The sequence below is a fragment of the Sorex araneus genome, chromosome 1, assembly GCF_027595985.1.
Source record: "Sorex araneus isolate mSorAra2 chromosome 1, mSorAra2.pri, whole genome shotgun sequence".
In the NCBI taxonomy this organism is placed as follows: Eukaryota; Metazoa; Chordata; class Mammalia; order Eulipotyphla; family Soricidae; genus Sorex; species Sorex araneus.
Window position 1 is genome coordinate 354,209,354 of NC_073302.1, and position 576,716 is coordinate 354,786,069.

Genomic DNA, 576,716 nt, shown 5'->3' on the forward strand with positions numbered 1-576,716 from the left:
CTCTCAGGTTGAAATGCTAAGTATATTGTTTGAAATACTCTATGCATCTGGCCTTGAAGAAATAAGTCCTGGGAAATAAAACAATAAAATAAATTATTGTATTAAATATTTTTACAGAAGTTTGTATTTTTCTTACTGCAATTAAAGTATTGTAATAAAACATTTCTATTATAAGTAAGATGTACAAGGCACTTATATATTATATTAAGATATAATTTTTGTAATATTATTAATAAAATTGTGAGATTTATCCACACTTATCCTAATAATCATTAATATTTTATGTAGAAGACCAATAAAGCACACGAAATTTAAGCAACTTTATCAGATCTCAAATTAATACCTGATAGTATTGAATAGAGAATGGAAATCACAAGAGTTGAATTTTTGCTGGATTTCTAATATCATCCAAATAGCTACAATTTAGTTAATCTGCTGGGACTAAAAAGTATGGTGAAGGTTGAGGGAAAAGGAGCAAAGACCGGATGCTTGTCGTAGAGCACAGGGGAAGTGTATAATCACAAAGCAGCTAGGGAACCCTCCGCAGCTCTCTCTTGCCACCTGCATTCGGTGGTCTCGGTCCACTTCCCCACTCAGGATGGTCAATGCCGTGGGTGGATAAAGGAGGAAACGAGGGGCAAGCTGGTTGGTGATCAGTTGCCATTTATTTCATTCTCCCCACATGCCTGTTCCAGTCTCTCTGAGCCCCCCATTCTAGTCTCACACTGCCCCTCATTCCCGTCTCCTCCTGTCTCTCCTGCTCATCTCTTCATGCTCCCTCTCGCAGCCACGTTCTCTTGTCTCCTCATGTGCCTGCTCCTGCATTCTCCCCCTACATTCTTCTCCTTCTGTCCTCCTTGCTAGTCTCTCCATGCTCTATCTTACGGCTCTGCTTTCTCTCTCATCTCTCTCCAACTCCGCCACCACACCCCAGCCTGGTAGCACAATCAACATACCAAAGGCCCATCCTGATCATCTATCAGGCTCAAGGGTGGGAAATACAACCTAGGGGTGTTTCTCCTCTCCTTAGTCCAATAACTTAATTAACATCTTAATTCTACTTCTTAATATTAGTTATTTTGTATGGACACAGTAAGAGGTACATTGAGCTTTAGGTTGACTGTCCTGGGAACATCTCACTATAGATCTCAAACTACAGTGCTCAGGCCAGATTAATCTTTCCTAACCCTAGCAGGGTCCTATTTTAGTTATTGCTTTTTGAATCACGACAGAATTTGTCCATTATCATGCTCACTTTGGCCAGGGCCATTTCGATGCCAGTTAGCTCACAGCTTGCCCTGGGTCCATCCAGTCCCTTGTTGGAACCTTGCTTTTGGGGTGCTAGGAAGTAAGGGCAATTGAGGCTTAGGTCAAGAAAACAGATATCCAGGAGGTAATATCATTCAGAGTCAATTAACTCCCAAGCTACAAAAGCATAGCATTAAGTGTCTTCCTGTGTCTATACAAAAAGGACTTTGCTCTGAATTAACTATGCAAAAGACTTAAGAAAAAAAAAGCAATATTTACAAGTCAACAAAGCACAAAGAAAGAAGTTACAAATAAACACAGACGAATGGGAGCACTGTGGTGTGAGTAACCCAATAAACCTAAGCTCCCTGTGGCAAGGTAGAAAGGACAAACAAATGTTATTCTACAGGGAAATAGCAGTGCTTTTGGGAGAACTGAAAATACAATCATGTCCCACATGTGAAACGTTGGAGAGGTTGTGAGGACAGGTGCGTAAGGATAATTATTCTGTCTCTTCCTGAGAGCCACTAAAGAGATATGTTTTATTTCCTGTGTTAGGGATCAAACTCAGATACATTTAAAGAAGTACCATTGACTTACTTCTCAAGTTTGGTCGTGTTCAAGGGTCCCCAGCACAGTCCGGAGGGGACTTGGGGCCACTACTGGCAATACTCTGCCTAAGGTATGCCAAGGTACAACAAGATCGTTGCAACAGTGCTTCTCACTGTGCGTTGCTGAGAGTCAGATGTGGGCCCTCTGTGTGTGCTTCAGCCCTGTTTGCTCTTTCCTTGATCCTTCTGTTGAAGAACCTTAAAGAGGATTAGAGTATGTGGGCAGTATATTATGACATAATTATATTTCATATTAAAATGATCATTTTGGGGAGTATGATGCTGTCAGCAGGTCAACCTGTACCTATGGGGCGAGTGTACCAGCAGCCTGATGGTGCCTTGAGGCTTCCTGATACCCCAAAATTACTGCTGTGCCTTTGGCCAAACCCCAACAACTTGGGACCAAGTTTACCAAGAAATTAAATGACCAAAAGTTAGGTATGTGGGGGCCATGCCAATAAACCACCTCCAGCTCAGCTATACAAGCTTATTTATTGGCCTTATTTTAGGGATCCATAGATAAATCTCGAAAGAGATCAAGAGCCACAGTTAATCTTGGACCCGTGCATGGCTGAACAGACTGACATAAATTGGAGGGGGGCTGGTTGGCCTGGTGGTCTGCCCAAGCAGAGCCCCCAACAGTCACTTGCTTCCACAATCCAAAATCGCTGCCATACTCTCAACCTGACTCCACCATCTTAGGACAGACCTCACCAAGATATAATCTGTTGAAAATTCAGTTATGCGGGTTTTGTGACTGAAATCTCCAGGTTTTCTCAGAGTTGGGGTGGGCTAACTCTCACCACTTCCCAATACTCCTGGAAGCACTGGCAGTCACCCCCACCAACCAACAACAGCACCACCCTGTAAGCTTTACTACCGGCCTTGCTTCAGAGACCCATAAATAAATCTCGAAAGAGATCAAAAGTCACAGTTAATCTCAGACCCTCGAAAGGCTGAATAGACCAGGGAAAATCAGAGGGGGAGGGGATTGTGCACGCCCAAGAAGAGCCCTTGGCAGCCACTTGCTTCCACAATCCAAAATCGCCACCATACCCCCGGCCTGACTCGACTGTCTCACCAAAATATAATCTGCTGAAAATTCTAGTATGGTGGTTTTGTGACTGAAATTTCCAATATTTCTAAGAGTTGGGATGGTCTACCTCCTCCCACCTCCCTATACTCCAGAAACCTCAGCAGTCACAACCATACCCCAAAGCTTCAACCCAATTGAAAAGCTACTCCAGCCTTATTGTACCAATAAAAATACCGAATAGACACCCTCAATAGACACCATGATCTATTAGCACCTGTATTGCAAACCACAATGCATAAAAGGAAGAGGAGAGAGAGAGAGAGAGAGAGAGAGAGAGAGAGAGAGAGAGAGCAAGAAGGAAAGTGCTTCCCATGGAGGGAGGCTGGGGATAGGGAGTGGGTGCTTGGGGGATGGTGATAGGGAAAGGGGAGACATTGGTGGTGGGAAATGTACACTGGTGGAGGAATGGGTGCTGGTCATTGTATGACTGAAACCCAATTATGGACAGCTTTGTAATGGTCTATCCATGGATATTCAATTAAAAATCTTTTTAAAAAGTAATGTGGAGTTCATGCCTAATTCAATCAGCTGAATCAATGGCTGAATAAATAGTACTACTCCTATATTTAAAAAAAAGATCACTTTGGATATAAAGATGAGAGATCATTGAATGGTCATTTGAAAGTGACTGTACCTGGGCACTATAGGGCCAAATGAAAGGCAAATTCAAAAGGTAGCTTGGGGCATTAGTTGAATGACTCAGAGATTAAGTGTGGCAGGTAAGAAAAAATGATTTTCCAACAGGTGTCTCTTAGAATGCTTGTGGCTTGTTGTTTTGTTGTATGATATTGACAAAGTTCTGAGAGACCTTTGTGGTACTATAATTTATGTCATTTTCAGCTTTTTTGGCTGTAAGAAAGATACACTAGCAGGCTTTCTTCCTCTAAGGCAAGAGATGATTCATTGTTCTGTTCTAGGAAGCCACCAGGCTCAGAAAACTACCCAATATAAATCTTATTTTCAGTGGCAAATCCTGCTGTTCTGAACATTAGGATATTCATACTTAAAAAGTTCTGTCATAATGAGTGAGGATATAAATAAATCATGCCATTGCTCTACCAGTTAAAGGTGCTTATCCTTATGTTCTTCAATTAGGAGCAAGTGGAACTTGGGGAGAGTGATTCTAAGCAGTTCTCAGCAAGGCTAGGGACCACTTCTGATGATATTTTCTTGGGTGACAAGGCAGTTCAGTGCTGGACCAAGGATGTGGCACTGCAGGGACCTGCAGTGCTGTGTTACCAGGATTCCACCTAGCTATGTTTGGGCCATGGAGTGCCTGGGATTGAACCTGGGGCTCTGTTCCTGATCCCTCAAATATCTGCCTGCCCCTTACATGGAAATTTTTCTCATTTTTCATAAGCTAACATTTTTTTTAATTTTTCCTCTCTGCTAAGTCCTGTATTATGTAGTTCTTTATTAAAACATATTTTACATTAATTTTATGTATTATTTTTTTAATCTATGCACCATGATTTGCAAAGTTGTTAAAAATAGAGTTTCAGGTATACAATGTTTCAATTCCAATCCCATGGACACACTTTTTCAAAGCTACTTCATGACATAAATTTTTTTTTTAAAGAATTTCCTTATCTAATGCTGGTTTTGTTTTCTTTACCTCTCATATGGATAAAACATTTATTCCTTACAAAATATACCATGCTAGGAATGCAGGACTGGAGCAATAGCACAGCGGGTAGGGCGTTTGCCTTGTATGCAGCCAACCCAGGTTTAATTCCTCCGCCCCTCTCGGAGAGCCCAGCAAGCTACTGAGTGTATCCCGCCCGCACGGCAGAGCCTAGCAAGCCACCTGTGGCGTATTGGATATGCCAAAAACAGTAACAAGTCTCACAATGGAGACGTTACTGGTGCCCGCTCGAGCAAATTGATGAGCAACGGGACAACAGTGCTACAGTGCTACAGGAATGCAGGACTCCCTGAGCTCAGAACTAGAACTCAGTAGGAGTTACATGGGTGGAGACTGAAGTTGCGAAGTTGAGGCTACCAATACTGTGTTCTATGTCAGCAAGATTTTTAAAAATTTGTTGTTATTGTGGTTTAGATAATTCTGTTACAATTGCTTAGTGTTTGTGGATTTGTGTGCAAAGTTGCCTCCCATCCACCACCGTTAAGATGCCCAATGTTCTCTAGGTGGTGGCAGGATTGAATATAACCATGTTCTTGGTACCTTGGTCTTCTTGCTAATAGAGATGAACGCTGCAGGTTAGCTCCCAGGCTGGCCTTGCAGAATAGTGCTTCTTTATTGGCTCACCAATAGGATGCATTCTGAAAATACTATTTTTGCCTGTGTGAGTCTTTCTCTCCTCAAAGGATTCTAACAAGATTCATTTCTTTGTCAGTTCCTGCTTCCCAGTTCCATTGTTGAGAAGTAATGGTTGCTGGTTCTGACCTCTGAGTGTGCCCTTTATCTTAAAGAATGGTGTGTGGGCAATGCTTCTGAGTGCCACCATTGTGGTTATACATATACGTTTTCTTAAGGTTTTTTTTCTCATCCTGTTATACGTTCAGTGCTTTTGTGGGTCCAGGTTTCAGATGCCTCCTTGCTTTATGGTGAAATTTGTGATTCGGTTTCTCTATTCTTTTTACTTTCGTGTGCTTTTAAAGAGATGATTGGGGAAATATCACATAAACACAAATGGTTCTAACACAAAATAATGGTTTTTCTTTATTAGTATTTTTATTTATCTACATTTTATTTATTGACATTTTATTTACCTACATTTATCTACATTTAGTGGTTAGTAGTTTTTGAGCCTAGTCTTCATTTACATATGACGGTACTTCATGTATAAATCTTTATCCCATTGGTGTCTCGAATTAGTACATAGACTTTTTTAAAAAAATAGGATTAATTTCTTCAATATAATAAAATGTTTTATTTGAAAAAAGCAGAAAAGTGTTTTTATTTAATTTTTATGTCTTTTAACATTCTTTCTCTTTTTCCATTTTTTCAAGGTTTTTTGTTTTGTTTTGGTTTGGTTTTTTTTGCTTTTTGGGTCACACCTGGCGATGCACAGGGGTTACTCCTGGCACTCAGGAATTACCCCTGGCCGTGCTCAGGGGACCATATGGGATGCTGGGATTTGAACCCGGGTCGGCCGCGTGCAAGGCAAACGCCCTACCCGCCATGCTATCTCTCCAGCCCCTCCATTTTTTTCTTAATGTACCTTTTAAAACAAATGCATGTGTTTAAAATATGTTTAAAATGTATTTTTTGAATTGCTAAAGAATTTTAACCCATTGTACCTTTAGTTTATTACAGATATCAGTCTCTAGCTAATTATTTTATAGCACTTCTTATACCAGAGTACAATAATTTTTATATACTTACATTTCTCTTTGTGATGTTTTTCACTCTTCCATGCTAAGGAACTGTATCACTGTACCACTGTAATCTCATCGCTCATTGATTTGCTCAAGAGGGGACCAGTAATGTCTCTATTGTGAGACTTGTTGTTACTGTTTTTGGCATATCGAATACAACATGGGTAGCTTGCCAGGCTCTGCTGTGCCGGCAGGATACTCTCAGTAGCTTGCCGGGTTCTCCGAGAGGGGTGGAGGAATTGAACCTGGGTGGGCTGCGTGCAAGGCAAATGCCCTACCTGCTATGCTATTGCTCCAGCCCCTGATAAGGAAATAGTTCCTAATTTCATATACAGTTATTTCCATACTTTCCCTAGTTTTATAATTTTTACTTTATTTTAGCTCCTCATTCTATCTGACATTATTTCAGTATTTAATATGAAACAAAATGTTTAGTTGAGAAATCACCAAGTAATCATTTCCCCATTTTTCCCCCAAATTTTAGAAAAATTTCTCCCTTTACCATCATTTGTGATGATTTCTGTGGTGTTTCTATCATGACATATTTACCATGTAGTGAAACCCACACTGGGTGTTGTTTGTTCTTCCAGGTAGAGATCAATATAGCTTCTAGAATTATCCCTGTCACCCTGCACCTGACTAATAAGTGAGTCCAACTCTGATGTACCACCAACTCTCAGGCTGGTGAAGTCTCAGTTTAATTTTTCTCCTCTTCTAACACTTCATAAAGCCAGAAACAGTGTAGGGAGAGTGAAAGTGGTCTTTACTGGGTCTGGTGGGAGAGCAGGGAGTGAATGAAAGGCCTGTAGGGGTGAATCTGCCAAGGGACAGTTAGAGTCATGGGACCCCTCAGCCCAGCAGTGTACAGTTCCTGTGTTTGGGGAACATTGGCTGCTCACTTCTGAGGTGACCCTAATTCATCACCAAAAACAGACACCACAATTACTGTACATTGACGCCCTCCCTCAACCAAGTTTTAGAAATCATCTTTATTCAACTTTCTTGTTTCATTTTCAGGCTCATTATAAGTAGAATTTAGAGATTAATGAATCTATTTCTTCAGAAACCTGGAATTTAGATACAGGTTTAGATAATTATTTGTTGTTGTTGTCTTTTGGCACGGGAGCCTGGCTATCTTCACCAGTGCCCCTCATAGTGGGTGAGTTGAGTCTCCCTCCCCACCCCAAGCAGAGCCCCAGCAGCCAAAGACCTCCGGAGCCCAGCCACAACCATGCTCAAGGCCCTTCTCCACATGCTTGAACGAGCCTCACACATGAAGGAACCAGCAGAGGAACCCAGGTATGCGGAATCCCGGGCTGAGATCTCCAAGCCTGCTTAGACCGGGACTGGGCCTCTTCCGCCCAGATCCCCCATTTTCCAGTAGCTAGGCGGTCACGCCCACAAACTGCCCCCGGCACCCTGTAATCCCATCAATGGCCAATATCCAGAGACAATAAAACCAAGCTCCTGGGAGACATCTTATAGCCTAGTTCTCCCTCTCAGAGAACCTGGCAAGCTAAAAAGAGTTTTCCTGCCTGCACAGGAGAGCCTGGCAAGCTCTCCATGGTGTATTCATATGCCAAACAGTAACAATGATGGGTCTCATTCCCCTGACCCTGAAAAAGCCTCTAATGTGGCACCATTGGGAAGGACAAGTAAAGAGAGGCTGCTAAAATCTCAGGGCTAGGACAAATGGGGACGGTACTGGATCTACTCGAGCAAATCAATGATCAACGGGATGATAGTGATAGTGACAGTGTTGTTTTTTGAGCCACTCTTAGTGGTGCTCAGGACTCACTCCTGGCTCTTCACTCAGCACCAGACAGTGCTCAGTGGACAATCTGGGGGGTGGGGATGGAACTGAGATCAGCAGACAAGGGCACTACCCACTGTCCTACCACACCAGCCTTTAGACCTCTTTTATACTTACAAAGCCTATTGGGAATGCACTTATCTTCGCATGACTGGATATGTATAAAGGCAGTTTTTTGTTGCAAATAGTCGTTAAGTTTTCTTATGGTTTAAACTGGAGCGATAGCACAGTGGGTAGGGTGTTTGCTTTGCACATGGCCATCCTGGGTTCAATTCTTCCGCCCCTCTCGGAGAGTCTGGCAAGCTACCTAGAGTCTCCCGCCCGCCCGCACGGTAAAGTCTGGCAAGCTCCCCGTGGCATATCCGATATGCCAAAAACAGTAACAACAAATCTCACAATGGAGATGTTACTGGTACCTGCTTGAGCAAGTCAATGAATAACGGGACGACAGTGCTACAGTGCTATGGTTAAAACAATAATGGGAAAGTGGGAGAGGAAGGAGGTGATGCTAAAAGTGGTAAAGTGTTAAATACTAAATCCTGTATCAGCAAAAATGCTGTAAACCACAGTGCGAAAAGTTATAACTTAAAGAAGCCAAATGGTGGGTGGGAGCTAAGTGGGGGTGGCGGTTTGTGGAGAGACGTGGACTCTGGAGACGAGAGTGGGAGCTGACACTGAAGAAGAAAGCAGTGTTGAAACATTGAATGCCTGAAACCCAATCATGAATCACTTTGTTATTTTATGGCAGTTAACTTTTTCAAGATAGCACAGCGGTTGGGCGTTCATCTTTCACACGGCTGACCCAAGTTCGATTCCTCCACCCCTCTCAGAGGCAAGCTACTGAGAGTATCGAGCCCACGCAGCAGAGCCTGGCAAGCTACTCATGCGTATTGGATATGCCAAAAACAGTAACTATAAGTCTCTCAATGAGCGACGTTACTGGTGCCCGCTCGAACAAATCAATGAGTCACTTTTTCAAAAATCAGAAAAGAAAAGGAAAAACAATGGAAAATTTCTACAAAACTTGAAATTGTGATATCTGGTCAGAGATTTACTAACTTGAACATTAGCACTTTTGAACCTAGGCAAACATGCAGAATTTTAATTTTAATTTTGTTACTTAAAAAATGTTATGACTACAACATTTATATTGTTATTTTTTTAACATTTATATTTTTAAAAGAAAATGTTTATTTTTCTAAGATGGTAAAAAATAGTCTCAAATACAATATTCTTGGAATATTTTTGTTTAATACCTTTCTGGTAAACAAATTAGCATGGAAATAATAAAACAAGCTAATCATTTTCATAAGTTCTCAGAGAATGCTTCACATGATTCCTAAGAATTTACATAAGAAATCAGTAATAATCTTGAAAAAGAATTCTAGAAAAATATAGGGATAAGATGAAGATTTTAATTGGGAAAGAAAGTAATATTAAGATTTATAGATTACATACTAGATTAATGCATATACTCTTGTTGGAAATGAAGAGAAAAAAGGAGGAGAAAATTTTTGAAAATTTCAAAACTTGCATGCAATAGTTAAAATATCTGGATACCATTTATTAGTGAAATATTTAAAACACATTCAAAATCTTTAAAATATGTTCATTTTTCAAAATCACAATAAAATTCCATTTTATATCCATTACAATAGCTACATATTTTTTAAAAGAGTAAAATAGCAAATGTTAGAAAAGATATGGAGAATCATACATTGCTGGTGGAAAAGCAAAATGGTTCAATTGCTGTGGAAAACTGTGGTAACTTATTAAAAAGTTAAACATGATCAACTAATAATAGTCCTAGGTAACTTACAAGAAAAATGAAAAACATATAAATAAAAACATACACATAATGGCTATAGGAGCATCATTAATAATAGCCTAAGATCTAGAAATAATCCAGATATGCATTCATTGATATGTTCCTACAAGAAATATTCAAACATCAGAAGGAATAAAGTTGATACTTGCAACAATATGTATCTTGCAAAGCATCTGCCCATCCTGAGTTTGGTTCTTCCTGGCACCACATGACCTGAGTATTTCAGGATGTGGCCCTGGGGCACTCAGCATCATTGACTGTGACCCTAGAAAGCCCTAAGACTGCATTCTCAGGCTCTAGCATCAAATGATCAGCTTAGCTGAGTAGCAAAAGCAGTGGTTTAAAGACCTTTGAGCATTGCTTGGACCCCTATCCCACCCCATTCCAAAAATCACAACCTAGCAATTGAAGGAAGTTGTTTGCACATCATAATCTGACTAGGGCATAATATCTAAAATATACAAAAATCACAGCCCATGAGCCCCAAAACAACCAAATAAAAAAAAAGTGGGCAAAGGACCTAAATAGATATGTATCCAAAGAGGACATAACAAAGTAATATTTTTATGAAGGCAAAAAATCACTATCAAGATAACCTATTACCTTACATCCTATGAGATGATAAGAAAAAGATTAGAACAGAAAGTTTTGGTCAGATTGTGGAGAAAAGGGAATTCTTGTGCACTGTTAGGTGGAATGTAAAATGATGCAAACTCTATGGAAAAGAGTATGGAGGGACTTTTAAAAATAAAAAAATTTCCACATGATCCAGCAGTATCACCCTGAGGTATTTACTCAGGGGATATAAAAGCACTAATTAAAAAGGATTATTCACAATAAGCAAAACATGAAATCAGCCCAATGTTCTTCAAAAGACAATTGAATGAAACTATGACATATACTTGATGTATTCTACTCAGTTAATAAAAAGATGAAATCAAAGCTGTTGAGACAAAAACAGATGGGAACTTGAGGTGACAATGCCACATGAAATTAGTAAGAAAGCCTGAAGTAGCAAATGGTATAAAAAATATACAGTCAAGATATCTTTAATGTGTGACATTGATAGATGTTACCAGATAGAAATGAACTTAGACATGTCATAAAATGTTCTTTTAAAATTTACTGAAAGGTAAATGAAAGATAAAATGAAGAACCAAAAGAGATATCATAACTGTTAAATTTGGAAATCAATGAAATCCAAATCAGTTAACTAATTGTTCTGAGTTTCATTAAAAAGGTGAGCAGAAATGCATAAAATAGGAACACATAATATTTCAAGAGGTATTTCAATAATGTAGAATATTTGATGTAAAATTCCAAGGCTAACAATTATGTGTGTGTATGATGGTGATCAGACAAAACTTAAGAAACATATATGCGTTTGATCCCTGGACCTCATGTGGCCCCTGAGCACCACCAGCAGTGATCTTGACCATAGAACTTGGAGTAAGCTCTGAACACCACTGGGTGTGGCTTCAACACACACAGACATACTCTCTCTCTCTCTCTCTCTCTCTTTCTCTCTCTCTCTTTCTCTCTCTCTCTCTCTCACACACACACGCGCGCGCTCGCGCGCGCACACACACACACACACACACACACACAGGGACACAGAGTTCTGGGAATGATAGCAAAGTGCCTGCTAGCATGAGGTTGTGCATTTAATACCCCACTCTGCCTAGCATGTGATCCTGGAAGCACAGGATTCCCTGACCCACCCCTAAATATGTGATCTCGAGTTCACTCAACTAAATGTGAATGAGCATATCAATCAAATATTTCACCTTCAGTGAAGCTCTTTGTGTACTGTTACATGGGACAGCCAATAATCACAACTGCCAACAAGAAGGATGCGGCTGGAGAGATAGCACAGTGGGTAGCGCTTGCCTTGCACATCTTTGACCAGGGTTGGGTCCCCAGCACCACATATGGTACTCCTAGCTCCTGAGCACTGCCAGGTGTAGTCCCAAAACCAAAAAAAAAAAAAAGAAGAAAGAAAAGGAAGAAAGAAATAGAAAAACAGAGAAAGAAAATGGGAAAATTTAATTCCCTTTAAAAATCTGTTTTAGATTGGCTATTATAATGACATAAAGTATTGACACTCCAGTGCTTGGTGGCTCCTCAGCAGTGCTCAGGACCTGGGCCTGATGCTCCCCAGCTGAGAGGTGCAGGCCGCCTGGGCCAATGTGGGCCAATGTAGGCTTTGTTAGCGTTTATCATCACGGCGGCTGCACTTGAGGTGCTTGGGGCCATGCAGAGCCTGGGATTAAACTAGGGCCTTGAGTGCAGAGGGCACCCTCTGAGCACTCTGTGCAGTCTTACAGCCACCACAGGAGTGTTTGTATTGTGTAACAGATTCTCTTACAAATGCAAAGCATACTTTGTATATGTGCATCCATAGGACATTTTCCAAAAGCTGACCTATAGCATACACACAACAGCTCCCTCGAAAGGAGATAAAGAATTACATCCTCTACCAAAATTTATTAAAATTAAAAGCAAATAATAAATACCTAATTCAAAAAGACTCAACAATATTTAAAAGATGTCCAAAACAATTGCTGAGACAAAGAATAAAACAAAAATCACAGTGTGAGCATGTTTTTTAAAATTTTATTTTATTTTTATAAAGTAGTTCATAATGTTTGATTACATTTAATATTCAAACACCAATCCCTCCACCATTACACCTTTCCACCACCATATTTGCAATGTTTCCATCCTGAACCACAAACCCTGTCCCAAAGCAGAACCGAAATAATTTATTTTGTATTGTTCGTTATAGAAAACCGCTGGAAATGCTCCAAAAAAAGTTTCCTTAGAGGAAAGTGTGTGAAGATTGTTATATTTAACCTAGGGACGGACCATTAAGCCCTTCTATAAGAGACAACTAACATGTTGTTAAAGGTTGAGCCTTGTACATATATCTGTAAAAGTTTCTTTCCCTCTAAGATTGGTTGCCTTCTCCTTTAAACCCTATCAATGTGGTGTGCTACTCTTTGACTATGAATGGTGTGAGGTATGAGATGTCCAGCTATAGGTTTCTTCGTGGGTGAAGCTTGGCCGGAGCATGTGGAGAGCAGCCATGAGCATGGTGGTGGTTGAGCTTTGAAGGTTTTCGGCTGCTGGGGTTGTGTCCCTTGGGGCAGCGAAGGGCCTCACCTGCCCTCCTCAGGGGTGCCCTGAATGAAACAGCCTGGCAGGGGGCCAGGTGGTATGGCTATGGCATGTGTCTTTTTATGCTCTCTCCCAAGAGAAGGACAATGAGTCTTATATGAGCTTTTTTTTTTTTTTAAACTTTTTTTTGTTTGTTTATTTTTATTTATTTATTTATTTATTTTTTTGCTTTTTGGGTCACACCCAGCGATGCTCAGGGGTTACTCCTGGCTTTGCACTCAGGAATTACTCCTGGCAGTGCTTGGGGGACCATATGAGATGCCAGGGATCGAACCCGGGTCGGCCGCGTGCAAGGCAGACGCCCTACCCGCTGTGCTATCGCTCCGGCCCGAGCTTTTTAAAACAAAAATGTTAATGGTAAGTATGAGAATTCACCCAATAAATAAAACGCATTTACTTTGTTTGATTTTCTCATATTTAATAGATATTTGAATTATATCAGTGTGAAAATCAATAAGGACATCGGGCAGAGAGATATACTAAAGAGAAAAGAAAAAGTCAAATAATTTTTGAAAATTGAATAACTATAATTTTAGTTCTTCAGAAAAAATGCTAATGAGACAAAGATTTGATAACCCTAAGCAACCTAAAATAAGAAAATCACACAAACACAAATGGTAAAGGGAATTTGACAGTGACTGTATAAAATATCACAACCTGCTGAGGATCAGGCCTTGGGGAAAGCCAGCACCATCCCTACTGCCACAAGGTCTTTAGTTAATGCCATTTACCACAAAAACTACAGATGATGATTCTATGATTACTTTAAGGAGTATATAGAACATAACATAATACTTTTAATATTATCACTTCTCATAGATAATTTCTGGCAAAACCAATAAAATAAAACATGAAAACATAAATAAGAGGTATATGAGTTAATGTTTAAAATTTTTTACTTAGCCATAAAATTAAAGGGAATAAATTCAAGAAAAAGTATTTGGAGTTCTTATACTTTAGAATCAGGATGACAGCCAAAATGCATATATGTCAGTTTCTATCTAATAATTTTTTAAATAATTTAATATGAAAGAGACTTTCTTATATCCTGGCAGTATAAATTTTCCACCACTGATCTTGTAGGCAGTTTGGCAATGGTTGATACCATCACTGTCACTGTAGCACTGTCATCCCGTTGCTCATCGATTTGCTCGAGCGGGCACCAGTAACATCTCCTTTGTGAGACTTGTTGTTACTGTTCTTGGCATATTGAATACACCATGGGTAGCTTGCCAGGCTCTGCCATGCGGGCAAGATACTCTCGGTAGCTGGCCGGGGTCTCCGAGAGGGACGGAAAAATAGAACCCGGGTCGGCCGCGTGTAAGGCAAATGCCTTACCCGCTGAGCTATGTAATTTTACTCCTGGGGATATATTTAAAGCTGTCAAAATGTTACTTTTCTGTGAATAATTGGACACATTTAAATCAAGAGGCTAGGCTTTTGGAAGACAGCCTTATTAATAAAAATAATGATCATTACTAATAATATATTTAAATTTATTCATTTACCTGTTTCCCATAAAAACACATATATTTTGTTCATTCAAGCGGGCACTAGTAAGGTCTCTCATTGTGAGACTTATTGTTACTGTTTTTGGCATATCCAATACTCCACGGGTAGCTTGCCAGGCTCTGCCTTGTGGGCGGGATGCTCTTGGTAGCTTACTGGGCTCTCTGAGAGGGACCAAGAATCGAACCCAGATTGGCCGCATGCAAGGCAAACACCTTACCCACTGTGCTATCACTCCAGTCCCATATTGCCAATATAATAAAAAATATTATAATTTTTTTACCCAGAAAACATACCTAGTGGTGCTCGGGCCCATTCTAGAAGTGTTGCAAGGGTCATAAATGCCAGGGCTAGAACCTGGGGCTAACATCTAGGGCTAGAATATCACAAACTATAAGTGGACTCCATTCATTTGAGCTGTCACCTTACACTGTCACTGTAAAAAATGCACAAAACATAAATTTAATATATATATATATATACATTTGTAGGTCTGAATACTTTATTCCTGTATCTTAATGAATTATCTTGCAATATCTAGTGTGCACACAGTTGAGTTCAAATATAGATAGACATAGTAATCTGGTTATAGTAATTGGTTCCTCAAATGGGAATAAAGACACCAAGTCCTAGGATCTATGCGAAACAGGAAAAGTAGTACTAAGCAGAAAGTTTATAGCTATTTACATGCACAGTAGGAGGAAAGAAAGGGCTCAGATCAACTCAGATCAACTCTCAGCTAGCAAACTAGGGAAAGAACTGCAAATGAATCCCAAAGCAATTCGAAGGCAGGGAATGACAGAGACACTATGACACTATATATATATATATATATATATATATATATATATATATATATATATACCAATATCCTTCATGAGCAACGATGCAAAGATCCTCAATAAAATTCTAGTGAACCAAATCCAGCAATTTTGGGAATGGATTACATACACCATGACCAATTGGGCTTTATCCTAGGGATGCAAGGATGGTTTAATAGATGGAAATCAATTAATGAAAGGTACTAGATCAACAAAAGAAAGACAAATATCATGTTGATCATATTAATTGACATAGAGAAGAATTTTGATAAGATCCATCATCCATTTATAATAAAAGCCTTCCAAAATTAGGAAAAGAAGGAACATGGCTTAAGATAATAATATCCATCTATAGCAAAATTATAGTCAATGTTATATTCAAACACCATTCCCCTGAATTCAAGCACTAGAAAAGGATGTCCTGTAAAACCAAATCCCGCGCTTGTGTGGGGCTGTGAAAGCCCTTCACACCTGTGGGGATGACACGTGAAAGGATGTTTGAAGCTCTCCGGGCAGCTCTCGAGTCGCTTCTCCACCCTGGAAGGCCTTGGACGGATAAAGAAAGAATGAGGGCCAAGCTGGTTGCTGATTAGTTGCCACTTATTCAATCTCTCATCTCTCCCAGCTCCCAGCTCTTTCCAACCCTCTCTCTCTCTCTCTCTCTCTCTCTCTCTCTCTCTCTCTCTCTCTCTCTCTCTCTCTCTCTCTCTCTGTCTAACCGCAAAATTCTTTCTTCCCCCTGTATCCGTCTCCTCTATCTCTCTCTGCTGTCTCTGTTTCATTACAACAATCAATCCCTTTCTCCAACCATCATTCTCCTCTCAACAATCCATTTATTCTAACAACACACTCTTGCTCCCGGCAGCGCTCTTTTTATCCTTTCCTAAGCCTCCCCAACCATGCCTCCCCACAGAAGCATGATCAAGAATGTTTTTCCAGACTTCCCAACCACCTACCTGCAGTCCACAAGGGCAAAACAGCCTTTAGGTGAGTTTCTCCTCTCCTTAGACCTGCAACTTCATTAGTATCTTTAATTCTCCTTCCTAATACTTACCATTCTGTATGAACACAGTAATAGACACTTTTAGGCTTGTAGGGTGACTGTTCTGGGGACATCTTACCACAGACTCAGACTACAGTGCTCAGGCAATCATTCCTAACCCCAGCAAGGTCCAAGTTATTACTTTTGGATCATGACAGAATTTGTCCATGGCCAAGCTCTTAACTTATGGTTAAGCATTAGGTTAACCATATGCTTAAATTATGGTTAAACATTATGGTTAAGCACTTTGGCTAGACCCATTTTGATGCCAGGGTAGCTCATAGTTCACTGCTTACCCTGGGTCCATCCAGTCCCTCGTCAGGACACTGCTTTTGGGGATCTAGGAAGTAAGGGAAACTGAGGCTTAAGTCGAGAGAGCAGATGTCCAGGAGGTATATTATATGGAGTTAATCAATTCCCAAGCCACAGACTTATCTTTTTTACTGTCTACCTGTATCCATACAAAAAACAATTGCTCTGAAATAATAACCATGCAAGGGACAATAAGGAGAAGAGAAAGACAATATTTACAAGTCAGAGTCTAATCAGAAGGCAAAGGTAATTGACAGATTGGGGAGCAATCAACAAACACAAGCTTCCAGCGGCCAGAGAGGAAGGGCAGAACAACCGTTATCTTACAATGCTCATTGTTACCACCCTTAATCAGCATAGGTTTGAAAGTTCTCACTACAACAAACAAGAAAAATATACTAAAGGGATGCAAATTGAAGATGAAAAGTCAAACTAACACTATTTTTAGATGACAGACTATAAATACTCCACCTGAAAACATTTAAAAAAATTATAAACCAATAGAATAAGGTAGCAGATTTCAAACTTAATGCACAAAACTCAATGGCATTCTTTTATGAAAATAATGAACTAAAAGAAAAAAATTAAAAGACTCTCCCTTTTAAAATAATGTCCCCAAGCATCAAATACCTAGGTATCAACAAAGGAGGTAAAAGACTTAAACACTTCTAAGAGATATAGAAGAAGACACTAGGAAATGGAAAGACATTTCCTGTTCCAGGATTAGAAGAATCAACTTTGTCAAAATGATTTTCCTACCCAAAGTGTTATACAGAATCAATGAAATATCCATTAAAATTCTAATGACATTTTTCAAAGACTTGGAAAGAACATCTCAAATTTTATGGAATCATATAATTCTCTGAATAAGCAAAGTAATCCTGAGAAGTAGAAGATGGGAGGCACTGCATTTCCCAACTTGGAACTATATAACAAAGCTATAAAAATAAAATAGTATGGTACTGAAATAATGATAGACCTGGTAGGTCAATGGTACAGGACTAAGGTGATGAGTTAAACCCAGACTTATGTACATTTAGTATATGACAAATACTAAGTATGTAAGTGGAATGAAGAACATATCTTCAACAAATGTTGGGAAAACTGGGGATGGAAAAAATGAAATTAGATATGTACCTCATATCATTCACCAAAGTAAATTCAAAATGGATTAGAAGATGGAGATTAGACCAGAATCCATAAAATATATTTTAAAAAACCAGCAGAATTCTCTAGGAAATTGAGGTGTCTTCAACAAGATGACCATGAAGGCAAAAACAACAAAACAAAAACAAACAAATGGAACTACATCAAATTCAAAAGTTTCTGCAGAGCAAAAGAAACTAAACTCTAATAATCCCTTACTAAATGGGAGAAAATATGTGCATATTATTTATCAGCTAAAGGGCTAGTATCCACACTTACAAAACTCAACCCCAATAACAAAAAAAAACCTAAAAAAATCCACAAGTGGGGTGAGGAGATCAACAGGCACTTTCCCAAAGAAGACATACAAGTTGCCAATAGATATATGTAAATTTATCATCATCATTCATGAATAGGAAAGTGCAAATCAAAATAACTTGGAGATATCATCTTAGCTAGTGAGAATGTTGCATCATAAAAAGTCTGAAAGAAGTTAGTGTTGGTGAGGTTGTAAAGGAACCCTTATCCTCCATTGATGGGAATGTCATCTGGTTCCATTTCTATGGGAAGCAATATGGAAATTTCTTTTCAAAAAGTAGAGTAAATTCCCCATATAATCCAGTATAAATTTCTTGGCTTTGATACCTAAAAAATACAAACAGTAATTTGAAAAGATATATGCACACCTATTTCATTGCAGTGTTTAATACAATAGCCAAGATATAGAAACAAAACAATTCCCTACTATAAATCAAGAAGTTATGATTTGCACACACACAAAATGGAATACTATTAATACTATGCAGATCCAACAGAAGACAAAATTATGTGATTTTCTCATCAAGGATGGAACTAGAAGGTGTCATCATCCGGAGTGAAGTCAGTCAGAAGGAAAGATATTGATACATATAATCTCTCTAATTTGTGGGATTTGAAAATACACAGAAAGGGAGCAACAAATGGCCAAAGGTACCAGAATTGGAGAGTTGGTCCACAGAATTGAACTCCTTCAAAATGATGCCTTGGCTGTGAGAGGTGCATGAGCACCTGGAGAGGTGTTAATTCAGCAGGTAACAATCCTTTACAAGCCTGTTTACATTTTTTAAGCCCAGTGGAAAGTGATATATATTAGGGCTGAAGAAGATTTTCAAAGAGGTTCAACTCTGCTATGAAATTCAGTCCAGGGTCATTCAATACGAATGTATTTCAGTGATTTTTCCTCCCCACCTGGTTAAAAGTGTTCATGGGACTTTGCAGTGACCAAAATGAGCCTGTAGTGCAAGAATGAAGCAACCAGTGCCTGTTCTGCAGATGTTGATAAAGCTATTTAATTTGATTAATTTTTAAAATAAATTAAGTTGATGTATAAGCTGTTAGGGTATGAGAGCAAAAAGCATAGTTTAAATTTGGGTTTTTGTTAGATTTGAGTTAGCAAACTTTTTCTTAATTCCATAGAAATAACACATTTTGATGGTACAGTAGAGCTTTTACAATCTTTTCTACTTTCCTTAACTTATTTCTTTTTCCTTTTTTAAAAATTTTAAAGAAATTTTTAATTAATGAGTCACCATGAGGGTACAGTAACAGATTTCACATTTTCATACTTGTGTTTCCCTCATACAGTTTTCAAGCACCCCTCCCTCTACCAGTGTCCATTCTCCACCACCAGTGAACCCAGTATCCTCCCACCTCCCAATCCCATCCCCCCTCCCACCGCCCCCCACCCCTGCCTCTGTGGCAGGGCATTCCCTTTTGTTCTCTCTCTCTCCTTTTGGGTATTGTGGTCCACAATAGGTGTATTGAGTGGCCATCCTGTTCAATCTATAGTCTACTTTCAGCACACATCTCCCCTCCCGAGCGGGTCCTCCAACGAGAGCTTACTTGATGTTCCCTTCTCTATCTGAACTGGTTTTTCCCCCAGCATGTGAGGCCAGCTTTTTTGTTTTTGTTGCTGCACTCAGCTGTGCTCGGGGGCTACTCCTAACACAGTGCTCTGGGGTCAAATGTGGGTCTCTAGCATGGAGAGCATTAACTCTAGCCATTTGAGTTCTGTCCCCAGAACCATAAACCTTTATCTTTAATTAAAATTTTATGAGACTGAATACAGTACATATGGCTTTTTGCCTTGTTCGTGGCCCACCTTGGTTTGATCCCTGGCACCACAAGTGGTCCTATGAGACCCCTATGACTGATCCCTGAGCAGAGCCAGAGCACTTTTGGGAGTGTCCTAAAAACCACAATTACACACACACATTCTTAATAATCCATAGAAAGCTTTTGAAGATGATATACAAGCATATAAACTTAGCATCTATATGATGTTGATGGTCTCACTGGTAAATGCATATGGCTAATCTCACTAAATGGCACATCTTTGATATGCACTGCTCTTAATTATGTGTTATATAGCAGCTACCTTTTATTTTGTCTGGCACTCAAGCTGTAGGCATTTATTTCGCCCATGACTTACTCTTGTGGCCCCATCACAGTCTTTTGAAAAGCCAGTCACTTGTCACTTCTTGCTCAAGGCCTCAAGTAGCTTCTCTTATCACATCTGAAAGGAAATCCTATGTTTCCTTTGAGGCCTTTAGTCCCCTCTTGATCGTTCTTATGGCCATTTCTCCCATGGCCAGAGTTAACCAGCCTCACCTCCAGCCCCAGCATTCACTGGCCCCTTAGCAGCTTGGTCCTCCCAGTATCTGGGGCATAGGATAGTTTCCCAGGTTGGATCCTCTTTCTCCAGCCACCCTTCTAAGGTACACATGCCATTTCATTTGTGTCATGGGGCCCCTTGGCCAAAGGCATCTGTGTAAGCTTCCTTTGCAATCAGCTTGTGTGACAGGCCACCTTACCCTCAGGCTCCCACCACTGAATTTCTGTTGAAAAAAAAAAAACCCACAAAGTTAAATGAGAAGAAAAAAATACTACAATAGTCCATGCCTAGTAACAAATCAGTTATCCACTGGATTTTCTAAAAAAACATTCAGTTTTAAAAATCTGTATGATGGGTGCTATTTATGTATATATTAAAAAAAACTTGGGGATTTACTTCCTAGTCTACTTTGGTGCTAATTTAAATCTACTCTTTCCTACTTGTGTGTAATCAGGAAGATGATACTGCTTGCTGATTTTTCAGAACAAGTGACTGCAGTTTTAATCGAGTTTTGCTTGCCTCTTGAAGAGAGGAAGGTCAAAGGATTGCAGACTGATGCAAGGCTTTGAGGGCTCACTTGTCAGGCCCATCTGTGGCAGGGCATGGGGAGAAGTGATGCACCTTGCAGCAGGCACAGTGAGAGCACAGGCAGCATGAGCACAGACCATTGCTTCATTTGTTTCTGTAGAAGATCAGTGGAGTAGGAGGAAACAATTGTCTGAAGAGGTACCAGTGGCCCAAGCATAAATAACTGTGCCTTCTTGGGCCACTGGTATTTTAGTGTCATTGAGATGGGTCTATTTACCTTGTGAGATTTGGCATAATTCTCCTGGCAGTGGATAATTCTCTGGAACCACAAAATAGAACAGAACAAAGTCAGTAATTCATAAGAAGGGTTGTACATTTGTGTGTGTACAAGTCACCTTTGCATGCTTGGTATATTTTAGTATATTTCTGGTATTTTACAAAAGGGAAAAGATAAGGGCAAGGAGCAAGACAATGCTACATCTGTGAAAGAAACTATCCTTGGCTCATTAAAGATGCTCTATAGAAAGCAGAGACAAAGCATAGGGCTAAGGTGCTCGCCTTGAATGTGGCTGACCCTGATTACATCTGCAGCACTAGAGATAGTCCCTCACCCCACTACCAGTATTGTTAGTATTCCTTTGAGCACAGAGCCAGGAATAAACCCTGAGCACTGCTGAGTATGGACCCAATGACCTTCCACCGCTCCAAGATTCTGAATAGCGTTCCTCTCTTTACTGCTATCTTCTATGTGGGAACAGTTATTTTCATGGCAACAAGTGGGTTTTCCCCCACTCTTGTTTTAATAAGGGAGATTTGGAGTCACATTTTCCAGTGCTCATTACTTACTCCTGGCTCTGTGCTCAAGGATTACTCCTGGCAGTGCTCAGAGGACCATATGCAGGTGATGCTGGGGATCAAACTCAAGTTGGTGTCTTGCAGTCCCAGCAAATGTTTGTTGATCCTTTCATTCCCCTGCTCCCTACCGCAGGCTCCCTGAACATGAACTGTCAATGAACATCAGCTGAACTGCATCACCTGACCGGGGCATTCCCACCCCCACACTCAAAAGAAGATATGAATAAATATCAATAAAACAGGGCCTCACTTTAAATCTGTCCTCAATTTCAAAGACCAGTTATTTAATGAACTATTTAGCGAAATCTCTTTTTATAGTTAGGGTTACAAACAAAATATTTTGAGTAGGGATTAACAGGCTAGCTGATGGGTTGGGCGAAGCCCATTATAAACAAGTCTCTCCATGCCTGTGTTAGGGAGAGTCCAAATCCCCAGGAATGAGAAGATTTAGCTAATCTTTCCAATCACATTCATGCGCTCTCTCTCCCTACCCCCATCTTCTTGGAATTATGTTATCGCTGCGAGTCTTAAAAGCTCAGGAGCCTTTTGAATTGCAGCGGCATTCAAAGGACAGTCAAGGGTCATCCTTGGAATATTAAAGGAGAGTGGATTATGGGAGAGGGAGGGAACTCGAGCGGCTGGGCCAGGCATTGCTGTGTCCAGACCCAAAGCAGAGAGTGAGAGGACACCTCACAGGAGCTGATGCGGCTGGAGAGAGCTTTCCAACTGCCACAGGAAGACAGGAAGTAACACCCTAGCAACCTTCGCTCTTAGTTTCCAGCTCTTAGGGCAGCAGTTTGAGAGCAGAGGAAGGAAAACATGAATTGGCAAAATCAATTAGGCAATGTCATTTTGAACAGAAGTAGAAGGAAGTCCCTTAGAAAATATGACTCCACAAACTGTGGAAAACGAACCAAAATCAAGATTCCAAATTTATGGATGCAATTCTATGCACCAACAGCCCTCTGATAGGTTCTTACATGAGTCTTAGGATTTAAAAGGCAAATTCTTTCTTAAAACCCTTTCAAATAGGGTGGGAGAGATAGCACAGGGGTGAGGATTCTTCTTGAGTGAGACTCAATTCTGAGCAATGCCAGGAGTGATTCCTGAGTACATAGCCAGCAGTAAGCTCTGGGCATAGTGCGGTGTGAACCCCCCTAACACAAAATAAACAAAACAACAAAAACCCTTTGAAATAATCTACTTTCAAAAACCTTAACTTTTTTGTTGGTTTGGTTTGGTTTTTGGGATGCCCACCTGATGATGCTCAGAGGTTACTTAGTAATTATTCCTGGTGGTGCTCAAAGGACCAGAACCGATGCTGAGGATCAAACCCAGGTTAGCTGCGTGCAAGGCAAGCACCGTACTCACTGTACTGTCACTCCAGCCCCTCAAAAATTATTTTTTAGCCTTTCATGATACAGAAGAAAGTGAATCATAAGTAAATTCACTAGAGATTTAATGAGGGCCTATTATGTACCAAGTGCAGTCCTCGTATTTGGAATAAGAGCAGCTGTGACAGGTGCTACTTCTAGCAAAGTGAGTCAAGAATGCCTTTGAAGTCTGATGGCTTTTCTATAAGATAGACACAAAGCAGATTATCCATCAATGCAGTCACCTGTTCCAAGCAATATTTGTTTTTTTAATTTTTTATTAGTGAATCACCATGAGGTACAGTTACACTTTCATGCTTGCGTTTCAGTCATACAATACTCGAGTAACCATCCCTCCACCAGTGCCCATTGTCCACCCCCTGATAACTCAGTATCCCTCCCACCACCCCATCCCATCCCCCCACCCCACCGACTCTGTTGCAGGGCATTCCCTTTTGTTCTCTCTCCCCTGTGGGTGTTGTGGTTTGCAATAGAGGTATTGAGTGGCCATCGTGTTTGATCTATAGTCTACTTTCAGCAAGCATCTCCCATCCCAAGCGGGTCCTCCAATCACACTTTACCTGGTATTCCCTTCTCTATCTGTGTCCCAGCAATATTTGTAAATTACTTTTTTAATTTGTCAGATGATCGCACAAAGCCTGTACAATCATTACTCCCATTTTATTCTCAGGTTAAGTAAGTCTCAGACATATTGTGAGGTTTGGGCCCAGGGATGAAGAGAAGGTGCCCAGAAGCTTACCTGAGGCTCTGCCGCCCCCGTTTCCCATGATTAGTGAGTCTGGTCAGAGTCAGCCTCTGCTAAGCCAAGGAAGAGCTGCACAATGCACCAGCAACCCTTGGAGCATTGCCACATGCCAGACAATAGGCCCAGTGTGTTCCCTGGTGCAGGTATGTAAAGGCACATGCTACCCCGTGTGGTGCCATCCCTGCCCCGTGGCTGGTAGAGAGTTAGGTTGTGCTGTGTGGGAAGCAGGGCTCCCAGCCAGTTCAGAGAGAGCTGTGGGAACCAGGAGGGTTAAAACTGAATTTTTAGTAACGCTGTCAGCAGGGGGCAGAATGGATTTCTCTATTTACTTATGGAAATTTGAAAGGAAAGGAAACAGGAAATGTTTTGAAACAAAGTTTTTTCTTTTTCACTTTAGGTCTTTTGTGCTTTAGAATGGGAGGGGTAGGGTAGAATCAGACCTAGTTTATCTGTAATGGATTGTCCAGTTAAATGACTATTTGTCTCCGAGAAAAATTAGAATTAAAACAGCTGTGATGGACTTTTTTTTCTTTTCCTTTTTAAAAACTGAATCACCGTGAAATACAGTTACAAAGCTTTCATGATTGAATTTCAGTCATACAGTGATCGAATACCCAATCCTCCACCAGTGTACATTTTCCACCACCAATGTCCCCAGTATCCCTCCCGCCATCCCACCCATTCTCTCCCCTTGCCTCTGTGGCAGACAATTTCCTTCTTACTCTCTCTCTCTCTTTACTTTTGGGCATTATGGTTTGCAATACAGATACTGAGAGGCCATCATGTTTGGTCCTTTATCAACTTTCAGTACACATCTTGCATCCTGAATGATTCCCCCAACAATCACTGACTTAGTGATCCCTTCTCTATCCCAACTGCCTTCTCCCCCAGCTCATGAGGCAGGCTTTCAACCATGGAACAATATTCCTGGCCCTTGTCTCTACTGTCATTGGGTGTTAGTCTCATATTACTTTATATTCCACAAATGAATGCAGTCATTCTATGTCTGTCCCTCTCTTTCTGACTCATTTCACTTAGCATGACACTCTCCATGGCCATCCACTTATAAGAAAATTTCATGATTTCATGTGATGGACTATTTAGAATGTGCCTTGTGTGGAGATTATTCAATTGCGGCATGAGAGTGCTGAGAATGAGATTTAGTTGTGTGCCTCCTTTTGGTGAGAGGGAGATTCCTTTAGGTTGAACAGGAGGGCACCAGAGGGCGAGAGAAATCAACGGAGTTCCACTGGGTGGTATGACACGTGTTTTGCATGCAGCTGGCCCTGGTTTGATCCCTGGCACCCCTGAATACAGAGCCAGGAGTAAGTCCTGAGCATCACTGGGGGTGGCATAAAAATAAAAATAAAGAAGACAGAGCCAGCAGAACTTTGAGGCTGAGACCCTGAACTCTCAGGCACCCCAACTGTGCTGAGCGGTCTCTCTGGCTCTGGAGTTGAGCTTCACCTGACCATCCCTCAACCTTCCCCAGTCAGTGGGAGCTTTTCTCCTATTCATTTTGTCTTATTATAAATCGAAGCAGCCCGGTGGCCTGGCCGTAGTGACAGCACAGCGGGTAGGGCTGCTTTCCTTGCACGCAGCTGACCTGGGTTCTGTCCTCTGTGTCCCATGTGATCCCTCAAGCACTGCCAGAGCAACTCCCAAGTGCAGAGTTGGGGCTGAGCCCTGAGCAACACCAGGTGTGGTCCAAAGCAAAAACAAAAACAATAACAAAAAAGAAAGACCAAAAATAAATACATAAGGTGTATTATTCCTTGAAGCTAATAAGGTGCTTATTCCTCGAAGCAAATTTGTGAGAATGATAAGAGGCAGCAGTGCCAGGCAGGTGAGAGAGTCAGGTGAGGGGTCATAGTTTTCTTTTGTGTATTTCAGGTATCTTAAATGAACTTTAAATATTCAAAATTACAACCAAGGCAGGTTTGCCCTTAATTTTTCATTCTCCCTTCTTCACTCCGGCCCCACACTCCTTCCCTCCATTTCTTTCATTCTAACAATCAATCAAAACACATTTATCAAGAGTCTATTTTGACACAATGCGCAGTTTGGGGAAATTATGAGACACTTGCTTGCAGAAGACTGCAGCATCTCAGTGCAGATTCCAATGCTTAGGTATTCTTAATTTTATTGCATTTGTGATGCATCGCAAATGAGTATTATATAGGAGGCAGGAAGTTTTGGCCACACCTGGCAGTGCTCGAGACCTACTCTTGGCACTTTCTCAAGTATCACTCCTACTGATGCTGGGGGGAACATATTCAGTGCCAGCAATAGAACCAGAGTCAGCTGTGTGGAAGGTAAGTGCCTTAACCCCAGTGCTAGCTGTTCAGCTCCACAAAGAAATATTATAGACTTATAAAAAATTTTTTTTAATACTTTGATGATTCTTTATCCAATAAGTCGGAGATGCTGATACAATGTTAGCAATCATGAGAGATGCTCTTGTCTGTCTCCCTTTGTTGATCCTCATGCATACAAGGCAGGGGCTCTAACACTGAGACACTTCCCTGGTCTGGTGCCCCACCTGCCTTTGAAGACCTAAGGTAGGTACCAAAAAAGCTAAGAGTTACTCAGTTCAGGGTTTGGTTTAAAAACCTTGACACTAGAGATTGGATGAGGCCTTCCAGTCTGAGAACTGACTTTGTTGTCCACTTTCAGAAAAATTTACAAATGCTAAGATTTTGTGTATGCGTGTGTGTACCCAAAGACACAAATTAATTATCTCTGCTGGAATTTTAAACTTTATTTTTTGCTAGAAAGTAAACTTTTGTAGTAATGCCTAAGTAACTGTACAGTCAAATCACTAAAGGCAAGTTCACTTTAACCTGAGTTACATTTGATTAAGCCTTGATGCCTATTTGAGACATCAGATTAGGAGGAATGTATGAATATAGGGTATGTGCCCACAGTATCAATATGTCTGTATAACCACATTACCAAATGACCAGTTCTAGATGAGTCTGGATTGAACTTGTATTGAGCTTTTTCACAAAGGCAGCAGAAATTGAATTGATTGTGTTATTAGGTTGTCAATACCACTGTCTCTCTTTATTCTTACATAAGTATACATGAAGTATCACCCATCCAGTCACTTGAACCTTTAAGGGGCAATGGACTATAGATGTTGAAGGTGATGAGCTCGAGGAGCCGTGCTTACATGCTCACTGGATGCTTCACGGAAGTCCAGGACTGATGGAATCCTATTAGATTGCCATGTTGTTATTTCAACCTACAGGTTGGCGTTGAAGAGCTGTTTTGCTTAGTGTTTGCTATTTGTGTCTGATGTTTTCATTCTTGTGTTGCAAGAGTTCATGGTCCTCAAGGTAGATGGGTCTTGGAGAGAGGCCAAGATCCTAGGCACTGACAGAGGTGAAGAAGATTGTACACTTATCCTAAGTTCAACAAAAATGTAAGAGATTCATAAATGGTGCCTGTATCTTCACACTTGATTTTTATGAAATACTATCCTTTGATACCAAAGCAAAAGAAACATTTTGTAGTTATAGTGCATCCTTTCTAGATAGTTCTTTACATTTACCTGAACAAAATATTCATCAGATAAAGTCTGAGCGTTGGTGGATGAGCAGTCAACTTTGGCCCAGACATCTTCTGAGCATGGGATCTTTGGCCCTATTTCACTCTGCAGTGCACCCTCATATAGAATTCATCTGACTTGTGGACATACTCCTAGTTTAGTGAGCTGTGTCTAAACCAAATTTTGCATGTGTAAGGCTGAGTTATTTTTAGTTGATAATAGTAATTATTAGAGATGGATGATGTGATGGTATAACCTCCAAATCTTGCCAACTTATAAATAAAAGTAGGCTCTGAGACCAAAAATATCTATGCCTTACATAGATTTTCACTAAACACACTTTGCTTGTTAGTTCTTTTTTTTGTTTTGGTTTTGGACTAAGCCTTGTGGCAATGCTCAGGGGTTACTCCTGGCTCTATGCTTAGGCTGCAGTTGAAGAAAACACATTTATAATAAAACAATCAGTGGTAAGTGAATTCATGGTGTTTTAATTTACATTGTTTTTCACTGACTTCTAAAATTAAAAAAAATACTCTATATACTTGTATCAATATGATAAAACTAATAGAAATAAACTTTGCTCTAATTTCCAACTCAAATAGAATGTCTTTTTTGGTTTGTTTTGGGGCCATATCTGACTCTGCTCTGTACTCCCAGTCCTTCCCTCAGCGGAAACCCCTGGTGGGGTTCGGGGAACCATGTGGAGCACCAGGATCAAACCATTTCAACCGCGTGCAAAGCAAAAGTCCTACCCACTGCAATAGCTCCAGCCCTAGATATTTTTAAATGTTATTGATAACAGGAGAAAATATTAACTATAAATACTTTGTAATTTTTAGGGAAAACATTCTTTCATGTAGTATATATGTTGGGAACTAATCTATTAAAATATTTGGTATTGGAAAAAATAAGACAAAAGTATTTTTTCTCATGAATAAGGTAATATAATTTTCATTTACAGTTTTCTCCCCTGCTTCCCTGCCCTCCCTCCCCCTCCCAACACACTGACTAAGGTTTAGTATTTTTTCCCTCTATTTGATCTTTGATACTGCTTTGTTTTTCTGGCCCCACCCCAATTTTTGGTTCTACCAGTTTACAGAGGTGAAAATTAAATACAAATTTAATACTATGTTTGCATCTTAAATTGGTTAAAGGCAATTTTTCCACCTTCTACCTTAAAGTGAAACATATCATTTTAAAGGGCATCTAACACATTTTTATAATGAATAAAACTTTTCTATTGAATTATGCAAATAGATCTCTTGAGTATAACTTTGTCATACACTGATGCTTTGCAACTAAATGAATTGTTTCTTTGGACTTTTGAAGCCAGCCTACTTTATTTGCATTTCCCTCGAAACTGTTCTGGTAACCTGTTTTATAGCTGGTGTGCATGTACGTAAAAATATGCTGGGCCCAGTTCAAGCTAATTTTAGCAGGAACAGTATTTCAGCATGAGGCTGCACCTGGACATGGGTGCTTTGCTGAGTTAATAATTATTTTTCTTTAGTCTCTGACTAAGTGATCATGTTTAAAAACTCTGTTAGTTAATTTATTGAAAGCTTTTAGCTGAATTTTATCGTTATATTTTAATATTATTTTTGATAGCTAAGTTACAGCTCAACTTGAATTCTTTTCTCCCTAGATCTGATTTTCAGATAAAGATCTTACAACAGATATATTCATGGGCCATCGTTATTTAAAACTACTTGAAAGGAAATCCAAAATTTGTATATTATGATAGAATAAAGGGCTGGAGCAATAGTGTAGTGGGTAGGGCATTCACCTTGCACACAGCCAACCTGGGTTTGATTCCTTCGCCCCTCTCAGAGAGCTCAGCAAGCTACCAAGAGTATCTCACCTGCACGGCAGAGCCTGGCAAGCTACCCATGGCATATTCGATATGCCAAAAACAGTAACAACAAGTCTCACAATGGAGATGTTACTGGTGCCCGCTTGAGCAAATCGATGAGCAATGGGATGACAGTGACAGTGATAGAATAAGAATGTACAATTTGTGCATGCTATTGTTTATAATGGTTATAAATTGAAGAATATTATTAAGCAAAGTTATTAAAAAGTTATAAAACACTGAACATATGTATACTCATTGAGACCTTCTAGTCAGTTAATGTGGAATCATTAAAATTAGTGCTGTAATTTCACCACATAATTTATATTATCTGTACATTCTAATATGAGTTTTGAAAACCACAAGATTCATTAGATAATACAGTTAATATGATAAGGAAGGGGTCTTCCAGTGTCAAGTAATTTGGGAAAGTCTTAGATAGAGTTGAATTGTTTTTGGTTCTGCTAGACTCTTCCGATGCATTATATGGGTATGACTTCAAAACTCTTTTATTGTAGAACATCATTTAGGATAAGCTTTCTTTTGTGGAATGGGCTTTGGGAAATGCTACATTATTATCATCTTTTTATGTTCCAGATGAGAAATGTGAGAATAAAAGGGTTTAAGTGACTTGCTATGTTTATTGGAGACTGAGCATATGAGTGAGGCCTGCGTATCAGACACTGCCACACTCTATTGCCCCATGGCTCACCAAGCAGTGTTGCATGGGGAAGCATGTTGCTCCAGAATCTGAAGGGAGCTATCGCAGCATGTTCTGGGAGTCACTGGTTTAGCCTTAGACAGCCTTCATAGTTTGTAATCCAAGTTCTGGGAAATGTCATAGGTTCCTTGTCCAGGAGGCCCTTTTTCGTCTCTAGACCCTATGAACTAAAAAGCCTAAACAGACTCTGAATTTTGGACAATAATCCATGAAGATTCAAATTATAACTTCATGCAGTGACTTTAAGCCTCCAACAATCTGGGCGGCTGTATGTATTGATAGTACCAGAGCAATGGTAGAGCAGGTAGTGCACTTGCTTCGCATACATCTGTCTCAGGCTCAATCTCCAGCACCACACGGGGTCTCCAAACCTCACCAGGATTGGTCCCTGAGCACAGAGACAGAGATAAGCCTGAGTACTGCTGAGTGTGGCCTAGAAACAAACACAATAAATAAAGCACATACATAGTAAAGATGATCAATAAATGAAATATTTTTCTTCTTTTAAATTAACAATGCCCGGAGAAGATTTAAACAATTATTGTGTAGTTCTTGTTTTTTTTTCTTTGTTTTTTGGCAACATCCAGCAGTGCTCAGTGGTTACCCCCAAATCTGCACTCAGGAATGACTTCTGAAGGGCTGGGGAGGACCATACTTGGTGCTGGGGATAAACTCCAAGTCAGCCGCATGGAGCACAAGTGCCCTTTCCACTGCACTGTCTCGAGGCCCCCAATCATTGTGTAGTTCTGAATTTGACTGCAATGTTTTTATTTCATGACACAGTGAAAGTTTGGTCAAGATTTTGCTAATGAAAACTACCTCTCCTGCTTCACCTGTTCTCGCCATGTGGCTCTGCATCTCTGCTGACCTTGCCATGCCCCACCCTTGCACACGCTAGTGACAATCTTCTATCAGGGTTGATGAACAAATTGCAAGAGAACTGCGACTTCTTTGACTATAATTGTAACTATTTCACATTTTATTTTTTCTTTTATTTTTATAAAGTTATTCACAATAATTCATTACATTTAATATTCAAACACCAATCCTACCTCCATTGCACCTTCCCACCACCATATTTCAAATATTTTCTCCCCAAATCCCAAACCATGTCCACCAAAACAGAACTGAAACAATTAATTATGTATTGCTTGCTATGAATAATCTGATAAAAATGGTCCAATAAAGTTTCCTTAGAGGAAAGTGTGTGAAGATTGTTGTATTTTACCCTAGAATCATTAAGTCCTTGTATAAGAGGATATTAACATGTTTGTTAAAGGTTGAGTCTGTGTGCTTTTATATATATATATATATATATGAAATATATACATATATATTCCCCCCCATGAGGTTGGTTGTGTTCTGCTTTTTAAAGTAGATGAGTTTACCTTATCAAATGTTGTGTGCTACTCTTGGTACATCAGTGGTATAGAATATGAGAGATTGCACGACCACAAATGTGGCCGCTTGCTCCAGGAATTCTAAAATTTAGAATACTATTATATAGCAGATTCACTCATAGGTGAGGCTTTTCTGAGCCTGTGGAGAGCAGCCATGAAGTATGGTGACCATTGAGTTCTGGAGGTTTTCTGCTGCCGGGGCTCTGGTGGGGCAGGGAGGGAAACTCACTTGCCCCGCTCTGAGTTAACCTCAATTAAGACAGCCTGACATGAAGTCTGGAGGCATCTCTGCCACATGTCATTCTATGTTGCTCTCTTACAGGAGCTCTATTTCTCCTATTTCACATTTTCAAGTAAGGATTCTTTACCAGTTCTATTTTTCACTCGCACCAGCTATTTCGTTCCTGTTGGCTGCTGCAGAGATCCTTATACATGTTGAAGTTGCTCTCTTACATTCTCACAAAATCCTTTCTTCACTCTGGTAGAAAGGATTTACAGACTGCCATTGCTTTTAGCAGGGAGAGATGTCTTCCAAGAGTGTTGCTTGAAAGAGAAACTCCCCCATCACTTATAATGCTGTACTCAGTGGTTACTGCTTGTGACACATTTTTCCAATGGACCCCTCCCAGAGGCTACAGCTGTGATAAAAAGCTCTCTTTTTTTCTCTCTGCCTTACTGTGGATTTTGCTGTTGAACCTTGTCATGCACACACATGCACACACATGCACACACATTTATATTATGGAAATGTAAAGTATTTTGTAAGATGAAAATCAAATGAGTACTTGAAGGGCAAACTTACAGACTTTCTATACTCAAGTCATTCAGAGGCACTAGTTGGAAACCTAGCCATGTATGAGCTACATAAAAGTAATTTAAAAAGTGGTAATGGTCAGTGAATATATACCATCTGTAAGCACATGCTTTACACACATCAACAAGACTAAACATCTTAAAGATTTAAGTGCACTTGAACTTGGCAGCTGCACTTCAGCACCTCTATGTGATTTGGGGTTCATTTTGACCACTGACAAATAAAACAAGCATAGAATATTTTTAAATCTATTCAGACCATCACTAATATTGTTATAACTGCTTTTGGGCTTGTGTTGAAGGTATTACCATTCTTAGCATTGGCTAATTGTGAATATGACTTTTAAAAAGACTCAATGGGCAAATCGGCTGCAGAGGCAGCATGCGAAGGCACAAGATGTGCCCATAACGTTAGGTTTGAGAGATAACTGAGAAGTCAACCTGTTTTATCAAATAAAGAGAATGTGCTAAAATTGAACCTTGGGCTCTTTCTTTCCTGTGAGGAATGTATGTATCGGAACCATGTTCTAAAGCAGCATTTTCTTCCCTATGCAACTGGGGTCCATTAATTGAATCAAAAGAACCCAAACGTGCATTCTTTCTTACATAGCTGGGGAAGAAACTTGGGGGGGGGCATTTTGAGTATTTTCTGTCTCCTTTTCCCTCAGCTTATTTCTCCCCACCACCCATGTTAAGGTTTCCAAATCAAGGCAACCAAGCATAGTAAATTAAATGCCAGTCCATCACCGGCAAATTCAGGCTGACAATACTGTGAATCGACCACATTGATTACATTGACTATATTTCAAATATTTACAATATGGTGAGACAAGCTTAATCTATTTTCTAAAGAGTTCAAGGTAGGTATCACTGTTTCAGAGAGGGAAAACAATGGAGCAATGTTTGTGGTTGCTATCTGCAATAATCTGATGCTGACAGAGAGCAGTATTTTATTTAGTAATTAACAGTGTAAAGGGGAGAGGAGCTGTCATGTTGGTTCTTAAGCTGGGGAATGTGATGAAAGATGATATCTGCGATCTCATCCTTTCCACTTGTTTAGGATTGTCAGGATGAGAAATGTCAGCATTATGAAGCTCGCCTCTGCTCTTGATATGATAAAACCCTTCAAAAGCAAGTCTTTCTCTCTCCCTCACCCCCTCCTTTCTCGCTCTCTTTCTGCACTTGCTTTTTTTTATTTATCCTGTTTTGTTAGATGGCAGAAATATAATTCTTTTCTTTCTTCCTATTATAAGCCACCATTTTTGTTTTATTATATGTTTCACAACCCCTAATGCCCCACTGAAAATTACCTTGTTAAATGACAGTGTTTCAGAGCCATGAATCCTTTCCACCATTCCCTCAGAGGTCTGAAACAGTCAACAGACTGTAAAGAATAAATAATAAAAAAGTATTGATTATTTTGATGACTGTGAGATTCAATTAAGTATTAATTTTGCCCTCCAGTGGACCTATCAAGGTATTCAAAAGGGAGGATTCGGCTCAGCTAAATGCGTGCTGAGTGCTTCAGCCTTAAATAGGGAGAAAATGTGTTTACCTACAGTATTTGAAGACGAAATGCATTGATGCACGGAGGCCAATATTTAAGTGCTGTGCAAATTAAGCCCTGGTGAAGTGACATTGTTTTCAGTGGTATGAGTATTGACTAAAGAAGTGCATTTGATGACAGCTTAAACTATTTGTATTGATTAACATTTTCATAGATTATCATGTGTCATATCAAATTCACTTTTCAGGCATGAATACATTAAAAAAATAACCACAGACATACGGCGACCAATGTAATGACGGGCCGGGAGACCGTGTCTGCCCACCTGCTCAGGCGCTGGTCACCTGTTTCCTGCTCAGGAACCATTTGGGCATGAAGTTGGCAATAAATACCTCCCACAGAACTCCAAAAGGGCATTTCTTGCTCTTCTTACCTTTCAGCCTCAATATCTGTGGCCAAACAAAATTATGCCCCTTAGTTTGACAATGGAATCAAAGACTACACTTGGGAAATATTTTTAATCCTGAAACGCCCTCCTCATGAGCTGAAGATAAAGAACATTTACATCATAAGGGGGAAAGTTTGTCTTTTTTTGGAGCCTCCCCCTTCTTTTTCATTAATGTTTGGGCATAAGAGGTATCTGATTTATTGAACACCGTTTGTAAGTATTTTTTCAATTCCTTGAACGATTTTTAAAGCGAGTTTCATTTATTTAGTTGTGTAGTGCTTGCCTGAAAATGTTCATTTGATTTGGGGGTCAGTTTCTGTCCCCAAACTGAGGCGAGAGAAATCAACTTGTGAGGGTGCTCTGGAGAATTTACATAGGAGCTCCCCAGCCCTTCTCCTCTGCCCCTTATCCCTTTCCTGTCTCGGGATTGGGTCTAATTGCTTCTCCCCCGGGGAGAGGGCAGCCTGGAATAACAGCCCGGCCCCCCTCTCGATGCTCAGTTGCCGGAGTGCAAGCCCAACCCTTTCTAATTTTTTTCCTGCTGCATTAAAGCAGAACAAGGTGTAAAAACGTCCACACAAAAGCACATCCCACAATTAAGCGGCGCGGCCGAGGCTGCTCTACAGAAGTTCTTCCCGCCCTGCCCCTCCCGGCGGATGCTCCTGCCTCCCGGCCGCGGCTCGGGCGGGGTGGGCATCCCGGCTGGCGGGCGGGGGGCGGCGGGACGCGCGCTCAGCGGCCACTCTCCTGCCCTCTGCCCAGCAGGACCCGATGATAGCCGGACACGTCCGTAAGCCCTGGCCGGCGGCGCCCACCGAGATGAACGCGGAGCCGAGCGGGGAGGACGCGGCCGCGCCCCCCGAGGAGCCAAGCGAGCCCCTGGCCGCACCCGCGGACCCCGAGGACGGCGAGGACGCCCCCCGCGCGCGCCCCGGTGAGTCCCGCGCGCGCCGGAGCCCCCCGGGCCGGCCCGCGGCTCCGCTAAACTTTTCCCGACCGGGAACTTCCTCCCCCGGAGGCGCCCGAGCAGCCCCCGCTGGACCCGGCTGGACCCGACTGCGGGCCGCGGGGGTGGCCACGGGGACCGGGGACGCAGAGCCGCGCCGAGCACTGGGCAGCGTTATTGAATGAGTATCGACTCGGTTTCGGGGGGCTCCGCAGCCTTTTGTTAAGGGGAAGGAGAGTCCAGAGTTATTATCTGTCCGGGAAGATGGGAAGGGGAGCTGGGGAATAGCTTGCAAGTCTTCAGGTAAACAAAGGTGGCCGCGGGCAGTGCTCGGAGGAATCGCGTCTGGAGAGCACAGTTAGAAGGAGTCTCTTTGAAAACAGACAGCAAGCAGAAAACAGGCTCTTGCCCCATTCCTCGCCCTTGTCCCTCTCCCCTTTGACACGTTTGAGCTCCTCCGGAGGCTGACGACTCCCGAGGACCTTTTAGGAATCTTTGTTTCCCAAACAAAACAGGAGTAAGCTGAGTGCCACTCCAGCAAAGACATCTGTCATTCAAACAGATGACACCCTGTAAGCCAACTCGGCAACTGTGAGCTCTGATCAGGGAGGGGGCACTGCTGGTGATAGATGGCTGTGCTGGAGAAGCACTTTGTGGGACAGAGTAGCATTAGGTTGTCCAAACAGTTGCCCCCAACATTTGCTTGTAATTACTTTCAAGTCATCACGCATGTATATGTGTGCCTAGAATTGAAATACACCCCAAGATTCTTATATATAATATACACTCACCTGTTAATTGTTTCTCTATCTATTATCTATCAAGACGCCTGCCTGATGGCAAAAAAATAATCAAGTGCTTCAACTTCAAACTGAAGCAACATTTCTAAGAATGCATAGAGTGTATTCTTAGAAAGTCATTCATTCAATGGAAAGACAGACTTAGTGATGGAAAGAAAGCTGCTTTGACAGTTTGGCAACTCTAGAGCAGCTTCAACAGAGGAACTTGTCTCTAATTTTCAGTGCTCACAATTAAATATTACAGGGGTATTGCTGAGCAACTTTCTTTTAGATCTTTCATTGATATAATATTGTTTTATATGTAAGAGTTTAACGGATTAGTTTCCAGGAGATTTGTCGCATTACCCTTTCTTTGAAAAGCAGCAATTTCGCCTTTTTTACATGAATTTTCAAAACTTAGACATTGAAATTTTTAAATCATTTTTATTCTAAAGAAATATTTGGTTGTAGTCTCCTATCCGTCATATGAAGTCATGCTTTAAAATACTCATTTCACTTCAGGGTTAGTGAAAAAAGTCAGATCAAATTATAATGAATAGGAATTAGAAAGTCTTTGATGTTCAGTATACAAATATTTAGTATGTTTACATTTCAAGAGTGAATTAACTTTAACTTTTCCCTTAACTTTGCATACGTTTAAGGAAATAAATTTATTTTATAGATGTTAGATTATAACTCCAACCTGTGGCTTTAAACAGAACAGCCCAAGGAATATTAATTCAGTTTTTCAACATTTATTTAGAATTTTCTAATGCCTAAAATGGTTCTAGATGTGCTATATTACCTCTTACTAATTGGCATAAATAGCGAAATAAGCTTAACAATCCTAGCAGATCAGAGAAATTTGAATTAAAATTTTATTAAAAAATGTATCTAAGTAGAATCTTTATTGGGTAAGCTAAAGAACCATAGTTTTATTTAGAAAGTACTCATCTTTATTGGAATTCTCAACTTCTGATTTTGTAAGAGTGAAATATTTAATATCTTAATATTTCTTACATTTAAGATACAAGGATCATATTTAATATTCCTGATGAATTACCTTAATTTTATTTGGTTTTGACAGTGTTCTTAAACACAATATGAATATTTTCATGTTTATATTAGGTAAAGAAGAGCTAAGTAGACAGTTTTGGAAACTTCAGAGAAAGTTAGAGGCAATATGAGAGAGAGAGAGAGAGAGAACAAATCACATGGGAAAAAAGCATCCTGCTGTACTCTTAAAGTTTCCTTAGCAATTCAGTTAGTTATATTTTCACTTTTGAATATTACTGTGACTTTGCCTTAGGAATTCTAGTTTATATGTCTAAATTTAATGGAGTAGTTCTCTCCCACAATTTTTTAGTAACTTAGACAATAGTTAGTGGCTGGTAATTTAATGGATCATTATTTTATTTTACATGAATATATTCACCTCTTTATATGTAGTTTTGATTATGTCCTCTATTGATAGTGAATAATTAAATTTTTCCTCAATAATTATGATCCTCCAGGTGAATCTCTAAGTAATAATTTTTTTCTTACATACTCTCTTAAACACTCATTCTTATAATCATATACCTTAAATTCTCAAATACTGCTTCTGTAAAAAAGGATCAGAGAAGGACAGGCCATGTGCATTTGGATTTGTTTGCTTTCATGGAGAGACATGAACCAACAGCAGGGACAAGAAGGGCTCCGTTTTTCATTGTTCCGGAAATTTCGGTAGAAATGGATTTCTTTGGGGCTTATTCTCTCCCCTCTACTCCCCACCTCCCTCCTACCCCCCTCGTTCTTGTTCAGATTAGCAGTCCAGAGGACAAGTCTGTATCTCTCGCAGTATGGCACCTGCAGCCCAAACTGCAGGAGAAAGGCTAATACTGATGCCCTCTATGGATAAACAAAGGAAATTCCAGGAAACAGTGGGCCTTTTATGCCTCTTCTTAAATTGCACCTCTGCACTTAACTGCATCCAAAGGGAGACATACTGTGCAGAAGGCTTCAGGGCTCTGAACAGCCCCAAAAGCCAGAAGGAGAAACTAGAAGCCATATGCCAGCCTAAGTAGAAAGTTCAGAAAAGGGCCCTTGTGTTTTATAAAGTAATTACATCCGAGGTAATGTTTTGCTTAACTTGAACAGTCATGGAAACTAAAGTACCCTTAGGAGAGATGAATCCACATTTCATTGAGAAACATGTGGTTAGCTAGTTTCCAGTGATAACATTCAGTGGTGCATTATTTATTCTTGTAAAGCCTGTAGAGTAACTCTCCTTTTCTAGTCGTGACTGTATTATGCTAAGCTCTGAGCTGTAGGGGACCAGATGGAGGAGAACAGACTTGCTTGTCAGGGGGTATTATCAGAGAATCTGGCTCTGTGTCTAATTGTTTCAGTTGCGTGATCAAATGAGTGATGCCACACAGGGCCAGCCATTTATTAAGTGACTGGTGATGCACGTATTCAAAAGCATTCTCTAAACTGGCCTTTGGCAAGCAATCTCAAAGGAAAGAGGTCGCTGTGAATAGTGACAGTTATAGCACTGGTGTCAATGCGGTGCTTCAGGTTTAGTTATGTCCATCAAGAATTCAGTGTTCCACATTCGGTCAAGTTGGATGCTAAAATTCAAATGGTGACATCAAAACTTGGTCAGGAAGATGGCTACAACAGAGATAAAAATGATATACGTCCCTAGGAAAATCTCTGTACTAAAGTTTATTCCTACAATCCCATCGAAGAAGTGAAATCTCATAAATATGCCCTACATATTTTCTCCCATATATGTTTGAAATTGGAAAGATGATTTGTTAACCATTTTTCTCCTGGAAGTATTTTTATTGTTTCAAGTTAAACCATGCTTGCTTTTCATAAAGTCTCAGTTTCCTTGGGTGGCTGAGTTAGTTCTCTGTGTGAGGCACACAGCTGTGAGGCCTTGGGTTCAGAAGCAAACAGATGCCATAAAAATGCTGAATCTGAAATAAAAATTGATGGCTGGGTTTCTTTAATGTACTGTGTTTTTCTAAGTTAAAAAGAAATTGTATGCAATATTTGTAAGAGTGAGTATTTCTTTAATGATACAGTGTTTTTCTAAGTTAAAAAGAAATTGTGTGCAATACTTGTATTTCCAGAGTCATCTATCTGTGAGCTTTTGGAAGAGGGTAGAGAGCACAGTGATTCCTCCTTTCTGGAAAATGTTACATCCCTGGAATTTCTCATTTCTTTTGCTACCTTTCTCATGGAAACGTGCTATAAAGATTTTTTCTTTTTAAATGCCATGCAGTTTGATTTGTTTAAAATTTACGGTAATGGAGTTGTTTTCAAAGACAACTCTAGGGATGGTACCTGGGGCTCGTCTTGCCTCCTGCTTAGTGGAGGCAATGCTTCATCTGAACATTGCTGTCTTCATCACTTTATGCGAATGCAGCAAGGTTTGAGTGTCTTGGAAATTTTAAAAATATGACAAAGTATTCCACGGCCAATAATCAGCACACAAGACAAGAGGGATTTGGCTGTGATGCAATGAGAAAAATTTCCTAGAGTAATATATCCATTTAAAATATGTCTGGTGCTTTTATATTTTCAAAAGTTTCTATGTCATAGCAACTGATAATTCATTGCATTTTCACAGAAGATGGTAGGAAAACACTAAAATAGTCTATTTTAATCAATGAAATAATTTGAGTTATCCATTATATGCCAAAACCGTCAATAAAGAGAAATCAAAAGAAACTTATAATTGTATAAGAAAGTGGGCCATATGCTAATGTATTTGTCAAAAATCATTTATTGCTTAATAGTTAAACACATCCATGCCATGAAGCTCTTTGAGGAGGATGCATATTTAAACACATTCCTTAATATTAAAAAGAAATGGCATGCACTGAATTGTTTCTTTAAAAAAAATGCAGTGAAAGGTTGTGTTTGGTCAAATATAGTTTAGCGCCTCCCCTCCAGAAAACCATTGCAGTACAGCATTGATAAATGTGTCTTCTTTAAGTAGCGTTCATGTGTTAGCTTTGAAATAAAATAAGCTCACATGAATTGGTACTGATGTTCAAACTTCTCACTGCATTTATTTGTTGAGTTTTGCTCATGTTTAAATAGCACTTTAATGGAAGATAGTCATAATATGTGATTCATGATATTTAGTGGGGGCTTTCTTGTCTATCTGCCATGGCTGGGGTGCTCAGGTTGGATCTCTGTTTAAGGCAGAAAGCTTTAAATCACTGCTACTTTGTGGTTCAGAATAGCAAATAAAATAGCTGATATCGTTTTACAAGTTTTATTTTATTTGATTGCAGTGATTCTTCTATTTTGCTGTCATAAATGGTCTTGTAAATAACTGGAAAGAAGGCAAAGTATTAGTAATTACACAAGTCTGCACTATCACTATTTAAATGATCCCACTTTAGTCTTTTTGATGTCTTGAATGTTTCTGACTTAAAGGTTATGGGGCATGATAGCGTTTTTGTGGTTACCTTAGCTGACTTTATGCCATAATAAATAGAGGTGCATTTCAGATTCAAGCTCCCACATCTCTGCTCTTTACTAGATCGCCTTCTTTATCAATCACCTGATTTCATTATAGCTAGCATTGTTCTTTTCCCAAACTGACCCAATAAAAATTTGTCTTCCTTAAAAAAATGAGAACAAAGTGACTATGTCAAGTGGACTTACTTGTTAGTAGACGGTAAACAGAGCGAGCCGGTGCTTTCTTTGATTGGTGACCTTGCTGGTTTATATTTGGGGATTAATAATACATCATACATTCACACATTAAACAGATAGTAGATGTGAAGAAGAAGGGAGAGCATGCAGTCCTGATTATTTTCTTCCCTGTGAACAAGGAGCCTCAGATGAGGCAGACTTATTTGCCCAAATAGCTCCCTGACTCCACTTAACATGTGTCTTGATTTTTTTTATGCTAAAGAAAAAGATAACAAAGTGTTTACACCAAACTGGCACCCTGTCAAGGGGCAATGTGTGTAAAGTTTCCTGCCGTCAGGTTAATAAATTTTTTAAAAATATCCAAAGGCAGAGGTAGCTAGAGAAAGCCCATGTGGTGACAGCCGCCATTCTCCAGCGGGTGGATTTCTCTTTAACATCCAACTTGGCTCTGGGATTTTTTTGTTTGTTGTCTTCTGAGGCGCTCTACTTGCCTGTTGTTTGTGTGTTCAGAGTGGCTTTCATGAATGCCACTTCATTCCACTTTTAAATGTTGACCCTTTTAAAAGTGTCTTCTTTCAATTGTCTTCTTTTAGAGGGAGATAGGTTAGCTTAATTTGTCTCAATATGATATTTTATAGTTGCACGTTGACCTTATCATGCTCTAAGCCTGAAATGAGGATCTAAATCTGTCAATGAGGAACTTTCCTTTGAAATACCTTTCAAGGATATTTATATTGAAATGCATTCATAATTGAGAAATTTTATTTTAATTGTCTAGTAGCTTCTGCTGATGTCTATTAAATGTGTTGATCTGAATCAGCCTTCAAATGTAAATTTCCATGTTCTGATTCTCAAAGTAACCTTCACAAACTGTCCTATTGGAATAAGGTGTACTAGTTTAGTGATATCATTACTTTATGTGTGACACCATTGACAACTAAACTGAAAACGACTAAGTTTTTCATGTAAATATGGTGTTAGAAAGAATAGTACAAAATCCTTTCAGGTGAAGAAAGTTTGTCATTTTCATAAGAATGAAATTAGATTTTATTTGTGAGCATTAAAATTATACTTATATAATTTTTAAAACACCACGTAATCACTTAGATCAGGACACCTCATTCTCAAGTTAAAGGATTCTTTTTAAAACCCTAGCATATTGACTAATGTCTATGTTTTACTTAAGAATTTGAAATAAAATCTGTGGTCAAACTTCTAATAATAGTTCTTCTTAACTAAGAGGAACACTTTCATTCTAAAGTGTTTTTGAGGTCTCTTATGTGACAAGATCTACTGTTTTGATTTAAATTCAGATATTAACACCTGAAATAACAGAACTAATGCTAAATAACTTATTTTATTAGAATACTTCATAGCTATCAAAACTATTTGAAAATGTAGGGAGAAGTGAGAAGATCACAGTTAGAAAAGCCAGCATCATTGTATAAAAAACCAAGTGCTTGATAGTTTGCTCTATTGAAGACCATTTAAAAATCGGATATTGCAATGAAATCTGCATTGATTGCAATGACTAAAATATTGTTAGTTAAACACCAAAACCTCCAAATTTAGCTAGCATGATTGTGAGGATGGATATGAAAGTGTTTTGCATATTTATAAAATGCCCATCATAGCCAACATGAAACAATTTAATGAATATCCTGTTTTATATTGCTTGCATAGAAGTTTTCCTGATATTCATCTATAAAACAATAAGTGTCTTACATATTGATATACTTAAAAAATCTTGTTATTCTAGTTTACCAATATAAGAAAACCTCCAATTAAGACAATAATAACCAATATTTAAACATTAATAGTGTTTTAAAAACAAAATTTTAATTTTCTTACTTCTTTACCTAATTTATGCTTCTTGTGTATTCTTCTTTAGGCACTATGTATGAAAGTACAATGATACAATGTTATATGGTTATAACATTGGTATGAACTATATTTTGTTTTCCATGTTTAGATGCTTCAGATCATCTTATTAAATTTGTAGTGCGTATTTTCTCTATAGTAAAATTAATAGAAGCTAGTTTGTAATAACCCATCATATTTTCATCCAATAATATGTATCCTTTTAATAAAAAGGTTCCAGAAAGACTTATCAAAGTTTTTACTTTACCAATTAAGGGAAACTAATTATATGATAGCATTAGTTTGAACATAGTTGGTTTATAATCCAACTTGTATATTCACTTTGATACTCTTCACACTGTAACATAAAAGACAGGAGGGTTCTCAGAATCTGAGCAGCAAACAGCAAAGATATTTTTTTAGTTTTTGCAGTTTGATTTATTAAGGATATGTATTTTTTAAGCATACAAAACTTGTCCAAACTAGGAAAAACTCAACTCTAAATATTGGAAGATAAATATTTGTTTATTTGTGAGTTATTAAATTATACATTAAATTATTACATTACATATTAAATTACAATAAAACCTTTGTTATTTTCTTTTAAACAATTTTTTATCTCACATTTCAGTAAAAATTTTGTGTGCTTGAATACACATTTCCATTACACAGATTAAGATAGAGTGGGTGGTTGATGCACAGTAAAAAATAATATTTGAAACATTTTCTATTAAAATATTGATTTAATTTACTTTAGAAGTTCTTGATGGCCAATATGTGGTGATTTGTCTTTTGATATAAATATTGCATGATTTATGTTTATAAAGTTATGGTTTCGGGTTATTTATTGCCCGCCCAAGCAAATGATCACTATTATAGAAATGTTAGGGGTTTCATTTGATTTTAAAATGAAAGCATTTAGAAATTGGTTAAAATATGAAAAATTATTGTGGAGTGACTTTTTTCCCACATAGCAATAAGATAGAAGAGAATAAAAAAATCAAGAATAAAAGACTATTTTCCTACATTTAAAAAATGTTCAGATATGGATGTTATATGTGGAATGAATTGCTCTTTTCCAAATCTCCATTTTTTTCAACAGACATATTTATTATAGCAAAATACTATGAAAGAGAAGCACATTAGTAAGGAAACAAACAATTTGAAAAAAGAAAAAGCATGAAAGAAATATTTTTTAAATGAACAGCCAATTGGAATCATTTAATTACATCCACATAATTCACTATAATCTATGGCAGGGTAATGATCAGAACAAGTATCTACTTATGATGTAGGTAAACTTCCACAAACTTTTTTGGAAGAGACCTACAGCATGGTTTTTAGACATCTGTTAACTTGCCTTCCTCTCAGTACTAATGTTAAGGCAGGTTTTAATTTTCAGAATTCCCTAAGAAAGCTTTCACGTTTCTGTGTATTCCTATGGCTTTGCTTAGTTTGGAGTCTTCTTCCATTCGATTTCATGTTTGTAGTAATTTCCTAAAATATTGACCAGAATATACTGGCAATCAGAAAATATTAAAAATGAAGCTTCGTGTTTTCAAAGGGATTAGTGCCAACAGCTCCCTGCTCCAAAGCCAGAAAGTGCTGGAAGTTGCTGATGGCATTGAATTGGTTGCACTAGCACGGACTGGAGGCTGCCCGTCTTGTCATCTACAGCGTATCTATATGTTTTTATAATGATCCAATAACCTGAACCCTGTAACAGTTTATAGTCCTTTGGAGAATTCTTATGGATTCTTAGAGTGACGGAGGTCTGAGAAAAGATCTTGAAAGCTTTCACAAAGTCTGGCTGGGTGACAGAACCAAGCATGACTGTGATTTAGCTGCTAAGGAATCCTATTGACTGGGAACATCATTAAACTTTTAAGGTAAAAGAAAACCTCAAAACAAATGGTAGCTAGGAAGAATGGGGGCTGCGAGAAGGACCGCAGACATTTCCAAGTGCTTGTGGGTCTGAGACCAGGGACCAAATGTTGCTCCTGATATCCTACTTTGAAATCAGATCTTTGTTTAGATTCTGTTTAGAATATCACACTGGGTATTAGAAATATGTATGTGTGTTTCCCTGATGGAGTCTGTCAGGCTTGGCTCTTGCTTTTTCACTTTCCCTGGCTATTTTGAGTTGATGATAAATAAAAACTTGCATTTTGAGTCTGGCAACCAAGAGATAGAACACCAGAAACCAAAGGAAATAACCATGACAAGTAACTTCGTATCATTATATAAGCGCACAGCTCAGCTTAGCATTTGTAATACTGCTAATTTCTGTGGGCTTTTTAAAATACACTTCCACATGAGTTCTCAAAACCCATAAGAGTGTGGCATGTAAAGTAAATTGTTTGTCACTTGCTGACGACCTGCCATATTTATTGTCAGGAGAAATGGACATTAGTTGGAAAAGCAGTTGTTAAAGGCCAAACAATTTTTAAAGATGGCAAAGATGAGCGAGGGTTTTCCTTTTTCTAACAATAAGCCACCCCTTCAGACATCAAAAGACAAGATAATAAGACACTTCAAGCACAATTCAAGATTATATTCAACATCTAAAGGCTCATCTCTTGTCAGTTTGCATTTACTCTCCAAGGGACGTGATGCTTCTATCATCTTTCTGTCAAGAGGAGTCTGGCGGAAGAGGCGAGGGCTCTTATTTCACACACTTAGGGTTTTTTATCAAATAGCCCACACTCGTCCTGATTCAGCCAAAATGGGGGGATAATTTGAAGAAGGTCATGCACAAGCACAAAAATCTCATATTGATTTGTGTGATTAGAAGGCATTAAAATTGCACGTTTATGTTAGTTGCTGAGATGTTTTGTCAGTTTATTTGGTAATACACTTTTACAGTCAAGAAAAAAGAATTAAAATTTAAAAATAGATGGCTGAAAGGTGAAATTGTTTTCTTTAATGTGACCATAGTTGAACATTTAACAAGTGAACATAAAAATAATTTAATGCTTTTAGCGGAACAATGTCTGAAATTAGCTGTTGTAATGAAATACTCCCTGCAAAAGAGAAAATTACCACAACTGGATCTATCAGAGGAGATAAATATATATGTGGAATTATTTTTTAAATACTTAAAACATTTATTTAATTAATTTATAAAGGAGAGGTTGTGACATTTCAATATAAATGTAATTGGAAAGGTATTTTACAATGGTTATCAAACTTTTAACATTTTTTACTTTTAGAAATTACAATGCCATTATATGTGTCATTTAATGCCCTTTTTGGTATATATGCCCTTTTTCCAGAGAGGCTACTAAAGAATAAAAGATGTTTTTAAATTATTATTATTATTATTTTCTGTCAAAACTCATCATATTTACTCCATTGCTCTCTGACAGTCACAAAGCCATACCAAATTGAAAAAAAAAAATGTCTTTTTTCTTTTTGGTAGGCAGAGGGCACATCTAACAGAAGTTAGAAGAACCAGTCCTTCCTCTCAAAATAAAACAATTGATGAAAATAAAACCACGATATCCTGGGATCATTTCTATATTGAATCTTTGAAATTACTTTTTCTGGGAATTTTCATCAACTCTCTGAGTCTCCATTTCCTATATTTCTTTTCTTTGCTGTGAACTATTTTGAAATAGACTTTCTTATTTTTGTTCTACTTCATGTACTAAAACCTAAATTGGTATACACATATATCTGTGTACATGTAGTTGCAGTGTGGTATAATAGAGGACACCTGTGATTTTTTTTCTATCTATGATCTAGGTCTTTTCTATAGTAAGTACTTTACAAATGTAGACAAAATTCAGTAGCAAATTCATCCACTCAACAAATATATGTGAGCACTTGCTCTGTGATGGAGCTAGATTCTACCTCAGGGACGCAATAGATAATATATGCATGATAAAATTGATCACCTAATCCAGCCACCTACTACCTGGAGTAAGGTGTAAAAGATATGATCACTCAACCCTCACATGGCCCACAAGCTACAATTACATACTAATATTCTGTTGCTTCATTTATTGTGACTTTTGAAGAAACCTTAATCTTCAAAATTATACATTTCAGGTAATGTTCATTGGCCTGAAGCCAAAGTATTTGAAAAAACTAATACCCTCTAAAATAAGGACAAATGAAGGATTATTGGATGTTTCAGGACACATTACAATAGAGCATTTTCTTATAGAGTACAGTACTTATACTATGCAGCACAAATGCCATTCTTTGTCATTGTTTCTTAGATATGTTCAAAGGGAGAGTAGGCAAGACCTTAGCTTCTTAAATTGTGCTTTTTAGCATTGTTACTTCTTTAAAAAGTAGTTTTAAAATAAATTTATGTTTTATTGCCACTTAAATGTTTGATTTTATATATCTATATGCCTGGGGTTCCACAAAAATTTCTCAGGCAATGGGGCCAGAGCAATAGTACAGTGGATAGGGCGCTTGCCTTGCAGTGGCTGACCTGGGTTCCATGTCCAGCATCCCATACCGTCCTCAGAGCACTGCCAGAGGCAATTCCTGAGTTCAGAGCCAGGAGTAACCCCTGAGCATCGCCAGGTGGACCCAAAATTAAAAAAAAATTCTCAGGCAAATAGGGGTCCAAATGGACAAAGTTTAAGAAGCCCTGGAGGAGGCTGCACATACCCAAGCTATTTGTTCCCAGCCTCTTTAATTCTCGGGTTTGTTCATCATATAACACAATGTAGCAGATCAAGGCTTTGGAGTAAAGCTGTTCAGATTTGGGCCTGCTCCTACTGTTTACTGTCTTGAAGTTGTGTGTAGCATGTTGGAAGCTCATGTAGGTTCCCATCTCTAAATTTAGGCCTTATCTCCAAATTTAGGTGTTATTGGTGCTTACTTCTTATGGTGTCTTGAATCTGGAAAAAGGTCACACATGTGGAACTTTTTTGAGTGCTAAAAATATAATCAACTCTGAATTACACTCCATTTATCAAGAATCAAATGGAACTTGCAAGTTTTAGAAGGGATTTGATTCCTTTTTGGAAACTTTTAAGAAAATCTACAGAAAACATTTCAGGGACTTAAAATTTGCCCATTTTTCTCTTAGCAAGAAATAGCCCCTAGGGACCTTTTGACCAACAAATGGTTCTGGGGGTGATCGCCCTTTGTTCTTTGTAGTCATGATTTGCTCCAAAGTTTGTTCTAGAACATTTAGACTTGTAGAGGGATGAGAAGCAGTGTAAAAAACTAAGGAACGCCGAGGGGCACGAGTACACTCGCGGGCTCTCCGGGCAGCTCTGTCTCACCGCCTGCGTTCGGTGCCCCGGAACCGCTGTGTGTGCTGTCGGTCGAGGGCAGGCGACAGAAGGAAGGCCAGACTGGTTGCTCGATCAGTTTATTTCATTCTCTCTCTCCGCTTCTCTCCCAGCTCCCAGTCTCTCTCTCGATCTGTGGATCTGGCCCCCCAACCCACTCTTACAGTCTAGTTAAATCTCCACAGCATGAGGGTGTTGGGGCGTACACATAGGTGTGGTCACCATCAATAGGGTAAGGTTCCTTTCCCTTAGGGGATGCTTCTCCTAGGACTTAATTCTCTTTCAGCAGGAGGATCCACCGAAGGGCGGAGTCCCATGAATGTGTTTCTCTTCTCCTCAGCCAGCAAACATATAAGAATTCATAGTATTAATTATTTTGTATGGACACAATAAGAGATGCATTAAAGCTTATAGAATTGCTCTACTGGGGCCATCTCAATCTCAGACTACAGTGCTCAGGCCAGATCAGTCTTTCCTATCCCTGGCAGGGTCCCAGTCTCATAATTACTATTGGATCATGACAGCATTTGTCTATGATCAAGCTCTTAACTTATAGTTAAGAATTAGGCACTTTGGCCAGGCCCATCTCGATGCCAGGGTAGCACATAACTCACCGCTTGCCCTGGATCCTTCCTGTCCCACGTCGGGGACCCTGCTTTGGGGTGCTAGGAACTGAGGGCAACTGAGGCTTAAGTGGAGAAAGCAGATGCCCGGGAGGGAATAATATTCGAGACCAATTAATTCCCAAGTTATAAAAACATAATATTGTCTTCTTGTGTCTATACAAAACAGACATAGCTTTAAAGTAAATTTAAATTTAAATAAAAGTAAAAGGCACAAGAAGAGGAGAAAGGCAATATTAACTTATATAATATAAATTCAGTATCCTAGGAAGTTCTGACCTTATAAATTAGCAGAGTCAGATTAAGGGAAAGCCGCAGATTAACTCTTGGGGAAGAGAGCATGGAGAAGTGATTATAGCTAAACAAAGGGATGGGAGAGATTCAGGAACACCTTGATGGGTGTGACTGGGGTAAGCCTAAACTCTGGGGAAAACCGGGACAAGCTACTTGTGGCAAGCAGGGAGAGGACAAAGTAATGTCATCCTACAAAGCAGGTCCTAGGGAGGACAATAATTTGCTACCTTCATCTGGGAAAACATATGGGTAAAGGGAGGGAAATGACTTATTTTAAGAGGAGTGTGTGATTCTTTTAAGTCACAGAGATTTAAAAAATAATTGTGTCAAGCAGTGCTATGAAACAGATGTCTGTGGGCAATAGTAAAATTTTCTCTAGCTGTGGCTTGGCCAGATAATCATGCATGCATTGGGGTGGTGCTTCTCCAAAATAATTTTATTGTCTTAGAGGGAATTTGCCAGCTCTCGGGCTAAGCTTTCTCTCTATCTTAACTACGTCTTTGCCAAAGTTAGGAACATAGACTTTGCCTCCAATTACAGTACCAAAGTTCTTTCAGGAGATGATTTTGTGACTATCTTTAAGTGAATTACACAAAATACCAGAGAGAAACATTCCATTGAAATTGTATGAATGTAGGGGAAGAATGATACAGTGCCATGGTGGGGCTCTGCTCGTGACCTCTGCTCTGAGAAATGATGCCTCATCGTTGCAGCCCCTTCTTTTAACACCAGAGTTCAGATACCAGCCTGAGAGTGTGAGCATGATTATGTTCGGGAAGGCAAGAGGGTGTGTAGGAAGTATGCGTTCCCTACCTGGTTGCTCTATCTCAGGTGTGAGGGTGTGAGTGACTTTTATTAACTGGGATGCTTATGGGAGTGTGGATTATCAGATGAGGTGGGATTTGAAATAATAAATATACGTTTCTTAATTTAGCTTTCTGTAAAAAAAAATAAACACCACTCATGTTAGACAGAAAGGAAAATCTCTGCTTCAGGAGAGGAATTCAAATAGGCTGTAGGGCTTGTTAGGTGTTAGATATTGCTGCATGACTGTAACCAGAGATTCAATTATGTGTCTTCATTTCTTTGAGAATTTTTATGCCAGTGTTTAATTAGGATTTCCTGCCCCTCTAGAGTAAACCCCTCAGGACTTTAATCCTCCTTCCCTTCCTCCCTCCCCCCTTTCTTCCTCCTCCCCACCTTCCTTCCTCTTTCGCTCCTTCCCTATTTCACTTATTTTAGTTTAAATTTTGAACACCCATGTTGAGATCAGGAGGCATCGGGGGCCCTCCTGGTGATTCTTTGCTGAACAGGCCATCAGTTCTATACAAGGGCCCGAGGCTGAGGTGCTACCTGGCACCTCAGCCCTTGCTGTAGGTTTGCCAGGCCAACCCGATGTTGTTTGAGGGTCTTCAGGGCCATACCTAGTGCCTCTCAGTGGCCTCTAGGGCTGTATGTGGTGAAACTGATACTGGGGTCTCTGTAGTTCTGGGGTTCAGACTGGCATTGGCCACATGCAAGGTGTGTGCCTTAGCCCCTATATTATCTCTTTGACTGGGCCTCTAATGATTTTTTTTTTCAAAGGCATCAACCAAAAATAAGATGACAACCTCAAATGACCTTTCAACCAATTCTAGAAACATGGATAGAAACATGAAAGTCTATGAATATTTAAATATATTAAATTGATATTCAGTGCCATATTTGAGGAAATATATCATTACTTTTATTAAGGACAGTTAAACATTTTGGTTGAGATGACTAGAGCCCTTATTCTTTCGTACACACTAAAGTTAGTGTAACTAAGAGGGTAAATTTTCTTGTTGTTCCTACCTTAGAAAGCTTTAATGGCATATTTTTGCATCACCCCCATATACATTTATCAGAAATTATGGACTGGAGAGATTATACAGAGGAACTGACGCTTGTCTTGCATAAAATTGACCCTGTTTTGATCCTGGCATCACATATGGATCCCCATGCAGCTCCAGGACTGATCCCTGAGGCAGAGTAAGCCTTGAACATCTCTAGGTGCCATCCTTAAGACAAACAGCAATGAAAGAATCTATGAGGCATTCTGAAACCACTTACTAATGTGTAATGGTTGATGCTGTTAAGCATGAGTTGATATTTAAAATGTTAAGTCATACTCTAAGATAAAACCAATGTACTTATTTGTGTTACTAATAAGCAGAAGAGACAAATTCTCCTTGATGCCAGGAGCAGTAATCATGTCACCCACTAGCATGACACAATCATGGAATGTGTCTTTTTGAGAGTTGGCTGTCTTCGTGTAGAAAGTGTCTTTTAGATGTCTCTGTCTTTATTGCTGGCTAGTGCCAGCGTGGAAACGATAATGCTGGGACAAATAATATAAGGTTAGGCCTTATAAGGGAGCTTATACTGTGTAGACAAAGAACCTACCTCTGCCACATGCTGCTGTCTGAGAAGAGTTACTGAACTCTTCTTGAGCCCTTTGCGACTTTACCAAGCTATTTCTCTCCAGGAACCACCTACAAAAAAACACTTTGAGTAAGCATTGCATTCTACAGCTAAATCTTCTCATTTTTCATATTTTTTCAAGTTAAGTTTCCATCTTTTAAAAATCTTAATTGTTAGTTATTGAAGTAATATTGATTTTGTAATATTATAATGCATAAAAACATCATTGCCTGTATCTTTGGGTGAACAAATTCACACCTCTTAAAATACTTGACTTGAATGCAGCATTGAGAATTGCTTCCTTCAGACAAGAGACAATTAACATTTTTTAAAAAGGATTTTTTCGCTTTTATGCTCCATAGTGACTCATTAAACTGCCTACCTCAAACTTTGAATATTTTACAACCTAGTTTTACTTCTACATTTAAATATTAAAAGACTTTCTCACAATTAAATTTATTTAATGTGATTTTTCCCATGAAAATGACAATATTTTCATATTACTTTTTTTTGAAAAATGCCTTTGTTCTTGGTCTCTTGATCCTTAAGAGACATATTTTTTCCAAACAGATATCAAATTTTAGAGAAAATTCTATGCCATCTAAATAACAGTGTATTGTGAGTTAATGGCACTTGATTTTAATTGAGTGAAATGGTCCAGATTCAAGTAAGTGCTTACAAATCTTGATATGTTCTTTAAGTTGCTTCTAATAAAGTTATTGAGAACTTGATTTACTTAAAATTACTCATTAAATATGTCCATTCTGTTATCTATCCTGCTTTTGTGGCCAGAATATTTTGGCTCAGCTTCTCGATTCCCACTTTACAGTGAATATTGCCTTCTCTTGCCCTCTAACTATTCTCTAATTTTTCAGACTCCTTTGCAGCCATTTCCAGTGTTTGCTTAGTATTATAATGGCTTGTGCATTTGTCTGCCTCCCTTGCTGGGTAGTAAGCCCCTAGAGGGCAGATAAATGATCTTGCATAAATTTAGTGCCAGATAAATGTTTTTTGAATTGAACTGTTTCTGAATTAGATGTTTCTGGATATCATCCACACTTGGTAACTACTTACTGAATATTAAGTGAAAATAGACTCTACCCACAGTTTCTATGATTCAACTAAAATAAAAATGTGTGTATGCCTGTGTGAATTTGTGTCAACAAAAATGAGTAACAAAACCAAGATAAGACATTCTTTTTCACATGTTCAACAAATATTTGTTGAGTACTTTTGCACCAGATATTGTACTAGGTGCTATAAATTCAATGCTGAATTAGACTTTACAGATGGTAGGAAACTCAGATATTAAGTAATAACTGTCCAGAAATTTCATAACTTTCCATTGTGAAAAATGTTCTGCAAGAGAAGTACAAGATGTTATAAGAATGAATAATATGGGAAAAAGAGAGACATGACTTAGTTTGAGGGATCAGGTATTGTAGTGGACACCGAGTGTGCAATATGTGGATATTACCTTGGCAAATTACTCTTCTCCAATTGGATAAAACCTTATCCAACAAGATTTTGGATCTATCAAACAAGATGTTCCATCTTTCCCTGAACAAAGGATTAGATACTTTAAAGTAGTCAGATGCTCTCTCCTGGGTAGACAATTCTTGAACTAAGTGGACCAGGTACTGAAAAGCAATTAAAACATGTGTAGATACTGGTGCCCTTGGAGATTGAAGCTGTTTTTTTTTTTCACCACCTTGATTACTGGCTGAGACTTGATTATTTACTTTAGCCTTGTACTTTGAAACCTGAACCACCTAAACCCTTATAACAGATTGTTTTCTCTCCCCACAATTAAGTAAACCACACTAGGTTTTACATGACTTGCAAATGAATAAACTTTCTACTGGTGTGTTCATAATATCCCAAACTGTGTTTTGATAAGAGTGTTCTATACTGATAGTTTAAGGTTAGAGAAGAGAAAGCATTCCGGGTTAAGGAAACTCTACCTAATGGAACAGAGAGCTATGTTCTGCTACAAATGTCGTGATGAGAAGTAAACTCTCTATGGTAGAAAAAGGGGCAGGGCTGGGCATAGTACTAACTGAATATATAGAAATATCCTTTTGAATTTGGGAAGCTGGGAAAGCTGCACAGAACCCACCTGGGCTACAAGCCCACAGCTGTGTCCCTTCCTGTCTGCCTCAGCCCCAGTCTGAATGTGGAGCAGCCCACGTGCCTTCCACGCAGGTCACTCGGCAGGTTTCTGAAACATTTTCTTCTCAGGAGCCCATACGCCCAAGAAATGCAATGCAGATGAACACTGAGAGAATCACTTGGATATGTAATGTATAAATGAGATCATTTTAAACTGATCTTTGGTTGTTGTGTGTTCAAAAGTTGCTGATTTTAGCTTTAAGGGTGCCCTTTGCACTCAGTTGTCATGACCTACAGTTTAAGACGCTAATTAAAAACACCACTGAGGTGTAAAGTAAAAATAGCCTTGCCACAATTATATGGTTTTTCAACTATTTATTGCTATATTACAACTCACCCCAAAACTCTGTGGCTTAACAAGTGACATTTATTTTGATCACAAATCTTCAATTTTGGCAGAGATCGGAGGATATAGTGCATTTCACTCTCACTTGGTGTCCACTAAGGCAAGTTCAAAGACTGGAGGCAGGACTTAACTTTATTTGTAAGTCTGATGATGGACATTGACTTCCCCCGGATCTTATCTGAGGTTAATAATTGAAATAAATTGAAACATATATATCTTTTTCACCATATGACCTGGGCCTTCCCGCAATTAAAAGGGTCTCAGGAATCCTAAGGCAAGCATGGGAACAGAGAAAGGAAGGGGGCTAGAGAGAGAATAGACAGCAAGGTAGATCCTGCCTTTCAAAAACTAGACTTCTCTAATTTATTCTTGGCACTCAACAGCAACATCACTGCTTTCTAGTGATTTGAATTGCGTGATCAAAACTGCCTAATATTCAGGGGAGGGCACTGCTTCACATCTATGTTATTGTGAGAAGAATCTCTCATGTGAGGACAATTTATGAAAACAGTACAAAGGCAATATGGCTTCTATGTATCTATTCTTTTTCTGATAAAGTATATAAATACATTTGGATGTAGTGCCCCTTAGTGAACAGATATTCTTAATGAGTAAGAAAATTTTGTTTGAAGTAATGTTAGGTAGAAAATAACTTTTACTTATTTAGGGATTGCTGTTCAATATCTCCTGGATATTTGTGTTTGGTGATAGTGATGAAGGTTACCTTTCTTTAATCCTTTTTATTTTTCTCATGAAGATTAAAATGTTTACTTTAGATTTTGGAAAACTGGTATTTATTCTATAAATGTACAAAAAAAATAAAGGAAGTTTCATCTTAGGGTGTCAGGAGCAGATGAAAGATAGAATCGGGAAATCTATGTCCAAGCTATGACAGACCATTGGTTATAGCAAATGAAAATAGATTTCCCAAACCTAACATATTAAGTTCAGTACATTTCTCTTTGGTAATAACAGACAGAAATTTCAGTTATAATAAACCATTTTGTGCCTTTATGTCTACAACTAGACATTCCAAAGAAAGATGAGCTGATGAAAGTATGTTGCTATGTTGGAAGTGATTTCATGTAATTATTGTTGTTTGTAATAAAATAATCTGTACCAAGATTTTATTTAAAAACAATTTTAGATAAAATAAATTCTATATTTGGAAAATCTTTTTGCCAAAGATTTTTTCCGAGTGATATAAAATATCTTTAATTGAAAAAGTTAATTCCTAAGTCTGATATATGATACTTTATATAAATAAGGTTTATCAGAGGCAAAGTGGTTTATTCTTGGTACTTTATATAATCACACAGATTAATGAAAGCATAAGATTCTTTTTGGTTCTCAAGGAAGAAATACGAATGGCCAAAAGGCACATGAAAAAGTGCTCTGCATCACTAATCATCAGAGAGATGCAGATCAAAACAACTTTGAGATACCACCTCACACCACAGAGACTAGCACACATCCAAAAGAACAAAAGCAACCGCTGTTGGAGAGGATGTGGGGAGAAAGGGACCCTTCTTCACTGCTGGTGGGAATGCCGACTGGTTCAGCCCTTCTGGAAAACAATTTGGACGACTCTCAAAAAATTAGATATTGAATTCCCATTTGACCCAGCAATACCACTGCTGGGAATATATCCCAGAGAGGCAAAAAAGTACAATCGAAACAACATCTGCACATGTATGTTCATCGCAGCACTGTTTACAATAGCCAGAATCTGGAAAAAACCCGAATGCCCCAGAACGGATGACTGGTTGAGGAAACTTTGGTACATCTATACAATGGAATACTATGCAGCTGTTAGAAAAAAGGAGGTCAAGAATTTTGTAGTCAAGTGGATGGGCATGAAAAGTTTCATGCTGAGTGAAATGAGTCAGAAAGAGAGAGACAGACATAGAAAGATTGCACTCATCTATGGTATATAGAATAACAGAGTGGGAGACTAACACCCAAGAACTGTAGAAATAAGTACCAGGAGGTTGACTCCATGGCTTCGAGGCTGGCCTCACGTTCCGGGGAAAGGTCAACTCAGAGAAGCGAACACCAACTACATTGTAGTCGAAGGCCATGTGGGGGAAGGGAGTTGCGGGCTGAATGAGGGTCTGAGACTGAGCATAGTGGCCACTCAACACCTTTATTGCAAACCACAACAGCTAATTAGAGAGAGAAAACAGAAGGGAATGCCTTGCCACAGTGGCAGGGTGGGGTGGGGGGGAGATGGGATTGGGGAGGGTGGGAGGGACACTGGGTTTACGGGTGGTGGAGAATGGGCACTGGTGAAGGGATGGGTTCCCGAACTTTGTATGAGGGAAGTATAAGCACAAAAGTGTATAAATCTGTAACTGTACCCTCACGGTGATTCTCTAATTAAAAATAAATAAATTAAAAAAAAAAAGATTCTTTTTGGTTCTGCTGAGGGAAGTGGGGGAACAAACACTTTCAAGCTGAGAATTAGTTGTAGTGATTTTAAGTGTGGGTTTAGAAAGTTTAACTGTACTCAGCTATTGCCTATTCCACTTATGATCAGACTTAGCAGATTTTATCAGCTGAAAAATGAATTGAAATTATGAATTATTTTCTCTATAAAAATTGTTCTGACCCAGGATTTTGGTTCCCGTGAACCAGTCTTTCTCAGTCCATCCTTCTTCTCTGGAATGCATGAGAAGTCAGGATGAAAATTTTACTATGTACTGCACCCACAGTGCACCTGGTGAATGGGCCGGCATCCTGTGGGAAGGGTGCTTTGGGGAACGGGTCTATGTGGGAAGAGGTACTGTGGGAGCGGGTACTGCATAAAAAGAGGTACTGTGGGAAGGGTGCTGCCAGAAAGGCTTCTATGGGAAAATGTTGACCTTGGTGACATAAAATTTCACTTTAGATCATGCCAAAAGTCACAACTATGCAAATTGTATGCTAGTCTATAGAAACCTTCTCAAAAGGACTTCCTTTAAGTCCAATTAGAAGAATTTATGATAAAGTGAATTTAAAGTGTGCCTAAACCTTTCACTTTGCTTAATAAATATCATGAGAAGAAAGATTACATGGATTAGTATTTTCAAAATACTTTTACTTAAAGAAACTATATCCATGATATAAGATATTTACCAAGAGTTGACAGGTAACATAGAGTTTATGATTATTATCATTAGTTTTCTTATGGCAACTTCCTTAATGACCTAAGATTAAATTTCAAACCCCCATAATGTGGCTTCCTTGTCCAGACATGCCTTTTGTTAAACTTCAGGAAATCTATAATTGTGCTGTAATAAAATGCTATTGTAGTTTGCATTTTCCCTACTTAGCTTGTTTGCATGGAAACTATATATGATAAGTATGCAAAAACATGAAAGCAAGCTTAAAAACAATGAAACATTTTATAATATGGGTATGCCACAATTGATTTAGCTAATTTTCTACCATGGGGAAGTAAAGGATGCTTAGATTATTTCCAACTTTTTAATTTGAACAATTTTGCACATAAAATTGGTTTCTATTCTTAATCATTCCCATAGGAAAATTAAATGTTATTTACTTGCTTATTCATTTACTTAATTATATTTATGGTTAGGCACATTTTACAGCTCTCCAGAAAATATATGAAAATAACACCAATATTTGAGACTGGTCATTTTCTAATTCTTTCACTAATCTTAATTTGGGGTAGGGTGGGACTGTCACACCAGTCTGTGCTCAAGCTTACCCCTGGCTCTGCACTCAGGGGTCACTTCTGGCAGGCTCAAGGGACCACTTGGAACAACATGGCTGGAACCTGGGTGGGCTGCCTACAGGCAACTTATCCACTGTATTATCTTTCTTATTCTAATCTTGATTATTTTCTAGCTCTGGGGCCACAGATATCACTCGTGGTGGGACTCAGGGAACCATGTGTGTTGTCAGGGATTGAACCCAGGTTGGCTATGTGCAAGGCGAGCTCAGGATCTTCTGTATAGTCTCTAGTTCCTGATTTCAATTTTTACATGATTTTTGGTCTCAGATAACTGATAGATGAGAAGTGGTATATCTTACTTTATATTTTGTTAGTTATTTACCATATCCCAGTAGTATTTTTGTAATTTTTTGCTATTATCATATTAATATTATTCTATGATTTGGCTGTTCTTGACTTCTACTGGGGAATTCATCTCTTTATCTCCCCCCCTCTCTCTTGCTAGCTTTCTCCCTCTCTATTTTGGGGGGAAACACCTGGCATTTCTCAGGGGAACATATGGGTGCCAGAGATTGTGATGTCATTGTGATGCCAGCAACACAACTGAGTTGGTTGTCATACCACTGTATTACTGTATCTCTCTAGTTTCTCATCTTTTCTCTTATTGCTAATGTGAGCTCTTCTGCACAACTGAATATAACTTTGATTCTCAAATGGGTTTCATGAAGACTCACTTGCCCATCTTTCTGCTTAACTATTTAACATCTATGATTCTCATTTCTACTATAAGGATAATAACCACAATAACAAACTCCTTATGCTACTGAGGCAATTTGAGGATTTAAAGCATTTGCTAAAGTATTGGTATATATCATATGTAGTGTCTATGTAGTTGAGAATCCAAGAAAACCGTTTCCTTTTTTTGAGGATTTATTTCTCTTGTCCTTTCCTCTTCTCCTTTAATACTTCCTACTTTTATTCCCATCCAACAGTTTTCAACCACTGGTTAGCATAATATATTTGAAAATCACTATTATGATCTGTATCTCATTGAGCTTTGCCTGGACTCAGAGTATAAATCACAGAGATCAGCCCTGTTCCTTTCCTCAGACCTCAGATGCAGAGTTCATGGTGATGCTTTCACGAAAGATCCAGAGAGACCCATACATCCTCCAGCCCACTGCTACTCTCTCTGACCACTGGCCGGGGTCACTGGTATCCCGAGTCCTCAGATAGTTTATCATATCTTTTCTGATTTGGAACTTTCTTGGCATTACAGATAGGCCCAGGAATACTTTCACAGATTTACTTCATTTGATCAGAAAAATAATGGAATAAAATAATTGCATCTCTCCAAAGAATGTTTCTTATTCTCACAGTAACCGTGTGAAATGCGTCTAGTACTTGTTTATAGATGACTGATTCTATAAGTCACTTTCCAGATAAAAGAATAAATTCATCAGCCCAACATAATACATGTATGCAGAAGTTTGTTCATTGAACATGCATCAACAAATTGCAATTTATGTATTTTTAAGATTTTCTAGGTAAAAATTTCAACCAAAATATATCTTTTTGGGGGGCGATAAAGGGGTTTCTAAATCAGAAATAGAAGAAAATTTTAAGTATGCAATTTTATGCAACAATTTATGAGGTCTTCAGCTATCTGTGATTTGGTTTTCCTAATTTTACTGTTGATTATTACTTTCTTAATTAAGTTAGGAGAAGCCTATATATAATTTTGGGTCTTTTGTTATTTTTAATTTGATTTTATTTTTATAAAGTTGTTCACAATAATTTATTACATTTGGTATTCCGACACCAATCTCACCACCATTACACCTTCCCACCACCAAATTTCAAATGTTTCCACCCTGACCCCAAAGCTTACCCCAAAGCAGGACCTAAATAATTTATTATGTATTGCTTGTTATGAATAATTTGCTAAAAATGATCCAAAAAGTTTCCTTAGAGGAAATTGTGTGAAGATTGTTGTATTTCACCTGGAGCTATTAAACCCTTGTCTTGGTACATTAGTGGTGTAGAGTATGACATGCACTCCAGGAATTCTAAAATTTTAAATACAGTGATACATCAGGTGTTAATTTAATTTTTTTTAACTGGATGTGACTTTGGGGTCTGGAGGCATCTCTGCAGCGTGTTGCTCTCTTCTGAGAGAGTTATTTCTGAGTCTGTTTGCTTGAGAGCTACACTCAGTGGTGCTCAGGAGTTTCTCCTGGCTTTGCACTCAAGGATCATTCCTGGCATGTTAAGAGGACAATATGGAAAGTCAGGGGTTGAACCCAGATCAACCATGTGCAAGGTAAATCCCTACCTGCTATACTATCATTTTTCCCCCAAACTATATACATATATATGTATATATATATATATTTCTCTTTTTAAATACTCAAAGGTTTGAAGTTTCCACCTTGGTCTTTATCTAAGGCATTGATATCTAGCCTGAGTTGTTATTTATAAAGTAATAAATTTTGTTTTATGGACATTAGCATAATGTGACCATGCATATGATGAAGATGTTCTTTCCATCTGCTTGATGGGGACTTAGATTATTCGAAGAAGCAACTTTAACTCCTATGTATGAGCTTATGTCTTATAGGAATGGCTAAAGAGTTGTTTATTTTGATAGAGTCATTTATATGGGATTTTAGTGACTTCAAATACATATTAGGAATACAGATTCTGTACATCTGTTACATAGTAGGAAGTATAAATCACAATGATGGCATTTCTGATGAGATTATTTTAGCTTTAGATTTTGAATGATGTTTCAGTTTGAAGCAATGATTCCAGAGCTCAGAAAGTAGATCCAGGCAGACTTGGAAACCTGAATACCTACTGAGGTCTGTAACCATTGGTGTGCTGGAGTCATTTTAATTGTACTGTGAGAGGCAATTGCTTATTTTCAGAAATGTTGTGAACCAGGTTTTAAACTTAGTCACATTTAATAAGTAAATTATGGGGCCAAAGAGATAGTTCAACATCTATCTGGAGTGATTGTTTCATATTTGAGGCCTGAGCTCTGTGTGATCTCCTGAGCAAAGACAAAGCTGAAGGCAGGCTCAGAGCATCGCTGTGTGTGGAGCCCAAAAGAGAAAATGAAAAATTCAATGATAATGTTCTATAGCTACTAGAATTACATTAAAAAGTAACAAATACTCAAAGCTATTGCATTCTAAATATTTTAATATATTTCATTCACTGTATCTCTGTCATCCTGTTGCTCATCGATTTGCTCGAGCGGGCACCAGTAACGTCTCTTATTGTGAGACTTGTTGTTACTGTTTTTTTTTTTTTATTGTGGAAAGTTACAAAGTTACAAAGTTTTCAGGTTTAAATCTCAGTTATACAATGCTCGAATACCCATCCCTTCACCAGTGCTCATATTCCACCACCAAGAATCCCAGTATAGCTCCACCCCGCCCCCTCACACCCCAAACACCCCCACGCCCCTAGCCCCCCCACCCTAAGCCCCCCCCCGCCTGTGTAACTAATAAATTTCACTTTACTTTCACTTTGATTGCATACAATATTTCAACAAAACTCACTATTATTGTTTGGAGAGTCTCTCCCCTAAAGTCAGACCTGCTGAAAAGGAAGCATTAGGTAATTTGTTTTCCATTGCTGAGGATGAAGAAGTGTGAGGTCGAGTGACCACACTTAGCGGCCTCTCAGTTTTGGGTTTCTGTAATTTAGTATTTTAGTAACTAAGTCCAGAGAGATATCTGCCAGAAGTTGCATCGTTGCCAACTTGTACTTCTCAGTTACATTATATTCCACATATGAGTGCAATCTTTCTATGTCTGTCTCTTTCTTTCTGACTCATTTCACTCAACATGATACTTTCCATGTTGATCCACTTGTATGCAAATTTCATGACTTCATGTTTCCTGACAGCTACATAGTATTCCATTGTGTAAATATACCAGAGTTTCTTTAGCCAATCATCTGTTTTCGGGCACTCCGGTTTTTTCCATATTGTGGCTATTGTGAACAGAGCGGCAATGAACATGGAAATGCAGATGTCATCTCTACTATACCTTTTTGCCTCTCCGGGATATATTCCCAGGAGTGGTATTGCTGGGTCAAATGGGAGCTCAATTTCTAACTTTTTGAGAATCGTCCATATTGTTTTCCAAAAGGGCTGAACCAGTCGGCATTCCCACCAGCAGTGAAGGAGAGTCCCTTTCTCCCCACATCCACGCCAACACCGGTTGCTTTTGTTTTTGGGGATGTGGGCCAGTCTCTGTGGTGTGAGATGATATCTCATTGTTGTTTTGATCTGCATTTCCCTGATGATTAGTGATGTTGAACATTTTCTCATGTGCCTCTTAGCCATTCGGATTTCTTCTTTGGAAAAGTTTCTGTTCATTTCATCAGCCCATTTTTTGATCGGGTTGGCAGTTTTCTTCTTGTGGAGTTCAACCAGTGCATTGTATATCCTTGTTATCAACCCTTTATCGGATGGGTACTGCATAAATATCCTTTCCCATTCTGTAGACTGTCTTTGTATTTTGGTCACTGTTTCTTTTGAGTTGCAGAAGCTCCTTAGTTTGAGATAGTCCCATTTATTTATCTTTGTTTTCACTAGCTTAGCCAGTGGCGTGTCAGCTTTGAAGATACCTTTGGCTTCAATGTCGTGGAGGGTTTTGCCGACCTTATCTTCAATGTACCTTAGGGATTCTGGTCTGATGTTGAGGTCTTTAATCCAGTTTGATCTGATTTTTGTACATGGTGATAGATGGAGGTCTAAGCCCATTTTTTTGCATGTAGCCGTCCAGTTTTGTTACTGTTTTTGGCATATCGAATATGCCACAGGTAGCTTGCCAGGCTCTGCCGTGCAGGCGGGATACTCTTGGTAGCTTGCTGGGCTCTCCAAGAGGGGCGGGGGAATTGAACCCGGGCTGACAGCTTGTAAGGCAAACACCCTACCTGCTGTGCTATTGCTCCAGCCCATATTTTATTATCTGTTATTAAAATTATTTATATGTAACCTCATATATAAATATGTTATTTATACTTACAGTGGAAATTCTGTGTTGTGGTATTGTGTATCTTTTCCAATTTGCATTTAATGATATGTTGAAATTAGCCTTGGAGAGAGTACTTATACCATAGAAATTGGCAACTAGCAAAAATTGGAACTTTATTCAATGTCTAAATTTGAGAAAGTGACAGAGAAAGAATAATACATTGATTAGACATAATTTCAAATATGTACCTATAGACATTATATTGTAAATAGCACAAATCAAAACGTCTTTATTATTTCACTTTTATTTGCTTGTCAACATAAATAAAAATATCAACCAACATTCAGAGTGTTTGTCAATGTCACGAGTGTCTTGCTGAACCAGAGTAGTAAGATAGATATTTGTAGCCTGGTTTTGTAATACTGTTGTTGGTGAAAGAAACATATGGCTATGTATTTGTGGGGTACACAGCGGAAGTTGCTCAGGACTTACTCCTGACTCTTCACTCAGGGATCACAGTTGGCAGGCTTGGAGGACCTTACTGGATTCTAGGGATCAAGCCAAGGCTGCCTGAGAGCAAGGCAAGTACCCAGCCCACCGTATTATTTCTCTGTCCTTCAGTGATAGAAGCTTAGATTTCATAAGAAATCACAAACCATGAAATCATAGCCATATGTATTTTAAAACAAATAGTTTTCACTGAAGGGGCTGGAGTGATACTACAGCGGATAGGGCATTTGCCTTGCACACTGCCAGCTCCGGTTTAATCTTCAGCACCCCATATGGTCCCAGAAGCCCATCGTGGGTGGTCCCAGAGTACAGAGCCAGGGGTAAGCCCTTATTACAACGGGTTTGGCACAAAACCCGGAAAACAACCCTGTTCTGACTAACCAAGTTCTGACTATAATTGTAAACCATAAAGCTCAAAAGAAAAGGGAGGTTATGGGGGTGGGCGGAGGGGAAACTGGGGACATTGGTGGTGGGAAGTGTACACTGATGACTGATGAAGGCATGCGTATGGGAATATCACATGACTGAACCCAATCATGAACAACCTTATAACTGTTTCTCACTGTAACTGATTACATTTTTAGAAACTGAAAATAAATAAATAAAATCACACACTTGATTATTCTTTCTACTGTAACTCAAATATAGGAGTCAGAGAGAGAGAGAGAGAATACAATAGGTAGGGTGCTTGCATTGTATGCAGCGGGTCCACGTTCAATCCCTAGCACCCCATGTGATTCTCAAGCCCTGCCTAAAGTGATCCCTGAACATTGTGAGATGTGACCCCTCCCCCATCAATATATCACTGTATCACTGTCATTCTGTTGCTCATCAATTTGCTTGAGCAGGCACCAGTAACGTCTCCATTGTGAGACTTGTTACTGTTTTTGGCATATTGAATATGCCATGGGTAGCTTGCCAGGCTCTGCCGTGTGGGCAGGATACTCTCGGTAGCTTGCCGGGTTCTCCAAGAGGGACCGAGGAATCAAACTCGGGTCAGCCATGTGCAAGGCAAATGCCCTGCCTGCTGTGCTATCGCTCCAGCCCCCCACCAATATATATGTATAGATATATGTGTATATCTCTATATATATATGTACACGCACACACAGGCAAGTGTATGAGAACTAGAAATAGTGGATAGTGGTTATTACATGTCCTTCTATTTTTAAAATCATATGAAAAGCTGCTAATGTATCATATGTGGAAGTAAAGGGGCATTTAACTAAAACCAAAACATATATCTTTACTAAAGTGTATTTATGTGTGTATATACATATATATGTATACATACATATATACACAAGTATATATATGTATATAATATATATATAAATAAGCAAGTCTGGAAAACTCTGCATTTTGGCCTAAATATATCAGCTTTAGCCCAAGGAGGCACACACAAAGTCTTATCAAAAATAATTTGACTTCTCTAAGACATTTAGGAACAGTTAGTATAGTACCAGTTGGTGCCAATACTTATTTCTTTTTTTTAAAAAAAGAGAAGATGCTGTCTGTGAGTTATGCATAATATACATAAATTATTTTTGATATTTAGGTTTCTGTGAGCAGTCAAATTGAAGTAAAATTTGAGAGAATTTAGACAAATATAGTTTTTTTTGCCAAGTCATTTAGGTTTTTAGTTGATGTTTCTTTCATAAAGAATTTTAAAAACATGAACATCATGACTATTGGCAATTATGTGCCATAATTGAATTATAGTCATAGATATTTAAATAATTTAGACATACGTATATGTGTATTTAAATATAGACATAGATAAGTGCAGATGAATGAAGATTACATTTTATGCTTTTTAAAATGAAAAATATTCAGTTTAGATGCTACTCTTTTTAGAAATTTAATTGTAGAATGTTCAAATGAGAGTGCCCTGGAAAATGAAAGGACTTATACCATGTCACATAGGACTGGACAATGAAGCAAAACAGTCGGTTTGTAGTAGATGAAAACTTCGAAGACCACGGGACAATTTTGTGTATACTGGAAGTTTAAAAAGTTTATATGATTCATATATATTAATTTCAGATGTGCTGCATAATGTTGAAAATCATCACAGCATTATTGTTAGCTGACATTAATAAGGTGACAACTATTATCAATAGTTATAACTATTATAACAATAATATATATTGCACTTATTTATGTCTATATTTAAATGCACGTATATGTATGTCTAAATTATTTAAATATCTATGACTGTAATTCAATTATGGCACATAATTGCCAATAGTCATGATGTTCATGTTTTTAAAATTCTTTATGAAAGAAACATCAACTAAAAACCTAAATGACTTGGCAAAAAAACTATATTTGTCTAAATTCTCTCAAATTTTACTTCAATTTGACTGCTCACAGAAACTTAAATATCAAAAATAATTTATGTATATTATGCATAACTCACAGACAGCATCTTCTCTTTTTTAAAAAAAAGAACTAGGTATTGGCACCAACTGGTACTATACTAACTGTTCCTAAATGTCTTAGAGATGTCAAATCATTTTTGATAAGACTTTTTGTGTGTCTCCATGGGCTAAAGCTGATATATTTAGGCCAAAATGCAGAGTTTTCCAGACTTGCTTATTTATATATATATATTATATACATATATGTATACTTGTGTATATATGTACGTATACATATATATGTATATACACATAAATACACTTTAGTAAAGATATATGTTTTGGTTTTAGTTATTAACTATTGATAGTTATTGATATTTTTAATATCCACTCATAAGGATGTTATGCAATGGAATATCACCTAGCTATAAGATGAAACTGCATTTTCTGCAATGTGGATGGCACTGTAGTGTATCTGATGATGATAATGATGATGATGGCTGGGTTCATATTTGACCATGCTTTGGGCTTACTCCTTGTTCTGTAATCTAGGGTCATCTAGTCCGTGCTCTGGGGCCCTGTGCAGTACTGGGAACCAAAAGTGGGATGGGCCACTACTAGCCAAGTGCCTTAGTCCCTGGAGGCTATCCTATTAAGTGAAATAAGTCAGAGATACAGGAACAAACTTAGGATAATCACACTCAGCTGTGTTATAGAAGAAGGAAAAACAAGAGAGTAGACCATGAGCTATTGTCTCTGAGCAATGTCTTTGAGCAATGGCAGACACTTGACCTTGGATAACAAAACTGATTCCCAAACAGAGAGAGGAGAGTTGTGGGTGGTTTATTTTGGGGGAAGGGGTGGTGGTAGGGGAATGATCAGTCCAGAGAGAAGAGTTTTGGAGGGTCTTGGACACTTTGGTGGTGCTGAGGGTACATATCAATGTCATCAACATTTTGTACATTGATACTTTAAGCTTTAATATTATCCTAACCATAGAACATGTAACAAAAAGTTTTAAAATTCATTGTTATGACATAGAAGGACTGCACTCATTTGTGGACTATAGTATAACATCACATGAGGCTGGCACCCCAGCACAGTAGATACAAGGGCCAGGAGGATTGTCCCATAGCTGGAAGCCTGTTTCATGAGCTGAGGGGAGAAGGCAGATGGAATAGAGAAGGGATCACTAAGAAAATGATGGCTGGACGAACCAGTTGGGATGGGAGATGCATGCCGAAAGTAGATAATGGACCAAACATGATGACCTCTCAGTGTCTGTGTTGCAAGCCATAATGCCCAAAAGTAGAGAGAGAGTTTAGGGAATATTGTCTGTCATGGAGGCAGGGGGAGGGTGGGAAAGGGGGGTATACCAAGGATATTCGTGGTGGGGAATGTGCACAGGTAGAGGGATGGGTGTTTGATCACTGTGAGATTGTAACCTAAACATGAAAGCTTGTAACTATCTCGCAGTGAATCAATAAAGTTTTACAAAAAATTTAAAAATTCACTGTTACACAGTTAAAAATATGTTCTGTGATGAAATCCTTTAAGATATGGATTTTTGGCACCTTCAAATCTATAAGATTGTCAATAATAACCACTAAGATGTACATTACAGACCCATCGCGTCCTTTATAATTGGAAGTTTTTACATTTTATCCCTTTCATATCTTTCAAGACCCCCTGCTCCACCTTCTGGCATAGGTGTTCTCCACATCTATTAATTCAATTGTATTTTTAAGATTTCATGCATATGTCAGACCATATATCATTGCCTTTGTACTTTACCTATTCTCCTTTCCCCTCTTTATTTTGTGATGTTTGTTTTCAAAAATTTTGATTAATTTTTTAAAATTATACTTGAGATTATTATAATATTGTTTAAGATCATAGTATCAAGAGGCAAAATCATTATGCTCTCCCCCGATCAAAATGCTCTTGGCTCTCCACCACTGTCCCTATGTACTTTCTAGCCTGGTCTTTCCCCACTTCTTTCCCCTACTCTTTGGCAGTTGGTTCTGTACTGTAATACCCAGGGCTTGTCATTGCCCAATAGTGTCTGTTCTCTTGCTTTGTCTCTATGTTCCAGAGATAAGTGAGGTCACCTGGTACTTGTCCTTCTCCTTCTGGCTTACTCTGCTCAGCTTGACACCCTCCAATTCTATCCGTGTTTCAGCAAACTGCAGGATATTGGTCCTATCCTTTTCATGAATAAATAAATATGCACCTTATTTCTTTATTCATTCATCTATTATCAATATATCTCTAAGTTATTTCTATGTCTTGCCGTTTGAAAATAATGCTGAATTGAATGAGATGTACCTATCTGTTTTAGTTTCCCTTGGATGTATTCCTACTAACAGGTCCTATGAAACTTCTATTTTTAAATTTTCAGGAACTTTTGCATTTTTTTCATATTGGCTGCACCAATCTACATTTCTCCCAATGTTACAAAAAGATCCCTTTCCTTCACTTCTTACCAACACTTATTCTTTTCCTTTTGATGATAGCTAGACTAGTTTGACCAATGTAATATATAGTGAGATATGCCATTATAATTTGATTTTCATTTCCTTTATGTTTAGGGATATACTTTGCATGTACCTGTTGGATATCATATTCATCATCTTTGAGGAAATGTTCAGATTCTCTGTCTATTTCAGTTAGAATTTTTGTTCTTTATACATTTTGAACTTCAGACCTCTTATCAGATATATAACTTGCAAACATTTTTCTCTCACTTGGTAGTTTGCATTTTTATTTTGTTGTTTTTTTTCTATGCAAAAGTATTGCATTTGACATAGTCCAAATTTCTTAGTTTTGTTTTTTGATATTAAATTCAAGGAATACTCTGAAGACATCGATGTCAAGAAGCCTACCACCTGAGTTTCTTCTAGTGGATTTGGATGGTTTGAGTTGTTGATTTGTTTTTAATGCTGAAGAAATGCTGGGATTATTCTAAGTGGGTCCAGAAGGCTAAAACTGTTGCAATGTGTGAAATTATAGAAAGGTAGATTTGGCAGAATGTGAAAAAATTATCCTATAGCTAGGACTATCCAAAATTAAAATGTTCCTGCTAAAGAGATCTTCATAATGAAATTTCTCAAGCCGAGCTCAATGAAGTGATATATGGAATTCAGATGAACATTATGATCACCCTTTAAAATCTGTAATCTCACTGTAAACATCTCACATTAAAAATAAAGGAAGGAGTATATTATATCAACGTATTTGCTTAAAAATTAGCTAAACATATCAGTTCAAAATGCTAAAAGTTAAAATTAGCCTTTCAAATGTTATAACTGATATACATTATTACATACAACTTTTAAGTGAACAAATTCAGGTTATTTTGCACTGGAACAAATAACTTTAAAACTACTATTCTCTATAATAAAAAATGTTCCTAGCACATACACCTGTGGTCTATTAACAACAGATAATATATTATTATATCGTTATACTTTTGGTCTGGTATTTGATCACAGTCACTTTCATTCACTCATTTTTGATACTGTTATTTTGTAGTTAAAAATAAAGGACAGGGCAAAGAGAAAGCATTTAAATATATCGTTTAATGTGCCTTACTACTGGCTAGCTGTTTCAGTAAATATATTCACGGAATTACTTAGGTCATAGGAACTGAGTCTTTTTTTAAACTCTTAAAGCACATTATGCCTTTTAGGGATCAATTATATCCCCCAGAATCAGTGATTTTCTTGGAAAGTTTATAGATCAAATTAACAAAAAGAATCTTGACTTTCACGCTGCAATATTTTATTAGACTTAGAATGTAGGTACAGAGTAGCTATGTGCTGAAAAGATCTGTGTTGATTAGCAATGCTAATCAAGTTTCTAAAGTTCCTGTTTCCCAAAGAAAGGATACTGCTACCTTAAGCTTGTATTTTTAACCTTCTAATTAACTGTCCTTTGTTTTTATGATAGTTTAAATTTTTGTTTTGTTTTTTAAACTGGAAAAAAGTTAGCTTTCAGTAATCTTAAAATCATATAAGTATCTTAGTTTTTTCTTTGAGGCAGTTTTGATTCCAACTTTCAAAAAAAAGAGCTATAAAAAGTAACATGGGAGGGGCTGGATCGATAGCACATAAGGCAGGGTGTTTGCCTTGCACGTGGCTGACCTGGTTTGATTCCTAGCATCCCATATGGCCCCCCGAGCACTGCTGGGAGTAATTCTTGAGTGCATGAGCCAGGAGTAACCCCTATGCTTCACTAGGTGTGATGCAAAAAGCAAAAAAAAAGTAACATGGAAAAGATTTTTGAAGTGCAGAATTGTCTTGAGCTTAAAATAAGGAAAAACATCTTTTCTAATAGCTGCATAGTATTCCATTGGTATAGATATACCAAAGTTTCTTTAACCAGTTATCTGTTTTTGGGCACTCCATTTTTTCCCAGATTTTGGCTATTGTAAACAGTGCTGCAATGAACATACAAATGCAGATGTCATTTCTACTATACCTTTTTGCCTATCTGGGATGTATTCCCAGCAGTGGTATTGCTAGCTCAAATGGAAGCTCAATTTCTCAATTTTTGAGAATCGTCCATATTGTTTTCCAAAAAGGCTGAACCAGTCGGCATTCCCATCAGCAGTGAAGGAGGGTCTCTTTCTCCCCACATTGCGCCAACACCGGTTGCTTTTGTTCCGGGTATGTGGGCCAGTCTCTGTGGTGTGAGATGCTATCTCATTGCTGTTTTGATCTGCATCTCCCTGATGATTAGTGCTGTAGAACATTTTCTCACATGCCTCTGAGCCATTCAAATTTCTTCTTTGAGAAAGTTTCTGTTCATTTCATCACCCCGTTTTTTGATGGGATTGGATGTTTTCTTCTTGTGGAGTTCAACCAGTGCCTTGTAAATCCTTGATATCAACCCCTTATTGCATGGGTAGTGGGTGAATATCCTTTCCCACTCTGTAGACTGTCTTTGTATTTTGGTCACTGTTTCTTTTGAGATGCAGAATCTTCCTTCTATTTTTTACCTTTTTACCTTTCTTTTTTAAAAAAAATAATTTTTAAAAAATTTTATTGAATCACCGTGAGATAGTTACAAGCTTTCATGTTTGGGTTACAATCTCACAATGATCAGAAGCTTCTTTATTTAAGATAGTCCCATTTGTTTATCTCTGTTTTCACTTGCTTGGCCGGTGGTGTGTCACCTTTGAAGATACTGTTAGCTTCAACGTCATGGAGAGTTTTGCCGACCTTGTCTTCAATGTACTTTAGGGATTCTGGTCTGATATTGAGATATTTAATCCATTTTGATCTGACTTTTGTACATGATGATAGGTAGAGATCTAGTGGATCAACATGTAAAGTATTATGTTGAGTGAAATGAGTCAAAAAGAGAGAGACAGATATAGAAAGATCGCACTCATCTGTGGAATATAAAGTAATAGAATGGGAGACTAACACCCAAGAGTACTAGAGGTAGGACCAGGAGGTCTGCCCCACAGCTTGGAAACTGGCCTCACATGCTGGAGGAAAAGGCAGCTGGGATAGAGAAGAGAACACCTAGTAGAGGATGTTAGGAGGACCCAATCGGGTTGAAAGATGCGTGCTGAAAGTAGACTATAGACCTAACATGATGGTCACTCAATACCTCTATTGCAAACTACAACACCCAAAAGGAGAGAGAACAAAAGGGAATGCCCTGCTGCAGAGGCAGGGTGGGGTGCTGGGGGTTGGGGTGGGGATGGTGGGAGGGATACTATGAACATTGGTGGAGGAGAATGGGCACTAGTGGAGGGATGTAAACGATCACTATATGATTGAATTGCAAACATGGAAGTTCATAAGTTTGTAACTGTACCTCATGGTGATTCACTAATAAAAAATCTTAAAAAATAGTCTTGATATTTTGATAAAAATTTGATGTATGTTGTACTTCCTTTCTACTAAATTCTGATGAACAAATTTGCAAATGTGGTCCACAAAATTCCTGAAGGGGAGAGCTAACTTAAATAAATTATGAATATTCTAGAATAAAAAAATTAAATAAAATAAGGAAAGAGCCATTTTCTACCCAATATATGAAAATAAATCATCATTATTTGCAAAACAGAGAAAATAGGGAAGTTTCTGTATTTTACATTCTAAAATGCCTGTAGTTTAGCTTTCATTTAATTTTTAACTTAATTTTTAAGCTTCAAGAATAGAAAAGAGAAACACCTTTAAGTAAAACATGTATAAAACTTGCTTAAATTTTATTGACTTTTTGGGGAGCGGAAGGTTCACACCCAGTGTGATCAGGGATTACCCCTGGCTCTGCACTCAGGAATTACTCCTGGTGGTGGCATATAGGATGCTGGCAATTGAGTTAGGCAGTGTCCAAGGCAAATGCCCTACCTACTGTTCTATCTCCCCAGCCCCATTGCTTGACTTTTTAGATAGCACCACCAAAATCTTTTCCCTGGAATTAAGAGTTGCTGTCTCAGAAATTCTTGGCTGCAACTGCCTGGACTATTGCTTGTAGCCATCCACCAAGGGAAAAATAAACAGTTTTCCTGTCAAATTCAAATAAAAAGAGAATAGGCAAGGAGAGAGAATTGTTGAGCACTAGAATTCCTTTCTTTTGAGTTCGGCCGCCTGAAAGGCGAACACCCAACTGCTGTGCTATCACTCCAGCCCTTCTTTAAAAATAAAAACGGTATATGTTTTATATGTGTGTATATGTGTATATATACATATATACAACTATATATATGTATACATATATACAAGAACTAAAAGGAGCCAAGTGTCTCCCTGAATTGTCACTATTAACCTGGTCATCAATAAAGATGTAGAATTTTTCTTGGTGATGGGGTTGGGGCGGTGTCACACCTGGCAGTGCTCAGGGCTTAGTCCTGGCACTGTGCTTGGGGATCACTCCTAGCAGGGCTCTACTGGACCATATCTGTTAACAGAAATTGAATCTGAGTCAGCCATGCACAAGGCAAGTGCTCTACCTGTTGACCTATCTCTCCTTACCATGTTCTAGAAACTTGAGGAATATGCTGTGATATTGCACAATCCCCAATACTTATTTGTTTCTTTTCACTGTAAGTTGGCTACCCAGGAACTAGACCTCAGAAAACTCATCACTACTAATGATAAGCTAGGAAGAGATACCATTTTAATAAAAATCACCCTAGATCAAACCTGTGAGCCACATAGAATTGCCTATACTGGACTTCATATGTTTCCAACGTTACTTTTGATCACAGATTGACTAAAGGTGAGCAAGTGTGGAGAATGAAAGAAAACTTCTCATTATTGGGGGAATGTTAGTGGCAAATACCCTTCTGATGAGGTGGATGCATAGATCTAATATGCATAGGTCATATTGTGTCTCTGGAGGAATGGTATAGTCGGCAGATTGAGTGGATAAAGGGATAGAGAAAGTGGTATATAGGCATAATGGAATACTGCTCAGTCATAGAGGAAATCCAGCAATTAACTGTACTGTGAGGTGAACTGGAGGGGCACATGCTGATGAAATGAGTTAGGGGAGAGGAACAAATACAGAATGCTCTTTCTTTGGGGTTGAGTATAAAGAAACACAGGTAGGGACTAAAAACAGTCAATGGTAGCAGATCCTGAAAGTGCCCTACAGAACTGAGTCTGTGCAGGTGCAGGGCGCAGGGGCACTGAGACATTATTATTAGCAGTATTGTGAATCATTGTGCTTATATAATTTTTTTAAAATTATAAAATAAAAATTTTAACTATTTTAAGTAAAAGTTAAATGAGAAGTTAAAAAAAATAAAACTCACTAATTTAGATCCACCATGATGTCAGTCTGTAAGATTTACCAAAAAAGTATATGAATGGACTATCATATAGATAAACATATATTGAATATAGAAATGAAGGTGTATTTAAAGAAGTGTTGAAATCACATGCTCACATGTGCACAAATAACCATTACAGAGAAAGCTATTGGGTGAGACCAAATTTCTTTGTCATCTTTGTTATTATTTACAGGCACTTGATGGTGATGGCGGAGGTAGTGATTATCACCTTTCAACTGCTAGTGAAAATCTATCCATCTTAATAATTTAAATAAGAGACAAGCTATTTGTCTAATTCTGAAGGGTTAAAATGAATATCTGACTACAGAATTTAGCATTTACCCTTCACGGGTCAATAGATAGGTGAGTCTTAAAACCTCTTTAGGTAAAGATTATTCTAATAGAAACTTCCTCAGCCTTGTGCTATTAAGAGACTCAAAGCAATATTCCATATTTCTTTGAAGAAATAAGGTCGAATATGGGGAAAGTACAGATAAACAATGTCATTCACATGGAAATCATCACCTTAAGTTAATGAAAAGGTGCATTTTCTGGGGTGGTGAAAAGATGGAACTGATTTTTGATGGCATTAAAGGCAAGTAATTTTATTTAAAAAGTTGTTGTTGGCAAGATGCTGAATTACAATTTTAATGCCATAAAAATGTTAAGCCTTATTACAAAGTAATATTATAGTCTTTAAATGTTGCTTTTCATTTGTTTTTGGTGCTGTGACTTCCATGTTATCAGAATAATTTCCAATGTATCTTATCTGAAAAGAGCTTTAAGATGTTTAGAAGGTGTATAAGAAATTAATCAGGTACATATGGGTACATACGAAGATAGCTATGCAGATAGGTGCATATTTGTGATTTATGCTCATATCCCTTTTACGTACGTGGTATACATAGAGCTATTTGGCTAGATTTTGGCAGTGCAATATATACAAGTATTTACGTTTCCAGTTATGGAGAGAGAAGAAATGCTTCCCAGTATCAGACAGGCTTGGGAGGCAAACTGAAAGGTGACTGGCCTCACTCCTCCTTCTGAACGCAAGGCTTCCAGTGGCACTCAGGACTGCGGAGCCCCTTAAGGAAAAGTCAGGACCAAGAAAAGCCCGATAGGCCTCAAGCTCTCTTCACCATTAATGTGATAGTTGTCAGGAGCTGAGCAGTCGCACTCACCCATACCTTTCTTGACAAATGAAAACTTCCTTTTGCCCTCCTATTAACCTCAGCTTTCTCCAAAACCTTCATAACTTTAAAAGTAGCCCCTCAGGCCTGGATTTGAGCCTTGGTCCTGGCCCCCTGGGTTCTGTGGTGCTGGTTATTTTCTACTTACAGATGGTCACAGGGAGAGTTGAAATATTTCTGCATTCGCTGTATAGAGAAAATAAGAAGTGCAATTTGGGACAGGCATGTTGTTTTCTGTGGAAAGGTGGATTGGTGGCTGTGGCTCAGGACACAGTTTTGTTTGCGGGATGACTTCATTTTTAAGCATATGGTATATTAGAGCATTTGGCAAAATTGAAATGAAGTAAGGACTCTTTCTTTCACCTCACAAATCAATTTATTTACTGACTCTATTTCCTATTCTGTTCTTTCCTGGGTGCCTCATTGCTACCCTTGGTGCCCTTCAAAGTATCTGTTCTTGCCTGACTTACTCAGGCGACTCCAGACCTTGGAGTTATTATTAAGGGGCAATTAGAGTTTTCCACATTGCATTATACCATTATATAAATTTCAGGTATGCATCACTAAAATAGACCATCTTAGTGTTAAGAAGCTAGGGCAGTTGCCTGGCATGCGGCTGACTGGGGCACCCCATATGGTCCATGGAGCTCACCAGGAGTGATCCAGGAGTGCAGAGCCAGGAGTAAGACCTAAGCACCATTGGGGATGTTCCCACGCCAATAATATAGACAATAAAATATATTACCTCTATGTTCACTACTAGGAAGTTTAATTCCATTCTCATATAGTTAACTCCTTTTTACCACACTTACCCACCTACTTTTTCTTCTCTTCTAATACCTATAATTAAGTGGTTTTTTTTTTAATTGAATCACCATGAAAAAAGTTACAAAGCTTTCAGGTTTAAGTCTCAGTCATACAATGATCAAACCCCCATCCCTTCACCAGTGCACATGTTCCACCACCAAGAACCCCAGAATACCTCCCGTCCCCCCCACCCCCTGACCTGTGTGGCTAATGATCTTCACTTTACTCTCTCTATACTTTGATTACACCCAATATTTCAACAGAAAACTCACTATTATTATTTGGAATTTTCCCCCAATAATCAAACTTGCTAAAAAGGCATCATTTGATAATTTGTTTTCCATTGCTGAAAATGAAGAGTATATGAGGTCACGAAGCTGCTATCGTGGCTGTGCGGTTTTGGATTTCTGGTATTTTAGTAATTAAATCCAGAGAAATTTCTGCCAGAAGTTGTGTTATTGCAAGCTCGTATCTCTGGTTAGTGGGCTCTATAAGATGGCAGTTGCCACGAGGCCACTGCCGCCGCTGCCACCATGGAAAGGAAAGGCTGAGAGAGAAAAACCTTTCCTCTCCTGGGGCTGTGTGGGGTCCTAACTCAGTTCACAGTCTAGAGGCATTTCTGCAAGAAGCCACTGGGTGCTGAAAGTAGTTAGTAGGCCTCCGGGATCATGGTCTTTTAGGAGCAGAGGAGCCATTCCTATAATTGGTTTCATAGTCAAAAACTTAATTTTGTTTGTTTGGGGGCCACACCCAGAGGTGCCCTGGGCTTATTACTCATCTCTGCATTCAAGGATCACTTCTGGTAGGCTCGGGGAACCATAAGGAATGCTGGAGTTTGAAGCGGGGTAAGCTATGTGCAAGGCAAGTGCCCTGCTCACTGTCACTTCAGCTCCTGAAACTTGATTTTTGTTGTTTAGCTCATCTGTTTGTTCTGTTTTTCTGTATGCCACGTATGAATGATATCATAAGGAATGTTTCTTTCTGCTTGCCTTATTTCAATAGCATAATAGCCTCTAGTTACATCCATGCTGTTATAAATGGTAGAATTTTGTTTCTATGCAGCTGATAGTATTCTGTGGTATAATTTATGTATGCCGCATCTGTATCTAGCTGTCGTTGGTCACAGAGGAGGTTTCCAGCCAATGCCTATTAAAGATACTGCTACAATAAATATGGAAGTACTCATATATCTTTAAATTACTGTTTTTCTACTTTTCCAGGTAAATACCTATAGGTGCAATAACTAGATCATACTTTAATTTGTTAAGAATCTCTATTCTCTTTTCCCTAGACTATACCAGTTTGAAGACTTACCAAGTATACTCCAGTGATTCCTCTCTCCACATACGAATACTTGTTTCTTGTCTTTTAAATAAAAAGAGCTATTTATCTTAAAAATATCTGTTCTTTGTAATATGTAGGTATGTAATTCTGGTAGTAGCTGTTCTTACCTGAATGATGAAAGTCTTTTTGTTTGATCTGAACCAAATCCTACTTTGAGTCTTTGTTTTCATTTACGAATAAGGACGAGGCACATGTTAGAGGTTGATTTATCTTTCTGTATAAATAGTAAATGTAGAAAGTCTACTTTGTAGGTCTAGACTTCCATCTGGTTGCAGCCAACTGGGGTTCAACCTCAGCATTCAAAATGGTCTCTGAGCACCACCAGAAATAATTCCTGAGTGCAGAGCAGGGGTGATCCCTGAGCATCATCTGGTATGACCCAAAAAGCACCCCCCCAAAGAAAATAAAAGAAAATATTCATAAAAAACTATTAAACAAAATTTAAAATACAAATAAAATTTAGACAAAAGCCAGATACAAATTGTAAACATCCACAGATGAATTAAGTCTATGTCTCAGAAATTACATTATTAGCAAGGCCTTCTTATTTGTATTTGAATCTCAGAAAGCTCCTTTTTGCAGTGAATTATAATCAGGAGGCTCACATATTCAGCTGCATAGCAATTTTGTATATTTTAAAGATAAATATGTTTCCAGATAACTCAGTAGTGTAAATCCAGAAAATTCCAAATGAATTCTTGCTTTTCTCACCATATAATAAGTTATTTTAATACAGTGTAGTTCTGAAATCTTGGGCTTGGGAGTGCAGAGAACAAACAAGTTACCAAATTTTTCTCCCTGGGAAACCAAGTCTTTTTTTGTTTTTGTTTCTGTTTCTTTTTTAAAAAAAATTTTATTAGAGAATCACTGTGATGCACAGTTAAAACTTATGAACTTTTGTGTTTACATTTCACTCATACAGTGATTGTTTACCCATCCCTCCACCAGTGCCCATTCTCCTCCACCAATGATCCCAGTATCTCTCTCACCACCCCCACCCCATTCCCCACCACCCCACCCTGCCTCTGTGGCAGGGCATTCCCTTTTGTTCTAAAAATATGGAACACTTCACGAACTTTCTTGTCATCCTTGAACAGGAGCCATGCTAATCTTCTCTGTATCGTTCCAATTTTAGTATATGTGCTGCCGAAGCAAGCACGGGAAACCAACTCTTAAAATCATAAAAGATTAGATGAAATTTGCATATAAATGGAACAACATGGAAAGTATCATGTTGAGTGAAATGAGTCAGAAAGAAAGAGACAGACATAGAAAGATTGCACTCATATGTGGAATATAATGTAACTGAGAAGTACAAGTTGGCAACGATGTAACTTCTGGCAGATATCTCTCTGGACTTAATTACTAAAATACTAAAATACAGAAACCCAAAACTGAGAGGCCGCTAAGTGTGGTCACTGGACCTCATACCTCTTCATCCTCAGCAATGGAAAACAAATTATCTAATGCTTCCTTTTCAGCAGGTCTGACTTTAGGGGAGAGACTCTCCAAACGATAATAGTGAGTTTTGTTGAAATATTGTATGCAATCAAAGTGAAAGTAAAGTGAAATTTATTAGTTACACAGGCGGGGGTTGCTAAGGGTGGGGGGGCTAGGGGTGTGGGGGGCTGGGTGGAGCTATACTGGGATTCTTGGTGGTGGAATATGAGCACTGGTGAAGGGATGGGTATTCGAGCATTGTATAACTGAGATTTAAACCTGAAAACTTTGTAACTTTCCATATGGTGACTCAATAAAAAATTTAAAAAAAAGATTAGATCAAACTAACAAATAAAGTCACTCTAGTAGAATTTTTGTTGCATAAAAATAAATACATTCATTTCTCTTTACTAGTAAGACACAAAAAGCTTAACCAGAAAGAAATTAATTTTGAAAAGCTATAAAAGGACAAGAACAAACAATAACAAAAAAGCAACATGGAGGACCTTGAACAGAAGCAGGAATTTAACTCTCTAGGGGGCTTCTCCTAAACCCAGGACAGTGGAACCTGCAGGGAAGACTTCAGGGCTGATGACAAAGATTTTGAGAAGTTGGCCCCAGAATTCAGCCATAGCTACCATTTCCCTGCACAGCTCTAAAATGTCAATCTACACACCACATATCCCCCTTAGCAGATTAGAAGATTCTTCTCTGGGAATATAGCATGGTTTGTAATAAAGTAAACTCCACCAAATGAAACCTGGCTCATGAGTGTTAGAAGTCATCAATCATTGGTTATAACCCTAAAATAAATACATATAGTATATGGGGTCTGGAGCGATAGCACAGCAGTTGGGCGTTCACCTTTCACGTGGCCGACTAGAGTTCAATTCCTCTGCCCCTCTTGGAGAGCCCGGCAAGCTACCGAGAGTATAGAGCCCGTGAGGCAGAGCCTGGCAAGCTACCAGTGCGTATTGGATATGCCAAAAACAGTAACAATAAGTCTCTCAATAAGAGACGTTACTGGCGCCTGCTCAAACAAATCGATGAACAACGGAATGACAGTGATGACAGTATATAGTATATATATATAAAATACATATGTATGTACATACATATTATATATATAATTTATGTAGAGAGTAGTTTACTTGCATTTTATGAACTTTGACCTATTAAGAATGGGAATATATTCTTAATAATGATTTTCTGAAGGATTAAATGTCAGAATTGCAGTTAAAATATCATTTCTGACTTATAGCAGAGAGAAAACCCTTATAAGATTCTGGTTTTCATTATGTTTCTATCATTATAGGCTACCTATTTTGTTTTCTCTCATTCAGATTTGTTTCAAATAAGAATCCTTTACTTAGTATCATAGTTAAGTGAACAATTTATAATTGGATTTTCCATATAATTAGAAAAGATGGATTAGTATTTTTCTGGAAAAATGTACTGTTCTTCCCCACTCATTACCCTATAATAGGCACATATTATGGCTGCTGCATTCTTATTTAATATATTCATTTAACCAATATATTTTTCTTCAAAACTTTTCATGTCTACTCAGAGTAGATTAACTTATACTAACTTAGTTTATTTGATGCAACATAGATAAATATTTAATAATCAGGTTTAATTGGTAATGAGTGATATAATACAGTGATTGTAAGAGACTTGATTCCATTTTCTTTTATTTTTAAGAAATAAAAGATATAAAAAGAAATTTTAAGATATAAATAAAGTTATACCATATCATTTACATATGTATAACACAATAATTTAATGGTTGTATTTGTTGTGAAATAATTCCAACAAATAAATCTATTTTACATAGTTAAAAATATTTTTCTTGTGGTGAGGACTTAGAAATAACAAGAACAGAAAGACCTAATCTCTTTGCAACTTGAACACTTGAACATATGCAAAACAGCACAACTGACCAATAGTCACCAGGTTTAACACTGCGTTATCAGACTTACTATTTTGGTAGCTGAAATTTGTATCTTTTCCTCATGTTCAGCCATTTCATACATATTATCTGTCTCTGTCTTTGTCTGACTTACTTAATTTAACATAATGCCATTAAGGTTCATCCATATTGTCATCATTATAAAATTTCCTTCTCTTTAGATGTGGAGGAACTTATTAATATATAGGCATACGTGTTACATGTTTTCATCCACTTATTCTCCTGTTAGTGGATGGACATTTAGGTTGCTTCCATGACTTATCTACTATAAATGATGTACAACTAATATGGAATGCAGGTATTTTGTTATTAGTGTTTCCTTTTATTGTATTCTCAAAGTGGAGTTACTGAATCATATGTTCCATTTTTTAATTTTATTGAGGAACTTTTACTCACATTTCCACTGATAGTGTACAAGAATTCCCACCTCTCTGCATACAATATATAGTATTTCTTATCTCTTTGATAAGTTATTGAAAATATCAGGTGATACTTCATGTGGTTTAGTTCATATTTCCCTAATTATTAGTGATATTAACTACATTTTTGGTTACTGTTAGCCATCTGTGTGTTTTTTGGGAAGAAAAAAATGTCCTTTCAGGTCTAATTTTTCAGTCAGGATGTTTGGGTGTTTTGACGTTCAGTTGTATGAGTCCTTTACATATATATATATATATATATATTTAATTTTTATTTTATTGAATCACCGTGAAAAAAATACAAAGCTTTCAGGTTTAACTCTCAGTCATATAATGATTAAACCCCCATACCTTCACAGTTCACATGTTCCACCACCAAGAACCCAAATATGCCCCCTCCCACCCCCCCACCTAAGTAGCTAGTGATCTTCACTTTATTCTATCTATACTTTGAATACATTCAATATTTTAATAGAGAACTCACTATATTGTTTGGAATTTTCCCCCAACACTCAGGCCTGCTGAAAAGGCATCATTTAATAATTTCTTTTCATTGCTGAGAAGGAAGACTCTATGAGCTTCATAGACTCTATGAAGACTCTATGAGGTTTTGGATTTCTGATATTTTAGCTCTTCACAGTCTAGATGCATTTCTGTAAGAAGCCGCTCTAGATGCCAAAATGGGTTAGAAGACTTCTCGGATCATAGTCTTTAGGAGCAGAGGGTCTGTTTCGTGCACAACAGCTCCGGATCTTATCTGGGTGGAGAGCCTTTACATATTTTGATATGTAAACTGATATGTAATTTTTCTTATCAGATTATTTGTTTTGCAAATATTTTATCCATTTTCTAGGCTACTTTTAATTTTATGGATTATTTATTTTGTGGCACAGAATTCCTTTTAATTTGATGTTTTCCAAATTTTAAAAAATTAATTTTGTTTTCTTTGCTTTTGGTGTTAAATAAAAAATTTCATGCCAAGACACCAATATAAGGAATTTCCTACCTATGTTTTTTTTTTCTAGATGTTTGATATAGTTTCAGGCTTTACAGCAAAGTGTAAATCTAAATCCATTTTGAGCTCATTTGTGCTTGTGGTATAATATTGGGAACACATTTAATTCTTTTGCCTGTGCCTATTCAGTTTTTCCATCAGCATTAGGTTGATTATCCTTTCCCTGCTTTATATTTTTAATTCTATTATTGAAAGTCAATTGGCTATATGGATGTACATTTATTTCTGGACTCTCTGTTCTCTTTTATTCATATGTGTGACTGTTTTTATGTTAGTTCCACATTGCATTGACTGCAGCAATAGCACAGCCGGTAGGGCATTTGCCTTGCAAACGGCTGACCAGGTTTGATTCTTCTACCTTGGTAGCCCAGCAAGCTACCAAGAGTACTCCACCTGCACGACAGAGCCTGGCAAGCTACCTATGGCGTATTCTATATGCCAAAAACAGTAACAACAAGTCTCACAATGGAGATGTTACTGGTGCCCGCTTGAGCAAATCAATGAACAACGGGAGGACAGTGCTACAGTGCAGTGCTACCACATTGCATTATTTGTGTGTATTAAATTAAATTTAATACACACAAAAATTCCTTTATTTGTGTGTATTAAAAGAAATAAGTACATTTCCTTTAATAAATTTTAACAATATCAATTATTATAATTTCTGTCATGGAATACATTTCCTTTATTTGTATACATTAAAGGAAATAGGTATATTTCCTTTATTTCCTCAGTTTCTTTTATCAATGACATAGTTTTAAATTGCATAAGTCTTTTATTATACATTGGTTTATTCCTGGACGTTTCCTTATGTTTTGTCAGTTTAAGTAAGGTTGTTTTCTTAATTTATTTCCCTGCTATTTCATTATTAATATAAAGAAATGCAAAGCATTTATATAGTTGATTTTGTATATTTTATCTTTTAACTTTCCTGAACTTCTTTATTGGTTCTAATAATTTACACATTCACATTCACTGTCACTGTCACTATCATCCCATTGCTCATTGATTTGCTCGAGCAGGCACCAGTAACGTCTCCATTGTGAGACTTGTCACTGTTTTGGGCATATCGAATACGCCACGGGTAGCTTGCCAGGCTCTGCCATGCAGGCGAGATACTCTCTCGGTAGCTTGCTGGGCTCTCCAAGAGGGGCGGAGGAATCGAACCAGGGTCAACTGCATGCAAAGTAAACGCCCTACCAGCTGCACTATCGCTCCCATAAAAATAAGAAAAAAATGAGAAAAAAATTACACATGTATATGAAATATAGTGAGCGATAGCAAGCTATCCATGGTATATTCGATATGCCAAAAATAGTAACAAGTCTCACAATGGAGACGTTACTGGTGCCCGCTTGAGCAAATCGATGAGCAATGGGATGACAGTGATACAGTGATATGAAATATAGTGTTTATAAACTATTTAAGATGGGCTTCATTCGCATGAGTAGCTTTTGCAAGAGATGTTGAAGAAGGGGGAGAGCAAAAATTTTAAAAGGCAGGAATGTTGTCTTTCCTTAATGATCCATTTTCTTTCTTCTTCGTTTTAAACTGTCTACTTCTGTCTCCACTAGCGTGCTGAGTGGGGTTCAGCCAGGACCCTAAACTGAAAAGTTGTAGATACAGATGCCTCTTATCATTCATGAAATTCTGAAAAACAGACCTAAATGAATAATCAAGGAATCATGTATTCAGAAAGTTGATGAGAATGGAGCATGTACTTGTGTACTTGTGGGGAAAATATGCCCTCGATATTTTTTGATTTCAGTCTGATTTAAAACATGCAGTCCTAAACTATGATTCCTTAAAGATAAGCATGAATTTTCTCAAATATTTGAGAACAATGGCTGGAGTGATAACACAGCGGGTAGGGCATTTGCCTTACACGAGGCCAACCTGGATTTGATTCCTCCACTCCTCTCTGAGAGCCCGCCAAGCTACCGAGAGTATCTCACCCGCACAGCAGAGCCTGGAAAGCTTCCCGGGGCGTATTCGATATGCCAAAAACAGTAACAACAAGTCTCACAATGGAGACGTTATTGATCCCCGCTCGAGCAAATCGATGACCAACGGGATGACAGTGACAGTGACAGTGATTAGAGAACAAATTGCTTGTTAATTTGGGGATTTTAATATTGTCATGGAATTTCCTCTATTTTTTTGTCTTGATCAAAGTCTAACATAAAACAATAAAATAAATCATTTTAACATTTTGTTTCTTTTTAGTACTTTAGTTTATTACTGCTGTTATATTTAGAGCCATGCTTGGCAGTGTCCAGGGGTTTTCTTCTGGCTCTATGCTCAGAGGTCACTCCTTTGGGGCTTGGAAGACCAGTGTGGTGCCAGGATCAAACCTGGGTCAGTCTGGGTTGGCCTCGTGGAAGGCAAGTGCCTTAATCCCTGTATTATTTCATTGTCCCCAGTGTCTTTATTTTAAAGGCATCTATTTTGATAGTACTGCTTCATACCAACATAGCTTCAGTTTTTTGGAGAGGGAATTTTAGTTTTCTTTGATGTGACCTTTATTCTAGTTTTTATTCACAATATATTCTGACATTTCAACAACTTCACATGTCAAGAAGAAAAATTAAGCAACTAGATGGGACCATAAACGAATAAAAATAAAAGTACTTATAAATTAAATTACTTTATTCTCTAGTTCTACCTAAATTTGCTCTATCTAAATTTTCTTACTTATGCTTGAGTGGATCTGTGGATTTACACATTAATGAGTTAATACCTTTAGAGTGCTGTATGTGAACATGTTGGGAAGCAGAGTTGAAATAAAGAACACTTCACCACCTTATTACATTTCTAAGAAATCCGTTTTGACTCAGAATTTCCACAGGTATAGAAAGTCTATTTATCTTTGTGAATTTTTTGAAAAAAATATTGCACCATGCAAATGTAGTGTTTGGTAATAAGTTTATAGTGTTGGGTGATACTTGTTATTTTGAAATGCTTAAGTACAACTTCCCAAACAGCATAAAGACTTGCTATTTTAACCATAGCTGCCCCTACTCTGGTAACCAAGATTTTGTTTTTTGTTCAGTCTTGGTTCACAGCTGACTGTGCTCAGGGATTACTCCCATCTGTGTGCTCAGGGATCACTCCTAGTGATGCTCCAGAGACCATATGTTGTGCTGGGGATCAAACCCAGTCTAAACCACTGTAATATCTCTTTGGCCTCTGCTAAAATAGTTGATAATCTTGGAGATTGGTATTGTTTTTATTATTTTTGTTTGGGGGACTACACACAGCTATGCTCAGAACTTTCTCAGAGCTCAGGATCACTACAGTTGGTGTTTGGGGGGGCTCTTCTGTACTGCCTGGGATCAAACTGGGTCAGCGGCATCCATGGCAAACACCCTACCCCTTGTCAAAATTGGGGGTTAATTTTATATCAGCAGATTTAAAAGTAAAATAACAATAACCACTGCAGCTACAACCACATTGGTGTAGACTCAGACTTGTAGTGACACCAACAGAAAATACTCAGGAGCTTCAAATCATGAAAATCACACAGCAATTGTAAAGTGCATAAGGTTCATCTCAAAGGCAGATAGATTTCCATAACCTTAGTTTATCTATATTTTGATTGGCATTACTAGCTGAAGTACAAATAAATCTTTAAATTTCTGACCAGGCTTTATTTTACTCTTTTCTTCTTTATATATTCTTCTTATGCTTGTTTATAGAAGAAAACAACATTGATATTGCCTAAAGAAAGAAACACTAATAAATTCACCAAAATAATCAATGCAAGGCTTGTAACAGTGTTAAAGGCCTGCTAAAATATTTAAGTATTATATAATTTATACAATAGTTGTTCCTGAGTACATGTATGGAAATACTTACCATAATTACCTTTTACTTTTCTTTTTCCAATTTTTAGTTGCACTTTAACTTCCATACAATATGATCTAATTTATTTTACAAATTAAACACACACACACACACACACACACACACACACACACACACACTACTGTCTTATAGTCGTACACCATCCCAAGATTTACCTTGAAAATTGGGAACTTTGTATTGACCCAGGAAGCATTCATGTATCTGTAGCAATGGCTAACAGAGAGATTTCTGTACAGCTGGAATTCAATGTTAGATGGTATTTTTAAAGCTGAAATTAGATTCTCTGCTTTGATTATTCCATTGTGGGGCCCCAGTTATATTTTAGTGTCCTTCACCCTTTCCTCCTTTATTATTTATAACCCAAACTCTTTGAGCAATGACCAGTACTAATCTGTAACCTTCTGTCCTTCTGCCTGATTCGCTGCCTTTTTTGAAACTCTAAGATTGAAGCATATATTCTGAGACTTTCTGTTAAAAAATATATTACATTTTTTCATATTTCCGAGTCTGAAATAAGAGTTATTCTGGTTTGCTTGTCTTATTCATTTTCAGCAGGCCTGCATCAAAAAAATGAGAAAAAGAGAAAAGGAGAGAGAGGGAGAAAAAGAGAAAGCATAAATAAGACACACTTTTATATACATTATGCTATAATATTTCATGTCATAATATATATCCCATGAACACACAGGTATGCTTTTGCATTAATATTTGGTAAACAAATTTGTTTTGCTATTTTGATTGCTATGTTAACTCTTTGGGTCTGCCATTCTTTCTTTGTCTTTTTTTCCTCATACACAGTAGTTGAACCTAAATAGAAATAAAAACAAAAGTGAGCAATTGATATGTACTTGGTGTATATTGAAAGAAGAGGGGCATAAAGCAACATTGGTGGCAAATTCCCTGAGGACCGGAAATTCTCGCTTGTTAGTCTTTGAATGGTCCCTGTTTCTCACACACACACCTAATGGCTGAAATGGGATCCATTGGAACCGAGTGCTTTTAATTTTTTTATATTGTTCAGGTCTCTCTGATACAATGCTAAGTGACAGCTTTCATTTCAGTCTGGTTCATTACCAACCCTTATAGCAGGTGGCCAGGGCACACATCTTTATCTACATGTTGGGCTAACTCTTGTCGCCACATATACTGATTTCCACTGTATATAGTGAATGCAGCCTTGTTAGGTGTAAGTGATGAAGTGCGGTGGGTATGAGGGAAAACCATGTCATATCCAAAAATAGAAAAAGAACAGTGGAGGCAAGGGGTGGGTGTCTCACAACTTTCATAAATGAAGAAACTTCTTGGATTAAAATTTACAACGTAGAGGACATTTCTGAGAAAGGTCCTACAATGAGAAGCTGAAAGTAAGTTGAAGGTGTTGATCCAGTCAAGAATGCACATTTCCTGAGCTCTCTCTGGTGCCCCTGTTGACCATGTTTGGTCTTGAAGATTTGGCCTCTAAGTAGGATGTGTTGCCAGTTTGTGCCAGCTAAGAATGCATTGTGAGTTAATTTTTCATCTCTCTTTTTTAAAAAAAATGTAGGAGTACTGCTATTTATTCCGTCATTGATCCTGCTGACTAAATTGGGCATGAACTCCACATTACCTTTTTAAAATTAAAATAAAATTAATTGAATATTCTTGAGATAGACCAGTACAAAACTGTTCATCATTGGGCTTCAGTCATACAATGATCCGTCTCTCCACCAGTGTACGTTTCCCACCACCAATGTCCTCTGTTTCCCTACCACCATCCCCCAACACCCCACCCCTTGCCCCCAGTCTCCCTCTATGGGAGGTGCTTTCCTTCTTGCTCCCTCTCTCCTTTTCCTTTTGTGCATTATGGTTTGAAGTATAGGTGCTAAGAGGTCATGGTGTTTGTTCAGGGCATTCGGTATTTTTGGGGGGATAGTAAGACTGGAGTAGCTTTTTTACTGGGTGGCCACTTTGAGGTGTGGATGTGACTGCTGAGGCTTCTGGAAGTACAGGGACGGGGGAAAGGTGGCCCATCCCGACCCCAAGAAAGCCTGGATATTTCAGTCACGAAACCCGCATACCAGAATTTTCAGCAGATTTGGTGTGGTCCATCTTGAGACGGTGGAGTCAGGTTGGGGGTATGCTGGCGATTTTGGGTTGTGGAAGAAAGCAGCTGCTGGGGGCTCTGCCTGGGAAGGCACCAGGCCAACCTGCCTCTCCCAATTTTCCCCGGTCTGTTAAACCATGTGTGGGTCCGAGATTAACTGTGGCTTTTGATCTCTCTCGAGATTTATTTATGGGTCTCTGAAGCAAGGCCAATAAATGAGCTTGCATAGCTGAGCCAGAGGTGGTTTGTGGGTGTGGTTCCCATATATTTAACTTTGGGCCGTTTAATTTTTTGGTAAACTTGGCCCCAAGTTTTTGGGGTCCGGCCAAAGGCACAGCAGCAATTTGGGGGTACCAGGATGCCTGAAGGCACCATCAGGCTGCTGATGCACTTGCCCTGCTGATACAGGTTGACCTGCTGGCGGCACCATACCCTCATTTTTCATCTCTTAATGGCTGCAGAAAATACAGTATGGTTCATGGATGTTTGCCATTCTGAGTCTTTAGAAATTGAAGTTATCAAACCTGACATAAAGCTTTTCCTCAGCAGGCTTCAGCCCACAATTCAAAGATCATTCAAATTATTGGTATATTGGTAACCCACTTTCTTCACTTGAAAATTTAGATTCTAACAAGTGCTATATATAAGAAAGAAGAAGCCAATGCATGGATGATTTTCTAAATAAAAACATATATATATATATGTAGCATTGTAGCACCATGGCACTGTCATCACGTAGAATTCCATGCTTGGCATGCTGTCGCGTGTCATCTAGCGTGAGATGTGAGCTGGGATCGGGAAATTCGAGGGGTTCGACCAGCATCAGCGCCATCTTGCCTCCAGTATATATAATTGCAAAAATACAGTGATTGACTAGGTACTTGCTGGTACTGAGTATAGGAAGATCACTAGACTGAAAACAATAGGATAAAAGATGAAGGACTTTATTTTTGAAAATATTTTTTATTAGTGAATCACCATTACAGACTTAAAAACTTTCATGCTTGTGTTTCAGTCATACAATGATCGAGTACCCATCCCTTCACCAGTGCCCATTCTCCACCACCAGTGGTCCCTACATCCCTCTCACCACCTCCACCCCACCTCTGTGGCAGGACATTCCCTTTTGCTCTCTCTCTCCTTTTGGGTGTTGTGGTTTGCAGTAGAGGTATTAAGTGGCCATCATGTTCAGTCGATAGTCTACTTTCAGCCTGCCTCTCCCATCCTGAGCTGGCCCTCCTAGCACCCTTTACTTGGTGGTCCCTTCTCAATCTGAGATGCCTTTTCCCATGCAAGGCTGGCTTCTGAGCTGTGGAGTAATCCTCCTGGTACTTATCTTGGATATTAGTCTCCCATTCTGTTACTTTACATTCCACAAATAAGTGCAATCTTTCTACGTCTGTCTTTCTGACTCATTTCACTTAACATGATACTTTCCATGTTACTCCACCTATATGCAAATTTCATGACTTCATCTTTTCTAACAGCTGCATAGTATTCCATTGAGTAGATGTACCAAAGTTTCTTTAACTAGTCATCTGTTCTTGGGCACTTGGGTTTTTTCCAGATTCTGTCTATTATAAGCAGTGCTGCAACGAACATATAAGTGCAGATGTCATTTCTACTATACTTTTTTGCATCTCCGCAATATATTTCCAGAAGTGGTATTACTGGGTCAAATGAGAGCTCGATTTCTAATATTTTGAGAAGCGTCCATACTATTTTCCAAAAGGGCTGAGCCATGAGGAATTCCCACCAGCAGTCTGTGCATGGTTGACTTCTATCTTCAGTGCATCGTGGTCTGCAAAGGTAGTTGATGCAATTTCTATCTTCCTGATTCTATTGAGATATGTTTTGTGAACCAGCACATGGTTTATTTTGGAAATTGTTCCATGTGCACTGGGAAAAAAATGTGTATTCTTTCTTTTGGGATGAAAAGCCCTGCATAGATCTATCAGCCCTCTCTCTTCTATCTCTTCCTTCAAAGCCAGTGTTTCCTTGCTAAGTTTTAATCTTGTAGATCTATCTAGAGGTGATATGGCAGTGTTGAAGTCTCCAGCTACCATCGTGTTATTAGCAATGTCCTCGTTAAAATCTGTTAGCAGTGTTGTTTTAAGTATTTAGCTGGTTCCTCATTAGGTACACGTTTAGGAGTGTGATTTCTTCTGATGTATATATCCCTTGACTAGTAAAAATTGGCCTTTGCTGTCCCTTCTAATCTTTTTCAACCTGAAATCTATGTTATTGGATACAAGTATGGCCACCCTAGCTTTTTTGAGGGAGTTGTTTGCTTGCAGGATTGTTTTCCATCCTTTCACTTTGAGTCTGTGTTTGCTCTGACTGTTCAGATATGTTTCTTGTAGGCAGCAGAATGTTTGGTTTAGTTTCTGAATCCATTTTGCCAATCTGTGTCTTTTAATTAGTGCATTTAGACCATTGACATTGAGGGAGATTATTGTCATGGGGTTTGTGCCATCTTTCTGTAGGGGTTTGTTGTACTTGTATGTTTTTTCTTGTCTTATAGTAGCCCCTTTAGTCCTTCTTTTAAGTTTGGTTTTGATTCTATGAAGTTCTTGAGCTGTTGTTTATCAATGAAATAGTGTATTGTTCCTTTGAGTTTGAGTGAGAGTTTAGCCGGATAAAATATTCTCAGTGAGGTGTTCATTTCATTGAGTTTTTTTCACTGTATCCCATCATTGTCTTTGGGCTTGGAGGGTTTCCTCTGATAGGTCTGCTGTAAATCTAAGGGGTGCTCCTTTATATGTGATTTCCTTCTTTGACCTTGCTGCTTGCAGTATTGTGTCTCTATCTATGTCATCCATCATTCTGACTATGATATGTCTTGGAGTCTTTTTACTAGGTTCTCTTTTAGCTGGCACTCTTCAGGCTCCTTGGATCTGGATGCCTGCATTGTCCAGCTCTGGGAACTTTCTAGCAATGATATTTTTAACTGTAACTTTTTCATTGGGGTTGTCTCCCTGTCATTCTGGTACTCCAATGATTTTAATGTTGTTCCTCTTGAAATCATCCCTTCTGATTCGCCTAAGAGCTATTTTGAGGTCTTTCCCATTGCCTTTTCTTGTTGCCTGTAAGCTTCCAGCAGCTTATTTTCAAGCTCACTGATTCTATCTTCAGCTGTGGCCATTCTACTATTGAGGGCAACCCACTGATTTTTTAATTTTATCTACAGAATCCTTAATTCGTGACACTTCATTTTGTAGCTTTTTTATTTCTGTTCTTATTTCTTCCTGTATTTTCTCGGCTGATGGTTGCATTGTTTCTTTCATGTCTTCCTTTAATTTGTGGATGTCTGTTGAGCCATTTCTTTGAGTTCATTGAACATCTTCAATATTTCATCTCTGAATTCTTTATTGGAGACATCATATTTGTGGGTAATGCTTGTTGAGGCACCTGGACCTTTTTCATCATCTTCTCCTTGTAGTGGGGATTTTTGTTGTTTCTTTGTAGAAGTGTGGTGGTGTTTTTATAGTAGTGTGGTGGTGGAACCTTCCAGTTCACTATCAGTATTCCCCTCTTCCTCTCAGGTGCTCCTCAGGGGCTTAGGTGAGGTCTCTAGTGAAGCTTCAGAGGATGTGTTCTTTTATATTGGACTTGTAAAACTTCTAGTGATGGCAGAATTATGGTGCAGTTGGAATATGCTACTGGACTATTGTAATACGTTTGAGATGGCCAGAATAATCTCCATAGAATTAGGTGATTGAAATGAAGATGTGATTTCCGAATTCCAGGAAAGGGGGAAATAACTATGACTGCCCCCAAATAGGTCACGTCCACTTCTTCGGAGGCCACGCCCACTACCATGATGTGGGTGGGGTGCCAGGTGGGGGGGCAGAAACCTAGGAAAAGGAGAAAACCTGGAGTGGCGCTGGAGAGTAGCTCAGGGTTAGATGGGACAGTGCTCAGGGAGGTGGGGTGACTTGGTCCAAGGAGACGCCTGAGGTGCAGGCATGAGGGAAGGAAGTGGCGTCTCGGGTTCTGTTGCTGACCTGGAAAAGGGAGAAAACAGGGTTCGGCGCTGGAGGGTAGCTCAGGGGGGGATGGAAAAGATGAAAGACTTTAAAAGTAGGTAAACTATAGAACTCTGCTTTTACACCACAGTCCAGTGAAAATTGTGAGCTACATATACAATTAAAATTTCAAGTAATGACATCTAAAAATCAAATAGAAACAGGTGAAATAAATTATGTTTATTTTATCTAGGAAAATATTGTTTCAAAGAACAAATTTAAATTATGGCATAGAATTGCTGAGAATGTTTTATATTCTTAATTTTATATTTAGTGTATGTGTGTAGATATAACATACAATTTATCTTATATGCATAGAACAGTCCCATCAGTCTTGGCATGTTTTAAGTGCTCAACAGCCATTTGTGGCTCATGGCTGCTATAATAAATAGCAGAGCTTTAGACAGACAAGGTGATTCATAAGAGCTCTGGTTTTTATCAAGATGTGGCTAATTGAGGAATAAGAGAATTTTAAGTTCAGTCAGATTGGCTACTTCAACCAAGTACCATAGATGAGGTAGCTTAGAACAAAGAAACTTTTTTCTCTGTGTTATGGGGGCTGGAAGTTTCTCCCACACACCTAATGTTAAAATGGGATCCACATCATTCTCTTGCAGGTCTTTCTCCAGACTAAAGACTGACAACTTTTCACTATGTCCTCACATGATAGAAGGAATCTATTTGAGGTCTGTCTTGGCAACATTGATCTCATCAATGAAACCTTTACGTCATGCCTTAAAGCACTTGCCAAATGTCCTGCCTCCATCACATTGAGAATTAGGATTTCAATATTTATGTTTTAGGAGGACACAAAATTTTAGACCTTTGCAGGACTCTTGATACAGCCTTGGCTCAGGCAAGGAACTTCCAATCATTTATTCACCAAACAGCATGTCAGGCCTATCATATAATCGTCATGAAAGGATGTAAAGCAGATATTTAATAAGGAAGGAGGACAGTATAGAATGAAAGAGGCAAGTAATATCTATTCTTTCATGAGCTGATATCATGGTGGAGAATATAGAAAGAGAGAGACAAATGAGTGTGTCCTTCAACCCCTGAGAACAAAGACTCAAGAAATAAAAAACAACCTAAAGAACTAGAGAATAGTAGGGGGGGCATGCTAGATCAGCTAGCTACAAAAATGTACGATAATGGTATTTTGAGCTGCAATCTAAATTAAGGGAGACATAATCAAAGAAATATCTGGGGGTGTTTTCAGGAAATAATTGCAAAGGCCCTGGGACAAGAAGACAAATTTTATGCAGTCCTATATATGCACTCTAAGTACTGTGGCTTTAATTTACTCTAAATAAAATTTAAAGATATTGGGAAATTTAATATTAAATTATGACAAGATCTGGGCTCTCCATGGATAATAGTTTAGGCAAAATCACCATTTATGTGTACTTTTGTGTTTTTTATTTCAGGTGGATGGAGGCAGGGTTTGCAGCACACTCAAATGTGCTCAAGGGTTACTCCCAACTCTGAGTTCTGGGGCCATTCCTGTTCGGGACCAGGAGACCATATTGCCTTGGTTGGGTCAGAGTTGGCCACATGTAAGGCGAGTGCCTTACTCACTATGCTCTCTCCCCATCACCTGACTAATCCTTAATTGTTGATTCTTTTGTTTTATTTTGTTTTAGAGGCACACTCAGCAATATCCAGGACTTACTCATGACTCTGCATTCAGGAGTCACTTCTGGCAATGTTCAGGGGACCATATGGGGTGTTGGAAGTCACATTCCAGACACATTTAAAGCAAATACCCTCTACACTGTACTATTGGTTCAGATCCTCTCTTATTTCTTTTTTGCTGATTTCCCTCCTATTAGTCAAATTATCTCCTCAAGATTATATTTAACATGTGGCAAAATGATATTTCTGAACTCTACTCAAATAATTATTTGAATCTGATCTTAAATATAATCACTTGTTACTATATGCACAGAGATTGGGCAGCTAATATGAACATTAGTGAACATTGGAATATATAAATTATTGGATGTCAGTGGGTGAGAATTGACATGTCTCTTCATTTGCTGATTATAAAAGGAAATATTTCTGCATAAAGACTGTGTGCTTAGACTTTTTCAGCATGAAATGTAAAATTCCAGTCTACTGATAGTCTTTACATAAAATTCTGATTATCAGCGATTAGGGTGCACAGGCTGAAATTGGTATCATTTTATGCTTAGTCAACATTTGCATCCTTAGGAAATAAGATAAAAGAAAAGGAACAGAACACGAAAATGTTCAGTTGCTTGGATCTGTGCTCACTGTGTGTTCTCAGGCAGCCTGGCAGTAAGATATAAGCCATTTCTTATCTCCTAGTAGAATCACAAGTTATTCCTGCTCTCTGATTTAAGTTTCCAGCTGAATAAAAAAATATATTTACCTCTGAAAATTTCATGGAGTGTATGGACTCAAAAAAAAATCTCTTGTCAGAATCCTTATTTATTATGTACCTTCTAAATGACATTTGGGTGAAATTTAGGATCAGGATAGAAGTGGATATTGCTTTTGGAATATCATAGACAAAGTAAATGTGTATGAAAAGACATAAATGTTTACATAGATTTTGCGTGAGTAAAAGACTCATGGGAACAGTTCAAATGGGAAGTAATCTTGGTAATTTGCCACATCTTAGAATGGCCAGAAAAGTGGTTTTAATGTTGTGTCTGGCCATATATATTTATTTTTTTAAATTTTTATTTCTTAATTAGTGAGTCACCGTGGGGGTACAGTTACAGATTTACACATTTTCGTGCTTGTGTTTCCTTCATACAGTGTTCCTGAGCCCATCCCTCCACCAGTGTCCATTCTCCACCACCAGTGAACCCAGTATCTTTCCCACCCCCAATCCCATCCTCCCCACCCCACCCTGCCTCTGTGACAGGGCATTCCATTTTGTCCTCTCTCTCCTTTTGGGTGTTATGATTTGCAATAGGGGTATTGAGTGGCCATTGTGTTCAGTCTCTAGTCTACTTTCAGCACGTATCTCCCTTCCTGCGCCGGCTCTCCAATCACATTTTACTTTACCCTTCTCTATCTGGGCTGCCTTTCCCACAGCATGTGAGGTCAGCTTCCAAACCATGGAGACAACCTCCTGTTATTATATACTACTATTCTTGGGTGTCAGTCTCCTACTCTGTTATTTTATATTTCACAGATGAGTACAATCTTTCTATGTCTATCCCTCTCTTTCTGACTCATTTCACTTAGCATGGTACTTTCCATGTTGATCCACTTGTATGCAAAGTTCATGACTTCATCTTTTCTAACAGCTGCATAGTATTCCATTGTATAGATGTACCAAAGTTTCTTTAGCCAGTCATCTGTTCTCGGGGACTTGGGTTTTTTCCAGATTCAGGCTATTGTAAACAGTGCTATGATGAACATATAAGTTCAGATGCCATTTTGACTATACTTTTTTGGTTCTCTGGGATATATTCCCAGAAGTGGTATTGCTGGATCAAATGGAAGCTCAATTTCTAATTTTTTGAGGAGCATCCACATTGTTTTCCAAAGGGGCTGAACCAGACGGCATTCCCACCAGCAGTGTAGAAGGGTCCCTTTCTCCCCACATCCTCTCCAACAGCTGTTGTTTTTGTTGTTTTGGAGGTATGCCATTCTCTGTGGTGTGAGGTGGTATCTCATGGTTGTTTTGATCTGCATCTCCCTGATGATTAGTGATGCAGAACAGTTTTTCATGTGCCTTTTTGACCATATATAGTTCTTGGAAAAGCAACATTCTCATTGGGAATAAACAACACAAAAGAGTTAAGTTAGAATTCAGAACTTCATGAAAAAAGACATTATGTTGATCTTGTTCACCATTGAATTCTTGTCTAGAAGGACACTGAACTTACCTTAGGTGCTCATTAAATTCTAGTGTAACAATATTTGACCTGAACTGACATATGTTAAATATCTGTGGGAAAACCTGTAGAACTATAACTGATTCCCTTTCCTGAAACCAGCGTTGAGGATTGTCTGGCCCTTGAAACAAACCCCATGAAATATTTTGGTCTGTCCTTGCTATACTACAAGATGGACCAGAAACACTTTCTGCCCATAGCCACCTGCGTATATTGTATAGTGTGTGAATAATGCTATAAATATCCAGTGGCATTGGCAGAAAAAGTAAAATCATTGCTCTCTCCCTCACAATCAGTTTAGCTAACAGTGGCCTTATATAATTTGATGAATGTTGTTTGTTTTTTCAATTGCAGCATTAAGCTCAAACTAATAACAAAGTATTTTTCATGTTTCCATATGACAGATGATAGAGAAATCGATGAGAAACTTCTGATTTTGTACTCATTTTGTGTCTTGTATTTGGAGCCACACTGCTGTTCTCAGACTTATTCCTGACAGTGCTCAGGAGACCACAGGAGGGTCCGGGGATCGAACCTGGGTTGGCCATGTGCAAGGCAAGTGCTCTGCATTCTGTACTATCACTCCAACATTATACTCAGTTCTTAATGTGTTTGGGAGCATTTGTCATCAGGAAACAATTTAAACATTAAATTGTATCATTAGGGAACATTATTATGATTATTTATAAAACATATAGGGTTGGGGAGATGGCTCAGTGCATTGGAATGAAAGTTGCTTGTATTCAGGGTTTCTAGGTTCAATCGCCAGTACTGTGTGGTCCTGTGAGCACTGTACCAGGAGATGCATCACAAGGTATGGCCCCAGTCAAATGATGTAAATACATTTTACAGTATAGACCCAAATGAAATATCACTTGTAAAACTTAAGGGGCCACAGGATTTCTTATAAACAACTCCCCCTGCAAAAGAACTGAAAACCAACGAACAAATTCCAACAATGAAAAATAAAAATACTTAAGTAAGGTGTGTATATGTTAGTGTCTTCCTCTCTGTTGGCGCTTTATTAACTGGCAGAATCATCTTAAGAAGATAAAAGATGATTGATTTTGCTTTATCAAAACAAAACGAAGGTAATCAGCTATCTTAACTTCCCACCAACCTTGAAAGTAGCAAATCTCAAAAATTTTATTTAAAATGAAATGCACATTTTTGCTTCATGTTATTTAAAATTAGATGTGCTTGAGACACATTTGGGCACTCAGATTTGACTTTATTGAAAAGTATGAAACTGGATCATAGCTGTCAACAGTTCACTTGAAAGAAGTTATGTAGGTTCAATCAACATGCAGGGTGAAAGATACAACAACTTGGAATTTTCTGATGTCAAGTGTTTTCTTCTGTGCTACTACATACAAGTAAGATGAAGTCTCATACAACACATTAGGATAATCTCCATAGACTATTTATAGAAAAGTTTCACTAATGCATGTGGGAAAGAGCCTTAATTATCATGAAGTTCATTATTTGGGAAAAATACTTCATATATGTAAACCCTTGAATAGAAGGCGGTTTGTTTAAAAACCTCTCTTCTAGTCAGGTCCTAAAATGCTTCTGAATTCTCAGGTGCTAAGTAGGATTTGTGTGGGGTTGTCTGTCATCTCAAATGAACAAGTGGCCTCTGAGAAGCACAATTTAATTAGAGGATGCACTGGGGATCTGGTTCCTTTGCATGCAGGAGGGACTCGGACCTCCAGCGCTCCACCTGCTGCCGCTGCCGCCAGCCTTGTCTGTGCAGCTCACAGCTGCAGGTGAACCTAGTACTGAACCACTTTCACAGTCCAGAAAGCATGACATTCCTTGTTACCAGTGGGAGGAAAGGCTAATTGAGAAGTGTGTATAAAGGCTGTAATGAGTAGCATTTACATGTATTGATTAGAAGTAGGGCCACCGTTTCTCATTTATCACCACCAGCAGCTGTGAAATTTTCCCCACGTCGATTGGCACGGCTCATATTCCCGCTCCTCCAGTTCTTTATTGCTTTTTCCCCCTTCCCCTCCTGAACCAGAGTGCTGATCCTCCGGCTGGAATGGCCTGGTAATTACTCCAGCTCCTCCACCAGCTGCCACAATTGCCAAACCGCTGGAGTGAAAAATTCCATCCCGCATTTCCGATTTTTTACATTACCATTGCATAATCATATTTGACGAATAATTAACCTGGGTTAATACTTCAGGGAGCCATTTGCAAGTAAATTGATAAGCTGAGTGCTGTAACGGCTCACGAGAGCTAAGCACTTAGGGTATTGGTTCGTTGCTGTGGGTTTCAGATGCGTTCAGAGCTGTAGTATCTGACCAGCTAAACTGACCAAGGCTTTTACAAAGAGCCTCTGACCGTGTCTCAAATGGAGGTGCAGACACATCATTCTATGGTGCCTTGGATGGCTGGAATTTCACCTTACCTTCAGGGCTTAGATCCTGTGTATTGGAATGGATCTTAAGTGCCCTAATAAGCCCATTTTGAGGAATTGACAACTTTGGAGATTGTGGATTGAAATTTAGGAAACTATTAACCTTTCTTGCTGTATCCTCTGATCTTTTACTTAAGGAATGGAGTGTCTCCTTTGGCCACTAGCAGAATGATTTACTTTGCTGTCCTGTGAGTGGCAGTCATTTGGGAAGAAGAGAAAAGATGGCTAATATGTTTATAGACACATATGAGTGTCTGAAAGAGAGAACGGAATGGAGTAGTGAATGGCAGTCATTTTCAGATCAAAAATCATTGGGCAGGACATTTCGGAAAACTACATATAAGACTAAAGTGATAAAAGAATATGAAAGTCATTTAAATACAAAGTCTTTCATAACCGTCTATGAGGGACTAACTGGAATGCTGATCTATTTTTAGTTGCTTGATTTCAATCTCTCATTTCTATTCTCCCTACTTGTCCTTTTGGGCCGTTTTCTCCTTCAAGGCTAAGCAGGGTGAAGGGTGGGTGTCAAGAGATGACCCAGTGATTTCAGAAACAATATTGGTATCATCAGGCAGGATTTGATATGTGAACTGGTTGTCTGTAATGTGGAATCAGTGTGCGCAAGCCAGAGTCAGCATCAGCATTTGTCACTGTGTGAGGCACTGCAAGGAAGAGCAGTTTCTTTCAGCCTCCCCTGTAGCACTAAGTGAAATCAATGGCCAAACAATCTAACACAATTGGTCAAATATTGATAGAATTAAACACTGCTGTTAACGTGACTTGTCATTGATCTGACAAAAATGGAATTCAGGGTAAAGTGGCCTGGATCCTTTCTAGACTCTGTATTTAAAGGGAAGGGAAAATAGAAAGGAGAAGTATTTGACTTCAGCTACTTAAAATGTGGTTTTGCTTTTTTGTCTTCTATAATCACTGCACTTTACTCGGGAACACATTTTTTGTCCCTGTGCCTCAGTTCCATTGGTGAAATGAGAGACTCGAGGTACCTCATTTAGAGTTCATTTATGATGTTTGGCTCAAGGAACATCTCTGCATGGGCTGTGAGATTGCCTTTCAGACAGAAGCCTGAGAGACACCCATGGACGGTGAAACTAGTCAGCTGGATTCAGAAGCACCCCCTTCTGTGAGGACCCAGGACTCTGCTTACAAAGAAGTGTCTGTCAAATATAAGCGCAAACTATTGTGGTTAGGAGAACCAGGCTTATGATTTTTTGTGGTGTCCCTGGGTATTGTAACTGGCCTTTCAGGGTGCTCCTGCTAATGCAAATATATGTTTGTTGGAGGGTTTTTCCTCCAACAGGGAAATTCAGCTCCTGTGGTAGCTGTGTGCGTGGTTTGGGTTAGTGACTTCTGAACTGTTGTCTAAGGCGGAGAAGCCTGTCTCTATACCACACCAGTAAAAGTAAGGCGGTGAGATATGTTTCAAAGGACTGCGTATCTCTCCTAACTGTTAAGTCTCCAAATGTGACCTTAATCATGAATAAACACAATGATTTGAAGAGGGAAATGTAGTCTTCTTAGTTTCTTGAAAACAGTTATAGCTTGTGATTATCTTCTGCATTTTTTTACGAGTTTAATATGCGTCCCCAGTAGAATGAATGTATATTCCATGGTAGTTACATAGTTTGTATTGCTCTGTTTTGTCTATAATATCAACCCAATGCTATGTCAGGGGTAGACCAATAGTCTGTGTCTTGGTGTGTTGTGCTGTGTGTGCATGCCTAGTGGGGTGTTCTTTAGAGACCACCATGGGTAGACTGTGGCTTTGGCCAGAGGAGGTAAAACTCAGTAGTTCTATATATTATATTATTTGAATATTCAAATTTGAATAATATAATATTATATTCAAATATATTTGAAATGATTGAAGTGATATCTTTCATGTTGTGAACAGAGAAAATATCCCTTCTTTATTGCTGATTAATCAGTAACTATAAGACTGTGCTTCTTTAGAATGAAGGAGAATCATCTGAGGAATTTTATTTTTCCTTTTTTTTTTTATTAAAGCACCGTGATTGGGGCTGAAGTGATAGCACAGCAGGTAGGGAATTTGCCTTGCACGTGGCCAACCCGGGTTCAAATTCCAGCATCCCATATAATCCCCTGAGCACCGCCAGGGGTAATTCCTGAGTGCAGAGCCAGGAGTGACAACTGTGCATTGCCGGGTGTGACCTAAAGAAAAAAAAAAGCACCATGATTTACAAAGTTATACATAGTTGAGTTGTAGACATACTAGACATACAATATTGCAGCATCTATATCAACAACTGCAACTTAAAGTAGAACTTAAAAAAAAGAATTGTACAGTGCCAGCTTCATAGTCCATGATTTAATAGATCTACAAGGGAAGCCCAAGAATTTGCATTCTTACAATTATCCAGGAGATGACTTTGCAGCTGACCTAGGACCACAGTTTAAGAACCATTATCCTGAGGCCCACAGATAATTATGATAATGGTAATAAGGGATGACACATTGTTTTCACTCTAACTTGAGCACCATTGTCCCAAATAACTGATATATAATCCATTCCAACTCAGTCAGAATGCATTGATGACTTAGACATGGTTTCCATGACACTAAGTCAAAATCCTTTCCCCTGATGCAGAAACCCATCTGCCATCTTTGAGAGTCATCAATGTTTCTTCTTTACCTCACATCTAACTCTGTGTGTAAGCCTCAGGGTTAGATGGGGCTAACCTGGTTGTGGGTCAGAACCACACGGCCATCTTGAAAAATATACAGATGTCTGGCCTCTGTTTCAGAAGCTTCCAGAAGTTCTGAATGATCCCTTTTGAGGTGAATACTTAATGGAATCTTCATAGATGATCCTAATTATAAATTGCACTTAACTACCAACTTTCATGATGTGGGTAAGGTATTAGTCAGAGGTAAATTCACTACTTTCTAGTCTTTCATAACAAAAGAATGAATAACTATAAGTAAAATATGCAATAATCTTAAAAAGTTATGAATGAGCAATAAAATGTATAGACTATAATGAAAATAAAGATGATATCAGTTATATTTTAGAAACAAAAAACAAATTAAAAAAATTAAATCCATGCAATAGATGTTGAAGAAACTTAGAAGACCACAAGAGTCTGATAAATACCTGAATATTTACCTGGTGCATACCTGAAGTATACACCAAGAAATTTAAAAAATCAATAAGATGGCAATTTTACCTACAATATGAATATTGTTTCAAAAGTTTTAAACTATTATTAAAATTAGCTTATTAACTCAGCAAACATTTATGGACCAATTACTCTGGACCAGGGAAGCCCTGAACATGGCAATCTAGCAGGGAAGGAAACCAAAAAAACCCAAAGCATTGTGAGTTTTATGAATTTGAGTCCCAAACTATAATAATCCTCTTGTTTCAGGCAATAGGCTAACTGCATGGAAAATGTAAATTAAAAAAACCCAAGAAACTACATTCAACAGCCTAGTAAATGAATAATTATTCAGTCATTCCAGGATTATAATGATAGGCTCAGATCTGCAAATATATTAACACTGTGCATCAAGTAAATAAGTTCACTAATTTTAAGAATGCTAATCTGAGTAGAGGCTGAAAAAAAGTATTCGATAAAATTTAAGGTCGTTTCTTGGTAAAAATTGGCTGGAACACTAGAAATAGAAGGATATTTCCTTCGGCTGATAAAAGATAGCTGAAGCCAAGAGCCAACATCATACTTCATGGTGAGACAGTAGAGGCATTTCCATTTAAACCAGAGACAAGAGATGAATTCTTACTGTCACTGTTGTTATTTAGCATTGTCTGAAAGTTCAGGAAAATACAATAAGCCATGAAAATAAAAATAATAATGATAGAAAAGGGAGATAAAATTATATAGTTATATGATGACAGTATGATTAGACACACCTAGGAAATCCAGGGCAACAGCTAAATAATGTTTTGAATTAATAAGCAAGTTCATCAACTGTGTATGGCTGCAGGATAAATATACAAGAATTAATGGCATTGCTATATAGCAGCAATAAATATGTGAGAATATCTAATGGAAACTATAACTATGAATTACCAAGAAATATGTGACACCTATATGAAGAAAATCACAAAATTTTATTGAGCATTATAAAAATATTCAAAGAAATGGAAGTATATATTAACATTCTTGTATAATAAGACAATGATCTTACTGCTTTCCTCATTAACAATTTTCCAAAAATTCCAATCAAAATCTATACAGGACTGGGAATACAAATAGATGAAACAGAGAGTGGATGAGGTTTTATTTTCTTAAAAGAACAGGGCCAGGGGGGAAAGGGATCAATGAGAGAGACAAGAAGAAAGGGAAGTTTCTTGAAAAAGAAGTAACAAAGTTTGAGCTATGAATGGCAGAATAAAAGAAGCAAATCCAATGTGGGTACAGTCTGAAGAGAAGAAATACAGTGAAGACTGCCGGACTACATTTCCTAACTGGTAGCAGATTAGGCTGATGCTCCGGGAGGATGTTATACCCAGCAGGCACCCCTGCTATGGCGCTTTGGGGGGTAGCCTGGACTTTTAGGGATAAAAGTGTTGTTTATCCAGTCAATAACTTGTTGCTGCTTGCAGATGTGTGACAGACTCTGTTGGGCTCTGCAGGTGACCTTACCCTCTCCTTGCCTTGGGAAGCACTTCCCATTTCACAGGAACGCTGCTCCTCAATCTGCACTTCTGCATGGTTCCGGGATGTGCTCTCCATGTGGGATGGGCAGATGGAAATTGTTGCTGATTGCGAATTGAAGAAATAAGCTTAGGTTCAAATACAGTACAAAAAAATATTATGGTGTTTTCTGGTTGGCTTGATAAAACTGAAATATAAGATAAAAAGGATCTGTGGACACTTTTAAGGTATTTCAGGAATCCCTAGAGGTATTTAGACAACAACTTTAGAGATGTTGCTTAGGATAATTGTGGATATATTTTGAAATTGTATTAACTATACTATACTGTATTCATAAAACTATCATCCCAGCTTTAATCAATAGGCACACATGCAAAATAATAATAATAATAATATGTAAGAGAAATATGTCTAGTGTTATCTGTGATTACTACTGGGATGATAGGATGGTAAATACTTGGTAAATACTTTATTATAGAAGCATTACATTTAGGGGACTCCAAAGCAGTGCACACGAGATCTGGGCGCCACACCTAGAGCTATTTAGCGATCCAGGTTGGTCTGCTCAGTGTTACAGCCTAGCTTTGCACTACTGCTTTGGCCCAGTGGTGCTCCCCAGGCTGCGAAGAGTCTCCTCAACAGTGCTCAGAGTCTCCAAAAGTATAATTGTGCCACTCAGAGGGTCAGATAATGCTGGGCATCAAACTTGAGTCCTTGCACACGTAAAGCATTTGGCCCTGATCCCTAAACTATCTTTCTCGCTCCAAAATCTTTTAACTTTTAAAATTTTTCTAGTTAATCTTACAATAAGTATTCATAATACAACATGAACATAAAAATTCCTCAACATTTTATGGCCTAATCAACCATCACCTTGTCTCTGAATTTGTTGCAGATATCCCTTATAGAGAGACTCTCTGCCAGAGAGTCTCTTGCCTGCACGCCTGGCTGTCTTCCCCGGGGTCCCTCGGAGGGGATGGACTCCAGCTTCCCTCCCTGCCCCGAGCAGAGCTGTGGAACCAAGCCACAGCCATGCTCAAGGCCCCTCTCCACATGTTTGGACAGGCCTCACGCACGAAGGTACCAGCAGAGGAACTCATGTGTGTGTAATCCCATCAACGGCCAACATCTAGAGACTTAAAAGCAAGCTCCCAGAAGCGCACGGCCGCAAAGGGCCGAGGGATATCTTATAACCTACTTTTCCCTCTGGGAGAAACTCGCAAGCTACTGAGAGCTTCCTGCCCACATGGGACAGCCTCACAAGCTTCCCATGGTGTATCTATATGCCAAAGCCAGTAGCCAGCTGAATCTCATTCCCCTGACCCTGAAAGAGCCTCCAATGTGGCATCGTTGGGGAGGCTGAGAAGAGAGAGGCTTCTAAGATCTCAGGGATAGGACGAATGTAGAGGTTACTGAGACCGCTCGAGCCACTCAACGATCAACGGGATTTCATGATCCCTTATAGAATTAAACTTTCCCCTAGAGCTCCTGTAAACTCAAGTACCTCTTTGTAGCCCTAGATGGAACACCCTTGCAGTTAAGTGTATGCATGTGGCTCTCCTCTCGTTAGTTCAAACTTTAAGGATGTCGCTCCTAACTAATGTGAGAAGCATAATGCCCCAAAGAGAGATGACTGCCAGCAGATGGGCAAGCGGAGAGATACTCCAACAAAGAGGACTAAGGAAATGGAGTAGAAATCTTTAGCAAATGGTCACAGGAATTGGGGGTCTATACCATTTTGTTTCATTTAAGTAGTGGTACTTTACTCAGGCACTTATGAATGCAAATAACATTATAATGTAATTATGAATAAGACATTTAGATATCAAACCTTGGAAACATATGCTCTAAAAACTTTGATTCTCTCGTTTATAAAATAAAGTAAGATAGTGAAACTCACAGGAAAAATGGCACAATGAGTCTATTTTTGTAAGAAATATGTCACCAGGAGAATTCTGTTATTTATATGAATCCGAATCAAATACACCATCTTCATTTCTTTATTGCACGGAGTTATAGTTAGCAAGACCCCCTCACCCCAAATTCCTCCTGCTGCAACCCACTAAACTATTATTTATCACCTGTCACAGAGATAGCTCTCATTCACTTGCAGGGTCAGCTCACAGGCATGAGAACTGTGTGGGCACACAGTATTCTGCGCACAGAAGGGTCCACACATGATTTAATGCTCTACTGTTGCCAACCTGAATTTTTAAAAGTATATTTAAGCAAGGTGCCCTACGATTCACTTTGCACTGGACACTAAAAAATTAGTCAGGTGGTCCTGCTCTATATGTATCCACATTTTAACTGATTACATAGATGTTGCTAAAATCTGATTCTCATCAATGAGCTATCACAGTTAACAGGTTATTGAGGCTTTGGGAGTGTATGAATGCTCTGAGTTTCTTCATACATAATAAAGAAACAGCTTTTACTCTAGAAAGTCTGCATCTTGGGAGATAGGGTTTATGGAGCTTAGGAGATCACCCCAGTGCTGATATGCTGACATTTTACTGCTGATCTTGGGAATCCAGGTTCAGATCTCTTTTGTTCTATTTGTGCTGCCCTTTGAAGAGGACTGGCCACTACCTGTTTACTATAAATGCTAATGGATATTTGTCTTACCTGTTTTGTAATGCATCACCAAATGTCATTTTGTCCCTGCTTTTGGTAGCATTTACTGGGTCCTAATCCAATGCTCTGGATAATGTTCTATTGTCATTTGCACTCAGATTCTTCTTCTAAAGCAATGTGAATTGCAGAAACAAAGAACTAAGCAGAACTTTTGAGGAAATGCTCTAGTGTACAAAGAAAAGTTTTCTTTGAATCAGGACAAATTTCAGAAAGGATTTTCCATTGCTTCTGAATCCAGGGAATGTGGAAAAACAGATGCCACACACGTTCCTAGCTTGCTCTGAGTTGTCATTTCTTGATTTGCAGATTGATCCAAAATGGACTTGCTTCATGTTGTGCTGAATGGTTGTCTTGTGTCTAGAAGATCCACAAGAATAACCAGTAACTAGGTGACTTGAACTCTTGTTGAAATCAGATGCCAATGCTGTTCTTACGGAACTCTGAATATTTATAGTTGATTCAGACTAGGAAATACACTAGACACAGGAAACTAATACTATCATTAAACAGCTGCCCTGTGCTCCATTCCCTGGAACTCAGTTTCCTTACATGCAAAGAGTAATTCTTATTAGTCCTCCTCAGATAATAAGACATTTGCAGAGGAAACAGGAGGCAGAGCCCTCAAAATGTAGGAACTGAAGCTATTCACTTGGACGTTCACCCCATCTAAGGATAGAATTCAAATTTATTTCTGTTTTCTACCTCGATGTTCCTCAGCTTCCGATTTGAGGCTGACAAGAGTTTCCTGGCAGGGATAATAACATATATGGAGAGTTTAAGACTAAGTGGCACCTTTTGTTTGCTTGACTAAAGATTTTTCTAGAATTGCTTCAGTATAAAAGCAAAAGGGGGAAGATATTTGGAAGGGGCTAGGTGTAAGAGGAGTGAATGTACTAGTTACCTGTGGTTGGTGTAATGGTATAACAGACTACTGTAATATGGATTAACTAGACAACAGAAATTTATTCTCTCACAGTCCTATATGTCAAATGTCCCAAATTGTGAACCAAAATCAGCAGCATTGTCTCTTCACTAGGGAATCTGTACCTTGCTCCTTCCAGACTGTGACTTCTGGTATTCTTGCTTCATGGCTATATCCCTTACAAGCCTGCTTTCTTGGTTACATGTTCTCTGTCTTTGTATGTGGTCAACTCCTACTCTTTGATACTTTATTTTGGGGCCATACTCAACGGTGGTCAGGGCTTACTCTTGGCTCTGCATTCAGGGATCACTCCTGATGGGGCTCAAGAAACCATACGTGCTGCAGGAAATAGAACCCAGATTGGACACATGCAAAGCAAGCCCCCTGCCTACTCAGACCCTCAATTCTCAGTCTAAGAACACTTATGACTGCATATAGAATCTATCTGAATAATCCAGAATGTCCTTCCCCTTTCAAAATTTTTAGCTCTATCATATATGTAACAACCCCTTTTTGCCATATAAGGTAACAGTGATTAGGGAATGAATATATTTTAGATATCACTTGAATTGCCTTCCACGTGTAAGAAGGTAGAAGATAGGGTGAGAGAGAGAGTACCATGGGTAGTATGCTTGCCTTGCATGCAGCGACTGAGGTTCAGTCCCCAAATCTCCACCAGAAATGATCCCTGAGTGCAGAGCCAGAAGTTAGCCCTGAGCACACCAGGTGTAGCCCTCTATAAAAAATAAGTGTGTATTAATCCAATAGATTTTTATGAAATTATTATATGCATCTACTACTGTCCAAAATTCTTCATAGAAACTTCTATATTAGTATATGATTCAATGACTGTAAACTGCAACCTAATCAATTACATATAAGAAAATGGTTGCTTTGGGGGCTGTAAAGATAGTATAATGGGCAAGGCTCTTGCCCTGCATGCAGCCAATCCAGGTTCAATACCTGATATCCATTGTTGTCCCCGAAGCTGCACCATGAGTGATCCTTAGAGCACGGAGCTAAAAGTAAGCCCTGAGTACCACCTGCAAAAACAAAAAAAAATAGTTGCTTTGCCTTTTTATAAGTTAAATGCACAAACATGTTACTATTCAGTAAATAACTACTGACATAGCCAGTTATAACTGTAATAATGACACGTGCTGAGGCCTCCCTGCAGTGCTGAGAGTACCTGCCTTGCAAGCATATAATCAGGAACTCAGATTTCCAGTGCAACAAGCCCAGTACTGGCAGCTCTGCTGTTTGAGGCTGGTAGCTCTGCTGTCTGTGACCACTGGTAACTCAAGTGACCTCTTTCCACACCACAGACAGGTGTATATAATATCACAAAAGTGGGTGCAAACTGTAAAAGATATACACGCACCACAGCCAGAAAGTACAACTCCTGACAAGCACTTGTGTGAACACAACAGTGATATCCAGCAAGCACCACAATGATAACTTATGTCCCTAACCAAGATAACACTAGTGAGCACCAGAACTAAAATGTGTGAGCATCACAGTCAGGTGTGTGTGTGTGCGAAACCCAATTATAAAAACAACAGTATATTATTCAGTGAAGGGAAGGAGCCAGGGAATGGGAATTTTTTTAAATTAAAGAATAAAGGCAGATACTTTTAGATTGGAGCTATAGTACAGCAGGTAGGGTGTTTACCATGCATGAAGCCGACCCAGGTTCAATTCCTCCATCCCTCTTGGAGAACCCGGCAAGCTACTGAGAGTATCCTGCCTGCATGGCAGAGCCTGGCAAGCTACCCATGGCATATTCGATATGCCAAAAACAGTAACAACAGTCTCACAATGGAGACGTTACTGGCACCCGCTTGAGCAAATCGATGAATAGCGGGACGACAGTGTAGTGCTACTACTGTTCTAGATGCTGGGGACATATTGAACACAACACATTAAAACCAGGGGACTTTTTGAAAGGAGTCTCAAGAGCTGAAATAGCTTTGTTTTGTAGGAGTATGTGGTAGGAGAAACTCACACGATGTACCAAACCACTGTCCTGAGCTCTTGGCCCTCTGATGGACTGTCACAGTGTCACTGGCATGATATTAGAGTCAAAAGAAATTTACCAACATTGGCACAAGAACTAATGAAATGAGAGACCATAATGTTTCATACCAGCCTGTTTGTGAGAGGTGGAACGACAAGGGTTTGCTCTACTGGAGGGGATAAAATGCTTGTGTCCAACTCCCTGAGAAGTGCTGGAAATGTGCAGGGAATATTGGCTGAAGTCAGACAGGATCATCAGTGAGGCAGTGGCACCTTGGTGAGTTTCTCTATGACTTAAGCAGTCTTTTTTTTTTAATTTATTTTATTGAATCACCGAGTGGAAAGTTACAAAGTTCTCAGGCTTATATCTCAGTTACACAATGCTCAAACACCCATCCCTTCACCAGTGCCCATATTCCACCACCAATAAAAACAAAAACAAAAGCAAAAACAAAACAAAAAACAAACAAAAAGTATACCTCCCACCCCTCACCCCCCAACCCACCCCGTACGTGAGTGATAATTCCACTTCCTTTTCTCTTTACCATGATTACATTCCAGATTTCAACACATAACTCACTATTGTTGTTAGAGTTTCAAAACAGACTCACAATTTTTGTTGGAATTTATCCCCTAAGAATACAGCTCTATTAACAGGGAAATATTTGATAATAAGTTTTCCACTGATGAGAATGAAGAGATAAAATGTCGCGCGGCCGCAGTAGCGGCCACGCAGTTTACAATTTCTATATTATACTAATTAAATCTGCGAAGATTTAAGTTTGAAAATGAATCATTTCCCTTCCTGGAACAGCATGTAGCCAAAGTTAGTTCACAGTCTCCATACATGGGTGCAAGCACTTGCTGGAACCCCAATTCCTAAAGCTGTCTCTGGTTCCCGCTTGTTCCACATCCACCGGCTCTGCAGAGGCATGGGCACCCGAGCCGAAAACCCGGCTGGCCGGAGCCGAGCACTGGCCCCGGCTGGGCTGACTTAAGCAGTCTTGATTGCTCTCTAATATTAACAGATAGGTTCAATTATCTTTTTAATGTTTAAATTTTACATGGAATATTTCAGGAAAGACTCGCTTGATGGGCCATAGAGATAGTTCAAGTGCTAGAGAATATGCCCGGCACATGTGAGACCCTGAGTTCAATACCTGGCACCACTGGCTCCCCAAGAATCACCAGTTGTGATCCTGGTGCCCCTGAGCATGGCCAGCCCAAGACTTGAGCTACACCGTCAGGCTCATGTCACATGTCCAACACTCCTGGGAAGGGCCTCTTTAAAAAGAAAAAGAAAAGAGAGCTCATTGATTGTGATTGTCATAATAAATCCCTTTTGAATTGCTTGGAGCTGTATTTTAGGGTCTTTCACTCACTGACACACTGGGAGATTTGGAAGTTTTCCTGCCCGCTCCATTTAAGGGCATCTCTGAGCTATTCCTTCATGGAGGTGTGCTGTTACACTGTCACTCACAGGCACAGCATTGGTAGCTGCATGTAATGAAGGCTTTGGCTCTTTCAAATAGCAGCACAGGTGGTTCTAAGAGTGGATTTCCCCAGCAAACATTCTGATGAAGACGTGCTTCACCACTTCCTCCTGCTATTCTAGAGCAATAGTTCTCAAACCTGATTGCACACTGGAAATGCTAAAGCCAGAGTCCCACCTCAGAGATGATTCTGAGGTCATTATCATGGTTGTGTTCTTGCCCTCAACCATGTTATTAGAAATATTAGAACAACATTAGGAATTTTTCAAGCTATCCTACTTATTTTAATAAAAAGGAATGTTTGAGAACTTCTGTTTCAGTGAAAGGCTAATAGAAGGTAAGTTAATTATTGCTATGCTAAAATGTCTTTTAAAATATTTACTTAGTATATAAGCATTATTTATTTTATTCACAAATTTATGATCAATATGTTCATAAAACATTTTCAGTGAGACAAAACATTATAAAATAATTACAGAAAAATGGACTGAAAACTACACTGACATTTTAGATTAGAAAGGAAATTGGTTAATTGTATTACATATAAGACAGAGCCATATCATTCAGTTTTGACAAGCCCATGTTATTAGAATTAGCAATCAAATAAAACCTGAGCAAAGAGAAATACCTTTTTTGGCACACTGGGTGGACCTATTTGCAAATGCGCAGAGAGCGTTTCTGAATTTCAGTCTTCCTGCTTTTATCTGACGGTGGATAACAGGTCCCAGTGAAAGTGGAATAACTTCAGTAACATTTTAGTGGAGGAGCTCCCAAAGAAGTGCACAGGGACCCGGGGGCCCAGATCCCACATCAAGTGATATTTGCCCCATTTGTACAGATCTGGAAGATCAATGCTCAACGCCATGCCTCTGGAGGAGATGGGGAGTCAAACAGCACCAAGGACCAAACTCATCCTAACATATACCTTTCTACTGTTGCTCTGGTCTGATAGAATTTATGTTTGGTTTTGGCTTGGGGACCACACCCAGCAGTGCTCAGGACTGACTGCTGCCTCCGTGCTCAGGGATCGATCCTGAGGGCTTGGACAGCCATATGTGGTGCTGGGATGGAACCAGGCTCCATCATGTGAAAACCTGTTGTACTATTGCTCTGATTTTCTCGATAAGACATTTTAAATCTATTTATTGTATTTAGGAGATTCTCATCCTTTGATTGCAGCTTAAATATTTGGGTCTGCTGTATTTCGATCTTGTAGGGGAAGCAAAGGGAAGAGAGCTGCGGTGCAAGATTGATAATAACTTCCCATCCCTTTCTAGGAGCTTCTATGTGTATTTTTAAGGAGTGAGATTGTAGATGATACTTACTTTATTCTTTATATTTCTTTAGATGTGGAGAATAATGTAACTCATTCTGTGCATTTTTATTCATTTACTTTTCTCTGCTTGGATCTAGGAAGGACTTGAGAAAGCTTTGCTTAGCAGAAAATAACTCAAAGTAAAGTGCAATTTAAAGTACTTAGATGAGGTCATAAGCAAAAGTTAATTTATTTTTAAACAGAAGTTAATTGAGTGCCTACTAGGTGCCAAAATGGACTATACAGTATTGAGTCAAATAGTTCTATTTGTTTGTAGCTCAAAAATGAAACAGAAAAGACAGATATTTATAAACTGTCACTGTCACTGTCATCCCGTTGCTCATGGATTTGTTTGAGCGGGCACCAGTAACATCTCTCATTGTGAAACTTATTGTTACTGCTTTTGGCTTATCCAATACGTCACAGGTAGCTTGCCAGGCTCTGCTGTGTGGGAGCAATACACTCGGTAGCTTGCCGGTCTCTCCAAGAGGGGCGGAGGAATCGAACATGGGTCTGCCTTGTGAAAGGCAAAAGTCCTATCGCTGTGCTATCGCTCCAGCCCACTTCGATATCACTTTCCTTTTTTTCCTGAGAGAAACTTTATTTCTCCCTTATTAGTGCTGGTTAATGCAAACTTAATGCTATGTCTTTTCAATGTATGGGGTGAGGTGGGAAGAATGGGGGTTGAAATCAAGCTATTCTTATGGATAAGTGCGGTTACAGCTAATACTGAGAAGTCAGTAAAAATATATTGGTGGTGAAAAATAAAAACCAAATTGAATTAATATGGATGGTTTAGAAATAAGAATAAACTTGGAACACTTTCAGAAACTTAAAACATTAAACTAGTGACTTTGTTTATAATAACTTTCAGGGGTAAAAAATGGGAGACATTCTGCACATCATCAACTTGCAAATCTTACAAACATATTGGATTATTACACACAAAACAGTTATAGAAGGGGGACACAAAAATTATGCTTTAATTGACTCAAGCAAGGCAGGATGGGCATTGTTATGCTTCCCTGGAGGGAAGCTATATAAGATCGAACTATTAGATAGAAGATTGGAGATTGGGGGATGAAGAGAAAGGGAGAATGTGAGAACTGATAGGCAGCAGATACCAAGGCCCAGAGGCTTGACGATTTTAAGGACATTAAGAGGACATGAAGAGGGCAGGGGAAAGCAGGAGAGGAGCAAAGCCAGCAGTGCAGGTGCTTCTGGAAGACCACATCAGGTTTTGTAAGAGCAATCCTAGGACACTGAGGAGTATTGTCCAGAGTGATATGTTAGGTTTGATTGTAGAATGACAGCAGAAGCAAGCTAATGGAGTTTGATAGAGTGAATATGCAAATCCAAACTGTGCAGTGCATGTGTGGTGGCAGGATGCACAACTTAGTGGGAGAAAGAGTAAGTATGTCTGCAGCAGGCGGGAGAGACACGGTGCTGCCTGGGGAAGGAAGCTGAGAATCCAAGTCAGGAACTTCCTCTGCGGGTTGGGCCATGGTGGGTCGGTAGGAATAGTTTTATTCCCAATAATATAGAGACAGGAAACTGAGACCTAGAGAAATACAGTGATGCCCTCAAGTTCTGATGTCAAGTTCCAGTTGTAGAACAAACTATCCCAGATGAGGGGGCTTTCCACCAGACTCTTTCTAAGCCCCAAATTAATGGCTCAATAATTAAAGAATTATGAGTAATTTATAAATATGCATATATCTAAAACATTATGTAGAAAAATTTAAATTATAAAACACTAAACATAATGAATACATTTCTAAATATTTTGTTTAAAACTTAAGTTATAAAACACTAAGTATAGGGGCCAGAGCAATAATACTGTAGGTAGGGCATTTGCCTGCATGTGGCCATCCTGGGTTCAATCCCTGGCATTCCATATGGTTCCTTGAGCACTGCCAGGAGTAATTCCTGAGCACAAAGCCAGAAGTAACTTCTGAGCATTGCCAGGTGTGACCCTAAAAGCAAAGTAATAAAAAAAGACCAAAAAAAAGGGAAAGAAATCCGTTAAGAATAAAGCATACCTTTCTAAATATTTTGTTTTCACAGATTCATAGGAAAAACTGTAGGGGGGGATGTATATTTAAAAAATAGTTTTCTGAGTTGTGGGATTATGGATGGGATTTTTCATTGTTCTTCCTCTTTAAACTTTGGTTTTGTTTTGGGCTAACCAGGCAGAGCTCACGGCTGCTCCCAGCATGGTTCTGCGGGATTCACGCAGTGTCAGGCTCAAACCTGGCTCTCCCCCTGCAAAGAGTGCTCCAGCATCCTAAGCTATCTCACTGGCCCCCAGATGGTTCTTATTAATCTTTGATATGTGTTTGTGGTTTCTTAAGTTTATAGGATAAAAATTACTAAAAGAAAGTTAACATGTAATTATTTTCCTGTTTGAAAACTTAAGTAAAAATAAATATAGTATATCCAGGTAAATCCTACTGCAAGAGTAGCCCAAACCTACATGTGTTTAATTGTTGGAGACCTTCTATGTGTTATGTATACCTGAGTACAAACATTCTGGAAAAATTCAAATTTTACCATTGTGTAAGATATAGCTCTTATACCTAATAAAGAACAAACAAGAAAACATTTTCATTTATAAAGGTTGATTTTATGAAGCACACTTTGAAATGAATGTAAAAACGCCCCAAACTACAGTAGCTGCAAAGACACACACCATTTGACTCCTTTTCTTTTTTATTTTTTCATTGAATCACCGTGAGATACAGTTGCAAGCTTTCATGTCTGAGTTATAATCATACAACGATCAAACACCCATCCCTCCACCAGTGCACATTCCCCACCACCAGTCTCCCCAGTATACCCCTCTTTTCCAATCCTTCCCCTACCTCCATGGCAGGCAATTTCTCCTATATTCTCTCTCTACTTTTGGGCATTATAGTTTGCAATACAGATGCTGAGAGGTTATCATGTTTGGTCCTTTATCTACTTTCAGCACACATCCCAACCCATCCCAACCATCATTTTCTTAGTGGTCCCTTCTCTACTCCAGCTGACTTCTCCCCTTCTCTTATTTTTTCTGCCACTCATGAAGCAGGCTTCCAACTATGAGGCAATATTCCTGGCCTTTGTGTCTACTGTCCTTGGGTGTCAGTCTCATGTGATGTTATTTTACACTTCACAAATGAGTGCAGTCTTTCTATGTCTCTCCCTCTCTTTCTAACTCATTTCACATAGCATGATACTCTCCATGTCTTTCTAATTTTTTAAATTATTATTCATTGCTGTTGAAAAAAATTCTTCAATGATTTGTATTGCTGTTTCACTTTCCACTCTTCACATTGCCCTTAGAGGAGAAGTTTAGGGTGATGGAGGAAATTTGGATGTTTGATAAATTATAGAGGGAAGTAAACCTCTCTCAAACTAATTGAATATGCAACTCTGGGCTGTTTGTCAATGATTGCCTAATTTATTTACTTTTTGTGGGGAATTGTTAGGCCAACTTGACAATACTCAGAGCTTAATCCAGCTCTGCACTCATAGATTACTCCTGGCAGTGCGTGGGGGCTGATATGGGGTTCTCAGGATTGAATTTGTGTGGTCTGTGTGCAAGTCAAGTGCTCTACCTGCTGTAGCCCATACTATTGCGACAGCCCAATTGCCTGATTTCAAATTCTGAAATATAATTTCTGATCCTTATAACAAGAGTCCCACATCCCTAAGAAATATAGGAATCCGAATATCACTCTTATTAGGCAGTAAAATGTGCACGCACACACACATACACACACATCCCACAAGTATTCAAAGAGCAGTTTTAAAATACTCAAGATGGTTTTTCCTTCTTTTTTTAATGTGCACAGCAGAGCCTGGCAAGCTACCCGTGGCATATTTGATATGCCCAAGACAGTAACAGTGAGTCTCACAATTACTGGTGCCCACATGAGCAAATCAATGAGCAATGGGATGATACTGATATGATGATACAGTGATTTTTTAATGTAGGGGTACTGCTACTTAGTCAGCCACTGATTGACTGAAGCAGGCATGGACTCCACATTACTTCTTTCCTTAATTTTTAAATTTTATTTTCATGGGGGCCAGAGCAGTAGCACAGCGGGGAGGGCGTTTGCCTTGCACGCAGCCGACCCAGGTTCAATCCCCTGGCATCCCATATGGTCCTCCAAGCACTGCCAGGAGCAATTCCTGAGTGCATAGCCAGGAGTAACCCCTGAGCATCGCTGGGTGTGACCCAAAAAGCAAAAAAATAAATAAAAATAAATAAATTTTATTTTCATAAAGTTGTTCACAATAATTATCTAACTCCAACAATTGAACCATGTAAAATTTTATTTTATCTCCAAAAACATATTTGTGTACATTAAAGCTTATGGGAAAATATTTGAAAAATATATTTGAAATTATTCATAGACTTGAAAGGAAGATTTCTCATTGAGAAAAAATATATATATATTTTTTATAATGCAACTTATTCTTTGAGAATAATGTAAATGGATCTTCCCACTCCTTATTCTCATAGAGACGTTCCATTCCATGGGATGTAAGGAGCTCTTTCTCTTATAGCCTCTTCTAGAAGGTTCTTTTCCTGACAAGTTAGCATACTGCAAGGATTTCTAAGAGTGACCCCAGCCCTTACTGCATTTTACAAAACTGAAATCACAACAGCTTAAGCCTGAGCACAGTAAAAGTGGTTTTATATTTCCAGTGATTGTTTTAGAGTCATTTTAGAGGTCAGTTCTGATCAATAAATCATTCTAATCACATCTATCCTCCCTAGGGACTCATTAGCTGCTAAGGATGAGTTAGTCCTATCACCATCAACTTCCTTAAACCAGAAGTCCTTGGAAGTACAAGTTCAAATCCCCATTGAACTGATGTTACTCTTGGCTTTTCTAAGGTAGATAAATTGAACTTTATAGAGTTTGTTAAGAGATTTTTTTTTTCTGTGCAGCATCATCTGCTATCCAAAACCAGTATAATATTTATGACCCCTTTTTTAAAAAAGGAGACTGCCTAATTTTGTCATTGTGCCTTTTCTCTTAACCTGTCAAATAAGGCAGATATATGACTCCTAAAATAGCTAGATTTATTTGATTCTTTAAAACAGTATGTTCTTTAAAACAGGATGGCCTTTTGTTGATAATCCCATGGCTGCAACTGCATGGATACTGTGAGGGCTTGAAAGAGAGATGGTTCCCAAAATCCAACAGAGGATGGGACACAGGAGTCAACAAAGAATGGAACTATTGTGAACCCTTTTGCAATAAAGGAATAAGTGATCTACTGCAGTTTGCCCCGTGTACTCAGGAGATGCTGCAAATGACAGTGCCGGAATCTCACGGTTTCCTCTCATGCAGTAACTTAGATTTCTGCAAGTAATTCCTCTCCATGTGCCTTGTGAATGTTTAGATTATCAGAAAGAACCTAACCTTCAGATTGTCTTCTCTTTCTTCTGGAGTCAGGATAGCACATCCTAAAGGAATGATGTAGGCCAGGGGACATTTTTCACATCGTATGTATACTGTACACAATAGGGGGAAAAGCAGCTAACTCCGAGTTGTGATTGAGTAGAGTTATAAATAAAACTGAAGATCATAGAAATTATAGAAAGAAATTATAGAAGCTTAGTTCAAATGCTTTAGGACTGAAGTGTCAGGAGTCTTTCTCTAACTGAGATACTGGAAGTCCTTAAATGTCAGTCCAAACTACTAAGGACTTCAAAAAAGTCCTGGGCAGTCAACCAAGACCAGTATTAGTTCTTGGCTTACAGATGGCTAACGGGCCCCAGGGAGCAGTCATTAGGTACAGGTTGTGGGGACTGATTATTTCATCAGCTTGTATAGGACATAGGAACCCTCTGTCTCAGAAGGCCTGCCTCTCCTGGTCCTGAGAGTGGCATTATAGTGCTCTTGGGAGCTCACACCTCTCCTCCAGGCCTTCTATTGTGAGTGGTTTCCCTTTCCTGTTAGGAATGAAAAATAGCAGTGCTCCCCAAGATGTGGGCAGCAATGAGGAGCTATAAGCCCAATAGATGAGTTGCCCTGGCTTTACTGAGAGTCCAGGACTGAATTACTCTCAGAATAGAACTCAGTTCCTTTGTCACCTGATCTGCATCCTGCTCCCTTCCCTTAGGTCATGCTGCCTCTTGCCATTAGCAAGCAACACTTAGGATACCTCAGTTTCTAAGTTTGATTTTTTTGCCCATTCTTCAGCTATTTGCTACCAGTTTCTAGAGAAGCAAGGTTTGAATTTTCTACAATCCAAATCATTTTCTAGTTTATGTATGTTATTCTGAAACTATTGGCCCTGGAAAGCTGACATCTTGATAAAATATATAGTTCAAATCAACCTAGTGCTGCCTTTATATGTAGTTAAATCATCCAAATCCAAGGTGCCGAGTTAAGACAAAGAGATCTTCTGTTCTCCGGCTGCCTGTCACTTTGGGTGAGAAAACACAGAGTTATTGCTTACATGTGCTCAAGAATGGTCACTTGGGAAACAATAGGCACTTGCTTTTGGTGGGTTTATCTACTTTCACCCAATAAGAAATGGCTCTTGGAGTCATGTGCATTGGACAAAAGTGTTGGGGAGACTTAGTGTCAAAACTCTCAGACACTGATGTTGCTGGATAACAGAATACTTATGAAAGATATGTGCATTATTATTATTACCAAAATTAGAGGGATAACATGAAATCATAAGCATTCAACATCAATTGTTGCAATATCTATTGCCATAAAAATTGATCAATCTATAATGAACTGACATGTCCTCTATCCATAATTATGGGTGGATATATACACAGGGTATGTATATCTATGTACATATACATTTATATACCTAGCATTTTCCCCTATACCAATCAAGTCTCCCCAATACTGAGTCTCCTTTTATTTGATAAAGTTACATCTCATTAAGGTGCCCAGTCATGTGCAAAAGGTAAGAATCGTTTCCGGACATCTAAATTTATATATACCCATTCTTACCAAAAGGTTTGCATAATGTCTGTCTAAAGGCAAATCAATGAAAGAAAACTATTGAATCTTCAGACTGCTACTGTACTTGACCTAGAATACTAATTAAAGGGAACAGTACAGTGATTAAACTGATGGGTCTTTAGATTTTAACAGTCTGCATAAAATTGTGGTACTACTGGCTCATATTTCTTTCCCCCACCCCTTTATCAATACACGAAGTTCTTTTTTCTAAGGAATAAGAAGTGTCAAAAATCCTAGCCAGAGATTGAATAATGACACAAGCCTTTTCAACAAAGGGACTGCACTTTGGCAAATGCATCCAGACAGATTACTGTGCGGGCAGGAGCTGAGACAGTGGCCCTGCGAGTGGTGGTGAAGGTGAGTGAGGGTGAGTGCACTGGACTCTGCAGACACAGGCAGCATTGAGAAGGAAGCGGGAAGAGCAAACAAACGTGAGAGCATGAATTAGAAGTATGCTTTTTTTGGTGATGATTGACTCTAAGAAATAAATACAAGTATTCATATTTTGAGAAAGTGTTTGTTTTTGAACCCAACACTACATACTTCCTAGAATGCTCAGGAGGTTCAGGGGCCCCTCTCAGGGATTCTTGGAAATAGTACGTGGTATCTTGTACTTTAGTGTCAAGGACTGAAAGTGTGGTACAGCTCAGGCCAACTCTGCAGAGCTAGGGATTCCCAGGGCCATACCCAAAGGTGTGGCATGGGGTAGGTCTCCAGCCCTATGCCCGCCAAGCTTGGGGGACTATGTAATGCTGAAGATCCAAATGGGGGGAGCTACAGGAAGCTACATGCAGGGTATGTGCCTTAACCTCTCCACTATCCTATCAAAATATTTAAAAGGGCAGGTTGTTTCAAGGCATGTTACCATACCTGTGTTTGCTCTATTTTCCTACTCTACTCTTTCCTTGACTGGTAGTTGTGCAAATGGGTAAGACTATGGGCTTAGGAAGAAGGTATTCGTGGGTTTGTATCCTGCTTCTACAACCCTTTATAGATATAAATATCTACTTCATAGCACAGTATGATTCCAGAATAACAATGCCCACAAAGTCTATCTGTTGTTGTTTATGAGCCACAATACACTGCTTAGGGCTTACTCTTGGATGTGTGTGCTCAGGCATTACTCTTGGGTCTCTGCTAAGAGATCGATACTGGTGGTGCTTGAGGGATCATATGTGCTATATGGGATCAAACCCAGATCGGTTGTGTGAAAGGCATAATTTTGCCTTACCTACTGTACAATAATAACATAATGATCTTATAGAATTATTTAAATGAACTAAGCACAGTGTACTTATTTGGCTCCTCCTGTTATTATGTGACCTTTTTATGTTTGATCATTAAGTCTAAGTTCATTAATGTATAAGATCTTTCAGGGCAAAGCTTGAGGCATGGTATTTAAAGTACTTACCATTATGAAACAAAAGATTTTTTTTCAGAAAATTTTTCAGAAATTTTATTTAATTTCAGAAATAAAAGAAAATATTTCAATATTCTTTTTCTATCAGATATCATATATTGATTCATGCTTCTAGATTATAGGACAGCTAGAATTTCTGTTGGGTCAAATGAGTCCAGTATACAAATTTCATTTAAATTTTGTTTAAATTTCATTTAGAAATTAAAATATTTAAAAAATATTGGTTTGCATAAATCCAGATATAAGTCTTTCCTCTCTGTAAAAGGGTCAAACCCTCATGCAGACAGGAAAAACCAGTTATGGGATCCCAAATCCCTCTTCCAGGGAAACAGTCAAGGGATTGGTCTAAATGACAGGAGCAGGTATTGAACAGGTACTATTTCAAGTACCTGTAAACCTCAGAGGGACCCTAGAGGCAGGGCAGATCAAGGAAAGGCTGCAGCATGCTAGGCATGGAACTCTACGCGTGATCCCTGGCTGGAACTCTATATGTGATTCTTGATGGATATCACTGGCTGTTTTTGCAAGATTCGGACAAAATGCCATTGGCATGACACGGAAAAACTGTGGTAGCACTGTTGGACATAGAACCATGGTGGCAGTGCGCACAGTGGCTCATCCACTGTGGGGTTCTGTCAGCCAGAACCTACCAGGTGACCTGGGACTTGGCGCAGGGGTTTGACCTGGCACAGACCCTCCTCGACAGGGTCCTGCTCTGCCAGCTGCTCAACAACCTCCTCACGCACTCCATCAACCTCAAGGAGATCAACCTTAGGCTGTAGATGTTCCAGGTGCTGCCCAGAGACACAGGCAGGTGCGTGTTTGTCAGTGTGCAGATCATTATGACATGCCAGTCGACCAAAAGCTTACATTTGATAGACTGGGAATACCCATAAAGGGGATTAGAGGCTGCCCCAAAATACTTCATCCCTCTCTAAGAGCCTGGCAAGCTACTGAGGGTATCCCTCCCACATGGCAGAGTTTGGCAAGCTATCCATAGTGTACTTGATATGCCAAAAACAGTAACAACGACGGTCTTCATTCCCCTGACCCTGAAAGAGTCCCCAATATGCCATCAGGCCACACTTGCACGTGACAGGGACGAATGGTTATGTTACTGGTTCCTGCTCGAGCAAATTGATGAACAATGGGATGACAGTGATACAGTGATCACTTGTATCACTTGTCACTTGTCATCCCATTGTTCGTGGATTTGTTCGAGTGGGCACCAGTAACATCTTCATTTGTCCCTGTCACATGCTAGTGTAGCCCAGTGGCATCTGCTTGCTCCAGGAACACGAAGAGCCTCAAACCGTTCATTCAGGGTCTTGACGAAGAAGTCTGACCATCTCGTAGGTGGGTGGCCATGTGGTCTTTTGACGTCATGTCCCATGGAATCCAGTCTGTAACAGCTCTAGTCCAGAGGTCATCTCTAAATCACATTACATGTCTGGCCCATCTGATTTTTGATACAGTGATACAGTGATATATTTAAAATTAAATATGTAAATAACATATAGCAAACACTATACTATCAACCAAACTGATTAAACAGTATAATACTAACTATGGTTGAAGTTCCTGACCAAAAAACCTCTACTTGAGCAAATTCTCCTTTCTTCTTTAAAAATGCATCTGAATTTTGCTTGCTCACATTATTTTCATACTAAATCATCACTAAACTTGTTTTCCAAAAGTACATATTAAATACAGCTTTTGAGTGATAGGGATACATTAGCCTAAGGAAATGCTTGTATCTTCTTCTAAGTCACCAAGTAAAATTCTACTTGTGAACTTTTTACCCAATATGGCATGTAGCTCAAATGCTAAGGCTAAGATGACTGGGTTATGGCATCGTAGCTAAATATGTGTTTTGCAAAAATGTCTTAGCCATAGACTTCTATCAGATCATTTGGGTATCTGAATTGTCATGAAGGAATATGTGAGTGTTCATTGGATTTTTTGAAGTATTTCCATTATTTAGTAGTTCTGATGTTTTATGTGATGTCAACCTTTCAGCCCCACTTCTAATTTTTATCATTGCTTATACTTAGTACTGTGCTTTTGATTAAATAAGATAATATTTAAAAAGTGTTCAGAAAACCATATAAAATAAGATAAATATTATTATAATTGTTCTGTTACTAAGGAAAGGGTTTTAAAGAGTTTCAATTAAAGGATAATATAAAACAACAGAGAGGTGCTTATGAACTGGTCATTGTCTGTGAAGAACTTGGTTTTGACTTTTAGAGCCATTTTGGAACCACTAGGATATAATGTCAGTATTTTCACATCAGGTGAATATGCCTTCACTTGATGTCAAAAGAATGCTTTTGTGTGTCTGGGGCCAGACAACAACAAATAGAACATCTTTCTTCATTGAGAAACCTCTTACAGGATCTAACCATTTTCCAAGTAAATTTTCTTTTGTTTTTATTTCTAAGAAAGAGAGCTTATCCTAGTCACCATCAGGTATGTCCTTAGGACTTCTTTGTATTTATTGTAATTTGTGAATATTGCATTTTGCAGCTTGTAAATTAGATATAGAATTGAATACCTAGGCAGAGCACAGAGTGTTAAAAATGTTCAATTCCAGAGGGGCAACCAGTGAGCGGTTAAAGCCTGCTGCATGTAATGTTAATATTACATTAAGTACTATGTTATTGCAAGAGATGCTTATTGTTAATGTCTGTGGGGAGGATCCGTTCCAAAGATTTCAATTTCAATAAACAGATTACGCAGTTCCACCATATACAATTAGGGAGGAGGTAATGAAATGGTTATAAAGTCCCTTGTGGGACTGTCATCCTTTTTTTAATTTTGTAAATAACATCACAAGCATTCTAGAGGGAAGTGCTTATGCATTTATTTATTATTGATTTTTTAAAAATACATTTAACATTACTAGTTATTGCAAATCCAGTCTCAGTGAGTTGAGGAAGATAAGCTGTTTCTGCATTATTAAATGCTGAATGTATAGGGAATTGTGAAGTGGTATCCTTCATATAAATATATTAAATATTAATAAACAAGGATTGCAAGAAATTAATTTACTTGGCAAATAAAACCTTTCCAAGGTTTTACCTTTGCATTGCACGTAATACATATTTTGAGTAGTGAATGGTTTTGTGTACATGTGATTCTTACAACTGGATTACATATAGCTCCAGAGAATCAAGTTGGATTCTATTTGTAGTGTTTCAATAGACAACTAATAGTTGAGTGACTAACTCAATAAACTGCCTAAGTTTTGAAGTACACAAAATAGAAGTTTTGAAGTATACAAAAGAGTTAACGGTTAGTTCTTCCTCTAGGGACTATAATAACATAGGAAAATGAATGCTAGTTGACCACCAGGACATACATCTCTTTGGGGTGAGATATAGTAGGTCAAAATTAGGGATACTTTCTTCAACCAGAAAGTCATGCTTCCACAGAGAAGCAGGAGGCTTTAAAAACATGCTGTCTGGAGTCCAGGGTCTCTGGAATTCTAACATCAGCAAGTTGCATAATCTATCTGAGTTTTGGTATCTTCATCTATAACAGACTCTCTCAGCTTTTTACATGTAAGTGCTGCCTCATAAGACAATGCTTCTTTATTTGTACTCGATATTCATCTAAAACCAGACATCATATCTTCTTATTTCTGGGTTATTGATCAAAACTATCCTCTTCTCCACTGGTCAAAATTCACTCAATATCATAAATTCTTTAAAGATATGTTTCATGAAAATTTTGCTGATATATTCTTCAGATTATTTTTCCTCTAATTCATCTTGATATCCTTCAAACACTTAATATTTTAGTTTATGTCAAAGTTATTAACCTGTAAAATTCTCCTTTCAGGATTAAAGAATCATGACAGGAATACTTATAGTGCTCTGTTCCCAGAAATTCCTTACAAAATAAGAATATAATCCTTTTTTGTGCCTACTCTAGTGCCTGATGTGGTCTATATATAGGTATTAATATACTAATGTATGAACACAATTAAACAGATGTTGAATTAAACCCATGGCAATCACTGATGCTTTTTGTCGACCTTCCAGTCATTGTTACACTTTGAGTACAAACAAGGAATAATTTATGGTGAAATTTCTGGTGGGCTGGAGCAATAGCACAGCAGGTAGAGTGTTTGCCTTGCACTCGGCCAACCTGGGTTCAATTCTCCCACCCCTCTCGGAGAGCCCAGCAAGCTACTGAGAGTATCCCGCCCCCACTCACGGCAGAGCCTGGCAAGCTACCCATGGTGTATTCGATATGCCAAAAACAGTAACAACAAGTGTCACGATGGAGACGTTACTGGTGCCTGCTTGAGCAAATCGATGAGCAACGGGATGACAGTGACAGTGAAATTTCTGGGTCAGACTGTTAAAATTGTCAGAGCTTGGGGAAGTAAATACTAAGGGTAAGTATTACAGAGAAGTTCTTCCACATTTCACCTATTTCTAGCTGTGACAAATTCCTAACTGTATTATCTTAAGCTGTCCTCCCCTTCCCTCCTTTCCCCTTCCCTTCTTCTCTTCCCTCCCCGTTCCCCTTCCATTTTCCCTTCCCTTCTTCTTCCTTTGCCCATTTCTTTTTTTCTTCGCTTTCCTACTTCCCTTCCCTCCCCCCTTCACTCTTACTCATTCTCTCGTTTACTTTGCTGATATTTATCACCACAAATCTTTAATAGAAACATGGTTTAATGCATTACACTTTATGTAATACTTTACCTTTTCAAAAGAACATTCACCTGTGTCTCATTGAGATTGATTTGCTATTTAAGTCTTCTCAATCTGCCTTGAGTATATTTCTTTGTGCTAACTTGGTTTCATTTTTGCAAAGGTCAGTAAAATTGTAATACTAAAATTTAGTATCTCCCCCTTTTTCAATCTGACAAAGACAGGACTGTGATAGATATGTTGGTATGGGTATTAACCTTGCCAGGCTGATCCATATTGGTGTCTTTGCTTTATGGATGAGAAAATAGGAACCTATAGAGGTCAACCTATTTACTTTAGACAGCTGATTTCACAATGGCTGAAGTAGACTGCTAAGATATCTTTTAAGTCCTGAGAGCAAAATCATGGGAGCGTTGCTTGGGTCCTGGTTTCATTGGTCAGTAACATGTGTGTTATCTTCCCCCAAAGGAGAGAGAGAGTAAAAGGGAATGTGCCTGCCACAGAGGCAGGGTTGGGGTGGGGTGGGGTTGCGATACTGGGAATATTGGTGGTGGAGAATGGGCACTGGTGGAGGGATGGGTACTCGATCATTGTATGACTGAAATGTAATAACGAAAGTTTGTAAATTAAAAAAAAACACAAGTGTGTTATCTCCTCAAAATTTTAAGGTATGAAAGCATTACTGTGAAATCAGGAAATATCAATAAAAAAGTGACAAATATAGGGAAAGATCTTGCTTAAGTCTATCTTGTATGGTTTACAGGACCAAAAATTTGGTGACTTCTAATGTTCCACCATTGTACATGGTTAACTTTTTTATTTACTTATTTACTTACTTAATATTTAATTATTCTATGCAGTGTAGTAATACTGTTGTTCAATCAGAGAATCGTACACTTGATCCATCATTGATCGTGATACAGGTTTTGACTGATACAGAATATCTTTCTATTGATCCATTTTTGCCCTCTCAATTTTACTTTCCATGACAAACAGGATGCATTTTTATAAGACACATTGTTAGAGGTGGTGGGTACAAAAATATAAAGTACACTGTGGAAGGGCTGGAGCGATAGCACAGCAGTTGGGATTTCGCCTTTCACGCGGCCAACCCGAGTTCGATTCCTCTGCCCCTCTCAGAGAGCCCAGCAAGCTACTGAGAGTATGGAGCCCGCCTGGCAGAGCCTGGCAAGCTACTTGTGCGTACTTTGGATATGCCAAAAATAGTAACAATAAGTCTCTTAATGAGAGATGTTACTGGTGGCCGCTCGAACAATCGATGAGCAATGGGATGACAGTGACAGTGACAGTGACACTGTGGAAGTACAAAAAGAAGCTAAGTGCACATTGCAAGAGAAACTTACTAAGACAAAACACGTAATACAGAAAAACAAGCAAGAATCTGAACACAGGAAGTCTATAAATAAGACCTAGTCAGCGTTTAAAATACTTAGGATACTTTATTTTCAGAAGAGATTGGGCGCATTCAGGGTGTTATGTCCATAGACAGGCAAGCTACCTGTATTCAATATGCTAAAAACAGTAACAAATCTCACAATGGAGACGTTACTGGTACCTGCTCAAGCAAATCAATGAACAATGGGACGGCAGTGCCGCAGTGCTACTTTATTTCAGCTTGATTTCTTTAGTTCTTGTTCGTTTTGAGGGGACCTGAGTCATCAGTGTCAGGGACTATTTCCGACTCTGTGCTTGGGGGGAGGGTCTTCCTGTAGTGCTCAGGAGATTATGCAGGGCTAGGAATGAAAACTAGACCTTCTGTGTGCTAAGCATGTGCTCCAGCTCTTAGAGTCATCTCCCTGGCCCTTTCATTTTTATGTCTGACATGTCACCAAAATATGATACATGTCACTAAACAGCCTTGGCCACATGCAATTATGAGATATTATTCATGAATTTATTTTTTCTAAAATTAGACGATAACTTCCACTTAGCAGATCAGAAAAATGGAAATGTTCTGCTTAGGCAATGAATAATAGGGATGCAAGTCACTGTCACTGCCCCAACAGAGTGTTTCCCGTAGTTCATGGAGTATTGTTCCAACAGGATGCTAATGTGCAAAATCATTCTTCTATGGTCACAAAGAAGTTTTGTTCAAGCAAATTAAAAATTATGGCTTTTTTTTCAGGATCATTTTGCCATCCTTCTGGTAGAATTACAAGGGGAGAGATTTTGAGTGTTTCCTACATTGTTTAATAAATAAAACATGTATCCCTAGAACATACAATAAGATAGCTCAAAAAACTAAGGCCTTGGGTTGATGCTTTTTCCAGTTATCTATGACAATGTTCATGAAATTAATTAGGTACGAACAAGGACAAGTAGAACCTAGTATCTGTGTGTCTCTATTGTTTTCCTATTTTACCAGAGCTAAGTTTAAATTTCCAGGACGCTTAGTGGCAGTTGAAGCAGTATCACTGGGAATGAAGCTCTGTCTGTAATGGGAAGATCCTGTGGGAGATTCAGCCACTAGCCTGACCCTGAGCTTCACAGGTGACCTTAAACAAGTTTTCAATCTTTATTTTCTCATTCACATTAGTTAGGGTGTTTGCAACAGTTTACACTCATACTTTTATATCCAGCTTTATCAAATAAAATAATATATAGAATGGATAAAAATATCTGTCTTAATATAGATGCAGAGTCAAGGGAAACCTTTAATCTACCATATCCTCTGGAATCCCCAAGAAGGACTCTGGTCACACAGTCTGAACACAGATGTGTGAACATCACCGCTTCCTCATGACCTAACCACCACCATCCTCATGCAGGACACAATACAGTCTAGGAAGGGGAACTATGAAGACATATACAGTCCACAGCTGTTTATATTCCTTAGGGCTGCACATGCAGGCCTAGAGTTCCCCAAAAGGGCTACATTTATGGGAAATAAAGTGTAGGGAACAGGAAAAACAGAGCATCTTGGCCTCACACAGTAATATGAAGAAGGTGGATAAAAATAACAAGAAAAAAATGAGCTTACCCCCTGAAGATAAAATTTGGTAAGTATTTATACCTACTAGTTATTTCTTTTTTGTATTTCACTTTTGGATCACACCCAGCAATGCTCAGGGGTTACTCCTGGCTCTGCACTCAGGAATTACTCCTGGCAGTGCTCAGGCGACCATATGGGATGCCAGTGATTGAGCCTGGGTCTGCTGTATGCCAGGCAAATGCCCTACCTGCTGTGCTATCGTTCCAGCCCACTGCTAATTATTGCTTAATGGGCATCTTTACAAATAGAAATTGGTAGTACTATGATATAGTAATGTCTTCCACCCTTAGTTCAATTTCCAACTCTAAATTAGGCACAGTTATTTTTCTTCTCATTAGTATTATTAGTATTATCCACATAACACCTGCCATTTCTATTTCTTTACAATGATCTCTGTCCTATTAAATTATTCAAAGAGTATATATTTTCTAAAACTGCAATATCACTAAATCAATTATGTCACACTCCCCAAGGGATAACAACATGTTTTAAGGGGTAGGTCCACTCAGTGTATTCTGAAGATTTTTCTAGACTACCTATAATCTAATGTTGATGTAAAGACAGCCAAGACCCCCAAGATCATGAGATAGCAGTACCCCAGAAGTAACTAACTCCTTCTGTGAATATTGACTCTCTTAATCCAGGTTTTGCTGAATGTTGATTATGGCTGACTGGATAAATGTCTGAGTGACTGAGATATTAGAAGATCCTATAATCAACCCCATTTTATCATTGTTCATTTGAGAGAATAAGAGAAGTGACTTGCCAAAGTAGAGGTGTGAATAATGATATTTCAAGCATTTCTAAGACTTTGCAATATGCCCAGTATGGTCTCAGTCAGTGCTTTGTATATTATGGACCTTATTCTCAGCTTTTTGCCAGTGAGGAAGGTAGGGGCCATAGTACCTAGATGACTTGTGCCATTTAACACACTTGCATAGTCAGTAATGAGAATGTGGGTTTAGCTGAACTGCTAGTGATTGGCTCAGAGAATTCCTTCCTGTGTTCCCGCCCCCAGTCCACTGCCTCAAACTGTGCCTTTAAAAAATGTGCCTTTTTTCGGGGCTGGAGCAATAGCACAGCGGGTAGGGCATTTGCTTTGCATGCGACCAACCCAGGTTCGATTCCAAGCACTGCCAGGGGTAATTCCTGAGTGCAGAGCCATGAGTAACCCCTGTGCATTGCCAGGTGTGACCCAAAAAGCAAAAACAAAAAAATGTGCCTTTTAAAATTAGAACACTGGGGCCGGAGCAATAGCACAACAGGTAGGGCGTTTGCCTTGCACACTGCCGACCCAGGTTTGATCCCCGGCATCCCATATGGTCCCCAAGCACCGCCAGGAGTGAGTAATACTGAATGCAAAGTCAGGAGTAATCCCTGAGCATTGCTGGGTGTGACCCAAAAAGAAAAAATATTAAAATTAGAACACTAATTTTAGACTGATCACCATTATTTAAAAAATGGTAATTCCATTAAAACTAAAAAAGAATTAAAAGCCTTCAACAAAAGAACAGAGCTCCCCACAGTGATAACTCTATTTCTCTGGCAATTGTGTTTCTCCTCAGACTACAACAGCATGAAACCCACAGGTATTTTCTCTTCTAGATAGGCATCATACTTGCAACGTTTATTAGACAAGAGTTATGATTTTCCATTTCATCTGATTTCCCTTACAACCATTCCATGTTAATTTTAAGTTCCTGAACTTCTCTGCGTAGATTTGTCTACCAAACATCATTGTACATATCTTGTCCATTGTAGGGCAAGTAAAAGATACAGATTCATCACATTTTGGCAGTCCATCCTACAAAGATTTAGCCACGTGCCCTTATCCACAGTATACATATTGAGAACTAATACAGATTAAAGGCACCTTCCTAACCCTGACTGAGCAGTCTTTGTACTAGACCGGTACTGGAATCTATATACCTTAGTAGTTGTATTTCCCTTCTGTATCAGAATTAACACTATTTTCTTGCTCCTCTAGCATGAAGACTACACTCTCACATTACTAATTTTTAACTTTAAAAAAAAAGTAATATTATTTGTAAGCTTGCAACAAAATGAATCACTATTAAATTGGTTTTGGCTATTTTAATATTTTTATTTTATTTGGTAATTTTAATTAAGCCTCTGAAACATATCAAGAATTTCTCCAATTCTATAGAAGGACACATAATGTTAGAATACATATATGTGTCATATATATTTTTGCATATTTATAATATAACATATAACCTCAGGTAGCATATATTTTATGTGAAATGAAATCTGTTTCATGAAGTACTTCAAGAAAAAAAAACACACAAATAATGGTTATTCTGAGTAGTTAAGGGAAAATAAAATCTGCAGGCTCAGGGGGCTGATTTACATCTGAAACGGTGTTTCAAATGGTGACAAATGCAAAGAAGCCCTTGCAGGCATGCAGATGGCAGGGAAAGGGCACAGTCTGCTCAGGTGACTTGGCCAGAGGGATCAGGACCACTGTGGCCGGCAGGACTCTGCATCTTGAGCCATTCAGAGGGATTAGGGTTGCCTGAATGTAAACAGAGTCAGCAGCTACCTGAAGATCTACACTACGGAAAAAGCATTATGACAATGATCAGTCAGAGGTCAATGGGTTGGTGACATTGGAGCAAGAGAAGACTAAGCTATAGCAGAGAGAGCACGTGGAATCCGGTTTTAGTAACTCAGGGATGCGCTAGTGAAAATCCATGAATGTGGTGGCTGCAGGAATAGAACAAAAAGACTGTGAGGAGAGATGTTATAAGAAATCAAACAGAAACAGATGATTAAGGATCTTATATCTTCTTATGAAGAAAATGAGTTAAAACAGCTTCCAAAAGTTCAAACTTTGCTGTGGGAAGGTGTCCTATTTGGAGGGAGAGCATCAGGATTTATTGAAAATTAACTATAAGCCATATAAACCTTGGCATTGTAGCACTGTCATCCCGTTATTCATCGATTTGCTCAAGCGAGCACCAGTAACGTCTCCTTTGTGAGACTTGTTGTTACTGTTTGGCATATCGAATATGCCACAGGTAGCTTGCCAGGCTCTGCTGTGCGCATGGGATACTCTTGGGTAACTTGCCAGGCTCCCCAAGAGGGATATAAACCATAACCCAATATAAACACTATACTTAACTGTAATGTAACTTTTGTGTATGAGCTTTTTCACTACTCCTAAGTGCAGCTATAAATGCAGAACTGTTGCTATGAGAATTCTCAGGATCAGGGATGTTACATGTAATTAGTTCTAGTTCACGTTAGATGACAGGACCAAGATTCCAGTGAAGAACCGCAAATGCTAAAGTCTGCATAGTATTTCTCAATCTTTTATTCACTCCAGCCCCTTCTAACATTGTTTTCTTCTTGTAGCCCTCATGCTCTACTGGTTTGCTGCCCCCTCCCAGTATTGTGGTATGGTCCTTATTTACAAGATTTTCACTCATAGTCTCTTTGGATCAACCTGAATACCCAAAGCCCCTGATTAAAAAACGACATTCACATATCTTCCAAGCTTAACACTGGAATTAGGTATTAAATGACTCTTTTGTTGCCAAATCCAATAAGTCTTCATCTCCTGTTGAATTTCGAAAACAGTAGGCCCTCTTCACAAGTCCTATCTCTCTTCCATTGCCCTGTGCCATTGTTTGCTCCTAGATCACATCTTTGTGTTCTTGGTATTAAAAACGTAGAAAGGGCCTGGAGAAATAGTACAGCAAGTTGGGCATTTGCCTTGCATGTGGCCAACCCACATTCAATCCCCAGCATCCCATATGGTCCCTTGAGCACCACCAGAAGTGTTCTGAGTGCAGAGTGAGGAGTTTCCCCTGAGCATCACTGGGTGTGGCCCCTCTAGCAATCCCCCCAAAAAACCCTCTAGAAGTTTTATAATTGAGGTTTATTAAACTCACAGCTGCTTGTTACATCCTCTCATGACCTCAAGAATCTGATGAGATGGCATGCACTCCCCTGCCCAGCACAACCACAGGCAGAAGACTCTGTACTTTAGAGTCACCTAATTTACTTGATTTATCTTTCTCTTATTAAAAACAAAAGTAAGAAGTAGGCAGCCGATAAGGTGAGAGCTGTGGAGTAATTGACAGTCATATTTATATTTCCCACCTGAGACTAAAGGACCTTCTAGATGCTTGTTTGTCAGTGATTCTGAAACTTCCTCACATCTAAACTATCTGCTTCCTGGAATCTTGTTACTGATTCAGCATGTAGAAATACTATATGTTTTCTATTTAAAAAAATTTCCTACTTAATCAGTGTTGGTCCTGAGAAAAAAAATTGTAGGATATTACTTATCCTCACCATATAAAAATCTATTGCTATTTTAGTTGATTATAAAATAGAACATTTAAGTTCAAGATCATATAGAATGTCAATCCTCTCCCAGTACATTTTGGATATAGAGTAGGCTATTTAACATATAATTAAATGTTCTGTGAAACATTATGCTGTGGTGCTCACCTTCCTCTAGAAAGAAAAAAAAACTCTTTTCAAGTCAGTTCACTTCTTTCAGGATGAATGAGACATTTTGGTGACCCAAACTTGACTCTCAGTATTCCAGTGTTGAATGGGGTTTCTCATTTCTCAGTGTTGAATGGGATTGGTGTTAGTTCAGTAAGCTTTTGCATATACTTGACTCTCAGTATTCCAGTGTTGAATGGGGTTTCTCATTTTTCAGTGTTGAATGGGATTGGTGTTAGTTCAGTAAGCTTTTGCATATACAGATAGATAAGTTGAAGATCCCAGGGAATGTTTGATTTTCTTTTTTCCTGGTTAAATTATAATAGTAAGAGACATGCTTTCTGTAACATATTCAAATAATATAGATGTCTCCCTGTGGTTTCACATTTTGTTCTCTTGTACACATTTTATTTTTTTATTTATTTTTTATCATTTTTTTAAATTTATTTTTTAATTCGTGAGTCACAGTGAGGGTACAGTTACAGATTCACACATTTTTGTCCTTGTTATTCCCTCATGCAATGATTAAGAGCGCATCCCTCCACCAGTGTCCATTCTCCACCACCAATGAACACAGTATCCCTACCACCCCTCAGCCCCATCCCCCCACCCCACCCCGCCTCTGTACCGGGGCATTCCAATTTGATATCTCTCTTTCCTTTTGGGTGTTGTGGTTTGAAATAGCGTATTGAGTGGTCATCCTGTTCAGTCTCTAGTCTACTTTCAGCATGCATCTCCCTTCTCGCGCAGGATCTCCAATCACATATTACTTGGTGTTCCCCACTCTATCTGAGATGACTTTCCCCCAGCGTGTGAGGCCAGCTTCCAAGCTATGGAGCCAACCTCCTGGTATTATATACTACCGTTCTTAGGTATTAGTCTCGTACTCTGGTGTTCTATATTCCACAGATGAGTGCAATCTTTCTTTGTCTGTCCCTCTCTTTCTGGCTCATTTCACTTAGCATGATACTTTCCATGTTGATCCACTTTATGCAAAGTTCATGACTTCATTTTTTCTAACAGCTGCATAGTATTCCATTGTATAGATGTACCAAAGTTTCTTCAACCAGTCATCTGTTCTAGGGCACTCAGGTTTTCTCCAGATTCTGGCTATTGTAAACAGTGCTGCGACGAACATATAAGTGCAGATGTCATTTCGACTATACTTTTTTATTTCTCTGGGATATATTCCCAGCAGTGGTATTGCTGTGTCAAATGGGAGCTCAATTTGTAATTTCTTGAGAATCGTCCATATTGTTTTCCAAAAGGGCTGAACCAGTCAGCATTCCCACCAGCAGTGTAGAAGGGTCCCTTTCTCCCCACATCCTCTCCAATAGTGGTTGCTTTTGTTCTTTTGGATGTGTGCTAGTCTCTGTGGTGTGAGTAGTATCTCATGGTTGTTTTGATCTGCAACTCCCTGATGATTAGTGATGTACAGCACCTTTTCATGTGCCTTTTGGCCATTTGTATCTCTTCCTTGGCAAATTTCTGTTCATTTCTTCGGCCCATTTTCTGATGGGGTTGGATGTTTTCTTCTTGTAGAGTTCAACCAGTGCTTTATATACCATTGATATCAACCCTTTATCAGATGGGTATTGGGTGAATATCCTTTCCCATTCTGTAGATTGCCTTTGAATTCTGGTCACTGTGTCTTTTGCAGTACAGAAGCTTTTTAGTTTAATATAGTCCCATTTGTTTATCTCTGTTTCTACTTGATTGCTTAGTTCTGTGTCATCTTTGAAGATACCTTTAGCTTCAATATCGTGAAAGGTTTTGCCGGCCTTGTCTTTGAGGTACCTTATGGATTGTGGTCTGATGCTGAGGTCTTTAATCCGTTTTGATTTGATTTTAGTGCATGGTGTCAGGTCAAGTTCTAAGTCCATTCTTTAGCATGTGGTTGTCCAGTTATGCCAGCACATTTGTTGAAGAGACTTTCCTTGCTCCACTTCACATTTCTTGCCCCCTTATCAAAGATTAGATGATAATACATTTTAGGTTGTGTGTAGAGATATTCTGCTCTGTCCCATTGGTCTGCGGCTCGGCCTTTGTTCCAGTACCATGCTGTTTTAATTGTTACCGCTTTGTAGTAAAGTTTAAGGTTGGGGAGGGTGATGCCTCCCATCATCTTTTTCCCAAGAATTGTTTTAGCTATCCGTGGGCGTTTATTGTTCCATATAAATTTCAGGATTGCTTGATCCATTTCATTGAAGAATGTCATGGGTATCCTTATAGGGATTGTGTTAAATCTGTATAATGCTTTGGGGAGTATTGGCATTTTGACAATGTTGATTCTCCCTATCAATGAGCAAGGTATATGTTTCCATTTCCTCATGTCCTCTTTTATTTCATGGAGTAGCGTTTTATAGTTTTCTTTGTAAAGGTCCTTTACTTCTTTAGTTAAGCTGATTCCAAGTTATTTGATTTTATGGGGCACGATTGTGAACGGGATCGCATTTTTCATGTCCCTTTCCTCTGTCTCATTGTTTGCATATAGGAAGGCCATGGATTTTGGGGCATTGATTTTATAGCTTGCGACTTTACTGTACAGGTCAATTGTTTCTAAGAGTTTTTTACTAGAGCTTTTAGGCTTCTCTAGGTATAGTATCATATCATCTGCGAATAGTAAGAGCTTGATTTCTTCCTTTCCTATCTGAATCCCCTTAATATCTTTTTCTTGCCTGATGGCTATTGCTAATACTTCCAGTACTATATTAAAAAGAAGTGGTGAGTGTGGGCATCCTTGTCTTGTCCCCGATCTTAGTTTGGTTTAACTTGAACTTGAACCTATATGAATTTATATATATATATATATATATATATGTACATATATATAAAAGATTATGTCTGAGGTAGGGAAATATGGTTTTGTGTTGCTCAAACTGGGTTTATCATATGACTGTCATGTAGAAATTTTCTTTTTAATTTTCAAGAATTCATTAATGTCTTTCCATGGCACTTCTCACCTTTGCAGGATTTCAGTATCCCATGTCGCAAATGACTCATAATTTATTTAAACATTCTCCTACTGATTGATTTCTCTTGAGCTTATTGTAAAACATTTTCAATGAATGAAATATCTCTGTGAATAGCATCATATAAATATCTTTGTATTAGTGTATACTACTATTTAGAATTCCTGGGTCCCAAATGAATACTTTCCGCTTTAATATTTATTACAATTTCCCTTCAAGATCATATCATTGTTCACATTTTAAAAATTATTAATGATGATAAGCACCTTTACATTAGTTTATTAGCTATTTTTATTTTCTTTGTAAATTTCTTATTTTTCTCTCAGGTGGCTTATCTATTAAATAGTGATTTATATAAAATCTTGCATTTTATGAATATTAACATCTACAACATGTGAAAATATTTTATAGATGGTTTATGATAGGAATTTTTATATTGAGAACGATACCACATAGAACACATTCTGCAATGGTAACATTATTATCAAATCTTATAAAACATTCTTAGGTCTAAAAAACTGCGATCAGATATTTGGTCCAAGCCTCACTGATAAGCTGCATTTCATTTCTCTTAGAGTCATGTCATGACATGTGTCTTATTTGTGTAGCACCTTAAATTTTTCCCAACTTTCTTGTATCTTGGTTCCCTTTTATAAGCATCAAAACAACCTTCTGATTTAGATAAACCTGAGATCGTTTAAATTACTTGGCTAAGGTCTCTAAGATAATTAATGTCTCTATTGATGCTAGAAACAAGAAAACTCAACTTTCCTAATATTTTTCTATTATTCTTTCTTTTATTCTAATGTATCTGATATGCCAGGGATTATTTTGCATTAGAAAAATTCCCAAGGCAGAAAGTTGACTATAATAAACGACTTAAGTTGAGCAACATAGATTTGTTAAAACTACTGGTCATGAGCTCTCACTCCCCATCTGTGGCCACTGTAAGTGGCTGTGACTGAGTGACAAACCTGCTGAAAATGGTTCTTGGGTTGGTGCAGGCTTAACTAGCAAGGTGCAAATTGTGCCCTGTAATTCCTAATACAAGATAGTGGAAAATTGCTAGCACAATTGAGAGTTGTTAACACAATAGAAAGGACTTTGAAGGAAAACCTGATGTGTCTCTCCTGCATCCTTTTTTGTCCCACTGCCATTTTCCGAGGGGATAAAATGAGATGACATTGGGAAGAAAACTACCATGCCAGGTCCAGCAGTGATTGCTGCTTTGAATGCCACGTAACTGCGCCAGTGTGGCCAGATTGATCAATTTCAAAGCAATAGTCATTAGATTGCGTTTTACTCTGAAAACGCAGTGCTTTTCTGTTTCTGAAGCTGTCTGTTGTGATGGATGCCTGATGCTCTACCTCAGCACATTATTTTATGTTTAATAGTCCTGCATTGTAGAATTAACTGGTTTGTACTTTTCCACAGTATCTTGAAAGAAAAGTGTGAACTAGGACAGGAATAACAATTATGAGAATAAAAGAGTGTAAACCACACCACCAAGTTTTATTTTGTCCAGTAACTGTTCTATTAATCTGATTAGATTCAGTGTTTAATTTCTATGCCTTTATCTAGATACCCATTAGGTTTTTACTGTCAGAGAAAATTCCTGCTCCTAATTGATTTAAAACCACCTTGAGTTTTTCTCCTTTATTACTTTAAGTATTCCAAGTCATTACACCTGGAGAAGGAAAGTGTTCGGAGAGAACTGTTATGCTCACTAAGCAGATACATAGACTGAGATGTACGTACAGAGCATCAGGCCTCCGTATGCCCGCAAATGAACAAACAACAAAATAGGGTCTTGTCTGAAGAGCATGGAGAATTAACATATAGCACAGACAGTTCCACAATAGAAAATACAGTGTCATCCAATGAGACTTTTTTTTTCAGTTTTCATCATTAAAATGTAACTTCTCTGATCTTCTTGAGCATGGTTAGTCCATTGTGACTAAATGGACCTAGAATCTCCATCAAGCCCACTTGACTCTTGATTTGCAAAGGCATGAATAATAATGGTTGGTAGCTAAATAAATTAATGAGATAAAAATGAATTACAGGGACTAGAGAAATAGCATAGCGGGTAGGGCGTTTGCCTTGCACGCCACCGACCTGGGTTCAATTCCCAGCATCCCATATGGTCCCCTGAGTACTACCAGGGGGTGATTCTTGAGTGCAGAGCCAGGAATAGCCCCTGTGCATCTCCGGGTGTGACCAAGAAAAAAAAAAGCAAAAACAAAATTACAAAAATAAGTATAAGAATTACAAAAATAAGTATTTGGCTGGCAAAAAGTTATATTTATAAACTATTATGTCACATATTATTGATATAATATTGAATTAAAGGACAAAATATTCTATTGAGTGTTAGAATGCTTTTATTAGCCTGTGTATTTCTTTTATTATAATTCTACACACTGGAGTATCACATTATTAAATGGGTATATCCCTGTATTTTATTTATCTGCTTCTGAGAGAAAAGTGAGGTAACAATTAGAAAATACACAGAATTCCTCAAAATAATTTGTTTACATAATCTAACAACAGGCTGGAGCGATAGCACATCCGTAGGGCATTCGCCTTTCATGCGGCCGACCCGTGTTCGATTTCTCTGCCCCTCTTGGAGAGCCGGGCAAGCTACCGAGAGTATCGCGCCTGCACGGCAGAGCCTGGCAAGCTACCCATGTCGTATTGGATATGCCAAAAACCAGTAACAATAAATCTCACAACGAGAGATGTTACTGGTGCCCACTCGAACAAATCGATGAGCAACGGGATGACAGTGACAGTTGACAGTGAATCTAACAATAATTTTTATTAAAATAGTTAAGCAGATGCAGTATAGATTAGTTCATATGACCAGAAGAATGGGAATTTTAAATCTCATAGATTTTAACCATGTATTTGCAATGTCTCAACATATTTTTACATACATGTATACTTAATAATAAATGAGGAATACTACAGATAGAGGACATTTAGTTTCTACCTAAATTTGCTTAACTAATGTAATCACATGAATATTTACATTAAAAATGTGGCCCATATTGAATTTCATTTCAGCAAACATAAAAATAATTTGAATCAAAATAGTTAACATATATGCAGATATGTTTTATATAATTTTCCAACAATTTCTGCTGTGTAGCATTGTTATGAGTTGTGCTATAAAATTATTAACTAGAAGTTAGACAATTTCACTTGCTTAGAGTATTTTAGCTGTTACATATAATGCAGAATGATATACATATCAGAACATATTATACTTTGGGAAACAGCTGTAAATTATATGACTTCTGTTAATTCATTTTAGGTTTTTCTTACAAATTTTGAGCAAGCATTTCTCATTTGTCTATATCCTATCTCCCAAAAAGAATTATTGGATTTGTTTTTTAAAAGAATGTTCTATAAATTGAAAATAATCCTTCAATTGTTTGATGGATATCCTTACAAGTCTCCAGCAAGAAATCCAAATTTCAGGGCATTAGCCCTAGGATGCCCATCATTGTTTCTTTTCCTGTGATCTGAGAGATATGGGAGCCTGTCCTTGGCCCTGTCGCTGTCCCTTCAGTCTTTTCTCTGAGAACAACTTGTCTCTTAACACAGTCATGTGTTGGAAACTTCTAAAGTTAGAAAAATTCCCTTATATTTCGCTTTATTTTTTCATGCTCAACAGTTTTATGGTTGTTAATGAATAAGGTCATCAAGGCCTGGAATGACAGTACAGTTTGCCTTGCACATGTCTGACCCAGGTTCAATCCTTGGCAACCCACGTGGTCCTCTAAGCACTGCCAGGAGTGATTCCTGAGTACAGAGCCAGAAGAAAAGTCCTGAGCACCACCAGATGTGTGCTCCCTCCAAAGAAAAAAAGCAAACAAAAAGAATAAATTCATCAGGAAATATTTACAATTGCTTCTTTTCTTCACTTGTTTGTTTTCTGTTGTTTTTAACTGGGTCTGGAGGAGAGAAGCAGAGTAAAAAGAAAAGGTGATTAGTTGCACTATAACATCATTTTAAAGGTAAAAATATTGCTCCTTTACAGAAAACCAAAATTTGTAGATAGATTAGTCTTTTAAAAACTACCATAAATTTCATCATCTTTAATATTTTTTTAGCATTTTGGTGTAGGCTATCTTCTTTTCTTTGCAATATTTGAGCACGTATTTAAGACATTTCAATACATTTGACATTGATCAGAGTTTCCAGTGTCATTGCAAACATTTCTGTACCATCATTTTAATTATGTTATCTAGCATCCTGGAAGTCTTCAACATGAATTTAATTCCTTAATCCTATAGGTATGAGAAACATACTCTAAGGATTGCACAGCTAAATTTTATATATCCTAAACAACTTAATATACTGAATGTAATTCTTAACCAGTATTTTATTATTTTCAAGATATGTGCAAGCTAGGAAGCACTGGAAAATAATACTTGGGGATCACTTATTTCTTCCCTAGATTTCAGAAAATTGAAACTGAACTACCAGAGGTCTGTACCTTCCGATCTCAAAACTACACAGAAGGGATACCCAATAGAAATATTAGTAGCAACAAATACAAGCCAGATTATTATTCTAAATCTCACTGCAACCACATTTTAAAAGAAGATACAAAAGAAATTGATTTCAATAATGTACATACTCTAATATACCTCGAATATTATCATTTCAAACTGCATTCATTAGAAAAGTTGCAAACGGGATTTTAAATTTTAGTACTATTTTAGAAATCCAGTATATATTTATTGAGTTACAACATTCAGTCTAGCTACACTTTGAGTCCTGTGGTGATACATGGCTAGGGTTCACCAGATTGGGCTGTACAGCTGAAGAAAGATAGTCTGTGTTTTGAGTATTATCTATGAGTTAGTTCATCACTTAGCTAACCCTGGGCAAGTTTTAAAACATCTTCATATTTCATTTTACCTACATATAAAATGAGAAGAATAATAGTAAGTGCTGTACTGAGTTGATTTGGGGAGTGTTAAAAAAATCATGAAATGAGAATGAGCACTCTACAAATATCCTGTGTAAGAATCTTGTAAAAAATATAGCTAGTGATACTCCTCTAAAGCTAATCAATTAGCTTTCATATTCTGTGTACTTCCTCCTTAATTTCATTAGCATTTCTCTTAAGAATAAATTATTTAGAAGATCATTACTGCATCCATGCTCTTGAGAAAGGAACTAACAGTCCACACACAGATCTGATTACCAAAGTGAAATGAAATAAAGTGATCCTTTACCATTTTAAACCAAGATTGATTTTAATCCTTCTCCATGACTTATGTTGGTTTTCTTCGAGAAGGTGTTTGTTCTGCTTTTCATTATTTGTTGGATAATATGCTAACATAATATTTCTTCCACATGGTAGATTGGTACCACAGATTCTTAGCTTGGCTATTTACTGATGGCTACCATGGTTATTTTAATGAATTATTAGGAATAGATTACTATGGACAGATTTAGCCTTATCTTTGTGCTATTTCTCTACTTTCAATATTCCAACCCTTAGATGTAGTTGAAACAGAAAAGTGAAGAATTTGACAGCGATTCCTGAGCTTGTTTCTCATGCTGCTTCCTGTGTCTGTATCAGTGCATCCGTCAGATGAAGGAGGGACCTAGTGAGAGAGACATGTGGAAGATGCAAATGAGCCTTTTCATGTAGAGATGATGACAGAGACGGATGAATATGCTATGTTAAAGGAAAACATTCTTGCTGACTAACAGACCTCTTATGGTAGACTGTGCTTTAAATTAGCTTTATCTGGAAACCCCTTGTTAAATTCAGAGGTCACAGTTAAAGGCAAATTCCTAATAGCTGCCACTTCTCTGTTTCCACTCTGGAGTATTAAAAACATAGTTAAAACCGGGTGCTATACTACAACATTTTATATCATGGGCATGATTCTGTCCATTTTTAAGAGTGAATAATTAGAAAAACATAACCAATATATATGATTTTCAGTGTCTTCATAGGTCACTATAATCTTTTTTTGTTATTGTATTTAGAGTTGCCTACAAGTTTGCCTGCTGTCACACCTGTCCTTTGCTTCTGTTCCAGTAGAAGTGTTCTTAGTGGCCTTCCTTCTAGTTTATGCTTGAATACTCGACTAGATCCCCACATTTGTTCCTATATATGTTCAAGACCTTCCCATGATAAAAAGGAAGAAGAAAAAGACCTTCCTGCACTCCAAATCCTCTTTGGTTTTTACCTGATCTCCCTCTTCCCTGCCATATATCCAACACTTGAGAACTTATCTTGCTTGATGCATTTACATCCCCACCACTCACAAATGCTCAAGTTACTCTAATTGTATCCCATCCAACCATGCCAATCACACTTCTCTTGCTGGGTCACTGATGTGCTCCTCAGAGTTAAATCTGAAAAACAGTTCTCAAATGACTTCTCTTTATGCCCAATGCTTCTATATCTTTTATCATCAATCATAAAATTATTTCCTCCTTGTTTTGTAATACCACAATATCTTAGAAGTAAAGAAAGTAAGGGTTTTTCCTAATATTTCTTTGGTTTAATTGGCCCTCTTCTATCTGTCTTCAGAATGGGGTTTCCTATAGTGCTCATTTTTACCTTGTTTTTCTCATGCATTCACTCTCATTACTTTAAGGTAATTTAAGCACTGATTGCTGTATTTTTCTTTGACTTACAATCCAAATCTCAAATTTTCTAAGACACTTTAACTCATGTGTCTCAGTGAGCATTTTGAAGTAGGTTTATCCAAAAAAATAGTTTATTATTGTCTTGTGACAATATTTATTGTTTATATTAGGCCACTTTAATATTTGTATTAGCGTAGTATTAATTAGGGCCTTACAACAGGCAGATGCAGAGACTATGCTAGGAAATTCAGAACAGATGTCTAGGGCTTCTCGAGCAAGCAGAGAGCCTAATGTCCAGGAGTCATGGTGAATTCAGGTACCATAACAATATTTTATTTTAATTTTGTTTAAAATCAGAATGACAGGGCCAGAAAGATAACATGGCAGGTAAAGCCTTGCATGTGGCTGACCTGGGTTTAATCTACAGCACCCTTTATGGTTCCCCAAGCTCCACCAGTTTCCCTGAGTTTCGAGCTTGAAGTAAGCCTTGAGCACAGCAGAGTGTGGCCCCAACCTATCCGTCCCCAAAATCTGATTGACAGTGAATATAATCCTAATCAATGAAGATGAATCCACTCTAGATTATATTTGTCTTTAAATCAGTGCAGTCATAAAAACGTGATATTTTAAATTTTTAATGAAGAAAGGGGGGCCAAAGACAAAGGCAATGTATCTAAGGGCTGTGTAAATCATGTTATGGTGACCAAAACATGCAGATTTCATTTCTATTGGAAGGATGGACTTTATTCTGAATAAATGGTCACAAAAAACCACAAAATGAATCTATTGACTAATGATTCACTCTTTCAGCAGTTCTTTTTCTCATACAGTCTCAGTTTTCAATGCCTTTCCCATTCTTCATGCACAGTGCAGAGTGGACTTCATTTTCTTATAGACTAGTTTATGTTCATAATGAAAATGAATCCAGTATTTGGGGAGGGTGTGCCAGTTTTGGGGTGAGGGCACATGCACTACTCAGTGTTCACTGTTCAGGATTTATCTTTAGAGCATGAGCATTTTCTCTCCTTTACCCCAGCTTCACACCAAGTCTGCAGGATTCTGAAACTACAGCAATCTCTTCTGGACTCCCTGAGTCCTGTTCCTATGCAGGGACGGAACAGGAACTCTCTCAACTCACAGAAACCATGATCAAGGGATGTCTGTATTAGAGGAGGTCTGAGACAAGTCAGGGCTGGTCAACAATGTCTGCTGCAAGATGTTGTGGGGACAGTGGGAGTTCATGGCTTGTTTACCTGCACCAGAATACAAAACCTTTGAAAGAAAGGCAAGAATGCCTTCTGTGATGAATAGCTTAAAAACAGCAAGTCAAAATGAGACAGTGTCACTTTCAACAGATTTGCCTACAGAAGTAGGGTTGATCCATTGCAGATAGCACAGATATAGAAGGCCATTGGCGGGATCCTGAGCCGTTTATAAACTTCAGCTTTTTCAGTATGAAACCATGACATTGCCAATCATCCCTTCTTCTAAGAATTTTAACATACTCAAACTATAAGTTGTATAATAATTACACTTTTGAAGTAGGATTTTAATCTAAAAAGTGATAACATGATGTCATATTTTTTTTTATAATTTATTTATTTTTAATTAGAGAATCACCGTGAGGGTACAGTTACAGATTTATACACTTTTGTGCTTATACTTCCCTCATACAAAGTTCGGGAACCCATCCCTTCACCAGTGCCCATTCTCCACCACCCGTAAACCCGGCGTCCCTCCCACCCTCCCCACTCCCACCTCCCCCCCACCCCACCCTGCCACTGTGGCAGGGCATTCCCTTCTGTTCTCTCTCTCTAATTAGCTGTTGTGGTTTGCAATAAAGGTGTTGAGTGGCCGCTGTGCTCAGTCTCTAGCCCTCATTCAGCCCGCAACTCCCTTCCCCCACATGGCCTTCAACTACAATGTAGTTGGTGATCGCTTCTCTGAGTTGCCCTTTCCCCGGAACGTGAGGCCAGCCGCGAAGCCATGGGGTCAACCTCCTGGTACTTATTTCTACGGTTCTTGGGTATTAGTCTCCCACTCTGATATTCTATATACCATAGATGAGTGCAGTCTTTCTATGTCTGTCTCTCTCTTTCTGCATGATGTCATATTTTTAAATCATTCACTTATCCTTTATGAGAATATCATGTATCCTTTACAAAGAAATGAAATTGTTAGTATGAACCTAATATACATATTATGTCCTTATTATAATTCTGGTTACAAATATTGATTTATAATTAAAATTGCATTTCATGAAACTTTACTTAAAACTTAAAATATAAAATTTTACTATTTCTTATTTATATATGCCCTATATTCTCTCCCACCATTCTCATATACTGTCAGTCTCTCTTCTGTATATTTGATAGGAATACTTTAGGTTGATTATAAAAGCCATCTTTGTATTTTCTAAATAACACTTTATAAGTATAATGAAAATATATTAAAATTGCAATATGAGATGTAGTCTTAAAATCACCTACATAGAAACTCTCAGTGGGGAAGTTTACTGGGGGTAAATGTAGTGTTTTATGACTAAGTATAGTGTGTTGCCATTTTGGGGTTAATAAACCTTATGAGTTTGGTCAATGTGAGTCTGTCTGTTAAAAAAATGTCCCTGTTCATGAGCCAGCAGGACAGCAAGAATTCAACTCAGAGATAGCAATGTTAAGGATTCAATTCTGTTACTCTATGGTGACCAGCGTCAAAGGTAGGGCAGGTGAGAGGCTTGGTGCAAAGGTTTTGAGGACCTGGCATCCACAGACGCCCTGCAGGATACAAGTACCATGTGTTTGGGCTGTTTTCAGCCTATTTTCCTCCTCTTCGTTTTCTATCTTAGAGAAAGGACCCTTTCCCAGATGTTTTTGTCCCATCAGAGGATTTATTTTTGTACCAAGCCAGTTAAGCAAGCATGCACCAGAGAGGGGCAGCCTTTCATGAATTTTATTAAAGAAATAAAATCTGCCTTTCCATAAATAAAGAGTTACAGGTCTTCTCTGTTCTACAGATCTTCTGAAAATATTTTTATAAATTAATTAATATATTCATGTCTTATTCATGTCTTCTGCTGCATCAGTGACAGAGAGCAGGGAGAATGTGCATGTTAGTGCCACACTACTTGAGTTCAAATTCCAGTTTTGCCACTTTTACTTGAGTAGTCAAAGTTACTTAATCTTCTTGAGCTTTTAAACTTTGGATAAGATATAAACCATAGCAATTCTTTAATTTTACATGCATTATAATATTTAAAACATAATAAAAATATACTGAGTACTTTAAAAATTATTCCTATAATAATGTGTACTGGGTTGTGCTGGGTTGGGACAGAGTGGGGGTGAGTGCAGTACTCTTTCTAAATTAAGTTTAATATGTTGCCATTTTTCATCTACAAACCTTATGAACTTGGTAAAAGTGATTCTGTCTTCTCTGTAGTTGAGATTTTCGTGGGGATTGATTGAATAGGACATATGTTTAGAAGAGAAGATAGCCTGGCAACTAATAAACCCACTGGAAGACTTCGTTATATTAACAATAGTGCTCAGAGAACAACACATATATACATACATACACACAATCTGAAGAATCTATAGGCATGATTTTCTTTGATACATAGAGAAATTACCTGGGAATCTTACACAGAAGGTTCTGACCCAGTGGGTGATGTGGGTTCCTGCAGTTCCAGGCTTCACCCAGATATCTTTGGAGTAGTTGGAGCTAGAGCAGATGAAGACAATATTTTAATAGAAAAAATTAGTAAGCAGAGGACTAGGTAGATAGTTCAAGAAGTTGTAGTGCATGCTTTGCATGCAGGAAAGTCTAATTCAACCCCTGGCACTGCATAGTCCTCCAAGTAACTATAGCAGTAGTCTTGAACAAAAATAGGCAAAAAAGAAAATATTAACAAATGCAGAATTTAATATAATTCCAACTAGAATCTCTTCTGTCTATTGAAAAATTCCTGGAGCTGGTGGGACGGGGGAAGATTCCGTACTAGCCCTGAATCTGCCATTGACCACGTGGATGTCACATCACTTAGGGCTTGCCACTTAAGTGCATTGTATTTCATTTTCTCCATCTTCCAAATGGGGATAATAATACTTGCTCTACCTACTTCACAGGATTGTTGAAAGTGTCAAATGAGAAAATGTATGTGAAAGCTCTTTGAAAAATTAAAAGTGCTGCTCAATTGTAAAGGGATCAATAGTAGCAGGAGGGGCAGGCTGAATGATGTTTGTCTAGTAATGGAGAGCTCCCAGGAAGAGCAAATTCTGAACCTTGATTTGAAGAAAGTGAAAGAGGCCAATTCACAGTTATTCTAATTGAGAAGCAATTCATAAGAGAGCAGTTAAAACCAGAAATGAACAAGAACAAGCACAGGTGTCTGTGTTTGTGCATACACAAGAGTCTCTGCCAACTAACAGGCTTTTTTAGATTGTGGGAGGGGGCATCAGTCCTGAAGAATCCTGAGACAGTAGCTTTTCCTTTTTTTGTAGTCAGAGAAAACACAGGGGTGGGGATGGTGGTAGCTGGGGTGATAGAACACGCACCTGACATCTGGGGTACCCTGGGTATGGTCCTCATGACCATGTGATTCCCTGAGGCTCTCTAGGTACAGGAAGTCTCAGTGGCTCCTAGCACTGAATCTTCATATAGCAGCAGTCTGCCCCATAGTATCACCTGGAATTACCCCAGCACCACTGGGAGGGAACCTTTTCATTTTTCAAAAGTTAGGGCCGGGGAGATAGTTCAGGGGTCAGTAATAAATATTTTGCAAACATAAGGACCGAGTCTAATCTCCAGCTCTACATAGCCCCTGAGAAAAACCAGCTATGGCCCTACAGGGTCTCTAACATTGCTGGGCCAGAGGATTGAACCATCTGGCCAAGTTGGCGGAGTATCACCACAGTGGACCCGGAGCCTTTTGAGCACTGTTTGGGAATCCTGCTTCCTCAAGTAGATAACATTTTAAAAAAGAATCAAAGAGGAGGAATGTAAAACAGAAGATAGGAGTGAGGAGGAGGAAGGATAGACAAAACTTAACGTGGGCATGTCTGGCTAGATCTATTCAACCACATGTAAAATGTGGAAGAAATGCATGACTTTTAGGAAAGTATGAGTAACCAAATTTGAATTATAGAGAAAACATATGTACACTTTGGAAACCATTTACTATGCCCAGCCTCATTCTGCATCATCTCTCCCTCTATTGTTCTAGCAAGACAATTTTCCTACTGCAATGAGGTATCATTCATAGGTTCTGGGGAACACAGGTGAAAATACCAGCATTTTGAAATTCCAGGATTTGGTTTGCTATGGAAGCCTATACAACTGTGTATATTGAAGCCACAAAATTATCTCTAATCTCATGAACCAGTTCTGCTATCTGTTCACAAAGAGATCATTTTCTCTCTTCTTCAATAACTATCAAAAATGTCACCAATCATCTCTCAAATCAAACCTCTTTTTTCTCTCTCTCATAGCAGGTGAGTTGATGTTTTTCTTAGAAAACCAAAGTCATCAGTTTTCTTCTCTATTAGCTTCTTCCAAACATACAGTATCTCTTTGCTTCAATTTACAGAGTCAGATGCTTCTTTCCGTTCAAATCTGATCCTGAGTTCTCTCTTCTTGCCCCTTCTTTGAAGAACTTATTTTATCAAGCTTATGAGCTTTCTTACTAATATTAAAAATATTTTATTTTAAATTATCTACTTCAAATATGACTATAATTGACTATCTCCTTGTTAGAAACTTCATTTCAAGAAAAATGTCTTCAATACATGATGTTAGAAAACTAAATCACCATGTGCAAAAGAATGAGACTAGATCAGGGCTGGAGCGATAGTACAGCAGGTAGGGCATTTGCCTTGCATGCAGCCAACCTGGGTTTGATCCCCGGCATCCCATATGGTCCCCAAGCACTGCCAGGAGTAGTTCCTGAGTGAGAGCCAGGAGTAACCCGTGAGCATCGCTGGGTGTGACTCAAAAAGCCAAAAAAAAAAAAAAGACAGACTAGATAATTATCTAAATTGCACGTTAAATTTAGATTGTACAAAATTCCTGAATGTGAGACTAGACAACATAAAATGCATAGAAAAAAAACAGACAATACATTCCATGACATTGGTCTTAGAGATGTTTTTGAGGATTTAACTACAAGAAAATATATGGGATTATATCAAATGTATTACTCAAGTATTACTTAGTATTACATCAAATTTATTTCATCTGCACAATGAAATAAGCTATCATTAAATTTTTATTATTCCTACTTAATGGGACATATTTGCTTGTTATAAATACAAAAATGTGCGACTGTCTAAGATACCAAGATACATAAAATACTCATACAACTCATAAAATACTCATATAACTCAAAAAACAAAAAATCAAAACAAATTACCCACTCAAAGGACAGCAGAGGATCTAAATGGATGCCTCGATTAAAAAGACTTTAGATAGTCAAGAGGCACATGAAAGAATGCTCATTACCTGTTAAAGAAACACCAGTCAAAAGAGTATAACATCTGTGAGAGGGACCTGTATCAAAAAGACTAGAAACAATGAATGTTAGTAGAATGAGGAGCAAAGGAAACCCTCATATGCTGATTATAAAAATGTAATTTGGTTAAGCCTTAACAAAAAAAGTACTAAAATTTATTTAAAAAATAGATTTAGGATAGAACATAACAATTAAGCCTCTGTGTGTCTGCCCAAAGAGTATTAAAACAACTATCTGAAAAGATGTGCATCCCTATGTTATTATACCACTATTAACAATAGTTAGGATATTTACATATTTTAATTGAATAAAGATGCAATAAAAGTATTCCACTCTATAAAATACTACTGTATTCCATTGTATACTATGGAATGCTACTCAGCCCCCCCAAAAGACAAAAATTAAATCTTGCCTTTTGGGATAACATGAACAGAAAAAAGGGGATTATGTAAGTGAAATATGTCTTTAATAAAAAGACATAAAGAACACTAATGTGTGAAATATAAAGAAACAAAGCAAAAGGACAGGCAAAACAAGGCTAAACAAACCTTAGATTCAATGATAATAGATCTGTGTATTGTACTGTCCTCCTATAAAATATCTTTTTCCTGTGCCACTGGATGATTGTAAAACTAGGTCTTTGTTAACTCCAGAGATGCCCTTTTCTGCTACAATCATAACTTGTTACTGTTCCCCAGATTTGCATACTAAGGTAATGCTTTTCTAGCACACTTTTCCTTTGAGTTCATCTTCTCTAGGATGTTCAGCTGTGTGTCTCACTGATCTCTCTTCCTTGAGCAGCTCAAGGTATCAGTATCTCTACTGGAGTCCCACCGGGTTTATTCTAACAAAACTATAATGAGAAAAAGAGTGAATATGGATCTGGCAACAATACAATAACTTCTAGAGTAGGAATTTTTACATTTTCTTAGCCCTGATGAAGCCAAGAATTATTGTAGACAACCCCCATTAACTTCTATTTGCTTAAGAGTATATTTAAAATTTGGCATCACTCTTAATTATCCATGCTGATAAATATGATTTACTATTATGATTCAGATTATGATATACATATTTGAATCATTTCATGCTTTAATCAAAACATGAGGATTACCATATTCTCAATTTAAAACCATCTAGAGTCCACCATTTCAGCCATCTGATCAAGGTTTTTAAGTCCAGTCTGACACAGCTCCTCCTATAAATGCCACAAGGTTCTTCCACAAGACTCCCAGTACTGTTCTGTTAAACAATAAAAAAGAAGACGTTCATATATATAGTCTATAGGAGAGAACAAGTTGGCTTATGTGAATGGGCCTTTAAATCAAAGACATATTTGCAGAGCGATAGAATCATCATGAATATCAGAATGACCCAATGTATTAATTTTCTTTTTTTGTTTGTTTATCTTTCCCTTTTAGGAGCAGAAAATTTGAATCAATGCCAGTTTGTTTAATTGGATTTTTTAAATAAGTGAAAAGAAAGATCAAGCAGTTCTTTTAAGCTTTTTTCACAAGCTCTTCAGGAGCCAAATCAATTAAGCAAATTGCTTTAAAAAAATAACCTACCAACTCTATATAAACCCTTTCCCTACTTCAGCTATAGTATATGCAAAGGTTTATGCAGAGGAGATTTTTCCAGTTGAATTACCAGCTTCTCTAAATGGGGGATTTAAAAAGGAAATGCTGACCTGGCCTCAACCACAGTCGCCAAAGAAGGGCGCAGCACTGATAGGTGTATTTTAATAGGAATTCCCACACAATGCAGCTCTAGCCTAGAGACATTGATTTGCTTGTGCCTCTGGTGGGGCTCTTTGAGACATGACAGCAGGCAGGGAATCTGCCTTGCACACACTCAACACTGTCCATTCCTCAGACCCCATGTGGTCCCCCAAGCACTGCTGAAGTGACCCCAAGTGCAGAGCTAGAAGTAAGCCATGAGCACTGCCAAAACTAACCAAACACAAAACCCTCTGCTCTGACTTAAAAAGCAAGTCATTTCTCTCTCTTGTTTTGTTCCCTAACGTGAAATTTGAAACCACAGACTGAGATATCCTTGGCTTCCCTTTTCCCTTATTCAAAGCCTCCCCTCTCACTGATCCTTTAATAAACAATTGCACATGAACCTAATTTTCTTCTGAATGGCTAAATGTATCCAGAAGATTCAGAGGAAACAGGAAAGATGGAGAAAAGTTAGATATATAAGCAAGAAGAAAAAGCAAGTTATTGATTTTATTGACTGGTGTGTTAACTTCTGTCATTGCCATAAAGTCTTATTTATTTGTATACAGAAGACTCAATTACATAGATACATATCATTTTAACAACTGTGTTATTTACAGGAGAATTGCAGCTTCATAAATAATATAGGTCTGAAATTTCTTAGGCTGATATTTATCTACTTTTACCTGAGGAAGTTGTGATGTCTTTCATATATATATATGTATATATATATATGTATGTATATATATATACTTACATACACATTCTGCAGTCATTAGAAAAGCATTACCATCAACTACACAAGAAGAGAGAGGGATAAGGGAATTAGGCTGCATTAAAATAGATAGTTAATATGTTGGGGTAATCAGATCCCAGACAGTGCTGCAGCCTTCTGCCAGCACAGGAAGGCTTTCAATGGAAACAACTGGGTTAAGAGATGCAGTTCTTCAAGTCTTCAATTTAATTTTGTAAACATATTAAAGATTTATCTTAAATGTAAAGAATATGTCTTAAGGAAAGTTTTAGAAAAATACAATGAAGCATTCCTAAATATCTTCTGTTGATGGGGCATGTGGGAATCCAGGTGGAAATCAATCATGTTTGTTTAAACTATTATACTATATTAGTTTAATGCATAAATGTTCTGCTTAGTTGTGAGCCAAGTGACCCAGGAACTGTATCTCCTAATCATTGAGTAAATGTTTGTTGGGAATAAGTGAATTTATTGGCAATAAAGAGAAATAAGTATGACATTATTTTAATATTTTCCAAACAACTCCAATACCCCCCAACTAAAATCTTAGCAAGAAAAATGAGCGGTCAAAGAATATAATTAACAAACAACACAATTTTAAAATGAGGTGGCTAGAGATCACAGTTAGTAGTTGACTTGGAACTCACCCTTGGGACGCAGAATCCTCCAAGAAAAGCAGTTGTGAAGGTGAGGGAGAGATGCCAGCATGCAAAGGGATGCCTTCCCCAGTGAAGCACAGGCCTGTAGGGAACAATGTAGCATGAACAGAGTGCAGAATTTCTTTGAGATCCCAAGTTCAGTTCTTTGGGATGCTGTTTGATATATACAGGAGATTATTATGTTGTATTGTATTTCTATGTTTCCTTTAAAAGGATCCCCATACTCCTTTCTGTAGCAACTGCAACATTTTACATGCCCAGCAGTGGTGCACAAGGAACCAGTATCTCCATATTTTGCCAACTCATATCCTTTAAAATAACATAATGGTTAACCTCACAGCTATGAGACAATGCTTCAATTCTGACAATATCTCAGATCATAGAAACTAACTTGGAAACAACCTATATCTCCATTAACTGGGTATGGATACTGTGGTCTAGAACTTTGTATTTAGTAAAATGAGGGAGTTGGAAAGAAGACATCTAAATGAAATGTCTAACCTATAAAACTCACAGAAACAGAAAATTGGATGTCAGTTGCCAGGAACAGGGAGAGGCTGGGATGAGAGTGGAGAAGGTTAATTTTGTTCAACAGGTAGAACATTTCAGCTTTACAAGACAAATATGTATTATAGATACTTACATATTGCCCAATAAACTACAGTCGTGTGTTATGCATTTAAGAGTGTGTAGAGCTCATCTGCCCTGTGTCAGATTGTACCTGACTTGGTACAATTTCCCAACCCACAGAGCTTTTGCAAACCTCTTGGGGAATTCACTGTCAGTTCACTCCATCCTATCTCTATGCCCTTTCTTGTGTCACCTGTGGCCCCTAACCTGGCCTTGAGGCACTGACAACATTTCAGGCTAATACTCAGCATCTGGATAGAGCAAACAGATGTAGCCAGGTTTTTCAGTTTATGCAGAAATCCTAGCTGCTTAAGGTACAAGAGCCTGTCTCGGCAATCCACTCACTATCTGCCTTCCTTCAGAAATAACAGTAGCACTGTCTTCCGGTTGTTCATCGATTTGCTCAAGCAGGCACCAGTAACATCTCCATTGTGAGACTTGTTGTTACTGTTTTTGCCATATCGAATACACCACAGATAGCTTGCCAGGCTCTGCCGTGTGGGCAGGATACTCTCAGTAGCTTGCCAGGCTCTCCAAGAGGGACAGAGGAATCGAACCCGTGTTGGCCGTGTGCAAGCAAACGCCCCACATGGGTGTATATTGAGCACTTGCTACATGTTGAAAACTGTGGCCACACAGTTTACTTTTGTGGGTCAGCTGTGACTGTCAACAATTTGACATCTGTGAGGGGGCCTTAGTCTTAGAGCTGGCAACTTAATACCACTGAGCCTCATGCTATCAGGTAAGGAGCATTTTTATTTCAGTGATGAAAGTGAGCAAAAAAAAAAAAGCCTTAAGGTCAGGTTGCTCAAGCGGTGAGTAGTGGATACAGCCTCCCAGCCTCAGAGCCTGTGCTCTTGTTACATCACTCCTGGGCCCACACTGTCCGTGGCCTGGCTCCAGGCTGCCTTCCTGCCATCATCTCTTTAACCTTTGTCATGGGCCTTCTCTCCGAGAAGGAGGGGCCAGGGCAAGCATGTCTTCTGAACTTACCTTGTGCTGGTACATGCAGGTCTTACTGCCTTTGCTATATGTGGTAGGATAGATGTCAGACAGGACCAACCACATGGTCATGCCCATGACCTGAGTGACCACCAGTGACGGTCCCTGAGGAAGGGAAGGGGCAGTTCAATTTTTACTTGAGTGAAAGATTTTGAATTTAGTAATTAGTCACCTCTAGGGGTGATATAAAGACTCAGAAAAAGTATGGTAAGTAGAGATTTTTTTTTCTACTTTTGTTAGGTGTGATTAGATAAACACACATACATGGAAATCAGGAAGGGTTTGAATAGGGATATAATGATACTTTTGTTTTTTTGTCAAGGACTTACTCCTGGCTCTGTACTCAGGGATTCAGAGACCTTATGGGTGCCAGGGTTCAAACCAGGGTGAGCCACATGCAAGCAATATGCTTGATACTATTGCCTCTTCCCCCACCACACACCTTTATAAATCCTCTGGGATGTGTGCTGTTTGAAATACTGGGCAGAACTTTAGCATTTATTCATGTAGCAACTTAGATTTAGAATTCTTATTTTCCAGGCCTTTTAATTTTATTCTACTTTATTTTAGGTCCTATGATTTGCAGCACTGTTAATGGTAGGGATTTTGAGTCCAGCACCTCGCCCCTCTCCTCCACCAGCACCTGCTTCCCTCCCCCATGTCCCACGTCACTCTGTTCTACTTACCCCCAAGCCCCCTGTGGTAATGCTCAGAGTTTACACTTTTTCTCATATTGAATTTATTGCTTAGCAACGCACTTTTACCTAAGTAGGAGCCAGTTGGAAAAAGGAAAAGGGGAAGGGCACACATATGCTGCTCAAGCCCATGCTCTGCTTGTTCCCAAGAGCCTGAGCTCATGTGTTGGCCTCATCCCCCCTCTTGAGTTGTGTAATTTCATATCCAGTGCTGGGATGTGAGTAGGGCTCCATCCACCCTTGGAAAAACCCAGGTTGTCTCTTGAGCGCCTTTACTCTCCACTCTCTCCCACTTTTCTCTTCTTCCTTCCCTTCAAAAACCCCCAAGTAAAATCTGTTTTACATCACTGCTTGTCTACTTCTGAAATTCTTCTGAGAGGTGAGACAAGAACCCAGTAACCCTGGGTCCCAGGTGGCAGAGGGAGATGGAGAGAAAGTGATACTCTTTCTCCTCCCTGCTTCACATAAGCCACCTCTGCCACTTTGCAATTCCTTTCCTGGCATTTTGTTTCTGTAGGAGCCAGGAGGAGGTGGGTCCATCCTTCTCTGGGTCTGTTGCCAGCCAGGAGATGGTCTTATGGGGTCTTAGTTCCAGTTTTCTGAAAATCTGGGTTTTTGAAAATTCCAGGCTATTAATATTTTCCAGGAAATTGATTACCATTGCTTGAGGAAGGGGGCCTTCCTTATCTGCCTGCCTACATCAAAAGTAGACCATTCACCACCCCCAACCCTAACCCCCCACCACAGACTTTTGCAGTTAGAAGCCCCAAAGGGGCAGGTTGGAAAAACCCAGTAAAAGCCACCTTGAACAAAGGAAGGGCCACATATGCTGCCCAAACCCCTGTGCTGCTTGTGCTCACTTGGCCTAGCACATGTGGTGCCACATCTCCCGTGCTGAGATGTGGACTTTCATGCTTCCATCCATAATGCTGGGGTGTGTGCAAGGGCTTCTCCACTTTCAGGGAAGCCTGCGCTCGGGAGCGCCTCACTCTCCACTTCCACTTTCTCTCCTTCCTCCCCTTCAAAGTCCTCCAAATAAAATGTTTTTCCTTCACTGCTCTTCTACTCCTGAAATTCTCTTCGAAGAGAAACAAGAACCCTGGGACCTGGAGGGCTAGTGGGGGGGGGGGGGGGGGCTGGGCACATTCTTCCTGTGCTTGGGGCTAGAAAGCATTTGGCAGTGTCTTTTGATTTTATACTTGTTAAGCTCATCCTGGAGCTATAGCACATCAGGTAGAGCATTTGCCTTGCACATGGCTGACCCAGGTTCGATTCCTCTGCCCCTCTTGGAGAGCCCTTCTTGGAGAGCCTGGCAAGCTACCAAAAATATCTCACCTGCATGGTAGAACCTGGCAAGCTACCCATGGCATATTTTATATGCCAAAACAGTAACAACAAGTCTCACAATGGAGACGTCACTGGTGCCCGCTCAAGCAAATCGATAATAAACGGGATGACGGTGTCAGTGACAGAATTTATTGCTCACTTTTGGTGAAAAGCGTCTGATTTTATACACCTGCTACAGTGCCCTTATCAAAGGTCATCCTTTTTGGCTATGTGCTTTCTTCTTTCCTTCTTTATAAACATCATTGTGACTAAGAAATTGATCACTGTACTTGTAACAATATTCAGTAACAATTGATAGTTCACCCTTTTCCTTCAACAATTTGCTTGGATCTCACAATTCCAGTGTGAGTACTGTTACTACTTCCACTTTACATTTGAGGAGACTCATGATCAGACTTGAGTGATTTATCCAAGATCATACAGATAACACATGGAAAACAAAACAAGGATGTAAACACCCAGCATTCTGATTCTATATTGTATTGTCAACGCATTTTTTAAGTCTCCTATTCCTTTTTTTCCTTGAGTTCTATTTCTGGAATGATACAGGTTATTTTCCAAAATTTTTCAGAATATAATTTTCCAGTTACATCTGATCCTGCCCCAAGTTCCCTTTCTTGATAAATAAACCAGCTAGAAATATTTGGTTACATTATCCTAAGGATCTTGTTACTTCAATGTGACTCTATTGATTAGCATTAAGTCTAGACTAAGAATGCCACTTTTGCTTTTTAAACCTCCTGAGACATGAGGCCATCAGACAGGCCAGCCAGAAATTTTCCTGAATGTTTGTTTTTAGCAGACTTCCAAGTGAAGCATTTCATCATCACATCCTTCTCCTTTACAAACACTTTACAATTAGCATTAGGTAGCATCATTCACATTTTCCATCTGATTCCCACATGCCCTCAAAATAAAATATATACCTTAAAATAAAAAACAAGGATGAGTAAAGACAGGCCCTGACACTATAGCTAAGGCCTTGTTGTCCTCCTAAAGCAAACAATTTCACAAAGCATCAGCTTCAAACAAGACCCTTTGACTGTGTAGATTACAACTTATAAGCTAGGAACTTTGTAAACTAAAGACAAAAAATTAAGACTATTGCCAAAACCACAAAATGACCAAATAGTTCCCCATCCTGGTTAATATGTGTTATTTTACCAGCTACAGCTTTAGCATCACTTTTTTTTTTTTTTTTTTTTTGCTTTTTGGGTCACACCCAGCGATGCTCAGGGGTTACTCCTGGCTTTGCACTCAGGAATTACTCCTGGCAGTGCTTGGGGGACCATATGGGATGCCGGGGATCGAACCCGGGTCGGCCGCGTGCAAGGCAAACGCCCTACCCGCTGTGCTATCGCTCCGGCCCCTTTAGCATCACTTTTATTTTCTACTTTCTTTGTACAATTACAATACATGTTATATATAGTTCCTTCTACTTTCAAACAGCATCCAGTCAGAGTCAGATGGCACTTCCTGGCTCATCTCTGGAATCACCTATCAGAAGCTCCCCCATGTGATACCTCACACAGGAGTTCCCCAGAGTCCGTGCTCTCCCGCCTCTTGATGAGACCGCAAGTCAAAATTAGTTCATGTTTGTGTATACATCGTACCATGAACTAAATCACCACTTTTGTTACTCCTAGTTCTCCTGGACTGATAATAAAAATATTTCTATGCTGGGTTTACTGGTGGTGGAGAATGGGCACAGGTGAACGGATGGGTTCCCGAACTTTGTATGAGGGAAGCATGAGCACAAAAGTGTATAAATCTGTAACTGTACCCTCACGGTGATTCACTAATTAAAAATAAATAAATTTTAAAAAAATAATAATAATATTTCAACTACATGGTGTATTTCAGCTGAAGCACACTGACATACATCATTATACATATACTTAAAACTGTAATGATCTGTAGATTTTTATGCAGTGCAGCTTGCAGTTGATAAACCAAGAACTTGACAAAGTTTGGGTTTATATCTAGATCCCCCATCTCCTCCTCTTGATTCTCCAATTTTAAAAAATAAGCTGTATACAGCGAGTCCCAGAAGACACCACAGAACCAGAGATCTCTTTAGGCCCTATGCCGAGCTAATTTCACTGGGGCACCCCAGATGGAGCAGGTGTGCTCTCCCCACCTACTCCAGATGGAATCCTGGTGACCAAGATCTTCCACAAGCAAGGCCCAGAATGCGAGTTCCAGGACAAAATCTCTAGGCTGATGGTGATAGAGGCTCCTGGCTATTCCTCTGGCTCCCCGCTCACACAGCAGCTTGGCTGTCACACCCACAATCTGCCTCCCAGCACCATCTTAGCACACCAACAGCCCTGATTCAGAGACCCAATTGAATCCCAAAATGGATTAGTGCCCTAAAGAAATGTCTCTGGAACCCAACCATTTACAGTCTAGAATTCCCAACCATTTATGATCTAGAACCATTTACAATCTTGTGGCCATGCAAGCTCTCATGATATTCAAAATGAATAATGGAAAATAAATTATCTAGAGACTGCCCCTGGCAGGTAGGCTTGAATGGTGGTGGGGAAATTTGAGCAAACCATAATGCCCAAAAGTAGAGTGAGAATATTGAGGAAATTGTCAGCCATAGAGGCAAGGGGAGGTCTGGGATGAGGTGCGGGGGAGAATACTAGGAATATTGGTGGTGGAAAATGTGCACTGGTGGAGGAATGGGTGTTCAATCATTATATGGCTGAATCTCAAACATGAAAGCTTTGTAACTATCTCACAGTGATTCAATAAAATAAATAAACCAATAGAAATAAGCTGTGCATTTAGCCAATTACTTAAAATTTCTGAACTTGAATAATACTGTCATGAGGTTGGGTCAAGATTAAGTCACACAAGTAGAATATTCTAGCACATTACCCATAAAATTGGTGATGTTCTGAAATTATTCATTGCTTCCCCTGATCCCTTCCTTATTAACTCTATTTTTCTTACCAAGACATTTTGCTTAAATGTCATGTTCCAGTCACAGATTTTAAAAAACACCAAAATTTCTAAATACTTTGAATATTTAATGCAAATTTCCAGTTTATGCTATTACCTATTATCTCAGTGAAAAATTAAGACTCTATAAAGAAAAAGAGGTATTGTATTTTATATATTCTGAGATACACAACGTTTTCTCTTATCTTTAATGTGACATCTTAAAGGAAAGGTTTGGAGATCAGAATTGGCATGTATCTTATAATAAGTGGGATATCCTGGTTTAACTGGTACTTTTTTCTTTGTTAGTGAAATATAAAATATTAATGAGATTTATGTATATATAGCAGACTAAAATTAATGAACATGATATATATCCTAAAATTATCGAACAGTTCTTACGCCATTATTTTACTTGTTCACTATAGTTAGTGATTTAATTCATTTTTTTTCTAATCATGGCCCTGTCATTCTAAAATAAAAGGTGTGAACTCAAGTAGATCTTTAAAATATTTGGACTTAGAACTTCCTCTATGTTTCTGGTGATCTTCTGATGTTCTCCTACTGGTTCTACAATGTGGAACCTGGAGGAAATGTGTGTGCAGATGGCGCCAATGCAGCCTAAACCGCTCGTGCTCTCCTGAACCCGGCTCACCATCTCACCTTGGACAACGCATGACTCAGCACGCCAGACATGGAACGTTGCGCGTGATCCCTGCTGGAACTCTACGAGTGATTCCTGATGGACATCACCAGCTCTTTTGCAAGATTCGGACAGAACAGCATTGGCAGGGCACGGAGAAACTGTGGCAGCGGTGGCAGTGTCTCCGCCTGTCCTGGCCAGGCTGAGTCGCAGTGCCATAGGACATAGAGCCATAGAGGCAGTGCACGCAGTGGCTCATCCACTGTGGGGTGCTGTCAGCCAACCACCCAGTGACCTGGGACTTGGTGCAGGGGTTTGACCTGGCACAGACCCTCCGCAATAGGGTCCTGCTCTGCCAGCTGCTCAACAACCTCTGGGCGCACTCCATCAACCTCAAGATCAACCTGAGGCCGTAGGTGTCCCAGGTGCTGCTCAGAGACGCAGGCAGGTGCGTGTTTGTCAGTGTGCAGATCGTTACAACATGCCAGTCGACCAAAAGCTTACATTCGATAGACTGGGAACACCTGTAAAGGCGATTAGAGGCCACCCCAAAAGCCTCTGTCCCTCTCTGAGAGGCTGGCAAGCTACTGAGAATATCCCACCTGCCTGGCAGAGCCTGGCAAGCTGCCCGCAGTGTATTCAATATGCCAAAAACAGTAACAACGATGATTCTCATTCCCCTGACCCTGAAAGAGCCAGCAATATGCCATTGGACTACACTAGCATGCCACAGGTACGAATGGATGTTACTGGTGCCCGCTCAAACAAATCGATGAACAATGGGATGACAGTGATACAGTGATACAGAATTTCATCATCTTAATCCTGAGTTATAATCTATGCCACACTTAGCAGGTATTTTTCATAAGTGAGTTCTGACACAGCTTCAAAAATAAGCTAATATAGCAAGTGGAAATTACTATATACTTGATACTGTCAAAGAATGAGCTAAAATAATGATTAAAATGATCTGAACAAATTCTATGAAACTTTTGTTCTATTTGACTTTAAGTGAAACAGACTCTTCCCAACAAGAGGAACACAAAATAATGCTCCACTAAAAGGATAAAAGAACATGACCTAAGTTCTATTAGTGCTATAACACTGTATGAATGCACTCAAGTTAATAGCACCTTTTAGTAATAGATAGTTTTTCAATTACAGTAATGCTCAGAAATAAATAGAGAGTAAAACAAAGTGACCAGAGACTTAGGAATTGGGGTAGCTTCTTGGCTGTTTCATTATATGTGTGTGTGTGTGTGTGTGTGTGTGTGTGTATAAGTATGTGTGTGTTTATACAGCTCTTGGTGGGAAGGGGAAAGGGGAGGATATAACCAGCAATCTATGACAGACTATTAATTTGAGTTTTCATATGCTAGATATATTTAACCTTCTCAGAGGTAAAGTGTTCTGTTACCTTCCACTCCAAGGTTTTGTAGCATTTGGCAATTTTTCCATAGTGAGTTGTATGACATCCTTCTCTTCCTGCACAATTTTGTGTTGTCATACTGTCATAGTAGTTCCATTACTGTAAAAGGTTGCTAACTAGGTGTGATGCTACAATTTCATGCAATGTAATTCCTCTGGGGGTATTTCCCTCCTGTCCTTCGCTGAGTTCAAAATGACCCCACTTTCACCAATTTTTAGCTGCAAGCAAGAGTGATTGCAAATGCTACCCTTTTGGAGTATCTGTTTAGAAATGTAGTTTTATTTCAGCTTTAAGGGATTTAAAAATTTTATTCCCCTATTTTAAAGTGATGCTTTGGCTATTTTTTAAAAAAAGTGGTGTTCTGAGAGTAAATTACCAAAATGGATAGGCCAAACTCTTATTTTCATGGACCCTCACAAATGGGAAGGCAAAAATATGGATATGGAAGGAGAAAGTGTCAGGAAAATTGCCACAAATCACTGAGCAAAGATATTGAGCTACATTTGGTGTCACTTCTGTTGTGTTTTATAAAGGATAAATATGCTTTCCTTTGAAGATATATGACTACCTCTTCTTTCGCGAATGTCTTCACTGGGAATCTTCCCATGTTGCATGGGGTAAGAAGTGGTCAAGTATTATTACTGTTACAGAGAGTATTCCTCTTCAATGCTTTTCTTTCCCCACATTCTCATGTGCTCCTGTCTTGACTTTGGAGGTATAGGATATTACAGTCTGCTGATATTTTCTGATAAATGTTTGGTATTTTAAATGTTACCAAGGTGGGAAGGAAGAAGTGATAAGAAAGGTATAAGAGGAGGATGGGATGTAGGGATGGAGAAAGGGAAGAAAGGTTAAAACAAAATTGATGCTTCTCACACTTCAATGCATGTTTGAATCATCTGGGGACTCTCACAATACAGATTCTGATTCCATGAGACTGAGATTTGAGGATATGAGGTAGGTGACCTTTCTGAAGGTTCCAATACTACTGGTTGAGATATTATGCCTTGAGTATGGAGACCTGTACTAAGAATGCAGTTCAGTTGTCCAGTTCTTTATGAACACTGTTTAAAAGAATGTTGATGGGGTTTATTTTTAGAAGCTTCACAGGGTTTATTTTTAGAAGCTTGACAGAATGTCTTGGAAAAAGTGGGTCATAGGGAAAGATTCTCTTTTGGTGGTACCTACCCTTCACCTCCATATCCCCCTCCAACTCCTTTGGATGCTATTTCCCAGCCTCCATGACCCATTTCCTCATACCTGGAACCTGGAGATCTTGCTCTCTCTCCCTGAGATATTTGAATTTTGCTCATTAGATGATGTGTAGATTCGAAAGGAGCGACCATAAGTCATGATGCTATCACTCACTAGCCTGTTTCCACAGGTGAGGAGTTGAACTTGTCTGAACTCAGACCTTAGTTTCCACTTCTGTAGACTGGAATTAGTAATGGTGATAAATAACGGTCTTCTCTGGGGATTGAGTGAGAAAATATATGTAAAATGTGTGGAAAGTATTTGGCCTATCATCATATTCAGTAAACATTAGCGGTTAGTTGCAGACAGTCAACCTCTAGAAAGCTTAGTTTCTACTATAAATTGAGATTATAACCATTGTACCCCATAGAGGCATTATAAAGATTGATAAAGTAACATATCGGGAGTAATTAGTATATTAATTGACACATAGAACTTTAGATATATGTATAAGGAAAATTATACTGATATCTAAAACAGCAAGGATTGAGAGAACAGAGTAATTAATTACTCAAAAGAATGAGTGTGAGTGTTGGGCTGGAGCGGTAGTACAGTGGGTAGGGCATTTGCCTTGCACACGGCCGACTGGGGTTCAATTCCCAGCATCCCATATGGTCATCTGAGCACCGCCAGGAGTCATTCCTTAGTGCAGAGCCAGGATTAACCCCTGTGCATAGCCAAGTGTGACCCCCATCCACCCCAAATTAAAATATAAATTAAAAAAAAATGAGTGTTTTAGGAGTGTTTTTGTCAGTGCCTGGACTGGAGGAGTGAAGAGAGAGCATTTGCTCTAATTCTTCAAATTTCAGCAGGTGGAGAAACTCCCAATGCTTTTTGGATGATCAATGACCCTCTATCACAAAGAGTTACTGATCAATGGGGAACTGAAGAAGGAATTACAAGGCAGTAAGTTTTTCTTCAAGCTATGATTCTTTTCTTTATGCATAATTTTGTTTATTTTTTTACATTTTCATTTTATTAAAGCATCATGAGGCTTTCTCTATAAACCCTTGTTCTACCTTGAACAAGTATCTTGCTTGCTTGTTGCTGTTTTTATGCTTGCTCATTTCCACTCTGGAGAAGTCTGTGTGCTCTCTTGGGCATGCATTTCTCTCTTTCTCTCACCTCATGTCTTCCTAAATAATTTTAATAGAAACCACACACACACACACACACACACACACAAATTACTGTGGTTTACAAAGTCATGCCTGGTTTATTTTAGCATGATTTCCTCAGCTTGTAGAATGATCTTACAAATCAAGAGCATGTCTCTGTTGTAGAAGAGTGATTCCAAAATGTTTTCGCTTTATGGTACTGATAGCACACAACAGAATGTTTTTGTTTTTGTTTTCTGTTTATTTGGTTTGGGGCAGCAGCTGGCTTTGGTTAGGGCTTACTCCTGGCTCTGTACTCGGGAATGACTCCTAGAGAGGCTCAGGAGACTGTATGCAGTGCCGGGGATAGAACTCCTGTCATCCACGTATGAGGCAAGCACCCTACCTGCTGTTCTATCTCTCCAGCCTCACACAACAGTTTGGGGATTTTTTATTTATGTTTTTACTTGGCAAAATTTAATGTGATACATCTTTCTCACCATTATAAATGTTCTTGTGAAATCTCAACGTCTAGAAAAGTGAATGCTCTGAGATTATTTAATCTTTTGCATTTGTAGTCACAAATACAGTCACTGCAGATAGAGGCACCCACTAATTTTCTGCACTGGGCGGCCTCAGATCATGTACCTTGTATATTATTAGATGTGAGTGCATGCAGAAGCCATCAGTTTCTATTGGAATAATGATTCTTTCTATTATGGCTTATAGTTAAATCATTTTTTGAATGTCAGAATGATAGGTGATATGAGGTTCAGACTTCCTTGAGGGGAGGTATGGGAAGGAAAGAGGGAATGGTTCTGTCTGTGGTCTCAGGAGCTTCTATCTGAGTGGAGAGCTGAGGTCATGTCACCCTGACGTATCTCTCTCTGTTTGAGTCCCCACCTCCCATTTAAGGTTGAGTTTCCAGATATTCAGCTAAGTGTCAGTAAACTGAAGGTACTTCAAAAAATCTTTGGTGGGACATCTCTATAGATTTATAGAACTGCAAAGGGTCCTTACACAGAGAAGTTCAACTATTGGCCGAGGAGGCTGAGTGTGATATCATAAAGGGATCACAAACAAGGACTCTGAGCTGACCACAAGTGTTAGGTTGAAACTGGACTAGCTTCTCTTCCTCCAGCTCTTTCTTTCCACCAAAATAACACAGACCCCTGACAGCCCTTCCTCTCCCTTCCCCACACTACTGCTAAAATCTGGAGGCAGATCATTCAACAGCTTCCCCGTTTTCCCAGGCACATTTAAAGGTAATTATTAGTAATATTTTATATTTTACCTCGAGTAAGCAATCTGGGAGGACTTTCAGACTGAGCCAGTTTCTAGGTCTTACTATTTATGTCACATAGCCTTGCCAAGCTCGGGACATCTTGCAGCAGCAGGAGAGGAATCTGCAGGTGTGTTTTTTTTTTTAATTTTTAAAATTTTATTGAATCACCATGACATAGTTACAAGCTTTCATGTTTGGGTTACAATCCCACAATGATCAAACACCCATCCCTCCACCAGTGCACATTCCCCACCACCAATATCCCAGTATACCCCCCTTTTCCACCCTCCCCCTGCCTCCATGGCAGACAGTATTCCCCATACTCTCTCTCTACTTTTGGGCATTATAGCTTGCAACACGAACACTGAGAGGACATCATGTTTGGTCCATTATCTACTTTCGGCATGCATCTTCCATCCCAGCTGATTCCTCCAGCCATCATTTTCTTAGTGATCCCTTCTCTATTCCATCTGCCTTCTCTCCTTCGCTCATGAAGCAGTCTTCCAGCTATGAGGAAATCCCCCTGGCCCTCGTATCTACCATCTTTGGATGTCAGCCTCATGTGATGTTACCCTACACTCCACAAATGAGTGCAGTCCCTCTATGTCTGTCCCTCTCTTTCTGACTCATTTCACTTAGCATGATACTCTCCATGTTTATCCATTTATAAGCAAATTTCATGACTTCATCTCTCCTGACAGCTGCATACTATTCCATTGTGTAGAAGAAGCTAAAAGCATCTTTAAGGATGAAACAGCACTTACCATGCAAGTGGAAGCAAACATAAACAAATGAGACTACATCAAACTAAGAAGCTTCTGCACTTAAAAAGAAACAGTGACCAAAAGACAGAAAGAGGACACAGAATGGGAAAGAATACCCATCTGATAAGGGATTAATATCCAGGATATACAAGATACTTGTAGAATCGTATAAGGAATAAACCTCCAACCCTATCAAAAAATGGGGAAAAGAAATGAACAGAAGTTTCCTCAAAAAAGAAATACAAATGGCCAAAAGGCACATAAAAAAAATGCTCCACATCACTAGTCATCAGGAGATGCAAATCAAAAGAACAATGAGATATCATCTCACACCACAGAGACTGGCACTCATTCAAAAAATCAAAAGCAACCAGTGCTGGTGTGGATGTGGGGGGAAAGGGACACTCCTTCACTGTTGGTGGGAATGCCGACTGGTCCAGCCTTTCTGCAAAACAATATGGACAGTCCTTCAAACACTTGAAATTGAGCTTCCATATGACCCTGCAATACCAGTTCTGGGAACCGAGGATGCAAAAGAGCACAGTAGAAATGACATCTGTACCTATATATTGATTGCAGCACTGTTCACAATAGCAAAAATCTGGAAACAACCCGAGTGCCCTAAAACAGATGACTGGTTAAAGAAATTTTGGTACATCTACACAATGCAGGTGTTTTTAATGCCAGTAAAACTCCACTATTGAGGACAGTGGTATACTACATTTGAATAGGTCTGAAATGCATGAATCCACCTTCATTCACATTCCTTTCTTTCTATCCAGGACCTGCTTAGATTCAACCAATCAACATTTGAGGGAGATGGGGGGGTGGTGCTTTTAAGTTTCAACAGAGTTTAGTATTGGTGGGGTACTTAAAACAATAAACCACACATACCAAGAGATAGGGCTGGAGCGATAGTGCAGCGGGTAGAGCATTTGCCTTGCACACAGCCACCCCGGGTTCAATTCCTCTGCCCCTCTCAGAGAGCCCAGCAAGGTACTGAGAGTATCTTGCCTGCAAGGCAGAGCCTGGCAAGCTACTTGTGGCATATTTCATATGCCAAAAACAGTAACTGTAAAAAATACAAACGCACGCACGTGTGGGAGGGGGATGATGTGATGTATGTTGTTCACGGGCTTTCGGGGAAGTTCTCTCTCTCTCTTTCTCTCTCTCGCTTTCTCTCTCTCTCTGTCTTGCTGCTCACTTTTGGTGCTCTTGAGTTGCTGTATATGGACCAGATTGGGATGGCTCCTCCTTGTGCTCTGCTTCTGTGTGTGCCATTGTGCTCTCTTCTATCTGTCTCTCTTTCTCTATCTCTGTCTCTGTAGTCTCTCCTCTGGTCTTTTCTGACCTCTCTGTCTCTGTATCTTCTCCCCTGCTTCTGTGTCTTCTCCCTTGCTTCTGTGTCTTCTCCTTCTTCTGTGTCTTCTACCTCATTTCTCCTACATTCTTAGTTTATATAGCAATCACATAGGGTGGTGACACAAAGGTGGGTTGAACATTAACAAATCAACAAAGAAGGGTAAGACCACTCCTCCAGGAGATTAACAAAGTCTCCTAGTAATAGGAGATTAAAAAATCTAGTAATCTAAGGAGGTTACTACAGATTACTAGGAGATCCGCTCAAGGGTGAGATCCAAACAAGGTTGTGTTGCTTTCTTCTTTCCTCAGTTAGTAATCCATTTAAATAGTTGTAGTAAATCTACTTCAAATATTTCTAGCAATGTCATTCTGTAGGAGCACAGTAAGAGATATAAACTTAAAGTTTGGTTCTTCCTGAGAACATCTCAGTATATTTTCTAGACCACAGTCCTCAGGCCAGGTTAGTCTTCCTAACCCCAGCAGGGTCCTAGTCTCGTTGTTACTTTTGGATCATGACAGCATTTGTCTATGACCATGCTCTCAACTTACAGTTGAGTATTGTGGCACTTTGACCTGGCCCAACTCGATGCCAGGGTAGCTCATAGCTACCATTCCATCCCTTATCAGGACCCTGCTTTTGGGGTGCTAGGAACTAAAGGCAACTGAGCTGAGAAATCAGATGCCCAGGAGAAAATATTATTGGAGTCAATCAGCTCCCCTTACAAAATATAATATTAACTGTCTTCCTGTGTCCATACAGAAAGGACATTGCTTTAAGGTAAACTAAGTTCCCTGTGGCAAGGCTAAAAGGACAAACCCAATGTTATCCTGCAAGTAACAACAAGTCTCACAATGGACATTTACTGGTGCCTGCTTGAGCAACAGATGACAGTGATACAATGATACCAAGAGATAATCATAATGACCTCTTTACTGTTTATTTGTTTTTAGCTTTTGGGGCCATACATAGGCGTACGTACAGGACTGTCTTCTGGCTCCACATTCAGGGATGATCCTTGGTAGAGCTTGGAGGATCGTACAGAGGGGTAGAGATTGAACTTGGGTCAGCTGTGTGCAATGCAAGCAACCTACCCACTGTACTATCTCTCTAGCCCCCATAGTTACTATTTTAGAGAATCAAGGTTACATTCAGATTTTTCAATGTATGGGATATCTTAATCCTTATGTTTTTCAAATGTGAACTGTATAATGGAGAAAAGATAGAACATTCTTTAATGATTTATCCCTTAAGGAATTCAAACTTTGAGTCCTCATTTTAGGAATAAGTCATTGAGAATTGATATCCATAATCTATCTTTGATTTCTGCTTTGTGAGTTAAAGTGATGGGTGCACAGCACATTTGGCAAGACTCTAGCAAACAAGCACCACCCTCTCACCTACTGGGTAGGTAGGGTCATCATCTACCTGTGCTCCTGACCACTGAAGCCCACATGTGGTTGTTCCCTTCTCATCTCATTCTTCTTTAGGGGTCCAGCTCAGGTGGCGGCTGTGATATATTTTTTGTTCAATGCTAAGTGAAAACTTTCCTGCCATTTTTGATCTAGATGTACAGCAAAGACGAGTGGAGAGGCTACAGTCCACCATCTGCTGTCGATGGAGGCAACACTCAGTGGGGGAGGGGGTGGAAAGGAGGCGGAATTGACCTCACTTTCCATCCACAGGACAGGGACTGCATTTTCCTTTGGCACCGAGTCTCACAAGTCCTGTAGTCTGTCTAGAGTAGGGTTAGATGTGAATGAAACACAAAAGGAGACTGCATATATGGGCAGTAAAGCACAGGGTAGACTTCGACTTCACTTTCCTGGGGCCCTGCCAGGCATCAGTCCAGAATGATGAGTTCCTCTGTGGGTTGATTGTGAACCTAAGCAGTGACTATGTCAGAGAAGAGTACTGAAATGAGCCAGTTTCCTAGATTTAGAAAGCCATTTTTTAAATGACGCAAACCATTTATAGGTGATTTAAGATCTATGCCTAAACACTGGTTGAACTCTACAAGAAAAAAACATCCAACCCCATCAAAAAATGGGGCGAAGAAATGAACAGAAACTTTCCCAAGGAAGAGATACGAATGGCCAAAAGGCACATGAAAAAGTGCTCTACATCACTAATCATCAGGGAGATGCAGATCAAAACAACCATGAGATACCACCTCATACCACAGAGACTGGCACACATCCAAAAGAATAAAAGCAACCGCTGTTGGAGAGGATGTGGGGAGAAAGAGACCCTTCTACATTGCTGGTGGGAATGCCGACTGGTTCAGCCCTTCTGGAAAACAATATGGACGATTCTCAAAAAATTAGAAATTGAGCTCCCATTTGATCCAGCAATATCACTACTGGGAATATACCCCGAAGAAGCAAAAAAGTATAGTCGAAATGACATCTGCACTTATATGTTCATCGCAGCACTGTTTACAATAGCCAGAATCTGGAAAAAACCCGAGTGCCCGAGAACAGAAACTTTGGTACATCTATACAATGGAATACTATGCAGCTGTTAGAAAAAATGAAGTCATGAACTTTGCATAAAGTGGATCAACATGGAAAGTATCATGCTAAGTGAAATGAGTCAGAAAGAGAGGGACAGACATAGAAAAATTGCACTCATCTGTGGAATATAAAATAACAGAGTAGGAGACTAATATCCAAGAATAGTAGAAATATGTACCAGTAGGTTTGCCCCATGGCTTGGAAGCTGGTATTACATGCTGGGGAAAAAGGCAGCTCAGATAGAGAAGGAAACACCAAGTAAAATGTGGTTGGAAATCCCGCCTGGGAAGGGAGATTCGTGCTGAAAGTAGACTAGAGACTGAACACAATGGCCACTCAATACCCCTATTGAAAACCTCATCACCCAATTGGAGAGAGAGAACAAAAGGGAATTCCCTGCCACAGAGGCAGGGTGGGGTGGGAAGGAGATGGGATTGGGGGGTGGGAGGGATAGTAGGTTTATTGGTGGTGGAGAATGGGCACTGCTGGAGGGATGTGTTTGCGAACATTGTATGAGGGAAAAACAAGTTCGAAAATGTGTGAATCTGTATCTGTACCCTCATGGTGACTCACTAATTAAAGAATAAAATTTAAAAAAAAAAGATCTATGCCTAAAACAAAAAAAAATCTATGTCTAAATGTTTTCAAATCAATTTGACACATATCTCTATCCATATATCATACACATATCTGCATCTACCAAGAATATCAACTTGCTACAACCTACATAAATATCAACATGTCTACATACAATACGCCCACATAACAAACATACCTGTAACATACCATGGCCCATGTCAGAAGACAGAAAGATGACACAGAGCATGGTTCTGTAATGTGCTTGTTGCTGTTTGGTTGTTGTTGTTGGGTTTGGCGGTGCTAAGTGTAGGGCTGAGGTGGACATAACTGGTAGTGTTCCTCACTCCAGTCCTCACTCTGCAGTTCTTAGAAGTTACTCAAAGCCAGGGATCCAAGCAAAGCTTCAAACATGCAAGGAAGGTGCTGTATGGTTTAAGTCACTGTCCCAGGTCCAGGTGATGACAGACAGAAGTGGTCAGGAGAGAAACCAAACCCTAAATCTGCCTCTATGCCAACAGTCCATCATGTATTTTGTTTAATATGTCTCATGACTCTGTCTCACACACACACATCATCATTATCACCATCATCATCCTTGTCATTTCTCTTCTGAGAGAAAGTATTTACAAAAGGCGAAAGATTTATACGATCTGAAGAGAAACCAGAGTTGAGAAAGTATTTATAAAAATCGAGACCTTTATTGGTTTGGATATGACAGAAATTCAGCAATTCCTTAAGAGGTGGAAATAAATGACAAAAAAAATTGTCAGAGGAAGACTGAGTTTTGTTAGTAAATTTGGAGAACTAGAAAAGTTATTTTAATAAAACCTTTCTGTAGTTCACATAGGATAAGCCTAAATGTAGAACTAAATGATAATTAAACATATAAGCTAATCAAGACTTATTATGCCTTACCTAAATATGTCAGCTCTCCCTTTCACTACTCATTCATGCATGCAGCCTTTAGAGAAAAATCATACTTAACTTATGACCTAGAGCCCTCTCACTCCAAAAAACACTGGGTTTCCCTCCCTACCTTAGAGAAGCCAGGTAAGTGACCCAGCAGGAGAAAATGGAATCTGTTGTTCATATTCATGTCATCAGATTTTTTCATTTCCCCAGACCTCAGAGGGAAGTTATAAGTACTTGACAACAAATTTTCAAGAACATGTCAAACCATATATGAATTAATGAATGCTTGATTTTCAAGTGTGGCTTATAGCATTAGTCTCCAGTTCCACTGGGAACTACACAATGTTCTGTATATAGATTCATGTGTGGCCAATGTAATAAAGAAATCCTGTTCAACATTAAAATGTGGCAAACAGTGGCAGTGATGCTGAAAAGATTTTTAAAGACACTTCCACTTTCTCTTTGGCATTTCATAATCTGGAAGAAATTGAAAGAAATGGACATTTAATTTAGAAGGGCCTTTTGCCCTGCTTAGCTAAGTTCACGTGCCCAACATAAAATAATAATGCATCCAACTGTCCATCTCCTAATAAGCAACCTTTGTGTCACCTCACTCCCCGGTGAAAACAGCACACAGTAAAAAAGGCATGAATTCCAGTAAAAGCTGAAGGATACCCATGACCTTCATGTGATTATGTTTGTACTAATGCATAGAGAATGGAAACCCAAACTCTCCCTCTGAAAAACCCAATTCATTAAAAATGCATGGGTTATTAACAAAGGAACCATGTGAACTGAAGGTTGGAGGAATGGTTGACATACAGGAGAAAGTGGAACTGGTTTATTTGAGATGGAAAATTTCATACTTTCAATTCTTCTCAACTTGGGATATTTCTATATTTGGGCTTTTGTAAGTAATGCTGCAGTGAATTTAGAGTTACATATATCCTTCTGAACTGGCATTTTTCAGTTGGGTGGGATAAATACCTCAAATTGGAATTGCTGGATCCTATGGTAGTTTTATTTTAAGTTTTTGAAGGAACCTCCATACTGTTTCCCATAGTGGCTACTACAATAATGATAATGCAGTCATCATATCTTGTTTGCAAATGGACTAGAGGGAGATTCCAGAAAGTAATGTGTCATCTCAGAATTAAAAATCTTATATGTGTTCTTAAAAAGATAAGAAGAATCAACTCCAAAAATAGGGGAAGAGATTTAAAACTCAGTGTTGCAACACATACCAATTTTACTTTCAGAGCAACCAAGAGGTGCAAAGTTTTCTTTGCTTTAATAAAAATCTTTTACATAAACTAGAAGGTGGAAGAGGGGTCAGAGAAGGAAGAGGAAAATGTGCAAAAGAAGAAGTAACTTTCTACATAATGAGTAACTTTCTTTTTTAAAATGTAATTTAAAATTTAGATTTAAAATTTAAATTTAATATTTCACAATATTCGATTACATTTAACATTCAAACCACCATTACACCTTGCCACCACCATATTTTGAGTGTCTCTATCCTGAACCCCAAACCCTGCCCCCAAAGCAGAACTGAAATAATTTATTTTGTATTTCTTGTTATGAATAATCCACTAAAAATGAGACAAAATAGATTTCTTAGAGAAAAGTGTGTGAAGATTTTTGTATTTCACCCAGGAGTCATTAAGACCTTCTCTAAGAGATTAGTAACATGTTATTAAAGGTTGAGCCTTGTGTGCTTATATATCATCATCATCATCATCCTGTTGATCGTCAATTTGCTCGAGTGGTCTCAGTAACATCTCCATTCATCCTAGCCCTGAGATTTTAGCAGTCTCTCTTTACTTGTCCTTTCCAACGGTGCTGCATTGGAGGCTCTTTCAGGGTCAGGGGAGTGAGACCCATCATTGTTACTGGTTTGGGCATATGAGTATACCACAAGGAGCTTGCCAGGCTCTGCAATGTGGGCAGGAAACTCTCAGCTTGCCAGGTTCTCCGAGAGGGAGAACTAGGCTATAAGATGTCACACAGCCACAAAGCAGCTGTGCGCTTCCGGGAGCTTAGTTTTATAGTCTCTGGATGTTGGCTGTTGATGGGATTACACTGAGCCGGGCAGTTTGTGGGTGTGACCGCCTAGCTACTGGAAAATGGGGGATCTGGGCCAAAGAGCCCCAGACCCAATCTGAGCAGGCTTGGAGATCTCAGCCCTGGGTCTCACACACGTGGGATCCTCTGCCAGTTCCTTCATGCGTGAGGCTTGTCTGACTGTGTGGAGAGGGGCCTTGAGCATGGCTATGGCTGGGTTCGGAGGTCTTTGACTATGGGGGCTCTGCTTGGGGCAGGGAGGAAAACTCAAGCCACCCCCTCTGAGGGGCCCCGGTGAAGACAACCAGGCGCGGGGGCAAGAGACTCTGCATATATATATATATATATGTATGTATATGTATACATGTATGTATCTATATATCTATATAGATATATATCCACATATCTATATCTATGTATCTATATAAATATATATATGTATAAATATATTTTCCCCCTGAGATTGGCTGCCTTCTACTTTAAACCCAATCAAATGTGGTATATTGGTGATGTAAAGTATGAGATGTCCAGGAATAGGTCCATGGCCTCACTCATGGGTGAGGCCATGAGCGTGGCAGTATTCGAGTTCTGGAGGTTTTCAGCTGCCAGGGCTGATGGAGTGTGTGACTTTAAGAGACTCTCTTAAAGAGAGTCTTAACGGAGCAATTCCAATGCAAGGTATTCATCACACCCAAATGAAAATGCTGGTTCAGAAGGATATATGCAACTCTATGTTTATTGGAGCATTAGTTTTAAAAGTCAAGATACAGAAACGTTCAGTGGATGAATGCACAAAATAATTGTTTTCTATGTATATATATCATATATAAATATATATACACATGTATATACACACAATGGAACACTCATCATTCATAAAAAAGAATAAAATCATACTATTTGCTTCAATATAGATACATGTTGAGAACACTATGCTAAGTAAAATAAATCAGACAAAGGCATGAAAGTTGAATTTGTGATCCTACTTTTATGTAGTGTCGAAACAAGCACACACCAACATTACAGATATCAAGAACAGATTAGTGCAATCAGGGGGTGAGTAAAATGAATTAAGGAGGTTAAAGAAGTACAAGTTAGTTATACAATAGGAAAATCCTGGGAATGCAGGGTACATCATGGCTCTACACTTAATGATACTGTATTTCATTCTTGGAAGTTGCAAAGTGTATACATCTTAAGATTCCTCAAGAAAAAATAATTATCTTCTAACAATATATCTGAAGAGAAAGCAGAACTGGAGTGATAGCCCATCGGGTAGGGCATTTGCCTTACATGCGGCCGACCTGGGTTCGATTCCTCCATCCCTCTCGGAGAGCCCAGCAAGCTACCGAGAGTATTCCACCCACACAGCAGAGCCTGGCAAGCTACTCGTGGCATATTCGATATGCCAGAAACAGTAACAACAAGTCTCACAATGGAGACATTACTGGTGCCTGTTCGAGCAAATTGATAAACAATGGATATCAGACAGACAGTGCTAGCTATATATGGAATAAATTCAACTATACTTACCATGGTGATCATTTTGAAATATAACAAATACCAAGTCTTATGTATATACTTGCAACTAATATTATCATATATTACACCTCATAAAAAGTTTTATAGTAGTGTATCAAACTCTTAATCAATATTTAACTGTTTTCACCCTTAATGATTATTATTTTCATGACAGACTTTATCCATTTTCTCTATATTTGCAAAGAATATATGTAGCTGTATGAAATTTATATTTCAACCCATTTAAAATCAGCCTTCACATTTCTTCAATAACCATGTACCTGAGCTCATCCTCTCCTTTCCTAAACTAGAAGTCAATCAGGATTATGAGGGAAGAATGTTCCAGGTTCAGGAACTTGGATTGTGAAGGAGGAATGCTGGCTGATCACCCTCTGCCCTTCATAAAACTAATGACTGTGATGCCCTCAGCACAAAAGAGATTCAGACATTCCTGGGAAACATTTAAGTCACTGTTTCTTCTCTGTGGTCTACACTCACAGGACAGTTTTATAAAAGGTAGCTATCCGTCACCACTTCAATGTTCCATCAGTATTCTCAAGAAGAATGCAGACCTCTTTGGATTTAGGACAAACCCTTTATACTCACATACCCAAGTCAGAATCTCTGACATACAGCATGGCTTGTGTAAAAATTTGGAAGTGATGTGGCAGCATCTTTGTGTCCTATTTCCTGATCACCCGACCTTGCATGAAAAGAAACATTATGGAAAGAAGTTGTTTTAGCAGCAGTTAAAGGCCTGATTGTGGAATTCAGTTCCAAACCTTAATCAAATGGAACCAGTGCAGGGAGGGTGGCATAGGAGTTGTTGAGGACTCTGTATGCAAGAGCTCAGGCAGGTGAATATTAGAGAGTTACTTATTCTTAAACAATATCTTAGATTCAAAGTAGTGCTAGGTAATGATGTCAAGGGGACTATTACTTAAGTAGCAAGAATGCTTTGTTTCAGGAAATTTACAAATATATTTGCTCACTTTGTCCTCTCACAAATGCCATCAGGGAGCTAGCATCATTATCCTAGACATTTACAAGCAGAAGCTAATGCCTAAAGGAGTTTGAAAATAAGCCCAAATTCACATAAATTAAATGCTTGGGCAAAATTGAAACCCAAGCAGATTTTAGAATGTAAGAGCCCTTATTATGGGAGCCAGAGCACCAGCATGGTGGGAACTTGCCTTGCTCTTAGATGACATGAGTTCAATCCACAGCATCCCCTATGGTCCCGGAGCCCCACCAGGAGAGATCCTTGAACGCGGAGCCAGGAATGAGCCCTGAGCACAGCCAGGTGTGGCCTAAAAGTTAAAAGCAGAACAAAACAAAAGAGCCCTTACTATTAATCTGAATGCCAAACCACTCAACGGCTTTTAATGTCCAAGTTAAGGCAGAACTTGCCAAGATTAATACCCAAGGACAGTAGAAATGAGGGCCAGAAGGGCTGGTCCATGATTGGAAGCCTGCAACAAGTGTGGAGGGGAAGTGTGGGCAGTTAGGACAGAGAAGAGACCACTGTGACAATGATATTTGGAAATGATCACTCTGAACAAGAACTGAGTGCTGAAAGGAGGTATAGGGATATACATGATAATTTTTCAGTACCTGTATTGCAAACCATAATGCCCAAAAGGAAAGAGAAAGAGAGAGAGAGACAGACAGACAGACAGACAGAGACAGAGACAGAGAGACAGAGAGAAGGAAAGTGGCTGCTGTAAAGGTAGGCTGGGAGGAGGTGTGGGGGAGGGCAGTGTAGACAGAAGGGAAACTGGGAACATTGGTGGTGGGGAACATGCATGGATAAAGGGCAGATATTGAAACATGTTCCAACATTGTGTTGGAGCATGAAATCCAATCATGAACAACTTTACAACTGTATATCTCACAGTGATTCAGTAAAAATTAAATAAATGGGATAAGTTGTGTAAACACAAAACATCATTTAAAAACCCACAAAGTTTATTTTGGAACATATATGGTAAATAGACAGTTGCCTGTCTATCCCTACCTGAAATGAACTGTAGCACTTCCCAATTAAAAGTCAGACATCTAGTGGAGTATTTATTTAGTACAAATGAAATATCTATCAAGAGCTAGGCCAAAAATAAATAAATAAATAGCTGATGCACCAGGAAACAGTTGCTGCCTATTGGAGCTTGAGGTACCACCTGCAAACACAGATCACTCAGTTCAGCACAGGCCACAGGCAGCTTTCTGGCCATCTTGGCTGCCAGAGAGAAAACACGTTTGCTAAAATCCTGGTCAGGAAGGACATGCCCAAGTGTAAAAGTTCGTGTCTTCATGTCAGTACCCACGAAAAGAGCTCACCTCCAGCCTTCTCAGTTCTGCTTCAGATCTCACTGAGAGACCAAGCTGAAGCCGTGGGTTCATTCTGACTTCTGAGTGCCCTTAACCCAGGAGGGCCCCTGATGTGGGCGCCGCCTCTCATCCAGACAGATTGCTTTATGGTACTGCAAGGTTAAGTGTGATACATGTGTTTAAGGGAGATGGAAATGCGCATTAAGAAGAAACATTGCTTTTTGATCCGGGCAGGAGAGCAAACATAATCTCCTCTAGCTCCTGTGAAAAACTTCATTTTACACAGAAAATTGTGTGGAATTGCCCCGCATGGCTCCGAACATAGTTTCTGAGAATAACCAGCTTCCAAACAAGCTGCGCTGTGCTGGCAAGGGCCTCTGGCAATGGAGAATGGAATGTAAGCAAATGTGATCTGGGCCAAGCTGCGAGGAAGGGACACAAAATCTTGTTGACACAGAGCACAAGACTGCTCCTGAGCGTGACGCGGCACATTGTCCGGTAGCATCCCAGGCCCGAAGCGAGCCAGTGCTCCTGAGAGAAAGGGACTACTGCAGGGCTCGGCACAGCACAGACATTTTTTTAATATTGAGAAAATAGTTTTTCCTCTTTTATTCTGTGAACATAAATGTTTTTTGTCTCTTTGTGCATTGTAAAACTCTGACTGATACAAAAATAAACAACTAATGGTTATAAAATAATGAGAGGTAGATGCAGATTTTAAAACATCTTCAAAAACCAAACCAAAGTGGATTTTGAACCATTTTATAATGTACCTAATCTGAATATTTAACGAAAATTCCACTCTGGGTCCTTGTTAGCTCTATAAAAGTACATGAAACTCTGCTGAGAGCTATAAGACAAAATAAGGCTTGGGACAGGAGTTGTGAGATTTACACTTTGCAATATGCTTTGGGCCTAAGATGTCCTGCAATTCAAGCATAATAAGTAAATCACGTATTAAAAATTTACAAGGAAGGCCTCCTGCACATTATAGGGAAATTGTTGGCATCTTCTGATGGGTCATCTTACCCTTGTTATTAAATGACAGCGATCATTAAAATGCCAAACATATTTTGACAGAATTCACTTTATAAAATGTCAGCAAGTCTGTGTGTTTATTAGTTTTTTCCAAATCAATTTAGAAATTTCAATAGAATGCTTGTAAGTATTCCCCAAGCAATGTCCATTCCTGACTTTCTGCACAAAAATATTACAAATTAATCAGATTTTCAGATTTCTGCATAATGGCTTTGCACATTTATTGCTTAATCCTATTATAAAATGCTGTTATGATTGACACATCACTGTGGAGATAGAAGTCAATTGAATAATATGTAGCAGTCAATTTTATTTGTAGCTTAATGTGCTGAAGTATTTCCCCCCCCCATTTCCATTATTTATAAGTCTGTCCCATTGGAGAATATATAGAAGAATTTGTTTTAAATGAGCCAATAATACCTTCTTTAAAATTTATAACTGTGACAGAATCATATCTTTTTTTCCTAGGTCACCTACACCTTTCCAGTAAACAGGGTTTAGATTGTTTTCCACTTACTATTCATAGGACAAACTCTTAAAAAGAGAATCATGGTAAGATGATTGAGAATTGGATTTTAAACGCCACAAAAGCAAAAGTTACAAGTAACAATCCCTCCCCCAATTGCTGCTAGCTTTATTTGTCTAATTATTTGGGTTTAGTGTAACTGCCACTGTCTTACCAGCTAGAGTCCATCCTGAACTGCAGTATGAAATCACAACCAGTGAAACAAAAATGCTCAAGAATGTCTGGAAAACTTGGGCTTGGGTGGGATTTTATTTTCCATGCTTAGGCAGCAGACAGGATTCAGAAGTAGAAGTTGTGTTCTTTGTCTAGCACAGGGGGGCTCTCCCTGGAGTTAATGTATGGTTCCTAGTCTTTCAGAAACTTGCTGAAGTAGGTCCATATTCTTCTGGGGATTTGAAGCAGGTGAAATGGAAACAGGCTTTGTTTTGAGAAAAGCCCATTCATAAACTTCAGTCTAAGGCAAACAGATTTGAGGCCATCCTAATGGATCGTGTAGATGCATCCTGAATCTTGCTTTCTCTGTCCTCAGGAATTAAATTAGCTCTTTCTGCCTATGCATAAAAGATACGATTTTCCAAAAAATACAATGTATGATGCATTGGTGCCCCACACGCCCCTCACTCTCACCCATGTAATTTGATGTATAATGTGGGTGGATAAGGGTGACAGCTGATGGCATCACTTTCTTTGTTGTCACAACCTTCTATCTCCCAGAAAAACTCTGGCCATCCTAACATAACTTAACATAACATAACATCCTAACATAACTGGTAACATAACTTAGGCTGACAAGTGATTTGTGTGCTGAAGTTTCTCTGGCATTTCATCCACACCTTCATGTTATGTGGCATCACAGGAAAATGGGATCATGTGCAACTGTAGCTGGACCTTAGACTAAGGGAGCATCTCTCTGTAGTTGGGCCTTAGACTAAGGGAGCACCTCTCTGTAGTTGGGCCTTAGACTAAGGGAGCACCTCTCTGTAGTTGGGCCTTAGACTAAGGGAGCACCTCTCTGTAGTTGGGCCTTAGACTAAGGGAGCACCTCTCTGTAGTTGGGCCTTAGACTAAGGGAGCACCTCTCTGTAGTTGGGCCTTAGACTAAGGGAGCACCTCTCTGTAGTTGGGCCTTAGACTAAGGGAGCATCTCTCTGTAGTTGGGCCTTAGACTAAGGGAGCATCTCTCTGTAGTTGGGCCTTAGACTAAGGGAGCATCTCTCTTTTTAATTCCAGGGGCCAGAGGAAACCCGGCACTCTCAGACCCAGGGACTCCAGACCAACCCCAGGCCAACCAGACCCACCCCCCATTTCCGGTGGGTCCACAGGTCAGTATCTCTCACCTGCTTGTTGTAGGCTTCAGTTCGAATAGGTAGACCAGATAAAGAGCCAAATAAATAATGATGAGCTAAATCCAATTGACTCCAGCAGAGTCGTGAGGATGATACATTCTCGGATGGTAAGCCGTAGGACTACATTATTTATTAAATAACATCAAGGGGGGAAATGCATTTGTGCAACCCAACTCACGTTTTAAATAGGAAATGCTATTTTTAATCATCCAGGAACTTTATTTTCCTTCCTAAAACCCCTAGCAATTGTGCTGCTGGTTACATGCAGTTTTCTAGAAAGTAAAACTTTAATGACTGGAGTGTGAAGAAAATTAAGTTATTTCAACCTTACCATAGCCATTTTTTAAATACAAGATGTGATTTAATATAAAAAAGTTAATGCAATTTTAATGCAAGTTCAGCTTATTGGGTTTGACAATACTGTACATCACACACAGCTCCTGCATTAATAAAGAAATGCATTCATTATTTTTTAAAGTCCAATATTTGTTTTTTGCAGTCTGGTGTGCGTATATGGAGATGTAGAACACAATTACAAAAGGCTGGGCACTGTCCCTCCCCAGTCATTTGGTGTGACACTTTCAGAGTTCAGCACTCTCTTTTATGGGGAAGAAAGCTAGAAGATGTGTATTTATCTATCTCTCTTTTATTAGCATTCTTGTTCCTAGAAATTAATCACTTTTAGCACTCTGAGAATTCAAGAGTTCAGTCTTGAAAGTCCAAGTTTAGAGTTTGGGCTGGTCTTTCTAGTTTCAACTGTCCCCCTGTTCCTTGTGGTCTGAGATACTCTGGGCTCCAGGACAGAGATGTCTGTGCTTTCATGGATGTGTAGGGACAGTCTTACTGGATTCTCAGTTACCAGCTTTTCTGTAACTTCGTGTCTGTGATGCAGGTATATGTGCATGCATGTGTGACAACATACTGGGTAAGACTTCAGATTCAATAGGTCACAGGACAGACCCAGTAGGAAGGGGCAGGCACTGTGACAGGCTGGAGAGGTGTGCCATGCTTTAAGCTCACACACCTCAAAATTTTTTAAATGTCAGAGGCCCCAGACTTCAAATCTGTGGCCTATAAATCTAGATCTGAAGACTACCCATGTGTCTTCCCTCTTAGTATGGCCTCACCATTGACAGATATTACTCCTGGAAAGACATTTTGGGTTTTTTTGTTTGTTTGTTTTAAAATAAAACAGGTACACAGTTACTTTGCAGGAATTTAGTAAACTCGCACATTTGCATCAGGAGTGAGGCCCACAGTGTCTCCATCAGGCTGCACTAGTCACTGGGCTTCTTCAGGGGCTCCTAAGAAGGACCCCTTTTAGCTAACTGAAGGGAGAATCGCAGAGCAGCCTCCCCCCTTCTTTTAATAAAGCAGCCCCTGTTCTCTAAATCTGTTCATTCTTGAGAAATACAAGGAGGAAGGCTGGAGCTGCCCTCCTGACCTTCAGCCCATCACCACTCCTTGTGGGACTGTAGCCTATTCACTCGGCTCTGCAGTGCTAGGGTCCCAGAGCATCTCAGAAACCTGGACGATGTCCTGAGTGCTATACCTACACTTAGGACTTTTTTTTTTTTAGGAAAATTATGCCACATTAAAAAGACAATAAAGAAACTCCCTCAATTGGAGTTTTTGTATTGGTTTATCTAAAAGAAAAATGGGCTTGGGGCTGTCTCATGTGGTATACTTAGGAGTATGGAGAACAAACATCCTGGGTCAAGGAGCCATTGAACTTCCAGGTCGCCTGGTCTGGCCTAGGCAGTAATCCCTTCCTGGTCATCATCCTTGTAAGCCACACCTGTAGTACATATCTATAAACATACCTTTTCATACCAAGCCATGGCTATTACCTTTCCATACCAAGCCATGGCTATTGACTGAATAGTGGACAATACATGTTTATTACTCACGCCATTTTAGCTGGGCAAAAAATATTGAAGTGATAACAAAAATTCTTAAAGAGTTTAAGTTTCCAATGATATATTTTTAAAACTTATGATCTCTTACCAAGTATAATACTGTAACAAATAATTTTCAAGAGTATCTAGCCCACACAGCAGAGCTTGGCAAGCTACCTGTGGCATATTCGATATGCCAAAAACAGTAACAAGTCTCACAATTCAGACATTACTGGTGCCTGCTCAAGCAAATCGATGAGCAACAGGATGACAGTGACAGTGATACAGTGATTTATTAATGTATTACTTTAACACTTATCATTTTTCCCTATTGGATTTTATCTCTAGTCTCTATCCCTAAAGTTATCCCCTTCTGACTCAAAGGAGATAATTTTTTTTGTGGCTCTTGAAATGAATTTTTCAATTTACTTTCTAAAAGGCTTCTAGCAATGTACATGTTTCTAAGTCTGCATAATGGCATCTCGACAGACTTACCTATCTAAAAAAAGAAAAAGCATCATTTTGTTGTTATGGTTGAAGCCCCCAACCTCTCCATCCACCCCCCCAAATTTCCTGAACCTAATTAGTCCTTTCTGGAACAACACAGTTTCAGAGTTTCAAATATATAAAGGTAGGACCCAATGAAAATTTACTGCAAAAATATTATATACATATAAGGCATTATTTGGAAAAATGTTTGAATATTTCAAAGGAAGTTTAAACCAAATAAAAATTTCTAACAAAATAATGATAAAATTTCAGTTTAAAAAATTTTTTTTCTAAATTTTTCTGGGGAAGCTGTCTATCTTTCAGTGGAAGAAAAATGCTCTGAAAACTCATCTTGATTTCACTGGAAAAGTAAAATTATCTATTTCCTTGCAGCCACTTCTAACAGCACAGCAGTTAGCCTCTGCTGTAGCTGGTGTGATGCCAGGAAGCACCCCAGCTCTCAACCAGCCCCTCCTTATCCCCTTCAACATGGCTGGACAGCTCGGAGGGCAGCAAGGACTGGTCCTCACACTGCCAACAGCAAATCTCACCAACATCCAAGGGCTGGTAGCCGCAGCTGCAGCTGGAGGCATCATGACTCTTCCATTGCAAAATCTACAAGGTAACCAATTGTATATGTGCCCTGCAGGGAGAAACCCTCGGGTCAGTAGTCTGACCAGTGGTCAAATACCTGAAGTGCTAAGTATGTCTCGGAGTTGCTTTCACCATAAAGGACATTGAGACCTTATGTAAGAAGCAAAGTTTCACATTGTTTGTGAATCTGGAGCTTGTTTAATCCATGGGTTCCATCAATCCTTATTTCATGACATCAATTTGGAAACTTTCAGGTCTTCAGGAAGCATTTGTGAGCAATCATAGTACAAGACACATCAAAAATTTAGCTGTAAAATTATAGTGTATTATTTGAGGATTGAAATTATAATGTAATGAGTTCTTCCATTCAGCTGTCTACCAAGAAAGGCCAGGCATTACTGTTGTATGCAAAGTAGTTAGAGCACCCCAAATACAGATATCAATAACTGACACGATTTAAATTTTGCCTACAAAGTCTATTTTAGTTATGAATATTAACCCAAACTATATTATTTGAGATCATGTGTCTGAAGAGAAAACAAGGTTGCATTCAGACCTTTCTATTCCACAGCCTTATGACAAGAATTTGACTCTAATTTTACTCAGGAAGAATCATTCTTTTAAATAGAGGATTTGTCTGTAACACTGACTGACTTATGAAAAATTGTCAGAAAAAGACTCATTGTGGTAGGAAATGGCCGAAATATTAATAGAATAATTATAAAGAGAAAATAAATTTTATTTCAGAAAGGTCAAAAAATGTCTGTTTTCTCCACCAATATAAACGTTAACAATTACTTTTATTGAAGAATGAATTATGAAAGTTATTAGAATATAAATTTAAAATAACTTTTCAGTTGCTTGGATATCAGTTCAGGATTAGCAGATATCAAATTTACTTAAGAAGTAGAGTAAAGTTAACTGGTGACTCAACTTAAACATCTTTTCATGCTAGAAGCTCTAATATCTCATCCACCATCATCACTTTTCAACTTTCGCTTTAAGACAAAATCTCTTGTATAACATTAAATTGTGCCATGAATCTGCCATTCATAAATCATGTATGCCCTGGACACACTAATGCATAAACTTCACTTGTTTCAGATTTGAGAGTGCCTTAGGAGGTCAGGATCTCAAGATTAAGCAAATAAGGCAGGAATAAAGAGGTAAAAGCAAAAGCAACAAAGTATAAGGAGAGGCTTTGTAATGTAGGGGGATGATGAAATCTTAATGAAGAAATGGGCTTTATCGAAATGCAACCTTCTTTTATAAACAATTATGCTTATGGGAGTGTTGAATATTATAAATAAACATAAGGCTTTGGACTTCTAGGCCCTGCATTAATCCTGTTAAGACGCAGAAGTCAGAGCCCCAAGCTTGTTAGGTGTATTTATTTATTTATTTATTTATTTATTTATTTATTTATTTATTTTAACTTTATTGAATCACCGTGAGATAGTTACAAGCTTTCATGTTTGGATTACAATCACACAATGGTCAAACACCCATCCCTCCACCAGTGCACATTCCCTACTACCAATATGGTGTCTTTATTAAGGTTTGGTATTCTTAGAATCCTAGGACTTGGCTATTTCAAGAAAATCTAATGTGGACTTCAATCAATATTATCTATCTCTTTTATTTCAGCCTTTTTAGTGCTAGTTTATAGTCCAAGATTTGGTTTTTTGATAATACCTTTGGTTTCAAAAAATTAATTGTATAGTTCGATTTTCATAGCATCCTGCTTAAGTTGGTATAACAATAACACTAGCTCTGGAGCAATAGCACAGCAAGTAGGGCATTTGCCTTGCAGGTGGCCAACTCAGATTCGATCTCTCCATTCCTCTTCAAGAGCCCGACAAGCTACCAAGAGTATTCTTGCCCACATGGCAGAGCCTGGCAAGCTCCCCCTGGCATATTCAATATGCCAAAAACAGTAACAACAAGTCTCACAATAGAGACATTACTAGTGCCCGCTTGAGCAAATCGATGAAAAACAGGATGACAGTGCCACAGTGCCAGTGTGACTGTTTTTTTTAAGAAAAGCAAAATCATTTTATTGAAAGAAATTTGCTTTAAAATGTGAGAGGAGAGAGAGAGAGAGAGAGAGAGAGAGGAAGAGAAAGGAGAGGGAGAAAGATAGAGGGAGGGAGGGAGAGAAAGAGGGAGAGAGAGAAAGAAAGAGAGAAAGAAAGAGAGAGAAAGAGAGAGAGATGTGCTCATGAGAGAACAAGGGGTTTGAGAACTGGAGACATAGGATAGTGGTACGGTGTTTGCCTTGCACTCAGCCAACCCTGCTTTGATCCCAGCTCCCTATATGGACCCCAAACCCATCTAGGTGTAATCCCTGAGTGCAGAACCAGAAGTAAGCCCAGAGCAGCACTGGATATGGCTCCCAAAAATAAAAAAATTGAGAATGAAGTTTTGGGAGATGGTTACATACAATTGTTACAAATTATCTTGCCAAGTTCTCTTCTACTTACAGAAAACTTAACCTGGGAGCCCTGGATTCTTGATGGGTCTTTCATATTCTCATCATGACCTTCATTTTTATTTTTTTAAGGTTCTTTGGATAATTTCCTTTTTTGTTGTTTTGATTTAATATTTTTTAAATTTTATTTTAATGAATCATTATGAGTTACAGTTACAGACTTACAAATTTTTGTGATTATGCTTCAGTCATACAATGTTCAAGTACCCATCCCTCCACCAGTGCCCATTCTCCACTACCAATGTTCCCAGTATCCCTCCTGCCCTACCCATTGCCTCTGTGGTAGGCACATTCCCTCTTACTCTCTTTCCTTTGGGGTTAGTTTGGTTGCAATACAGGTACTAAGTTTGGTACTAGTTTGGTTTGTAATACAGGTACTAAGAAGACATCATAAATGGTCCATAGTCTACTTTCAGCATGCATCTACCATCCCAAACGAGTCCCCAACTATCATTTACTTAGTGATCCCTTCTGTATCCCAACTGCCTTTCCCCCAGCACATGAGACTGGCTTCCAAGCCATGGAGCAATCCTCCTGACCCTTATCTCTACTGTCTCTCTACTGCCTCTATTGTCTCTACTGTCCTTAGGTGTTAGTCTCCTATTATGTTACTTTATATTCCACAAATCAGTGTAGTCATTCTATCTCTGTACCTCTCTTTCTGACTCATTTCACTTAGAATGATGCTCTCCATGTACATCCACTAATATGCAAATTTCATGATTTCATCTTTTCTAACAGCTGCATAGTATTCCATTGTGTAGACATACTAAAGTTTCTTTAACCAGTCATCTGTTATCAGTCACTGGTTTTTTCTGGATTCTGGCTATTGTAAAATAGTGCTGCAATGAACATACAAGTCCAGATGTCATTTCTACGGTACAGTTTTTGCATCTCGGGATATATTCCCAGAAGTGGTATTGCTGAGCCAAATGGGAGCTCAATTTCTAGTTTTTGAGAAATGTCCATATTGTTTTCCAAAAAGGCTGGACCAGTAAGCATTCCCACCAGCAGTGAAAGGAGAGTTTCTTTTTCCCTGCATCCAAGCCAACTCAAGTTCTTTTGTTGATCTCTAGAGTCTCCTGTAGCTTCCCCTTTTCTGATGGCTCCACTCCTCCCCAGGTGGTGCCTGGATTCAGCCTCTGGGTAGTGTCTCAACTTCCCCAGCTCCAAGGAGCTCATGATTTGCATCTCAAAGGAATGAGTTCCAGACCTTGGGGCTATTTTCAAGGCTGGGCAGTTTCTTCTTAAATTTTATTATTTCCTAAAGCTCATTACTGGGGCCCCCTTATCTATCTGCCTGGACATTTCTCCCTGGAGATTTCTTCCTCTTAAATCATGGGTGAAGGTCTGTTCTCTGTAATTTCTTCATGCTGACCAAAAGACACAGACCCTGCCTACATATGAGAGTGAAATTTCAGGCCAACTTAGTCTTAATGGGACTCTGGGCAATGGTTTATTGGGTTTTAGAGTTGTTGGTCTGAAAGAGTGACAACAAATAGATAAGACAACTTTTTAAGTCATTAGTCCTGGAGGAGAGAAGTCTTCCCTATCCTAGAGAGGCCAGTGTTTAAGAAAACCAGAAAACGATGGGTTTTGTTTTTTCCTTTTGCATTATGATGAGTTTGCTGTAGAAGATTGTTAGTTTCTGCTCTTACTGGACACATCCTTAGGAAAACCAAACTCTAAATGCTAAGGTATAGGTGTGTGAACTTGGAACATGTCTTTATAGGTGGTCGGTAAAAACTCTTTTTAACCCTTAGTGCTTCTCATATGATTTTCTGTCAGTCTCATATTCAGAAACATATTGGAGTTAATGATCAAGTTCTTGTCTACTTGTCCAAATAATAGAGTAAAATTATTCTTTTCTCCTCTGCATCTTTGACATTTTAATTATGTTGGAGGATTGGTGGCAGGTCATTAAAATAAAACATCTCCTAGCTTCAAGTCAGTCAGTTATAGAAAAACTTCCAAATTAGTCTGAACAGTTAAACCCCTCCTTTAACATTATTTTCTTCAGGACCCTTATAAATGAACCCTAATTTCCAGATCACTTCTAGATCCAGGAACATTCCATCTTTAGTTTTCTTGAATATTCCTTATGTACCCAGACCTCACCAGTTTGAAAACTGAACAGCTATCCTGGTTTGATTAGGACATAGAATTTTCACTATTAGAACTAGAAAAAGTCCCAGACAAACCAGAAAGAGTAGATCTCCCTACCTGAAGTTCACACATTACTGATTACTATCATATTTTCAGAGTCCCCAATGTCCAACTACCTGAAAGGTAATGCCTGTAGATTACCTTGCCAAACAATAGACAGCTAAAGAATAATCTCATTGGTTTATGACCATACAATAGCCCGGGGCAGTACCTAAGCCTGTGCAGCTTCCTGGTGCATCATAAAAGGTGATAATATTTGAAGGGGTCATTGCCTGGTTGTCTAGCAGGCTGAAAAGTCAGCTTCAGGAAACCTAATCACCTTTGATCCTAAATTAGAGCTTGAACATCTCTAAGCCTTATCTTTTTTCAGGAGTATTGGTCTTATAAAAGGGCTCCAAACCCTTGGATGGAACCCAGGCACACATTTATAGTCAACTAGGTAGAATGCTCTAAGCCAGTGTTTCCCAAAGTGGGTGATACCACCCCATCTTGAAGAGACTGGAAGGTGGAGAGGGTAGTAATTGTGTCAGGTGCAATTGGAGGTTGGCAGGGTGGGGTGATGTCACTATTTATTCTTTTAAAGAAGGTAGATGTCCAGGTAAATGCTGAGTGGGTTGTTTGTTTTCTGAAATGGAGTAGTAGGCCAAATATGTGTGGAAACTTATCCCTTCCTCATGGCCTTATTCCAGACAACAAGTATATTAACCTGACCAAAAAGTGTAGATCAAGGTTTTAAAATATTTTTTGGAATAACTATTAAGTGTGCCTGTTTTCCAGAAATATCTTCTCAGGGGTGTTATCAGACAGATTAAGTAGGTCAGTGAGAGAGGAGGAATATAACTGTTAACCCCTAGACTGAAGTAGGGACTTTTTTTCCTGTGAAGTGCTTAGCTCTAGATAGTTCTCCTTCCCCCCTTGTAATCGATTAAGGTATTAAGAAACAAGGATACCAGCAGATATGACTCTAACATTATCCAATTTTCATGGCTTCCCATTATTCAAACACCAAACAAACATTTCTTAAACAAAAAATGTCTTGCTAACATCAATTTCTTTATAAGACTCAGAATTAAGTGTTTAGTTGTTTCCCACTTGACAAAAAGGGAATTAAGAATCATTTCACCTATGTTTCATATCAAGTAACATTTTCTCAGAGGCCTGGGTTCCTGTATGTGTTTTATTTATGTATTTATTTTGGCTTGGGACCATGGCTGGCAATGCTCATGAGTTACTCCTGAGTCTGTGCTCAAGAATTACCTGGCAATGCTCAGGGAACCCATGGGAGGCTGAGGGTGGAACTGGAGTCGGCTGTGTAGAAGGTACATTCCTTCCCACGCTATCCCAGTGCTACCACGCTGGCCCATCTGTAGGTGTTCGAATGAGCACTAACATGGCTATTCTCCATTCAGGCAGGGGATCTGATCACTTTCTCTTTCCCTCAGCTTTGCCCTTAGACAACAGGCAGCAGCAACACAGAGGAGCTTGTTAGCTGGCTCGGACTTCACCCCAGACCTGCTGAATAGAATCTGAATTGTAGAGTCCTAGGCAGTTCTCAGGTCCACTGAAGTTTAAGAAAGGATATGTAGGGAACTTCTTCAAATTTGTTCAGCAGCCCCCACACTGCCCCTGTAGCCACCTCCTTCCTCCTTGAGGTTCCGCGTATCTGTAGATATTGGGAAGCATGTGACTGTTCAGTCCCTCTTAGTTCTGCTGCTCTGCCTCACCAGCCCAGTTCCCTCAAGGAGGATACTGATGGAAAGGAATAGCTATTTGCAATACTTTTGCTTCTAGAAGGACAACCAGCTCTTTAAGATCAAAGAAATTTTCTTGCATAATTGGAGCACTATGCCAGCTCTTATTCTGAAATTTTCTACAGCAAAAGCACTGAATTTCAGATGGGAGAGATGGCTCCATTGCCAGGCAGATAACCCAACGCTATGACTTCCAGATAATTTTGTGTGACTTGGGGATAATTCTTTCTTCCTTAGATGATTCTTTTCATCCACACAAGAAAAAAAATGCACACCCATCTCATCAATGATGTGGTCTGCTTTTACAGAAACAGATGGGAGTAAGGAGTTAGAAATGTTATGTGTCTTGTTTTCCTGCTGCTCAGCTTCATTGAGTCCTAGAGTGAAGTTTGAGAGCCAGAGACTCCAACAACGCTCTAAGCTACACAGCGGATCTTTCTCCCCTCAGAGTGAGTCAACCCCTAGGTCCAAGGCATCTAAAAAGCTGTCTCCCGACTTCTTTTCTTTGTTACATTGGTTGATTTTTTGGGGGGGGCTAGGCCTTACTTTTGGCTACTCACAAGTCATGTCATATTTCCTCCCTGGAGTACATGACTCTTTCTAACACAGGTTCTCAGAAAAGTCCCATCACTATTTCTACCTCCATCATTTTAGTTTTCATCCCTATCTTCCATTTCTATCAAAATTTCAAAACTCTCCAAAATAAGTTCCCCGTTGACAGACCCCATATTTTCCTAGGCTACCTTTAGGTCAGTGGACAGAGCTGACATGACAAAAGTCAATTGACTCATGCTGAGATGTTCTCTCCTATTCTGTCAAAAGCAGTGTGGGTAGAGGGAGAAGCCTCCAGTGGCCTGGTATGGGATGTGGCCGAAATGCTTAAGAAACATATGAGAGCTCCCTCATCAGCAGAAGGTGTGGTGGTGGTGGAGCGCTGCAGATCACCCAGTTCTCTCAGATTGCTATCAAGTCTACTCAGGCCTCAGTATAAAGAACACAAACCAAAGGAAGACAATCTGCACTCTGAAGACTTCTTCTCTGTTAGTGGAAGTCTGACTGAATTAATGCTCAGAAACGCACCAATCTCAGATAAAACCTAGAAGTGAACTCTTCCTCAACTCCCAGTATCCCAGAATAAAGAAGGAGAGTTTTGTGCCCTCTCACTTTTACCTTTATGAACCCTTGTCACCTACTCTGGGTCTTCTGTTTCTATGTTGTTCGTCTGACCAGGCTCATAGGTATCTGGGTTTAAGAAGCTATCAGAAAACCAACCAACATCTGTGAAATAAAACAATAATTACATGAACCTTAAAGAAAGGAAAGAGCTGTTTGTTTTTTCATATTTTATAAACTTTGAAAGTCAGGACCTTTCATTTTTCTTATTATTTTAGAACCCAAAGAATTGTACTAAAATGTAATTAGCAGTTTTCCTAGGAAGGAGAGCAGAATATCATGCAACATGGTACGATAAAGTCTCCATTATAGAACCCATGTAAATGTGTTAGATTTTTGCTTAGACTTAGACAGAGAAATGTAAATGAATGCAACCCTAATATGAGTGCCTGTAAACAGCAAAGGAACAAATGGAACCTCAAGAGTAGTTTACATCTTGGACAGATGATTCAGGTTATTCTCATTGTATAGGCTGGAGTAATCCAACAATCACTTTGAGAAAAATAAAAGGAGACTATAAACATGCTACATAAGAGATTTAAGAAATTTAACTTGTAGTGGGAACGTTTCTGTTATGTCAAATATAGTATTTAAATTAATGGCCAAAATATGCTAGAAAGTATTGCTAAACCTAAACATGGACAAGCAATTAGGTTCAAAACAAGCTGAAAAATCAAAACCAAGATGGTTTTCCTGCCCTTTATTCTGACAGGAAACATATATTGGTTTTCTTCAACTTCCTCAATTAAAGGCTATACAGGGCAAAGGATGTGGGACGAGTTTGGGAGTTAGAAATTTAATGAGCAAGTTATGTTACTTTTCCCTTTAGTTTGTGATGTTGCTATTGTTTGGAGGTATCATAACCCTACAATAAGTGTCACTATCAATTTGGCTATTCAAGATAATCCAAACTGAGACAGAGCCTGATATTTTGTATAAAACCATATAAGAATATTTTTTCATGTCTGCTTTTCTTACTCATTGTAATGTCTTGAAATTTATCCACATTTGTGTGTTTATTAGTACCTGTGTATTTTTCACTTCCAAGTAATGTTCCATTATGAGACTGTACCCTATCTGGCTATCCATAGGCATCCTGACCGCCTAACTGAATAAAATAATAGAATAAACAGGAGCGAGAATCAGATCAGCATCGACAAGTGTGGAGAGAATCCTAGATCTGGAATTCCCTCAGGTGACAGCCTGAGCCACTAAGTCACTGCAGATTTTGCTTACATTTCTAGGAGACTCTTCTGTGTTTATTGTTATTCTTAGACACATCTTAAAAGAAGTTGAGGAATATATTTTCTTTGAGTGCTTCCTCAGCCCATAGATGAGAGATGGAGTTTGAGGTCTGAAAAGTTACTTGATGTTTTCAGTAGTTAAAGATTTGTAGCTTCTTTGGGAATTCATTTCCTTTCAGAAACCAAAAATGCTTCTGTTCTTTTGGTTTTTGGTCAGTTCAATGTGCCAAAGTTTTGTCCAAGAAGACAATCTTGAGCCTAATTTATTTTCTCATTTTACACCCTTCTTTTTCAATTCGCTCAACCTTGGTATGAGATCAGCCTTGGTATTTGGTCCTTATGATGCCTGTTCCCTCTACCTACATTTTTTTAATCCCCAGAAACCATTAGACCTACTCCTCCCCCTGGTCCCATAATTCCTGCTTCTTTCATTCCCTTTATTTTTTATTACCTTCTATATAGCCTGAAAATCTGAAAAATAATTGCACATATTTGTCAAACATGTACAATTATACACCAAAACAGCTGAAACTTAGTGTATGTAAAAGATACCTCAACTACTTTTAAAATTAAAAGCTAAGAGGTATCACACTTAGAAAATATCAATTTATTTTTAAGCATAAAAGTGTGGGTATAATACTCTTAGTGAGGCTAAACCCAGGAAAAACTTCATTGAAATGAGGACTCAAGTTTTCCCACTAAAGAAAGTAATAATAGCTGCTTCTCAAATGCATAAGTTACTAGAATCATTAAAATTGAGAATGCATACAATGTGCTCCTAATTTGTTAGAAGAAACCTCCACCCCACCCACACATACATACATATTCATATACAACAGAGCGGAAAAGAAAAAATACTATAAAAAAAGTAATACTGGTAGATTTTAGATAGCGAGAGACAATGGGTAACAGATTGCCTTTACTTTGAAAGTTTCTACATTACAAACTCAGATACTTTTATTCATTAAGATGAGTAGCCATTGCATATCAAGATCATCACTATAAGCACTGCAATGCCATATGTGGGTCTGCTGTCTTGAGCTCCTAACCACCTTTGTAAAAAGCATCTTTTAGTTTAGAGTGGATGAATCTCAAACTAAAAACAATACACCTACAAAGCAACCCTATATGTTTATTACGTATGAGAAAGACTAAATATTGATAAAATTAAACCTTAAATGTGCTTGATTTTTTTTTGATCAAAGGATAGAATCTTGGAAGGGAGTAAGAGGGTAGGGTAGTAAAATGTATTGAGAATTCTGGTATTCTTGAAGAATAAAACAAGAAGGTAGTCATGTGATTTACTTTTGTGCTATGTTAATGATCCCCACACTCAGAAAATGTATCCCCAGAGGTATTATGAACATGAGAGCTAAGATGTGATACCTCTCACAGAAAGGGTGTACCTGACAGAGATTAGAAAAATGAACTCTTGCTTTCAGTACACTATGATTTCTCAGTCTGGTGTGTGGCTTGTTGTCGTAAAGGTTGATATTAAAAATACCTGTATATAAATTCATATTTGCAATGTTATTCAGAAGAGCTGCACATGACACACCATACAATAATACCAAACCCACCATAAAGAAGTTATGAAAAGTTGTTGCAATGTGGCGTACTTTGGCAGTTTTTCAAACCTCCATATCTCTGAGACTTCAGCTTTTTTATTTAAAATACCTGGAGAGCTATTCTGCAGTACATTATCCTTGAAGCAGGCATCACTGAGGCACTGAGGCATGGATTAAACTGGAAGCACATGAATGAGAAGTATGACTAGTAGACTGTGTATTTAAGAGATACTGTCAATGGAATAAAGCATTGTCAAAGGATAATGGTTTCCAGCTGCCACATAAATGTCAAAGCAAAGCCAAAGCATTTACTTTCAAAGCAAAAGGCAGCAAAGTAATGTGATCCCCAGTTTGCACATAATAATGTTGTAAATCCATCAGGACTCTTGATGGCATGCAGAGATGTGTCTACACCGGTGTGTGAAAACTGGATTAGGAGCACCTTTCCAAGATGGCTGCCCCTGCAATTGCTCCAGTGCCTGAGAAAGGAAAACTGCTTAGACGCTTCTTAGTCTTAGTCCACTAGCAAGGCTAGACTGGTTGGTTCATCTTTTCTCTGCAGTTATGGCAAAGAAGCCTTTTTTCATCCGAAGAAGTGGAGGAAGAAGGAAAAACATGGCAATGAAGGATCTGACCCAACTCTCACCCCCCCCCAGCCCTATCCATTGTGTAACAAATGGAGAAGTTAATCTTCTCCAAGAAATTCCTATCTTCCTTTATGCGTCTAATTTTTGCATAGCAGAGTCCCAATGAGAGTTCTAAAATATTTTAGATACAACTAGAATGCCCCAGCCCCGTCTGGAGGAAAAAGACTCATTTCCTCCCAAGAAAAGTGCATTTCACAAATGCTTTCCAAGCTCCTATATATATGTCAGCACTGTACTGAGCACTCCAGGCCAACTAAAAAGGAGGCTACTGCAATAACCCAGGAGAGCAGGGATCCTAGTGCCAGTAAAACAGGATTGATTTAGGAGATATTAGCCAGAGAGGTTGTGTTGAGATCTTGAATGTAGAGGGATAGGAAGAAACAGAGAGTATCAGGTTAATTTTACATAATGGATTCATGTTTCTGTGAAAAGTTCAAGTGGAAATACAAGTAGTCAAATATACATGGACTAAAAACTCAGAATAGGGTTTATGATGGAGTTTCCATTGTTAAAATCATCAATATATTTGCCTATAGAGGGGGTTGGGAGAAGCCTCCAGGATAGAAGAGTCTAGAAAAGGGAGACTGTAACCCAGGACATTGGCAGAGGACATTGCAGGGATAACAGAGATTTCATGTCTAGTGGCTTTGCGCCAGATGAAACTAGGGCTTTTATAACCCTGTGCTTTTGGTTTTCTTTCATTGAACATAATCTACACACACACACATTAGAGCATTTGATTATTTCTTACCCTGTATATAGCCAGAATGCAACAAGGAGGAGTCAAAAAAAATTGTATCTGTCAACTTGATTTTTCTCTTCCAAAGACATGCCAAGTTTCCATGTATAAAGAAGCTATTTTAAGAGCTTGTACATAAAAGCTTCAACAATCCTTACTCTCTTGCTGAAAAGTAACTCAACTGATTTAAATCTATTATTTTAAAATGCAGTGGTAGCCTGAAAAAAATCTCAAAATGAAAATGATTGAGTTTTTTCTCTCTTTTATTCTTTGTTTTTAAGTACTGTGAGCCATAACTGCTGTGCCTAGCAGGGTGTGTGCTGGTCCCTAGTGCTAGATGTGAGCTTGGGCAAAAATTCTAGTTTAGATGAACATAATTTTAATAGTTTGAAATAATTTATCATGCCTTGTTGTAAGCAAAAATAATCTCTGAAAAATATCATTCCATATTAACTATTTTTTTATTTAGTATCATTTCCTAAATCAATGGTGCTCATCAAACTTACAGCCAAAACTAAACTGAAATATAAATATTAGTATGTTTGCTATTTGTCACTGGATTAGGGTTAGCACAATGCGGTCCCATTAACATATTCTCGTGCATGACAGTTCTCTTGTGTGTCATTATTTTAGAAATTCCTGGCAGAACATAAATATATATTCAACATTTGACATAAGATAATTTGAGTTTGCTATGTTTGGAAAATAACTCACATGGGAGAAAGTTGCATTAAATAAATAATAGAGATAAAATTTATACTTCCATATATTTCAAAGCTAATGTCGCTAACTTACAATAGAATGGTAACATGAAGACACAGTGCTATAATTTGATTGATTTGTTTTGACAGCAGCCAAATAATTGAGAGTGAAAGGTGTCAGCACAGATGAAATATTATATAAGCCACTTTCAGAAGCCAAGCCGGCAGCACTGCAACTCGAGTTTTATTCCCTTTGATTCTGTACTGGTATTCTGCCCTCCCCCCACCCCAGTTCATTATGAAAGCATGAAGGGTACGTGACTTTCTCAACAGGGAGGATTTTATGAAAAACATAGAAATAGAAGTTTGTCAAGTAGTTGAACAATGAATATAGACAAAAGGATCTAAGAGGACTACAGCACGTTGGGCAGATTTATATTAGTCTCTGCTTTCTTCTGCACTTGCTGCTTTTGTACATTTTCCTTCATTTTGAAGATTGTGAGTCAGGGCAAATATCAGAGCCCCTTGCCCATCTCTTTGAGAATAGATGGACAAAGAGTAGGCTTAGCACCATTTCTGGACCCCAAATAAAGTATTTACCCAACCGTAAACTCAGATTCCTGGAAAGAATAAGATTTGTGGTCCTCAGTTAATATAGAAATGAAATGATCAGGGAGAAATTAGCTAGAAGAAACTCCCTGCTCATGGGTAACCTTAAAGTATGATGCTTAGTAGGATTAGCACAGAATGGGATCAGCTCCTGCCCATAACTTTCTAGATGGACAAAGCATTCTGCTATTTAAGACTTGTTCTCACATATACCAGAGAGTTTTTAATTTAATTTCATTTTATGGGCCACACCACGTGTTGTCCAGTGTTTATTCCTAGCTTTGTGCTCAGAAATCATTCCTGGTAGGGCTTGGGGCGAGGAGGTGAGAGGGGGAGATCGTCTGGGGTGCTGGGGGTCAAACCTGGGCCTGCTGCTGTGTGCAAGGCAAATATCCTATCCACTATGATATCTCTATGGCCCATATATGTTGTTGTTGCTGTTGTTTATTTGTTGTTTGTTTTGGTGGAAGACTCATACCTGGCGGTGCTCAGGAGGTAACTTTGCACTGAGGAATCAGTGGGGACCTTATGCATATGGGATGCCAGAGACGGAACCCAGGTCACTGAATGGAGTCTGCTATGTGCAAGGCAAACACCCTCCTTGCTGTATTTAAATAATCCAGAGGGTTATTTAAAGACTAAATGTGATGATTTATGGAAAATACCTGGTATAGTGTGACAATAAATATACGGTGCATGAGAAGTTACTTTTCATTACTTCAAACTGCAAAGTACATTAAGGTAACTTGAGTACACATGTAGTTTGGGGCATCGAAATATGGCTCACTGAAGTTGAGATGTGCTGTAAAAGTAAAATCCAAGCAAGTGCAAACTATCTCAATAATACCTTTCCTTTGGTTTGCTCGAGCGGGCACCAGTAACGTCTCCATTGTGAGACTTGTTACTGTTTTGGCATATCAAATATGCCACGGGGAGCTTGCTAGGCTCTGCTGTATGGGCGAGATACTCTTAGTAACTTGCCAGGCTCTTCGGGAGGGGCGGAAGAATCGAACTCGGGTCGGCCATGTGCAACACAAATGCCCTACCCGGTGCACTATCGCTCCAGCCCCTTGATAACATGTTGAAATAATATTTTGATTATTAGACTTAACACAGTAACATAATATTATTTAACATATTTTAAATATTATTAAGATTTCCACCTGTTTTTTTATGTTTTAAAATATATGGAAAACTTTAAATCACATATGTGACTCACTTTTATACCTCAGGTTATATTTTGTTTAGGATTGACAATTGGCCTGGCCTGGACCATCTCCTTGAATCTCATATATTGGAGGCACCTGGTAAAAGCTGTGTTTATTAAAAATAAGAATAACTAGGACCAGGAATAAGACCCAACTCCATTTTAAGATTTTTTTCTTTGGAATTGCCAAGTTTAGTAGAGGTCTTATTGTATTGTGCATGAGTCATGATTTCTGTTATTTCATCTGTGATCTCTTCTTGCTATTCTCTTGCTTGGCCCCCGGGAAGCCTGCCACGTGGACTCCCAATCCTCTGCTTTCTCTTTTGTCTCTTAACTGCCCTCACAGAACTTCTTTTTCTTTATATTTTGTGCTCCATTTTACTAATTCTTTTTACACTTATGTTTTGTTTGTTTGCTGTTTTTGGCTTGGGGACACATATATTTTAAGTAATTGATGAATTAAAGAACTGTTTCTGTCTGTCCCTCCGGGTGAACTATTTTCTTGAATGGTTAATAGTGTTTCAAGTCTGTTTTTCTTTGAAGTTCTTTAATCTGTGAGTTGCGTAAGATTTGCTGATCATCATCATCATCATCATCATCCCATTGATTGTTGAATTTCTCGAGCAGTCTCAGTAACATCTCCATTCATCCTAGTCCTGAGATTTTAGAAGCCTCTCTTTACTCGTCCTTTCCAATGGTGCCGCATTGGAGGCTCTTTCAGGGTCAGGGGAATGAGACCCAAGATTTGCTGATAGGGACTGAATTTGCACTTGTTTGCACCAAATACCCAATAATTTCACTGAATACACTCTCTGCTTAGAGATATCTGAGCCTTGTATGTACAGAATTTAGTCTGTACATTGTGTAATATTTAATATTGGTTTCAGCTTCATACAGACATTTTTCCATATTTAGATTTTCAAGCAGAAAGATCTTTGTTAATTCACAGAGCTAGTATAATATTTTTAAAATTTATTCTGTTTTACTCTTAGAGCAGAACTTTCAATATTCCTGATTTTTGACAATGGAATTGGTTCAAACATCTCTCTTTGTACTATCCTTTACTGGACAGATGAACATCAGCCCTAAATCACCAGATCTGCATCTATGTCTGATCTCGAATGCTGGAGTGGTCTTGTTGTTCTTTATTTCTAATTAAGCCTCAGATTTCTACATTTAACTTATGCTTTGGTATATTTTTATCCATAGCATCTACATATCAGAAGCATTAAAGAGAACCTATATTAGGACTGTATGCTTCCTTTGATCAAATTCTGTAGATTAAATACAGATAACTAATATGGTCCACACAGATGACTCCTAAAATTTTCCATCTTTCCAGTAAACTTGGTAGTACCTTAAACTGAATAAATTCTGGAATTTTCACTTATTTGCAAATAGTCTCTCTGGAGCTCTTGGAAACCTCTAGTAAGAAAGAAATAGCCTATCACAAATGTACATTATGTTGTGCTCTGACGTTCCTTCTGGGTACTCTTGAAGGTTGGGTACAGCTATGGTTCTTACTAAGCAAGTCAAAATTCTGTATGATTACTTAGGTAACCTTTTGTCTTGAAGTAAGGAACCAATAGGGATGGCAAATGGGTTAACACTTTATTTCCAAAAGCCAAAGGCATAGTTTTGAAATTATTAAAGATTTGGACATTAATTCTGAAAGAGCATTGTTAAAACTAATAATGGAGCTAAGGACTCTGCTCAGTAGTAAGACATTTGCCTTACATATTTGAGGCCCTGGATTCCATCCCTGGCACTTCAAAAGAAAGCATTTTGTTTGTTTGTTTGTTTGTTTGTTTTTGCTTTTGTTTTTTGGGTCACACCCGGTTGATGCACAGGGGTTACTCCTGGCTCGGTACTCAGGAATTACTCCTGGCAGTGCTCAGGGGACCATATGGGATGCTGGGAATGGAACCCGAGTTGGCTGTGTGCAAGGCAAACGCCCTACCCACTGTGTTATTCCTCCAGCCCCAAGAAAGCATGTGTTTTAATGAAATAAAATGTATAGGGAGAGTAGAATTCGCCTTTGGTTAACTGAATGTAGTATACATATATTGCATTATAATGATGCACAGCTGAAATTCGTATGATGCAATAATGAATGTTACCTCTATAAACATATTTTAAAATAAATCTTAATATGTTATTTTGAATCTGTTAAAACCACATCAGGAGCACAGTGAATAGCATAAACAGCACCTGTGTACCAACCACACTATTCCATCCAACTCTAGTTTTGCTTGCTTTAAAAAATAGAGCAAACAAAATTGAGACTTTTTGTACATTTCAGATCCCATTCCCTTTTCCTCACTTTTTAACTCTCTCTCTTTTGAACTATGGTAATTTATGTTTAACATAAATCTTGCCACTGTAAGCATTTCCCAGTGTACAGTTGCACAAAGTATATTTACATTATTGCCCAATTAGCACCACTGCTCAACTCTACACCTTTTTAACCACATGCAACTAAAACTCTAGGCCCTTTAAGTGATAACGCTCCACTGCCTCCTACTGCCAGCATCTTACAACCATCATTCTACCTTCCATCTCTGAAATTCATTGTTTTGTAAACCTCACTTTAGTGGAATCTATGTCAGTTTTCCATGACTTTTTTCATTTATCCCAATGACTCATCCATATAGTAGCTGTATTTTAATTCTCTTTCTAGGACTGAATACTACTCCATTTAATGAGAACTCACATGTTGTGTATCCAGTCACCTGTTGATGAATACTTAGATTGTGTCCACCTTTTAGGTATTAAGAACAATGTTGCTGTAATTATGGGTGTATAGATAATAAGTTTTTCTCTACTTTCAGCTAATTTGGACATATAACCAAGAAGTGAATTTGCTGGATCACATGGCAATTCTGTGTTGACTGACTTGAGGAGTGCCCTTTTTCATAGCAACTATTTCCACCAATAAATAGAATCTGGTTTCTACTGCGTTAACAATGCTCACTGTTTATTGGTTTTGGTTTAGTTTTTGGAAAGCCATCAAAGGATGTAGAGGTAGGAAGTGGCATCTCATGTAGTTGAGGGAGCTTTTGTGGGGAGGGGCAGTGCATGATTTTTGACTCATACCCAGAGGTGCTCGGGGATCACTATTGGCTTTATGCTCAGGGATCACTCTTTGCCACTGGTCAGGGGACCATATGTGGTAAAGGGAATCAAACTGGGATTATCCATGTACAGGAAAAAATGCCTTAACTTCTGTACCATCCCCCCAATCCCAAAGAAGCATCTTTTGAGAGAACAATTATTAATGACTCCTAATATCACAATTTTTTAATAACACCAAAAAGAACACACACTATAAGCATTTTCTTATTTCTGTTTCAGACAAATGGTAGCTTTTTTAGTTATTTTTTCGTATAATTTCAGTTGGATTCATACTTGCAGATATGAACTAGATCAGATGTATATTAGTGGGTCATAGGTAAAAGACGCTGCCAGTATTTGGCATTAAAAAAATTCCGGCAATGAGAATGTCTTTTGCTATTAACTTCATGGCAAAAATTTTACTAAAAAAATTACCCATAGGTAAAATAAAAAATTTCCTTGAGCACTTCCAAATAATGGCTTGCTTGGTGGGTGCTATCTGTTGGGATTCAAAGAAACATTCTAGGAAGAGATTCTGAGTCTAAACAAATGTTAGGCCTAGAAATGCTACTTTTGGTGGAGGACCACACCCTGAAGTGCACTTGGTTTACTCACATTTGTGGCTCTGCACTCAGGAATCACTCCTGGCAGGGTTTGGGATACCATAAGAGATGTGGGGAATGGAACCTGTAAGGTAAGCACCCTCCCCACCATACTATCTCTCCAGCACCTCTCTTCTTTTATAGCATTCTCCCCCAGTCAGTATTAAAATCATGTCTTCCAAAGTTCCTTCCTGAAGGGTAATAATTTCTTCCATGTCTAAATATTGCTTTGTCACCTGCTTTGACTGCCACAAATATTTCTACAGTTATCATGCTTTAGACCTGGTGGAAACTACCTTCTAATCAATTTGGGGTCTGGCGATTTCTTTTCTAGTAAATACTACAGTCTGATTTCTGTTTCATTCTGGCCTAAATTTTTATCATTGAGGTCTTCAAGTGATATTTTTAAAGATGACTAGTACTCTAGTATTTCTATCCTACCCTATATACTTAGCATATTTATTAGACACATTTCTGATATTTTTCATATTTCCTAAAAAATGTAGACTACCCTCTGCAGAGCTTCTTGTTACCAGCAAGTTCTTTCCATTTTCATAATCTACATGGTCTCTTCCATGCTCTGTTAAAAAATAGAATATAAGATAAAGGAGGCAAGGAGCTTGAATGGAAAAGACAATTGCAAAATATCTCCTCAAAACTCATAAAGCTATTGATATTCAGGAAGCCATACTACACACGTTTTCAGGAGATTAAGTAACAGGTCATAAAAAAGCATTCATTCATTGACCACACTCCGGTCAAAACGTTGTGTTTCCTTCATAGTGCTCTTAGAATATTTCCTCTTCAAAACATCAGTGCTGTTATCTAGTTACTTGAAAATAAAACTCAAAAAGGGGTGACCAGAGAGATAGTACAACAATTAGGACATTTGTCTTGCATGTGTCTAACCCAGGTTTGATTCCCAAAACCACATATGGTCCTCTGAGTCAGCCAGGAGTGATTCCTTAGTGCAGAGCCACGGTCAGACCTGAGCACAGCCATTTGTGTCCCAAGCCCCACTAAATAAACATTAAAAAAAACAAAGGGGGAATATCATTAGTGAAATCACTAACTAGGTTCTCCAGCATTTCTGCTCAGATTAGATGATGTTTTCAGCTAAACCCCTCCTTTCATGAATATGAAGATGTGGTGTTTAGGGCGGAGTGCTAAGAAGAGTCCCCAGGGACCACACACACACACACACACACACACACACACACACACACACACACACACACCACATACACACACACACACTCACAGCAAGCTAGCTACTACCTTCCTCTATCCTGGCTAGCAACTTGAAAATGTCATGTATTGGTCACACACACACAAAAAAAAACTCACTGCTGTTGGGGAAAAAAGAACCCGCAATCAGATCTATGGAATGCAGAACTGACTTAGGGAATGCAGAAGGACACCCTACCTACCCCATCACAGACTTTCAGTCGTTCTGGAAATCCCTCGGCCAGAGCAGTTTGTTTGCACTCTCTCTTTCCATATTGGAACTTGCTTCCTGAATATATAAGAGTATTCTGTGCTCATGTGACAATGATATACAGCCAGTCATCTGTCATATGTATTTTGAAAGCACTATCCCCTCAAATATTTCAATACTAGGTTCACACTGAAATAAATTCCTTTATAATTTATTTAAATTCAGTCATGTTGAAGTTTCCAGGTTCTTGGAAAAAATTAGGATTATTAGTAAACATAAAAATATATTAAATTCATAATTTCATTAAAATAAAAACTTTTATGGAACTCGAGATGTAGTACAGGAGTTAGAAAGTTGCCTTGCATGCAGTGGACCCTGGTTTGATCCCTGCCACTGCAAATGGTCCCGCAAATTCTGCCAGGAGTTAAGTCCTGAACACAGTTAGAATAAGACCTGCACAATGCCAAGTTTATTAATTGAACAATTATTTTAACTAAGGGGATACAACTCAAAAATTGGCCTATCTGTAATGAAGTTTTGCTCTGTAACTTTTATTAAACATCAACTTTTCTTTTAACTATTGATTTAATCAGGATATTTTGTATTCTCATAACAGAAGCACTGATGGCTTTTTCTGTCTGAATATTGCTGAGGCAACCTCAGTCTACTAAGGCATTCATGAATTCCTCCTTCCACTACAGAGATACCAAAACCCAATCTGTGTTCTTCTCATTGAGATGAAATTTTCAGATACCCAATATTTACAGAATTATCTGGTCTAAAAGAAACTTTATCTATAGCTTTGTTTTTTAAAATTGTACTGGAGGGTCTCCAGCATGTATTTACATTAGATGTGTGTGTCTTCCTTAGCCCTCACACTTGTACTTTATGTTAGTACAAAACGTTGCCATATTTGTTCATTTTGGCATTGCAAATGTTTGACTACACATGATTTCATGCTTTAAAAAGACATCTGCATTTTAAGAGTAAAAAATTAGATGCCTCAGGTCTCATGCCAGATTTTAATGTAAAATTAATTTCTTTAAAAAAGGGATTTTTAAAAACACAACATTTTTCTAATGTACATTAAGGACGTTGGAGAAGTTCACTGAAGCATATGCTCTGGGCTTTCAGGAGCAATCTGTAGTCAGGCATTTTAAATGAAAATTGATTTGTGATTTACATGGTCAGTGGAAAGAAAATTAACTTATGGAAGGTTGTAATGAAATATTAGACAAGTAAAAAAGTAGATGGTGATCTAGTGGAACTAAAAGTCCCATCTGGAAGAATTCTGTGACATTTTTACATTTATCTGTGTTCTGCATGAGTTGTAATGTTAGTGGTAATTTTATGGGACTGAACTGAAATGAAAAGGGTGTTATCACAGATTGCCTACAATATAGGATTGTGTTCAGTGGAGAGTCCTGTATCCTTTTCTCCATTTTCCTATAATATGACTCATTGCACTTTTTTCAGCTAGTGTTGTTGAATGCATTCAGCCCTTTACTTGAGGTTATTAAAGAAAAACATCAAAGGCTCACAAATACAATCTAAACGCACATTTAAGAGCAACACGGCAGCTTCCCCTTAGTTCTGCATTGTTTAGGTAATGTCCAAAAAAGAACCTTCAAAATGTGCATAAGAGAAGCAAGTGCACTGAATGTAAAGCTTTTACCTTAAACCAATTTTTTTGTCTCAAATGTGTGATTAACACCTCACCACAGCCCTGCACATGTTAGCAGAATGGCAAATTTATATTTTCTTAGAAATAGATCATTCGGAAGTTGCTCATCTTTTGCCCCTTCTATTCCAGTTTTGTCAAAGCAATCACATTTGCGTCTGTTCAGAGTCCAATGTTCTAGTAGAAAAAAGTGAAGGCGCTTTCCTCTTTGTTGATAAGACTGTCTATCATGGGTCAGTCTTGGTGTGAATTTTAAAAGGAAGATTGCTATGTAGCAAGTTTAATTCCATATCTTATTCTTTTCCCTTTACATTTATTCTATATTTACATAGACAGTTGGCTATGACTTCTTCAAAGTGATTGTTTTCTGTATTATTATACCTCAAATATAATAATTTAAATAGTTTGAACCTATGCTAAAGTGTCAGACATAACACTACTTCCCTTATTTTTTCAAAATCAAGGCCCAAGAGATAAGACAGTGTGTGGGTTTTTTGCCTTGTATGTGCCTACCTGAGTTCAATCCTCAGCACCCCGTTTGCTCCCTTGAGACTCACAAGGAATAATGCCTGAGCACAAACCAGGACTAAACTCTGAGAACTGCTGGGTGTAGCCCCAAACAAAGAAAATGTCAAATTCGTTTTATATTTTTTTCTTCCCCTTTATCTCTTTCTCTATGAAGCACAGCTAAGCATAGGTAGAATTGAGTTCTAAACGTTAGTCTTTGGTTAATACTTAACTGTACTATATTTAAACAAGTTCACTAAATGTGAGACTGGAAATTTGGGGATTGGAGATCTGTATAGTGTGCTTTTTCATTCTAATTGTTTTCATCAAGGATATTTCATTTGAAATTTCAATAAAATATCACTGACAGTGATACAGTGATATTTCATTTGAAGTTTTTAATTTTTATACTCATTTTAAAATTAGATAGCCAGTTTTTTTAATAAGTTAGAATTGCATTATATTAATTAACCAGATTTGTAACTTTCTATCCCAGGGACTATGGCGGTCACACTTGATCAGTGGTGAGCTAGTAGAATCATTTGGGAATTCTATTAGAAATTCAAGTCCAGGATGATTTTACAGTGGGTAGGGCACTGGCCTTGCAGATAGCAGATCCAGTTTCTATCCCCAGCACTCCATATGGTACTCTGAACACTGCCAGGAGTGATACCTGAGCACAGAGCCAGGAGAATGCCCTGAGCACAATGAAGTGCCCCCCCAACACAGAATAAAACAAGTTAGTTCCTAGGATCTGCCACAGAATTTATTTTAAAATTTTTTATTAGTGAATCACCATGAGGTACAATTACAGACTTACAAACTTTCGTGCTTGCGTTTCAGTCATACAAAAGTCGAGTGCCCATCCCTCCATCAGTGCCCATTTTCCACCACCAATGGTCCCAGCATCCCTCCCATCACTCCCACCCCACCCTCCCCCCACTCCACCCCGCCTCTGTGGCAGGGCATTCCCTTTTGCTTGCTCTCTCCTTTTGGGTTTTGCCAACACAGAATTTTGAAATAATAGTCTGTAGTGTCTTCTGACATTAGTACCATTAAAGACTTCCTGGTTTAACATGCAGCTTGGCTCGAGACTACGGTTCTGTTCAAATAGGCCCTCAGAAATTTTTCATGTATTTTCTCTATTGTATGTTGGGGAGAAATAGGCAATACTATAAGGGAAGGTGAAGAGCTGCATTTACCCCCTTTTTATCAAGGGGAAGAGTTCCCCTGCTTTCCAATATGCTGCTTTTGTATATTAGGACACATTACTGACTCACAGTTTTCAGATTTGTACATTTTATCTAAATATACATGCAGTCAGATTTGTAGGAGAATTTTGCCCTGCTTATTTAATTGTGTTTTCAGTCAAGTGTTCAAAACCTACTTTGAAGCTATTGATTTTTATATTTGATGCTTTCTATTAAGATTTCTACCTTTTTTTTAAAAAAAAAATTTTTAACTTAAGGTAACTTTTTGGAGTTGACCAGAAGAGCATATTTTTGTGAAAAAGAAAAAAAAAGACTTAATTTTAGATTTAATTTTTATTGTTTCATTCAAGGGAAAGCAAATAGATTCCCACCAAAATATCCCCTAATATCAGAATGCAAGATCGGAATGTAGTGGTGGGTGCTGACATAGCGTTTAAGCAGCCACTTGACGTCCATCCTGCCTGTCAGTGCTGCAGTACATTCATTTCATAACATTTCTAGGGGAAAGGTCACAGATCTGTCACCAGCAGTGTTTGTGGCACTGGGAAAATAAAACTGGGTGGTTAATGATAGCTGGGGCAGCCTGCATAATCATAGGATGCCTCTGAGGTCAATATTCCGTATTGGTTTTCTATCCTGTCCATTTGAACCTATATTCTGAAGCAAATGTAATCAGTAAGTGCTTGCAAATGAATCTTTTAGAGACATCAGCATTATAGAAACAGGAGATCCAAGAAGAGATGCTAAGTGGATCTTTGGGTTTGTAATTGCAGCCCAGGGAATCATTACCCTAATTAATAGCCACTAAACAGAGGCCCCTTGCTCTGGGGCCCATGGATGAGCTCACAATTGCTCTCCTGGGGGTATCTTCAGAGCTCTTTGCAGAAAGTGTCAGTGGGGTAAACAGACCTTGGGAACCAGGCTCGGGCACTGAAAAGCCTCCTGCCCCCCATCTCTTCCTAACCACAAAACATCCCTGGTGATCAGATAGTTGCTCCACAGACCACAGAGTAGAGAGTGGTGGTTGGGGAGGGAAAGATCCATTTCAGCGCTCAGTTCCTGTTGAGTCAAAACAGAGCCCCCCAAAAGCCTTAAATATATGCTGCTTCCAGAGGATTGACAGGGCAGCTCTTTGATGGTATAAAAAGTTCAAGAGAGAAAAAAGAGTAATAGGACCATTCCTGTGTGTAGCCAGCTCTACTGGAACACAGTCTGTAAGAGATGCCCACACTTGTCTTAAGGATCGACCAAAGGTAAAACTACAAACAAGGCCATGTTGTTTCTGAGTCTTCAGTTTTCCACTGATCTCTCCACTAACTCTCGCCCCTCTCCCTCTCTTCCCCTCCCCACCCTCACTCAATATCTAGGCTTCTAGGAGTCTCTGCTACCTTTTTCCAGTCCAAACTTCCTCTTGGGAAAAGAAAAAAGCAACAGTGATTTTTCTTCTCTGACGTAATTTCCCAGTAATGCTTTCAGAAACATTTATAGGAAAGTAAAGGCATGGGCCAGGCAAAAGCTAAGTAGATTTTGGAGTTACTTTGGAAGCGAGAAACAACTTTTTAAAAATATTGTTATGTGCCTAATGGAATTTACAGTGAGATATATTATTGGCAATCTGATGGCATCTTTAGTTCGTTGACTTACCCTTTTACTCTACAAGGTAGCACTGTAGCACTGTCATCCCATTGTTCATCGATTTGCTCAAGCAGGGTAGTGAATGAAAAACTACTGTTTGATAGGCAAAGACCCAAATATAATCAACATAAATAATATCATTCACACATAAAGTGTTAGGTTAATAATGATATTTTGTAATAGCAATAAATGTCTATGTAATTTGTACCTTTTACTCAGGTGATAACAGACATTGTGAGGGAAGGACATACTGTTAGGACGTTGTGAGGGAAGGGCCAATTATAATGATATTAGGTCAAATACTTTCTGGTGCGGTGGGTTTAGGCCATTCCTAAACTCGGGCTCCATGCTCAGGGGTCACCTTTTGGTTTGACGACCATATGCGGTGTCAGAGATCAACCCGGAGTCAGCTGCATGCAAGTCAGTTCTTACCCTTCATACTATTTCTCAGGTCTAAGGCAAGACAAACTTTTTCTTTCTTTTGTTTTTCTAAAACACAACATTTTTCTTTAAGTGATTCTTATAACAATAGGTATGTATACATAGGAAACAGAACAGAAGTACTGATTTATATTAGAGATGAATTCCTGTAAGTTGTAAGGGTACAGAGACAATCCAAAGATGGCCAAGGGCTAGAGCAATAGCACAGTGAGTAAAGCATTTGCTTTGCATATGGCCTGCCAGTGTTTGACCCCAGCATTCCACATGGTCCGCCAAGCACCACCAGAAGCAACTCTGAATGCATGGTGGAGTGTGGCAAGTAAACTTTAAAAGCTAGACAAGTCTCATGACCCAGAGAAGGAAATCAAATCACAGTCATACTCAGGCCAGAAACAGTTGCAAAAACATCTTTTTAAATGTAGGTAAAGGTCTGAAGTGGCCTTAGAACTAAAGGTATCAACACCCGTTTGGGGCTCAGAAAGTCTAAAACCAGAGAAAGAGGTGAAGCAAAAATAGTGGTGATATTATTTCTTGGACACACATTCCCTGCACTTTTGATAGTGTCTTTGCTACTTTTTCTTTTCCTAATTAAACACGTAACATGAAAATGTTGATGATCTTACTGCTAATGTTCTGGTTCACATTGACTGAATATATGAGCATTCAACCTCATCTCGCTTCACTAACAAGCGCTCTCTGAAACAGGAAATCTTTTTCTAACTGTAGATAATCAATAGCTTCAGAGATTTTTGCCAGCTAATACAACTAGGAAACAGCAAACTCTGAGTTTAAGCTTGACCTGCTGACCACTAGAAGTTCCTTGATGCCTCCACTGCAATGGTACAGTGACTTGTGGAGTCATGTTTAACTGCTACTGGTTTGGTAAAATTTAAATAGCTTCCATGAGCCATATGAGAAGTTAAAAGAAGTCTAACTGATTACATAATGCTGGTATGCTGAGATAGCAGTAGGTGCTGCTTCAATGGTGGGTCAACCCTACATCAGTCAAACTTGATGAAGAAAGTTAATTAATTGGCTGAACTTGGAACCTCTTCACATGGGATTTCTTCTTCCCATAGCAATGGAGGAATTTGCAAGTAAAATGTAGAAAATCATTAGAAGCTTAACAGAAGTCTCAAAACTGACTCAGATACTATCTACCTTTCTCTGTGTGTGTGTGTGTGTTTGTGTGTGTGTGTGTGTGTGTGTGAGTTACCAGGAATAGAACGAGGGCAAAGTCTCATATTTTATGCAATTTTTGAAATAAATAAGTGAAAGAAGAGTGCTAATCAGTACTGATCAGTATGCTTAATGTCGTTATGTTTTGTACTTGATGATTTTTTTGTTAATTTTTTTAATTAGCATTCTATATCTCCCTCCAATCTCTTGAGTAAGAAGATGTGACTATGCTTTTACAAAATGGTTATAAAAGATATTCTCAGCTGGGAATAATTTTTTCTCACTGCCAGGGGACTGAGAATATCTGGAAATATTTTTGATGTCACATCTGTGGGTGGTAATGCCACTGGCGTGTGGAGAGCTGAAGCCAGGGATGCTGTAAAGTCCAAGACAGTGCCCCAAATAAAGAGCTTTTGCATCCAGAATATCAATTGTGCAGAAGTTGAAAAATCCAGGATTAGCGTATTAATGATAGGGAAAAATAATGAAGGGTAAATAACTCTGATTGAATTTACGATTTCAATGTAAAAGTGTGTTCTGGCTAAAAATTACCATAAGAAAATAATCTTAAAATAGTTTGATTGAAAAAACTTTCATATTTTATAGAGTAGTCTCCTAAGAAATTTCTATCAGAAATGAAGAAAAATATTGGAAAACAACAATGTAGGACTTGTTGACCAAATATTCTATGACATACATTTTATAAACATCTCATTTAGATATTTCAATTCTATGGAGTATAGATCATGCACTTTCACACATGATGAAACTCTGGATGAGACCGAGTGGTGAGGCAGGCACTTTGATTTCTGTGTTCACCAACCCCCAGTTCCCTTGCTGCCTGGGCAACAAACCCTATTTTGTTTTCCTTTTCTTTCTTTTTTAAGTTTATAATGCATTTGTTTTCTTTAAAAAAATTTTTTTATTTTATAAAGTAGTCCACAATATTTGATTACATTTAATATTTAAGCACCTCTCCCACAACCATTACACCTTCTCACCACCATATTTTGGGTGTTTTCATCCTGAGCCCCAATCCCTGCCCCAAAGCAGAACCAAAATAATATAATATTTCCCTCTAAAGTTGATTGCCTCCTACTTTTAATCCCATCAAAAGTGGTGCGGTACTCTTGGAGTAAGGGTAGGGTGTGTCTATGAAGTGTCCATTTTCGACCTCGAATGTGGGCCGTTTGGTCCAGGGAAAGTTTCACTCCTGGGTGAGACTTGGCACGAGCATGTGGAGAACAGCCATGAGCAGGGCGGCAGTTGAGTTCTGGAGATTTTTGGCTGTGGGGGCTGGGTCCCTTGGGGCAGGGAGGGGCCCCACTCACTCCCCTTCGGGGCACCCCAAGTGAAACATCCTAGCGCAGGGTCTGGAGGCATGGTTATGGCAGCGTCATGTTGCTCCCTTCTGGGAGAAGACATGTGATCTGGACAGTGGCCGATGACGAGATTATCTGGCGCCAGCCAAGTGCGATTTATGGGCGTGACTGCTGAGTCACCAGAGACAGGGTTGGGGGAGATAGGGCAGAGAGAGGATCTGCATTTCCGATCCCAGTGAACAAATCCTATTTTCCACCCTCTTTTACAATAAAGTGGGTGAAACTCTGTCACAGATCCTTGTAGGAGAAATCTGGATGAACTGAGATATGCCTTTCCAGGATTGGCTCCTAAAGTCTCTCCCTGTGATCTCTTCCCTCCTATGCAGAGGATCACTAGTAAACACCAGAGCCCCTGAAGAATCACTTGAATCCCTGAATACTCATGTGGACCAACGTCCCCACTCTTCCCTCTTGGAACCTAAACATGAAAGCACTGCAGCACTGTAGCACTGTCATCACTTTGTTCATCGATTTGCTCGACCGGGCACCAGTAATGTCTCCATTGTGAGACTTGTTGTTACTGTTTTTGGCATATTGAATATGCCACGAGTAGCTTGCCAGACTCTGTCACAAGTAGCTTGCCAGACTGTGCCGTGCGAGCGGGATACTCTCGGTAGAGGAATCAAACCCGGATGGGCATGTATAAGGCAAACGCTCTACTTGCTGTGCTATCGCTCCAGTCCAAAACTCAAAAGAGGCATAAAAACAAAACAAAAAAACACCTTCATTGCATTTAGTTACCAAGGAATTAGGGCTGTTCCATGGAGCAGCTGATGTGCCCTAATTAGTATAAGCAGCTTGTGTGTAAGCTGGATTTGATGTTTTCTGATCCCCAAACTCTTGTTCATCACTACTACATTATACCACAAATAAATTATTATTAACCTTTCCAAAACAGATACAAATGCTTTTCAAAAAAAGAGATATAGAGATATATCTATAATTTTCCTCTACTTCTTCTGGATGAAAGTTTGAAATATGTATATATGTATATAAATTTACAGTGTAGTTAGGTGCCAATAAATACCTAATTTATTATAGCTTTATTGAAAAATTAAAATGTATTTCATACCCCTAATTAAGAGAACATCATGGAATAGCCTCATCTACCATAAATATGCTTAGAGCAATCATACCATTAGCCTGCAGTTGGAATAAATCATTTAACATGCTTATTTTATAAATATTGGCCATATCATGTAATTGATTAATACTGTACTAAAAGTGAAAAAGTTTGTAAAAATACCAGTTGTTTACCCTTGTGGTCATGTAGCTGACCAGGAACAATACTTCCACCACAGCCCAGCATCCTGAGAGCATATTCCATGTGGGGAAAAGATAAACAAAAAAATCTGATGAACAGTTTCTATTGAATCCATATAGTTTTTGCAATATTGTAAAGGTACCAAAAAAGTAAAGCAAGAGAACTAGACAAAACCAAATGGGACCACACACACACACACACACACACACACACACACACACACACACACAAACATATACACATTCCGTCTACAGAACTGACATTACCAGAGTGAGAGGAGAAGGGAAATGAGGATAGGAATCTAGTGGACTCCAGTGACGGGATATTGGTGCTTCGCTGATGGTTTTGGTGTAGTAATCTGTATTTTGAAGAAGTATACAAGTTTATCCCTGAACTCTAGAGAGCTGTATAAGTCAACATTACCTCAAAAAATACAGATAAATACATGGTAACCTGGGATATAGCTTAGGTGGTAGAACACGTGCCTACCATATATGAAACCCTAAGTTTAACCTGCAGCGGTGCCAGCAAAGCACCACTGACTGTTGCCCTGCCTGCCCCTAGACACTCCCATAACTGGGAAAATTGTTAAATAAAGCCATCTTAAGTTGGGAGACATCTGTATAGATTTACATTTGAACTTTTCTCATTATTGTACTTAAAGACTGATGCAAATATGTAATTGGATTGTGTATATATTCCACAATTTTAGGAGTAAATTTAAAAAATCATGATTTTATGTCATCAACATACTGAGACTTTTCATCAATAGACACTTTTCTTGACATGTTCTTTCAATATTAATGAGATACATTATGCATTATATATATTTGGAGAACAAAACGCAGATAAACCAATTACAAAGAGTTCAAGGAATAAAACAGACTATACAAAAGATCTCTTGTTTCTATTATAAATCAAATCAAAAAGCTTACTCATGAAGAATGATCCAGGCAGCATTGAGGAGGACAAACATATTTCCAATCTGGAGAACAAGAGTGTCTCCAAGAAAACCATTATCCATGAGCACCAGGTCATAATAGAAAATATCTCATTGCATAATAATATATAGTATGAATACAGTAGGTATTGAAACATGTAGTAGGCATTTAAAACCCACTGAATGAACTTGAATAGTTACTACATTATTTTAATGATAGGATCTAAACATAATAAATACATATGAATATATACTAAATATATTAGTAGGTTTCCCAAGCTGGTCAGGTAACATTTTTTTACAAGTGATTTCATTAACTTCAACATATTGAGAAACTCTTATTACATGGCAGTCATCTTATGTGGCCTTGGCATGCTAATATCAAAAATAGAGCCAATGGTAATGGTCCTTTGATGTGGCATCAGTTTTCATGGCATTAAACTGGTACTCATGAAACACAATTTTGTGCCTTCTCAAAGACATCTACAAAATTTCATGTAAAATATTTTTATTCTTTGAGTGATTATATTTTGGCTTTTGAGCTTTATAAAAAACAGTGATTTACAAAGTTGTTGACAACAAGGTTTCAGGCATACAATGTCCCCAACTCCAGTCCTACCCACTAGTGGCCATATCCCTCCAGCAATGACTCCAGGTTCCTTCCAACACCCCAAACTGACTCCTTGGTCGACACACTTTTCAATTTTATTGTTGTAGTCTGGGTCCCGGACTTCTAGTAGTGTTGACTCTAGTGATTTATATGTATACAGGTACCTGCCTCTACCCCAGAGATGAGCCCAAGGCCCCTGATCCTTGCCACTACGTTCCCCCCAGATCTCCTCTCGTTCCCCCTCCATTTCTCTTCTTTCCTGGCATTTACATCTGTGTCATCTAGAGTCAATATTTTGCTGACCTATGGTACCTTCCATTCCCTAAAGAAGTTATTCTGTCTATCGTGGGTTTATGAGACCAGAGAGTCTTTGTCCTTGTCTTTCTGACTAATTTTTCTTCCAGGAGATCCTCCCATTCTAAGTTGCAGTGATTTTAGTGGTTTCACCATTTATTGTAGCTGGTAGTATATCATCGTGTATATTTACCACAATATGGAGGTTCCATATAAAGTTCTTATGTATATATATCACAATCTGGATAAAGTTACCATATGACCCATACTTCTTGGTATATGATCCTACTTCATGGTAGGATCTCCTAAGGATAGTAGGATCTATTCCCAAACATAAATTAACTCATTAGAAAAGATGTATGCACACACATGTTTATTATGGCACTTGGTATAGTAGCCAGAAATAACCCAGGTGTCCAAAAACAGGAGAGTGGGTAATGAAGTTGTGGCTTTTAAGTTTTTAAACATCATCAATGACATTTTAGTTTATTTCTGTTCACATCGTAACTGTATAGATGTTTTCTTACAAATTATTTAAATTTTATTTTCATTATTTTATTAATTTCCCATGCTATGATGTATTTAGGAGATGCCAATTAGCCTGTGTTTCAGTTTTCATTATTGTATTATTCACATGTAACAAGAACTCAAGGTTAAAACAGACATTTTAACAGGTAACTTATACAATAATGAGTATGGGGGGAATGGGAACTAGGAAATAGAAGTCTTATATCACCACAAAGTGTTTTAACTGGCATCCAATTTGAATTTCACATTTTTCCCTCAAAATAATTAATTACTTTTTTAAATTTCAAGATAGTTTGTAAGATAATTTTTGTAGACTTTTGCTCCTGCAAATCTTCCTATATTACTATAATTTTCTTGTTCTTATTCTCTGGAATTATAGGAAGCATCTCCCTAAGAGAAATCTTTGTCCCTCACTGTACAGAGGAAGAGGCATTCAGGATGCTGGCTGAGAAGCAGGGTTATGAAAATCGGTCTCTCCCTCCTTTCCTGGGGACCTTCCAGGTGGCTCACTAGTAATGCCAGTGCCCAGGATTCTGCAGATGTTCAACATCCTCCAGGAGTAAGAGAGCAAGTAATGTGACCCGATACAATATAGATACATTACTGGAATTTCAGATGACTCCTTTTTCTCCCGACAGCCAGACTAAAAAATAACTTAAGACCCAATAACTTTAATTGTACCCATCCATCTGCACAGTTGTTCCTTATGTGTGTTTTCCAGGCTCCAGGCAGCGAAATGGGTGAAATCAACGCATGTAAATGATTCCCCTAAGACTTCTCATTAAATGGTTTACAGCACAGAGAAAAGCTGTATTGAATCTTTAATGTTCTCCTCCCTATAGGTCTCACATTTTGCTTGTGTTAGGATAAATTTTATGGAAACGAAATTGTGGCATATACTAAGCATATGGGCCATAATAGTTCTACTCTCTACAAAATACCCAAGAGCATGGTACTTTTTCTATAAATCATTGTTTGCCTTTGAATGATACATTGGTCCAGCAAAATATTGAATAAGATGGCACTTTCAAGAACTTTCATGATTGAAATTAGATAATAAAAACCTGAACGGAAATAATAGGAGGCATATCTTCAGCAATTGGATGCTATCACCATTGCCTCTGTACTATTAGTGTATACCCCTCCCAGAAAACACAGTGTAAATATTGCCCTCTGGTGTTGTATGATACTGTGACATACATGCTCTTAAATCTTGTCTGAGTTTTGATATGCCACAGATTATTTGGATCAGTTAGTCAATTTAGTGATATTTTCAGATGAACAGAGTGTAGCTCCGTTCCTGTGTGTTCATCCCTGAGAAGGTCAACTATGAAGGAGCAAGAAAACTGTGTGATGCTTTCAGAAACTTACTTTTCTTTGTGTGTTTGTCTATTGGCTAATTTGTATGCAAACCCTCTCTGAAAGCAAAAGCATCTTACATTTCAGTAATACCAGTTATTATTCACACCTTTTACTTGTGAGCAAAATACTATTTAATTAAGACATATCAAGACATTTGTTCTCTGCTGATATCAAATTTCTTGCCACAATATTGAATTTCACACAAATTATTAATGTCATTATTCTCATTTATTTCTGTTAAACATTATATTTTTCTAGAAGTAAAACTATCTTGGTAAGAAATCAGCCAATAAAATATTTTTGGCCAGACTGCTAACTGAATATAAGCTGTTTCATGCATTACTTCCTGGATGTGACTTTCTTGCTCTATTCAGAAATCAATTACTTGATGTTAATTCACTAAAATATCTGTGCTCCTATTTTCAGTTTATTACTTTACAGTACCTTAAAGATTTGTACAACATTCTCCTCTGTCTTTTTTGAGGCTAAACTCTAAACCATCATGGTGATTCTGATTCAGCCTCTTATATTCCATTCTTGCTGCTTTTCACCTTTCTAATCAATATTAAATAATATTTTGTTTTTTCACTAGGGAAGTACCTACTGAAAAGTTCACATTTCCACCTTTATCTGACTCAGATCTATAATCATTCACATCATACCCTTTTTAATAAAAAAAAGACAACAACAAAAATATTATGCACCTGTATCAGGAATGATCATATAAAATTTACTTTCAAAAGTAACTTGCAGGGGCTGGAGTACTATCACAGAGGGAAGGACGTTTGCCTTGCATGCGGCCGACCCGAGTTTGATTCCCAGCATCCCATATGGTCCCCTGAGCATCACCAGGGGTAGTTCCTGAGTGCAGAGCCAGGAGAGACCCCTGTGAATCCATTGCCAGGTATGACCCAAAAAGAAAAAAAAAAGTAACTTGAAAAGGGAAATTGCATGCATGGTGCCTATCATTAAAGACTCATGCCTCCTGATACAGATATTTGTGGGGGACAAAGAACCTGTAACTCTTGGATACATAGCCATCATCTTATTTGAGCAAGAGAGTTACTTGGAAGTCAGAAGGGGAGATTAAGTCCTCGGATATGATCGTTTTATTTACATTTATTGGGTAAGTGCCAAAATGTGATCGAAATATTATGCTATTAATAGACTGTTAATAAAGCATGCTAAAAAACTAACTGCATTGACCATTTCTTTTTGAGTGCTTGAAAATAGGAACCAGGAAAACATGGTATTTTCTTTCAATGGAAAAGATTTTAGAAATTGTCACCTCCTTCTACTTAGAAAACAAAAGAAATTGAAGCTCTGTTTAGTAACAGCTATAAAAAGAAATATTAAGTGACTTGTTCAAGATTAACTGTGTTGAAGATTACTCAAAGAGAATAACTGAGGTGTCTGCCTTTTAAATTAATATTGTGACAACTATATGCATTTCTGTACTTCTTTGTTTGGTCGTGCCTGTGATGAAAGTAATTACCAATTCAATAATAATGGGAGAGTAAGTCTATTTCAGGGAGTGTTCTTATTTTCCCCCTGCCCTCGTGATTTGAAACAGTTAAAGCAACAACACCGACCAATATATAGTTGAATCTGAAATTTACTGTATGAGGCTTCTGCTTTTCATTTTTTACCATTTCACACCTTGTCCGCATCTTGAGCAAGCTTGTAAGTTTCCAGTGCATCCATTTCTTGTGATGATATATTGTCCTGGTGGAAAATTTCATTTACTGGCTGTGCCCTTTGCTGAACCTGTTGCTAGTCAGGGAACATGATAAGCGTATAAGTAGCATGCTACTTCATTTATCATACATCGTTTCAGACACTCAAATATCTCATATACAATTCTGCATTCTGCATTCCCAATTCAGTGGACAAAAATCTTTAAATAAATTGTTGGCTTATGATAGATAAATAATACTCTTAATAAAAATTAAGCAGTTTATATTAAATTTCTTAGCACCCTTTATTTGTTTATAATCCTGCTGTCAGCCTACTATCAAACTCTAATGAAAGTATCTGCCTTCTTTAATTTAGCAAAGAGACATTGGAAAATATGGAAACTATGCTTTCAATCATTGATATATATTGTAAAATATAAATATTCCCAGGGTTTTAGGATCTCAGTGCCTTTGCTGCAGTCTCTGAAGTCATGTTTCTCACCGGGAAGCACTTCAACATTTCCTCTTCCTTGTTACAGTAAGTGAGAACCGCTCTCAGTCAGAACAAATGTTTTGAGAAGTTTGAGTTAGGCTGGAGAGAGGTGTGTGTGCATCTGTGAGTAGGAAGCAAAGAAAACAAAGGTCCAGACACCTGTCTTGGAAAGTCTTTTCTTGAAAGATTGTTTTCTGAAGTGCCTACAGGAGGTCAAGCCTACCTAATTTCAGTAACTTTTCATGTATTGATTTCTACTCTTCCCCTGCCTGTCATTATAGTGGTTTACTAGCACCCATGTTTTATGTGTAGCATTAACAAAATCTACATTCTGTCAGAATAGGGCTCTTGAACTTTTGAAAGTGAAACTTGATTTACATTAAACACTGCTTAGACTAATTAGGACCTTTCTCAGAGGAATTGTGAACATGAAATACAGCTAACAATTACCTGGTTGCTGTCGCTTGCTCTTTATGGTCTAGGAAATACTTCAGTTGAAGAGAGTCCATGTGATCAGACCAGACTGTGGGCACTTATATAAAGATATAGAGACAAACTGAGGTAGGAGTTCTTATTTATACAACTGTCCTTCAAAAACAGCAAAGATGGGTGCGCTGGTGTGTTTCTGAAGGGAACCCACTTGTGTAAACATCACTAGGTCAGCTGTGCCTTGCAGAGAAAGGGAGCACAGCCCTCCAGTTAAAACTCATTCATTGTTTTTTTTAATTTTTGTTTTATTTTGCTTTTGGGGTCACACCTGGCCATGCACAGGGGTTACTCCTGGCTTATGCACTCAAGAATTACTCCTGGCAGTGCTTGGGGGACCATATGGGATGCTGGGGATCGAACCCGGGTCAGCCACATGCAAGGCAAATGCCCTACCTGCTGTACTATTTGCTCTAGCTCCTCATTCATTGTTTTATAAAGAAAAAATATGCTTTTCTGTATATAGGACTAGGACACGGACATTACATTCATTGTAATATCACTTTTAGTCACTAAGAGAACACCTTGACTAAATATACAGTTGCAAATCATTACATTTTCTGTTTCTCTGAGTGATAGCACATCGGGTAGGGTATTTGCCTTGCACGAGGCCCACCCAGGCTCGATTCCTCTGTCCCTCTCGGAGAGTCCAGCAAGCTATCGAGAGTATCCCGCCCGCACGGCAGAGCCTGGCAAGCTACCTATGGCGTATTCAGCATGCCAAAAATAGTAACAACAAGTCTCACAATGGAGACATTACTGGTTCCCACTCGAGCAAATCGATGAACAGCAGACGACAGTGCCACAGTGCTTGTTGATGAAAATGCATGGATCTTGGAGGGAAGGAAGGAGGGAGAGACGAAGGGAGGGAGGATGGTAGGAGAAAGAAAGAATTTGCATATAATTCATGCAAATGTTCTGAGGTCAGCCTATGGATCCCAAAGTGCAGAAAGAGTTTCAGATTTAAAAAAAAAAAAGAGAGAGAGAATTTCAGATTCAAATTACTGCTGCACACCGGAAGAGGTTATTGAACTCTTGTGAATCCAGTTTTAGAATCTCTGAAGAGAGGACGGTAATACTCTCCAGGTCCACTGTTGAAAAGACCAAACAATACAGTGGGTGTGCAAGGGCAAATTCTGCATGACATGGTAGTTACTTAGTCAATGCCTTTTTCTTTCTTAGACTAGTTTATCAAGATGGGAATTCATCCACTGAGATGCAGAACCGCTAACCCACTTGCTTACCTACCTATGTATGTACATTTTGTGCCACATAGCAGAAATGAATAGTTGTGGTCAAGATTTCATGCCAGTAACACTGAGAATATTTATTATCAGGCTCTTAACAGAAGAGACGTTTAAATCTCTCCCCCAAAGACAAGATCTTCGGGAGGAAAGCTTCATCCTCTTTCGAGAACTTTGTTTACTCCAGTTGTAATGTTTGCTCTCATTGTTTGTGGTTGAAACTGCAGTAGCTGTTAAGTTGGTGGGAGTAGGTCTTATTATTGAAACTCCAACTCCAAATTTCAATCAGATCAGAGGTTCATCAAGATAAATACAGATTAAACATATTGCCATAGCATTCATACAATTCATACAATAAAATAGCACAAAGCAATGAATTGAATAAAGTACTGCTATGCACAGAAACAGGGATCAAGCTAAGAAAACAAGCTGAAATGTCCTCTGGGTTGCTAAATGTCTACACCATCATCACTTAGTTCAAGAGGGTAGTTACAAATATAAAAATGTGTTGAGCAGTATGTTTTAAATCAGTTCACTCTCTATACGTGGTATATTATGTCTAAAATGAAATATATGTAAGAGAGAGAAAGGCTCTGGCCAGGAAGACAGTAAAGAAAAGGGAATGTTCTGAGTGGTAAAGGTTTGTGCCCTATGCCATCAAATGATTTTATAGGCTGTGGAGCAGCTACTTTATGGTGTCTTAATTTCCTCAAATGTAAAATGGCCAATTATAGTGATCTGAATTTCTTTACCCAAAATTCCAAAATATAGACAGCTCTAAAAATTTTTCATAGTTTTTCATAATTCATTTAGCAGATTTTATTTAGAGTTTTTATTGATTTTACTCAGTATTAAGAAGTTCTTGTTGAAAAAATTTAGATGTTTGATTATAAAGCACTTCCTTAGACCATACTTGGTCTACTTTCAAACAGATAAAATTCTGAATACTCTCTTATCTTCTTTGGGGTGTTGTGGTTTGCAGTAGAGAGAGTATTTGATCCTAAAAAAAAAATTGATCCTAAAAAAAAAATTCTGAATACTAAAACTTCTGCCTCATGGGTTTCTAGAAAAGTACTAGAAAGTTCAACCTGTCTCATTGAGTTTATTAGAAATAACACCTGAAAAGCATATAGAACAATGCTCATTTCATTAAAACACCCCATAATTATTGATATCCCTAATAATTGTGATATCTGCTCCATTATAAGCAATTCTGTGACTTGTTTTTTAGAGTTAATTGATACCAATTGTGAAAAATCATCTTAAGCCCCATCTCTGAGAGCTACAATCTGTAAACTTTCTCCTGAACAAACTTTATGGGGAAAGGAGGGAAACCTCAAAGAGAGAGCAAAACCCTGAATTATCATGAGGAAACTTTCAAAAATGGGACCCTCTTAAGAGAGACTATTTTCTACCACATTTCTCAGCAATACTTCTTTCCCTTAGACAGAAATTGTTAAGTGTCCTTGAACAGTGTATGAGAGGTTCTCTGAAGGAGAGGGGTTTTATCTAGTGCAGATTCTAAGTTTTAAAAGATTCACTATTTCTAGCATCCCTGATAGGCAGTACATTTTGGAACATTTCATTGAAACTACTACTCTGTCCTCGACATCTTTACTTATCTGCGATTAAGGTGGCAATGTGCTTGGAAGTTCCCCCAAATCAGAAAAAGGGACAGAAAAATTAGCCAGAAAATCAAATCAAAAATTATCCTTCAGAAGGATCTTTAGAACCTGGAACTAGTCAAAAGAATCCTGATGTTGGAAAGAATAGCAATTCTGCAAAAACCAGTACAGAATCTTGACTGCTGCCATTGCTAGTAGAGCAACCCAGAGTAAGTCAATCTTGAGTGGGTAGCAGTTTGTGTTTCAATTTTACATTTTCTAGTTTTGTAGAATGTATTTAATTTTTTTACATTCTTCCAAATTTTGTGAATTCTGATTGTATCAATTTTGAGAAACCAAAGCTAGTTCTTACCAATCACTACAAAATTCTCTAGAAGACATCACCTGATAATACACAAACATCAGAAATCATACAAAACAGTTGTTTTAAAACATGACTATGGTCCCCTGAGCACTGCCAGGGGTGATTCCTGAGTGCAGAGCCAGGAGTAACCCCTGTACATCTCTGGGTGTGACCCAAAATGCAAAAAAAAAAAAAAAAAAAAACCCGAAAAACATGACTATGTTTTGTTTACAGTGTCATTGCAAGTATATAAAATAATGTCAGACATAAAGTAGGCACTCAAAAATACTGGTGAAAGAATAAATGAATAAGGGGCTGGAGCGATAGCACAGTGGGTAGGGTGCTTGCAGCTGACCCGGGTTCAATCCCCAGCATCCCATATCGTCCTCTGAGCACCACCAGGAGTAATTCCTGAGTGCAGAGCCAGGAGTATCCACTATGCATCACTGGATGTGACCCAAAAGGCAAAAGCAAAAAAAAAAAAAAAAAAAAAAGAATGATTATTTCAGTAAGCAATCTGTTATTGGGGCTATACTCATTTTTTTTGTAAATAAATACTAATAAAATTTGTGTCTTGAGTAAGGATATTTTCAGCCATAGAAAGCTGCAACTCAAGATGATTTACAAGGTAATGTCACAAATTGAGCAATTAATGCTGTTGCCAATTCAATGTGTTGTAGAAAAAACTTTAATTATGAGTATTCTAAATAAATCCTTTATGTAATTTGTAAAAAAAAAAAAGATGATTTACAAGGTAAAGGTTTGTCTCATAAAACAGAAATCCAAGATCTGAACAATATCTTTACTGGCATATTCAGGGCTCAGGAGGGTCCTCAAAGACTCAGTTTTTTTTTTTATTTTTGTATTCAGCTCTCTTTGGAATCTTTGTTTTCTCATAGCTGGTTCACCTATAGTTGTGAAATAGTTGCTAAAGGTCCAGGTGGTACCTTTTCTTATTCAATATGCCCAAAATAGTAACAATAGGTCTCATTCCCCTGACCCTCAAAGAGCCTCCAAATATTGGGAAAGACGAGTAAGGAGAGGCTGCTAAAATCTCAGGGCTAAGTGTGATAGAGATGTTACTGGTACCTGCTCAAGTAAATCGAAGAACAACAGATGACAGTAATACAGTAATAGAGTGATACCTTTTCCAGATGATTCAACAAATTGAAGTGATTTTTTATTAACCATTAGTTAGAGAAAACACCCATGCATAACTAATAACAGGCAAGAGAACAGGTGTCCATGCAGCCTCTGGTAATTTACAGGAGAGGGTTCTCTGAACAAATTTAGGGTTCTCTTGGACAGAATGAAGTAGAAAGAAAAATTTACATCACCAAGCAATAGTAACATTTGTTCAGCAGTCATCTGATTAATAAACAAAAGTGCAAGTGAATAATGAATAAACAAATGACATCAATATTAAAAGTCAAAATACCAAATTAGTGATCCATAGGGTAAGTGCCAGGGGAATTTTCTGTCATACTCCTTGAGGACTAGTGTGAACAGGAAGTGACCAGACAGATAATAACATATGACAGAGTGTAATTGGTTTAGTAGGGACCAAACATTGGCAAAAAACATTTCCATTCTGGGAATGGTTCATCCAATAGAAGAAAGCAGAAAAACATATGACTTGTATGAGGGGGAAGGAGAATATTGATTGAAGAGGAGGGTTAAAAAGAGACAATTATTAAGGATCAGCCTAGGAAATTAGAATTTATTGCTAGTTAGCTATACCTTTTTCTATTAATAACAGAAAAGTTCTTTTTTTAAATCAGATTTTCACAGCTTACATTACAAAAAGAAGTATTTTCTTTTTTCAATACTGTTCCAATAATTTTGACATTTCACCCAATATAACTACACCATAATCATTACAAAATGGTTACTCAAACTTTCCATAATTTCCCTGTGCTATTAACCTCTCCTTGACCTCCCAACCTCTGGCAGTAGATTTCTCACCTGTTTTGTGTCCCGAGAATTTTGTCTTTTCCTAAATGCCATATGTGGTCTTTTGACTTTCATAGCTTTCAATTATATAGATAATCTGAGATTCACCCAAGTGTTGTATAAATGTGGTTAATTCCTTTTTTTGAGTGGATTTAATTGCATGGCTATACTATAGTTTATTCATTTTTCAGTTGAAATATGGGTTTTCTATGATTTTGAATAAAGAGCTATAAATATTTCTGTATAAATTTTGTGAATATGTCTTTATTCCATTTTGACTAGTATTTAGAATAAGATTTCTGGTTGTGTGGTTACATGTACATTTAACTCAATAAGAAAACTACCAAATTGTTTTTAAAATAACTATGCTATTTTCTAATCCTGATGGATAAGCATTCTAGTTGCCCCACACTCTTGTTGGCACTTAATATTATCAGTTTGGGAAGTTCTTCCTTCCTTCCTTCCTTCCTTCCTTCCTTCCTTCCTTCCTTCCTTCCTTCCTTCCTTCCTTCCTTCCTTCCTTCCTTCCTTCCTTTCTTTCTTTCTTTCTTTCTTTCTTTCTTCCTTCTTTCCTGCCTTTCTTTCTTTCTTTCACCTTTCCTTTCTTTCTCCTTTCCTTCCTTCCATCCTTCCTTCTTTCCATCCTTCCTTCCTTCCTTCCTTCTTTTTTTCTTTCCTTTCTTCTTTCTTTCTTTCTTTATCTCTTTCTTCCGTCCTTCCTTCCTTCCTTCCGTCCTTCCTTCTTTTCTTCTTTCCTTCTTTCCTTCCTTCCTTCCTTCCTTCCTTTCTTTCTTCTTTCTCTCTCTTTCTCTTTCTTTCTCTCTTTCTCTTTCTCTCTCTCTTTCTTTCTTTTTCTCTCTTCCTCTCTTCCTTCCTTCCTTCCTTCCTTTCTTTCTTTCTTTCTTTCTTTCTTTCTTTCTTTCTTTCTTTCTTTCTTTCTTTCTTTCTTTCTTTCTTTCTTTCTCCTTTCCTTTCTTTCTCCTTTCCTTCCTTCCATCCATCCTTCCTTCCTTCCATCCATCCTTCCTTCTTTTCTTCTTTCCATCCATCCATCCTTCCTTCCTTCCTTCCTTCCTTCCTTCCTTCCTTCTTTTCTTCCTTCCTTCCTTCCTTCCTTCCTTCCTTTCTTCTTTCTCTCTCTTTCTCTTTCTTTCTTTCTTTCTCTTTCTCTCTTTCTTTCTTTCTTTCTTTCTTTCTTTCTTTCTTCCTTTCTTTCTTCCCTTCCTCTTTGTCTCCCTCCTTCCTTTCCTCCCTTCCTTCTTTTTTCTTTTCATATTTCACTTTAGTCATTATAACATTTGTGTATGGCATCATATGTTGACCTTAGTTTTTATTTTTCCAATGTAATAATGTCAAATATCTTCTAATTGGCTTATTTGCCTTCCATATATCTTCTTTGGTAAAGTGTCTAATGAGAACTGTTTTAAATTTTTTAATCATGGCATTCTACAAACAAAAGTTAGGAAGGAATGAGGGCAATATAGAAATTAGATAGGGATCACAGTCTAAGCCAATAAAATTTAGTTAAAGGGGAAATATGTATATATGCATATATAATCATATATAAATGTATTCTATATTTGATATATATAGCTAACATTATCTATCTCTGTTCATAAGTAGTATATTTTTCCTAAAAATAAATATCAAACATTGAAAGCTTATGACACTCTCCCTGGCAGAATAATGAAATTAATTATTTCTGCCATTTGTGACCCAGTAGACACATGCAAGTATAAATGTAATTTTCACAAGCATGAACTCATTTAACCTTCCAGCTATCACTCATGAACCTGCTTGTCTCCCATTTCGTACATCTGAGGAAAACTGAATGTATCCAAAAAAATCCCTTAGCAAAGATCACATACGTCTTAGGGGTCTGCTGAAGAACTTGAACTCCAGTGGCCTGCTTTATGCCCAGACCATCCTCCCCAAAGCATTTCCATTGATTGTTGAGTTCATAAAATTACTAAACTTTAAGAAATCATGAGACCCTACAAAGGTATTTTGTAGTTTAGGGTCATAGAACCAAACATAGCTTGACAAATATTCAAATGTGACTCTTCAGTTACCAATGGCTTTGGTGCTATGTAGGTCAGACAATTGAGGACAGTGCTCTTCCTTACTTATCCACAGGATCCGGAATGATGGCCCCCTCACTTAGCAACTGCAGAGCTCCTCACCAGTTTCTGTAATGCCCTCTCAGATTTGTCCTCGATAGGAAGAAGTGATACTGTCCCATATGGCCTTTGTTTATTTGAGATTTTGTTCAGATACTCATACTGCATGCTCCATTAGCAAAGTAGTGTCACTACTGGGAAACACTCTATATCCCTCAAGAGCATGGCACCAGTCACTTTTCAGACAGAAAGTGAAAATGTAAAAGTACACCCCCAAATGATAAAAACCTCTTTTATTCTGTGCTCAGCAAAAGAAGAGTAATTTCTAGAGTCCCCTAGAAAGAGCTTAGAGGTGCTAATTTTGATGTCAGTGAGTTCGAGACCAGACAATTTGTGCTACCACATCAACAAAGGAACATTTTCAGAGATTTATATTGGAAGAGTATAAAAAGCCCAGATTTCTCGAGATGGTACATGAATCTTCAGAAATGAAGTCTCCAGAATCTGTCGCATCTGTCTCTCAATCGGTCTGAAAATTGAGAACTTGGCTTTTATTTGTTTTCTGGGAATCTTCTTTATAGCGGGTATTTGATACTGTGTTCTAAGATTCCTATGTAGGCAGTGAAGTTGGGAATTTATGCCAAGATGGTTTTAAGACTCACAACTTCAGTCTACAGCTTCTTAAACTAAGATTTTCATTGACAAACTTCATACTGGAGTGACCTGCATTTTTACCTTGGAGTGCAAAACTCTTTTTTGTTTGTTTTGGTTTGAGCTCACACCTCAATGTGCTTAGGGCTCACTCATGGGGGCCTGCACTGAGGAATCGCTCCTGGAAGGACTTGGAGTACCGAGGGGTCAAACTTGCATCAGCTGCATGCAAGGCAAGCACCCTACCCTCTGTACTATCACTTTGGCCTCAAATTTGTCTACTTTCTCTGTCTTTGCCTATTCTATGTCTTTGTCTCCTGTTTCTGCCTCTTCTATTTCCTAAATAAAACTCTTTATTTTAAAACAAGATACTTGTGAAAGATGAGACTTAAGGAAACTTTTCTATCAAAAAATGTGACATTCTTTATTAAATCACTTACTCTTTTCCCAGGGTAGTATACATTGTGAGATCAGAAATAGGTCCTCTCATAGGTAAATTGCTGGCTTACTCTATTCCCAGAAAAAGGACTAACAGGAAAAACAAATGGCCCCCCAAAAATCTCCCTTTAAAAATTTTATGATGAGATATTATAGTGTAGGTTCCATTTTATCATTGACTTTAGAATATGCTGCTTCCTTTTGAGGCATAGTCCTATTTTAAATTGTTCTGTAAAGAAAGAAATAAAACATCTTACTCCCACACAACCCCCAGTATATGCCCATACACATGTTCTTTTTTAATATATGAAAGTTTGCTTCTTGAGGTGGAGAAATGATCTGGAGGTAAGAAACTTCCCTCACTTGAGCCTGCAGCCACAATAGTCTGATGGACTCCAGAGCACTGTGTAATGTGGCCACAGAACATAAAGCAAATGTGATCCATGATTACTGCCTCTGTCCACTCCCCACAAAGGATATATTTTTACCACCCTGTCTACCTTCTGTGTAGTGATAAAAAAATTTTCTGTGAGTCCAAATTTCCTCATCTAAAAATATGAATATTTATAAAAGCACAAAGATAACTCAAGGGTTAGGGAAATATGGCTGCCCGCTAGATTCTTTTTTTTTGGGGGGTCACACCCAGCAATGCACAGGGCTCACTCCTGGCTCATGCACTCAGGAATCACTCCTGGCGGTGCTCAGGGGACCATATGGGATGCTGGGATTTGAACCCGGGTCGGCCACGTGCAAGGCAAACGCCCTACCCGCTGTGCTATCGCTCCAGCCCCTGCCCGCTAGATTCTTGACCCCTCAGAGCTGCCTTCACAGCACTGGGTACAGCTAGGTGGCTTCCAGAACCTTTGGCCCATGTGTTCATCACTGGACTCTACTGAACTGTCCAGCCAAGTTGGCTGAGTATCCCTAGGCATAACTCATGAGCCCCTGAGTATTGCTTGAGATGCTGCCACAAAAGAAAGAATATTTTTAGTTAAGGTTTCTCTAAAGAATGTACATAATGTTTGTGGAAAACTGGAACAAATTTTTCACTACCTTACGGATCCTTTTTTCTAAAATTATTTTAGGAAAATTAATTATTTTAATTTATCATAAAATCTTAAGTAACCTCATGTGAATTGGTGATCATTCCTACATACACACATACACACACACAAATACACCCACCAAAACAATATAATGTCATTATAGGAAAGGTCATATCCTTAGATGATTTGGGGTGGCCTGAAGATTCCAAATCCCATTTAGATGTCTAAAATCATGGTTCATATCTATACTTAAACTCCAACTCAGAGAATTTTGATCTGCTATCAGTTCTTCAGTATTATCTTATAATTATCTTTTGTCCATAAATATTTTAGCCATTCAAAATAATTTAATTTATACAAATTTGTTACTTAATTAAGTCGAAAGTCAGAGACAGTAACAAATAGGAAATAGTCTTTTTATTTTCATGGGAATATTGGAGCTCTGAACATCACAGAAGCCCTTGGAAAAAACCATTTTTTGTGAAGACGACCAAGTTTTATAGCCTTGTAGCTAACGCATTGATATAACAAAGGATCTATGATTTCTTTGAGTGAATTACTGTTGTACAGAATTAAAACCTACTTTGGTTCTATGAATCAGGGAAATAAAATATCTTTAAAGATTAAATTTTATTGGATAAAATAGTTTGCTTCAAAATTCAAGTTGAAGATAATATCCCAATTAATTGATTCAAAAACAAGCAGACAGGAGCCAGAAGATAGTGTAGTTATTGGATGCACTTACCCAACCCAGGTTCTATTTCCAGCACCCTGAGCATGCCTATGTACAACCCTGGAGGCCCCCAGTACCACTGGGTTAGCCTGAACACTCCTAGTACTGCAGGATATGGCCAGCATCTTGTCCTTGGGCTCTTGTGCTCAGTGTGTGGCCCACTTGTTCAAGAGTCTCTTTTGGGGCTCCAGACTTCCTGAACATGGTCTGTGGGCAGATAGTGTTATAAAGGCAGGCCCATATTCCTAACATTTTCCCAAGGACTTCCCCACCCAGTTCTCCTTAGTTCTATGTTCTGAAAAGGCAAGTGATGTGCAAGTATCCATTCCTCCATGTCAATGGGGTCTCTCTTTCCTGTTTACTGTTTATTATTTAAAACCCACTGGGAGAATATTAGCAAAGTCATTAGCCCAAGACATTGACTATATAGCAATGTCTACCACTTTGAAAGGAAATCTTTTCTTATGACTTGATTTTTGATCAGTTTTCCTTGAACCTATTAGCAAGATATCACTGTTCCTGATAATCTTTTTTGCTTAGTAATCCTAATTCTAGAGGATGGATTAGGATTTAACATGAACTGGTGTCATTTTTTTTTTTATCTCAGGGGAGTTCAATTTTTACAGAAAATCCTATCATTAGTCCCTCAGATGTCCTCATAATAGTTTCAGCTATGTTTTTCATATCAGAGAGCACGATAGTGAAAGAAACAATCCATGTAAAATGTGAAGGAAAATTTAACAGTTTAGCCAGGAATACCATGACTGAGGGCCGTGGCCACTCCATTACTGTTTCCAGTCTACAAGTATGGTGAACGATAGGGAAACGTTATTTGGAGATGATAGTTAGTAGAACCATAGAGGAGAATTTGCTATTATTCAACTTTGTTTTCCTCTACTAGCCATTATAAGAAGTCACAGATTCCTGAATTTTAGGGTAATTTCTAAGAGATGATGAAACAAAGACTTTAATTAATCCAAGGACATTTTTGCCACTTCTCGTATTTTTAAATTGTCTTATTGGTCAAACTTAGAGTACAATCAATGAAATCATGTTTTGTTCCACCAGATTTGTTTTGAGGTTGCCCTATGTTCTAAGCACTGTGGGTAGCAATGGGCAGTAATAAAGGAACCCAAAAAAGACCTGGTTTCCTAGAGAACATTGTACTGTGAGGGTATTCATAATCAAAGAAGTGTACAGGAAGCATGGTACTTATCATGGTAGGAGACGGAAAATACTCTGAGGATAGAGAAAACAAAGGGAATTTCATTTATATTAAAATGCCTCTGGTTGACCCTCTCTTGGAAGTGACATTTGAGGAAGATTAGTGGAAGGAGGTTTGATGGAGTGATGGAGACAGGCTGCCCAGAGCTGGCTCTCAAGTCAGCTTTGAGAATTCAACCTTGGGTAACTTACCTGACCTGTCTGATCATTGGTCCCTCCTTAGTGTAAAATTGGGATGAAAAACTAATCTATCGATTGTACTAAATTGTGGGGATGACTTTCTGAAAATTATCAAGCTCCTATATGGTCTAATGATAACCATTAGCTATCATTACTTCATCAGCAAGGATGGTGTTTCCAAAAGTAGAAGAAAGGAGGCTATGGCTGAAAGAATCTTACGAATTAGAACAATATTTTGCACTAATTCTTTTCTTAGTTTCTTTGCTCTGTGTCTTCTCTAACTAAAAAAGAGACTGAAAATCGTACTTCTTAGTTTTGAGACACATTCCAACTTACCTCAAATTCAAGGTAGCTTCATATTTTAGTCAGAAATCTCTCTGATTGAGAAATAAGTTCAATGCCAACATCTCCTTAATTCTTCCTACCAATCCAAATTCTGATGCTTTCTCATATACCACTACCATTTATTCAGAAATATAGTTTGTCAGTGATCATTTATTTCTCTATACAGATAAGGAAACAAAAGCCTTAAAAGTCTCAAGAAGAAATGGGAGAGAAAATACAGATATACCAGGTTTAAGGTTAGTATTTGCTTCAGCTGAAAAGACCAAGAGGTTTCCAACTTTCAAGTCAATAGTCAGTTCTGAAACAATATTCTAAAACATTGAGGAGGTGGCATTTCTGTCAGAGCCTGGAAGTTCTCTGTTTTCTGAGAATCGCCTGAGTATTTTCCACTGCCATTTCAGGGTGGAAGTTAGATTTTTTTCTTCTCAATCTGACATGAATACTTTTCCTGAGCTTATATTAAATGTAGAATACATTTAATTCCTTAGACTGGGAGCCTCAGAATGTATTCAGTGTTAAAGATAGGATTCAGAACATTGTCACTGGCATAGCTCAGTGAAGTTTTTTTTTTGTAAGAAAGAAAATATGAAGACTTAAGGAGACTAAGGAATAGTAAGTTATTGAGAGGTTTGGCTAATGTTTCAAATGGCAGAAAAAGTGGATTGGGGATTAAAACAGTATTTCAGGACAATGAGCTCTTGCACAGATGAAACACCAACAAAGGGAAAGTTGCTAAAAGAACATCTTCCCATTAGAAAATCTTGGAAAGAACCCTTGTTAGAAACTCATAGAAAATATTATACACCTTTGATGTGTTCTCAAGACAGATTAGGGATGAAAGGTCATCTGAACCCCGGGGTGAGGGGGCTCCTGGGGTGCTCACACATATATGCCTCTTTCCTTTCAGCATTGGCATGCATTCCAGAGTTACATCTTAAATACTTGTCATCAGAATGACCACTGCACATTGTGGTCCATTGCAATGTGCATGCTGAGCAGTCCTGTTTTTCATTTCTTAAACACATCAGGCAACCTTGATACCATGAATTTAGAGGATGAACTTACTTGACTTGGCTGTCATCGCCCCATTCTCTGCATCACACGGGCAAAGAGGTCAGATAGCTTTGCGACCACCCTCACAGCACTTCCCTGCCCCTCGCTGAGCTGATCGCCCCTCCAGCTCAAGGGTGTTTTGGAGTTGGAAATAATAACATTTCCCTGCCCTCCCTTGGGACAAGAGCACAAAAACAGTTTTTCATGGCTCTCCACCGAGGAGCCTGACAGCTTAACCTGCACATCCCCGTTACGATGGCACATCTGGGTGCACGGCTTTTCTTTTGTACCTGCTTCCCCATGCTAATCTCCATATTCCACCCAACTACCTGTCTGACATTGGGGTCCCAGGGTGGCTGTAAACTCTTCATCGCTACAGGGTTGGAAGAATAAGAAAACCATCTCCGTGTTGATGCTGACTACTAAATGTGCTGTCACAACATGTCTGAGTTCCTTTCTGATTGAATTAATTTTAAGGATTGTTTTTCTTCCTTCATTATTAAATTCCAGCTTGTGAGTCCCTCTGAACCTCTCGCAAACACACACTATTCGCATTTTAAACCGGGTTCAAGTGGGGTCCTGCCTGCATCTTTCTCAGTACCCCTGGACTCTGCCCTCTCCCGAGGGGACCACAGACTATACTGCATCTCATTCAAAATCGCTAGACCCACAACGCTCCTGTTCTTTCTAAAATCATGTCTGGGGAAACTGAGAAGCTCCTTTTGAAGGATTACATTGCAGCTTTGATTTTTATTTATAAAACATAAAGGACTAATATATATCAGTTAGGACATTTTGCCTCTAAAGTGCATTGTAGCAAAATAATTGGAAGGCAGTTGCAGTGTGAAATATATGACAGCTTCACAGGACATAAAAAGCAGCTTTTTCTTTGTAATAGTGTAATTGCCTTAAACCCCACAATCATAATTGTTATCAAAAAATAATCCCAAGGAAAGGCTAATATAAGGTGAGCAGCCTATTATGAGAGCTCTAATACACTCGATTCCTCTAGCAGCAAGCACAGCTCTCAATCTCCTTGTGCTTTTAGTGTCAGTCAGAGACCACTCAGTCATTTCTGTGCATCAAGCCTGCAGTATTGATTTTTCCACTGACTGAAACAGCCATATAAGCATAAATTTTGCATGAGCCTTTCACTTTGTAGACTCTCCTTTGGTCAGATGACACATGATGTGAACATGAAGACTGTATAATAACAATGCATGGTCAACCTGCAGGCATTAAAGCGTGGGCTTTTGCAGCTCTGAAGGACAAAAGCTAGGGTGGGGAGAGCCTTGCCCGCTGCAGCGGGAGAGAAAACAAATATCATCTCCATCTTGGCAACCCGTGTGCAATTTTATTTTACACTTCCTTCCTGTATTTTCACATCTCCTTTTCGAAAAGCCCTGCAAAACATGCGTGACTCATTCACACACATCTTATCATCTCTACCCATCCACATAAAAGTCAACGTTATGGAAGGGTCACAGGGCAATGGCCAGACCAGCTAACTGTCCCTCCTTCTGGTTTTCTTCACTTTGCCTCTTGGTGTGTGTGTGTGTGTGTGTGTGTGTGTGTGTGTGTGTGTGTTATGTCTTTGATGTGATTTCTTTTGTGTCAGCCCTGGAGACTAAATAGTGTGTAACAACATTTGATAAGATCTGGTAGCATGCTGAAAAAAAGCCTTATCTAGAGATGTGGTTCCTTGATACACAGGTACAAGAAAAACCAGCTCCTCTTGATAGCACTTTCCATTTAACCTGTCCTGGCCCAGCTGGAGATCTTCTTATTCATTAAAGTTCTTTATCTCGTGCCTTTATGATTTCAAATGTGCTGTGTAAAGTGCAATTATTCTGTTAGGAGATTTTATTCATGGAAACCAGAGGCCTTGGTAATCCTATTCTCCAACACCACATATCCCACATAACTCAATTGCTCAGTCATGGCTATTCTGCTTAGGCATGGGAACTTGATATAATTAATTTGTATTATGATATGAAGAATTTTCAAGATTAAGTTGAACTGGCATTGGTGGTAACTTATCTGCTTTTATTTTTTATCTTATAAGGATAGAGTCAGCCAGAAGGAAGCCCCTGTTTTCTTTAAAATAAAAATAAATAAATAAAAACATTGCAAAGCAGAGGCTGTTCTAAAGAATAATTGCATTGCACTCACTTTTCCCTTTGTGCAACCATTTGGAATAACAATAATAACATTCATAACCTTGAAGCTTGATAACCTGGAGGAGATAGTTGCTAAGCCAGGATAAAGCACTTAACGCTTGTGCAGCATCTTACTAAAGGTAAGAACACCACACATAGGCAGCATTAGTGTATAAGTGCAATCACAATCGGATACATTTTTAAAGGAAGTGTTTCTGCCTCCATCTGGACTCTCCCATTGCTTAGGAAGAAGACACAGGGTCAGAGAGATGGTACAAAGTGCAGAGTGCTTGTGGTGCACGTGGCTGGTCCAGGTTCAATTCCTGACAACAGAATGATTTCCCAGAGCTGGCTGGGAGTGATCCCGAGTGCAGAGCCAGGAGTAAGCCCTGAGCACTGCAAGGTGTGATCTATAAAATCAAAACAAAACCAAAAGAAGAAAAATGAAAGGAAATATGGACTCTACTATTTTTACTTCTTTTACTATTTCTCATTTCCAGAGACATCTGTCCACTTTCAGTGATGGGCTTCATAATGCTGCTAGTTACCTGAGAAGAGTTTTTTAAATTATTCTTTTTATTTCCAGTTGATGGTATCACAGGAGATACTTCTACTTAAAACCCAAGTTATCATAGCAAGCAGTGTTCTCTGAAATGAGTTTTGGCCAAGGAGAATGAGTGAAATGACACTTGTGAGCTGAGCATGGAGAAGAGTCTGCTCTCAGGTTGGATTGGGGAGCAGGGACAATCTGGCTTGTTTGTTCTTTATAGGAAACTGAAAATCCACAGGTAATATAGTTAACTTACTTGCTAATGCTTTATTTGACTACTTTATCTCCCCTTAAAAATTGGCTCAAACATCAATGGGCCAAAATAAAGATGCTTTTCTAATAATAAAAAATAGACAAAAATATCTATAGGGCCCCTCAGTCCAGCAAGTCTCACATTTCTGAGGTTCTTCCCTTTTTTTTAGAAATTTACAAGCTGCAGTCTTCTCTCTGAGGTCCTGGGAAAAGTTCTCTAGAGACACAAGGACTTGTGAAATGTGCTAACATTGACACCCACCAGCAACCAGAATCTACTCATCAAATCACCAACCCAGGAGAGATTCTTTCTCTGTTTCTCTCTCTCTCTCTCTTTGATTATTTCTCATTTTGCTTCTTCTGACCTGTGAAGTTTGATTAGAACCCAAATGGAAAAATTAGAAGTCTCAAGAATTCAATGCCTATTACTTCAAATCCATCCCTGTATCTAGGAAATGTTTCTCTCTTAGTAGAATTAAACAGTCTCTCACTGGAACATGGTATTCCACAGCCTCCCCAAAGTCTGCCATCCATGTTATTTCTCTCCATCTTTTCAAATCTTTGTGGACAATGTAAGAGTATTAAGGAAAAAGACCAAGTGGCTCAATGGCCAGTTTGTTCTGAAAGTTCAGAGGTTGGAAGATTTGGGGGATTTCTCATTTTGGGGAAATACCCAGTGATTACACCTACCTGGTTCTCAGCCAGATGTCGCCTAGAACCCACTGGGGTGGTTGTAGTTGTCCTAAGATCACTTGAAAAGTTTCTGTCCGTAGGCTCACGAGCCGCCTCACAGTCGCCAGAGATACACAAGTGCGTGCACACAAACACGCATACAACGCACACCAACATGTACATTCATGTACATATAGACACATGCAAACTCTTGCACACATACAATTCTCAGAAGTCCTGGAACTTTCTATCTAATACAGCAATCTCTATTTTACAGATAAGAAATTGGAGTTTGGATCAAGGAAGGAAATGACTTGACAAGGCCTCTAAGCCAATAAAGGATATAGTCAGGATTTGTACTTTAGTTTCTCTCACTTCAAAACTCATATTATTTTAGCATGACACAAACACTTTAGATATATGAGAAGAGAAATGAGGAGGAAAACATCTTGTGCATGCAGGCTGAGCTCACAAGTGAGTGGCAAAACTGAGTCTCATCTGAGTGTAAGTATAGCACATTCTGGAAAAAATTCAACTAATCAAAAATTCAAATTGCTATGCCATGGAATGAAATTTAGTAATGAATAATGTTATACATTATTTCATGTATTGCATGTATAAAATATATTATTTATTAAGTATTTCATACTGTAGCACTGTTGTCCCATTGTTCATCGATTTGCTCAAGCAGGCAACAATAATGTGTCCATTGTGAGGATTGTTAATGTTTTTGACATATCGAATGCACCATGGGTAGCTTACCAGGCTCTACTGTGCGGGCAGGATACTCTCGGTAGCTTGGCAGGCTCTCTGAGAGGGACGAGGGAATCGAACCCGGGTGGTCTGCGTGCAAGGCAAATGCCCTACCCGCTGTGCTATTGCTTCAGTCTGTCTTTCATTTCATACTATTATATGAAACTTATGATAGCTTGAAATACAGTCTTTATAACACGAAACGAGAAACACTAACCCAAAACGTATTGGGGTATGCACAGCATTTGCTACTAAGTTTCCTCATCAAGTTATGAGTGACCTTCCACTGTTCAGAGGTCAAACACTAGTGTTTGGAGAAACATACAACCTTTGCTTGTATTCACATGGGCTCAGGGTCTTTGCACTTGCTTGGGATGGTTTTCCTTCCATGCCCTCACAGTCTATCTGCTTACAGTCTCCAGAGGCATCTTATCAGTAAAACCTCAAAATATCTTTAGAAAATAACCTCTTCCAATTCCATCCCTAGCCTATTATGTGTACTCTCCCTGCTCTAAGTCTTAGTGCATCATTCTATGTGAAACCATGCACCTCCCTTAATATTTTTCCATTTTCTGCCTTCCCTGTGGAATTTAAATTCTAGAAATCCACACTGCTGGCCCGAGATCAGATCATGACTCTGTGAGCATCCTATCATCATATCCTACCCAGGCAGCTTTCCCATTAAACAGCTTTTTTTCCCCCTTATCCCACACAGAGGAAAGAATTATCTAGAAATAGAAAAATCTCTTCTGACTAAGGGTACTACTCCAGGGCTTTGGGGCTCACAAAAAGACCACAGAGAGCCAGTTGGAGGGATGGTTTAGAAGTTAGAGAATTTCCTTAAAGATATAAGAAGACAGTCATGCGCATTACTCTTCTATTGCAGTCAGAGCAGACCTGTGCACCAACAGAGCAAGAAGAAGAGTGGAAGCAAGGTTTGCAGATAAACAATCTTTATTCTCTAAAGGAATACAGTGGCTGGTGATAGACAAGTTTTGTAAAATGGCAGCAATTGTAACTTTTATTTAATTATTGTACTTCCTATTTTGTGTACTTTGCCTTTTGTAATTGTCTATCTCATGGATATTCAATTCAAAAAATTTTTTAAATAATGTGGGGGACTCCGCACCAGGCTATTTTCACTTGGGGGCCCCAGAGGGAGGCAGGTGAGAACCCTCCCCACCCCAAGGAACCCAGCCCTGGCAGCTGACCTCCACTACCCAACTGCCGCCATGCTCCAGGCCGCTTGAGAGTATCCCACCCACATGGTCAGAGCCTGGCAAGATACCCGTGGAGTATTCGATATGCCAAAAACAGTAACGATAGGTCTCATTCCCCTGACCTTGAAAGAGCCTCCAGTCATTGGAAAAGATGAGTAAGGAGAGGCTGCTAAAATCTCAGGGCTGGGAGGAATAGAGATGTTATGGGTGCCCGCTCGAGTAAATTGATGAAAGGGATGACAGTGATGACAGTGACAATGACAGTTGCCTTTGGGCAATGGGCAGCTTTAATAAACACACCTTCTAATGGGAGAGCAAAACTACAGAATTGCTACCAACTCCAGAACAATGGCTGGTCATAACTGCTCTCTGCTGCCTAAGTGAGAATCATGCAGTACCATCACAATATCGAGAAACTGGGGGCTCCAGTGTTTTGCAAAGCGGTGGAATTGTAGAAGAAATAAGTCATTGTCAGGAGAAGAGACAGCTAAAGCAACATGGGACATAGTGGAAAATATCTGTTTCTTTTTCTTTCTGTTTTACTTGAGCTACTTGAATGCTTAGTATTATTCTCCATTCAGATGATCCAACTATTTTATCATCAAAACTCCACTTCTTTGTGTTTTATTTATTTCCATTGATTTTTCCAATTTTTTATCTTCCTTGAAATGGGTATTGTCAATACTTAAAGGCAAACTTCAAGGAATTATCATGAGCCCATTTGAAATCCAAGACACACTTTAGAGTCATTGGAAGTCAGAAATGACTTTGCTTAGTCATTATACATGCTACTTGACATAATAATTTTCTTACTCTTTAAGCTTCCTTACCTCTTCCCAGAGGTGGAACTGCTGTAGAATAGAACTCTGCACCTTTATTTCTAGATTTGTGATCCCTAGCACACACTTTTGTGTAAACATTTACAGAAAATATGGAAGATGAATAATTTTAAAATCAATGACAATGAGAATTTTTTCTTTCTTATATTTTGCTAAGTCACAGTTTCTTTGCACCATTTATTCAAAAAGAGAGAATGACAGACAGAGAGAAAAAGTATCTTTTGTATTAAAACTTTTCAAGTGTTGAATTCGAGTGGTAGTTTTTAAATTTGGCATGCTACAATACTCTTTTTTAAATGTTATTAAAATACCATAATTTCCTAAGTTATTCATATTTGGGTTTCAGATGCACTATATTCTAGCACCAGTCCTACCACCAGTGTCTTCTTCCCTCCACCAAGACCCCCAGCTTCCTTTTCTACTACCCCTCACTCTAATCCCCAGCCTACCACCTTGACTGGAACCTTTTTATGTTTGATGCTTGGAGTTTGGATCTTTTGTTTTCAGTGTGGTTGACTCTGTGGTTTGTATATTTAGCTGTCTCACTCCTTTACATGACTGATGAACTCAGGTCTCCTTGACCCTCGCTTCCTGTTACTTCGAGTCTAACTCTTCTCCCCTCCTAGATTTCTTTCCTTCTCTATCCTTCTCCCAACAGTCTGTGGCAAAGGGTATTCCCATTTAAAACATTGCATTCAATCATCCAGTAATTTTGTATACCACATATAAGTAAGATAATCCTGTTTGTCCTTCTTCTTCTGGATTACTTCATTTAACATATCTTCCAGTTTTATTCATGTTACAGCAAATCACATGATTCCATCATTCCTCAGAGCTGTGTGGTTATCCCTTATGTGTATATATACTACATGTTCATGATCCACTTGTCTTCTGTTGGACAACTAGGTTAATTCCATACCTTAGCAAGTGCACTAAGTGCAGCAATAAATAATAGTGTGCATATGTCTTTTTGAATTAATGTCTTTATGTCCTAGAGACAGTGTTGACTTTTTTAAAGTAAATGAGTCTGAATTATTCTATTCCCTTCTATGCTATTCTAGTTCTTTCAGTATAAGACACAAAGACTCCTTCAAATTGTTGTGGATAGAAGGGAATACATTATAAATATTACTGAGAAATAAATTGTGAACCTGAGTAAGAAATTACAGAACAGTAACATCTCAGAACCATCTAGAAGTTATCAGAACCCAGGTCATGCTTCCAGTAGATTTTTCCTTACAAAGCTCTCTCCTCTCCATAGCCCCCCAGCTTGTAATTCTGATTGTTCATAATTCTACAGTTTGATTTTCACGGCTATTTGGGCCATCCGGGTTGGTTTTCTGACTCAGTTTTGTAACTTTATCTTCAGTGATCATTGGCTAAATTCTCTCAGTTCCTAATTTCAAATATCAGAAGGAAATCTGGTTAGCCCTGATTACTGATTTAAGTGATAGCATACATATCTTCTAATAGAGAATTGAATGTGTGCCACACCAGGATGACTTGCCGAGACCTGAGTAGGGTTTTATTTCGAAAGTCATGACTCTCAGCAAGGGCATAAATTCTAAAGCAGAATATATCAAAATGTTGCAATTTTATTTTACCATCCAAAATTACCATTCATGTACTTTTGCAGCCCCCAAAGAACTACAAGTTTAATATTTGGAAAACGTAAATTATATGATACATTTACAAAGTGCCTAGACAAATTTTGAGTGTGAATATAGTAACTGCATTTATAAATAGAAGAGATAGTTTGAAATACTCTTAAAATATATGAAACTTTGGTTTTAAAGAAATTATTTTAGCTGGAAAAAATTAATGCCATTTCGTACAGGTGGGCTTTTTAAAATAAAAAACATTTACCATTGTTTAAAATAGTTTCATTGGAAATATTAAAGACCTAAATAGAAAATCTAAATTATATGAAATATATATTTAATTCACAGAGCGAATGGGAACACACTGAACTTAAATTGTTATACATGCTTAATGGAAAGAAAACACCTTTTTTCTCTGTATTTTAATTTAGGGTTAGAGAGGAAGGAACATGCCTTTTTCATCTGTGACTGCTGTCAAGCTTACAGTCTAAAACATTTGATGGTCAATGAATGTTTGGGGAATTAATAATAAATAAGTCTAGTCTTAATATTTTGGGAAGGGGAATAATGCAAAATACTTTAAATAGTAGTAAAAAAGTTTTAACCCAAGTTATATAAAAATTAAACTAAAATTCCTAGCTTATTGGATTAGCCAATCAATAAGTAAATCATTCTTGGCCCATAACCTGTCTAATTTAGGAAGCAACAATCAGAGCCCCTAGCCAAAAAAAAAAAATACATTTCAGGCAAGCTCTGCACATAGGTGAGGTAGATTTTAGATAGCTTTCTTTAAGAATGCAGGTATGTTAACATCGGTCTGTCCCTTCCCCCTGAGAAGTCCTGCCTCCCAGCTCCCTCTCAGCCTGGACCCTGAGCTCCCCAGGCAAACAGCTCTTACATCTTGCATCCCCAGCTTCTATCACAGGAAACACTACGTGTTTTCTGGACGAGTGACACACAAGGGATGGAATCCAGGTGTCCATACACAAAGTTTTAAAACTAGTCAGGAATTAGAACAGGGTCCCAATGTTGATAAATCTGAGGGCAACATTGTAAGGATTTCTGCTTTTTCCAAATAGGCTATTGTGGGGCTGGATGGATAGCAGGTAGGGCATTTGCCTTGCACGTGGCCGAGACGGGTTCAATTCCCAGCATCCCGTATTGTCCCCTAAGCAATGCCAGGAGTAATTCCTAAGTGCAAAGCCAGGAGTAACCCCTGTGCATCACCAGGCATGACCCAAAAAGAAAAAAAAAACAAAACCCAGTAGGCTATTGACTGCTGTAGGACTCCACACTGAGATTACTGAGATCATATTGGGATCTCAGTAATGATGAATAACCTCTTCTCACCCAGAAATTCAATATGGGCTATCACTGCCAGAAAAAAGCTCAGATTCATTACTCAGTTAATTCTTAAATAATTTTTGATTGTCATTAATTCATAAAGCTTTCACTATGGCTAAGTCTTTCACAGCCACTCCCCCCATCCAGTTATACAATCCCCTGTAGGAGTCACAACCCACAGATAACAACTAAGAGCTAATGTACTTTTCATTTTGGGTTCTGTTATTGTCTTCTTTCTTACCTTCATATTTGCCTACATCCATTTCTGTTTCATGAAGCATGTGGGTTTGCATGTAATTTGTCCTAAATTATCTAGTATGGAATGGAGCAAGAAACAAGTGGCAAAAGGTGATGACAATATGGTGAAAGGTGACTGACAAGGATAGTCTGAATCTTAAAATCTCCAAGAAAGAATGTCATAGGGAAGTGGGAAAAAAAGAGAGATTGCTAATGCCTGAGGAAGGAAAAAAATGATGCGGAATAGAATGTATGCCTGATGGAACACTCCCCAAACTGGCTCTGAGCAATAGTAGAGTGGATAGGGCATTTGTCTTGTACAAGGCACACCACGTTGGATCCCTGGCATTCTGTGATCCCTGAGCACCGCCAGGGATAATTCCTGAGTGCAGAGCCAGGAGTAACCCTTGAGCATCACTGGATGTAACCACCCCCTCCAATAGAAATACTCTATGGACTAAGGAGAGTAATGCCCTCACCTTAAAGATGTCCATGTACTAGCCCCTAGAACATGGAAATATGTTGTTTTATTGAAAAGAGGAATTAAAGCTGTTTATGTAAGTGAGGTTGCCCATATGCAAATCATAACAGAGGAAAATTGTCCTGTATTGCTGGGTGGCATGATCACAATAGAGTTAAAAAACAGAAGAGGCTGGTGTTCAATAAGATAGAAGAAGTAGGTCAAAGTCTTGCAATGTAAGACTGTACTAAAACTTCCATCAGATATTCAGAGCCATTGCTGGCTTTGAAGATGATAAAAGGTGGTCAAGAGCAAAGAACCAGGGTGAGGGGTGGGCATGAAACTGGAATACTGTCCCCCTCAATCTGGAAGAGATTGTCCCCCTCAAATGTCCAGAAAATAACCAAGCTCTTCTAACACCAAGTTGTTAGTCCAATATATTCTATTTCAGACTTTTGATCACCATAAAATTCTAACAGAGGCCAAGGAGAGAACTCAGAAACCAGGGGTGCATGCCTTATATTCACAAGATCGAGTTCAGTCTCCAGCACCAGTGTCCACCTCTCCGGAGTACCACCAGATACAACCTGGAAACTCCCAGCACCACTGGGGTGATCAGTACCAAATCACTGGCCACGCGGTGATCCCTCGGGCCTGATTGAATATCACTGGAGATGGTGCTCTGGCCCTGTCAACACTGCTTGGGGAACCTTCCCAATAAAATTAATTGTTTAAATGTAATTGTAAGTAAAAATCCTCAACAACTGTTTGAAGATTGTTTATACTACTAAGTTTGGGTGATTTGTTATAGTAGTAGCAAGTAGAAAATGACTACAAACCATCAGAGTCTATAGTAGAAATGGCATATGTATAGCCACAAGCTCATCAGCTCTCCTAAGAAAAACTTCCATCAGATATTCTCAGATAAAATTGTTGCAACTGTTTCCACAAGCCATAACTAAGCTCAACATCTGCATTTAACTTGAGCAAGTTAAACTGTACGGTAATAAAGAGAAAGAATGTGTTCTGCTCCTTGTATCGTGACAGACATACTGCCTAGGAATACGGGGGGAAATTCCTGTATCTGGAGTCATGTGTTAAGTTCTGAAAAAATGGAATGTTATTCACCATTGTGGAACCTAGTTAAGTTTTAAAATAGTTTAATATTATTAGACTCTACTTTCAACTTCTGAAGAGGAAGGAGTATCTTACTAACAATAGTGAGATTTTAGAAACCATCTTGGGTTGCTTCTTCTTTTTCTGCTGCCCCTCTGAGAATCACTGTGTGTTATCCATTTTCAAAAATGATAAATACCATCTCTTGGGGTGTGTATTTATTTTTGCTGCAAAAATAAGTATTATTCAGAGTCAAATGACTTCCAAGTTACGAAAGCATAGCATTAACTGTCTTCCTGTGTCTATACAAAAAGGACATTGCTCTAAAGTAAACTATGCAAAGGACATAAGGGAAAGAAAAAACAATATTTCACTTACAAATACAAAATCCAGAGTCCTTAGAAGAATCTCACCTGACAAGTAACAGGGTCTGATTTGAGAATATAGGTGATTAACATATAGGGGAAGCCGAGCATAGAGGAGAAGGTAAAGATAAACACAAAGGAATGGGAGTGCCTCGGGAGCACTGTGATGGGTTTAATCCAATAAACCTAAGCTCCTACAGTAAGGGAGAAAGAACAAACCAATGTTATCTTACAAAGCATCACATGATCCACTCAGAAAATACACAATAATCAACCTTTATGTGCCTAAGCAGGAGAGTGAAGAAGGAATGCAAATGTACCCTGCTATCCTCTGCTTGTTCTGTTTTTGTTATTTTCTGTTTTTATGAATAGAAAAAACATCCATCAAACATCAAATTTTTTTTTTGCTTTTTGGGTCACACTCAACGATGCTCAGGGGTTACTCCTGGTTCTGTACTCGGAAATTAGTCCTGGTGGTGCTTGGGGAACCATATGGGATGCTGGGAATTGAACCCAGGTTGGCCACTTGCAAGGCAAATGCCCCACCCATTCTGCTATCCCTCCAGCCCTAAACATCTAATTCTTATGCAAAGGCAACAAGAAATAGCCATTCTTAATTCTTATTTTCATTTACAGTTTTGGAAGAAAATTATTTTTTTTTTTTGCTTTTTGGGTCACACCCAGCGATGCTCAGGGGTTACTCCTGGCTTTGCACTCAGGAGTTACTCCTGGCGGTGCTTGGGGGACCATATGGGATGCCGGGGATCGAACCCGGGTCGGCCGCGTGCAAGGCAAACGCCCTACCCGCTGTGCTATCGCTCCGGCCCGGAAGAAAATTATTAATTTCAACATCAAGCATTTCCTGTTTAATTCTCATGCCAGATTTGCTACAGAGAAGAAAACTGGATCTGAACTAAGACTAGCGATAAGTAAGGACATCACCACAGTTTTGGGTGTCATAAGTTGGGTGGGCCAATTAGCTATCAGATGATTCAATGCAAATGACCTCATTCTGACTGCAATCCACAGTAGAAGCAATAAGTTACATATTCTTATTTTCTCTTTTATTTATTTCTCAAAGTTGAAGGAAAATACCCAGAGGCAATAGCACTATCCTGAACTCTGGGACAATAATGGAAGCTAATCTGCCATTTCCTTTTTGAAAACATTTATTGGTGTTGATGAGAAAAATGGACTGGAGCGATAGCACAGCAGGTAGGGCATTTGTCTTGCACGTGGTCAACCCAGGTTCGAAAGAACCTGGCAAGCTACCGAGAGTAGCCCGCCCACATGGCAGAGCCTGGCAAGCTCCCTATGGCTTATTCGATATGCCAAAAACAGTAACAAGTCTCCCAATGGAGATGTTACTGGTGCCCACTTGGGCAAACTGATTAACAATAGGACGGCAGTACTACGACAGTGCTACAGTGATGAGAAAAATAGGGAGTAGTTCTGGAACTCTGAGTGTTATCAAGAAAATAATATAATAGTTTTATAATGATTCTTATTATTATGTTTTCCTAGAAGCTGATATGAACCCAAATTTTATAAGAATTTTATATCTAGGGGGCTGGAGTGATAGCACAGTGGGTAGGGCGCTTGCCTTGCACGTGGCCGACCCGGGTTCGAATCCCAGCACCCCATATGGTCCCCTGAGCACCGCCAGGGGTGGGGTGATTCCTGAGTGCATGAGCCAGGAGTGACCCCTGTGCATCGCCGGGTTTGACCCAAAAAGAAAAAAAAATTATATCTAAACATTACATATAGAGATATTCTGTAATGCACGTAGTGAATAATTATTTACTATTTTCTTACTGGTTCAGATATACTTCAACAATTTATTGACATCTCTGGAATAAAAAATCTCCAATAACCATAAATTATCTTATGCTTGCTTTTTTTTATTTTTACTCTAGATTATAAAAATGAGGAGAAGGAGCAGGATTTGTGATTTTCTGTAGTGGGTCAGATGGACAGAAAAATCACCTTGCTCATTTCACCAGACAAAGTATGCAAAACATAAATAGAAAGGAATCTAGAAGAGAGAAGGCTAATTACAGGTCATTTTTAACTTATAAAAATTGATAAATATATTACCCTTCCCTCAGTTTAACATACTATTCTGGATAAATTGTATCTGTTTTTTTTTTCCTATTATGCCTTTTGAAGGACAAACTCATTCTTCACAGAAATTGCTTGAGAGCCTAGGGGCTCATGTAACTTGCTTAATCATGATTGCTATTTGATAGCATTACCTAGTAATCACTCTTTCAAAAGTTGGATGATTATTTAGAAGCCCTGTTAAATGGAGATATTTAAACACCATAGATTGATTTGAAACAAACCAACACAAAATCAGCCTTCACAATCATACAGTCTATGGATTTTGGTGCAACTGATATTTGTTTTTTCCAGTTTCGGTGTTGTCCTGTAATGAGACCAAAACAAAAATTGTAGACTGCTTTCTTTCTTTTTTTAGCCAAGAATTATAAATCTATAGTTTTATTGAGAAAAAAACTGAGTGTAATATGAAGTGCACAATTAAACAGTTTTTACAGAAATTAACACATACCTAAAAAAATTTTACAGTGTAGTTTTGTGGATGCAGGAATAGACAACATCAAGAATTGATGGATCTCATGATTCAAGACACAATTTTGGGTATTATCTAATTTTTAGGATTTAAGAAAGTGGTATTTTTACTTAGTCACCATAAAATTATAAATGTATTCAAAATTGAGTTCTGGACATGCAATGTTTCAACACTGATTCCTTTACTCCCTCCCCCAATGTCCCCTCCACCTCAGTTTGCCCACCCACCAGTCTGCTCAGTCTGCTTCTATGAGAGGTTCTTGTTTTAAAATATAACTTTGGCACTTTGCTTTACAGTAGTGTTAATGGTGGGGTTTCTTACCTTTCGGCACCGCTTCCTCCTCCTGCACCATAGTCATGACCCCTCCCTGTCCTGACCGACCCCTAACCCTTCAAGCGTCATGTTGTCATGTTTCCTACTGAATAGGAGTTCTCATATCCTTTGTTTCCATTGTCTTCCTGGCACTCGTTATTCCACCATTATGTTTCTTTATAACCTGCATATGAGAGAGATCATTCTGTGTCAGTCTGTCTCCCTCTAACTTCAGCCAGCACTTTCTCTCCCTCCAAGGAGCAGCAAGTTGCACTACAACTTGGCATTGTTTCGTATCATAAAGTAAAACTCTGCCACCGTAAGAATGTTTAATCTTTTCTTGGGATTGGGGCTTTCATAATTGCTGAACTCTTGAAGTGGCTCATTGGAACTTGTGTTGTCACTGAGTGAACCCTGCCACTAGGAGTTTGAGTTCAAAAACTCATGGCTCCAAGAGCTATCCACTCTTAGAAAAAAGCTCTTAAAAATAGAAAAGAAAAGAAAAGAAAAGAAAAGAAAAGAAAAGAAAAGAAAAGAAAAGAAAAGAAAAGAAAAGAAAAGAAAAGAAAAGAAAAGAAAAGAAAAAAACTCTTGACTTTCCCTGCTTCCCCACCGCCTGTGCTAATCTCTTCACCTCTCCAGGTCCTTCAGCTAGCAGATTTGTATGAACATGCTGATATTTGTAACTTCGTACTTGAAAAAAAGAAAGGTCTTGTTCTGTTTACTCAATTGTGAGTTCAAGAGTGGGTGCATGACACAGGCATTTGGTGGCCATTTGGTGGCCAAGAACCACCTCCCTGGCCTCCCCAGCAGAGGAACAAAAAGATGGGGGACCACAGACTGATGGTCAAAATGGCCCATTTAATGCAGATCTGTTAGCATACTTATAGAACATCTGAGGTATATGAGGACATGTAGGTATGACTGATCATTCACAGAGGTAAAGCATTTCAAAGGAGGCAATTCTCTTGGAGGGATTAACTCGAGAAGACACTGTCTCCCAGGGATATCTATATGCTTTTCTCCTTCCCTTTAATTGCACATATTAAACAATGAAGTTTACTTCTCAGTTATTTGGATAAACACAGTAAGAGCTATAGGTTCCAAAACTTAGTTCTCTGGGCTCTGAGGGCAAGTAAGGCTTTTACCATAAATCCCAGGCTAAGTCCTTAGGAAAATTTAGATTGTCATTCCCCATGGGACTCCTGTCTCTTAAGTCATAATGGCTTGCATCAAGACTGTGCTTTTATGCTTTCTGGAGCATCCCATTTCAATGCCCCAGTAGCTTTGCCACTTGTCCCACGTCCATCCCAGGCCCGCAGTGGGACTGCTTTATGTGGGATGTTAGGAACGACGGCAACCAAAGCCTGAGTCAAGTAATTATGACAGATGCCCAGGAATAGACATATATCAGATTCCATCAACTCCCAAATATTAGGAGCACAGCATTAACAGCCTTTCTATGGTTAAGCAAAGAACACTGGTCGATAGCAAAATATGAAAAGGCTATAGGGGAAGTAGAAAAGCAAGTAATTCACTACAAAGTCCAGAGTTGCCAGTAGTTTTGACTTTTAAGTAACCAAGACTGACTTGAGTACTCTAGTAACCAACACAAAGAAAAGGCTGAAAATAAATTCAGGGGACTACAGGTGCTTGAAAGAGTACTGTAAGTTTCTCTGGGGGGAGTAATGGGGTAATCCACTGATGAAGCGTAATGCACTTAGAGTTAATATCCAATAGTTTTCTCAGTTTGAAGAATTAGCACCTCTAAACCAGAATAATCTGCCTGGGTGCACCTGCCCCACTGGTGTCTATCAATGAGTGGCAGTTTGGGGAAGTTAATAACTAACTAGTCCCTGCGAGGCACAGCATTAGGCTCTCGCAGGAGCTGCAGTGTTTTAAGCATTCACAGCTTATAAACAGTCTCTAATAGTCCTTATTTATATGGCCAATAACACTTTTTTAAAGGATAAAATATTCTAGACATAGAACCAAAACAATCATTAGTTGTTTGTTTTTTTCCAATGTTTCACCATTCCCCAAAAAGACCCCCAATTTTATTTTTTTTATCTTTTATTTTTTTAATTTATTTATTTTTAATTAGTGAATCACCATGAGGGTACAGTTACAGATTTATACATTTTTGTGCTCATGTTTCCCCCATACAAAGTTTGAGAACCCATCCCTTCACCAGTGCCCATTCTCCACCACCGGTACACCCAACATCCCTCCTACCCTCCCCAATCCCATCTCCCCCCACCCCACCCTGCCACTGTGGCAGGGCATTTCCTTTTGTTCTCTCTTTCTCATTAGGTGTTGTGATTCGCAATAGAGATGTTGAGTGGCCACTGTGTTCAGTCTCTAGTCCACATTCAGCCCGCATCACCCTTCCCCCGCATGGCCTCCGACCGCATTATACTTGGTGATCCCTTCTCTGAGTTGCCCTCTCCCCAGAATGTGAGGCCAGCTTCCAAGACATGGAGTCAACCTCCTGGTACTTATTTCTACTATTCTTCTATTCTTGGGTGTTAGTCTCCTACTCTGTTATTCTATATTCCACAGATGAGTGCAATCTTTCTATGTCTGTCTTTCTCTTTCTGACTCATTTCACTTAGCATGATACTTTCCATGCCTAGACCCCCAATTTTAACAATAATCTTACCCATGTCCTTTTCTCCCAACCTTGCCTTCCCACCCCATGTAATACACCAACACTAGGCAAAACTACACACATCCTGCGCTGTAAAAACAGTGAACATTCCTGGGAAAAAGGTTTGGGGTGTGACGGTGATCTCTGATGATCTATAGTTACTTCTGCTCCCACACACCTGTTCTACACATTTAGTCATTCACAGACTTGCTCTCAGCCGAGACCAGCCTCGGGCGGACCACTGCCCTCCGTGCTCTCCTCTGAGATGGGTGTGCAAACTCTCCAGCATGGACTGGCTTTAGAGCACTTGGTCTGCTGCAGTAACAAGGACTGTAGTGGCCCCACAAAGGATGCTTTCTCAAGGCACTTCTGTGATGTCAGGACAAGCAGAACTCTTGCCCCATGTGAAACCCATAGTCAGGTGTGACTCAGCTGGGATTCAAGAGATCACTCTTGTCACCATTCTATCATCCTCCTTCAAGTGTTATGAAGTCCACACCAGCCTTTTCTGTAGGGCATGACAACCTGCAGACACTTGACACAGCCTCCTAGGCAGGGCCCAGGCCAGCCTCTGCCTGCTTTTAACATTCCATTAGGAACGTGAGTTCTCCCTTCAGTCTGCAGCTCCAGTTTCCGGCGCTGGCTCAAACCTCAGGCAGAGCCTTTTGGTTTTTCTTTTTCTTCTCTGCTTTGCTCTCTCCTCTTAGCTTCAGTATCAAATTCCATTTCACCCTCGCGTGCCTCTGATTTATGTCTCTTGTGCTGCCTGCTGTGATTGTGGAAGTTTGGCACTGAGGTCCGCAATCCATGTTCCTTTCTGGCTCCCGATGTTGTCCTTACCTAGAATCATTTCCACTTGAAGAAGTACTCCACACTCCCTTTTACTACTTGATGATAAAAAGCATGTTTATCTTTCCCTTTTTGGGTGTGTATTGGAGGCTTATGCTTGGCTGTGCTCAGGGATCACTCCTGGTGGTACCCAGGGGAATGTCAGCAGTGCTGGGGATTGGACCCAGTATTGCATAGGTTGTAAGGTATTCAAGGCATTCCCCTTGCCCCTATATTTTTTTTATACCCCAGGTGAAGAATTTCCACATATTCCTCTTCCTTTTCTAGCACTTCTTTTGCTTCCTTACTGTATTGTTTCTTCCTTTACCAAGCCCACCAGATTTCTGATGGAAAGAGCAAAACTGCTCAGATCAGCCCAAGAACTCTGAACAAATACCACCAGCCACCAGGATCTGTAGGGTTAGGGGGTTGCCCTGAAAAAGAACAATCATTGTGTCCAGGGCTGAGCCCATCACTGACGTGGCATTCACTGATGTACCCCTCCACTCTGCTCAACAAAAACCTGAACATCTATTTAAGCCAATTAACTACACAGATGTCATCTGGATGGTTTCTTTGGGTTGGCTTAAAGTTAAGTTTCCTGGGTCTTAAAAGCCATTCTTCCCAAATTTATGCACACTACTTAATGCTTGGGAGGATAGAACAGCAAAACACTTGTTGGACACTCCTATAGAGGTGATAGGGCTGAGAACAAAGACAAGAGACCATATTATCTGCCATAGAGAGAAGGGGTAGGGTGGTAGGGGGGTGGACACTGGGGACATTGATGTTGGAGAATGTGCACTGTTAGAGGGATAGATGTCAATCATTGTATGACTGAAACTTAAACATGAACGCTTTGTAAGTGTAGCTCATGGCTAGTCAATTTTTAAAAATTTAAAAAGAAAAAGACAAGAGGCCAGAGAGCAGGGTTGGAGCTGGCCAAAATTATCCTACTAGTCCAGAGCTAGTTCATAGTAGTCAGGGCCAAATTCCTCTTTTAAAATTTCTCTCCTGAAGTCAGTGATGAAGGCTCAAATTCACACTCATAGCTCAGTATAACTTCTACATAGTTGTATGGTTTGCATTAGAGTCATAGTTTACTCTAGCTCTGTGTTTTAATTGGTCAATTATAGATTTCTATAAATTGTAATCTGTAACAGTTTTGAAACAAGCAATAGTATTTACTATTAGTATTTTATTAAAAATCATTTACAAATTATAATCATTATATTGGGATAAAGGAAGGAAAGTGAGTACCTACTCTTCCTCTAGTGACAATCCATGTGTTCTGTTTAAAATTAGACATCTCCTATGCTGTGAAAATAAAAAAGCATCTTGGGATGATTTTTCATTGATGTCCAGGGTACCATGTCATGTTTAGTTGTTATGTATCCCCAGTATTCTCTGATCTACAATAATTCCTTAGTCTTTCCATGTTTATCATGACAATAACATTTGGAGTTGTACGAGGTATTCCGCATAGCCAATTACCAGGCTCCTTCAAAGTATAAAATTGTAACAATTTCCTATACTATTTTTGCCTGTGTTGCCCTCTACATTTGAAACCCTATCTGTTTTTTTTATGCTTTCCTGGGCATTTCCTTGCCTGGGATTATACTCTAAAGGACTTAAACTGTTTTTCCCAGGGGATTAACTCAACTTTAGGGCTATTATTTAGGGGGCTGATTTCTCATATCCATCCCTTATGCCACTATCATCTATTTACCTGTAAAGGCTGTGTCCCTTAGCTTCACCTTCCATCTCACAGAAGGGGAAGAAGAGAAAGAAAAGAGTAGTAGCAATAATAAGTTACCACGTACTAAATACAATTCCTAAAGACAATATAGTATATGGGTCAAAAGAAAGATCACTGAAGTGAAATGCCCGCTTGAATCACAACTGTCATGTGCTTCCTAAGGACCCCAACAAATTCTCTATTATCTCTGCACTCTAGTGCCTCACCTGTAGGACTTCCATGATACGAAGGTGAGCTTGTGTTTCCATAGGACTTCAGGCATCATCCCACTGCAAGGCAGCATCCCACTGATGCTCTCTCCATCATTGCAATGACAGGTGTGTTCATAGCTACATGACAGGAGACCAAAGCTTAAGCCAGTGACTTATCTTGTCCACTCTCCCCCCACCAGAGAAAATAAGGCAAAACATGCAGGGACTGTTGTGGAAGACTCACGCTCTCTCCTGGCCTCTCTTCTCACCTCCCTAAATGTTACTATTTCGACTTATAGCACCTAAAAACAATGTTTTGTTTTTGATAAAACTTTGAGCATTTTTTGACTTTGTCCTGTCACTAAAATTCCAGCTTTGGTCATTCAGGGATGGGGTGGGGTGACTTCATTTCACTCCATCCTTTTACTTGGGTGATAACAAGAATGGAATCTGTCTAACCTGTGGCTGACGGGTCTCTGAGGCTCTGTCACTGCTCACCCTCTGTTGCATCATTTTCCATTGCAAGCACAAAAAGGCTTATCTCGTGCTCCTCTGCCTGTGTAAGTACCAAGCAGGCTGGCTCCAACGGGTTCCAGAACTCTCCTGGAGAAAAGATGCCCAGAAACCAAATTCTGACGGAAACTCTAAAAGGTGGAGATGTGCTGAAAACGCAGAACCCACAGCTTGCCTGAACAGAAGCTGATGAAGAAAGGGGGGTCATATACAGGGGAGAGGAGGGAAAGCAGAGAACACACCCATGCAGGGGTGGGGGGAGAGAGAACATCACATATAGGAACGAAAAGGAGGGAGAAGCACACAGACAGCATCCAGCCTGCCCCATCGGTGGTCCATGGCCAGACTTCTGCCTCGAGTCTCTAGAGGGAGCCAGGAAGGGATTTTGAGAGGGTGGGAGCCTGCCTCCTGACCCCCAAGACAAGCTCATCTCCTTGTTAGGAGGGATTTCCCAGGATCTGTCTACACATGGCAGGGGGAAAACCCACAGGCTACCCTGTGATCTGTACCAGTGCTGGTTCATAAAAAAAAATGCCACAAAAGTACAGATTAGAACTTTCTTCCCTAGATGTGAGCCAGAATCTAAAAACTTCTGACCCATGCCTACTTCTTTGTAAAATAATACTTTCTAACACCCAACCTAACATGAAACAAAACAGTATAACCTGCCTATGCACATTCAAAAATATACTTGAAGGACTATGTGAACTATAACCCTTTAGAAAAATAAAAGAATGATAGTTTACAAGAAAAATTGTCCACCAGAAAATTCCTGGACAAAATTATATTGTTAAAATATAGTGAGACAGTGTATGTCCTTCTACTTCTACTTCTACTTCTACTTTTTCTTCTTCATTTTTTACCTACAGGTAGACTCCATGGGGATTATGTTAGCCATTTAATGGTATAGGAGCATGAGATTAGTGACTTTAAAAGCACCAGCAACATTTTCATTGGAGATTTTTAATATGATGAAAATTGCTGGCTAATTAGGTGAATATCTGAATCTGAACAATGCAAAGTAGGTTATTCTGAATTCCTTTAATAGCAGTATCAAGTTGCTGCATTCCTGAGAAATTCAATCTGAATTAATCTTACACTTGAAACTGTTAGGCTTTATCTGTAAAATGAATTTAAGCTGATTAACTCTGATCAAAGATATTTTACAACCATGAAGACTCGTGGAACCCTGAGCATCATCTGAATGTGGTAGCATCTCAGAATGATAACATCAGTGGGTCCCTCTGCTATTATTCTACATAATAGGAAACAACATGGAGTTCTTTCTAAACACTGCCTTACAGTGCCCTGTGGACACTTCCGCTTGAGCAACTTAACAACAGCTCTACCTCTCTGCTTAAAAACATCAGCTGAAAGTCATCAGGCAGCTTTTGCCTCTGTGCTTTATGCACTTCCCTCCCCTGGCTGCGAGCATCACCCTGACATGTCTCTGTGATCGTACACATGCACGCTCATAAAAATAACATTGGGCAGATCGAAACTGGTGCCAATTAGTGTCCCAGCACTGAAATTCCAGCTCAGGTGGGTGTGGAATGGGAATGTGATTTTATTTTATCCACTTTCCATTATCTTTGATGGACTTTACAGCGGTAACAAAATCACAGTCCATCCGGCTCTGTGACTTTCACACTCAGTTGCCACATCTCCCTATGCAGACAACACATAAAAACACACCATATTATCTCAGAATGAAATTGAGAAAGTCACCAAGAACTAATGCTCTCTGGAATTAGTCTATTTAAAGTAAAGTTTGGCATTGCTACAGGATGCATCTAAAAAGATAACGTCAGTAACTCTTTCTATTCAAAATCTGCTCTCAAGTGGTCCACTTTGCTAAAGACCAGAGAGATGGATAAAGGGCTTGGGTAGGATAAACCTCATACTGGGAATAAATTATATGCTGTAAAAAATTGGACATAGAAATTAGGGTGCCAGCAGGCTGGCTACCTATGGTTAATAATATGTGCTCGATTGAGTTTTTAAAATGTATATGAACGCCAATAGCTAGTAAGTAGCAGTTAGGGAAATTAATTTATAGAAAATATCATTCACAAAACAAGAAAATTTTTGATAGATCACAGGAGTATCCTATTTCAGGCCAAATTTCACAAGCTTCAAGGTGATAGCAACAGAGGAGAGTTTCCTTTCATATTCCTACGGCATTAGACATGCCTTTCTCAAAATACATGGGGCCACATAGATGTCACTATTTGTTGTCGTACTTGCAGGGGGTCATACTTCAGGTTGTGTCCTCACACATTGGCTTGACAGTCCTTGCTGAGGTCATTGTTTGAGTGTTCACGTGCCTCTTTCTGGGCTCACACTCTCTTTGCTAGTGGTGCATCTATAATTCTGTTGGTGTGCTCACTGCAGCCCCTGCAGTGCTCACATGTGTGCTCACGGGAATTCTACCTCCACGAGATGGTATTTGCACGTCGCTTAGGGATGCTTATAAAGGGTCACAACCCAGGGGCCAAAGAGACAGACAGCAGGTACTTTTTCACTTGCCGTGAAAGTGGCTCACCTGGGTTCAATACCCAGCACCCCATGTTGTTCCCTGAGCACCACCAGGAGTGACTCCTAAGCACATAGACAAGAAACTCTGAGCACAGTGGGGTGTGGCCCCAAATCTAAGCAAGAGTCAAAGGGTTACACCCCATCATTGTGGTGCTCACACATACTTGGTTGTGATAGGACCAGAAATTATTTGTAGTGTTGGGACTTGGAGTAATAGCACAGCGGGTAGGGCATTTGCCTTACATGCAACCAAGCCGGTTTCAATTATTCCATCCCTCTTGAAGAGCCTGGCAAGCTACCGAGAGTATCCTGCCCGCACGGCAGAGCCTGGCAAGCTACCTGTGGCATATTCAGTATGCCAAAAACAGTAACAACAAGTCTCACAATGGAGACATTATTGGTGCCTGGTTGAGCAAATCATCTAACAGCAGGATGACAGTGCGACAGTGCAGTGCTACAGTGTTGGGATCACAGACAACAGAGCCACTAGCCTTGAGCTCTATACACGTGGGTGACCCCATGGTCAACCTCATGAACCTCTGCTTGTGAGGTAGGTGTTCTACAGCCCAGAGCTAACCCTGAGCTGGCCCTAAGTTTTACTCTTAGGTTGTATATTTTATGGGATGAAACAAATTTATAATAACATGTGTTCATCATTATAGAATATAATAAAATATAGAATATTCACCATTAGACAATACTTTCACTGCCCTAAATATTCCATTCTTTTTTTTGTTTTTGCTTTTTGGGCCACACCCAGCAATGCACAGGGGTCACTCCTGGTTCATGCACTCAGGAATCACCCCTGGCGGTGCTCAGGGGACCATATGGGATGCTGGGATTTGAACCCGAGTCAGCCGCGTGCAAGGCAAACGCCCTACCCGCTGTGCTATCGCTCCAGCCCCAAATATTCCATTCTTACCTTATTCTTCTCTCCCTTTTCTCAGATTACCATTGATTTTTTAAATTATTTTCATAGTTTTGCATTCTCAAAAATGCAATTAGTTGGAATTACTTTTATATCATTTATAAACTTTTATAAATGTTCAAACTTACTAAGTGATTTCATTCACTTAGTAAGAGCACAATATTTCCTCCTGGTATTTAATGAGTTGGTAGCTCCTTTCTTTCTAGTACTGAATAGCATGCCACTGTCTAGATATACCACAACTGATTTATTTTCCACCAGAGATATCTTGGTGCTCATATACTTTGCTCAACAGTCCCTTCTGAGGTTGTTCTCCTGTTTGGGTGTTCACACACCTCTTCCTTTGCAGTGGGGTAAGAAGCTTTGTTACATCTGGAAACCACAATTGGGAAGAGATGATGAACCAGCCACTTGCTTACCCTTATTATTTACCATTGCAACAATTAGGAGATGAACGGAGGCTTTGAACTTGAAGGGTTAACCAGACTTTAACTGATAAGGGAGAATTCTTTCTGTAAACTCCTTGGAGACACTTGTAATTAATTTAATCTTCTTCAGTCATTAACTCAGACCCATCGTGAGTCTACAGCACACTGCTCTATTAATTCACTGGAGATCACTTCCTGGGATTCATTTAGTTAAGAAGCACTGTTGGATTACATTTTAAAACCCTTAAACCTGGTTGTAATTGATGTGTGTTTATAGAAGCTTACTTTAATGGAGTCAGAGTGAGATGGAAATCTTGTTTGCTCGCCTGAGATGCTGCAGTACTTGCATCAAGCCTGGAAGTTCCAAGTCAGATAAAACATGCTGTCTGTTCAAACAAATTCTTATTTTCATCTTGATAACAGGTTCTAAAATGGGAGTATTTCAGTTGCAAGAATGTAGATAACTTAGTTAAAACTGCATGCTCCTCTTGAAATGCATGTGTAAATAAACAAGACCAAATGTGTGCATTTTACCTTCAAATGAACTAATCCTAAGTAATAATAATGGTTTGGATTTCATGTAGAAAATCCTTTGATATAAGATTTCACAGAACTCTGTTTTTTCTCCTTAAGAAGGTGAAAGTGGAAGGTCAGTAACATCCCCTCTGACCGCTTTCTGCTATGAAACAGAAAATCAAGGGCTACCTAAGATACATATTCTGACCTGATTCATTTATCTCACCAGGCCAACTTTTCTCTGCCTTGCCAAACTTTCCTTCCTAGTTCTCATTTAACACCCTGTCCAATAAATCTGTCCATGCTGGACAATAGGAGTAAATACTTTTTTTGTTATAGAGACATTTTCAGGTTTTTTATGTCAATTTTTATATCTTTTTGGATTTATTTGTTAGCACAATCCTTGGAGGCATGTAGGAACAATGCATGTGGATATATGTATAGCTATCTAATTATCTGTATCCACTCATACATATGTCTATTAATAAATGTAAATATACACATAGACACATTCACCTTCACCTCTGAAACCTAGATTATTACTTGAATGTTGGATTTTTGTGGTGCTGTGGAATCAAGCCTTGAGCATTACACATGTAAGACAAGTCCTCTATTGCAGACTTACATTCCCAGCCAAATGAATGTGTTGTTTATGTACTTATCCATTAAATATCTGCTAACTAGGAATCAAGTGGCAGACATATTAAGATAGCTCCAGGGATCAGAAGAGGGCAGGAAACTTAGAATGGGGTGGGGGCCCAGACAGATAACAACTGATGACTAGGCCCTTTCCCCTCAGACCTAGCAAGGCCTGGTGAATTGAACTCACAGAGGTGTTGGCAGTTTCGGTACAAGCTAAGACACTCACCACATCCCATACAGTGCATCAGGGAATAATGTTGTGGCCGGCAAGCTCACCTTTGGCACCAGAGAGGTCCTTGTAAGCTCTTCATTATAATGCAGACATTGAATTTTCTAACCAGGCAATTTACTCTCTTTGAAAATTGATCAATTTCCCATCCAACCTTCACCCCTTTGTTTATTCCCTGTCCCTTGGGGACACACTATAGTTTCCTTCCTAATACAGTGACATTTTTTTCCTGAGAAAACAGACTAAATAGAAAATGGCAAGGTCAGTCTGATGACTGGGTGTCCCAGTACATTAGAAAAGTAAACCCACCTTTCTATCTCCACTCTGCTTTTCTTCTGTAAAAACTGATACAAATAGAGCCACTCTGCCACAAATCCTATTCTAAAAGCTTGAAGGATATTAATTCAATGAAGAGGTTGCCAACAGCAGCATGGGTGGTGAAGGGCTCACAGAGTCACCTAACACCCTGGGATTTACTTCTGTTTTCACCGAAACCTCAGACTGCGGAAGTACCATTCTGAGCCACTCCTTCTAGCTGGGAAGGAGAAAACCAGCAAATGGTGCTAGTGGCATTATTTAAACACTGTACAGACTGAGATTAGGTCTGCTGGACAAAAAGTGACCCAGTGCATCATCAAGCAGTTGTAGAGGCCCTACTGTGTGTCAGACTCTGGAGATGGGAAGTTGAACTGAACAAAGTCCTTCATTCATGCAGGCCCCATTAGGGCATGGGTGTGACAGTGAAGGGAGGGTAAGGACAGTAAATAAGGGCATTCACTGTTCTGTCCAATTGTAATAGGGGCTGTCAGAAGATGCCAGGCCCATGGGCATATCTGTGTGTGTGTGTGTTTGTGTGTGTGTGGTGGTGGTGGTGAGAGTCGGAGTGTGAGTAAGGGATTGGGGGGGGGGGGTATTATTTCAAGAAGGGATCTAAGTACTTTGTAAGAAGAGGAAAGTCACCGGAAAAGTGAGCAATGTGAACAACTGCATATGGGACCAGCTTCCAGACAGAAGGAATGGCATAAGCATAATTATAAATGCACTAGCCCTTGTGTGTGTGTGTGTGTGTGTGTGTGTGCAGGAGCAGGGGAGGGGTTTCTGTGTGTCTGCGTGTCTTTGTGATTGTGTGTATTTCTAATAGGTTTTTTTTTATTTAAATTAATTTATTTTTAATTACTGAATCACCGTGAGGGTACAGTTACAGATGTATACACTTTTGTGCTTATTTTCCTTCATACAAAGTTCGGGAAACCATCCCTTCACCAGTGCCCATTCTCCACCACCAGTAAACACAGCATCCCGCCCACCCTCCCCAATCCCATCTCCCCCCACCCCACCCTGCCACTGTGGCAGGGCATTCCCTTCTGTTCTCTCTCTCTAATTAGCTGTTGTGTTTTGCAATAAAGGTGTTGAGTGGCCACTGTGCTCAGTCTCAAACCCTCATTCAGCCCACAATTCCCTTCCCCCACATGGCCTTCGACTGCATTAAAGTTGGTGATCCCTTCTCTGAGTTGCCCTTTCCCCAGAATGTGAGGACAGCCTCCAAGCCATGGAGTCAACCTCCTGGTACTTATTTCTACAATTCTTAGGGTGTTAGTCTCCCACTCTGTTATTCTATATACCATAGATGTGTGCAATCTTTCTATGTCTATCTCTCTCTTTCTGACTCATTTCACTCAGCATGAAACTTTTCATGCCGGTCCACTTAAATAAAAAATTCATGACCTCCTTTTTTCTAACAGCTGCATAGTATTCCATTGTATAGATGTACCAAAGTTTCCTCAACCAGTCATCCGTTCTGGGGCATTCGGGTTTTTTCCAGATTCTGGCTATTGTAAACAGTGCTGCGATGAACATACATGTGCAGATGTCGTTTTGATTGTACTTTTTTGCCTCTCTGGGATATATTCCCAGCAGTGGTATTGCTGGGTCAAATGGGAGCTCAATATCTAATTTTTTGAGAATCGTCCATATTGTTTTCCAGAAGGGCCAAACCAGTCGGCATTCCCACCAGCAGTGTAGAAGGGTCCCTTTCTCCCCACATCCTCTCCAACAGCGGTTGCTTTTGTTCTTTTGGATGTGTGCTAGTGTGAGATGGTATCTCATGGTTGTTTTGATCTGCATCTCTCTGATGATTAGTGATGTAGAGCACTTTTTCATGTGCCTTTTGGCCATTCGTATTTTTTCCTTGGTAAAGTTTCTGTTCATTTCTTTGCCCCATTTTTTTGATGGGGTTGGATGTTTTCTTCTTGTAGAGTTCAACCAGTGCTTTATATACCATTGATATTAACCCCTTATCTGACGGGTATTGTGTAAATATCCTTTCCCATTCTGTGGATAGTCTTTGTATTCTGGTCACTGTATCTTTTGCAGTGCAGAAGCTTTTTAGTTTAATGTAGTTCCATTTGTTGATCTCTGTTTTTACTAGATTGCTTAGTTCCGTGTCACCTTTGAAGATACCTTTATCTTCAATATCGTGGAGGGTTTTGCCGACCTTGTCTTCAATGTACCTTATGGTTTGTGGTCTGATGTTGATGTCTTTAATCCATTTTGATCTGACTTTTGTGCATGGTGTCAGGTCAAGGTCTAATCCCATTGTTTTGCATGTGGTTGTCCAGTTGTGCCAGCACCATTTGTTAAAGAGACTTTCCTTGCTCCACTTCACATCTCTTGCTCCCTTATTGAAGATTAGATGATCATACATTTGGGGTTGTGTGTAGGGATATTCCACCCTGTTCCATTGGTCTACGGCTCTGCCTTTGTTCCAGTACCATGCTGTTTTAATTGTTACTGCTTTGCAGTAAAGTTTGAGGTTGGGGAGGGTGATGCCTCCCATCATCTTTTTCCCAAGAATTGTTTTAGCTATCCTTGGACGTTTGTTGTTCCATATGAATTTTAAGATTGCTTGATCCATTTCTTTGAAAAATGTCATGGGTATCCTTATAGGGATCGCGTTGAATCTATATAATGCTTTGGGGAGTATTGCCATTTTGACAACATTGGTTCTCCCTATCCATGAGCAGGGTATATGTTTCCATTTCCTCATGTCTTCTTTGATTTCATGGAGTAGCGTTTTGTAGTTTTCTTTGTAGAGGTCTTTTACTTCCTTGTTTAAGCTGATTCCGAGGTACTTGATTTTCTGGGGCACGATTGTGAATGGGATTGCTTTTTTCATGACCCTTTCCTCTGTCTCATTGTTTGTGTATAGGAAGGCCATGGATTTTTGGGTATTGATTTTGTAGCCTGCAACTTTATTGTATAAATCTATTGTTTCTAAGAGTTTCTTAGTAGAGGCTTTAGGCTTCTCTAGATATAGTATCATATCGTCTGCAAATAGTGAGAGTTAATAGGTTTTACAACTTAAAGACCAATATAATCATGTGTCTGTTTTGTTTTGGGGTCACGCCGAGCAGTACTCAGGCTTGCTCTTGGCTCTTTATTCAGTAGACCATATGTGGTGCCAAAGATTGAATGTGGGTTGGCTATGTGTAAGGAAAGGGCCCTACCCACTTTACTATCTCTTCATCCCTAATCATATATATCTTAATTAAATAAATGTAAGGTATTCTAATCTCCAGAATTCTACAAAGGCCAAAGCTAAAAGTATAGTTTGAGGAATAGTTACAAAATGGAGAACAGAGAAATAGCCTGCAGGTAGGCAAAATAAGAAGCTAAAATAAAAAAAAACCACTCCCAACAACAATATGAGAGGTGATTAAAATAAAAACTATAAACACAGTATATATGATCAAACAAAACATTTGAAGGAAATGATCAAAACATTGGGTGAATTCTAAGACCAGAATGATTTCAAAGCAACATTTTTTTTCATTTTAATGATATAGAAAAGAGAAAGAATGAAATGAAAATGTCCTTAATCTCATGACAAACTAAGGGTAATTCTGTTTTCTTTTCAGTACTTTTCTGCAGTTTTTGAATTTTCAAGTTGTGCATGTATGTCTTTATAATAATAAAAAACCACACAAAAGAGGTTTCTAAAAATATGATTGAATTTCTGGAGAGAGCATGTGATTTCACAAGAGGAAACAAATTGCCACAATCATCTTTAACGTGATCTCAGATCAGATGAGCTGAACACCATACCTCAGGATTCTCATAGAAACTTGGCTGTTTTCAGTCCAATAAAAATGAGGGGAAATGGTGATTTTCTGAGCAATAGCACTCTTGTTGTCAGAAGAGAAGGGAATGAAAGTTGGGTCTATTCACAGAAAATGCATTGGGTAATTTTGTTAAGTATATGTTACAAGTTCCAATGCATTTTGTATTTTAAAAAATTCAACGCCATGAGTCATGTAGGATAGAAAAAAAACTACAACTATACTATAAATAAAGTGCGTACTAGAACCCTTGAAAGTAAAGAAGTTTGTGTTCTAGTATGAGAATTCTGGGTTGATAATTTTAAAGTTTTTCCAATATTTACTTGTCACTTGTATCACTTGTCATCCCCTTGATCTTTGATTTGCTCGAGCGGGCGCCAGTAACGTCTCCATTCATCCCTGTCACGTGCTAGTGTAGCCCAATAGTATCTGCTCGCTCCAGGAATAGGAAGAGCGTCAAACCATTCATTCAGGGTTTTGATGAAGAAATCTGACCATCTAGTAGGTGGGCTGCCATGCTGTCTTTGACGTCCAGTGGAATCCAGTGGGTAGCAACTCTAGTCCAGCAGTCGTCTCTAAATCCCATTATATGTCTGGCCCATCTGATTTTTTTTTACTTTTTTTTAATAGTTTATTTTTAATTAGTGAGTCAACGTGAGGGTACAGTTACAGATTTATACATTTTTGTGCTCATGTTTCCTCCATACAAAGTTCGATAACCCATCCCTTCACCAGTGCCCATTCTCCACCACCAGTAAACACCACATCCCTCCCACCCTCCCCAGTCCCATCTCCCCCCACCCCACACTGCCACTATGGCAGGGTATTCCCTTTTGTTCTCTCTCTCTCTGATTAGGTGTTGTGGTTTGCAATAAAGGTGTTGAGTGGCCATTGTGTTCAGTATCTAGTCTATATTCGGCCCGCATCACCCTTCCCCCACCTGACCTCCGACCACATTTTACTTGGTGTTCCCTTCCCTGAGTTGTCCAGAATGAGAGACCAGCCTCCAAGCCATGGAGACAACCTCCTGGTACTTATTTCTACTATTTTTGGGTGTTAGTCTTATAGTCTATTATTCTATATTCCACAGATGAGTGCAATCTTTCTATGTCTGTCTCTCTCTTTCTGACTCATTTCACTTAGCATGATACTTTCCATGCTGATCCACTTATATACAAACGTCATTACCTCATTTTTTTCTAACAGCTGCATAGTATTCCATTGTATAGTTGTACCAGAGTTTCTTCAACCAGTCATCTGTTCTAGGGCGCTCGGGTTTTTTCCAGATTCTGGCTATTATAAACAGTGCTGCGATGAACATATAAGTGCAGATGTTATTTCGACTATACTTTTTGGCTTTTCTGGGATATATTCCCAGCAGTGGTATTGCTGGGTCAAATGGGAGCTCAACCTCTAGTTTTTTGAGAATCATCCATATTGTTTTCCAAAAGGGCTGAACTAGCCGGCATTCCCACCAGCAGTGTAGAAGGGTCCCTTTCTCCCCACATCCTCTCCAACAGCGGTTGCTTTTGTTCTTTTGGATGTGTGCTAGTCTCTGTGGTGTGAGGTGGTATCTCGTGGTAGTTTTGATCTGCATCTCTCTGATGATTAGTGATGTAGAGCACTTTTTCATGTGCCTTTTGGCCATTTGTATCTCTTCCTTGGTAAAGTTTCTCTTCGCCCCATTTTTTGATGGGGTTGGATGTTTTCTTCTTGTAGAGTTCAACCAGTGCTTTATATACCCTTGATATCAACCCCTTATCTGACGGGTATTGTGTAAATATCCTTTCCCATTCTGTAGATAGTCTTTGTATTCTGGTCACTGTATCTTTTGCAGTGCAGAAGCTTTTTAGTTTAATGTAGTTCCATTTGTTGATCTCTGTTTATACTAGATTGCTTAGTTCCGTGTCACCTTTGAAGATACCTTTATCTTCAATATCGTGGAGGGTTTTGCCGACCTTGTCTTCAATGTACCTTATGGTTTGTGGTCTGATGTTGATGTCTTTAATCCATTTTGATCTGACTTTTGTGCATGGTGTCAGGTCAAGGTCTAAGCCCATTGTTTTGCATGTGGTTGTCCAGTTGTGCCAGCACCATTTGTTAAAGAGACTTTCCTTGCTCCACTTCACATCTCTTTCTCCTTTATCAAAGATTAGATGATCATACATTTGAGGTTGTGTGTGGGGATATTCCACCCTGTTCCATTGGTCTGCAGCTCTGCCTTTGTTCCAGTACCATGCTGTTTTAATTGTTACCGCTTTGTAGTAGAGTTTAAGGTTGGGGAGGGTGATGCCTCCCATCATCTTTTCCCCAAGAATTGTTTTAGCTATCCTTGGGCGTTTATTTTTCCATATAAATTTCAGGATTGCTTGCTCCGTTTCTTTGAAGAATGCCATGGGTATCCCTATAGGGATCGCGTTAAATCTGTATAATGCTTAAGGAGTATTGCCATTTTGACAATGTTTATTCTCCCTATCCATGAGCAGGGGATATGTTTCCATTTCCTCATGTCCTCTTTGATTTCATGGAGTAGCGTTTTATAGTTTTCTTTGTAGAGGTCCTTTACTTCTTTAGTTAAGCTGATTCCAAGGTATTTGATTTTCTGGGGCACAATTGTTGGCCCATCTGATTTTTGACTCCTTGGCAAATGAGACAGCATCCCTGATTCTTGACCATCAACAGAGGTTGGAACTCCAGATTCCTTCTCTCACTTGAGTGAAATGTGATACTCCAAGCATATGTAATATTGGAAATGTAATATTGGAAACATCTCACCAAAACAATGTTTCAATATTATATTGATTTATTATTATGATTATACTATATTATATTAGAAGCATTAAATCCTTGTCTCTGTTTTTTTTTGTTTGTTTAGTTTTCCAGGATTTTTGTTTGTAGTGGGTGAGGTCATGATGCTATCTAGACTCTTACACTGGCAGGCACAAGAGTCCTGGTACTTTCTTGGTGCACTATTTTGATCGTTTCTTAAGATGCTTTGAATGTTGATCAAACTGCTACGTCTTGGTACAGAAGAGAAAGAAATACTTACAAGCAGAATAGATATTTATATTTCAAGTAAGCTTAACCTCCTTTTATTAGGATGGTACTAACCTGAATTTGCCTTAATGTGAAACCTTTAGCCTTAATAATAAATGTAAAGCAGGTGAGAAGAATATATAACATTCTGTTTTAGAAATTTGAGAACAAATGTACTTTACCCAAAAATAAAGATTAGGGAAAGAAATTCCCACTTATTTTTTATTGTTTTTAAATAAAGATAAGCCCTAGATTTTTCTATTTTTTTTAAAGGAACACAGAATTGCCCTGTGCAGTCGTGTAACAGTCATGTGGGTCTGTTGGTGTGGTCCAGCGTAGCCTCCATCAGATACATCCCTGGGAAACATTCACGCCTCACTGTGCTGGCGCTTGGGTCTCGGGTCTTGGGACTGGGGCGACTGAGGGGCAACTCTCCCTGACGTCATTTCCATCACCTGCCAGCAGTGCTCAGGATTCTTCTTGATACTTGTAGAGGTCTGAAACAATCCTATTCCCCACCAGAAACCAGAACTTCATGAGACATTGTTTTCTATTTGTTTGTACTGTACGAGATGAATGTTTGTCACTAGAGGGCCTGGAGCTGTTTTGGGTGTCTTTCCTGGGTATCCAAAGCCTCTTTCCAGTCATCACCAACCTTCGCTGTTGCTTCCTGCGGCAGCAGCTAACAGGAAAGGCATTTCAAGCTTTTCCTCCCGCACTGATTCCCAAGAGTCCTAAAATCAAGATGGGAGAAAATATTGAATGTGTTTTAGATTTACTGGCTCATTTCTTTTATATCTACTCTGAGTTCTTAAAGGCATAAGTACTAGTGAATTTTCGGGTTAAGTCAATCTGCATAAATATGACAAAAAATAAAAACCTCATTTACCTGGAGAGCATAGTATGAAACAGATCAGAGAACTATAGAAATGAGAAGGACCTCAGGGATGACTGACTCCATTCTATCATGTTTTTAGATGACAGATAATAGCACAGTGCAATGTGTTTAGGTGCTAGTTCAAGTCCTGCCTCTACCGTATCCTAGCTGAATGCTCTCAAGCAAACTACTGAAGCAGCTCATGTCTCAATTTAATCAAATTAAGTATGACTCTACCTGATGACTGTGAGGAAGATTCAGTGAGACATTACACATAAGTATATGAGGAAAATATCCTTAAAAATTGAATTCAGAAAAGCTAATTGTAGCACTGTAGCATTGTTGTCCCGTTGTTCAAGGATTTGTTTGAGTGGGCACCAGTATTGTCTCTATTGTGAGACTTGTTGTTACTGTTTTTGGCATATAGAATACACCACAGGGAGCTTGCCAGGCTCTTCAGTGCGGACAAGATACTCTAGGTAGCTTGCCGGGCTCTCCAAGAGGGACAGAGGAATCGAACCCGGGTTGGCCACGTGCAAGGCAAACGCCCTACCTGCTGTGCTATTGTTCCAGTCCAGAAAAGCTAAATATTGTAAATAAATAGGTAGTTAGTTCCAAACAGAAAGAAAAATATATAAGATGGCTTGGACAAGTAGTATAGGTAATATTGAATTGTAGGTGTTTTGAATTTAGGTCCCCCAAATCATGTTTATGGGAAAAGTGGGGAAGTGATATTTAATAGATGGGGGCATTGGTTAGAGAGAGAGATTGCCTTCTTGTTCAAGTCACCTCTAGAATCAAATGCCTAGAGTTTGGGGGGGGTGTAGGTTTGTAAACCCCTAGGAGCATTTTCATGGCACAGATAGTAGCTCCCAATCAGACCCACAAGGTAGCTGTCAGACTGCACTTTGGTCCACTTGAGCTACCCAGCTCTGGAACTGCTTCTCATATTCCAGTCCATGGCCTCAGTCTAGAGCAGGGAACTTCTCTTTATGGGAAAAAATGACAGTCCTGACCGCTTCGATTTCCAGATCCCTCATCAACCATCATAGAAAAGAATTCCAAGAGGAGACAAATAGTGAAATAAAATATTTTTATTTAGAGAGTTTGAAAGGATAAAGAGAAAGAAATATACTCAAGAGACAACTGGAATTTCTTCAGAGGAGAAGAGCATGCTGATGGCTTTTAAGGAAGGTACTACAACGTGGATATTCTTCAAATTCACTTGGCCTGGAATTCTCTCCATAAATAAGAGCTAGTCAGGATGTTGTCATAAGGAAGAGTTAAAGCCTTTGTTTGTCTTCTTTCATAAAGTTTTTGTGTTTGATTTGGGGCTGTCCTTGGCAATGGTCAGGGCTTGCCCGTGGCACTGCACACAAGAGTCACCCCTGGCAGTGCTCAGGGCACCACATGAGGTGCTAGGAATTCAACCCAGGTCAGCCACACTCAAGGCAAATACCCTATACTCACTGTACCATTTCTCTGGCCCCATCATATTTATTTATAAGGCCTTCTGTTTCTGTTGAATTTTCTCTCCTCTGATGGCATGGGACCCTCTGGGCCAGTACTGACACCACTTGGAATTTTACTGGGCTTCATTTCTGCATCTCAAAGTATTTCTATGCTTTAGGCTTTCAGACTAGCACCAGAGCACCCTCAATCCACTTTTTGGTTTTGTATTTCCCGAAACTCATTGCCAGACTTTCCTCTATCTGTTGGGCTGCTTCAGTTGTTAATCATTACAAATCAAAATAAGGTGACAAGAATTAGAAAGGAATGGACCACACATGATGGGGGTGCCTGGATGAGAGGAGAAGAGCCAGCAGTACAGCTGAAAGACATTGTTACACTATAGGACAACCTGGCTGAGCCCCAGTTGGTTGTGGTATTAGCACCAGAACCTCTACCCAAGATGGTAGATTTAATTATTCCCTGAAAAGGCAGGAGACAGATTTGCAGGATGTGTGGATGTGGATGGCATGAAGCTGTGGCAAAGCTCTCAGGCTGCAGAAACCCTTGGCATTGGGACTCAGCACAGACGGCAGCAGTCAGGGTCAGGGTCAGGGTTAGGGTTAGAGTTTGGGAAGGCGCTAGCACTGAAATGGATATTCTCCAAATTTTCCTAAGGAACAGGAGATGCTGCTGGAAAATAACAGGAGACAAACAGAGGGATGGTCTGGAACAGCAGGTGAAAGGTTTCCAGGCAGAAATTTCTCTTGCACATATGATTACACTATGAGAGAAAAAATGTCAAAAGAGCTGTGGTTTAGATGAAAGGGTTGGAGGTAAGGATGAAATTAAGAAACAGAGCAACAAGTGCCAAGGTAGGAGCTAAGCGGGTGCTTAGATTTCTCCCAAGCCCATACTTTAATCTAAAAATAAAAATTCAAATGGGCCATATCTCTGGAACTTGTTCTCCTCTCAATTGCTTCTGAAAATTGCTGAAGAGGCAATTACACCTCATGTTGATAATGGTACTAATTACGACTACTTTATAAAATTATGCATTTGATATTTTTCTCAGAGGTAATTTAAAGGGACAGTGACATGGGCTAGGTGGATTCTTTCAGTGATAGCTCACACTCAGTAATTGAACCACATTATGAAGAAAACCACATTATGAAGAAAACAAAAGTGAGCCTAAGATAATGAAACCGAGACTAAATAAGTTATGTGCCAATTGCTTTGGGATTCCGCTAGGGTCTCAGAGTTGAAACACTGGGAGAAATCTGTAGCAAAAAAAGATATCTGCCTACACAGTGATCACCAACGACCACAAGTCACAGGCATCAGGAACTCTTCAGACATTTGCGTTCTTACTAGAATCCAGAGCATTACGTGAGAATTCTCTTGAGGCACAAAAGACACTTTGTGAGACATTTATTTTCCAAAATATTTAGGATCTACTAATGGAAAGATACCAAGAAAGCACAGCATGAAAGAAAGATGAAAGGTGATTAATTTAGAAGTTACAGATTTTTCAGGGTTTTTTATTATGATATACATCATGTATATTAACGCCTTTTTTCTTTTGTTGGTTTTCAGAGAGCACACCTAGCTATGGTGGTGATCCAAGGTAAAATTGGCAAAATTTAAAAGCCACATGGTACTGGGTGTCAAGCCCAATATCTCACACATGCAAGACATGGGCTCTAACACGCAAACCATATCCCCAGCCCCAGAACCATCTTTAAGTGAACAGTTTAATGACATTGAGTACATTCTCACTGAGCCAGCCATAACTGTGACCTATATCCAGAACTTTTTCATGTTTCCAAACTTGACTCCCATTAATCAGTGGCATTCTGATCTTCCTTCCCTCTGTTCCTAGCCCAGCAGCGTCCTTTCCATCTCTCTACGTCTCTCTCTTTGAATTTGAAAAGTCTGGGTTAACACAGTATTTGTTCTTTTGCCCCTATCCTTTTCACTTAGCACAATGCTTCTTCATGATGCTTCTTCATCTATTAGATTTCCTTTATTATTAATTATATCCTACTAGATGAGTAAATAATGTTTTATCTGTTTATGTGTCAAGAAACACTTGTGTTTTTTTCACTTTTTGACTACTGCACAGATCTTTGCTTTGTAAGCTTTAGCTGGACTCATTCCCAAGCCATAGATTTTGTCCATTGGCAAAAGGAAACATCATTTGTAAACAACATCTCTAAAATAGAGAAAAGGAGTAGAAACCCTGAGATAGGGTCACCAAACTATAATATGAGGATGTTAAAGGGGTGGAGAATCTTGGGATAATGGTGGAAGGATCCTGGCAATCTGGTAGCAGGCATGGTACATCACACAAGTATAGATCAGTAATATCGGTACTGTTTTGAAAGAGAGACACAGAAATTAACTGTGGCACTTAAATGAGACTGGACTGCATTCATTCACTAAAAGGAATGCATGGACTGTGGTGGAGAGATATTGGCGTATGGGTGAACACTGTGCTATAGTTACACTGTGACCTTAATACATATGTTGTAGTCTTGTAAGTCAATGTTGTCTCAAAAAAATAGACTTTAAAAGGAGAAGAAAAGAAACCCAAAGACTGACAAACTGATGTTACCAAGAGGAAGACTGGCAGGGAGGATCTTCTGTGTTGGTGGAGGAACATTGGTGATGGGTGTGGTGGGCTAACACTAAGTTGTCAAATCACATAGACATTGGACCTTTCATGAAATAATTTTACCTTAATAAGTTAACAATTTTAAAGACGTACTTATTTTCCGTTCTAATATATGCAAAATGTAGCACCTGCACCAAATTTAAGGCAATTTCTGCAATTATTATTACTGCAGTTATTATAGATGATATAAACGTATTTAAGTGCCTCTCCCAAACACACATCTGGTAGTAAGAATACCAGGGTACAAATCCTGTATGTGTCCAAGTTTGACTCTACTCAATTCCAGCCCATGTTATAAAGATTCTAGAGCTTCTAGAAAGCAGGAAATTCCTTGTAGAAAAGACTTAGTCATGAAATAAATTTTTGTGACAGCTTATGATTAAGATAGATGCTAGTATGTATGTTTAAAAACTGGTTTATTCCACAATCCAGGCAGGGCTAGGTCAGCCCTGGATATACAAATACATATCTACGCCTAGTCTTCAAAGTGGGGAGAAGAGGCAGGGACACAATATAGTCTGCTGAGCTCTGAGTGTTCTATGGAGTTGGCAGTTCTAGTAATAACCGTTCCTATGAACAAAGGGATTTGGTGGAGTTTGAAAAGGTTGCATGCTTACCCATATTTTCCCCGACAAACATGCTGTTTAAAATTTCTCTTGACAAGCTATTATGACAACTTTAATAATCATATGACCAGCTGACTTAAAAACAGTTCCATTCTGGATGGCTCATATACAAACTGAAATACTTAAGGATGCACATTGTAGCATTAAATACTTATTTTGATATTTGTTCCTTAAAATGATTATATTTCTTATAAATGTGGAGTCACTACTACTTCTCCAGAAAAATACACATCTCACTTTTGTGGTTGTTGTTGTTGGGGTCACACCCAGCAATGCACAGGGGTTACTCCTGGCTCTGTACAGAAATAATTACTTCTGGCAGTGCTCAGGGGACCAGATGGGATGCTGGAAATTGAATCCGGGTCAGCCACGTGCAAGGCAAATGCCCTACCCGCTGTGCTATTGCTCCAGCCCCAAAATACACATCTCTTTGTCTGTGCCCCAGTGCCGCTTCTGACAGTGGTCAGGGAACCAGGCAGTATCAGAAATCAAGCTCTAGCACTCAAAGCAAGAACTCCAGTCCTTTGACCTGTCCCAATTTTTTTAAATTTAATGTTCTATTATAATATTTTTCTTAATTTTATTTCTTAATTTTCATACTAGGGTATGCTTTACTCTCACAGTTAGATCCCAAGATGATGCCAAAATGCCCATAATAGTAATAATGCCACAAGCCACATTCTGTAAGCTGTCTGCCCAGGAGTGCTCAGCTTTCTCTTGAATTTGGTCTGTTAGTCTCTCTTTGAAAAGTTTTAGTGACAAGAACTTTGTTATTTTGGACAGCTTAAATGATAAGAAATTTCCTTTCTACATTACTTTGAAATTCACTTCTCTGAAAGTTTCACTTATTGGCCCAAACTCAACTACCAGGATCAGCATTTTCAAGTGTGTAGGGCACTAATTAGTTCCATGGGATGTTAAGAAATATTGTTTTTAAATGGAGAGTGGGTGTTCTTCATTGAGTTATGGTGGAAACCTTTACTTAAAAGATGTCAGAAGAGTCTGCTTTCCACGGACTCGCCAGCGTGATCTTAGACTCATAAACACTGTAAATGTCTCTGAGGAGGCCTTCCTGTGATGACTGCGTTGCTTTATGCTATCTTTTTTTTTTTCCATTTTGAAGTAATCTCTCAATATTAACAGGACAGCAAGCCATATTTGTAAATAATTACCTAAATTAAAAAAAAGATTTTTCCTTTCATCTATCTGAATAAAATATATCAGTAAGATAAGTCATAACTCCAGACCAATTGTCCTACGTCCCTCACGTATCATACCTCTGGCTTGAATTGTGCCTAACAGAAAGTTTATGTGTTTCTTAGTTGTTGTTTTTTAAAGGTTTTTCCTGACAGTTCTTGGGACGCTGGGACTACTTCCATAAATATTTAGCAGTGCTTGGGGATCACCAAGAAGTACCTGAGTATTACTCAGTGGCTTTTATAGTGCTCAGGCTCAAGTTCTGGGCCTCACACATACCAAACATCCACTTCATGCCTTGAGCTTTCTCCCCAGTTCCCTCACTGACTATGACCTCCTAAGCATCCTGGGTCATCTAGATCTTTCTTCTAATGTTTTTCTCCTAATGCATTATGCCTCTTCTAATACACAGCCTATTGAAGCTGAACTAAATTAGTAGTTGATTTGGGCTGTGTTAGTCACCCTCTCTACCTTGAAAGTCATTCTCAACCTCACTGAGCCATTGTAGAGGCTGAATTGCATGCACACATATATGTATTACATAACTCCTAACTGTGTAATTTATCTATCTTAAGTTTAGGACCTAGCTTCTCACATTCAGATCTCAGAGAACACAAACAAAGCATGGATTAATCACCCAGTGTTCTCAATCTGAGCTAATTGCAGCTACTGTTTGGTTCCCTACAGCCTTGCTACTCCAAAATCACTGGTTGGAACTGAAGAAACTCAGACCAATTCCCATATACTATATTCAAAACCAAAATTTCTGAGTATCTCTCTAGCTGTTTTGTACACATAATCTGAGTAGTTTGACGTAGGAAACAGACCCAACACTAAACCCCTCCATGCCCCATGAGACCCACACTTCTCAGGGCTACCCAGCCCAAGCATCAGAAATTCCACGGCCAAGTCCAGAATGGCCAGTGTATCCTTGATCTGGACTCTGCTCCATTCTACTCCATTCAAGTTATAACGCATCTGACCATGTGACAGCCATGTTAAGTGGTTGACTTACAATCAATTAAAATCTTATATTCCATCTGAACTGCTATTACATTGTTTTCCTTGTCTTTCACTGGTAGATTTCTTTTAACCTAAAAGCAACATTTCACCTCTTTTCCACTGCTCACACTGAAAACAACCAATATCTTTTAGCATTTTTATTCAATTGTTAAGATTAGCTATTGTCTTTTACTAGTGCATATATCAGATTGATCTTGTTCTTGGCTTTTTGCCATTCTTCTATGACTTGACCATTCAACAACATTAAAATGACCTTTCAAAGAAAAAGTATATGCAGTTATTTTTCTCAAATACTCCCAATATAGATTCAAATATAGGTTCAAAATAGTTGGCTTGGTATTTTACCGCCTATAAGATCAAATCCCCTAACTTAGGCCTGTTACAGATAGAGAAGCTGTGTGTTGGCATTATTATTTGTGGTGTGGCACAATCCTTAGTGCAAGAATCATGCTCACAGCATGAGCAGAGTGAACAGTGCTGCTGCTCATCCATTTTGTCTTTTTTTTTTGAGAATATCATCATTTTATTTAATTTTTTAAAAAATTGTGTGTGTGTGTTTTTTGTGTCACACCCGGCAATGCACAGGGGTTAGTCCTGGTTCTGCAATCAGGAATCACTCGTGGCCATGCTCAGAGGACCAGATGGGATGCTGGGAATCGAACCCTGGTTGGCCACATGCAAGGCAAACACCCTACCTGCTGTGCTATCGCACAAGCCCTTAATTTTATTTTTAAATTTTTTTTTAACTGAATCACCATGAGATACAGTTACAAAGCTTTCATGATTGAGTTTCAATTCTGCAATGTCTTAAACACACAGATTTCCACCCTCAGGCTCTCTATTGAGGCCCAGTAACACATAAAAATAAGTATTAGGATAGCACTGTAGTAGCACTGACGTCCTGTTGTTCATCAATTTGCTTGAGCAGGCATCAGTAAGGTCTCCATTGTGAGTCTTGTCACTGTTTCTGGCATATCGAATACACCACGGGTAGCTTGTCAGGCTCTGCTGTGCGGGCGAGATACTCTCGGTAGCTTGTCAGGCTCTCCAAGTGGGGGGCGGGGGAACAGAGGAATCGAACCTGGGTCGGCTGCATGCAAGGCATTTGCCTTACCCGCTGTGCTATCACTCCAGCCCAAGCATTAGGATACTAATAATAAAATATAAAGCTATTTTTATTAGAAATTATAGAAGATATCCTAAGTTGCCATCTTTTAATGTGTTTATTCATATATTCTCTCTCTTTCTCTCTCTCTCTCTCTTTTTTTTTTTTTTTGGTTCTTGGCTACACCCAGCTCTACTCAGGGCTTATACCTGGCTCTGTGCTCAGGGATCACTAATGGTGCGCTCCAAGGGACTGTCTGTGGTCCAGAGCTCAGACCCGGTCAGCAGCATGCCAGGCAAGTGCCCTAGCTGCTGTAATACCACTCCATTCCTTTCATACATTCTTGTGTACTTGAGTTCTGAGGGCTTTTTAAGTTTATTTCTGATTTCAGGTCACCAGTTTCCTCTCACATTCATCAGTGCCTGTAGTCATCTTCTCTGAAGCATTACTGGATCATGTGCCACTTCTTAAGAGCAAAGCATATAAGTGAAATAAAATTATTGAATATGTTTGAAGTTAATTATTATTTGTAGATAAATTAAAATTAAACTTACTATAAGTTTCCATCTATGTTGGTTTGGGTTTTTGTTTGTTTGTTTGTGGATCGTACTCAGCAGTGCTCAGGGCGTATTCCTTGGCTCTGTGCTCAGGGATAACCCTGGTGGGGCTCTGGGTATTGGGATCAAACACAGGTTGGCTGTGTACAAGGCAAGTGCCCTTCCCTCTGTACTATTAGTCCTGCTAAAGTTTTGATTTGTTTGTTTGTTTGTTTAGTTTTTTATTGAATCACTGTGAGCTACAGTCACAAAACTTTTATGTTTGCGTTTCAGTCATACAATGATCGAATACCCATCCCTCCACCAGTGTACATTTTATACCACCAGTGTCCCCAGTATCCGTCCCCCGACCCTGTCTCACTCCTCCCCCTGTCTCTATGGCAGATAATTTCCTTCTTTCTCTCTCTCCACTTATGGGTATTATGGTTTGCAATGCAAATTACAGATAATGAGAGGCCATCATGTTTGGCCATTTATCTACTTTCAGCACCCATGGGTGGGAATCCATGGATGGGAATCTCAAGCGATCGCTCCAGCCATCATTGACCTAGTGATTGCTTCTCTATCCCAGCTGCCTTCTCCCCCAGCTCATAACGCAGGTTTTCAACCATGGAGTAATCTTCATGGCCCTTGTGTCTACTGTCCTTGGGTTTCAGTCTCATATTACAATATTTTATACTCCACAAATGAGTGCAGTCATTCTATGTCTGTTCCTCTCTTTCTGACTCATTTCACTTAGCATGATACTCTTCAGGGCCATCTATTTATAAGCAAATTTTATGACTTCACCTTTCCTAACAGCTGTGTAATATTCCATGTTGTAGATGTACCAAGTTTTGGTTTGTTTATGTCACTTTTCTTAACCCTAAGAAGGAGATCAAGTGTTGATCTTATACAGGTGCGACCAAGCTCTTTATTTCCAACCTCTTGAAGATACTGGGCAGAATTTTCTATTGCAACTAATATTCCTCAGGGATTATTTATTTCATCTATTTCATGAAATAGATCATGAAATAGAAACAGAATGAAACCCACTGGCCTATATAAAACTTTTAATCACACCATAAAAATACCAGCCAATGGGAATCAGTTGAGCTAATGTAAATTACAAATACTTGTATGGAAGATTAGATGATTAGTCCAAATAATTCTACAACTATAAAGAAAGCTCTAATTAGAAGTTATTGGTGCCACTTTGACTCTAGTCTCTGTCCTAATAATATGTAGAGACAAAACAGAAATAAAACATAATAGCAAAGGGCTACAAAATAAGAAACTCAACATTATTGCTTAAAGTTTCCAAATTAAGCTATTTATTACCTGTCTGTACAAATTTGTGTTTCATGAGTTATCTCCTCTACTATCTGATATAACTTAAGGTCTCTGCTTAAAATTTCACAAATTAATTCCCTCTAACTAACCATCATTCTCTTTCACCTTAGGAAAATTAAATGTGAGATAATTAAATGAGTCTTTGTGGGTGAAATTATTTGATGGTGTTAACCTAGATTTGACCTGCTGTGTATGGTATGTTAGACTCCCAGAAAAAAAATCAATGCATATTGGAGATTTAGCATGATACTGTTGTGGCAAGATGTAAGTATAGAAGGTAAATTTTCACTATTTATATGTAGGATACATAATTTTAGATGGCTTCCAAATATTAAAATTTGCTTTCCCTCTTTATGAAATGCAAAGATATCATCACTACACAATTACACTGGATCACCTGCTATGATTTAATTACATCTTTGTTCATTCAAATGTTTAGACCTCGTGTTAGTTTTCAAATCATTCTTATGCTAGTGGCAATTTCCCAGTGTGGCTGTGGGTGAAAAGGGCCTTTGAAACGGTGCTTTCTCCAGAGCACTTCAGAAAGGAAAGCAGCACATGAAGAAGAACCTCAGAAGATGAGGGCCAGGCTTGAAGCACGGTTTCATTAATACTGGATGGCAGAAAAGGAACCGAGTCCCAGATAATGAGGAAGGAGTTGCGATTTTTTTAAAAGCTATCTGGTGACAGGGAAAACAAAAATGACATTCAGCTGACGAATGAGCGGAATTTGACCTAGCCTTTTGACCCTTGACAATCAATCTTACCTGCTACTTCATAAAGAATTATAGCTATGCCACTCACATTTGACTCTGGATTTTTACTATTCCCTTTACTTTTTTTTTTAATACGTGGTCCAGGAAGATAAATGTTGATGTTGTATATTGCAGAGAGGAGGAAATATAGGATACTCAGAAGAGGGTAAAACTGAAAAAGAGAAGAGAGCGACAGACCAACAGCCATAAAATGGTTTATACATGCAATTCAGAATTGTCAGGGATATTTTTTATGTGACTGACCAAAATAGCAACTGGAAATAACTGATGACCCCATACACCTAGTCGCGATGTGAAATCCGAAAGAGTAGGGATGAAATCTAAGAGTGCCTTCCAGCCCAGCCTGCCTCTGCTCCCCAACCCCACCCACCCCAAAGGCACCAAATGAATTTTGATGAATCCTTTCCCTGTCTACCTGGCTACAAGCTCTGATGACAGCGAGTGCTGTGAAGAGCTTCGGTGCCTCATTACAGGAAAGAAAGGGCATTGAGTCCAGCTACAGAGTTGTTTTCCTGAGATGTTAACAGCTCCAATGCAAGCACTAAATGGTTCCTGCTTTATCCCATTGGTATTCACCAGTGGGGCATAAATCTGTGAGGGTGAAAAGTGTTTCACTGGGGAGAGAGAAGAGAAGCACTCAGAATGAGAGATAAGACCCTCTTCAGCATTCAACATGCTTTGTTATTTGATCTATCATTTGATGCAATTTGTCTCCAGACACTAAACTGAGACTAGTGAGTGACAACAAGTTTGTGGAGTTGGCCCAGTGCTAAACCTGGCCATGGGGACTCCTTGCTGTCTAGCGTGAGATGCATTTTCATGACTGTGCGGGATGTGAGCAGAACTCAGTCTCACAGAGGAGCGCAAGGACATACTTGCTGATCTCATGCCTCCTGATCACTGAGAATGCAGGTAAATTTCTGTTTTCAGCCTGGAACAAGAGAACCTGGTTAAAATGGTGAGGAGAAGGATGAAGAGTGGTAGCTCTTTTCTTCAGAAAAAGTTCCAGCAGCTAGGGTAGTCGCCTTGCATGTGGCTCACCCAGGTTCGATCCCTGGAACCCCAATGGTTCCCCAAGGCTGCCGGAGTGATCCTTGAGGAAGGAGTGATCTCTGAGTGCAGAGCCAGGAGTGAGTGCTAGCACTGCCAGGTGTGCTCCCAAACAAACAGCAAACAAAAAGAAGTTAGTGGGGCTGGAGCCACAGCACAGCGGCTAGGGCGTTTGCTTTGCACACAGCCAATTGGGGTTCAATCCCCGGCATCTCATGTGACCCCTGGCACTGCCAAGAGTAATTCCTGAGTGCAGAGCCAGGAATAACCCCTGAGCATCACAAGGTATGATTCAAAAAGCCAAAAGGTCAAGAAAAGAAAAGTTAGAGCAGGCTTTGTACAATTTGCCCCTTTTGCCTTTTGGTACTTCTGGAACTGAATACTATTCTCCAGCTCTCCCTGTCTTCCTGGAGAGGGACGGCATCTAGGCAAACAAAAAGAACACTGGTTATGTGAAAAGTCAGCAGCCAACCACCAATCCCTTTTTGGATAAGAAGGATCCACTTTGCCTGTGTCCACACGCCACGCATGGCTCCATTGAGGTGCGACCTTACCTCTTTTGGCCTGGAGTGTATTACTTTCAGAATCCCAGGGTTGACAAGCTATTTCAGAGGTGATTCTGGGCTACATGTTTGTGAAGCATCTTTCTTCAAAATAGTGGGAGCTTGTTAATGGAAGAAGTGAGATCAGTACTTCTGACAGCCCTAACAAGATGACAGAATTTATGAAGCTCTGTGGTAGAAAGATGGAGTAATCTGCAGTCTATTCATATAATAAGACCCCAGGGGGCCTGTCATACTTCCCTTGAATTTGTTTTCCTTCCCTCATTCCCATTTGTTGGCAGGCTCTTCTGTAGCCTTCCTTCTCATCCACACAGAACCAGGATGACATTGGAGACGAGTGGGCATGTTTTCTTTTGTGTATTGGTGGGCCACAGAGAACGTGCTGACAAGGGAGAGCTGTAGGGCCATGAGCTCACATTTGAAAGTACCTGTAGCATCAGACCAGAGACATCTTAGACCAAGGGAAAATTCTCCACTTAAAACTAGAACTTGTGGGGGCTAGAGAGACAGTACAGAGGGGAAGGCTTTTGAATTGCACGCATTCAATCTGGGTTCAATCCCCAGCACCACATATAATCTCCCAACCTGCCAGGAGTGATGCCTGACCTCAGAGTCAGAAGTAGCCCTGAGCATTACAGGGTATGTCCCTAAAAAGAAAAAAACGAAATTATTGCACTTTTCATTTTAAAATAAATATAGTATTAATTTGCATGACCATACATGTACACATTATAATTAATGTCTGTATATGTCTCCTCAAAGCATATGTTATCATCCCACATTCACCACCAAAGTGTCCTGTTTGTTCCAGTAAATAATGGTATCTCTCTTTCCCATAACTCTGTGTAATGGGTGTGAATTGTGTTGTCCCGGATATAGAATCATCCTGGCACCAGTAACCTTAGGAGATTTGATGTAGTTTAACAACTTGGGCTGAAAAAAAAAAAATGGAGCGAAAGAGTTGAAATGTGAAAGGGAAAGGGAAAAAAAGAAACAAAACTATTTCTAGGATTTAAACGAAGGCATGGTTTTCTAGTTGTAAGTCATTCAGTTGCAGAAAATAAAACAGTTCCTCTTTAACTTATTTTCATCAAGGACACGCTGGTTTGCAACACTTTAGATTTTAGGGAGCTAGTTTATGCCTCTCAAAGTACATGAGCTAAGAGTAACTCCTGAGCATTGCTGGGTGTGGGATAAAAATAAAAATGATTTTCCCAGGGGCCAGGAGGTAACACAGTGGTTAGGGTTCATGCCTGGTGCGTATCCAAGGGGACTGACTGGTTTTCTCCCATCAGAGCCCCAGTGGTCAGTCCTCCATGGTCTTATTGGGTTATCTATTTTGCTCCTTCTCTCCTTGGAAACTTAAGTTCTGTGGTCAAAATTCAAGGTAAAAAAAATCTGGTTTTGTCTGTTCCCTTGTTTTATTTTCATTTCACTTTGAATAAGACCATCTATAATTTTACTTTCTCCTTCTGACAGATTTCAATTGTATGATCATCTCAGGCTCCATCCATATTGCGAAGGGATTGCCTGTTTTTCCATTATGAAAATTCGGTGTAATGAGATCATTTTACTGCAGGAAAAGCAAATACCTGGTCAGAAATTCACCACAATAATGGAGGCAACTATCTCCCTTTTTACTCTGACTCAATACTATTTGTCAATCTAAATTATTCAAAATAGATTTTCCATGGGCCAGAGAAACAGTACAGTGAATAAGATGTTTACTTTGCACACAGCAACCTAGGTTCTATCACTAGCATCTTATATGGTCCCCTGAGAACCCTCAGGAATGATTCCTGGGTACAGAGCTAAAAGTCACCCCAGAACATTGCTGGGTTGGGCCAAGAAAAAGATTTTTCCAGGGGCCAGGAGGTAATACAGTGGTTAGGGTTCATGCCTAGAGTGTACCCAATCTGGGTTTGCTTCCCAGAATCACAAGGTACTCTGAGCATCACCAGGTGCAGCTTGGAGGCTCCCAGCACCATCACCATTTTTCCCAGATATCCCCAGCATTGCAGGGCCTGCGCAGTATTTTAACCCTTGAGCACTTGTGCTGATGCTGTGACCCCATTGACCAAGAATTGCTGGTGGGGCTCTGGGAACCACCTGGGAGTTTCCTCTACAAAATAGATTTTCCTTGTAATCAAGATACACTCTATATAGCTTAATAGTGCTTCTTATTTGTATTAAATGTAAAGGTAGGGGCTGGAGCAATAGCACAGCGGGTAGGGCGTTTGCCTTGCACGTGGCCGACCCGGGTTCGATTCCCAGCATCCCATATGGTCCCCTGAGCACCACCAGGGGTGATTCCTGAGTGCAGAGCCAGGAGTAACCCCTGTGCATCGCCGGTTGTGACCCAAAAAGCAAAAAATAAATAAATAAAAAATAAAAATAAATGTAAAGGTAAAATAATATAGAGAAGAAAACTGAAACATTCCTCCAAGTTCTGCCTATCTAGACCCTAGAGTGATGGTTCAGAACAAAGTTTATGTCGATTTAGTTTCAAGAAGCAAAAGTCCATCTTATGTTGAATGTTATGGACTTAAAAATGTTGATTGCACATAGCTCTATCTGTTTCATTTGGCCATACTTGTTCAGTACCAGTCATCTCTGAACCAGTATGAGACATATGTGACAACTGTTTCAGTTTACCTTCCTGCTCATGTAGCTGACATATAGTTGACCCCAGGAAATATCTCTGACTCAACAGTGTCCATGACATGAAACCATTTGAGAATTAGGTCTGGAACTAGTTCTGCAGTGGGATCAGGGATAGATTCAGGGAGAACCTTCCATCTGCTGGAAGCTTTGGGACAAGTTGATGGATTCTATGGGAATCACTATATGAACACATTAGTGGCTCATGCTACTAATTACTCTGATGATAAAAGGCACCATTTGTGGTTTTGGATCTTTGTAGTAGTAAACAAGTTTATTAAAAGGGATTTCTCCCCCAAACCCCTTCAAAAAATATATCAAGTCTAATGGTCTTTTATATGGTTCCAGTTCAATGTATATTAAGCAGATTCTGGAGTTGAAAGCCTGGAATGTGTGTGTAAGAGACAGAGACAGAGAGAGACTGAGTTCTTTACGTAATGCAGGAAAATTAGCTTCATCTCCTTCTTGAGACTAACAGGTAAGCTGTGAGTTACAGAAGTTGGATAGGGTAGAGGAGGGAGTTGGTCTGAGCCTGGTTTTGAGACTGTGTAATTCTGTGGGGTGTTATGTCTTGTTAAGTAATGATAAGGCCATATTTCTTGAAATGATAGCCTCAATCTTTTAGTTAAATTCTCTTCTTATCTATAATAGAACGTATTCTTTCCAAATATAAACAGCTTGGAACAATTAATCCAGTATATTTAAAATGATTCTGTACACTGCACCTGAAGATTTGCCTCCAGAGAGCAGAATTTGTTGTCAGTTTTTGTTATGAGTCCTCAACCCTTCACATCTTAGTGGGAATTAACCTGGAGCTAGTGGTGCTATTATTAGACCTTTACACCTTCCTGTGAATTAACTTATCACACAGATGTCTTTTATAGTAGCTTAATGAGAACAAAGTCACTGTATTAATTTAAGAAATTGAAGCCTAGAGAGATTAAGATACAATTTTCTATTTAATAATGTCAGAATGAAACCTTGTTTTTGTACATAACCTCCTCCTAAGTATTCTTCACAACACACAAAATAGAAGATTACTTGACTCTTACTAAATATATGAACTCCAAAGTGAATCATTTTCCCCTTTATTTTTCCTAACAAATTCATTTTTTAAATTGAATCACTGTGAGATACAGTTACAAATCTTTCGTGTTTGAGTTTCAGTCATACAATGATTGGAGACCCATACCTCCACCGTGCACATTTTCCACCACCAATGTCCCCAGTACCCCCCCTCATCCCATCCCAACCCTCCCCCTGCCTCTATGGCAGATAAAAAGTGCATTTTAAATCTTGATATTGGCTGTTAAGCACCTTGGACAGCAGCATACCATGCCTGGTCATAAATGCCGCTAAACATTTATGACCTCTGTCCTCTCCCTTTCCCAAACACTACTATTGCTGAAACTGCGACCAGTGTGATCTTTTAAAAATGCTAGTCTTTGGAGCCAGAGTGTTAGTGCAGTAGATATGGCATTTATTCTGCACGCAGCCAACTTGGGTTCAATCCCCATCACCCCATATGGTTCCCTGAGCCCCACCTGGAGTCATCTTTGAGTAAAGGGCCAGGAATAAGTCCTGAGTACCGATATTTCCTCAAAGCCACAAAAAAGCACTAGTCTTTGCATGTTGCATCCCCATACTATCCCAACCCCCTAAAAAAAGCTCCTTTTACTTCCTACCCAATTGCATCATTCCTGATTGCTCAGTCTTTGCAAATATTTCTCTACTTAGAAGCTTCTGCATCCACCCATTCTTAAACTCATGGCCCTGTCTGAGCCACTCCCACGAATAAGATATCTCTTGCTTTTGTGATTATGGAGGTAGTCCATGTTTTTCCATCTTAAAAATCAGAGTTCCAGGGTTCATGTGCTCTTTGGGGTGGTCCAGCTTGCACACAGCAGAAACACTTTCTGCACTTCTATGTTCAATACAGCACTATTCACAATAGCCAAAAGCTGGAAACAACTTGAGTACTCGAGAAAAGACGAATGGATGAAGAAACTATGGCACATCTACACAATGGAGTACTACATTTAGAAAAAAATGAGGTCACGAAATTTCCCTATAAATGGATGGACATGGAGAGTATCATGCTGAGTAAAATAAGTCAGAAGGAGAGAAACAGATAGAGCATAACTGTGTTTATCTGTGGGATATAAAAAATACAGTATGACACTAATACCCAATGCCAGGGAAAATGGGCCAGGAGGACTGGTCAATGGTTGATCAATGGTGTGGGAGATGGATGGTAGTTAAGATAGAGGAGGATCTATTATGACAATACTAGTTGGGAAATTATCACTCTGAACAAGAACTAAGTCTTCAAACCAGGTAAAAGGTGATAACCTTTCAGCATCTATATCCCAAACCATAATGTCTAAAATGAGAGAGAGAAAAAGAAAGAAAGTGAGAGAAGAGAGGTGCCTGCCACAGAGACAGGCTTGGTTGGGGGGGGTGACTTAAAGGGGTGGGAGGGAAACTGGGGACACTGGTGCTAGGAAATTACACTGGTGGATGGATGGGTGTTGTAACATTGTATGACTGAAACAAAATCATAAACAATTTTGCAATGTTATACCTCCCAGTGATTCAATAATAATAATAATAATATAACCAACTCTATGCCAATTTTGGGTTACTATCATTTCTCCAGTGCTAAGCCAATGTGTGAAAATGAATGAGTAAATGAGTTTGTTCAATAAAGGCCCATTAGATTTATCCTACTCAATGATACAAGCATTTCTAATGTGCTCTGAAACCATAAGATATCACAACAATTCATAAAGCCTAGAGACTTTTTGATTCTAAAATAATTTTTGAAAACCTATGTCTGTTTATGCCTAGAAGATAAATGAATTAAAGAAAAATTAAGAAGAGTAAATAGAGTAAATATCTAATGAAATCCTATTCAAATTTTATTATTTAATGTAATATTCATGCTTAATTATTTTAATTGTATGTTTGTATACACACATTAAGACACTTATACCTACCTTCACTCTGTGTGCACATAGTTGCACTGAATTAGATCAGAATGCTTGTGGAAAGCCTGGAAATTTTGTACCATGGCTCACTGCAACCAAAAGTTTCCCATCAGTTTTTTACTTTAGATATTATACAAAGTCACTTAAAACTAACAATTAACCATGTGAGACATGATAACCATATAATAAATGAAAAGTTGGTTCAATATACAATTAATGTTGCTTAGCTAAATTAGTTTTACCTCAATAATATTTGATCATATTCTTAAAACTGGAAAGCAGAGGGACCAGAAAACCATTAATTTAATAAGATAAATTACATTTGTATGAGTATTTGTGGCTTATATTTTTCCCCTATTAATTCCAGCCTTGGATAAAAGTGCATGTCCTGATGAGTGATGCTGAAAAATAGCTGCCAGGACAACTGTCCACTTGTGCTTCTCTCCACCACAATCAAGTTAGACTCTCCTTAACTCCAGTCATCAGATGCAGGCAGTGTTATGTCTCGTTGCTTATCTCACATATTTCTTTTCATGGTTCTTGAATAAGTACACTGTCTAATCTTTCAATCCATTTGGCTACTGCTGTGTATTTCATTTATCTCTGAAAGATCTGTTTAGGTTCCCTTACAGCAGGAACTCAATAAACCCCATTCCCTGCATACTCCCACAGCACTGATGCCTAGGAAAGACACTGAAAATAAATAGAACAAGAGCCCTGAAGGTGTCTGTTTCACCATTAGCCTGAAAATCATCACCCTGGCTTATCTTGGGGCCACACCCAATCGTGCTTAGGGCTTTCTTTTGGCTCTGTATTCAGGAATCACTCCTAGAGGGACTCAGGGGACCATTTGTAGCACTACATTCAAACCCGGGTTGGATGCATGTAAGGCAAGTGCCCTACCCATTGTACTATCTTTCAAGCCCCAGGAAACCACTATTACACAGATAATGAGGGGCCAGAAACCTTTCCTCTTTAGGCCATTCAGAATTGAAGGTTAATCCATAGCCTTGAGTGCTTGCCCTAGGCAACTTCCTTCAAGTCAGACTTTGTACAACCAGGCAGCCACTGTCTTTTCTTCTTGGTAGCAGCAGGCTCAATTTCTTGCTTCACCCAGCTGGCCTTTTCCAACAAGCCAGGAAGGAGCGACTCCCGACTGCAGAGTGATGTTCTTGTATCCCTCCCAAGGCAGCCCAACAGTAAGGACCTAAATCAACAGTTTAGGACCTAAATTTGTGCAAACTGAGACCTTTAGTTTCTAATGATACTCTTAAACTCACACATAGAGAAGTGGATCATTAACCAAAAAAATGTTGTAAAGACCTGAAAAGAATGTGTTTTTAGTGTGTATAAAACTTTGATGTGCATAACTCAGCTAAGTGTTATTAATAAATGGTCAGAATAAAGCAGAAGTTGGTGTTGAATCAAGACATCCCACATCCTAGGAACTATGACAAGATCAGGGACAGAATGGAAATCAGGTAGAGGAAAAACAGTGCCTTAGAAATCTGTTTCCAATGTCCTCAGTCTGCATGGCAGGTGAAAAGCTGGCACCAGGGGACAGTCACTCTCTCCAGCCCAGCAGTGAGCATCTTCCATGCTGGCATCTAGGGCTGTGCGGCACAATCCCAGTGGCTGAGGGTCTGAAACAACATGTACTGCCTGAGTGTCTGGAGACTGAAGCTCTGAGATCCAGGTGTCAGCAGGGCCGAGGGCTGCTTTGAGTGGCGAGGAAAGGGTGTGCACAGCCTTCCCAGTTCACTTGTCCATGGTAGCTTATTCCTTGTCTCCCGGATCTTCTAGTTCCTGTGTCCAAGAGTCCTTGTTTATCAGGTCACCGATTATAGTGGGGCAAGCTCAATCTAAGTGGCCTCATTTGAATAAAAGGATGTTGTAGTTTACCTAGTATGGTGATAATACTGATATACTCTGAATGCTTATGTTAACATACATATTCATATTTATGTTAATGTAGTGTTATATAATAGATATAATGTTAATGTGTATGCTTTTTATGTATGAAGTCATTGACCCTTTACCACCACCAAAGTGACCAAGATCCTCCCAAACTGTTCTCTAGCTTGCCTCTTTCTTTCTCACCCTGCAATCTCCCTCCTTTGCTTGGTAATCTAAGTTTTGTAGATTAGCATCATCATTCAATACTGTATATCTTCTTGTTTTGTTTTTTATCTCCACAGATGACTGAGATCATTCAGCATTTGTTTTTCTTCCTCTAACTTATTTTGCTTAACATGATACCCTTAAGTTCCATCTACATTGCTGCTAACTGCATGATTTCAAGTTTTTATAGCTATATAATATAGTTAAGATGGTTACAGTAGTGTAAACATTTATGGTTCTCGTGTACATAGTTATTATACCTCACTGCCACCAATATGTGCAAGACGGTCCTCCACTGTCCTTGCATGGCTTCTAGTTCACCTCTTTATTCTTTACACATTATCTTCTTTTGTTTTGTTTTATTTTGTTTTGTTTGGGGACCACATCCAGTGATGCTCAGGAGGTATTCCTGGCTCTGCACTCAGAAGTCACTCCTGGAGGTGCTTGGGGAACCAAATAGGATGCTGGCGATTGAACTCTGGTCAGTGGCATGGAAGGAAGGCAAGCCCTGTACTATCGCTCTGGCCCCCTCCATTACTTTCTTTATCCACTCATCTGTCATTGCACATTTGGGTTCTTTCCATAGTCTGGCTATTGTACTAAGCTGCAATGAACACAAATAGGTATGCACATATCTTTTCAACTTAATATATTTGTCCCTGGGGCCTTTGTGACAAGAAGTAGAATTCCTGTGTCAGATGGAAATGCTATTCTTACTTTTATTTGAAGTCTCTCTGCTGTTTACCACTGAGTCTGAACCAGATGACATTTCTGCCAACAGTGAAAGAAGATTTCTTGTTCACCACATTCTGGTTGTTTGCACCTTTTCTGATACATGTCACTCTCACTTGTGTGAGTAACATCTCCTTGTTTTTATTTGCATTTCCTTGGTCATAAGTGATGATGTATACTGTTTTGAAGGCCTACTATTATCTGTATGTTCTCTTCAGGGGAGTTTTTGTTCATCTCCTCTCCCCATTTTTTGATGTTTGTCCTTATTGAACTTCTTTAGTATTTTATGTATCTTTGTATTAGCCCTTTATCTGATGTAATGTGTGAAAATATCTTCTCCCTTAATTATGGTGTCTTCTTGGTTTAGCCCATATAGCTCATACCATGCAAAAAGTTTTTAGTTTGATATAGACGTTTGTTTTTGTTTTACTTTTTCACCAAATCATTGAGGGCACTGCAAAAACCATTATATCTTGAAGAGTTCCAGCTATGTTGTTCTCAGTATATTTGATGGACTCTGGCCTAATCTAAACATCCTTAAACCACTTGAATTAACTCTTGTGTATGGGATAGGATAGGTACTCAGTTTTAATTTGTTGTATACGATCAACCAGTTTTCCCAGCATCTTTTGTTAAGGAAGCTCTCCATGCTCCATTTCATAGATTAACTGTCTATATATCTGAGATTTTATCTCTTGGTTCTCAGTTCTATTCCAGTGATCTCTGAGTCTATCTTTATTCTAGTACCAAACAGTTTATATCATTATAGCTTTTTAAGTATAATTTAGAATCAGGAAAATCAATATCAGCCATCTTTTTCTTTTCAGTGTTGCTTTGGCTGTCTCAGGAAGCCAGTGGTGTAATTTAACTTGATGTCCTATGAATTTGTTGGTATGAAGAAGGGACACAGTTTAATCCATAAAAGACCTTTTGCTATAAAAATTGCTATTCCACAAGTCATTTTCATTGGAATTCTTCTTTACTTTTTAAAAAATTTTATTGAATCACTGTGAAATAGTTACAAGCTTTCATGTTTGGGTTACAATCACACAATGATCAAACATCCATTCCTCCACCAGTACACATTCCCTACATTCACTACTATCAATATCCCCAGTATACCCACCCTCCCCCTGACTATATGGCAGACAATATTCCCCATGTTCTCTCTACTTTTGGGCATTATGGCTTGCAACACAGACACTGAGAGGTCATCATGTTTGGTCCATTATCTACTTTCAGCATACATCTCCCATCCCGACTGACTCCTCCAGCCATCATTTTCTTAGTGATCCCTTCTCTATTCCATCTGCCTTCTCCCTTCTGCTCATGAAGCAGGCTTCCAGCTATGGGGCAATCCTCCTGGCCCTTGTATCTACTGTCCTTGGGTGTCAGCCTCATGTGATGTTCTTCCATACTCCACAAATGAGTGCAGTCCTTCTATGTCTGTCCCTCTCTTTCTGACTCAATTCACTTAGCATGATATTCTCCATGTCTATCCATTTACAAGCAAATTTCATAACTTCATCTCTCCTAACAGCTGCATAGTATTCCATTGTGTAGATGTACCAAAGTTTCTTTAACCAGTCATCTGTTTTAGGACACTTGGGTTGTTTTCAGATTTTGGCTATCTCGAACAGTGCTGCAATGAACATATAGGTACAGATGTCATTTATACTGTGCTTTTTTGCATCCTCAGGATATATTCCCAGAAGTGGTATTGCAGGGTCATATGGAAGCTCAATTTCTAGTTTCTGAAGGACTGGCCATATTGTTTTCCAGAAAGGCTGGACCAGACAGCATTCCCAACAACAGTTAAGGAGCGTCCCTTTCCCCCCCCCCCCCCACTGGTTGCTTTTGTTCTTTTGAATGTGTGCTCATCTCTGGGGTGTGAGATGATATCTCATTGTTGTTTTGATTTGCATCTCCCTGATGGCTAGCAATGTGGAGCATTTTTTCATGTGCCCTTTGGCCATTGGTATTTCTTTTGTGAGGAAACTTCTATTCATTTCTTCTCTCCATTTTTTGATGGGATTGGAGGGTTTTTTCTTATACAGTTCTACTAGTGTCTTGTATATCCTGGATGTTAATCACTTATCATATGGGTATTGGGTAACTATTCTTTCCCATTCTGTGGGATCTTTCTGTATTTTGGTCACTGTTTCTTTTGAAGTGCAGAAGCTTCTTAGTTTGATGTAGTCCCATTTGTTTATGTTTCCTTCCACTTGCAAGGTCAATGCTGTTTCATCCTTAAAGATGCTTTTAGCTTTAATGGCATGGAGAGTTCTACCCACATTTTCCTCTATGTACTTTATAGATTCATGTCTGATATTGAGGTCTTTAATCCATTTTGATCTGACTTTTGTGCCTGGCATTAGACAGAGGTCAGAGTTCATTTTTTTTCAGGTAGCTATCCAGTTTTCCCAGCACCACTTGTTGAAGAGGCATTCCTTGTTCCACTTCACATTTCTTGCTCCTTTGTCAATGACTAAGTGGACATATATTTAGGGGTCTGTGACAGGATATTCAACTCTGTTCCATTGGTCTGCAGGTCTGTTCCTAGCCCAATACCATGCTGTTCTAATTACTACTCTTTGTAGTAGAGTTTGTAGTTGGGGAAGATGATGCCACCCACCTTCTTTTTCCCAAGGATTGCTTTACCTATTCATGGGGGTTTATTGTTCCATATGAATTTCAGAAGTGTTTTGTCTATTTCTTTGAAAAATGTCATGGGTATCCTGATAGGGACCACATTAAGTTTGTATAGTGCTTTGGACAATATTGCCATTTTGATGATGTTAATTCTCCCTATCCATGAGCAGGGGATGTGTCTCCATTTCCTAGTATCCTCTTTTATTTCTAGAAGTAGTGTTATTTAATTTTCCTTGTATAGGTCCTTCACCACTTTGGTTTAGCTGATTCCAAGGTACTTGATTTTCTGTGGTACTATTGTGAACAGCATTGTATTTTTAATTTCTCCTTCATTATTTGTATATAAGAAAGCCACAGACTTTGGGGTGTTGATTTTGTAGACTGCCACTTTACTATATCAACCTATTGTTTCTAGGAGCTTTTCTGTAGTCTTTAGGGTTTTCTAAGTATTGTATCATATCATTTGCAAATAGTGATAACTTAACCTCTTCCTTTCCTATCTGTATGCCCTTGATATCTTTTTCTTGTCTAACTGCTATGGCCAGGACTTCTAGTACTATATTGAATAGAAGTGGTGAAAGTGGGCAACCTTGTCTTGTGCCTGATCTTAGAGGGAAAGCTTTTTGTTTCTCCCCATTGAGAATGATACTTGCCGTGGGCTTTTGGTAAATGGCTTTGACTATATTGAGGAAAGTTCCTTCGATGCCCATTTTGTTGAGAGTTTTCATCATAAGCGGGTGCTGGATCTTGTCAAATGCTTTCTTTGCATCTATTGGTATGATCATATGGTTTTTGTTATTTCTTGTATTGATATGATGAATTATGTTGATTAACTTGCAAATGTTTAACCATCCTTGCATCCTTGGGATGAATCCTACTTAATCATGGTGTATAATCTTTTTGATGAGTCGTTGGATTGTATTTGCTAATATTTTGTTGAGGATTTTTGCGTCTGTGTTCATCAGGGATATCGGTCTGTAATTCTCTTTCTTTGTGGTATCTCTGTCTGCTTTTGGTATCAGGGTGATGTTTGCTTCATAGAAACTGTTTGGAGGTGTTTTTGATACTTCAATTTCCTGGAAAAGCTTAAAGAGGACTGGGAGTAAGTCCTCTATAAAGGTTTGGAAAAATTCACTAGTGAATCCATCTATGCCAGGACTTTTGTGCTTGGGAAGACTTTTTATTACCATTTCAATTTCCTTGATGGTGATAGGTCTGTTCAAGTATTTCAGGTCTTCTTAGTTCAGCCTCAGGAAGCTATAGGAATCTAGGAATTTCTCCATTTCCTCGAGGTTTTTGTGTTTCATTGCATAATGATTCTCAAAGTAATCTCTAAGGATCCTTTGAATTCTTCTTTACTTTTGCAGGGAAAATTTTACCATATTTGTAATTTGATAAATGCTATAGTATTGTCTTTTTTATTATCATAATTTTTACATTTCACTCTTCAGGGTACAGAAGATTCTAGAAGTTCACAGGGGGTTTCCTATGTTATTTATTAGTTTTCCAACTCCTATTCCTGGGCTTCCTTATGCAATTGAAATTAAGATCTTTCTAAAATTTTTATTTTGTTTATACCAGGCTCTACCATTGTCACTAAGAAAATATAGGATTCTTCTCAATGCTCTTATAAATCATACTGAACAAAATATTCTCCAGGAGGATTTCCAAGCCCTGTGTACTGAGAGATTTGACAGCTTTTATTTCAGACTATGACTTTGTCTATCATACCAGTTTTGGGCAACAGCATTTATCTGTTGAACTTTGTTGCTCATGATCATTCAGGCTCTATAAAGCTTTTTAATGTGCACACCAGTTATCCGAGAATTCTTCCTCTAGGACTTCTGCATGTGTATTTGTGACAGAGAATCCTATGTGACAATATTTATGTCTCAGTGTATGCATGTGGTGTCTGTATAAATACATATATTTTTTACAGCACACTAGATTGATCCCTTTCTTTTCATTGCACTTTATCTTGTCAGGTTTATCATCATTTCACGGTATTCAACTTTTGGGACCTTCACTCTGTCAGTCATTGTCTTGGCAATTATTCCTTTTCTGTCCTTAATTCAGTCACTATTGAAAACGTTAAATAGGAAGGGGCCAGGGCTGGAGCAATAACACAGCGGGTAGGGCGTTTGCCTTGCACTCGACCAACCCAGGTTCGATTCCCAGCATCCCATATGGTCCCCTGAGCACTGCCAGGGGTGATTCCTGAGTGCAGAGCCAGGAATAACCCCTGTGCATTGTCGGGTGTGACCCAAAAAACAAAAAATTAAAAAAATAAAAACTAAATAGGAAGGGGCCAATGACAGATCTTTGAGACTGCATGTCACATATTTCTATCTAGGTTGACACTGCCCCATTAAAGAGTCCTCGGGATTTGCTTGCTCAGTATGTATAAACTTTAGGAAACCACCAGTAATATACACTTTTCCAACTTATTATCACAGACATGCCAGTGACTTCATTGACTATTCTGCCTGAGCCTCAGGAATCAGAGTAATTCATTTGTAGCTACCCCCAAATATATGAAGACAATAAGATTTTGAGAAGTAAGAGCAAATATTTTCTCTTTTAATTTGTTTTTGGTTAATGTGTGCTGGCTTACAATTGTCAAAACAGATCCTTTTAAGCAATTATAAATTACATATATTTTACATTTGCCTCAGCTTTTTTATGAAATACAATTTCTTCAATCTGTTGTTTTCAGAAACCAGCTTTTCTCTTTAAAAAGTTACATGTTTTTTTTTCAATTTCACACCCCATTCTCCTATGCAAATTTAAGTCACAGGCAAGTTTTGTTCAAAGAAGCTTTGAACTAGTAATATAGCTAAAGAATTCACCAAAGAGGAAATAAGGAAGGAAAATTCTTCAGTTAGGAATCAAGATTCAAATCAGATTATTCCAATACCAAAAATACAGTCTCTTAAGGATGATGTTCATTTCTCACAGCCCAGGTTCTTGTGGGTTTTTTCCAAATCCAAATGTTTTAGTAAAACTGTCATTTGAAAATTAATAGAGCAGATAAAGAGAAACTCTAAATATTCTACATTTGCACCACTGAACTGAAAACTAAGTTCACACTTTACCTTAACACTGCTTCTTGCCCACATGTCTGAGTGGTTATAATGAAATGCTAAGTTCCTCAAGGTCAGGGTTATATCTGATCTTTATATCCTTAGAAGCCTCCATAATGACTAAAACCATACAAAACCTATAGAATTTGTTTATGCTATTTGTTGTGACTTGAAAAAAATTATTAATGAGACACAAACAACTGTAGTAAAATTAAAATTACAGTTTTTATTTTATTTTTATTTATTTATATCTTGCTTTTGGGGTGATGCCTGGCGATGCACAGGTGTTACTCCTGGCTCTGTACTCAGGAATTACTCCTGGTGGTGCTCAGGGGACCATATGGGATGCTGGGAATCAAACCCAGCTTGGCCACATGCAGGGCAAACACCCTACCCGTTGTGCTATCACTCCGGCCCCCCAAATTACAGTTTTTAAAGTGGTATACCCCCATCTCTTTTCTTTATTGAAGTTTGAGCATCCATCCTAAACCTCATCACAGGCAGAGTTCAAGTGCTTGCATAATTAAACACATTGTAGGTATTCCATGAGCATGGAGATATGACAGAGGGAATGTCAGGAGTCAGAGTAAGGATCCATCCATATCACTGTCTCAGAAACATGGCCTTGCATCAGAGAAACAGCAAGAGATGCTAAAGCACAGATATCAAGCCCCTACCAAAATATCCCCTCAGAACTTAATTAAGTCCTATATTAAGCTCCATCCCAACAGAGGAGTTTCTTTCTCCTCTACTTTCCAATAAATTTTTCTAATTTCTGAAAAATGTTTTCTCATTTAATCTTGAGTGGGAAGTGAGAATTTCCATTTCTAACAAGTTTATAGGTGATAGTATTTTGTTGACTAAGGACCCATCATGGAATGCCATTGCCCTTGTTAAGGTACTTCAAAGGGCAACAGCCTAGTACCACTACTGCCACCTATATTCTGCACTGCTTTATGATGTGTTTCTATGTTTGAATGTTTTATGTACATCTACAAAAACATCTCCCACTCTCGGTTACAATTTTTTTCTCCTCCATTTTCCATAGTATTCTCATTACTGTAATTGTGAAAAGATGCAGAGGGAGTTGGTCCTCATTGACTGAGCTGGGTTGGTGATACTTTGTTTTGTTTTGTTTTGTTTTGCTTTGTTTTGTTTTGTTTTGTTTTGTTTGCTTTTTGGGTCACACCCAGCGATGCTCAGGGGTCACTCCTGGCTCTGCACTCAGGAATTACCCCTGGCCATGCTCAGAGGACCATATGGGATGCTGTGAATCGGACCCGGGTCGGCCACGTGCAAGGCAAACACCCTACCCACTGTGCTATCACTCCAGCCCCTGGGTTGGTGATACTTTGGAAGTTGGACTATTTCCCTTTAGAACTATAGGAAAGACATGTTGTTGACAAAAGTGCCTTTTGTGCCCCTCATATACAGCATTCATACCCACAGCCAGATCCTATCAACGGCAGTTTTAGTGCGGCAGACATCAGCACATCTGCATATTTCTGAAAATATGCAAAGGGGTATAAAGAGAAATAGACATAAATTTCAAGAAGTAATGTCAGTAAGTCCTGTTGGAGAAATTAAGTATTTAAGAAACATTATTCATGAAAGACTGCTTTGTTTAGATCCTTATTTCTTACTAAGACAATTAACATTCATTCAACCCCTCCCAACTTCCTCTTTAATCTACTTGAAACTCTTCTAGACATGGTATCTGTCTAAGTCACTAAGCCAGCCTGATAATGTCTCCTCCCTTACAAAAATATTTTTAGTTATATTTATCTCCTCTCAAAAGAGATAATGCATTTCTAAAATTAAAATCAAAGAACAAAAGCTACTAAGAATACTCTTCAAATATTTAATACATAAAAATGTAAATGTCCTTTGTATCTTTGAAAAATGTCAAATGAAGTGAGTGAGAAACTTAAAGTCATAATTGTTACATATGACAGATGAAAGTATCTTTAGACATGGATATTTTACAAATCAATAACAAAATAATGACACATTATGAGGAAAAGAAAAGAAAAGGAAAGGAAGAATGTGCAATACTACAGGGAGAATTTTAGAGATTCAACTCAATATCTCTTAAGACAACTTTGGTGGATCTTTTAGACTTTTGAACAATCTACTAACCTCAGACACTTCACCAAGAGAATCCTACCAACCTTTTCACAAGATTCTATATTAGAATTACATTTTCCATTAGAAGAACATGGAATATAAAGAAACAAAGCAAGGGAACAGGCAAAATCAAGTGAAAACAAGCTCTTAAACTCTAACCTTAGAACTGAGAATGCCAAAGAGAGACAGGGCAAGTGCTGAAAGGGTGGAGCGGGTCCAAGGAATGTTAGCACTGCATATTGGTCCCTGGGTGACTGTGGAAGGTCTTCCCCAAACAAGAACCTAACCCCAAGTTGGAGTAGTCCTCTGGGAAAAAAGCAGGTCTTAGAACATTAATGGGAAGCAAAGATGCTCCCAGGGAAGAATAAAATAAAGGAGTTTAGGGACTTCTAGATGTAGAGAGCAATGTGGCAAGAAGGAGAATAAAAATACTGTCATTATGCTTCAAGCCTGCTAATTGGCTATGTAAAATATCCCAGTCCCTGCTCTTAAAGTACCCATTGAGTTTTGGTGTGTTTACTGCTTCTGTCAACTTAAACAGTTACTCACTGTTGGGAAAGAGGGTGAGGGAGTGATAATGTATTGAATAAATGGCCAGTCATATACTCAGGACTGCCCACGAGACCCCTAAGCTTGGACAGTCCTTGTATGTTAGTTTGTCTCATTCTCTGCAACAGATCCCCAATGGGTAGAGGTTGAAGATGCCAATCTAATTGGCTTTAGACAGGTGGTGGCAAGTTGAGTTAATATAGATTTGAGATGTAGAATTGTATTTCTAAAACATATGTAATATAGTAAATAAATGTTTCCTCAATTTTAAAAATTAAAGCTCATCATATATGACTTCCAGAATTCCAAATCAGAGTCAGGAGGTTTAATAGAACAAAGTCAACTAAATGCAGGAGCAAAGAAATACAGGTACAATTTCAATGCCTGTCCTGTGTAAACAGCTAAAAGTAAGGTACCCTGCTACTTGAAAATGAAAGCTATTACTTGGGGTTTAGAAAACCTTTATTCAAAAGTGTACAGAAAAATGATATTCCCTGCTAGTTGAAAATAGACACTGATTATGCCTTTGTATTTGAAAGAAAAATTATCAAGGTTCATTTGATATTCCTTAGAAAATTCTAAACTTTCAAAGTCCAAATTTTACTGGAATTTGGTCAGATACTTGGGTTATATTGACCCTCAATGTATCCACAATTGACCACATAAGTGCTAAAATCACTGAGACAATTATCTGAACTTGAGAGTGATAATAAACTCTAGAAAATTGATTTTTTATAGACAATCACTTGGATAAATTATTTAGGTCAGTTAATTATTTTTTAAAAAGCAAGTTGGAGAAATCCAGGGAACATTGGTGGAGAGAGGTTGACACTGATAGTGGGATCAGTAATGCAATATTGTATGTCTAAATCTTAACCATGAATAACTTTATAAATCACAGTGCTTCAATAAAAAATAATAATTTTAAAGGGGAAAAATAAAAATAAAAATATTGGGGCCAGAAAAATAGTACAGTGGGTAAGACACTTGCTTTGTACATGGTGAGCCTTGGTTCAATCCCCAACACCCTATATGTTCCCCTGAGCACCACCAGGAGTGATCCCTGAGCACAGGACAGGAGTACACTCTGAGTATAACCCGGTTTGGTCCCAAACTCACAACAACCAACATGCAAAATTTATCCTTTCAGCCAGTCCTTTCCTGTCAAGTTCATAGGCTATCTTTTAATTTTATTTTTCATTTTAAACAAATTTCATTGGTTTCCAATACTATAGAATCTGGGGAGTGCAAATTCACACCTCTTTAAGTGTATAAGCTTCACAGTATCTTCTTCCAAGGTTCCAGTGTCATCACATTATCAAAACAGCATTCTCTACCCTTTCCTTGCACTTCTCGTCCCTGTTTCTCTACATAATTCATATTTTTCACAGAACCTAAGAGTAGCGGTACTGTGTTTGCCTGTTATTTGCTTTGGTTATTTCTATTCCAGTGGATGATATGCTCAAAAATTGTTTTCATCACCTGATTTACTTAGTAAAGTCACCTCAATTTCTATTCTTGTTTTGACTAAAGCACAATCTCATCCTTTGTAATAGTTGAATAGTATTCCATCACCACAGTTTTGTATACAGTTTCTTTATCCAGTTATCCATGGATGGGCATTTAACTTGATATCATATTTTTACTATTGTAAATGATCTTCTATAAGCAAGGGGGTGTATATATCCTTTCAAATTAGTGTTTCTATGTCCTTTAGATATATACTTTAAAGTGGTATTGCTGGGTACCCAGTTTTGTTATGTTTAGTTCTTGAATGGATCATCACGCCATTTTCCATAGAGGCTACACCAATTTCATATTCCCAGAAACATTTGCAAGAGTTTTTTTTTTCCACATCCTTGTCAACACTTGTTGTTTTCAGTCTTCTAGATATGTGCCATTCTCACAGCAGTGAGGGATATTGCCTTGTAATTTATAACTGCATTTCTCCAGTTTATAAATATATTTTTCTCATGTATCTATGCATCTTCTGTATGTCCCGTTTGGAAATGTGCTTATATAGATCGTTTGCCAACTTTTAGAATTCTGGTTGGTGTTTGTTGTTGAGATGCATGAATTCTTTATATATTTTAAATATAAACCCATTGTAAGATATGATGTGTAATTTCCCAGTCTCTTTCTTCCAAATTGGTTCCCTTTTTGTTTATGTAGCAGTATTTTCTTTTGCTGAGTAAAAACTCTCTAGCCTGATGTGATTCCTCTGTGTATGGTTGCTCTTACTTCTTTTTCCACTGGAATAGATCTCTGATGTCCAAGTCACTGAGTTCACAGTGTACATTTTCTTGTATTTCTTTCATGGTGTCAAGTCCTCCATCCAAACCTTTAATACAGTTTGATTTCATTGTTGCATGTGGTGTATGTGCTGAGGTAAGATTTTTAGATACATTGCTTCATTTCATCTTCATGGTAATCTTACTAAGGGAGTATTCTTCACTGGTTTTACTCTTGAGGAAGCTAATAATCCTTAACAAAATAACTAACTTACCCAATGCATATGGTTAGTAACAATAATATCAGTGATTTTGTACTTGCTGCTCTATAATCAGTGGCAAGTGTCTGGTTGTTTTATAAAGTATGTTTAACTCATATGTATCTTCCCATAACTCAAAAGGATAAAAAAATATATCCCAATGGCCTCTGACTTTCTACTGGATTTATAGACTCCAGAGCAACACAAATCATGTTGGTCACAAGTATTCACATACAATCAGGATGTTTATACAAATGTGCAGGAAGTACATTCAGATTTTTATTAGTAGTTATATACTCTTCAATATATAAATTGTGAAAAGATTTTCAGGCATCGAAGTTACATGTGGGCTCCTATAGAAACTTTTTCCCTGCTGTGAATTCCAATAAAAATATACAAGTACAATCTGACAAAATGGAAAGCTTTGCTTACATTGGAAATATTAGACTTCTTTGAAATGTAAGATGGTGAACAGGTCTTTGCTGTATTCTTCAATGTGCTAAGTATAACCTAAGATATGATACCTTGAATTTTCATGTATGTGATTTCTATTGAATATTTATAAAAAGAAAAGTAAAATAAGTGACTTTTACTCCAATAAAGCTTCAATAGATGGAAGTTTTCGAATCTAATAGAAAGCACTCTGGAATATGATTCAATATCTTTTCTTTCAGGATAACCCTATCTATTGTTTTTCCCTTTTTATATACAGCTAACTATGAGAAGAGACATTGTGTTTGTAAATTAAGTCTATGATATCCTGTATACATGTGAATATCAAAAATTTTCTGTGCTTCTAAGAAATAGAAATCAGGTTCACAAATTAAGAAAACCCAAACTACTAAACCAGTCCAATTGTCACCCTATGAATATACAATGAATTAACATCACTGAAAAAAACACTCATGATTTCTTATAAAGCCCACTATTATTGATGTCTAAGGCTTTGCTGAACAGCAGTGGAAGCATCTTCCCATGAAGGTAGTAATAGTTGTCATTCCTTGAGTATCCACCAATATTAGGCAATTTACCCACAGCAATTCTATTCTTCCTAAAATCCAGATGGATATTGTTGATCTTGCTTTATAGATGAGGAAACTAAGTCCTGGTGATGAGATAAATAGCATAGCTTGGGTCACTAGGGGCTTAAACCAAGCCTCCAAAATCATTGCTTACCCCATTAACGCCACACTACACAGTATCACTACACAATGCCACAAAGGTTCTTCCATATAAGTGCACATTCCAGAATTATAACATTGTAATGGATCACTTATCTGTTATAAAATAGAAGAGATTATTTTACACTCTGTTATTTTTTTATTTCAGGAGTTTTACAATAGAGTTCTTTTTTTCTATCAATTCCTTAATGGATTTTTTCCCTTTGCTTTGATTTTTAGAAATGCTTAGTCCCGTTTGAGAGGATATATCATTGACAGGTGTCTGTGCCAGGGAGGTGACATTATCAAGACAACTGTAGCATTGTTGTCCCATTTTTCATCTATTTGCTCGAGCGGGTACCAGTAATGTCTCCATTGTGAGACTTGTTGTTACTGTTTTTGGCATATCGAATATGCCACAGGGAGTTTGCCAGGCTCTGCCATGCAGGTGGAATACTCTCAGTAGCTTGCTGGACTCTCCAAGAGGGATGAAGGAATAGAACCTGGGTCAGCTGCATGCAAGGCAAACGCCCTACCCACTGTGTTATCACTCCAATAGCTTAATAACCTAGTTTGCTAAAATTTCTTAGTTAAAATGTCTTTGATGAACCCAGTGCTAAGCTCTCCCAAAGAGTTTGTAAAGAACCCGTGAATACTAGGACCTGGGGCTTAAGCTCCAGTTGCTCAGGGTAAAAGGGAAGTTATCTTTCCTGCCACTGCAGCTTCTTAATTCAAAACTCTCTTGCAATTGGGTCTTGAGTATGGATGTAGATGAGAATTTAGCTGGAGTCTTCACATTAAAAAAATTTTTTTCTTAATTCCACCGGGAATTTCAGAACACTTTTCTCAAAAATAGTAAACTTTTTTGATTCCCTCATTTATTTCCTCCCCCCTTGCACTGATGAAGCAACAAAATATCTCCAAACTACTGGTAATGATGATAACCCCCTAGGCCATCCGTAAAGAAACACAAGCAACGGGTTGTCAATGGAAGTCGCAGAAAGCACTAAATCTATATGTGTGTTCACAAAAGTGTGGGTATACATGTTAGGTTCGGTGACCATGAGCCACCTCTCCACCTGGGCCAGCCACCACTGCCTAGAGACGCATGAAGGAGGGAACAGGAGGTGAGGGCAGGTGGGGCGCGCAGGCTGGTTGATGATCAGTCACTGTTTATTCCAATCTCAGTTCCACCGTTTATTCCATTCTCCCCACACATCTATTGCAGTCTCACTGTGTGCCCCATTTCTTTTCCCGTGCTCCTCATTCCCATCTCCTTCTGACTCTCATGCTAGTCTCCCATGCCTGGTCTCATGCCTAAGTTATAGAGAACAATCACCAAGAGTTGGGGGTAGCAGTTACACATAGGAGAAATAGCACAATCAACACGTGTAAAGCTCTTCCTTCCAAGGAAGCTTCTTCTAAGACAAAGATCTCTTCCTGCTAGGACATCCACTCAAGGGTAGAATTTCATCTAAGGCTATATTTCTCCTTTCCTTAGTCCATACCCATTTAAACAATCATCCTAAATTTACTTCTTAGTAATCTTTCTAGTTATTTTGTATGGACACAATAAGAGATATATTAAGCTTATAGAATGGCTCTCCTGAGGATATCTCACTATAGATTCCAGACTACAGTGCTCAGGCCAGATTAGTCTTTCTTAACCCCAGCAGGTTCTTGTTCAGTCACTTCTCTTTGGTTCATGAGAGAATTTGTCCATGACCATGGTCCTATTACAAGTTTTATGTTGCTTGACTATTTTGATGCCAGGGTACCTCACACCTTGTCCTGGGTCCATCCAAGTTCCTTTGTTGGGACCCTGTTCTACTATTTGTTCCTTAGCTAGGAACTAAAGGAAATTGAGGCTTAAGTCATGCCTTTATGACAGATACCCAGGAGTAAATATTATTCGGAGCCAATTAATTCCCAAATTACAAGAGCATAGCATTAACTGTCTTCTTGTGTCTATACAAAAAGGACATTGCTCTAAGGTAAGCTGCAAGCACTGTTTACAATAGCCAGAATCTGGAAAAAAACAGAGTGCCCAAAAACAGATGACTGGTTAAAGAAACTCTGGTACATATAGACAATGGAATACTATGTAGCTGTCAGAAAACATGAAGTCATGAAATTTGCATATTAATGGATCAACATGGAAAGTATCATGTTGAATGAAATGAGTCAGAAAGAAAGAGACAGACATTGAAAGATTGCACTCATATGTGGAATATAATATAACTGATAAGTATAAGTTGGCAGTGATGCAATTTCTGGCAGATATTTCTCTGGACTTAGTTACTAAAATACTAAAATACAGGAACCGAAAACCGTGAGGCCGCTAAGTGCGGTCACTCGACCTCATACCTCTTCATTCTCAGCAACGGAAAACAAATTATCAAATGCTTCCTTTTCAGCAGGTCCGACTTTGGGGGGAGACTCTCCAAACAATAATAGTGAGTTTTGTTGAAATATTGAATGCAATCAAAGTGAAAGTAAAGTGAAATTTATCAGTTACACAGGCGGGGGGGCTAGGGGTGTGGGGGGGCTAGGGGTGGGGGGACGGGGTGGAGCTATACTGTGATTCTTGATGGTGGAATATGTGCACTGGTAAAGGGATGGATGTTCGAGCATTGTATAACTGAGACTTAAACCTGAAAACTTTGAAACTTTCCACATGGTGACTCAATAAAAAAAAAATTTTTTAAATAAATAAATAAATAAAGTAAGTAAGTAAGTAAGTAAGCAAGCTGCAAAGGACATAAAGGAGAGGGAAAAGCGATATTTTACTTGCATACACGAAATCCAGAATTCTTGAAGAATCTGACCTTATAATTCACAAGGTCAAGTTAGGGAAAATGAGCGATTAACAGACAGGGGAAGCAGAGCACAAAGTAGAAGTTAAAGATGAATGGGAGTACTTCAAAAGCCTTGTGATGTATTTTACTCAGTAAACTTAAGCTCCTTGCTTTTACTTCATAAACCTAAACTCCTTTTTCCTCAAAGGAGAAGGGACTGACCAGCGTTATCCAATACAGCAGGAAGCAGGGATTGCTAGCAGAGAAACCGACTCATTCAAGAGTAAAAGCTGAACTTCTTACAGTGGTTTACAAGCTCCGCCCCTGCTGGTTTTCCTGACCTTCCTAAGCTCCTTCCCCAGCACTTTTCCTTTTAGCCATGTACTTACTCTTCAGCCGCACTCACTCCCTGGCTGATCCCTAAATATATCAGGGGCTTTGCAGCATAAGTCTGGATGATGGGTCCCATCATCCACTCGGTGAGCCCTCCGCGCTATCACACCCAAAGATTCAGTACTCTCTGACACCCTCTTTTTCTCCTCTTTGCTTGATTTTTTTACTTGTAATGATCAATACCTAACAGCTCTGTTTTCTTTAAGTATCTTGATCCTTATCTGTTTCTCCCCATTTGAATTTAGCTAAGACACAAATGGTTATTTGTTTTATCTATTTGCAAGGAACATAATATGAGTTCCACTACTTGTTGAATGAATACATAAAAACTTTGGGATAAAGTAAATCCCTAACTATTCACCCCTGAAAATTTTGAAACAAGAGTGAGCCTAGAAGATGATGAACAATCTGAAAACCAAATACTATTCGGATAATCTAATGAACCCTTGACTTTTGTGTTAACTGACCCAAGTTGTCTTAAAAGGAATGTCAAAGAAACCTCATGTTATTTCTTTGATATTTCTGCAGAAATAAAATTTATACATTTGCAGAGAAGTGAACTTCCAATTTTCCAAGAAAATCACCTGATAGTGGGTGTAAACATAAAATTAGCATTCCCAAACATTGAGATTTTCTGCCAATAAGTTTGTGAAATGGATGCTTTTTTCTGACATAAAGGAAAAATTTTCCAAGACTAGAAAGTTTAGTCCAGCTTCCCATATAAGCCTCAACTTTTTCTCTCACTCAGACATTCTGGGGATGCAATCACACTTAGAACACACCATTCCCACTTTCTCAGGGATGCTATGGTGGTTTGCAGTTTATATTTGTGCTCTGAAGCTATACTGCACACTTCAGGCTCTTGGTTCCTTTAGCTAGGTCTGTGCTCAAGAAACACTCCTGGCAGGACTTGGGGACCATATGTGGTGATTGCACCTAGGACACCATTGAGTAGAGCCAGCGCCTTACCCTCTGTACTCTCAGTGCAAGCTGCTACCGCTGTGCGTAGGAACCCAGCATTGCTGGTAGATTGTTCTGCCTTTATAAGGCCTATGAAAAAGCAGTCACTCCAATATGATTCACTGCAATTACTTAAGCAGGTCACCTTCTATTTCTTTCAAAAATCATAACTACAGGGGCCAGAGAAATAGTACAATGGGTAGGGCACTTACCTTGCATATAGTCGACCTAAATTTGGTCCCCAGCACCCATATGGTTCCATGCAGCTCTCTAGGAGGATCCCTTAGCACAGATGTAGGAGTAAGCCCTGAGCACTACTGGGCGTGACCTCAAAATAAAAAAATCATTACTACATTAATATGACTTCCAGATAATTTATGCAAGCTAGATATCAGCCCTGGTGGATGCCAGATTCTACAGTTCCCTGCAAAAGGAGCTATGAGATCTGAGGAAGACAGAAGATGTTGCCATTGCCCCTGACCTGAGACAGAGACAGACAGACAGACAGACGGACGGACAGAGCATAGCTGCCTGCAACTAAGAGAGTAGCAGACTGCTGAGGCCAGAGAGAGAGTTGCTGTTGGGGTTTCAGAACATAATATGCTGGACTGAGAGTCCTATTAACAGTGCGCAGAAGGACCTCTAAAAGATGAGATAGCTCAAATGCACCGGGTGCCAGTAAAGAACATTAGACCCCTCCAAATTAAAATAAAAATAATAAAGACACAAAATGTTGCAGAGTTGAGCTGGTTCCAGGTATCTCGGTGAGAACACATTCTGCTAAAGTGAGGGAAAGAAGGACAGCTAAAGGTTTTTTGTTTGTTTGTAGGTAGATTTTATTGCTATAGTATCCCTAAGGTTTATATTTTGTGTGACTGTGGTTATTCCTGAGCCCCGCTGAAAGGTGTAGAATGCATAGAAATGTTGGTTGCAATAGAAATAAATGTTTATTTGAATTAGAAAGAAAGACACAAGTTAATAATGATTTTGTTTTATAGGATCTGTGGACCAAAACATAGCCAAGATAATGGGTTAAAGATATTTAAAACACTGAGGGAAAATTATTTCAAATTGTTTTCAAAAGCAATGTCTTATACCCAAATTATCATAAGAGTCTCCTGACTTTAAAATAGAAAACTTTTCAAGAATCTCTTGAGCATGACATAGTGATAATCTTTATAGAGATGGTCTGGATGAAACTTTAGATACTTACCATTAAAGCACAGCAAAGCCTCAAACCTCTGTGACTTAAAAACAATACTTCATGTTTCATAGCATTTCCATGACTAAGATTTATGTTGCTGTCGGACTTTCTGCTTTATATCCAGAGAAACCAAGATCTGAGTTTCTCACTCGTTGCTGAGTGGGGGATAGTTATGTATAGACTGGAACTTTTAGGCTCCCTCTTAAAAACCATCCAGAGTTTTTCACTTGTAAATATAATTTACAATGTTAGTCTACATTGTTAATGTTTCTAGAGAAGCAGACAGACTCTGGAGTCACTGCAAGGGTATCCGTGGCCTGACTTGTGGGTAGATATATGCACTGCCCTTAAATCATTAGGGTTAAGAAGCCAGAAGGTTACCAGATGTTGAGTCTGACACAGTAAGTATTCAGTGTATAATTGGTAACTTGTTATTGTATTAGTTGGTACTTTCAGTCTGATCATCTATATTAGGGGATTAAGTCCCACTTGTTGACTAACAATTGCGGTTTCCTTTTATCTGCCTTGAGGGCAGCCTATCTGAACAGCTAACTGGAGCAATGCTGCCAGATTTTCTAGAATCTTCTGCTATAATTCCTATTGATTCCATTTCCCTCTCTGCCAAACTCCCCTGCCTCACTCTTAGTTCTCTCTCCTCAGTGCAAATGGGAGTCTCTAGTACCAGGAATTGTGGTGAAATAGAAGGAAAAGAAAGAAAAAATTTAAGACTTCTATTTTTCTTCATTGTGGGTAGCAATTACTAGGGACTCTACATGCACTGTTTTATCTTAACTTTATATCATCCATGTGAAGTTAGTCATTTGGTTTTTTAAAACTTTTATAACAATATAACAAAATTTTTATAACAAATTACCTATGGTTTAGTTAAACAATAGCCCCTGAATTAATTACTTAATCCTCTTATATACTTGTCTTATATGGAAATCTTGCCAGTTATGATGGGACCAGATTTGAGAAGGTCCTCCTTAAATTCAAATTCTGTTTAACAGTGTTCTAATAATAGTGGTTATGGTTCAAGTAATAGCAATAGTAATAGTAATAATTACTGTATCACTGTCATCCCATTGCTCATCGATTTGCTCGAGCAGGCACCAGTAACATCTCCATTGTGAGACTCGTTGTTACTGTTTTTGGCATATCGGATACATCACGGATAGCTTGCCAGGCTCTGCCATGCAGGCGAGATAATTTTGGTAGCTTGCCCGGCTCTCTGAGAGGGGCGGAGGAATCAAACCTGGGTCGACCACATGCAGCTCCTTTCAGAGAACTGGGAAAGCTACCAAGAGTATCTCGCCTGCATGGCAGAGCCTGGCAAGCTACCCGTGATGTATCTGATATGCCCAAAACAGTAACAACGAGTCTCACGTGGAGACATTACTGGTGCCCACTAAAGCAAATCGATGAACAATAGGATGACAGTGACAGTGAATAGTAATAGTGGTAGTAAAAGTACTGATGATACCAGTTGAAATCTTAGAAGTAGTATGCCTCTTGATCTATTGACAGAATTCAATATTTGATGTGTTGTCTTTTCAGTCTTCCTATTTCAGATATTCATGTGTACCATTAATATCTCTGAACTCACAGATTCAAGCTTTTCTTATTGTAAGACTTTCCTGTTTCCAGACTAACAGGGACTTCATCTTTTCATTTTTTACTCTGACTGTTAGGCCAGAGATATAGATCAGAAGTGAAACATAGGCTTGCATAAGTGGAGCCATAGAATCAGACCCCAGCACCAAGAATTAAATAAAATAAAAACAATTAGTACTAGCAAGACATTGTTGTATATAGCTGTATTTAATGCCCGTCCTCATCAGATCCAGGCACTCATATGTAAGTAATAGCACAAGTGGGGACTAGCAAGTGGGGGCATGTTGAGCAGCTTCCATGCCTTGATAGTTTTCCAGACTCTGTTCTGTTAAGAGATAAAACTTGGAGAACCAAAGCTGATGTTGCACAGTTTACTGTGTTTTGTAACATCTTAAAGACTCTCAATATAAAATAACTTAATATGAAACTAACGGTAGAGACATGGGCCATGAAGATTGCCCCATAGTCAGAAGCCTGCCTTATGAGCTGGGCAGGAAGGCAGCTGGGATAGAAAAGGGATCACTGAGTCAATGATGGTCTTGAAGAGATTACTTGGTATGGGAGATGTGTGCTGAAAGTAAATAAAGGACCAAACATGATGGTCTCTCAGTATTGGTATTGCAAACCATATTGTCCCAAAATAGAGAATAAGAGTAAAAGAATAAGAGGTCTGCCATAGAGGCAGGAAGTGGGGTCATGTGCGGTGGCTGGAGGGATACTGGGGACCTTGGTGGTGAGAAATGTACATTGGTGGAGGAATGGGTGTTCAGTCATTTTATGGCTGAAACTCAATCATGAAAGCTTTGTAACTGTATCTCACAGTGATTCAATTAAAAAAAAAGACTCCCACTTTCTTGATCACTTTCCTGAGTTGGGACCCACCTATTTTCAAAATATTCATTTATAAGATAAGCAGCAAGTCCTTGTATGCTTCATCACTATGGCTGAAGAAAGATATATGTCACTGCAATCATGAATTTCAAAATAGAAGTTAATACTGAGAAAGAAAAAGTGTATTAGTGTTGATTTAAGTCTTATCCATGCTCCATTCTCTGTTGAAATTCTTCACTAAAGAAGTAGGAGACAAAACCAGAGGACGTGTATGTAAGCACAGCCCAAGTTGACAATCCTGTAGTCTTGTCCTACTCTGAAAGGGATGGTGCCAGTACACTCCTAGGAAAGAATAATGAACTTCCTTCCCTCTCAGGATAAGCAAATGCTCCCTTCAAATGCAGCAATTCCTTTCAAAAGTCCCTCCTCCTCTGCAATAATCTTTCCTTTCAGCTAGAGGAAGTTGATGTTACACACGTGCTTTACTAGCCTTGAGTAGACTGGCAGAGACTTTTCCCAAAGCATTCTCTAAGGGCACTCATTGAAGGTTCATGAAAATCCAGGACAAACCCAGACCGATAGTTTTCAGTTCTTTCTAATGGAATGCCTCCTACTTTATTATTCAAAATTTTCTCTGAAGCAATCCCAGAGCCTGGAACACAGTCGGCACTCACTTGCCTAAGTCAATGAAGATATATACACAATTCAGTTTTTCTGCAAATGATATTTTTCAGGTTTAATAATTTATAGTCAAAAGCTGAGATAACAAATAACCAAGATTTTTCACTACTCGTAATATCTTAGATAAAATTGCTTTCTGGGAAAAAAATTTTAGAGGCCTTTGTTTCACTCGTCTCACCATATGCTAAGATTATTAATTATTTGATTAGGTCTGCTTCTAGAAGTCTAAGCCAATAAAAGTTACACCTTGATATAAGTGAATGTTGGTTTAATACCTATTCAAATTACATTGATAAACAATCCTATCTTTTCCTTTATATGCACTCGATCAAATTATTTAAGGTCTGACTTTCATTTTTCTCATTCACAAGGGTGGGCTTATGCTTGGTGGGTTCCGAAAGCTCTGTCTAGATCATTTGGGACAGAATTCCCAAAAAACAAATCCTCTAATTATGGCATTCTTTCCTGGTGGTTGGCATCTTTAATGGTTCATGCTTTGCTTTTTCTTTCTCATCTACCTTTTATGCCCCATACCTGTCCCATCAAACACCCTCTTCTCCTTCCCCAGAATCATCTCTTCTCTGCCCACCTCACATTATTGTACACTGCTGGAAAACCGTGGGCCTCAGAGGGATAAGCCTCCCCTGATGATTGTCCCTTTTTAAGACGTGGGACCTCCTTCCATCACTGTTTATTTCTCCTACTTCCTTTCACCTCCTGCCCAGCCTCCTCCCAGCAAATGTGCCCTTGGGTCCTGGGCATTGACTGGCTGGACCACAAGTCTTTGCCTGAAGGCCAGAGGACCCAGTCCCCATCACCACCTCTTCACTGGGGTCCGAGGTCCCAACACCACCACCCATGCTTCACCAGGTCATATGCCCTATCTCCATCTTCATTTCATTTCTTTATTTCAGTCTGTTATATACTGTTCCGGTGCATGCTAAGTGGTCCTTCCCTCATGGTATGCATTAGCAGGGTAGACTATGTGTCTTTTCCTGCAAGTTGTTTTCTTTATAGGAGCCACTTGACTATGTGACAGCTCTCTGCCTCACACCTCATAGAGCACATATACATGCATATACCTCCTACAGAGAACCCATGGACTTAGGGCTAACCCTGGGTGAGTGTCTCCAGGGACTTGATACTAATAGGAGCGTATTCCTGCCTCCATCAATCTATTCCATAGCAGAAAAAAAGTAGAAAAAAGAGAGAGTAAAGTGAAAATCATCTCCCACACAGGCGGGGGTGGGTGGGAGGGGGGTATACTGGGGTTCTTGGTGGCGGAACATGTGCACTGGTGAAAGGATGGGTGTTTGATCATTGTATGACTGAGACTGGATCCTGAAAGCCCTGTAACTGTTCTCACAGTGATTCAATAAAAAGAAAAACAAAAACTAACAAGACTGTGATCATAGTACGCAACCATAGAGCTCCAATTTACAACCACAGAAGAAGCAGAGCCACTGAATTTTAATTTACACCCAGAATTCACAACAACTCGCCAGAAACAGCAACCTTTTGCTGGGTTCAGCCCAACAGGGAAGAAAAGTAGAAATATTTATCCAATTCCCTTCAAGAGTTCCCTGGTGTTGAGGGGCAAGAGGATCAAGTATAAAGATTCATCCCTAGATCAGATCAGCATATTCAAGGAGGAGACCTCATAGAAGCCCACCAAGCTTAATGAATGAGTATGATAATCCAGAAGGCTCTACCAGTACCAGTCCGCTCTATAACCTCTAAGATAAAGACTTCAAAGAGACCATGATGAGGCTGTTTAATGAGTTCAATGAAACAAGTACAAGAAGTGTGAGAGAAGAAATGAGAAAACTAAAATCAGAAGTGCCAGAACTGGAGTTTAGTAGGTGAAATTTAAAAAAAAAAAATCATTTGAAGGGCTCAACAGCAGAGTACCAGCAGCTGAGTTAAAAACAGTGAGCTCCAAGTTATGATGCAGGGAACCTCTAGAATACAGTAAAAGATGGGGGGGTCTTAAATAAACAATACACTAGAGCATTGTGGGATAAGTCCTCGTAGAACAATATAAGAATCATCTGAGTCCTTGGGGTGGCTGGAGCAATAGCACAGCTGTTGGGCGTTCGCCTTTGACATGGCCAACCCGAGTCCGATTCCTCCGCCCCTCTCAGAGAGCCCAGCAGGCTACGGAGAGTATCGAGCCCACACGGCAGAGCCTGGCAAGCTACCCGTGCGTATTGGATATGCCAAAAACAGTAACAATAAGTCTCTCAATGAGAGACACTACTGGTTCCCGCTCGAACAAATCGGTGAGCAATGGGATGATAGTGACAGTGACAGTGATCTGAGTCCTTGAAAATCAGGAAGATGATTTCAACAAAAAATATCACTAAGAGGGTATGGTGCCACCAGCAGGTCAACCTGTACCTGTGGGGCAAATGCATCAGCAGCCTGATGGTGACTTTAGGCTTCCTGATACCCCAAAATTGCTGCTGTGCATATGGCCAGACCCCAACAGCTTGGGAGCAAGTTTTCCAAGAAATTAAACGGCCAAAAGTTAGGTATGTGGGAGCCACACACACAAACTATCCTCAGCTCAGCTATATAAGCTCGTTTATTGGCCTTAGTTTAGAGACCCATAAATAAATCTCCAAAGAGATCAAAAGCCGCCGTTAATCTTGGACCTGTGCATTGCTGAACAGACTGGGGCAAATCAGAGCAGGGCAGGATGACCTGGTGGCCTGCCCAAACAGAGCCCCCAGCAGTCAATTGCTCGTACCACAATCCAAAATTGCCGCTGCCATACCCCCAGCCTGACTTTACCATCTCAGGAGGGACCTGACCTAGATATAATCTGCTGAAAATTCTGGTATGCGTGTTTTGTGACTGAAATCTCCAGGCTTTCTCAGAGTTGGGGTGGGCTACCTCTCCTCACTTCCCAATACACATGGAAGCACTGGAAATCACCCCCACCAACCAACTCCAGCGCCACCCTGTAAGCTCTACTGGCTAGCCTTTGCTTCAGAGATCCCTAAATAAATCTCAAAAGAGATCAAAGGCTGCACTTTAAGCTTGGACCCGTGCATGGCTGAACAAACTGGAGTAAATTGGAGAGAGGAAGGATGGCCTATGCCCACCCAACAGAGCCCCTAGCAGCCACTTGTTTCCACAATCTAAAATGGCCGCCATACCCCCAGCCTGACTCCAGTCTCAGGATGGACCTCACCAAGATATAATCTGCTGAAAATTTTGTAATGTAGATCTTAGCTCACCAACAGCCCTGGCCTGGAGACACAGCAGCAAGTCCCAGAAGACACCACAGCGCTGGGCCCCATACCAGGCCAATTTCACGGAGGGCACCCCAAATGGAGTAGGTGCAGTCTCCCTACCTACTCCAGACAGAAGCATGGTGACCAGGAGCTTCCACAAGCAAGGGCCTTAGTATGCGGGTTCTAGGACTAAATCTCCAGGATGCATGGTAACAGAGAACCCAGGCTATCCCTCCCTGGATCCCCGCCTGCCCAGCAGACTAGATGTCATGCCCACAATTTGCCTCCGGGTGCCATCTTAGAGCACCAACAGCCCTGGCCCAGAGACTCCCAATTGAATCCCAAAATGGATTAGTGCCATACAGAGTTGTCTCTGGAATCCAACCATTTACAACCTAGAAATTTACATTTACAAATGTAAATGCAAGCTCACATGATACTCAAAATGAGCAATGGAAAATAAATTATCTAGCATCTGCCCCTGGCAGGTAGGCTTGAATGGTGGTGGGAAATTTTGAGCAAAACATAATGCCCAAAATTAGAGATAGAGTATTAGGGAAATTGTCTGCCATAGAGGCAGAAGGAGGACTGGGATGTGGGGGAGGGGAGATACATGGGGTGGGGGCCGGGGACTAGGGACATTGGTGGTGGAAAATGTGCACTGGTGAAGGGACGTGTGTTCCATCATTGTATGACTGAATCTCAAACAAGAAAGCTTTGTAACTCACGGTGATACAATTTAAAAAAAAAGTTATGTAGAGTTCATGCCCAATTCAGTCGGCTTAAAGGCTGAACAAATAGTTATACTCCTACATTATTTTTTTTAAAAATTCACTAAACAAAGAAATCATAAAGGATAGTTTCCCAGAGTTGAGTACTGCATGCACACAAATTCAAGAGGTCCCAGCCAAACAGACCCAAATAAAACTTCTCCAAGATTTCATAATTAGAATGACAAAAGCCAAAGACAGAGACAATATGCATGCTGGGTCACACAACATATCTTTATAAAATCAATAAGGTAGAAATTGTATCAACTATCCTCTTAGACCAGGATATGTTGAAAATGGAAATTAATGAGAAATAGAAACAGGGAAGAACTCAGACACTTAGAAACTAAACAACCCATTCTCATCAACCTCTCATGCCAGTAAAAATATCTTCCCTTCTTGGAATTGACTACAGGATTTCTCTCTTTTCCTCCTCTGTCCTATTGCTGTTCATTGTTTTTAATATTTCCAAAGATATACATGCTAACATGTGTTGGCGCTTCATATATCTACAAATATACACAAAATCTAATGATGTGTCACAAAATCATCAGATTTTTGAGGGTGAGAAATAGGTCTATTTTGGTACTCATTCCCAGACTAGTACCTAAAACTTAATAGAACTGAGTTTACCAAACAAGACCAAAGGTGGATGAGAAGCCTCCCTGAGAATGGTGAGGAGAAAATTGACTCCAGTACTAAAACATTGTGTGCATGAAACCTTGTCATTAATAGCATTGTAAACCTTGGTGTTTCATAGTTTTAAAAATTCAATAGGCAAAAGAGTTATTTAAGTATCATCTGAGTTAGATGCTTCTTTGAAATACTGTACATTAATATGTCAGATGCTGAACAAATATCTCCAGAGATGGAAAATTGTCCTTCCTCCCAACAAGTTCTTAGACTCATAAGGTCATAACTGATGGGACAGGGGATGGAATAAGACCTAATGCTCAGAGCAACGGCTTTCACACTAATCCACCGTCTTGCTTCTCCTGTAGAATTCTGAGCTTTGGAAGGTACCACTGAGGATGGACTGGACTTCAAAGCAGTTTGAAATGTCTTGGGAAGTTGTTAAATTTACAAAGATAAATGTGTTTCTCAGGAAAGGGTAAATTCTTTGATAAGGTTTGTAACCCAAGGACTGGGGAGATAGTATCATAGGTAAAGTGCTTGCCTTACACACAGCAGACTCTGTACCACACATTGTTCCCCAAACACCACCAGGTGTGACCCCTGAGCACAGAGCCAGGAGCAAGCCAGGAGCTCTACTGGATATGGACAAAAACCAAAACAAAACAAAAGATTTACAAACAAATTTATGTCGAGTGTCAGCATGGTCTCCTATATGGTGTTCCAATACCATGCAAGTACCTAAAGAGACACGTGGATCATAGCATGTACTTCATTTCCTCTGTTATGGCTGAATACTGAAAGACAGAGCTGCGTGGAAACCTGACTGTATTTTGCAAGAAATTTAGGATCATAACAGCAATAATGCTAAGACCACTTTAGAAGTAGGACAAATGAGAGGACCATTGATTTAGGAAAGCCTTGGAAGATATATAAAACAGAGCACCTGGGGCTGGAGCAATAGCACGGCGGGTTTGCCTTGCACGTGGCCGACCCGGTTTGGTTCCCAGCATCCCATATGGTCCCCTGAGCACCGCCAGGAGTAATTCCTGAGTGCAGAGCCAGGAGTAACCTCTGTGCATCACCAGGTGTGACCCCCAAAAAAGAAAAATTAAAATAAAATTAAAATTAATTAAAACAGAGCACCTGAAATTTATAGAATTAATATAGAAGCATAAATTCATATGGGGTTGTGGTCAATTTGTCAATATTGAACTTATGCTTAATTTGGGGGGAAAGGTAAATGTTATTTCTCTTAAATAAGACAAACATTAACATCATATTATAGTGTGCCAATTCTATATTTGCTTTCAGCTATGTTTCCCTGGAGGAAGTAATGAAATGTAGAAAAAAAGTAACTCCTCATCTACTCAGAGCATACAAAACTGGCATGCAGGGCGCTGGGGAGAAAGCACAGTGGGCAGGGCACTTGCTTCACAGATGCTTGATCCAACTTCAATCTCTGGCACCACATACGGTTCACTGAACACTACTAGGGGAGATCCCCTGCACACAGAGCCAGAAGTAATCCCTGAGCACTGGAGGTTGTGCTCTAAAAGAACATAAACCAAAAACCTTACATGCAGTCTTTCAGAAACAAGTTTCCAAAAGAAACAGTGTCTCCCTTTAACCCTAACAATTCTCAGACACTAGCTCTTCTTTTGCAAGCCAGAAGGAGCAAGCATAAAACACAGGGGGAATAAGAAGAATACAATAAAAGTCAAATCAAATCACAGGCCCCTGCACTTATTATTTCTCAGTTATTTAATGAATATCTATTGTAATAAGGTTGCTAAGAGGAAGTTGTAAAATTAAAACCAAAAATAATAAGCAAGCATGACAAAATCCCTTTTGTTATGGGGTTTTGGCCATGGGCCTCTTTTGGTCATGGACACCTTCTGGAGGAATCTTTGGTAACAGAGGCACCAGGTTGTTTCACTGTAGTGAGAAATGTCTCCTGAATGTCCCTAAGCGTGGTGTCCTGGGAACGCATCTGCCTGCCCTGCAGGTACCAGCCCCACCTGACAGGGCAGCTGCAATTTATCTCCAGAGCAATGTTTCCAGCCCTCCTAGATTTTTTTAAGGAAAAAAAGTGGATATTTGTACTTTACACAGGTTCTCCAATTTTTTTTATCTCGTCAACCAATTCAAACTTTTTTTAAAGCGCTGTGTGATGGTGTCTAGCCAGTACCATCATCTTCTAGCTCGGAAGTAAGGCAGGATAGGGGACCTCCCAGGTGGTGTTTAGAAGGCCCAGGGCTCAGTGCACCGGCCTAGAGAAGCAGTGCTGTTCAGGCTCTGTGGTGCTGCGGACCACCCAGGGCACATCTGGCCATGTTGAGAGATATTCTTCAGGGCTATATTCGAAAGTTCTTGGGAGCCTCCAGGTTGGAACCAGACAATGCTCAGAGGACCATGTGGTGTTAGAGATCAAATAGAAAGTCTGCTGCATGTAAAGCATTCATCTTAACTCCTATATTATCTCTCCAGTCCCTCCTTGCAACTATTTAATTATCCTCTTAAAATGCTACTGTACAGATAAGGGGTTGATATCAATGGTATATAAAGCACTGGTTGAACTCTACAAGAAGAAAACATACAGCCCCATCAAAAAATGGGGCGAAGAAATGAACAGAAACTTTACCAAGGAAGAGATACGAATGGCCAAAAGGCACATGAAAAAGTGCTCTACATCACTAATCATCAGAGAGATGCAGATCAAAACAACCATGAGATACCACCTCACACCACAGAGGCTAGCACACATCCAAAAGAACAAAAGCAACCGCTGTTGGAGAGGATGTGGGGAGAAAGGGACCCTTCTACACTGCTGGTGGGAATGTCGGCTAGTTCAGCCTTTTTGGAAAACAATATGGACGATTCTCAAAAAACTAGAGGTTGAGCTCCCATTTGACCCAGCAGTACCACTGCTGGGAATATATCCCAGAAAATCCAAAAAGTATAGTCGAAATGACATCTGCACTTATATGTTCATCGCAGCACTGTTTATAATAGCCAGAATCTGGAAAAAACCCGAGTGCCCTAGAACAGATAACTGGTTGAAGAAACTCTGGTACATCTATACAATGGAATACTATGCAGCTGTTAGAAAGAATGAGGTCATGACGTTTGCATATAAGTGGATCAGCATGGAAAGTATTATGCTAAGTGAAATGAGTCAGAAAGAGAGAGACAGACATAGAAAGATTGCACTCATCTGTGGAATATAGAATAATAGACTATAAGACTAACACCCAAGAATAGTAGAAATAAGTACCAGGAGGTTGTCACCATGGCTTGGAGGCTGGTCTCTCATTCTGGGCAACTCAGAGAAGGGAACACCAAGTAAGATGTGGTTGGAGGTCATGTGGGGGAAAGATGATGCGGGCCGAATATAGACTAGAGACTGAACACAATGGCCACTCAACACCTTTATTGCAAACCACAACACCTAATCAGAGAGAGAGAACAAAAGGGAATACCCTGCCATAGTGGCAGTGTGGGGTGGGGGGAGACGGGACTGGGGAGGGGGGGAGGGATGTTGGGTTTACTGGTGGTGGAGAATGGGCACTGGTGAAGGAATGGGTTATCAAACTTTGTAAGGGAGAAACATGAGCACAAAAATGTATAAATCTGTAACTGTACCCTCATGTTGACTCACTAATTAAAAATAAACTATTAATTTAAAAAAAGAGAGAAATTAAACTTGGGTGTGGTAGGGGTGATTGTTTGGCTCCATTCAGGTTTGGAGCCATACCTTACACTTTTCTGTGCTGATTCTTTTCAGAGTAGGGAACCATAAGTGGTTTGGATCAACGCTGGTGAGCTGGACATGTTGAATATTCTTTGCAATGTATGTGTCTCTGGCCAGACACAGTGTTTATTTTTTAAAAGTTAAATTGGATTTAAAACATAAAAATATATAAAATTGCCGAGATTACTTTATAAATTGTAAGATACATACAGTAAATGTCATCACATTTTTTAAAACATAAAATATATGTAATCACTTGTGAAAAATAGAAGAAATTAAAATGGGGAAAAAATGCTACTGTACAGAATTAAAAAGAAAATTGGGATAAAACAGTAATATTTATGATGTAATATGAGATACAGCAAACAGCTTGCTGTCAAAATCATTTTCTCTTTAATTCAACAGAAATGAAATCACAAATTTGGCTGGAATATATTCTTAAATCCCATGTTCAAAAAATAAAAATAGGTGTACTTTAAGAAAAAGTATTATCACTTGTTAAGACAGTCCATGAAAATACAGGATACAAGCATCCTAGATTTGTGTCTGAGTTTAAAATTCTTCACCTGTAAACTGAGAGGAAAGATATGATCCCCTTCTCTCCCAAAACAAGCAAGAACCAACCAGGTAAGAGCTATAGAGCTTTTGGAATTTCTGTAATTATTCTATAGGAACAAAATTGAATTGCCTGTTTAGGGAGTTTAAAGTTCTGCCTAGATAAGGTAGGTTTGTGGTGATATGAGAAAATTAAGGGGAGAAGAATATAGTCATCGTCTCACAAAGAAATCTCTTGATGTAGAGTCTAGCATTCATAGCCCTCTAAAGGAATCAGCAACCGCATCTTTGTCACTTAACTTTTTTTAATCTGAACTGACAGATCACTGGAGAATAACTGTAGGGAATAATCCCCACACTGGCAGAGGGGATGAATTAAATCAACCATGAAAATAAGCACTGGCCCATGCGCCCATAGCCTAAAAGATATTTGAGTGAGCACAGTGCTGTGTTTAAACAAGGTACAGTATCCATGGAAATGCCTGTAACATTTTCTCTGCAAATGCCCATTTGAAGGGAAAGGCAAATGCTGGGACTTTGAAAGGCAAGATATACCTTACTTTGCCTGCCAATTAATAAAATAATAAAGAATTTTGTTATTTTTCTGAAATAGGAATGTAAAATGAACACCATTCTCCCTTTTCCCCATATCTATAGATTTATTTTTGGTGAATGTGGCTTCATGTGTTCCCTAATAATTAAATACCCCTAGAAAGACCAAGTTCAGTAAATTTTAACTATACTTTTAGACCTTTCAATCTCTAGGTAAAGGTATGTTGGCCTTCTGAAAAGAGACCACCAAATTTACAAATATTGTTTCTTCACATTTATGAAGTGAAAATAATAGCATTGTATGTTATGCTCTTTGAGCTACTTCCTAATTCATCCAAATATGTTTTCTGTCATTAAGCTCATTTGATCATAAAAAGGTAAAGTGGCACATTCAACAATGTTCTGTCATTCCCAGACCTTTTAACAAAACAATAACTTGACCATCCATATATTGGAAAATGAGTGGAGCACAGTAAACTGACATCCAAGGAAAATTGCATTGCTTCCTTCATAGTCTTCATCAACTCTGACAAACCTGGTAGAGAAGAAAGCCAGTTATAATGGGAGGGAGTTATGATCCTCTAATGAATAAATCCAGTCTCATCTGTTGAACAAGTAGATTTCAAGTGAAGAATTAATATTTCCATATTTAGTCTATAACTACCTGCAGGCATAGAAAAAAAAATCAAGTAAAAGCAAGGAACATGTGGGATCAATCTACTGAAATTTAGTCAAAATTCACTTAAACAGCTCTTGATTGATATGATTCAAATACCTAAAGATGTCTTGAAAGTGTGATGAGAGGAGCTGGAGTGACAGCACAGTGGGTAGGGCATTTGCATGCAGTCAACCCAGGTTCTATTCCCAGCATGACATATGGTCCACTGAGCACCACCAGGACTAATTCCTGAGTGCAGAGCCAGGAGTAACCCTGTGCATCACCGGGTGTGACCCAGAAAGCAAAAGAGAAAAGAAAGAAAGAAAGAAAGAAAGAAAGAAAGAAAGAAAGAAAGAAAGAAAGAAAGAAAGAAAGAAAGAAGGAAGGAAGGAAGGAAGGAAGGAAGGAAGGAAGGAAGGAAGGAAGGAAGGAAGGAAGGAAGGAAGGAAGGAAGGAAGGAAGAGAAAAATGTGATAAGAAAGGGCAGGAGGGGTAATTGGTAATTTAAATCTTTTTGACAAATTAAGTTTTTATTTTTAAAAGTTTATTATTGATTTAAAAAATGATCTTCCTTTATTTATGACATAAGCTTATTTGAAGAATAAAAGGATATCCATGGGCGATTGCTCATAGCTGAAAATCCATAATAGTGCTATGTCCTAGTTCTTGAGGAGAGTTCAGTTAGTTCTCAGATTTCTTGCTAGTGAAAGTTCCATCTCTAGTTTTCCATTTTTGTAGCCTTCAGGAACCATTTTGTATATCTTTCTCCATTTTTACTATTTTTAAGCAATTAGCGTGCATGTATCATTTTGACTCTTTACACTTTTAATTGATCAAAAATGTTTATAAGACTCAAACTTTCTCTTGAATAAGAATTAATTTTACCTTCCTGGATAAACCTAATTGTCTATCAATTTATGCATTTTTGGTATGTTCATAGACATGTAAATAGATAAATGAAATATGAAATGTGGCAGATGTGTGCTCTCCTGTGCACACATAAGTCATATTTACATATAACTGGAATGTTATTTACTCCATGGAAATAGTATTCATCCATCAAAGGAAATAAGATTCTGCCATTTGTGACTACCTGGATAGTCCTTGAGGGTATTATACTAAGTCAGAAAGGCAAATATTATTATTTATATGTAGAATATTTAAAAATGTGAAGTTAGAGATTCAGAGAACAGATTTGGTGGTTGCCAGGACAGGAGCTTGCAGGTGGGTGAGACGGGAAAGATGAACAAGAGATACAGACTTCTAGTGATCAGATGTGAGTCCTGGGCTATCACACACAGCATGGCGACTAGAGTAACAGGATGGCTTTGTGGATTTCCAATCTGCTAAGAAAATAGATTTTAAAATTTTTATCACAAAAGAAAAATTCACAAGTATATATGAGGTGAATATTAACTAAACTCAGGGGACTATATGAGTTGCTGGAGATTGAATCTTGATTAGCTACATGCAAGACAAGATGCTACTATTTCTTGGGCCCTTTTGTCAATTTTCATGTGTGCCAATATCATTTGTGTAGAATGATATCTCATTGCTGTTTTGATTTACAGTTCCCTGATGATAAGGATTACAGAACATTTTTTTTATATACCTATTGGTCATCTGGACTGGAGCAATAGCACAGCGGGTAGGGCATTTGCCTTGCACGCAGCCAACCTGGGTTCGATTCCTCCGTCCCTCTTGGAGAGCCTGGCAAGCTACCAGGAGTATCCTGCCCGCACAGCAGAGCCTGGCAAGCTACCCATGGCATATTTGATATGCCAAAACAGTAACAATAAGTCTCAAAATGGAGACATTATGGTGCCCGCTCAAGCAAATCGATGAACAATGGGACGATAGTGCTACAGTGCTACCTATTGGCCATCATATGTCTTCTTTAAGGAAGTTCCTGATTATCTCTTATACCCACTTTTGAATGGGTTTGGTTATTTTTCTGTTGAAAGTATACAGGTGTTTTATATGTCTTAGATAGCAACCCTTTTTCAGATGACTGCTGAGTAAATATTTTCTTTATCTGGGGGGCATCTTTTTATTTTAATCATAATTTCTTTATAGTGCAGAAGCTTCTTAGTTTGATGTAGTCCCATTTGTTTATCTTTACTTGTGTTGGCTTGGCCAATGGCATTGAGTCACTAAAGATGGCTCTATAGTCAATGCAATAAAATGTCTTCTGACATACTAATCAATGTAATTAATGGATTCAGGTCTGATATTGAGGTATTTAATTCATTCGAATTGATTTTTGTACGTAGTGTGAAACAGGGGTCTGAGTTCTTTTATTATTATTATTTATGTATTATTTACCAGTTTTCCTGACACCATTTATTGATGAAGAATTCCTTGCTTCTCTTAGTTCTTTTGTTTAATATTAGCTGTCCATATATACCTACCATCTCTGAGTTATCAATTCTATCTCATTGGTCTGAGAGTGTGTCTTTATTCAAGATTTACAGTCTTGATTACTATAGTTGAATGGTATAATTTAAAGTTGGGACACAGAGAAACCTCCCACTCTTATGTTGTTTATTCAGTTATTTATTTATTTTTGGTTTGCGGTCACTTTCAACAGTGTTCAGAACTTACTTATGGTGGGGCTCAATACATGCTGCCAGGGATCAAACCCAGATCTCCCACTTGCAAGGCAAGTGCTCTACCCACTGTACTATAGGCTTCAGACCCTATTGTTTATTTTTAATTATTGAGAGAAGAAACAGACATCATCTTTGGAAAGTACTGCCTTTTATAGCATTTAATTTTATTTTAAAACCTTGGATATGTTTAGTTTTTCTTCTTGTTATTATTATTTTCTTCTTGGAGTTATATTTTATTTTCTTCTTGGAGTTTTGTCTTCTTGTTATAATTTGAAACAGCTGATTTATTTCTAGACTGTGGCTTTGCCAGAGAGCTTTGATTGTTTCTGAAACTATATAGACACTACATAATAATAGTAGATATTCAACCCAAATGCCCAAATATAGATAAACAGATCAAGAAATTGTGGTCTATTTGCATAATAGAATACTATGAAGCTCTAAGAAAGAATAAATCATATAATTTGCAGCAACATCAAAAGAATATCGTACTGAGTGAGGTTAGTCAGGAGGAAAGGTATAGATATGGAATGATGTGTCTCATATATGGGATTTAAAGACACGTAGCAAAGTAGCAACAAAGGTCCAAATGTAGCACAAGGGGAGATAAACAGACATTTTCTTTAAAAAGATGGCAAATAGGCACATGAAAATATGTTCCTCATCACTGGTTATAAGGGAAATACAAATCAGAATGGGAGATGTGACCTCGTACCAATGGGAATGATTTATATGTCACTGTCACTGTCATCCTGTTGCTCATCAATTTGTTCGAGCGGGCACCAGTAACGTCTCTCATTGAGAAACTTATTGTTACCGTTTTTGGCATATCCAGTACGCCACGGGTAGCTTGCCAGGCACTGCCACGCAGGCTCGATACTCTCGGTAGCTTGCCAGGCTCTCCGAGAGGGGCGGAGGAATTGAACTTGGGTTGGCTGCATGAAAGGCAACAGCCTAACTGATGGATTTATATGAACAATACCAAAAACAATTAAGTGACCGGGATGTGGTAGAAAAGGAATTTTCATTCACTGTTTTTTGCAGTCTTTCTGACATATGTCACTCACTGCCATTGAGTTTTTCATAGTTTAGCTTCTCTGGAAAGTGGCTTAGTGGTTTGAAGACTACACAAAACGTTATGAATGTTTTCCATATGACCTTACATTTCCACTTCTGGAAATCTATCTCAAGAAAAAGGAACACTAATCTGAGAAGAGAAACACACGTCTTTGTTCATCGCAGCACTACTTGAAATAGCCAAGATCGGGGAACAACCCAGGAGCACAACAATGGATGCTGGACATAGAAATAGTGGTACATGTATGCAGTGTAGTACTATTCAGCTGTAGGAAAAGATGAAAGTTTCAGTATTCTGCAACTGGAATGGAATTGGAGGGTATCATGTAAGTGAAGTGAATCACAAAGTAAAAGATAGATAAATGCTATTTCACTCAGTTGCAGAGCATAAAGAAAGGGATTGTCAAATGGAAACAACCCCTGTGATATAATTCTTGAAACTAGAAACTGAGAGTGGCAGAAGAGAGGAAAAGTAATGGAGTAATGGTGCAAGACCTTAAAACACTGGTGGATGGAGGCATTGGATTGGTGTAGTAGCTCTGCAGCTATACCACAATGACTTCAATACTATATTGTCAGCAATGATACCTCAAGTTTTAAGCAGTCACTGTCACTGTCATTATTTTTAAATAAAGAAAAGTATAAATCTGCAGTTAAAGAGCATAGCTTTCCTCTCCAGAAGCCGATGTACTCTATGTACACTGTAAGATGGGGCCTGGAGTCACTGTCCCCTCTCAAGGACGGATTCATCTGGAGAACTCACATGGCCATGGCCACCCGTTGTTACCAATGCCCTGTTCATTCACTGTCCTTAAAATAACACCAAGACTGAGCACAGGGCTGCTGCCAAATTAAGCATAAGTTTAGAGGAAATCTTCTCTGTCTCCATAAAGTGACATGAATAAAGTGTATCATGCCCTCCACCACCCACTCACTTTATGCCTCTCATTTCTCTTCCTGTCACCTCATAGTTCTGTTTTTTATGATAATCATGGCTCACACTCAAGTTACTTTCTTTATCCTCAAAATGCACATTTACTTCCCATATCCACGAGTTTCTAAAACAAGTTTTACCTGTGCTGGGGAGAACCTACCTGTAGTCCATAGTTCTCTTTGTCCCAACTCAGAAACAGGCAGTCAGACTAGCTGTGCAAGCTTGGGGAGGTTACTTGGTCCTGCTGAACCCAGGGTCTAGAGGTATAAAATTCTATAAAAATTATTCATATGACTGACTTCAAACATGAAACTTTCAGATGGAATGTGTTTCCTAAACTTTGAAAGCATTGGCTTATTTAACTTATTTATTTTTATTAGAATTGAGGTAACATGCTTGCAGTACTGTTAATGTTTATGCTTTGGTGTACAAAGTCGCTACACTTCTACCCAACCCACCAGCATTGCCCTGGTGTCATTCTAGTCCACCTCTTTCTTTACCCTCACCCCACCACTTGGTAACCTCAATTCTGGAGTCAGAGTCCAATGGTGTGCTGTTATTAAATATTATCCCCCCCTTCTTGCTCTGATTCCTTACATATCACACCTGAAAGATGTCTGGTTTTTATCCTTCTCCTTTTGCCTTATTTCACCGGTTGTCTTTAAAACCCAGTTATCATCTCTATTCTCTGTCTACTCTCCGGGTCCGGTTTCCAAATCTCTCCAGTTTTCATGAGAAACCACAGACAGGGGGCTGCATACCTTTAGGATGAGTTCAAGGCTCTCTCTGATAATAATTCCATAATAATTCCATTCTTTCCACTGCCATAACCATACCTTATCTCTCGTGGGCACAGAGTTTCCCACCCTAGATGGCCTGGCACCCTGACCACATCTCTCTTGCCACTTCCAGAGGCATGGTCTCTGCTGGTGGCTTTCCTGAACCTTCAGGACCATAAATCTTTGCAGAACAGGGAGACATGATTCTCTGCTTGTGGTTTACTTCGCAATGTGTGGATATAAGTACTGTAGAACTGTCATCCTATTGTTCATCAATTTGCTCGAGCGGGCACCAATAACATATCCATTGTGAGACTTGTTGTCACTGTTTTTGGCATATCAAATATACCACGGATAGCTTGTGAGGCTCTGCCATGTGGGCAGGATACTCTCGGTAGCTTGCCAGACTCTCTGGGAGGGATGGAGGCATCAAACTTGGGTTGGCCACATGCAAGGCAAACACTCTACCCGCTGTGCTATCACTCCAGTCCAGTGTGTGTAGATATAGAGAGAAAAATTGTGGTTGTAATTATTATTATCATTATTAATATTGCCATTATCATTATTGTAGTAAAATGCAAATAATATAACACTTACCATTTTAACCATTTAGATATTTACAATTAAATGACACCACGTATATTTGAAATGCTGTCTGACCTTCACCATTGTCTAGTTCAAGAACTTTTTCATCACCACAAATGGAAAAATCCATCTTTATTTGCTGTGTTCCTCCATCTCCTCAGATCTTAGCAGCCACTAATCTTTCTGTCTTTATGGATTTGTCTGTCCTGGGCATTTCACACAAATGTAATCATACAACATGTAGCCTTTGAAATCTGGCTTCCTGCACTTAACGCATACTTCTAAAGTTATCTACTTTATTCTCACCAGATGCTCTTTCTCTCATTTTGACTAAGACTGCACCAGCAAAGAGCTCATGGTAGGTTTGGAGAGTCAGTTCTTTCATACTCTTTTTCTGGCTACCTTTACTGACACACCCCTTCCTACTTCCTTGCTCCTCAGCATGGGACTTCTTTCCATCTCGAATCTCTGTGAAGTCCCAGATATGCCAAGGTGTGTAAACATCAGCAGTGAATAATTCAGTCCCTTCCAGCACACTCTCAGATCTAGCTTTTTGCCAGCCATGCCCACATCAGCCTGCACCTATAAAAAATGCCAAAAAATGTTAATGTTTAGATCCTGACCAGAGTGATTAATACAAAAGTATGATTTTATGCTTGTGTTAACAAGGTGAAGATGTCACTAAGAGTCACACTTTGCTTTATGTGAATTCTAAGGTGTTTCAAATACCTTCTAAGTTTAACACACATTTGTATTTTTCCGAAACTTTCATCATGAAAAGGTTTCTCATATGTGGGTATTTGTAATCCCTCTACTTTCAGTTTCCTTGCCTTGGAAGTAATAATAAGTAAATTCATCCAATATTGTTCAGATACTTTTTGTGGTGTGGTTCTATGTATTAGCTTCCTGAGTAAACCTTAAACAAATTTTCAAGTTAAAACATTTTCTAATCTTGGGGCCGGAGCGATAGCACAGCAGGTAGGGCGTTTGCCTTGCACGCGGCCGACCCGGGTTCGATCCCCGGCATCCCATATGGTCCCCCAAGCACCGCCAGGAGTAATTCCTGAGTGCAAAGCCAGGAGTAACCCCTGAGCATTGCTGGGTGTGACCCAAAAAGCAAAAAAAAAAAAAAACCATTTTCTAATCTATAGTTGACCCACAGAAACTGAACAAAAGGGTTCTTGATGATTCTTTTGCCATATTAAATTATTTCACAGGGAGGTTTTAAGCCATGTGTTTTGCCACAGTCTTCTCTTTTCTCTAGAAAATTCAAAGTTTGATTGAATTTTATATTGTGCTTTTTTTTTTACAAATTTATCAACTTTTAAATTCAAGTGACCTAATTAAAATGTTTGGTTTTAATTTTTTATATCTACTATTAATAATAGTTTGCAGTCAAATTTTTACATTTAAATTGGCCTAAATAGTGTACCCAAAAGAAAGGAACAATCCTAATAGGATATAAGGGATGAAAGTTAATATCTTCTCTTTTAAACATCATGTGAGACTTTTACCCCCCAAAATAATCATTTCTTTATGTTGTTGTTTTTATTTGAAGGCCATAGCTGACTGTGTTAAGGGCTTACTCCTGGATTTATGCTCAGGGGTAACTCCTGTCTGTGCTTAGGAAACCATATATGGTGCCAGGGATCAAACCCAGGTCTTCTACCAGCAAAGCAAATGTCTTACTCACTGTAGTCTCTCTCTTTCTCTTTCTCTTTCTCTTTCTCTATCTCTCTTTCTATCTCTCTCTCTGGCCCCTAACAATTATCATCTCATCTGCAAACAAATCTCTGTAGTTTAAATATGTTCTGGAACTTCCCTAACTTGTGCCCATAGCTCAATATGCTTTATATATTGAACCATTTACAAGCTCTATAGGTCACCATTTTTCAGATTTGTTTTTATATTACAATATAGGTGCCCTTGGCATTTTTTAGACCAGAGTTACATTCTTATAAAATCTCACATGCTTTGTACAATACATATCTAAACATATTGTATTTCCCACCATTTTTTGCTTGCAGGTGCCAAATTATCTGATAAGACTCAAGAAGATTTTGTTTAGGTTTATGGCTTCCCAGACAAGCTACAAGTTATGGGAAAGAAATAACCAAGCAATTTGAACTCACTGACATAAAGAAACAAAGACACATTTGGGATCATGTCTCATTAGTAGGTTAGGGTCTGCTGCATCTACCCGTCTGTCTATATATGTTTGCCAATATTCCACAGTATTTCTTTTCTCTAAACGCTAATTTAGATAAATTCTTTTCTAACCAAAATAAAACAGTACGGTATTAAGCCAACCATAAAAATAAGAACTGAAATATGTTCCCCCACCTGAAAGAAATCAGTTTGATGCAATCAGGCATGTGGCCAGATGCATTCAGTTTCCCAAAGTCTGTGGCTTCATGAAGAGGAGAGATCAAGCCCCATTCCCTGAGACTCCCAGAGGACAGGGATGCTGGGAAGCCCTAACTGAGCTGGGCTTCAGTAAATGTGAGTTTGTTTGACAGGAGGGCAGGGTGTGGAGATAGAAAAAATGGCAAAGCCAAACCATCCTCTTAAAGTTCCAATAAATAGAATGAAGACTGTGTTTTTGAAGACTGTTTTTAAAGCAGCTTTCGTTTTATGGCAATGTTGGACAGACAGCTCAGGGAGTCCCCACTGACCTGATATCTTCCAGTCTTTACTCATAAACGGACTCCAGAGTCTCCAAATCATTCTGGATTTGCACACAGGGCAAGACACAACAGGGATGTGAGTGTTTGGACAGATCTAGAACAATTTAATGTCCTAATGAGGATTTTTCATCCCAACTGGTCCAACATGAAAGTCCTCCACAGTACTGGACAGTACAGGATTCAGACCGGGGCCCTTTTTAAAAATTTAATTAATTTATTTTTTAATTAGTGGGTCACCGTGAGGGTACAGTTACAGATTTACACATTTTTGTGTTTGTGTTTCTCTCATACAATGTTCGAGAGCCCATTCCTCCACCAGTGTCTATTTTCTACCACCAGTGAACACAGTATCCCTCCCACCCCCCAATCCCATCCCCCTACCCCACCCTGCCTCTGTGGCAGGGCATTCCAATTTGTTCTCTCTCTCTCTCTCTCTCCTTTTGGGTGTTGTGGTTTGCAATAGGGGTATTGAGTGGCCATCATGTTCAGTCTCTAGTCTACTTTCAGCACGCATCTCCCTTCTGGCGCGGGATCTCCAATCACATTTTACTTGGTGTTCCCTTCTCTATCTGGGATGACTTTCCTCCAGCATGTGAGACCAGCTTCCAAGCTATGGAGCCAACCTCCTGGTATTATATACTACTATTCTTGGCTGTTAGTCTCCTACTCTGTTATCTTATATTCCACAGATAAGTGCAATCTTTCTATGTCTGTCCCTCTCTTTCTGGCTCATTTCACTTAGCATGATACTTTCCATGTTGATCCAGTTATATACAAAGTTCATGACTTCATCTTTTCTAACAGCTGCATAGTATTCCGTTGTATAGATGTACCAAAGTTTCTTCAACCAGTCATCTGTTCTCGGGCACTCGGGTTTTTTCCAGATTCTGGCTATTGTAAATAGTGCTGCGATGAACATGTAAGTGCAGATGTCATTTTTACTATACTTTTTTGCTTTTGTGGGATATATTCCCAGAAGTGGCATTGCTGGATCAAATGGAAGCTCAATTTCTAATTTTTTGAGAAGTGTCCATATTGTTTTCCAAAGGGGCTGGACCAGTCAGAATTCCCACCAGCAGTGTAGAAGGGTCCCTTTCTCCCCATGTCCTCTCCAACAGCAGTTGCTTTTTTTCTTTTGGATGTGTGCTAGTCTCTGTGGTGTGAGGTGGTATCTCATGGTTGTTTTGATCTGTATCTCCCTGATGATTAGTGATGTAGAGCATTTTTTCATGTACCTTTTGGCCATTCGTATCTCTTCCTTGGAAAAGTTTCTGTTCATTTCTTCAGCCCATTTTCTGATGGGGTTGGATGTTTTCTTCTTGTAGAGTTCACCAGTGCTTTATATACCTTTGATATCAACCTCTTATCAGATGGGTATTGGGTGAATATCCTTTCCCATTCTGTAGATTGCCTTTGTATTCTGGTCACTGTATCTTTTGCAGTGCAGAAGCCTCTAAGTTTAATAGAGTCCCATTTGTTTATCTCTGTTTCCACTTGGTTGGTCAGTTGCATGTCATCTTTGAAGAAACCGTTTAGCTTCAATATCGTGGAGGGTTTTGCCGACCTTGTCTTTGATGTACCTTATGGATTGTGTTCTGATGTTGAGCAGGCCGGGGCCCTTGAGAGCTATGAAACCACCATTTCAATCATGCAGTCTTGCCATGTTTTAAAGAAACTTGCAGCTATCACTTATGCCAGAAGTTAACTGCAAGTTATCCATCGTCCTATTAAATCCATGAAATAACACTTTCCACCTAGGTGATCTCATTCAAAACTTCCTTGAGCCTTGTTTCAGAGCCATGCATTCTCCACACCATCTTTCAGAAGTTTAAACTATACTAAAACCTGCTCTTTCTCCCACTTTCCTTTCTTCTTCTCTTTTGAGAGATGAGCCTGATCCTTGTGGATATTCTCTGTTCTGGTTCCAGATTCTTTCTGAATGTTGCCTTTTCCTCTCAAGCCCATATGAAGACACTGTTCGAGATTCCTTGCACTTTGGGCCTGTTTTTGACTGTTGACATTCAATCAGTTAGGTGACATTTGTCATTTCCAGGACTCTGTACAAGATACTCCCAAACCTGATGACTTTCATACATTAATCGTATTTCCATAGGGATAGAATAGGATCTTTGAAGGCAAGACTATGTTTCCTGGGCTGAAGCTATAATATAGCAGGTTGACTTGCACACAGTAGATCCAAGTTTGACTCTCAGCACTCCATATTGTCCCTGATCACTGCCAGAACTGATCCTTAAGCTCAGAGCAAGGAGTAAGCCCTGAGCACTGCTAGATATGGCCCTGAAGCAAAAACAAACAAAAAATACTATGTCTCCTTTCTCAATCCAACTTATTGGTTTTAAATAGCACTGGAGCACTGTCGTCCCATTGTTCGTTGATTTGCTCGAGCAGGCACCAGTAACATCTCCATTGTGAGACTTGTTACTGTTTTTGGCATATGGAATACCCACAGGAAGCTTCCCAGGCTCTGCCATGTGGGCGGGATACTCTGGTAGCTTGCTGGGCTCTCCGAGAGGGGCGGAGGAATCGAACCCAGGTTGGCCTCGTGCATGGCAAACGCCCTATCCACTGTGCTATCACTCCAGTTTATTGGTTTTAAATAAGTTTTACAACATTGTTCTTTCTTTTTTTTACAAAATTATTCTTAACTCTACAATACTAGTCACTTGTTAATTTCTTTATGGGCAAAGTTTTTTGTCCTCAACAAATGGTTCAGTAAAATATTTGTCAAGTACATGTTTGTTGTATGAAGGCAGATATATGATAAGTCATTTTACAAAACCTCAAGTTATTGGGAAGGGGGGCAGTTTCTTTAATAAAAAAAAAAGGAGAGACAAGTTTAATATTGCAAACAGAAGCTTTTACCTTTAGAAAACTTGACTACTTCAAATTTTAAAAAAGAAAAGAAAAACAGCAGAAAACATTCCAGCCAAGGCTATGGGTTCCACATTAATCCTCAAATTTATTTGTAGACTTGTTTGAAAGCTTTTCAACTGAGATTCAGGCAAAGAAGGAAGTAAATTTGTAGCAGAAATTTTCTCTGAATCATTCTTTGGCCAAACTCACTGTCATCCTGTTGCAGAAATTGTTGGGCTGGAAGGGCATATGAGAAAAAATTTAGCGTGCTCAGTGTTGAGAAAGCTTGTCCCACAAAACTGCACTTCTCATATAACAGGAAAATCTTGAGAGATGGCTCCCTCTCTCAGTTCCTGACCTGCTCTTAAGTGGGGAAGCGGGCCTGTGGCCACCAGGTGTAGGTAGCAGTCCTGAGTAACCCTCTCAAAATTCGCCGGATCAGGCCGCGCCGAGGGGGGGGGGGGCATCATAGAAACTTGAATTTCTGAGCATTCCGTTTGCCATTTCTTTAAGTTTTGTTCAATGAGCAATGTGAAGGAAACTTGCTCGGGGCAAGTTTGTGCCTGCCGGGGGGCCGGCTAGGGGTGGGAGGGCCACACTGGTGCTGGGGTTGGCTTTGGAGCACCGTAGGCCTGAAACAACTCCGAATTAACAACTTTGTGAATCACGGTTTCTTTAATTTTAAAAGATATATATTTTTAAGTTGAATAGAGGGAGGAAGTAGAAAGTGAAAATGACACAGTAGCGTGATGGATGGTGGAAACCATCGTAGCGTTCCCGGTCTTAGCTCCAGTCGGGCGTTATTTGGAGAACGAGGCTGGTGGCGCCGCGAAGGTCCGGCTGACCCCGGCCACCCGCAGTGGCCTGAGCACCAGGGGAGCTCCCGGACGGGGAGAGCGCGCGAGTGTCCCGCCGCATGGACACCAGGCAGGGGCAGGTCCGCCCCGCGGGGGGTCCCGCGGCCCTCGCAGGCCGCACTGCCCGGCCTGGTGGGCACTCCGCCCGCCTTCCCCACGCGGCTCCGAGGCAGGTGCTCCCCTCGACCCCGGGACCTCCGACTAGGACCCCAACGCTGTCCCTTTCTCTCCCGCAGCTACCTCACCCCTGAACTCGCCGCTGCACCAGTTCCAGCAGCTGCAGCCACCGCCCGCCGCGCCCCCGGGCCAGCAGCAGCCTCCCGCCTCCCAGCCCGCCGCGGCCCCCAGCCAGCCCCACCCGCCCACGCCGCACCCGCCGCCCCAGAACCAGAACCAGAACCAGAACCAAGCATCCCCGAGCCAGCAGCGCGCCAGCCCGCCTCAGAAGCCCACGCAGTCCCCGGGCTCGGGCCTGGCGCCCAGCCCCCTGCAGGTGAGCCCCGCGGGCGACTCCCAGCCGGCCCTTAGACGGCAGAGCGGGCCGGGCAGCCGGACAAGGGGACGGGGAGGCAGGACGCAGGCCAGGGCCGCCCACGCTGCTGCCCTCCCAGGGATGGATGTTCTCGCCTTCCGTCTGTGAGCGAAACGCACTCTAAGTGCAGTGCGGCCAGTAATAATTCCGTTTTATGATACTTTTTGAAGGCAGCAAAGATAGCATCCAATTAAAATTATTACTAGCACAGCTTTGTAGCCCCTTGGAGAGCCGCATCTCCTGTCCACGAGGCACGGTGGTCATTTCTCTATATTATGAATACAACAGTGTCTTACCTTAAGTACTTGGTGCTCTTTTGTTTCTGTGTTTCTAAAGACTCTCTGGGGTTAGGAGGATAAAGACATTTCGCCCCAGTCTTATGCCCCAGATTCCAGTCATTACTCCATGAACTAATAAGTACTCTAAATTCCTTCGGAGAGACTCCACAAATATGCATCTTTATAAAATAATAAAAACTCTGCATACTCCCCTTATTACTGTGAGGTTGAGAGCATCAGAAATGCATGTTTCCGACTAAGAGTGGAAGCTCATCTTTAATTCGCTCTCATTGATGGGGAATAGACAGCACTCAGAAATACATGACTTCAGAGTTCAGAACATTCCTAATTTAAATACCTTTAAAAATAAATTAACTTCAAACATAATGGCATATCGACACAGATTCAGAAGTCGGTGGCTCTGTTTTTAACTTGCATTTGGAGGTTTTCCCCCAAGTGAGACATCAGATAACTTAGTTTATGTGTAGTGCGCCCCATCTGAAAGAATAAACAGGAAATGGGGTATTTCAAAGGCCCCGCTCATCCTGCTTCTTGATTTAGGTGGGATAGGACGCAGCAGAATCAACCCGCCCCTCCTGTGGGCAGCTGGAGTGAGAGAATCCTGGAACAAACCAACACAGGACAGGAACAAAAGTGGATTTAAGATTTAGCATTTTGGAACTGACTTTTTTGACCCATAATTTTGTTTCCATGAATATGAACTCTCAATTCTGACCCAGATTCTTCCAGAAAATGAAAATATTTGACTGATACCAAGTAATTGTGTTTCTTGGACCACTTGGCCATGGCCACCTTCATTCTGAACATTTTCCCGAATCAGATTTGAAGATGTCCTACACATACAAGATGGTTTAAACCAATAACATGGGACTGTAAGGAACATGGCTATAAGGGTCTTTACTGCACACTTAGCATCTATGGAGAGTTGGTATGATCAAATTTACAAAATGCATGATTAGAGTCATTGTAATGATTTTAACATTATGCCAAACAATAGATTTAATGCTTCTGAAGAGCAGTTAAATTTAATGTACCTACATAGCATGTCATTACACTTACTCTGAATCATCAAAATAGGGAAAGTTACCAAATAAAAGTGTGTGCTGCTATGACGGATGAGAGATTATTTAACTCTGCCTCCAACTTTTGTGTTAAGTTCAGTCAGTACTCCTTCTGGTTGAGTTCATTTGGCCCTGTGAACATCAGGCCTCTCTGAATACTGTCAAAATCTTACAAATCTCTATTGGTCAATGTTGACAACCAGTTTGAATGAATGGTAACATGACTTTAGATAAGGTCATGACCTCATGAATACATTCTTTCAGGAGAATTTCCAAAAGTTTTCCTTGTGCTTTTTCATGGAAATCCAAGCACTGTTTTGTTCTATTTTGTTTCATAATAAATGAGAACTCAGATACTTTTCTTTGTAGAAATGAGATACTATTCCAATTTTTGTTGAGTAACTTATAAATTTAATAAACTTATTGGTAAGAAAATATCTTCTACCTATAAATCTGAAAGACATTCGCCCAAAAAACAATTTGGTGAAATTTTTTAAAATATCTTTGAGTAGATATAAAACTAATTTTGCAGAAATCTATTTCACTAGAATGTTTCTGGAATAAAAGGATGTTTTGTCTTTATTGCAGAGATATATAAAGGAAGGAAAAATCCATAGTTTTGAAATAATTGGTTGTTTTTAATTTGTAAGCCCTGAAATATTTGGATTTTCTAGAAAGAAAATTAAATAAATGGAATGGCAAGGACATTTAACTCTTGAATATATCATTATGAACTAAAAGATTTTGACTGAAGATTATTAAAATCAACTAAATTCATACATAAGAGGTTAAATTCCATTTTAAGATTCTTTATTTTCACATGGATTTTGTCTTTCCACATTACTCAAATCTGTCCTAGAAATATTAGTTTAGAACTATGCAGGTGAGATTTTTAGGGAAAGTCAGTCATTGAAAAGACTTTAGCTGTTAAGAAAAAGAAAAAGTAGAGAGGGGAGCCAGAGATATAATACAGCAGGCCAGGCAGTTGTCTTGAATGTAGCTGACCTGAGTTTAATCCCCAGAACCTCATAAGGTCTCCCAAATCCCACCAGAGGTGATCCTTGAGTAATCTCTGAGCCAGAAATAATCCCTGAGCACCTCCCAGTATGGCCCAGAAACCAAAAATAAAAATAAAAACATAGAAACTTTGGAAGGTTTCTATGATCTAGATCTAGATCTAGAGATCTAGAGATCTATACAGATACTATCATGTTTTTAAAAAATATAGAAAATGAAAGTAGTTTGTATAGGTATATGGTTAAGACACAAAAAAAAAACCTTTGATAGAAAAAAATATATCATTGTCTATATCATTGTCAGTCATTGACAGATGGTAACATTCTACACTAAAATTCTCAGACTTTCCTCTAACACTATGATATATTTTTTTCTCTCTGATTTAATGTACTACATTCACCAAGCCAGGTTTTGTTTCAAAACAGATGAGTCTGTTTATTATATGAGTATTGTCACTTCACAGAAGCCCACTAGGGAAATAGGTGCATTCACTAATATGATCACTTGGGGTTATAATAGGACTGGTAGTTCAGAGTAGATTCCAAGAAGCTGGCATGGAGAGTCTGCAAACTCCACTGAGATGCAAGATCTCACATGCACAACTTCGTTCTCAGGAGGGAAGAGGAGAGATGTTCCAAAGGGAATGGCAGTGCAAAGGTCTTCAGGTGCCATGATACGTATTAATAGGTAAAGTAAGCTTGAGAATAAAACTCAAAGCCAGATTTTGAAAGCAAAATGTATCTGTGACCTGAAGTTAGCCCTTGGATTCCAGGGTGACTGTCCATCTGTGGTTCTTATTTTGGCTCTAATCCATTTACTCATGCTGTGATGAAATCTAAAACCAAAATATATGGGGTTTAATAGGAGAGAGATCAGTAACTTTTTTGTATATTTTGAGCCACACTCATTGGTACTCAGGACAATGTCCTGGCTCTGTGCTCAGAAGTGACTCCTGGCAATACTCCGGGAACTATATGTGGTACCAAAGCTAGAACCATTGCCCATAGAAAAGAAACATAAATAAAAGCAATCCTGGTGGGGAGGTAGGGAGCTTGATAAATGATCTAATCATTTTGGTAGAAAAATTAACATACAACTCTAATTTTAATATGCAATTTGATCCAGATAAAGATTTCATTAAGCATAAGATTGTGAATGTTTCCCTTCTCTGACCTTTGAGCTGATTCTTCTTAAGAATGCCCCCTTGGCATTTGCCTTGCATGCAATGGAACTTCATTCGGTCTGTGGCATCCCATATGGTCCCCCAAGCACCCCCAGGAGTGATTCCTGAGTGGAGAGCCAGGAGAAACCCCTGAGCATCACTGGTTGTGACCCAAAAAACAAACAAAAAAATTAGTTGAGGAGGACAGGTGGCAGAGATAAAGTATAAGGCTTAAGGTGCTTGTCTTGCTCCTGTCTGACCGTGCTTTCATCCCCAGCACTGTATATAGTCCCTTGAGCACCAGCAGGGGTGATTCTCAAGTACAGAGCCTGGACCCAAAAATTCCATGTGACCCCAAAACTCCAAAAGTAAAAAACTCCAAAAGTAATGAGAGTTGGACAAAAACTAAATTTTCTATATTTGGTACTTGCACGCGGTTATTTGAGACAACCAGAATAAGAAATTTTGACAAACTTGGGAAAAGGTGGGTTGCTCTGTAATCAAAGGACCAAGTGGCAGCCAAAACCAGCATAAACATTCAGTTGACAAACAAGTCACCCCATGAGCCTGTTTTTGGCAATCAACCCATTAGTGTCATCCTCTCTACTGTGAAAGCCAATCAGAAATGAATTCACTTCTTAAACAGATGCCTTCGAAGACCCAATCTGTCAACAATGATCATTTGAGTAACCACGCTTTTGAGGACGAGACTAGTCCTTTGGTACCCCGGAAAGCCTATACAGCCTGAGCTCCTTACCTTCCCAAAGACCCCCGAGTTCTGATGTCTGCTTGGTCAGGTTGGCCTGAAGGGTGTGCCTGTCTATTACTACAATAAGCACTGTGTTCATCTGTGTAATTGAAAGTATGGTATTCGGGGTTAAAAAAATTATTGTTGGGTTAATGTTCGTGTGTTAGAGCAATATTCCCCAAGGTGGTGCCATAGGGGAAGTGTGGGAGTGCTGGAGCAGTCCAGGGGTCGCTGTCACTGTCACTGTCATCCCGTTGCTCATTGATTTGTTCGAGCAGGCACCAGTAACGTCTCTCATTGTGAGACTGAGTTGTTACTGTTTTTGGTATATCCAATACGCCATGGGTAGCTTGCCAGGCTCTGCCACTCAGGCTCGATACTCTTGGTAGCTTGCCAGGCTCTCCAAGAGGGGCGGAGGAATCGAACACTGGTCGGCCGCATGAAAGGCAAACGCCTTACCGCTGCTATCACTCCAGTCCAGTCCAGGGGTATATTGAAAAAAACAGTTTTTTTGAAAAGGCCAAATAAATTTAGGAACCTCTGCTAGGTAATTAACATGACTGTGGCACGCCCATTACGAAGGTGCCAGTATTTATCCACCACTATGCCCTGCCAGTATTTATCCATCACTCCCGCTGGTGCTCAGCACGTGGGATGCCAGAGATTAAACCAGGGCAGCCGCTTCCAGAGCGGGTGCCCTGACTGCTATACTATCACTCTGGACCCTCTCTCTCAACCTCTAAAAAAAACTATTTTACTTCACTAAAAAAAAAAAAAGTATACCCCTTGGGAGTTATTGTTGGCATGAGAAAAATCCAGAAATCCTGTAAAAGTCCTAATAGATGCATGTTACTTCATGAACCATCTGAAAATGAGCTAAAAATGAACCAACTGAAAATACCTCTTGTGATATTTTGGAAGAGGGTGTTGGAGGGTTTGAAGTCTCAGTTTAGTTCTGACCCTGACCCCAAATTGCTCACAACTTGGACTAGTCATAGTGGTTCTCTAGGCTTTATTCCCCTCTCTGTTAAATGCATGGTCTCTATGATTTCTTAAATTTTTATTCAGGCCTATAAGTCTATGAACTAAATGCTGCTAGACCTGTAGAGTTTTATTGGCTATTGAAAACCCAATGGTCCTGAAGATTCTGAGTATTCTTCAAGGTCAGGTTAATTTCTTCCCACTCAGCTGGGTGGCAGAGTGGAAAGAGAGTGAGGACAAACATAAGTGGGATAATGATAGCCAGAGAATCCAAATTAAAGTCAATGCTTTATCCTCACAGAGTTGCCACTATAAACTCTGCTCTTAGATTGTTTTTCCACACCTACACATCAGAGAAGCTTAAGAAACCAAATGCTGCATTTAACCTTGGCCTTCTGCATACTGCCTTGCACGGCAGGAAGCAAGATAATCTTTTCCTTTTCATGTTGCATGCACATTTTAATAAATAACAGAGGGAAAGAGAAAGATCAGTGGAAGCAGCTTGGGGAGAGAAAGCTATCTGTGTTTGTAAGAGATATGAGAGGTAAGGTCGCCTCCTCAGAGGTGAAGCTGCTTGAGAGATAGCATAAAATTGTTCTTGACCAGGTGCATTTGCGAAAGCAGATATCTTGTTACTGCTCAGGCATCCAAGAGTAAAACTATTTCTAAATTCCTGTTCTGCTCCATTGTATGCACTGCCTGCTCATCTTATTTGGGACATTTTCCTATTCACAAATTTTCAGTACTGAGTCTCTGAATAAAGAAGTGGGTAGCCCTTTCATCACTTTCAAGACAAAGACCGTTCCTTGAGCAATAGTTAGAACTGCCTGACTTTCATTCTTTTAAAGTAAATAGTCTCTAATCAGAACTCCTTATAAAAAAGATCCTTCTATCCTCAGCAGTTAGTCTTTAATTACCTCAACACAAAATTAGTCCAAGCTGTATGGTGCTAAATTTCTCAACTCTAAAAGGAAGGAGTAAATTTAAATATTTTCAAAGACTCTTTGTGTTCTACTTACAGTTTTATATCACAACTCCCAAAATTTGTATTATCCACACTGCCACAGGGGAGAAATCTTTTCTCTATCACCACAAGTGCCTCACCAGGACTTCGTAGATTATAATAACATAAAACAGATTAGCAAAACAACAGAAGACTAAACTTCATTCGTATTCAATTGCAATAGAATGCTAATGAAATTCCATAGAATTTTATTGCAAAGACCTAGTGGAGAGGAGTAAATCCAAAGGGGTGGTTTGAACTTGACTTGATATATAGGACCTTAACAAAAGAACCATGCAACCATAAAGAAGTGGCAAGAGCTGGGATAAAAGACAGGAGAGGTGGCAAAGTGGGGGAAGGGAAACTAATTGTAGATAAATTCTAGTTTTGCACAACAGGCTGTGTTATGTAGATTCCAGATTCTTCTGGTGCTTTCTCTGGCTTGAGAATATCTAGAGTTGTCTCCTTAATTCCTCTTCCCTGGTACACAGGGAAAGAGAGCACCTTCACAAATTGATGTATGCTTTGGAATTATAAGGAAATAGCAGAGAGCTGTTCTTATTTCTGCTCCATGTCAATTGCCTTTGATTCAAAAGAGTGCTCAGGAAGCTGGAGAGCTAGCACAGAGGTTAAGAAACTTGCCTTGCATACAACAGACCTCTGTTCAATTCCTGGCACAACATATGGTCACTGCCAGGAGTGATCCCTGAGCACAGAGCCAGGATTAAGCCCTGAGCACCACTTGGGTATGGTTCAAAAAATAATAATAGGATGGATGCATGCTTCAAATAAGGTTTGATCTCCAGCACTGTATATGGTCCCTGAGTATCACCAGGAATGATCCCTGAGCACCAGTAAGGGTGATCCCTTTACACAGGTCCAGGAGTAAGTCCTGAGTACTACAAGTTGTGGCCCTGTAAGATAATTAACTGGAGAAGAGGAAAAAGTAGATTAGAAATCTATTCTCCCTAACAGTTCTAATAAACCAAGCATTTTTTTAAATTTTTACTAGTGAATCACCATGAGGTACAGTTACAAACTTATGAACTTTCATGTTTGCATTTCGTTTACATCCCTCCACCAGTGCCCATTCTCCTCCACCAATGTTCCCAGGATCCCTCCCACCACCCCCACCCCAACACCCACCACACCACTCCACCCTGCCTCTGCGGCAGGGCATTCCCTTTTGTTCTCACTCCTGTTGGATGTTGTAGTTTGCAATAGAGGAATTAAGTGGCCATCATTAAACTAAGCATTCTTGACTGAATGGAAATGCTATGAAAATTAATCTTTTTTGGCTAACATTTTTTAAGGAACTAATTTGTGGAGTTTTTTTCAATGAATAAGTTTGGTGAAAATGAGATTCTTAAATATGTAGACGACATTCTTCCAGAGCAAGCCAGACCACAAGAACTGTATGAAAACTATAAGAGTCTAAGAGGAAGAAAAAAGTAAGAATTCAATATTATGGATAAGAAAATCCTTCCAAACTTGGAGTCATTATGAAGATCATGCAAGCTAATGAAAGATGCTTTGTCTTATATATCTGTTAAGCAAGTGTTGAATATGCTAGAAATATAAACAAGTTTATTTCTGTTAATATTTCTATCCAACAAATTGGTGATTTCATTCATGGTTCACTGATTCAGGGAGAGATTGGTAGAAGTGGGGGACCCTTTACCCAATTGTATTAAGCACTGAATAAAATAAACAAAACATATTTACCCGCTTTCTTTCCAGGGACAACTTTTCCTTTTATGAAAGAAAGAAAATCTCCTTAAAAAACGCTCAGTTCAACATTACTGACACTTCAAAGAATTTATTACACACATTTGAGATCCAGGAGGAACAACGAAGTTTATATTGCTTTGAGAGTGGCAGGGGGAAAAATTAGTTTACCAAGAATATACTTATATTCTGTGGCGCTTCTTTGTCAGTGTCTAGGTTTACCCTTCATCAGGACAGCTCTGCAGATGACTCACATCATGTAGAAAGAGATGTAGCAGAGCAGGAAGCATGTTCACGTCACTGACTATGGAACCTCATGTCAAGCAGTGATAGATGGAATGAATCCCAAACTTAAAGGAGAGTGAGAAGATTCTTGTAGATTTGGAACATGGCAAATTAAAGTTTCTAAAAAAAAAAAGGATCACTCTCTGATCATTACAAAGTGGCAGACACATAGCCCATCCTTCGAAACTCAGCAAAGAGCCTGGAGCCACATCGTCCCATCACCATCTATTAAACATGGCAAATAAGCTAATCTCAAATGCCTAGTACAGAATTTTCCTGAAACAATTTTGCCACCATGTGCATAGAGGCAGTTATCAGTGGTGATCTAGGACACTCAAATTTTGCTTTTGGTATTTCATTCTGGATAAACAAAATGAACTCTATATTTATCTTAATATAATATTTTAGTGCTTTCATGATCAGGCATTATTTCTTGTATTTTAGCCAATTCATTTCAACAGTCTCTTAAATTGACTTCCAAAATATAGACTCACAAGAGAATATTCTCCAGGTCACAAAGAAGACAAGTTTATCTTTATATGAAAACACTTATGGAGTATGTATCTGTGACTCTGGGAGAGGTTCAATAGCACAGATAATGTGGCAGCATATAGTTTGGTCTTTGAAAGAAGACGTAACTGGGCTCCAAGGCAGGCCTGCTGGACACTTGGGAATATCAGATCATTCTTCTGACACTGTTTCATCATTGGCAGGAGGACCAGTATGGAGATTTAATAAGTTGATTTACATGAGAATATTTGGCTCATTTTCTGATAGATATCTGGCAAAATTTTAGTGTCCCACCTGCCTTTTTTCTTTTCCTTGCAATAGAAGAAATATGAGATGAACAGACTCACCTTAAGTTGAAAAAATAATCATGGGAATGTGAAAATTCATGTGTATGTAATAAAATCATCCACTCGAACTACAGGAAAATCCACATAAGCTACAGTGGGTCTAGTGATCACACATTCATTTGGCAGTTGGAGTTGGTCAGGTTAGCAAAATGTTTGAGGACAGAAATGTAGCAGAGAGAAGGTGGACGAAATAATCAGAGCAAGCCTGCTCAATGATAAGGGGTGGAAAACAGGAAAAAACTGTAGACATGTGTTCACATAATCTTAAAAAACTTCTCACTTCAACACACAGTACCTAAGTTTTTTCATCAATATTAAAATTAAGTTTTATTTTTCCTTCTGAGTCTTCAAAGTTGTAGTTTTAGTGTATAGGTAAATAGAAATAATCCTAATGATCCAAATTCTACCGCTATCTAACTGTGACCTTGGGCAAATCAACTGATCTCAGAGACTCAGTTGTATCACTTGTTAGTTGAAAAGTTTAATATCAAATTATGCTGAGGACTGGGGCCTGAGAGGTAGTACAGCAGAAAGGGTGTTTATCTTGCACGCAGTAAACCTGTGTTAATCCCAGCATCCCATATGATCCCCTGAGTGCCATCAGGAACAATTCCTAAGTGCAGAGCCAGAAGTAACCCAAGTATTGTTGGCTGTGACCCAAAAAAACAAAACAAAAGAAAAATGATGCTGAGGACTTTTCCAATTACACATTCTATTTATGAAATAACATAAACAAAGTAATCCAAATTACATGAAAAGGAAGAGTTGCATATATCCAAGACACAAGCAATATTCAAAAAAACTCTTGATAAGATTTGCAAATACAGTGTTTGGAAATTTACAAATTGTACTTTTTATACGTGTTAATACTTGCATTGGGCATCTTGAGTTCAGCATTCTATCAAAATCATCATATCATTTATCTACTGTGTCTATGTTTATTATACTTTCCACGTGCTTTATTCTCTCATATATTCCCCACAACCAATAAAAAGCAAAAATTATTTTGATTGACATCCAAAGAAAATGAGTCTTAGAAATTTAAAGCAATTTCCTCAATATCAATATTCTCAATTTTCAGACCTCAAAGTGGCACTATTTGCATTTTACTACCTTGCAATGCCCCTTTGGGTTGATGTTAAAATATATATGTATATGTATATATGTACATATTTGACAGTGAGTGTTTTCTCAGTTAACATTTTCCAAAACGTTTTCCACAAAACATTAGTCCAAAGAAATTTTATTGAAAACTGTTTCCATGGTACGTATTTATGTCAATAGATAAGTAGATGGGTTGGTGGGTGGGTGGATGGATGGACAGATTGGAAAAATAAATTGCTGCATAGTGCATACTATTCTTAGGCATTTCTCAGTGAATATTAGAATACTGATAGCTAAAACATCACATCATTTAGTGATGTTTAGCTAATACCATTTAACCAAGAAATTCTCAAGCTTATAAACCACTGAGTTTTTTAAAAGAATATAATGCTAATTAGTAGCCACAGTAAATCATTCAGGAATCACTGTTTCAAAGCTTCCTTCTCTAATTGTGGTAGTTCCACCTCAACTGAAATAATCTTTCATAGCCTTGAGTAAAACATCCTACTAATACCACAGAACAAACTCAGTGGACTGGTCAGTGGAGAAAAGAAAGTAGAAAGTTGAGAAATAAGTGGAGGAGAAACTCAAAACCAGAGCAAGAGCAAAGAAACCTGAAAATGAAGGATGGCCCTTAATATCAACAATGAACAAAATCAATGTGGAAAATAATAAGGGAAAGAATAGCTCCTCATGGTAGCTGAGTTCTTGGAGATCATCCCCTTTGGGGACCCCCCTTTCCCCTCTTCTTCACTACCCACTTCATTTTTGTTCTCACTCACTGCACGTGGAACCATGCGGCCATGTCAGGACATGGAGAAGTCAAAGCAAGGTCCACCGGCCCACATAGCACTAACAAATCCATGGAATCTACAGAGTTGAAAGAGATCAGGCCCCCTCTCCTCTCTTAAACTTTCTTCATTCAGCTGAGGACTTTTCAGTGGCAGGTGATTCACCAGTTGCCTTATAATCTTATTTTCTACCTATGTTTTAAAAGAGGGGCTGGATTCCAAACAGAAGGTGAAATCAGTCTGAACCCTATATGACAAGTCAGAATTTCTTCTACCAAGATGTCAAAACTCCATGGACATTCTTTTAGCTATAATGCTTCCATTCTGACTGCAAGACCATTTTCTGAGGATCCCCAGAGAGTCTGTTGTTTTCCTTCTCTCCTATCTTCCACTGTTGAGAACTACATTGGGTATTTTGGCTTCAAATGCCAATGTGGGGGGGGGCTTTAAAATAGAGATAAGCAGAGAAAGAACTAAGTCATTGGGCCTGCCAGAACCAGAGTGTCTTCTTTCTTTTTCTTGTTTTTATTCCTCTTATTATTAGTTACTTACACACCTTGATAACAGAGTTTCAGGCATTCAATGTTCCAACTTCAGTTCCACCAAGAGTGTTAGCTCCACCCCCCGTGACTACTGTTCCCTCTCTTGCCCCACCCTGTCTCCTTCGCAAATTTCTTTCCTGTGGTTTTTATGTCATAGCTACCTTGCCTCTAAATCAGAGTCTCTTTTCTCATGCTTAAGAGGAACAAACACAGCAAAGGTTTAAATGTTTCTTAGAGTGGCCCTCTACTGAAAAGGGCAGTTTCATGTCCTTGACTGCTGGGAGTTGGGGACTGCATGAGAAGTCACAGAAAAAGCAACAGTGGATGGAATGTCCCGCCTTTGTGTGCTGGCAGCTCTGATCTTGGAACTAGTACTTCTGTATCTAAAGACTCAGTTGGGTTTCAATCAATGCCACCTTTCCTGCCAGACACATTTTTGTCTGAACTGTCACTTCACAGGGTTCAACTTGGAGTCACCACACCAGAAGGCATTTAACTGTCATCAAATAAAGAAGTCAAATTGGGATCTCCCTCTTTTCTCAGTTGGACTCCACATTCTCCCAGAGGCTGACAGTCTTTCAGAGTTGAGCTCTCTGTCATTGCATTGTGAACTTATAAATATGGCACTTAAAGAGACCAGGCAAGTTTAGAGACGTTTCAGAGAAACCTCCAACTTCTGTGAGAAGTCTCTTCTATATCTGACTGGTTTGGAAATTTCCTTTTGTAAATAAGAGGAAAGTAATCTTGCGCTCCTAGAATTCTGAAAGTTGTGGTTCCATAAAGTGTTTACCACCTTCAATACTCTGCACCCCATAGAAAGATTTTGACTGATCTAAGGCTCAAACAAGTTGCAGTTAACCTAGAGAGGGCATGATGTTATTAAAGGCAGAAAGCAAAGATGAGGTATCTTCTAAGCTCTCTACATGTAACAATCCCATAACATCATTCTAAGCATCTTGAAGATACAGCCTGTGTACCATTTTCCTTGTCAGTGTGCTTTTTTAAGTGATAGGATAGACATCCAGACCAGGAGACTTTCATGTAATTAAACATTTTCTGGATCCTGGGGCCCTCCTGGCAGTGAATTTCATTAAGTCCTTTGCTTTCTTTTACCAAAAAAAAATGTGCAAGGTGCACATTGGAATTACATGAGAAATTCTTTTCTTACTTTCTTTCTTTTTTCCTTTCTTTCTTCCTCTCTTTTTTTCCATCATTATTCCTTTCCTTCCTTCTTTTTTTCCCTTTCAGCTGTCTGTCTGTCTGCCTGCCCTCCTTCTTCTCTCTCTCTCTCTCTCTCTCTCTCTCTCTCTCTCTCTCTCTCTCTCTCTCTCTTTGCTTTTTGGGTCATACCCGACGATGCACAAGGGTTACTCCTGGCTCATGCACTCAGGAATTACTCCTGGCGGTGCTCAGGGGACCATATGGGAAGTTGGGAATCCAACCCGGATCACCATGTGCAAGGCAAATGCCTTACCTACTGTGCTATTGCTCCAGCCCCTCTCTTTCTCTTTCTTTCTTTCTCTTTCTTTTTTCTCTTTCTCTCTTTCTTCCTCTCTCTTTCTCTTTCTCTCTTCCTTTCTTTCCTTCTTTCTTTCTTTCTTTCTTTCTTCTTTCCTTATTTCTTTCTTTCCTTATTTCTTTCTTTCCTTCTTTCTTTCTTTCTTTCTTTCTTTCTTTCTTTCTTTCTTTCTTTCTTTCTTTCTTTCTTCTTTCCTTATTTCTTTCTTTCCTTCTTCCTTTCCCTGAGCCCTATTCGAAATTATGACTGAACACGAGTGGAATGAAGTGTGCCCATTATTATTTTGTAAATTCCACAAGTTATTCCAATGTGGAGTCAGGGTTAAGGACTTATTAGGCACCAATTAACATTTTTGAAAGAGCTATGTTCTACCTCCTATAATGTTTTTAACACAGTGTAAGTTGTTTGGATCAGGCTAACTTTACTTTTTAATGTAATAATTTTGGGTCTTCATTTCTACGAAAAGTGAATTAACATTACTTTTGATCTCCCGTCTCACCCACAGATTCACAGGAAGGAAACCAGCCATTCCTGTACTTTGTTATCCACTTCCAACCTCTCCCAGACTCTAAATATTAGCACCAATATCTTCAGAAGAATTTCAAATGTGGTGGTTCACATCTAATAAATATTCAAGATATGATAGGGGAAATAAACAGTCCCTTCAAATTCTTTAACAAAAACACCTACTAGTAATCAAGTTGCTACCAATTATCTGAATTAATATTCTCTTCTAATTTTCCCAGATCTTCATTCTTTCCTTTTATTTATTTTTTCTTCCTTACTCCTTCCTTCCTCACTCTCTCCTTGCTCCATTCCTTCCTTTTTAAAAAAAATTATTTTATTTTTTAAAGTTGTTCACAATGATGGCACTGGGGTGATAGCACAGTGAGTAGGGCATTTGCCTTGCACACGGTAGACCTGGGTTTGATTTCTAGCATCCCATATGGTCCCCCAAGCACCGCCAGAAGTAATTCCTGAGTGTATGAGCCAAGAGTAATCCCTGTGCATCACCAGGTGTGACCCAAAAAGCAAAAAAAAAAAAAAAGAAAAAAAGAAAAAAAGTTGTTCACAATGATTTATTAAATTCAGTATTCCAATACCAATCCCACCACCATTACACCTTCCCACCACCATTATTTTTAGTTTTCCCAACCACCACCCAAGACTGCTCCAATAACAAACCCTAAATAATTTATTTTATATTGTTTGTTATCAATAGTTAGCTAAAAATGATTTTTAAAAAGATTTCCTTAGAAGGAAAGTGTGTAAAGATTATTGTATCTCACCCTGGAGCCATTAATCTCTTGTATAAGAGATTACTAACATGATACAGGTTAAGGCTTATATGTTAATGTTTTTCTAATTGAGATTGGTTGCCTTCTGCTTTACATCCAATGTGATATACTACTGGTATATCAGTGGTGCAGAGTTTGATATGTCACTCTAGGAATTCTGAAATTTTGAATGGGGTGATACAGCTGAAATTGGTGACAAGATGGTGACTTGAGGGTCTGACGTATCTCTGAAGCGTGTTGATCTCTTCGAAGATTTATTTATGTGCCTCTGTATCATTGCTAGCTTATATGGTGACAGAGGCAGTTCATGGCATGACTGCTAGGCTCCCAGAAGAACAGGAAGATGAGGAGAGGTCGCCCATTCTGACTTTGTTAGAGCCTGGAGATTTAGTCACAAAACCTGCATACCTGAGTTTTTCAACAGATTCATTCCTAGATGAGGTTCTTCCCTGTGGAGTCTGGCCGTGAGCATGGCGACGATTGGAGAATGGAGTTTTTGGCTACCAGGACTCTGTTTGGGCAGGTGGTTCCCTCCTTCTTTCACCCCCCCTTCCTATTTTCCTTTCTCCCTTCCCTCCTTTTATCCTATTTTTTTATCCTATCTTCCTTCCTTCCTTCCTTTCACACATGGTTTGTCTTACTCCCCCATTTCTCAGGTAAACTTAGCTCTATTGTCTATGTCACTAACTTCTCCTTATATTTTGTTTTGACCATGTATCAATTTTTATCCTTATGTTACAATACTAAAATCACCCAATACTTGTCTCTTTCCTTCTGAGTATTTCTCTTTTCTTCAAATAATTCTCTGGAGTTCCTTCCATTTAGCTACACTAAAGCTTTCCATGGTTTTATTTACGTATGAATCCCCCTGGAATAAAGGTCCACTAATTCAGTTTGGATATTGCTAGTTTCTAACTAGCCAGGTGGGCTCCTGGTGCCCCAGTCACATCTTGGGTAGCAAAGCTTGTCCTACTTTGCTCCTTTTCACGGATGAAGAAGTTAAGGGTAAAGAAGAGGCAAGTTTAAACTAAATTCTGTCTGACATAAAACTGTCTACCAAGCTAATCTCTTTTGAGTTTTTTATATTCATTGTGAGGTTTCTAACTTTTAAAGAGCACTCATTAATATCACTTGGTGAGTTCTCTCCTTATAGATGTAGACAGCACTTTGGAAGGAAATGTCTTCCCTGGCCACTTCCTAATTTCAGTCCTGACTTTACACCTGATCTGGAACCAGCAACTCTGAGGTTGGGGATAGTTTGTTAAAACCATTTCTATACTGGCTAATAGATGGATAGTACAGCAGGTAGGAAGGGTGCTTGACTTGCATGAGGCCCATCAGGGTTCGATCTCTGGCATTCCAGATGATCTCCCGAGCCCTGCCAGTTGTAATTCCCGAGTGCAGAGCCAGGAGTAAACCCTGAGCATGGCTATGTGTGGGTCACAACCAATCAAACAAAACCAAAACAAAAGAAAATAATTTCTACCAAGTTGAACTCAAGTATAAAGAGAATAAAGAAGTCTCCAAAGACTTAGAACCAAGAGAGCTGACAGGAACTCTATAGGAGTTGAGAGGTCTCTGAATTGTTTGCTCATTTGTTTGTTTGGGAGCCGTACCTCATGGTGTTCAAGGCTTTCTCCTGACTCTGCAGTCAGGAATTACTCTTGGCAGTCTCAGGGGATCATATGGGTTGACTGGGATCAAATGGCAAGAACCCCACCCACTGAACTACTTTGGCCCTCTTTCTAATTTTTAACCTGTGAATCACTTGCTTCTTTGACTGTGAAGATTCCACCCACCTACATCCCCATCTTCTTTAATGCAGCATAGAAAGTGCACTTGAAAGCTGTCGAACTCTCAGGGAGTAAGAGAGTCTTCTCTTAATCTTTCATTTCAACACTTTCTCAGGAGCAAAAATCACAGTATGTGCAGAGTAATATAAAATCACCCTCCAACTGGAGGCCATAGTGTCTGATGGTAGTTGCTATTACCAGAATTAGAGTGTCTGTATGTGTATTACCTGAAAGACAGCAGTTATTATTAAATGGCAGCTATAATAAAGTACTTTATAGAATTCCTTTGCCCTCTTCATCAAGGATCGAGGGGGTCTGTAGAAAATTTGACATCTCAATTCTAATCACATTTGTCTTCCAAAACAACCATTTCTATTAGGAAGGGGGATTTATTCTATGATAACTGGGAGATGTGCCATATTGAAAAACAATATCTTCTTTATAAAATGCTAATACCCACCCTTCTAAAGTTCTGGACCTGTTGCATCTTTCCTGCGAGAGAATACATGAATCCAGGCAGAGCTTTGACCCTGGCTTGTTGTCTGACTAAACCAGGTTGAACAGGTGGGCCCTGACGATTACACAGTGTTAAGGGAGTGGGGGTGGGGAATCTCGTCAACACCTTCATCTTCAAGACAGAAACCTGGCAGACCTTGTATGAATATCAGCACTAGCCTGAGGGTGCATAACTAAATGTCTAGATTGTCCCTGAGAAAACAAAATGAGAGAGCAATGTCTCAGAACCAGCCTAGGCAAAGCCAGCATGGGATGCCATATTTGTATTGTGAAATATAATAATTTTCACTAACTTTCTTTTACTAAACTAGCTTTTGATATTTCCATTTACCATTTTGTTGTAACATAGCAATATGAAATAAAGAAAATGGTTAGATTGTCTCTGTATAAGAACACATTGAGTTTACATAGATTTATGCATGTGTGTGAATATATTGTTCTGGTTTGATAAATACATCTATATGTAATATGTATTAAAATATATAAATACATATATACATAATGCTCTTTTTCAGAAACACCAATCAGGAATTCTGTCAAGTGTCCACTTACAGGGTTATCCATGTGGTCTGAGCAAAGCAGTGAAGTATGAGCAGAGGGGAAGAAATGACATAAGGACTTTTCTTTCGTGGCTTTTCTGCAAAGGACGTTTTGAGAGAATGACTAAGCAGTGCTGAAGATTATGAATTTGCCTAAGTGTGAATGGCTGATGGCTGTGCACAGCCCAGCCCTGCCAGAAGGTGATTGACTGGGGCTCACAGGTCTTCACACTGGATGCCTGGATTTGACTCAGAAAGTCTGCCAAGTCTTTTACTCGGAAATTTATCTTAATTAGATCTGAAAGACCTGCCACAGCAGAATAGTCACACCGATTAAAATGAAAAACAGGAGAAATTACTGATCAAATTAATCATAATGTCGGGTTACAGCTGTAGGTCTGATGTAATTTGCCACTCCAGTGAGTTACATCGGCCAGGCCGGGAAAGGGAGCCGGCTCTAGCTGATCCGTAACAGCCGCGCGCTCCAGGCGCCCGACAGCAGGCTGATTCCATTCATTTCCTGGCTCGCTCTGACCTCCCCACTGCAACTAGAAACAAATCAGGCACCAAATAAATAGGGATGTGGTGCATCCACAGAGATAGACTCTTATCCAAGCAATCGGACTGTTTCGAGATGGCGAGCTCCTAAAACTTGGCCAGGCAGGCTGGAGGCTTTGTGCGTGCTGGGCTTTCTTTGCTTTGGGTTTTCTACTTAACCTCCTTTATTTTTACTTGTGGTGACCTGATATTGATTAGATGCAGAATGGGAATCAAAAGGTCAGAGGATAAAACCTTTGGCTCTACACAATGGAAAAAAAAAAACCTTTAGAAAAATCTCCTTGCCAATGTGGTTCTTTAGAGCATGGATTGAAATAATCTAGTGTTGGACAGAGGACTCAGGAACTGTCCTGGTGAGAGCTGACACAATCATAGGCTGTTCTCTGGTATTCTGATTTGTAAATAAATACTATGTAAAGTATGTTTGGGATTCAGTGGGTAGAGTATACTTGGGGGTGTGGGGGGTGCGGGGAGAAAGGAAAGGAAAAGATATCCACACCAGGAGTGTGTCTCAGTGGGAAAACACAAGCCTCGAACGTGTGAAGATCAAACCTTTCAAAGTTTAATCCTTTACACCACCAGATCCTATTCCTAACACTGCAAAATAAACAGACAAACAAAAAAATCCAAGTCCAGATTTTTTTCTTATGACCTGGCACTGGACTGTAGTTTTCAGGGTTTAGAAAGCAAATTTCCCCTTTATGCATAGAGAGTAGAGAATCTAAAGGCATCTCAGTCTACATATCCCATTGAGAACTGTGATAGTGTTGCATTTGGGAGTGATGTAGAACTTCTCTTAACTTCTGCTTTCCTGGGAACTAAACCTTTTACCTGGGGGATTATCTTAAAGTGAAGGTAGCTAGAAAGGAGGAGGGGAAAGGAGCTCCCTCTTGTCTCCTCTGGAACAGTCAGTCAGACCGACTCTGACCATCTTCTGGTTGGCCCAAATCCCACTTACTCTTTCATGGACCCTTATATCCCCTGTCTGCAAAGGCCTTTGACCTCCCCCCATCCCACCAGGAATGAATCTCAGACTTTTTTTTAAATAAGGGAGATAGAAAGTTAAAGAGGATAAGTTGACTTGACATTCAAGAGGTTATGCCTTCTGGAACTTTATGTAGAGACCAGGGAAGAAAAGATATAACAAGATTATATAAAAGACATATTGGCAGGAACCATGGACTCAGATGGGGAATAGATGTAATAGTTATACTATGATGACTTAATCTATTAATTGAGCATTTTTAAGGAATGTTTTAAAAAGAAAATAGTACAAACGAATAGAAAATACCAGATAATAGCAGATAAAAAGGTTATAAATTATTATCTATCATATGGTAATTCAGTTTTTTTTAACTTTCTGTTAAAGTTTTGTACATACAGACATAGTTACATATCAAGAGACAGCTATGTGCCACATGGGAGATAAGGAGAAATTTGCTTTCATATTCTTTTTTGTAGAGTTATGAAATGTATTTCATACTATGGGACAAGGTTATAAGAATTTGAAAAACCCTGCCCTGAAAGATTTAGCTTTAACCTTTCCTCTAGGAAGACAGAGGGGGGCATACTTAGATCTGTACCAACTCAGCAGACACACTTATCAGTGTCTCACAATATTGACTGGGATGATGAGATCAAATAATAAAGATCTTCCTAGTGAACTTAATTTTTTATCATTATTATAATTGAAAACATTCATAAAAAACTAGAGTTGACAAAATCATTAAGTTGATTTGCTTAATGCTTCTTTTTTTAAAGTAAGAATTGAACTTCCATATTATCCAGCAATACCACTTATTGGCATCTATGCTGCCCAAAACACACACAAATTAATTTAAAAGAATTCAAATTAAATTAAAAGAATTAATTTAAAAGAACACCTATGTTCATTGGAGCACTTGGTACAATCACCAAGTTATGGAAACAACCTGAATGGACAGGTGGATAAAGAAGTTGTGGTATATAAAAGTAGAGAGAGAGTATGGGGAATATTGTCTGCCTTAGAGGCTGGGGGAGGGTGGGAAAGGAGATGTATATCCAGGATATTGGTGGTGGGGAATGTGCACTGGTGGAGGGATGGGTGTTTGATTATTGTGAGATTGTAATCCAAACATGAAAGCTTGTAACTATCTCACGGTGATTCAATAAAATTTTAAAAATTAAAAAAAGAAACTATCATTAATAGTACTAAAAATAAAAAAATAAAATAAGAAGTTGTGGTATATACATACAATGGAATTCTTCTATCAGTAAAAATTCTATAGAAGAATTCCATTATGTTGTGGATAGAATTACAATTTTCATTAAGAAAGGGACAGATACAAAATGTCGGATTTTAAGATAAACAGTAAGGGAGCAACAAATGGCCAAAGGCAGTAGAACTGGAGAGTTGGTCCACAGAACTGAGATTACAGTGAGGAGGGGAAAGAAATGGTTACTCTGGTGGTTGGTGTAGTGTTGGAATGATCTATGCATGAAGTCATCACTAACAGAAATGTGAATAGTGCCACCCCAATAAAGATTTTAAATTCTGTATCACTGTATCACTGTCGTCCCGTTGTTCGTCAATTTACTCGAACGGGCACCAGTAACATCTCTATTCCTCCCAGACCTGAGATATTAGCAGCCTCTCCTTACTCATCTTTTCCAAAGATTGGAGGCTTTTTCAGGGTCAGGAGAATGAGACCTATCATTACTGTTTTAGGCATATTGAATATGCTATGGGTAGCTTGCCAGGTTCTGCCCATGCGGGCGGGATACTCTCGGTAGCTTGCCCAGCTCTATGAGAGGTATGCATATATATGCATATAATAATTTGATTTTAAATTAAATAAATAAATTGAAATTGAAATGACACGAAATCCTATCAAAATGAGTATAGAACTCTAAAAGGGAAGTGAAAAGTGGAAAAAGTAGGAAGGAAGCATAGCTACTCATTGTGATTCATTGACTAAATTGGGTTCCTGGAAGATGTATTAAGGAGGAAATGAGCGGTGATGTCCAGTGTGGCAGACAGAGAAACCTTGTTGCAGAGACACATGTCTAAGGTGCCCGAACTCTACATCATTCTCCCACTTGATCCTTCATCATGGGAGAGCCATACCCATCTTTCCTGACCTGGTAGTGCACATCCATCTGTTCCCTGAAGCAATTTTCTTACAAAACACGGACAAGTCATCCCTCTGAAAGAGTATCTTTTTGCATGCCTCTCACTCTACGTTCTCTGTTAAACTGTCAGCTCTACTCTAGCCCTACTCATCACCCTGTCTGCTTCTTCCCTTGCAATCAGCCTTTTCCCAGTGCCCTGTGACTCTGAGCAGCCCAGGTTTTGCTGGTGTCGTACCTGTTATCAGAGTACCTGACTTATCCCAATGACCCCTCTTGCTTCTTATTTTTATGAAGCACCTGCTGTTACCCAGTTCTTAATAAGCACTCCATTTTTGAACTCACACATGGGCCATTTAATATGTGGAATTGAATACTTTTATTTTTGTTATTTTTAATGGAAAAGTTAGTGATCTTACTTAAACTATAAATTCTTGAACAAACAGAAACTCTATTCCCCACTTTTGTATAATTTGACTGCCTATAATTGTTGCAATTGATAATCTTTATTTGTTTTTATAATTGTTACTCTTTTCACAAACATATTGTTTTCTGACCATCTTAAATTCATTTACAAACATGTGTTATGGAAATGTCAATTACTAATGAGTGAAATATTACCTATTTATTTTTATATTTAGAAAAATTCCAGGCACACATCTCTGTAAAATTGCTTAGCTATTGCTGTGATTATGATTCCTCTGAAGTTGTTTTGACCACAGCATTTTAGCACTGTTTTCTTAATGACCCTTGGGAAGTTCAGCCTTAATTTATATTGCTTTAAACCCATTTACTTTATTCTTCAGGAAATGTATGTTATTTTTTTGTTAAACTCCTGTTTCTTTTTCCCCACAATGTGGTGTTTCTTGATATTCAGAACATAATGGACAGGGGAGCAGACCTCCTTAATATTTTATAGATCTGATTGATCAGAGTTAAATTCTATTTTCAAAAGTTTAAAAGTATTACAAAGCAGATTATAAGACTCAAGGAAAATGAAAATGGATCTCCCACACAACTTCGTTCCTACTGCTGAAACCCAGGGACTCTGGCTGCTCCAAACCCCACACATACAATATTTCCCAGTAGGGGAGTGGGGGGACTTGAGAGAAGGATGTTTTTGACTGTAAGATGGTGCTAGAACTTTGGTGGTGAGTATGGTGAGCCTATACACATACAAATTTGTCAAGCTATACACTGGAAATTCTACATACTATAAACTAGTGGAAATAAGCAAAAAATTAAAACAAAATAAAAAAGAAGAGTGATAATCCAATATGAAATATAAAAACACTGCTGAGCACTTAACACACAGCATAGTACCAGCCTAGCATGCAGGTACTATGCTAGGTGCTCGGTGGTGGTTTTCTTTATTATACTCATAATTTATACTCGGCAGCAAGGTAAGAAAGACTCAGAGAAACTAGAAACTTACTGAAATAATCCTGGGATTTGAGTCTGAGTCCAAAGAGAATGACCTTAAATGCCCTTTGTATCAGGACAGTCTGGGTATGTCTGTTGTCCATGTAATTACTACAATGTCCACTTGCCTCAGAACTGAGGTTTAGATGCTCGATTATTTGGTAATGTTTATTGTAAGGCCATGTTCTCTATGTCATCCCTAACTACGTTCACCTGATCTCACTTGACTTGATGCTATAAAAGCCAAAATATTTGAATATCTCCTAAATTTAGTGAAAAGATAAATGTAGCAATTCTTATAAATATACTTTCTCTCTACTTGACAAATTAATAATTTTTCAAAATGTGATTCTGCTTGAGACAAGTGAATCCTTGTATGAAGGGCAAACGGAAACAAATACCATCTTCTTCCTAATGATTTGTACATCTTCTGTGGGGTATATCTCAGAACCAGGCTGAGATTTCCAGCACCACCATCAAAACAATAATTCAGAGAACACACAGACATCTTCCAAAAAAAGATGATACTCAATAAGGGTAGGGATAAATACTGTCAGAGAAAAAAAACACATAAGCATATAAAAATCAACTAATAAATTTTTATTAATTTTAGAGTGAATTTGAGCTAAAATGCAGTGTAAGTATAGATAAAGAAAAACTGGCTATAAATTGATAATTATAGAAGCTGCATAATACCTCATCGGTCATTTTATATTTTTTACTGAGTTTAAAAACATTTATGAATAAATTAAAGAAAAAAGTTGTAATCACCTTGAATTCTTTAATAATATAGATTCCCCTTACCCAAACAAATAACTATGAATAATCTCTTCAGTAGAACTAGTGATTTTGCTAATTGACAAGCTTTATGGCTTATAAGACAGTGGATTTCTTAGATCAAGATAGGTTATTTAAGACTAATCAACCCCAAATATGGTACACCAAACAATTAAAAAGACAAATAGGTTAAGACAAGACCTAGAGAAACAAATGTTTTTGTGGTCTTCAGGCTTTTGGGCTATATCAGGGCTAGGAAGTTTCTTCATTATTTCCCAAAAGTACACATTCCTCTGAAATGCAAATCCTGAGCTCTTTGGAGAGAAGAAATTGAGGCATCACTCAGATACCCCAGAGGAGGGTGGAGAGCTCAGAAAATAAGCTCCAACAGAGCCTATGAGATTATGAAGAGAACATCAGCAGTTTAAAGTGAGATTAGAAAACCATTAACAGTGTAGGACATTCCTGTGAGGAGCCTGTCTTAACTTTTTTTTTTTTAGTTTCAAAATTAACATTTTAGTATCTTGGATGCTTGAGCTTTAGCTCTTTAGTGACATTTTTTTTCTCCAAGCAAATATTTACAGCCAAGTGGGAAACTGACAGGAAGGAGAGTTTAAGTGAAAATGTTACCAAACTGAAGTTACATGGAGAGAAACACATGGTGGCACCATGGACAGAGTCCTAAGCACGCAAAATATTTGTCAATTTTTAGAATCTGAAGAAATCCAGTCATTTTCATTTACTATTAACTTTAGAAGTCACATTTCATGGCATGCATGATGGAGGCCACTTCTACTTCTTATCTGTTCGGTTTATTATCATCCTGGAATTCCAGCCATTTGCTTCTTTTTTAAAAAAATTTTATTAGTAAATCACTGTGGGGTATAGTTACGAACTTATGAACTTTCATGTTTGTATTTGGTTTACATCCCTCCACCAGTGCCCATTCTCCTCCACCAATGTTCCCAGTATCCCTCCCACTACACCCACCCCAACCCCCACCACCCCACCCTGCCTCTGCGGCAGGGCATTCCCTTTTGTTCTCACTCCTGTTGGATGTCGTAGTTTGCAATAGAAGTATTGAGTGGCCATCATGTTCAGTCTATAGTCCACTTTTGGTATGCAGCGTTCAACCCAAGTGGGTGCTTCCAATATTCTCTACTAGGTGTTCCCTTCTCTGTCTCTGTTGCCTTTTCCCCCAGCATGTGAGGGCCTGGCTTAACTTTTATCTATGCAAAACTCCATTTAAATTTAAAATCAATTGGGAAAACTATATAAAAGTTTCTCTCAAAAGTCTCTCAGGGCTTGCTATTCAAGCTTGTATTCTCCCTTGAACAGTATCTCACTTGTTTTCTCTCTCTTCGCTTTTTCAACTCTGGAGAAACCTGTTTTCTCTCTTGAACAACTACTTTTTCTCTTCCTCTTCATTCACATTTTTCTGAGTATCAAAAAAAAAACAAAATCTATCTTACATTGCCAACTAAAATTTAAAAACTATCATGCATCACCAAAAGAGAAAGAGAGAGAGAGAGAGAAACAAAAGTTTTTGAATTGTAAGAACAAATCACTAAAGATGATTGCTAAGATCTAAGGAACTTTCAAGAATAAAAATCATTCTAGAATAAACAATATTGAATGATGACAAACCTTTGGCCTTGGATTATAAAACTTACCAAATGGTGGGCGTAGTCAGTGAAGGGGAGGAAGATGAGACCAGAGGTACATTAGAACAGTTGGGGGAGAGTCATGGGGACTTTACTGGTGGTGAAATATAGTAATTTTGTACATTAATAGTATAAACTTAGATATAATTTATAATCATATTTCCTAAATTATAAAAAAGAAGAAATAATTGGCAAAACTTAAGCTTATTCCAATTACCAAATTTTTTATTGACTTATTTATTTAATCCCTTTCTTTTCTATTTTTTAGACTGATTTGCCTTTATTTCTTTATTAGTGGATCACCGTGAGACAAAGTTACAGACTTACAAGTTTTCATGCTTATGTTTCAGTCATACAATGATCAAATACCCATCCCTCCATCAGTGCCCATTTTCCACCACCAATGGTCCCAGCATCCCTCCCACCACCCCCATCCTGTCCCCTTCATCCCACCCCACCTCTGTGGTAGGTTATTCCCATTTGTTCTCTCTCTTTTTGGGTGTTGTGGTTTGCTACAGAGATATTAAGCACGCATCATGTTCAGTATATAGTCTATTTTCAGCCCGTATCTCCCATCCCTAGTGGGCCCGCCTAGCACCCTTTGCTTGGTTATCCTTTCTCTATCAGAGCTGCTTCTTCACCTAACATGTGAGGTCAGCTTCCAAGCTGTGGAGTAATCCTCCTGGTACTTATCTCTGCTATTCTTGGGTGTTAGTCTCCCATTTGTTACTTTATATTCCACAAATGAGTGCAATTTTTCTATGTCTGTCCCTCTCTTTCTGACTCATTTCACTTAGCATGATACTTTCCATGTTGATCCACCTATATGAAAATTTCATGACTTCATCTTTTCTAACAGCTGCATAGTATTCCATTGTGTAGATGTACCAAAGTTTCTTTAACCAGTCATCTGTTCTTGGACACTCGGCAATTACCAAAAATTTTTAAATGAGAATACTTCCTATTAAATGGATATTTAATGCATGTATTTACCTCTGTTTACTCCTAAAGACCCACTAACATGATAATTAGTGAGTAAAAGTATAATGGTATAAATTCCAAAAGGCAAAGAGTGTATAATGAAAAAAGTCAACAAAATTTTGGAAAAGCTGGTGGAAGAGTTACTTTGTTAAGCTAAATTTAGCTTTCTTAAGCTAAATATCTTTGTTTCAAGAGAGGGACACAAGGAGAAAACAAGGCAACTCTGGAGTTTCTAAAATCCTTGGTGGTTGGAGATATCAACTGTTGCAGAGAATATTGGAGGGACCTGTTGCATGACTGCATAATAATCAGATACTCTTCTAATTAGGTAGGTTTGTGTATGAGAAATTGAGAGACTTCAGACCTGTTTTCAAGGTAAACTATGCTGGGCAATCTCTATAGTGAAGACAGGGTAAATAAGAAACCTTTATGTGTAAGACCTGACCTTTTTGGACCACTCAAATTGTATGCAGGTGTGCTGGCATGCAGGCACCCTACCCTGCCTATTTACCTCTACCCCAGTTAGCTGTTAAGGTCTTCTCAGAAGAAAGTTCCCAGCTAATCAAATTGCTCACAGTATTTTGAGCCCTAGGTATAATCCCCTGTACCCAGCAGTCCCAGAGCACCATCGAGAGGACCCACCACCACCAAAACCAAATTTGGAACAAGCTTCAGACCCCACCAGGAGTGACCCCAAAACAAAACAATGGTTATGGTGGAAATATGCTTTTGATACCAGTCAAATTAAATGTTTGAATATGTAATGAAGAAAAATGTAAAATATCTTCCTGGCAGCTCTTTGAACACAGGATAAAAGCTTGTTATATAGTCTTGGTTCAATACATCTGACATTCTTCCTTGCCACAGTGTCCTCCAAGCCTAATATGGAAGGTAGAACATGACACATATCTGATGTGGTTGATGGAATGTGAGGGGTTCTCATATCAGTTTGCTCTTTGAGATGATTCCCAAAAGGAAATGAATGGAGTTTGTTCTACATCTGTACAACAGGAGAGAGAAGGAAACTAACATAGAAATAAAAAAGAGCATAGAACAAAGAAACATAACATATAGTCTTAGGTTAGACTACCTGAAGCTCTGCTGTTTGGCCTTGGGAAGGAAGAACATACGTTTCTAAGTATGATTGTTGATTGACCTTTTCTTTGGCATGTGTCAGGCATGGCATACAAAAAGAAACACCATCCAATTCAACATGACATTTCTAAAAAAAATCAAAAATTTTTGAATTTTTTCTAAGTTAATAACAGAAGCCATCAACTATAAAAGTTTATAGTTTGTGGAATTTCCTACACAAAATCACTACTATTATTTATAGTTTCATAAACTATATTTATAGCTTTTTAAATGAACTGTCATTTTAAAAACAGTTATGGAAATGGTAGAATAGATATATGCCAACTTTGTTTTATTTTCAATTTTATTGAATCACCGTGAGATAGTTACAAGCTTCCTTTGTTTTCCCTGATTTTAATTATTTACTTTTTTTAAATTATATTGAATCACTGTGAGATAGTTACAAACTTTCATGTTTGGGTTTGAGTTGCTTACCTTCGTCCCTCTCGGAGAGCCCAGCAAGCTACCAAGAGTATCACATTCACACAGCAGAGCCTGGCAAGCTCCCTGTGGCTTATTCGATATGCCAAAAAACAGTAACAAGTCTCACAATGGAGACCTTACTGGTGCCCGCTGGAGCAAATTGATGAACAATGGGACTAAGTGCTACAGTGCTACAGTGCTACAAAATTGCTTAAACCAATATTTCCTTGTTGCTGCTGCTGCTATTGTTTGGTGACCACATCCAGCAGGGCTCCAGGCTTCCTTTTGTCCCCATGCACAAGAGTCACTCCTGGATCATATATGGTGCCAGGAACTGAACCAGGATTAGCAACATGTAACACCAACACCTCACCCCTGTACTAGCTCTCTGTCCCCAAACCAACATTTCTCAACCAAGGGCCCTTGTCAGCCTTCAGGATATTCCAAGGAGACATGAGTGAAAATCACATAAATGTCGGGGGGTGGGGGGAGGAGAAGAAGAGAGAAGGGGTCACAGCATGAGATTAAGGAGCCATCTAATAAGATAGAGGAACCATAGGAGGGAAATAAGAGTGTAAGTGAGTCACAAAAATAAAGGTTGAGAAATACTAGTTTACACTATCACATTTCCAGAGCAAAGAGTTAGGAAGAAACAGGATAAAGTAAAGAAATGTAAATGTGTTTTTATCTTTTGAATATCCAGCACTCCCTATAACAACTGCTCAGGGTGCTGTCAAATACACTGATGAGAGGGTTCCCAAAGTTAATTTTTCTCGTGATACAATAACCAAATTTGCTTTAACACTTGAAGGGGCCCATCCAAGCTAAAAAGTATCAGTTGCTTAATCCTAAAATTAAAGGTTATTGCATGCAAGGAAAAATAATTACATGCTCAAAGTATGGAAAAAAGAAAACTTTTTTAATATGTAGGTATTTGTATAATTAAAGACTAATCAAGCATGAAGGGCTGCTGACTAAACCAGAAAATGAGATTGTTGGCAAGCAATATTGTAATGTAAATGCCATTTTTGTTTGACTACTAAGAAGCTGGAGAAATGATATCCTGAACAGATTAAAAGCAAACAGCATTGATAATAAATATTTATCAGATTTCAAATGCAACACAGAAAAGTTTTATATTTTACATGCAAGATTTGTTTGCAATGAAGTATTCAGGTGCTTTTCAAGGGAAGATAGTTAACATCCTTATTTAGATCTGCATTTTAGATAGTGTCTTCCTACTGTAAGAGCACATGTTAAATGGGAACCAAAGAAAATGTCCTCTTTGAACAGACTGTCTACAATGTGGCCAGCCATTAGAATTTTATCAATATGAGTTACTTACAGTAGGCAAAGTCCTTCTAACAAATATACATATATAATTTATACTACTCTAATAAACAAATATATCTAATAACAATATGTCTAACAAACATATCTAATGACAATATGTGTACTTTAAAAGAAAAATAAATGAGACATAAACCAAACACTACTAGCTAAAAGAAGGAAAATAAAAGCATTTGATATAAACAATTTTTGTAAACTTTTTAAAGTTTCTGTTAAATTGGGGTACATGATTTGAAATAGAAAGAGTAGAGACTCTAAAGTTACCCACAAAGAATCCGAAACTGTCTACATCTATAAAATATTACTCAATACTCTCATTGTCATGACTGAGACTAAAATAGTATAGACAGAGCGCATTTCACTATCTGGGACCGGACAGTTACTCAGTGAATCTAGTTATATTCCCTTTCTTCTCCCTTACTAGTGACTAAACTTAGGCAGACCATTCTCATATCCTTACTCACAAAATGATGCCTTTGGAGATTTTGCTCAGGCACCAATTCTACCTGGGGGTAAGCACGGCAAGGCTGGTCAGGTCTGACCCCTCAGCTTTCCTGAGATGAAACAGTCTGAAAAGTGGAGAGTCTTGATTTTTCTCCTGGCCTGAGGGCACACAGAAATTCAACAGAAAAGAAAGAACTGGATCACACTGAGATAAAGATTTTAATCTAACAAAACCTTTACTATAAAATTTACTTTCTTTCTACTTGTCTATTTCTCTGTGTTCAACTGTCTACAGCTCTGTGTTTTGTCTTGTAAGTCAAGATTTGCTGCATAAAAGTAGGTGTGATCACGCAATGGCCACTCAACACCTTTATTGCAAACCACAACACCTAACCAGAGAGAGAGAACAAAAGGGAATTCCCTGCCACAGTGGCAGGGTGGGGTGGGGGGAGACGGGACTGGGAAGGGGGGGTGGGATGTTGGGTTTACTGGTGGTGGAGAATGGGCACTGGTGAAGGGATGGGTTATCAAACTTTGTAAGGGAGAAACATGAGCACAAAAATGTATAAATCTGTAACTGTACCCTCACGTTGACTCACTAATTAAAAATAAACTATTAATAAAAAAAAAAAATCTTTCCTGAACACTGAAAAAAAAAAATAAATAAAATAAAATAAAAGTAGGTGTGATCTTTGCAAAGCAGTCTTCTTGACCTGCCAATAAAAATGTTAGTCAAAGGCAGCTTTGTAAACTTGTCTTATGACAACTATGCAGATTTCCATCTACATCTACTGTAAAGCATGATTATTAGTATATTTTCAGAAAAATAAGCAAGAATGTCATTCTTTTCCTACAAAAACAATAGAGGATTCATATTTTAGTTTCTAAATTAGAATCTGGCTGCTTAACTAGCTGTTTCTTTTGGGTACACTGCGTAGGTATGTGATCTAGAGAGCTGAGAGCTTGTAGACCTACTAAAATGCACTTGGGGATTCTAGATTATTGGGTGACAGTCTGAAAAGGCTTTTAGACTTGCTGCTGGACACTTTTATTTAACTTATTTTCTCCCTAATGTGGTGGTAACATGTACCTATTTTCTGAAGATTACAGAACACATCATCAAATGACAGTTTGAAAAACATTTTAAAGTTTATCTTCCCCTTTGTATGTAACTTTGAGAGTCACTAAACAAAACGCAAAGATGTGTTTCTCTAACCACTTCTTTCTACTCACACCCCATTTGAAGAGGTCACAGTGAAATTTCAAGAATTACGAATATCCACAGATGTTTGGATTCTTGTTTCAGAGAGAATTTGAGGTCATTTTCAGACAGGAGAGGGTAAGAAAATGGAGAGGAGCCCACAGAATGTCCTCTATTACACAGAGAGACTTGGTCTTTCCCAAGGACCAGTTGACAGAGCACCCACCTACACAGGGCAGTACCAACACTTTCTAATCAAGCACACCTTGAATTTCCAGTCCTGACCAAAAGTCAAAGAACCTTCATTTTCTCTATGAACTTTTGTTTTTTGTTTTCTTTTTGGTTTGGGGCATACCCAGCAGTGCTCAGACCTTACTCCTGGCTCTGCACTTAAAGATCACTCCTGGAAGTGCTCCGGGGACCATATGACATGCTGAGGATCAAACACAGCTTCACCCCATGCAAGGCAAACGCCCTACAGAATTATTGCCTTGGCCTTTATGTCCTGTGGGATTCCACTCCTTCCTGGGATGTCCGCTTAGAAGAGCAAAATCAAAACACTCACAGGGTACAGAGACTCACAGACGAAATTGTGGTAAACTGACTCGTATCTTGTCATCTGATGATCTATTTTTTTTAGTTTCCATATGAGACTTTGAGTATCATCTTAATCGTTTGGGTCATTCCTGAACAACTGTATGTTAAATGTCTACAGGTGTTGACCACTGTTCTTAGAGTTAGAGCCAGACTTAGGGGTGCATACAAATTTCAAAATTCAAGTAAAAACATCCATATAATGTAAAAACATTTATCATTGAGAGTAATATGGGGGGTTGGGGAAAAGAAAATGCTAGAGAAAGAATGACTCAGGGGCAATTTGATGTAGTTTGCCAAGAAAAGACATCACTATTGGGACACATGAGGGAGAAAACTGCCAACAAATAGAGAGAGCCCACTTTAGGGAAGACATTTTCAAAACTCTAAATTAGAAGGTACAGGACAGGTTCAGGGAAAAGCAGAAAGCTGTGTGTGTGTGTGTGTGTGTGTGTGTGTGTGTGTGTGTGTGCACGCATGCATGCATGCATGCATGTGTGTGGTGGGTGGCAGCAGCTGACAGTGTCATTGGCAAATCACCTTGTGTCTCATGGACACTATCAGGATTTTAGCTGTCATTCTAACAATATGAGAAACTCCTTAGATTTTCAGAAGAGAAGAGAATAAAGGAAATCAAGAGCAGAAGCAAAATTCCTTCATTATCAGTAATTTAGATAGAGTAGTGATGCCTTGCACCAAGGTTGGAGCCAGCAACTGAGAAATCAAGCAAACAGAGCCATACTCTACCTTTAACTTGAGGGAAGAGATTTTTAGGATTTTCTGATGGATTGACTTTGTGGTATAAGAAAAATAGAAGTTGTCAGAGAGACTGTGATGCCTTAGAGCAGGCAAAATTAAGAATCCTTGTGAGAGAAGAGAAATTGGCCAAGGAGATTAAGAAGAGAACCCAGTAAGATAGATCTGTGGTATGACCAGAAGCCAAAGTGAGAGTAAATAGGGTATTTGAGGAGGTAGTGATTTACTGCATCAAATAATTCTGCTATGTCAAGAAGAAGGTTCAGAGTTAACAGTGAAGTTAGCATCTGAAAGTAAGTACTGCCCCGACAAGAGATTCAGTGGAATGGTGGTGTTGAGTTGAGTTGATTAAAGGATTAAAGTGTATTCAAACAGAAGTTGAGACATCAAGAATAGACAACTCTTCCCTGAGTTACTCTGAAAGATTTTTCTAGAAAGGGAGCAAAGCTAAAGTAATTAGAAGGATGTGGGGTCAGTAGAGTTATTGTTCATATAATGGAATCAAATTTTATATTTATATGAAGAATATAGTTCTCCAAGGAATTTTAAACAAGTCAGGGTTGACAGTCACTGGATCTATTGCACATTTGGAACATTTGGTTTTTGTTTGTTTGTTTGTTTGTTTGTTTTCAGAAAAGAACTCACTGTGTTCATAGATTGAAATTTGTTATCACACTCATCAGAACAAAACATAGATAAAGCATGGGCATAGACGTTTCAGGCGAATGTTTGCAGCAATGAAAAGTTGATAGAAGTTTTTATAATTTATTTTGTTTTTTCAGTGAAATAAGGACCAGCATTAACAGCTGATGGTGAGAATGGGAAAGGGAAACTGGCAGGTCTGAAAAGAACAGATTTGATGTTGCTAGAAAAATATCATAGCATTACTAGATGCTACTGGGAGTATGTCTACTTGAAATTCATTTTGTGTGTGTGAGGCTGTATAAATGAGGCCCATCAGTGTAGTTTTGAGTTCTTCTCCATCTAAGTTCACCTTTTAGATTGTAGGCACAAAGTAGAAATAGAGTCTGATCATGGTATCTAAGAGCTGGATAAGGAAGGACTCGATGAGGGGGGGTGCAAAGGACAGTAAAAAAGTGATCGAATTAATGGATATAGGCTCCAGTGCTATTACAGGAATGGAGTTTTACTTGAGGAAATGAACTAGAAACATAGAAGGGAGTGTGACCAGACAGATACTTATAAGTTAGATGATGACTTGGGTGTTATTAGCATACTAGAGGATTACCTGTGGAGAGTGGCCAAAATACCTGCTTATTAAAAGAAAGGAGAGACCCAGAGAGATGACTCAAAGGACAGGGCAAATGTTTTCTATGTGGGATGTCTTGGTTTAATCCCCAGCACTACATTTGGTCCTCTGAGCATCAGATATCAGGAATAACCCAGATGCCCGCACTGGGAGTAGCTCCTAAACATTATCAGGTATAACCCAATAATAATAATCTGTCACTGTCACTGTCATCCCGTTGCTCATCGATTTGCTCAGGCGGGCACCATTTGATATGTCAAAAACAGTAACAACAAGTCTCACAATAATAATAATGAAGATAGAAGATAAAGTAGCCAAGAGAAAGGCCGCCGGAAAATAAAAGAATTCCCAAAGTACCAATGTTGAACAAGCTGTGTACTCATCCCAGCTACAGTTCTAGATATAGTAGGAATTATATACAGTCAGATTTCTTTCTCTCCCTTTTTCACTTTTTTCTCTTTTCCTTTATCTTGCTTCCTTTCCTTCTCCCTTGCTTTCTTCCTGCTGGGAAGTGCCCTTCGAAGTTACTCCTTGCCAACCAGATGGCAGGTCAGTGCTCGAGTCAGAGAATGTGGCACTTCTCAGGCTCTCCAGGGCTCAGAGATCTTCAGTGCTGCACCTCAAAATGCTCAGTAAACAATTTGGTGTCGAGTAGCAAACCAAGTTGCCCAGGGATTAAGAATCCTTGGACTATCTTATTGGTCCCAAAAGAGCTATATTTCTTTTAGAAAAAAAAAGTTCAAGAGTATTCTAAGAAGATGTTTGATGGGATGATCAATTTAGCTGATGAATGGTCATAAACATGTGAGCTCACACTGCATGGATATCAAGAATAGGTTACCTAGGGGAGATGGGTAGGAAGAGGCACATGGAATCATGCCCAGATAATGAGGACTGACCTGAGATTTTAGAGACAAATGAATAAACAGATTATGATGACTTCTTATTCTTATTCTTATTCTTATTCTTATTCTTATTATTGCATCACACCTGACAATGTTCAAGGGTTACTTCTGGCTCTACACTCAGGAATTGCTTCTGGCGGTATTCAGGAGACTATCTGGGATGCTGAGGATTGAATCCAGTCAGCTTCATGCAAGATAAATGCAATCCCTGCTGTATTACCGCTCCAGTCCCTGATGACTTATTTTTGATGACCTCAAAGACAGAATAAGTGCCCAGAAGAAATAGGAGTGGAAATTTTTTTACATAAGAAAAATGTTTGAGGGCTCAGCTTCACTTCCAAAGACAGAGATTGAGGGAGAGGAGCAGTACTGTGAAAAACACAAACAGGTTTTGGGATTCTATCATATCACTCATGGGAAAATGCTTATTTGATATGTTCCAAAAAGTTAATTAGAAAATTCATATACATTTAAATTTTGATCTTTAATTTCATGCTTTTTATTCAAATATACAATGAACTTGGGGATACATTTATCTTACAGACCTTCATGCCATGAAAATAAATGTATAAAATCTAGGATTTTAAACTCTGAGAAAGCACATACTTTAAAAGCACAAAATAAAGAATACAAAAATAGCATGGGAAAACTTGTGCTATCCATCATCTTCAAAGAAATAACTTCCTCTTGATAGCTGAGTTTTCCCAGAAGAGCTAAGGGTTAAACCTTTTAGTGCTAAAACTATAAAACTTGTAAAATGTAAATCATTTAAAAGCATATTACTCCCATCTCGTGCCATCTTAAACACGGTATCATAGTAATAAAAATCTTCTATTTGTATCATGCCTTGTGGTTTACAAAGTACTTTCAAAAACATTATCTCATATTATCCTCCAACATCCAAGTAAAGTAGATTCCACAGATTTGAAGAATTGGTGATATGGACAGTCATGAGTGTGAATTGCCCAATGTAGCTGAAAGGGAACATAATTGCAACTTCCTGATGACTTTTGGGCACTATTAATAAAATATTTTATAAAGATATTCCCGGAAGGCAAGGCTAATATGCAACATAACAAAATATAATAAAAATCAGACTGTGAACAGATGACCAATATGCTCAAAGACCCAAGAGGAGATAGCCTTGGACTTTAATATATGAGATGTTCTAAAAGTGATAAAATTTAGAAAGGCCTCTAAAATTCTATTAGAATCTAGAGAGAAAGTAAGAGCCAGAAGAATGAAATGGTCTTCTTCAATTGTGCTCTTGAATGTTTGTTTCAGTAGCTACTATTTATTTGAATGATTTCTAGTTTGCCACAAATGACTGACACTGTCTTGGTTAATCATGCCCATCTCATCAGTCTTCTTCCCAAGTTAGTTCTTGAGATGGGTAATTTTATGTATTACTTAAGTCATGACACCCAAACATATGATCAAACATCAAGTGAATTATCTTCCTTTAGGGTCTTTTTGGACAAAATTTACATTTAAGTCAATATACTTTGAGGAAAGCAGATTACTTTCCATAACGTGGGTGGAATTTATCAAAGTTGAAGCCTGGAATATAACAAAAGGCTGACTCTCCTAAGCAAGAAGGAATTCTACAGTAGAAAGCCTTAAAATTTAAACACCAGTTCTTCCAAGAGTCTGGCATGTTGGCTATCAAATTTAAACTATTTCCTATGTCTAGACCTGTTACTCCATCCCACAGATTTGGAACTCCATGAATCAATTTATTACAATAAATTTTGTTCTATTATCAATCTACCCAACAATTTCTCATTTTCTACTCTTCTTTTTAAAAGATACTCTTTGTAACTGATTGAATATGTCTCTTTATTGTAGATCAAATGAAATTCTAGAAAGACAGATGTGATACAGTTATTTAGTTCTCTAAATTTTGGGCACGTGGAGTGGGAAAAATGACAACAACTATCTACAAGGTTGATAACATCAAATTTGTCCCTGTGGGAAAAAGATGCAGATTCAGGACAGTAGTTCTCAGAGCTCAGTGTGAGAGTAACAGACATGGAGCTAGAGAGGTCATTCTTCCCTTTTTGGTTAATCTTCATTGATCAAATGCTCTACTCTAAGTCACTTTACCAGCTATCATGTCACCTCTTCGTGTGTCCCCTTCAGCCAATTTTGTCTTCTCCCTACACCACCTAAGGAGAGGAACACATTGAACACACTGTGGTCACCATTTGTTACATCACTTTATTTCTGCTGTGTGTTTTTGCAGCCCAGGGGTATATTCCCAGAAGTAGTATTGTTGGATCATAAGGAAGCTCAATTTCTAGTGTTTTGAGGAATGTCTATATTGTTTTCCAAAATGGCTATACCAGTTGGCATTTCCACCAACAATGAATGAGAATCCCTTTCTCCCTTCAGCGTTTAGCCTGGGAAATGCCTCCCCTGTCAGCACCCCCAATGCACCAATCTAACTTCTGAATTCCCTCTTAAGGAATGACCAGTCTTTTGTTCTATTTAAGCATTCTGTAGACTGACTGAAACTAACTTACACTACAGAAAACAATCTGTTCTAGGGCCAAAGAGATAGAGCAATTGATAGGCCAATTGCTTTGCACACAGTTGACCTGGGTTTGATCCCGAACATTTCATATTGTCACTTGAGAATCGCCAAAAGTGACTCCTGAGTGCAGAGCCAGGAGTAAGCCCTGAGCATCACTGGGTGTGGTCCAAGAACAAACAAACAAAAATCTATTTTAAGTGCAAATACTAAAAAACCCTCAGAGAAGTGTTCAGAAAGTCTTACTATATCCTGTGCCCTAGTTGAGATAACATAAAATTAGTGATCACAGAGAGATGTTCTTCCACTTAATTCTAGTTCAAAATTAATAATTCTTGTTGCCAAATCAATTGAAAATGTTCATCTGTAGAACACATTCTTAGTTTATTGTAAAATAACACGCAACCCGGAGATTCTTCTTGCAGCCATTTATTAAGAAACCTTCTCATGCAAACGGAAAAGAGGACAAATGAAGGATGGGGGAACCCACTAGCTAGGCAGCTTCCCTCCTTATATAACTCTCGCTGTTTGTTTACGCCCAAGTGTCTGCAGCTGATAGGCTAGTTACACCTTGTGGGCGTGACAGGACATCCTGTTTTCTTACACCTTGTGGGCTGATAGGACATCCTGTTTTTCAAAGCACGGTGAAATTAACAAGAACAGGTGTTGTTTATGAAGCACGGTCTTGTGGAGGCTGTCCACAGTTTATGGGCTGTTGAAAACAAAGGGAGTCCAGATTTTGCCTCTGAGTAGTAGTTTATCAACTTCTAGAATAGAATTATATTTGAATGATGAAAATGAGAGTAGCATCCCCTAAAAATAAAGATATAATTAGTAATAATGTGGTTAGGAGAGGAAGTTGAAGTTCAAATTTTGTCTCTCAGTAGCTGCATATTACCGTTCTTCTGTGCTTCAATTTTCTCCCCTTTAAAATTGAAAACAAAAGCAAAAAAAAATAGATTAAAATGAGTACATTTGAAATAAAAACAAAAGCTTCATCCTAATAAGCTTTCTATGCAATTTAATTAATTCTCTGTATCTATAAAGTTCTTAGAAAATGTCTGACACATACTGATGAAACACATTGAGTCCTAGATGTGGTAAGGATGGTAGTAATGCTAATGAAAGTTGAAAGAAGAGGGCAGAGCAAAAATAAGATGGGATATAAGTCTCAGGGTTTGCCAGGACATTGCGTAGTTTCCATAAACTGAGAACTCTGCTGTAATACTGATCCATTGACCCCTGTGACTGGCCAGTCCTACTAGCAACTCAAATGTGGAATATACTCTTGAATTCCAAGCCCTTCAAAGAACATGGCCCTGAGTGGTAACCCCAAACCAGGCTTATAACTACTTATTTTACTCCAGACACTCTAGCATGTATGTGCCCTGGGGGAGAATGTGAAGAGAGAATAAATCTGTTTTTACCTTCAGAAATAATTCAGAGCTCAGCACACAGAAGCTAAAGACCTTTCTTCCCATCTTAGCTAACTTGGTTCACTGGAGAAGGAGCGATTTACAAAGAGTCTGGGAACTAGTGTCCTTATTAAGTAAAGAATAAGCTCCCAGATTTACTTCCATTGATTTCCTATCCAATTTATACCAATGTTGAATTTCCTCTTAGTATATCTACCCCAAAAAAGTCATTGAGAAAGCAAATATAAGCAAATATTTATGTATACATAAATATATACATGTATATATGAATATTCATGTACATATATATGAATGTGATCCTATAAAGAGCTTACCCTTTGTATAGTTAACTTTTTAGGTCATAACTCCTTTTTTTACATTTTTTTAAATTGTATTAATGCACATATCTTAACTCTTAATTGTACTCATTCCAAAGAGAGGACTTTTAAAGAACAAAATTATAATTCTGGAAAATAAAAAGTTCTAGCCTTATTGCTATGACGAATATTTGCCACCTGTGACCCTTTAAATATTGAATTTGGACTATAAAAATATCACTTCTTATTGATCACATGGTTATTAAAGTCAGTCAAATGCTGAATTTATATGTCAAACATTTGTAATATTTCCTGTAAATATTAGAGCAAAGGGAAAAGATGATAATGCCACTGTAGAAAGTCACATAAAATTTGTTCAACTTTGTGTAACCAAGAAATAATAAAACTGTCGTCAGAAATCTCATTAGACGTGCTTGTCAAAAACTGCAGCATATCACTTATACATGCATACATGCCTGTGTATGAGTCCAGAAAACATGCACACACATGCATAGCATGAAACCGAATGAAGTGCAAGACAATACACACCCACCTGTGCCGGGAAGATGCAAGCCTGGCATCTGATAGCTATAGGGACACTGTGGGCAGCCCAGCAAGCATTTGGGGACTCACCTTTCCTTGTATTCCAGTCTACTATGGTATGTTGACCAGGTCTCTGAGTCTGGAGTGAAGTCTTAGAACCAGATATGTTTATTATAATTATATGAATACTAATCAAGGATTTTATGCAGATTCTTCAGGACCCCATGCCAGAATGCCTCTGGGAAGATGTTAGCACAAAGATCCTTAGTTCTCTGGATTCCTCTCAGGCCATGTTCATGTAAGCAAATGCTCTCAGATGAGTAACAGAAGGGAACCATTAGTCAGTAACAGGGTGGGGGGCTGTACCGGGGATGGGGTCAGGCAGGTGTCTTCTGTGGGAGACCTCACTGGGAGGCCCAGCACCTGCCTCTAAACAGTGGTGTGTGCAGGCATTTCTAATGGCATTTTGATGTACATGCACAAAATTGATGTCGGAAAGATCATTGTAAAGTCCCCAACAGTGGAATATCGAGGACATTTTCAGGTGGCAGTCAGATTCTGGCTGGGTAAGCCCAGTATATTTTCTCATGTCACAGTTGATTAGGTTCACAGGAAAGTGGAAAGAGTAAAAAATTCTCTTATTACTGCAGCAATGCCGTCTCAGCCTCTTTTCCCTTTGAATGCAACATTAGTTTTTGTCCAGAAGTCTAACTGCTTTCTACAGTTTGGGGAATTGTAAAGCAGAAACAATTTTCCCAGCCAGGCTGACCTTCACAGTAATGAGAAATGACTGGAATTTCTCTCTATTTCGCTAACATTTGGGGAGGTTTGGGAAGGGGGGAGGAAGAAAGAATATGCTTGTTTTACCTGATATTATGTTGCGGGTGTCCATTTGGCACTTTGAGTCTAATTTTTTTCCATTCAGGGGATTACATGGACTGTTGCACCACATGACCCAGGAGCCAGACCACAAGTGTATTGAGAAACGACAGTAATGCACTTTAAACCTTTTGTTATCACAACAGAGATGGTATTTTGTTTCAGCCATTAAATGAATAAATATTTTTCTGCTGGGAATGGCTATTTTCATTACTCTCCACTCCTTACTCAGGTGATAAGTGGGAGAGTGAGGAAACTCAACCTTTATTTAGGCCACACTCTCAAACTTTTGATCCCATCCCTACCCCCGCCCCCACCACTGTTTCTCTCCCTACTCCCCACTTTAGAACCTTCTAGCTAGATTTCCCAGGAGCCAGCCAAATGGAGCTCCTGTTTAGTTGCTTCCTCTTAGACTCTTGCTCAGTACTTGTTCATTGGGGGATAAATGCGTTCTCTGGCCAAGGTCAATACTTCCGCAGTTCTTTTAGATATTTAAGGTTCCTATTCAACTGCAGAAACGTAGAACCTCCCTGGAAGGGACTGTAGTCAAAAACACAGACAATCCCAGGAGACACTCTGAGTTTGTTTTTTTTTTAAGACTTTTTAAAAAAAATTTTTTATTGAATCACCATGACACTCTGAGTTCTGATTCATCTAAGTTTTCAGACAAACATTCTCTCCCTGGTGGGAGTGAACAGTGGCCACTTATAAAAGTAACTTATGAGGGAGAGGGAAGAATGCCTGTTCATCAGGGAGACAGAAGAGGACTGATTGGAAGGGAGAGAATATTGGTTGGAAGTAAGAGAAACATTTTGGCATCATTTTGTAGTTCCTCTTCTCCACTGCAAACTCGGCGGACGTGCCTCCTTTCAAGTAGATGTAAATAATGTATATTGAATACAAACCCCATGCTACTACCCACTAACTTTGTGGACCTGGGCAGGCTACATAAATGCTACAAACCTCAATTCCTTCATCTGTATGTAGAACCAGACTAGAACGCCTACCTCATTAGGCTCCCTGACTGAAGGGGAGAAGTACCCACTTAGCACAAAGTCTGCTGTATGCCCTATGTAAATTGTAGCTTGCATTATTAGCTCAGTTTAATCCTTTTTAAGAATATTAAACACTGATCATTAATTTACCCTCTAGTGCAACAACTTACTTTATAGTTAGACAACATTCCACTCGTCACCCACTGGGTAGCTCTAAAAGATGTTGTTGGATGCCCAGCTTTAGAGCCAATGAATGATCCATGGATGGATCTGAAACTTCATTTTTTCTTAACCACAATGATGGTAAAACTGAGTGTTAAAATAAACTAATGAACTATGAGGTGAGGAGGTGTAGAGGGGGACTCATGAAGAGAGCAAGGGAGAGCAGAGACCCCAGAGTGTCCACTGCGGGTGCTAAGAACACTGTCGCAGAGGCTCTGATCCCTTCAGGATTATTCCATTCCCCCATTCAACAATAAGCTTCCTGCCCAAGGAGACGCAATGCCAAGTGGCACCTCTCCCTGAAAAATTGTCTGACTCTGACTCACAGAGCAGGAAAGTCAAGGCCAGGACATTTAAGAACCTTTATTTTTTATTTAGCACTGTAGCACTGCTGTCCTGTTGTTCGTCAATTTGCTCAAGCATACACCAGTAACATCTCCATTGTGAGACTTGTTGTTACTGTTTTGGGCATATGAAATATGCCACAAGGAGCTTGTCAGGCTCTGCCTTGCGGGCGGAATACTCTCGATTTTTTATTTAAACATTGATTTTCTTTCAGTGGGATTTATTGTATTCTAAGTATCTTAGCTTCATATTTTTTGATATTGTATACCAAAATTAACTATTATGTTTAATATTTTAGTATGTATTTGTATATATGTTTAATTGTATTAAAATGTTTATATGTTTAAATTTAATGCACATAGAATTTATCATCTTATTAGTAAATTTAAGTGTCAGCCATATTTAAGAGCCAGATCCATAATTCTTTTCCTGGGCTTACATCCCCAAAATTCTCCAAGGCATTAGAGAATCATTACAAGAGAAACTTTAGAGCTTCATTGAATGACTCCAATTTGTGGTTCAAATGTCAGTGACCAGTTCCCTGCCCCTGTCTCACTGAATCAACCTGGTAGCAAAAAGATTCAATATTTTTGAATTATCATGTGATTCCAAAGATAGCTTTAAAGACCTGAAAAATAGAATATAATCCCAGATATTCCACCCCAAAGAATTGAGAGACGATCTGAGAAACAATCTTGATAGAAAGGTGTATATTCGTAAATAAATCAAAGACAAAACACTATTACCTTATAAAACTAGTTCTTGTAATTATCTTCCTTAATATAAAAACTAGTTTAGAAGAGGGACTTTGCCTTCACCTAAAACTTTTTCTTCTCCCCTTTAATTAAACCAGTTGAGCTAAATTTTTGGACAAATTTCTCCAGTAATACTTTGTTCCTAGAATCTACTTCCTCCCACATATATTTTGCTTCTAATTGTTCCAGTGACATAAGTCAATACACAAATCCCTCCCTGACACACTTTTGATAGCATCTCACAAGTGATGGCATGCCACTACACTACCTAGAACAGTCCACCTCTTATAATAAACATAATGTTTTACAAGAGACTGTTTCTGTCCCTAGAAGATCTTGAAGCTAAAACAAAAGTTTATGATTCAAAGTCTTCATCTTTTTTTCCAAATTAATTTTCTTTTTTCTGCACCCACTGCTACCATACTCAGTAAGTCTACGTTGTAAGAACTCTTGACTTTCCCAGTCTTCCTGACTCAATGTTCTTATGACTCACCCCATTCCATCCAACAATAATCAATAATCAGTTCATTCTTGTGGCATGATATACCAGGTGTGGAGTGGCTAATATGAAATGGATGGCATGATGTGTGGGAGGGAAGGACACAAATCGTTAGAAGACAAGAGTCAGAAGACAGAGTTCAAGAAATTTCCGACTCAAACTCTCCCCCTTTGTTTGAAAAATCCATTGCTATCACAGAGTCTTGATTTCCACTTTGAAAAATTAGTCTGCATATAAGTCCTCTGAAAAACTCCTTCTTTCACTAACATTGTGAAATTTATCCAAGAAAATTGGATATCATCCTTACAACTTGAGTCACACAAAATGTGGCAGAAACTCTTCCATTTCTAGGAAAGTCTTGATAGAAAGGTGTTTCTAGGAAGACCAATGTCTTTATTAAACTACTTCTGATCATTTGAAAAACTAAACCTTTCTTAACACAAAAATATAAGCACAGAAATGTCTAATGATCCTCTGTGCCTGAATTATGTAGTTACTCAATATTTTCCCCTGTAGGGAAGATTAATTAAACATGGTAAATGCTAGAGGCTATCAAGAAGGAGGCTCTTGCAATCATCCAAATGAATGGAGATGGGTTCCTAAACTAGGCCAACAGTAGTGGAAAAGGTGAGGAAAAGTAGAAAGATTTTCAAAGTCAAAATGATAAGATCTAAACTTTGAAACTTAGACATGAAAAGAGTGAGAGCTAGGGATGAATGAGCCAGAAATTAATGGGAAAGGTTGTAAGGGAGGAAATTGAGTTTCTCTTCAAACAAATTGAATTTTAGGTACTGAGCACCATTACATGGAAATATACAAAACTCTGTTAGTATTTGTTGGGAGGCAGGACAAAGTCAGAACTAGATTTTGATGTGAAATCATCACATCTGCATAATGCTGTGGGCAACAGAGCCATTTTAATAATGTTAATTTTTCACCACAATAAATGCAGGATAATTTTCTTTCTTTTTTTGTGTTCTGTCTCCTTAAATTTCATTCGAGTGTCTTATAAACCTGTAAATGTATAGACATTCACTTCCTTGGTTGAATTTATTCCTGGGAATTTTGTTATTTGGGGAACAATTTGAATAAATATTTTGTTTGGCTCTCTTGTTTGATTTTTATTTGGGGGCCATACCATAGACTACTCCTAGCTCAGGGCATAGGGACCAAAAGAGTAAGCAGTGCTGGTGATCAAGCCCCAGCCTCCTACGTGCCTGCATGCTCCAGCCACCTGAACTTTCTTTCCTGCCTAGATGTTTTCTTAATTTCTAGTGTTGATCTATTGTTATTGTTGTATAGAAATGCAACCAATTACCATAGAGATAGCACAGGATCAAGGCATTTGCTCTGCATGCAGCTGACCTGGGTTTGATCCCTGGCACCTTTTATGATCCCCTTACCCCTGCCAGCAGCCCAGAGCAATGAGCATTGCTAGGTATGGCCAAAACATGAAAAGGAAAAGAAATGCAACTGATTTTTGTATATTGCATCTGTAACCTGTAATTTTGCTGTATGCGCCTTTGGTACTAAAACATCTCCTGGTGTGAGTTTGGCCTTGTTATTTTGCACTTTCACCAACAATCACTCTCCTGCTTGTATTCTCTTGGATGGTTTCGTTTTATCTGGAGGCCATACTCAGCTGTGCGGGCTCACTAGTGGCTCTGCAGTCAGGGATGTGTCCATCCCTTGAGATAGGTACAGGACAAATACCTTACCCCCTGTTCCCACTTTAGCCCTAAGCTTGGCTTTATAGTCACTATTGTATTGGGGGATTTCTTTACTTTGGGGGTTGTTTGTTAGTTATTGGGGTTTTTTTAAAACATTTTTCAAATTGAGTTACCACTAATATACAGTACTTTTAATTAACCTTTTCATGTATATATCATTCCAATAACCCCCATCAGAAAACCATGTCCTTGCAGCCAGTTTAGCTTGCCATAGTCTTCTTCAGTCCACACACTGTCATCTTTCTTCACCACTTACCCATGCCTTTCCAACCTTCTCAATTTAAATGACAAGAACTTTTTTTTAATAAAATTTTGTTCCATTTAAACAAAAAGCACTGTGAGTTGCAAAGTTATTCATAGCTAGTTTTTTGATGTGTAATGTTCCATCGAACTGGAGTGATAGCACAGCGGGTTTGCCTTGCAAGCGGCCGACCCAAATTCGACGCCTCCATCCCCGTCGGAGAGCCCAGCAAGCTACTGAGAGTATCCCGCCCACACAGTAGAGCCTGGAAAGCTACCCAGGGTGAATTCAATATGCCAAAAATAGTAACAACAAGTCTCACAATGGAGATGTTACTGGCGCTTGCTCAAGCAAATCGATGAACAAGGGACAACAGTGCTAATGTTCCATCACTGTTCCCACCATCAGCAGCAACTTCCCTGTCAGTTTCCCAGGCTCCCTCGCCTACCTGTCACCTCCCCTCCCCCCAGCCCAGCCTGCCATCTTGACAGGCACCTTTTAAGTTTGGTTATTAGAGTTTGGGTCTCATGATTTCAGTGTTGTTGACTCTGTGGTTCACATACTGAGCTCTATCGTTCCTTAACTCCTCTGCCATACTTGAATCCCCTTGACCCCTACCCCCGTGACTTCCCATCTATCTCTTCTCTTCCCCTTCACTCTATTTCCTTCCTACGTCTCCCTAAACTCTGGGGGCATCTAGGCATTACCCCTCCCCAACACCTGTGTTCCATTAAACCATTGCATTTCTTCATCCACTTACTCTAAACACCATATATAAGTGATATCATCCTAACAAAGAACATTTAAAATATTTTTCTTTAGAGTGACCCATCACTGAAGGTTCTTCTGGTCAGGTTATAGTCAGCTTCCACAATCCTATTGCTGGTCAGATAACGTAAGAGATGTGCTGTCTCCCACAATGTCATTGCTGTTGTCCTCCTTTCTTTTTTTTTTAAGAAATATTTTATTGAATCACCATGAAAAAAAGCAAGAAAAAAAATTACAAAGCCTTCAGGTTTAAGTCACAGTCAAATACTGATTAAACCCCCATCCCTTCACCAGTGCACATGTTCCACCACCAAGAACCCCAATACACCTCCCTCCCACCCCACCCCCCATCTAAGTAGCTAATGATATTCCCTTTATTCTCTATATACTTTGAGTACATTCCATATTTCCATACAGAACTCACTATTATTGATTGGAAATTTTCCCCAACAATCAGGCCTGCTGAATAGACATCATCTAATAATTTCTCTTCATTGCTGAGAGTGAAGACTTTGAGTCCACGTGGCCGCCATAGTGGCTGCTATTGCGGTTTTGGGTTTCTAATATTTTAGCTCAGTTCACAGTCAAAATGGATGGCTGCAAGAATCCGCTCTGGTGCCAAAATGGGTTAGGAGACCTCAGGATCACAGTCTTTAGGCGCGGAGGGTCTGTTTCTCGTGATGCGGCTCCGGGTCATCTCTGGGCAGAAGGCGCGCCGGGAACGCCCCCCCTCCCAGGACCACCTACAGGCTACGTCACTAAAGAGAGTGCTATCTCCGGATTGAGGGGTCTTAGAGGGTGGTTCTCACCACATGGTTGCTGCCGCTGCCGCTATTTTCGCTCAGAAAAATGGGGTGGAGAGGGAAAAATCTCTCCCCGGGCTGCACGAGGTTGTAGCTCAGTTCACAGTCAAAATGCATGGCTGCAAGAATCCGCTCTGGTGCCAAAATGGGTTAGGAGACTTCAGGATCACAGTCTTTAGGCGCAGAGGGTCTGTTTCTCGTGCCGCGGCTCCAGATCATCTCTGGGCGGAAGGCGCGCCGGGAACGCCCCCTGTTGTCCTCCTTTCTCTTAAACTTGTTTTAAACAAAAGGAAATCCAAAAGCGTTTTTTGGGGTCTATCATGCTCCTTCCCTCTATATCCCTAACACTAACTCTGCTTTTCAAGGCAAACTGTTAGGTCAGTATATGAGAGGGTATTCCTTCTCAAAATGAAAGCCCTAGTCATTTTGAGGTAAAATGCCCTTCTAGACAGAGCTGTATGACTTTCTGAAAGAGGGCATTTACAGAACCTCAAATAGATGAATCGGTTTCTTTCAAGCAGGGAAATGTATTTTACTCTTCTTGCTTCAACTGAGATTGAGCCCATTCATTTCATTTTTTTATGTTCTCCTGTTTTATTTAGAAATGATCTATTCATCCCAGTCCAATTGAAGAAATATAGATAACTCAGGGGGAAATGTCATATTATTCACATGGGCAGTATAGATGATCCCAATGAATATTTTCATGGCATCATTTAATTTTGGCTATATAAATCTGGCCTGAAAAATTCTATTTAACTTGTTATATGCTAAGAATGCAGCCTAATCCCGATGAGACCCAGATTCTAATTGCAGCTGCTCTCAAGGCCCTTGGACAAATTAGTTAACTTCAAGGATAATAGAATCAATTTTTCAATGTGTTATGGGATTAAGTTAAGCATCTGGCGTGGAGTACATTATGTGTAAATATTATTACATATAAAAATGTCATGTTTTTGCATCTCTAGTATTGTTGATATCTGACACTGTGTATCTAAATAGGAGGATGCACTATTTTACACCTTTATTCTCAGTTCAGCACTGCTTGAATTGTAGAAGAGTTTTTTACACGGAAATTAAACAAGAACATTGTAGGTGTGATAGTGCTAGATGTGGACAAAAAAAAATGCACTTCACCACAAATTGAATCCTCTTTGACATAGGCTTTAAATATTGTGTTATTATCTTTCTGCTTCTGGGATAACTATCAGTACATAGGCAAAACAATTAAAAACTGCTGACATGTTCTCTCCTGAGACTTCTCTTCTTGGACTCTGTTCTCTGTGATCATTATCAATATCTTTGTGACACGGACTTTCAGGATATCCCCCCAATCTTGTGCCAGGGTGCCATATTTAACAGAAATTCTGCCTCATAGTCAGATCACTGACTTATGCAGTGATCCCCATAGGAGTGTAGCATATTAGACAGAGGGAGAACTCAGTGTCCCTTTGCTCCACTACCCTCCAGTAAGGGAGACTGTCCTCCATGAAGTGGACGAGGTACAACATATGTGTGATGAAGGGAAAGGCGATGAGCATCCATAGCCCTGCTCCTTCTCTCTATTATGAACTTGGTGAGCTTGCTCTTTTTCCTCTCCAGGGACATGGCACATCATCTTTGAGTCAGCTCACTGCAGTCCATGTGACGCTGCTTTCAAGAGGACCCCAGTAAAGTCATATGTGAAGGGCCACATAACAAGACAGACTTGTATATCTAGATGTTTCTTTCCCTTGAGTTGTTTGCATGAATCCAGGGACCATGGTCTTGCTAAAATTTAAACAGAAAAAATGAACCAATTATTAGGATTCTGATAATCAGTGATTAAACTTCTAATTTCTGTTTATCTAATTTCTGTTTAATTATGTCTCTAGTAAATTTATACTAATTCTTTTTTAGCTGTTTATGTCTTTAAGAAAGTTCTTGTACAATTACATAAATTTATAAGGGAAAAAAATATTCACTCACAAACAAGGTACCAGCTCTATTTGAAATTGCTCTAACTACTAACTTGACTTTTTGAAACAGTTGAGAACAAACAAATAATAATAATTATGTTATAAAAATTGTGAAAATCTTTGTCAAAATCACCATTCCCATTGCACAGGGGGAAAAAAGACACTCTCCTTCCTGTCTAGATCCAAGCATATTATCTGTCTGGCTACAAAGTTGTAGCAGATTATAAGAAGTGCTCTTAGAAGCACCTCAAAGGGTAGCTGAGGGAAAAAATGGCACTACCTATCAAAATAGGGAGATGGAGGAACACGAATCAGCCAGCTCTGTCCTCTGAGCTGTAGAGGGTGGAAGAAAAGGACCTAAATCATCAAGAGACCAACACTAGGTCTGGACCAGCAGGAGGCTGGGCACACCGGGTGGGACCAGCAGACTGATATAGATCCCAGATGCGATGGTGCACAAGGACACAGAGTACGGCACACAGGACACTCCAGGACAGGTGGCACACAGAGAAGCGAATTCAGCACACAGCCTTACTCGAGTGAAGAACTGAACAGAAGAGAATGTGTTTAAAGGCCATGGAACAGAGCACATGTCAGTACTGCACACGTGCAGTGCACTGGGGCCTGGGGCTCCCCATCCCCAGAAGGACGGGATGGAGACAGACAGGGAATCAATTAGAGTCTGCTAATTGATTCTCATAAAATGTCCTGAATTCATTGAGAAAGCTTTGAAAGGCACACAAAATGTATTGGCATAAAAGTTATGAATTATATGAAATGCAGAAGGGAAAGCGACCATAAAGGCCTACGTTTGTCCCCAAAGCACAGATATTGTACTCCTATTACTGTTAATAGATGTATCACCAGAGAGAAATTTGAGAGGACAGACTCGAAAATATTGGTGTTATTTTCTTTAAGATGGAAGTACTTTTAATTTATTTATTTCTATTTTGTAATTTTCTACAAACAAGCACATACCCTATGGGAAATAAAATGGAGAAAGTACAAAGACAGATAATTGTGGCATTGGCAATCAATGCATTTTATTTATATTTTTATTGAATCACCGTGAGATAGAGTATTACAAAATTGAGCTCCCATTTGACCCAGCAATACCACTTCTGTGAATATACCCTGGGGTCCAAAAACACACAGCAGAAACACTATCTTCACCTTTATGTTCATTGCAGCACTATTCACAATAGCCAGAATCTGGAAACAACCTGAATGCCCGAGAACAGACAAATGGATAAAGAAACTATGGTACATCTTCACAATGGAATACTACACAGCAGTGAGAAAAAATTGAGGTCATGAAATTTGTCTATAAATGGATAGACTTGGAGAGTAACATGCTGAGTGAAATGAATCAATGAGTTTTAAAAAATATCTCCATGTACAAGATTAATACAGCTTTTTCTTTGAGACATTACTGGTGCCTGCTCAAGCAAATCGATGGACAACAGGATGACAGTGCTACGTGACAGTTGTTATTCTAGAGCTCCACTAGTGGTGCTAGGGAGTCACTCCTGTGGTGCTCAAGGGATCACTTGGTGCCAGGGAACAATAGTACAGCAGGTAGGGCGTTTGTCTTGCACATGGCCAACCAGGGTTCGATTCCCAGCATCCATATGGTACCCCGAGCACCTCCAGGTGTAATTCCTAAATGTAGGGCCATCCCTGCCAACACATTTTCTAGTCTACTTGATACATGGCATTTTCACTGGGGTGAGATAATATCTCATTGTTACCTTGATTTAGATTTTCATAATAGCAAGTGAAGGCACATGTTTTAATATGCCTACTAAGCTTCTGTATTCTTCAGAGAATTGTCTGTTCATCCCCGTCTCTATTTTTTAATGGGTTATTGGATATTTTTATTGTTGATCTTTGTGAGTACTTTATATATCTCAACATTAACCCTTTATCTGATGTGCTGAATATAAATATTTTCTCTACATAGGTTCAGTAGGTTGCCTTTTAATTTTAGCCTGCATGTCTTTTGCCATGCAGAAACCTAACTTTGATAAACTCCTATTTGTTTATTTTTGTTCCTGCTGTCTTTGCTAATAGAATCATGTCATTGAAAACACCTTTGACTCTAAATCCTGGAGCATTCTGCCTATATTTTCCTCAATGCATTTTATGTATTCTGGCCTAATCATGAAGTCTTTGATCCACTTCAAATAGGCTTTTGTGTAAGGTGAGAAATATGGATCCAGATTTCTTTCTTTCTGTTCTTTCCTTCTTTCTTTTTCTTCCTTTCTGTCTTTCTTTCTTTCTTTCTTTCTTTTTATTTCCTACCTTTTTCTTTTTCATTTTTTTTGTTCTGTGGCTATCCAGTTTTCCAAACCTCATTTGATAAAGTTTTTTTAATCTATGAAAAGATATGAACTCTAGTGAACATGCTATAAAGTCACACATGTTTTAGTGTTCAAAAGAATTGGGACTCTTTGCACCTTTAAGAACAGAGAAACCTTCTTTGAACTTCAGTTTTGTCATTTGTCAACTGCCTTCCTTTCTGCATTTTTTGTTGCATAGGATCACAGAGAAATGAAAATTCAATTTTTGCTGTCCTCTCACCCATTTCTGGAAGAAAATAATGATTTAATTTTATTATCTTCTCCCAGAATGCTTAATTTGAATATGATGAATAGGCCTCCCAGATAAAGGTCTTAAAGTAAGTGGTAAGAAAATATATGATCTTTGACCAAAAGACTGATTCAATAATGTAAAGTTATGCCCATTTGGAGGCCAGGGAGGGGTAGATAATCCAAACTAAGCCCATTGGTCTTTGTTTGTTATACTTATGTCTGGAAAAAGTAGTGTTATTGGTTGTAGCTCATAAAATAATACTTATACTTTCCATAAAAATTCTTGCCACTGGTTCAGATTAAATGTTTCAGGGCATGGACCAGAAGTCCTGTCTGGAGTACTTCATTTTTGTAACCGCTGTGACAGATTGCCATGTTAATTTTGGCTTGATGTTTGGAGGGTTTGCTCAGAATGGGAGATGCATGCTGAAAGTAGACTATGGACCAAATACGATGGCCTCTTAGTACGTGTATTGCAAACCATAACACCCAAAAGAAGAGAGTGAGTAAGAGGGAATATGCCTGCCACAGAGACAGGGTAGGACAGAGACAGAGGGTAGGACAGAGACTGGGAACATTGGTGGTGGAGAATGGGTACTGGTGGAGGGATGGATGCTCGATCATTGTATGACTGAAATGTAATCATGAAAGTTTGTAAGCCTTTAATTGTATCTCGTGCTAATTCAATAAAAAAAATATTTTAACTGCAATCCAAAGTGTGCTCATATCAGTGGTGATCAGATCCCTAGTCTGTGGACTTGTAGACTGTTGACGAATATGGTAAAATCAGGAGCCCATTGTAATCTGTGCTTATTTTATCATTTTTCAAGTCTCTCATTTTTTTAAATAAAGACAAAAATATAATCATCAAATCATCTACATTATTATCAATATATTAAACCTTATGAATATTTAATATTTAAGTGTGGTAGCCATAAATTTTTAATACACAGACATTTCTAAAGGATCAATTTATTGAGCTAGAGCTATAGTACAGCAGGTAAGACACTTGCCTTGCAGGTGACCAATCCGGATTTCATCCCAGACTTCCCAAATGGTCCCCTGAGCCCACCAATAGTGATTCCTGAGTGCAGAGCCAAGAGTAAGCCCTGAGCACCACCAGGTGTGGACCAAAAAGAAATTTTTAGGACCAATTTAAATGTATTACTGTTTTATAATTTTTTATCAAAATTTAAAAAATTAAAAATCAAGTCAACTATATTTATGGAAACATGTTAAAATAACTAACATCAAATAATTAACAAATGTTTTCCATCCAGGGTTTGTTGAAATCTTGATTATTTCGGTCTCAGTGCCTTTGTACCTGCACTCCACCTTCTGTGTGGTTCTGTGACCACATACTAACTGGCTGACTTTCTCCTATTTCAAACTCCCACCACAAATTTCACCTTCTTAGAGAGACCATTTTTAATGACACAACCTAAATTTTTTCTTCCCACTGGTCTTTACCAGTCCCTGTATCACATTTTCCTTTTTGGTCTCTTCCTAGAAATTCCTGTTACCTAACATTGTCTTGTCTCTAATTTACCAATTTAGTGCCTGTCTCTCTCTACAAGACTACGTACTTTGTCCTCGATCTTACTCCCCACTGCACCCCCCCCCCCCCGTTCTAAGAATAGTGCATACTCTGAAACTGTTGATTTCCTATCTTAAACACTAAAGGTCTTAGAAAACACATTGCCTGAGGTGGTTTGGAGATGATTGTGTGAGCATTGTCTGTAGGCAAGGGCACCATCCCCCTGCTCCATCCCTTTAGTCATTACATCAGCTTCAAAAAATGTGGAAGAAACCACCTAAGTTTAATCACCTCAGTTAGAATTGTATACCAAACAGGAGTGTTAGCTGTTCAAGATGCCTTGTGACAGTTCAACACACTTGGGTCACTTCCTCCAGGGAGGATGGGGAAACCACTGGACCCAGCAACACCAGGAAGCTGGGGTGACACGGCTTGTCGGCTTGTCTGTCTATCTTAGTGGTTCTCTCCGTAAGGTGCTCATAATTCTTAATGTAATACCCATCTTTCCATCTTTGAGTATATGCCACCATGGTAGAAATCACAGAAAACTGCTCTTTGCTTTATAGTTCAAAGTTTATCCTTTATTACACATTCACTAAGTTTCTGACAAGTATGTTAGTTTCCCTTTTTAGCTCCTTTTCACAATAGGATAACATTGGGATGGAGTTCAGGAGTACAGAACCCACCTCACATATGATAAGGCCCTTGGTTCAATCTCTAGCACCACAAAAGAGAATAAAATTTAAAAGCAATGGGTGATTACATGAGAATGCTGGCAGTAGCAGAGTATGTTGGAGGCTGTAATCTACATGAACAGCAATGTCATCCCATTGTTCATTGATTTGCTCAAGCAGGCACCAGTAATGTCTCCATTGTGAGACTTGTTGTTACTGTTTTGGCGTATTGTAAGCCACAGTGGTAAGCTACACCACGAGTAGCTTACCAGGCTCTACTGTGTGGGCGGGCTCTTTGAGAGGGATAGAGGAATTGAACCCAGGTCGGCCGCATGCAAGGCAAACACCCTACCCGCATTGCTATCGCTCCAGTCCATCATTTACTCACAAAATTGAAAAATGCCAGAGCAGTTATTTACAGGAAATTTGTAATATTTCCTGTAAATATTACAAATTTGTAATATGTGATGTTATGACTCATCAAGAAAAGAGCAAAATTTATATGATATGAAAGAGGTTGTCAAACCATTTGGGTGAAAGGGAAAACTATCTACATTCATTGCATGTAGTTTCACTGTGCAATGCTCATATGGAAAACTTAATCACCCCAGTAATAAAGAGAGATCTTCTGAGAGTCAGTACAGTTCAATAAATGACATCTCTTTGCTTCTATTGTATAAATATTCAGTTGGTATCCTTACTAGAGTTTCAAAATATTTTTTAAACCAAAGAAGTTGGCTGTTGAATGACTCACTTAATGCTGAATTTAATTTTATGGACTCTTCTAAGAAAAGCAAATATCAAAAAGGGAAGAAAACTCCATATTTTGTTGCCAAGTGCATTTTCTACTTTTTTAATTTGTGACTATTACATTAACCTCGATTTATATTTTACATCATTTCTACTTATGATAACTAATTTTATAAAGTGTAAGTGATTATTATTTGAATGTAGATAACAAAGTTAACAAGTTACATTTAAAATTTTAGAAAAATTATGGGCTGGAGAGATAGTACAGTGGGTAGGGCATTTGCCTCACACTTAGCCAACTTGGGTTCAATCCCAGCATCCGATCAGGTACCCTGACCACAGAGTCAGAAGTAAGCCCTGAGCAATGCCCGGCATCACCCAAAAACAAACAAAACAATTTTGGGAAAATTATAGGATTATTTTTAATTTTTAAAAAAGAATGTAACATTTACTACATTGCCTGTATTTATTTACCACAGTTTTATTGTGTTACTTTTATCTATTTATGGAGATCTACATATATCAGTTTTTTTGTCAACTTCTGGAAAAGATGATGGTCACAGCAATTCTATCTCTGGTGGTGTTAGTAGTAGTAACAAGGGCTTATTAGAAGAAATATTACAACTCATTTTCAAAAATATATCACAAGTCACTGTATCACTGTCATCCCATTGCTCATCGATTTGCTCGAGTGGGCACCAGTAACGTCTCTATTGTGAGACTTTTTGTTACTGTTTTTGGCATATCAAATACTCCACAGGTAGCTTGTCAGTCTCTGCCATGCAGGCTAGATATTCTCAGTAGATTGCCAGGCTTTCCAAGAGGGGTTAGGGAATCAAACCCAGGTCAGTTGCATGTAAGGCAAACGCCCTACCCACTGCACTATCACTCCAGCCCTGTATCACAAGTCACTGTACAATATTACTATCCTTATGGACATTAATGAACATTATGGAGAAAGATAGTAGAACATGAGTATATCATGTTTTCAAATAATTTATATGCCAAAAAAATAACTTTTATTTTTATTTTGACATGCTTCAAAACAACCAAGTTACAAAGTCTGTAACTTATTTTGGAGCCAAGTTTAAATTATAAAATTTAATAATTTATAATGACCATATTTCATGTTAAGGAAACTTTCTTTATAACTTTGGATAAACCCATACCCAATGTCTTTGAGTACTTACCTTTATTATAATTGTGAGGAAAAATCATCTAATCTAGAGGTACAAAAGTACGAATATACTTATTAGCCTGTATTTCTTTCTTTTCATTTTGTTTTGGTTTGGGCTTTGCTTTGGGACACGCCTGGCAGTGCTCAAGGTTTGCCAGGCTCAGGAATTACTACTGACAGACTCCAGGACCATCAATTTCTAGGATGCCATCCATGATTGACCCTGAATTTGTCATTCAAGGCAAGCACCCCATGACTCTAGCCCAAGCACTGGCTGAACTATCGAGCCAGTTGTCTAGTGTCTAGTTGTCTACATTTCTAAGCTTAAAGCACATTGTAGTATCCCATGTTCAATGCAGCATTTCATAATAGCCAGGATCTGGAAGCATTCCAAGTGCTTAAGAACAGATGAGTAGATAGAGAAACTATGGTGCATGTAGACAATGGAATACTATACACATAGATGTACTATACTATACATATACTATTACCCGTGGCTTATTAGACATGCCAAAAACAGTAACAAGTCTCACAATGGAGACATTACTGGTGCCTGCTCGAGCAAATCGATGAACAACGAGATGACTGTGCTACAGTATAGTGCTACATATACATATACACAATGGAATGCAACTGTTAAGAAAAATGAAGTCATGAAATTTGCTTATACAAGAGTGAACATGAAGAGTATCATGCTGAGTGAAATAAGTGAGAAGGAAAGGAATAAACATAGGATGACTGCATTCATTTGCAAAACATTTTTTAAAAGTATAAGAATAATACTCAAAGACAGTAGAATCACGAGGGCCAGGAAGACTGGTCCATGGTAGGAAGCTTTTCACAAGGGGGAGGGCAGTTAGGACAGAGAGGGGACCAGTATGACAATGATAGTTGGAAATGATCACTCTGGACAAGAACTGAGTGCTGAAAGAAAGTAAAGAAATATGCGTGATAAGCCTGTCAAGTGAGGTCACTCTGCCTTGGCAGGTAATGTAATAAAACGAGTTTCAGGCTATTTGCAGAAACAAAAATAGATTAGAACAGAGACAGAGGCAGAGAAGAAAAGCCCCTGGCATATGGGCAAGCTGCGGGATGGGGGGGTCATGGAAGGAAACTTGGAGATACTGGTGCTGGGAAATGTACACTGGTGAAGGGATTGGTGTTGGAATACTGTATGACTTAAAGCTAATTATGAATAGCTTTTTAAGCATTTATCTCATATTGATTCAATAAAAAATTCTTTGAATAAAAATAAATTTTAAAAAAATATATGCATGATACCCTTTCAGTAACAGTGCTGCAAATTACAATGCCAAGAGAAAACTGAGAGAGAAAAAGATGGGGAGAGAAAGAGAGAGAGAGGGTGAGAGGAAGAGGAAGAGAGAAGTGTCTGTCATAGAAGTAATAGAGGCAAGCTGCAGAAGGGTGGGGAGGGGAAACTGAGAAAGGTGGTGGTAGGAAATGAAGGGACGGGTGTTGGAACATTGCATGATTGAAACCCAGTCGTAAACAACTTTGTAACTGTGCATTTCACAGTAATTCAATTAAATCATACAAACACACACACACACGCACGCACGCACACACACACACGCACGCACACACACACATACATACATACATACATACACACACACACTGTGGTTCCAGAAATGAAGGAAAACACTGGATCTACTGTACATTTGCAAATTGCTTCTTAGTACCAAAAAGCATCTAATAGAAATTGAGAGTGTTATTTTTTTTTTGCTTTTAGGGTCACACCTGGCAATGTTCAGGGGTTACTCCTGGCTCTGCACTCAGGGAATGGCCCTGGAAGTGCTCAGGGGACCATATGGGATGCTGGGGATCAAACCTGGGTCGGTCACATGCAAGACAAATCCCCTACCCATTTGGCTATCGCTCCAACCCCAAGAATGTAATTCTTGATTTTACAGTTAGGCAAGTCAGTAACATACTGAGTTCAACCTTTAACATAGGTTCACATATATACACAAGTCAGTCCCAATATCCATATACCAGTACAGAAAACCAACTTCTAGCTTTTCTCTTAAGAGTTTCTTATCTAGCTTCTGTGCTGGTTTCATTCCATTCCAGTCTGACCACTTCTCTTTCTGGGATGAGAAAGATGTACTTTACTTAAGTGGTAATGAGGAGGATACTGTCAGACAGCATGGACTCACCTAATAGTGATATTTTATGTACTAGTAATGCAGAAATATTACCACCATGCCCACTATGCTGTCTTAATGTTAATGCACATGTGTTTATGAATGCTTAAAGCCACCATGGTGTTCAGGATTCTTTTTAAATCAATAAATCTTATCTTAACAAATTTGCATGAACATTAAAGCAAGCACCACAGGGAATTTTGTTCAACCTGGATGGTTTATGGAGCATCTAGATGTAGAACATAAAGACCTTCTCCTCTATATAGTTGATGAGAATAGCTAAAGTGATTGCAAGTTTATTCCATTAGCCAATTTTTTGAATTTATAGCAATATAATACATCATCCACCTTTTCTCAGCATACATAACGCAGAACACAAGTTTGAGGGATGTTAGTGGTATGCAGATCCTGTGTACTCTGACCAGCACTGACTGAAAAATACTGAGTTCAACTGCATATGCTTCTTTATCCATGAACTGCTTCTGACATCTCAGATACTCTATATATCACCAAGAGCTAGTTGTTTCATGCAGTGCTTCCCAAGACAATTTAACTCACTCACGTTTTAGGTAAGAACAAACACCAAGACCAAGGTTTCACCAAGCACACTTTGGGAATTACTGTATTTCTCAAGTCGGCTACCAAGATACTACTCACTACTGATGAGAACAGCAAGATAAAATAGATGTTATATGACATAGTACATTTTAGAATCACCTAGAACAAGATCGGGGTGTTCAGGGTGGTATAGTATAGACTTGGTACCATCTCTGATGTTGTTGCTTAAAGACCTCTTGAGAAGACCTGTCCTGTTCAGTGTGCTTAGATCTTAGCAAGCACCAGCATGGCACTAGTTGAAGAGCTGTTGAAACCCATATTGCTGCTCCATCCCAGAGATTCTGGTTTAAACAGGTTTGTGTGTAGGTGGAGGGCTGGGGGTCAGAGTGAAGGAAAATTTTGCATTTTCATGATGTTGCTAATTCCACGACCCCACAATGAGAACCACAGTGGTAGGAAGTCCCTTTTTTCAGCCCATTCCAGAGAACCAAACATTCTCAGAACTGACCTTCAACCCAAATCCTGCATAACTATCAAAAAGGAAAATTGTGGTTTCTCCAGGCATAATGGACCGGTTGACTTCAGAGTTTATCAGGCGTATTCAGTCATGGTGGGCTGATCCTAATAACACATCTCCACAACTGCTAGAGCTTAACTACCAGGGCCATTTTGGAGAATCGCTAATCTACTGCAACCTTCTCTTAGAAATGAAAGCTCAGGAAGGCAGGCGAGAGGGCATGCCTGCTCAGCTGCTGACTCAGAAAGAGAAGCCTTGTGTTGAGCTTCCGACAAGTCATAGTCCCTCCTGCATCACCAGATGCCTAGACTTTGCCTCCAAATGTACAGTCACTCATACATCAACCAGTATTAGCAAGAAAATTTTAGACATATTTTTCTCTATACAAATTGGATGTATTGGTTTCTTCCATGAGTACCTGTTTTCTTCCCCTTCAGTGCAAAAAATTCCACTTAGCCTTGATTTTGCTCTTGGTGAGATTAAGCTTTATGTTTCTTAACCTATGTTCAGTTTTATTAATGGAAACCTTCCAAACAATCTATACAACAACTTTTTATATTTTCTTGGCTTACGGCTCCTACAGGTAGTGATTCTTACTGTTAGCTTAATGCTTTTAGAACAACCTATAACCAATATATTTTGTGAGCACAGAAGAATTTTATTTACCTCTGAGCAGTCTGGTCATGTTTTCGCTTTCGCTTTCATGTACATATCATTGGTTTCTACAGAGCTGTATTTTCTCTAATCATTTAGACCATTTGTTTTCCCTTAGGCAAAGTTTTCTTCTGGGCGCTGAGGCTGTGGTACCTCTGATGACTGGTCAGTCACGCCCATAATCTACAGAGGTGCTGCTCAAACTGTCTGGAAAAAAATCTCTCTACTTTTTATAATAAAGTAATTCTCATACACTTTAACCCAGTCTGCTTTTGTCACCCACTAAAAAGTAGATGTGACACAGCCAAAAATGAGATTTTCCTATTTCTGTGACCTAAATCTATAGATTCAACAAAACAGATATTTTTCTCTGGTCCAGTCACAGAACCACAGGTTGATTTCTTCTAGTCCTTTGGGGAGATGGAGAGGGAAAATAACACAGGAACCAGAGAGAGTACAGGGATAAAGCACTTGCCTTGCAAATTGCTGACTCCAATTCAATCCCTGGCACTGCATACAGTCCCCTGAGCACCACCAGGAGTAATGTTCAAGCTCAGTCAATAGTATGCCCTGAGCATCACCAGATGTGGCCCAGAAACCCCCACCAAAATAAAAATAAATAATGCATAACCCAAATATAGTTTTGCTTTTGGAAAGGACAGCACATCTACGACAGCTGTTCAGTGGATAAATTTTATGAGGCAAGCAAGATTTGATGCATAATAATAAAACTCAGTAACAGCTTAAACAAAGCTCTTCATTTACCCATGGTGGATAAAACTAAGATATTATGCATAATTTGTTACAAGCACATTTTAATAACCAATGTGATTATTGGGATGGAAGAAAGAAGGATAAGTTTTGTTCTCTACAAGAAATGTATTTAATTGCTTAGATTTATAAAAACTTTTAATTCCAATGGCAAAATAGATATTTGGATATAAATATTCAGGAGCAAAATAATTCCAGATCTATGAAAGACTACCAGCTTCCCTGGGTAGATCTTAGAGACCTCAAATCTTATCAGAATTAGTCTCACACATACTTAATTTAAAAAATTATGCTTTATAAAATCTCAGTTCTTCATGCATGCATTCGGCCATGAATACAATGGTGCCCATTTCATAATTCATTTTGTAATTTTTTGTGACTGATAGTATTGTGTATTTTAAAAGATGATGACTTTGTTTTATTGCCCAAAATTTAGTTGTTCATATTGGGTCTGTCAGCAGTTTAGATTTCCCTTTTAATAAAACACATGACGATATTTTATGACTTGATGACCATCAATTAGCTTTGTTTCCCGAACTACAAAGTTGTTAAGGCTATTGCCATAATAGTGCAAAAGGATATTGATATTTAGGTGCTTTCATAGCAACAACTTGCAGGGAAATTGCTCAGCAGACAGTCCATACCATATGATAACCTGCATGCCATTCACAACCTGCTTCAAGTTTATATTTTTTCATTTTCTTTCACTGCCTTCAAATCACAGGTCAAAATGTCCCTTGTCCCATCTCCTTCCCTAACTGTGCTTTGAACATTAGAATATACCAGGCATTTTTATGACCACATAGTTTTATACTTCCTCTTCCTTTGGTTCTAACTACCCTCTTTTCTGTTTGTATAATTGATTTGTCAGTTGCTCAGTACTGAATTTCTATCATTTATTTTGTGAAGATTTCATGATACCTTCTTCTTGCCTACTCAGTCACTCATGCCCCACTATCCCCACAGTTTACACCCTTACTACTCAGGTATCCACTTGCTCTTAACTTAGCTGTCTATAATTCTGTCCTCTCATGTCCTGAAAGATTTTGGGTGGGGGGATGGGAAATCATATATCTGATCTGTTCTATATGTCGCAAACTAGACTGTGCCCTCAGGTGCAGTTACCCCAAGCAATATCCCTCTCCCAATGAAGAAAAGTGCTCTACCTATGTTTGCTCCAGAAAACTCATAACTTTACCTCTATCAATTCACCCCTACCTTAGTCCATCTCAGTATACAAAATTACTATTCTAAGCTTAGATCTTATCACCTTCCTCCATACTTGTCTAAAGAATAAAGAACAATCCTTATGAAGAGACCTAAAAGTCTCCCCATCCCTGTAGAGCTCATGCCTCACCCCACCATCCCCACTTCCCTCCTTCTATTTTGTTTCTAAAATAGCAAAATACCAATCTAGTGGTGACACCCACACAATACTCCCTCTGTTTCTTCTCACTGGGTCTATGATCCTTCTATTTCAAAAAGCTATAAAGCCTTTTCTTTCTCCTTCCTGTCTCTATCCCCATCAACTTCTAACTGGTTATCTTTTCTGAGTGTTACTTTTGGGGAAAGTCTCCCACATTGGCCAAAGTCATGTGAGAGTCTCTTATCTGGGCTCCTGCATCCCTCTGACTATATTGGGTAGAAACCAGCTAGTGAATTGATTAGACTGATAGCACCCCAAATTAGAAAGTTATTTTCTTTGTTCACGTCCATGTCAGAAAAGGACAACTTTGGCTTTCTTTGAGACCCTCATCCTTTATTGTCCTTTTTTTCTGCCTTCAATAACCTCTATTTTCCCTTCAGGACTCAACAAATCTTGGGTGTAAATTAAACGTGTGTGTGGGATAAGGAGGTTTGCAGAGACAATGAAAAGAGGAAGAGGTTGCTGTTTCCATAGCTAGAAATTAGAACAGCAACAGTACTGTGGCAACAATTTATTTCTCTTTTTTATAAAAAGCTATAGGCCTTTTTCCATCACAGGAGTATTCCCAATCACTTGTTTAAACTGGATGATAGAATAAAAAATTCAGAAATATCAACAAATTCACCTAACTAATGTGCCATGACAATAGGCAATTGGTGAGAGTAGCACTATTGTATGTAAGAAAATAGCATGAAACTCAATAAAAAGATAGATTTTCAGGTTATTAAATGGAGAACTAGGCAGAAAAGGAAATGAGATGTGTAAGCTTGTGGTAACACAATATTTGTCTACATATAACTTGGATGAAATCTGATTTAGAGTTGGTAAGTTTCCATAATGCTGACCTCTCTACTCCAAAATCAGATGAATTAGGTTCAGATAAAAGCCAGTTTTCCCCTCATCTCAGAACTTGACTATGTTATCAGAAAATTTCAGTAGGAAACATGCCACTTGGGGGTCAGGGCATAAAACTGGGAAGGAATGACACCAATGGTGGAAGGAGGCATTCACCTGAGAGGAGGGATTTCTGAAAGGAATAAAGTGTTACACATGAAACCTTATCGTAATACACGGTAAACACAGTACCAGAAAACATTAGATTGATAGGTAAGTAGATAGATGAGAGAGAGAGAGAGAGAGAGAGAGAGAGAGAGAGAGAGATGCTTAAAAGAGCGCCTCCCATAGAGGCAGGCTGGTGGGTGGAAGACAAATGATTGGGGTGTGGGGGAGGGGCAGTTGATGAACAGAAGTGGGCATTGGTGAAGAGATTAGTGTTGAAACATTGTATGCCTGAAGCCCACTCATAAATCACTTTGTACTAAAACGGTAACTGAATGAAGTATAAATTAAACATATAAAAGTTTTTAAAACACAACCCTTTGGAGACTTTTCTAATATCTTTATTAGAAACCAGTTCCTTCCCTCTGTAATATATCCCCAGATACCTCATGAAAATCCATCCAACATCCTATATAAACTGAACCAAATCCCCTGCAAGACCTCTCTCTCCTCTCTTTTTCCTCTCTCTCTCCTCTCTCTGTCACTCTGTCTCTGCCTCTGTCTGTCTGTCTCTCTCTTTCTCTCTCCATTCTCTCTGTTCCACATGAGCTTGAAGAGTCCCCACTCAAACCTGCAGTTATCTCCAGGGTTTGTGACATCTTAGTGCAGATTATTTTGTCCTTGATTGTCACATCACCTATATGTCCAAGTACCCTGATGCCCCCTTTAGTCCCACCACAGTGAGGGCCAACAAAAGACAAAAGGAGAGCATACTCTCTCCTCAACTGTGTCACACTCTCTCCTAGACTTACACAGCAAGCTCTCATGGGGCACAGGAAATCCATCCCAATTTGGATAAAACGGGTGCGTGCCAGCCCATGCCACTGCCTACACAGGCTCTGCTTGAATCCATAAGACACAGACAAGGAATATAGGCCCCAGAGCCCAACTCGTCCCAACTGCTCCCACTGAAGGATGAGAAAAACGTCTCCACCGGCACCACTCAGCAACGGTAGCCCTGTAGCCCAGCTCTATCACCATCACCCCCTTACTCTTCAGGTTTCAAGTTGCAGCAAAAACTAGAGATTAAGGCAATTGCATGGTCCTGTGCCAGCACAAGTCCAGAAATGCACTTATGGGGATATGAAGGGACTTTTAGTACAAGAGGTACAGGCGATCCCTATGCCTTTGCCTTCGCCTTCAGCCACTGCTGTTGTTGAGTTTTATATCCTGGTATATTTCCGGCTGGTTAGGAATACAGCTATGTGCCTATTTTCACCTGTCAAGAGTGCGGCTAGACAGCAAAGCAGAAAGTCAGACATATGGATGCTGCTCCACATGGAAAGTGACACGTCATGGAACATTCTGGAAACTTTAGATTTGAATCACCCTTCATGAGGCTTTGATCACTGAGAGTCATGGAAAATGTCCTCCTATGAACTTGGTGCAACAAATATATATATATAACTGCTTTGGTGATACACTTTTCCACAAGTTTTTCACTTTTTTCTTTAAATATTTCAGGGTCAGACTCCTAGCAAGGTCCCAATCAGACCTAAGTCTCTTCAATTCACTTCTTTCTCAATTAACAGGCATGGAATAAGACACTCTTCCTAGTTAAAAGTGGCACCCTTGTGATTTAAACATGCCCTTGAGACTCTACTGCCTAACACCGTCGTCTTTCGGAGTTAGGACTTCAACCTTTGAGCAGAATAGGGGATTGGTACCAGCATTTGGACCAAAGCAGAAGAGTATGGCCAGTTCATGAGACCTAGACAATCTGACTCCAGAGTTCAAACTCTTAACCCTTTTGTTGAGCTGCTTCCCCTTTCGGGGGAATGGCTCATTCAGTGCAGATCACATTTGTATGAAACTGTAAGCAAGTCTCTCGTTTTTGGTGGGGAGAGAGCACACCCCGTTCTAGGGCCAGCCAGTATTCAGGGCACAGGGTCACAGTTCGAGGTGTTGGTCTGTGGTGCCAGAGCTTGGGCGTACTGGGTACCCTTTGGGCATGCTCTACCTGCTAAGTCACAGTGGCACTCTTCGCTCTCAATAGCCTCCACCACTTCTCTCACTGACTCCGTCCCAGACAGCAGGCCCAGAAGCTCCGAGTCTAGATTCTGGCCACCACTGGCTACTTCCTGCTTCCTCTTACCTCCCATGAAATCACTTTTCTTACTGACTGCTAACGCTTCAGAGTAGAAACATATCAATCTAGAATTGGTGCTGTCTCTGCACACTGTGCTCAAAAGAGAATGAGAAAAATATCTGAGATGAGTACTTCAATGTATGAAGGGAAGTGACATTTACTAGAGCAGGTAAGTATTAATATTGCGACAAGGCTAGTATTCCACCAATATCTCTGGAATCTCTGTTCTCTGAGAGTGGGTGGGCTTCATCCCTTTGAGGCAATTTCAAAGCTAACCCAGAAAAAAAGGCTTTTTTCAATGACTTCTTTCTGCACCAAGAACAAAGAGCCACAGTACCCAAGAATTTGATTTACTGGGGCTGGAGCGATAGCACAGCGGGTAGGGCATTTGCCTTGCATGTGGCCGATCCGGGTTCAATTCCCAGCATCCCATATGGTCCCCGGAGCACCACCAGGAGTACTTCCTGAGTGCAGAGCCAGGAGTAACCCCTGTTCATCACCAGGTGTGACCCAAAAAGAAAAAAAAAAAACTTGATTTCCTCCTGTCACCTCTATTCCTGGGTCTGTTAAACTGAGTATGTGTGTGAGCACCCAGCTTCTTGGCTTGGGGTGAGAAGGCCAAACTTGCATTTCTGAGCTCCTAAGGATTAGATTTTCTTCTTTCCCCAACCTGTTTTAGGGAAATCAAACTTCAGATACTAGGTAATTTTGCGATAGCACAGCGGTTGGGTTTTCGCCTTTCATGCGGCCAACCCATGTTCGATTCCTCCGCCCCTCTCAGAGAGCCTGGCAAGCTACCAAGAGTATGGAGCCCGCATGGCAGAGCCTGGCAAGCTACTCATGCATATTGGATATGCCAAAAACAGTAACAATAAGTCTCTCAATGAGAGACGTTACTGGTGCCCGCTCAAACAAATTGATGAGCAACGGGATGACAGTGACAGTGACTAAATAGGTGAGATATAAATGGATTGAGAGAAAGAGGGAGGGAGAGAGAGATGATAGGTAGATTGATGGATTTCTGTCTGTATAGCTATATGTTGAAAGACTAGTACAAGGTTACTACACTTACCAAAAAATTAAAAATAAAATAAAACTTGTTCTGAAACTATACTGAGATTATTATGACTATGCATTGATGAACCAAAGAAACTTTAAGAGGTTGTTATGTCCTGTCATTATTACCAATCTCATCTACTCCAATTGGAACTACCTAGCGAAGAGTTGGATACTCAGCATCCAGTACTTTGATATCTGCAAGGATCTAGGGCAGAGAGAAACAGCAAAGTTTATCTCATATTAAAACACACAAATAATTTCTAACTGCTCTAATAGCTTCGTAATAATCATGAAACCAAGGAAAAGCCTTGTGGGATAAAACTCCATATTAAGTAAGTTGTTGAGATGAATGTGGCCATTGTTTCAATATTTGTCTGCTACTTCCTTGATTTTTTAAGAGAGACTTGAGGGTAAAAAGTGAAATACTGATTTAGTTAAGAGCCCCAAGGAACTAAGAGACACTTTTCCCACATATTTGGTATATGAAAAATTGAGAATCTAATATATGTAAATAAATTTGAAAAGCCACAGTTGCCCGCCTCCTCCTAGGCTGCCACTGCAAGTCATTTTCATACTTTAAATGAGTTATGAATTGTGATAAATGTGTCTATGAGGATCCTCATTCTGAAACAACTGGCACCACAGTTCCAAGATTCTAAATTGAAAAATTAGTAGCAAAAGAACTGCTCAAAAATCTATACTCTATAAAATTCACATAGCTCATGAGGAGAATGATAAAAACTATAGATCATAGATAATTATACTACAAAGAAAGTTTCTTATCATGCTACATTTCTAAGGGCTTCTTAAGTGAAGGTATAGTCATTGAATATGTCACCAAGGCCACTACAGTGATGCTCAGGAGTTATTCTTGGCTATATGCTCAGGAGTGACCTCTGATGGTCTCAGGGAAACATAGGCAGTGCCTTGGATTAATGGGTCAGTGGGGTTTCAGATAAGCACCTCAACACCTGTATTATCTCTCTATTCTTGAGTGTGCCATTCTTGTTTCCTTTGTAAATTAGGTGTCACATCCGGTGGTGTGCAGGAGAAGAGAGGGGAGGAAACTAAATATTTCTTTTGTTTTATTTTAATAATATGTTTGATTTCTCTGTATACTATTGAGTACCTTCCAGGTCCATCCATAAAATTGATGCAAATTTTAAGATTTCATGTCTCTTTTATAATTTTAACTGAGAAGTGTTCTATCTTAGAGAAATACCACATCTTTATCCAGTTCTAAATGATGGATGCTTAAATGGTAGAAATCGGAGTTCTTTACCAGGGCTCAGAATGTATGCCTCCAAGAAAGAGAAGATAAGTTAGGACTTAGAGAAAGACACCTTTTCATTTCTTACTAAAGTCATCTAAAATGACTTTTATATGGTGTCATTTATATATCATCTAATATCATTTATATATCATCTAAGAGCATTCCCTGAAGAGACACTAGCAATCTTTTTCTTCTCATCACTGTTTAGTGTCCACAGATGACAAGGTAAGCACATAATTAGAATTTAAAAAAACTCATTTTTCTCATAAGATCATATCTCAATATCCATATTGATATGTGGATGTAGAAATAAATCAAATTCCTAAAGGAAAGTTTTTGTAAGTCTTTTCCTCTATGGCTTCACTATCAACTCAGAAACTGTGGGACAGACTTAGTCACAGTATTTTGAAAGGAGGCAAAAATTAAATTTCAACATGGATGTCTTGGTGGGAACCTAACAACTGCACTCTACAAAGTATGAGTATAATCGACTATAAGATGGTCTCCTGGTTGTATGTCACTTGACAGCTCTGGCCTCAGAGCCAGAATACAATTTTCTGTCTGAAATTCACTAAATTGGGTATGAAAATCAGTCATGAAATGTCTAGGATACCAGGTGAATTCATGTTTTAAGAACTTCTGGTTTTTCCTACCTAATATTTTTGGTCTTTTAAAGTCTTTTAAATCATGAACCTCACCTTGCCTAATAATCATTTATTATCTAATTGCTTCCTTCATTCTGTTATTTAAAACTAAGACAGAAGTTATGAGGAAAATTAAAAGTTCAGTCACTTCACTTTATCTCTAAAATCATAACATATTTGTGAAAATTAATTATAATTCTAATAAAAATCCTCAGCACAGTATGTGAACTGTGAGCATAACTGCTAGTTGTTTTTTGGGTTTTGTTTGGTTTGGTTTATTTTGGTTTGATTTGTTTGGGGCCACATCCAGCAGTATTCAGAACTTATTTCTAGCTTTGCACTCAAGAATCACTCATAATCACTCAAGAATCACTCTAGCTTTGCACTCAAGAATCACCACATGGGGTGCCGGGATTGAACCTGAATCAAGCACACGGAGGGTGCCACCTTACCTGTTGTACTCTCTCTAGCCCACAACTAGTATTCATTAAGAATAATGCTATATACTGAATTTTTATCAAGAATAATGATATATGCTGTATTGTTCCAAGTGTCTAATTTTAATCAGAATTATCTGATTGGTGCTATGTTTATGCCCATTTTGCTCATTAACAAAAATGAGACATAGTTTACTTAGTCACAAACAAAAGTTTCAGAAGCTAATACTCTCAGCTATAATAATGGGTCATCAGGACTCTGGAAGTTTGGAGCCCTTCTTTGTACAAATGCTGCAAAACAATTAATCATTCATACACTATTAATCCCATACACTACTAATCATTCAATAATTCTCTAAAATTATAGAGGATGGAGGGAAGCTCAGTTGTCTTAGAAATTCAAGTTTCTATGAGTAAAGTGATTATTTGAAGATTCTTAAGCTATACTCTGATGTACTCCAGGAGCAGAATCCATTCGGATGTGACATGAGAACATTAGCCCTCAGTAAGCCTTTGCTTTATGAACTTCCATATTTATAAAGAAGTATACAGGTCAGCATGTCTTTATTGAAAACTAATATGTATGCTGACACTAAAAACCCTTTGGCAGTCATTTCAAAATAGTTGGTCCCAGAATGTTCCCATGTTCATTATATACATCTACTATACTGAAGCCCTCCACTGTTGAAATCTACTGTGTCTCCCATCAGGAAGAAGCATTGATAGGCACACTGCTCATGTGACATGTCTGGGAACAATACAAAGTGACATGACCCAAGGTGATGAAGACACAACCTACGGCTTTCTTAGAATCCCCCTCCACTCCCTGCCACATATATTAATATGTATTATATCCTGCCTTGGCAGTTACAGGCAGAAAAACCCAAATATTTATGAAGCTATATCCATCAGCACCACCAATGGTCTACCTGAAATGCTGTCAGCTTACAGACTGACTTGTTCCCAGTAGGTGTTCAGTCAACACCATTTCACCTTCCGTTCTGGTTCCAGGGCATCATCCCATACACTAACTCACAAAGACCTCAGGGTACAGATAGAGATCTGTACCCAATTTTCTAGTTGAATTTTCTCCACTAAAAGGAGGAGGCAGTAAAAGTAGAAACAAATCTTATTTCTAATTAGGACCAATATAAACAGGAAATAAAAATTTTATATACAAATATTATGTGCACATTTTGACTGCTGAAGCAATTTTCCAAAGTAGTAGAATCATATGTGTTCCTCACCCTATAGGGCAAAGGCTCACCACAGGCTGATGAATAGATCATCCTACTTTCTACTTTATGTTAAATTTAGGACAAGAACTTATAAGTGTATAATGACCAAACTCATAGCAAATACATCAGACTATTGATATGATACATCATTGTTCTAAATGTAGAAAATTCTCAATTGACACTAATATAGGATATCTGGGGAGTCATTCCATAATTTTCAATATGAAGTTTTAATTTCCCTAGATATTAGGGAAATGTCTTGCAATTTCTAAAGATATTTTCTCCTCACTCATAGAAATAACTTTTTCCAAAAATAAATAAATATTTTCTTCAGAAACCATTCTGTATGTAGTCATGTAAATTCTTCAACCAGAGTTCATGAACAAAGCTATTTTCAAGACTAAAATTAAACTGCAAAGAGTTTAATCCCTCCCTGAAGATGAAGAAATCTAAGATATCCCTGGGATGCAGCAATTTTATTATCATCTCATCTTCTTTTAGTTTTTTTAATGTATTTATTGTTATTGAGGTTCTGTGATTTACAATAATGCTGCTAATGATTATTTCTTGTGCACATAATTCTAATACCACAATCATTACCAGTCTTATCTCTATTTGTAGCACATAAGAGAAATGTAAACACAGCAGCTAACCAGAGTGGTGTACTGATGAATTTTGTCAGTACTGGACTTTACAAAAAATACCCTTCAAAGGTTCCTCGCAATTTTGAAGTGGAAGAAAGAATTTAGTATGAACTCTTTGACACCGGCTAACCAAACCAAAAGAGAGAGAGAGAGAGAGAGAGAGAGAAAGAGAGAGAGAGAGAAAGACATTTCTCTCAACCTAAGCTGTTACTTGCCTCAGATGTACTGTAAAAGTGTACCTAGAAAACTAAAATAAATACCAATATAAATTTCAAATCCCATGGCAGAAATCTGAGGTAAGACAGGGTTTCTCTTTTGACTGATGAATGAGAATATTTGTTCTCCTTAAAAAAGAAAATCTCTAGTCTTTTCAAGAGAGATAAAGGCAAAAGACACATAAAATAATGACTTTAGAATAGATTTCCATTTCTTTTAAAAAATATGTTAGATCAATGGAATTACTGTAGAATTAGTTACATGAAATTTGGTTATAAATAAAGAAACTTATTAGACTTGAATATCACATTAATGGAAAAGAGATCTTTTAAAATCCCTGTTTTTACTAATGTTTCTTTTGTCAGTGTTGTCTTCCTTATCGGATGACATAAACGTCGGGCAAATTTCCAAAGGACTTGAGCAATAAAATATATTTTGAGGGAAAGAACACAAGAAAGAGGAAAGAAAGAAAAGAAAGAAGACAGGCTGAAACAAAGGATAGAGAAAGTAAAAAAGAAGCGTCTTTAAAAGACCTACCAGAACTTGAATTAAGAATGGAATTATGTTCTTCCCACCAAGTCTTAGTCTTGGCAGGTTTCTGCTAAAATGCAGGAATTTCATGGATGTGGAAACCAGTGATGAAAAATGCATTATTATACACAATTGTTGTACTTGAGAGAAACTATATGGAGAAAAAAATATAACACCCTAGAATAAATACAAATGAAATTCATGTATCAAAACCAATACTGTGAAAATAGTTTAAATGTTTCTTGAATTTATATCTAGTCATTAACCTAAATGCAGATTTTAGTTCATGCCACCATTCAGCCTCATGGTCAGAAGGCCTGAAAACCTGTGGCGTGGAAAATTGGCAGGATAAAGAATATTGAATTGGCCTCTATGGAAAAACAGGTTTTGGCAGTCATAGCTCCCCAAGGCAGGGGACCCCTCCCCTCTATAAAACTCTCTGTTTCTCCCCTGTCCAGGAAAGAGGCCTTAATTTCACTAGGCACCAGCTGCTGTCCACCTGCAGGTCCCCACGCCCCTTGCGCTGTCCTTGAGTCCCTTGGTGGTAGTAAGTGTCCCAGAGACTGACGCGAGATGCTTACTCGGGGACAGGGAGCGGAGGTTCCCATTTAACCAGAGGCCAGAGAGGGGGCAGGAGAGGTGAGCTCTACTCTGCGTCCAAAGAACCGCGATTCACGGAGAGGTTGAGGAGAGACCCCCAAGATCTCTTCCCCTCTCCCTGCTCCACTTCCGCGCCCTCCAGCCTCACCCCAGATTGTGTTTGTTTAATCGAGAGGGAAAAGTCCAGGCGCGTCTCCAAAACCGTTTCTCCACCTGGACAGATGACCACCTCGGGCCAGGCCCCGGCAGGCCGGCTCACGGCGCCCCAGGCTCGCCCTCTGCAGCCCGCGCCCTGGAGAACAGTAGTTCCTTCCCGGCCCCACTCCCACCTGCCCAAACCCCCACAGCTGCCGAGGGAGTTTTCCCGCGCGCCCCGGGCCCCTTGCATGAGTCCGCAGCCATCTGTCGTGCGCGTGCCTGTGCCTCTCCCTCTGGTTTCACCTGCTCTTTTCTCTCTTTGCAGCTGGTTAATAATCCGCTAGCAAGTCAGGCTGCAGCGGCTGTCGCGGCAGCCATGGGCTCCATAGCCAGCTCACAGGCCTTTGGCAATGCCCTCTCCAGCCTTCAGGGGGTCACGGGTCAACTAGTTACTAATGCACAAGGACAGGTGAGTGGGAGATGGGAAACAAGAGTGCATTTTATGGCAGACTGATCTCGGAAAGGAAATGAATTTCTTTTGCATGACAGTGATATGTAACTGCGTCTGTTTGAGGCAAATAAATAATGTTTACTAGCAATGTCAAGAATAGGGAAAGGGCTGGGCGGTGTTTCTATGTTTCAGAAGACATTTTTTTCCTTCCCCTGGATAATCTAAGTTTTATCTCCTGTCTGTATGATGGCTTATGTTATCACCTTAATTGAAGAATATACTTTTTATGAGTGGGACGTTCTTTTTTTAAAGTTCCATTTAGAATGTTTGTTTTGCTTTTAGTTCTGTTTTTTGCTTTTTTCACTTAGCTGATGGGTAAACTTTGAATCTTCCTCCCTGATTGCTCAAAGGTTTCTAAATCAGCCTTAAAGGCAGTTTCTGAATGTGATGGGAAAGTACTGAGGTTCTCAAGACACAAAGAAGGGAAAGGATGAGTCTGAGTGAAGTCAACTGAGGCAGCGACACCTGCCCAGCTCTGCTGATTCTCATCACATCTGGCCTCTCCTGAAGGCTGTGGGTTTAGTGCAGTCAGCCAGGGCAGAGGACCACCACTGCCATGCCCTCTCCTTACACACTAATCACCAGGCCTTTGAGAGCTTCAGGTACGAGTGGCTCCTTCAGACCCTCCTAAGTGCTGCAGGAAAAGCATCCACAGGCACTGGGGGGGCTGGCACAGAACTCATCCTCCTGGCTCGGGCACCTCATTCTCAAATGTTGCTGTTTCCGGTGAGTAAACACCAGGGGAAAGGAGCTCGCACCCCACACCCAGTCTTCCTCCTGGAGCGACTCAGCCAGTCACACTGGGGCATTGTGCTTGGCCTGCTCTGTGCAGAGCAGAATGGCAATGTCTTGAGGCTTGTTTTTATTTTACATAGAGTAAACAGAGATGCATTCTAAGCTAAACCATCTCCATCTACATCCCCAGGGGAAAAAAAGCTGACCTTGTTATATTTCCTGGGCTGGTTGTAGGATTGTCCCGTCAGAACCCCAAGGGCTGAACGATGGAGCTTGTCAAAGAACGGCCCCAGGTAATGAATCATCTTATCACAGAGCACACCACACATATTAAAGGAGGGTTGTGTGAATATCATGCCCTCCACAGTAACCTTTCAATGTCAGCTTTAACCCTTGCTCCAATCCCTTTTCATTCAAGGATCATTTTATGCAGCCTACTCTTAAAAGAGGCTCTCATAAGCCTATTAAGATTTCTGGAAGGATGGGATATTGGCATGGTGGAAGGGATGATTATAATACCTATAACTTATACCCAGATGTGATCAGCCCTAGAAGCTTTTTCCTAGAGTTGTGCCTCAAACAGAACACTGATTTATTCCTGCCAGGCTGCTGACCCTAGAGATGTAAATGTTAAGATTGGAGAAGGGGAAAAAGATGTGCTTGATGTGTGACATGCATTTTCTTCCTATTTTTCTGTTCTAATATCGGAGAAAATGGGCCTCACCACTTGAATATCTGCGATAGAGAAAATGCATTATTGTTGCAAGGACTTTTTAGGAGATTATTCTTATGATCAGATAGCTAATCATCTTGCCAATTACAAATCCATCTCCTCCCCAAGGGCTAAAATCACAACCTTTGCTTTGTTGATCTTTGTTCATTTCCAGCCCTAGAATGATAGCTCCCTTTGCTCAGAAATACCCGGAAGAAAATGATCTTTGAAAAAACACTTGATTAGTGTCAGGGGGTGTATCTCAGTGGTAAAGCACATGTTCCTCACATATGAGGATCTGGGTTTGATCCCTGACATGAAAAAAAAAAAAATCTTGCTTGGTACTATGCAACTAAGAGTTGTTTTACTTTCAATTTTATTTATTTTTGAACTATTTTGATAGCTTATTTGCTAAAGTGGAAAAATACTACATTTCCAAAGAAATCAATAGCACCCACTCAAACTTTTGTCTTAGAGTTGCAGAAATCTTCCTGATGGCACTATGTCCCCTACTCACATAGGAAGAGCCCAAAATACTCACCTTTTTAGCCCATGAATTGGCCACATACATGTAAAACTGTATGATCATCACACAACTATCAGCCCAAAAAATCAAGTTTTGTTTGCAGCTGAATTACACTGAAAGAAAATGCAAAAAAAAAAAATACTCATTTTTAGAGAAGCATTACATCCCAAAGTTCCAAATCTTACCCAGGAGTGTTAATGTATTTTAAATTTATATCTTATTCAACTTTTCTTGAGGTGGAAAGTAATCAGGTAATTCATGATGATTACTTATCATTTTTAATCAGTAATAGCTATAACAGAACTGAGAAACATATTATTTTATTTTATTTTATTTTTATAAAGTTATTCATGATGATTCAATGTTCTAACACCAATCTCACCACCATTACACCTTCCTCTCATCATTATTTTCAATTTTCCCAACCACCACCCAAGCCTGCTCCAATAACAGGCCCTAAATGATTTATTTTGTATTGATTGTTACAATTAATTTGCTAAAGATAATCCAGAAAGATTTCCTTAAGAAAAAGGGTGTGGTGGCTGGAGTGATAGCATAGCAGGTAGGGTGTTCACCTTGCATGTGGCTGACCCGTGTTCGATTCCTCTGCCCCTCTTGGAGAGCCTGGCAAGCTACTGAGAGTATCTTGCCCGCATGGCAGAGACTGACAAGCTCCCTGTGGCATATTCGATATGCCAAAAACAGTAGCAAGTCTCACAATGGAGGTGTTTCTGGTGCCCGCTCGAGCAAATCAATGAGCAATGGGATCACAGTGATCAAAAAAAGATTTCCTTAAGAAAAAGGGTGTCTAAAGAAAAAAAAAATGTGCGGCCGCTAGTGCGGCCACTCGACCTCATATCGCTTCATTCTTAGCAATGGAAAACAAATTATCAAATGCTTCCTTTTCAGCAGGTCTGACTTTAAGGGGGAGAAACTCCAAACAATAATAGTGAGTTTTGTGTTGAAATATTGAATGTAATCAACGTAAAGAGAAAGTAAAGTGAAATTTATCAGTTACACAGGTGGGGTGGGGGGCTGGGGATGTGGGGGGGGCGGGGTGGAGCTATACTGTGATTCTTAGTGGTGGAATATGTGCACTGGTGAAGGGATGGGTGTTCAGGCATTGTATAACTGAGACTTAAACATGAAACCTTTGTAACTTTCCACATGGTGATTCAATAAAAGAAAAAGAAAAAGGGTGTGGTGGCTGGAGTGATAGCACATCCTGTAAGGCATTTGCCTTGCACATGGCCAAATGGGTTTGATTCCCAGCATCCCATGTGGTCCCCAGAGCACAAGAATAATTCCTGAGTATATGAGCCAGGAGTAACCCTGTGCATCACCGTGTGTGACCCCCCACTCCCATAAAGGAAAAAGTGTAGATTGTAGTATCTCACCCTGGAGCTATTAAGCCCTTGTATAAGAGATTACTAACATGTTGTTACGTGTTAAGCCTTGTGCATTAATATTTTCTTAATCAAGACTGGTTGCCTTTTACTTTACATCCCATCCAATGTGGTGTGCTACTCCTGGCATATCAGTGGTGTAATGTATGAGATGTCGTGCTCCAGGAATTCTAAAATTTTGATGAGGTGAATACAGCTGGAGGTAAATTTTTAACTGGATGGTGACTTTGGGGTCCAGAAACATCTCTGTGGTTTACTGTTCTCTTTCAAGATTTATCAGTATTTGTATCAGTCAGTTAATAAGCTTATATGGCGCCAGATGCAGTTCATGGGTGTGACTGCCAGGCTCCCGGAAGTACAGGGAGATGTGGGGGAGGTCACCCATCCCTGACTCTGTGAAAGCCTGGAGATTTCAGTCACAAAACCCACAGAGCTGAGTTTTTCAACAAATTCATTCCTGGATGTGGGGATTGGCCATGAGCATGACAGTGAGGTTTTCAGCTATCTGGGCTCTTTTTGAGCACCCTTCTGAAGTGCTCAGCACATGAGACTCAGCCTGGCATGGGCTATGGAGGATCTCTGCAGCTTTCTGATTTCTTTGGAGATTTATTTATGAGTCACTGAGAATATTCCAATCCTCATTGTTTACTGGATCATGAATTCATACAGGTGTAAAAGCTAGGCAATTGAATGAGTTAAAAAATTATGTGAGTCCCAAGTTGGTCAAGAATCAGCTCTATGATCTTGAGAAAATTACTTGAGTTCTCTGAGATTTAACTGACTGTAAAATAAGAATAATAAAACTAAAACCATAGTTGATTAGTGTTAAAGATGTTTAAAATCAATTAAAATTTTAAAACAATTGCCAATGTACCTGAGTACACCTTTTAAAATGCAGTCTATTGTTACCATAACTATCATCATTATTATGATTTGTAATTTTGTATAGCATTTCCCAAAAACCTATATTTGGTTTGATGTATAGTAAAAAGCAGACAGTAAACAGGCAAAGAACTCCAGAGCCAAATTGCCATTCATCACCATAATTGAGACTTACCCTGGTGTCTCAATTCTTCTTCTGAAAAATGGAGATAATAACAGTGCCAAATTCCAGGACGAAAGTGTTTAGAAGGGAGCCAGGCACATAGTCATCATTCAATTATATGCCTCTCAATGACCATTGTCTATTATTATTAAGATGCTATGTATTTTAGCCATTTTTGGTTAAAATACATACATGAATTTCATACATGTACAGAAATCTGCTGTATGAGGAGTTTGAGAATGTGGGAGTCTTCAGAGTAGTAATAAAATCACTTAATCACAATTAAGTGGTTTTAAGGAAATCTTATCTTTGTTCTGAATAAGGGTGTGTATGTGTATATACTTCTAGCATTCAGTGGTCATGGTCAGGATTTGGCAAGTAGATTTACCATTGATTGGTCCCCTTATAGAATTAGCTTCTTTGTGCCCTAGGCAATATCTTATTACTGTTATTATTGCAGAAAAGTAAAAGCAAATAAAATTTTATTTTATCCTGGAGCTAAAGAAGGAATTTTACATTTTTACTGAAGCTCAAATATTTCAGGTAAAATTAGTTCTCAACCTCTGTAAATTTTTCTGAAATAGCAGCAAAACAAGTCAAAGACCCTTCAGTTTTTAAAGACTTAGTCAAATTTCTTTTTTGATCAACTACATTCCTTATTTAAGCATGTAAGAAAAAATTAAAGGGGACTTGTGGACTTGTGTATTTGAATTATCTAAGATGTGCTTAGATATGTGCTATTCTATGGTTAAACAATGGCTGAGCAGAACTTTAGAAAGTTTTTTTGCTAGAAGAGAGTAGAGCAGCTTCCTTAAATGACCACAAATTCACAATCCAAGAAAAACAGACTGCTGATACTAACATTAATCTTTGCATTTGATTTTTAAGATACACCCTTAATCATTCAAAGCCATTGATGATGAAGTCTCTCTTCAATAACTGTGAATTGGAGAAGGGTAAATAGAGAAGCAAGAATACCACCACTACCATACCTGTTCACACCAATAGGAAATCCATCCTAATATAACTCTCAAATGTAGTTTTCAATATGTCTTATAATTAAAGAATCATAATGTTTACACTGGGATTTCCCGACGAGTTATAATAATAATCTCATTAACATCTCTAGAAGGCAAAGGACCAATTGCAAGAGCTGTAAAGGAATTGAGTCTCATTAGAATACATCTCTACCTGACCTGGATAAGATTTTCTGAGTCTCTTTCACTTTATCAATAAAACTTGAGTGATAAGTTTCCTCACATACATTTGTGGTGCAATTAAAACATGATAATAGCTGTGAAAGTGCTTAGCAGAGTTTCTGGTCTGTATGTCTTAGATATTAAATACATAACATTAACTTATTAATAAATTCATAAGTTATAGCTATTTTTAGGGTTTTTCCAAATAGCAATTGACCTGGGAATATGAGTTGCTAACGTAGTTTACACAGAATTTAAATAGGTGAGAATCTTTTAGAATAAATAATAGCAGGATGAACAAGATAAAGTTAGTTCCATGTGTGCTTTTACTGCGTTAATCATAAAGCATATTGGATGCATATAAAATAAAACTTTATTGCAAAAGACAACTTGTTCAATCATCGGGATGTTAACCTTTTGCCAGGTAAGCTTCCTGTTTTCTTGCCTGGTTTTGTTTTGTTTTTCTTTAGGGACACAGCCTGCTGTGCTCAGGATCATTTCTGACAGGGCTCAGAGGACCATGTGCACTGCCAGGGATCAGCCCTGCTTCATGGTGCTCAAGGCAAGAACCTCCCCTGTACCATCCTTCTGCCACTTTCTTGCTAATTTTTCATAAAATAAGATGTAATGGATAAAGCTAAGGTCTTAAACACCCACTCCCCCCTTTCCTCCTTTTTTTGTCAAAATGAATTCTGTGATAAAGTGGGTGATTTTATTCCAAGTAAGTTTTTCACCTTCCCACGAAAATACTGGGGGGGAAAGTTACAAAATCGTGCCCAGGTTATCATTTTTAAATACACACACAAATAAAGAACAAAATGATGACTCATTTTGCATAAACAGAAATCAAACAGATGTGTTGAAAAATCAGAGCAGGTCTCTAAACCTTCAGCTCCTCTGTACCTCCCAGCCCTGGGAACAGAGTAGGGCATTTACACACTGGTCAGCACCCATTGGGAGTGAAGTGGCCATCCACCACGCCTTTCAAACCAAGAGCACAACAGTCTGACAAAAGGTTTCACTTTCTCAATTGTAAATAAATGTAAAATCTAAATCACATCTAGTGAAATACATACCAAATAGCCTTTTAACCAGAAAAATTGCACTAAAAAAAAAAAGTTCTTGTAGAAACGGGAGATAAATGTGCATGGGATTGGTAACATCATAAGAATTTTACCCTGACCTCATCCGAGTAGTAAAGATAAAATAGTGCCAGCAATAAGCAACCTCCCTCACTTTATTTCCGTGTGTCGCTCCCCTCCGAGTCCGACTGAGGGCCGGCCGGGTGGGGGTCCCGTGTCCCAGGTCTGCGGTCCGTCCCCGTTGGTATCAAATAAGAACCCCCGGGGTTGTTCCGGGCACCTCGTGCCTCTGGGTACACCATCTGGGCACGTGCCGGAGCGCTGGCTGCGAGGGGACTCACGCGACTGCAGGGCTGTGGGCCTCTGTCCTTGCACTGAGAGGCTCTCGGAGTTGGGAGCCCAGCATTAGGGTGAGGGGCGCTGCAGGCGTCCCCTGCGGTGGGCCTGGCCAGGCTTTCCTGCAAGCCACTGCCCACTTGGTGGGGTGGGGTCTTCCAGCCCCAACTCCTCTTTTTTTTTTTCTTTTTGGGTCACACCTGGCGATGCACAGGGGTTACTCCTGGCTTTGCACTCAGGAATTACTCCTGGCGGTGCTAGAAATTGAACCCGGGTTGGCCGCGTGCAAGGCAAACGTCTTATCCGCTGTGCTATCGCTCCAGCGCCCCCAACTCCTCTTTAGGATGCAATTGCCAGACCTGCTGCAGGCCTCCTGCCCGCCTGCCCTCTCCATAGAGGTCCCAGGTTAACCGAAAAAACTAGAACGAAAGCCCCCTCTGAAATCCCCTTTCTACGTTCCCACCCCCCAGAAACACCCAGCTTGCCTGTTATGAGCAATCAAGGGAATTGAAGAAATACAAAATAAAAGCTTACGGGGGATTCCCATTGGAGATTGCCAGAGCAACAAAACAATTGGCTTTTGTTTGTGTTTTTGTTTTGTCACTTCGTGTCTTCTTTTTCCACACTTCTTTGTGAGTATTTTATATTCTTAGGGACGGGGAAAGTTTTCTTGTACAAGGTCCTGGAGTCCTCTGAGTCCTGCCAGGAGTGATTCCTGAGCACAGCCAGGAAAAGCTCTGAGCACAGGCGGGTATAGCCCAAAGGCCAAACATAAATAAAAAATAAATTAAAATAAGAAAATAAATAGGAGCCCATTTAATCAACGAAGCAACCCATTTTCAAAAGGTAATAAATTGCACGGTACCATTTACAGAAGCAAAATATAAATTAAAGATTCCTAGAAATCGAAAAGTCACAATTTGGGACAGTGAAAGGTGCCAGATTCAAATTCAAATATCCAGATATGCCTTTGTACAATCCAAATGAAACTAATAACTAGTCATAGGCCATTGCTCCAGATTGTTAAGTATACATTTGACTAACAATGCTAAATTAATCCTGAGATGCCCTAAGGCTTGCTAGCAAACTACTGAGAGTTTCCTGCCCTCATGGGAGAGCCTCGCAAGCTTCCCATGGTGTATTCATATGCCAAAGCCAGTAACAAGCTGGATCTCATTCCCCTGACCCTGAAAGAACCTCCAATGCAGCATCGTTGGGAAGGCCGAGTGGAGAGAGGCTTCTAATATCTCAGGGATAGGACGAATGGAGAGGTTACTGAGACCGCTCGAGAAATTCGAGATCAACGGGATTTCGTGATTTCGTGATGCCCTAAGGCAGAGTTCAGAGCGTGGCAATAACATCAAGATATGATATAAGGTTTTGTCTTCTGGTTTTTGTTTTTCTTTTTGGTTGGGGGCGCCACACCCAGAGGTACCAAGCTTCTTCTTGACTCTCTACTCAGGGGTCACTCCTGGGATTGCTGTGGGAACTATACGGGATGCTGGGAATCAAAACTGGGTCAGCTACATGCAAGACAAGTGCCTTACCTGCTGTACTATCTCTCTGGTCCTGTTTTATCAGGGAGAATTTTGGGGTAGTGGAGATTATCCACAGTGCTCAGAAACTCTGTTCTTAGTGTAGCACTCAGAGGTCACTTCCAGTGGTGCTTGGAGAAACATGCTTTTCAGGGGATAAAATACATATCAAAGCATGCACTCATGTGAGCTCTCTCTCCCTGGAAAAGATGGGAAACAGTTTCATACCAATAAGGAAATGGCATCAATCCAATACACATTAGACAGTCCCTAGATCTACACTTGGCAGTAGACAGTCATAATGAGCTAGTCTTTCAGGGCTACAGAGCTCAACTGTGCAAATGTCTCCATGATCACGGAAAACCCAACCCATGGTCAAGTGCATAGGTAGGTACTCAAATTAGCCCCACCCCAAGCCTCGCTGCAGCCCCAGGAAGTTTTCCAGCCTTACACAGCTGCAATTTTTCTTCTCTTACAATGACAACAATATTTCTCTCTTGGCAATGTTAAGAGAATATGTGCAAATAATATTAAAATTAATAAACTACACTTATTGAGCACTTTATTCATACCAACATATATTTAGCATTCCACATATTATTTTATTTTTCTTTGCCATGGGGTGGTGATATGGTAGTGGTTGAGTACATGTCTTGCATATATGAGACCCTAGTTTCAATCCCCAGTACCATGACAACATTCGAAAAATAAGATAAGGAGCTCGAGTGATAGGACCACAGGCAGGGTACTTGCCTTGCATGCTGTATATCACACTTGTTTTGATTCCCAGTATCACATATGCTCCTCTAAGCATCACCAGGAGTGATCTGTGAGCACAGAGCCAGGAGTAAGTCTTAAGTCCATAGCACTGAGTATCGCACCAAAACAAAAACAAAACAGAAATAAGATCATATTGCATTTAGATATTTCACCCTTACCACAGCACAGAATATGATTCTTTGCATTGTACAGACTAAGAAAACTTCCAAGTCACCCAGTTGGAAATGGCAGGACTCACACAGTTTTTCTGATAACACATTGCTCTTAATTATTGACCTCTAACAGTTACTTAAAATGTTTTGCTTTGTACACTGGTGTATCCTGTGTGGCTAGAAGAGCATCTGGCATGAGTTAGTATATGCATAGTAATAAAATCTGTAAGCATGCCGCATAAATTCATCATCTCATTTTATTCTCACAATAATCTTGTACTATTATCTCTAATTTACAGTTGAGGAAACAGAGGCTTATAAAAGCTGATCAGCTTCCCTGGGGCAATATAGTAAGTGAAAAAGCCTGGTGTGAGTGCTTCAAAGAAGGCCAGCTGCTCTCTGATGAGGCTGCATTCCACACGCCTGGTACTATGCCTTCTCTCAGTACTGATGGCATCAATGTAGAGCTTTCTTCATCCACTGTAAATGACTGCCCTGAGGGGGGTATTTTTAAAATATATTGGTTTATATAGAAATGTTTTTAAGCAAAATGGCATCTACTATTAGCATAGCTGATAAAAAGTGGTGTTTGCCTATTTCTTTAAGTTCATCCAATTTTTGAAGACTACAAACATTTCAGGAGTTGTTGTAAGAGGTAAAGAATAATGAAGGTATAAAATGCTTGGCTGACACCCTGACACATTCTGAGTTTCAAACAGGCGTATCTCTCTCAGTTGTTCCCTAGACCACCTGGCCTCAGAATCCATCATCCTTCCAGCAAACACGAAGGCCAGCTTGATTCTCCTGAGTCGCTGCCCACATTTAATAATAAAGCAAGCTAGTTCTGTTGTCTTGGCCAGATCATTGGCAGCATAGGGCTAGCTGATGTCTAGTTAGCTTCAAGAATATGGTTCTATGATTGCTAGACACAGTAGGATCCATTTTACCTTTTAACAAAATGTATTTTACTTAGTCAAAAGGCTGAGTCACCGAGATCTCACCTATTAGATTCTTTTTCCTACTGTTGGTCTGATCTTCAGAATCAAAACATTTCTAAGCAAACTCTCCAAGACAAGCAAAGGAAGTTAGTATATATGTCCATCTAGAAAAAAAAAAAACTCAGTCATGATTCACACAGAACTTGAGTATTTGCAAATTTTTTAAAAGATGTTAATTAATGATCAAACACTCATTCCCCTCACCAGTGCACACCCTCCACCATCAAAAAAAATAAAAATAAATAAATTTTTTAAAAGATGTTAATTAATGATCTTAATTAAAGTTAGATTATAAAATAATTAGGTTGTTTAACATAAAGGGTGGCATCCTTAAGAAGAAAACTGGGCTGGAGGTATAGTATAGTAGTCAAGGCTTTAACTTTATCCAATTTTTGAAAACTGCAAATATTTCAGGAGTTGTAAAGGGTAAAAAATAATGAAGGTGTAAAATGTTTGGCCAACCCAGGTTTGATTCTCTGCACCACTTATGGTCCTTTGAACCCCACCAGCAGTGATCCTTGAATGCAGAGCTTGACCTAAACCCTGAAAACAGCAGGATATAATCCAAACCCTGCACTCCCCCATCCAACCCAATAAATCTTATACAGTTGAAATATACAAATTAGATTAACACAAAAGGCAATGAATGACATGGGATGCTGCTCAGGACTCTGGGAACTTATTTTTATTTTTTGAGCTTACAAAATCAAATCAATTTTTAAATATTCAAAAAGTGTTTTTAAATGAAATCATGAACTTTGCATATAAGTGGATCAACATGGAAAGTATGCTAAGTGAAATGAGCCAGAAAGAGAGGGACAGACATAGAAAGATTGCACTCATCTGTGGAATATAAAATGGCAGAGTAGGAGACTAATACCCAAGAATAGTAGTTTATAATACCAGGAGGTTGGCTCCATGGCTTGGAAGCTGGCTTCACACGCTGGGGGAAAGTCATCCCAGATAGAGAAGGGAGCACCAAGTAAAATGTGATTGGAAATCCCGCGCGGGGAGGAGATGCGTGCTGAAAGTAGACTAGAGACTGAACATGATGGCCACGCAGTAGCCCTATTGCAAACCACAACACCCAAAAGGAGAGAGAGAGAGAACAAATTGGAATGCTCTGCCACAGAGGCGGAGTGGGGTGGGGGGATGGGATAGGGGGGTGGGAGGGATACTGGGTTCATAAGTGGTGGAGAATGGACACTGGTGGAGGAATGGGCTCTCAAACATCGCATGAGGGTAAAACAAGCACGAAAATGTGTGAATCTGTAACTGTACCCTCACTGTGACTCACTAATTAAAAAATAAATAAATTATTTAAAAAAAATGCAGCCAAAATGTGAAAAAAAATAAAGATAAATTCTGGGGATAATTTGGTTGAACCATGCCTCTTAAGGGTCTAGTAGGCTTGAACTAATGCTTCATTTTCACTGCATTTGAACAACCTGAGGTGCTTGTGGTTTTCTTCATGATTTACTCAGGGCAAGGATCTGAATGTTTGAAAGTTTGACAAAGTACTTCCTTTGTGAGGGCTGGGGAGTGGCCATCTCTTGATCTGTGTTAAGTATTTACTTATAATTGTATATTTTTATAAGGTATACAACATATCATGTTCATATGTATCAAGTACACACACAAACACACACACAAACACACACAGAGACACAGAGAGGGAGAGAACGAGAGAGGAAACCTAAATCTTCTTTTCTCCCTGTCTATAAATAAAGTAAATTAAAGAAAAAAAAAGTGTTTTTACTATTGTTAATGCACAGGGAGATAAGGCAAAAGAAATGGAAAATATTGACTGTTTTGCTTATCTAGACTTGTTCTTACACATAAGACGAGTCAAAAAGCATTAGAAACTTATCCTTCTCATAAACCAATCTGTTGTCACAAACATTGCTAGAAAACGTCTCACATGTTTTAGAGAAATTAAGCTAATTATTTTATAACTCTGAATTATAGAGAGTTAATAGTATAGTAGCTAAATACCTCACTCTAGTGCATTCTTAAATGTGTTACTATACCACTGTACCAATGTCCACATTTCTTAACTATATGTGTAAACATATAGTAAACATACAGTAAACATATAGTGAAGAAATAACCTAATACAAATATTCATATATAATATGCCTATACATTTGAATTTGTGAATTATTTCATTTGACAAGGATATATAACACATGTTTCTGATAGGGGAACATCTTGAAGTCTCTGATCTTAGGGGACCAGATAGATTGTACAGTGGTCAGGGTGTCGCCTTTGCACTTAGTCAACCTGGGTTCAATCCCTAGGACCCAATATGGTACCCCAAACACTGCCAGGAGAAATTACTGAGTGCAGAACCAGGAGTAAACTCTGAGCACCTCCAGGTGTGGTGCAAAACTCAAATAAATAAATAAATAACTTGAAATTAAAAGTGCCAAGATTCACCCTAATGATATATATTTAGATATCAAGTTACTGAGATTAAACTGAGGAATCAGAAAAATCATTACAATGGTGCTCTATTAATATTGATAAACTACATTTTCCTAGCACCAAGTTTAACAGGTAGAGTAAGTAGTCCAGACAAAAGACTATAGGGCAGACTGGCAGTTCTGGCATATGGAAGCTCTGAGTTCAATTCCTGGCATCACATGGACAACTGAGCACCTCCAGTTCCAGCCTTGATGACCCCCAGCACCACTGAGCCTGAGAAGTGGACCATCCACTGTACACGGCTGAACAGAATATAACTGGAAGTGACCTTTAGATCCCCTAATCCTGCTTGGGAGTTTCTCTCTAACCCCCCAAAGTCTTTTTATTTATTTATTTATCTTAATGAATCACTGTGAGATACAGTTACAGACTTACAAACTTTTGTGCTTACATTTCAGTCGTACAATGATCGAGTACCATTCCCTCCACCAGTGCTCATTCTCCACCAATAATGTTCCCAGTATCCCTTTCACCACTCCCTCCATCTTCCCACCCCACCCTGCCTCTGTGTCAGGTGCATTCCCTTTTACTCTCTCTCTCTCTCTCTTTGGGTGTTGTGGTTTGCAATACAGGCATTATGTGGCCATCATGTTCAGTCTATAGTCTACCTTCAGCACACATTAATATATGCATATATATAATATATATTGAGTATATGTATGTTGAAATGCAAGTAATTTCTTGGGGAAATTTAAAATAAGAATCAGGAAATTGTGATAAAGCATTAGACAAGTATAGAAGTCCTTCTTCCTTAATCCCATTAAAAATGCCTCACAGGTAAGAATACAGATTGGCCACCTATGAAAATAAGGAAGTGATTTTATGAGAAAAACTCATCAGCATAATTCTAATGAGATATGGTCTTTGTTGTGAGAAATGAGAAATTCTGTGGCCTCACCCTAAAGGACATTAAAAAAGCATAACTAAGAGGAAATTGAAAATGTAATATATGTTAGAGTGATGAGGACAACTTTTTTCTGATTGAACGGGCAGATAAATATAGCTTGCAAGTATCAAAATACATTTAATTTTGTCACAACAATGGATATTCTCTTCACAGAAAGCATCTGAATCATTTTGGACCCATCAGACTGGGTGATGATAAACAGATCTTTTAGGATTCTTGGGTGACTTCACTCCCCACCCTATTTTTCTTAGAGGATTTTTTTATATAGTCATTTAAATTCAACTTTATAGCCTGATGCACTAACATGATACTAAATAAGTGAAGTACTTTCTTAAGCAGCTGCCAAACGTTTCCTTCATTAATTCTCACTGTTCTGAATAATTTAGAATGTTAGAATTTTCTGGTTCTTGATGTAAGATTTTTGTAGTTTTGTTTTGTTGTTTTGTTTGTTTGTTTTTTGTTTTATTAAAACACCGTGACATAGTTACAAGCTTTCATGTTTGGGTTACAATCACACAATGATCAAACACCCATCCCTCTACCAGTGCACATTCCCCACCACCAATATCCCCAGTATACCCCCCTTTCCCACCATCCCCTTGCCTCTGTGGCAGACAAGATTCCCTCTATTCTCTCTACTTTTGGACATTAAGGAGCCATTAAGACTTTCAATAAGAGATTAATAACATGTCATAAGTCAAATTTTAATATTGACTTTCCTTTTTTTTCTAAAACTATCACTTTTCAGAAGAAAGTAAGAGCCTGTTTCAATGAGGGCTTAATTCAGCTGCCCAATGGCACAGCTCAAGTGGCTGTCAGTCAACCAAAGGAGGGACTCTGAGTGACTGCCACAGTTCTCTGACACCTCAGCAGGCCCCTGGAGTGAAAGAGCCAGCAAGACTCTGGTCAGCTGCAGGCGTCTGTGCTAGGCCCTGCTGCCACCATGGCGGTCCTGACTACTAAAGTTTTCCTCCTTATCAGAGGTTGCTGATGCTGTAATGATGAGATTTTGAAAGTGTTCTTACTAATCTGTCACTGGCACTGTCATCCCGTTGCTCATCGATGTACTCGAGCGGGCACCAGTAATGTCTCCATTGTGAGACTTGTTACTGTTTTTGGCATATTGAATACGCCACGGGTAGCTTGCCAGGCTCTGCCATGCGGGCAGGATACTCTCGGTAGCTTGCCGGGTTCTCCGAGAGGGGCGGAGGAATCGAACCTGGGTCTGCTAAATAATTTTTATGTGTGTATGGATAATCTCTAGTTTTTACAGTGGGGATAAGAGCAGTTTGGTAAGACCCAGTGCTAAACACGCAGCAAATCTTTCAGAAAGGATTTTCTGGAGTGAAAGGTCAGTTTTTGCATAAGTAAAATGTGAACAAAACAACACTTCTCATTTTGAAGTCATTCAGAATAAAACAGAGATTCAGATCATTACCTTGCTTTTCCAAAATTAAAGGGGTAGGTGTTTTTTCCCTTTGCTAGAAATGTTGACACAGTTAGAAATTTCTTCATCCCTACTCCTGACAGCAACCATGCAGCCAATATTGTTGTATTACATGATTTTGCTATATAATGTATTGCTACTTCCACAAGCAGTCAGACTCATACACTCAGTCTTTCAGTATAGGCTAAACCATCATTAGTAGTGTCTAGGGACGGCACAATAGGACACTTTCCAAGTTCTACTTCCCTTTACTATATCACTGTCATCCCGTTGATCATTGATTTACTCAAGCTGGCGCCAGTAACGTCTCCATTCGTCCCAGCCCTGAGATTTTAGTAGCCTCTCTTTACTTGTCCTTCCCGATGCTGCCGTATTGGAGGCTCTTTCAGGGTCAGAGAAATGAGACTCGTTATTATTACTGTTTTTGGCATGTCGAATGCGTCATGGGTGGCTTGCCAGGCTCTGCCATGTGGGCGGGATACACTCTGTAGCTTACCAGGCTCTCCAAGAGGGAATACCACATTGCTCTCTTCCAGGAGCTGTGTTTTATAGTCTCTGAATCTTTTTTTTAATTTATTTGTTCTTAATTAGTGAATCACCGTGAGGGTACAGTTACAGATTTATACATTTTTGTGCTCATGTTTCCCCCATACAAAGTTCGATAACCCATCCCTTCACCAGTGCCCATTCTCCAACACCAGTAAACCCAGCATCCCTCCCACCTCCCCAGTCCCATCTCCCCCACCCCACACTGCCACTGTGGCAGGGTATTCCCTTTTGTTCTCTCTCTCTAATTAGGTGTTGTGGTTTGCAATAAATATGTTGAGTGGGCATTGTGTTCAGTCTCCAGTCTACATTCAGCACACATCACCCTTCCCCCACATGGCCTCTGACCACATTTTACTTGGTGTTCCCTTCTCTGAGCTGCCCTCTCCCCAGAATGTGAGGCCAGCCTCCAAGCCATGGAGCCAACCTCCTGGTACTTATTTCTACCATTCTTGGGTGTTAGTCTCCTACTCTGTTATTCTATATTCCACAGATGAGTGCAATCTTTCTATGTCTGTCTCTCTCTTTCTGACCCATTTCACTTAGCATGATACTTTCCGTGCTGATCCACTTATATGCAAACTTCATGACCTCATTTTTCCTAACAGCTGCATAGTATTCCATTGTATAGATGTACCAAAGTTTCTTCAACCAGTCATCTGTTCTAGGGTACTTGGGCTTTTTCCAGATTCTGGCTATTGTAAACAGTGCTGCAATGAACATATAAGTGCAGATGTCATTTCTACTATACTTTTTTGCTTCTCTGGGATATATTCCCAGAAGTGGTATTGCTGGGTCAAATGGGAGCTCAACTTCTAATTTCTTGAGAATCATCCATATTGTTTTCCAAAAGGGCCAAACCAGTCGGCATTCCCACCAGCAGTGTAGAAGGGTCCGTTTCTCCCCCACATCCTCTCAGCAGTGGTTGCTTTTATTCTTTTGGATGTGTGCTAGTCTCTGTGGTGTGAGGTGGTATCTCATGGTTGTTTTGATCTGCATCTCCCTGATGATTAGTGATGTAGAGCACTTTTTCTTGTGCCTTTTGGCCATTCGTATCTCTTCCTTGGGAAAGGTTCTGTTCATTTCTTCGCCCCATTTTCTGATGGGGGTGGATGTTTTCTTCTTGTAGAGTTCAACCAGTGCTTTATATACCATTGATATCAACCCCTTATCTGATGGGTATTGGGTAAATATCCTTTCCCATTCTGTAGATTGTCTTTGTATTCTGGTCACTGTATCTTTTGTGGTGCAGAAGCTTTTTAGTTTAATGTAGTCCCATTTATTGATCTCTGTTTCCACTTGGTTGGCCAGTTGCATGTTATCTTTGAAGATACCTTTATCTTCAATATTGTGGAAGGTTTTGCCGACCTTGTCTTTGATGTACCTTATGGTTTGTGGTCTGATGTTGAGGTCTTTAATCCATTTTGATCTGACTTTTGTGCATGGTGTCAGGTCGAGGTCTAAGACCATTCTTTTGCATGTGGTTGTCCAGTTGTGCCAGCACCATTTGTTAAAGAAGCTTTCCTTGCTCCACTTCACATCTCTTGCTCCCTTATCAAAGATTAGATGATCATACATTTGGGGTTGTGTGTAGGGATACTCCACCCTGTTCCATTGGTCTGCAGCTCTGCCTTTGTTCCAGCACCATGCGGTTTTAATTGTTACTGCTTTGTAGTAAAGTTTAAGGTTGGGGAGGGTGATGCCTCCCATCATCTTTTTCCCAAGAATTGTTTTAGCTATCCGTGGGCATTTGTTGTTCCATGTGAATTTTAGGATTGCTTGATCCGTTTCTTTGAAGAATGTCATGGGTATACAAAGAAAAATATAAAACGCTACTACATGAAATAAAAAGGACATGAGGAAATGGAAACATATACCCTGCTCGTGGATTGGGAGAATCAATATTGTCAAAATGGCAATACTCCCCAAAGCATTATACAGATAGTCTCTGAATCTTGACCAATGATGAGATTACATGTCACCGGGAACAGATTGTGGGTATGACTGCCAAGCTACTGGAAAACTGGGGTCCTGAGTAGAGGAGGCCCAGTCCCGATCTGAGCAGGCTTGGAGATCTCAGCCACGGGTCCCACATACCTGGGTTCCTCTGCTGGTTCTTTCATGCGTGAGGCTCCTCCGAGCCTTGAGCATGGCTCCTTCCTTATTCAATGAAAATTGTACTGAATGCAAAGAATTTTATTTGATCTTTGCTAGGAAAATCTATTTTGGGCACAGAATATTGTACTGAATGCAAAGAATCTTATTTATTTTATCTTTGCTAGGAAAATCTATTTTGTGCACAGAATATTTATCCCCATTCACACATTAAGCCACTTAACCCTTAATTCCAACTTCATGCCCAACCAAACCTTGAGCTAACATTTTGCAAAATTGACTCCCCTCTCTTGTCGTTCTCATCACACCTTTGACTACCTCTGTCACCTTTTTAATTGAATAAAATCACACAAAGCAGTAAAGGAGAAAAGCACTATAGAGAAATCAAGAACTTCTAACTAATCCAGAGTTTACCAAGCACTTTTCAGTACAGTAAACCTTTAATTCAAACATAAGACGTGAGTTTATACTGGACATCTTTACTGTGTTCAAGAAAAAGGATTCATTTCTGGGACACCAATTCTGCTCCCTGGAGTAGTCACTCCAGGAAACAAATTCCTGCAGACAGTTACAATTAGTCCTTACCTGGTGTAAAGAGATAGTACAGCAGGTGAAGTTCTTGCCTTGCATGCAGCCAATCTGAACTCAATTCCAGGCATCCCAAATTATTTTATCACCTGAGCGCCACCAGGATGAATCCCTAAGCACAGAGCCATAGTAAGCTTTTAGCACTGCTGAGTATAGCTCAAAGACCAAACAACATCAACAAAACCCTTCACTTATTACTCTTCACTTTTCTCAATGTTGTATCATATTGTATAAAATTAATTTAATATTTTTATTATATGCTGTATCAAGAATTTTATTCTACCAATGTATTCTATTAAAGTTGGAACTCAAATAAGAGAGAAAACAAAATTCACTATGTAGTAAAGTAAGACAAATGTTTAAACCTCCCTGTCTTCAGAACGGTGGAGTGCCAGATTCAGTTGTAGTATCATTGGAGTAAGAACTGTCAACAGCTCAGAAGAGGGCTGCAGCTGCTAAATTCATTTTGCCAAGAGACTGGAGAAATATTCCAGTCCAATAAGAATGATCATTGTATCAGCTGAATTGACTCCTACCTGGAAGGCTGTCAGTTCCCTGAGATGTGGGTTTTGTCATGTTAGCTCTTAATGGGCTGAGTAACCAGGGTTTAAGTTATGCTCTATGAGCAAATCATTCCTGTAAGATGCCTCTAGAATTGACATTATTCATCTTGTCTTACATTATTAAGGTGCATTCACCTTATTGCCTCATTTGTAATTGAAAAACTAGAGCACGCATTAGATTTTTTCTTTCTCAACAATTAAACTGGACTGTGTTCAGTATTTTTTTTGTTTTTTCCTTCAATGACAGTTTTATTTAATTTTTTATTGAATCACCATGAGATACACAGTTACAACGTTATTCATTATGAGTTTCAGTCATATAATGTGTTCAGTCTCGGTAGTGACCTGAGAAGAGGAGTTTGGGGTCATTTGCATTTATTTCAAATGGATATGGAGGACCAGAGACATAGTACAGTAGGTAAGATGCTGGCTTCTAGAGTGCCTCTTTATTGTTCCTTATAAACATTTCTGGTTATTAATAGGAATAATTAGGCCAACATAGTTATCAATGTCTGTGTCAGAATTCCTCCCGACTCACTGACCTCAGTTCTTAGCTATCGTCACAGCTTCCTCCTTTGGTGAGTGGGCACTAACTTTACAGCTATAATTTTCACATTTTCAAAAGCACAAAGAGACTTAGCAACTAAATCATTGGAATGGTACCCAATTTTTAGTTATCTGGAACTTCAGTCACCCATGTTATAAATAGCAGCGACTACCTCTCAGAAATAAACCAAATATGTAGTTTTTGGAAAATGTGTATGCTGATCACAGTGTTAAATTCTCTGCCGATGGCAACTTGTTCAGCTCTTTCATCTTGTTTTTTCCCATGTCTCCTTCTTGTCTTCTTTATTCTTTATTTTTTAAGTATTCTTAGTTAACAAAGTCCTGCATTGTGACCCAGAAAAATATCCATTTCTCAGCATTACTGACCTTAAAAACAAAAGTAAAGAGAATCTTCCTGTCTTGTTTTATTTTTAAATTATAAATATGGTGGTCTGGCTTAAATAGTGGAACACATACCAAACATGTTCAGGCTCTGGGTTCAAGCCCCAGCATCGCATGGTCCCCTCAAATCACTGGGTTTGTCTCTAGAGGCCCTTGAGTGCTGTTCAGATGGCCAACGCTGAGTCCCTCTTCCTATATTCACACCTACAAATTGGAGATAACAATATCCTGCAAACCACCAATCATGGAAACCCCAGTGCTCCATGATTAACCATGTTTAATTTATACCAACTTCTTATAGATCCCAAATGTTAAAATTAAATTAGAAGGTAAAAATATCCTACAATCCTCTCATACTTGACTCACACATCCAATGGTGAGAGTATCTAGAAGGAGTGAAAGACCTGGAAAGAATCACTTGCTGTACTTTCTTTTCTTTCTCACATAGGTGGGGAAAGAGGAGAGAAGGAGCGAATTGGCCCTGGGCGGGGTGTGGGGGTATTCGTCACAACCTCCCATGTACCGTTCATTCCTCTCAGTGACAATGAACTTTCCCATTCAATATTCCATTGGAATTTCTGGATTAAACCTCGGCACCTTGCCTCACAATTATTTTAGGTATCTCAGGAACATGATACTCTTTTAAATCCTCTATTCCCAATTCCCTGAAAATACTCACAACTGTGAACCTAACTTTAGTTTCTTATCACCCCTGAGCACCAGAAGCCTCAACTGTGACTGTGGGAAAGGCTAGTCTGACCCCTCCCACGACCATCGTTGGCAAGTTGTTTCTTGTCTCAGCTTGCCGACAGGTAAGTTAGAGCCAGAGCACACCCACTCTGCTGAACTGTCAGCTTCAGTTCTCCAGACAGGCAGATCACTCCAGCTGATTCACAAGGTCCTGCCATGTCTGCTGGGACTTTCCAACAGCAACTTCTATGGACAAAATGCTTTCTTTCCCCTGTCTACACCTTCTCAAGTCTTGGTTTTCTCCAGGCCACTCCTCTAAGCTCTCTCTATAATGCTGTCCCTGTTCCATTCCCCAGGGGATCTTGTGGACCAGGATTTAAAGTGGCTCAGCCCCATGGTAATAAACTAAGGAAATGCACATTCTGTCAGCTAGCAGTGGGAGGAAAGCAATGGCCAATAACACCATGCAATTCCCTATTATTCCATTATTATTCCTACTTTATTATTTTTCCTTTACAGTTGCATAGAGTGAGGCTTAAATGGAAAACTTTACCAACAATCTTTCACCAGTTAGTTACAAATCAAGGTCTTGAGTCCAGTCAACAGAGGAAATGTTCAATATCAGCAGGATCTCAAAGAATATGGTTTTGTTTGACATCATTTTACTATAGTCTTTATAGGGAAAAATTCCTGTACAGGGAACTAAATCTTTGTGGCATTTATACCTTTTCCCCACCATGTCTAAGTTTTCTCTAGTTACTCTAGTTTCCCCAAACACAAAGATATGCACATTAAGTTTCTTGGTGCTTCACAATGAATTGTTTATGTGGGTACTCTGTGATAGATGGGAATCTGCCTGTGGTTGGTGCCCACCTTGCCCTGATCAGTCAGATCAGTAGGCTCTGACCACCCTCAACTTGAACTGTAAAAACATCTGGTTGGAAAAGAAATAAATTAATCGATCTATGTATAAAAATTAATTTTAAATTTTTTAATTTTTTAAAAATTTAATCACTGGGAGACACATAGTTACAAAATTGTTCATGATTAGGTTTCAGTCATAGGATGTTCCAATACCCATTCCTTCACCAGTGTACATTTCCCACCACCAATGTCCACAGTTTCACCACCACCACCCGCATCCCCCACAATAACCCCAGGCTGTCTCTATGCTTCTTTGCTGATACTTTTCCTTCTCTCTCTCTCTCTCTCTCCCTTTCTCTCTCTCTCTCCCCCCTCTCTCTCCTCTCTGTCTTTCTGTCTCTCTGTCTGTCTTTCTCTTTCTTGCTCACTCTCTTTTCCTCTCTCTCTCTCCATCCCTCTCTTTCCCCCACCCTCTGTGTCTTTCTTTCCTTCTGGGCATTATAGTTTTCAATATAGGTTTTGATAGGCTTTCATTCATATCCCTTTATCTACTCTCAGCACTCAGTTCATGTCCAGAGTGATGATTTAATATTAGAAAATTTGGGGTGAATTTTGTGACTAGAAGCATATTTTAGGATCTTAACTCAAGTTTATATCAATTAGTCAATAGTAAAACCAATCACGTCATTTTTTTAAAGTTAAGGAGCTATATTTGATGTTAAATGAAAACTTCAATAATATACATCTCAAATTCTATGAAAACAATATCTCAATGGATTTTGAGAAACTTTTAAAGGATAGGAGTGTTTGTATGATTGCTATTGCTATTTGTACAACATCAGCCTCCATGTAAATTATCTTTTTTATAATGTGACTGAGTCTGGCTCGTTGAAGATCCTGACACCTCCAATTCTTTACTCTTGCATATAAGTGAATTTTTAAAGTAGAAATCAAATTGTAGAGCACCAGCAGGGACCCTAATTTTGAGTGACAGTGAGAGTCATTGAATAGGTATACATTCCCAGGAGGAAAGTATCTATCCATACTCATAATTGGGCATTAACATAAACACCTTAAATTCTTTTGCACAGTTGATCACTAGAAAATGTCATCCATATTTTTAGCAAGTTGATTTAAGATAATTTGCCTCATATTCTAGATTTCAAAGCCAGCAACTTTAGGATAGCTAGAGGAGAGATAGTACAAAGGTTAAGACACTCGCCTAGCATGCCACTTTGACTATCACAACCCTGTTTCAAATCCCAGTCTACATATAACCCAGCATGGTCAGGATGATCCCTGTGCACAGAGCCAGAAGTAAGACCCGAGTACCACCAGGTGTACCCCCAAAACATCACCTTGGGCAAATAACTATTCTCTTTGCACATACATGTTTTAGGCATTGTTCATCAACCATGCTGGATTTCTTCTTTTAACTTACAGAACTTTCTATGGAGAGTATTACTCTTATAAATGTTCTATATTCATAATTTTCCCAGTTTTAAGATTTTTCTGAAAATTATATATAAATTACAAACTAAGAAGCTGTGCCCAGCCAACTGATAAGCATTGCCTTACAAGATTAAATGCTTATCTGTAGTTGGGTGTATTCCTCTAATTGAACTCTTATTTATCTTCATGGCTTTTTATTACTCTCTCTCTCATATTTTCTGCTAGATTTCCTGTCAATATCCATACATCTCTTCATTCTGACCTTAGTCATAGCTTTAAAAAAGAGGTGCTAGTTTTATCTCACTACATTTTATTCTGGAAATAAATGTGTCCTCTTACTGGATCAAAATTTTAGTCACAGCTGGAAAATTAACTCTGAGTTTAATATTAAATCAGAGAATAGTGAGCCCAGGATAAATGTATTAAAGAAAGAATACAAAATCTTTCTTTGGAAGAAATAAGAGAAGCTGTGCAGGACAAGAAAGGAACGAGAGGTTGTTCCATTCTAGTGATCTTCACCATCAGCTCCTCAGCGCTCAGAAGCAATAAGTATTTTGTTCAAGAATGGACAGTGATGCTAGTGTGAACAAAAGCCTCTTGACCAGAAAGTGCTGAGGTTACACAAATATTTGGCAAAGAATTGTTTCTGCTGATGTATAGAAAGATCTGAAGAAGCCACTGATTTACAGCATTGGCGGTTTTTCTTTTCTTAAAGATATGTGCAACAAAATTACTTGTCAATTCGACATCTGCAATCACATTCTCTGTAGCAGAGTTTAACAGCATGTCATAGACTATTATGATATGTGGTCTATCAGATGACTTGTCTGGATGCCCTGGGCTTCTGTGATACCATCCTCAACAACTGTTCATGACACCTGCATATTGGCAGTGAATAAATTCAGTGAATATTACTCTCCTTTAGACAAAACCCATTCTTCCTGAATGTTTCACCTAGACTGGGGGCTGTAAGGACATTGTAATAACCTGGCTCTCCAAAAGAGTTACATGACTCTGAGTTGTTGGAGACTGATATGATAATATTTATGATGCCTAAAATTATAATTGTTGCTCAATTAGTAAGAATCATATTTATGTGTAAACCACCAATATTCTTATTGGAATAGAAGTCTATGTACCACTAAATGCTAGTAGTCATTTAAATGATTTTTAGTTGCTCTTGCAGTATATACTTTATTCCTCGGTTGAGGTTTTTATCCTTAACTCCTCTAAGACAAGAGACTACTGGCTATGAACAGCAACAATCCAATAAGTCCCCTGTCAGAGAGGCTGGAACTCTTTAAGATCACAAATTATCATTACTATACTTGTATGAGCCTTCTCCTGGTTAAAGCATTCATCAGAGATGAATCATTACTGTTAGAGTCAGGGCAAAGACATAGAGGATCATTGCAAACGATGCCTGAGCTATTTGCTGTGGAATTGATGGGGCAATAACTCCACTCAAAATTTTCTTATGTTGCAACCTAGGCATAGAGTAGGCTGTGCTTTTTGAATTGAAGCAAAAGTCAACAAATTAAGCCACCCCTATGTCAAGGATTCATTGAGGCATTTTGCTTCACACTCGGATGGCTACAATAGCATCCTAGGGACTGATCTCCTGGTCTGTAGTCCGTCACCACTTTAATCCATTCTATCCCCACTGTCACATTCACACCTGAAATAGCTCCATTTCCAGAGTCTTCCCTAAGCACCTCACCCTCCAACAAAGCCATTTATGGAAACCTTTTGTCTGGATGTAATTTGATCTTCTGAACTTACCTGTCACCCCACTGCCTCTACCCTCTTTAGAACCTAAAAATAGTCCACTCACCATCTATACAAATTTTTCACCTCTAGATACTCTCTTGTTCAAAATGGTTTCTCCGCCATGCCAACCCCACCCAACTTCCAATACTTTTTCTGAACTCCCTACTAGTTCCTTCTATGAACTCTCAACTATTCTCATATTCCTTCCTCTGCAATTCTTTGTTCACAATATTCTTCTGAGTACCCCTCATGTGGGTAAAGAGATTTTTATCAGATCATCTTTGTCACTCATTTGATACTATCATTTCCCCTATTGGATCATTAGAATATTTGCTTGAGATGTGACTATTTCATGACCACCTCCTCTGCTAAATTACAACTTCTTGACATCCTCTGCAGCACATAACACCATGCCTAACACCGTGCCTACAAGATCTGCAAACACTTGGAAATACTATAGATACTGGGTGGTTTTGCCAGGCTTCCATATTTAGAAAAGCTGGGTTTTGTCTTGTGCTGTTTGATGCCTTGATCATGAATTACAGTCTAGTAACCTTTTTTTTTTGTAATCCAAAATTTTATCTAATAAATAAATTTAACTAATAAATGCTTAGCACTGAGAGCCAGAAACTTAAACTCCAGACAGAACATTGTCTTTAGACTATGTACAAAAATCCTCTTTATACATTTGCTCTCAAGTCACAGACCCCTAATATTGTGTCAAACTTATTTTCTTTCCAAAAATTAGTTCAAAAAATTATAGATGGAGGTACTTTCATTGAATATAAAATACTTTTATTTATTTACTTAATTTATTTTTATAGCACACTTGGCAATGCTCAGAGCTCACTCCTGGCAATGTGCAAGACCCATGTAATGCCAAGAATCTAACCCAAGACTCCTTCAATTTAAAGCTTGCCCTCCAGCCCATCTTCAACCCTCAATAGACCTTTAATGTCTATTGCCTGGTATTGGGGCCACACCTGGTATTTGGGCCACACCTGGCAGTTCTCAGGGCTTACACTTGACAGTGCACTCAGAGGTCATTTCTTACTGTGTTCAGGGGACCATATGGATACCAGGGATAAAATCCAGGTCAGCCGGGTGCAAGACAAACATCCTACTCACTGTGCTCACTCACTCTGGCCTCACTTTTAGGGTTTTTTTTAAATGTTTTTAAATGTTTTTAAATTCACCTATGTTTGGCTTACAATAGTTTGAGATTTCAGTGGCATAGCCTCATACCTCTATATCTCTTACACCAAAGTTCAGTGCCACATCAGCACCTAATGATCCTGTCGGCTCATTCTTCCCCACCTCCATTCTTTTCCCCTCTGATTTGCAACAGGTCTAGGTGTTAGTTTATTAGGTTTTACAAGTCTTCTTGCTTTGCTAATTCATTGTCTATATATGATCATCCAATAATTTACTTTCATTTACTGACAAATTTTACCTAACATAGCACCTCAAGGCCCGTCCATTCTGTCTCAAAGGTCACAATTTCATCTTCATTGTGTCAGAGTATTAGCCCAATGAGTATATACACAGAGTGAAGATTATTTAATCATGTTTCATGGTAATTGAGGCTGATTCCATATTTGGATAAGTTCATAATTTTGCTATAAACATCTGAATACAAGCATACTTTCAAATTAGTGTTTTTATACCTTGTGTAGGACTGGTACTGCTGATTTTAAGGAAATTGCTTTTACTTTTATAATTAATCATCATACCATTTTTACTAGAGGTTGAAGCAATTTATTTTCTCATCAACAGCATACCAGAATTCGTTTTTCATCCTTACCCACACCAACATTTATTGTTTCTAATCTTTTTAATACAGACCATTCTCATAGGTGTGGAGTCGTGACTTTTATTTGCATCTTCCTAATAACAAGTGATGCTGAGCATTTTTCCTGTGCCTGTGAGCCACCTCCAGACCTTCTTTGGAGAAGTGTCTACTCAGGTCTTTCACCCATTTTTTAAATTGGTGTTGTTTGTGGGGGGTTATTTTTGGTTCTGTCTTACTGTTTTGATGTTGAGTTGTGTGTGTGTTCCTTATATATTTGGGACAGTAACCCCCTTGTCATATGTTCAAGTATCTTCTCCCAATTGCTCCATTGCCCTTTTGTTTTTATGGTAGTTTCTTCTGTGCGTAAAAGCTTTTTAATTTTATATAGTCACGCCCATTTTTTTCAACTTGTCATTGGTGTTGAGGGAAGACTTTTGATTTAAAATAGAATAGCTGCAGGCACATTTAACAACTTCACACAAGTGCCAAGAGTTTCTTTTCTGTGCTGCCTCTGCTCCTTTTATTATTGCCCCATTGTTTAAGTCAGGAAAGGAGGAGTTTTGGTGATATCTGTAATAGTGCTAAGAGGAATCAAGACTAGTCTAAGCAAAATCAGCTTATCAAAAAAAAAGTGTACACAATAAGATGTGGGTTAATGTTTACCCTTGATGAGTAGGAGCAAATTTTAGTAGTTTGGGGGGAATATCGAATAGTCCACATTATGCACCATGCAAAGTTTCTTACTTGTTAAGATGCTGATCTTAAGTCTCCAGAAATGGCAACAAAAACGAGAGCTGCATAACCTCAGAGAAGTTTCCTGCCAGTAGAATCACCAAGACCCTACACTTATGTATGAGCAAGTCTTTAGTAAAGAGCTAATTTATGCCATTCCAGATCACTCTGGCTCTGATTGGTGCTGTCTGGGCCTCAGTAAGTGATCCAGGGCCTATGAAAGAGGAATGGCTAGGGAGGGCCCAAAAGGCACCAGGTTTTAGTAACGCTGTACAATGTTTGGAAATAAGGTTATACTTGGAGAAGAAGCTGGTGAATTGTTTGCATTTGCTTTTCTTCTTTTATCCCAGAAAGCAGACAGAGCATCTCATTACCAGGGAGATAAGCAGACTCCTGTCAATCTTCTTGAAAGAATACCTCTCACACCATTACAGTGTGTTCTATAGTTGTCAAGTGCTATGTCTCGCTCAAAACCTTGCTCCCTGAGTTACTTTTACTCACACCAGTTCTTTTCACACACTGACATCCTGCCTAAAATAGAACTCACAGTTCCACCTTCTAAATGAATCCAGTTTCCCTGGGTCTCCAAGTCAAGCCAATCTAATGGAACAGAGCTTCTGGAGCCTAAGAGATAGACAGGCTAGGCTGCATGGATCAGCCGTCAAGTTTTTCTAACTCACCATGAGAAAGGGAAGTATACCTCTCAACAGTGTAAATCTGCAAAGAGGGGTTGCACATGGCACAATATAAGTGAACAAACATGCCTTGTACATTTCACAAGGCAAGTGTAGAACAGGGAAATATCCAGCAGAGGCACAAGACGAGCTTTATCCTCAAGGATTCCCATATTTCCTGCGAAGTCATAGAACAGTTGAATCTTTGAATCCTGAGTTGTTTAATGCAAAACCACTCATCAATAAAGTACTTATGTGCTCTGATCTATTGATGTGGACTCTTCCTGACCTTGTTGGCACAGCCGGCTGCAATAATTGCCGATGCTGAGGGACAGACACCATTGCTCTCTTGGCAAGAGAGCAGAGCTTCAAGCTCCCTGAGGGATGGCTGACCACTCCCACAGTAATTACTTGACCTTTATCAGCCTCCATTGACAACTGCCATTGATACTTGACATTCACACAACTCCTCCATTAGTGCCATCCCGCAGGGACTTTTGTGGTGGAAGCAATGACCCAGTGAGGAAGGGGAAATTTTTCTGTCATGATCTTTATCACTGAATGGTGTGGTCTGGTGGCTTTTCTGTGCCCCACTTGTGGCTGGAATCCTAGGGATACCTGAAATTGGAAGCCATTGATTCAAAGGACATTTATTGACAGAGTATATTTAGAGTAGTGAGGGGTAAAGTAGTGGGATCCATAAACTCCATCCACAAGAAGCTTATTTCTGCTGGGAAATTACAAGTAGGGTTTCTGTCTTTTCTGAGTGGGTTTCCTCTGTGTCCTCTATATGGAAGAAGTCAGGAGACATCATTAAAAAGCAAACATCTGGGGCTCAGCCAGACCTGGAATTCAGCTCCAGCTCTTCCACTTAAAACTCTTCCATCAAGGAACAACTGTGCTCCCACAGACTTAGCTCTGAACCAGGGGTAATTCTAATAGAGCTGTTAGAAAAATGCAGAATGAGAATAAATCCTGTGTGTGAAAGCATTGCCCGAAAGAATGATATTCAGAGACTCAGCGGCCTCCATGCCACATCACTGCAGTCCATTCTTGGAGGTGGCTGTGGAATAAAACAGCAGAACAGAGCAGCTTAATCTTCCCGTGGCATGAGGGGAGACACATGTGACTCATGACACATTGGTCATAATCACTCTGGAGACTCCCAGTCACTGGGAAACATGGGTGCCACTTTTATTTCTCACAGATCAACTCTGAACCTAACACCTCAAGAATGTGCTCTGTGTTTCCAGATGTCAGGGACACCTGATATCCCCTTACTTCTCAACACAACATTTGCTCCACACCAGGCTCCTTTAGCCACACTTAGCAGAGTCCCTTCGCTAAAATCAGAGGCCGCTATATTCAAAGATCCTTCCCATACCAGAACCTCTTACCTTTTAAGTGTCTCTTAAAACACAATGTTACAGAGCTAGAGAGATAGAATGGGGGTTATAAGGCACATGCTTTGCATTCAGCTGACCCCAGCAGCATCACCAGGTCCAGCCTGCAGGTCCCTGAACATCACCAGGTGGACCCTGAATTCCCATGAGATACACTAGGGTAGCCCAGGATAGCTCCAGCACCTCAGAGTCTGAGCAGCACCGTTTCCTCAGGCTCTCGCATTTAGCCATTGGTCCAATTGACATAATCAAAACATTTTTTAGTTAGAGACAGGTCAGATCAACCTTGGCCCCACAGTATAGGAAGGAGAAGGAAAGAAAGAGTGGAGGGAAGAAGATGGATTAGAGGCAATAGGGGCCAGGTCAGGGCAGATTGAGGTACAACAGTGGTGTTAAAGAATGATAGGCCCGAATATCCAACCCACAGAGCTAACAATATGGAATCAAAAGAATGAAAATTTAACAACAGAACTTAGAAAGGTGCCTGTCAAGTGGGCAGGTTTGCAGAAGCAGGAGGGTGGGAACCTGGGAAGATTGGTGGAGAGAGGTTGACACTGGTGGTGGAATCACTGCTACAATATTGTATACCTAAAACTCAATTATGAATAACTTTGAAAAATCATGGTGCTTTAATAATTTTTTTTATTTGGGACAGGAAATAGTACAGTAATTGATGGGAAGGTCTAGCATGCACCAGATCAAGTCAATTCCTGGCAGCAGTGGTCTCCTGACATGCCCGGTAACAGTCTTGGAGGTCCTGAGTAATTATCAGAGTGTCCCAGATACCCCCACACTACAGGGCCTGGGTGGCTTCATATTCTTAGGCCTTTGCACTGAACCACCTGCCTAGGTGGCCTAAAATTGCCTGTGGGGGCACAGGACATCCTGAGCACCATTTGGGAGTCCCCTACCAATAAAGACAGAAAGAAATCACATTATTTAAAATATTTTTTCTCCAATTTTTTGAGGTTATTTGACCTGCTTTGAGTTTCCAGAGTTTGCTTATGGTCTCTCAAGTCCTGGAAAGCAAATGTAAGCTCCTAGACTAAAGGTCCAAAGCCATAGGCAATGGCTGGGAAAGGAATCCCAGCCTCTGAGTCAGGGCTCAAGATCTCAAGCTCCTAGGCACCTTCGTGCAGAGACCAGGAACCCCGTGGGGGTGTCAGGGAGCTTACTGCTGGCCTTGAGTGGGGAATCTGATGTGAGAAGGGAGGTGAGATAAGGCAGAGGAGAATACATATGAGTGGAAATACACAAAGGAGCACATCATGCTTGAGGAGTCCTGTGAAGGAGGAATGAGGCTACTAGATTCAAAGATCCTTCCTTCATACCAGAACCTCTTACCTTTTAAGTGCCTCTTAAAACACAATGTAAAAGAACTAGAGAGATAGAATGGGGGTTATAAGGCACATGCTCATCACCTCCACTTCACCCAGGCACAAGAGGGACTGCACACCAGGGGAAGCCCATTCTTGATCAGCTTATGAGGTACAGCAGGGGTATGCTGCCCCAGCCAAAACCTCATGTTTCTGCCATCAAGATGTTTGATTTGACTTTTTAGTAGGATGTTTTCCCTCCTGCCCACAAGCTCATACCTCTGCCCTTTTCTTCTGGAATTGCCTCTCCCAGAGTGATCCCAGATTTCGAATTATCTCTCAGGGAACCTCCTAAGATCAGGCATGAGTGGTTTCAGACCCTGACCCAAATTAAGTGCCTGACTATGGGCTTGAATCTCTTACAGATCATTGGAACTATTCCTCTGATGCCCAGTCCAGGACCCTCAAGTCAAGCTGCAAGTGGCACGCAAGGCCTTCAAGTGCAGCCCATCACCCCCCAGCTCCTGACGAACGCCCAGGGTCAGATCATTGCCACAGTCATCGGGAACCAGATCCTGCCTGTGATCAACACCCAGGGCATCACGCTCTCTCCCATCAAGCCCGGTCAACAGGTAAAGGCTCTATGGCAATGCAATCTTAGTCACCGAGACACTCTCCATACACTCCACCTTCATTGGGTATCAATCAAGGAAAAGTAGTGTTTTGATTGTAAAATATTTAATCCCACTAATCTAACATATCTATACTTACAAAAAAGCAAGCAGTTCTTATCACTCATTCTTAGTATATATGGGTGACAACTAACTAGCTCCTCAGCCCCAATCTAAAAGTATGAAATATTAAATTGTGAGCAAAGATGGTGACCTAAAATTCAATCAAAATGTGTTTTATTTATCTTTGCCTTATGATACCAAATTTTCAGATTTCTTTTACATACATACAGCATGGCTTTCTTTATTTTCCCTATAACTGGGAAATAAGTCTCTGACCAAGCTACTGTATGATGAAATTAATCTTTATTTTGGCATTTTTATTACTTAAAAAATTAAACAATTTTAATAATGTTAATAAGAAACCAACATAAATTGTACATTAACTACCAATGAATGCATAAGTATATGTGTATATTTATGTACGTATAGTTATTAAATATCAAGATATCCCAACTTGCTGCTGCTGAAACTGCTACCCACATTAGGGAGTGGAAAATAAGAAGTGGCATTAGGTTAATATCAGTAAGACCATAACGATCCAGGTTTGGTTTTTTTTTTTTCATTTAAATTTCTACTAAGTGCTTCCTGCATGTTAAGTACACAGTGACCATTGAGTACTGACTATGGAACTTCTGGTTCTTTGGTTCCTCCACAAACATCTTTTGATATCGAACTGTATAGGAGAAAGAAAGAGCAGCATTTTCTGATTTCAAGGAACTCACAGTTTGGTAGAGGACGTAGATATATAAATAGAGCCCTTTGTGCAATAAAGCAGAGGACATGCTGAGAATCACTGAATGTGCACCAAGTGTTATATCATCACAGAGATGAGAGTGACCAACTTTGTCCAGAGTTTTGACCTCACAGAAAAAAATAGTTCAGGAACCAATGAATAAGAATTAACCTGGGAATGATAGACTAGCACTGGTCTAAGCAATGTGAATAAGCAGGCACAGAAGCAGGAAAATGTGAGGAAAGATGGAATGTGGAGGAAAAGGAAAAGTTCAAGTGATTAGAACAAAGAAGCAGCTGAGGGTCAGCATTCTCACCCAGCTTGAAAGAGTGGACTTGTCTCTGTGCAATCTTGAGCACATTTTATATCACCTTTGAGTCACAGTTTCCTCATCTTTAAAATAGAAACACCCCAGTTCCCACCACACAGAGCAATTTATATGATCAAATGAGTTGAAATAAAATCAGTGATTGGAATAGTGCTCAGCAAAAGGAAGGAAGTAATCATTGTAATGATGGGTATGATTTAACCTGGTGGCCTAGGGATCTATAAGAAGCATTTATTTTTAAAAGGGTGCGGGGAGTGGTACTCAGCTTTAGTTTTCAAGAGAAAAGAACTCTAGAAGCAAATAGAGGTTGAACTGAATGGTTGAAAAATCTAAGCTAAGCAAGCCCTTTTGCATACTATGGACAAAACACAAATAGGAAATAGTGATATCCTCTGCTAATGAATTAGGAAAAAAGATTTGGGAATTAGAATAGAGCTCAGGGTGGGTGAGCTGGATCTAAGTCACAAGGACATATGTTATTGCTTAAAAGCTAATCAATATCCAAAGAAACTAGGCATGAAAAGGACAAAAAGAGCCTAGAAAAACATCAACTTTTTTTTCCTTTTTTTTTTAATGAATCACCATGAAATAGTTACGGACTTACAAACTTTCATGATTATGAAAAACAACAGCTTTTAAAGAACCAAACAAAAAGGTATATTTTAAAAACAAACAATCTAAGTAGAAGAGAAACCCGGAATATGAATGATATAATTTCCATGAGTTTCAAAAAAATATGGGAAATGGAAACAGTATCAGATGCTGCAGAAATAAAATCAAGTAGCACATAGAGAAATACAATTCTTCTTGCTATCCTTGAAATGTTTTAAAATGTGCACCATCTCTGTTTGAAGCATTTGAAACAAGTAACCCATTAACTGGTAAATTAATAAACAAAAAATAATCAAGACCTGGATTTAAGACTGGAGGGTGTATTAACAAAGGAAAGATCCTAAGCAGAAAAGACCAAAACTAACAGTGAGTTTATGACTGAGTACATAGATTTATGTGTTGTTGGAAAATCATCTAATGTAAAGCACACCACAAGGAAATAAAATACAGAGGAAAGGGGAGATGAAATTTCCAATCCTTAATACATCTGCAGTGAAGTACGAGTATCTGCCCCAAGACCTCAGCATTTCATCTGTTCCATGTCAGACCTATCCATGAGGAGAGGCCATTCTCAGCGGCACTCAAATATTAGTCTTGGAAAATTAACTTGCTTGTTAAAGAAACACTTTAAAATCTGTTCAATAAAGATTGCTGATCCAAAAAGGCCTATGTTCATTGTAATACTTACAATTGGAAACATTCGAATTCTGGAAACAACCCAATGATCTAAGGACAGAGGGTTAAGGTGCTTTCTTGCATCCCACCAACTCCACTTGGAATCCCTAGCTCCACAGATGATCCCCCAAGCACTGCTGGGTACTCCCCACACACACACCCTCCAACACAAAGATGTGGCATACATTTATGGGATGGAACACTACTCAATAATTATATTACTACTGCAATAATTATTGAAAAAAATGAAATCTTGCCTTTTGCTCCAACATGGGTGAAACTGAAGAGCATCTGTTAAGCAAAATTAGTCTGAAGAAGAAAGACACAATGACCTCACCCATCTGCAGTATATAAACAAACAAGGAGGAAAGAAGTTAATATTCCACTAAAACAAACACTTAAACTTTGATCATAGGCTGAGATTGCTAAAGAGCAAGATGGATTGATAAAGCAGAGGAGATCCAGAAAATGGTGTTGGAGGGATATTGGTATTTTGGTGATGGTCTGGTGTAATAACATTATAGACTGATATAATCTTAATACAAATTTTTAATAAAAAATTTTAAATAACAGACCAGAGAGATAGAACAGCAGGTTAGCACTTATCTTGCATGCAGAGGAGCCAGGTATCATCTCTGGAACCTCATAAGGTTCCTCAGAACTGCCATTAGTGGTCCCATAGGGTTATTGACTAATCCCCGAGCACAGCCAGGTGAGACCCAAAAAAATTAAAGGAATAATATAAAAACCATGAGGCTTTTTTGATGGGGTTTACAGTCTAGTTGGGGGTGGGAGGGACAGAAACTCATAAAATATTGGTACAAACGTGTAGCTACGTACCAGGAGGGAGGAGTGAGGGCTCTACAAGACTGTCCCAAAAGCAGACACAGACCTCATCCAGGAAGAATCAACACCTAGAAAAGCAGAGATATGTCTAAGAACACTTCCTAGACACACTCTTCTTTCTTACTCCCTCTGGTTACTGGTCTAAATTAAAAGCAGAGAGCACTTGCTAGCCTGCAGAGCCAAGATCATAGTCAACAGTTTTTTACGCAACTTTGATCACAGTGAAGCACTCTGCCTCTCTTCTACTATATTACTTACACCCCCATCTCTCGCTGTCTTATTCTGGGGTGATTTACAGGTTTCATATGAATACTTTTGCAAAGTCACTGTCAATGTTACTGTCACTGTCATCCCATTGATCATCAATTTGCTCAAGCGGGCACCAGTAACATCTCCATTGGTCCTAGCCCTGAGATTTTTAGCAGCCTCTCATTCTTCCCAGTGGTGCCTCATTGGAGGCTCTTTCAGGGTAAGGGGAATGAGACCCATCATTTTTACTGTATTTGGCATATCTGATACACCATAGAGAGCTTGCCAGGCTCTGCCATGCAGGTAGGATGCTCTTGGTACCTTGCCAGGTTCTCTGAGAGGCAGAACTAGGCTTTTAGAGGTATTCCAGGAGCGTTGTTTCATAGTCTCTGGATCTTGGCCATTGATGGCATTACACGGGGCCGGGGGTAGTTTGTGGGTGTGGTTGCCAAGCTACTGGAAAATGGGTGGTCTGGGTGGAGGAGGCCCTGTCCAGATCTGAGCAGGCTTGGAGATCTCAGCTCTGGGTCCCACACACTTGGGTTCCTCTGCGGGTTCTCTTGCCCCCGTGCCTGGCTGTCTTCACTGGGGCCCCTTGGAGTGGGGCAGGTTGAGTTCCCTTCCTCGCCCTGAGCAGAGCTCCAGCAAACAAAGGCCTCCGGAACTGGAACCCAGCCACAGCCATGCTCAAGGCCCCTCTCCACACATTCGGACAAGTCTTTGCAAAAGTAATTCTCCAAATATAAAAAAAATTTTCTTTGACTTAAATCCTAATTCTATATGTTCAATCCAGAATTTCAAAATATCTCTAGGGAGAAAAATGAAATAGGCCTCTTCTCACATTTCTAAAAATGATTTCTGTCTGCAAATTAAGTTGTAAATTGCCCCTAAAGTAATGAATTAATTAAAGTATATCATCAATATTTCAAACAAAGTAACTCAATATCACTTCAAATTCAAATTGTGGCTTATAAACTACAGCTAGCTATTTTATAAATTTACTCTGCTGGAATTGGGGTGGTACAGTTTTAATTCAGAAAAGAAGGACCTAAGAAAGTAGCACATAATAGCAAACCATGTAGTCACTCCTGTTAATTCATTTCTGATGTTTCTCATGAGCATAGGTGCACCTCAAACTTCTCCACATACCTGTCAGCCCTTGGGATGAAACCTTATTACTGCACAAACATCAAGCTCTCTGCTGGTCTAATAACCACTACTTTCTTCTTTACTGTAAAATTGGACATCTTGGCAACTGGAAACAAACAGACTCTTGGGAATATATTTTGCAAATCCAACACTTGCTAAGCAATACCAATATCACAGAAGGGATTTGTTGACAGTATACATACATAACACTTCTATGTGCATGTGATGTGTAACACATGAGACAGTTGAAAATCACAATGGGTACAGATAGCATATACTAGTGACAGAAAAATCAAAGGAACTTATGGTGAACCTAGTCAGAAACACCAGGATAATGGTAGAAAGAGCTGAACTGGTATATCTTGATATCAAATAAGATCAAACACCAGAAGCCAAGTTGGGTGACCCCAGAGGAACTGCACATTTTGAGCATTTTTCACTTTATTTTTTTCATGTTAATTAAGACAAATATTTGATTCCACAAAATCATAGCTCTAACAGCAAATAAATAATGTCATAAATTACAAGATCAAAGTTCTTTAGATCACAATCCGAAAGAAGTTCATGATTAATGGATAAAGGATTAGACGTACAGATCAAATAACCTGGAGTGATTTGATTCAATTTAATTTTAAAATTATATCATTAATTTAATGTTTACATCAGCCTACCATTAATTTAAAAAGCCTGACTAATATCTAAAATTGAACCATCATCATCATAATTTATCCCAATGATAGACATTGATTATCTGCAAAATTATCTCCTGACATACAAACATTTTTAAAAAACTAGATCAAGCCAGAGAGATAGTACAGAGATTAAGGTACTTACCTTGCACATATCCAATACAGGTTCAATCCCATTTACCACATGGTATCTCAAACCCTACCTTACCAGGGGATTGCTCTTGAGCCCCTAGCCAGAAGTAAACCCTGAGTACAGGTGGGTGTGACTCAAAAAAATAGAAGATAATTTTAGAAATATGGAATCAGATATCCCTAGATATAGCTGCCATTTTATCAACTGAGAAATTGGGAAACAATGCAAGAAAATAAAAATAGTGAAAAGATTAAAAAATGAAGAGGAAGAAATAATAACTCTCTGTGCACTAAAAAAAATTTTTCTTTGAAATATTTGATGGAATCGAAGGTGACTTTGAGTTTCACCAATGGAATTCTATGGTTATTCTGTGAAGTCCCCTCCCCACAAGCCTAGTGTGGTCCTGGATCCCTTGATATCCCTTACTATCTTATGACAATAAATTAACAACTTCTTCATAAATAACAAATAGACATTTTTGTTTGTAGAGATTGATTCTTTTCTAAATTTTATTTCAGTAAAACTGGTAGAAATGTTCAGTGTCAAGGGAAAATAATTAAATTTATAAAATCATTGATATTTTTCAGAAATTAATTACTATAGCTACAATATGAGAACACTGTCATTCATAAAGGTACTCAATGTTTCCAAAATTTTCATTAGTGTTAAAAGGAAGTTGAAATAAGATGGCTTAACTTATCACTTACAAGGGCGGGGACTGGGGGGGTGGGAGGGGCGGGAGGTATAATGGGGTGGTTGGTGATGGAATATGGGCACGGGTGAAGGGAAGGGTGTTTGAGTACAGTATAACTGACATAATCATGAGAACTTTGTAACGCTCCACATGGTGATTCAATAAAATTTAAATTAAAAAAAAAAAGAAATAAGATGGCTTATTTAAATTAGCTCTCTGAAATTCTATGTGACTTTTCATAGACTTTTTTTCTTCAAGCAAAAACAAAAATAAAATTAGACTTACCTATTTTTAAATATCATTTTCCCTTTCCATACCTATTCATCTCAATGTCCTCCAAAGAGTTGGGGGGGGATAAAAGGAAAATTTTTCTAAACAAGGTAATGTGGGCAACATTTACCAAAAATACATAGCGATATCACCAAAAAAAAGAAAAAGGAAGAAAGAAAAGCTCCAAACTAATATGTCTAATGAAAACAGATACAAAGATCCTCAACAAAACTTGGTGGACCAAATACAATACATTAACATTATAACCAAGTGAGATTTATTCCAGAAATACAAGGGTAATTTGACACACGTAAATCAATTAACATAATACAACAGTACCGAAAGAAAAGTTCAGATCATGTTAACATGTCAGTAGAATCAAAGATAGTTTTGAACAGCATTCAGCACCCATTTATAACTTTTAAGAATGCCCTCAACAAAATGAGAATAGAAAGAATATACCTCAACATAGTAAATACCGTATGCAACAAACCCATAGCTAATATAAGTTAATGTAAACTAACTGCTTTCCCTCTAAGATCAGGCACAAACAAGGATGTCCACCAATCATTATTATTCAACAGTAATGGTAATCATAAGTGTAAGAAGCTCTAGCCTGTTTTGTTAAAGAGAAATAAAAAGGGATCCACATATGAAAAGAAGTTAAACTGTCACTATTTATAGATACCATGATAGTATATATTTTTAAAATCCCAAATACTTCACTAAAAAAAATTATTAGAACCAATAGATCAATGTAGTAAATTGTCAGGCTGCAAAATCAATTTCAAAAGTCTATGGCATTTCCATAAGCAAAGAATTACATGAAATAAATCAAGAAAAATAACACCTTTTACAATTTAATCAAAAAATTAAATACCTGGGAATCAAACTAAACAAGAGAGGTGAAAACTTATCTATCAAAAAAAATGTCATTCAGCCTACAGAATGGGAAAGGATATTTACCCAATACCCATCCGATAAGGGGTTAATATCAAGGATATACAATGCACTGGTTGAACTCCACAAGAAGAAAACTGCCGACCTGATCAAAAAATGGGGTGATGAAATGAACAGAAACTTCCCCAAAGAAGAAATCCGAATGGCTGAAAGGCACATGAGAAAATGTTAGACATCACTAATCATCAGGGAGATGCAGATCAAAACAGCAATAAGATATCATCTCATACCACAGAGACTGGCCCACATCCAAAAAAACAAAAGCAACTGGTGTTGGCGCGGATGTGGGGAGAAAGGGATTCTTATTCACTGCTGGTGGGAATGCCGACTTGTTCAGCCCTTTTGGAAAACAATATGGACGATTCTCAAAAAATTAGAAATTGAGCTTCTATTTGACCCAGCAATACCACTCCTGGGAATATATCCCAGAGAGGCAAAAAGGTATAGTAGAAATGCCATCTGCATTTGTATGTTCATTGCACCACTGTTTACAATAGCCACAATCTGGAAAAAACCAGAGTGCCCCAAAACAGATGACTGGTTAAAGAACTTTGGTACATCTACACAATGGAATACTGTGCAGCTGTTAGAAAAGATGAAGTCATCAAATTTGCATATTAGTGGATCAACATGGAAAGTATTATGTTGAGTGAAATGAGTCAGAAAGAGACAGACATAGAAAGATTACACTCATATGTGGAATATAAAGTAGCAGAGAGGTACGAGCTAGCAATGATGCAACTTCTGGCAGAAATTCCTCTGTATTTAGTTACTGAAATACTAAAATACAGAAATCCAAATCCTTGCGGCCACTATTGTGGCCACATGACCTCATATCTCTTCATTCTCAGCAATGGAAAGCAAATTATCAAATGCTTCCTTTTCAGCAGGTCCGACGTTGGGGGAGGGGGAAACTCCAAACAGTAATAGTGAGTTCTTTGTTGAAATATTGAATGTTTCAAAGTAAAGAGAAAGTAAAGTGAAATTTATCAGCTACACAGGCAGAGTGGGGGTCTGGGGGACTGGGAGGGTGGGGGTGAGGTTTACTGTGGTTCTTGGTGGTGGAATATGTGCACTGGTGAAGGGATGGGTGTTCAAGCATTGTGTAACTGAAACTTAAGCCTGAAAGCTTTGTAACTTTCCACATGGTGATTCAATAAAAAAAAATAATAAATTAAAAAATGTCATCGTTAAAAGAAATAGAGGAAACAAGAAAATAGAAAAATATTCCATATTCATGAAATTTAACTAACACTGTTAAAACGTCCTATCAACATCCCATCAAAATTCCAGTAATGTTTTTCAAGGAACTAGAACAAATATTATTAAAACTTATATGGCACCACAAAATACTCTGCAAAGCAATCCTAAGAAAAACAAAGATGGTAGAAATCACATTTCCTACCATAAAACTATAACAATTAAAACTGTACAATATTGTAATTAAAAACAGAAACTCAGGTTAATGAAATAGAATTTAGAGCCCAGAAGTAAATTCTCAGATACATGGACAGTTAATTTACCACAAAGGAGCCAAAACATAAACTGAAGAAAAGATAGCCTCTTCAACAAATGGTTGGAAAAATTAGATAACCATATGCAATAAGCATGAAAATGCACCATCTCACACTATGAACAAAAGTTGACTAAAGATGGGTTAAAGATCTAGGTATTAGACCCAAATCTATAGAATACATCAAAGAAAATGTACACAAAACTCCACCATATTGGCTTCAGTGATGCTTTGTCAATCGCATTTTATTGCCAAGGAAACAAAAGCAAAATAAACAAATTGTGTCATAGCAAATAAAAAGCTTCTTCACTGTGAAAGAAATAAACATAAAAATATGGTGACCTATCAATTGGGAGAAATGTTTGCGTGTCATACACTTGACATAGGGTTATTATCTGAGATATATAAAGAACTAACACAACTTGACAACAAAAAGTGTAACAATCCATTGAAAAATGGACAAAATACCAGAAAAGCACTTCTCCAAAGAAGTCATATATATGGCTGATTGACATGTGAAAAAAATGGTCATCATCACTTATTATGAGAGAGTATAAATCAAAACAACAAAAAGATATCACTTCACACAAGTGAGAATGACCTATACCTAAAAAGGTCAGAAATAAACGTAGTAGGAATGTGGGGGAATATTTATACTCTTACAAACAAATGGTAATGTCAATCAAAAACAAATTAAAATACAAAGAAAAACAAGCCTTTGACCTTCTAGCCACATAGCATCTCACTTCTCTGATCTCCCCTTGCCACTCCCTGCCATGCCCAGCCAGGCCATTTCAGCCTTTTCTACCTCTGGGAAAACTCCTGCTCACCCCTCCTTTGGGACCCAGAGGCACTCTCCTTCTGCTAAACTTGCTCCTGTCTCCATAGTTCTCTTGCATCACTCCCTCAGGTCTTTTGCAATGCTCCATTCATTTCCTCAAGCCACCCTCTCTTTAGGAGTGTGGGACTCCTAAGTGGCTGCATGGTCTTTTATTCGTTTAAATTGCTTCCCAATTGTACTGCCCCTTTCAGAGCTTCAGCATCGAAAAGCGGCGCTTCCAGAAGGCTCAGGCCCTTCTGTGCTTTTCCAATTCTGGTTTCTGCCCAGTGTGTCCCAAATAAGCACCTGCTGAAAGCAAAGGCCCTGCACAGGACTGCATTATCTATTTCTTCTCTGAACATCAGTTCCTACTCTGCCACTCTCCCATCGCATTATCGCAACTACATTGAAACTCCTGTTTCTGCGCAGCACTACAGTCTGACTCCTTACCTCCCGTTGTCTCAACTGAGCCTGTGCAGTCCTGTGCTTGCTGGGTGATGAACTTGACCTCATTTGCTTGTGTCTGGTGACCTCTTCTAAATCCTGCTCTCGTTCTAATTCTCACCTCATACTCCCCTGCAACAAGGGGCGTCTGCAATAGATTCTGTAATAGGCCCCTTTAATAGGGGCCTCTTCTTGCTTAAAGAGATGTTTCAGAATCACAGAAAAAAAAATCCAGAAGGAAAACACAATGAATCTCCTGAAACCTGCCAAAAAGATGATTCCTTTCTTAATTTTTTAAACTTTGCACAAAAGTAACGAAAATGTCCCCTAGCTAGTACCATTCTAGGTTCTCAAAATGGTTGGAATTAGATTTTTCTGGTGTCATCCCTAAATCTTTCAACAACTTTAAGATCTGAATACTTGTACTGTCTATGGTAAAATTTATTTCAAATAGATTATTAAAGGTTGTGAGCCTAATTATGAAAGCTTCTTGTTAAGTATGGGTTCTATTATCTATTGTCCAGAAATAATAAATCTAATTTCTTTACCTTTTTCCTAAAAATAAACTCTTCCAAAATCTTGATAACCCTCCAAACTTCTATATAAATATCACAGTTAATCATAAAAAGCCCAAGAGTATCTTGAATCTCACCCCCAAACCCTTGTGTCAAAAAGTTTAGGGTTACGACTCAATGACCAAATCTTAACAGTCTTTCGACTGATTCTGAAAAATGCCAAATCTTAAAGATGACCACTTTGATTTCTGAGGCACTCAGAAAACTGCTAGCCTGAATAGTGAGGGCTAGAGAGTCACCGGGACCTCTACACTCCCTCACCCCTGCCAGAGATCTTAGGGTCATTTTCACCTTACCCTTGCAATTCACTGTCTCCCTATGTTTAATTCCATTTTTCTGTTTATGAGCATTGACTTTCCCAACCTGTTTAGCACATTCTGCATTTTATTTCAAGACAAGCATTACCCACACTTACTTTTGTATCAATTGTCAATTTAATTAGAAGATACTTGATCCCAAAAACTGAAATGTTGCTAAGGATATGTTGCTTAAACATGGAAATTACTCAGGGAGCAGTGGCACAGAAAACCATACCAGGCTTTCAAGTCAGCTAATGTTTGGATCGATTTTTGTTGACTATATTAATACGGTGCAGCTAGCAAAAACAGGTAGTAAGGCCAGTCTGTGAGAGAATGCAGGAAGAAGCCTCCAAAACAAGAACTCTGATTACTTTCTCATTCCCTAGATGAAGCAAACATTTCCCCTCCTCCTCTTTAGGAAAATGCAAAGTCCCAGCTCATTTGAAGAACACATCATTCTCGTCTTTGTTGTCTCTCCAAGCTCTCACCTATGACAGTCTGCTGGGGACTGTGTGACAGTACCACAGACTGTCAGGCATAACAGCAGAAATGTGTTGTCTCACAGCTGCAGATACTGAAGTCTGAGACCAGGATGCCAGCAGGGTCGGTCTTTTCTCTGTGTGTTACCTTCTCCTCTTCTTCCTGAATGCTCTCGTGCTCTCACCTCTGTTCTTAATCTTTGTTCTAATCTACTGTTCTTGGAAGGACATCTGTCATATTGAACAAGATCCTACACGGATTACAATTTTTTAAATTTTTGATTTGTGGGGACACATTCATTGGTACTCAGGGCTTATTCCTGACTCTGTGCTCAGGTATTATTCCTGGGAGTGCTCTGGGACTGTATGTGGTGCTGGGAAATCAAACCTGGGTGAGCCATATGCTAAGCAAATGCCTTCACTATCTCTCCAGTCCCCAATATGATTTATAATTTCCCTATCTTCAAATGAAGTCTTATTCTCAGAGGCTGGGGGATAGAATTTCAAGTTAGACCCATATTAACGTAGCCTTAAGAAAAGAAAAAGGATAACGGAGTTTACTGAAACTTAAGAAAAGCTCTACCTCCTTTAGGCAGTCTAGCGGCGGTATAGTGACTAAACAGAAAATATGGCTAGATGAGCAAGATATTGTAAAACGCAAGTCTGAGCACTATAAATAACTAAGATTAAATCAATGAAGAGACATTAGCCATTGTCTATACATTTAATAGTGGTAGGTGCCCATATTATGCCAAAATCACATTTTGGATAATGTTCTAAAGATACTATGGTACCTAAAGATACTGTTGTACCTAAAGATACTGTGGTTTATTTAAAACACAAAATTCAGGAGCCAACAGGATAGTGCAGCTGGTAGGGCATTTGCCTTGCATGCAGCTACCCCACTTCAATGCCTGACATCTTATATGGTTTCCTGAGCCTGCCAGGGGTAATCCCTGAGTGTACAACCAGGAGTAAACCATGAGCACAGCCAGGTGTGGCAAAAAAAAAATAATACTGAAATAAAATGCAATTTTCAAGTGCTTTGAAACCTGTACAGAACAATAAGCTAGAATACAATAATTTTATTATATTTTTCCTAATTAATGAGCTAGCATTGGTTTACATGAAAGTGTATGTTGTAGAAATAAAATTTTATGCTATACCCACTATCAAAGTCAAAATATCCCTCTACCACATATATTTTTAAAAAACAGAGGGCATGTTTAAATTAATAGAGCATTTTAAATACAATTGATAATTGCATTGATGATAAATTTAATTCTAATAAACCTCACCAGGTTGATTTGAACATATCTCAGTTGCCCCCAGACTTCCCATACTGCTGTTGCCCCAACAAGTAACCACTCATGACCAGTGGTAGATAGAAACTTAGAGTCCGATGGAAACCTAGCAGAAGGGGCATTAATTATATTTTAATTAATTAATTAATCTTTTATTGAATCACCATGTGGAAAGTTACAAAGTTTTCAGGTTTAAGTCTCAGTTATACAATGCTTGAACACCCATCCCTTCACCAGTGCACATATTCCAGCTCCAAGAATCACAGTATACCTCCCCCAAACCCCACCTGTGTAGCTGAGAAATTTCACTTTATTTTCTCTTTACTTTGATTACATTCAATATTTCAACAAAAAACTCACTGCTATTGTTTAAAGTCCGCCCCCAATGCCAGACCTGCTGAAAAGGAAGCATTTGATAATTTGTTTTCCATTGCTGAAGGATGGAGAGATATGAGGTTTTTGGAATTCTGTATTTTAGTAACTAAATCCAGAGGAATTTCTGCCAGAAGTTGCATCATTGCAAGCTCGCACCTCTCTGCTACTTTATATTCCACATATGAGTGCAATCTTTCTATGTCTGTCTCTTTCTTTCTGACTCACTTCACTCAACATGATTCTGTTAATGTTGATCCACTTATATGCAAATTTCATGACATCATCTTTTCTAGGGCTGGAGCGATAGCACAGTGGTTGGGTGTTCGCCTTTCACACGGCCGACCTGTGTTCGATTCTTCCTCCCCTCTCAGAGAGCCTGGCAAGCTATCGAGAGTATGGAGCCCGCATGGCAGAGCCTGGCAAGCTACCTGTGCATATTGGATATGCCAAAAACAGTAACAATAAGTCTCTCAATGAGAGATGTTACTGGTGCCTGCTCGAACAAATCGATGAGCGATGGGATGACAGTGACAGTGACATCTTTTCTAACAGCTGCATAGTATTGCATTGTATAGATGTACCAAAGTTTCTTTAACCAGTCATCTGTTTTTTGGGCACTCCGGTTTTTTCCAGATTGTGGCTATTGTAAACAGTGGTGCAATGAACATACAAATGCAGATGGCATTTCTACTATACCTTTTTGCCTCTCTGGGATATATTCCCAGAAGTGGTATTGCTGGGCCAAATGGAAGCTCAATTTCTAATTTTTTAAGAATTGTCCATATTGTTTTCCAAAAGGGCTGAACAAGTCGGCATTCCCACCAGCAGTGAATAAGAATCCCTTTCTGCCCACATCCATGCCAGCACCAGTTGCTTTGTATTTTCTGGATGTGGGCCAGTCTCTGTGGTGTGAGATGATATCTTATTGTTGTTTTGATCTGCATCTCCCTGATGATTAGTGATATCGAGCATTTTCTCATGTGCCTCTCAGCCATTCAGATTTCTTCTTTGGAAAAGTTTCTGTTTATTTCATCACCCATTTTTTGATTAGGTCGGCAGTTTTCTTCTTGTAGAGTTCAGCCAGTGCCCTGTATATCCTTGATATCAACCCTTTATCGGATGGGTACTGGGTAAATATGCTTTCCCATTCTGTAGACTGTCTTTGTATTTTTGTCACTGTTTCTTTTGAGGTTCAGAAGCTTCTTAGTTTGAGATAGTCCCATTTATTTATCTCTGTTTTCACTTACTTGGCCAGTGGTGTGTCATCTTTGAAGATACCATTGGCTTCAATGTCATGGAGGGTTTTGCTAGCTTTGTCTTCAATGTGCCTTAGGGATTCTGGTCTGATATTGAGGTCTTTAATCCATTTTGATCTGACTTTTGTACATGGTGATAGGTGGAAATCTAAGCCCATTTTTTTTGCATGTAGCTGTCCAGTTTTGCCAGCACAATTTGTTAAACATGCTTTCCTTGTTCCACTTCACATTTCTTGCTCCCTTATCAAAGATTAGATGATCATATATTTGGGGCGGGGTGTCAGAGTATACAACCCTGTTCCATTGGTCTGCAGCTCTGCCTTTGTTCCAGTACCATGCTGTTTTAATTACTACCTCTTTGTAGTAGAGTTTGAAGTTGGGGAGATTGATTCCTCCCATTTTCTTTTCCCCAAGAATTGCTTTAGCTATTCGTGGGGGCTTATTGTTCCATATGAATTTCAGGAGTGCTTGTTCCATTTCTTTGAAGACTGTCAAGGGCATCCTCATAGGGATCGCAAGGAGCATAAACTCTTGAGTCAAACACACCTGGATTCAAAACTCATGTTCACTAGCTGTGCAATGCCAAGTAAGCCAAGTAAGATCATTTGAAGTCTATTTCCACTTCCATTAAAATATTACTACACCAAAAGCAGAGGGATGTTGCCATGATTATAAACCAAGTAAGCAAAAAGAAAGAAAGAGAGAAAGAAAGAAAGAAAGAAAGAAAGAAAGAAAGAAAGAAAGAAAGAAAGAAAGAAAGAAAGAAAGAAAGAAAGAAAGAAAGAAAGAAAGAAAGAAAGAAAGAAAGAAAGAAAGAAAGAAAGAAACCAAGTAAGCTTAAATGCACCGGAAGTACAGATACCAATAAATGGCATCCACAAAGTTGGCCTTTCAAGATCAAAGCAATGTAGTGAGGAATCTGCTTTTACAGAAGTTTCAAAGCTTTCCTTATCTCCAGAAAAAAAGCAATGAACTTTTCTTTGTTTTTAGCAATTCCATAATATTCCGTGATTTTCTTTTGATAAACTATTTCAATTTGTGACTATTTCATTGTAGGTATTTATAGGGGGGTGTAAAAAACTAAGGCTCACCGAGGGGCGAGTGCACTAGCGGGCTCTCCGAGCAGCTCTGTCTCACCGCCCGAGTTCGGTGCCCTGGAACCGCAGTGTGTGGACTGGATCGGAACGGCCGGTAGTCTAGGGCAGGCGAAGGAAGAACGAGGACCAAGCTGGTTGCTGATTAGTTACCGTTTATTCAGTCTTTCATCTTTCTCATCTCCGGCACTCCCAGCTCCGGCCTCTCTCTGGATCTACTGCCACTTCTTTCTGGCTTCTCTCATCTCTCCTCCCCCTTCTCTCTCCCACCTTGCCTTCTAGGCTACACCCAGCCAGGTAGCAAAATCAACATAAGAAAGCCCTTCCTGAGGGCAGGGCATTCCAAAACCCTTCCTCACTGCCAGTAGGCAAAATACCTCTAAAGGGTTTTTTCTCCTCTCCCCCAAACACTCATTAACATCTTAATACTAGTTATTTTTGCATGGACATAGCAAGAGATACATTGAGGTTTGCAAGGCAGCTCTCCTGGCAACATCTTGCCACAGGCTCAGACCACAGCACTCAGGCCAGATTAATCATTCCTCACCCTAGCAGGGTCGAATCTAGTTATCACTGTTTGGATCATGACAACATTTGTCCATGATCAAGCTCTTAACTTATAGTTAAGCATTAGGCACTTTGGCCAGGCCCATCTTGATGCCAGGGTAGCACACAACTCACCGCTTGCCCTGGGTCCTTCTCGTCCCACGTCGTCGGGACCCTGCTTTGGGGATGCTAGGAAGTAAGGGCAGCTGAGGCTTAGGTCAAGAGAACAGATGCCCTGGAGGAAAATATCATGTAGAGTCAAATGACTCCCAGGTTACAAAAGCATAACATTTGTTAAGTCTTCCTGTGTCCATACAAAAAGGACTTGCTCTGAATAAACTATGCAAAGGACTCAAGGAGAAGAGAAAAACATTATATACAAGTCAACAGAACACTAAGAAAGAAGCTACAAATAAACAAAGAGGAATAGGAGCACTGTAAGGGAGTAACCCAGTAAACCTAAACTACCTGAGGCTATGTTATCCTACAGGGGGGTCTATATGTTCATGGTTAGTTAACAATACTGTAGAAATTCAGAAGTATAGCTCCACACTAAGAGTCTACATCCACTATCAAGTTGCAGTGCCTCTGATATCAAACAGCTCTCTCTCAGGGCTGGAGCAATGGTACTGTGGGAAGATACTTGCCCTGTTTTCGGCTGACCTGGGTTCAATTCCCAGCACCTCATAAGATCTATGATTTTTCCCCCCAAGCCTACCAGAAGTGATCCCTGAGCACAGAGCCAGGAGTAAGCCCTGAGCCTCCCTAGGTGTGACCCAAAAGTCAAAACTGAAAAAAAAAGAAACACGAAAACAAAACACCTCTCTCCCCATTTTTCCCTTCTCCTTGTCCCACTCCCACCATCAAAATATCTCCTCTTTTGCAGAATTTTAGGAGTTAGTTTTGGTGCTTGCTCATTTTCACCAATTCGTTTGCTTTAGTAATTCCTAGTCCACATATGAGAGAGGCAATCCAACAATGGCCTTTCACTTTTTGACATTTCACTTAGCATAATTACTTCGAGTTTCATTCATTTTGTGCCCAAAGGCACAATCTCATCTTGCTTGATGGCAGAGTTATTTCCTTACATTGATATACCACAACACCACAGCTTTTTTACTAATCCTTGCACGGACTTTCAGGCTGGTCCCCATTTTAGCTATTACAAATAATGTTGCTATATGGTGTAGAATTTTACCTCTTTGAATTATATCTCTCAAAAATATCAAATTATATGTTTGTGACAGCACATATCTCACAAATATACCTCTTTTAATTAGTGTTTCTATACCCTTCAGTTAAAAACCTAGGCGAGGTGTTGCTATGGAGTATGGAATTCCCATTTGTAAGGCATCGCCATACCATTTCCTTAGAGGCTGCATCCATTCATTTCCCACCAGTAATGTACCAGCATACCCTTTTTCCACATCATCATGGACATTGTTGTTTAAAGTATTTTTATACAGATCATTCTCACAATTATGAGCTGATATTATACTGCCGTTTTTATTGTGTATTCCTAACAGTAAGTAATGTTGGGCATTTTTTTTGTGTCTGAACCATTTGACTCGTTGGCAGTGTTTAAAATCTTTTCCCTACTTTTCTAACAGAGCTACTTGCTTTTTAAGTTAGAGTTGTGTGATATGTTTATATCTCTAGGATATTAATCTGCTAAGTATAGGATATGCAAATATCGTCTCCCAAGTGTTGAGTGGTCTCTTTGTAATGGAGGCAGGGGAATTGGGTTTGTGGAGAGGTGGGGGGGTTTGGTCTGCTTCCTGGGTCGTATGCATCTTTGCTCATCTAACTCCTAGCTTTGCACTCAAGCCCCAGCTCCTGGCAATGCTTAGATGGCCATTTGTGATACTGGGGTTCAAAGCTGGGCCTGCTGCATGCAAGGTAAGCCCCTTACCCACTGTGCTATTATTCTGTCCCCAGGAGTCAGTTTATAAATCTCTTTGGAGACTTCTTTTTTTAAGTTTAGGGTGCTTTTTTATTACATTGTTTCTTTTCACCCCTTTTTGTCCCTTTCTGTTGCTGCCATTATTGTTGCCATCATTGTCATTGATGCACTTCTAATGTGCGAGAGGGTCACACTCTTGGCTGCAGTTTGCATATGCTTGTAGTGCCTTGCAGGTTACACGGTGGCACTGGAACTCAGTGACAGTGACAGTGATTGACCTTAATGACATGAGGCTGCATAAAACTCACTCCCTCATGCCTGAAGGGCAAGTACTATACTAGGAACCCCCCCTCTCCAGGTTCCTTGAAGTTGTATTTTTGTTTTTGTAATCGTTTATTTTGCTGCATTGACTTTTTTATTCAACATAATTCCATTCCCCCGCCTTAGTTTTGCTTTCTTTCCAATGGATTTGAGTCTCCAAATACATCTCTGATGTTGACATTCTAAAGTGTATCACCTGAAGCAGTGTTGGGGGTTTCCCTTAGACCCAGATTCCAAGGATCCCAAGCAGTGGATTGGTAAAATAACTTACCAAAAAGCCAGACATTTAGGCAAGAACGAAGTAAAATTCATTAGAAAACTCATTGACCAGAGACACAGAGTTGCAGATCTCACAGGGATCTTCAGCTCAGGCGTGGGGAACCTTTGATCTGTCTTAGATGCTTCCAAGCGTCCATTGGAGCTCAAAAGAATACCATAGTTTCTATGGGTCCAATAACCCTGGGACCATGGTGATCTCATTGCAGGAGGGGGTATAGGTGTGGCAAGGTCAGAGCAAACCAGATCCAAGAATGAGAGACCATAGGAGGGTAGGGGAGAGTGATGGTGCAGAAGCCATAGGCCACTTCTGGACATGTTAAACTGTTCCCATGATACCAACAGGGACAAATCAACTGGAGAATTGTCCCGATGGAACTAAGTCAATTTCTTCATCATCTGTGTTTTCTTCTATTTACTTTTTGGCTTGGGATCTAATATCCAAGTCTTTTATTTGTTCTGAATAAATTTTTGTGTATAGAATTAAAGAAAACCCTAGGGGCTGCAGCAATAGCACAGCAAGTAGAGTGTTTGCCTTGCACACGGCCGACCCGGGTTCGAGTCCCAGCATCCCATATGGTCCCCCGAGCATCACCAGGAGTAATTCCTGAGTGCATAAGCCAGGAGTAACCCCTGTGCATCGCCAGTGTAACCCAAAAAGAAGAAAAAAAAAGAAAACCCTAAAAACTAAACACACACACAAACCTGCTATAAATAATGAATGAATTGAGTAAAATGATAGGATATAAAATCTCCTTCATTTCTAGCTGTAAGAAATGAATCAAAGGAAAAAGAAAATATTTTTCAATCTCATTTACATCTGTATCAAAAAATAAAATAACTAGAAGTAAATCTTTAAAAAGAGATGAAAGTCCTAATCACTGAAAATTATGACGTTACTAAAAGAAATTAAAGGAGGCAAAAAATTGGAAAGACATATTGCATGCATAGATTGATTCAATGCAATCTCTACCAAAGTGCCAATGTAATTTTTCAAGGAAATACAACATGCAAGCCTAGAATTTATAATGAAACTGAAAAAGAACCCCAAATAGTCAAAGCCATTCTCAGAAGAGAGAGATGGAGGCATCACACTTCCTAGCTTCAAACAATATTACAAAACAATGGCTATTAAAATAGTATCACATTGGGACAAAAACAGACACGCAGTCCAACCAAATAAAATAGAGAACCCAGGGCCGGGGGTGTGTTAGCTGTAGAGCAATCCCATTACATGTGTGAAATCCTGGGTTCAAGCTCCTGTACTGCATAAAAGACAAGAAAAAAATCTAGAGGAAAGAGAACATATCAATATGGATAAAGGAGAGCTTCTTTGCAGAAAACAGTTCTGTCTCTGGCACCAGTATGATCCCCACGCACTCCCAGAAATGATTCCTGAGCAGATCAAAATAAGCCCTGCACTCAGCAGGTGACGGTCTCCCAAAACACAATGCAAAAACTAAACAAAAGTCTTTTCAACAAATAGTGTTGGAAAACTGAACAGTAGTCGGTCACCTGCAGAAAAATTAAGGTAGATCACTGCATACATACTTATTGGCCAATAATATTGTAATACAGATATGTACATATGTAAAAAACAACATAATTGAACCCTATAGTATTTTCCTAATGTCACTGTTTTTTACTTTAGGATATTTTCTCTTGAGAATTAATTGAATAGTATTCAGCCATCATGTCAGAATGCATTGTACAAATTATGAAAAAGATACAAAATAAGGAAATTATTTTAAGTATCACAGTACAGAGAACTAGGAAGTTAAAAAAATCTAACTAATGTTATATCCTATAAACATTTCTTTCTTAATCAAATAAAACTATTCACTCCTTTCAACTAAATTTTATAACTTTTGTGCCCAATATATATTAAACAAAGGATAACAGAACAAAATCCTTTTTTATTTTTTCTAAGATTAAACCCAAGGGGGGAAAAATTAAATCCATGAAATGCAAATTATATAAACATGCTAAGTCTACTGAGTGGGAAATCATAGCAAGTGATATTTATGCAGAAAATTATTAGAAGTTATTTTCATAACTGATTAGACCTTATCATATCACTTCTTTTTTTTTTCTTGCTTTTTGTGTCACACCCAGCGATGCTCAGGAATTACTCCTGGCGGTGCGTGGGGGACCATATGGGATGCCGGGGATCGAACCCGGGTCGGCCGCGTGCAAGGCAAATGCCCTACCCACTGTGCTATCACTCCGGCCCCTATCGTATCACTTCTAATCTTAAGTAACAGAAACCTCCACAAACTTACATGTGAAACTTAAATTCAGGAGCTGGAGAGAGAGAGTGCCATGGACATGGTACTTGCCTTACACACAGCCAACACAGGTTCAATATCTAGCACTCCTGAGCCCCACCGGGAGTGATCCCTGAGCACTGCCAGGTGTGGTCCCAAAAAATAAATATAAACTTAAATACATTATTTTACAATAATTAGCTATACTTAATATGACTTTTTAAAAATTTATTAAATTTTATGTTGGCATCCGAGTTTGTTTTATACTAGTTCAAATTTGTTTTCTTTTTCTTATTACATTATATTCAGACGTTTTATTTATGCATCTTTTTATGTTTATAGATATTCATATATGTGATTTCTTAGTTATTATGTATGTAATTTTCTTTTTTAATTTAATTTAATTTAATTTTTATAAAGTTGTTCACAATAATTCATTACATTTAGTATTCAAACACCAATCCCACCATTATACACCCTCTCATAACCATAAGAGCAAAGTGTGTGAAGATTGTTGTGTTTCATCCTTGAGCTATTTAAGCCCTTTTAAAAAAAGATTACAATCATGTATGTTAAACCCAAACAAATGTGTGTTACTTTTTGTACATCAGTGGGCTAGAGTATGAAAGACCCAGGAATTCTGAAATTTAGAATAGGATTATAGAGCAGATTCACTCATGGGTGAGGCCTATGTTACTCTCTTCTCGGAGGTTTATTTCTGAATCTCTGGGTTTTGCCCTTGATGTGATTACATGGCGCCAGGGGCAGCCTGTGGGTGTGACTGCCAAGCTACTGAAAAACTAGGGAGCTGGGGAGAGGAGGTTCAGTCCCGCTCTGAGTGAGCTTGGAGATCTCAGTCACGGGTCCCGCATACCTGGGTTTTTCTGCAGGTTCCCCTATAGCTGAGGCTCGCTGGAGCATGTAGAGAGTGGTCTTGAGCATGGCTGCAGTTGGGTTCTGGAGGTTTTCGGCTGCAGGGTTCTGCTGGGGTGGGGAGGGAAACTTAACCCACCCCATCCGAGTTACCTGGTGAAGACAGCCTGGTGCGGGTTGGAACGTTCTATGTCGCTCTCTTCCAGGAGCGTTATATATGTAACTTTCTTAGTTCAGTGATTTTTGCACATTTATATTTAGAAATTATATCTATATATTTGTAGCTCTATCTATAAAGATCAGTGCAGCAAAACTATCAAACTAAGAAAATAAAAACTGAAAAACTAAGACAGGCCTTATTTTATAGTTTGCCTGAAGGAATTGCAGTTTTAACAATAGGAAAAAATAAGACCAGTATCTCTTACACCCTTTTGAGGGACAAAGTTAAGAAAAATAAGTCAATTGCTGGCCTAATTCTGATAAATAAATATGTATATATGAGACCAATGTGTCTGGGTTTACAAGAAAATGAGGTTTCAATAGATATGTCTACATTGGAGAAGATATGTAAGTTTTGTTACGATGCAATTTTTATGTAGCCTTGATTTTTGACAAAAAAAGAAAATTTTGTAATTTATATTGTATTTTTTAACTATCTAGGTAAATCTGGAAAGTAAATATGTCCTCATATGCTATTCAAAAGAAAAACCTGTATGCTTTAGGAAAAATATACTTTTCCAAGATTTCTGTGTAGATAGAATCAGTTCTTATGGGGGACTGGAGGAAACATATGTGGTCCGAAGGATTAAACCCAGTTCAAATGCAGGCAAGGCAAGAGCCTTATCCACTGTACTATCTCTCAATCATATGAACAAATTTTTTAGAGAATGACTGTTTTCTTCTTGAATTTCTTCTCCTGCATAGCCTAATGTGTAAGCCCTAGCTTTATTAGTGCCTTAACACATTAGAGTCTAGTATCTTTTCTCTACTGTGTTTTTACCCTTAGACAGGGAGATAAATTAAAATTGATTATTATTCAGTTTTTTATAGTACTTTACCACACCCAAGTCCAATAAAATACTGATAGAATGGTGAATCCAAAGACTGTCCCACCATTCAGCAACTCAGAACTCCAAAAAGTCTTAGTTAAGTAGCAATAGTTAGAAGGACAGCTCAATAGGTGAGGGCATAGACTAACATGAAAATATACATCACGTTTTATTAAGCAAATTAAAAATAGATTTAATCTTCAGTATGTGTTCCCACAGGAAAAAAATTACTGGGTTTGATTGATTATATGCTCAGCAGATCAGTTAATTACTTTAGACAGTTGCTTGATGCATATTAATTTGGATTCCATGTCAATTATAACAATCTTTGTTCACAATCTAGCCTCTATTTAGCCCAGTTAAGTAACAATAGGTATGCTCACTTGAAAGGTAACTGCATCATGGGCCTGAAGCAATAGTACAGCTGGTAGGGTATTTGCTTTGCATGCGACTGACCTGGGTTTGATCCCTGGCATCCTATATGGTCTTCCAACACTGCCAAGAGTAATTCCTGAGAAGAGAACCAGGAATAGCCCCTGAGTATGCACCTTCCCTAACCCAATTAAATAAATAAGTAAAAAGTAACTGCATCGATTCTGTAGAGTAGAATGGTGTTATCAGATGAGTCTGAGTGGTGCCTGAATTCAGATGTTCAGCAGAAGACATCATGTGTGTCCCATATTTCTCCTAGATATATTATGCAAAACTTGGGAGAGAAAGCACTGTCACCAGAAACCAGAAGAGGAAATAATTCCTGAAACACATTTCAAAAATTCCTTACTTTTTTCCTTACTCTTTTCAGGAATTAAGAAGATTATAATTCCCAATCTATAATATGAAGTGAAAAAAATTCTCATGCATTTCTAGCAGGACTATAAAATGCTATAACCACTTTGTGAATAAATTTGGTGATTTCTTTAAAAGTTAGACATGCATTTACTGTATGATAGAATATTACTCCATTCCCGGGTAATTCTATCAGAGAACTGAAGACACATACAAATAAAAGTATGTACAAGAATATACAGAGATGTTTGTGTTAGCACTATTAATAATAGTCCAAAATTGAAATAACTCATCATCATATGAATGAATAAACAATCTGTGCATTAGTATAGATATATACACTATAGATATATACTATTCAGCAATAAAAATGAAGGAAAGAAAAGAAAAATAGAAGAAAAAATAGAGTACATACTATATAGGTTTCTATTTTTAGAATTGTGCCAAATGAATCATTTTGGGTCAAAAGCAGGACATAGTTGTCTGAAGTCTGAAATTAGGCAGAAATGGCAGAGGGTACTGGCGAACTTTATGGCATGATGAAAATATTCTATAATTTAATTGTAATCTTGGGCTGGAGAGATAGTACAGCATTAGGCCACTCTCCTTGCCCATGACCGACCTAAGACCAATTTCTAACATTCCATATGGTCCCTCAAGCTTGCTAGGAATGATTCCTGAGTACTGAGCCAGGGATAACCCCTAAGTATCACTAGATGTGACCCAAAAACAAACAAAAATGTTTTAATTGTAATCAAACTTTCAAAAGTTTGATAAAATTGCTTGAAATAGCAATTTTGCTACATGTAAACTATACCTCAGTAGAGTTGAATGAAACAGTGGGTGTGCACGCACGCACGCACGCACGCACACACACACACAGAGGAAATCAGTGACAAACATGAACTGAAACTAGCTGGCTCAAAAATACTGACAAGTAGATTTATGCCTGTTTGTAGTTGGCTCTTCCACCAAGTTTCAGGGCCTAACCTAACTCTAATAGGCACAGACTGATAGGACTTCCTACACAAAACACCTTGCTCACCACAGTTAGTATGCTGCTGGCTGTGAAAGACTTCGCAGACCAAAAAAGTGCTTTATTCCACGATGAAAAGCAGCCATTGCTAAAGCTAATGTGTAGCTGTTCAGGGGCCAGGGGTCCCTCTTGCTGGCTTCAGAGAGAGTCAATATGCAGATTGGGCTTCCAAATTGCACTTACATCTAGTTCCCTTTCTTCTCTTGTTCCTCTCCCAGGCTCAGTTCCTCTCATCACTCAGAACAGTCTTCTGGTAACCTGTGAGTCAGAAACAAATGAGCTGAAAGACAACTTTAACTAACACACAGTATTTCCAAAATTAATTCATTTCTCCCTGCTGTCATAAGAGTTTAAATCCCAGCATCAGACTTCATAGGCCCAGAGACCAGCTCCTTTACTCCTATTGAATGAACCTCAAAAACCTTCTGGCCTTTCTCTCTCTGTGCCTCAACATCCTTCTTTGTAAAATAGGGTCCACTTCTCAGGCTGACCTGAGAATTCAGTGAGAGGGCATGAACGTTATCAACACAGTGTTGGCAGCAAGTCAGAAAGCTGAGAAGTGAAATCTTTAAATAATATTTGAACATTCCTACCCCCAGACTTTTCTCTGAATTTTCTGTAAGCTATCAGGGGGCATTTTTCGAACTCCACAGTAATCTATTGAGACTCTTTATCCTGGGAAAGCAGGAAATCTCTGCGTGCACTCAGCCTAAAAATGCCAGTTACGTACCATGAAATGATGGGCACGGCCACACCTTGAAAACTGAGTGCTTGTTCTGTGCTGACTGTAAGTGCTCTGACCTTACCAATGTGCTCTGAGAAGCCTGGCGAGTGCTCTCGCTGGACCGAGAGGCAGAAAGACTCCTCCACATGCTATCACCGAAAATGTAGAAAATCAAGAGCTCCTACAAACCCTGTTGGGACAGTCAGGTCTTTAAAATTGCTAATAAAAGTCCCACCTGGTGAACAGCAACATGTTAGATACAAAGCGCCCTGTCTGCTGGGTCAGGTGTACACATTCTTCCTGAAAGTATGATTCCTAGAAAGAAAAGATTCAACCCCAAGTGAAACGTCTGCTCTCTGGCATTTCCCTCTAATTTTCATTCATTTGTATATTTTTTTGCATCCTCCCATGTAGCTCCACCAACCCCCCCAGACGTCAGTGGGTCAAGCAGCATCCCAAAGCAGCCTCCTGCACCTGGCTCACAGCCAAGCCTCCATCTCTCAAAGCCCCGTCCGACAGGCTTCCTCTTCTTCCTCCTCATCCTCCTCCTCTTCAGCTTTGAGTGTGGGCCAGTTAGTCAGCAGTAAGTATCCTTTCTGGCTCGGTTATATCGTTGTGGCCTTCTTGTTACCTTTTGCAATGTCTCTGTCTAAATTTTTCTGTCTGGGGGGTGTGTGTGAGTGTGTGTGTGTGTGTGTGTGTGTGTGTGTGTGTTTGCTGTATGTCTCTCTCTTTCTCTCACACACACATTCTCTCTGTCTCTCTTTCACACACACATACACACACACACCTCTATTTCTACTTCTATCGTGTCTCTCTCTCTTTTGCCCTCCCTCTTTTTCTTTTCCACTCAACTTCAGAGTAATTTTCTAGCATCAGGTGGCCAGTGTTGGAGCCCAGGACAGGACAAGTCCTTAATGACAGCATAACCCCCATGCATAGCTCCTTAATGACTGTGGGTAAGGGCCCGTTTCCATTTCACTTGCTTTCTGAGCTGCTGAGTCAGTCCTGCCACTTCAGTAGAGAAGAACTGGCTTGCACAGCCTGAGCCACAGAACTCCGAACTGAAATAACCAACAACAGGCATGCAGTCAGCAGGTCAAGATGCTTTTCTGTGTGTTTGAAGTCCCCTGCTGTTCTATTTGTAGGTGTCAAAGGAAATAAAAGAGAGCGTGCCTGTAGGCAGATGGGTGTATGCACACCCTGAGCTGCCTCCAGTGGCATGCAGAGGAAGCTTCATGGGTTGAAATTCAATGAGGAATCTCTGAACCATCATTCACAAAATAAAATGTGCCTGCAAGGCTGCTTCCTGAGTAGACCACAGGCATATCATTCTTAGGTATGGTATCTGGCCATAGGAGGATACATTATATTATCCAATGCAAAAAGAAACAGGTTAACATAAACAGGACAGTGGGCTCATTCAATGTTACTTACTCTTGGTGCAATTTTTACTAATACATAAGATTGTAGAATTTGTGCATATGTGATTCTCCAGCAGTTATGAGTTTAAAGGGCTAAGCACTTCATAGGCATCTATGCCATAAAACAAGGACACGTGTGATTATTATATGTCAAGCCATGTGTCATGAAAGACCTGTTAGAATTGGAGCAGTAGAAACATATCATAGCCTAGTCATATTAAGCAAAGAAAATTAACATGCCCTGCATCCACAAGTGATTTAGGCAAGAAATATGCTTATAAAATGAAGACAACAGGGGACTGTAGAAAGATATTAAAATGCCCAAGTAAAAAAATATGTACTAGGTAAAGATATTGGAAACAAAGAATTAAATTGATTATGTTTTCAAATTTTAATAAATAAATTAACAAAATGTCCTATTACTTCAGTGCAGCGTTTCTCAACCAGTGCTCCCTGTGGGTGCCCCCAGAATTCTAGAGGGACTCAGATAAAACTCACTTAGTTGTGGGGCCATGGCATAAGACTAGGGAGGACAAACAATAGAACAAGAGGAATACAGGAAAGAAATGGGTCAGAAAGGGCTATAGTTGGCAAACTTTGAGAAACACAGCTTTAGGAGAGGGACTAGCCCTGATGCTATGTACCTTAAAAATGAGACAATGCCCAACAGTTTCATGAGTATAGGTACTTTGTCATCAGGTAAGTTATCTGGGGTTGCTTAGATATATGTCCTCTCTCATTTAGACCAGAAACTCTAGCATTAGCAAATAAAATTATCCCAAAGTTAATTTAATTATTGGAAAATTTTTCACAAATAAACAAACTCCTCATAGTTGTGTTGTAGGAAAAGATTCAAAATTTGTTCCAATTTAATATCCTACAAATATTTCTGAAATGTGCTATACTTTTAAATAGCATTGTTTAGGATATAATTATTTAGGATTATTTAGGCTAACAGTATTTAGGATTCTTAATGTAGGATAGGCATTAAGCTTTGGTCTTGAAACACCATAAACTGTTATCAAACATCTTTAAAAAATATGTGAACTATTCAATAAAAGTATAAACCACCTTGCCACTAGTACTTTATAGAAGGTAAATAGCATTTTAAGGTAAAATACAGTATTTTCCATAAGGTAAACATGTAATATGTATTACAAGGATAATGGGTGGATGGTACAAAGTTCTCAGTAGATATTTGTATCAAGATGATCAGAAAAAGAATCTGTAACAGACCTACTTGATGGGCCAGAAGGAATTTCAGTTGCATAGTGCACAGATGAGATATTTAATTTCTAGGTATATTATGACCAAACCATATCACATATCTTGATATGAATATGAGATACTGTGGAGAGAGACTCCTTCACCATATTCGTGTGAAGCAGGAAACTCCAAACTCATACACAGAGCTTTCCCTAGTGGTAATAAGACCATCCAGTAGTACCACCAGGAAACAACTTTTCAAAAATAAGTTGCTGGATTTAAAGTTATTCTAGATTTTGATTATGTTCTTTAATAAATTCTCTTCTTTCTCAAAAGTGTACAATGAATATGTTCATCTAAAAATGCATGAATAATTTTCTGATGTTGATTGTCCCCAACAGAAGCCTGTTTGACCTTCATGTATGAAGTGGGATTTTTAAAGCACTCCCAATGTTTTTACATTTTTATAAAATATATTTTTATATTTTTATTTTATTTTATATTCACAAGGTAATATAATGCCTCATTTTTAGATATTGAAGATAAATAGATTCAAATAGATGCTTTAAAGAACAACATATGACATCTTTAGTCAAAGGAACCAGTTCGATCTAACCTGAGAGACTATGATACCCTGTATGAAAATTCCAAAAGGTGACAAAACCAGAATAATAATCTGAGTAAATTAAATGAGTCAGTCATGTTCATACCACAACTGCCTAAAAAGATATGATGCTTGCAGATTATTTTATCCAGTAAAATTTAAATGGCAAAATATATAAAAATCACCTAAACATTCTTTGGATATTCTTTAAATCTTCCCTTTTTTTTCAATGTTTTAAATTTTATTGAATCACTGTGAGATAGTACAAGCTTTCATGTTTGGGTTACAATTTCACAATGATCAAACACCCATTCCTCCACCAGTGCACATTCCCCACCACCAATATCCCGGGTATACCCCCCCTTTCCCACCCATCCCCTGCCTCTATGGCAAACAATATTCCCCATACTCTCTCTCCCTCTCTACTTTTGGGCATTATAGCTTGCAACACAGACACTGAGAGGTCATCATGCTTGGTACATCATCAACTTTCGGCACACATCTCCCATCCCGACTGATTCCTCCAGCCATCATTTTCTTAGTGATCCCTTCTCTATTCCATCTGCCTTCTCCCCTCTGCTCATGAAGCAGTCTTCCAGCTATGGGGCAGTCCCCCTGCCCTTGTATCTAGTGTCCTTGGGTGTCAGCCTCATGTGATGCTACGATACACTCCACAGATGAGTGCAGTCCCTCTATGTCTGTCCCTCTCTTTCTGACTCATTTCACTTAGCATGATACTCTTCATGTTTATCCATTTATAAGCAAATTTCATGACTTCATCTCTCCTAACATAGTATTAGTATGTTATTATTATAGCATAGTATTCCATTGTGTACATAATCATTGCAGCACTGTTCACAATAGCCAAAATATGGAAACAACCCGAGTGCCCTAAAACAGATGACTGGTTAAATCTTTCAATCATGTTTTTGTTTTCTTGTTTCTTTGGGGGCCCTACCCTCAGTTCTTAGAACTTACTCCTGACTCGGCCTAAGAATAACCTGGTGCCAAAGATCTGACTGAAGTCAGCTGTGTGCAAGGCTAGTGCCCTACCACTGTACTGCCTCTCCAGCCTCCAATAAATTTTTTTTTGTTTTTTGGGTCACACCCAGCTATGCTCAGGGGTTACTCCTGGTTCTGCACTCAGGAGTTACTCCTGACGGTGCTTGGGGGACCATATGCGATGCCGGGGATTAAACCTGGTCAGTCGTGTGTAAGACAAACACCCTACCAGCTCTACTATGGCTCTGCCCCCCCACAATAAAATATTAACTCATGTCATATAATAAGCTTTATCTGGACCAATTTATGAAAAGAAAAAGAAATTTTTCATAGTTTGAATTTTATATTCAAGCATGAAATATGCATTTAGAATTATTTGTTTGAAATTAAACCTCACCAAATCTACAGATAGTCTGGGGAGACCCAGCCCTGCACTCAGATGAGTCCCAGGCAGTTTATTACAAGGGGCACGCCTGCACAGACTCCCAGTTCTTATGATCATGACTCACACCATTTCTACATCCCAATGAAGTTACCAGACTGCAAGGAAACTGTTTTCCCAAGCTACATTGCACATGTCCATATGGTTGGGAAATATGCCCACTATTTTCTGTGAAAATAGCACCCAAAAAGCAGATGGATGTTCACATAAGGCAGTTCATTCATATGTGGAAGCTTCTTCGAAGATGCATATCTTCCCATAACAATCCCAGAATCGAAGGTTGTACAAGAATAATATTAATATATAGTGACAACTCAACAACTCCTTGCACTAACTTGTTTATTCATAGTTGGAAGCACTAAAATTAAAAGATAAAATGGGACCTCTGTCCTAGTCCACCCTGCACTCTACATCTTTGTGAGTTCGGGTACCACCCAACCAGATTCTATAGAACAGGTCCTTTTTCACACAATTTTCAATCTTTTTAGTTTTCATTTCATGCATTCCAGATTTAATTTGGGGAATTTCATAGTTTTACTTAGGACTCCAAGATTTACAACTCTAAGCTGTGTTGCCATAGAACTTGTTTATAACACTGCCAATTTCCCATCTCAATTTATACTATATTTCTAGATCCTAACAGATCATCACTCGGTTAAACAGTGTATAGTGATCCTATGGCAAAGATCAGCCTGGGCCTGAGCAATAGTACTACAGATAGATCGTCCTTCCTACCATCACCCCAGAAACAATTTTCTGCAGTTTGGATTGCATTCCCAAGAGCCAGAGTCCCCAGGCAGGGCATTTGCCTTGCACGTGACCGACCTGGGTTCGATCCCTGGCATCCCATATGGTCATGAGCACCAACAGGAATAATACCTGAGTGCAGAGCCAAGAGTGACCCTGAGCATCACCATTTGTGACCCAAAAAGCAAAAAAAAATATTTCTCTTAAAAAATAAATTTTTAAAAAATGATCAACCTTCAACGGACATGCAGTTACCACTATTGTTTTCTTACTCTGGATTTAATAGATTGCATTGAAAAACTTAATGAAGCAAACTGAGAAAAGTTTCACTTCCTCCTTGTTGCAGAGAAACTTCAAGTTGTGTTGCCATAGAACTGATTTATAGCATTGGGTCTAACTGTGGGAGCTCTGGTGCTACCCTCTGAGAAACCATTGAGATAGTGTCAGATTAAGCTTTGAAATTATTTCAATCACCCCAACATCTGGAGAATGAAGTACAGAAAACCAGCTTGTATGATCCCAGAGTGGAATGTCAACCTCTGAGCTAGACTAAAATGACCTCCCAGGAAAACTTCCATTTACCACTTATTTGCCTCTTTTTACACTTTTCACTCAGAATGGAAAGGGAATTTAAGGAAAGAGAATTTTTCCAATGGGGTGAGTTCAAGGGGACTTCATTCAGAATATGCATTTATATATATTAATATATTATTGTATTATTAATACAAAACACTGGGCATGCACCCACTCATGAATTATCCTGATGTGTAAAGACAAGTACCAGATGTTGCAATCAGGTTAAAGCTAACATTTGCCCAGAGGTGGGCTCCTTCCTTGGGTGGGAAGTTTTTGCGGTCTGGAAAGCCATGGAGCAAAACCATAATAATGTGTTTTGCCATCTGATTTTATGGGTAAGAACATAATATAAAGAAACTGAAACAAGTCATCTCAAGCAATCAACAAATTGCACAAACAAAGATATATTGCTCTCTCCTCCCTGGGCTTCTGCCCAGTAGACCATCAACCTATTTAGATTTTACAAAAATTCCTATCATAAGTTCTACAATTAAAACCAGAGAAATGAAAGACAAGAACTGAGAAATGTGTGAGAAAAGAAAAAAGAAATTCCATTTCCTGGTATGGCTGTTGCTTTTTTGTGGCCTACAGTCAGGCACTGGGCTCAGTTGGGGCAGAAATCCTCTTCCCTGAGCTTTAGAGAAGTTCTTCATAACCCCCAGAGCACAGCTGAACATATGGGGTTGAGTCTACAGCTCTCAGCCCTGCTTATTGTCGGTGCTCTAGCCAAAAGCAACCTGCACAACCACACATGCAGATTTGACTCCTAGTCCCAAGTAAGACAGACCAGATCAATGTGAAATTGCACAAATCATAAAGTTGCCCAGTACTGCACAGCTAATCATACCTGATACTGGAGGAGATAGGGGATTCTTTCTGAAGAAAACTAGAAGTGCCCACCCTCTTGCAAGATAACTCAATCGATTCCCAATGATCTAGAAACAGGACTAATACAAAGCCACAAATTTCACTTCACACATAAACTCCTGTGCTCGTCTGACAGTACTTTCCAACTCCAGATTTCACTGGCATGCCTGGTTCACTGCTGCCTAGACATTTGCCTTTTGCTATCTAGAGTGCTGCTGAGTGGAGGCAAAGTGTAATTTGCCCCTCCCACCATTAGCCCAGAAACAAGTTTCTGCAGTTGAGTTGCATTCCTAAGAGATGGGGTCCTCAGGCGTGTGACAGCAGGTGTTAGGAAAGCTCAGGTGAGGATGAGAGGTGCTGAGGAGTCTATTCCAGCTCACTACTTGTTCCCAAATGCAATCTAGGACCTGGTGCGGGTTAGATCTTCTACTGTTTCAGAGGAGATGAAAAGCCAAGAATTTTCTTTAGAAATCTTCCAATTGTTGGGCATTGGCAAGTAGATTTTTGGCATAAGAAAACTGAGTTTTACATGCAAGTTGTTGATTGGCAACATCTGCTCTGAAACTTTTAAATTAAGAAATTGAAGAAGGCACCTAATGCTGCTAATGCTGGGGGTGACCCCTCAGGTTCCATAGCAAAACCTCTCAGGCTGCTGAGCTGGTAGGATGTGAGATCCAGAGTACAGTCTTCCCTTGGAGCAGCCCAAACTAGCCAGTGATTTACCTGTGTTTGCCAGCCTAAGAACAGAGGCAGAATTTTAATTCCTCTTCCTAACCAAAAACTAGTTGATAGCATACCCTTCCCCGTCTCCCAATATTGAAGTGTTTCCCACTCACTTCTGGTACCTGCCTCTGTCCTGTTTGTATCCTACCCAAACCCATAGAGCCCCCACAGCACTCTGCAGCTCCTTAGATCTGTGCCAATCAAATCTGAAGGTGGACTCTCCGTTCTCTGCAAACTGCTCATGGCATAAGCCCAGATGAATCCTTCCTCTGTGCCCTCTCCTGTCTCAGAAATTCAATATGAGTGACTCCCCAGAAGTTCTTGATTATACTCTGTCAAATATTTTTAACTGCTTCTTCTGCATGGTCTTGGGTCCCAACCCCTGTAGACCATAAACTCCTTCAAGGCTAGAAGTGACTGTGTTTCTCTTGCTCCCCTCTCTGCTCATCGGGACTCCCAGGAGTCATTTAAGAAATGTTTATAGACTGATTGCCACAATTGATCACTTGCCAGTGTTTCCACAACAAAATATGAGTAAAGACATTTGAAAATTCTGCAGGGCTCTTTATTAATATAAAGTTTTAAGAAAAGAGGGTGTGTCTGTATGGCAGATTCTACTACCAGAGTTCACTTTCCCTGTAAAGGTACACAAAGCCCAAAGATGCACACAAACACTAACACTTTTGTTTTAAATTCCTGCAGGTTTGGGGCAGAGCTATAATACAGTATGTAGGGCATTTGCCTTGCACGTGGTTGACCCAGTTTTGATTACCCAGAACCCCATATGGTCCCCTGAGCCCCCTGAGAAGTGATCCCTGAATGCAGAGCCAGTAGTAAGCCCTGACACCACCAGGTGTGGCAAGAGGAGAAAAGGAAGGAAAGGAGGGAGGGAGGGAGGGAGGGAGGGAGGGAGAGAGAGAGAAAGAAGGTAGGGAATGTAGGAAGGAAGGAAGAAAGGAAGAAAGGAAGGAAGGAAGGAAGGAAGGAAGGAAGGAAGGAAGGAAGGAAGGAAGGAAGGAAGGAAGGAAGGAAGGAAGGAAGGAAGGAAGGAAGGGAGGGAGGGAGGGAGGGAGGGAGGGAGGGAGGGAAGGAAGGAAGGAAGGAAGGAAGGAAGGAAGGAAGGAAGGAAGGAAGGAAGGAAGGAAGGAAGGAAGGAAGGAAGCAAAGGCTAATACTGCAGGATCTTATCACAAGAAAAAAGTATCAGTGTGTGATGACAAATATTGACTAGGCTTTTTATAATAATAGTTTCAAAATATATAGAAGTGTGGTGAAATGAATACAATGCTGCCACATGTCAATTATACCTCAATATAAAAGTAAAGTAAGAGAAAAGTTAAAAAATTAAAATATGAGTTCTTATTATCTAGGCTCTGGGGCTGCAAATGTTCCTTTCTACAATACAGAAGTTTCTACTGCCCCAAGCCCTGGAGGTGAACTCAGCTTCCAATTTACTGGAATTGACCCGCTATTGTGCATTAAAAAGAAAGAGGGAAAAAATGTTTTCACCTAAGTGGAGAGGAATAAGGTGAAGAGCAGCGGCAGCCCCCGGGGGTGCAGCCTCAGGCAGGCAGGCAGAGCCCGGGTGGGGAGAGTTCCACTCTCCATCTGTCCTGTCATTTCCCTTGATAAGTCCTGAGTTGGCTGCGTCCTGAGGCACCAAAGGAGCCTTCCCACCGTGGGCATTTTCATCATGTGCCCCTCCCAGGGGCAGCTGTTCCGAGGACTTGCTGGGGAGCTGTGGCCGGGGAGGTTGGAGGGGAGCACTGTCTCCAGGGTCACACGCGTGCTTTTCTGAGGGTCCCGTGTGAACTCGGGCCATTGCCGTCTGTCAGCCTGGCTACCAGGGCGCGGGGCAAGGGAAAACACGCACAGCTCTGACTCAGACCTGCAAACCCGAGCTCGGACAGCGCAGGGGACACGACGGGGACGTGGGCTGCACCTCCCAGCCAGGGCTGTGATCGCGGGACCCCGAGCAACGCCCCCTCGTGTGAGGGGACCGTGGGGCTGCCTCTGTTTCCCTCCGGCGCGAGGGGCTGCGGTGAGTTCAGGAGGAGAGCCCCCGGGCAGAGAGACTCTGCAGTGCTGCTGAGCCCGCACTGGCCACCGCAGGCCCCTGCGACGTGACGGAGATGCTGGGCCGCGCGGTGACGTCTTGACCCTGTTTCTGCCAACATCCCCACAGATCCTCAGACGGCGGCGGGTGAGGTGGATGGGGTTAATCTGGAGGAGATCCGCGAATTTGCCAAAGCTTTTAAAATCCGGCGCCTGTCGCTCGGCCTGACCCAGACTCAGGTGGGACAGGCGCTCAGCGCCACGGAGGGCCCCGCGTACAGCCAGTCGGCCATCTGCAGGTAACCCGCCGCATGCTGTCACCCCCCGGCCGGCGCGGCCTCGTGCGTCCCCCAGCTCGGCCTCGCTTCACGGGGCCGGCGGGGACACACGTGGAGTGGGGACGCGGAGGAGGGACCTGCGGGTCTGGTGGCGCGGGCGCAGCGTGGCTAGTGGGCACCGGCGGGAATGAAAGTGCTGCCGCGTCGTCGGGGCGCTGGCCGGGTAACTCCTGTCAACTCTCCAAGAACCCCCAAGGCGGGAGCTCCCCAGAAGGTGGGACAGAGCTTTCCCTGGAACCCCGGACCCTCCGAGCAAGACCGGGACAGGCACTGCCGCCTGGCTGCAGAGGGGGGTCCTCTGTGCCCTGTTCCCTGCTCCAATGGGGTCCAGTCTCCCACCCTCTCTCCCAGGATGGTGCTCAGAATTCTCCAGAAAACACAGAGAAAAAAGAGTCAGGGGTCGGGAGACAGTGCAGGGTCAGGGCACGTGTCTCACGGTGCCGCCAGCCCCGGTCAGCGTTCAGGCACACCGTCAGGTACAGCCCGGAGGTAGCCGGGGTTTGTCGAGCAGAGCAACATGTACCTGGGCCTTGGGTCTCCTGAGCATTGCTTGGGAACTTCCCACCCCTCTACACACACACACACACACACACACAAGCAAGAAAAAAAAAATTATTCAATTTGTGAATAGGAATTTTTTAACTTGTCCTCGCAGACAAATGTTAATAAGCACATCTTTAAAAAGAACTGTCTACCTTAGGAGGATCCAAAAAGGACAGTGGGTATCTGGGCCAACCTTGCCTCCTGTCCCTGCCCCCCTGCCCCACACACACACCAAAATATATATATATATATTTAAGAAATGACAGAATCCAGCCTTGGTTATGTTCGAGTTGATCTGGGTTAAGCCGCCAGAAGCCGCCCGGTGCATGCATGTGTGTGTTGCACTAATGCCATGTTTATGCATGAGGTAACAAAGGCACTTCAGTAAGAGCTTTTTCCTCTTGGGCAATGCCTTATGAATCCTCCTCCATCAGGAAAAGCCGAGAAACCAACTCTAAACTCATTTAAGTGGATTTTGTTCTTGGTGATCCATGAAATGCTGTCTTTTTATCTCCTCTTTATACTTTTAATGTATTCCCCAAAGGACGGAAGTGTACTTTTCCTGCAGTTTAAGACTAAGGTTATAAATAACATCAGTATGGGGTAGTAGCTTGCAGCTCACATTTTGCTCAATGATTTTCCATAAAACCCATTGATTGTTGTTAAATACAAAAAGCGCCATAGGATCCTCTCACTTCTATGGCCTCCCCTACTGTTTTTTCTTATAAGATACCTCCCTGTAGAAAATAACCTTTATTCAGTCTATACAAGGGTACCACTGCTGAGAAATTTGTTTCAAGGCTTGTATATGTTATTCCAAACAACAAGTACAGAAGCATCACTACTAACAAGCAGCATCAATGATATGAATACAGTTGCTCCCTGTTGGGAAACATTAATTTTGTTTCATCTTGACAGCCTAGTGATAAAGGCAGCCACAGGTTTTTAAGTTGTTGCCAATTTGCTATTGTTTAAAAAAAAAATCCTTCTAGATTGTTTTTAGGCCTAAAATGTGACTTCCTTTTATGAATATAAATGCCATGTAATTTTTCCCTAAATACCTAATGCTGTGGAAGTATTCCCAATCAAATAAGTTTATTTCTCAATTCATCTTCAGCAGAGCGAAAAAAAAAAAAAACAAGATATAATTGAAAGTTCTGAAAAGTTGAATATTCACTGCATAACAGATGACATCAGATGCCTTGACTTTTCGGCATTTTTCTAGCTTTCAGTGTTTCTGTGAAATAGGAGCTAGCTTCCAAGAAAATACATGCCTTGGGGAAAGACCAAAGTTCTCAATTGACACAATGCAAATTGAAGTCCAGGCTGGGATTAGGGAAGACACTAATTTGAGGCAGGATACCCAGGTCATTTCTCCCACATTAGCTGCAGTGATTCTAAATGCTGCTTTGGTCACTCAAGAAAAACACCACACTACACATACCTATGACAAGCTTTGTCCCTTGCAGTAGAGCTGTGAATGCTTAAACTTTGGGGGTGGGGGGATTATAGTAAATTATGTGGCATGTGGCAACTTAATAGGACATTGTGAGCTTTGGGGGAGCCTGCCACAAGTTACAAGGTCACCAAATGATGGATTCCTTTGTATTGGAAGCAAACTGAACTTCTTCCCTTTTCTGAGTTTGAAAAATGGGGTTTTTAAAAAGTAAATAAACAGCTCCTAAACTACACCTGGAAGGGAATGAAAGTGAATCACATTTTTAAAATGTGACGGTATTTGCACTGCTTATCGCAATAGGTGATATCTAAAATGTAGTACCAAAAATAAGATTATGATACATAAAGGAAGCCTATCTTTCTGTGTACTTTTGCAAGCCACCTTGTAAAACATATTCTGACTGTGGCAAATTCATTGTAGTGAGAAGCAGACTGCAGTGGTTGAGGAAAGAATACCAGGATCAGACTTTGGTCGCTGGACCAGGTTCATGCCCCAGCCCGCATGGACACCAGAGCACGCCTGGGTGCTGCCCTGGTGCCTCCTGACCCAGGAGCAGGAGGCACAATCTGCACCACATCTCCAGGGCCCTCACATTGATCAGTGCCCCCAGTTGGCTGAGAATTGCCCTGAGTAGTCTCCCCAAAAAAGATGCAGCCAGGTGGTTATTTCTCAGTAGCATTGAACTTTCGAAGAGAGGGGAGAATTTTGTGTACCCCAAGTTGTCACACTTACTGGAAAGCTGTAAATTGGGATTTAAAATAAACAAACAGATCAAAGAAACTGGTCCTTTTTTTTTTTTCATTTTGTTGAGAGTTGGGTATAAATTTGGTGTCAGGATGACTTCCTCAAACACCCTCTATAATTTTGTCCTAGATGCTTCGTATTTTTTAAAGTCAGTTTAGCACAGAATGGCTGATAGCAATTGATAGAAAGAAGACCTCATTTACAGAAAATGGTATCATTCAGGTCCAGTTTGCAGATGCCGCACATTAAACACAGCTGGTGCCCGGTGCTGAAGTGCACCATTACGCTGATGGAGTTCGGAAGGCGCAAGGTGGCATGGGCTCCTCGGGGGCGGGGGTGTCCAAGGTAATTACAGTGCGGCCAAGTGTCTGAGCCCCGCAGCAGAGAGAAGCAGGGGGCTATGTTTGACTGGGAAAGGGCTTGCTGCAAACTTACACACGGTGAAAATTGTTCCCAGAGAGAGGGGCTGGGGGAAGGGAGATGAGAAGCTGAGACGAGCCACAAAACAGAGATGAAAACAGAGCCATCAAAGACCCGCGTCCCAGGTGCCACCAATGACGATTATCATAAAGACGGCATTTCATAGCTGAGTCAAGAGGGGGGAATCTTAAGAACAATCAAATGTGCAGAGTGAAAAGGAACCCTCTGAAATCAAAGAACACGACAGCCACCGGCTCTGGTGTCCTTTATTTCTGGTGTTATCTTTGCCTTAAGCACTGCAGGTCGGGAGCTGATCTGGGAGGATTCAAACGAGGCTCGGGCGTCCCGCGCGGGCGAGCCCCCTGCCCGGTGCTGTCCCTGCGGCCCGGGCGCGCGCGGGCATGCGGCATGCGGGCGGGACGCGCTCTCCAGGCAGGCGGGCGGGCCGGCCACCGCGGCCCAGGACGCGGCGTAAGACTGTTCTTTCTCGATTCTCCCCCCAGACACACCATCCTGAGAAGCCACTTTTTCCTACCACAGGAAGCCCAAGAGAACACTATAGCTAGCGGTCTGACAGCCAAACTGAACCCTGGCCTTTTGTATCCTGCCAGGTTTGAAAAGCTGGACATCACCCCTAAAAGTGCCCAGAAGATCAAGCCGGTGCTTGAGCGGTGGATGGCTGAGGCTGAGGCCCGCCACCGAGCAGGCATGCAGAACCTGAGCGAGTTTATTGGGAGTGAGCCCTCCAAAAAGCGCAAGCGGCGCACCTCCTTCACGCCCCAGGCCCTGGAGATGCTCAATGCGCACTTTGAGAAGAACACGCACCCCTCGGGCCAGGAGATGACCGAGATCGCCGAGAAGCTCAGCTACGACCGCGAGGTGGTCCGCGTGTGGTTCTGCAACAAGCGGCAGGCGCTGAAGAACACCATCAAGCGCCTGAAGCAGCAGGAGCCGGCCGCGCCCCCCGAGCCCCTGGCCGACACGCTGGAGGGCGCCCCGTAGGCGCCCGGGCCCGCCCGCTGGACGCCGCCCGGCCGCCCCCTGGGGGAGGGCCGCGGGCACGGGGCTCCGGGGAGCCGCCCCCCAGCAACGCCGCAGGCCCCCGCGCTGCAGGAGCGCCCGCCCGCTGCGCCCCAAAGCCAGTTTTCTAACGGACTTTACAGCAAACCAAATGACTACACACTCTTTTTCTGTACATTACGAAAATGTGAACGCACCTGACGGGAAAAAGGAAAAAACTAAACCAAACCAAACCAAAAAAAAAAAGTCCAGAAACAACGGCTAACGCTCTGTTCAAACGGTCCGCGAGCGCCCCCTGCGGGCGGGCCTGCGCCGCGCAGCGGCCGACCCGCTCGAACTTCGAACCAAAGTCGGAAACGCCCATTGTCTGCGCGGCTGGTGTCGCCGCGGTTTGACAGGTGCAGATCAGACGAATCCTGATTGCTCCCATCCTTCCCATCTCCAGCCACCGCCGGCAGGTGCCACTGCTGAATCCATCCTGCGAGGCTCACTTGGCTTTTCACTGGGGCGGGAAGAGTCCGTTTTCTTGCCTTCTTTTCTTTCTTCCTTTTTTCTTTCTCTGTCCTCTGTTTTTACTTGTTTTGCTTGCGTCTGAGGAAGAGCATCCTGGGTCCTGTGCCAACGCACTCATTGCTTTCTTCTCACTATGACTAAGTGGGTTTGAGAAAAGAAAATGGAGCTCGCATTTCTCTTTTTCTCCCTATTTCTCCTTCTCCCTCTGGAGTCTGCTGGATTGCCCGAGTGGGAATCGTGTATTTTCCATTCAGATCCCAGGGAAATGCAGGAGAGACTCTAAAATGACTAGGATTTGTTCAATGAACTGTCGACACTGGCGTAAACTGTAGTTGTGCTCACCATTCACACCGGAGCTCGGCATTTTCCTCAGTCTGTTGGCCACATACACGGAGAGCTAACCAAAACTAATTTTGTAATATAAACATAAGCTGCACATTTGGTTCAATACTTACATCTATGTTATGCTTCTGTGCAAAGCAATTTCAGAAGTCTGATAGCCAAAGAAATGTCTCAAGATTTCAGTCAAAATACACACATTGCATGCACACTCATATCCACACACACAAAACAGGCCTAAAAGAACAGGAGAGTGACTGGATCATTAAAAGCCATTGTGTAGCCTGGGGGGGAAATCCCATCTTTTCTGCTACTACTGTCATTCCATCAGCAATGGCAGACCTTTATTTTCAAGTTGGAGGGCACAACATTGATCTTGGGATTTGAGGATGGAACAGCAAGTTGGCAGACAAATTTAAGCAACTGGAATTGGGGTCTGGGTTCTTGAGGAAAAAGAAAGGTTTAATAACCAAGTGCCTAGATTAGAAGGAAAATGACGGAAGGGGCATATCCAACACATCAGAACAGCCTTCATTACTAGAACTAAGGGACTATTCCATTTTTCAAAGGAACTCACTCCAAGTAATAGAGGGCAAAATAAATGAAAAAGCCTGAAAGGAAGGAAAAAGCGAGCATTACGAAGGGATGCAGATGGCCACTTGGACTTAAGTGATGTTTCCACAGTGATAGGCAAAAAGTGTTAAAGGGGCAGGGAAAAGCCATAAATTTACCTGCTGTTAACATGTAAATACTGAAGACTTAATAAATCAGCACTCTCCAGTACTATCTACAAATGAATCATGAATGAAAAAAACAGAGAAGCCCCACCTCAAGTTACCCAACCTATTAGGAATGCTTTCTTCACCCCAAATTCCCTCCACTGTGGAGATTGTGTTTCTTCTGCTGCTGGCCCCCTGGCTGGTTGTATGAATGCAATGGTGTAACTGCTCCCCACCTATCCTCCCACCCTTCTGGGACTGCTCCTAGGGCAATCAGATGACTAGCCAAGAAACTCTGAAAGAATTCCTGGAAGAGGAACCAATGGCTTGTAGAAGCGTTTCTAGTTCACCAATCCGTTGCTAATTGGAACCTAGCTGACTTGATCTTCACCACCAGGAACTCACAGTAATCATTTCACCACCTCAAAAACTGCACAAGTACCACCAATCCAGAAAACTGAAGATGTATTGATAAATAGATTTTGTATCTCCCAGAACCTGCTTAAAATTTCATTGGCAAATCTTCCCTAGAAAAGAAGTGAACAGGTTAACATACGATGAATGCTAGATGGTTAAACAGATGCCAGGTACTGCGGCAAAAGTAGTGTGCGTTCAGAGATCTATAATTGGGAGGAAATCGCTAGTGTCACTAGTGAAAATACAATATGGAAATAATCTTCCAGAGTGGAATAAAAGAGATGGAATATTCATCCCACAGTCGTGAAACCATTCATGTGCAGTGATTTTTTTTATAGTTTTATAATTTTGTATTGTTTTATAAATTATTTATAAGGTGTTGTAATGCTTCTTTATTAATTTTTTACAGATAAATTTTTTGCTACAAGGCATAAATAAGGTGCCTGAACAGATTCTTAGGAACATAAATTATACTGTGTAACTTGTAAGTCTTCCGGACCACACATATTGCTTACTTTTATTATGACATTTCTTATTTCTACCTGTGAACAACTTCATATTTCAATAGCATTTAAGTGTCTCTTGTGTTTCTATGAAATTAAGGTTAAAGTTGCCACAAACAAAAAATAAAAGCCACTTCGGGCACATGTGATTGTATCTCAAGCTTCAATATTTTTCATACATTTTAAAAAATTATTGTCTTCTCATTTTTTCCATGGCACAAAGAAAAGCAACTGATGTTATATTTTACACTTGTTTGTGAGGAGGGTTTTCAACCAAAACAAAACAAAAAACAAACAAAAAAAAGACAGAAAGAGAAGGTTTTGAACATTTGCAAATATTAATTGCGTAACAAGATTTTGATTTCTTTATGTTGTAATCACACCATACATACGCACTCTCTCTCTCTCTCTCTCTCTCTCTCTCTCACACACACACACACACACACACACACACACACACATACATCTGCAAAAGAGAACAAAAACAAAAGGAGCTAGGAAAAAACCAAGTAGAGGTATATCAAAGAACTCAAGCTATGACCAAAAAGAAATTGTAAAATGCCTTTCCCATCTTCTCTATGCTGGACCAAAGCTCAATATTTGTAGGTATATGCACATTGTATAGATATGGCTAGTTGTTGCTGACAATCTCGCAATACTAAACTGTTACTATTTTAAGAAGAAAAAAAAGAAATACAAACTGTTTATCAGTGTTTTACCTCAGCACTCTACTTGTACCCAGCTAATGACCAAGCTTAAAAAAAAATGGAGTAAAAGGAAATCGATTATCATTTCAATGTGTGACTGTAAAATCTGTTTGGATAACATTTTGTAATGAGCTTTCTGTCCTGTGATTTGCTCATCTTCAACTTGGAATTATGTGAGGCACATCGTTTCTTTGTTGTTAAGGAAGTGATTTACTTTGTCTTATGTGCTGTGATCTAGACTGGTCATCAGGGTCCACTGAGGAGGCATCGAAGAGATAGCTGCTTCTCCAAGCCTGGAGCAGGCAGCGAAAGGAGGGCAGGGAAACAGACTGGGTTGTTTTGAATACAAAATCATCACGATGAGAAGTTGACATGATGGACTTGGGACCAAGAAGCCAAACCAGATATTTAAAAGCTCCTTACTTGCTCTGACACTGAAACCAAAGGTGATTTATCTGCACAGGTTGCTTACTGTTTAAAAGAAAAAAAAAACTGACAAAACTGTACTTAATCTAGAGCAATATCTGTATGGTCAGTAAAGCTGCACTTTGTGTATTTCTTAACAGCTTCAGATCTGTCACTTTTAATTTGTACCATAAAAATAAAGAATTGTTTGACATGAGCTTCGAGCACTCAGATATGTCATTTACATTGTAAGCATGTAAATAAAAATGTTATAACCCCAAATGTTAAGAAAAAGAAAGGGTACAGGACATATGACTCCCTTGATTGTAAGTTACAGAAATCCAATTCAAATTTGCTTAACAAATAGAGAACTGTACTCTGTAATTTCAGTGGGAAGTTTTATTGTGGACTGCAAGCTCATCTGGATACAGTGGTTTCAAGAAAATTACCAGTGTGTTCTATATGACTTTCCTCTCAGATGAAGACTTCAGACATTGAAAGACGAATCTTCCCCTGAACTATGATGGAAATGGTACAGTTGAATCATCTCTCAGACTCACACACCCATCCCTGTCTATGGTAGGGTAACTGAGGTTTCATAACAGCCTCAGCAGAAACTCAGAGATAGATGAATAAGTCTCCATAGAAAATCAGAAACTATAAGGGACAGACAAAACTTATCTACTACTTACACCCAATTGTGTGCCAGGATTATAAAGAATTCTGCTGGGAAATGGGCTTTTTTTTCTCTTAAGCAATGCCTGAAATTGCACTTTCTAGAAAATTTAGGCATTTATATTATGTTTCTGCTTAAAGTGTGGGTAAGTGGGGTAAGTTAATGTTGTTATATAATTTACCAACAAAGAGGGGAAATAAGAACATCTTGCTGATAATATCTATAAGGAAAAAAACTTTAAAATCACAACCTACATACTTTAGGTAACCTTAAGTATTTCTTACATATGTCTTACATATGTTACATGGAGATAAAGGTATTAACTTAGTGCTATGATTATAAGAAATGCTTTGAGGAAAGTGACAGAACAAATATATATATATATGTACATATATACGTCCATATTTTGCAAATGGGCAAGAACTGTGATCAGAAAGTTGCTAAGACTGCTTTTCATAGGAGCAAATAATAGTTGATGTTTCCATCTTCAGGGGTGAAGGAAGACAAAATAATATCATTTTCAAGTTTTTTTCTATATACAAGGCTCAAAAATACTCTGATCAAAGGTTATTCCTATAATTATACATATTATTATGAAATATGTTTGACTTAGGAAATTATAAAATATTATATTTAAAAGGATAGCCATCATTTAAATTTTGTCATATAGTCCACAAATATCTGCTAAGTATTTCATATGTGCCAAACACTTTTACATGCTAGTAAGTCAGAAATAAAATACTACTTGCCCTCAATAAAAACATACTTAGTGTGCAAAGAAGGAATATTTCTACATAAGTTTTAATTATCAATGATTTTGTAGTATAATATTTTATCATAAAATTAACCTTAGGATTAAAATAATGAAAATCATTTCTTAGGCTGACTTTGAAGCAGTAAATGAATCACCAGCATTTATTTTAAAGGATTCAAAAATCTGTTCCAGTAATAATTCTCAATTAACCCATCCATAAACACATAAAATCTTCAATGTCAAATGTAGCAGTAAAATGGTTGGTAAGTTTAATTTATTCTTAAGTTCATTTCTGGAAAGAGTTCAGAATCATTCAGAATAGGTGAAACCAGTTCTTCAATATCAACTTGGGTCTGGACTTCTCTCATTGTTCCTTTTTTAAGAGTCTAAGCAAAGGGCCCTTCAGACCCATATGACATACCACGAGGAAAGGTTCAGGCAGGGGAAGAGAAACACATGAGAAAAATTTTGGTGGGTTGGATGAAAACTCTGCTTACAACAGAAGGATTATTACTATGCCTCAACTCTTCTATGAACTTTACCTAAATAATATCCTGGTTATAGCTTCATTCAAAGCAGCTGTCCAGTAGTCATGCCCATCTCTGCACTCATGTCCTTCCCTGTGTGTCTCTCTGTCTCTGTTTCTGTCTCTCTGTCTCACACACACATATACACTCACATACACACACATGCACACACACACACTCAGTAGTCCCATACCTGTTACTCAGATCACCATGACATACCTGTATGCCTCTCCTGGTTTCCTACACTCAGTGCATATGGCAAGTGCTATGTAGATGATAGGCAGACAGATAGACCGATAGATAGATAGATAGATAGATAGATAGATAGATAGATAGATAGATAGATAGATAGAGATTTCTCTTCCTAAAGAGAAATATGTCTAAAAGGCTAATATAAATGTATGTCTATTTTATTTATAAAATCCTTCCCATGTTTGCCATTTCCTTTCAAAATGACAAAAAAATCAAACATAGCATATAGTGCCTTTCTTGATCTAGTTCTGGCTTGTTCTAAAGCCTCATAGCTCATCAATTCCCAATTCATATAGTTGTGTACTAGGGTCACCAAACCTCCTAAAATCAAATAACCAAAGCAATTTCCTCTGCTTAAAAGTGTCCATCCCATATAATACTGACCTATCCAATTTCAATTCATTCTTTAAAATTCATGTCTGTTCAATTCCAACAACAATTATTGGACCCCTACTATGTGTTTGGCATTTGGGCTACCATTTTCATGGCATTTGCCAGTTGGCATGCTTATCAATCAACCATTTTCTTGTTACAAAAGCACTTTCAGTAATCTCTGAATGATCTATGAGTGTGGATTATAGATTGTCATTTGGCAATATATTCTATTAACTATCACTTGAATGTGACATATCTTTCTGACTAATAAAAGTAACAAGTCTCATATTCACATAATTTTAAAGATTTTTCATGTATATTGCTTTACTTGCTCCTAACAGCTGTTGAAAATGTCATTATTTCTAGTTTATAGAGAAGAACTAAGAATGACAAAAGTTGACAGTTTAACAAGACAATAGCATTCATGAGTAGAGCTAACATTAAAATACATTGGGAATTTGAGTATTCCCCAAGGTGAATACACATTGAACCTTTGTGAAATGGTGTTGACACCATTACAGCCTTGAGTCAGCAGTGCATAGTTTATGCTGTGTGGTGCAATTCAAGAAAATTTTATCATTGTTGATGGTAAATGCCAATAATCTAATTACCAATCCACTTTGATTTAGCTGAACATAGCCTGAATGATTAGTGAGCATCAGAAATAGTAAAATATGCATCAAGAGAAATTAGAGATGACTATATATGTTATCATTTTATTATTATTGAGAGGGGCTCAAAAGAATAAATGAGATTTCCAGTCAAATTCCAAAGGCAAATAAGTTGAAACTTATTGGAAAATGTCAAGAAAAAAATCTGTGGATCCTACAGGTTGTTCCATAATCCCATTAGAAGTAAAGAGCATGCAATATGAGTAGGAATAGGAAACTGTACTAGATCCTAAACTCATGACTCCACTGCAGAACTTTCTTGTATATTTTGCTGTCTCTTGGAAGACAGCAAAACACTATTCTTCCCATTTCTTAATTTGTGAAACACTATTCTTCCCATTTATTTATTTGTGCCTTAGAAGTATGGCAGACCATGTACATACTAATAGGCTTTATTTCAGGGTCTCTTGGGGATAATCTCTGAAAATGGGAAGGTATTTCTAGAATATTTAACTATTTGTGCAAATTCAATTCTAAGAGAACTAATATAAACCCACAGATCCAAAACTGGATAGATCCAAAATCTGAGTTTCAATCAAAGAGCAAGGGACTCATTACTCTTAGATATGGAAATGCAATACTGAAATCCTCTGCAAATGCTCTTATGAAGACATTAGATACAAATACATAAGGCATTGGCAATCTTAGATACCTATATTTATGGTTATTACTGGTATCGTCTCCAAATCTTGCACCTTTGTCTGAGATTTGAGGCCTGTTTAAGTATTTGTATTTTCACTAGTAAATTTTCTCATAAACAAAAGCCCATGAAAACTTAATGCATCATTGACATAGATCACTGTGTCTCAAGACAAATCCACTTTAGATCCCATGATCTGGTCACCATTTACATCACATCTTTGACTATAGAGAAAATAGAAGATACTAACTAGCAAGTGATCATTACTTGTTTATTTTATAATTTTTTAATTAAATCACCATGAGATAAAATTACAAAGCCTTCATATTTGAGTTTCAGTCATACAGTGATCGAACACCCAACCCTCCACCTGTGCACATCTTCTACCACCAATGTCCCTATCCCACCCCTCCCCTGCCTTTATGGCAGACAATATCCCCATACTCTCTTTTGTATTGCTTGTTATAAATACCATAAGATGTTGTGCAGCTGCAAGAGCGGCCGCACACTCCTGGAATTGTAAAAATTTAGATAATTAGGGTATAAAGAAATCTCTGCAGCAAACTGCTCGGTTCAGAGATTCTTTTGTGTGTTTCTGGATCATGGTCGTTAAGGAGCTTAAATAGTTTAAATAGCATCTCCCATCTCAATGATTCCTCCAACCATCATTGTCTTAGTGATCCATTCTATATTCCAGGCAGTTTGTGGGCATGACCTCTAGAGTCCCATGGGGACAGGGGATGAAAAGAACCGACTCATCCCCTATCCCTTGAGGCCTGAGTTTGCTGTCACTGAACCCGCGTACCTACACTTCTCATTGAGTTCTAGAAGTTGGGGGCCACCAGTGTTCTTAGCAGGCAGGTGGAGAGATGACACCTGCTCCTGTCTAGGACACCCTGGTGAATTTGGCCTGGCGTAAAGTCCAAAGGCATCTCTGCAGCAAGCTGCTCTGTTCAGAGATTCTTTTGTGTCTTTCATTATTTGTTTTTACCTCAAGTTTTGTTGCTGTTGTTGGTATCCTTTCTGTTGTGAAAAATATTAGAAAACATCCCGTTGCTCATCGATTTGTTCAAGCGGGCACCAGTAACGTCTCTCATTGAGAGACTTATTGTTGCTGTTTTTGGCATATCCAGTAAGCACGGGTAGCTTGCCAGGTTCTGCCGCTCGGGCTCAATACTCTTGGTAGCTTGCCGGGCTCTCCGAGAGGGGCGAAGGAATCGAACTACTCGGGTCAGCCTCATGAAAGGCGAACGCCCAACCACTGTGCTATCACTCCAGCCCATTAGAAAACATAAAGAGACAAATGTATTTTCATTGTAAACATTATAATTAAGCAATTTTTATAATGCACCATTTTTATTGAATCACCATGATTCAATAAAAATTACAAAATTCAATAAAAGTTACAAAATTTCATGTTTGAGTTTCAGTCATAAAATGATCAAACACCCATCCCTCCACCAGTGCACATTCTCCACCACCAATGTCCAACCCTTCCCCTGCCTCTATGGCAGACAATTTTCCCCATACTCTCGCTCTACTTTGGGACATTATGGTTTCCAATACAGATACTGAGAGGTTATCATGTTTGGTCTTTTATCTACTTTTTTTCTACTCCCATCCTGAATGATTCCTCCTACCATCATTGTTTTAGTGATCCCTTCTCTATTCCAGCTGCCTTCTCCCCCAGCTCATGAGACGGGCTTCCAACTATGGAGAAATATTCCTAGCCCTTGTGTCTACTGTCATTGGGTTTCAGTCTCATATTATGTTATTTTATATTCCACAAATGAGTGCAGTCATTCTATGTCTGTCCCTCTCTTTCTGACTCTTTTCACTTAGCATGATACTCTCCCTGTCCATCCACTTATAAGAAAATTTGATGACTTCATCTCTCCTAACTGCTAAATAGTATTTCACTGTGTAGATGTACCAAAGTTTCTTTAACCAGTTGTCTCTCCTAAGACACTTGTGTTGTTTCCGGATTCTGGCTATTGTGAATAGTGCCACAATGAACATGCAGATGTCATCTCTACTGTACTTACTTTCACCCTTAGGATATATTTCCAGAAGTGGTATTGCAGGGTCATATGGAAGCTCAATTTTTAGTTTTTGAAGGAATGCCCATAATGTTTTCCAAAAAGGCTGGACCAGTCGGCATTCCCAACACAGTGAAAGAGCGTCTCTTTTCCCCCACATCCACACTAACACTAGTTGCTTTTGTTCTTTTGAATGTGTGTCACTCTCTGTGATGTGAGATGATATCTCATTGTTGTTTTGATTTGCATATCCCTGATGATTAGCAATGTAGAGCATTTTTTCATGTGAATTTTGGCCATTTATATTTCTTTATTGAGGAAGTTTCTGTTCATTTTTTCCTCCCCATTTTTTGATGGGGTTGGAGGTTTTTCTCTTGTACAATTCTACTAGTGTCTTGTATATCCTGGATATTAATCCCTTATCAGATGGGTATTGATTAGATATTCTTTCCCATTCCGTGGCTCTCTGTATTTTGGTCACTGTTTCTTTTGAGGTGCAGAAGTTTCTTCGTTTAATGTAGTCCCATTTGTTTGTTTGTTTCCACTTACTTGGTCAGTGGTGTTTCATCTTTAAAGATGCTTTTAGCTTCAGTGTCATAGAGAGTTCTGCCTACATTTTCCTCCATGTACCTTATGGATTAATGTTTGGTATTGAGGTCTTTAATCCACTTTAATCTGACTTTTGTGCCTGGCATTAGACAGAGATCAGAGTTCATCTTTTTGCAGGTAACTGTCCCGTTTTCCCAGCATCACTTGTTGAAGACGCTTTCCTTGTTTCACTTCACATTGCTTGCTCCTTTGTCAAAGATTAAGTGATCAGATATTTGAGAGACTGTGAGAGAATACTCTGTTCCATTGGTCTGTAGGTCTGTTTCTATTCCAATACCATGCTGTTTTAATTACTACTGCTTTGTAGTAGAGTTTGAAGTTGGGGAAGGTGATGCCACCCATCTTTTTCCCAAGGATTTCTTTAGCTATTCGTGGGGGGTTATTGTTCCATATGAATTTCAGGAGTGCTTTGTCTATTTTTTTGAAAAATGTCATGGGTATCCTGATAGGGACCGCATTAAATGTTTAGTCCTTTGGGGAGTATTGCCATTTTGATATGTTAATCCTCCCTGTGGACTGAAGCAATAGCACAGCAGGTAGGGCGTTTGCCTTGCAAGTGGCCAACCCAGGTTGGATTCCTCCATCCCTCTCGGAGAGCCCCGCAAGCTACCAAGAGTATCCCGCCCGCATGGCAGAGCCTGGCAAGCTACCCGTGGTGTATTCGATATGCCAAAAACAGTAACAAGTCTCACAATGGAGATGTTACTGGTGCCCGCTCGAGTAATCCTTCCTATCCTTGAGCAGGGGATGTGTCTCTATTTTGTAGTGTCGTCCTCTTTTGTTTCTTAAAGTAGTGTTTTGTAATTTTCCTTGTATAGGTCCGTCACCTCTTTGGTTAAGCTGATGCCAAGGTACTTGATTTTCTGAAGTACGATTGTAAACAGGATTATATTTTTAATGTCTCTTTCTTCTCTTTCATTATTTGTATATAGGAAAGCCATAAACTTTTGGATGTTGATTTTGTATCCTGCCACTTTACTATATCAGCCTATTGTTTCTAGTAGCTTTTCTGTAGAGTCTTTAGGATTTTCCAAGTATAGTATCATATCATCTGCAAATAGTGATAGCTTGACCTCTTCCTTTCCTATCTGTATGCCCTTGATATCTTTTTCTTGCCTAACTGCTATGGCCAGAAATTCCATATATTGATAGGAGTGTTGAGAGCAGGAAACCTTGTCTTGTGCCTGATCTTAGAGGAAAGGCTTTTAGTTTCTCCCCATTAAGAATGTTTGTCATGGGCTTGTGGTAGATGGTTTTGACTATATTGAGGAAAGTTCCTTCAATGCCCATTTTGCTGAGAGCTTACATCACAAGGGTGCTGGACCTTGTCAAATGCTTTTCCAGCATCTATTTATATGATCATATGATTTTTATCTTTTCTTTTAATATGATGGATTACGTTGATTGATTTGTGAACGTTAAACCATTCTTGCATGCCTGAAATGAATCTTACTTGATCATGGTGTATGATCTTTTTTGATGAGTCATTGGATTCTGTTTGCTAGGATTTTGTTGAGGATCTTTATGTTCGTGTTCATCAGGGATATTGGCTTGTAATTCTCTTTGTTTGTGGCATCTCTGACTACTTTTGGTACCAGGGTGATATTTGCTTCATAGAAACTGTTTGGAAGTGTTTCTGATTCTTCAGTTTCCTGGAAAAGCTTAAAAAGTATTGGGAGTAAGTCCTCTTTAAAGATTTGGAAGAATTCACTAGTGAATCCATCTGGGCCAGAACTTTTGTGTTTGGGGAGACTTTTTATTACCATTTCAATATCTTTGATGGTGAGAGGTCTGTTCAGGTATTCCAGGTCTTCTTGGTTCGGCCTTGGGAGGCTAAGGAATCCAGGAATTTATCCATTTCTTCGAGGTTTTCTTGTTTCGTGGCATAAATATTCTCAAAATAATCTCTGAGGATCCTTTTAATTTCTGTAGTTTCTGTTGTGATGTCCCCCTTTTTGTTTCTGATTTGGTTTATTAGGGTTTTCTCTCTCTCTCTTTCTTTGTGAGTCTTGCTAGAGGTTTATCGATCTTGTTTACTTTCTCAAAGAACCAGCCCTTGGTTTCATTGATCTTTCAGATTGTTTTTTGGGTTTTTATGTCATTATTTTCTGCTCTAAGTTTTATTATTTCCTTCCTCCTGCTGTGTTGGTCATTCTCCAAACTCTTAAGCTGTGAGGTTATGTTACTTATGTAGGCTTGCTCTTCCTTCCTGAGGAATGCTTGTAGAGCTATAAGCTTTCCTCTTAACACAGATTTTGCCGTGTCCCATAAGTTCTGGTAATTCGTGTCCTCATTTTTGTTCATTTCCAGGAATCTTTTAATTTCCTCTTTGATTTCCTTTCTAAGCCACTCATTGTCCAATAGTGAGCTGTTTAATTTTCAGGTATTTAATTTGGTTTTCTGTTTGTGTGTGTGATTCACTTCTATTTTCAGTGCATCATGGTGTGAGAAGATCGTTGATACAATCAAGCCTCTTAATTTTATGGAGGTATGTTTTGCGGCCCAGCATGTAGTCTATCTTGGAGAATGTCTCATGAACACTTGAGAAGAATGTACTCAGTTTTTTGAGAATGAAGTGTCCTGTATATATCTCCTAAGTTCCTTTCTTTCACTTCTTCACTCAGATAAAGTATGTCCTTGCTAAGCTTGAGTCTGGTTGATCTATTAAGAGGTGATAAAACGGTGTTGAAATCTTCCACTAGTATTGTGTTACTATTGATGTCTTTCTTCAAGTCCATGAGTCGCTGTTTTAAGTCTTTTTCTGGTCTCTTATAATGCTCCATTTTAATGATTATGGGTTATCTTAAATGATTGTCTTGAATTGCTGATAGAAGGTAATTGAAATGTTAATTCATTTATCTTAAAATCTCATTTCTATGAAAGGTTACAACTGCATAAGTTGTCAAGACTCAGCAATGATTTTTCCAGAATCCTACCTAGATCCATAATACAACTGATGCTGAAAGAAGAGCACTCAGTTCTGGTCAGGAAGGATATAAGATGCTTAAGACTGTTTCCACACATACTACACAGCTGTTAGGGAAAATGAGGTCATGAAATTTGCCTATAAATGGATGGACTTGGAAAGTTTCATGCTGAATGAACGAGTCAGATGGAGAGGGACCTATATACAATGACAGGGAATATTAAAAAATATATATACAACAGTATGAAGCTAATATCCAAGCTCAGGGAAAACAGTCCAGGAGGACCAATCAACGGCTGGTAATTACCATGAAGGAGTGGGGGGTAGAGGATGGTAAAGATAGTAAAGGGTCCATTATGACAACATTAGTTGAAAATGATCACTCTGTACAAGAACTGAGTGTTGAAAGTAGGTAAAAGAATATACATGATAACCTATCAGCATCTGTATTGCAAACCATAATGCCTAAACTGAAAGAGAGAGAGAGAGAGAGAGAGAGAGAGAGAGAGAGAGAGAGAGAGAGGCGGAGGGAGGGAGAGGGAGGTGCATGCTATAGAGGTAGGCTAGGGTGGGGCTGGTTTGGGAGGTGAGAGGGAAACTAGGGACACTGGTGCTGGGAAATTACACTAGTTTAGGGATGGGTGTTGGAACATTGTATGACTGAAACCCAATCATGAACAGTTTTATAATGGTCTTCTCACAATGATTCAACAAAATAAAAAAATAATAACTTTTTTTAAAAAAGATAGTTTCCACGAAGGTTTTGCTAACCAGCCAAGAAGTGTAAATGAAGAAACATAGGTTGCAATCATGGGGCCATGCTACACCAGGTACTGACAAGATTCTAGTTGTTAACATCATGTGAACTTACAGGGAGATTCTCCACATTACATTAAAACAAAGGCTTGCTTGCAGGATTGTTTTCCATCCTTTGAGTCTGTGTTTGCTCTGACTGTTCAGATGTGTTTCTTATAGGCAGCAGAATGTTGGATTTAGTTTACAAATTCATTTTGCCACTCTGTGTCTCTAATAAAAAAATTTTTTAAAAAGGCTTTTCCCTTATGAACATTTAAACCATAGCAATGTCTTTGAGACCATGCCATGTACACTCTTGAATATTTTATACATGCATCTAAAGGGGAACCCATAATGACATAATTTAAACCCAACAAAACCATTCTCTGCCATATATTTTGGCAAAATACACCAAATACATACATATATTACTTTTAATTTTTTTCTTTCATTAGCACACTTACCTTCTAACATACTCTGACGTTGTCATCAACATTCGTATTCCTATTCTTGCTTTGAATAGAAAGGCTTTTAGTCTTCAAAGGCTCCAGGTTCTTAATTTCCCACCCCCTCAAAAAAGGTGATGAATAATGTGGGCTCACACTCTTGCTCTATTTGTATTCTTTATTTCTGTCTATAGATCTATAAGACTTTTCATAGGGAACAAAAAAGAAATGAATCTATGTGAAGATTTCAAAGAGTAGTTTAAGGGCCAGAGTGATAGTACAGTGGGTAGGACATTTTCCTTGTGGTGGACCAGGTCCTGGTTCAATCCCAGGCATCCCCAGCAATGCCAAGAGTAATTCCTGAGTGCAGAGCCAGGAGGAACCCCTGAGCATTGCCAGGTGTGACCGAAAAGGACAAAATAAAAGAGCAATTTATTTCATTATTCCCCTTCACAGGAAGTTCTAACCTCTGAAGAAGGCTGTTTGGATTTACAGCAGATAGCAAAGCACTGGCAGAGACCCCACTGCCTTCCCTTGAGAGCAGTCATCCAATCCTCTTCCCGCTCCTCACCCCAGTCCTTTGTTCTCTCCTCTCCTTTAAACTTAACTTTGCCCTTACTTCTGCCCCTCAAAAAAAAAAAAAAAGGAAAGGAGCATCACTAATTTAGCCAGACAAGACAACCTGCCCTTGTACACGTGCCCTTAACTCTCCCAGGCAGGGGCCTCCTTACATTTCATATACTCTTAGCCTATTACTTCTTTCACATCCTGCTGCCTAAACTCTGTTCACCCCCACAGTCCAGATGAAAATTCTAACACTTGAGAACTTAGTCCCATACATAGTTCCTCCTGACATGGGGAGTTCCTTTTTCTTTCTCTTCTACTTTGCAATTAACTTTTCTACTTTCTAAAACAAATAAAAGGGGGAAAAAGACATTCCTCAAACTTTAAAATGATAATAACATTGTATCTTGCATGCAGCCAAAGCTAATTTGATCCTCTGCATCACACATGGGCCCCAAGCACAGAGGGATCCCTGAGCATATAGACAGGAGTAAGCCTTGATAATTCATACCTGGTAACCCCATAGCTAGAGAATCTGTCAGATACCATCTCAGAATATTCCAGAAACTTATAGCTTCCATGAAATGTTGACTCACACAAGTGTTTAAACATAGTCCTACATTTGCATGGGGCTATGGGAGGACATCAAATCATTCCCACCCTTGAGGTTCCAGCATGGTCAAGGACCTGAATCAGAGCATGCCTGGGGAGAAGAGTGAATGTGGACAGACTCAGCAGAGAGCATTTGTCAATGACAGAGCAGAGGAAACCAGGATAGGATGAGATGAAGAGCCTATACGAGAGAGAAGGAAATAGGCATTGGGATTAAATAACTCTTCACATCCAGGAACAAGGCAAGTACTAGGATGATCCACCTGAGGTTCCCAGGTGGATCCTGGGAAACATTTAAAGAGGCAAGTCACATCTCTAAGAACCTTGTCTATAGATTGGAGCTCATCATCTTGAGGACAAATGTTTACTTTGTCCATGCATCATTGAAACAATTTTAAGGCCAATATGCACAAATTGAAACCCCCTAAGTATTGGTAATCAGATAGGATACTTGTCTCTTATCTATATGCAGTCTTCATAAAAATGAAGTTGTAATAGAAGTCACAAACTCAAATATTTACAGGCTCAGAGATAATGAATATGAGTAAATGGCCCTAGAAGAACAGTATGCAGACAAGGATAAAAACCAAATGACTCTTTATCTCAATGTCAGAGGCAATACTGAGTTCTAGAGAGTGGCGAACTGGAAAATGCATGCTTGCTCTTACAGGACTGAACACGGCATCACATGCTCTACTGTCATAGCATGGGAAGGTAGGGCTAGTGTTATCACACCTTCTCATTGTCCCAGAGAAGTTGAAAATCCTAATAATTTTTATGTGAATTATCCTAACTTACAAGGATTGGTAGCAATTTTCTAAATAAAACCTTAGCTCAGCTGATTTCTTTTCTTTGAGTACAAAAATTACACAATGCATAAATCATGAAATCTAAGTAATTTGCAGTTCATTCTTTCAATGGTTTGTTTATATGGGCATCTGCTCAGTTCTGTGATTTAAGGAACAATATCTCATTTATGTTTGAATGTCCAGCACCTATACTGTGTATTACTAAGTGATAAACAAATATTGACTAGACTGAAGTATAATACCATCAGCAGTGTTGTTGCTTTAGTGGCTAGGGTTCTTGTGGGACAAACAAACTGGCCTGAATGCCAAATTATAGGAAAATCTATTTACCTTATGGTGCCAACCAGCACAAGAGTATGCTCCAGTGCCTTCTTAATCCTAGTTCAGTATCCTCTCTAATTCTCTCCCTAGGTAGTCATTTCACTATTAGTAAATTAAGCACATATCAAAAGATGCTTTTTGGTTTGATTGAAACCATTCCTATTTAAAGTGATTATGAGTCTAATCAAACATGCACAATATGGAGAAGCAAATCATAATAGGGAGGACATCCCATTAAATAACAGTAGCAGGAAAAAAAACTGAAATTAGCTACATATCTTTGTATTTTTTTCTTTCAAACTTTTATTTTATTAAAGCGCCATGATTTACAAAGTTACTCATACCTGGGTTTTTGACATACAGTGTCCATCACTAATCCTAGGAATTCTAAAATTCCCCAGTGTCAACTTCCATCAGAAGTGTTCCCAGACTCCCTCTCCTAACACCACCATCACCACCCCTTCCCGCCCAGCCTCAGTCTACTACCTCTACACCATTGGCCCAGGTAAAGGAAGGAGAAGAAACAAAATAGAGTGAAGGGGAAGGGGGAAGACATGGATCAGGTATACCTTTGTGTCTTGCAGTAGTTAATCACCATACCACTTCTTAGTCATCCAAGCACATTATCTTGTTTACTGGTAAATCACTCTAGGCACAGCGATTTACAATAGCATCCATATTAATGATTCAGGAATACACGAACACTGTGCCGCTCCCACCACCGGGGTGTCAGCATCCTTCCAAGTCTGCTCCTACCTATGAATTGAATGTGTAATGGGTTTGTGAGAATCAGAGGGCACCTGCATGTCTGAAGGTGGTGACTGATAGTCAGTGATACTGGCAAGCAGGGAGAGGGCTGGAGCTCCTGTCACTGTTCAGACAGAAAAAGGCAGAGAAGTCAGAGCACAACTAGACCCAATGGATGGATGGAAGAGGTAGGACGACAGGAACCCAAGTACTCCAAGATCCTGAAGAGGAAAAGACCCATTTGACCATGATGCTGGGTGCTGTGATTGGGCTCTGAAAGCTGGCAATTCCAAAAGCCAGAGTACTTCATAGGAAGTCCCTAAGCTCAGCCATTGTGTTAATTCTCCTAGGCAAAACCTCAGGCTATATTTCCAGGCCAGATAGCAGATCACTGTAGTCATTTTTGGTTTTAAATATTTTCTTTCTTTTTTGGTTTTGGGGCCATACCCCATGGTGCTCAGGGCTTACTCCTGGCTCTGCACTCAGGAAGTCCTGCTGGCAGACTCAGGGGACCATATAGCGGGCAGGGATTGAACCCAGGTAGGCCACATGCTATACTACCACTCCAGACCCCAGTAAGTGCCTGTATTTTGGAAACAGGCTAATCTTTGGAGCACCAGAAGCTCCCTCATGGAAAAGCGAAGAACCTGCGTGGCTGCTAAGGCAAGGATAAATGGCTAGCTAAAGTCCCAAGAATACTCAGTGATTTAAGTAGACATGGTATCGCAGAAATATTTGCCATACTGATCACTTATCAGAAAGCCATTGTTGATAAACTTCTGCAAACACCAGAATCTTAGGCCATAAAAGAAAATTTATCCTGTAACTCAGAGGTAAGATCCAGTGAGACTTGCAAGGCTGAGATTCTCTCCCTACTTCACTGGAAACGCAAGCGTGTCTCTTACCAGAATATGCTAATGGGTACACAGGGAAGCTTTTTATGTGAACATGTCTGACCATAAGAAGAGAAAGAATAGCAAGGAATTTCATATCTATGATCATCCTCACGCCCAGGGCTAAGACTGAATGTTACCCATGGCAGATTGACCACTTCCTGCCTCCACACCTGGGTACTTAAGAAACAAAACTGTTCTTCAAACCCAGCACTACAGCTCCTTCTAGAAAACCAACGAAACAAATGGCAGAAAATAGAAATTAAGGGACTGGAGTGATAGCACAGCAGGTAGGGCGTTTGCCTTGCACTCGGCAATTCCCAGCATCCCATATAGTCCCCTGAGCACCGCCAGGAGTAATTTCTGAGTGCAAAGCCAGGAGTAATCCCTGTGCATCACCATATGTGACCTAAAAAGCAAATAAATAAATAAATAAATAAATAAATAAATAAATAAAATATAAATTTAAAAAGCTAAATTCAGTGACTAGTATTTATTATTACTCAGTGATTATTTATTTATATTATTTGTTTAATAGGAGCAATAGAATGGGTAGGGTGTTCGCCTTGTATGCGGCCGACCTGGTTAGATTCTTCCATCTCTCTTGGGGAGTCCGGCAAGCTACCAAGAGTATTCCACCTGCACGGCAGAGCCTGGCAAGCTACCTGTGGCGTATTCTATATGCCAAAAACAGTAATAACAAGTCTCACAATGTAGACTTTACTGACTTTACTGGTGCCTACTCAAGCAAATTCAGCGACAGATGAATGAGAAGGAAATCATTTCAGAAATCCCCTTGAATGACAAGGAAAGGGAGAGTCTAGCAGACAATTAATTTAAATTACAATTATAAGGGAAAATCAATAAAATATATTCAATATACACTAACACAGAAAGAAACATTAATGAAACAAGAAAGAAAATGCAGACACAGAGAGAGAGGTCTTCATCAGAGATTAAAGCTGTAAAAAAATTCCAAACACAGATTTTTTTTTTAATCATTCACCATGAGGTACAGTAACAAAGCTTTCATGTTTGACCTTCAATCATACAGTCATCAAACACCCATCCCTTCATCAGTGCACATTTTCCACCACCAAAATCCCCAGTATCTACACCCCCCCCCGCCTGTGTGGCAGACAACTTGCACAATACTCTCTCTACTTGAGTTACCTTTGATATTTCAAGACCAGACCCACCACCACTCATATCTGCCAAAAAGGCAATGTTAGACAATGTGTTTTGTTTGCTTGTTATGGATATAATATAATGTTGCATAAGCATGAGAGTGGCCACACGCTCTAGGAATTCTAAAATTTTAATAATTAGGGAATTAGGGTCTGAAGAGATCGCTGCAGCAAGTTGCTCAAGTTGAGACTCATTTGTGTATCTCTGGATTGTGGCCGTGTGGTAGCTTAAGTAGACAGTGGCCGGATGTGGCATCATCTCGGAGTCCCATCAGGATTGGGGGAGCAGAAGGGCCCACTCCTCCCCTGTCCCATAAGGCCTGGCACCTGCTGCCACTGCAATTCCCAGACACAGATTCTGAATGTGAAAAAGAAAATTCATGAAGTGGAAAGCACAATAAATAGGCCCAATCTTGCAGGGGAAAGTATAAAAATTTAGAGATGAAATTTCAGAATAGTCAATAGAAGAGGAGAGAGAAATAAGATATAGGGAAAAATGTATCATTTAAGAATTAGGTGTACTTCTTTAGAAGTTATAGTAGTAGTACTATTAGGGTTGATAATAGTAATAAGTGATAATAGTAGTACGAGAAGTTAAAAAGAAAGAGAAGAGCCGCCCAGAGATGAACCGAGAGCCGCTGCACGAGAAGCAGAGCCTCCGCTCCTATTGACTGTGATCCTGAGGTCTCCTAACCCTTTTTGGCACCAGAGCGGATGCTTGAGCCATGCATTTTGACTGTGAACTGAGCTACAACCTTGTGCAGCCCGGGGAGGGATTTTTTTCCCTCTCCACCCCATTTTTCTGAGCGAAAATGGCGGCAGCGGCAGCAGCCACGCGGTGAGAGCCACCCTCTAAGACCCCTCCACCAGGAGGTAGGACTTTCTTTAGTGACGTAGCCTGTAGGTGGTCCTGGGAGGGGGGGTGTTCCCGGCGCGCCTTCCGCCCAGAGATGAACCGAGAGCCGCGGCACGAGAAGCAGAGCCTCTGGGCCTATTGACTGTGATCCTGAGGTCTCCTAACCCATTTTGGCACCAGAGCGGATTCTTGCAGCCATCCATTTTGACTGTGAATTGAGCTAAAATATTAGAAACCCTGCGGCCGCGTGGACTCAAAGTCTTCACTCTTACCAATGAAGAGAAATTATTAGATGATGCCTATTCGGCAGGCCTGATTGTTGGGGAAAATTTCCAATCAATAATAGTGAGTTCTGTATGGAAATATGAAATGTACTCAATATATAGAGAGAATAATGGGAATATCATTAGCTACTTAGATGGGGGGTGGGGTGGGAGAGGGGGTGTATTGGGGTTCTTGGTGGTGGAACGGGTGCACTGGTGAAGGTGGTTTAATCGGTATTTGACTGTGACTTAAACCTGAAAAAAAAAAAGAGAAGAGAAAAGAGTACTTACTCAAAGAAATATTGCTGAGAACTTTCCAACCCTCAAAGGAGAATTAACCATACAACTACAGGAATATGATTAAACACCCAAATTTCTAAATTCAAAAAGATGTCTACCAACACACTGCAGAAAAGCCAGCTTCTAGGTTCTAGGTTCACTGCAGCACTATTCACAATAGCCAAAACCTGGAAACAATCCAAGTTCCTGAGACCAGACAACTGGGTAAAGAAACAATGGTACATCTAGACAATGGGATACTATACAACCACCAGGAAAAATTAGGTCATGAAATTTGTTTATAAATGGATGGACATGGAGAGTATAGTGCTGAGTTAAATGAGTCAGGAGGAGAGGGATTCTTTTTGTGGGGAAAAGAAACATAATGTGAGACTAATATCCCAAGGACAGTAGAAATACGGACCAGAAGGACTGATCAATGGTTGGAACTTGTCACAAAAAGTGTGTGTATGTGGGGGCATGGTGGAGAGGGCAGTTAGGACATAGAAGGGACCACTATGATAGCTGGAAATGATCACCCTTGATAAGAAATGAGTCCTGAAAGTAGGTAAAAAGATAAACATGACAACCTTTCAGTACCTGTATTTAAAGCCATACGGGGGCAGAGAGACAGACAGACAGACAGAGACAGAGACAGAGAGACAGAGACAGAGAGCCTTCCATAGAGGCAGGCTAGAAATACTGAGGGTATGGCAGGAGAAAAACTGGGGAAATTGGTGGCAGGAAATGTACATTGGTGAAGGGGCGGGTGTGGGAACATTTTATGATTGAAACCCAATCACAAAAAACTGTGTAACTGTGTATCTCATGTGTATATCATATTCACTGTATCACTGTCATCCCGTTGTTCATTGATTTACTCGAGTGGGCACCAGTAATGTCTCTATTCCTCTCAGCCCTGAGATTTTAGCAGCCTCTCCTTACTCATCTTTCCCAATGATTGAACGTTCTTTCAGGGTCAGGAGAATGAGACCTATTATTACTGTTTTTGACTTATCGAATACGCCACAGGTAGCTTGCCAGGCTCTGCCTGTGTGGGCTGGATACTCTCGGTAGCTTGCCAGGCTCTCTGAGAGCTATGTATATATCCTTTCATCCTGTTGATCAATGATTTGCTCATGGTGATTCAATTCAAAAAATTAATCACTAAAAAAAGATAACTACCAAGATACATAACTTCTGAATTATCAAAGGTTCACAATAAAATTTAAAGTATTAAATGCTACCTGAGGCAAAAGTAATATGCAAAGACACCCCAGTCAATTCTATCAGATGCCCAATAGGCTAGGAGAGAGCAGAATGTCATAGTCACAGTTCTAAAAGATAAAAACTCCTAGCTAAGAGTACTCCACACTGCAAAATTATCACTCAACTAAAAAAGTAAAATAAAAGTTTACCCAGATAAGCAAAATCGAATGGAGTTTAATACCCTCAGGACTGCACTACAAGAAATGTTCAAATGTTCCTTATGTAGGAAAACTGCATAAAAACTTGAACATGGTGGTAAATAATAGCACAGAATCAAAAATGACAATTATAAAGATGAGTCAACAGGAAAACATCAAAAAGGATGTGAATTCTGAAGAGATAGCCCAAGGATTAGGGGCACATTCAAAGCAAAATGTACCCCGGTTTGATGCACAACACAAACATTCTGCAGGATAGAGAACATACTAGAGCAAAATTCTAACATAGAAAAGTTCACAAATATAGAAACCTTGCCAAAATCAAAACAACAATGAGACGTTATCTCATTAAACATCACAAGGAACAAAAACAAATAACCAGTGCTGGTATGGGTGTGGGGGGAAAGGGATTTTCATTCACTGCTAGTGGGAATGTCAATGGTTTTTTTGGAAAACAATAGGGACATTTCTCAAAAAATGAGAAATTGAGTTTTCATGGGACCCAGATATTCCATTTCTGGGTAAAAAAATCTTTATTTTTACCTCAAGGTAAAAAAATTCTATTTTCCTAAAATAAAGACATCTGTCCTCACATGCTGGGGGAAAAGACAGCTCAGATAGAGAAGGGAACACCAACTAAATTGTGGTTGGAAGACCTGCTCGGGATGGGAGAGGCGTACTGAAAGTAGACTATAGATTGAACACGATGGCCACCAAATACCTCTATTGCAAACCACAACACCCAAAAGGAAAGAGAGAACAAAAGGGAATGCCTTGCCACAGAGGTGGGATGGGGTAGGGGGTGATGGGATTGGAGGGTGGGAGGGATACTGGGATCATCGGTGGAGGAGAATGGGCACTGGTGGAGGGATGGGTACTTGAGCATTGTATGACTGAAACATAAGCACAAAAATATGTAATTCTGTAACTGTACCCTCACAGTGATTCATTAATAAAAAAATAATAATTTTTTAAAAAGATATCTGCATTCCTATGTTCATGGCAGCACTATGCACAATCTGAAAACAAGCCAAGTGCCCAAGAACAGGTGACTGGATAAAGAAACTATGTATATATGGACTGGAGCGATACCACAGCGGGTAGGGTGTTTGCCTTGCATGAGGCCAACCCGGGTTTGATTCTTCTGTCCCTCTCAGAGAGGCCGGCAAGCTACTGAGAATATCCTGCCCACACGGCAAAGCCTGGCAAGCTACCCATGACATATTCGATATGCCAAAAAGTCTCACAATGGAGACGTTACTGGTGCCCACTTGAGCAAATCAATGAACAACGGGATGACAGTGACAGTGACAGTTATATATAAATATATATTTATATATATTCTATATATATATAAAGAAACATATATACAATGAAATACCACTCAAGTGTGAGAAAAAAATTTAATTTACTGCTAAATGGATATAGCTGGAGAATGTCACCTGAGTGAAGCCAACATAAAGGAGAGGGACAGACATAATGATCTGTCTCATATGTAGAATATGAAGAATCAAAAACAGAGAATAGCAAATTCCTGAAGGCAATAAAACACATTTCCCCAAGGTAGAAAACATACCATGGGGAGGGTGGGTGAAGGACCCTGGACAATAGTAGTGGAAAGTGGACAGGAAGATGTGGTCTAGAATAGTTCATGTATGAAATTCCACAAATAGCAGTTTGTAAATTATGGTGCTCAAAAATTTTTTAAGTTTTTTAATAAGTGACTCAAAAAATAAATAAACCCTTGCCAAGCACCCTCTTAGATCACATTGTCAAAAAGGTAGAAATTAACCATAAAAAGGGGGGGGAACCAATACTTTTTAAGATTATTGATTTATTTTTTTCTGTTGGAAACTTTTTAAAAATTTAGTTATTTTTTAATTAGTGAGTCACAGTGAGGGTACAGTTACAGATTCACACATTTTCGTGCTTGTTTTTCCCTCATGCAATGTTTGAGAGCCCATCCCTCCACCAGTGTCCATTCTCCACCACCAATGAATGAGCCCAGTATCCCTACCACCCCCCAATCCCATCTCCCCACCCACCCCACCTCTGTGGCAGGGCATTCCAGTTTGTTCTCTCTCTCTCCTTTTGGGTGTTGTGGTTTGCAATAGGGGCATTGAGTGGCCATCATGTTCAGTCTCTAGTCTACTTTCAGCACGCATCTCCTCCCCGCGCGGGATTTCCAATCACATTTTACTTGGTGTTCCCTTCTCTATCTGAGATGACTTTCCCCCAGCGTGTTGAGGCCAGCTTCCAAGCTATGGAGCCAACATCCTGTATTATATACTACTATTCTTGGGTATTAGTCTCCTACTCTGTCATTTTATATTCCACAGATGAGTGCAATCTTTCTATGTCTGTCCCTCTCTTTCTGGCTCATTTCACTTGGCATGATACTTTCCATGTTGATCCACTTATATGCAAAGTTCATGACTTCATCTTTTCTAACAGCTGCACAGTATTCCATTGTGTAGATGTACCAAAGTTCCTTTAACCAGTCATCTGTTTTTGGGCACTCCGGTTTTTCCAGATTGTGGCTATTGTAAACAGTGCTAGGATGAACATATAAGAGCAGATGTCATTTCGACTATACTTTTTTGTTTCTCCAGAATATATTCCCAGTAGTGGTATTGCTGGATCAAATGGAAGCTCAATTTCTAATTTTTTGAGAAGTGTCCATATTGTTTTCCAAAGGGGCTGAACCAGACGGCATTCCCACCAGCAGTGTAGAAGGGTGCCTTTCTCTCCACATCCTCTCCAACAGCGATTGCTTTTGTTTTTTTGGATGTGTGCCATTCTCTGTGGTGTGAGGTGGTATCTCATGGTTGTTTTGATTTGCATCTCCCTGACGATTAGTGATGCAGAGCATTTTTTAAAATTTATTTTATTCTGTAATTAGTGAATCACCATGAGGGTACAGATACAGATTCACACATTTTCGAGCTTGTTTTTCCCTCATACAATGTTCGCAAACACATCCCTCCAACAGTGCCCATTCTCCACCACCAATAAACCCAGTATCCCTCCCACTCCCCAATCCCATCTCCCCCCACCCCACTCTGCATCTGTGGCAGGGCATTCCCTTTTGTTCTCTCTCGCCAATTGGGTGTTATGGTTTGCAATAGGGGTATTGAGTGGCCATTGTGTTCAATCTCTAGTCTACTTTCAGCACAAATCTCCCTTCCCAGGCGGGATCTCCAACCACATTTTACTTGGTGTTCCCTTCTCTATCTGAGTTGCCTTTTTCCCCAGCATGTGAGACCAGCTTCCAAGCCATGGAGCCAACCTACTGGTACTTACTTCTTCTATTCTTGGATATTAGTCTCCCATCCTGTTATTTTATATTCCACAGATGAGTGCAATCTTTCTATGTCTGTCTCTCTTTCTGACTCCTTTCACTTAGTTTGATACTTTCCATGTTGATACACTTATATGCAAAGTTCATGACTTCATTTTTTCTAACAGCTGCATAGTATTCCATTGTATAGATGTACCAAAGATTCTTTAACCAGTCATCTGTTCTCGGGCACTAGGATTTTTTTCAGGATTTTGGCTATTGTAAACAGTGCTGCAATGAACATATAAATGCAGATGTCATTTTCACTATACTTTTTTGCTTCTTCGGGGTATATTCCCAGTAGTGATATTGCTGGATCAAATAGAAGCTCAATTTCTAATTTTTTGAGAAGTGTCCATATTGTTTTCCAAAGAAGCTGGACCAGTCGGCATTCCCACCATCAGTGTAGAAGGGTCACTTTCTCCCCACATTCTTTCCAACAGCGATTGCTTTTGTTCTTTTGGATGTGTGCCATTCTCTGTGGTGTGAGGTGGTATCTCATGGTTGTTTTGATTTGCATCTCCCAGATGATTAGTGATGCAGAGCATTTGTTCATGTGCCTTTTGGCCATTCGTATCTCTTCCTTGGAAAAGTTTCTGTTCATTTCTTCGGCCCATTTTCTGATGGGGTTGGATGTTTTCTTCTTGTAGAGTTCAACCAGGGCTTTATATACCCTTGATATCAACCCTTTATCGGATGGGTATTGGGTGAATATCCTTTCCCATTCTGTAGATTGCCTTTGTATTCTGGTCGCTGTGTCTTTTGCAGTGCAGAAGCTTTTTAGTTTAATATAGTCCCATTTGTTTATCTCTGTTTCTATTTGATTGCTTAGTTCCGTGTCATCTTTGAAGATACCTTTAGCTTCAGTATCATAAAGGGTTTTGCCGACCTTGTCTTTGATGTAACTTATGGATTGTGGTCTGGTGTTGAGGTCTTTAATCCATTTTGATCTGATTTTTGTGCATGGTGTCAGGTCGAGGTCTAAGCCCATTCTTTTGCATGTGGTTGTCCAGTTGTGCCAGCACCATTTGTTGAAGAGGCTTTTCTTGCTCCACTTCACATTTCTTGCTCTTTTATCAAAGATTAGATGATCATGCATTTGCGATTGTGTGTAGGGATATTCCACTCTGTTCCATTGGTCTGCGGCTCTGCCTTTGTTCCAGTACCATGCTGTTTTAATTGTTATCGCTTTGTAGTAAAGTTTAAGGTTGGGGAGGGTGATGCCTCCCATCATCTTTTTCCAAAGAATTGTTTTAGCTATCTGTGGGCATCTATTGTTCCATATGAATTTCAGGATTGCTTGATCCATTTCTTTGAAGAAAGTCATGGGTATCCTTATAGGGATCACGTTAAATCTGTATAATGCTTTGGGGAGTATTGCCATTTTGACAATGTTGATTCTCCCTATCCATACACAGGGGATGTTTCCATTTCCTCATGTCCTCTTTTATTTCATGGAGTAGCGTTTTATAGTTTTCTTTGTAGAAGTCCTTTATTTCTTTAGTTAAGCTGATTACAAGGTATTTGATTTTCTGGGGCACGATAGTGAACGGGATTGCTTTTTTCATGACCCTTTCCTCTGTCTCATTGTTTGCATATAGGAAGGCCATGGATATTTGGGTATTCATTTTATAGCCTTCGACTTTACTGTACAGGTCAATTGTTTCTAAGAGTTTCTTAGTAGAGCTTTTAGGCTTCTCTAGATATAGTATCATATCGTCAGCGAATAGTGAGTGTTTTATTTCTTCCTTTCTTATCTGAATGCCCTTAATATCTTTTTCTTGCCTAATGGCTATTGCTAGTACTTCCAGTACTATATTAAAGAGAAGTGGTGAGAGTGGGCATCCTTGTCTTGTCCCCAATCTTAGAAGAAAGGCCCTTAGTTTTTCCCCATTGATGATAATGCTTGCCATAGGTTCGTGGTAGAAGGCTTTGACTATCTTGAAGAAAGTTCTTCCTAAACCCATTTTGGTGAGAGTTTTTATCATGAACGGATGTTGGATCTTGTCAAATGCTTTCTCTGCATCTATTGATATGATCATATGGCTTTTATCTTTGTTTTTGTTGATATGATGGATTATGTTGATTGATTTCTGAATGTTAAACCATTCTTGCATCCCCGGGATGAATCCCACTTGGTCATGGTGTATGATCTTTTTGATGAGTTGTTGGATTCTATTTGCAAGTATTTTTTGTTGAGGATCTTCGCACTGGTGTTCATCAGGGATATCGGTCTGTAGTTTTCGTTGTTGATGGTGTCTTTGTTTGCTTTTGATATTAGGGAGATATGTGCCTCATAGAAACTGTTCGGGAGAATTCCTGTTTTTTCAATTTCCTGGAAAAGCTTGAGGAGAACTGGCAACAAGTCTTCTTAAAATGTTTGGAAGAATTCGCCAGTGAATCCGTCTGGACCTGGGCTTTTGTTTGGGGGGAGACTTTTGATTACAGTTTCAATTTCCTTGATATTTATGGGCCTATTCATGTATTTCAAGTCTTCTTGGTTCAGTCTTGGGAGACTGTAGGAATCAAGAAATTCGTCCATTTCTTTTAGGTTCTCTTGTTTTGTGGCATACAGACTTTCAAAGTAGTCTCTGATGATCTTTTGAATCTCCTTGGTTTATGTTGTGATGTCTCCCTTTTCATTTCTGATTCGGTTTATTAGGGTTCTCTCTCTTTGTGAGTCTTGCTAGCAGTTTATCAATCTTATTTATTTTCTTGAAGAACCAGCTCTTTGTTTCATTGATCTTTCAGATTGTTTTTCGGGTTTCCATATCATTAATTTCTGCTCTAAGTTTTATTATTCTCTTTCCTTCGATCTGGTTTGGGTTCCTTTTGCTGGTCCTCTTCTAAGATCTTGAGCTGCGAAGTCAAGCTATCTATATAGGCCCTTTCTTTCTTCCTGAGGAAAGCTTGCAGAGCTATAAATTTTCCCCTTAACACAGCTTTAGCTGCGTCCCATAGGTTCTGGTAGCTTGTGTCTTCATTCTCATTTGTTTTGAGGTATTTTTTATTTCCTCCTTGATTTCCTTCATGACCTACTCATTGTTCAACAGTGAGTCATTTCATTTCCAGGTATTTTATTTGATTCTCCTCGTCTGTGAGTGATTAACTTCCATCTTCAGCGCATCATTGTCTAAAAAGATAGTTGATACAATTTCTATCTTCCCGATTCTATTAAGGTATAATTTGTGGCCCAGAACGTGGTCTATTTTGGAAAATGTTCCGTGTGCACTGGAAAATAATGTGTACTCTTTCTTTTCGGGGTGTATAGCCCTGTATAGGTCTATTAGCCCTGTCTCCTCCATTTCTTCCCTCAGACCCATTGTTTCCTTGCTGAGTGTTGTTCTTGTCGATCTATCCAGAGGTGATAGAGCAGTGTTGAAGTCTCCAACTACTATCGTGGTGCTAGTTATATCCTCCTTAAATTCTGTTAGGAGTTATTTTAAGTATTTAGCTTGTCGTTCATTAGGTGCGTATACGTTTAAGAGTGTGATTTCTTCCTGTTGTACATATCCCTTGATGAATAGAAAATGACCTTTGCTGTCCCTTCTGATCTTTTTCAGCCTGAAATCTATGTTGTCGCATACTAGTATGGCCACCCCAGCTTTTTTGAGGGAGTTGTTTGCTTGCAGGTTTGTTTTCCATCCTTTAATTTTGAGTCTGTTTGTTCTGACTATTCAGATGTGTTTCTTGTAGGCAGCAGAAAGTTAGGTTTAGTTTCCAAATCCATTTTGCCACTCTATGCCTCTTGATTGGTGCATTTAGACCATTAAGAGAAATTATTGTCATGGGATTTTGTGCCATCTTTCTGTAGGGTTTGTTGTTCTTCTGATTTTTTCCTTGTCTTATAGTAGCCCTTTTAGTCCTTCTTTTAAGTTTAGTCTTGAGTCTATGAAGTTCCTGAGCTGTTGCTTCTCCGTGAAATAGTGTATGGTTCCTTCAAGTTTAACTGAGAGTTTAGCCAGGTAAAGTATTCTTGGTAAGGCGTTCATTTCATTAAGTTTTTTTCACTATATCCCACCATTGTCTTCCGGGCTTGGAAGGTTTCTTCTGATAGGTCTGCTATGAATCTAAGGGGTGCTCCTTTGTATATGATTTCCTTCTTTGATCTTGCTGCTTGCAGTATTGTTTCTATCCACGGCATCCATCATTCTGACTATGATACGCTTTGGAAATTTTTCATTTGGGTCCCTTTTAGCCAGCACCCTTCGGACTCCTTGGATCTGGATGCCCGCATTCTCTAGCTCTGGGAATTTCTTAGCAATGATGTCTTTGTGTTTTTTTCATTGGGGTTGGTTCCCTGTGCTTCTGGTACTCCAATGATTCTTATGTTGTTTCTCTTGAGGTCATGCCCTAGGACTCTAATTCATTCTAGAGCCATTTTGAGGTCTTTTGCCATTATTTGTTGTTGCCTATATGCCTTCTGCAGCTCATCTTCAAGCTCACTGATTCTGTCTTCGGCAGTAGCCATTCTACTATTGAGAGCTCCTACCAAGTTTTTATTTCATCTACTGATTCTTTTAATTGTGTCACTTCTGTTCTTAGCTTTGAAATTTCTGCTCTTATTTCTTCCTGGATAATCCTGGTGGACCGTTCCAATGCTGCATCCACATCCTCCCTTAATTTATTGGATGTTCGTTCCATAGTTGCTTTGAGTTCATCAACCATCTTCATGATTTCCTCTCTGAATTCTTTATCTGAGAGGAGGTTGTATTTCTGGGAAGTCCCTGTTTAGGTTTCTGAAATCCTCTCTTCCATCTCTCCTGGTGGTGGGGATTTTTGCTGTTTCTTCATGTTATTATGGGCTTTACTGTCAGGCGCTCTCCCTTAGATTGAGAGGGGCCTCACTTGAAGCCATGGGACTATGATCTTTTTACAAAGGACATTATGTGCAGCTTGATGTGTTCACTGACAGTTTTTGTGAAATTAGGATAGGATAGGATAGGATAGGATAGGATAGGATAGGATAGGATAGGATAGGATAGGATAGGATAGGATAGGATAGGATAGGATAGGATAGGATAGGATAGTTGACTATTAACATATAGTGACTAAGATGACCAGGGTATTCTTTAGAGGAATAAATTATACCGATTGTGGCCAAGGCACAATGCATGGAATGGGAGAAATAACTGCGGCCGCTTATGCCACTACTCCAGAAGGAGGCCACGCCCCCTTTTGAGACCACGCCCCCTGGCGTGAGGACACGCCCCTACCAACCTGAGCAAGAGGAGGAGGGAGTCAGGACTGCGCTGCCATGTGACTGAGAGGGGCGAGGTGGGGCTGGGGGCTTCAGAGCCCCAGCCCGCAGGCGGGGGGGCTATCGGAGAGCTCGACCTGTGAATTTTAAACCATCATTACATCCCCAGAATGAATCCTACTTGGTCTTGCTGTATTATCTTTTTGATGAGTTGTTGGATTCTATTTGCTAGTATTTTATTGAAGATCTTTGCATCTGTGTTCATCATGGATATCGGCCTGTAATTCTCTTTTTTTGTGGTGTTTCTGTCTGCTTTTGGAATTAGGGTGATATTTGCCTCGTAGAAACTGTTTAGAAGTGGTTTTGTTTTTTCAATTTCCTGGAAGAGCTTAAACAGGATTGGAAATAGGTCCTCTTTAAAGGTTTGCAAGAATTCACTAGTGAATCCATCCTGGCCAGGGTTTTTGTTTTTCATAACACTTTTGATTATCATTTCAATTTTCTTGATAGTGATAGGTCTATTCAGATATTCCAAGTCTTCTTGGGTCAGCCTGGGGAGATTATATGAATCCAAGAATTTATCCAATCTTTTGAGGTTTTCTTATTTTGTGGCATAAAGATTCTCAAAGTAATCGCTGATTATCCTTTGAATATCTGTGGTTTCAGTTATGATGTCCTTCTTTTTGTTTCTGATTCTGTTTATTAAGGGTCTCTGTCTTTCTTTGTGAGTCTTTATAGTGGTTTAACGATCTTGTTTATTTTCTCAAAGAACCAGCTCTTGGTTCCATTGATCTTTCAGATTGTTTTTTGGGTTTTCATGTCATTATTTTCTGCTCTAAGTTTTATTACTTCCTTCCTCCTGCCTGGTTTGGGTTTCTTTTGTTGGTCATTCTCCAAGCTCTTAAACTGTGAGATTAAGTTACTTATATGGGCTCCCTCTCTGTGGAATACTTGTAGAGCCATCAACTTTCCTCTTAACACAGCTTTTGCCATGTCCCATAGTTCTGTTTGTTTTCATTCTTATTTGTTTCCAGGAATCTTTTGATTCCCTCTCTAAGTCACTGGTTGCTCAGTAGTGACCTGTTTAATTTCCAGGTCTTTGATTTGAATTTCTGTTTCTATGTTTGATTCACTTCTATTTTAAGTGTATAATGTTCTGAAAAGATAGTTGATACAATTTCTATCGTCTTAATTTCATGGAGGTATGTTTTGTGGCCCAGCATGTGATCTTGGAGAATCTTGGAGATTGCCTCATGTATATTTGAGAATGTGTATTCAGCTTTTGGAGTATAAAATGTCATATATATGACATATATATGCATATATATATATAAATCCTTTTCCTCCATTTCTTCCCTCAGATAAAGTATATCCTTGCTGAACTTTAGTTTGGTTATCTATTGAGAGATGATAAAGCAGTGCTGAAATCTCCAACTATTATTTTGTTGCTATAAATATCTTTCTTCAAGTCTATGAGCACCTGCTTTAAGTATTTTGCTGATTTAAGAGTGTGAATTCTTCCTAATGTACATATCCTTTGATCATTAAGAAATAACCTTCACTATCTCTTGTAACTTTCTTCTGTCTGAAATTTATGTGGTCTGATACCAGTATGGCCACCCCAGCTTTTTTGAGAGTGTTGGGAAAACCAACACTTAAAGCTGAACAAAACGTTACTGAATAATAACTGGATTAAAGAGGAAATTAAAGAAGAAATAACAATATTTCTTGAAACTAACTAGAATGAAGAAACAAGCTACCAGATTCTGTGGGACACAATCTTTACTAAGAGGGAATATCATAACAATACATGGTAACGCTAGGAAAGAAGAAAAAGCTAAAATTAATAAACAAATACACATCTACAGCACCTAAAAGAGGAACAACAAATGAATCCCAAAAACAGAAGGAAAAAATAATAAATAATAGTAATAGAGCAGTAATCTCTATAATAATTTATTATATTTATGTATAAATATTTATATAATAATAATAATAAAGAATAATCACTTGTATCACTTGTCATCCCGTTGATCTTTGATTTGCTCAAGTGGGTCTCCATTCATCTCTGTTGCGTGCCAGTGTAGCCCAATGATATCTGCTCGCTCCAGGAACAGGAAGAGCCTTAAATTGTTCATTTAGGGTTTTGACAAAGAAGTCTGACCATCTCGTTGGTGGGCAGCCACACAGTCTTTAGATGTCCCATGGAATCCAGTCGATAACAACTCTAGTCCAACAGTCATTTCTGAATCGCATTACGTGTCCGGCCCATCTGATTTTTGACGCCTTGGTAAATGAGACAGCGTCCCTGATTCTTGACCATCAACGGAGGTCGGAACTCCGGATTCCTTCTTTCACTTGAGTAAAACGTGATACTCCAAGCATAGCTCTTTCGATTCCTCTTTGGGATACCTAAATAGCGTTCTTATCCTGTTTTCCTAGGGTCCAGGGCTCTGAAACTTAAGTTAGTGCAGGAACAACGGTAGAGTCGAAAAGATGTGCCTGGAGCCAGAGGTTCTTCGTCCTCTAAACCACTTCTTCAATGCTCTTGAAGGCGATCCATGCTGCTCTCTTCCTCCTGCGCAATTCTGGTGCCAAGTCATTCCTCATGTTGAGTTCTCGACCCAGGTATACATAGCTGCTGCATTCGGAGATGTTTGTTCCATTGAGAGCAAATGGAACATCAGGGACTAGTTCATTTTTCATAAACATTGTTTTGCTGAGATTCAGATGCAGTCCGACCTTTCTACACTCGCGGTCGAAGTCGGCCAGCATTTGTGCCGCTTGGCTAATGTTTGGCATTATGAGAACTATGTCATCAGTGAAGCAGTGGTGGTGTAGTTGCTGACCATCTATCTTCACTCCCATTCCTTCCCATTCCAGTCGTCACATGACATTCTCAAGGGTGGCACTGAAGAGTTTCGGTGAAATGGTATCATCCTGCTGAACCACTCTCTTTATGACAGTGATCACTTCCTTGTAGAATGGTGAGATTCTGGTGGTGAATCCGTATACAGCTCATGGAGGATCTTGATGTACTGAGTTTGAACACCCTGTTCGATGACCGCTTCAGTCTCAACAGAATTGAAGGCCTTCTTTAAATTGATGAATGTTAGACAGAGCGGCATCTTGAACTCTCGTGAAAACTCAATGAGTTTGGTCACTGTGTGGATATGGTCGATGGTGCTGAATCCTTTTCAGAACCCGGCTTGCTCGCATGGTTGTCCTTCGTCTAGTGTTCTGCCTATTCTATTCAGGATGACTTGATGAACAACTTGTAGACGACGGACAACAGGTAGATTGGGCGATAGTTGCCGATGTCATGGATGTCTCCCTTCTTGTACAACAGGATGGTCCTGCTGGTTTTCCATTGGGACGGACCCTTGCATACAGACAGGTAGCATGTGAAGAGCCGAGCCAGTGTATTGATGAATACTGTCGGCAGATTCTTCAGGTGTTCAGGTCTGACCTTGTCTGGACTGGGTGCTGTACACGTATTTACTGACAAAATGACATGTCATATTTTGGAAGGGAGTACATTGGGAGTGACATATCCATCCTGTAGAATTTGGTATGTGGGCAGGTGGACAGAAATATCGAAAATGGCATGATGTGATTGATGCCTTCTCATTTCAGTCAGACCAATGATGTTGTACTTGATCTTCTGCACTTCCATCCTCAGGTCCTCAATGGATGCTTCCAATGACAGTTGTATATACGTGCGTTGAAAGTACAGACAGTTATTTTAGTCTTTCTTCGTTTTGGCAGTCTAGTTCGTCCCTGAGATTTTGTCAGCCTCTCTCCTTGCTCATTCTTCTAAACGCTGCCGTACTGGGGGCTCTTTCGGTGTCAGGCAAATGAGGTCCATTGTTATTACTGTTTTTGGCATACCTAATAAGCCACAGGTAGTTTGCCAGGCTCTGCCATATGGGAGGGGTACTCTCGGTAGTTTTGCCGGGCTCTCCGAGAGGGATGGAAGCTTTTAGGATGGCCTCCAATCACCCTTAGAGGAGTTCCCATGGTTCACACCATATTTGAAGCCCAAGAATAATAATAGGGCAGAAATCAATGATGTAAAAATCAAGAAAGTTATACAGAGAGTAATTGAAAACAGAAACTGGCTATATGAAAAAATAATCAAAACAGACAAATTTTGGCAGACATATGGGGAAGATAAGAGAAAATTCCCAAATAAGTCACATCAGAAATAAAAGGGGAGAAATGTTAACAGACCCCTCAAAATTCGAGTTATCATTAGAGGCTACTTTGAACAACTATACATTGTTAAGCTGGAGAACCTAAAATAAAGAGACAGATTCTTAGAATCATATAATTTTCCAAAACTGAGTGAGTAGGAAATTAAAAAATCCTGAACAGGCCAATAACAAGAAAGGAAATTGAAACAGTAATCAAGAATCTTCCCCAGATTCTTGGGGAACAAAAGCCGTGGAAAAATGGGTTTACTGTTGAGTTCTATCAAACCTTCAGAAAATAATTAATACATTTACTCCTAAAGCAGTCCAAAAATATTGGAAAAAAAAGAATCCTTGCTAACAGCATCTATAAAACCAGAATTACTCTAATACCAAAATAAAAGAGAGATACTAATAAGAAAGAAAATTTCAGACCAATTTCCCTGATTAGAATTGACATAAAAATCTTCAAGAGAATCTTAGTGAACCAAATCCAACTGCATATCAAAAACACCACATTTATGTAAATTAACTAACATAATGTACATCAATAAAAAGTAAAAAGTAAAATGATCATGTCAATCAATGTAGAGAAAGCTTTAAAAAGATCCAAAATCCATCTGTTCCTAACAAAAACCCTCAACAAAATAGTTGGAAGGAAGCTTCCACAGGAAAGTAATGGCCATTTATAACAAACCCACATCCAGTATTAATTTTTTTAATGATTAAAAGCTGAGAGAATTCCCTCTGATATCAGACACAAGGCAAGGATGTCCACTATCTCCACTTTCATTCAATACAATGTTAGAACTCCTATCAATAGCAATCAGAAAAGGAAAAGAAATCAGGGGCTGGAGCGATAGCACAGCAGGTAGGGCGTTTGCCTTGCACTCGGCCAACCCGGGTTCGATTCCCAGAATCCCATATGGTCGCTTGAGCACCGCCAGGAGTGATTCCTGAGTGCATGAGCCAGGAGTAACCCCTGAGCATCGCTGGGTGTGACCCAAAAAACAAAACAAAAAAATATATAAATAGACTCCAAAATGGAAGACGAACTGTCACTGTTTGAAGATGACACGATAAGATTCATAGAAGACCCTAAAGCATCCACAAAAAAACGTTCCTAGAAACAGTAAACCAATACAGCTCAGTGGCTGACTACATTGTCAGCACACAGACCTGTCACATTATTTTTTTGCTTTTTGGGTCACAGCCGGCAATGCTCAGGGGTTACTCCTGGCTTTACACTCAGTAATCACTCCTTCCAGTGCTCGGGCGACCATATGGGATGCTGGGAATCGAACCCGGGTTGCCACGTGCAAGGCAAACGCCCTATTCATTATGCTATCACTCCAGCCCGACCTGTCACATTTATATATGCAAATAATGATCTGCAAGAAAGGAGATGAAAATATCTACTCTATTCAAAATTGTGTCCCCACAAAAATAAACTTAACAAATTTTACAAAAGATGTGAGGCACCTACACCATGAAAACTATATGTCACTTCCAAAAGAGAAGATGACTTCAGGAAATGAAAACAGTTTCATATTCATGGACTCATGAATTTGAGGAATCAACATTGTCAAAATTGCCATTGTACCTTAAATTACTATATAGAATTTATACAATTATTATCCAAATTTCAACAACATTCTTCAATGACTTAGAACAGTCATTATATAATAATAAAAATAATAATAATAAAAAGTTTGCATGGAATCATAAAATACCATGAAAAACCAAGTCATAGAGTGCAAATAAGAAATTGAGGTATCTCATTACCTAATCTGAAATTATACTATGAAACTATAATGATTAAAACAGCATGGTGCTGGAATAAAGTTAGTCTCCTTGACCAATGGATTGGATTCAAATACAAACCTCCAAATCTCTGGCTAACTAACTTTTTTTTATTTTTTCAGTGAATCTCCGTGAGGTACAGGTACAAACTTTCGTGATTACATTTCAGTCATACAATGATCAAGTACTCATCCCTCCACCAGTGCCCATTCTCCACCACCAATGTTCCCAGTATCCCTCCCGCATCCCTATGCCATGTCCCGCCAGCCTCTGTGGCAGGTGCATTCCCTTTTACTCTCTCTCCTTTTGGGTGTTGTGGTTTGCAATACAGTATTAAGTGGCCATCATGTTTGGTCTATAGTGCATTTTCAGCACACATTTCCCATCCTGAGCGGGCACTCCAAGCATCCTTTACTTGGTGGTCCCTTCTCTATCTTAGCTGCCTTTTCCCCCCAGTATGTGTGGCCAGCTTCCAAACTGTAAAGCAATCCTCCTTGTCCTTATCTCTACTATCCTTGGGTGTTAGTCTCCTATTCTGTTATTTTATATTCCACAAATGAGTTCAGTCCTTCTATGTCTATCTATCTCTCTCTGACTCATTTCACCTACTCTCATTACTCTCCACATTTATCCACTTATATGCAAATTTCATGACTTCATCTTTTCTAACAGCTGCATAGTATTCCATTGTGTAGATGTACTAAAGTTTCTTTAACCAGTCATCTGTTCTCGAGCACTCGGGTTGTTTCCAGATTCTGGCTATTGTAAACAGTGATGCAATGAACATACAAGTGCAAATGTCATTTATTCTATACTTTTTGTATCTCCAGGATATATTCCCAGAAGTATTCTCCATACTGTTTTCCAAAAGGTCTAAACCAGTCAGAATTTCCCCCAAAGCCCCTTCTCCCCACATCCACGCCAACACTGGTTGTGCTTTTGTTTTTTTGGATGTGTGCCAGTCTCTGTGGTGTGAGATGATATCTATTGTTGTTTTGATCTGCGTTCTCTCTGATGATTAGTGATGAGGAGCATTTTTTGGCCATTTGTATTTCTTATTTGAGAGAGTTTCTGTTCATTTTATCACCCCATTTTCTAATGGGATTGGATGTTTTCTTATTGTAGAGTTCAACCAGTGCCTTGTATATCCTTGATATTAACCCCTTTTAAGATGGGTATTGCATGAATATCCTTTCCCATTCTGTAGATTGTCTATGTATTTTGGTCATTGTTTTTTTGTTTTAGTTTTTTTTTTTTTTGAGTTACAGAAGCTTCTTAGTTTAAGACAGTCCCATTTGTTTATCTTATCTCTGTTTCCACTTGCTTGTCAGTCGTGTTTCATCTTTGAAGATACTGTTGGCTTCAATGTTGTGGAGGGTTTTGCCGACATTTTCTTCAATGTACCTTATGGATTCTGGTCTGATGTTGAGGTCCTTAATCCATTTTGATATGACTTTTGTGCATGGTGTTAGGTAGAGGCCTGAACCCATTCTTTTTTTTGCATGTAGCTGTCCAGTTTTGCTAGCACCATTTGTTAAAGAGGCCTTCCTTGTTCCACTTCACATATCTTGCTCCCTTATCAAAGATTAGATGACCATATATTTGAGGGTGTGTGTAAGGATATTCAATCCTGATCCATTGGTTTGCAGCTCTACCTTTGTTCCAACACCATGCTGTTTTAATTATTACCATTTTGTAGTAGACCAACTAACTTTTGATAGAGAAGCTTGGTACATGAGATGAAGTAAACATAATCTCTGCTGCAACAAAAACTGGAACATCAAATATAAAAATGACATAGGTATAACATTATACAGATTGATCTGAATCTGTATCTCACACCTTACACAAAAATAATTTCAAAGTGGTTCATAGATCTTGAAATCATACCAGAATCCATGAAATACATTATAGAAGATATAAATAGAACACTTCAGGATTTGGAGCTCAAAGGTATTTTCAGTGATATGATTCCTTTGGCAGAGACAAGAGAATAAAAATCAACAAATGGAATTACAAAAAAAATTAAAATTCTTCACAGCAGAAGAAAAATGGCTAAAACTAAGAGATACTTGATTGTTTGGGTAAATAATCAGGATAAAATATTCACACTGAGGGGGCCGGAGTGATAGCACAGCGGGTAGGGCGTTTGCCTTGCACGCAGCCGACCCGGGTTCGATCCCCGGCATCCCATATGGTCCCCCAAGCACCGCCAGGAGTAATTCCTGAGTGCAGAGCCAGGAGTAACCCCTGAGCATCGCTGGGTGTGACCCAAAAAGCAAAAAAAAAAAAAAATATTCACACTGAACATATTAGATAAAGGATTAATATCTGAGGTATATCAAAGCACTCACAATTATTAACAACAAAAAAATCCAAAATCCCTAAAAAAAAGTGGGGGTGGGAAATGAAGACACTCCTCCACAGAAGATAGATGGATAGCCAATAAGCTCATGGAAAAGTGCCTATAACTTATTAAATCAAGACAATAGTGAGATATCCTCTCACACCAGTAAGAATGACAGATTTGGGAAAAAAAAGCAATCTTTTCTTTTTTGTGTGAGTGCGGGTGTGGTGAAAGAGGAATGAACTTTCATCAACTGTCTGTGGGAATGAGTCTGGTTCAACTCCTGTGAAAAACAGTATGGAGATGTCTCCCAAAAAGTAAGGAAATTGCTACCATCAACCCAACAATTCCATTTCTTGGTATCCTTTCCCAAGACATAAAGACATTCATCTAAAATGACATAGGTATAACATTATCCATTGCAGCACTTAGCATAATAGATAGGATGCAGAACCAACCCAGCTGCCCAAAAACAAATGTGTGGGTAATGAAGGTGTGATATATACACCAAAAGAAATGCTATGAAACTACAAGGAATAATAAAATCTTGCAATTTGCTGCAACTTGGATGGATCTGGAGGATATTATCTTAAGTCAAGTCAGATGAAGTTCAAACACCAAATGATCTCACGTATGTGAAGTTTATAGAATAACAGGACAATAGCATGCAGGATATCCATGTGGAGATACCTAGATTATCCTGACCCTAGATGAGAAGAATGAGAACAGGAAGGGAAGGAAAGAGTTCGAGGGAAGAAGAGGACTGGCAGAAAGAGAGGGACAGACATAGAAGGACTGCACTCATTTGTGGAGTATAGAATAACATAACATGAGGATGACATCCAAGGACAGTAGATACAAGGGCCAGGATGATTGCCACATAGCTAGAAGCCTGCCTCATGAGCAGAGGGGAGAAGGCAGATGGAATAGAGAAGGGATAACTAAGAAAATGATGGCTGGAGGAATCAGTCCAGATGGGAGATGCATGCCGAAAGTAGATAATGGACCAAACATGATGACCTCTCAGTGTCTGTGTTGCAAGCCATAATGCCCAAAAGTAGAGAGATTATGGGGAATATTGTCTGCCATGGAGGGAGGGGGAGGGAGGGTAGGGGGGTATACCAGGGATATTGGTGGTGGGGAATGTGAACTGGTGGAGGTATGGGTGTTTGATCATTGTGTGATGGTAACCCAAACATGAAAGCTTGTAACTATCTCACAGTGATTCAATAAAACTTAAAAAAATAAAATAAGAGGACTGGAGGTAACAGGGTAACGATCAGGGGCCTCTGGAACATAGGAGGTGTACAGGTGTGGTATAGGTTTAATCTAAACCACAGAGCCAGCAACATTTCAAACAGAGCAGAAGATCCAAAGTACAATTAACCAAACCTAAAAGGTGTTTGCTAAGAAGGCAGGTTAGGGGTGGGAGGAAACATGGGGTCCCCTCCCATTGGTGAAGTGATGTTAACACTGGCAGTGGGATTGGTATTGTGTGCCTGAAACTCTATTATAAATAAACCACTGTGCCCTAATATAAATAAATAAGGGGGGAATGTGCCGTTTGTAGTTACACCAAAAAAGACAAGATAGGGGCCAGAGTGACAGTACAGTGGGTAGGGCACTTGCTCTGCATGCAGCCAACTGGGTTCAATTACCAGACCCCCAATGGCATGGTACCCAAGCCTTCCAAGAGTGACCCCTGTGCCAAACCCAAGAGTATGTTCTGAGCACTGCCAGATGGTGCCAAAGAACCAAAAAAAAATAAGTAAGTGAAATACCTGGAAGTAAACCTAATAAGAGATGACAGACCTATATACTGAACAATATTACTAAATAGAAATAAAAGACAGCAGAGTAGAAAGGCATCTCATACTCAAGAACTATTCCTAGTCCTGACTTCCTTCCACTGTTATCTACCTTCTCTGCTTTTAATTGAACATTTTATATTATTTCATTTTCTTTCCTGGAACTGAGCAACACAAGTTAGCTCCCCAGCACTTAACTCGGGGGCCCACAGCAACCAGGTCAAGTATCATCAGAAATAGTCCCTGGACTTCCTGAACACGGTTAGAGGTCCCCCCAAAAAAGGATCATATAAGCTATTTTATTCTGGCATCGTATGTTGTTTCTCTAATGGTAGTTACATGGATCCCAGTTTCTGACCTCTCAATATATTCCTACAACATGTCTCACAATGCAGGTCTTCTAGCATCAAATTTCTTCCCTTTTTGTCTAAAATTTTTATTTTTTTCTTTTGGTTTGTTAGTTTTTGTTTATAATTTTATTTTATTAAAGCTCTTTTATTTGCAAAGTTATTTATAGTTGAGTTAAGCTTTCATTTCTTTCCTCTTTTGAGGCATAATTTGTTAGATAAAGAATTACCAAATAGCAATGTATACTAGATATTTGTTCACTCTCATTTTGGGGGAACCTTGAGGGGATATGTCTCAAGCAGTGCTCAGGGGACCCAGGACACCCCCATCCTACTGGGCCCCTGCAGTGATTATCCAGGTCAATTCACACTTGGGAGATGGGAGGACCCAAGATACATTTTGTGGTTCTCCAGGGGCCCCCAGAATTGCACCCAGATGTCCAGGAGATCACATAATGCAGGAGATCAAACTAGAGTCTACCACTGGCAAGGAACGCATCTTAACCCCTGGACGTCAGGCCCTCTACTCTTGTTACTTACATCACTTATGAATGAAACTCATATGAAGTTCTGGTTCCTGGATTTGGTTGTGAAGGGCATGTTGTTGTTGATATTCCCAGAAGCCACTTTAAGGTTGTCAAAATGACTTTGGACTTTATACAAAGCAAGAAGAAAAGTCTAAGAACATAAGTTTTGATGATGAAAGCACAGTAATCATACATTTATATATACCCAGAATAAAGGGCTACACATAATACACACACACTCATACACACACACACACACACACACACAAGTATTAGCATATTATTGATCTTTCAAAGGCTTGGATTGAGAGCAAGACCGGTTAAGGAGAGAATAGGTTGCGTAGAATGAGTTAAGGGAATCTAGCCCAGTAGTTAAGGTGGAATGTCTGACATCACCATGCACTGATTCTTAGCAGGGAATGGTTCCCTGAAAGGTGGCAGCCCTGGAGTCTCCCAGAACCACTGGTTTCCTCCAGGCATCCTTGGCAGTACAGGACCTGAACATCATCATATTCTTGGGCTCATTGTCTCTAAATCAACAGCCTGGCTGGCTCACTGCTGGCGCAGCCCCAGAACCTCCTGAGTACAGCTTGGGAGGCACCAGTATCCACCCCCTACCCCCTTTAAAAAAACAAAAAAGAAGATTGCTCAGAAACTTGAGAAACATTGAAACATTTTATTGTGCTTATAGAACATCTCACAAAGAAGGGAGGAAACTATAAAATAGGGGGTAATGAAGATGTAAAGTTTTCAAAACATTGTTTTCAAAAGAAAGGGGATGGGTCGACTACATCAAAAGATGTTTCCTTTCACCATAAGAATGTGTAAAATGAGAATTTTGTTTTTGTGTTCTATGAAATGGTTAATAATTGTGTAGTTAAAATGTATATTTTAAGTTGTAACAAAATTGCCTAGTGCCTGCACTAAATTCTTCATGATAGGTGTAATAAAAATATTAATATTGGTGGGTTGGATGAGAATGTTAGTAGTTATGATTTTTTGGGGGGAAAGTGCTTTTATTATTTAGTAATAGCTGTAGTTAAGTTTCTTCTACAAGTAGTTCTGTAATAACAGATTGGGTTCATAGTATATAGTAATTATTGCTAATTATATTAGTAATTTTTAAAATAAAACAGGAAATGTGCAGAAACCTTTGAAGACTGTTTAACATTTGTTAATTGCTGGGAAGCACGTACAGTTTGAAGAAGCCATTGTTTTTTGTTTTGAGGAGGAATGACTCATATACTTCTTTACTGATCAGCTAACCAAGAAAATCATATTACTTTTAATAAAACTATTTTGTTTGTAAAGTGATGGTAATCTATGCTGTACACTGGATTTGATATGATTCATGGTACTTTAAAGATTCAAATTATATAAGTGCTGAATATTCAGTTGTTATTTAGAACGTGGGCAGTTGTTTGAAACTGTCACTGATAAGCTGAGTATTGAAATTTATTAGAAATTTTTTACATTGTATAAAATCATCTGTACATTGATAATATACACTTATATTTTAGAGGTGTTTGTCATTAAGACTTGATTTGAAAACGTGAGATACATAAATTAATTTTAATGTTGTAGTAAGCCATCTGATAGCCTGGTTCTCCCTCCTGGAGAACCTGGCAAGCTACTAAGAATTTACGATGCCCACACAGGGGAGAACCTGGCAAGTTCCCCATGGCATATTCATATGCCAAATGCGTAACAATGATGGGTCTCATTCCCCTGACCCTGAAGAGCCTCTAATGTGGCAACATTGGGAAGGACGAAGAGAGGCTACTAAAATCTCATGGCTAGGATGAACGGAGACATTACTGGGCCCACTCAAGCAAATCGATGATCAATGGGATGACAGTGAGAAAAGTGATGAATGAAACTCCTGTATACAAAGAGTTTTCTTTTTAATTTTTTATTGTCTTGGATTACCAAGACAATAAAATTTTTGTTGTCTTTTTAATTTCACAAAGAAAGACTTAGCAGTATTAAAAAATTTAATATGACTTATCCCTAAAAATTATTTAATTTTATACAAATTATTAAAGCAAAAAAATGGTAATGAAGGAAAGATAGTTGAATAGGCTTTATAAAATTAATTTGGTTTTACACAACACGCAAAAGGAGAGAGAGAACAAAAGGGAATGCCCCGCCATAGAGCGGGGGTGGGGAGATAGGATAGGGTTGGTGGGAGGGCTTCTGGGATCACTGGTAGTGGAAAATGGGCACTGGTGGAGGGATTGGGTACTCGATCATTGTATGACTGAAAGACAAACATGAAAATTTGTAAGTATATAACAGTGATTCGCTAATAAAAAAATAATAATAACAATAAAGTAATTTGGTTTTAGAAGGGACAGAGCCAAATATATGAACTCAAATACCTAAGGACATCTTATTTTTCCTGGGTACAATAATCATGTCACCTTAAAGAGATTCCCACAGGAACCTTAAGTTATGACCAAACACAGAAAAATGTCACATGACTGGTACTCACTCAAATCTCAACCTGAGGAGTTTAATTTATGCACTTAGTCCTAATGTAGCAAACTAGAAATATGCACAGAAACCATTTTTTAAAGGCTATGAAACAGGCACAACAATAACCCTAGAATAAGACTGAATAAGACGAAAGCATCAAGATCCTTCTACAACCATCCAACCCAGTTTCCATCACCCACACTATTGATTCTACCTCCATTCTGAATAAGCACAGAATCTCTTTGCTCTGTTTTCAGTTCCCTTCGTCTGATGGGCCAGGTGCTCCAGGTGCCGAGAGCCCAAGTGCTGTGGAAGGAAAGCCTCAGGTGCTGCTAACTGTACCATGAGGACATAGCACCTAGCACTGTGGGTCACAGCTCCAGAAAAATACACAGCCAAATATTTCCAAGTAGACTGGTCAGGGTTAAGAACCCTTGTGCCTTCTCAGGGTAGGGAAGGGCAGACTCCCCTTCTGCCTGAAACCACACACCCACACTCGCAAAGCTTCTGACAAAGAGTCCAGCCCTACAACTGAACCTCTTCAAACAGCCAAGCCACAAAACTGTTACAAGTCTGTAGCACCTGGACCTCAAAATTTTGTAGTACTGTCAGCCAATGGGATCACAGCAAATCTGATGGGAAAGTTGCATAGAAGACCACCAGGCTCAATGAGCCTAAACAACAAGAAGGCTCACCTAGCACTAACAAGCACAGTAGATCCTCAGACAGTGGTTTTAATAACGTTATTGTGAGAGATAACAACCATCACAAATTGACAACTGTTAATCTAAGGTTTGATCATTCCATTTGCCTTTGTGTTCTAACAAACAATATGAAGTAAATCTACTTGTACCTGCATGGGGACAAGCCGGGTAGTGGGTGGGAAACTGGGGGTGTCGGAGAAGGGAAAGTCACACTGTGGTGGACTTTGTGATGGGACTGTTGTCAGAATATTTAAGGCATGAAACAACTATACTATGAACAAGTTGGTAAATCACTGTTATAATAAAAAAAATTTAATTTAAAGGAAAAAGACAGCACACTGTGGAGGACCACCCAAAAAACATTGCCAGGATTGAGCACTGGGAAGTCACACAATATCAATGTTTGCCAGCAATGAGCATTCTAATTTTTACAAAAGTTTTAAAATTGGGGCCAGAGCGATAGTACAATGAGTAGGGTGCTTATCTTGTACACAACTGAGTCATTCATTCCCTGACACCCCATAATGGAGTCCCCTGGGCCCTGCTGTGTGCAGCCCAAAAAACCAAAAAGTAAAATGTTTTAGAATAATGCAAAGCAAAAATTCTAAGAGAAAATCTAACATTGCTGTTCATAATCAACATCTGATCTAACTGGCATTGTTGTCAAATATTTTGAACATCCTGATATCCTATATATAAAACTGAGAAATATTTAATTAAGATTAAGTCTTGCTATGTAATATGGTTTTTAGTAAAATTAAAAGGTGTGAATAAACCATAGGACTCCTTTTCTCTATTTCTGCTGTGATTTACAGATAAGGTTTAAAAGCAATTCCCTGTACAAGAAAAGAACCTCCAACCCCATCAAAAAAATATGGAGAAGAAATGAACAGAATCTTCCTCAAAAAAGAAATACAAATTACCAAAAGGCACATGAAAAAATGCTCTACAACACTAATCATCAGGGAGATGCAAATCAAAACAACAATGAGATATCATCTCACACCACAGAGACTGGCACACATTCAAAAGAACGATAACAACCAGTGCTGGTACAGATATGGGGACAAAGGGACTCTTTCATTGTTAGTGGGAATGCTGACTGGTCCACCCTTTTTGGAAAACAATATGAGCATTCCTTAAAAAAACTTAAAATTGAGCTTCCATATGACCCCTCAATTCCACTTCTGGGAATATATCCTGAGGGTACAATAAAGCACAGTAGAAATAACATCTGCACCTGTACGTTCACTGCAGCACGGCTTACAATAGCCAGAATCTGTAAACAACCCGAGTGCCTGATGTCAGGCGACTGGTTAAAGAAACTTTGGTACATCTATACAATGGAGTACTATGCAGCTGTTAGGAAAGATGAAGTTATGAAATTTTCTTATAAATGGATTGACAGGGAGAGTATCATGCTAAGTGAAAAGAGTCAGAGAGAGATACAGACATAGAAAGACTGCACTCATTTGTGGAATATAAAATAACATAATATGAGACTGACATCCAAGGACAATAGACACAGAGCCAGGAATATTGCTCCATGGTTGGTAGCCTGCCTCATGAGTTGGGGGAGAAGGCAACTGCAATAAAGAAGGGATCACTAAGTCTATGATGGTTGTAGGAATAGTTCATGATGGGAGATGCATGCTGAAAGTAGATAACGTGATAGCCTCTCAGTATCTGTATTGTAAACCATAATGCCCAAAAGGAGAGGGTAAGAGGGAAACTGTCTGCAACAGAGGCAGGGGTAAGGGTGGGATGGGGCGGGGGGTGCGGGGAGGCGCGGGGGCGGAGGGTGGATACTGGGGACATTGGTGGTAGAGAATGTGCACTGGTGGAGGGATGGGCCTTGGATCATTGCATTACTGAAACTCAAACATGAAAGTTTTGCGACTGTATATCATGGTGATTACATTTAAAAAAAAAAAAGAAAAAGAAAAAGTTTTTCCCAGAAAGCAGTCTAGAAGATTTTTGTTTCTTTATCTGGTAATAGAATTGAATAAGGAGGCTATAGTGAGGGTTTGAAGATTTTTGCTGTTTTCCATTTGTAAGTAAATGTTAGTGTAAATGTCTAACAATTGGGTCTTTTTTATTATTTTTGAATCACCATGAATTGTAAAGTTACAAAGTTATTCATAACTGAGTTTCAGGAGTGTATTATTCCAGCACCAATCTCTTCCCCAAACTGTTTCCCTTCCACTCTCCAACCTGCCTCTATGGCTGGCACATTTTTCTTTTTCTCTTTTCTCCCCTCTGCCCCTTTTAGGCACTGATAGAGTTTTTTGCAGGTCACTTTACCTCCAAACTGGGTCTTTAATCTCACAATCCCAGGATAAAGATAGACACATATTTAAAAAAACAGCCCTTTGAGAATGAAGACCATACATCTGACCAACTGTTCTTAGTCCTATGTTTCTCAAAGAGCAGCAATAGGCAAATTGGGCTCAGAAAATGCATAAAAGATTTCTTTTAGGGGGCCGGAGCGATAGCACAGCGGGTAGGGCGTTTGCCTTGCACGCGGCCGACCTGGGTTTGATCCCCAGCATCCCATACGGTCCCCCAAGCACTGCCAGGAGTAATTCCTGAGTGCAAAGCCAGGAGTAACCCCTGAGTATCGCTGGGTGTGACCCAAAAAGCAAAAAAAAAAAAAAGATTTCTTTTAGTTCAGTAAAAATAAGAGTTTAAACTTGTGGGACTATAAAGAATATAGATGTATGTCTTAAGTCAGAAAAATAATGGATGCAGATATCATCAGTTGGGAAAAGGAAAGGAATCCTGTTAAAGTGAGGTTGATTTTGAAATGGGTTGAAGGAAAGTTACAGGACAGAATGAATATAAAGGAATGTGTAGAAGGTTTGAAGTTGTGTTTGAAGGAAAGAAACTGATCACTGTATTAAGAAACTCTTTAAATCACATGCAGAATTGTTCTAGTACGTTTTTTGGTAGGATCTATGGAAAAGATATTGGATGGATTGTCTGGACTCCTATTACAGTGCTCTTAGATAATTGAATTCTTTTGCAGAAAATCAAGGGTTTTTCAAATGGGATTAAATGAATTAGACATGTTTAACTGTACACTGGACTCCCAGTACAGTGCTCTTATTAATGGGAAGTCAAGGTTTTCAACATGGGATTGAATGGGTTAAATATGATGTTAAATTGTACACTTTTTCTCTACAGATTTTAGCTTCTTTGACTAGGACCCAAAACAAATGGGTGTGTTGCATCTCACTGAGTAAAGTGAAATGTTTGTTTTTCTCTTCTTTGTACCTTCAGTATGTTTTTGATGCTTCATGGCACTATGTTGGTTTGCATAAATCCAGATAAAAGTCTTTCCTCTCTGTAATAGGGTCTACCCCTCATGCAGACAGGAAAATCAGTTATGGGACTCCAAAGCCCTCTTTCAGGGAAACAGTCAAGGGATTGGTCTGGATGACAGGAGCAGGTATTTAACAGGTACTGTTTCAAGTACCCAACAAACCTCAGGGAGACCCTAGAGGCCAGCAGACTCAAAGAAAGAATGGAAATCACCACTGCTATGGAGAGTGAGGAATCCGGGAATCTGTGTGACTGACACAGCCTGGGCCTACTCTCAGCATCAAGAAAAACCCTGGAAACCAGGATCTCTCTCAGCCCTGAGGAAGGGAGGGGATGGACTCCTCTCTGCCAGGATGCATCTATGGAAAATGAGGCCCAAGGCCACCTCCAGTTCAACCTGAAGGCTTGAGACCATCCAGTTCATCGTGGGACATTTATGGCCAGGCCTGGGTAACTCTGATGTGCCACATAAGATTAATGCCGTTATTGGTGTTTTCTGTCTTTACCCAACCCCCAGGACTTCTCAGTAAATAACGGGGTACCCCAAATGGAGAGTTCTCCAGTCTTGCTGTGTTTATACAAAAGAACAAGTCAGATTTGTTAAGCAATCGGGCAAATTTTTAAATGAAGGTGGAGAGAAAACCATGTTTCTGTAACTTGCTTTTTAAAGAATCAAATTCAAATTCTACAGAGGTAATCTAGTAAATGTATTCTAATCTTGATCTAAAAGCTATCCCCTTTGGGTAATTTAGGTAAAACGTGTTTTACTGACTGTAAAGGACTCAATGTTGAACATGCTGTCACTAGTCTGACCAGGGTATTGGAAGCCAGAGCTGTAGTAGGGGGAACCTCAGCTCAAAGTGCAGAATTAATTGCTTTCCCCCAACCTGTCAATTGGCTACAGTGCCAAGAGTGGACATCTTAACTGGTTCTAAGTATTCACTTTTAGTTCTATGAACACAGTCATTTGGAGAGAACTAGAATTTTTTTAACAGCTCTTAATTCTTGTTCCATCATGGGATTAATACCCCATCCAGAGAATACTCTTCTAAGATACTCTGCAGAAGAGGAACAATAGGCATTGGAACAAGGTTTTCAAAAGGAAATTGATAAAGGGTTACACTAAGCTTCCAACACTAGTGAAAGCCATCTTTCATGGGAAGGAACTCAGAACTGTACTTTCTGTTTCATTAATGAACCTAGTGGAAATTCTGGGCTTCCTTTCCTAACACTTGTTCAGCATCAAGGAACTTACCAAGGAGAGGATTGGCAGCTTGACATGCAAATTATCAAACACTCATATTCAAGGTATAAATATCTACTGGTTCCAATTAATAGCGTGAGTGGATGGGTAGCTTTTCCAACCTGAGAACTGGCTTGGTGCTTCTAGGCCACTAGAAAAATCTGGACATAGGAAGTCATTTTATATCAACCATGGGTGAAGCAGTTATTCTTTTCCATTGTTTTTATGACAGAAATGGGTATGGCATTATGTTGCTTTGGTTTCTGTTGCTTTAACTCTTATGTTTTCTAAGACAGCAAACTATTTTGTCCTTACTAGGTCAGAAAGGACCTTCCACATCTCCAGAGTCTAATCATTTCAAAGTGCCATCCCTCAGTCTAATTGATCTGATCTTTTCTTTCAGATAACTTCAGGATTCCAACCAGTCCCATGCCTAAGGTAGCATGAGGTTTCACCCCTTGTGCAGGCAGGACCAGCGCCCCTTTGTCAGCATGAAACAGTTCCAGAAGATGGACCTTCAGCCATTTTCCCTTAAAGATTCAAGGTGGTGAAATCTCTAGGGGAGAATATGATGTAGGCAGGTAGATAGGGAAAGGCCCTTGACAATGAAACTTAGATTAACAAAATCTCTTGGAAGGAGAATCCTGAGACTGACCTACCCTGTGGATACAGAAAACAGACCCGATAAGACCTTCAGCAGACCCTGAGGAGGTTGGACCCCTCCCCATGAAGTTCCTCAATTCCCTTGACCTCTCCCTTAATCTGATTAAAATGTGTTCCAGCCTAAAGAAAACCATCACCACTCCCAACCTCCCTGGTAACCTCCTTAGCAACGGACTTTTACCTGGGAAGAAGCCCAGCCCCCAACGTGGGGGCAAGTTGAAGAAACCCTATAAAGGCCACCTTGAACAAAGGAAGCGTGCGCATATGCTGCCTGAGCCCATGTGCTGCTTGTGCCCACGTGGCTGAGCACATGCGGTGCCTGAGCACATGTGTCGCCCGCATGTCCCCTCTTGAGATGTGTATTCTCATACTTTCATGTCCAGTGCTAGGATGTGTGTAGAGCTGCCTCCACCCTTGGAGAAGCCCGCGTTCTTTTGAGCGCATTATTCTTACTATTCTCTCTCCCACTTATCCCTTCCTCCTTCCCTCAGAAACCTCTGAATAAAATCTATTTACTTCAAAAAAAAAGATTTCTTTTAAAGATACATATTGCGTCCAAATAGGCCAATATCTTCACCGGCAAGAAAGAGCTACAAGGAAACACATTAAAATGAGTAGCATGAGCATGTGTTCAGTGAGCCAAAAAGATGAGCTCAAAAAGGAAAACAATCTAGACTCACAAGATAAAAATTTTAAGAGACTACCACAGGCATGGGAGTGCAAGAGGCGGGGAAAACTGGAGGAATCAAAATGAGTGAACATAAACTCCACAAAGAAAAACAGAATTATAGATCTTAGGACTGAAAAACCAAACCACTGGGGTCTCCTGAAAACTCCTGGTGAAGGCAGCTCTGTTCCCTGCACTAAACCCTTTTGCTTTTCATCTACTTGCCTCTGAACACCCAGAGAGAGTTCTCTGTCTACAACCCTCCCCACTCCCCATTGTTAGAAAGTTGGATGCTTATGGCTGAAAAGTTTGCTTCATTCTGATGAAGCACATTATTCTTTACTATACTTTTTACTACAGTCAATAACATGTCCATTTTCTTTCCATTATAACCCCTCAGTATTTATGGATGCATCAGTTGTTTCTTTGCTTCAAAATGTGCATATTCAGTTCCCTTGATTGCACTTGACTTTGAATCAAAATGTGTGGCTTAGGAAATAGTGGGAAAGAGAGAGAGAGAGGGAGGGAGAGAGGGGAGGTAGAGGGGGGGAGAGAGAGAAGAGAGGAAAAAGAGAAGGGAGTCATGTTTATTTATGATCCTTTGCAAACCCCAGTTTATCAATGTCTCCTCAATAATGAGAAAGTCCAGCTCCTGTGTTGGACTAGGGATTTGTCCCTTAAGTGGGCATGTCTACAGCCCTCCCTACATATTGATCAGTTCATTGATTTTTCAAATTTATAGAATGCACTCACCGCCAAGGTCTCTGGGTATGTCTATGACAGTAACATTAAGCAACATAAAGAGGTGGATGTTCCTTGTCCCTACAGTTTCCTCTTGCCATTCAAGAGTTTTATTTAATGCACATTTAAAAGGGGGATGTTGTAACTTCCACTGAAGATAATTCAAACAGGATTTTCTCAAGTACAGAGAAGGGGAAAGTTTACCATGTCACCACATGCCAATGACAAGCCAATTCTTCCACAAGTTCTCACAACTCAGACTGCCTCTTCCCAAAGACCAGAGTTCTAAAAAAATTCTGCTCAATTTTCTATATAATGGATATTTGTTACTTCCAGCTATCCCTATTCAAATAAATTCTCCTTAAGGAGTTTGTTCCCACTGTGCAGGTCTTGTTCGGAGGCAGAGCCTCCCTAGGAACCCAAGTGGAGCAGTTGATTTTCTGTCCCCATACCCTGGCAGCCAGAGAGGGTGGGTGCATAGCCCAAGGGATAAGAGTCAGATGTTCTTACTCAAGATTTTGAACCTTGAAGGAGAAATTTCGAGGTGCAAAAAGCACTCTAGACTTTAATAAAGGCAGCTATGAGAGCCAGAAAGGACACAGAGAGAGAGAATGGCTCCTTAAGCATCTCTCGACCCAGACCCTTGCACAGCATGGCTTTTGATGGTGTATTAGACTGCCCAGCATCTTGATGCCGACTTTTTCTTACCATGTTTCAACATATTCCCATTCATTCTGTAAGTTATTTTAAATCCTTCCAATGATTTTTTTTGCTTAAACTATCCAGAGCAATAAACTAGAAGCCAATAATCCTAACTGCATCCTCTCCCCAAATTAGCACTAAGCCATAGAAAAGGGCAGGTTATTTTTTTTTAAAAAGTCGGGTTATTTTGTTTCACCAAATCCTCATGCCAGATTACCAAATTTAGAAAATAAGAGTAGAGAAAGAAGCACAGGTCCATTTAAATTTCAGATAAACAAATAATTTGCCTGCAAAAATATTACTAACACTGGCAAAATCAACAGCATAAATAAACATTACTTGGCTTTATCTGGTACTCTGATTTAATTGGATTTCCTATTTGTTACCTAAAAACTCTACCTTTGGGCAAGCAAATTTAATGTCATAATTAAAAAAAACTGCTTACCACAGATTAAGACTAATCACATAAATTTGACAACACCTGAAATGGTCTATATTCTAAACGAAATGAGCCAAAATTCTAAGCTCCACTTCAGATATTTCAATTTAATGATCCTGGGTGAGTAGAGGCATAAATGTAGCCCAGTGAGTTTGGGCAGTCCTGTGTATAACCTATGAAATAGAGGACTAGATTATAAAAGTCTGTTACTGGCATTCCAAACTTTGAAACATTCTACCCATTCTTATGTTTCACATAAGAAAAAAAGTTCTATCTTTTTAAAAAATTTTTTATTGAATCACCCTGTAAAAAGTTACAAAGCTTTCAGGTTTAAGTCTCAGTCATACAATGATCAAGCACCTATCCCTTCACCAGTGCACATATTCCACCACCAAAAACCCGAGTATACCTCCCATCCCACTCCCACCCCCGCCTGTGTGGCTGATGATTTTCACTTTACTTTCTCTTTACTTTGATTACATTCAATATTTCAACAGGAAACTCACTATTATTATTTGGAATTTTCCCCCAACAATCAGAACTGCTAAAGAGGCAGCATTTGATAATTTGTTTTTCATTGCTGAGAATGAAGAGCATATGAGGTCGCACGGGTCTTGGATTTCTGGTATTTTAGTAATTAAGTCCAGAGAAATTTCTGCCAGAGGTTGCATCATTGCAAGCGCATACCTCTGTTTAGTAGGCCTTATAAGGTGGTGGTCGCCATGCCATTGCCGGGGAAAGAAAAAGCCGAGAGAGCAAAACCTTTCCCCTCCCGGGGCGGCATGGGGCCGTAGCTTAGTTCACAGTTTAGAGGCATTTCTACAAGAAGCTGCTGGGTGTCGAAAGTAGTTAGTTGGCCTCCAGGATCATGGGCATTCAGGAACGGAGAGGACACTCGTGTGCAGCCGCTGGGGTCACTTCTGGGCGCAGATCAGCAAGTTCTATCTTTAGTCACTCCTCATTTCATGTTCTCTCTCAGGTAAGCTTAGTCAAAGTTCATTTCTTTGCAAGAAAAAATAGACAACTTGAACTAAATTGACTAGAAAATTGCAGAATTGAAAACAAAAGTACAAAGAATAGTCTAAGAGTTACTGAGAGTTTGAAATCAATTTTTTTAATTTTTTTAAAATTTAGTGCACATAATTTCAACACCTCAACCATCACCTGAGTACTCCGTCCTTCTTTCAAGGACCCCAAGGCCCCTCCCTCCCAAGCCCCCCAACTCAATTGTGTGGATCAGCTCTCCCATTATGACAAAGAAAGACTTGGTGGCAGTTTCCCCAGCACCTTGTCAACCAGCATAACATGTTATTATTGATATTCATTCAACAAATGATCTACCAAGTCCCCTTCCTTTTATTTTTTGCCCAGTTAAGCTTCTCATATATTCAACTTTGTAAATGTTCTCAAATCCCTACACTTTGTATTACCTCACTTCATCTCTGCTTCTCATACTCAGCCTTGAGTCAAGGCAAACCTTTATTCCTGGGATGCCAAGCAAACCTTTATTGCTGGGAAAATTATAGATGGATCCTGAAAGATATCAGTCAAATATCTCCAGTTTGTGGAACATTGAGCAGAACTCAGCGATTTTGAGATGTAGCTCTTGTTTGGTGCGTTTTCCATCCCCTTGGCAGCTGTTCTAAAACTTTCTCGGTGTGGAACTGAACTTATGTACAGTTATTGGGGGAGCTGTTAATAGATGCTTCTCTGGAATCTACTGATATGGTGACTATATCACGCCAGAGCTAGATTTTAAACTATGTAGTGGAGCAAGGCAAGAGCTGAAAGAATGGGACCAGAGAGACAGCACTCAAAGGTTAAGCACAGGCTTAGCCTCTGTCTCGGGTATTATATGGTCTCCTGAAAATCACCAGGAGTAGCCTCTAAGCACAATCAAGTGTGTTTCCCAAACCCCTTCCTCCCCCGCACTCCGGGGGGGAGGGGGGACAAAGAATATTCCTCTTAGTAGCAGTGCTGTTCTATTGATCACTTACCTGAATTTTAGTCACTAATGCACCTTATAGATTCTGAGAACAGCAAAGTCAGTGTTATTCAAATGCATGCCTATGCCAGCCCTTGGGTACAAAGGGAAAGGAGTGAAAAGTGAAAAAAGCTTACTGGACATTGTGGGGGGGTTCCTGCCAGTGACCAGAGAAAAAAGCTCTTACTCTCTGTTGAAGCCAAAAAGGCCTTAGTAATAGAGTTCGATGCACAGAACCGACAGGACTTGCAGAGGAGAGCAGTAGGGAGCTGCCAGGACTGAAGATGCCGAGCAGCACACAGGCCAGTAGTCAGTAAAAGCAGTGGCCTCTGCACGTGGCAGTGTGGTTGTGCTCCCCACGCACAGGGGCCACTGGCAGGAAGCACTCAAAGTCCAGTAGGAGTTATAAGTCTCCGACAGGGGAGCAAACATGTCTCTGAGCATCTTGACTCTCTGGTATCTTCTGAACAGTGTGCAACTTTTGGAGCACATGCTGGACCTACGGAACCAAGAAATGCTGAACTACAGGGACCGGGGTTACGCGTCTTAGTTTTTTCTCTTGCCTCTGTGCACAGAATTGTCTCCTTGAGATACACTCATGAGAGACAACCATAGCTCTCACCACTTCTTGCCTCATCACGAAGTACCTCAACCCCAAACTCTCAGCAGCATGACCTTAACGGAAATGAGATGGAAAAAGAGCACCTAGAAGGGGTCAACGAAGTGTCAGTGAGAAGGAGAAGGAGCGGAAATAGAGTGAACAAGTCTGAGTCCAGGGCCATGACCTCAGAGACTCATCACAAGGAAGTTGTAAAAAAATGTTCGTCCTTTAAGTATAATTTCTTCCTAATAACCTTTGTATTTCAAATCACAGGTGAAAGTGCCTGGAACCTAAAAAGTCAAGGTGAATAAATGAATGAACAAGTACAGAATGAATATGATGCATTAGAGAATATCTCCTAGAGAAAGAGAGATTTAAGAAAAAATTAATAGCATTGCAGCACTGTCATCCCATTGTTCATCAACTTGCTCGAGTGGGCACCAGTAACATCTCCATTGTGAGATTTCTTGTTACTGTAAAGAAAAAATTAATAGCTCAATTAATATTGACCCAGGGGCCTCATTTAAATCTATGAATTGTGAACCAGAAATACATCTCTAGTATATCTTCATACTAAAGCTTTATTATAAATGTACTAAATGTAAATTTTTAATATATACCTTTAGTACAAAGGTCAGACTCTGAAGAAAAAGAGAGACTCATTCAAATCCAGACCATATCTACATCAATGCCTCTACTACTTTTTAATCTCATAGACTACCTAGAACATACCTGTGTTGCCCAGTGATCTGGCCTGAGACTCAAAGCCTGCCAGGTGCTCTTTAATGGTTGCTAACCTGGGATAATAAAGGACATTTCCAAAATAAGTCAAATGAGATGCAGCCACAAAAAAAGCAGAAAAATGTCAGGCTCTTAAACATAAAACTAAGTCAGTCTGGTAGGTTCTGTGTGGGAAAGTTTGATGCTTTCATCTGAGCTGAGATCTAACTCAAAAACAAAAAGTCACTTCCACTACTGTGATCTTGCCTGAATTCTTTCATTAGTAAATTGGGACAACAAAATGTCCTTCAACAAGAAGCTTTTCTGAGCATACATGTAAGTAAACAAGAGTTCTCAAATCATGGCAAAAAATTTAAAATGAATTGGTATGAAAGTACCATAGACATGTAAGTAGCAGGTCCATTTTTTTCTATCAGGATTGACATGTATCAATAAATGTCAATTTACACATGGTCTAAGTGTGTGATACTTAATAATACATGTCACATTTGCAGTGAAATTTTTCACCGTCGAAATAAAATGTAATATAATGTAAAGCAAATAATTTAAACTAAATATGTTTTATTAGATTTCATTTTCCAGCTGTTTTAACTTAATAGAATATTTTCCCCTTAATTTCATACTACATCATGGCTTTTGCCTGAACGATGATTATCTTTCCAGTCCAATAGCCTTTTCTGTCAATGACAATTAAATCCACAAAGATTATTTGCTTTCTAACTGCTTGAGATTCTTGTTTTCTCATTGCATATCAAATTTTGCTTTGGTCAACCAAATTTTGTTAGGAAATTTTTATTTGATAAGACAGAATTCAAATGAGCATCAGTTTTGACCACATGCATTTTTTTAATACATTGTCCAAATCCCCAAATTAATATGTAAAGATCTGGTTGCCAACTACAATGTGTTTTATGTTGTAACTACTACAGGACTTTGTACACATTATACCTTAAAAACTAGATCTATTGGTCAATCCTGCTTTACTTTCTTAAACTGTGTTTGGCGGAGAGGGAAACTCAACACCTGTCCTTATTTGATTATAAGCTGCCACCAATAAATATTAGTTTTTACTATTAAGTGGCTACACATATTTTAACATGAGGTTTTATTTATTTATACTTGCTTTTGGGTCCACATCCAGTGGTGTTCAGGGTTTACGCTTTATTCTCTCTCAGGAGTCACTCCTGGCAGCGCTTAATGGACCACCCACGGTGATTGGGAGAGACCCCTGTGGCTAAATGCAAGACAAGCACCCTGTGCACTGTGCTATCACTCTAGTCCCTACATGAGAGTTTAAATCTCCTTCTTTAACATGTCTAGATCTACCATTTAGTGAATCTATATATATATATATATCCATATATATGTATAATATGAATCTTTAAGTAAAAAAATAGTAAACAAAATAGAACCTATATAACAAAAAGAGAATTAAATACAAAGCTTGATTCTTCTGTTTTCCTTTTTCTAAACTATGCAAATAAGTTGCATCAGTTTTCTTTAAATCTCAAAACCCAAACTTAAACTTTTTACCCCTTCCTTTGACCAACAGGATTACTTACACTCATTACAATACAAATTCAACTGATCCCAGACTTCCATACAGAATGTTATTTGCTGGGGGGCAGAGGCAGGGGGTGCTCACCTGGTGGTGCTCAGGGCTTACTTCTGGCTCTGTCCTCAGAGATTCACTACTGGCAGGGTTCAAGGGACTACATATGGTACCAGTGATCAAACCCAGGTGTGTTCCATGCAAAGTAAATGCTCTCCCTGCTGTACTATCTCTTCAGACCTGGTTGTCATTTTTTTAAATATGGTTTTATTTGTCCATCTAAACTCAGCTAGATTCTACCAATGACCAAAGAAAGGTACTTAACACAGATATTCAGAAAGAAAAAATAGGAGCTAGAGAAATGTTATAGTGGGTAGAGCACTTACCTTACATGTAGCCGACCTGGGTTTACCCCTGACACCTTATATGGTTCCCTGAGTGATTCTTGAGCACAGAGTCAAGAGTAAGCCTGGAGCACTATTGGATGTGGTCCAAAAACAAACAAAAACAGAAAAAAATTGTTTCAATTTTTTTTTCTAGACTCAGGTCATTTTAAGGGAAAAGATAATCTTTTTGGCTCTGTCCTAGAAGCATAGTTAGAAAAGACAAAACTACCCATTTTCCCTTATGCTTGAGATCAATTTTGCTAAGTCAAAATTTCTTTTATTTGATTCCACTTTGAATACCAGATCCTGCAGAGTCATGTTTGAATTTTTAGTTTTCTTTAACCATAACACTTCTTTCCATGGGCCACAACTGATACTATTTGTGTTGAGTCTCCTAAACTCAGAGGGCTCAGGGGTACAGAGCAAACAAACCTTGATGGTTCAGTCTGCAGCCTGGCAATGCAGCACTGTTTGGGCCCAGCAGTGGGTCCCAAAAGATCACGACAGACAATGCTTGAGGACCACACAGTGCTGGAAATCAAGCTTAGGGCCTTGTGCATGCAAGGCATGTGCCCTGACCCCAGCTGATCTCCTGGGCCCAAACTATTGTTTAGCATTAATAAGAATAACTGTAGCTTATTCAAAACCTCATGGGATTAAAAACCTAGGATCTGATCTAGGTTCTTTAATAAAATTGTTTGTGTTTCTCAATGGAGTACTGTACAGCTGTAAGGAACAATGAAATCATGAAATTCACTGCAACATGGGCGGGGAACTAGATGATATGTCAAATGAAGTAAGCCAGAACAAGGGCAAACACAGAGTGAACTCACTTATACATGCTATTGAGAGTAACTGGATATGGCAAGGCAATGGATTGAAGGAGAAAGAAGGAGGTGCTTAACTCACCGTTGGCCCCAGAGGATACGGAGAAAAAAGAAAGAAATCAAGGTGGGGAGAAAAGACAAATGGGAAGTAACAGGAGACAGGATTCAAGGATACTCAGGTACATCGAAGGTGTAGGGGAGTGGTATAACCAAATATCCAAACCAGAGTCAACAATACTAAAATCAGGAGACCGAAACTTTAAAAGGTGCCTGTCAGCCCACCTCCTACAGCTGCTGCCATGTTGACTCACCCACCAGCACTGCTATTCAGATTCATCAACTAAACCTCTGAGGAAGCAAGCTAAGCCACAAAATTCATGAATGCACCAGCCTTCCAGCTGAAACCTCTGGGGCACCCCTGGAAGAGGCTGTTGAACCCAGACAGCCACACCCACACCCCACTGCTGCCCCTATGAAAACAGACCAACTCCACGACTTCACTGAGAAGCTCTGCAAAGCCACCAAACCATAAAAATTCCAGGTACCACAGTGTCCACATTGAGAAATCAGGGGTATTCTCAGAGTGGGGCAGGCAGCCTCCCACTTCCCCATGCTTCTAGACGCCCTGGCAGCCACCCACATCCCACAGACACCATCATGTCAACTCAGATACTGAAGTCTGGGCTGCATGGCCACATATGCATCCACATGTTATCTCCAAATTCCACCATAACAAAATCCCAGTAGCAGCACACCAATTAGATGGGAAAGTAACATAGAAGCCAACTGACTGCAACAAACAAAAACAATAACACAGAAGGCTTAACTGGAAACAAACAGCTTAGTAAATCCTCAGACAAAGATTTAAAAGCCCCATGGTGAGATACAACAATTTTCATAAATTTTCTTTTACTGACAAATTTTTAAATAATTCCTTTAACCATTTAGTTGTAACAAGAAGATAAAATGAATTATTGTATACCCGCTAAACAGGCGGGCTTGGAGGGTAATTGGGAAAAGGGAATAATGGCGCTGGGATGCCGCTCACACAGCGGGATTGTGTCAGGGCATTAAAAGCGCATAACGACCATATAAGGGACAACTTTGTAAACCATAGGGTTTAAATAAAGTATTTATTATTTAAAAAGAAACATATATGAGATGTAGAAATGCATTAAAAATATAAAAATATTGAAATTAATATTAAAAAATTAAAATATCTCATTTTAAAAACATGGTGTCTTAACAATGCTTTCTGGGTATGGAGAGATGGAAAAGGGAAACTGGGAATACTGGTGGAAGGAAGTTGGCACTGATAATGGGATCAGTGTTGAAACAGTGGATGTTCAAATTTGACTATGAATAACTTTGTAATTCACAGTGCTTTAATAAAATTTAAAAATAAATTAATATAAATTTTTAATTTTTTAAAGAAATAAAAAATAGTGCTCATTTGCTTGTGTGTATGTAATTTTGCAACAACCCTATGAAATCTTATTATGTCCGTTATAAAGATGAGAAAGATTATGCTTAGAAAGTTTAACCAAGGAAATACCAGAAGTAGAAATTAAGCCCATGTCGCTGATTAATAACCCAGGCGTCAAATCTTTCCTCAAAAGACCCATGTCATATTTGATGCACACTCTCCACTTTTAAAATTCTTCTCTTTCAAAAATGTGGACCTCTGGCACAGAATCATCAGTGAAGGTCTCTTTCTACTCAAAACCCAGGGCAAAATTCCTCCAACTGCCAAGCTTTCAGGGTTTAGAATTTCTGAATTTAGATGTATGTATGACACATCATACATATTCACTGCTAAGCACTCAAACCTAGGGGTCTGAAGAAACAAAATACATTAGTAATAGTCAATATTTACCTCCCTGAAAATGTCTCCTTACAGGTGAGAATAATAATAAATTGATCTCCTTGCCTTAAACACTTGTTTCAAAATACTGATAAAATGACAAATTTACCAAATGCTGACATCCTTTGAGAACCAGAAAATGGTTTCACTCAAATCTAAATATCTTTATTAGAGTTGAATCACTGATTTTTTTTAGAAGTCTGAATTTTGCAGTTATGGAAAGTGCTGTTTCCCTCCCTGGGGCCTACACAGAGCACTCTGTGACCATGCACAGTGAAGTTCTTTAAAATGTGGCATTCACAAGCTGGAAAAAACCAGAGTGCTCAAAAACAGATGACTGGTTAAAGAAACTTTGGTACATCTACACAATGGAATACTATGCAGCTGTCAGAAAAGATGAATTCATGAAATTTGCATATAAGTGGATCAACATGGAAAGTATCATGTTGAGTGAAATCAGTCAGAAAGAAAGAGACAGACATAGAAAGATTGCACTCATATGTGGAATATAAAGTGGCAGAGAGGTACAAGCTTGCAATGATGCAATTTCTGGCAGAAATGTCTCTGGACTTAATTACTAAAATACAGAAATCCAAAACCATGCGGCTGCAATATCGACCTCATATCTCTTCATTTTCACCAATGGAAAACAAATTATCAAATGCTTCCTTTTCAGCAGGTCCGACTTTGGGGAGAGAAACTCCAAACAATAATAGTGAGTTTTTTGTTGAAATATTGCATGTAATCAAAGTGAAAGTAAAGTGAAATTTATCAGTTACACAAGCGGGGTGGGGGGCTGGGGAGGTGGGGGACTGGGAGGGAGGTATACTGTGATTCTTGGTGGTGAAATATGTGCACTGGTGAAGGGATGGGTGTTTGAGCATTGTATAATTGAGACTTAAACCTGAAAGCTTTGTAACTTTCCACATGGTGATTCAATAAAAAAAATTAAATAAATAAATAAATAAATAAATAAATGAAATGTGGCATTAATGTAAAGAGTCACTTTGATTTTGTTCATGTAAATAGAAAGAAAAGGTGTCACTCTATCAGTCAAGCAGTTCCCTTTAATTTGTAAACAACAAAAAAAATCATTCCTAAAATAACACCTGTATAAAGTTGTTGAAAAGTGCTATTTCAATCACTGTTTCTAATACAAGAGCCCTTATGTGACTGTTTGTTATAACCCATAGCTGAACCTCCTCAAATTTCATGCTATAATTTCACATATGGACAAGCGATAGCACAGCAGGTAGGACGTGTTTGCCTTGCACGTTGCTGATCCGGGTTCAATTCCTCCTTTCCTCTCGGAGAGCCCAGAAATCTACCAAGAATATCCCGTCCGCACAGCAGAGCCTGGCAAGCAACCCATGGCATATCTGATATGCTAAAAACAGTAACGATAAGTGTCACAATGGAGATGTTACTGGTGCCCGCTTGAGCAAATTGATGAACAACAGGGCGACCATGCTACAGAAAATTTTCACTTGTTAAAATGACATTGATCTATTTTTCTTAATTGTAAGTTTTGTTTCTAAACTGAAATTAATGATACAAGAGAATCTGGCGTAACAATTGACATTTAACCCATTATAGAAGCAAACAGATGAAATAGAGGCACAATCTCCCACCCCAATGGTACCAAGACAGGAAGATGAATCTCCAAGACATTTTTAAAAAGCAACTGATGCATCTTCCCATTTTCAAATTTCATCATTTTCCAAAAAGTAGGACTGTAGCACTGTTGTAGCACTGTTGTAGCACTGTTGTCCCGTTGTTCATCGATTTGCTCCAGCAGGCACCAGTAACGTCTCCTGTGAGACTTGTTACTGTATTAAATGTAAATTAGCATATACATCTCTCATTTGTGAAACATGGAAACAACTTGTTTATTTTGATGACAGAAGAAGGGAAAAAGCAAAGAAAATGAATCACTAAAAATCATAAATATTAACAATGGCTTTGCTCCAAACTGTTGACAATTTTAGGTTTCTGGTAGGGCAAATAGACGTCACTCGAAATAGTTTAGGCAATCAATTCTAATATGTCTAAAATAAATCAAAAGAGCTTTCTCTATGATCACAGATTGCTCTCTGATTTAATGAGGAAAACAATAAAGTAGTAGCATTATCAAAGATAAAGGATCTACAAAAGACTGATGCTATACTAAATGCTTATCGCAATTAAGTCAATTCTCGGCTCACATATGAAGAAACTACCACTTGTGAAGACCAGGAAGCAATATAATGAATTTGTAAAACCACCTTTTTTGGTTTGTTTAAGACATTTAGTTGGTCAGATAGAGTAATTTTATGACTGTCATGAGCAATAAGAATTTAATGCATAACCAATGAAAAAAATGAAAATGACTTAAATGTAGTAAACTAGGATGGTCACCCGTTAAAATGCAGTCAGATAGAAACCACTAAATTGGGAAAACAATGCTAGGGCATCTTCCAACTCTTAGTTACCCAGCTGCACAACTTCTTTGTCTAGGGCTAGGAATTGCTTTCATATACTCTCCATGAGCTCTATTCTTCAACAACTTCAAATTATTCAGTCCTTTCTCACTCTAGACTCTACCCAGACACGTCCCCAGACTGTAGCTAATCTCCTCCAGGACCCAGCTTTAGCTTCCCACAAGCTTCCTCTGATCTGCTACACTCCCTTATATTGAGTCCCCCTTCCCTCATACTCTATAGAGCATTTCGATTCCTCATTCGCCAACCAGTTGGTAAGTTCTTCAAGGATGGGAATTCCATTTCTACTTGTCTTGTCTTTACAGCTCCCTATTATGTTAATGCACTAATGATAATCCTAGTCGTGTTTAAGCTGTAGATGTTTAACACAGAGGCTATGACTTCAGATTCCTACCTATTATGATTCCAATGTCTCAGGGATTCTCTGAGCTAGTTATGACTCTATTTTCCATCTGTAATGAATGTATATACTTTCCTTCCTAAACATTGACTCAGTAGGTATAACTCACACTCACTTAAATCTGACATGTTTCATAAAACTGCTTAATCACCTGTTTTTTATGAGCTTAGTATTCCTGAATCCATTGAAATTTTTGCCTATAAGGTAGCTTTTAACTATATCACCCTAGATTTTGACTTTTTTTTTCATTTTTTTAACTTGGTCAACTGTACTGTTTAATCAAGTACACCAGGTTTCTTTGTGAATTTTGTAACATAAAACTTTCTATTTCATTCAAACAAGTCCTGCTTTGGAATGTGTAAGCTTCTCTATCCAGTAACTAAGGCAGGGGAAGAGATAAGACAAAGAGACAAATTATCTCTCCACCAAAAAACCAACTGACTCATGTCTCCTTAATCCTTTGAGAAGAACCAATCAGATGATCTCAATCCACTTGCTGAAAAGTATTTGAAAGTACAAAGACATTCAGTAAAGCATTTACTGTCTCGAACATGTCACCCTTTAGGGCCAATGCTCTTGTCTTTTCAGCCATAAAATTCTCCCACTCTTTCCCTAACAACTGTGATCTCATCTTCACTTCAATTGTTAATGCCTCCATTGGCCAATGTCATGGTTTCATAGTCTGTACTCAGAGATGTCAGAGATGAAATGTGCTAATTTTATGCATATTTTCTGAACACCAAACTCCTTGAAGTATATCACAAATGTGTGTGATTTATCTTTATATCACACACAGATCTTTAAGATCCCTTCTAAAACCTATAACAGCTCGGGAATCTTTGTTGGAGTCACAAAGATGAGAAAAGGGACAGACATTTTAAAATTTCAAAGTGACTTTGAGAAAACAGAAAGGAAAAGGAGCAGAAAATGATGCTGTGAACCAGAGATATAGTACAATGAATTAGGCATTTGCCTTGCATACCACTGACCTTGGTTTGATCCCCAGAACCCAGTATCCTTCCCCAAGTCCCACCAGGAGTGATCCCTGAGCACAGAGCCAGGAGTAAGCCCTAAGGGCAGCTGGATGTGACCAAAGGCCAAGAAAGAGAAAGAAAGAAAGAAAGAAAGAAAGAAAGAAAGAAAGAAAGAAAGAAAGAAAGAAAGAAAGAAAGAAAGAAAGAAAGAAAGAAAGAAAGAAAGGAAATTTTTTTGAAATTTGGAAGCCAATGTCTCTTTGAAAAACACTTCCTTTATTTTCTCACATTTGGTGGTCACAACAAAAAGGCATCATTTTAAAACATTGACTATGACTGAACAATATATTACATATTTGCTTCGATTGACAGCTTAAGTTTTTTTTTTTCCTTTTAACAGTCTCAGCAAAGCAAAGCTCTATCTCCCAACACTACTTTAGAAGTTAGAAGGCAGCTTTCTGCCCATTCCAAATCACTAGAAGTAAAGTATCGGGTTTTAAATGTCCTCCAGTGGCTGACTGTACTAGCTGGTGTGGATTTTTCCTTTCTACTTTGCAGAAAGAAAAGACAGTAAAAGTTCCTTGAGCAAGCTGCCAAGGTACTCCCAGGCCATTGTGCAGAATCATTGTCAGGTTAAATTAGGGAGTACAGGCTCCATAAGTGTAAAAAAATCAATACTTGATGGAAGATTGCTCCCCGGAAAATCTGTTTTGATTCCAGGATTAATTCGTGACCAAAGGCTTCTGCAAAATGACATGCCATTAGTCAGAAAATGAACACATTCTATCCTTGAAATTGGATGGAAATATGTCAGCTGATTGACCCATTCATTCTCCTCACTCTCTAGGCAGAAAGAGTGGGTGTGGTAGCTGTGTGAATTAGTGCCCAAACCTGGTCCATTTTCAAAGCAGGATAAAAAAAAATATTTTTTTAAAGTCCAATGTGAATTGGGAGTAGTCTCCAGGCCATTGTTGGAGAGTATTGCAAATGTGTTTCATCAAGGCAAATGCATTTGTCTGGAAGGCCTGACTCTCCTGAGTTTTCTAAGCCTCAGAATAAACCCTCCTAAAAATCTTAAAATAAAACAACAACCCCCCCTCAAAGCAGTACCTAAATATTAATGATGATGTAATGTTTCTGTCATACAGAAAGCAACACTTCTCCCACTCCTTTGGGATGTCTTCAGCGAAAAACTTTTTCAATGGGAAAGTTCAACTCTTCATATTGATGCCATCATCCTCTAAGGGCTTTCTCAGCCTTGAACAGGGATGAGTTTCACTCCACAAGCCCTCATCTATGCAAATGCCAGTCACTTTGTTCCCTTTAAATCCAACTGAATTCGATTCTCAGACCATCTATAATTGTTACAGTATTTCTTCCCTCTCCCTCACCCAAAGTGCTGAAGAGGGGCTAGCGGCCTTAACAGAGCCCAAGTCCAGGGAGGTAGTACTGTCCAAACCAGTCAGCATCAATGGCCTCCATGTCAAATTCTCCATGGCCACTTGTACAGGGGTTTCTGTTTTGTTTGGCTGCAGAAAACCTTGCCACGCTCCAGCCTCCAAGACCAAAGCTCTCTCCTGTATCATCCTCTATGCTGTCCACTCCCCTCCCTAAGACACACTCCACTGCTCTTCCGTTAGAGTCTTCAAAAACAGCACATTTAAAGGAATTGTTTTTGGATTCCTGGGCTTTATTCTGGCCACAACAGCACACATTCCTGGCTAGCTTTTCAGAATGGAGGGGAATATGTGCAATAAAAATTGCTACACAGCAAGCACAGACTCAACAGCTCTGAAGTCATGAGACTACAACCACCAAACTTTGAAATGTGTCTGTCACGGTGGCAGGGTGGGATGGCAGGGAGGAGAAGGGGTGAGGAGGCGGCCAGGTGGAGTACGGGGGCACTGGTGGAGGGGAGACAATGATGGAGGAACTGGTGTTGGAATGTTGTATGCCAAAGACTCATCTATCAATAACTTTGTAAATCATGGCTTATTGATAAATGTTAAAAATTAAAATTTTCTAAAAGTTAAAATATAAAAGAATGAGAAAGGAAATTAAAAGAAGACAAAAATCATCTACAAGGCATGGTTTGGAGGCTGGCCTCACATTCTGGGGAAAGGACAACTCAGAGAAGGGATCACCAACTATAATGTAGTCGAAGGCCATGCTGGGGAAGGGAGTTGCGGGCTGAATGAGGGCTAGAGACTGAGCACAGTGGCCACTCAACACCTTTATTGCAAACCACAACAGCTAATTAGAGAGAGAGAACAAAAGGGAGTGCCCTGCCACAGTGGCAGGGTGGGGTGGGGGGAGATGGGTTTGGGGAGGGTGGGAGGGATGATGGGTTTACTGGTGGTGGAGAATGGGCACAGGTGAAGGGATGGGTTCTTGAACCTTGTATGTGGGAAACATGAGCACAAAATTGTATAAATCTGTAACTGTACCCTCACGGTGATTCACTAATTTAAAAAAAAAAGAAAAGAAATAAAATAAATAAATAAATAAAAAGCCTCCAACTAGAAAAAAAAAATCATGTACAAGGTGATTTATGTGTCCACTCAAAAGACAGCGTGTCTCAAATAGAGAAGAGACCACCAAGTAAAGGGTATTTGGAGGACCCGCTCAGGTTGGGAGATGCATGCTGAACGTAGACTACAGATCGAACACGATGGCCACTTAATATCTCTATTGCAAACCACAACACCCAAAAGGAGAGAAAGAGCAAAAGGGAATGCCCTGCAACAGAGGCAGGGTTGTGGGAGATGGGATGGGGGTGGTGGGAGGGATCCTGGGACCATTGGTGGTGGAGAATGGACACTGGTGGAGAAATGGGCACTCGACCATTGTATGACTGAGACACAAACACAAAAGTTTGTAAGTCTGTAACTGTACCTCATGGTGATTCTCTATTATATCACTGTATCACTGTCATCCTGTTGCTCATCGATTTGCTCCAGTGGGCACCAGTAACGTCTCCATTGTGAGACTTGTTGTTACTGTTTTTGGCATATCGAATATGCCACAGGTAGCTTGCCAGTCTCTGCCGTGAGGGCAAGATACTCTCGGTAGCTTGCTGAGCTCTCCGAGAGGGATGAAGGAATCAAACCCGGGTCGGCCACGTGCAAGGCAAACACCCTACCCACTGTGCTATCACAGATTCACTATTAAAAAAGAAAAAAGACCCTTTGGATCCGGCTGCGGAGCGAGCATGATGGAAGAGCCCAAGGGAGCGCCCTTGGACTCCAGGCAGCCCACTGAACTAATTCCGGCATGGGACCAGAGACCCCACGGTGCGCTGAAACAGTGGGAACCGGGCATCCCCCAATTCTTTTAACCTCTCTCTCTCTCAACTCCTCCCTCCTGAGCACAGCGCAGGATCCGCGGTTTTCCTGAGCGCAAAATGGAGCCGGCGATCCAGCTGAAACAGGACGATTTCGCGCGCTTGCGGGAGACCCCAGGGGGCGGGGGCGGCGACCCCCGCCCACCGCAGATAGATATTTAAACCCACCTCCCCCACGTGTGCTTCCCTTTGGATCCGGCTGCGGAGCGAGCATGATGGAAGAGCCCAAGGGAGCGCCCTTGGACTCCAGGCAGCCCACTGAACTAATTCCGGCATGGGACCAGAGACCCCACGGTGCACTGAAACAGTGGGAACCGGGCATCCCCCAATTCTTTTAACCTGTCTCTCTCTCTCAACTCCTCCCTCCTGAACACAGCGCAGGACTTCTCCATCTTATGAGCACCATAAAAGGGTAAAAGTTTGTAGTGATGTTATTTCTGGTTGTACTTTCCCTGGACTTTATACAGAAACCCAAAACCGTGCGGCCGTCAACCTAATGTCATCTTAGCATCAGCAATATGTAATGGTTCGCTTTTAATGGGTCGGACTTTTGTGGGAGATCCTAACAAGAATAGTAAGTCTGTTGCTGAAATATTGAAGGCAATCAAAACGGTAGCCATCTCTCTAGACTAAACTAAGCTATATCCCCACGCCAGCTGAGAAGAAATTTTCTTCTTTCTCGGGAAGAAACGCGGCATGTCGTCAACTACAGTGTGATGTCCATTAAGCAAACAGACCTGGTGGCGTGGGAATGGGATATAAGGGGGAAAATTATGTACATGGAACAGTGGGACGCTGGTGGAATCTCGAGCCGGAGCCGATACCAGCGCAAGACCTTCTGTTCCAGAAACTGCTTGCAGACACTCTACTAGTCTATCAACTAAGCCAGAGGCCCACGCCTGCCGATGACGGGAAATAACCATCCTTTTCAGTTTTTTTTTCCCTTGTCAGGCAGCGTGGCGATTACTAAACAGGCGTGAACTCGGTGGCGCGGGGCAAGGGGGAAAAAGAAAAGTTATGTAACAAACAGCGGGACTTAATATCTCTATATTCTTAGTAGTGGAGAACTATCAAATGCCTCCTTGGCAATAGGACTGCTTTTCTTTTTGGGGGGAAACCCCAACAACGGTAGTGAGTTGTGTGTTGAAACATGGAACGTAATCGAGATAAGGCATAAACGAAGTGAAACTTATCAAGTACAAGGGTGGGGACTGGGGAGGTGGGAGGGGGCGGCAGGCATACTGGGGGGGTTGGTGATGGAAGATGGGCACTGGTGAAGGGAAGGGTGTTTGAGAATTGTATAACCGACATAATCCTGAGAACTATGTAACCCTCCACATGGTGATTCAATAAAATTTAAAAAAATAATAAAATAAAAATAAAAAAAAGAAAAAAGAAAAAAAAATGAAAGTATTAAAAAAAGAAAAGAAAAGAAAAGGAAAGAAAAGGAAAGGAAAGGAAAGAAAAGAAAAGAAAAGAAAAGAAAAGAAAAGAAAAGAAAAGAAAAGAAAAGAAAAGAAAAGAAAAGAAAAGAAAAGAAAAGAAAAGAAAAGAAAAGACAGCGTGTCAGTGTTTCTTCTGAACCTTTGCTATCCCACCCTTGCCCACCAAGACACAGTCTTCCATCTCCCGGTGAAAGTACGCGTTAATCTCCCTGCTGGTGAGCTCTGGGCCTGCGCTAAGGCTGCAGCCAGTGTCAAACATGCCGGATGTGTGGAACGGGAGCGGGGTCATGACACTGGATGTTTGTATTCATTTCCCTGGGAGAGCAATCACCAAGGTGAAGCTCACCTCCCTCTTCAAGAGCTTTTCCCTGCAGACACCAAAGACAAGGACAGCAGTTACACAGCTCCCAGCCAAGCCTCAAAACAGTCCCTGCAGGAAAAGGCAGGAGCCGGCCTCAGCACCCACGGAGACTTCATTAGAATCCTCTTACTCGGAAGTAAATTGAGATGGCGGGAGATTGTCTTGAAACCTGCATTTAAAAAAGAAAGCTTCAAAATTGCTGTGCAGGACTGATACTTCAGAGGCGCCCAAGAGCTCCTTGTTATCCCAGCTTAACAGCTAGCCTGCTGAACAATAGTTGGTGTTGGCAAAATTTGACATTTGGACTGAGGGGGAAAGCCTTAGAAAAGAAAATAGATGCCAGCACCCAAAGAATGCACTGCGGTGGCCAATGTCCAGCATCAGTAATTTCATTTTGGTGTTGCAGTTTGCTAGAGCAACCCCAGCCCCAGACGCTCCTAAATTAGCAACCCAAGAATGTAGTGACATTATCAGATTCCTCACTGTTTAAAACTGTATCAGATACAGGAGAAATAATTTAAGTTTAAACTTATATGTACTTAAACAAAGAGCAGAAGAACTGATACTTACTAAATTGCTTGCCAGGTGGAGGGGGATGGTGATAGGAAGGCCTGGGACAATGATAGAAGGAAGTTGTCTCTCTGGATCAGAACCAGGTGCTGAAAGGAGGTAAAGCGACATGCATGATGTCCTATCAATGACAGCCTTGTAAACCGAAGTGCCTAAAGGGGTAGGGGTGAAGCACAAAGTGACTGCCATAGAGGCAGAGTGGGAGGAGGGACCAGTGGCAGTGGACACTGGTGAAGAGGCTGATGTTGGAACATTTCACATCTAAAATTAAATCATTAATAACTTTGTAAGTGTGTAACTCATGGTGACTCAATTTAAAATATTAATATATTTTTCTGTTTTAATTTTAAAACTTATTTGTGTTTTGTTTGAAAATGGAGAGAAGAAAGTGACAGTAAACACCAAAGTCTTCTAGTAGCACATAGCAGAAATGCTCATTGTTTTGCTTGTCAGAAGGCTCTACTTTGTGGCAGGTGACAGAGAAGTGCAGAGGACTGAGGCAGGAGCTGCAAGAAGGGCATTGAGGATCCACACCACAGAAGTGCCTGGGAATCTAGAACAGCTAATTATCTGCCCCAAGCGCTTGCATGGTCCAGACCTCATGTCTCACCAGCCCCATGAGGCAATGGTCTGGTTCTGGATATGGGAAACGGTCCCGACCTGAGTTCTTAAGGGTTCAGCTGGAGCAAGAACAGCTCTTCGCAGGAAAGGAACGTCAGTCCCAAGTTCTACACAAATTCACCAGAAATTTCACCATCCCTCCCGGAACAGAATTTCAGGAGGTGAATAGTACAAAGGATGTTTTAATTTATTATAGATTCTGAAGAAACAAACAGAAAGAGGAGAAGATGCATTCAAGAAAGGATGCAGGTGTCTCCAAGAAAGCAGAACCCTGAAAGGCTTTTAGAAGTGAGTTATATATAGGAATTCTTCAATTTGCCTTGGTCTCATGTTTTCTGAAGACACAGGAATTAGCCAGGCCATTACCACCAAGGAAGAGCTTTGAAACTTCAATGCTCTTCTTTCACAGCCTTTAGTTTCTGATGACATTTCTTTCCTCCTGCAGGGTTCTCGACTTCCACAGGGCCAGCAATGGTGTCACTTGGCATCTTATTGGGCCTCTGCTCCAATGCCTACCAAATGGATCTACTATAATGCTTTCAGGTTATTTTAGGATTAGTGACAGAGTAACTTCTTTAAATCCCTTCTCTAGTTTTATTGCTTCCCAAGTACTCGTTGCAGACACTACCCTCTGCCCACACACCTACTTGCGAATTTTACTGGGACTAACACAAAAATTAAAAATAAGATTTCAGAACAAATCCAGCTCCTTCGAGACAGCAAATAACACCGCAATCTCCAAAACATTTTCCCCAACAAATGAAGATGAAAGAAGTTGGCAACTTTGTAGAGTGTTTGCCTCACACATCGCTGACCCAGATTTGATCTCAGGCACTGAATATGATCCCCTCCTGAGTACCACCAGGATCACAGAACCAACAGTAAATCCTGATCACCACCAAATGTGGTAACCACCACCACCACCACCCCCGCCCCCGCAAAATAAAAGTTGGCATCTTAACTGCATATCAAAATGTTTTTATTTTTATACAGAGAATGTATTGCCTTTTACCAATAATCTATTTCATAACTTGAAGAAAATTAAAATAATATGTTACCTACATTGTATTTATAAATAATTTTTAAATGGAAACAAAACCTTTTTTTCTTTTGTTGTTGTTATTCCTTGAATCACACCCGGGGATGCTCAGGGGTTAGTCCTGGCTCTGTACTCAGGAATTACTCCTGACAGTGCTCAGGGGACCATATGGGATGCCAAGAATCCAACTCAGGTCAGCCGTGTGCAAGTTGAATGCCTTAACTGCAATACTATCACTTCAGCCCTAAATAGCTAAGCTATTCAGAGTCTACATAAAAGCAAAACATAATAACCCAGAGCATAGCTATTAAGTCATACAGTATCTTCAATACTGGGCATCATTTACTGAGGATTCTTTTTTATTTTCATATTGAAACATTCCCTTTGCATACACTGGGAAGTTATATAAGGACTAGAACATTGAGAAAAAGGAATCTGAAAATGTAAATTTTTTCACTGGGTTATCAAACAGCTCCATAATTCTAAGACTTTGAGCATATCCTCAAAGCTCTTGATTTTTCTCTTTTGATAATAAAGAAGAATTGTTTTCTCATGCCTATACAGTAAAGCTGAAATATTTGTATGCAAGAAGAAGAGTTCTAAGTGCTGTTGGGTCTCCAATGTGGTCAGTCTTAAAGATGAATGGTTACCCCCAAACGGTGATTAGATGCCCTCTGAGCTTGTAATTTCCAAAAACAATTTAATGTCAAAATTGTCAATTGACTAATAATGTTAGCTGACAGTACTTAAATAATAACCCCTCGGCATTTTTGTCTATATTTATATAGCTTGAACCACACCAGCCTGAGACTATATTCATATACCTGCAATTAAATCAAAAATCTACTTAGACATTATTCTAAATAAAATTTTTTGGAAATTCTCCCAAACTATACAGTGAAAACATAGAAATTTTTTTATTAATACACTGAAAAAGATATCTAAATGCCCCTTTCTCGGAAGCTACCAATTTATATGAGTTAAGTTTTCTGATCTGAGTATTTCATCTTTAGCATTGCTCTATAAAGGAATCACAGACATGTAACCCCTAAATGGTGAGTACAGCAGCACAAAGATTATTTAAAAAACACTCCTGCATATCTTTACCCTCAGCTTCAAGTGGCTTTCTCAGTCAATGAGATTATATTTATACTCCTGGCATCAATGTTGAATTTTAGGCTGTCCACATCATCCATACTTTGATACTTTGAGTCCTGTAGTCCTTGACATGTACTTTCCCTTACTTTTACCTCAATAGTACTTACCAGGCACACTGATATATAGTGTTTCTTGACAACAGTTTTCTGAGATCTTTGCTCTAGAGTAAAGCATGAAACACTAGATAGCCATAATGTTTGGAATCAAACTAAAGTAAAATCAATATCTGATTGAGATAATATTAAGGCTTCTTAATTTCCTGACCTATTATTTATCTTAGAGGTCTTGATTCAAAAGAATGGACTTGAGCACTGATTAATGAGAAGTGTTCAATACATCTATGCTCCTTCATTATACTTTGCAGCTTCTCTATGGTATCCTTTGCCTTCCCAGCTATTCTATGAACTTCTTAACTTATCACTTCTCTTAATGGGGACTCCAAGGGCTGCATAGTACAATTTAAAGTTAAAAACAATGGGTACTTTAACAACAACTCTTTAACATCTCTTATAGAAGGGCGCCTGGATGAAACACATCAATCTTCACACACTTTCCTCTAATGAAACTTTATTGGATCATTTTCAGTAGTTTATTCATAATAAACAATAAAAAATGAATTATTTCAGTTCTGCTTTGGGGCAGGGGTTGGAGATCAGGTTGGAAACATCTAAAATATGGTGATGGGAGGTGTAATGGTGGTGACATTGGTGTTTGAATATTAAATATTATCAAATATTAGGAACATTTTATAAAACTAAAATAAAAAAAGTTTAAATGGGTTCTGGGGCCTTAGAGATAGTTCAGTGGGTAAGATGCTTGCCTTGCAAGCTCCTGACATCCCGTATAATCCTGAATATTCCCTTGAGCAGTGACACATGTGACTCCTGAGTGCAGAGCCAGGAGCACCCTGAGCACCACTGGTTGTCCACAATAACAAACAAGCAAAAGGCAGTGGGTTCAAATCTAAACGTCCCCACCAGCCATTCCCATTGTTAACCATGAAGGTTTCAATAAGTTATTAAATATCCCAACATTCAACTTCCTAATAAAGGGATGAAATAATTAACTTATGGGGTTAATGTGAGAGCCAATGACATAACTTCAAGCACCTGATACAATAATAATCATTTTTTCCTAATAAATGTTCTTCCATTCTGATAGTCTATATCTAGATGATGTTTCTGCCTGACCCTCAAAATCAAAAGAGATGGGATTGGTGGGAAATTTTCTGAACAGTTTTTGGTCTCAAAAAAATAAAGCTCTCAAACTGGAGTACTACTATTTATTCAGCCATTGATTAAGCTGATTGAATTAGGCATGAACTCCACATTATATTTTTAGTTTTAATTTTATTATTTTTATTATTTTTAATCTTCATGAGATACAGTTACAAAACTTTCCTGTTGAGTTTCAGTCATACAATGATCCATCATCCAACCCTCCATCGGTGCACATCTTCCACCACCAAGAACCCCAGTGTCCTCCCTGCCCCCCCCCCCCGCTGTCCCACCCCTTCCCCTGCCTCTCGGGCAGACAATCTCCCCCATACTCTCTTTTGTATTCTTTGTAATAAATAGCATAAGATGTTGCGTGGCCGTGGCCGCAAGAGCGACCACGTGCTCCTGGAACTCCAGAATTCCAGATAATTAGAGTCTAGGGAAATCTCTACGGTCAGCTGCTCAGTTCGGAGCTTTTGTGTGTCTCTGGATCATGGCTTAAATCATTAAGAGCTTAAATAGCAGCCAGAGGCAGTTTGTGGGCATGATCTCCAGGGCTTCCTAGGTATGCGTGGGGATAAGAGGGACTGGTCCATCCCCTATCCATTGAATCCTGGAATTTGCAGTCACTGAACCCAAATACCTGCACTTCTCATTGGGTTCTGGAAGTTGGCGGCCACCGGGGTTTTTAGGGGCAGGTGGAGAGACGATGCCTGCCCCCAATCTGAGGCACCCTGGTAAGATTGGCCTGGCCTGAAATCCAAAGGCATCTCTGCAGCTAGCTGCTTGGTTCAGATTCTTTGTATCTCTGGATCATGGCCCTTGTTTCCATCTTTTCCAGAGAAATAAACTATTGGCATATGCCCTGCAGGGCGTGCCCACCCACCCTCTGGCCCTAATTGCTTTTTTTGATCTCTTTCAAGATTTATGGGTCTCTGAAATAAGGCCAGTAAATGACCTTGTATAGCTGAGCTGGAGATGGTGGTGGGTGTGGCTCCGACAAATCTAACTTTTTGGCTGTTTAATTTCTTAGTAAATTTGGCCCCAAGTTGTTGGGGTCTGGCCAAAGGCACAGCAGCAATTTTGCGGTATCAGGAAGTTGTTCTTTCTTTAAAAACTGAGTTTCCCTAACCCAGAGAAAAGTAAGGAAGCAAGACATTGATACCCAAACAAAACTCCTGGAACAATTTATTGAATCAAAGGACAATTTCAGGATTTAGTGTTACTTCCAATTTCTATTTCTTCTCCTAAAAGATTTATTCTTCTTTGATAATACAGCAAGGAGAGCAACCTTAAGAAAAACTTTTCAGATAAACCACTCACTTATTCACTGTGCTCAGCGTTGAAACCAATATGGAGATGACATGACCACGAAGGCAAAAAAATGCTTTGATGGATTATAAAATCCCATAAAGAAAAATTTCAGATCTTTCTGCCAAACTGAATTACCCTGAAGAAGCCAAGAAAACAAAACTTGGTACTATAATCAGATTTCAGTTCTGAAATCCACTTAGGAGTTTCTTAAAAGAACTAAGGGCTCTTCTACATTTTCTGCCAAAGGACAATAAACTTTCTGTGTTAAGTCCATCTGATTTTGCAGATGTAGTTCACAGGAGATAATGACTTTTTTTCTCTTCAATTTCACCTAGTAAGATAAAACGGATCTGCCTTAGAGTTCTACTATAGCAGTAACTGTCAATACCTTGCAACTTGCTTTGTCAATGCCATCAGAATATTGTTTTATAATTTAGGAACAACCAAGTAATTTTCTTCTCTAGTAAGAGCAAATTAGGAACTTACAAATAATTGACCAAAATATTTAATTCTAGGGATGATTTACGATTCAAAAGAATTTTACATAAATCTTCCTTTAACTGTTCAGTACACTGCTTTTGTTTATAAGTTATTTTCTTGCTAGTGGAGGCGTAAGTGGATTAGACAAAGCCCCACCTTCTTCAGGACTGTCCCAGCTAAAAACACTATTAAGGATAGCAAGAAAATTTGATCCTTGGGTTTTTATCTCAGTCATTGAGAAACTCTCATCAAGGACACTGAGACATGGAACCCTTTGCCCCCTTGCTATCTGCCAAAACAGAAATTCCCTTATCATCAGGCTTTCAGATGGAGATTCACTGTTTCAGTCAGGTCCTCCCTTAAATTATCTTATTTGCAGATCTCTGATGCATTTTACTTGACAATTAACTATTGAAATGCCCCTGAGAGTGTTGATAATTCCATAGACAAGAGTATTAAGCTGAGACTCATTTGAGTTTGAAGGTTTGAAATGAAAGCACCAGGTCTTTTGTCCCCATTTCAACCAACAGGGAACATTTACTTACTCTATCAAAGTACAAATCCAAGAATACTTTAAGTTGTTCTCTCACTTCTCTCTCCAGCATTTTCACACTGACTTGCTCTATAAAGGAATGGGAAGCTTGTCTCTCCAGCACTACACTGTCCCTTCCTACTTAGGAACAGCAGCCTATCTTGAAACTGACATTTCTCCAGCAGTCATCATGTGCTAGATACTGTTCTGGCTCCACTGTCAGCATGTGTGAAGGAAAATTTTCAAACCCAGCACCACTATTAGCACTGCACTGCCATCCTGTTGTTCACTGATTTGCTCAAGCAGGCACCAGTAACATCTCTATTGTGAGACTTGTTGTTATTGGTTTTGGCATATCAAATCCACCACAGGTAGCTTGCCAGGATCTACCACACGGGCGGGATACTCTCCGTAGCTTGCCAGGCTCTCCGAGAGGGAACAGCACCACTATGGAGCCCAAAATATACTCGAGCTATCTTAATAGATGATGATATGCACAACCATAATTTGGCAGACCATATACTAACAATGGATTGTGAAGTTCAAACTACATTTTTATTTAGGGTATTACAATAAAATAAATATATACAGAGAACAGCAACAAAGATAAAGTGCAGTTTAGCCTTTCCTTGTTCTCATCTAAGATTAATACTCAATATCACTTGTATATACGGGGCCTGACAGACAATACAAAGTTTAAGCCGCTTGCCTTACATGTAACATCCCAGGTTTTATCCCTTCTCTCAACTTTGAGAGAAGCATTCACCCCCATTCATTTGGATTAGACTTTGATTTCATTCCCTTGGAGAACAGAAATGTTTTCTAAAAAGAGACAACGCATATCCCTAAATGTCATAAGTTGAATGTTGGTTAAACCTAATGTAGCAGAGAGAGGATGGAAGGAGGTCTGGAACCCATTTATCATTTCATTCCTTTTACTCACGAATAAATGTTTTGAAGCCTGAGTAGCTATGGAGCCCTGAGCAGAGGAACTGTTAGAGGCCATACTGCTCCTAACCGCTGTTTTCTAGTTACGCACCATAACTACTCATCCCATTAAAATCATCAGTGCCAATTGCAGGGAAAATATTTTTGGTTCGTTTATTTTGTTTTCCTTGAAGCCATTCCCTGCAGAACTTGGCCTGTAGAGCTGGTGATGACTAGAGCAATGGTGTGTGGAGGCCACGAGAACCACTAAGACAGAGTACTGTTTGTTACTCTCCCACTACGCAGTAATCTCCCACTAAAGTAATACTCTCCCACTAAGCAGTACTCTCCCATGATCAGGACTCGCCCGCTAAGCAGTACGGAGACAGTGGGGACACAATGGTCAATGGTCCAGACATCAAACTCAGGGCCTCACATGTGCAAGGGATATAAGATACAAGCCTTGGTGACCAGATTGAACTGTGTCCTGCGTCTCTCTCTTCCTTCTTCCAGGCCCACCATTGTGCCAAAAACTAAGTGTTTTATTAAACCATGTGCTGGAATGAAAACGGCAGTAATAGGAGCAAGGCTCTTATCCAAATCAACTCATTAAGTGAACAAGAAGAAAACCTTTTATGTTTAAATCACTGTGTTTGAAGGTACATTGTTATGTGGCATAACTTTGTTCAGCCTGAATTGATACAGGGTCTCAGAGTAATATCCTAAATTGACCCCAGTAGTTTCCAAATGGCCTTCCAGAATTTCCCACAAGACCCAGCATCATTTATCATCTCTACTAGTATGTATGTGTATACATACATGCACATATATACATATGCTCAGTAAAGTGTCTTTCTTTTTTAACCTTTCTGGGGAAACTGACGGTCATGCTTGGCCATGCTCAGGGCTTGACTGGGGGTTCTCAGAGGACCATATGCAGTGCCAGAGATTGAACTGAATTTAACCATGTGCAAGACAACAGCTTACCCCTGTGCTATCTCTGACTTTCATCAATAATTCTCTTTTGTGGAGAAGTGGGGTGCCACATTCAGCAGTGTTCAGGGGTTACTCCTGGCTCTCCAATCAGAACTCCCTCCTGGGAGTGCTCAGAGGACTCTGTGTGATGTCAGGAATTGAACCAGGGTTAGCCCCGTGCAAGGCAAATGCCCTACCAGTGCAGAACCATCTCTCTACCACTTTAGAAGTCTTTTATTTGTGCTCTCCCCCTTCCTTCATACTTCTGCTTCCTGACAGCGCCTTTCTATTTGAGGAATGCCTGGACACCACCAGTTTCTCTCATCCCCTACTCCTCACATCAGACTCTGCCTGTCAGCTGTTCTTTAAGTTTTGGGGACACGTATAGGAAAATGTCTCACTCTTTTATGTGTTTAACTTCAATCAAGAACATAAAAGCTGTGATAACTATGTCTTTCAGAAATTTTAGCTGAACTAGCTCTTTTGGTTATTTTTTTTTTCAGCTTTACTGAAAAATCAACCACATAGGTCATTATATAATTTTAAAGCATGATGATCTGATATGTGTTATTATAAAATGACTAGTACAATATGTTCAGCTAATACTCATTTTCTATGGAAAATGAGGAGGAAAAAATAAAAAAGAGGAAAAACTTATTGTGATAAGAACTCAGAATATACCCTGAAATATATATAACTATATACACATTTCATATATATTTCATATATATCATTTAATAGCATTAGACATAGTTGTGTTGCATTGTACATTGCATTATAAAATTGAATTATACCTTACATTTCTTACATTTATTTTTATTACAACATTTAATATTCTGTTGTAATTTTATTACAACAGTTAATATTCTATAACTTTTAGCCAACTTTCTCCAGTTCCCCAATCCTATCCATATCCCTACCTCTGTTAATTGCACATTTTATCTCTTTTACTTTATATTTTTGTTGATTCCACATACAAATAGGTCACATAGTGTCTGTATGACATCCTAGGGCACACACCTAGTGGCCTCTTACACTGTGCACAGGGATCATAACTAGTGGTACTTGGGATTAAATCAAAACAGCACCTTGCCTGCTGTTTCACCGCTGCACTTTTATTTATTTATTTATTTATTTTTTATTGAGTCACCATGTGGAAAGTTACAAAGTTTTCAGGTTTGTCTCAGTTATACAATCCTCGAACACCCATCCCTTCACCAGTGCACACATTCCACCACCAAGAATCACAGTATAGCTCCACCCCGCCCCCCACACACCCCTAGCCCCCCCACACACACCCCTAGCCCCCCACCCCGCCTGTGTAACTGATAAATTTCACTTTACTTTCACTTTGATTACATTCAATATTTCAACAAAACTCACTATTATTGTTTGGAGTTTCTCCCCCAAAGTTGGACCTGCTAAAAAGGAAGCATTTGATAATTTGTTTTCCATTGCTGAGAATGAAGCGATATGAGGTCGAGTGACCGCACTAGCGGCCTCACGGTTTTGGGTTTCTGTATTTTAGTATTTTAGTAACTAAGTCCAGAGAAATATCTGCCAGATATTGCATCACTGCAAACTTTTACTTCTCAGTTATATTATATTCCACATATGAGTGCAATCTTTCTGTCTGTCTCTTTCTTTCTGACTCATTTCACTCAACATGATACTTTCCATGTTGATCCATTTATATGCAAATTTCATGACTTCATGTTTTCTGACAGCTACATAGTATTCCATTGTGTAGATGTACCAAAGTTTCTTTAACCAGTCATCTGTTTTGGGGCACTCTGGTTTTTTCCAGATTCTGGCTATTGTAAACAGTGTGCAGCCTCTACTTTCTTCTCTTATGACAATGCTGCCAAGTTCTATCCAAATGAAAGAATTTCTTACATTTCTTTTAAATGGAGGAATTTCCTCTTTTCTGGCTAAATCACACTACATTGTGTACCTATTTTTATAACTTATTTTTGTTGTTTTTAAGAGAGGTTTGAAAGATAGAGGAGTACTAAGTTCATGTTTCTTGATTTTTCTTTTGTTCATTTTGTGGCATCAGAGATCAAATCTATGGATTCACCCATGCACATTACTATTAGCTCTCCTCGGCTTCTACCAACGAACACTTAGGCTACTTTCATGACCTGACTACTATAAATAATTCTGCTATGTTTATAGAGGTGCATATATCTTGGTTTTTTTTAGTGTTGTCATTTCCTTTGGATTTATTCTGAGAAACATGTTTACTGGGTTCTCCATACTGTTTTTTCATGGTGATTAAAACAAATTACAACAGTATCTGAGTGTTCCCTTTTCTCCACATTTATGCCAGAATATTTTTTCTTTATATTTTAATAATTTTATTTTATAAAGTAGTTCCAGGAAAGCTACCCATGACATATTCGATATACCAAAAATAGTAATAAGTCTCACAATGGAGATATTACCGGTGCCCACTCGAGCAAATCGATGGACAAAGCGATGACAGTGTTCCAGTGCTATAAAGTAGTTCACAATATTTGATTTTTTACTTTTTTTATTTTATAACGGAGTTCCCAATATTTGATTACACTTAATATTCAAACATCAATCCCACCACCATTACACCTCCCCACCACCATATTTTGGATGTTTCCATCCCAAACCCCAATCCCTGCCCCAAAGCAGAACCAAAGTAATATATTTTGTATTGTTTGTTATATAAAAAAAAAAACACTGAAAATGCTACAAAAGAGTATCCTTAGAGGAAAGAGTGTGAATACTGTTGCATTTCACCCAGGGGCCATTTAGCCCTTCTATAAGAGATCATTAACATGTTATTAAAGGTTGAGCCCTCTGTGCATATATATATATATATGCACATATATATATATCTGTAAAAAATATTCCCTCTATGATTGGTTGCCTCCTACTTTGAACCCCACCAAATGTGGTGTGGTACCCTTGGAGTATGGGTAGGGTGTGTCGTATGAAGTGTCTCGTGGTCCAAAAATAGGTTCTCTTATAGGTGAGGCTCAGCCTGAGCATGTGGAGAGCAGCCGTGAGATGGCAGCAGTTGAGTTCTGGAAGTTTTCACCTTCTGGTGCTGGGTCCATCGGGGCAAGAAGGGATCTCACCCACCCCACTCCAGGGTGTCCCAAGTGAAACAGCCTGGCACAGGATTCGGCAGCATGGTTACAACAAGTGTTATGCTCCCTTCCAGGAGAGAAGAATATGTGGTCTGATGGTGCAGAGTCTCTTTTTTCATTTGGACCCTTCCCTACTCCTTGGGTTAAACCAAGGAGCAAAGCCAAGACACAGGGAGTAGATACCACTCAAAATTGCTCCCTGAGATGGAAATCAAACAACAATGAGATATCATCTCACACCACAGAGACTGGCACACATTCAAAAGAACGAAAGCAACCAGTGCTGGCATGGATGTGGGGAAAAAGGGACGCTCTTTCATTGTTGGTGGGAATACCCATTGGTCTAGCCTTTCTGGAAAATAATATGGACAGTCCTTCAAAAACTAGAAATTAAGCTTCCATTTAACACCACAATACCACCTCTGGGAATATATCCGGAGGATGCAAAAAAGCACAGTAGAAATGACATCTGTACCTATACGCTCATTGCAGCACTGTTCACAATAGCCAAAATCTGGAAACAACCCGAGTGCCCTAGAATAGATGACTGGTTAAAGAAACTTTGGCACATCTACACAATGGAATGCTATGCAGCTACTAGGAGAAATGAAGTCATAAAATTTGCTTATAAAAATGGATAGACATGGAGAGTATCATGCTAAGTGAAGTGAATCAGAAAAAGAAGGACAGACATAGAAGGACTGCACTCATTTGTGGAGTATAGAATAACATCACATGAGGATGACACCCAAGGACAGTAGATACAAAAGCCAGGAGGATTGCCCCATAGCTGGAAGCCTGCCTCATGAGCATAGGGGAGAAGGCAGATGGAATAGAGAGGGGATCACTAAGAAAATGATGGCTGGAGGAATCAATCGGGATGGGAGATGTGTGCCAAAAGCAGATGATGGACCAAACATGATGATCTCTCAGTGTCTGTGTTGCAAGCCATAATGTCCAAAATTAGAGAGAGAGTATGGGGAATGTTGTCTGCCATGGAGGCAGGGGGAGGGTGGAAAGGGGGGGTGTATACCAGAGATATTGGTGGTGGGAATGTGAACTGGTGGAGGGGTGGGTGTGTGATAATTGTGAGATTGTAACCCAAACATGAAAGCTTGTAACTATCTCACAGTGATTCAATACATTTTTTTAAATTGCTCCCTGATCGTAGGGAGCCATTTTACAAGCCCGGCTCTTATCCTCTAGTCAAGCGGAGGCTTACTTGGGATTCCTGTAACAAGGTCACCACTGCTGACCTTACTGATCTTATCAATTCGCCATTCCTCTCTCACTAGCCAACGCCCATGCCTGATCTGCCCAACGCCCATGCCTGATCTGCATTTTACTATTGTTCCTATGGGGGTCCAAGCATGCATACCACCCCCTCCCACCAAGAGGTATAAGTATTGTAACTGCCGTGAATAAACTCTCTCTCTCTCCTCCTCCTTCTGGCTCTGCGTCTGTTCATTCAGTTACATCCCCTCCTTAGCTCCACGAAGGGTCCTCCCTGAGGGACAGGATGATGCCCGCAGGGGGGACCCCACACCTGATCAAAAGTTATATGTTCATCTCTTCCAGGATGAGTACTCCTAGAAATCTTTTCAGTCCTTTCTAGAGCAATATCCTAGCAGCCCTTCTATACTAGAAAAGAACTGACAGTGATGAAGAAAACTTGAATGCAAGATTCTTATAAATGCTCAAATACAATCGTGTTCTGAAACTGCTCTTCCCTGAAGTCAATCATAGTACTTGTTAAGGCAGTATTTACCATTTGTGCTCCCAACCAATAAAAGCACTGTAGCACTACTGAGGCCGGCTTATCTAAGGATATGCAGAACTCCTTTAAGGAACAAATTTAGACTAATAGCACCTAAACACCTATGCTGAATTTCCCTTAAGCTCCAGGAAACTTGTCAAGGATATTTCCATCAATCTTCCTGCAACAGCTTCATATTTTCTCTCACTCTGGCATTTTCCCCAACTGGTGTTTATAATTTCAATTATGTCTTGACATCTTCTTGCCATTGGATCTTAGATTAATACACTCTGTTATACTACAAGAAATCTAGTGACTAAAGTAGAATATCAGTCAAGAGATGCATTACAATGCTGGAAATTTTTAATTTCAACAAATGAAAAAAATGAATCATTATTTTTCTGAAGAAACAGAAGTTGTATATTAGGTTCACTGCAATTGAAAGAGAATCCTAGTAACATAATAAATTCATGTTAAAACAATAGGACTTTCTCCTTTCTGAAACTGGCAAAAAAATTGAAAATTGCAATTTAGAGTTTGCACTGTTTTGAGGAATTAGTACTCTCATACATTGTTGTCCGAAGTTTAACTTAAACAACTATCAGCACTTTTTTAAGATAGATAATTTAGGGAGGGGGCATGGCTGGGTAACACCCAAAGATGCTCAGGGATAAGTCCTGGAGGTCCTCAGGGGACCATATACTTGTCAGGGATTGAACCAGGGTCAGCCACATGCAAGCAAAATGACTTAACCCTCTGTACTATCTCTGTTTTCTAGAAAATTATCTTAAAAGAAAGATATAAATTAAAAAATTTCATCATAAAATTGGGTAGTTTATAATGTGTCCATATGTATGTCTTGCCTTTCATATATCTGACCATTTTTCATTGTTCCCTTCATAATTATAACAATCTATAAAATTCCCAAATTCCCTTATCAAATTCATTTTCAAATTTTCTTTAAGATAGTTGCTTTATTTGACCACAGAGCCCTGGATAATGCAGAAATCAGGCTAGAGACAATGACAAAACAGAAAGGTTCACCTGAAGACACAACTACAAGGCAGCTCAGTCAATAGGGACCAAGTGGTGTAATAGGAATCTGACAGGGAACGTTCAGGGAAATTCTCGAAACTTTTATATGCTTATAATGATTTTCCTGTTTGCTTTTGGTCTTTCCCTCTGCGGTACTTGTGTTTACTGACCCGTTAAGAGGCCATCCATGCAGTGACAGGTTTACCTGGGTCCTAAATGTCAGGTATGTACTCCAGTTTTTTGAGCTCTCTCCTAGCTCCATACTAATTTTTTTTTTTGTATTCATGTGTACACTTTTGTTGTAAATGCTTCCTGCAGCACTGAAGCAACCATCCACCACTATCCTGTGTCACATCTAATCACCACTTTCCTCCTCCCACAAGATCATTCACGCACTGTTAACTCGGGTCTAAATCAAAGTCTAAGGACTGATTATCATCAATAGTCTCCTCTTCCCAGCTTTGTCCCTTTATATAATATAAATGAGTGAAATCGTTCAGTAGTTATTCTTCTCCCTTTAACTTACTTAACATGACCCCTTCTAGTTCCATTCATGTTGTAGTAAAAGACAAGATTTCATCTTACGAAACTAAATAGTATTTCATTGTGTATGTATACAACTTCTCTATCCATTTATTGGATATTTTGGCTCTATCTATTCACTGGATATTTTGGCCATTGGACATTTGGGCTGTTCACATTCGTGGCTATTATACTCAGTACTGCAATAAACATAGCTGTGAATATTTTTTTCTTGAGTTAAGTTTTTATGTTCTAGGGAGAGAAGCCAGCAGTGAAATAACTAGTTTGATCAGACTGAAGCTCTGTTAGTTGAAGGTAGGGCTAAAGGTGCACCTCTTGAGTGAGTGGCAGCCACAAGATATTCTCCCTTCCCCCATAAAATTCTTCCAGAATCCTCACTAGCAGTGGGGGAGATGCTGACAGGGAAGTGGAAAAAAACATTCCTCCAGACTACAAGAGGCACCATTGACTGGCAGTGCAGAGCCTCAGTAGTAAATGGGCAAAGGCTGGAATCTTGAAGACCCTCTCAGTAACAACCCCTATATAATCTATCTGAAAAGGAGCTCAGAGTGGAAATGATTTGTGTATTCAAAAAAAAATGAATACAGGGGCTGGAGCAATAGCACAGCGGGTAGGACGTTTGCCTTGCACGCAGCCGACCTGGGTTCGATTCCCAGCATCCCATATGATCCCCTGAACACGGCCAGGGGTAATTCCTGAGTGCAGAGCCAGGAGTAACCCCTGTGCATCGCCAGGTGTGACCCAAAAAGCAAAAAAAAAAAAATGAATACAAGCCAGCAGCACTCTCTTGGACATGTGTTTGATGGTCACTTCCCCCAACCAGAACGACCGATGGCAATAGGCAGACAAAGGAGGAATTGAGGACCAAGCTGTTTGGCATCAGTTGCAATTTATTCCATTCTCATCTCCGTTGTCTTCTGATTCTCCTTCCCCAGATTCTCCTTCATTCCTCTCCCCTGGATCCTGCTCCTCCCACCTGCTCTTACAGCCTTAGTTATGTCCCCAATCATGAGGGGTTGGGGTAACCATTACACATAGGTGTGGTCATACAATCAATGGATGTAAAGTCTTTCCCTCAGGGGAAGCTTCCCCAAGGACAAATTCTCATTCAGCAAGGTGACCCACCTAAAGGTGAAATGCCATATAGGGGTGCATTTCTCCTTTCCTTAGTCCAACAACCATTTAAACACTCATTTTAATTCTACTTCTAGATAATATTAGTCATTTTGTATAGACACAGTAAGAGATACATTAAGCTTATAGGGTGACTCTCCTGAGGACATCTTGCTTTAGATCTCAGACTACAGTCCTCAGGCCACATTAGTGTTTCCTAACCCGAGCAAGGTCCTAATCCAGTTGTTGCTCTTTGGACAATGACAGAATTTGTCCATGACCATGCTCTTAACTTATAGTTAAGTATTATGGTGCTTGGCCCGATCCATTTCAATGCCACAGTAGCTCACACCTTGCCCTGGGTCCATCCAGCCTCTCATCAGGACCCTGCTTTTTGGGTTCTAGGAAGTAGGGCAGCTGAGGCTTAAGTCAAGAAAACAGGTGCTTAGGAGTGAATTATTATTCAGAATCAATTAACTCCCAAGTTATAAAAGCACAACATTAACTATCTTCTGTGTCTATTCAAAATGGACATTGCTCTGAAGTAACTATGCAAAGGACATAAGGAGAAGAGAAAAATCAATATTTTGCTTACAAATACAAATCCAGTGTCCTTAGAAGGATCTGACCTTACAATTAACAAGTCTCATTAGGGGAGCCTCTTGCCCGTGCTCCTGGCTGTCTTCCAGGGCCCCTTGGAGGGGATGGGCTCTAGCTTCCCTCCCTGCCCTGAGCAGAGCTCCCACAGCTGGAGACCTCCGGAGCCTAGCCTCAGCCATGCTCAAGGCCCCTCTCCACATGTTCCGACTAGCCTCACGCACGAAGGTACTGGCAGAGGAACCCAGGTGTGTGGGATCCGGGGTTGAGACCTCCAAACCTGCTCGGATCGGGACTCTTCCACCCGGATTTCCCATTTTCCAGTAGCTAGGCAGTCACACCCAGGGACTACCCCTGGTGCCTTGTAATCCCACCAACGGCCAACATCCAGAGACTTAAAACCAAGCTCCCGGAAGCCGTATTACATCTTATAGCCTAGTTCTCCCTCTGGGAGAACCTGGCAAACTACCAAGAGTTTCCTGCCCACATGGGAGAGCCTCACAAACTCCCGTGGGGTACTCATATGCCAAAACCAGTAACAATGCTGGGTCTCATTCTCCTGACCCTGAAAGAGCCTTCAATGTGGCACCGTTGGGAACGACGAGTAAAGAGAGGCTTCTAAAATCTCAGCTAGGACAAATGGAGACGTTACTGAGACTGCTTGAGAAATTTGACAGGGTGATGATGATGATGATGATTAGGGGATAAGAGTTGGGGAAGATAAGCACAAAGAAAGAGATTAAAGAAAAACAACAGAGGAATGGGAGTGCCTCAGAAGCACTGTGATGGGTGTAACCCAGTAAACCTAAACTCCCTGTGACAAGGGAGAAAGGACAATCCAATGCTAACCCTAAAATGCTTAGATCTATATTCCAATAAACACAGAGGACTGGGAGGTCTTGGGAGCACTGTGATGGGTGTAACCCAATAAACCTAAGTTCCCTGTAGACAGGAAAAAAGGACAAACCAATGCTATCCTAAAATGATTAGGATGTTAAATGAGCCCAAAGAAACTTTGAGACAGACACCCAATAAAACACAAAGACATGAGAGCAAAAATGAGAAAACTAGAAACAGAAATGGCAGAACTGAAAAACTTGGTAGGTGAAATTAAAAAAGCACTCAGCAGCATAGTGAGAGATGCAGAGGGCAGAGTCTGTGAGCTTCAGGGTGCGGCACAGAAAGCCTTCAGACAGCAGCAGATGACCGGAAATGCCTCAAAATATGACAAGAGATTTTGGGGATAAATTTAAAAGAAACAACCGGAGGACGAGGAAGACAACCCTGATGAAGAAGCAACAGCCAAAACATCATTGCCTTGATGTTCCCAGAGTTGAAAAGTGCATGCACCGGGAGACAGAGTGGGGGAAACTATTTACCCAACACTCATCTCAAAAGGTTAATACCCAAGATATATACAAGGTGCTGAGAGAACCTTACAAGAAAAAAATCCAACCCCTGGGGCTGCAGCGATAGCACAGCGGGTAGGGCGTTTGCCTTGCATGCGGCTGACCCGGATTCGAATCCCAGCATCCCATATGGTCCCCTGAGCACCGCTAGGAGTGATTCCTGAGTGTAGAATCAAGAGCAACCCCTGTGCATCGCCGGGTGTGACCCAAAGAGAAAAAAAAAAATCCAACCCCATCAAAAGATAGGGAGAAGAGATGAACAGAAACTTGCTCATAGAAGAAATGTAAATGACCAAAAGACACGTTAAGAAATGCGCTTACGGGGCTGGAATGGTAGCACAGTGGAGGGCATATGCCTTGCACACGGCATACCTTGGTTCAATACCCAGCATCCCATATGGTCCCCCGGGCATCACCAGGAGTAATTCCTGGGTGCAGAGCCTGGAGTAACCCCTATGCATTGCTGGGTGTGACCCAAAAAGTGAAACCCAACAAACAAATAAAAACCAAAAAAAAAACCCTCTGCATCACATAATCAGGAATATGCAAATCAAAGCAACAATGAGATATCACCTTACACCACAGAGACTGACACACCTCCAAAAGATCAAGAACAACCAGTGTTGTCATGAATGCAGGGTTGACAGTGAATGATCGATAGGTCTAGCCTTTCTGGAACAACATGAACATTGCTAAATAATCTAGGAACTGAGCTTCCATCTTACTCAGCAACCCCACTTCTGAGAATATACCCCCAAGGGCCAAAAACAAAACAGAGAAAAGGCATCTGCAACCCTGCAGTTCTGTTCCAGAATAGCCAAAATCTGGAAACAACTCAACTGCCCAAGAACAGATGATTGGATAAAGAAACAATGGCAGATGTAAACAGTGGGATATTACTGAGCCATAAGAAAAGATAAAGTAATACATTTTGCTGCTATAATACAGGACCTGGAAAATATTATGCTGAGGGAAGTCAGAGGGAGAGAGACAAACACGAAATGATCTCTCGCTCTCTCTCTCTCTCCCTCTTGCTCTCTGTCTCTCTCTCTCTGTCTCTCTCTCTCTCTCTCTCTCTCTCTCTCTCTCTCTCTCTCTCTGTCTTTCTTCTCTCTCGTTAGACACAGAGCAGGGCAGGAGCAACTCCATCATGCCTGGTTCCTGCTTCACGTCTTGTTTTACTTAAACCTTTCTGTTTTTTGTAAAACCCTGCTTCTCCTCCGCCCCCTACACACACACACACACCTTACCATCTGTGAGGGAAGGATATCTGGGCTGAAAAACTCGGCTTGGCAAATAGTTTCAAAACCACTGTTCACTATCTATAGAAGATCCAGACACAGGCAGGGTGGGCAACCGCCAGAATGTTCTGAAACATGTCAGGATGACCTATCTGTAGCTATTTGTCTGTACTATTTGAAATTATATTTTCCTTTGAATTATGAAACTGGCAATTTCACTTATGTTTTAATTTGAATTAATAAGCATGGGCTATGACTTAAGCATTGACTATAAAACTTGTAGCTCCTCCCTTGTTCTGGGTCTTGCTTTGGCCTTCGTGCCTAGAGGCTTGACCCCAGCTAGCTGGCTCTAATAAACAACCTTGCATATTGCATTACTGGCTGAACTCTTTGTGTGTCTCGGAGGGGGAAATAATAGACTCCAAACCCTAACACTCTGTCTCTTTCTCTGTATTTCTCTCTGTCTCTCCTCTCTCTCTCTCTCTCCCCTCTCCTCTCACTCTCCTTGTCTCTCTCCCCTCTCTCACTCTCCTTGTCTCTCTCCCCTCTCTCACTCTCTCTCTCCCTGTCTCTCTTCCCACTCTCCCTCTCTCTCCCTTTCTCTGTCTCTCTCTCCTCTCTCCCTCTCTTTCTCCCTTTCTCTCTCCTCTATCTCTCTCTCACTCTCTCTGTCTGTCTCTCTCTACTCTCTGTCTCTCTCCTCTCTCCCCCTCTCTCTCCCTCTCTCTCTCTTCTTCTCCCTCTCCCTCTCCCTCTCTCTCTCTCCTTCTCTCTCTCTCTCTCTGTCTCACATGCAAAGTATAAGAAAACATAATGGGGAATAACAAATTCTCAAAAGCCATGGAAGCAAAGAACATGTGAACTGGTAGTAGAAAATACATCAGCTGAGGGAGCTGGGAGGGGTCAGGACTATGGCGGCCGTAAAGTCAGACGGGAGGCAGAGACGGTTCTGAAACGTAATGAAGTGTTACATATGAAACGCTCTCGGCAACAGAACACTAAACGACAATGCAAAAACTTACATATTTTTGAAAAGAGTCCCTTGTCAAGACAGACTTGTTGGTCTGAGGCAGAGGGTGGAAAGTTGTGGAGGGAAGCGGGCACTGGAGAAGGGACTCATGTTGAAACAATGTCATGAATAATTTTGTAATTCACAGTGGCTAATAAAGGAGAAAAATTAAAAATTAAAAGATTGACTTTACTTTGTTTTTTATTTGGGTTAGTGTTTGGGGTGGGAGCACACATCCTGTGGTGCTCGGGGCTTTCTTCTGAGTTCTTTTGTCTCTGTGTTCAGGAATCATTCCTGGTAAGACTCTGGGAACAAAATAGGGTCCCAGGAATTGAACCAAGGTGGGCTGTGTACAAGGCATGTGCCCTACCTGTTGTACTCTGGCCCCTCTATTTTTACTTTTTGTAAGGAGTCTTGTGCCCCATCCCCCACTCCCGCTCCCCAATACCCACACACACACACATATAAAAACAGGCAATTCTGGCAATTCTTGGTCAACCAGGCTGGTGGTTGGAAGAAGGTCCGACAGTGCTTTGCTGCTTGAGCACTCCCTGGACTCAGGCATTACCCAGGCCACCCTAACAGTGCTCAGTGTCTCTGTAACGCTTCATCCTCCCTGAGCCTCTTTCAAGCCCCTATTCTTGCTTTTCTGAGAAGTTTTCACTCTGTTTTCCACTAGGGTTTTACCTGATCATAATCCCACCACAGTAAGTGAGGCTCCTTTGGAATCACTTCCCTGCCAGCATGGTTTTCCCATCCTTTCTTGCTGTTGTGATGAGATAGTTCACGTCATCTTGATTTGCATTTTCCCAAGTCGTGACGGTGAACACTTCCATTTGCCTCTTGGAGCACTGTGTATTTTTTTTTTTTTTGCTTTTTGGGTCACACCCAGCAATGCACAGGGGTCATTCCTGGCTCATGCACTCAGGAATTATCCCTGGCAGTGCTCAGGGGACCATATGGGATGCTGGGATTCGAACTCGGGTCAGCCGCGTGCAAGGCAAACGCCCTACCCGCTGTGCTACCACTCCAGCCCGCACTGTGTATTCTTGAATATGTTAGTAAACCTGTTTTGCAGGGCTTGAGTGCCACACCTGACAGTGTGCATAGCTTATTCCTAGCTCTGTACTTCAAGACCACTCCTGGCAGGTTTGGTGGGCCAGATGTGGAGCTAGCGATTTTGGAAAGTCAGTTTCCACCATGTAAGACAAGGGCTATCAATCAGCCCATAAAATCTGCTTTATTATTTTTTTCATTGAGATACACAGTTACAAGATCGTTCATGATTGGGTTTCAGTCTTGCCATGTTTCAATACCCATCCCTTCACCAGTGTACATTTTCCACCACCGATGTCCCCAGTTTCCCTCCTACCACCCTCCTAAGGTGCTTCTCCACCCCATCTCAATCTGCCTCAATCACAGGCATTTTTCTCTCTTTTTTTCACTCTCACTCTTTTCTTCTGGGCTTTATGGTTTGCAGTACACTGAGAAGTTATCATGTATGTCTATTTTCCTACTTTTAGCACTCAGTTCTTGTCCAAAGTGATAATTTCCAAATATCATTGTCTAACTGTTCTTTTCTCTAGTCTAACTAAAGTCTGCATTAAAATCTACTAGAATTAATGGTTTTATATCATTCATATGCCATATCAATAAAACATTCAAATATGTATGTAGCACTATAGCACTGTAGTCCTGTTGTTCATCGATTTGCTCAGTTGGGCACCAGTAACATCTCCATTGTGAGACTTGTTGTTACTGTTTTTGGCATATCGAGTACGCCATGGGTAGCATTCAAATATACTAACAATAAATAGTCAAAAGTTGAAATTTAAAAAGTTATCTATAGTAACATCAAACAATATGAAATAGTGACAAATCTGACAAAAGCTGTGAATGGCATACTAAAAGCCATCATTAAACTAGAAAGTGAATTTTTTTTAATCTAAATAAATGGAGAGTTACAGTATGTTCACAGACCAGGAAACTAAATATCATTAAGATGTCAAAAGTCCTGAACTACATCTACAGGTTCTATGAGATTCCAATCTCAGCAGACATTTTTTTATAGAAACTGATAAAATGATTCTGACATTCATATGGAAATGCATAGGATCATCTGGAGTAGCCAAATTAACTTTGAAAGAGAAAGACTGAGTAACTTTGGATTTGGAAGACTAAAACTAAATTATTTCAGAACTTATTGTACAACTACAAGAACTAAGACAATGATGAGATACTTGCATTAGATGAACATAGGTCAATGAAATATTAGAGTCAAGGAATAGATTCGAAATATGAACACTGGTTTGGTTTTTCAAAAATAAGCAGAGGAAAATGGGGTAGATATAATGGAAAATAGTGCTGGGACCAATTACTGAATAATATATGCAAAGAAAAAAAACAAAGAAAAAATGTGGATAGGTATTTTATGTAATACTTAAAAATAAAATCAGGGGCTGGAGTGATAGCACAGCGGGTAGGGCATTTGACTTGCACGCGGCCGACCCGGGTTCGATTCCCAGCATCCCATATGGTCCCCCGAGCACCGCCAGGAATAATTCCTGAGTGCATGAGCCAGGAGTAATCCCTGTGCATCGCCGGGGTGACCCAAAAAGAAAAATAAATAAATAAATAAATAAAATCAAAAGATTATAAATGTAAATGAATAATGAAAACAATAAAATTTATGCACAAAAGTTAGATTAACCTAAGTTTTTAATCAGTTTTGATACCAAAAATGCAGTCCTTAAAAAACAAATAGCTAAATTTGACTTCATCAAGATTTTAAACTTATGCCTTAGAAAGCAAATGAATTAAAAGGCAAACACAAACTGAGTAAACATATTTAAAAATAATGTTTCTGGTAAAGGACTTTTTGTTGTATCCCCAAACTATGCTGACAGATAATAATACCTAATAGTGATTGAGTTTTTTTTACTGGCCTAAGAGCAGACAATGGGACAAACGCTTTATGTTCACCATGACATTTTATCCTGCAAGAAATTCTTATCTTTACAAAAGGGAAAAGGAGTTTTAGAAAAGTTTGCATTGAAAATTGTCTCACAATAACAAAGACCATGCTATGTTTCCTGTTTGTTTTTTAGGGCAACAATACTGTTTAGGGTATACTCCTAACTTTGTGCTCAGGATTAACTTCTGGTGAAGCACGTTGGGGTGCTGGGAATCAAACTCTGGCTCAAACATATGCAAAACATTCAGTATCCTCTGCACTAGTTCTCTGGCCTGAAGCTTGTCCTTTTAGTGACAGAAATACACAAAGCACTCAAGTTTCACAAAATAAAAAAATGTTTCACATTCGTAAAGATTATAGGTATTGATGTTCATAGGTTGCTGCTTGGTTGTAAATATCCAGGCAATGTCAGAAACATTTCCTCAAAAAATAGAGCAGAGAAGAACTTGAGATTTGTACACCAATGGTTACATACTTTGCCTAGAAAAACCATCCATGTCGCTTCTGCTCATACTATATTGACAAGAATTAGTCATATGCTCGGGAGGAAATTATGAAATCTGTGCCTTAAAAGAAAAGTGTGTCTGAGAGACATTGGTAAGTCCTATAATAAGTAGATAGTTTTTAAGTACTTTGGTGCTTTGGTTTTTATGATACTTAAACTTAGTGTTTAAGACCTATGGCAAGTAGATAGTGTTAGTACATGACAATTTCGATAAACTACTGTCTTCCAAGATGAAAAGATCTTCCTTAATGTGAGAAATGAACTTTCTTACTATTGTTCTTGTTTAGTATATTAGAATACTCCACAGTGTCTGAGATTTAAGTTTGTTGAAGAAACCAGAAAAATTTAAGTCATAATAAGTTTGGAGGATAAAAAGAAAATAGTGAACTATCTACATAATGCGTTTTTTAGTGTATTTTGGCTCTTACAACCGTATATCAGCTTTGCTCAGAATTACGTAAAGACATCCAGAGAAAAGCACTGAATTATAAATCTGGACCAGAGAGGTTGGTTTACACATTGAACCCACTGAATTAGGTCTTCTTGCTGTAGAAATCAACCCAGAGTTAGAGACTTGTCCTTCTCAAGGTCAAGTGATTGTACTATCTTCTCAATTAAGCAAAGTAATTAGGTTTCTACTTTACAGAATTTTGAATACAGTAAGCCAATATGCACTATGAATTTTGTAGTGGGAACATTATGTGGCATATTTGTTAAACTTCTATTTGATCTTAGAAATATTCCCTTACCTTGAGAAACCCTACTGCAGGGCACAACATAGTTTAAAAATCTTCCCTCTAGAGATTAAAATGAGATTAAATAGAGATTAAAAAACATTAATTCTATGGGCTGCTGAGCTAATACAACTGGTAAGTGTTTGTAGTGGATACAGCCAACTTGGGTATGGTTGGCTGTATCCAACTGTACCCTATATGGTCCTACAAGCTCTTCCAGAAGGAATCTTTGAGCTCAAAGCCAAGAATAAGCCATGAGCACCAGTACATGTGGTCCAGAAGTGTGTGTGTGTGAGAGAGAGAGACAGAGACAGAGAGAGAGATTAATTCTAGATCATTTGCCCATGCTCCAAACAGCAACATCCTTACTATCATAACTAAGATTCCTGTTTGGTTCCATAAAGGTAAATTTCCCCTCCTACAGTTGCTCATTTCCCAAATGCTTTCTATAGGCTGTCTTATGCCTCCTCCATCTAGAATTGTTGACCTAGCTTGTTTCACTCCAGATTGCAAAGGGTCTGCTGTGGCTGGGCTGTGCCCAGAAAAACAATGGTTCTCAACACAGTGAGGAACTTAAACATGTTCCTAGATCAAAGTTCCAATTATTAAGGCAGTGTGCTGGCCAGAAAGATAGCTCAGTATGTGCTTTATATGCAGATCTGTATTTGATCCCTGGCACCACATAGCCCATTAGCACCGCCAGAGGAGTGATTCTTGAGCATCAAGTCAGCAGTGTCCAGCACTGCATTCTCAGACCTTGCATTGAACCACCAGCCAACTTCTCAGAGTATGCCCAGGAGGAGCCTAAGACATTTGAGCAGACGTGGGTTCCCCCTTTTCAAAAATTTTGAATGGTCCCATGATATGTTCTACTAGGTATCTATTCAAAAAAAACACTAATTTGAAAAAGTATGTACATAATAATTTTCACTGCAGCACTAATCACAAGGGCAAAGATCTTGAAACAACTGAAGTGGATAAAATTTTTTTATTATTTTATTTTTTTAAGTTGCTCACAATCACTGATTACATTTACTACTCAAACACCAGGAAATACAAGACATTAGTAGAATTGTACAAGAAAAAAATCTAAAACCATCAAAAACTGGGTAGATGAACAGAAGCTTCCTCAGAAAAAGAAATACAAATGACCAAAAGGCACATGAAAAGAATGTTCCATATTGCTAATCATCATCTCACACCACAGAGACTGGCAAACATGAGAAAGAACAAGAACAACCAGTGCTTGTGTGGATGTGTGGAGAAAGAGACTCTCTCATTGCTGGTAGGAATGCCAACTGGTCCAGACTTTTTGGAAACAGTAGGGAATTCCTTCAAAAACTGGAAATTGAGTTTCCATACAACCCAGCAATACCACTTTTGAGAATATATCCCAGGGCTGCAATAAATCACAGTAGAAATGACATCTGCATCAGTATGTTCATTGCAGCACTGTTTACAATAGCCAGAATCTGAAAACAACCCGAGTGCCCGAGAGCAGATGACTGGTTCAAGAAACTTTGATACATCTACACAATGGAATATTATGCAGCTGTTAAGAAAGATGAAATCATGAAATTTGCTTATAAGTGGGTGGTCATGGAGAGTATCATGCTGAGTGAAATGACTTAGAGAGAGGGAAAACATAGAATTACTAAACTCATTTGTGGAATATAAACTGTCATAATATGAGACTAACACCCAAGGACAGTAGAAACAAGGGCCAGGAAGATTGCTGCACAGTTGGGAGCCTGCCTTATGAGCTGGGGGAGAAGGCAGCCTGGATAGAGAAGGGATCACTAAGTCAGTGATGGTTGAAGGGATCACTCAAGATGGAAGATGCGTGCTGAAAGTAGATAAAGAACCAAATATGATGGCCTCTCATTATCTGTATTATAAAACATAATAACCATAAGTAGAGAAAGAGTAAGAGGGAAATTTTCTGCCATAGAGGCAGGGGAGGGGTGGGAAGGGGAGGTATACTGGGAACATTGGTGGTAGAAAATGTGCACTGGTGGAGGGATGGGTGTTTGATCATTATATGACTGAAACGCAAACATGAAAGCTTTGTAACTGTATCTCATGGTGATTCAATACAAATTTAAAAAATAAAAAAAAAGAAAAGTTCATGGCTTATGATAATTCACTAAAAATAATAAAAAAAAATTCTTAGAAGAAAGTGTGTGAATATTGTTGTATCTCAACCAGAAATTTTCAAGCCCTTGTATAAGAGATTACTAACATTTTGTTACAGATTAAGCCTTGTATGTAAATATTTTCTTAGAGATTGGTTGGTTGCCTTCTACTTTTCAGCTCATCCAATGGGGTGTGGCACTCCTGGTATATCAGTGGTGTACAGTATAAGATGTCATGCTCCAGGAATTCTAAAGTTTGATGAGGTGATGCTGCTGGAGTTAAATTTTTTTTCTGCTTTTTGGGTCACACCTGGCGATGCACAGGGGTTACTCCTGGCTCATGCACTCAGGAATCACTCCTGGCGGAGCTAAGGGGACCATATGGGATGCTGGGAATTGAACCCGGGTTGGCTGCGTGCAAGGCAAAAGCCCTACCCACTGTGCTATCGCTCCAGACCTCTGGAGTTAAAATTTTTAAATGAATGGTGACTTACAGGGCCGGAAGCATCTCTGAAGCTTGTTTATCTCTTTCAAGGTTTATTTATAAGTCTCTGGATCATGGCCAGTAAATTAGTTTCTATCACACCAGAGGCAGTTTATGGGGAGACTGCCAGGCTCCAGGAAGAACAGGAGATGGGGGAGGTCACCCAGTCTGATGACTCTAAGTCCCTGGAGATTTCTATCACGAAACCCACAGAACTGCATTTTTCAGCAAATTCATTCCTGGATGAGGCTCATCTGAGCCTGTGCAGCCTGGCTGTGAGTATGGAGGTGACTGGGTTATGGAGTTTACAGCTGCTAGGTGCTGGGCAAGTGGAGGGCTCCCTCACCCCTCTCCAGGGTGCCCCGCTATGAGACTCAGCCTGGTGTGGGTTATGGAGGCACCAATGCTGTTATTTTTAAATGCTTATCATACTGTTTTTATTTATATGTAGCTTACAATATTCTGCTTAATCCCTTCTGGTCAACCTTTGTTATTTCTTAGGTACTCTGTGTGTCAGATCAGGGCCTTTCTTATAAAATCAGCTGTTGTGGGAGATGAACTTAAACAGATGTTCTCAAAGGCTGACTCTTGCGCCGTATCAGTATCTGAGTACTTTACAAATACACTCCACCCTCAACACCTATTATTTTAGCTCTATTATTTCTGCATAGCTAGTTGCCTCACATTAGTATCAGTTTAAATAGCACTCATGTTTTATTTCCAAGTCCATGGAGCAGGAGTTAGGGACAGGTTACACAGGTTCTGTGACTAGGGTTTTATTTTACTTAAATTCAGGTTATAAGGGCTGGAGCAATAGTTCAGTGGGTTGGGCATTTGCCTAGCACACTGCTGACCCAAATTTAATCCCTGGCATCCAGTATGGTCCCCCAAGCACTGACAGAAGTAATTCCTGAGTGCAAAGCCAGAAGTAACATCTGAGCATCTTTGGGTGTGACCCAAAAAGCAAAACAAAACCAAAAAATCCAGGTGATAATTGTATTAAATCATCCCCCTACACATATCCCCGAGGTTGGGATAGTACCATGGACAAAATAGTTAAAATCTTTTAGAACATAATTGGGCAAGCAAAAATGTGCCCAGGAAAGATGGAACAAAACAGGTGAGGGTCTTTTCATTGTAGAGGGGAACATGGGCAAGAATAGAAGGGAAAATTGTCACAACTTTATGCTTCAAGGTGCCTTCTGACTGGCTAGGGGAAATACCCCAGTCTCTGCTCTTCATGGACCTATTAAATGTTGACTATTAACTACCCTTAATGTCTCTGTTAACTTAAATGATGGCTGATGTGTTGGGAACCAGGGTGGAGAAGCAGTACTGGACTGAAGGAATGGGCAGCTGGTGAGATTGCTCAGGGTGACCCTAAAGCTGGGACAGTCCATGTGTGTTTGTTTCTCTCATTCTTTGAGACAAGTCCCCACTGGACAAAGGTTGGAGATGCCAATTCGATTGGCTTTTGTGCTGTAAGCTCTCACAGATATCTGGGTGTGCTTGTCACTTACAGCTCGGAACTCAATTCCTAGCTTTCTAGTTATTGGAAAAATTCAGTGTTTTATGATTGTAAATGGACCGTTCCAGCTTTAAGAAACCACTCCTTATACTATAGTCTCTTCAGTTGATAAGACAAAGTCACAGATACTTTAAAGCAGTGCAGTGATTTCCTCACTTGTGCCATAGACCTAGCAAGCAGTGTGTCATCCCCGCCTATTACAGACCTGCCTGCACTCAGACAGAGGGGAAGAGATTGGGAACCATGGCTGCATATCAGAATACTATCTTGTAAACTTGTTGAATTCAGGATACCAGTGATATCCCCATGCTTTTCAAAGCATCCGTACAGAGTGAGAAACTTGAAGTGATGGGTAAGGATTCTGTGAAAGGAATGCTTACTTGGTCCATAAAATGTGACTTTCCCCCTTCAAAATTATTCAGGTATCCTGAGCTTCATGGGAACATACTGCTTCAGGTGAGAAATCAGACTTTCCACCCTGACTGCTAAAAATCTAGATAAACCAGGGGGGAGATTTATACAGATCATTTTCCTGGCTTCCATAGATCTAAAGTTTATAGCTGCCCAATATAGGTGCAACCATTGTTAAAAATTTCAATTGCAGCACTTATTTCAATGAACTCCAATAACTATATTTTCGACTAAGAAACTATATTAAACATTGTCTTTATTATATCCCATTTTCTGATGCCTTAAAAGCTTCCAGTGGCTGAGGAAGGAAATGCATCTGTAAAATACCTGCTGCCATTACGTTTCATGTGTTAAATTCCAAACAGCTTGCCAATAAGTGAGTGCTAAGCACATACTTGCACACATAAAAGCACACACATGGTGGCTTGGATATGGCTATTATCTTAGTGGCAACTAATGTTTTTAAGACTTTCTAGTTATCAATAAACCTGAATAACAAATGTTAGTTTCCAAAAATATGCTGCCTTCTGTATTATTTCTCAAAGAAATTTTCTTTATAGTATTCATACACAAGTATTGACTTGTGTAATGTAATGAATATTACTTCATAGATGGTAGAATTAGCTCTTCACCAACATTCTGTGGTTTTCTCTAACACAGTAATCAGTAACAAAGTGGTATAAAATACATGGTATCTATTTCCATCTTGTCTGAAAGTCACTGAAAAAAAGTTTTGCCAACGTCATCAGTCTCCTAATTTTTTAAGTACTTAAAAATTAGGTAAGTCCTGCTCTTTCTTATGAACTTTTGTCAGTTGTGCTTTTAGTCTTGAATGCTTCATGGCTCCATTTGATAAATAATTTTGGAAAATCAAATATTCTGATATAGTTTATAGGCAACTGAATGAAATAATAGTTCAAATTTAAAATTAAAAACATGTCTTGGGGGCTGGAGCGATAGCACAGCGGGTAGGATGTTTGCCTTGCACACGGCTGACCCAGGTTCAAATCCCAGCATCCCATATGGTCCCCTGAGCACCGCCAGGAGTAATTCCTGAATGCAGAGCCAGGAGTAACCCCTGTGTGTGACCCAAAAAGTAACGCCAGGTGTGACCCAAAAAGCAAAAAAAAAAAATTAAAAACATGTCTTATAATTAAATGCTAGTTTTCTGTATACTAACATTTAATTATAATGCTAGAGTTCCCTCTGACACCCAAGGACAGTAGACACAAGGACCAGCGATATTGCCCCATAGTTGGAAGCCTGTCTCATGAGCTAGGGGAGAAGGCAGCTGGAATAGAGAGGGGATAACTAAGTCAATGGTGGTTGGAGGAATGGTTCGGAATGGAGATGTGTGCTGAAAGTAGATTAAAAAAAAAAGTTTATCTACCAAAAAGTAGAGAGAGGGTGTGAGGGAAATTGTCTGTCATGGGCGCGGGTAAGGGTGGAATGGGGTCGGGGGACAATTCTGGAGACATTGGTGGTGGAGAATGTGCAGTGGTGGAGGGATGAGTGTTTGATCATTGTATGACTGAAACTCAAAAATGAAAGCTTTGTAACTATATCTCATGATGATTCAATTTTAAAATAATACTGGAGTTCCCTTATGCTGTGTACTGGGAACATTTTTGCTCTGATCCAAACAGAAGAGTCAGAGGAAGCCAGGTTCTGGGCTGTCCTAGTGTGTACCTGTCCATTTTCTAGTCCAAGTCTTCTCCTGAATAACAGATCGAAGGATATAACCTTGGAAAGAATAAAAGTCGTTTCTTTCAACACTGTCAGTCCAGACAGGCTGGGCTTATGTTGTCTCTCTTCCACGATCCTGTGGTCAGTCTCTGTCCAAACCTTGGTGATCTGGGTAGACACACTTGGAAGAGGTGATTGATGATAATCACCTTAGAACAATGTCCATCCACATTTTCCCACCCCAGCTTCTAGTGCAGCTCCCTGTCTCTCTTTAACCACAGACAGTAACTTCTTTTCAGAGGAAGGATTCACTGTGCTAGAAACAACCACTGGAGGCTGCCCAAGCTCCGGGAGACATGGCCATGTTTGTGTCAGAGCCATTAGCAGTTTCCTCCACGAGCTCAGGCTCCTCCTGTCAACATTTGCTGCTTGGCCTTGTCATCCTGAATAAGTACATATTTACAAGATTCCTTTGAGACCTTATCCAAAAAGTATAGAGCAATATATAGATACATATAGACAGAGGTAGGTAGATATGCTTCCCAATATAACTATTATCTTTGGGAAGAGAAAATTATCTTTACCACATGTCTAGTGTTGTAATACAATCCTGAAAAGGATAAGATCATGCCTTAATTGGGCCAACTTCTTGTATGACAGAATAAATTTCAATTCGTAGCAACATTTCTTAATCAAAGTTCCAAAAGAGAATGTCAAAATAAGTGGAAGCCATAGATAAGCTAGGGGGAAGGCTTGTTCCCTGTTGACTGAGAAATGGCCTCTCAGGTTATGACAAGCAAAAATATTTGGACTCAGCCAAAGACACTGAGGCGGTCTACGCACCCACTACTTCTCATCCTTGGCATTTAGAAGACCAGGAGGGGATAACGCAATAGACATAAGAGTAAATCGTTTGGGGTTAGATTAGTAACCTAATGCTATCTGATACTACCATCCGACATTCAATGCCATAGAAGGCACCTTGCTTGGCTTCCCTTTGACTTCAGCAGATCTTCCCACATCTTGATCTCAATGATGTAGAACTTCTGAACAATAAAGTAACTTCCACATGCTGGACTCCTTCGTGGAGTCTCCCATTATGTTTGTTTTTGTTTAGGAGCCACACCCCCATGTGCTCTGGATTTATTCCTGGCTCTGCACTCAGGGATCACTCAGGTGGGCTCAGGGAATCCAATGAGATGCAGGGGGTTGAACCCTTTCCACTGGATGCCAGGCAATAACCCTCACTGCTGTACTAGCCCCAAAGTAGCTGCCATTCTTCTGTCATGGGGATTTGCAGGCTCCTATGTGCTCATTTTCTTTGTGCAGGTCTTCTTATGTCTCTGCCCGCTCTCCCCTTTTCTGACTCCTTCAAACCCATAGAGGGATCTTATTTTCATTTTTAGATCTTTGTTTTGAGATTTTATTTTCCTCCTAATGGCCCTAGAGAAAAACACTTCTGGGTATATTGAAAACTTCTAGAAAATGGGTATTATGTTAAATAATAAAATGTAATGTGGTCAGAATTCTGGTACCAGACACAGCAAGTGGGCACAGAATGATGAAAGATGCTTTTGCACTACCAGCTCCCATGGGAAGGAAGTGCAGCTTGTTATTTTGCTTTCTAGTTCCTCTTGTCTCATCTATATTTATGGGTACCCTCAGAGGTGAGAGCAGTACCGAATCCAAACCAAAATGCAATATCGTATGAGTTTTGTTTCCATTTTTCATTATAAAAACTTGGGAGGGTGTTGTTTTTGTTTTTGCCGCTTGAGACCTTCATAAAGCCATTTGTACCTAAAGGGTACATCTCTCCACCAGAGGAACCTGGATGATCTGACAGGGACTGTGCTTAATGTTCGTGGTAACAGGTGACAGTAAGGCAATATGTGTTCTCCTTTCATTCATTCATTCATTAAAGAGCATCAGGGCCTCCTGACGCAGCTGGTTAAGAGTAGTGTTCAATTTTCGAGTTCAAATCCTTTAGCGCCACCTGGTGCTAATTTCTCTGATCACTTGTTTGAGCAATAATATGAAGTTTTTATCAATGTTTCTTGAAGTTCTGACATCACAACATTCTGATTAGTGCCATGCAAACTGATGTAGGGAACATCACATATGTAGTGAATATCGAGATTATAAATTAAAAGATGTGCTTGAAGAGCCAGGAACCAATACTTCTAAAACATGGGCAATCTTATACCTCAATAAAAAGATAAACATTAAATTAGAAAATGTTAAATTGCATCTGCTAATTACACCAAAAATAAGTCAAATTTTGAACCACCCCTATTTACATATAAGCTCATCTTTATTGGCCTTGTTCCAGAGACTGATAAAAACAATCTCAAACGAGATCAACTAGCTGCATAGTCTTCTCAGACAACTGTTCCTGGCTGAGACCCACGGGCACTAAAAGGGCAGGCCAGTGCCTGCCCAAACAGAGCCACAGCCTCTCTGTTCCACATCCCAAAGCAGCTGCCATGCCTCTGGCCCAATATCATCACCTCAGGACAACTGAACCTCACAGTGAACTTAATCCTGCCTAAACCTCAGGTACTCAGGACCCTATGGCTGAAGGCTCTGAGCCTTCTCAGAATCCAGATGAGTACCTCTCCCTCCTTCCCTGTACTTCTGCGAGCCGTGGCAGTCATGCCCTTGAGCAACCTCCACCACCAGCTGGAAAAAAATTTAACTCCGGTTGAAGACAGTTAAAAACTGTGAATTTTCTGGAGCACATGGCTGAGTTCATGGCTGCACAACATCTCCAAAATCTACAACACTGACAATCCATAGTAATACACGAAACTAACAAAAACATTACCACAGAAGCATAACTTGTAACATTTTAGTAAACCCTCAGATAAGGACTGCAAGGTGAGATATAATAATTTTCACTAATTCTCTTCTAAGGAAATATTTTTGGATTATTTTATTAGCTACTTATGGGTAAGAAGAATATAAAATAAATCATTTTGGGCCTGCCCCAGGGGCAGGCTTGACGGGTGGTTGGGAAAGTGGAGACAATGATGGAGAGAAGATGACAGTAGTGGAGGGATTGGTGTTGGAATGTTGAATGCTTGTAACAAACCATCATGAACAACTTTGTAAACTGTGGGGTTTAAATAAAGTGTAGGGGGCAGGGAAGAATTCAAATTCAAGAGATAAGAGAATTTTCAGTATCTCAGATATAGTAGCTTTTTCAAATTATTAATAACTTGTCTTTTATGAGACACAAACAGTAGTTATTTAAAAACCTAACAAATAGAAGCTAGAGAGATAACACAGTGGTTAAAGCAATGCCTGGCTTAAGCTTTGAATGCAGCCAATCCCCATTGAGTCCCCAGCACCATATTCTCCCCCTATGCATCTATCGAGTGCAGCCCTAAAGGCTCTCAGGTACCACTTGGGTGATCCCAGGAATCCCCAGCATCATTGCATTGAACCGACAGCCCAATTGTCTAAAATTGCTAAGACTGGCCCTGGGCCTCCTAAGTGCTGCTTAGAATATCCTCTAAAAATTCTACAATGATTATAGCTTCTCTTATTTGAGATATCATGTTTTAAATATTTAAATGATCAAATAAAGGCAAACTCTCCCTACATGATCTGTATTTTAGCAAAGTGTTAAATTAAAAGTAATAAAAATAACAATAGTCTTTATTGTTTCAAATTTGCCTCAGGATCATGATGCTATCATTCTGAAAATAAAAATATATTAATAGCACATCGGGTAGGGCATTTGCCTTGCACGCAGCAACCCGGGTTCAATTTCTCCATCCTTCTCAGAGACCCCAGCAAACTACCGAGAGTATTTCGCCCGCATGGCAGAGCCTGGCATATTCTATATGCCAAAACAAGTAACAATAAGTCTCACAATGGAGACGTTACTGGTGCCCCCTCAAGCAAATCAACGAGCAATGGGGTGACAGTGACAGTGACAGTTTACTTAAAGAAAACACCAATTCAGAATTCCGGGTGTTATCTTAAAAGCTGATGGGTATGTTCTACTATTATACTTTATATTAAAATTAGAGCAAACAATGAAAGTCAACCTGGTCTTTTTGTGAATGCATTTACAAATAGATGCATATTTACAAATTCTCACAAATTGTCTCAGGAACTTAATTCTGAATGAAAGTAATGAGGGTTCTGAGCTGATGGATTAGGAGAATCATGCCATTTGAAAAGTAACTTCTTAAAGCCTGAGAGAGCACAGTCTGGAAAGTACTCACCTCACACATGGCTGACAAAAGTTCGATTCACAGCATGGTATATGTTACCCTGAGCATCTTCAAGAATAATTCCTGAGCACAGAGCCAAGATAAATTATTGAGAATACGTAGGAAAGAATAAAATAAGGAATGGAGGCAAAAAGGGAGGAAAGGAAGGAAAGATAAAAGTGATGTAGGGAAGGCCCCCTCCCCAATCGATGGCAGTAAATTTCCTAGGAAGTAATAGCTCTGAAGTTGTGAAAGCCAACCTTGCAGAGGGGCTGGAGCTATAGCAGAGCGGGTAGGGCGTTTGCCTTGCACGCGGCCGATCCGGGTTCAAATCCCAGCATCCCATATGGTCCCCTGAGCACGGCCAGGGGTAATTCCTGAGTGCAGAGCCAGGAGTAACCCCTGTGCATCGCCAGGTATGACCCAAAAAGACAAAAAAAGCCAACCTTGCAGAAAACAGGAAGACCTGATAAGACCCTCACCTTGTGCCAGCAACGGACCTTGAGGAGATTGGACCCTTCCCCATGAAGAAAATTCCTCGAATACCCTCAGACCTCTCCCTTAATCTGATTAACTTTAGTGATTCAGCACAGAGAAGACTTCAGAATATTCCTGACCATGATATTCCAAGAAGATACTCTATAAAAACCACCTTGAACAAAGGAAGGGTGTGCATATGCTGCCCGAGCCCTTGTGCTGCTTGTGCCCACGTGACCGAGTACATTTGGTGCCTATGCACATGTGTCACCTACATGTCCCCTCTTGAGATGTGCAGTTTAATGCTTTTGTGTCTAATGCTGGTATGTGTGTAGAGGCTCTCACCTCCCTGGGAAAAGCCCAGGTTCTCTCTTGAGCATGATACTCTGCACTCTCTCCCACTTTCTCTCCCTCCTTCCCTTCAAAACCTCCAAATAAAAACTGTGTAATTTCACTGCTCATCTACTCCTGAAATTCCTTCCTACAAGGCAAGACAAAAACCCGGTAACCCTGGGTCCCGGATGGCAGAGGCAGATGGGGAGAAAGTGACCATCTTTATCCTCCCCGCTTCACATAAATCACCCATGGGGCCCACCAACATCAAAAGGAGGGAGGGAAGGAGAGATGAAAGTTCTTCACACTTCCCCAGAGAACATAGACGTGACAAGTAGACATATAATAAGCAAATAAAAATGACAGTGAGCTACCTCACTATGGTGAGAATGGCTTACATTAGAAAGACTGGAGATGTGTCTAATGCCAATCAAATTGTCATCTTCAACCTCCATCCAGAGGGAGTTAGTCACAGAGAATAAGACAAACAACACACCAAGAGACAAACTATCAAGGGCTGTCCACCTGGGCAGCCATCCCTGGCTTTGAAGGCTGGAATGTTGCTCAATACCATGTCTCCCCACAGAGACTTCCAGGAGGTGAGCCTTAGTTTGAGTTGGCAGAGACAGTAAGGACAGTTCGTGAGCACATCAACATTCGAAAGAGCTGAGACTAGGAAAGCTGCAAAGCCAATCTGCAGGCACCCTTGAAGGATAATCAAAGTTTTTCTATTCTATTTTCCCTGTGTTTACCTCTACATGTAAAAGCCCCTTAACTTTTATTTTAGTGTTTCCTGAGTGCATATTTACTTTCCAGATCATGTTCTAAAAGATCTAAACAACTTTGGCCAAGGTACTATACTAACCTTGGAGTTAATGTTAGGGAGAAAAATTCCCCAGAATCAACCAGGGCTGGTGATTAAAAAAAAGAAAAAAATGAACGTCATTCACCATTGATGGTAATGCCATCTGATTCAACTCTTTAAAAAGCTAATCAGGGGGCCGGAGCGATAGCACAGTGGGTAGGGCGTTTGCCTTGCACGCGGCCGACCCGGGTTCGATCCCCGGCATCCCATATGGTCCCCCAAGCACTGCCAGGAGTAATTCCTGAGTGCAAAGCCAGGAGTAACCCCTGAGCATCGCTGGGTGTGACCCAAAAAGCAAAAAAAAAAAAAAAAAGCTAATCAAAGAGAAGTATGACTCGGTCTCCTGTCCTATAATTCCACTTTTTGGCATTTACTTCCCAAACATAGAGCATTATATATGAAAAATATAAGCACACCTATGTTTATATTAGCACTTTGTATAAAAAGCCAGAATAAGAAACAACTCAAATGTGCAATGACTGGTGAATGAGTAAAGACCTTGTGGTACCTTGAATAACCAACACTATCCTGAGAAATAAAAAATCGGGAGGGGGGCTGGAGCGATAGCACAGCATATAGGGTGTTTGCCTTGCACACAGCCAACCCGGGTTTGATTCTTAGCATCCCATATGGTCCCTCAAGCACCGCCAGGAGTAATTTCTGAGTACAGAGCCAGGAGTAACCCCTGTGCATTAGCGAGTGTGACCCAAAAACAAAAGAGAGAGAGAGAGAAATCGGGAGATATTGCGTTATCTGATTTGAAACTATACTATAAAGCTATAGTAAAGCTA

General features: G+C 39.3%; 2 protein-coding genes and 1 non-coding gene across 3 annotated transcripts; 2 read left to right on the plus strand and 1 right to left on the minus strand.

Annotated features, from left to right (window-relative positions):
* Positions 1-35,092: 35,092 nt before the first annotated feature.
* Positions 35,093-456,188, plus strand: LOC101558146 (POU domain, class 6, transcription factor 2). Its single transcript, XM_055128556.1, has 8 exons — positions 35,093-35,351; positions 177,652-177,743; positions 180,548-180,776; positions 326,776-327,032; positions 397,984-398,127; positions 429,395-429,601; positions 455,396-455,564; positions 456,130-456,188. The coding sequence occupies exons 1-8, from the start codon at positions 35,189-35,191 to the stop codon at positions 456,186-456,188; spliced, it is 1,320 nt and encodes a 439-aa protein (XP_054984531.1). The 5' UTR covers positions 35,093-35,188.
* Positions 77,537-77,643, minus strand: LOC129401288 (U6 spliceosomal RNA). The gene has a single exon (XR_008628219.1). It is a non-coding gene; the product is annotated as a U6 spliceosomal RNA (small nuclear RNA).
* An 876-nt stretch (positions 456,189-457,064) lies between the features above and the next one.
* Positions 457,065-472,965, plus strand: LOC129402354 (POU domain, class 6, transcription factor 2-like). The gene is made up of 3 exons (XM_055128564.1): positions 457,065-457,104; positions 464,758-464,926; positions 468,635-472,965. Exons 1-3 carry the CDS (start codon positions 457,065-457,067, stop codon positions 469,131-469,133), a joined length of 708 nt encoding a protein of 235 aa, XP_054984539.1. The 3' UTR covers positions 469,134-472,965.
* The last annotated feature ends 103,751 nt before the right edge of the window (positions 472,966-576,716 follow it).

What these genes read in the sequence shown, in the direction of transcription:
- LOC101558146 (XM_055128556.1), top strand. Translation starts at nt 35,189, where the DNA reads ATGATAGCCGGACACGTCCGTAAGCCCTGGCCGGCGGCGCCCACCGAG. An exon ending in TGGCGCCCAGCCCCCTGCAG is followed by an intron (nt 327,033 to 397,983) that starts GTGAGCCCCGCG and finishes CTCTCTTTGCAG; the next exon opens with CTGGTTAATAATCCGCTAGC. An exon ending in TTACTAATGCACAAGGACAG is followed by an intron (nt 398,128 to 429,394) that starts GTGAGTGGGAGA and finishes AATCTCTTACAG; the next exon opens with ATCATTGGAACTATTCCTCT.
- LOC129402354 (XM_055128564.1), top strand. Translation starts at nt 457,065, where the DNA reads ATGCCCAACAGTTTCATGAGTATAGGTACTTTGTCATCAG. An exon ending in TATAGGTACTTTGTCATCAG is followed by an intron (nt 457,105 to 464,757) that starts GTAAGTTATCTG and finishes ACATCCCCACAG; the next exon opens with ATCCTCAGACGGCGGCGGGT. An exon ending in AGCCAGTCGGCCATCTGCAG is followed by an intron (nt 464,927 to 468,634) that starts GTAACCCGCCGC and finishes TTCTCCCCCCAG; the next exon opens with ACACACCATCCTGAGAAGCC.